At 43.0% G+C, this 576716-nt stretch overlaps 4 protein-coding genes and 1 long non-coding RNA gene across 13 annotated transcripts; 3 read left to right on the top strand and 2 right to left on the bottom strand.

Annotated features, from left to right (window-relative positions):
* The first annotated feature begins 21107 nt into the window (after positions 1-21107).
* MXD4 (MAX dimerization protein 4) lies at positions 21108-75821 on the top strand. 5 transcript variants are annotated; one of them, XM_038398263.2, is made up of 6 exons: positions 21108-21348; positions 21886-21985; positions 41481-41510; positions 63138-63252; positions 70431-70590; positions 73077-75821. In XM_038398263.2, exons 1-6 carry the CDS (start codon positions 21210-21212, stop codon positions 73223-73225), a joined length of 693 nt encoding a protein of 230 aa, XP_038254191.1. In that variant the 5' UTR covers positions 21108-21209; the 3' UTR covers positions 73226-75821. The 5 variants fall into 5 exon arrangements, with proteins under 5 accessions (XP_038254191.1, XP_038254190.1, XP_043368525.1 ...); XM_038398262.2 differs by having other exon boundaries at positions 21144-21348; positions 21889-21985; XM_038398264.2 differs by having other exon boundaries at positions 21152-21348; positions 21819-21985.
* An 8714-nt stretch (positions 75822-84535) lies between these two features.
* On the top strand, positions 84536-97776 carry HAUS3 (HAUS augmin like complex subunit 3). Of its 5 annotated transcripts, none has more exons than XM_043512585.1 (6): positions 84536-84854; positions 86135-86243; positions 86808-87811; positions 90680-91122; positions 94354-94582; positions 96267-97776. In XM_043512585.1, exons 3-6 carry the CDS (start codon positions 86900-86902, stop codon positions 96498-96500), a joined length of 1818 nt encoding a protein of 605 aa, XP_043368520.1. In that variant the 5' UTR covers positions 84536-84854; positions 86135-86243; positions 86808-86899; the 3' UTR covers positions 96501-97776. The 5 variants fall into 5 exon arrangements, with proteins under 5 accessions (XP_043368520.1, XP_043368521.1, XP_043368523.1 ...); XM_043512586.1 differs by having other exon boundaries at positions 86811-87811; XM_043512588.1 differs by having other exon boundaries at positions 90851-91122; positions 96267-96569.
* A 133-nt stretch (positions 97777-97909) lies between these two features.
* POLN (DNA polymerase nu) lies at positions 97910-309964 on the top strand. The gene is made up of 22 exons (XM_043513854.1): positions 97910-98123; positions 99686-99838; positions 100361-100637; positions 121656-122187; positions 127350-127546; positions 136889-136995; positions 146723-146880; positions 154733-154801; positions 169306-169366; positions 169916-169980; positions 191333-191416; positions 192344-192433; positions 202570-202626; positions 212205-212258; positions 212507-212572; positions 256515-256569; positions 258719-258796; positions 259665-259779; positions 288507-288589; positions 293624-293755; positions 306690-306800; positions 309792-309964. The coding sequence occupies exons 2-22, from the start codon at positions 99691-99693 to the stop codon at positions 309962-309964; spliced, it is 2712 nt and encodes a 903-aa protein (XP_043369789.1). The 5' UTR covers positions 97910-98123; positions 99686-99690.
* Positions 309965-395201: 85237 nt separating this feature from the next.
* Positions 395202-458897, bottom strand: NAT8L (N-acetyltransferase 8 like). The gene is made up of 3 exons (XM_038400351.2): positions 458285-458897; positions 455412-455576; positions 395202-405356 (listed from the first exon to the last, which is right to left on the bottom strand). The coding sequence occupies exons 1-3, from the start codon at positions 458616-458618 to the stop codon at positions 404989-404991; spliced, it is 867 nt and encodes a 288-aa protein (XP_038256279.1). The 5' UTR covers positions 458619-458897; the 3' UTR covers positions 395202-404988.
* Positions 458898-521029: 62132 nt separating this feature from the next.
* LOC122459953 lies at positions 521030-534889 on the bottom strand. Its single transcript, XR_006280946.1, has 3 exons — positions 534806-534889; positions 522179-522182; positions 521030-521040 (listed from the first exon to the last, which is right to left on the bottom strand). It is a non-coding gene; the product is annotated as an uncharacterized LOC122459953 (long non-coding RNA).
* Between the last annotated feature and the right edge of the window lie 41827 nt (positions 534890-576716).

Raw genomic sequence — 576716 nt, forward strand, 5'->3', positions numbered from 1 at the left:
AGGAGGCACTCTAGACAGCTACATTCCACAGGGCCCTGGGATGGAACTTGGAGTAGAGGGGGGGCCTGGGTCTCCCCCCCCCAAACCTCCCAATTCCTCATCAGACACAGGAGGAGTTGACCTGGACTGTGGGTTCACAAAAACGGCCAAACTAAGGGCTGCCGTGAAGCTCCAAGGCAAGCAAATCCGCCAATAAGTGCAAGACCCACCAAGGTAGAGGAGGAACTTTGTCACAATACATACAGAGAACATGAAAAGGTGGAAGTAGCCATACCAATTATAAGAGGCTAGGTCCATCAATGGCTATTAGCCAGGATGGGCAGGGATGGTGTCCCTAGCTTCTGTTTGACAGAAGCTGGGAATGGGCGATGGGATGGATCACTTGATGATTACTTGTTCTGTTCATTCCTTCTGGGGCACCTGGCATTAGCCACTGTTGGCAGACAGGATACTGGGCTAGATGGACCTTTGGTCTGACCCAGTATAGCCATTCATTTTTTTGTTGTTATTAAAAGAACTCCAATCTCTCTATCTTTTACTATTCCAGCATTCGAGTAGCTAGTGTTCTAGTTGCCTTGGAAGCGACCTGAAATTCTCAAAGGAAGAAATGTACTTGCCAACAAACAGAAGTCACCAGAGGGATTTATTTATCACTCTTTCCCCCATCAGGAGGCTGAGATGTGTGTCTTTATTTCTTCATGAAAGCAACTGTGAGGTTCCACCCTCCTGCAACTGTGGAGAGCAGATCCATTACAAAGGTGACAAAAAAAGATTAGCAGAACAAAATCTGCAGTGAGCGAAGGCCTCTGAGTTTAGCTGTCATCAGAAACAGTATAACAAACGTTTTTCCATGTCTTTTACCTGCCATGTGGATAGAAAAGGGAAAATCAATACCACAGCTTTTCTTTTCATTTTTGACAGCTACTAAGAAAAACTCATGGTTTTAAGACAGAAGTGAGCTCAGAAACTGACTGACTCTTTATTTCAATGATTCTCAAATTGGTGGCACCTGGAAGTATCTTTCTTTGTTGAGTGTTTCTTTCGTGTACACTCCAGGCATGATCAAACTTTCTGATGGCACCAAAATTGGAAGTGTAGCAAACACAGCATAATGCAACCAAACCACAAGTCACCTAAAGAAAATAGAAGCCTGCTTCTGCAGTTTTACTTTGGTTTGACTCCATAGTCTTCAATAGATTTATTCTTAATTCACTCCAATGAAACTGAGAAGAGATGTTGCATGAAAAATTTCTACCCCTCTGGAAGTCCCCTTATCACTGCTCAGAACAGAACAGAAATGGAGACACATCATTCTGAAGAGGAAAATCATGAAGGTACTGAAAAAGTTGCTAAAAAGTGTGGGAGCAAGGCAATAAGGAATGATGTGGAGACTGAGAAAGGAGCAAATCCTGTGGTTGGCCTGGTGCTAAGGCCAGCCCTAGCACTGAGAAAAAAGCCAGCTCCAGTTCTAGAAGAGCAATGTGGTTCAGTGGTCTGACTAGGCGCGGTGAGCCCTTGAGTTCCACTCCCATTCTCACACTTACTTTTGTGTTCTTGGACAAGTTACTTATGGACAGATTTTCAGAAGCAGTCAGCATCCAGCAGCTTCCATTGATCTCAATAGGAGCTGTTGGGTGCTTAACTCTTTTAAAAGTCTGGCCCTTAATGTGTCTTAGTTTGCCCTTCTGTAAACTGGGGACAATTTACCTGGCTCAGGGGGGATAGAGAGGATTAATTAGTTAACATTTCCACACTATTTGGAAGCTGCTAAGTATTATTTTGTGTAGGTCACTAAAGTGCAAGCCATGCTTTCATTTCCTTTAATTTCTGTGAGTCCACCACTAGCTTTAGGACGTAAGCCACTAGGAGTTCTGTGTGACTAAAAATAAATGTAAATCTAATGTGTGCTGCCTCCTCCCTTGGGAAAATCTGCTTAGAATCTTTTGCCCTTTTTCATACGGATAAAGTACAATAAAATGTGCATGCTGATTTTACCCAGATGAGAGGGTAAGATTTATTTTTTTAAGCACTGTGTTTTAAAAGAGCAGTGATGGGACATGTCTTAAAAATTAAATCAATAGGCATGGATGTGAGTGACAGAATTAAAAATATAGAACACTTGACTAGTGAATGATGAAAAATCAGCAGTGGACACCAATAGCACAGCTTGAATCATTATCACAAGCACTTTGATCGTGGCTTTTTAGCAGCAGAAACTTTCCATTACCTGGATGCAATGGGTTTCTCAGATCTAGGCATCTGGACTTGAATGACCTCTTTACCACATGTCTTCAGCAAGGAAAAATAGTACCATAGCTGAAGCCTGAACCATGGAGGGAAAAAGGGAGTGACGCTCCTTAGCTATGACATATTGAGATGGCTCCAAACTTGGAATATTGAGCCAAACTATGCATCTCCATAATGGGCAGAACCACCCAGGGTTCAGACTCTCAGACTTAGGAAGTTTGAAATCCTGATCCCAATCCAAACTTTCCCAAAGTTTGGGCTGTTTGTATTTGCCTATTATTGAGATTGGTTTGGGACATGAACCTGGATCTGGATCTGGGGTATGGACTGAGGAGTTTTTCTTTGGGCTTATTGCTAGTCAGAAGAAGAGAGTTCCTATGGCTTGCCAAATAGGCGTGCACTGTGATTTTTCTCCATTCAGTCACCTGTGTGCCAGGTCTCCATGGATGCTAGAAGCAGGATGGAAGTCAGAGCTTTCCAACAGGCTTTTTGGGGTATTTAACAGAACAGGCTTTCCCAGCTTACAGGAGACTGTACAGCTGGACTCATGCTTCAGGTTCAAAGTTTGTTTCCCACCACAGAGATGGAGTTAGCTTTTAAGGAAAACAGCTAAAAGTTTTACAGCTTGTTTTTTAAACAGACAAAATGAATACATGGGGGTTGCAGATGGTGTAATTCAAGGCAGAATTTTTGGCTTTGTGTGCAGACAGGCCAAGTACTTGAAACATGGAATAGAATTGGAGGGGAATGCTAAATAAAGCAGTAGTGTCTCTGAGCCCAGCCCAGCCCTGCCTGTGCTCTGTCTGTGGAGCTCTCAGTGACGTATGTGGGAGGGCTAGAGTGTGGGCTGTTTGCAGTAGCAGGCCCTCCATTTAGAATTGTCTTGCATCCCAAGCAGATTTTCAGAATGCTCTCCCAGGATGTGCTCTTTCTAGCAATATCATTGTTATTGTCACTTCTCATTTTCTTTTTTCTTTGTGCATCTGTTGACATCCATTGACACTGGATGGAAAGGTGGCATGCTGAGCCAATGGGGGAGTGCAAATTGTGACAGATAACTTTGATTTATAGCCTCTCAATTCCATCGTACAGGAAAGTGAAAACACTGTGCCATAACACAACCACGTGCTTGCTTTCCTTGTTGTTTTACAGAACTGGAGCACCTCAGGGACTAGTATATCTCTGTCCACCCCAGTGCACAGCAAATTCTACCAGTCCTTTATTTAGAATGATTTTGACAATGTACATAAAAGATTTTTATACACCCAGAGGACATCAACAGCAAAATTATCTGTGACACAAGCTGAGGCAGATTGTTGAGAGGGCAGGGCAATGGATTGGGACTCAAGAAATCAGAGTACTGGCCCTGACTCTGCCACTGACTTCCTTTTTGATCGTGGCCAGTTCCTTTCCCCTCTTAGTGCCTGGATTGCCCCAGGTTATAAGAAGGGTACTAATGCTAGCCTTCCCACCCACCTTTGCACAATACTTGGCAATCTCTGGATGAAATGTGGTAGTATTATTCACTGCTCTTTCATTCTGCAGAACGGTGATTTATTTCTTCAGTAAAAAACCCAACCTTGAATCCCATTGGCCCATCATTCACTGGGTGATACAAGTGCTAAAGCAGGGCAGTTATAAACCCTTATTTTCAAAGTGGTGCAGCATACGCTTTCTCCCCAGGACAGCATACAGTACTTCTCCCGCCCCTCATCCTAGGCCAGCTGCCAGTGCTGAGGGGCAGAAGCAGCACTCCATAACATCACCCACTAGGGAGTGGAAGAGAGGCAGTAGAACAGAACCGTGTGCTTAGTGCTCAGGAGGCTCAGCTGCTGAGAGCCTGGCAATAGTCACCTGCTCCCCAAGCTCAGGCACGGAAGGGGAATCTGTACAATGTGGCTCCCCTGTGGGAATTTGGGAGCCGCCTGGAAAAACATTCAGAATCTAGGAATGCATAAAAAATTGTCTGTGGAGCGTTCTGCTTGGCTCACTCAGTTCCTGCACATGGTAGGGAGGTTCCTGTGCACTTGGGGTGATATTTGCCTCCATTAGAGAGGGCCCACTCAAGGCTTAAGCACCATTTAAGTCCCAGTAAAGCCCACAAAATGGAGCTGAAGAGGATCTTAAGTGGTGCCTGGGTCTTCCGCACATGGGGTGAGTCTCACCATTTGTAATGAATATGTGCACAAGGAAGTCCTGCTCTGAGACTGCTTAGACTCACCTAAGGTGCATTGTGATAATGTCCAGCCAAACAATCTAGCTGATGTCATTTATGGATGCTATGTCTAACTTTTTTGTAAGCTAGCAGAACTTCCAAGTCCTGACCCATGCAGCTTGTGTAGCAGGAACTCTGCCTTTTTGTGTGTATGGACTGCAGCATGAGGTCATTAAATACCGTCTCGTGCTGCACAAACACCAGGGGGCAGAGCGAAGATTGCACAGACAACCTTAATTTTGTTGTTTGCTTACTTTTGAGTGTAAACTGTGTAACATCAATGGCCATTGTGAAATCTGTTTTCATTGCACAATGCTTAGTTCACACAGTCACAAATAAGATGCACTCAGGATATTTCACATAAAAACAGGAAAACACTTTAATTTTAGGGTATGAGAATGGCATGAGACCTAGTAAAGCTAATTTTTCATTAACTTCAGATTTCTTTCTTTCTTTCTTAAATTTATTTACTGACAAAAGCTCAAATCAGATGCAGCCTCTAGATTTCAGTAACAGTATCTGTTTACCCAATTTTACTGCAGGGCTAAGTCTAAACAGGGCTCCAGGGAGGCTCACAATTGAGAGAGCCAGTGCTAAGCTCAAAGGACAGCCTATTGCTCTCCTTTGCTTTCATTACAACTGTTTCTTCCTTCCTTTGCCTGGAAACATATCCAATGATCCCTTAAATAGACCAGTGATCCTTGGTTCACTGCCCCTTCTTCCTATGCCTCTGAATATTCATTACACTTTGTGTGAAATAATTTGAATAATTGAAATGGATCCAAATGAAAGTTGCAAATTAAATGATATTCCAAGTGCCATGTAATAAATGGAGCAGAAAGACTACAGTTGCTGTTAAACAGGTTTTTATGTTGTGTTGTACTATGTATCATATGGATTCATTGGGCATCTATAATCAGGCTGAGTGTCAGTGCTGAAAGTTTTAATGATACAGAATCTTAACTAGAGTATTGCAAGTACTTATAGATCTGCCATTAGAAAACTGGTATAGGCATGATTCATTTATTATTATTTCTACTGTTGTTTTATTAAATGGCACTGATTATCCTGCAAGGGAGATCAATGGAAAACCTGTTGGGAATTAGCCAAATCACAGGTTAAAGAGAACACTCTACCTGTATAATTTTAAAAAGCAGACTCAGAGAACAGACATCATTGGAGAGAATGCCCAAACATAGACCAAACCTTCCAGTAGTATCCCCTGGCTTTGAGCACCTCCACTGTTGAATGTTCACCTTAAGACACCCTGGGCCTGATTTTCAGAAGTGCCAAACACCCTCCTCTCCCATTGACTTTTGCCTGTAGTTGTGAGCGTCAGCACTTAAGGAAGATCAAGATGCTTGTTCAGCTGCCTGCATGTAAATGTGTGTAACTAATTGCAGACACTCAGGATGGGATTTCCCAAAGGACATAAGTGTCTTGGGAGCACAAGTTCCATTGACTTAAGTACTTTTGAAAATCCCATCCTCAAGTTGCAAATTTTTGGCCTGAGATGCTGAGAAGTTCAGACTGGGATTTTGATAGGACGTAGGTGTCCTTAGGCTCCTTTGAAAATTCCCATCTAAGAGTCTAACTGTGTAGGATCAGGGCCTAAATGACTTGTCCAAAGTCACAGAGCAGGTCAGGAACAGAACCTATGAGTCTTGATTCCTATTCATGGGCGGCGGGTATAATGGGCCAGGGGAGGCTAAGCCTTCCCAAACCCAGGATGTGGTCCTGCCCATGCTCCACTCCAAGGCCCCGCCCTCACTTCACCTCTCCCCCAAAGCCGGCGGGGGCTCCGCTCCGGGCTGCCTGGGGCTAGCTGGTGGCCCAGGGCAGCTCAGGCCGGCCTGGATGGCTTGGCCCACAGTGAGGGTCTCAGGACTGCTCTGGCAGGCAAGGGGAGGGCATGACAGGGCCTTGGGCAGGGTAGGGGGCTAGCCTCCCTGAATGGGGTCTTCACCCGCCACCCATGCTCCTATTCCCCAGCTCCAAACATGGGGCTTCATTGTAAATGTGGGTTTACAGAACAAAACACCACTGCAATTGATATATTGGTGCTTTCAACACTCACCTACCAGCATAGCCTACTTATTCAGGATAAAATGGAGGTGTTTATATGGTAAACTTTCATTATCAAATGGGAAAAAAAATGGTTCTCAAACTGTCATTGGAAAACAGGAAGGGAAACTGCATGCCGCTCGACATCCAAAGTTTGGAGCAGAGCCCTTATCTAGTCTTAGAATCTAGCCTTAGAAAGCCTCTTTGCAACAAGGATCATGTTTTCCTCCATGCTTTGTCTAGCACCAAGTAAACTGATAGTGCTCAATAAATAATCCTCAGACTCTGCTAGGCAGGAAGCAGTCCCTGACATATTCTCACTGCAGTTACTTTTAAAATGCCAGTGTAACTTGTTGCTTGTTTGTTTTGCCAGTGAGAGAGAACTGGCAGCACTGAGCCATGTACACTGATTGAGAAGAAGCTTCCAATTATTTCTCTACCCATCCCAGGCATCATCTGGAAAGGTGTGGCCCCCAAGAACGTACAACATTGGAAATCTCTTCCTGTCAGCATCCACCAGTGTCCAGCTGAAGTGTCCTTCTGGGAAAGACCTTTTGGTTCCCTGTGGATTGGCTGGTTTTTGCAGGTAGGTTGCTGAGGTTTTAGCTCAGCTGCCACTCTTGGGTATTCTTTTCCCTGAGAATTGTGTTGGCTGTAGCACAGTAAATTATGATTTTAGTTACTTCATGTTAAGATGCCTAAAGGCCTCCAGGCACGGTCACCTAAAAATGGAAATGTATTATTTTATTGTCCCAATGGGCAATTATTTCCTTGCTGTCTGAATACGTACCATTCTCATTTCATCTCTTAAATGGCCTTTATAATGGTCTCCACCTATGCTGCTAATAGCATAGAATATCTTTGTATATTTTAAGGCTTTTTTATATTTTCTTTATTAATACAGTACAGAGTTACATTTTTAACCAATTTCCACCCCTTGGAAATTTCCTCTGAACTGAGGAAACATAAACTGTCTGCTGGCATTCACTGATTTCCATACCCTACACCTTAAGTGCTCTTGGATGAAAAATGTGCTTAATATTAAGACACCAAATACATATATAATGTTTCAGGATAGATAAAACCACACTGAGGAATGTGTAGTGTACTGGTCATCAAAGGTGCAAGATTGGAAATTCTGGAGAATTAAGTCCTGTTTATTGGCAGAACAGATGTTGCACAGAGAGTGGATCCCAAACTGCAATTTTTACCCCTTTGAGTAATCCTAATTCACACAGGAGTCAATTTTTGTCACATTCACTCACACTGAATGGGGCTTTACCATGTGAGCAGTTGCACTGACATCAGCAGAACTACTTGTGTAATAACTTATCATTCAGAATGACTAAGGATGACAGAATCCGGCCCACAGGAAGTGCCATTGGAGACAATGGAATGATCACCTGAGTAAGTCTTACTGACTGGAGTCATGAATAGGATCACGCCTCATGACAAAGCAAGCTTCCTTACACCATCCTCACCAAAGAGCCTCTGCCCTGACCTGATGGCTCCACCACTAGGAGTGAGAGGGGGCAACCTAGGCTCCATTTAGTTATTGGCCTCTCAGCTGTAGTGGTTGGTTTGGAGCACTGCTGAATTTGTAATGAAAGAGGTGCCCAGGCTCAAGTAATTAGATGCTGGGGCTCAACAAATGTTTTTACATTTATAACTCATGCAGCAAGTCCAGAGGTGCCTGGGGTATGAAATGCCAAGCCTAGAAGTGCTGGGATCAGCCCTGGCACAAATTAAGCACTGGTTTAGAGCTGCAGACATCTGACCAGTAGCTAGGAACTGGACTGAAATCACTAAAATCACTTCACAGTGATGGCTACAGAATCTCTTCCCTCCTACCCAAGCTGCTTCCTCTCCTGTAGCTTCATGCCCATAGTGGCAAGGGGAAGTGAGGGAATAGAGGAAAAATGCTAGTGCAAACATCCCCAGAATGACACCTATTGGAGTTAGCCATACCATAGTACAGTGGCATTTTCACATCTTTCTGTCAGACTCTACCCCAGAACTGGAGACAATGCTCATTCTGCCCTTTAAGGGACCACTAATTATTCAAGCCCTGATCCAGTAAAGCACTGCAGCACACGAGTAGCCCCACTGAGCAGTTCCATTCACTACCCAAGTTGAGAGCATTGAAAATAAGTAAACAATCTATCTGGAATTCTAAAATGCTTTTGTTATTACTAATCTATGGCCTCATCCAAAGTCCATTAGACTCAATGGAAAGATGCCTTCAACAGGCTTTGGCTCAAGCCTCTAAAGCATTAAAAATACAAGCTTTAAAAATATGGGGTCTGATTCACCACTGCATTACTCCAGTTTCATGCCAGTGTAACTCCAATAAGTCCAGATTCCCAGCCCACTGCTCTAATAGCTAACGAGCCCACAACATCATCTATGAAAATAGCACAGTAATATTTAGGAAATGTGACCTACCTTTGTTAATCCAGGATTCATTCTGGCTGTACGCAGAACAGATCTTAGAATCACTCTACAATCAGTAAGGTTTGATCTCTCTCTCCAGGCAGTAGCCTACTACCAAAATAGCAGGGCTGCTGTCAGAACTGCAATGTATTTTCCACACAACTCAAGGGATGGCCGCACAACACTTTTCTTGTGTTACATCATATCTCATTAAAGTCTCTCATTTCCAGAACCTTTTTGTTAGGAGAGAAATATTTAAAAAAATAAACAGCTGCCCACAAATGTCTGATGGTATATTTACTATTTGCGGGGGGATCGGAGTCGGGAGGGGGCGGGATGACAAAGAGAAATAGGACACTTTAAATTTGAAGTGTGCACTGTTCAAATTTCTGCTAAAGAGAATACAATATACAGGCTACAAGTAAAAATAGGAAAATTCTGAAGAAGCCCAATGAATTACTGGTGTATTGGAGTGTCGCTCTCAAAGAATAAACTCTAGAAGGTTAGCACTCCCCTTGCCCCCACAGACACACATACTAAAAATCTTTCATATTAGTCTAACATTGCAATTTATTTCTAGCTCTTACAAAAATCTAGAACAAGCATGATGACTTCAGTCTATATGACATTTTGCATTAACTAAGATGACCTGTAATGATTCCAGTTTTGCTATGTATGTGCCAGATGAGCAGAATGCAATGCTTCAATGTAACATCATCCAGTACGTTGGTTACTGATCATCCAAGTAGCAATAGTAGATTTAAAAAAAAATATACAACTGTAGCAAAGAAGCGTGGCTTCCCTCAGAGATGTACAGCGAGGTGGGGCCAGATGCCCCCTGGTGGGCAGAACCAAGAGGGCCTCGGCCACCATCCCGAGGAGAAGAGCAGGACAGGAACAGGAAGTATAAGAGGAGGGCCCTGGAGCGCTGGAGCCACCGAGGTAGACAGATGTTTCCAGCCCCCTGCTGACCCGAATCCTGCAGAAAACTTCTGCTGTCCCAAGGACTTACATGAGCTACCAGAACTGCTAGATACATCCAACATTGAGGATCTGCTGGCAGTGTACCCCAGGAAGATGGAAGGAGACCCCGGGATTCAGGTACATCCCAAGGGGAGGGGAGGAAGTAGCCCAGGGGCAGCCGACTACTGTCCGGCTATGTTGCTGGCGGACTCTAGGTCAGCGTGTTGTGCTGACCCAGTGGCGGAACACTCTGCTACTGTTAGGGCCATGGGCTGGGACCTGGTGGAGTCAGGTGGGCCCAGGTCCCCTTGCCACCTCACCCCAGGCCAGGAGGCCTATGTTGGTCTACTGTCTGCTGAGCTAGGTTGCTAGACTGTTTGGTGCTCTACCCTGTCTGAGGGCTGGTGCCTTAGACTGATCAGTGCCCAGCCCTCCCTGAGGGCCTGGGCCCCTGAACTATTTACTGTTCCACCCTGCCTGAGGGTTGGAGCCCTAAAGCTGCTAACTTCCCCTTTTTTAGACTGCTGTTCCAGAGGCGTGTCCTCAAAGAGGCATGGCCTCCCTTGGAGATTGACAACAAGGGAGGGCCACACACACCTACACGCTTACAACAACATACTTAGTATTTATATAGCACTCTCTTGCTATAGCTCTCAAATCAATGGATCAACATTGATATTCCATTTTACAGATTGGGAAACAAAAATACACAGAGGTTATTTGATTTGGCCATGTTCCACACCAAACCATTGGAAGATCTGGGAACAGAACTCATGCCTTCTGACTCCTCAGTCTGTCCTCTGGATGGATATTTGAAATTACAGTTTGCTTCAATGAGCCAAGTTTCATCTCTGGTGTAACATCTCAGTACAGTTGCATCATTGAGGGAGTGAGGGCACCTAGGTTCTAATGCTGGTTCTGACTGGGACATGCTATGTAACTTTGGACATGTTATTTAACCTCAGTTTCTCCATCTTTAAAAAAGGGTCAGTAACATTAACCTAGAGTATCTTTAGGTTTGCTCATTGACTCAAAATGTAACAGCTCTCTTTCCTGTACAGCAACACAGGATCACTGAGGGTACATTCACATTGGGATAAAAGACCCGCAGCATGGCTGTGGCTGGCCCCAATCATCTGACTCGGGCTCACGGGGCTGAGGCTACCAGGCTAAAAATTGCAGTGGAGACATTTAGACTTGAGCTGGATTTTGGTCTCTGAGGATCTCGGAGCCCATGCTCAGGCCTGAGCCCAAACACTGCAATTTTTAGCCCCGCAGCCAGAGCTCCACCAAGCCCAAGTCAGCTGACCCAGGCTCTGAGACTCGGTGCTGTGGGTTTTTTATCACAGTGTAGACATACCCTGAGTGAACATCATGCCAGCGCTCTGCTCCCATCATTGGCTCCCACGGAACAAAAAATCAAAGCCAGGGTTTGGTCCTAGCATACAAAGCTTTCCACAGCTCTGACCCCCTTCACCCAATGAAACTTCCGGCTTCTATGTGGCCCTGACAGCCCACAAATGTTCACGTGGAACTGTTAGCTAAATGGGTGAGACTTGTGAGTGTGGTTGACCTAGGTTTCTTGGCAGCTTGCCCAAGGCTGTGGAACTCACTTCCAGAACACATCAGAATGACCACAAATCTTGCTGTCTTCACTATAAAATGCACAGCTCGTGTATTTGACTTTTCTTTCCCACAATAAAGAAAAAAATCCTATGGAGAAGGAGAGAAATGTAGGGCAGGGTGATAATGGAAAGCGCAAAAATCTAGAGGCATAATGTAATTAATGTTTGCAATGGGCTAAAGAAGTTCAAAGTTTAAGTAATGCCTGCTAATGACACAGGTGGGAATAGAACTTGTATTAGGAGTTCCTGGCTCCCAGCCCTGAGCACAAGCCACTCGCCACATATTTCTTTCATTTTGTTGAACAATATTTCCGTCTTCCACAAAAAATTGAAATTCTGGTGGGGCTAAATCACATGCAATGAATGAACTGAATGATTTGAATGAATTTTTCTTACACAAAAAAATTGCCATTAGTCCCCACCTATAACTGGGAGTATGTGACCTCCAGTCAATCTGTAGAAATGTGAAAAGAAGGAATAGAAAGACAAGGTGGGTCAGGTGGTATCTTTTATTGGACCAACTTCTGCTGCTGAAAGAGACAAGCTTTCGAGCTACACAGAGCTCATCTTCAGGTCTGGGAAAGGTATTCAGATTGTCACAACTAAATACTAGGTGGAACAGATTGTTTAACATAAGGAGTTAGCAGTAGTTAGTAGTTAAAGGGACCATTCAAGGTGAAGTAGCCATTTAATACCTCTCCACTCATAGAACGAAAAAGGGGGCAGAGGGTTAATGGGCTTTAGATTGTTGTAATAAGCCATATATTTTTATTAAGTCCATGATTTTTAGTGTCTAGCAAAGTTATGAATTTAAGCTTCCAGGCTCATGATTTAACGGTGTTGTGTAGTTTCTTTGAGACAAGGACTGATGGGTCAGATATAAAGTGATCGCTTTGTGAAAAGCGTTCACCCACAGGTGATGTGGTGTGTTTTGTCTTTTATCATTTTTCTGTGTGAGTTCATTTGAGAGCGTGGTGATTGTCTGGTTTCACCCATACAGTTGTTGTTGGGGGATTTAGTGCACTGGATGAGGTACACATGTTGTGATAGGTATGTGTAGGACCCATGCTTCTTGAAAGGTGTGTTGTGTGGGGTGTTGATCGTTGTAGCAGTGGAGATATGTCCGCAAGTTTTGCATCTGTTGTTATGGCATGGTCTAGTGCCATTTTGAGTTGATAGGCATGGTCTGTGGGGAGCTTGCTTCTGATGATGAGCTTGGTGAGGGTGGGTGGCTGTTTGAAAGTCAGAAGAGAGGGTTTGGGAAAGATTTATTTCAGGATGTGGTTCCCATTGGGAATGGGCTGCAATTGTTTAATGATTTCCCCCCCACCATGGGTTCCATAGGTGATAACTCAGGTTGTGTGGTATTTGGGTGGCCCGTTCCATGATGTAATCTATTTCTCTGGTGGCATATCCTTGTTTGGTAAAAGTAGATTTAAGTGTGTTAAGATATGTATTCCAGACTTTCTCCTCAGAGCATATTCTCTGGTACCTGAGTGCCTGGCTATATGTAGCAGATATCTTTGCAAGTTTGAGGTGGTTACTGGATCCGTGCAAGTAAGTATGGCGATCAGTGGATTTATTGTATTTAGCTGTCTGTAGAGTTCCATTGTTAAACCTGATTGTGGTATCTAGGATGTTGATGCTGGTGTGGGAGTGTTCCAATCTAGAGAGAGTTTGATGGATGGTTGTTGAAGTTGTGGTAGTAATCTATGAGGAACTTTAGGTCATCTGTCCACAGGAAGAAAATATCATTGATGAATTTCAGGTATATCATTGGTTTTGTGGTGCATTTTTCCAGAAATTCTTCATCAGGTTGGCATACTGAAGAGCCATTCTAGTACGCATGGCTATTTCCATGGTTTTGATAAAGTATTTGTTGTTGAATGTTACGTTGTTATGGATGAGGATGAAATGGAGTTTGTTGATGTGTGTTATCCGTTGTTATTAGATAGTTGAGGCAGACAGCAATGCTGTCATTGTGAGGGATATGGGTGTATAGGGACATGACAGCCATGGTGGCAAAGATGGTGTTCTGAGGGAGGTAGTTAATGTTGTGGAGTTTCTGGAGGCAATCAGTGGTGTCCTAGAGGAAGCTGGCCTTCTGTATGGAGAGTGGTTTGAGGATGGTTTCTATGAGTCCTAATATTCCTCCAGTAAGAATGGCAAGGCCAGATAGATTTGGTCTGCCTGTGTTCCCTTGTCTGTGTATCTTGGGAAGCATGTAGAAGGTCCCTTGGGGTGGGGTCATGGGGGATGAGGTTGTAGAGTTTCTCTTGAAGTTGTTTGGGGAAGGATTTGATGATACCCTTACATTCCTGGATGAATTGTGGTGTGGGGTTTTCTTTGAGTTCTTTATTGTGGGTGGTGTCAGACAGAGTTGTCAATTGGCCTTATTAATGTAGTCATCGTGGTTGATGACTATAGTGGCACCCCCTTTCTCTGCTGGCTTAATCACTATCTAGTGCTTGGATTTCAGGGACTGTATAGGTGTCCTCTAGGTGGTGGAGAGATTGTTGTGGATATGATGTATAAGGATTTCATAGTAATTTTTTTCCCTAAATCAAACAATGTAATGATCAAGTATGTGGTTTTATCCACAGTGGGGTCTTCTGTCGAATGATTCTTTTTTCTCATAACTGTTGGTGGGGATATGGTAATTGTGAGTAGTGTTTCCCACTCCACCTCAAAGAATTCTAAGTCAAATAAGTGAATTGTGCATTTTATACTGAAAACAGCAAGATTTGTTGTCATTCTGACATGGACTGGGAGTGACTTCCACAGCCTGGGGCCAGCTGCCAAGAAACCTATGTCAACCACAAATCTCAGCCATTTAGCTAGCCGTTCAACTAGAGATGATCTCTCTACTAAAATGTGGACAACTTAAGGGACAGGTTTAATTGGTGTGCTAGTTCTCCCATCTATAGTACAGTAGTACTGTAGAGTAATACTGACCTAACTCACAGGAGTCTTGTGCAGCTTACGACCAATTCTGAGTCCCTCTGTCAGTTAAGCAGTGTCTTACTTGCTGACATGAAGGTACTATGTAACATGGGTAAAGGCAAATCTGACCTTTAACAAAAATTGGTCAAGCACTCTGAAATGCTTGATGGAGAGCACTATTAGAGTGCATAGCACTGTAGCTATTGTTGTTTATATTTTTTAGGTTATAAGAGTATTCCATTGCATGTTTACTGTGCCAGATTCACTGCTGGCATAAGCAAGCAGGCACAGTTCTATTGACTTCAATGGAGTTGCATAGGTCATAAATATTTATTTATAGATCTTTTTTTTTATTTTGTTTTGTTTTTGAGGAACAAAACCTGCTAATATATTAAATGTCGCTGTTGTCAGAAAAATTACTGTGTAAAAAAGACATTGCAAGGTTCCACCTCTATTTTTTGCTCTCGCTGCGAGTTTACAAGCCAAAAGATGGTTGTCCAGATGGTCAGTGCTGAAAACTCCCTGTAAGATCTGTAAATCAAGCTGTGTTCTCTTTGCCTCTTATTTCCCCATCAGTAATAAATATTCTGCAGTCTGATGTTTGTTGTTGATGTACGAGACACAATAGAATCAAGCTTGCTCTTCCATACCTATACTAACTTTTCAGTGCTGACAGTAATACAAAAATGTTTTTCCAGTAAATGCAGAAGATATGACTCACAGCCACACAGGATGCAGATATAATGGGTAAGAAAATGGTTTTACGTTTTCTGACTACAACAGCACTTTACATCTTTTTATTACAGGTTGATCAAAAACCCCACACACACCTCCCTTTTCTATTAAAATGGAACATTCCACCTGCCAGTGCTTAACTGGATTCACCTCTGGGGTTTTTTATTTGTGTCCAGCCTGGCTAAGAATTGTTGGAATCTTTTATTTCACTAAGACATGTCCTTGACTGCAACAGTTTTGTAAAGCAACTTATAACAACTGCTTGCTAGAAAATGTGCTTACTCCTCTAAAGGATGCTCTTTGTTGCAGTCAGGGACATGCCTTAACAAAATTAAAGATAACCTAACAAGAAGGCCTGATCTCAGATGTGACCGATTAAGAGATAAGTAATTGCTCCTAATTCTTCAGCTTGCTCAAACAGTAGTTATTACAGAAACACACACACACACACACAGTTGGTCTTATTCTCAGTTACTCTAAATCCAGGAGCATTACATTATACTTTTACAGGGGCCTTAAAGTGGTTGTAAGTATGATTTAAGTCCCTTTTCAACGCTAGAGTAGTCTAAGGGCAAGGGGGGCATAGAGTAACAGAGAATCAGGCCCAGTCTGCCATAACACACATTCCTGTAATAGTGTGACTTAGTAGACAGAGCAGTGGTGGGGGCTCAGGAAGCCTGGGTTCTAGTCCTGGCTCTGCCACTGGCCTGCTGTGAGAACTTGGGCAAGTCTCTGTGCCTCAATTCCCCATCTGTAAAATGGGAATGATACTGGCCTCTGCTGTAAAGTGCTTTCAGGTCTACTCCTGAAAAGCACTAAATAAGAGGTAGGTATTATTACTAGTAACAGTCCTAAGCCTTCTCTAAGACAGCAATGAGTGAAAACAGGGCTCTGGAACTCAATTAAATATTTTAAGTACAAAAATTTTCAGGTTTAATTTTCAAGTGTAAAATTATCAAAAGCATTTTATAGACATTAACTATTTTATCCCCCCATCAGCCCTGTGAGGGAAATAAATGTTGTCATTCCTATTATCATAGTATATCAGGGTTGGAAGGGACCTCAGGAGGTCATCTAGTCCAACCCCTTGCTCAAAGCAGGACCAATCCCCAATTTTTGCCCCAGATCCCTAAATGGCCTTCTCAAGGATTGAACTCTCAATCCTGAGATATATAGAGAGGAAACACACAGACTAGAGAAGTGCGCATGACTTTAGCAGGCCAAGCATCAAGTCAGCGGAAAAGCAGCTCAAGTTCATGCAGGCTAGCCCCATACTGTCAGTTGCACAGCCCACTAAAGGCAGTGGAAAGGTTCCCACTGACCCCAGTGTGTGTTGGCTCAGGCATATAGGACTAGATCCTGCATCATGAACATTAATAGGAGTTTTTCCATTGACTTGAATAAGAGCACCATAACAGGGATTAGAACTCAGGTCTTGACTCCAAATCCTGGGCTTGTCTGACTCACCAACAATGTCCCCCCTTACCCTGGCAAGCCATAGACGCCTGTGTTTTTGAAAGTGGCCATTAATTTGGGGTTGCCAAACCTGAGACACCTTGGGCCTGATTTTTTGAGGCAGTGAACTCACTGGGAGCTGTGGGTGCTCAGCACAACTGAAAATCAGACCAAGCATGTCTCAGCTTTGGCACTTAGAATCAATGGCCATTGCTGAAATTGTTGGCTTCCTTAATCTCTCTGTGTCTTGGTTTCCCCATCTGTAAAACGAAGGTAACGACTTGTACCATAAGTGAAACATGAAATTAAGACATCCATGGCCACATATAGGGAGAAAACTGTCCTTCCATCCCTGTGTGCAGACCCCTCTTCCTATGTGGAAAGAGAACTGTACTGCTTCATTAGAGAATTAAGCCTCACAACACCTTAAACCAAAAAACCAGAGGGACTGCCCCAAGTCAGAATGAAGCTCAGGTGTTGATATAGCGAAATGCCAGGGAAAGAAAAAAACAAAAATAGATAAATAACAAATAGCTACAATGTGACAAATCCTTAAACTTGGGCAAGGACTGAGTATAAAAGGATGCAGATGGTGAATTGTGAATGGAAGAGTTCCAGAGTTAAAGACCCCGCCTCTACAGTCCTTCAAAGGTTATAACTCAGGACTGTCAGTAGTACCAACCATACTATCTCAAATGCTATATCAGGACATAAGGCAACTGAAGTCCCCTTGAGAAGAATGGGGCTATGTTATTTAAGACTTTAAATACTACCAATAAGACTATAAATCATACTCAATAGAAAAGAGGCAGCCAGGGCACGTGGTGGAGTGTGGCTATCTCGTGAGCATAAAGTCGATTTTCTGCTTCTAAGTAAAAAGTTATTTAAACCATACCATGGGGTAAACAAGATGGATCAGATTCTGCAACCCTCACTTATGCTGAATAGCTCTTACTCATTCATATAGTTCCACTGAAGTCAATGATACTACTATGTAAGTGATATTCAACAGATGCAGAATTTGGCCTTATTAAACTAAAGAAGTGACCAAGTCAGTTCATGGCCTGATTTTTGTTAACATGTCTTGCTCTTGTTGAAGTGAATGGATCACCAGTTTTCAAGCAGCAGCAGCTGTGCAGCCGCCACCAGCATTCTGGGCTAAAAGCATAAACTAAACTGTATTAGTGCAAATAGTATGGACATTAGAAGGGAGGTGCTGAGCACCTTCATAACCAGTCTAGATTGTATGTAAGATTGCTCCTGTGCACAGCATATCCAGATAAGAAAAGGCAACTGGATATGCTGGTGGCATGCAGAGAGCTGTGACTACGTTCCTGGTGGCTTTAAGGTGTTTTTATAATTCACATTAGAGAACATTTTGAGCTATGCCTGTTTTGGTCTTTTTTTAAATGTTAGTGCATATTTGTGCATCACTGCAATTTTTTAAACCTCTGGTTACTGTATGGAGTCACATTTTGCAAACTATAGTCTTTATACAGATCCTAGACAGTCAGGTGCATTATCTCTTTCTTTCCAGTTCATCTCATTGACATATTATATACTGTGAGATCTTGTTATTGTTAGGTTTTTTACATATGATATTTCTGCATACAATTTTAAATTCTTCCTGGTCCATCTCACTGATGGTTAGCAGAAGATGTACAATACAATATTAAAATCTTGAAATGTAGGTATCACTAGGGCTCTAGCTGAAGGTAAACTGGAAGTTAGGGGAAATGATACATAGTATATTTGTTTATGGCCCCAATTCTGCACTGAGAACTATGCAGGCAGACCTCTGCACCTGAGTAGAGCCTAAATGACATTGAAGGGGCTCTGGACAGAGCCATTTCCCTATATGGAGTCGCACTAACATGGGATTCTGCATGAGCCAACACCTGTCCCAGGGCAACCTGCAGCACAAGGCTGTGCCTACAGGGTTATCAGTGCAGGATCAGGGCCCACCTGAAGAGAGGAAAGTTCCACTAATTGTTTATTAATGAAGCATTTTTCCACCTTGTGCTGCTTCATGTTAAGTAACAGGTAACAATTCTAATGAGAAACCATTTTATCTCATGAACAGAAACAGTAGGTAACAATGCCCTAGTCTATCCATGGCAGGTTACTTTTCAGATGTGTATTTCTTAATTCCTTCAATAAAGAACTAGACTGAAAACATCTGCTGCAATATTTAGATCTCAAGCCAAAACTATCTGTTTTTCTGTGCATCCTAAAATGCTCTTGGCTTAAGAATAAATTTTCCATATGGGCAGGTTATTCTCCAACTTCCTTCTGCAGGGTTTCTTGCACCTTCCTCTGAAGCAGCTGGTACTGGCCACTGTCAGAGACAGAATACTGCACAAACTGGATCACTGGTCAAGTAGTGCAGTTCCTATCTTCCTCAAAGGATTGGGGGGAGGGAGCGAGAATATTTTTGTAGTCAGCCTGGGAAAGAAAATTTGTTAAAGTCTCCTAACCCACCCCAGCCTCCACAGGGAGCTGGCAGAGAGCAAGTAAATGAGTTGAGGGCATTTGCCTCCTGCTGTCCTACATACAGAAGGCCCATCTGGTTGCAACGCATAAAACATACATACATGCATAAACCACACGCTGCAATACCTCCTATCGTTCTAAGCAGAAGCAGGATGGAGCATCAGTTGCATAAATGAATTGCAAAGTCATGTTTTCCTGTAAACAGGTCCACAATATTGGTTTCTTTTTTGGTAAACCAGATATGTACAAAATGCTGTAAGCACAGCATAAAACTTCCCTATGTGCTGTTTCTAGTGCTCTGCTTTTGTTTGCTGCAGGATGTGTTTTTACTTTCCTTTTAGCAACACCCCTATGACAGCAACAGCCGTCCAGTCAGGGGATGACTACAAATATGTGTATTGTATATAACTGTAAAACAGAATTCTGAAAATATATTTGCTTATTATATTTATATCAATTATTATATACTGTTGAAACTGTTATTAAATCTATAAAGCCCATTGGAATAAAAGATGCTATAAAACAGTTTATTACCTGAAGAGTTTGGACAAAGCATAACCAACAAAACAAAGCCTGTTTGATTTAGTGGAATAAGCATCAGCTCTGAAAAACAATGGGTCCAGTTTTCACATATGGGTGCATTAAAAGGTTGTCATGTTTGAAATTGAGACTCCCTGGACTCGTAAGTTCACATCCCATCAAGTCTGGTTCAGATCTTTCTGGGGCAGAGAGACTGTGTGGGTCTTTGGAGTAAGACTTTAAAAAGCTGTTTGTGTGTTCTCTGTCAGAACTCTTAAAGCCAATATATTCAAAGGTCACTCATTTTGGGTTCGAAACTTTAAATAGCTTACACCTGATTTTTCAGAAGTGCTAAAACCCCACAGTTCCCATTATTTTCAGTTGGAGTTGTGATAGGGTGACCAGATAGCAAGTATGAAAAATTAGGACAGGAGAAAGGGCACTATGTGGGGAGTGCACGTGTGTGTGTGTGGTGGTGGTGGTGGGGAGGAATAAGGTCCCATATAAAACGAATCCCCTAATATCGGGATGGTCCTGATGATATCAGGACATCTGGTCACCCTAAGTTGTGAGAATCCAGCACCTCGGAAAATCAAGTCCAAAATATTTCAGGTTGGTCACTCACAAATCAAAGCACCTAAATAGGAACATTTTTGGCTTGAAGATCCCATGGCCCTTTGTTGTAAGAGCTGAAAGTTTACCTTAAATCTTAAAAGCAAAATCTCTTGTGCTGAATGTCTTTGCCTTCCTTGCTGCAGCTCTACCACCCAGAGGTGGCTGCATTTGATGGTGCTGTATGTCTATACTATATAGTTTAGATACTTTACCACTCTTTGTCATGCAAGGCAGTCTCTATATAACATTCCTTGGATGGCAGATACATTTGTTTTATTTAGCAGTTTTGCAGCTCATGCATCTGACTGCAGCGAGGGAAGGAGAGAAAGGACCGTAGGGGCTGCCATTCTAACACTCTAGCATTTATCCCCAATCCCTAACCCAGCGGCAGCCCAGACTTCTCTTCCTCACAGCAACAATAATTCCACCAGCACCAGGGGTGGATGGGCCCGTCCTCCTACACTTGCCTGAGCCCCACCCCTTTACTTGCTTGCGACAAGACACACCTCTCCAAAACTATTGGCTAGTTTTCCCCTGCTTATTTGCATAGCCTCCTCGTCTCCAATCAGCAGCTGCTGACTGCTTAAAATGCATAAAGCCGGCCACTCAGTGAGGCTGGGGGCTGGGCCACCACGTGCTGTTGCTAAGCTTCGGCTTCTAAATTGTTACTGTAGCGGCTGACCTATCAGGGAGAAGATTCAGATCTGTCAACATTCTGTCTCCTAACCAGAGGGCGCTTGTCTGCCCTGATTGGCTCTACCTTCGGACTAAAGGCCGCCTCTGCCTAGAAATTCTGCCCACGATTGGCTATGCCAGTCGCCTGTGTGTCAGATGTAGGTTGAGAGAGGTGGTTTATATAGGGGACTTGGAAGTCCCCAGCCTGTGAACTCAGTGCAGTTTTGATGCTCAATTGCCTTCCTCAGCTGTTTGAAAGGCAGACACAGAATTTGGGGGTAACTCAAAGAACACACATAAAAATGGAGCTGAACTCTCTGTTAATTCTCCTGGAAGCAGCTGAGTATTTGGAAAGAAGAGACAGAGGTATTCAGAGAAATGACTAGGAGGCACTTCTAAACATTTCACTCTCTTTGTTGCGTGGGTATTCGGACGCCCTTTTCTCTGAGTCCATATTTCCTTCACCTGCAAAGGTGCCATGGGATTTAAACATGTTTTTGTCAGATGCACTCCGGGGGGGAACAAATGCTATTTGCAAAATCTTTAAACAAACGAGCCCTGGCTCGAGTCTGTTTGGATTGTATATATGTTGCAGCATTCAGTCTAGGTTACCTTGTTGTGCATGTTGCCGTTTGTAATTGTATTGCAGTTTTCCCTTCCCCCTTGTCACAATGTTTCAAGATGTGCATGATCTAGCCAATTTTTTTTTTTTTTTTTTTTTACTATTTACTCGGATGATCCTCCTATTTTGGCACTTTCTGTTTTGTTGTCTTTCTTTTAAAAATTCCGGAATAAAATCCAAACAAATCAACCAAAAATTTTGTTTTTTACCCTAGCGTTCCTGCAAAGGAGGAAAAAATGCATGGAAAAATATATTGCCACTAATGCTGACTTTGTCCCTAGAAGCAGAACATGGCTATGCATCAGTGTTACCCTTCGATAGTGACTATTCCAGAAAGAAAACAAAGGCAGGCACGCTGGCAAGAAAATCCCAGAATAACAGGTAATAGATGTGCCGTCATTTTCCACAGTGAACTGGCAACCTTTCCTATATGTCTAGCTTTGTGTGTAGCGCATAGATGCATAAAAATAATAACTAATCCTGTGTCTTAGTTCCCAGTGGTCGCCATTTTTCCCCTGTATGGGCTTGGCTCTGTTTTGATCTCTCATATAAACACTGCCACGCGTACACCATCGCCTTAGCACTCACTGCCTTTCTAAACCATCTGCACTCACGCTTCTTCCCCTGGTTTGTTAATGGATGTGGGCGCCTTGTTTTCCTATGTATTTTTGAAATAATAATCAAAATCCTGACTTCCCTTGCAAATTCCCTCCCAGTCCTTATTTACAATCTCTTTATTGCTGGGAGATCAAATACAGCTTCCAGTTGCAGGGTAACGCCGGGATTTTGATGGCGGGGGAAGAGGGGGCGGGAAGGGGAAAGGAGGGAAAATTTATCTCGTATTGAACTTGGATTTATGTATGTATATTCAAGTGTTTGAGTGAACTTGACCTTTCCAGAGGGTCTGCTGCACCTTTGCTCTGGTCTGTGCATCGCCTGCACGAGCGAGTCCCTCTGCATGCAGTTGAATTACAATGCATGGTTACATTATTATCAGCTGCCTTTTTTGTTTTGTTTGTTTTTTTTCTTGCAGCCACTACCTGTTCTGTGATCGCCCTTAGCTCAAGGTTTTCTGCGCAGCCTCCCTGCAGCTTTGTTTGCCTGACCGGGCTGTGCTCAGAGTGCACTGTCTACGTGCAGAAGGCTGTCTTAAAGAGACAGCGCCTCCTCTTTTACGTAGGAATTCCTTCTTTTCTTGCTCTTTATGTTCTTGCACACATACACAAAATATGCCCAGCTGGTTCCCTCCTTCTCCAAAACATTGGTGCTCTGCTCTTTACAAAACGACTCCTTTAAAAAAACTGTTTTATTATGATGAGCCCTGCAGAATAGCCTAAAATGAGCAAAACTTGCACATGACTTATTTTCCAAATGAGAGGAAAGTTAGTCTGAATGGGGCAGTTGTTTGATCTCAGTTACTCCAGCATAAATCCTGCACAACCCCAGTGTGGTCAATGGGATTACTGGCAAAATGGGAGAGCAGAAAACAGCCCAGTTATGGATATTAAATTTTGAAAATACGAGCTAAACAAAAATCCAGCATCTTCCTTAGACACATACAAGATCACAATAACCTATGTTTGCAGTAACTGCTGCAGGGCAATGTGCTTGAACACAACTGAGGAAATACAGGGTGTAAATCCTTCCCTCCCCATCCCTTACTCCAAACAGTGCTGATATTTCTGTGGATATAAATTCGGGAGGAGGGGGTAATAGTTAAATTGGTGTACAAATATGCAAGATAAATTCATTTTAAGGGGGTGTGATCAGGCATCACAGGGGTATCTAGATTTGGAGACAATTTTCATCTCTGTACATTTTTCCATATGTACAAAGGCAGTTAATTTAAACAGAATTCTTAGGGTTTCTAGTTCTAGAGTTCATGGTCTTGTTCTGATCCTTGTTTCTTGTATGCAAGAGACAGAAATCTGTATTACTTGTGGAAGCATTATTCCATCATATCCTTTCGTGGGTTTCTCGTTGTCCACAGCAAAACAATCATTTGTTTGAACTGTAAGCTGCTTTTAAGAATTTTTAGCAGAAGATATGTAATCTATCTATTTCAGCAGAATTGAAAAAAACAATTGTTACAAGTCTAGTAGCATTATTTATCAAAGCCAGAACAGACATCGCTACTGACAGATACCATTGTCTGTCAGATATTTCTCATTTTTTTTTCTCACTCTGATTCTTGTCGTGCACACCCAAACGCTTTTAAAAAAAAGGCATAATGATATTTTTATTATTTTCCTGCCAGCTTTATCGTTTATAGACTAGAAAGGGCTCATTCATTCTGGGGTAAGGTAACACCTCTGGAGAAGTAGGGCCACAAATTCAGTCTTTGTGTTTAGTTCACCATGGATATTTGTTCGCTCCCTAAGGAAAACAACACCAACCTCAGCTCGGCATACCTGACAATCTCTCTATAACACAGACCTCTGGCTGGAAATAGCAGGATGTTGTGATAAGGTACACTGGCAGAGCTGTGTGGGCAGTCCTGCGTTGTACTTGCCTACAACATGCACTTTTGTTTCAAATTTAAGTAACAGATAAAAACAGGCATCTTGACCTATGAGCTTATGATCCCAAATTCAATCACACCACTGCTCTTATTCGTATTGGGAGCACAGGTGCCGGAATTAGGGGTGTTTTGCGGTCTGCTGCACCCCTGCTTGAAGTGGTTTCCATTAAATGCAGGCTTTATAGTTTGGTTCAATGACTCGCAGCACTCCCATTATAAACATTGTTCCAGCACCCCTGATTGGGAGCTAATTTAATGGTTATTTAGATGTTGGTTCACAGCTTCAGAGTGCACAGAATTTGAAGGTAGTGTTCAATTTGATCATGCAATCAAATCTTTATAAGCAATTCAGGAATTAAGAGGGGTAGACAACTGGCCAGAGTTTGGAGGATCCTGGGGTGGGGGCAATTGCATAGTGCAAAATTGCACAATGTTATTTTTCAGTAACTTGGTTATTTCTAAATCTGATTTCTTCAGCAGTCTCGGCAGGTTTGAAAACTAACCTTTGCATATGTCATTTGAGCACAAATAAAAGCACACAAACAATTATTTTTAAAGCCTGAAAAGCATCTCTTTTGTGCATGGATAACTCAAAAATCGGGCACAGAATTTTATCAAACTTAAAAAAATTAAATTAGCCTTTGGACTGAGAACAAGTATGAAAAATTTCCTCTCCCCAAACAAGTTACAGGCAACTGGACACACGTGCATATCGGGGAAAGTGTTTTTTCAGCTGTAGCTCTGGCCATTACCAGAAGGCTATAATTAGACAGTCCATTGAAAGAGTTAATAATTTTTACTAATTTTTTTTTGTTGATGTTTGTTGTCAATTTTTAATTTTATGTTGATAGAGGAAACATTTTCATGTTACTGTGAAGATGGTAGAAAATGCTGCTTGATGCCATTTTTTGGCCTATCTTTGTATAATATAAATTAAATTTATTTATGATGAATTGATCTATAAATTTCCTTTTATGATTTGCAGTTTCTTCCCTTGAATCAGGTGCGCGCGCGCGCTCTCTCTCGCTCTCTCTCTATAAAATGTTCCCACTTTAAACAAAACAGATTTGAAAGGGTTTTTTTATGTAAAACTTCTTTGTTTACATAGCATTCTCTCCTGAGATTTGGAAGTGTTCCCCTCAAATGATTATGATGAAAATCCCCTAGTAGATGAAATTGTTTTTTTGGTTTCCAATCTGAATGGATGATTTGAGAAAGGCACAAGTTTGTAATTGATTTTCCGGGGTAGGGGAGGTAAACCCGGGTCAGCTTTTCTTGTAATTGTGATAACTAGACAGTATTTGGTTGTAGTGCAGCAAATGTCTCCTCTTGATATAATAACTACTGTAGTTCCTAAAAGCAATACAGTGAAGCTTGTTAAAATTCTTGCTAATATGCTGTTGGAATAAAATCAGGCTAGAAAAAATGTCAGATTTAGTAGAGTTGTGCCTTGGAGGTTGTAATGTTAAACTTTCAAATGTCTTTCCAATTGAGTACAGTGGGTGTAATGAAATGGATGTATTACAGATATCTGCAATTTGTTCAGAGGGAATATTTCACAGAAGCAGAAAGTCAATGAAGTTTAGAAGCTTACTTGGTTGCAGAAAGTTATTTGTTAATAGAAATTCATTGTAGCTTTCAGATAATTGGAGCTTTCTTGTTTTGTTTCCTGTTCGTGATGCTGACTTGAGAGAGAAATCTATATATTTTTGTGTTTTTCTGAGGGGGAAAACTGGTAGCCTGAACTAACCCCCTTGTGGACAGTGGCCCACATCACACCACCAGCACATGTAACAACTAGACCGGCCTGATTTTCCACTGCCTTGTACTTTGTGAAGAGAAAAGGAGGACTTGTGGCACCTTAGAGACTAACACATTTATTTGAGCATAAGCTTTTGTGAGCTACAGCTCACTTCATCCAGATGCACTTTTTGCAGACTCTTATCACTGTGAATAGTGGGTAGGGTGACCAGAAAGCAAGTGTGAAAAATCAGGATGGGGATGGGGGGTAATAAGCACTTGTATAAGACAAAGCCACAAATATCGGGACATCTGGTCACCCTAATAGTGGGCGTAAAATGCTCATTGTACCTTTACGTGAGTGTAAAAGACTGCACAAAGCAGCAGATCATCAGGCCCAATGTGTGTTCTGTGCCCATGAAAAGATCAGAAGTTAAATTAATATGCAGAGTAAAACCTTAGTGCTCAATGCCTGTCTATTGGGTCACAGTTAAATTTACTAGCAGAGCAGGAAATGGAAGTCTGTGATGTAGCCTGCTTGGCTTGTTAATTTAGGAGCTGATAAAAAGGAGGGAAAATGAAAGCAAAATTTAGGCTTATAAATATCCCTACTGCATCTGTTGAAACTAATCAATATTTGCTAATGTTTTTGTATCAATAAATAGAGTTGTGTACAATGTACTCTGCTCTGGTGAAGGGATATATGTGCAAAAGAAGGTGTTGGGTCAAAACGGTCTGATGTTTCAAAGGAAAACGTTTAATGTCTCCATTCTTTTGTTAATATTGCACGTCTGTCACTGCAAGCCAGTCTCTGGCCCATATCTGGCAAGCTGCTCTTTGCAGACTAGAGGTGTGTGAAATTGTTCAGCCAAAACTTTCATAGCCAAAAAATGCAGATTTGGGTCAACTGAAACATTTTGTGAATTCATGTTGACTTTGGTGAATTGTTTCGGTTGCACTGGAAAAAAGAAAAAACTCCATAAATGTCAAAAGGAACCATTTTGACATTTCTGAAATGTCTCATTTTGATTTTTTCCAGGCTAGATTCATAAAACCGGTGAACGTGCCCCTCTTATAACCATTAACCCAATACTTAGGGCACTCACCTGTGTTGTGGGAGTCCCAAGTCTGAATCTCCACTCTGGAGCAAGGACTCGAATCCTAACCACTGGACTATCGAGTCACTCTGTCTCTGGCTCAATGACTATTCAGTTATTTCATTTAAAGTAGCACACCTTCAGCAGGAGAGACTGAAATCCACTCCAGAATAGCCTGTGTGGTAGGCCACTCATCTGGGATGGGGAAGACCTGGTTCACGTTTCTGCTCCAAATCAGGCAGAGAAGGGATTTTGAACTTGAGTTTCCCACATTCTAGGGTGGTGCTTTAACCACTGGGTTAAAGATTATAAAAAGAGCACCACTTCCCTCTCCTCTGGCTGTGAATCTAGCCCTTTCTTTTCATTTTATTAAAAATACCCAAAAAATTTAGTTCAACCCAAAACAAAATTTTTCTAACTTTTTTGATTCACTGAAAATTCTGAAAGTTTGGATTTGGTTCAACCTGAACCGAAAGCTTGTTTTGATTTCCTGCCCTCCCGCCCTGAACTGTCAGAACTGACAATTCAGTTATTTGCCGAGCTCCAATGCAGATAGACCTTTACATCCAGAGGAAGCAGCTTAGGGATCAGGGCCTATTTTCCTTCATTTTTAAAATGAAAGGCAGAGAATAAAATACCATAACATCCAGACTGTGGAAACAAAACAATCTGTTTTTCACTCTCTATTCTCACTGTATCCTTCTTGTAATTTTCTCCCCAGGAAAATGAGGCATGAAGGAAAATGGTCTATATTACAGAATGTATTAAAAAAATTAAATAATGCTAGTGGTACATTAATAAAATATATCTTGTAAGTTGATCTATTACCACTGAGGAACTATAGTATGTACAAGAGTAGCAGTTTTTGTCGTTTTGTTTTTGTTTTTGTTTTTTTTAAGAAAGTCACCAAATGAGAAGCAATATCAGGCCTTGCTCTTACACCCAGATTTATCATACAAACTTTTGAACGTCACTAGAGTCAAGGCTCTGCATAAGGAACTGCACCAATGTATCTATTTGCAGAATCCCAGCGCTTATCCATAATACTGAAAAAATTCTGCTTTGAGGTGGAACTAAAAGAGAAATATTTTGAAGAGATACTATGTGGTCAATTTAAAAAAAAAAAGGGTGGGGGCGGGGGTCAGAATAAATGAATGCAGAACTGAGTGAGGTTGTGCTCTAACCACTCAAATATCAGGTAATTCCAAAGTTAGGCCCTGATCCTGTAATATACAGCCCTGCTGCAGATTGGTGTGCTGGCACCAAGTTCAACTAAAGCCGATTGAAACCTTCAACTTGAAAATACAACCCTATCTCTGCCCCACGCATGTCTATTACATTGCAGACTCTTATTAGATGATCACATGCTGTTTCTTGAATAATGCATTGTCATGTTTATTTGTTTCAGAGTAGCAGCTGTGTTGGTCTGTATCCGCAAAAAGAAAAGGAGTACTTGTGGCACCTTAGAGACTAACAAATTTATTTAAATATGTTTATTTGTGTGTTTTTCCTCCAGTGTGGATATATGTATATAGCATCTTGTGGAACTTACCACTCTCTTTGTTCTTGTGTTTTGACTTGGGCTAATATTTCTAATATATTTTCAATGCTGATAGTACACGAGTAATGCTAGGTGTCACTCACCATCATTTTAAGCACACTTTCTACAATGCTGCTCTAATAGACATGGGGCTTAAAATAATGGTGGCAGCCAGTAACTTATCTATGGTTCCCAGTGTTTGAACTGCAGTAGTGCCTGGAGCACACAGACTAGATTTGACATGGCAGAAGAGGAAGATGAGACAGATGGGTGGGGGAAGGGGAGAGGAAGATGAGTTAACAGGAAAGCAGTCAAACTACAGAACATTGTGCAGAGGTCCGCTTACCACCTGCACAGGCAGTGTCAGCTGGTAGGCAGGGTCCTAGCCTTTTGACCTTAATTTTGATATTTCTTTACATGTAGTCTTAACACTGCACTAACACGATATCTGAAAGGTAACTTCCTAAGGGTACCTTTTTTAAAAAAAAAAAATAGGAATAAAGATGTGGAGGGGAAAGAGCTTTTGTCTTCACTATTAAGAAACTGCTGGTTTGTAAAATATTGCAATTAGAGCATGTAAATGCCATAATCTATAATTACATGGCTAGAGACTCTTTAGGTGCTGCCATCCCTGACTCCAAATACAGAAGAAAACATGCCCCTTAATCCTGTTTGATAATTTGCATTTTAAAAGAATCAGAGTTTAGAATTTCATACCTGGTTAATCACCATTTAACTACTTGGTACTAGATATTGAATGCTAATGCTGTCTCACCTCTATCCAGTTGGGATCCAGGAAGTGGGCAGACTGCTAAAGGACCTCCCCGCCCCAGCCTCAGGGGAGGATCCACAGGTCCGGTATTCTAAATGATTGCAGGGGACAACTAAAGATATAACAGGAATGGGAGTGAGGTCACAGGGTTAAACAAAGGGAACTGGACAGGGACGTTGCGCAGAGAACCCCAGACAGTGCTCATTGCTCCTTGAAGGTGTCAAGGGAGCCAGCAGTCGCTGCCCAGAGGAACTCTGCCAAGATACATGAATGAACTGAGAAGCGGAAATAGGCCTCACGGCCGCAGGAAACCCCATCAGCCAACCTCCTCTCCCTGGTTTTGTAGATGACCATTTTGGCCAGGGCTTGGAGGAGGTTGACAAGGAGGTCCAGTGACTTTGTGGGGCCATGGATAGGGAGTGCATAGATGAGAAGGTGAGGGGAAAAGTGCAACCAAAAATGTAATAATATATCTAGGAGGAGTCGGAATAGGGGCTGCAACCTGGCGCACTCCAGATATACGTGCACCAGGGTCTCCCTCCTGCCACAAAAGGGGCAGGTGTCTGGGAGGGGAGTGAACCATGCCAAGTACATGCCTATGCTCACGGTTCCGTGAAGGAGCTGATGTCCCCGGTGGGCAACGGGACCAGGGTGGAATATAGGCTGGCCCACCAGGGTGCCTCATCCTCCAGACGTGGCAGGAGGTTCTGCCACTTTGTGTCGGGGCAGGACACGAGGGTGAGGATGTGAAGAGTGCAGAGCATGAGCATGTACAGATGTTTCCTTGGCGTGGTCCAGAACCGAACCGGCTGCAATTCATGCAGCCAGCTCGCGGTAAAGGGGTGGGATGGCCGGGTAGGTCCACGGGGCAGGGACCCGATGAAAAGGTCCTGAGGGCCTGTGGTGTAGGGTGGGTGGGGCATGCCCTCTCTCAGGACCCGGTCGAGGAACCCTGAGCAGTGGGCGGTAAAGCGGCCCTCACCTCCTGAAGTATGCGCCGGGGAGAATGAGGCCTGGAGAGCCCCACGTGTTGAGCGAGTGTCAGGGGATCCGGTCATAGTCCAGGAGGTCTCAGACTCTGGTGACTTCTGCCAGGACCAGCTTCTGGTGCACCGAGGGGGACTCTGCCACCTGCATACGGAGATGGGGGCTGTGTAGCAGGGTCTCCGCGAGGAGATCCACCTCCTCGGTGGCTGTCACGGACCTGGTCGCCAAGAGCAGTTTCCAGGTCCAGAGAAGGTCCTGGTAGAAGACTGGCAGCCTGGAGAGGTATCTTGGATGGAGATAAAGGAGCTGCTGGTCATATTGGAGCCCTCGGAAGTGGCGCAGAAAGGCATATGCCAGTATGCTCCACGCTGGGCTACCTGCAACATAAAGGAGCCTCTTCAGGGCCTGGAGGCGGAAGACATGGACCTGAGTGTGCAGGCACTTCAGGCCCTGTCCTCCCTTCTCCAGGGGCAGGTGGAGGACCCCTGCAGAGAACCAGTGCAGTCCTGGCCAGAAGAACTCCAGAACACCTAGATAGTAGCCATTACTATTTGCAACAGCAGCTTTGCATCTTAAAGTAGCCAGAGTTTCTGTGGATTTGGCCTCTCTTCCTTCTCCATATGAAATGTTTGTGGCAAACATTCCCCTACCCAGTCCCTTCTATTCTTCCTCTGCTTCTGGCTCGTCCACACACGGTTTTGTGCTGAAATAACAAAAGATATGGACTAAAATCACTTGAATTATTTTGGTGCAAGTATATGTGTAAATCTGCCCTTAGATTTCTTCCAGTCTGCCCTCTGGGTTGTGTGAAAAGCAGAGGATATAGGCTGAGGGGTTGCAGAAATATTGGTTCTCCCTGGGACAGTGCTCTGTGCTTCACCGAACTGAAGGGGTGAAAAATAGTAATTACTTATATAGAGCTTTAACCTCTCAAAGAACTGTACAACCTTTCCTGACGAACCCTCATTGTGTGGGGAGGTAGGTATTGTAGAACTATTAATAACTACCATTTTACAACTGGGAAACTGGCAGGTTATGTCAGATCTCAGATTTTTTCAATGCCTAAACCACTAGCAGGGGTGCTTTAACAATTTTTGTAGTGGGGGTGCTGAAAGTAGAAACCAAGTATTTGGTGGTTGTTACTACTTCAAGCCACAGAGTGCTGCAGGTCTCTAAGATGTATCTAGGAGCTCTGTTTGCTCCCTTCCACACCAGTCTCATATTGGGGGTGAAACACATGGCTAGAAAGGGTTAAACATCCTGCAAAATGAATAACCCTTAAAAGACATGTGGAGAGAGAATGTGTTTTTGTGAATTTACATCTGTATGAGTAGGGTCCACAATGTAATCAAAAGTCCCTGTATATGCTGTATTCTGATAATTCCGAGATCAAAAGAACATTCTAGCATTTAAATGAATTGTAAACATGGGATATCTCGGTATTCATCTCTCTGTGAAATGTACTCTGAATGGTGGAGGAACAAGGAAATGGCCTTACGCTAAGTACCAGTGATGGACCTCCTTCAAAGTCATGCTAATTACCTTTTGAAATCCAACTTGTCAAAAGACAAGAGATTGTATAAAGCTCCTTGGGTCCTGATTCTGTTCTCTCAGATATGCTTAGGCTTCATCAGGGGAAGTTTGAGTCGCAAGACTGAGGTCCCAGTTGTGCTGGCACACCCTGAGTATGATATTTGGATATTGAACTATAATCTGTGCACTATTTTTGAAAGAACTCTTTGCAACTACAAAGCTCACCATCTATGCTATGAATCTGAACCTCAATGAATTGAACTCATGTCTGTATGTATATTGATCTTTTAACCATTCTCTCTCTCTCTCTTTTGTTTTTTAATAAATTTTAGTTTAGTTAATAAGAATTGGCTGTAGTGTGTATTTGGGTAAGATCTGGAATATTCGATAACCTGGGAGGTAATGTGTCTGATCCTTTGGGACTGGTAGAACCTTTTCTTTTATATGATGAAATAAGATTTTCAGAAATCATCATATTTGACTTAGGCACCTGGGTGGAGGCCTGAGGCTGGATCACTTTAAGGGAACTGTGTTATTTGGACTTCTGAGTAACGAATGAGGTAATAAGGAAGCTGTTTTATGCTGGTTTGGTAAATCTAAGTATTGGAATATCCACCATCTTTCTGAGGATTGTCTGCCCCATTCTTTGCAGTTCACCCTAATGGAGTGACCACAGCTGGCTCCCCACTAGGACCCTAGTCACAGTGGTGTAGTTGTGCTTGGATATATATTACCACGGGTTTTGGATCAGAACCACATGCTTGTCAAAAATTAATTTTGATATTGGAGAGTTTAAGTGTTAAAAATCAGTTACAGTGAGTGATCCATGATCAAGATTCTGACAGAAAAAGCCTGGAAGAATTATGCTCAAAGAGGGAGTTGTCTTTTAAGAAAAAGGCCCCAGAGCAGGAACTGAAAAAATCTGGTAATTGCCAGTGATAAGGAAGCAGACCCAGTGAAAATGCTCGCAGTGAGAAATCAGCAGCTAGTACTTGGAAAAAAATAGCTGATCTGGAAGGAGAAGTTGCTGAAAGAAAACACCTGTGTTTTGACCATGAATAAAGAATGGCATATATTCGATTGCAAGAACTAGAAGCTAAGGGAAAAGTGAAAAACTTAAGCTCCAACTCAACAGAATAAAGGAACAACAGAAACTGTATCATTCTGAAAAGCCAGATCCTCTCAACAGCAAAGATGGGGATAGAATCTATCCAGTTGGTAACAATGTTGGTATGTTGTTTGACTCTAAGCAGTTGTCTGTGTGTAACCAAATATACCCCAACACTGTCACCTTCTATGTAAATGCTTTTACTGTGAGCTCAGGTGGAGGTAACACCATAACTTGTGCAGAGAATATAAAAGTCAATGGAAAATGCTGTTTAGGACAAATTACACCTTCTAACCTCACTCTTGTTAAAGCAGATCTTGTCAAAGAGGAAGATTACTTACCAAATAAGAGTGTGAATGTTGTAATCCTCTATGAATTTACTGTAAGTGTGCCTTTAGCCAGAATCCATCTTGAATTGTGTTAAACATGAAATTATAGCTGGTGTAAGGAAGTTTATTGCCTAAGGATCTTTTGATTGGAGATGATATTAAAGCTTTGTTTGGTCAAGTTGACATAAATCAGTCACAGGAAAGAAATAATCCTGAACCTGTGTCTGTTGGGGCAAGGATTTGCCTATGTAGGGTTTCTCCAAATGTTTGTCTGTGGAAAATAGCTGTTTGTGCAAAAACGCAGTGCATCTGTGGAAGAAACTTCTGAGTGTCTGTCTGGTACCTCACAAGTGAATCTGGCATTAGATAAGGCTTCGGAAGATGTTTCTCTAGAGCAAATTAAAGTTGGTGACCAGGTTAAATCCCTAACTGAGGAAGGAAGGGGTACATTCTTGGTGAGTGATAAATTGTTGGCTGGTAAAGCTTGGGAAAGTAAGCTTGACCCATGTAAAAGTGATGTGCTTAAAGAAGCTCAGTGTAATACGACACTATTTGTGGAAAACAGCAGTTTATCTGTTAAGGAAGGGAAAGGCAAAGAAAGTTTAGATGAGCGTAGGCAGCCTTCTGAGTTGATGGCTTTGTCTAATCAGCGGTTTGGGAAGGCAAGGTTAGTGGAACATGAGTATCCCCATACCTTACCTATTACCAGTGTGGAGAATTGTGATAGTAAAGGAAATGTTCCTGTGTCCGTTGGGGTAATGACTTGCCCATGAAGGGAGCTACCCCAATCTCCAAGCAGTTGTCTATGAATAGCCATGTGTGCTGGGACAAAGGAAAGGATATCCCAAGCTGTTTGTCTGTTTAAGGGGAATGTTTCTCCAGCTCTTTTCTGTCTGTAAAGCAGACAGAAGAAGCCTGTCAGCCTACAATGGTTGAAAATTTATCAGTTGACCCAAAGTTGATTCTGGATACAACTAAGCCCAAGAAGGAAGTGGTCCTAAGTTTGTGTCTGCTAGGAATGATGACATTGCAACTAATTTGCATCAAGTTGATGTCCGAAAAAGCTCCCAGAGACCAAGCGATACTTGTGCTTCTATTTTGCCTGTTGCTAGTGTGTTGCTGGGTAAAGATATGACAACCTTGTCTGATCAGGGTGATGTGAAATAGCCAGGGCACAACAAAAGCATGAAGCTAATTTGACTGTTACCTACTGACAGTGTGGAAACTTGGAACAAGGCAGAGAATACTTCTAATCTTGTGACTATAAAATCCAGCACATTACCTGAAAGGGGGTTGTGTGAAAATCCTCCTGATGGGCCAGAGGTGATTCTGGATGTAAGTGAAATTCAGAAGAAGTTTGGTGATTTGTCTGTTGTGCCAAAGTTGGTTCTAGGCATAAATAAAACTTGTAAAAAATCTGTTGCAGTGCATGATATTGCAAAAGAAAAGGAATTTCTTAGTGAAGTCTTTGAAGTCTGTGAAAAGGAATTGTTTCCATTGACTCTTAATGGGCCATTGTTGATAGTAAACAGTCTCTCTTCTGAGGAAAGTATGATGGTGCCTAATGGCCAGAGTCTTTCAAATGTGTACGAATCCAATGGGCTTGCTTCAGAAAGACCCAGTGTGGTTAGCTTTGAAAAGATTTCAGATGAAATAAAAATTGTTAGGGAGTTTAAACAGCCCTATAAGCTTAACCAGCTTGTTGGGGAGACGTTTTGGAACATGAATGACTCCATGTTGATTCTTTAAATAAGCAGTCTGTGACTCAGGTACTGAGAAAAGATCGGGTTACTGGTTTTTCAGCGCATAACAGCCTTATAACTGAATCCATAAGGATGCAGAGGAGAGCAAGTAAACTCTCATCTCTAGACAATTTGAATATGACTTATAGTCTCTTAGTGGACTTGACATCTGATTCCATGTGGAAGCAGAGGTTGGTAAGGACAAAAAAACCTTGAGTCTAACATGCTCGTGAAAATGGATGGTATCTCTTTTAAGATGGAGTCCAGCCTTGGAATTGGTAAATCTTGAGGATCTGAAAACTAGTAAACGGGCTAGTGTCTGTGTTGATGCAAATTACCTGATTGACTAGGGCGAGAAAGACTTGCCCATAGCCCTTAGCAAAAAGGATGCACCCAGCCAGCCAATGGATTCTGTTAGTCAAGAGTTCAGATTTTGACCCTACTGGACAGGGAGGAAGGGAAGGATTAAACCTTACAAATAAAAGCCACAAGTTAACCATAAAATACCAGAACCCCAAGGAAGTGGTTAAACTAAAAGCCTATGTTAAGGAAGACCCTGAGGTCAAGAAAAAGCTACAAAGGTTCAAAAAGGATATTGAACAACCTGACCTAAAGAATTATTTGTCTAAAAAAGACTTGGAATAACAAAAATGATTGTAAATGTACACTTGTAATAAATTTGATGTTAATGCTAATGTTAACTTTTGTGACTGTGGTGCTGATGCCAAGAACTGTAAAAATGTAGAATGTGCAGGGTCTATTGGGAAAACCCTTGAACATGTTGGGAGTAATACATCAGAACTCAGGTTGTAAAAGCCTGCATGGATATACTTTTCATTAAGTGACAACACACTTTATGTTAAAAGGCCTGGTGATACTGATATTTTACAGTTAGTGCCTGTATCTAATCTTGAAACTGTACACAGCAGAAAAACCACCACAAGCTTGAACTGGTGTGCAAAAGGGGAAACTGAGGTACAACTCCTCACAGCCTTCATGGCTGAATGCCAGAGTAAGTGCTCTCTAAAGAACATTAATGGCTATGTTAAGTCAACACATAAACCAAATCCTGGAATCACTAAAGTGTTTCACAAAGTTTGGACTAAGTTTTTAACTTGGGCAGAAGCATCCCTCAATCATTTGGCCTTACAAAGAATTCAATGTAAACACAAATGATATCAATGTGGGAAGGTCTTTAAGGTGTATCCAGGAGCTCTATTTGTTCCCTTCCACACGTTGGGGGGTATGACGCATGGCTAGAAAGGGTTAAACATCCTTCAAAATAAATAACCCACAAAAGACATGTGGAGAGAGAAAGTTTGTGTTTTTGTGTATTTACATCTGTATGAGGTAAGGTCCACAATGTAATCAACAGGTTTCAGAGTAGCAGCCGTGTTAGTCTGTATTCGCAAAAAGAAAAGGAGTACCGGTGGCACCTTAGAGACTAACAAATTTATTAGAGCATAAGCTTTCGTGAGCTACAGCTCACTTCATCGGATGCATTTCCGATGAAGAAATGCATCCGATGAAGTGAGCTGTAGCTCACGAAAGCTTATGCTCTAATAAATTTGTTAGTCTCTAAGGTGCCACCGGTACTCCTTTTTCTTTTTGCGAATGTAATCAACAGTCCCTCTCTGCTGTATTCTGATAATTCAGAGATCAAAAGAACATCCTAGCATTTAAATGAATTGTAAACATGGGATATCTCAGAATTCATCTCTCTTTGAAATGTACAGTGAATGGTGGAGGAACAAACAAATTGCCTTATGCTAAGTACCAGTGATGGACCTTCAAAGTCATGCTAATTAGCTTTTGAAATCCAACTTGTCAAAAGACAGGAAATTGTATAAAAGATCTTTGGGTCCAGATTCTGTTCTCTCAGATATGCTTAGGCTTCTTCAGGGGAAGTTTGAGTCGCAAGACTGAGGTCCCAGTTATGCTGATACGTCCTGAGTACGATATTTGGATATTGGACTATAATCTGTGCACTATTTTTGAAAGAACTCTTTGCAGCTACAAAGCTCACCTTCTATGCTATGAATCTGAACCTCAATGAATTGAACTCATGTCTGTATGTATATTGATCTTTCAACCATTCTCTCTCTCTCTTTTTTGTTTTTAAATAAATTTTAGTTTAGTTAATAAGAATTGGCTGTAGCATGTATTTGGGAAAGATCTGGAATATTCGATAACCTGGGAGGTAATGTGTCTGATTCTTTGGGACTGGTAGAACCTTTTCTTTTATATGATGAAATAAGAGTTTCAGAAATCATCATATTTGACTTAGGCACCTGGGTGGAGGCCTGAGGCTGGATCACTTTAAGAGAACTGTGTTATTTGGACTTCTGAGTAACCAGTGAGGTAACAAAGAAGCTGTTTTATGCTGGTTTGGTAAATCTAAGTATTGGAATATCCACTAGCTTTCTGAGGATTGTCTGCCCCATTCTTTGCAATTCACCTTGATGGGGTGACCACAGCTGGCTCCCCACTAGGACCCTGGTTACAGGGGGCCTAGGAATTTTACTACAAAGCTCACTTAGCTACATTCATATGTACAGTGCAGTCCTGAGTCACATCATAGCTTAGTGCAGCAACGTTGTAACTTCACTTGTACCCAGGCAGACTTTCAAATGTGTAAGACTTATAACAATTTTTTCTTTATTAGCAAAGCTTACCCTGCACAGTCCATGCAAAAATTCTTGTTTAAGGAGTCTGCTGCTTTTGCTGTTCTGCTACAGTGTACGGGTTGTTACCTTTGTCTGCTCCAGTAATGCAAGCGTGGGGTACGCTGTACAGTCTGTCTTGCACAGTTATGTTGGAGCTGATTGGCTGTGTGTGACAGGTCAGATTCATCCTAGGTTCACTTCTAGTGACTTCCATAAAGTTACTGTGCAGTAGGGATGATTTAGCCCAACACCTGTTTCATCTGCTATGTAAAACACTTTATGTGAGCAATTTTCTCATAATTTAAGGAGGTATGCTCATGAGAGCTTTGGAAATCTTTTCCTGCTGAAAGATTATTTCTCTGTATGTGTGTCTATACTGTACAGTTAACACGGGCTCTTACTGCGTTTTAGCCCAACCCCCCTACCATCCACACAGAAAAACTTTTTATCCAAGTTTGGAGAATGTTTTAAACACAGGCCAGTTTTGTGTAGAGTTTGCTTTAAGCCGGTTTAAGGCCAAAAATCACAGGCCAGTGTCCTTCTCCTCTGCCACTGCCACCTCCTCACCCTGCAGAGGGGCACCAACAACCTGCAGCTGCCCCCTCCATCATGGCCTGGTGCGGAGGTGAGGCCCAGGATGGAAGGAGGGGGTTGGAGAGTGAGTCCGACCCATACTCATCTCATAGTGGCAGCTCCTGTCTCCTCCGAGCCTGTCTCCCTGCTCTGAGCATTGCAACCTGGTGCAAGGAGTTGCAATGCCACTCAGGTTGGCCCAGCCGCCCCTCCTTCATGATGGAGGGGTGGGGAAAAAGGAGTTGGGCGGCTGGGCCAAACTTGACTGAGCAGCTCTGTGACCTTGTGTGCTGTGTCACAACACCAGGAGCAGAGCTGGGACCAGCCCCAGGGACAGAAACCACTGCCATGGGGTAAGCCTAGGGAGGGCTCGCTTTCCAATACCCTTCTCCTCCTCTGGGCCTCCTCTCTGCACTGGGCCTGTGACCCACCTAGAACCTTTTCACAACTCTCCATTCAGAAAACACTGGGTTAGAATCCAGGCTCAGCTTTAACTTGGGCTGGAACCTACCCACTTTGCCCCTAGGATGCTGGCAAAATCACTGGAGAACTAATAGTGCCTCAGTGCCCTTTCCACAGTTCTCCCTGAACAACCGACAAATTTTCCTGCGATTGACTGACTGGGAAAGAATCCTAGAGCATTTCAGCACAAAGAAGCATGGAATATGCCCACAGACACATGGGGCAAGTTCAGAAATGATGCACACACAGTTATATGGAGAGGTTTTACAGTAGGGATGCCACACTGGTTGGTTTGTTGCAGGGTTGCTTTTTTTTTTTTCTGGGAGCTAAATTCTGTCTTTGTTTTGGGGGTTTGTGTATGTAACACAACTACATAATCTTGTGTGATAAACTGATAAAAAGGCAGATCACATATTTGGTTTACCACTGTTGCTCTGATTATGTTTAGTTTTCACATGATTAATTTGAGCAGGAAATAATGTGTATATGTATTCCCATTGTTTCACTTTATGATATGGTGCACTTAGTTTAAGATTTAAAATATAAAGACTTTTTTTTTTTCCAAAAAAGATACCAACTTGTATTTGATCTGTTCAACTCTCACTAAAATCAATGGGGAGGTTTCCACGGCAGCCTGTATTGGGCTCAGAGGCCCTGATCCTTCAAAAGTTTACACGTTCCAACCCTTACGTGAGTAGTCCCATTTAAGTCAGTGCATAAGTGTTTGCAGGATCTGGGCCATAGTGGGTAGACATTTCAGGGTCTGATAATCAGTGATTACTAGGACACTACCAAATTCACGGGCCATTTTGGTCAATTTCACTGTCATAGGATTTTAAAAATAGTAAACTTCATGATTTCAGCAATTTAAATATAAAATGTCACGGTGTTGTAATTGTAGGGCTCCTGACCCAAAAAGGAGCTGTGGGGGGGGGGGGTCGCAAGGTTATTGTAGGGGCGGTTGCGGTACTGTTACCCTTACTTCTGCGCTGCTGGGCGGTGGCGCTGCTTTCAGAGCTGGGCAGCTGGTGCGTGGCGGCTGCTGGCCGGGAGCCCAGCTCTGAAGGCAGAGCCGCTGCCAGTAGCAGCACAGAAGAAAGGATGGCATGGCATGGTGTTGCCACCCTTACTTCTGCGTTACTGCCTGCAGAACTGAGCCTTCAGTCAGCAGCTGCCACTCTCTGGCCACCCAGCTCTGAAAGCAGCAGCAGCACAGAAGTAAGGGTGGCATGATACGGTATTATCACCCTTACTTCTGCGCTGCTGCTGGTGGGGCACCGCCGCTTTCTGACCACCCAGCTCTGAAGGCAGTGCAGAAGTAAGGGTGGCAATACTGTGACCTCCCACCCCCGCAACTCCCTTGTGGGTGAGGACCCCCAATTTGAAAACTGCTGGTTTCCCCTGTGAAATCTTTATAGTACGGTAAAAGCACACAAGACCGGATTTCATGGGAGAAGACCAGATTTCACGGTCTGTGGCGTGTTTTTCATGGTCATGAATTTGGTGATTACGTGATCCTTGCTTTGTTTTCCCTGTGGAGCCAAATGGGTACATTGGTTGCAGTGTTCACATCAATAAGAAATTTCAAGTATGCTGCAACATCTGTGTGGGCGGTTTGCTTAAGAGCCAGACACATGCTTCTGTAGGAACGATCGATGACCCTGTGCTGCACCTGGTAACAACACACGTCTTAGAATGGACTGTGCTTTTTGCACCTAAGGCATGAACAAAGCAACCTCTGTCAGCACATAGTGCACAGAAGCTGATTCGGTTTCTAGCATACTGTTGGAAAACTGATTCAACAAAATCTGCTTGCATGGATCTTGATGCTGCAATGTGTTACACCATATCTGCCACCGCCTTCATATTCATGATCTTCACATACTGGAATAATAAAAATCTATTTCCATTCTGAGAGAACTAGAACAACTGGTCCAGGAAATGACTGGTTTTGTAACAGTGACGATAATTTCATCTGAGAAATGTTTTTAACTTCAGTTGTATAAATAAATATAATTAGTGTTTCTGTCTGAATCTGGTGGGTTTTTGTTCATTTTTTAAACTGAGTTTTCAATAGTAGATTCAATTTTTCTACAATGGGAAACGGTCCTAATTTCTTGGAAGTTTTATTTTTTTAAAGTTCTAGGTTTCTCATCCATACATAGATTTAGCAAAAGAAAAGATGCTTCTTTTCTGCATTAAGACTGATACTCACAATTACTCCAGCTGTTAAATGGTGGTGTGTGGGTTTTTTTTTTTTTTAAATGCTTCCCTCAGGGTCTCCCAGAAACTAAGTTTTGAGTCTTTTCTTTTGGGATGTCCTCCCTCTCATTCTTACAGTTCTTATCTTTTATCAATTAGATCTTGCAACTGTTTTGTTTGTTTGTTCTTGTTTCCCTTTTCTCCATGGCTGAAAATGTTGTGTGGTTTGTTTCTCATACCACTTGGGTCAAATTAAGAGGCAGAATTGTGCTTAGTGCCTGAAGACCCTTTAAGAAACTTTTCTGTCCAAATTGTAGTCTGTGCAAAAAAGATTTACCCATGCAAATGGAGTAGTTAGATATTCTAGGGAAACAACTAAAAAAATGTTGACACCTTGAAGACTTTCAAAAGTTATGTTAAAAGCAACCAATTAAAAACATGTATTGCATTAAAATCCATGTGAAGTCTAGGCTTTAGTTTTGTTTATATCTATTTTAAATTGCAGGCTTTTAACATCTCTTTTGAAAGCCATATAGGTGACATTTTAGCTATTCTAAAATCCAGTACTCATCATTCTAAAATATTTTTTTTCTATTTTTAATAGGTCATCACACAACGAACTTGAAAAACATAGGTAAGTCATGAAAAGAAAGTGTAATTATCTAGAAAAAGCATCGTAGATGTTAAGACGACCATGTATAGAACGGGACTTGGTGTTAGAATGGTATCCTGAATGAATCATCTAAACTTGTAGTTGATTAATACTGTACTTATAGAAGTATAACTTTAATATTAATGGTGTTATTGAAGAAGTTGATTCCTCTAGTTGTCTGCTAGCACACCTTAAGAGTTATTAGTACAATAGAAATTGAGTTATCATGATTAAGCTGCATGAACTTGGGGCTGGGGAGAAGTATGAAATGCAGAATTACTTTACTGTTTAACACTTACGTGTCACAGAGGAAGGATTTAGTCTTGCAACTCCCACTCTATATAAACTGGTGCAAACACATTTCCCATTCACTCAGCTTCCTTGTAGAGACAGCAGGCTCCATCCAGAGGATTATGCTCAGGGCTGGAAACCAGGGCTGGAAGTGTCTGCAAGACTTTGAAAAACTATTACACCTCTACCCCGATATAGCGCGGTCCTCGGGAGACAAAAAATCTCACCGCATTATAGGTGAGACCGCGTTATATTGAACTTGCTTTGGCCCCCCCTGTTCCTTGTTCCCTGTCCCCTGACTGCTCCGACCCCTATCCACACCCCCCTCCCGCCCCCTGACAGGCACTTGCTGGCAGTGGCGGGAAGTGGAGCAACGCGGCCCCAGCCTGCTCCACTATGCCCCCTCCCAGCTGCAGCGCTCCGCTTCCTGCTGCTGGTGAGCGCGGGGAGGTTGGGGAAAGGACGCCCCCCGTACTCACCTGCGGCGGCAAGTGGAATGATGCGGCTGGGAGCTGGCTGCTCCGCTTCCTCCACGCCGGTGAGTGCGGAGGGGATCCCTCCCCCGAACCCCCTCTCCCGAGCACCACGGCTGGGGCTGGGCGAGGGGAGCGGGCTGCTCATGGCCCCCCGCTAATTCCCCGGGCCACTCTGGGACTGCGGGGCCCCCAAAAGTGCCCCCCCCACAGCTCCTGCCTCCAGACCCTGTGGGAGGAGCCCCTGACCACCCCCAAGACCCTCTGCCCCTTATCCAACCCCCGGCCTGGCACCCTTAACACGCTGCTCAGAGCAGCATGTTGGAGCTTTACCGCGTAGTATGCAAACCCGCATCGGGGTAGAGGTGTATTTATTAGTTAAAGAAGTTCACAAAACCCTTTAGGTCCAGAATTTTAAATAATCTCTTAATAACTATAGTAACAAGTGCACAATTTTGGGGTCTGGACTCTATAGAAAAAAGAGGCCATAGATCCTAAGGCAGTTACTGGAGCTGAAGACAATGTATGCAAACAAACTATGGCAATATAGAATAGATGACAAATATGGCTCATGAAATTATGCACACAGATTTGATGCATTTCAGACCCTATGTGAAAGGTGATTGATGGTTAGACTCTTACTGTATTGCATCCATAGGGAAGGGTGATATTTGTAATGTTGACATTTTCTTCCTGTTCTATCCCAAAATAGGACGAAGTACCTTAATCACAATTTCTTTATTAAAGTTCCTGTCCCCGTGCTTTCACCTTGTTGTTTTTTTCCTCCCCCTTGTCCTTGATCTTCCATTCAAACTCTTAGTACCCTTCCTTGCTCTGTCACTACCAATCTGTCCATCTTTACTGAGTATCTGTTTTTCCCCCATTCCTCTTTTTTATTATCTCAGCATGTAGTTTCCTATTTCTCCCTCTGTTCTGGTCCTGAGCACATTTAAGCAGCAGAGGCTGGGGGAGGCATTAGCACTGCATGCAGGCGCAGGAAAGGAGTAATTTTTATATATATATAATCACATTTCAGTTTCTCACTTTGAGTTCTGCAGCGCATCTTTTCACATGCATGTTAATAGTACTTGCCACTGTGGCATTTTCTCTCTGCAGTTTACTTATTTTCACATTGGAACTTGAAGATATAGCTTCTAATTGCATTCAGTTAGGAATATTTAATTGTAGTTACATACTGCAGGTCCTAAAGTTACACTGTAGTTAAAGCCAAATTTTCAGATAGCCTTAATCCAGCCTGCAAACATGAATGTGTAAAACTAAAAACATAAGAATGGCCATACTGGGTCAGAATCAGTAGTCCATCTAGCCCAGTAACCTGTCTTCTCACAGTGACCAATGCCAGATGCTTCTGGCAGTTGGAGATTTAGGGACACCCAGAACATGGGGTTGCATGCCTGACCATTTTGGCTATTTGCCATGAATTTATCTAATTTTTTTTTAACCCAGTTATACTTTTGGTCTTTACATCATCTCCATGGTAGCAGGTTCTGTGGGTTGACTCTGTGTTGGGTGAAGAAGTACCTACTTATGTTTGTTTTTAAACCTAGTGCCTGTTAATTTTGTCAGGTGACCCCTAGTTCTTGTGTTATGTGAAGGGATAAAATATGTTTCCCTATTCACTTTCTCTACACCGTTCATGATTTTGTCCCCCAGTCATCTCTTTTTCTACGATGAACAGTTCCAATCTTGTTAATCTCTTTTTATGTAAAAGCTATTCCTTCCCCCTAATAATTTATGTTGCCCTTCTCTATACATTTTCCAATTCTTATATTTTAGATGGGGCAAAAGGTGTGGGCATCCCATGGATTTATATACTGGCCTTACGATATTTTCTGTCTTATTATCTATCCCTTTCCTAATGGTTCTTAACATTGTTAGCTTTTTTGACTGCCCCTGCATGTTGAGTGGATGTTTTCAAGGAACTAACCACGAAGACTCCAAGATCTCTTTCTTGAGTGGTAAATCTAATGATTAATGACCCAATAATTTTGAATATATAGCTGGCATTTTATTTCCAGTGTACATTACTTTGCATTTATCAACAATGAATTTCATCTGCTGTTTTGTCACCAGTCACATAGTTTAGTGAGATCCCTTTGTAACTCTTCAGACAGTTTTGGAGTTAACTGTCTTGAGTCATTTTGTATCATGTGCAAACTTTGCCATCTCTAGGTACCTAAACTCACTCAGTGCTTACATTTTAGGGAAAATAAACATTTACTCAATGCCTATTTTCCTACATCTGGGCATGAGCACCGCTGCCTCGCTCTAGGTGACCAGGTGCCTATCTGCCACCTAAGCCCCAGAGCAATTCATGAATGGGGATAGACGTGCTCAGAGGCTGCCTTCTGGATTGGGTCCCATTCAGAATCTGGCCGGAGGAGGAAGTGGCGGTGCTCACCTTAAAACTTGTAGTCCAGTGAGTATAACATTTGCTGGGATGTGGGAGACATCTCTTTTTGGCCCAGTGACTGTTTTTATCCACAGTCACTGGGCCAGAGAGAGCTAAAGAGGGATTGAGTCTGTAGCCCAGTGGTTATGGCACCCACCTCCGAGGTGGGAGACCCAGGATCCCCTTCCCCAATCATGCTTTCATTATTTATCCACAGTGGAACAGCTTCAACAGGAGAGACCTAGAGAAGCCCACATCAGAATATCCCATAACCCAGTGGTTAGAGCCCTGCTTCTGAGAGGTGTGGGAGACCCCTGTTCAAATTCCTTCTCACCCACCAGCAAAGAGGGGAACTGAGTCTGTAAAAGTTATAAGGTGGGCACCCTCCTCCTCCTCTGCCATTTCATCCTTCAAGAAATGTCTTCGGCACGTAAGCCTGCAGGCGGCAGTTCCTGTTTGTAGAACACTAACAAGAGATAGGTGCCTCTCTGCAGTCCTGACTTAAGTTCTCGTCTCTGAGAGAGGAGCAGGGCTTCGCAACACCCTGACTGTCACTCTCCCATTGGCTAGCTTAGGCGGCTCCGGACCTTGTGTGCTGACTTTTGTTGATTGCATCCTAAGGTGCCCGTCTCTCTCCATTCATTGTATAGGGAGCCTGGGCGCCTGACTTGGCTTTGTTCCTGTGGTTTTTCCACGCGCCTAAAAGTTCCGTGTTATAATGCCTAAGTCCCTTTGTGAATCCAGGCCCTAAAAATCTGGAGTCTAGTCTAGTCTTGTGCATTATCAACAGAACTATTTATTAAATCGCAGTCAGTTACAGCTTTGGAAACCTACAAAGAGCAACGGGTTTACCCAGGTGTCATGCGGGGCATCATTTGAAGATCATGAGGGTTCACAAGTATAACAAAAGGTCTAATTTGGCCTGCGAATCCTTATTAGTGATAATGGCATGAGAAATCTAGAACCCAGGTTGAGTTTTCAGGGCTGACAATTAGAAATGCTCTTTTTTTAATTGTATACTGAGCACAGAATCCGTGATGGACAATAAACGTGGAATTCCATAGTGCCTTTTCTTACAGTCTGCTTTCAGTGTGTATCCAAAGGGATCAACTTAAGTTTCAACCTTCAGTTTATTGTGGATTGAACTGGGGCCTTAACATATTGCAGGAGTAATAATCCTTTTTTGAACAGTGGGGCTTTACCTTCAAACTCTTTTTTTGGTGTAGAAAGACTATGGAAGGATGGCCTTCTTCCCAAATTAAGCTCTCTATTTACTAAGCATTGTACAGTATATATGTCCCTGTTACAGCTTGTGAAATATTACCCTTTTTCATTCTCGTTGGCTGGAACTTGTGCATAAAAATCTGTGTCTTAAATTTATTGCACAAAATTCTTTCGGGGTCAATTAATTTTTAATCTGCTTTTTTTCCCCCTGAAGCAGATATGGTGGTTTAGCTTGTTGCAGACTGGTTATCCAAATCTGCTCTCATTTTTAGGGAATTCAATGGGAGTTAGGCATGCCTACCTGAGAGCAGAATTGGGCCTGCTGTGTTGTGAAATATGCAGTTCGGGTTCCAGAAATAGTGCTAAATGTGAACATTCAACCTAGCAGATAATAAACAATGCTAGTGAAAAGCATAATGCTATCTCTTCATAGCATTCTACATTGGATCAGTTCTTTCAATGCTTTTGATCCAAAAAGCATAATTTTTGGCAAGTTTTGTTGTATTTTTTTTGGTTATTTTGTTTTGGTTTTGTTTTATTTTTTAATAGATTAAACTGAACTTTGTAGGTATATATTTTTATAGCTGGAGACCAACCCCTATTAGGCAGCAATAGAAGGTTTCCAGGGAGTTTGTTGTTGTGGTTTTTTTTGTTTTGTTTTGTTTTTTGGGTTTTTTTCAGTGTTAAATAGTTACTTTTCCCCTACACTTACATACATATCACTGTAGCCACAGCCTGCTGGTCTGGAGTCCAAACAGTGACAATTGTATCATACACAAGAGTGCAACCCAGAAATATATCCTACAATCAATGGCCACAGTTATTAAAAAGGGATCTGCAAGAGGGGACTGGGGGCCCTTGGGATGCATATATATATGTCCTAGTTTGTCTACTCTGGCCCTTGGACCTCTTAAAGCTGGGAGCTATAGTTGCAGTTCACATGCTTGCTTTCCTAGGTTGGATATAATTGCTCACTGTAAATTCATTAGGAGGGTGGAGGTAAACACCAGGTAGGGAGAAGAGCTATTTAAATTAAAGGATGATGGTTGCACAAAAACAAATGGGTATAAAGGCCTAGGAACAAATTTAAGTTGGAAACTAGAAGAAGGTTTCTAACCATCAGAGGGGTGGAACAACCCCTCACCCCATAAGAATGATGGGGCAAATAATCTTAACTGGTTTTAAAATGGAGCTTGATAAGTTTATGATCCAGATTATATGATGGGGGTGCCTGGGGATTTCAGGGGACTCAATGATCCAGACGGTTCCTTTCAGTCCTTTGTCCCTGTATAGTCATGTGCTGCACAGGAAATCACATAAAAAGCTTCCTGCCTCTTCGGCAGAGAAGGGAGACCCTAAGGTCAGGAAAACAACTGGGAGGGGGCTCTCTGCACCTGCTCGGCAAAAAGCCTAAGAGGGAGGCATGCAGGAAGCAGGAACTAGCTGGGGGAAGCCTTGGCTGGGGATGGCTGTGAGTTCCTGGAAGGACTTTAAGAACTGTGAATAGTGATTGAGAAGAGCTACTAGAGGGGAAAGGTGTGTCCTTTCCCGTCCTAGATGGTGGAAACTAGGTTACCCTAAGGGGAAGGGTATGTCCTTTCCCCTCCTGGCTGGCCAAAGCCTCTGGGGGATTAGTGCCCAGTGTGTTTCAGTTGCTTTTGTTTTGTGACCATTTTGTGGGTGGTCCAAGTTATGCTCTGTGACATACCCAGGGTACAGTCCAGACTAATGAGTAGCTGTGTCACCTCTGCCCTCTAACCTGTGATGCCCTTTTGCTGCTTTTCTGCTATAGCCTCCAGTCTGGACAGCTCACAAACAGCCTCCAGCATGCAAGTCGCTCCCAGCAATGTCTGTATGTATGCTGCAGCCAACCAGCCACACCTTAGCTTTACCAGCCTTAGTTATATTGCATGGTGACCCCATGAACCCAGCCTACTCCAGAAATGTATGTCCTTTACTGCCCGGGTCTCTGCTGGACAATACAAGTTTATACAAAATCAGTCATTTTATGAATGACAGAACAAGGAGCAATGGTCACAAGTTGCAGTGGGGGAGGTCTAGGTTGGATATTAGGAAACACTGTTTTCCTAGGAGGGTGGTAAAGCACTGGAATGGGTTACCTAGGGAGGTGGTGGAACCTCCTTCCTTAGAGGTTTTTAAGCCTGGCTTGACAAAGCCCTGGCTGGGATGATTTAGTAAGTGTTGGTCCGGCCTTGAGCAGGGGGTTGGACTAGATGACCTCCTGAGGTCTCTTCAAACCCTAATATTCTATGACTCTATGAATAGAAATGTGATACACACAGTTACCCCAAATGGAGTTTCCCAAACACTTCAATTCAAATCCACCAGCTTAGATATAACAATAAAAAAAGTTTATTAACTACAAAGAGAGATTTTGAGTGCAAGAAATGAGGCACAAAGGCCAGAAATAGTTACAATAAAAATAAAGATAAACTGCAACTGTTAAATTCAAAACAAAGTTTTTCTCATCACACACTCTCAGCAGTCCGACTAAACTTCTTAGGTCAGGACCCCTTCACCAGTTCAATAGTTACTTCCTTTGTTCCTTCTGATGCAATAAATCAATAGGCAGAGAGAGAAGAGAGTGTCCTTTGGGGTATCTGCCACTTCTTTTTGTAGTCCTGCCCCCACTCTGAAAAGCATTTCCCCCTGGGAGCAACATGACAGGCAGTTTGTGTGGAAGAGAACTCCATGCTGTATGTTTGCTAAGATTACTCCTGGGGGAATTCTGCACCACTGCACACATGCAGAATTCATGTCCTCTGTGGATTTCTTTGCTTCCCTGCAGAAAAATGACTTATGATGGGGAAGTAAAGGGAAGCTGCAAAAGTGGTCCGGGGTCAGAGCCAACCCTAGAAACCTCTTCTGGCTGTGGACAGCTTCACTGCCCCCCCCTTTCCTGCCCACATTGCTCCTCAGCTACAGGGGAAGGGATCACTGTATGCGGAGCTGCTCCCCCGTCTGCCCAATCCCCATGCATCCAGACCCCCTCCCCCGCATACCCATAACCCTTGGTCCTTGTGCCGTGTCAGGGTTGGGTGCAGCCTTGCCACCGAGTCTGTGTTCTGGGGGGACAAGAGTTGGTGGGCTGCAGGATGATCTCCCACCTCCTCATTGCCATGCTGGAGACTGCACATTTATTTACTGACAAATAAAATTTGCAGAATTTTAAAATATTCGTGCATGGAATTTTTTATTTTTTTGGTGCAGAATTCCCACATGAGTATAAGATGTAGGTTTTTTTTTTTTTTTTTTTTGCCCATGCCCCCTTTCCTGCTAAAGAATGGCCACTTAGCAGGTAGAGGCCCATCAGCCTTGTTTACACCTGGCTGAAGTGTCAGCTTGCTGTTTGTCTCTCAGGATCTGATTTGGTCATTCCCCAGATTTCTCTGGAAAATATACTTTAGTCACAATTTCAGCTTATGTTTATAACTCCACATAAAATGCTGCTATGTGCATTTTGGCATGATTACATTTATCAGCAAATTGTGAGGTTTTTAAATGACCTCTCAGAAAGGGTACTCTGTACAAAGATTATTACAGTAGTGTGTACGGTGTGGACACTGGTACATTTTGTCATAGGCTCCTAAATCCCTGTTTAGGCACCTGATTCTTGAAATGTGCTGAGTGCTCAGCAGGTGCCACTGAAGTCTGTGGTGCTGTTGAAAATTTACCCACTTCTTTGGATGCCTAAAATGGACTGAGGAAGCTAACTTCAACATCTTTTTATTAGAGCTGTCGATTAATCGCAATTAACTCACGTGATTAACTCAAAAAAATTAATTGCGATTGGTTAATCTCACTGTTAAACAATAGAATACCAATTGAAATTTATTAAATATTTTGGATGTTTTTCTACATTTTCAAATGTATTGATTTCTGTTACAACACATAATACAAACTGTACACTGCTCACTTTATATTATTATTTTTATTACAAATATTTGCACTGTAAAAATGATAAAAAATAGTATTTTTCAATTCACCACATAAAAGTACTGTAGTGCAATCTCTTTATTATGAAAGTGTAATTTACAAAGGTAGATTTTTTTTTTTACATAACTGCATTCAAAAACAAAACAATGGTAAAACTTTAGAGCCTACAAGTCCACTCAGTCTGACTTCTTGTTCAGCCAATTGCTAAGACAAACAAGTTTGTTTACGTATACAGGAGATACTGCTGCCTGCTTCTTATTTACAATGTCACCTGAAATTGAGAACAGGCTTTCACATGGCACTATTGTAGCCAGTGTTGCGAGGTATTTACATACCAGATATGCTAAACATCCGTATGCCCCTTCATGTTTCCATGCTGATGATGCTCGTTAAAAAAATCCAACCCATTAATCTATGGCTCCTGTTTTGTTTTACCCATATTCTGCCAAATATTTCATGTTATAGCAGTCTTGGATGATGACCTAGCACGTTTGTTTTAAGAACACTTTCACAGTAGATTTCACAAAATGCAAAGAAGGAACCAATGTGAGATTTCTAAAAATAGCTACATCACTCGACCCAAGGTTTAAGAATCTGAAGTGCCATCTAAAATCTGAGAGGGACGAGGTGTGGAGCATGCTTTCAGAAGTCTTAAAAGAGAAACACTCAGATGTGGAAACTATAGAACCCGAACCTCCAAAAAAAATCAACCTTCTGCTTGTGGCATCTGACTCAGATGATGGAAAATGAACATGCGTTGGTCTGTTCTGCTTTGGATTGTTATTGAGAAAACCCATCATCAGCATGGACTCATGGACTCTGGAATGGTTGAAGCATGAAGGCACCTATGAATCTTTAGCACATCTTGCATGTAAATATCTTGCGACACCAGCTACAACAGTGCCATGCATGACTGTTCTCACTTTCAGGTGACATTGTAAACAAGAAGCCGGCAGCATTATCTCCTCCAAATGTAAACGAACTTGTTTGTCTGAGCGATTGGCTGAGTGGACTTGTAGGCTGTAAAGTTTTACATGGTTTTATTTTTGAATGCAGTTATTTTTTGTACATAATTGTACATTTATAAATTCAACCTGCATGATAAAGAGATTGCACTGCAGTACTTGTAAAAAACCAAAAATAGTATTTTTCAATTCACCTAATACAATGCAAATATTTGTAATCAAAAATGTATATAAAGTGAGCACTGTACACTTTGTATTCTGCATTGTAATTGAAATCAATATATTTGAAAATGTAGAAAACATCCAAAAATATTTAAATAAATGGTATTCTATTGTTTAACAACACAATCGTGATTAATTTTTTTAATTGTGCGATTAATCAAGATTAATGTTTTTAATCGCATAACAGCCCTACTTTTTATACATATTATTAATATTCCTAAATGTAAAGGTAACATAGTCTATCATAGCAGCACTCAAAAAGCTGATCTAATACTACTGGATGTGCTTTGGTGTTGGTCTCTTACACCAAGCAGCATAGATAAATTCAGGCATGGTTTTAATCTATTTCTTTTGGGAAATCTAAACTCAATATGTTTTATTTGTTGGCTAGAAGCAGGCAGTGGTTTAGGGGTGGGGTTTTTTTTTTTTTTTTTTTTTTTTTTTTTTTTTTTTTTTTTTTTTTTGCATTTAGCATTGAAACCAATATTCAGTCTTAGGTGCTAATATGTGATATTTAAAACAGACTTTCAGGTACTGGGCTGTAGGTTTAGCTGCCTAACTTTCAGTGCTCAAGTTTAAAATTTGGACTCATAACTAGTTCTGTCCTGCTATCACCAGATGTTTCTCAGGATATTTATGAAGCAAGACATTTTTTGGGGGGGGTGGGGGGGAATTGTAAAAGCTGTTCCCTACCTTACCACTCCTGAACGATGGCTCCAATCTTCTACCCGACCACATCCTGTCTAGCACAAAGAAATACCAGTTTCATGCTGTTAAATGTAAAGGGCAATAGAATGGAACTACCTTTATATCAAGGCCCTACACACTCTGTGGCAAGGTAAATCTGATTTCTGTCACAAGGCCCTTTTTAATCGGCTGTGCTCCAGGTTGGGAGACAGGGAATTCTGCAGCAGTTTGAGGCAAGTATTAAACAAATGAGTTTACAGTTTTATTTCATTACATTTGAAAATGAATAATAGAATCAGTGGAGATCTTTGTGCTTTTTTACATATATAGCTATTATGTTCACTTTATTTTACTCTTGCCCCCCTAAATTTTCAGGTTTTTTTTGTGCTGGGGACTGCTATATTAACACCTAATTATGTTTCAGAAGCTAAAGGTTTTGATAGATGGGGTTTAGGTGGTGTAGGAGAAGCTTGGGACATTGATATGTTCACATCACTGAGGAGGGTTTTTAGCTTCTATGTTCTTGCTCAGGGCATTACTCAGTCATTGCTTGGCAGAGAGATCTACCAAATGTTGTTCATTCCAGGGGAGCATCACAACTGCCCTGTTCTGACATCAGCATTATAAATATTAAAGACTTCCCCAGCTCTAAACACAGGCAGAAAGCTAGAGCTGCTTTAGCATTCACTCTGCTTGTATACACTCGGGTTCCTGCCATTTAGGGTGAAAAATTGGGACAGAAGGTTGGGGGGGCAGGGGCGGGTAATAGGCACCTATATAAGAAAAAATCCCGAATATCAGGACTGTCCCTATAAACTCGGGACATCTGCTCACCCTACTGTCATTACATATGCATACCCCATGTGCTCAGACCCTGCGACGGCTAAAACTTCAGGTGCTGAGAAGGGATTATCACAAGCAGGATGGCTCCAGCAGAGAGAGAGGCTCATCTGGGCATATACAGAAATATCGTTGAATAAAACTTCTGTTTTTTGATATTTAAAAACTCTTCCCCAAAATATAATTTGTTTCTATTAACTAAAATGTTAGTTATATAAACTGAGTCAGAGGCCTAATCTTCATGTGTGGGTACCTAGAAGCAGTCATCTGATTAAAAGTTATCTGATTTTCAGAGATGCTGGGCACATACAACTCCCACAAAAGCCAGTGAGAGTTAAAGGCGCTTGTTACCTCACAGAATCAGATGTTTAGTTAGGTGCCTAACTTTATAATTAAATGTGGGTACCCAGCTTTGAAAACAAGGCTCTGAGCTACAATAGCAGCATAGGTGTATCCTGCCCTCGCTCCCTGGAGGAATTCCTGTTTGTCTGTGACATTTGCCTGGTATATGGAGAGCTCTTAGAAGTCAATAGTTGGCACCTAAATATTTAACTTGCAATAATAAGGATATTCTACCTTGCCATGACAACAGTAAAAACACACATGCATCTATCTTATCTACTTATCTATTTTCTAGTTAATTGTGGGTGGGAGAAGGGATTTAACATGGATATATATTGCCTTCGCCCACTGATCACTGTTTCTTCTGGGTGATTAGCAAAGCAGGGGGTATACCTCCCACCAACTTTGTGTTTTGTCATAAAGCAAAGAGGATATTGTTTTCAGCATTTATGGATACTGTCCCTAATTAATCTCCATATCTTACTTGGCCTGTCTTGCCATCAACTCATACCACCCGCTAAGGGAAACTGAGTGTTTCAAAAATGCCTTTTCTTTTTAGTAAAAAAAACCCCAAGAAATCCTCTATCATTCTTAGACTAAAGACTTGCTGAGAGCCCAGTACTGTGCATTGTTGATTTAGTCTGTGTTGCAGCTCAGATTTGCTAGCATTACACTTTTTTTTTTTCTAGATCCCTTCCTCTTGGCCACAGTCCAGAGACACAATGTCCTTGTTTAGCATTTTGATGTGGGGAAACACCGATAATTAAAGCAGGTTTCAAGCCATGAGCTGATTTGTAAGCAGCAACTTGCTCCAGGATGTGTGTTGTCAATCGATAAATAGACAGTTGGTGTGAGATGAGCGACAGTTTGTCTTGTGCCTGATTATGCACAGTGTGTGTGCGTACATGTTGATTGAACCCATACCCTAGGGGGAATATTGTTTAAATTAATAAAGTAAATTTATAGAAGAATGGAGATGTCATTCTCCCTTACACTGGTATAAAACCAGTTTAACCACAGACTGACTTTAGTGGAGTTTCTCCTTATTTACAATGGTATAATTTAGGGCCGAATCAGGCCCTGAAGTATTAAGACACATGTCCAGGATGTGTGTATATATAAAATAATGGAATTAAACCTATCATGTACCAGCATCTGAATAAATATGTCGTGCAATGGAAATCTCATTGCCTTCAAGGGTTTGTTGGACTCGGCCCTCAGTTTCCTTAGGCACCAGACTGACTTATGAAGATTTGGGATTTTCTATTTTGCAAATGTAACAAATAAATAAAACCAAAATTAAAACAGATGGATTTGTGGAGCTGTGTTACATGGGGAAGAGAGTTCCAGCATGTTAGTGTGCAAAATGAGTTAGTGAAAGGCTATGATGTGGTGGTGAGCCTTTTAAAAAAAAAAAAACAAAAACAAAAAACAAACAAAAAAAACAACTTTGAAGAAATTAACCCATTAAAAGTCTTATTTTTGTAAATGCTGTTTCCATCCCTGTGTATGCTTATGCATGTATATTTGTGTGTGTATTTTAAAGAGTTTGATTGAGAGATGTTGCTGTTCATCTACCTAAATTATGTAAGTGCCACGGGATGTAGGCATGCCATTGGATTTTTTAGTATACTGAAGAGGAAATAATCTCAACAAATCCTGTATAAATGCACCTTTTTCATTCAGATGTATTTTTCATTGTACTAGATGTCATTGGAGTTATTGCTCAAAATTTTTTATACTTAAGAGGTATATACGAGGATTGGCCTCTTTCCTACTTCTGTTCACCATTTCAGTAGAGCCATTTGTAGCCATATCAAACAGTATGGGGGCGGGGGAGGAGTAAAAGGGATAAAAACAGGGAATATTTTAAACAGAATTTCCTTTTATGCAGGTGATAAATTTAATATACCATCTCAAACCTTCAAAATTAATGTCAATTATTCACAGCAACAAACGAATGTTGCTTTGTTTCCAGCTGTAAATGGACACACAACAAAAGATCTAGGCCCGCTTCACACTCTTCTGCAAAAAAAAAAAAAAAAAAAAAAAAAGTCACAAAGGGTGAAAACTTACTGGTTTGTACAACCAGCAGCAGAACCAGCGTTGTCAGACCTTGCAGATTCTCAACCAGGCATGTGCAGTTAACTATATGAAAACAGATTTATACATATATTTATATAAGTTGATTCTTAGCTGCTGCCTAGATGGGCAAAACCACAAATGGATCGAGCGTTGCCCTATTGTTCAAATTGGAGCCTAACATTCTGCGTATAATCAAGATGGTAACACGTACTAGTGTCAGTAGGGTAAAGGTGCAGCGCTGAGATGGTGGGACAAAGATACCTTCAAGCCATTATTATGCCTTCCATACTCTAGGTCGCTCTGAAAGTCGTTGCAGTGCTCAGAGCCTGCTTTAATTTACCACAGTCTTAGCAACTGCCTCTAACTTACGGCAGTACTCGTCATTCCTACTTGTGCCTGACATGCCTCTATATCCTGAGTTTACACCTACCACCCCCCCTTTGGACCCATACAGGGTGTCATCAAACAACTACAACCCATATAATCAGTGGGGACCCCATCCTGAAAGAAGTCTTTCCTGCATTCCCTCTTTTGGCTTCAAACAACCCCCAGCCTCTTCAAGCTCATCATCAGAAGCAAGCTCCCTGCAGACCAGGACATACCAACTCAAAGCAGCACCAGATCCTGCCAAAACAGATGCAAAACCTGAAGACATATTTCCACTGCTACAATGATCAACACTGCCCACAACACACCTTTCGAGATTCATGGGTCCTACACATGCTTATCACAACATGTGGTGTATACCTCATCCAGTGCACTAAATCCCCCAACACCAATTATGTGGATGAAACCAATCACTATTCTCTCAAATGAACTCAACAGGAAAATGATAAAAGATAAAAACACCACATGACCTGTGGGGTGAACACTTTTCACAAAGCGATCACTCTATATCTGACCTCTCAGTCCTCATCCTTAAAGGAAACCTGCACAACACTTTCAAAATACAAGTGTGTGAGCTTAAATTCATAACTCTGCTCGACACTAAAAATTATGGTCTTAATAAAAACACTGGCTTTATGGCTTATTACAGCAATCTGTAAATGCACTAACCCCCTTTTTTTTGTCCTATGTCTACAGGGATTTTAATGAGCAACTTCACCTTGAATGGTCCCTTAGCACATATTCTAACTACTTATACTAAACCATCTGTTCATTCTTGTATTTAGCTGTGATACTCTGACTACCTTTCCCAGACCTGAAGAAGAGCTCTGTGTAGCTTGAAAGCTTGTCTCTCTCACAAACAGAAGTCGGTCCAATAAAAGATATTACTTCACCCAGCTTATCTCTCTAATATGCCTCTATTCTGGCATATCAGCCATGTGTTGTCCCTGTGCTAGGGAATTCTTTGGGGCTGCTCTGCCCCTTTTATCATATTGCTCCAATTCTTTTTCTCCTAGTTGGCTGATGTGTCAGCACTTCACTGTTATTTAGGAAACATGGTGGCGTGACTATCCCTTTTTGTCTCTAAAGGGCAGCCATTAGTGGTACTCATCTGTGAACTGATTGTGAGAAAAATGCTGTAGAGACTTTCTGCCAGGCATACTCTCTCTAATGAGTCAAGTGCATCCCTGGCACAATGCAGTCTGTGTTCACCTGTCCCCAACTTGCTCCAAGCCCATCTTTCTGGATGCTGCTGCCAACTTGCAGAGCTGGGCAAGAATTTATACATTTGTGGTATTACAGATATTTCCCCATATTTATGTTTGCTAAAAGATGTAGGAATAGTTTCTGGTGTCACACAAATATTCTTCTATAGCATGGACAAACTTCAAAGGAAAAAGGCTCAAGTCAAAGTTTTGAACCTGGGCTCAGGATAGGTAGTATTTAATGTAGTCCCATTTTGTAAGAGCTGAAGTATGCACTGAATACTATGGAATGGAAATTTGTGTACAGTGATCTAAACCAGATATCACCATTCTTAAAAAGGATAAATACACAGGAGACTGAATGTAATCGGTAGCCAGTCTTTTCTTTGTCTTCTGCAGAAAGTTTTTGTAGTGCAGGTCTAGGTTCCCAACTCATCAATCTGCTTGTTTTACTTCATAGCCGGTAGGCAAACTTTGAAGATAATGTAATTTTAATTAGGTGGTTGGAGAATGAGGTTACATTACAACCAACCAATCAACTGGATGGTATATATGGTGGTTCTTGTTTATTCAGGGTCATGTTTTAGGGCTTGAAAAAAATACCAGTTGCCTACTTTTTAGAAAACTAAACCTATTAAAGCTAATAAAAATGACAGGGTTTCACCAGTGTGGTCCCTGGTAAGAATTCAGAGAATGGATAAGGTTCTACACTATCCCTTCCTATGGTTTCCATTTTTGAGTCATCCTCCTACATGGTTAGCTCCAGTGACCCATCTCTACTTTTGCTCAAAGCTTTCTTTCCACTGAATCCACCCCTTGCTGCAGAATTGTGCTCCAAGCAAAAAGCTTTTGTTTTTAAGAAAAAACAAATTTCTAGTTGTCTGGTTGTGAAGAAAAGCTTGAAAATGCGAACTAAGCATGAACTGATGTAGGGTTGTGTTCCTGAGTCTGTAGACAGCCTGAAATATTAGCTCAAGAGATGTGAACAGCACCACTCATTTCAGTGGGGTGTATACACTGAAGCTAAAAGATCATTTTAATGTGAACATTAAGTCTTTCATTGTTGATTGTTTTAGAAGATTTATCCAGCCAATGTGCTTATGCCTCAAACCCAAGCCACCTCCTATACTTTTCCAAATAAAAAAGCCCCAACTCATCCTTATCAAGTTGCAAAAACAGTTCAGCTTCTTTCCAGATAGCTTCAGCCATTCAGATGCATGGACAATATAGAAATCTGCTGTAGAACACTGAAAATGTAGGGAGAGAATGAAATTAATGCTACTATTAAAGTAAGTAACACAGGGGCTACTACATGGATTGTATGACTGACTTTCAGAGCTAATTCACTACAGTCCACCTCTTTAAATTAAATTAAGCAGCTACAGTTTTTCCTGTGTGCTGTGCCAGAGTAACACACACTCCACAGACCTTGCTGCAGAATTTGGGTCCAGGAGGCCACATGATGTCTTGTGTGTGTATTTAAGGCCTGATCCAAAGTCCTTTGAAGTCGATGGAAAGACCCCTTCTGATTTCCAGGGACTTTCACTTATACTCCGTACATACAGAACAACTTGCAGAATTGAGGCCTTAGTGAGCAAAAATATGATACATCTACCATAAAATGTGCTCTATATATATATATCTTTTTGTTGTTGTTGTTGCTTGCACAATAGAAGCATGGAGGTCTGCTATAGATAGAGAACACTACTGAATGTTCAGTTTTTAGCTTTAAGGCACTAGACTGTAAGCAACTATTTCACGCATCCCATAGCTATCAGAATGTTCAAGTGCAGCACACTGAGTTCCTTGCCATGGTACAGTGCCTTAGTACTAAGAGTTTCTCTTCCCTCTTCATTAAAGCAAAATTGCTATATAGCTGAAGCATATTGTGAAATTTGAATTCGACTTGGGATTCACTGTAAAATATTTGTTTGTTGGAAATATTTATAGGGAAGGCAAAAAAAAAAATCAGGACTCTTTCTGACTGGGACCTAGACTCTTTGTGGCTGGATAAATATGGAAAAAGTAGAATGTCATGTTTTGAAATGAAAAGTTCATACTGTCTTACATTGCAATTAATGGACTTTTAAATTGTGTCTAGGCCACAACTGAGTTGGTTTCTCTAGAAACATTTCTTATTAGCATTGATTGATGCTTTCCTTTTACTTACAGAATACTTTAAACAAAGATAATTTTATATTTTCATAGGCACAAAATAACTTTAATTAGCCTGTAAAAATATTATTAGAGCCATAAATAGGATATATTTCATACCTCTCCTTTAAGGAAAAGCGTTATACAGTGTAATAGGGACTAAGGCCCTCATTCATCAATGCCCTTGAGCACAAGCCTATTGTTGGGCAGATAGTAAAACACACACACACAGAGAAAGAGTAAGGCAATTTACAGCAAAACCCTTAGCACAGTACATACAGTGTGACCAGGTGTAAAATTTTAGTTGCTATGCAGAACGATAACTGTATTAACCCTCCTGTGGTCACCTAGTACAGGGGCTAGGGTGTCCCCATCCATGGTACTCTCTCTGCACTGGGCACTTCTCTGACCCACTGACCATTACATACAATTTAAAGCAAATGCAAGTTATTTAATCAACAATTAATTTTAAAAAGAATAAGGAAAAATGGGAAAGGTTAAAGGAAACACATCACTCCGCTCTGTGGCAGGGAACATCACAAACAGTGTCTCTGGAATGTCAGGGCAGTTCACAGTCTGTTCCTTGTAAGTCCCAGGCCGCCTTCTCAGGCCCTGGATGTGCTGCAGGGATGCTGTGGGTTGGACACTTGCTCTGGTGGTGGCACACGCTCAAGGTGGCAGGGCCCTTCTTCCCAGCATTGCCCCCGCCCTGTCAGGGTTACCAATCCCCCTTCGAGTCTGGCCTGCAGAGCCTCCTGGCTGAGGCGTCTCCCTGTGTTGGGCCCGCTGCCATGGGTCCCCCCTTCGCTCTCCCTAGCTGCTCATGACACCTGGCTCCAGACTGCTCCAGCCTGGCCCATTTTGTCAGAACCAGTTTCAAGAGTTGCAGTGGTCTTGAAAGCAGTTTAGTAAAAACATCTCAGGCCACCACAAACTACCTAAAACCAGGTGTACGCTGTTGTTCCAACCTGATTTTGAAGTTGATTTAGCTGAGTCAGTTTTTTAAAAGATTTGAAAATTTTCCCAATAATGCTGTCACTCAGTGCATATAAATAACCAAATTGATGGCTGAATAGCGTTTGGAGTTCTTTGTGTTGTTTTTTTTTTTTTTTACAAAACCTAGGATTTAATTTAATAATTGTTTTTTCAGTTCTGACACTTGGTAAGAATAATCTGTTTCATTACAATTATCTAAACCTGACATTTGCATGAACCTTGTTCACATGGCAATATGTAGTTTATTTGTCCTTCGTCATATGCACACACAGTGTGTACTCAAATTTTTATGTGAAACATTTATGGCTGAATTAGATGAAAAGCCATCCATAATATGTATTTACAGAATTCTTCAACTGATGTTCCTTGACCAGTAGATTGCAAAGGTACAGCTGTTCATAACATTGATATTGAAAAGCCATGTACACTTGGCCTTTTCAGACTTGGGGTCATTGCTTTACCTTTGTTTTATGTAAACATGTATGTACATTTGTCAGAATAGTTTAACCTTTTAGCATCAGGAATACGTATATATAGAATACATTAGAAATCAGTTTAAGGAGATCCCAACTTCCAGTCATTAAGTTGGTTTCCAACGAGTTAGAATCTCATTTATGTGGACCTGGCTCTGAACTTATCCATGCTTTGGAATACTTATCAAGATTATTAAAAGTGAAGACATTTTAAAAGTGTAATATACTTATCGCTGTTAAGGTCATTTGTCGTTTTCTATTTTTGTCACTGATCAGTGAAAATAGTCTAGTCAGTTTCTGTTAGTTTTTCTTTCTGGTTACTATGCACAAATACTACAATCTCTGAGTTGCACATAATACAAAGGAATAGATGCTTTACAAATAAATAGATAAAACTATTTCCATTGGAATTAGTGTGTGTTTAATTTCTATTTGTTTTAAAGCTCTCCAGGCTGAAGAGTTGTAAAACCTTATTTTGTCACTAAAGTCCGCAGATATGTCTCTGAGCACTCAGAGAGCAAGTAAGCTTAGTAAAAAGGTTCCATTTTTATATGATATTTTCTGGATTAACAATACAAATCCCATTTATTAACAGTCCTGTATATTTCTACATAATTTAGCTACTCTTAATCTATTGATTGCTAAAGTACAGTTTATTTAATTTTTTATTGCACCACTTTGTGTTCTAGTCTCATCCGCTTCATTGCTGCTTCTTCCTTAATCTCCACTCTCCTGATGTATGTGCAAAAATCCTGCTGGTGCATCTAAAGTCTGCTACTTGCACACATAAATGATTGTGTGCAAATTTAGAAAATTTCCCTTTTGAAAATGTTTCCCCTAGTTTCATCCAAGAAACAAATTGTTAATTCAAAAAAACAAAACAACACCAGACACCTTTTAGAGGATACAGAGGTATAGATTATAAATCTCCTGGGTTGAAAGTGTCTGCATTTGTAGAAGTAGACTCTAATAATGTTGTTTAACCTTTCAGATCGGTTTAAAGATCAGAATCCGGGCCCTGACTCTGCAAGCTGCTTAAGTATTCCTGTGCAATGGGCTGCTCATGTTTAGAGTTAGGCATGTGCTTGAGCAGGTTGTTGAATTTGGCCCTATTCATGGGATCTTTTCCCATTTTTAAAGTTTAGATTACGAATGTAAAGCCTTGTATTTAAACACAAGATCCCATGCACAGACAGGAAGTCTTGTGGTGATCTTTCTCCAATGACATCACATTTTTCAACAGCGTTCTCCTTTCCTGATTGGCTGAAGGAGGAAAAATTTTCTCACATTAGCACTTTTTACAATTATGTCATTTTAATTCACACTTATTGTATTAATTATTCATATATGTTATATGTTAATCTCTGTGCAATCAATAAAAACTAACTAACAAGTGTGATGTATCTAGTCAGACATGCAGTACTATAGACATCATATGTTTTGCAATTATCTGTATTTTAATAGTTCATCTCTCATAAAAAGTTAAAAAAAAGTTTCTACGTTTGTCTTCTGTCTTGGTTCATGCAAATTACATGGCCTTTTATGCATTAATAAATTGTGTTAGACTCTGTTAAATGTTGATGTTGAACACTTATTCTACATAGTAATAAAAAAAAGCAAAGTGTAAGCAATTTTTGTTCAGAAGCAAATAATTACCATGCTAAAATGGTTGGCTGTATTGCAACATGTAGCAGAATTTAAATGAAAAGTTATATCTTTGCAGAAAATGATTATTTATGGCATATTTGTAATTTTCATTATTAATTCATTATTATTGCTGCTTCTGGGGGTCTTAGGCAGCTTTAGGATTATCAGTCTATTAAAACTTTAATCTTCTCTGATATTAAAAAGGCCCATTCATGCTAATACATATGAAGAATGCTGATTTTAATTTCTCACTGAGATAAGACTGACAGAAAAGGGCTCAAGATTACAAACATTGCTTAAGTTATCACTTAGATATCCACATCATTGTAAAGATACATGGGAACTTCATATTGCTTCTTGTTCAATTGTATGTACAAAAAAATAGGAAGTATTTTTTTTTTAAATGCAGAAATAGATTCTTGGAATGTTTTTTGTTTTATCACTTGTTTTGTTTTAGGGTTCTAAAGTAATATATTGAACAAACTGTTTTGTGTGTCTACTGCCAGCCAGTTGGTGAAAGAAAACACAGAATGCTTTAAAAATGCACACAGAATACCAGTTTATAGATGTTTATCATCTTTCTTTTTACTGATGGACTGGGTGGTGTTTAATGTAGGAGGCAGATTGTTGTAGCTAGAAGTGTTACTTACGAAGGAATATTGTAGTAAACATGACAGAATATGCCATAGTTGTAACTCCTAATTTTCCCTTTTTGTTTTTAGTGCAAACAGCGTTCTTGATGTATAGTGAAAGATAGAACATATATATCTATATATTTGGAGGGGTATATTTTCCCAGTAGATAGGGCACAGGAATGGGAGTCAGGAGACATAGTGCTTGATCCAATTCCCGTTTAAGTCAATTGAAAAACTCACTCTGACATGAATAGCAGTTGGATTGAGCCTGTTTTCTCTTCCTGGCTCTGCCACTGATTCACTTTGTGGCCTTGGCCAAGTTAATCCACATTTTTTGTTTCCCCTCTCTAAAATGGGGATAATGATTCATACTCACACTTGCAAACTGCTTTGAGATCTAGATATGAAAAGCACTACAGAAGTGCCAGCTATTATTATTTCAACTGACCTGAAGCTTTGGGGCCTGAAGCTTTGACAAAGAGAGAGGAAAAGAAGCCATTGTTGTTGAATCAACTTCTGTACAGAAATCCAGGCAAGCAGATGGTGTTTGTATACAGGATATGCTATCACAGAGTAACTTTTCTACAACATTCTTCATTTTTAATAATTTCAGACGGGCTAAACTCCGGCTATATTTGGAGCAGCTAAAACAGCTTGTGCCTCTTGGGCCAGATAGCACCAGACACACCACTCTAAGTCTGTTGAAAAGAGCCAAGATGCATATCAAGGTAAAAACAAAAATATCCATCCATACTTTGTTTTCTTTAAAATAGAACCTTCAGGAATATGTATTGGTTGAAAAAGAACTTTTTTTTATTTTATTTTATTTTATTTTATTTTTTTTACAGTAAATCCACATGTAGTATTTCTGATCTTCCCTATGTCCAGGTCTTTATTAAACACTGTGGTCAGATGTTTGGCTGCGTGTGTTCTTTCAGTATGCTTTTCCAGCTCCGCACAAATAGCGGAGACAGCAAACTTTGATTGAACTGCCCAATAACCACAGACTCAGTTCGTAGCGAAGGAATTTGGTCAGGTTTATTGTTGACGAAGCACGGGATTGGTGTTTTATACTTGCTACAAGTACACTCAATGCACGTATGCCTGTGACAATGGACGCAGCTCAGTTAGTGATGGGACTTTCCGCTGTCCCCCTCGGCTGGCCAAAGACACTCCCTCTGAGATAGCCTCTTTATACACCAATACAAACAAGTTATGTATTCCTTCTGTGGCGTATCTAGGTGTCACCCTCTGACATATTTGGATACCACACATTGCCTTGTACCTATTGGTTTAATCAAAACATATTTATCCATCATGCTGTCATCCTGACCTTATCTTTAAGATGGGTCAGCATGTTCCTGTTATCTTTGGGGAATGTACTAGTATCGGGTTTTCTGGTACCACCCTTTTGGAATGTGTTTGTGTATATTCTTGTACCTAGCACTACTTAGGAATATATGTTTCTGCAATATCAGTTCTGTTCTTGCCAGATTCTGTGAGCAGGGCCTGCCTCTTGTTCACAACTTAACTTTGCTTTATACCTAGGGTTGCAAGGCATCTGGTTTTCGACTGGAATGCCTGGTCAAAAAGGGTTCCTGGTGGCTCCAGTCAGCACTGCTGACCGGGCCATTAAAATCAGGTCGGTGGCGCAGCAGGGCTAAGGCAGACTCCCTGCCTGCCTTGGCTCCATGTAGCTCCCAGAAGTGGTTGGCATGTCCCTGTGGCCCATAGGTGCAGGGGTGTCCAGGGAGGCTCGGCACGCTGCCCCTGCCTCAAGCGCCGACTCTGCAGCTCCCATTGACCTGGCACTGCGGCCAGTGGGAGCTGTGGGGGCAGTGCTTGCAGGTGTGAGCAGTGTGTTCTGCGCAGAACCACCTGGCCACCTCCACCAAGGGGCCGGACATGCCGGATGCTTCCAGAAGTGCAGAGCCAGGGCAGGCAGGGAGCCTACCTTAGCTCTGCTGCACTACCAGCCAGGGGCTGCCTGAGGTAAGCACCGCCTGGCAGGAGCCCACACCGTGAACTCCCTGCCCCAGGTCAGAACCCCCTCCTGCACCCTAACTCCTCCCAGACCCCGTGCCCACACCCCAACCCCCTGCCCCAGCCCTGAACCTCTTCCCAGACCCCACATCCCCTCCTGTGCCCCCTCGCACACCCAAACTCCCTCCTGGAGCCTGCACCCCAGCCCTGTGCTCCCTCCTACACACATACTCCTTCCCAGATCCCGCTCCTGCACCCCAATCCCCTGCCCCAGCCCTGAGCCCCTTCCCAGACCCCGCATCCCCTCCCGTACCCCAACCCCTGACCCCAGCCCTGAGCCTCCTCCCACACTCGAAACCCCTTGGTTCTGGTCCTAATCTAGAGTCAACACTCCCAACTGGAGCCAGCACCTGCTCCTGCACTCCAACCCCTTGCCGCAGCCCAGAGCCCCCTCCCATACCCTGAACCGCTCATTTCTAGCCTCACCCCAGAGCCTGCACCCCCCAGCCAGAGCACTCAGCCCCTCCCGTACCATAACCCCCTGCCCCAGCCCAGTGAAGGTGGGGGAGAGTGAGCGATGGATGGAGGGAGACTGGAGTGAGTTGCAGGCAGGGCTTCAGCAAAGGGGCAGGGCAAGGGTGTTCGGTTTTGTGCAATTCGAAAGTTGGCACCCCTATTTATAGCAGCAAAGCTTTTACTCCTACTTTAGCCCAGGCCTCGGACCAGGCCTTAGATGCAAGCCCTTATGTCTCAGGCCCTCTTTCTACTACAAATGCTTCAACCTCTGGATCAAGTATTGTTTCATCTGAAGTAACACTTAAAAAATGACCTTGCAGTCCCAAGCATATAAAACGTTGATTTCTGCTCAGTCTCTGCTGGTTTATACTCTGCCTTATAACCATAATGCACAAGTCAATAATGGCTGTTCTCTGATTTTTTGAAAGGCTGGGGCAGGCAGGTATGCTACTGCACTGCTGTTAATGTAAAAGACAACCCTATTCACGGCTGAAATAACTGATGGAGTGGAAAAGCTTATTACTATTAGTAACACTATGTGCCCTGTACCTTGATGGTCATTAAAAAGAAACTGAAAGATGGCTCCTGCTTTCAAAATATTTTTTAATCTGCTGTACTAATTGAATATAACAAAAATTACTTAAAAAAAATCTGTTTTTATGTCCAATATTGTAGTCATTCAGTTGGTTCATTCTAAAGTTACAGCAAAGTTCACTGAGCAGTAAGAAAAGTGTTAAAGGGAATATAATACTTTTTAGTAAAAATGTTGCAAAATGATGGAAGAAGCCATGAATGAGGTTACAGGGACAAACCATCCCGATGAGTCGAAAGAATAGTAAATATGGCAGGCGACCAGCTTGGCTTAATGGTGAAATCCTAGCGGATCTTAAACATAAAAAAGAAGCTTACAAGAAGTGGAAGGTTGGACATATGACCAGGGAAGAGTATAAAAATATTGCTCGGGCATGTAGGAAAGATATCAGGAGGGCCAAATCGCACCTGGAGCTGCAGCTAGCAAGAGATGTCAAGAGTAACAAGAAGGGTTTCTTCAGGTATGTTGGCAACAAGAAGAAAGCCAAGGAAAGTGTGGGCCCCTTACTGAATGAGGGAGGCAAGCTAGTGACAGAGGATGTGGAAAAAGCTAATGTACTCAATGCTTTTTTTGCCTCTGTTTTCACTAACAAGGTCAGCTCCCAGACTGCTGTGCTGGGCATCACAAAATGGGGAAGAGATGGCCAGCCCTCTGTAGAGATAGAGGTGGTTAGGGACTATTTAGAAAAGCTGGACGTGCACAAGTCCATGGGGCCGGACGAATTGCATCCGAGAGTGCTGAGGGAATTGGCGGCTGTGATTGCAGAGCCCTTGGCCATTATCTTTGAAAACTCGTGGTGAACGGGGGAAGTCCCGGATGACTGGAAAAAGGCTAATGTAGTGCCCATCTTTAAAAAAGGGAAGAAGGAGGATCCTGGGAACTACAGGCCGGTCAGCCTCACCTCAGTCCCTGGAAAAATCATGGAGCAGGTCCTCAAAGAATCAATCCTGAAGCACTTAGAGGAGAGGAAAGTGATGAGGAACAGTCAGCATGGATTCACCAAGGGAAGGTCATGCCTGACTAATCTAATCGCCTTTTATGATGAGATTACTGGTTCTGTGGATGAAGGGAAAGCAGTGGATGTATTGTTTCTTGACTTTAGCAAAGCTTTTGACACGGTCTCCCACAGCATTCTTGTCAGCAAGTTAAGGAAGTATGGGCTGGATGAATGCACTATAAGGTGGGTAGAAAGCTGGCTAGATTGTCGGGCTCAACGGGTAGTGATCAATGGCTCCATGTCTAGTTGGCAGCCGGTGTCAAGTGGAGTGCCCCAGGGGTCGGTCCTGGGGCCCGTTTTGTTCAATATCTTCATAAATGATCTGGAGGATGGTGTGGATTGCACTCTCAGCAAATTTGCGGATGATACTAAACTGGGAGGAGTGGTAGATACGCTGGAGGGGAGGGATAGGATACAGAAGGACCTAGACAAATTGGAAGATTGGGCCAAAAGAAATCTAATGAGGTTCAATAAGGATAAGTGCAGGGTCCTGCACTTAGGATGGAAGAATCCAATGCACCGCTACAGACTAGGGACCGAATGGCTCGGCAGCAGTTCTGCGGAAAAGGACCTAGGGGTGACAGTGGACGAGAAGCTGGATATGAGTCAGCAGTGTGCCCTTGTTGCCAAGAAGGCCAATGGCATTTTGGGATGTATAAGTAGGGGCATAGCGAGCAGATCGAGGGACGTGATCGTTCCCCTCTATTCGACACTGGTGAGGCCTCATCTGGAGTACTGTGTCCAGTTTTGGGCCCCACACTACAAGAAGGATGTGGATAAATTGGAAAGAGTACAGCGAAGGGCAACAAAAATGATTAGGGGTCTAGAGCACATGACTTATGAGGAGAGGCTGAGGGAGCTGGGTTTGTTTAGTCTGCAGAAGAGAAGAATGAGGGGGGATTTGATAGCTGCTTTCAACTACCTGAAAGGGGGTTTCAAAGAGGATGGCTCTAGACTGTTCTCAATGGTAGCAGATGACAGAACGAGGAGTAATGGTCTCAAGTTGCAATGGGGGAGGTTTAGATTGGATATTAGGAAAAACTTTTTCACTAAGAGGGTGGTGAAACACTGGAATGCGTTACCTAGGGAGGTGGTAGAATCTCCTTCCTTAGAGGTTTTTAAGGTCAGGCTTGACAAAGCCCTGGCTGGGATGATTTAACTGGGACTTGGTCCTGCTTTGAGCAGGGGGTTGGACTAGATGACCTTCTGGGGTCCCTTCCAACCCTGATATTCTATGATTCTATGATTCTATGAAGCCTGCTGTCATACAGCATTGTATTAATTATGCAGCTAATAGGAGTGGAACATATAGTTTTTGTCAAATATTGTAAATGAAGTTAAGCAAAGCCATCCTTGTTATAAATAATAAATATATTAGGGAGATCCTCAGTTCCTTATATTATATTATATATAAGTAATAAATATATTAGGGAGATCCTCAGTTGGTGTAAATCTTTGTAACTCCCATTTCCTTCAACAAGGCTACACAAATTTATACCACCTGAGAATCAGGCCTCTCGTAGTTTAGATTAAAGTGAATGAAAGGCCGTGAATACTCTTTTTGTTCTGGTCTGCAAGTGATGCTACCTGTATTGGGCCTTTGTACTACAGAATTCAGAACTACAATTTGCTTTGAAAAGTGACAAGTTTGTGTGATTAACCATGGAAACATCATTCAGATGCCAGTAAAGCTAGGAATAAATGCCCTTTGATTTGTTCCTTGACCACACTGAACATTATGATTAATCTCCAATTTTTGGAAAGTGAATAGTTTTTCTTTTTAAAGAGTTAGACTGAACCTATTGCTCTTGAATTGCCACTGGATTGATTCTCTCCAGCAGGTGTAGAGGCTTTTCAGATTGTCAGAACTACTTTTCTGAAGACTGGCCAGGCCTGTTCTTGTAGCTGCAACGACAGTCACACTAGTGCTTGTCTTTCTTCACTATTGCTAAAATGGCAGAATCACTTTAATAGATTTTAAACATTCCCTTCCCTTCCCCCAACAGACCTATATTTTCACTGACGTACTGGATAGAGTTTTCAGTCTGACTGTGAATCAAGAGTTAAAGTCAAAGTGTTCCTAAGAGCTCAAGTTTGTGGCAGATAGCTGGAGAATAAGGAAATCTGATCAGCTGGGCTCATGTAGTTTGATAAATCAACAAGTGTAGGTGGACTAATCTCTCTTCCAGTTGGTATGTTGTGTGTATCTATGTATAATATGGTTTCAGAGTAGCAGCCGTGTTAGTCTGTATTCGCAAAAAGAAAAGGAGTACTTGTGGCACCTTAGAGACTAACAAATTTATTTGAGCATAAACTTTCGGGAGCTACAGCTCACTTCATCACTTCATCATCCTTTTCTTTTTATGTATAACACACACACACACACACACACACACACAAAAATGGTGCCTGGCCTTGGACAAGTCTTAATGTGAGGCAAATGTCCAAAATCAACAGTGCACATTATTCCTTCCTTCAAAAGGTCAATACGTCTATTTTATGATGGCTATTCTGAAACAGCAGGATCTTTGAAATCATTCAGGATGGCAACCTGCTGTTTGCTCTACGCTTTCACGAAGTACTCTCCTCTACAAAATCAGCATAAACGAATTCATATGGTGAGCGAAGAGTCCTTCCAGCAGCCATGGTCGTTCCTAATAAGTCTCTTGAATTTGGTAATCATGTGAAGGCAGCTAAAGTGGGAGTTTTCTATACATACCCTTACTGCTAATTCCTGCATCATTCTGGACCAACTTGCAAAAAAAATGACATATTTTTGATTGTTAATGGAGTTGGTCTCTGAGGAAAATATATTACATGTACACATTAAAGGTCTTGATTTGTGGATATTTTTTGCATATGATTCCAAACTTCTTTATATTTACTTCCATGTTAGTGTAATATCTTCTTCTGTTTTTTCCTCCATAAATGACCTTATGTGACTTGGCAAAAAGGCTCAGACAAAATCGCAGAAAATAATTGACACGAATAATGCAGCCATCTATATAAGCAACATGGTAAAAACAGCCCCAACATTTGTCTTTTGAGTATTAAATGATCAGTAACTTCTCTTATTAAAACTATAAAGGAAATTTTGGGTAGACAATATAATTATCTTATTGGCTTTTTGTCTACGACATTTGGCTTTACACCTCTATTTCATAACAAATGTATGAACAGTACTTACCAAGGAGAAATTTGGGGGAAAGCAAATAGACCATACAAGTAGAAAATTCACTATTAGCAAACCATTTCTACTGTAATGATATTGCAGTATTGCCTAACTAATGAGAACCTTAAATAGTAAAACTTCTCGGTTACGCAGGTCAGACAGGATCAGAATGGTCCCTTCTGGCCTTAAAATATATGATTAAAACCCCTTTTACACCTAAGGAACCATTACATTGTGACTGAAAACTGGTTCTTGCTTGTTATTTTATTTTGTATTAATCTAATATGGTCTGTTTTTATTTCTTTTGTTAATGATTGGTACAGTGATTTAAGTATTTCCCAGCACTAATGTAACAATAATTGGGTCTTAGTCTGAGAAAGCCTTGCCAGTTGCTCAGCAATCTCTAAGGGATATTTTCAAAGCATAGGTGTTCTATTATGGGCCAAACTCACTGCTGGCTTCTGCAGTTGAAACAACTGAAGTCAGTGGAACTAAAGAAAAGATTTTGGCTCACCATATGTTTGTTTTTTTAAAAAAATATTACATATATATGAGAAACATAGATTGAAGTATTTTGAAACAAGTTACTTACATTTTAAAATTGGTATATGTTAATGATTTAATTATTTATTTTCCACCCCCAAAGAAATTGGAAGAACAGGACCGAAAAGCTCTAAATATTAAAGAACAATTACAGCGGGAGCACCGCTACCTCAAACGCAGATTGGAGCAGTTATCCGTGCAGGGCATGGAACGTATCCGCACTGACAGTATGGGATCAACAATATCCACTGATTCTGAACAAGGTAATCTAACAAGAGAGGTCTCCTGGTTTATTAAAACTTTGGACCAGCTTCTTTCACCCTTACTCAAATTTAGTAATGTCTTATTCTGCGTGGTGTCCCATTGGAATCTGTTCTATTCTGAGTAAATTCTTTTGTCATCAGTGGGACTAATTACAAAGTAAGGTTACTACTTCACATAAGTAATGCAAAATCTAGCTGAGTTTATTTATGATAAATCAGTAATCAATGCAAGTATTAAAAATGAAATTCACTCCAATATAATAGATTATCGTTAAGAACTTTTGTTGTCTTCTGTATTGCACATTATAATTTTGTATTAAAAATTAGATTATTATAAATGTTTATTCTAATATATATTGGTAACATTAGAAAATGTATTACAGAGTAAATGTATTGTACTTAATATAATCCATGACTACAGCACATTTTCCAAATGCTGTTGCCCATCGTACTTGAGACTAAGGGCAAGATCCTCAGCTACTATAAATCTTTGTGCGTTTCTTGAAGTCAATGGACCTATCCTGATTTTCACCAGTTGATGATCCAGCACATGATCTAGTAGCTCATTTATCAGTTTCTACAAGGGGATGTGTGCAGCACTGTAACAAGGCAGGATTGTAAAGGCAGTAAACCATATAGAAATGTAAGAGTTAGAGTATTGGCAACTATCTTACTGAGTGAATAACAACATAAATTCCTCTATGCCATGATTTTAATAATACATTGTGGGGACTATTCTCTCCTGACTAGTGAGATATGAGTTCCCACTAACATTAATGGGAATTTTACACCTGCATCAAGGATAATATCCTGTAGTAGATATTTATCTTCTCTTTTACTTTTTGTATTACATTTTTAATTTTGACTTGAAGTTATAATGAAGGATATAGTCAGTGTTTATTTTCTTAAAAGGTAATTATGTCCTTTTTGAAGACCAGGTCCCAGTCTTGCCAGCTGTGACTTTGAAGACAGGTCCCAGTCTTGCCAGCTGTGACTTAAGGGTGGCATGTCAAATTTAGCTTTTTTATTTCCTGGTTTTTGTTTACTTGCTGTCACAAGTTAAATTTATTACTTCGATAATAGTTTTTGTTTATAAGTAACTGCAGTGCAATTTTCTTTGTCATTATGTCAACTGGTGCCTTGGACTTGATCCTGCACCTTTCTAAATCAGTGGCAGTATTGCCATTGACTTCACTGGGATTAGTATTGAGCTCTTGGAATTAGATGTAGGTATCCTTGGTCAGGATGAGTAAGACTTCAGTCCAAAAGTGGTTCCATTGGAATGAATGGGACTGTTTGTGAAACAAGGTGCTACTTGTTGTGAGCAAGAATGTCAGAATCTGACTCTTTGTTAGGACATTTCTTCAGATGGCTGCTAAGACTCTAGTACTGCTTGTCTCCTGGTTGTTTCATGTTCTTCCTTCTCTGGATAATAAGCAGAGCTAGTTGAGATTTTTCAAACAAAAAAACTTTAACTGAAAAACAGCCTTTTCTAAATCAGAAATTATCAGAAAAATGTTTTCAGTTTTTCCAAGGAAGCTGAAAGACAAAAAATTTAGTTCATTTTTTCATTCATCAGTTTACCGTTCCCTCCCATAACCCTTTTTTCAGTGGCAATATCAAAAAAGGAAAAAAGGGAGAAGGAAAATTGAAAAAATGAGTTTCTTTTAATAAAAAATTGAAATGTCAAATAAACAAAACATTGTTCCACTTTGAACCCTGTGGAATGAAAATTTCTGAAAATTACTAAAACTTTGGCAAAAATGTCTGATTTTTGATCAGCTGTAATAATACATTGAGTTTTGTACTGCCACTTAGCATTTGTATTGCATGCATTTTTGTCAGTTTTTTTTTTAAATTTAGCATTACATGGTTAGAGTTGTTTTTGTGAAAGATTGGTAAAATGGGCATATCTTCCCTTAAATTATATTGCTTAATAGACTGTTTTATTTCTGTGTAAAGCATTATTCAGACCAGAAAATGCTTGATAATTTTGTCCAGGGTGATATTCACCACCAAAAGTTTGGGCTGTGTGATTCAAAGTATTAGTCATAAAATATGGATCTTTCAACTCTATGGTACCCTCCCTTGTTAGTTGTTATTACTTAAACTTGTTACCAAATGATGGATTTTCAGTGGCTTGTGTGAAATGAGTTGTTGTTATCAGTCCAATTCTTAGTGGACAGATATACTATAGCTGTCACTAACTGTCACCTTTGTTGATAGTGTCAGCAGAGACAGCTAGTATTAAATTGTCTTGGGAGCTAAACTATTATTTTTTATTTGGATAAATATGTAGAGGATTTAATTCCTAGGGCTGTCAGCCTGGTACTTTTCACTAACACTGAATTTAAAAATATTATTTGGGAAAACTAAGTGTCGTTTGAGTTTCACATTAGGCTTTTAATAACATGTTCAATATCAGCCTACAGTACCTGACTGTATTCTCTACATTTCTGAAAATCTGCCTTTTGTATTTCATTTAGAAGTAGACATTGAAGGAATGGAATTTACACCAGGTGAAATGGACAGTATTGGAAGTGCCAGTGATGTTGAAGACCACTACAGTTTGCAAAGCAGTTCAAGTGATGGTGGCTATACACATTCCCGCAGACTTAATGCCAGGCTCTCATAGTGCCTGAGTTACCAATTCAGCTCAGGACCATCTAACTGAAGCACTTATAGAAGAAAATTCCAGAGGTGTCAACTGCCACTCTTCCGGGAAACCCCAACCACAGCACTCTGAAATGGAAGTTTCGTACCCACGGTTCCCTGCACTGTAACCACAATATTCGATATTGTAAATCATGGTTTTGCTGCAGAGAACTGTGGTTAGGTACAGTTGTGACTTAAAGCTAGCTTGATGTAGCCATTCTGCAAATTTTAAAAAAATCATATCATTCCATGCAAGAAGTATTAAATTCAAACTGTTGGAAGCATATGATGGCATAAGGAAGTTTAATAAGAAAATCATTTTGATTTTGCAGAAACTGTTTTCAAATATTGAAGAATAAATGGAATCTATGATGTGTTAGTGATTCAAATCTATAAAAATTCAACTACTTTTTTTTCTTGGTTTTTTTCTTCATGGAAAATTATTAATGCTTTATAGCTGGCTGTAGAGTATAAATTCTTTTACTAGTTGTGTTTGAGAGAGGCAGACAGAAAAAAATCTCCAAATCTTAGATGATCTTTAGAAAAAAGATCATATTAACAAGTCACTACTGTACTTCAAAATGGAGAGGAAAAAAGCCAGCTCTAATAATGACTTCATGTGGGATTATCTCAACTTTCTTTTGCTTTTTGTTTTCAGCATCCAACCAGCAGCAAATCATTCTCACCGTGGTAACAGAGCTAGCACAAAGCAACGTTGCAGTGTTAACCTGTTATCATGGAAGAGATGACTTTTGAAACATTTCGGTATTTTTTGTAAAGAATACAGAGCTCAAATGAGCCAGATTTTGATAATTTAAACCTCTCCTTACAAGGAGTGTTTGCTAATGTTTCTTTTTTCCTATTTATAGCTACCAGTACATTTTTATGGAAGGCATGGCTTATAATTACAGTATTCAGCTAGAGGATAATTAATCATTTTTTCTTCTTTTGCACGCTATAATTGCATTTTCTATTGTTAAATAAAGTGCAAAAAAATAAAGTGTATGCTGTAAAACAGCAAATTTTATTTAGTACTCATCAAGCTGTTCAGAACATATTTACCCAATTGTAGCAATACTACGAAGATGTATTTTAATACAACTTTGGCTTAGTGAAGTCATTAGAGCTTGGCTTGCTGGGTAAGAAAAATGGACCAGTCTTTGCATTATCTGTATAAAGAAGGTCTTTTAAAAAAAAAGAAAAAAAAAGAAAAGAAAAAAGAAAAAAAGCTACAAACACTTCTAGAGAAGTGATTTTAGCAAGTGTAGTCTATATTTCCTGTAAGAGATTTTGTATTATATTTTCCTAAATGTTCTCATTTACTTGTATAGGGAGGGGAATGGTACAGACCCAAACCAGAGTCTCAGGGACTCTTCACCCTTGTCATATTGTGCCTTGGTGACCATTTATGTATGTCTCTCCTTTTTCATTGTTTAAAGGCAACTAAGCTTTGTTTCTTTCAAGACCCTCTGTTTGAATGGTCAGTTGTCCATCTTATTACAAATGAAGCACTGAGAGTTATACATTCTCTCATATCCAATCAGTGTGTCTTTTTAGTACAATTATACAATCAGGTTTTGGTGAGAGGGTTAACCATTAATTACATTATACTTCATAGAGGCCCTCCCTTTGATTCTTCAGCACACAGATCTACATTTTGTTAGCTTTTTGAATCAGGGTCTCTGTGAGACCAATATTAAATGGCTATGGAAACAAATGTATTGTATAATGCTATAGGATGTCTAACTGTGGTACCATTTTAATATTCAAATATAAAAAACTTACGACATACTGACCATAATGATCAAAACAAAGATTCAGTTGTTCTTTCAACATTAGACATATGTGCCCTCCCTTTGGCTTTACAACAGAGAGTAGAAATATGAATACATTTTGTGGCAGCTTACAATCCTTGTTTGCACTCTCGCTTACTGCTTGGAACTTGCCAACAAGGAAAATGTATACTTTAAAGTTACATAACCTAATTTATGGCCATCTGTACTTTGGCTTTGGGGAGGGGCCTAAGGTTATAAACTCTGGCAGCTGAATAATAAAAAAAACAACAATTAACCTTTTCTGTAATGCAGGTTTTGGTATTATGTTATACACCTTTGCATATTACTAAAATCCTCATTGTTGGGGAAAACACACAGCAATATACTCATTGTGTGTAGCTGACAAGCAGCAAAAATTACTAGCTCCTTTGGTGCATATGTAACTAATTTCCAAATCTGGAAAAATTAAGTGTTTACTTTAACACACGACTGTTAACGGGGGGTGGGGGGAAAAGGCTAGTATATTGTTGCTGTTCATTTATTATATAATGAACACATTCATAAATTGTAAAGTGTTTCCTTTTGTGACAAGCAGCTCTTGCACAGAACCTCCTAATAAAAAGAGATTTGAAACTCACAGAAGGAGAGTAGAGATTTTAAATCCAACATTGTTGTACCTTATGTTGATCTGAACTTCTCCTTTTAAAGATGAATGTGCTAATTTAATGAGTTCTTCCACGCTGGGTATCCATGGCTTTGTAGATCTTATATTTTCAATAAAAATTACTCCAATAATCTGAATGGAAATAAAAAGGGTTTTATTTGTTTTTACTCTTTTGCATATTTTTATGGTAACCATTATCAAGACAAAGAAATATGGTATCATTTTCATGGAGTGTTTGTTTTAATTAAAGCCTGATGTAATAAGAAACTTTCAGACATGGGACCAATTCCTGCAAATCCTTTCTTATAGAAGTAGTTCCATTGAAGTCAATGGCACAACTGATGTACTGTTTGCATGAGTAAGGGTGTGCAGGATCAGACCAATAGTCCAAACAGTATCATTCCCATAGCAAAGTGCTAACAGCTCTCTCCATTTCCCTTTGATTTCTGTGGCGAGGATGGATTCCTATGATTCTGTTCCAAAACATTTATTCTCCATCCCATTCAGCAGTGTTATGACATTACCTTATGGCATGGCAACTAAGGATGAATACAGTTTCCTGTTTTTTAAATAATTTTAAGATGGATATTTGTCATTCGTTTTGTGTGTAATTATTAGGGTTGTGATCAAAACAATACAGCAAAAAAGGGAGGAGGGATGGGAGAGAGAGACATTTAGTCATTTTCTTGGAGTAACTGCACCTAATCCAATCATCTTGCCATGTTATGTTATAATGTTTTTAAAATTGAGAATATCACATTTCTAAGTTTCTTTCTTTTGTACTTTCTAAACGTGGAAAGTTGTGAGGTCTAAAGGCATATGGGGCTGGAGCTTCTCTCCCATGGAAGAAGGCCTGGAGGAAATTGCCATGAAATTCTCTTTGCAGAATTTTCTCAAATTGTTCCATAAGGAGATGAGGAGGTTTGACTGCTCTCCTACCCATGGAACAAGGAGGAAATTCTGCCTTCAGAACCTGCAGGTCCCAGGGTATCTGCAAGAGACCAGGTCCCGGCCAGGATCTGTGCCTCTACACTCGTTCTGGTGCCTGTTGTTCATCACCTCCTCAGCTCTACTTGGGTCATGTTGTGAGTATTTTCTGTACCACTGCCTGAGTGGGGCAATGAAAAAGTCAAAGCAGCTTAAGGCAGCATTTATTTTTTTCAGATTCCCTACAATACTTAGGGGGGATAATGGATGCCCCCTGACTCCCATCCTACCCTCCCCAGCAATGTTTCCACAAATTAATGGATGGCTAGCCAACCTACCCTCCCCTTTTTAGAAGAGTAAGATCTGTGCAAGAACTGGATACTGTATTTCCTTATGCAAAGCTCCTGCTGGCTTCAATGTGAGTTTTGCCAGAGTGAAGAATGCAGGAATGGGCCAAAAAAAATTAAATCTGTGATACACCCCCCACCCCCCAAAAAAAGAGTGATAGGGCTAAAGTTCATGTCTGGTATTTACAAAGATACTAAATGTTAATTTCTTATTGTAAAACTTTCTTCAGATTTGGGAGTATTGTCTGCTAGGACCTGGTACAACTCACATTTAAGTTAAAGAAAAGACTCTCACTGACTTGAATGGGTATTGGATCAGGCATATCAATGCAACTTAATTTTTTTGCAAGCAGGTAGTTTGTATCAATCTGGAGAGTACATATGACAAATGGAGAATTTTTTTTTTAATAAATAGTTACGTGGTTTTTAGTTTCTTTTTACCACAAGTTCTATCAAACCAATGTTATTTTAGTATTTTCAGTTAAAATGATAAAGTAATTAATTACAATGTTTTAAAAAAACAGTAAGATTGTGTACATGTGAGTTTGATCTACAAGTGTGCTATTGTCTACTACACCAATGCTTGCTCAACTGTGGAATACAGTCCCCAGTTCTTTTGCAGTTGTATAAAACAGTGTATACGGGTACGACGAGTGATCATTTGACCCTTTTATTTATGTTAAATCAATTATTAATCTATTTAATTGTCACTGTTTTTTCCTCAAAGGTCATTTCCATATGCAAAATAAAATGCTTCTCAATTATGAATCCAGTCAACACAATCACTGAACAAAGGATATTAATTTTATATATTTGTTTTGTGAAGACATTATCTTATTAAAGTTTAAAAACCAAATTTCAGAATCCTTCTTAATTATATTTATTTACTGCTAGAGGCCAGCGCCTTGTGTTTAAAAAAAAATTATGACAAAACATTCAATCCATCAATAATGTCCTTTCCAAAACTGAATGAATGAGATTTCACTAACACTGAATGTGTGTTAGTGTGGATAGTGAATGAAAGGCAATATTCCTAATTGATAGCTCCAAAAGAAATATCGAAGTTGTGTACTATGTAACTGCTTAAAATGAAGGGAAAATATAAGGTGGGACCTACTAGAAACCATTTGGTCATTTGGGCCTGTCATTATCCTAAATTCTAGAAATGAATCCCAACAAAGATTCCTGGTGACCCAAGTACACCTATAGAAAACTGGGTAGTGAATCATAGTGAAGGCAGTCTAACTTCAGAACTTCAGCCTTCAACTTTGCATAGGTAATGTAGGTATAAAATATGGTAACATTCAATTTATGTGGTTTAAAGGGTCTGTGCAATAAGTCTTAATGGGTGCTATTTCACTATGTGTGAAGTACATGGTAGGCACTGAAAAAGAGCCTCCTGCTGTGGAGGTTATGTTTCTGGTGAAATTCTAGAGGTGTACTGGGTGCGTTCTGTGCCAGAGCCATTGGAATATATATATCTGAAAAGGAACGCTTCATAGCTTCTAAGATGTATTATATTGTAAAGATTCATTTGTACACACGTACCTGGTGCATGCTACGCTGTGTAGCACACACTGAAAGTATTGTGTTATATTATTCTTTCCTTGTAATATAAATACAATTTTTATACCTGAAATTTGTGGTGGTTTTCAGTTTTAATTTTTTCTTCTTTCATCATTTGTTTTGTGTGTGTACTTTTCATTTTCCTTGCAATTCATTTCACACAGGGTTAACAAACATTTTATAAAAAGCTCATTGGTAAAAGACCCTTGCAAGTCTTCATGCTGGTGCTATAGCTAGTTTGGAGCTATCACTCAAAGTTCTCTGCTAAATATACTGGCCCAAATAAAAACCCTACCTAATTCCACTTTAGTCAATAGCATTACACCAGGAGTTAATTAGGCCCATTATTTTAAAAGAGTTGTTTTTTTTTTTCTCTTAACATGGATGTCCAGAACTACCTTAGAACATGCATACCAATACTGTATTTGTGTGAAACCAAACCAAACTAAAAAACCGAGACATTAATTTCTGCTCTAAATATGAAGAAAATATAACTTCACTTAAAATCATTCCATCTGTATACAAGGTATAACCAAAATGAGGTGTTAACACAGCACAGAAAGCTGTATGTTTGACTAAACTGTGTTTTACTAAACTGAGCACAGAGCTCACACCAAAAGTGGTAGATATCCTGATTAAAGACTGAATTTGGCCTGCTAATGTGAGAATAAAAAATAAATACAGCAATTTAACATGCAAAAGCACATTGGTTATATCATTTCATATTGAATTGGTATTCAGCAATATGATCTCACTTGTCTTTGTTCCATAGTGAGTGCTTCTTACCTATATTTCTTGTGCAAGTTTAAGACAGATTTATTTCAATACATCATAATTTAGGTTTTAACTTGTAACGAGTCACAAGAAATTTGTCAAATTGCCATTAGTCTTGACTCAGATCAGTTGTATATCAGACTGAAAGTCTTTGTTCTTCTGTAGAATCACTAAAGATTCTTGCACAAAACATAACTGAACCTTCACAAACTATTTTTTCAGTAGAGCTTTGAAAATGCAGGTGGTGCAGAATGTGTACAAATGGCAATTTAGCAAATTACTAGATTATAATAAATGTTTAATAGAAAAAAGGATTTAATCATCTTAACTTGTTGTTATTTTGACCTCTGCATATTTTGGGGCAGTACTAAGGTTAGGTGAGTAGTGCAGGACAGCTGCGGTAATAATGAGTAATGAAAGATAATGTGACAGTACTTTCATAAACAGCATGTAGTTTGTGGATTGTACAGGCCTAATCTTTTAATGTATTTATAATTTGTTTTCTTTACAGTTAGGGTACGTTTGATCTCCCAATTAATGGTGGGCTGTTTCGCTGGTTAAATATTAAAGTGCCTACAACTTTGAAGTATTTATTAATTGGGCAAACAAACATTTTATACCACTGTGCAATTCGATTTAAATTTGAGAAAGAGCCATAGATGGTAGATTAGTCTCATGATGATGTAGCCAACAACTTCTTTTAGAATAACCAGTTTACAGGGGTTTTAGTGCAATGTTTCAACTGATTTGCTCCAAATTCTATGCTACCTATAGCTTTTGTAATAACCCTCTCAATTCCACAATCCTTTTCAGTTTCGAAGGATAGTGGTCCAGGGACTCCTCTGCCCCCAGGTGATTATGGGTTGATGGGTGAGCTAGGGATGGGGGCTGGTACTAAGGTGGGTAAGCAGGCTGGTCTGGGACAATGAGGTAGGGGTTCTTCCCTCTTGTCATTGAAAGGCTCAGCTCCAAGACAGGGTAAATGGCACTGCAAGAGGCTAGAAAGCCATCTCCACAGCTTTTTGCAGTGCCACTTCTCTCATCCCCCTCACTGTGAGGGTGGGGAATAGCTACTCTGCAATTTGATGCAAGCAGAGCCAAGGATACAGAAACAGAAGGGAAGGGGCAAGAGAGCAAGTTACTCTTTCCGTTCTTTGCCCTGGCTCCTAGTGTGTGTACAGAAAACATGTCAACTTGTAATGAACAAAGACCACTTAGCGATAATTAAAATGATTTTTTATTAGCCCAGCTATGGGCTTTACTCTAAACAGGGTCCAAGAGATTAACCCTCCAAGCAAGCCAACTTCATGCATCATGTATGGTAATTACACTAGCTAAACCAGTATAATGGGTGGTAAGAGGTAGACAGGGTAAATAGGGACCTGAAGAAGAAACAGAACAATATTAATGATGCCATAACACCTCTCCCTTTTTCTATTTACTCATTTTTAGAGTCAAATTTTGCTCTCTCATATTCCAGTATAAATCAAGAAATTATCTCCAGATTTACACTAGAGTCTGGCTTTCTCCGTTTTTTTAGTTTCTCAGTACCATTCTAAATGGTATTGGTAAATATCTGTTACACAAAAAAAGTTTGTTTAATCCAACTGCACTAACGTTTCAGATTGGAAATCAGCAAATCCAATATAAAATATGGGCACATATATTCTGTATATGAAAATCTATATCCAACAGCACTCAAGGAAAATAATAAGCAGTGATTTTTTTTAGCATCACCAGAGTCTCAGCATTTAATCTCTATTGTTCCTGTAGATTTTGCTTACGGTTTGGTTGCCAAACTGTTTTACATAGTAAATGTATCATTATAGAATTGTTAGAGATCTCTTAGAAGTGCTACATTTATAATAAAAATGAATCCACATAACAATGACGTGTTCTGCACACCATATTACCAGATAATGGCTAATATAGCAAGGATCTGCTTCAAGAATTCCTTAACTACTGCTGTTTGCCTGACGTTACAAGCCTCTGTGGCTGTGAGCAAGAGTGACAGCACTGTCTGAAAAGGACTGCTGGGACAAATGCAGAAAAATAAGTTGCTAAATAGTTACAAATAAGTTCAAAATTTTTATTTCAATGCTTTCATTTCAGTTGGTATTAACCATTGTTTTGCATAGTAAACATTTGAAAGCAACAAAAAGCCAAAGCCTTCAATGAGACAATGTAAGAAACAGAAATTGCTCTCACCTAGCACTGAACAAAGTACTTATTAGAATAAAGAAAAGTATTATTCCTAAACCTACTTTCTCTTTCCGATGCAGAGCATCTACCTTGGACTTTCCCCATCCCCTTGCCTGCTTAGTTTCCTTCTGCAAGTTAAATGAAAACAATAAACGTGCCTTGCCTTCATATCTGCTACCCATTTTTATATCCTCACCCTTTTTTCAAAGGCAATAATGATTGACAATTTTTCTTTACAAACTTCAGTGAAGATCATTTATGAGACTCAGAATGGAAATAAGAACACATAGTGGTTTTTGCAAAAAGAAAAGGAGTACTTGTGGCACCTTAGACTCACAAATTTATTTGAGCATAAGCTTTCATGAGCTACAGCTCACTTCATTGTATCCTATTAGTCTGGGAGCTTAATGAAGAAAAATCTCTCTCCTCATGCAAGTTAGTGACAGAACGGTAAGGAAAGTGTCATTTGGTTCATAAAAATCTACAGAACCATAATTTCAATGGTGGGGGAATTTGCCCACCCACCTTCCTCCCAGCTCCAAGATCCTCCAGCTGGTGGAAATTCTGATAATTCAATGTCATTGGAAATGGGTCAAGTGGGGTATCAACTTTCTCAGACAAACATAATGGTAACAAATATGGAAAACCTAGAACTATTATGTGGATACATATTTGAGAAAATGTTTAGAAGTCAATTGTTTTAAAATAGACTTTAACACATAGATGCACCATATTTTATGTAGAGTTGCCGTTGCCATTCTAAGCACTGTTCTATTATGTTTCGTGGAGTGAAGATCTTGTCTCTGCATCCCCACCCTTTCTGAAAAACAGACTGCTCTTTTCTGAGAATGCTATCAATTGCCTCTGATATACGCTGGACTATGATCTTACACAATACTTTGCTTGGCACAGATAAAGATCTTACACAATACTTTGCTTGGCACAGATACCATGCCAGTTATTACAATCACTGAGAGTTCCTTTCTTTGTATCTTCACTATAACGCCATTGGTCCACTTATCTGGCACTTTTTCCCTTTCCCTTTCCTTTATTTTTTGTAAATAGAGGGGGCCAGGATAGATGCTGCTAATTTAGGATTTACCTTGAACAATTCTGCATTCAAGTTGTCCTTGCCAGGACCTTTCCCATTTTTTAAGGATATGATGGCTTGAATGATCTCTTCCTTAGTTGGGATGTCTGTGTTGATATCAGGATCTTCTTCTGCCTCCTGGATGTTTGCTTCCTCTTTAGGTGGCTTCCTGTTTAGCAATTCTTTGAAATGCTCTGTCCAGCGCATTTCTTGTTCTTTCTCAGTTGTTAGTAGGTGGCCTTGTTTGTTCCCGATGACAGTGTTTGTTGGTATCTGCCATTTACCACTGATAAGCCACATCATTTTGTAGATGGTTCCTTGTCCATGTGCTTCGGATGGAAACTAATTCCATCACCAGAGTAGCAATAACATGGACACCTGAAGGCAAGTGAAAATGAGGCCACCCGAAAACAACATAGCGAAGAGCTGTGGAAGCCAAGCTGAAAAACCTGGGGCACAGCTGGGGAACCATTGAAAGACTTGCCAGAAACAGAAAGGAGGGGAATAGCTTTGTCACTGCCCTATATTTCTGGGGCATAACAGGAACATGATCAGGACACAGATGCACGCCTTACATCAAAATTAAAAAAAGACATTGATCTCTGATAATCTTAGGGAACTTAGCCTTGACGTTTAGGACTGAAAACATTTAGTTGTGCCTACACATCCTTCGTGCCGTATAGCTATGGAACCAAGTGAGCTAGGATTAAAAGTTCAGGTTGCTGCTCTACTCTCACCTCAGGTGTTCTCGGAACTAAGGGCATTGAGGTGTTTTGTTCCAATGGGAGTTAAGCACCGGCAGCCTCAGCTCCCTTTGTAGCAAACTTCTAACATTTCATCGTGGAACCTAAAGAAGACTCCACTGGGTTCCTTACGCTTTGTCACCCGCCAGGTTCCTACGGCGGAGAGCCCTAAGTCAGTGAGCTGCCCCGCCTCCGCGAGACGTAACGCACGCTGGGAAATGCCGTTTCTGGGCAATATCGGGCTAACGGGGAAACATTGCATGCTGGGTAGTTTAGTCTATGCCGGCCGCTCCGTTCTCCGGCGAGCGTTGCATTCTGGGTAGTCCTTGCTTACAGACAGCCCCCCAATCTGAAGCAAATACTCTCCAGCAACCACACACCACACAACAGAACCACTAACCCAGGAACCTATCCTTGCAACAAAGCCCATTGCCAACTCTGTCCACATATCTATTCAGGGGACACCATCATAGGGCCTAATCACATCAGCCACACTATCAGAGGCTCGTTCACCTGCGCATCTACCAATGTGATATATGCCATCATGTGCCAGCAATGCCCCTCTGCCATGTACATTGGCCAAACTGGACAGTCTCTACGTAAAAGAATGAATGGACACAAATCAGACGTCAAGAATTATAACATTCAAAAACCAGTTGGAGAACACTTCAATCTCTCCGGTCACTCGATTACAAACCTGAGGGTGGCTATCCTTCAACAAAAAATCTTCAAAAACAGACTCCAACGAGAGACTGCTGAATTGGAATTAATTTGCAAACTGGATACAATTAACTTAGGCTTGAATAGAGACTGGGAGTGGATGAATCATTACACAAAGTAAAACTATTTCCCCATGTTATTTCTCCCTCCCACCCCACCCCCCACTGTTCCTCTGATATTCTTGTTAACTGCTGGAATTAGCCTACCTGCTTGTCACCATGAAAGGTTTTCCTCCTTTCCCCCCCCTGCTGCTGGTGATGGCTTATCTTAAGTGATCACTCTCCTTACAGTGTGTATGATAAACCCATTGTTTCATGTTCTCTGTGTGTGTGTATATAAATCTCCCCTCTGCTTTTTCCACCAAATGCATCCGATGAAGTGAGCTGTAGCTCACGAAAGCTTATGCTCTAATAAATTTGTGATTCTCTAAGGTGCCACAAGTCCTCCTTTTCTTTCTGGGTAGTGTAGTCTTCCCCCCGCCCCGCCTGCCGGAGAAATCGTGGAGTACGGCGCTTGCGCCGGCCGGCTGCCAGAGGCCCCGAATAACTCCGCCCAGTGCGCCCCCCTCAGAGGAATATCGCGAGGCCGAGGCGGGCAACGTGCTCCGCCCCGCCCCTTGGGGGTGGGGCCGTTTTCACCGCGTGGCAGGAGTTTGAATCGCTCTCGCGGGCGCCGCGCTAACGGCCTCCCCTCCCCTCCCCTCCCCTCCGCGCGGCCGCTGGCCCGGCCTTTCCCTCGGGAACGGCGAGGTCCCGGTGCCGTTTTGGGCTGTCCTGTTTCCGAACCAGGGCGAGCCGTGTGGTGAGTACCTGGCAGAGGGGTGGCCGGGCTGGCGTCTGCGGCGGCCTCTCGACATCCAGGCCGGCGGGGACCTCCGTTCCCGCGTGGCGCGAGGGGGCGGCGGCTAGCCGGCCGCGAGTCCCCGCCCCTGCTGCCCGCCAAGGAGGGAGCGGCCGCGCGCGCGGTAGCCGCGTCGCTCGCGGCTGGGGGGGGGGGGGGGCGGTCGTACTCAGCCTCGCTGCCCTTGGGCCTGGCGCGGTTATGACTCCCAGCCCCCTTCCCTTCCTGCGCTGCCAGGCCTGCCCCGTCGGCTGAGCTGCCGGTGCTTGTGGTGGCGGCCGCTGCGGGCTGTTCTTGGGGCTGGGCTGCTTGGCTGAGTGAAAGGGGCCTTCAGACTGACTAATAGGAGTGAGTGGGTTGTCGCTTGTTTTTTAGGTGGGTCATGAAGTCCTGAAGGATTTTATAATCCCGGATTTTTTAAAGTGTTTCCCGGCTTGGTTCTTACTCCAGAATTTCTAATGTATCGGGAAGGCAGAAATAGGGTGATGGCATCACAATGATGCCACAATCCCTTCTCACCATCTTTTCCCCCCATGCTTTAGTTAATTAAGTCTTAAAAAAGACGATTTCTGGGTGTTCAGCACCCTTCTCTCCCCCCGCCCCAAACAAGTAGTCCAGCAAAAGTAGTGAAGGCCCAGATTTGACATTCTTGGTACTCTTAAGGTAATAAACAGAAAAAAACAAAAACAAACCCCTTTTGAGCTTCATATGCCCTAAACAAGCAAAAGGGCACAATCCATAGTAATGCAGCTTCTGGGCACCAGAGGAATTAGCAGTGTTTCTCATGGTGGAGTGTGCTTTCTTTAGTTGCTGCCGATTATTCAGGCTCCTTCTTTAATTAAAAAAAAAAAAAGTTGGAGACTTTGTTTTGTAATAGAGCTTGGCACCCAGAGTATATACACTGGATACAGTTAATTCATATTTCATTTAACAATTAATAGGTTTTATTATAATATTTATGTGTGTGTGTAACAGCAAGATCAAACCTGGGACATCTGGAGCTTAATGCATGAGCCCCTGCAGCATGAGCTAAAAGCCAACTGCCTGTTAGGTAAGGTTGTAGAGCAGATTCATTTCTCTCTAAGTGATCCCAGTGTCACTAGATGGGACAGAACACACACCCAGGAGGCATATGGGTTATACCCACCAACTCCCCCTCCCCATCACAAATTGACAGCTCTTGTTGTTCTTAATCGTTCAAAGTGGCTTTACTGAAATACTTCCTCCCTGTCCCCAAACAGGAAATAATTGATGAACATTGGAGCATTAAGAGAAAAATAAAACTGTTTTAAAGGACAGATTTTTAGGGGCTGAAGGAAAAATCTTAAAAGTAATACTTTGAAGTGAAAGATAGCTGACTTTTTTGTGTTTTATCACATTATATAATATTGGTAGATTTTACACTTTATCGGATATCTGTTCTTAAATACCAAGTTTTAAAATGTTGCTGGGATTCTAGGATATCTAGTTGTAGGTCTGGATTGTAGGGAAAGCTTTTTAATTTAAATCAAACAGTTTTGCAAAAAAGTGCATTATTTTTTTAGGCTGTAATCCTGCAAATACTTACTTGCTTAACTTGACTAACACTGAGTAGTCCCACTAAAATCAGTGGGACTACTCACAGTAGTGAAGTTAAGCAAATGGATAGAGTTGGGACTTCACTTGGCATCAAAATTGCAAAGCAACTGAAAATATTTTTGTTAAATGGTTATATTTAGAAAGCAATTATAATTCAGGGATGGCTAATTCAGTTTTGTAAATGTGGGGGAATTGATATACACTGAAAATCCTGTTAGCATGGTGTTTCCTTATTTGTGATCTGACACTTGCTTTTTTCTGTGCAGTGCCTTTTTTTATTAAAATCACTGAATACATATTTTAAACAACTTCTTTTTTTATTTACCATTGGGCTAGCAGACAGACTCCAGATTTTCCTTGTGTTTGGATATTTTTTTTAAAGCTGCTTGTAGATCTTTATATTCATTGCAAAAGTGTTGCTTATAATCATGAACAGTGGAAATCAATTTGTGGAAACTCTGAAGAAAGTTGGTTATCCAAAAGCTGCTCAACTTAATGGAGAAGACTTTGACTGGTTGTTTGAAACTGTGGAAGATAAATCATTTTTGGAGTGGTTTTGTGGAAATGTGAATGAGCAGCATGTATTAGCTGAAAAAGAACTGCAAGCTTTTGATGTTCTTCTTAAATCTGGCAAGCCCATTTTAGAAGAAGAGGCTTTGGATGAAGTTCTTAAAACCTGCAAAACCTTTGAGTCAAAATCAAGTAGCATGGAAGAAGGAGAACTTCAGAAGCTAGACGAAGAGTTTCAAGCTCTTCAGAAAATTAAAAACCTAAAAATTCATCGTCGTAATAAGCTTCAAATGATGGCCTCAACAAACAGCCATATGTCACTGAAGTTAAATGATAAAGCAGAAGAAGCAGCTAAAATTCTGAAAGAGGGACAAGGAATTTTCACTGCTGTAAATACTAAGATAAATAATGAACTTCACTCTCTTACTGAAGGAGTTAAGAAGTTGACCTTTTTCTTCACCTTTTCTGACTCAGAACAAGGGTTAGGTCCTCATCCAGTATTTTTATCCCAACTTGCCTTGGATAACTATTTGTGTCAGGAAGAGAAAAGCACTGCAGCACTTACTTCATACACAAAAAAACAGTTTTTTCAAGGTATATCAGAATTGGTTGAAAGCTCAAATGAAGAAAATTTCCAACTTGTAGATATAAGCAAACCGTTAATTTGTGATGAGAACAAAGACGTCTGCAAGGAGAGACTTGAGATGGCTAGGCTGCAGATGGCATATATTTGTGCTCAACATCAGCTGATTCAACTGAAAGCTAAAGATATAAGCATAAACTCAGCTGTACAATGGGCAGAGAATAATCTTCAATCCTTAAAGAACAAGGTAAGCTGTTAAAGAGAATTATGTAATCTAGTGGAAGTCTAAACAACACCTAGACTTGTTCTGGATTTAACAAAAGAATAACTGATAATTACTCACTTTTTAACTTGAATTGTATTCCTTTTAGTAGTAGTAGTAATAAATTTTAATAGTTATGAAATAGCACCAGATTCTGGTGCATTTAGCGAAATATAATCTCTTGGGTATCAAATGGTGTTAGTAGTACCACATTTGCTAGCTTTCTATAAATGTAGTAATTCTAGAAATATTTTTAAATAGCTGGTTGGTCCTTTATTTACGTACTGTTGATTTCATTTGATCTATAGTATATGAAAGAATTGAGAGCCTACTGCACGTATATAATATATTAATACAAGCAGAGGCTGAGTTTGAGTTTAAAATTTTTTGTTGCATGTTGGGCAAAAATTAAAATAGGAAACATTTTCCTGCCCCTTTTTCTTGTTTAGCATAACTTTTTAATACCTGCCACACCCCATCTACTTTTGTGTGAAGAATTTTGAAAGTTACAAATTACTGCTTTGAATTTATTTGGTACCCTAAGAATTGTTTGCATATGGCATAGTGGTTCAGGCTACGTTTAGTCACGGATATTTTTAGTAAAAGTCATGGACAGGTCACGGGCAGTAAACAAAAATTCACAGGAACCTTAGTCAGTGGGAGCTGTGGGGCCCATGCCTGGCTGCAGGCACAGGCAGCATGTGGAGGGAGAGGAGCACCCACCCAGGTAAGCAGCGGCTCCAAGCCCTGAGCCCCCTCACACTCAAACTCCTCCTGCTGGGGTTGGGGGGTGGGACCGAGACTGCCACAGCAGCAGTCAGTGCGACTGACCCGGGGGCTGCTCGGGCTGCTCAGGCAGCTCCTGGGCCAGCCACATGAGGCTGCTGCAGAAGTCTTGGAGGTCCCGGAAAGCTGCAGAATCTGTGACCTCTGTGACAAACACGGAGCCTTAATGATTGATGAGTAGGACTGCGCTTATGATAAGCGAGACTGCAAAACGTTTATTAAAAGTTTTGTTGTCTTGGATAAGAACATGTCTGCCAGTTCCTACTCCTTTCCTCAGCAGTACAATTCCTTTTCTTTTTTCGGTGGTTGTGATTTTCATTGTCCTGAAAAACTTGGGTATTAAAGACGTGTTTAACACATATACATTGTGATTTACTTTTAATTGTATTTACTTTTCAGACATAAAAAGGCTCACATGGTTTAAGATGAAAAGCTGCCAATTCTAAGTAAAATACAAACACAATAACTGAGCTGACAAATGACCATTTTTTTTTAATATCTACAGACTTGTATGCTAATGTTTTAGCTTCAGCACCTAGTTTATTATGAAATATTTAGAAAACCAATTTGAAAATATGATAAAATACGCTGTATGGTGTGCTGCCTGGACATCAGAGCAGGTATTAATTGACAAAATTCTGAACTCAACTGTTCTGTCCTCTGATTTTACTTCCATAATTTGCTACCACTTTGATTCAACAAATGGTGGCAGATTTAGGGTAGAAATCTGGATCTTCAGTTTTATGCAGTTTATGATGTAGGATTATGTTGCAGCCTGTTCATGTTACAGAAGTCATAGGGTTTTGAACCTAAATTTGGAATCAGTCATGTTAGCTAAATAATGGAAAAGTTCCATAATTTCTTTGAATTATTATTCCAGTCTTGCTTGTTCCAAGTTTTTTTTATAATTATTAGATTATGCCAGATTTCCATGTGACTGTAGTGTCATCAGCCTGTCATCTTTCTATGTAGTCTCCTCCACTTGATTTTGGAAGTTTAGTCTCTTTAGAGTTTCTTGTTGTGTAAAACATGAGCTATTGTTTTGATCAGTCCTTCTTGTGCTTACTGAAAACAGCATATTTTAAGATAGTTGTACTCCAATATAAAGACGCGTTTTCTTGACTGTTCTATCTAGTGTTACTGGGAAACAGAGGATCCAGTCCCCATACAACTAGCTGTGAGGCTGATGGTGGTTGCAGAAGAATTTCTGAATTTTCAAAATGTATTTTTGGCATCTCAGGTGTATTTTCAAAAGCTCAGACACTGCATCTCTTGAGATTAAATCATCATTATTTGTTTTATAATAGGATTGGGGCACTGTACAGACAAATAAGACATTTATTGTTCAGAGTTCAGAATCTACATGTCACATTACTACAAGACGCACAAACAAACTGGTTGGGGGCAAGTATAGATGGTAAGAGGCATAATATTAAAATTTAGCTGAAAAGAGAATCTCTGGTCACCCACCATTTGCCCAGTCAATGCCAGAGAGAAGTGACTTGTAGCCATCCCATTAATTCATGTACAGTATTTCTATTTATGGATGAGTAACTGAGATGAACCTTATAAGTCTTCATGAAAAAGACATGGCTTCTGCTATTAGCGGTGTTGTGAACCCATTGTAAACTAGCTTCCATCAACTGAGCATGTTAGTTGTCATATTTGTATATGAAGGATTTTAACTATGCAAAATTTAATGTGTATTTTGTTCAGCACACCTTCCTCATTAACTGCCAGCAGCAAATGGTTTAAATTATAACACTTTTTAATGTTCTAAGATGGAATCCATTAGCAGGTATTGAAATATATTCATATTTGAATCTATTTTTTATCTCTGTAATAAAATATCTGATTACTTTCCTCAGTCCTATGGAAATATTTCTTTGGGTCTTTCCTTAATCATACATCTCCTCAGCTATTTTTCATTTGACTTGTTAACTGTATGATCCTTAATATGGAATTAAAACTAAATTCTTTAGGGGAAAATGGGGAAATGCATGGAACATGAATAAAAATGTTAGTCGTCTTTGAATATGTTCTTACAAGTACTTTTGCTTTTTGTAGACTTTTGGAAAAGAACACCACCTTGAGGCTAGAATCTGTAGCTTAAACAGTGAAATTTCAAAAATAAAAAAACAGCTAACTCAAATAAATAATGAAATACTGCCTTCCCTGGTGAAGGAGAATGCACAGCTGTTGAACATGCCTGTGGTGAAAGGAGACTTTGATTTGCAGATTGCTAGACAGGACTACTATACATCAAGACAAGATCAAGTATGTAATCAGTTGCTAAAACAGAAAGCATCATTTGAACTTCTTCAGCTAGCTTATGAAATTGAATTGAGGAAACATCGGGATATCCATCGTCAACTTGAAAACATAATACAAGATCTGAAACAGAGCAGCAAGGCCCTAGAACAGAGACTGGAGATGATGTCTGACCCACTTATATCTCAACATGCAGTACCAAGGAACACTATTGATTCAAGGGATGATGCCTCTCAGAGGTAAATATTGTACAGTGGTTGTCAAACTTTTATATGAAGTATTATGTGGGAGCTAGTAGATCTCAGTGTAAGTTCCCTACCATTTGCCATTATAATCTTCTTGCAATCTCTTACTGAGAAGCTCTAATTAATTGCAAGAGGCCTTTAAAATTCCTACCAGGGACAAATCCCTGTGGCTAGAGACTTGCTTTTACTTGTCCTGTGAAATTCTGTTTGGATTTGGCTGAAATAGTTAACTGTTCAAATTGCTATTTCCCCGCTTTCCATGGTATTGCTCCGGAAAACTTTAGCAGCATGCCAGAATAACTGAGTGTGACTATTCTGAGGCCAGGCCCATGCTACAGTTGGGGCAGCAGAACACACTGAACTGGGAATACCTAGTACCGCCTAGAGCAGGGTAAAGAAGGCGAGTACCAGGCTGGAATGAACTGCCCCTTGGATCAAGTATGAACCCCTGTCGGCCCAATCCCACCCCTTAGATTACCATCGGGGGCAGGATCCTTCCCATCTCTGAAGGGGTACAGAGCTGGGTTTGGCTCTCCCCAATTACTCCCAGGCCCAACATAGCCCCAGTGACCATCGCCCTACATTGGAATAATAGGATTCTCCTGCTTTTAGCTGATGTAGCTATCTAGTCCTGTAGCTCAAGTGGTTGGAATGTGCTGGGGTGCTGTAGGTTCAGGATTCAAACCCTGCTGATGAGACACATTGGGGGGTTACGTTCCAATTGTATATTTATAGACTTAATTTTACCTTTTAAAAAAAACTATTAAAATACATAGCAAAATAACTATATTAAAAGAACACTTTGGTTATGGTGAAGCTCTCAGAAAAGAAAAGTTGGATTTATGGTTTCCTGTGCAATTTTAATTCTGCTCCCTTGGTAAAACTGCATGTGTATTCATAACTTGAGTCTCATGGTATTTGGGTTTTACTTAAAGCTTCAACTTTTTGAATCAGAGTATTACATAAAAATCTCACTTTTCATTTAAAAACAACAACGAACTTCTCATGGTTGTGCAGAAAAGCTTGAAAATAAGAATAGTGCACCCTAAAGGCTCGGGAAACCAAAAGGCACATGAAAAGAACCTTTGGCTTAAAAATTGGACTTATTTGCAAAACGCATATCTTATGATTTTGGGGGGCATGACTCATGAGTTTTGAATGTGTGCTGTTAGCAGTAAGTATGATAGGGTGGAACAGTGATTCTCAACTTGAGGCCCAATCAGCACAGAGCTCTGGTCCATGTGACATCCTCAGGGCCATACAAGTAGTATTGGATGCGGTCCAAAATGGTAAATAAGTTGAGAACAACTATAGTAGAACCTGAGTTACGAACTCACCAGTCAACCACATGTCTCATTTGGAACTAGAAGTAAAAAGGTTTAACACAGTACTGAGCTGTATTTGGGTTTTTTTAAGTAATTTGACAGAGTAAGGAAACTGTTTCTGTGCTTGCTTCACTTAAATCAATGGTTCTCAAATTTTTCTACTTGTGACCCCTTTCACACAGAAAGCCGCTGAGTGTGACCCCCCCCCTTAAATATATAAAAATGTTTTTATATATTTAACACCATTATAAATGCTGGATGCAAAGCGGGGTTTGGGGAGGAGGCTGACACGTTGTGACCCCCCCCACGTAATAATCTCATGACCCCCTGAGAGGCCCTGATCCCCAGTTTGAGAACCCCTGATTTAAATTAAGATGATTAAAAGCAGTTTTTTTCTTCTGCATAGTGAACTTTCAAAACTGTATTAAGTCAATGTTTGCTTGTAAACTTTTGAAAACAGCTATAACGTTTTGTTCAGAGTTAGTCTTCATTCCTGAGGTGCTCATAACTCTGAGGGTCTACTGTACAATCTTTAACATGATTACATATGTTTTTTCCTCCCACCTAATGCTATAAGAATGCAACACAATATAGGAGACATCACTATTTGCTGAGTAACTGCTGTCCCCTCAATGATAAGTCAATTAAAATATTACCTTTGGACTAGTTCCCTCATCATATTTAGTCATAAATGCCATGTTGAAAATTTAATCAAGATTAGTGTGGATTCATGGCAGGTATGTCAAGGTCCAAAAGTAGACTGATTTACAGAGATACTGAGTATCTTCCATTTCCACTGAAGGGAGTGTGAACTACAGTTGCACAGCACTCTTGGAAAATTAGGTCGTATTTTATTTGGTGTCAAAATAGGGACTGAGATTTAGGCACCCCAATTTGAAAATGTAGGCCCTAATGTACAAAACTGGCTTTGTTTTGATTCATATTAGCAGGTACAGCAGTATGAGTGGGTTGAGATGCTAGAGAAGTGCAAGGTAATTTATTCTACAGATCTATAAACTACTAAGTGATAAAGATTTTCTTTTAATACTGTTAATTATATTCAATTTTTGATTGTATTGCTAAAATAGTAGAATTTATGGCAACATAGAGCAGTAACAGTGTACCAAATTCAGATGCATCAGTGTCCCAAAAGTAAAGAATACCATTTTAAATAGGTTAGCGGTTGAGTATCTAGAGTTCTGCCATTTACAGGAAGGAACATGTATTACAAATTCACAAGTACTCTGTATTTTTAGGGATACTTAAAAATTACTGCCATTAGAGAGTTATCTTAAAATTCACTCCTGTCAGAATCAATTTTACCATCTATTAAACAAGTAATTCCTAAGATTACTGCAACTGAATAGAAAAACATTTTTCTGATTTTTTTTTTCAGTTTTTTAATGTATTTGAAAGTACTCTGTAACTAGTTTCACTGCTTATCTTTTATACAGTCTTTTTTTTCTTGTTTGTGTAGGTTTTTTTTCCCAGGGAGAATTATTTTTCAAATATAAGAAAATGCTTGCTAAAGCACAAAAATTGGCAGTGGGATTTGGGTTGGTGTACTGTCCTCAGACTACTTTTAAACTAATTATTTTAAATAGACTAGATTTCAAGATGAGTGTCCCTTTAGTTGTAGCTTGAAATATTTCAATCTCCTACCAATCAAGGCTTAAACCAAAAAATTAGGGTGGTCCTAGAAGTGACTAGAAGCAGCTCAGAAGTTAGCAAAACGCATCACTCTGACATTGTTGGGCAGGATTGTACTTGCCTTTTCATCAGAATGACTTCCCAGAGATGAATGTGCAAAAGCTCTGTCTTAACTAATCAACTGATGGCATAAATGTGTACTGAATTTTTTAAAAGATGAATGCTGCATCTCAAATTTTTGTCACTGTAGGCTATACCAGCTTTTGGAAGGAGAGAATCCGAAACAACAATTGTTCCGAACACATGAAGGCATTGAACAAGTGGCTCAGAAATTAAAGCAAGACATTACTTCAGAGCAAGATCAGCTAGCAGTGTCTTCTCAAGAACAATTTCTCTTTTTGTCGAAGCTGGATAGTGATTTAGAGGCACTTTGTGACTCTCTGTATTGGGGAGGAAATCAGATCTTGCTTAGTAACCAGGTAAGTCCTTATTGTAGAATTACAGCTATTGCTACATTAGTAAGCATATTTTGCAAATGATTAGTTATACAGACAAAAGGGTCTGAACATGTAATGCAATATTTTTATCTATTTCACTAATTAATACTTCCTTTAATATTAAAGAAGTAAAAGTAGCTTTTTTCCAAATGTGTAATGATCATATATAGGTCATCATTAGCCATGGCAGTTTAACAACTGATGTATACCTCTTTGTAGGGCATGTGTTTCATCAGAGTATATTATGTCATAAATTGCATCTATGAATTTCTAATAGAAAAACTTAAGATGTTTCTTTCCTGCTACTGTGGTATGATTTGATGGAAACCTGTGGGCTGAAATATAATGTTACACTACCACTTTAAAAATCTATAGTAGTAATTTTTCCTGGCAGCAACTCTTTCTAAGAATGCCTTTGTTCTGTGTTCATATAGTGCAGGGGAGGGCAAACTATGGCCTACTGGCCAGATCAGGGCTTTCAGTCCGGCACACAGGATTGCCAGTACTGTGGTGCAGAGAGGTTAAGGCAGGCTCCCTGCCTGCCCTGGCCCTGTGCTGCTCCCAGAAGCGGCCGGCACCACGTCTCTGTGGCCACTGGCGGGGTGGAGGTCAGAGAGCTCCATGCACTGTCTTCACCTGCAGGCACTGCCCCCGCTGGCCGGGAACGGGGAACCGTGGCCAATGGGAGCTTCGGGGGTGGTACTCATAGGTGAGGGCAGCATGCAGCGTAGCCGCCAACCTCCCCTCCCCTGGAGCCACTGCCAGACATGCTGACCGCTTCCAGGAGTGGCAGGGAGCCTGCCTTATCCCTGCTGCGCACTACTGCCATCCCAGAGCCGCTCAAGGTAAGCGGTGCCAGGCAAGAGCCAGCACCCCTCCTGTACCCCAATCCCCTGCTCTGAGCCCCCAACTCCCGTCTTGAGCCCCCTGCTGCACCCCTCCTCCACCCAACCTGCTGCCCTGAGCCCCTTGCAACACCCTGAACCCCAACCCCTTGCCCTGAGCCCCTTCCTGCACACCACACTGCACTCCTAATGTAATGTGGTCCTGGCCAGTGACTAGGCTCCATGATAATACAAATAATAAATAACAAAAGCAGCTTAGACATTTGCATTTAGTGCTTATAACATAATAAAATGAATAGCCTACCTGCACTAAAAAAATTAAGATTAATTCAAGCTATGAAGCAGTGAAAGATGGGAAAAATACAGGTGCCAATAATCTGGTTCCAGTTTAAATCTGCAAAGTATTACTTTTGTCTAAGTGCGAGGAGTAGTTTGTAGTATTGTAACCATTTTTAATGTGAGTAAAATTATTCTACCATCTTGATCCAATACAAAACAGATGGATGGATTCTGATACCCATGTTCACATTAAGTACTAGCTGTCTCTCTTTGTAATCTCACTTAGTTGAGTGGGATTATTTGTAAAGTAAGATACTACTCGGTGTAAGTAAGGGTAATATAGTCTGGCCCAGATGAGCTCTATAAATCAAATGAGATTCATTACCTTGTACCTCGTACTTTTGCTTCTTTTCCTTAGGCATATCCTGTGTGTTGTGCAAACCTGCCTCCAAAACTTAATTTTTTTTATATTTTAGTTGAATTAATATATCAACAATGCAAATGTAATAAACGTTCTTTTTTTTTCTTTTGTATTCTGTTAGGAACTAACAGAGCAACTTTATCAACTAGAAGTGAACTTAAATAAACTAAATCAGCTTATTATGGATCTTCTTGCTGATGTAAAAGCCAAAAGAAAGGTTTTAGAGACGAATACACTGCATCAGATGGAAAGAAAATTGTATGTGTATTTTTTCAAAGATGAAGACTATTTGAAAGATACTGTGGAGAAGCTAGAGCATCAGTCTCAGGCTCAAACCATTGGTCTAGAGGATTAAACATTACATGCATCTTTGTTCTACTGTTAAGATGTGGAAATATTTAGTGTAGACTTTTTGATTCAATGGGAGAACAAACTTTGTTGATAAGGCTTATAATGATATATTAGTTTATCAAGAACCGACTGTAAGCCCCTTTATAGCTTTTGGCATACAGAGACTTTGGGCTCAGACTTCAGTTTTGAGGGTTTCCTTTACAAGAGAGGGAATGCATTAAGTATCCAGATACTGCTAGTCTACATATTACCTTCTGTTACTTAATGTGCAGAGTAAAATGCAGATTCCTGCTTCCATGATGTGCTTTTCCTTTGTTTTCAGATGTTAGGAAATCCTCTTCATGTGTGATCTGCAAAGTTAGTGCAGAGAGGGCATTTTAGGGGTTGGAACAGTGTTGAATATAGTGCGCTTCCTTCTGAAGCGGATGGTTTTCATAATAGTAAAATTTTACAGTAACTTCTGTCCTGCAATCCGTTGAGAGGACATAAGGTGCAGTTGTGCAAAAGTGACAGCATATTTGGGTATAGACCAAGTGTCTGCATTTTTTTCTACAAAATGTCCAAAATCCTTTGGATTAATTGATTGCCCTTCTTTCCCCTTCATGCTACTCTTCCTAGAAACTTGAAGCTCTAAGAGCAAGAGTTTTTTGAACTTGCCTTTTTTATCAGGGTGTCCCAAGGATGTTTGTTTAGCAGATAATTAATCTGCTATGATCTGTTTCTTTTTTTGGCTCACTCTAGAATTTGTAGTAACATAAATTTCAGAATGTTTTAATAACTCTGCCAGAATTATTAAATTTTTAATAAGAAAGATTTTTGACTCATCAACTGCAACCCCAAGAGATGTGTAGCAAACTATATAGGAAACTTACTACAGATTAAAGAAAATTAAATGTGATTGAACATAATTATGATGCCTTTTCTCTACTGTGTCCATTGGATCTGGATCCTGATGGGAGCAACAGTTCTTCTTGCTTTCAGGTCATATACAGATATGTTTATAATATGTATTTAATAAAGAGAAGCAAATTAAGACTGACAATTTTTATAACTGCAGGTAAATATTTTTAGTGTATAGATAACATTTTAAATTTGTTTTTAACTGTAAAATTGTATTTGATTACCTTTCATGTTTAAATGAATAAGAGCATAACCTCTGTTAAAAGCATTAAGTACTTTAAAATATTTGATGTTTTAAGTCTGCACTGTCTTTTTTGAACCCTATTAAATGTTTAATCATCTTGACTATAAACATTAATAAATCATATCAAGGGTAAAAACGCTACAAGTTAATGGAATGTGTCCTCCTACACCCTTAATTAAAAAGAAAAAAACACAATATGTGCATTTATATCCTTAATATTAAGTGATTTAAATCCACAAACATGAACGTTTCAGATTAATGGGATTTGGTTGTGAAATGCATAACATTTCTATATATTCTGATCCATGGTATATTGTACCTTTTTGCCTGCCAAATTCTAAATCTAATCTAGGTTTGCCACCTGAGATAAGACTGACCCCTCCCACAAGAGAAAAAGTTAGTTTACATTTAAAAAACCTCTTCCTCTAGGAGGAAGCTACAGAACTAAGGAACAATCTCTTGACTGTTGTTTTTCTGTCCAAGGTAGGAAAAGAGGCTTGGTCATGACTACATTCTTGACCTGAGACACATACTGGACAGAGATGACCATAGGCTTTGCAAATGCTTCTCCTGAGCTAAGATGAGTGGTTCCCTTTAAAGAGGGAAAAAATACTGTCTGATGGAATTTGATTTGGAAATGTACTAGTCATGTGAAGGGAGCCAAGAGTGGCCAGTGAATAGTCAAGACCTCTGTATGGGAATTAGTTGTTCAACCACTACTGAACTGCCTTTTGTATCCACCAACACTATGGAGTTTGAATCCCAGTTGAGAGCTTGACCCCTAGAAATACTGTAAGGCATGCTATGTAAATATTTGTAGTATCTTGTATATGGTTCAAAATGTTATCCCTATTGTCTGAATCTCCATGTATAATTTCCACTGATAGTCTTCTCTACTTACATGAACGATTTTGCTTCTCATGCTCCCCAGTGGCCCATGTGATTATATTCTGTACTTACGTTGCATCTAGATATTATAGAATGTGATTAAATGCAGGTCAATTGAAATACAAGATTCCAGACTACTAGTAATATATGTGGAGGTTTAAACATTAGAGAACAATTGAAAATGCTGAACTTTGTCTAAATAATCAGCTCTTCTTTCCATCTTTTAATGATGTTTCAGCCTTCTGAGATTTTTTTGCTTTTAGCTTTAAACTTGAAAACTGTTTACAGAGGTTTGTGCCCTTCTGTAAGAATAGAAAGTAATGAATATCTGCATGCATTAATTTTAGATCTTCATTAGAAAACAATGTGGGAGATTTTTCAAAGACACACGACATTGATTTGGAGTTCTTGTCAGACAGATTCTTAAAGGCACTGTGTCTTGCTGAATACACCTCTTAAAGGCTGTGACTACCTCTTTTTAAAAATTTCTTGGTAGCGTGCATCAAACTCTTTCAATCATGCTTCAGTGCTTATTTCTCTCAAATTATTGGCAGCAGCCAGTACTCATAAGCTGTTTGGCAAACTAATGTGCATACATGGTAGTAGGGGGAAAAAATCTGTTTGAATATTGATATTAAAGTCTCTAGGTCAGTGGTTCTCAACCTATTAACCATTGTGGACTGCATATGCAGCTCTCTGTTATGTGCGCCGTGTCCACACTTTACCTGTATGGCTCTGAGGATGTTACATGAGCCACAGCTGTGTGCTGATTGAGCTGCAAGCAGGCCACAGGTTGAGAACCGCTGCTCTAGGTAGAGGGTGGATATACTAGATATTATTTCATAGTAGCAGCTGTGTTAGTCTGTATTCGCAAAAAGAAAAGGAGTACTTGTGGCACCTTAGAGACTAACAAATTTATTTGAGCATAAGCTTTCGTGAGCTACAACTCACTTCATCGGATGCATCAAGTGAGCTGTAGCTCACAATCTTATGCTCAAATAAATTTTAGTCTCTAAGGCGCCACAAGTACTCCTTTTCTTTTTACTAGATATTATGTATGCATTATCCATTCCATCTTCAGCCTTGTGTAGTAGATGCTAATTATTTCATGATCTTAATGTCTCTTGTATAATACACATGTGATATCTTGTATTCAGGGTTGATGAGAAAAATGGAGAGTTACAAGGAGTACATAGGACATGACCTTTGTAAAGTGCCACTATCAAATATTGCTCAAAGGATTATGTCAGCTATGCAGTCTATTCCTTTAGAGGAAGCTCAGAATAGCAGAGAAGGTGAACAGAGTGAGTAACTTGTTCAATTTTTAACTTTGTACTATATTATGTATTTTTGAAAATGGATCATGAAAATAGAAAGATTTAAGGAAAAATTACCTTTCTAAACACTCACTTTTTGCATCTTGAGGGGTAAAAGTAGAGTTTCAGTGGCTTTACATAGACATATCTCCAACACTAAGGCCTTGACTTTTGTTGACAAAACTGTAGTTTAGACAACTTTCATCAAGAAACCAATGGAGCTGTGCACACTGAAATGCTCCTTCCACTGATGTAACTCCCCTGATATGCTGATATAATACTACCAACTCAACGAGAGGCATAGAACTTTTGGGATGTAGTTAGTGATACAGCATTAGTGTGGACACTGCGCTTGCTTATGTTGCTGTAATGGCCTTCAGGGAGTGTCCCATAATGCCCATTCTGACAGCTCTGGTTAGCGCTTTGGAGTCCGCTGTGCTGCAGGTATACAGGCATGCACCCCTCCTCCGTTTAAAGGCCTGGGAACTTTTGAAATTCCTCATCCTGTTTATTCAGCGCGTACTGTTCACACAGCATCTTCCCAGCTGACTGTGCCGGCTTTCCACAACAGATGCACTCCTGCTTGGAGTACGTCAGAGCTGTTGGATCTGCTAGGTCTGTGGGGAGAGGAGGCTGAGCAGTCTCTGCTTCACTCAAGCTGTAGGAATTTAGATATCAATGAGCAGATTGCTCGTGGCATGCTGAAGAACGGACTTGAAAGGGACACGCAGCAGTGCTGTGCTAAGATCAAGGCAGATGTACCAGAAGGCATGGGAGGCCAACTGTTGCTCTGGTACAGTGCCGAAGACATGCTGCTTCGAGGAGCTGCACACTATCCTTGGCCATGACCCACTGCCAAGAGCCTTGTGCAACAGGGTTGTCTGGTGCGATGGCAAGCTAGCAGGGAGTTGGAGCAATCAAATTTTTGAATTGCTCCGCTCCGGCACCAATAGCGATTGCTCCAGCTCCGCTTCGACTCCGCTCTGCACTCTGACTCAAATTAATTTCTAACTAAATAAAGTGCATACTGTAATTTTGAAAAAACATTATTTTTACTCAGACTTAAAACAATGTAAATGTCAACAACAATGATACAAACTAGAATCATTCATAATTCATTCTGTAAAAAATTATTGCAGTAATCAAGTAGTCTTTCATAGCCTGCTGCAAATCATTTAAAATTAACTTTAACTTTAAAGTTGAAAACAGTCGCTCTACACAAGCTTGAGTTGTTGGCATGCTCGAAGCAATTCTACAGGCAGCCTGAATGCGGTGTGGATAGTCTCAAAAACAGACTTAACTTTTAGCCTACCAATAGACTCCATTGCCTCACAATCTTCCCGAATAATGCTTCATTACTATTATGAATTGCAGAAACTCGCGGGCATCTTTCTTGTTTAGCCTATTCCTTTTCGAAGGCATCATCTTATGAAGAATTGGTGCTTGAATTATCTCCATTTTCCTGTGATGGTTGAAGACATCTCAGGGACTGATGCTTGAACAAGTTCAGAGTGGAGCCGGAAGTTTGAGAACAGCCTGCTATTTCTGAAGGATGTGAACTTTCCAAAACCGGAGATTCGATTGTTGATGACTCCTTTTGTTGTGTTTCGTTTTCTTCAACCTCTTTCGTAGAGTTCAAATGTAGCAGTAGATTTTGGTTTGAGTCATTGAGCAGTATCAAGAAGCCCTTCCTTTGCCTTTGGTATTTCCCTTGAGGTAAGAAGAATCCGATACCATGGGTCAACATAAACCCCAGCAAGGAAATGAATATTGTTAAAAAGCTTCTCTTCGCATTTCTGCATGGAGGATAGAATTCCTTCTGCAATTTGTTCGCCATTTTCTTGCAAGAATTTTGACAGTTTTCATCATCCCTTCATTAAAACTCCTGGGATTACATCAACAGCTTGAAGATTCACGGTTGTTTGGTTTGACTTTGCCAAGAGGTCTCGCAGGTGCTTCACTTTGTCCCATTGAGCTTTTGTTACCTTGAGTTCTGTTGTTCCAGCAGCAGCCACTTGTTCACAGAAAGATTGAAAACCAAGAAGCCGATCAATCACTGCAAATGTTGAACTCCAGCAAGTTACAGTATCCAATAATTGAGTTACCCCATGTAGATCAAGCAGAACACTTTGAATACTTGGGGTTTGTAGTTTGACGACTTGTCGAGTTTTTGCCAGTAATTTCTTCGCATTTTCTTTGTTCAATCCATCCCAGATTGCCAACTGAAGAGTGTGAATACCACACCTCATTAGTTGGACTTTTGAATCATCCTCCTGGAGCCATGTTGGAAATATGAGGCTAGTGTCCTTAACCCATTGCGCAGCAGCATCCATGTTGAGTTTGATTTCATCCATTCCTTTAGTTCCTTCATCAGGCAAAATAGCTTCAGTTCTGTCCACATCCCTGTTCTCAGAGGTAGAAATGGTTTCCTTGTCCTCGCTTAAATTTTTGACTGCACACATCATGTTTGCTGCATTGTCAACGCAGATGCTCAGCACTTGCATTTGACCCCAAATTTTTCTAAAATAGCTTTTACTTGACTTTTCACGTACAAAGAATTGTGACGCTCTTCAGTGTTGATTATGTCCAAGATTTTTACCACAGCTTTTATCTTTTCCTTCTTTGTAGTATTGAACATTGATTGCAAGGAAATTTCTGTCTCCATGGGTTGCCGCATCCTTTTTCAGGTAGCACAATTTTTGCTCCAAAGCTTTCTTGAGCTCTTCGCGACCAGACTCAGCTGTGCTGACAACTAAATGACTAACCGCATTGTGTCCCGTCGAAACACAAAGCTGTCGACCCATTTCAACTGCAGTTTTTTGGAATCCTTTGTTCTTTAGCCTGAAGGTAGTGAGCAGTGTTGAACTCAAGCAAACCATTTCCATCAGCCCTTCATGGAAAGTATGGCATCCAAGGTGACTGTAACCTTTGAGGACTTCAAATATGAGTCAAGTTTTGTTTGCTCAATTTTGGGTTTCTTTTCAGATGAAAGTCCACAAAAAATCTTTTCTCCAGGAGTTTTCAAAGAGCCAGATGAACCTCTTTTAGCTGTGTCAGCTTTCTGTTTTCACCTCATCTTCCTGGTCCTTTGTAACCAGAGCCACATAGTTTTCATGATGGCTATGTTTTACATGCTCCCAAAAGTTGTAACTTTTTGCGCACTTGCTTCACTTGTCTTGAAGCTACGTGGTTTGAGCTCGCCATTCACTTCCTTTTCCACTTTGCACGTTGCCGATTTCTTCTTTACTTTTCCCAAAAGCCCACGTGGGCTTTTTTCAAATTCAAAAGTAAAGACGTCATTGAGATTCTTTTTCCGTAAATCGGCTATAAGCCATTGCCAAATCTTCTTATGCTGCTATTACATCCAAATGTTTCTTGTTATGATCTTCAAAAAGCAATGAACAAAAGCATTACATTTTTTTTATAATGTACCTGCTTGTGATATCTTAACCACTGAAGTACTTCAAATTTATTTTGGATTTTCTGGACAAAAATGATTGCATTTTCTTTTTACACAAAATTTTAAAGCATATTTTAATTTATCACATTTCTTGCAGTTTTAATGAAGTATTTTTAATATACATAATTTTTTTATAAATTGCAAGTTTATGGAATTTAGTTAATATCGCAAATGCTTTAATATAGATATATCAACGAAATTTGGTATGCACTGTAGCGTTAGTACGTGCTATTGCTGTTCTACAACATTAATTGTTGGGAAGTAACGAGGCTATACGTTACAAGGTTGAAAATAAACTTTAACGGGAAAGTGGATTTAAATTACAAGCACAGTCCTTTTAGTAAAGAGAGCAAATTTTCAGAAATATGTTTTTGCTTCATCAGCCTGATTAGATTATACAAGATAGAACCTGTTTGCGCTATCTTGTATAATGTTTCCAGCCTGATGAAGGAAAAACATTTCTGAAAATTTGCTCTTTACTAAAAGGACTGTGCTTGCAATTTGAATCTGCTTTCCCATTAAAGTTTATTTCGAACGTTCTATCATACAGCATCATTCAAAAAAAACTAAATTACAGGCGTCGTGAACTGGGGGAGGACTGGGCCAATTTTATTTAATATTTTTTAAATCTTTGCCTGTTTAACAGATACTACCATGGAATGTGCACTAAAACATGCATTAAAATGGTACTCTTAATTTATTTTGTATAATTAACCATTTCTGAGAACTGTTCAAAAATTTTAAACTGCTTAGATGCTTAGAATGATACAATTTTTTACTTATTTTTAAAATTTATGGTTCCAAAGTTTAAATGTAGTAATAAATAACCAAAAATTAACTTATTATGGAACATATTACCGCTCGTAGCCAGGGGCGGTCAACGACAAGCCTTTCAAAGTGTTTTTGAGATATTAATCAGCAATTAACTTTTCATCACCTCCTTGAAAGGACTGTAGCTTCCTTAGGAAGAATTTTAGGACACGTGTTCACAAACGTTTTTCTTAAAATGACCTAAGGATTCACCCCCCCCCCCCAAAGTTGTTGGACATTTTCCAATCATTCTGGATACATCACAAAAATCACTCCTAATTTATGCAAAAATGTGTACTGTATATTTATATACCTGCTGCATGTGATTTTTTCAGTAAATGTAAAATTACAAACAACGCTACCAAAAGACCGTTGTACAGATGACATGTAAAATAAGTCTGCCAGAGTGATACGGGAGCAGGTACAAATGTACCAGAAACAGGAGCCCGTGTGAGAAATGAGCTTAAGTGGTTAATATCCCTTCCGATATCTTAATATATCAATAAACAATTTTTTTTGCAATATACCTGTTTGTGGTATCTAAAATGTTGCGTCTTGCATCACAGTTTTCCATAATCGCAGCACTCATCGAGTCTCATTGATCAACCCTTACAAAAGAAGTATCAACACATACTTATCTAACTAATCTACGCAAGTACGTACTCGCCTAACGTTGGCACGAGGGTGGGAGCAGTCTGCAGTGTTGCTGTATGTCTGATAATTATCAGATTCTTTAAGAAATCATCTCCAAAAAACTTTGTAATTTTATATCTGTACATTAAATCTTGATTTTGGCCAAAGTGAGAATAACTGTGACATATTACATAAAGTAGATGTTAATATCAATTGTTATACAAGCTGAAACTTTTGGGTACCTTTAGGACTTCCTTGCTAAATATCATTCATTTTGGGTTGAAAATGAAGAAAGAAAAAAAAAAAAACAAAACCTGGAGCAGTCAAGATTTTCTGTGCTCCGGCTTCACTCCAGCTCCTGGCAAAAACCTGCAGCTCCACTGCTCCGTGCTCCAGTTCCAGGCTCTGCTCCAAAGTCCTACAAGCTAGGACCTATTTTTGACTCCAGAGGGGTCTAGCCTGTCCCAGCACTCTGACTCTGGCACACATGAAGCAGGAGAGGCAAGCTCTGGTAGCACACATTTTGCTTTCATACTGCACAGTGACTGAGGTCTCATTCCCTTTGTTATATAGTAGAAAGGGATGAAGGATAGAAATTAACAATAAAGCCTATGCAGCGAGGTAGTGGGGGCTTGGTGAAAAAGTTTGTTAATGTACCCTGGCCGAGGAATCCTCCTTAGAGATCTCTAGGAAACTTTCATGTAGGTACTATGCAATCCTCTCCTGAAGATTCCTTGGCAGAGCTGCCTTGTTTCTCCCCTTGCTGTAGGAAACTATCATGCCAACGGGCAATTGTTTCTGCAGGGACCACAGTGGCACACAGGCAAGCAGCATATGGATCCGATCTGAAGCCATACGCATTTAGGAGATGGACTCTTGCAGCTGGGTTACCCTATGGAATGAGATATCGGGTTTGATTATCCCAGCCTGTGGAAAAGGGTGCCAATATTCAGAATATCTTCCTAGGCTTGTCTAATGCCCCTCTTTGCAAACCACCCATACCCTTTGTCTCTTCTTGGCCCTTCCCTCTTCCCAACCCACCCTACCTCACCGAACTCCCCATAGTTAGAACTCTAACAAACAGCTTGGTGAGCCAAGGGACAGTGAGGAAAGAGGTGTATGTGGCTTTTGTGATTCATGGCTGAGAGTGCAGTCACAATGCTGTGTCTGTTCATTGTTTCTTTGGCCTCTGCAGATGTGCCCTTGAGGACCAATTCCAACACATCAGCAGAGCTCCTCTGTCAGATTAAGGAGGCAAACCAGGAGGAGTAAGAAGGATACGTTTCTCAAAGTACTGCAGTTAACAGATACAGTAGATAGTGTTTTTAAAAAAAAAAAAGTGTGGAGGAAGACCGTTAATGGAAAAACTCAGGCTGGATAGCCTGGAAAGGAGACGGGGCAGGAGTTGATGATAGATGGACAGGAGTGGATGATAAAGCTACTGGAGTGCCAGACAGAGATGCTCAAGTCCCTCACAGAGCTGCAGTCTGAGCACATCCGTGCATGATTCCCTCTGCAGCCAACAAAGAATGCTGTTCCATGACCTCCCCAAACTCCCTCAACACATTCCTCTCATGTTTCTGTTCTATCGCAGTACTCCTTGCACTCTACCCCCAGAGACTGGTTTCATGATGAAAGTTGGAGTTACATACAGCTGTGAGAGCCTTGACCACGAGACTGTTCCTCATTACCATGTCCCCTGTTTGTGCAAAATAAAAAAAAAGTTTTATTCTTTAATTAAAGTGCATTTTTTTTAAACAAAATGAGTCTTTATTTCTGTCATGCACACAGTAGTTGCTGCTAAAATTGACAGTGGCTATAGGCAAGAACATTTACTCACCATGGTTAATGCTCAGGAAGGAAGCATTACAGGGGTCATTCAAGGTGGTAAGTAAACATTGCCTAGCTGAGTGCATCACATAAAGACAAATTACTGGGGCACGTTATTAAAATGCTCCTTCAAGTAGCCTCCTGCTGAGCCCCTCTAATTGCACTAGTATCTGGCTGTTCCACATCAGCACTCGAACCCTGGGGAAACTTCTCCCTTCACTTTGCAAATGTTATGCAGAGCACAGCTGCCTGCTGTGACCATTGGAATATTTTCCTCATTGAGGTTTAACCTGCGAAAAAGGCAGTCCCAGCAACTTTTTAATCTGCCAAACAGGCACATTGAGTCTCATTTGGCACCTGCTGAGCCTGTTGTTGAAGCGTTCCTTACTGCTGTCTAGGTTCCTGGTGTAAGGCTTCAAGAGCCATTGGAGCAAGGGGTGGGTGGGCTTTTCCAGGATCACTATGGGGATTTGCATATCCCCCATTGGAATCTTCTGGTCTAGAAAGAAAGTCTAAGCATGCAGTTTTCGGTACAATCCAGTGTTCCTAAAGATGCATGCATTTGAACCTTCTCGTGACCAGCCCTGTACTGATGTCAGTGAAACGGCCCTGGGTAATTCACCAGTACCTGCAAGACCATGGAGAAGTAGCCCTTTCAGTTGATGTATTCTGTTTCAAGATCGTCTGGGGCCAAAATTGAGGTATGCATGCCATCTATCGAACCGCCAGTTAGGGAATAGCATTGTCACAAAGCAATCAAATATTTCCTGCACATTACACAGGGTCACGGTCCTTCATAGTAGGAAGTGATTCATGTCCCTGCACACTTGCATCACCATAATCCCCATGGTGGACTTTCCAACTCCAGCCTGATTGGCAACTGACAGGTAGCAGTCTGGAGTTGCCAGCTTCCACACAGTGATCACCACTCGCCTTTCCACTGTGAACACAGCTCTCATTCTGGTGTCCTTATGCTACGGGGCAGAGGCGAGCTTGTTGAAGAAACTTGTTGATGTAGAAGGTACTTAGTGCATGGCACAGCAATATGGAGTATTTCCATGTAATGTAATGTGGCTTCAGTCGTAACCAATTTAGTTTGAAAGCTCTATGGTAGGACCTATTGGACAAAGAAAGCAGCTGGTGTGGTGCCTTTCTGGTGTGCAAGTTCATGATGACTTGAACAATATGGTCCAATTCTGTACACTTGCTCAACCTCAACAGTTTCACTGAGGGGTTGCATCAGTATTGCAGAGTAGAATTTGTCCCCATATGTGCAAGTCATCTTGGAAGTCAGTGTACAAGTCAAACATGTTAGATTTGTGTAGTTCCATTACTACACGTCAGAGTTGATAATGTGTACACTGACCACTTTCACAAGCAAGACTGCACTTGCTTCAGGATATTTACAAATTTCATGGCATTACTGCAAGAGTTGTTGAGTAAATGACTCAGTTAACCGTTTAAAATTGGATATCTTAATCCCATGTAAGAATATTGTTAAAGCATAGAATTATAGAATTGTTGGGCTGGAAGGGACCTTGAGAAATCAAGTCCAGCCCCATGTGCTGAAGCAGGACCAAGTAAACCTAGACGTGCCTGACAGGTATTTGTTCAGTCTGTTCTTAAAAAACCTCTAATGATTGGGATTCCACAACCTCTCTGGAAGCCTATTTCAGAGCTTGACTACCCTTGTAATTAGAAAGGTTCTCCTAATATCTAGCCTAATATTTCCCTGGCAGCAGATTAAGTCTGTTATTTCTTGTCTTACCATCGATTGACATGGAGAACGATTGGTCACCATTTTCTTTATATCAGTCCTTAACATACTTGAAAACTATTATTAGGTTCCCCCTCAGTCTTCTTTTCTGAAGACTAAACATACATCGGTTGTTTTTTTTTAATAGGTCAGATTTTCTAAATCTTTTGTAATTTTTGTGGCTCTCCTATGGACCATCTCCGATTTGTCCATGTCTTTCCTGAAGCTTGGTGCCCAGAATTGGATACACTACTCCAGCTGAGGCCTCACCAGCTGAGTAGAGCACAATTACCACCCTTGTCTTACATACATACAAAAGCAGTCAGATATAGTATATACATGTACTCTTGTGTGTAGGTTGTTGGTCTTGAACTTTTTTTTAAAATGGAGTTAGTTGGGCACTGTCCTAAAGAGCAACCAAACCAATAAAAAGTTCTTACTCAAAGGAACATAAAACATTAGGAACTGTACCACAGTTAAATATACCTAAACATGACACAAACATTATCTAAATATTACATTGCCATGAGGTGGACTGACAGAGAACATAATATTTATTCCAGGCCAATAGCTGGTAGTGAAGATCTGCTTTTTTTGACCCCCACATTTCTAGTTTTTAACTTTTTTTTTTTTTTTAAAGTATCTTGCCTAAATAGATTTTCTTTTCCGTAGTCCATTGAGGCAGTAACCCCTGTAATCTGTTCAAACATGTCATGCTTGAACCAAACTCTTTTCCATTTCTTTATTTGCTTCTTGGGCAGGTGACTGACCCATCTGAGAAAAAGAACGGCAATGCTTCAGGAATAACTAAAGCAATATGGAAACTTGTGTTTGGAAAAAAAATTGTGATTTGTCAGCACTAATATCTCTTGACCCATGCTTCAAAAACTTGATAAAAACCATTGGGCTACTTGCTAAATCGTATCTTACGTATGATGCAGTAGTAGTTGGAAGGTTCATTTGGTATCTAGGATGTACTTTCTAATTCTAGAATGGTAGTGATTTGTCCCTAAGCATTACATCTCAACAAGAACTTAGCGTCCTGAGTTAGCCTAATGAAGTCATGCTTTTCATGTTATTGCTCGTTATAACTTATATATACCTTTCAGTACTCTTAAACTGTCAGAACTATAAAAACATAATTAAGAAAAAGCTACAATAGTAGATGTAGTCATGGCTGTAAATTTATGTAATATAACTTACACAAATTGGATGACAATCTAAAGATTTCCAATTTGAGAAATGTTAACAAAAATAGTCCCTGGACAAAGTTTGCAGTTCTGACTTGGCCTGTTATTACATCCTGACAACCCCAAACATACCTACCAAATAAAAGTATACAAATACATATGCAACAATATTCATAACACTTTTTAATCTGTCTTGCTCTCCAAGACCCCCGCCCTCCGCTCAAAGGGATAAGCTTGCTGCCTCTATTCTGTTCTCAAGCCCCTACTTCCTTGGAAATAGGGACTGAGTTCTAGTGTAGGTCCATTTTTCTGTGTGATATTATGTTGCTCTGCTGCTAGATCTTTGTGATCTCTCTCTTCTCTTCATATTTAAAATGAGAAATTAAAGGTATTACTTTTATAAAAGAAAATGTAGACAATTCACAGAACTTTTTTGTAGGTGGAAAAGAGAAAGTGGATATAAAAACAGTAACTTGTAAACTTGAGGAAAAACAAAAAATAGAGTACCTACTTCTGATTAGTATTGTCCTACTTACCTAAAACTGGATAATTTTAAAAACAAACTTACAGAAAATAAACATTTTTGTGAAACCACTTTCAACTTAATAAACAAGGTCTTGATTATTCCTATTCTATACTTTTAAAAATAAGTGCTCTGTTCTGAGAATTTCTTAGGTTTAAGCCTGTTAATTCTGAAGAACAGGTAGAAATGGAGAGGAATCACAATTTTCTGTTTTAACTGTTTTTCCTGTAAGACACACACAATTCAACTTCTGAGATAAGCCTTTTAGAACCCCCTCTATGGAGATACAATAAAATATGGTCTAAAAGTAATACATGGAGAATTGAATGTGATTTTGCTAATCTCTTGGATGTGCCTGTTGGAAATTTTATATGTCTCTATTTTATCCAGAAATTATGGGCTTTATGAAGGAATTTACTGAGTGAAATTCTGTGGCCTCTGGTATGAGACTGGATGATCACAATTGTCTTTCTTCTAGCCTTTAAAATCTTTGAAAGCAAAGATGGGTTTATATTGCCATCTAGTGTCATTTTTTTCAGACTGTAGGAAAAGATATACAAAACAGAACTAAGGTTAGTTGGATATTAAGATAAAGGTGAGAGCCACTGAACAGTGCATGGTGAGGAAAGTATAAGTGGGCAAAACTAGAGATTCCCTTAGAATAAAATCTAGAACGTTAATGGATTATTTTTTAAATTGCATTAGATGAGGTCCTTAGCAGAATAAAAATTTTACAATTTTTTCTCATTTAATATTGTCCACTGATTCTCATCCTATAATGCAACAGTGTAGTATAATTTATTAGATATTTATTAGCTTTATGTTTTTAGTGTCTGGCCTTACTGAAGGAAAGGTCCCACTTACTACAATAAGAGTTTTACCTGAATAAATACTTCAGAATTTGGCCAACTTGTTGTTTCTAAATAAATAATAGAACTTACATATTGGTTGCCTTTTTCATTATAATAGCAGTTTGATATTCAAGATATAAATAAATAAAATTTGCTTTATAAATACACATAATCTGTATATATTATGGTGGAGCTGTAGTGATACAGCTTCTGACTAGGGGCCCTATAAAGGTAGCCAGCCAGTCAGGCAGCGGCACAGACAGCTGCAGCGGCACAGGAGCTAGCAAACAGAGCTCTAAACAGGGGAGTTTGAGTGGGAGTTCTGTTGGAGGAGAAGTTAGTTGTACTTGGTTTTGTATTTTTAGTATTTGTGTGTGTGTAGGGGCTTTGTGCTGGGAGAGCAGCTGAGCCCTGATTAGGGGGTGGGGCTTCTGACTAGGAGTCCTCTAAAGGTAGCCAGCCAGCGGCACAAATAGCTGTAGTGGCATAGAAACTAGTAAATAGAGCTCTAAAACAGGGGAGTTTGGATTGTGGTGCTTGTTTGGGGTTTGCTGTTGCTGGGGAGGTGGTCTTTTTGGTGTGCCTTGTGTTTCCCAGATTAACAGGATTTAGGTGGGAAGGTGATGACAGATATGGAGGCAGGTGTGGGAGTGACTCCTGCAGTGGAAGACACATTGAGGATGACTGGATGTGGAAGCTGTGGTATGTACATGATCCTGGAGGGGGGAACCGGTAAGAGTTTTTTTTCTGCATGAAATGTCGTCTGATAGAGCTGATGGAGGAAAAGATCTGAGGTTTGGAGATGCAGGTGGAAAGTCTGGTTGAGTTTAGGAAGGGGTTTGAGCAGATGATGGAGCAAAGATATGAGGTATCTGAAGGTAAAAGCTCAGACTCACAGATGGAAGCAGGGCTGGGGAATTTTGAGGGGAGACTGGGTGAGGAAAGTGGTCAGTGGAAGCATGTGACTAAAAGAACCAGGCAGAGGAAAAGATGGGCTAGTGAAGGAGAAATAGAGCTTAGGAACAGGTTTGCAGAGTTGGAAAATGAAGAAGGAGCTCAGCAGGTACTTGTTGAAGGTGGAAGGGTAAGGAAGAAGAGAAGAGAGACTAGTCCTATAAGAAAAGCGGAAGAGTCAAGGGAGACTACACCAAATATGAGCCCTAGGAGGATACAGGATGGGTTGAAGAAGATTATAAGGGAAAATAGGAATGGAAAGAACTTGCAGCCAGAGGGAACAGGGGAGAGACTGGAGAATAGCACCATCACCAGGAAAAGGCAGGTCTATGTGATCGGGGACTCTTTATTGAGAAGAATAGACAGGCCTGTAACTAGAGCTGATCCAGAGAACAGAAGGGTGTGCTGTCTTCCGGGTGCTAAGATACGGGATGTAGACCTGAGGTTGAAAAGGATCCTAAAGGGAGCAGGAAAGAATCCCCTAATTATCCTTCATGTGGGAACAAATGATATGGCTAGATTCTCGCTGGAAAGTATTAAGGGAGACTATGCTAGGCTGGGGAAGACGCTTAAGGAAATTGAGGCTCAGGTGATCTTTAGCGGGATCCTTCCTGTTCCTAGAGAAGGGCAACAAAGGTGTGACAAGATTATGACTGTCAACAGATGGCTTCGGCAGTGGTGCTATAAGGAGGGCTTTGGGATGTATGGCCACTGGGAGGCATTCACGGACAGAGGACAGTTCTCTCGGGATGAACTTCATCTGAGTAGGGAAGGAAATAGACTTCTAGGATCGAGGCTGGCACAACTGATAAAGAGAGCTTTAAACTAGGAATTAGGGGGAGATGGATGGGAGATGTCCAGGAAATCTCCACGCCAGATTTTAGCATTGAGAGGGAAGAAGACGAAGTAAGAAAGGATACAGCCGTGGGTAGGAGAATGTATATAAGGAGCGAGGGTGGTGTGGATACTAGTCTAATAGGTTATACGGACTGTAGAATGACTGTGCCTAATAGGGTACAAAATGTGAGCGAGGCCAAACAGCAAAAATTAAGATGTTTATACACCAATGCGAGGAGCCTAGGTAACAAAATGGAGGAACTAGAGCTACTGGTGCAGGAAGTGAAACCAGATATTATAGGGATAACAGAAACATGGTGGAATAGTAGTTATGACTGGACTACAGGTATTGAAGGGTAAGTGCTGTTTAGGAAAGACAGAAACAAAGGGAAAGGTGGTGGAGTAGCATTGTATATCAATGATGAGGTAGAATGTAAAGAAATAAGAAGCGATGCAATGGATAAGACTGAGTCTGTCTGGGCAAAAATTACATTGGGGAAGAAAACTAGTAAAGCCTCTCCTACGATAGTGCTTGGGGTGTGCTATAGACCTCCGGGATCTAATTTGGATATGGATAGAGCCCTTTTTAATGTCTTTAATAAAGTAAATACTAATGGAAACTGCATGATCATGGGAGACTTTAACTTCCCAGATATAGACTGGAGGACCAGTGCTAGTAATAATAATAATAGGGCTCAGATTTTCCTAGATGCGATAGCTGATGGATTCCTTCATCAAGTAGTTGCTGAACCGACTAGAGGGGATGCCATTTTAGATTTAATTTTGGTGAGTAGCGAGGACCTCATAGAAGAAATGGTTGTAGGGGACAATCTTGGCTCAAGTGATCATGAGCTAATTCATTTCAAACTAAATGGAAGGATTAACAAAAATAAATCTGCAACTAGGGTTTTTGATTTCAAAAGGGCTGACTTTCAAAAATTAAGGCAATTAGTTAGGGAAGTGGATTGGACTGAAGAACTTATGTATCTAAAGGCAGTTGAGGCCTGGGATTACTTTAAATCAAAACTGCAGAAGCTATCGGAAGCCTGTATCCCAAGAAAGGGGAAAAAATTCATAGGAAGGAGTTGTAGACCAAGCTGGATGAGCAAGCATCTTAGAGAGGTGATTATGAAGAAGCAGAAAGCATACAGGGAGTGGAAGATGGGAGGGATCAGCAAGGAAAGCTACCTAATTGAGGTCAGAAGATGTAGGGATAAAGTCAGAGAGGCTAAAAGTCGAGTAGAGTTGGACCTTGCAAAGGGAATTAAAACCAATAGTAAAAGGTTCTATAGCCATATAAATAAGAAGAAAACTAAGAAGGAAGAAGTGGGGCCGCTTAACACTGAGGATGGAGCGGAGGTTAAAGATAATCTAGGCATGGCCCAATATCTAAACAAATACTTTGCCTCAGTCTTTAATAAGGCTAAAGAGGATCTTGGGGATAATGGTAGCATGACAAATGGGAAGGAGGATATAGAGGTAGATATTACCATATCAGAGGTAGAAGCGAAACTGAAACAGCTTAATGGGACTAAATCGGGGGACCCAGATAATCTTCATCCAAGAATATTAAAGGAATTGGCACCTGAAATTGCAAGCCCATTAGCAAGAATTTTTAATGAATCTGTAAACTCAGGAATAGTACCGAATGATTGGAGAATTGCTAATATAGTTCCTATTTTTAAGAAAGGAAAAAAAAGTGATCCAGGTAACTACAGGCCAGTTAGTTTGACATCTGTAGTATGCAAGGTCCTGGAAAAAATTTTGAAGGAGAAATTAGTTAAGGACATTGAAGTCAATGGTAAATGGGACAAAATACAACATGGTTTTACAAAAGGTAGATCGTGCCAAACCAACCTAATCTCCTTTTTTGAAAAAGTAACAGATTTTTTAGATAAAGGAAATGCAGTGGATCTAATTTACCTAGATTTCAGTAAGGCATTTGATACCGTGCCACATGGGGAATTATTAGTTAAATTGGAGAAGATGGGGATCAATATGAACATCAGAAGGTGGATAAGGAATTGGTTAAAGGGGAGACTGCAACGGGTCCTACTGAAAGGCGAACTGTCAGGTTGGAGGGAGGTTACCAGTGGAGTTCCTCAGGGATCGGTTTTGGGACCAATCTTATTTAATCTTTTTATTACTGACCTTGGCACAAAAAGTGGGAGTGTGCTAATAAAGTTTGCAGATGATACAAAGCTGGGAGGTGTTGCCAATTCGGAGAAGGATCGGGATATTATACAGGAGGATCTGGATGACCTTGTAAACTGGAGTAATAGTAATAGGATGAAATTTAATAGTGAGAAGTGTAAGGTTATGCATTTAGGGATTAATAACAAGAATTTTAGTTATAAGTTGGGGACGCATCAATTAGAAGTAACGGAAGAGGAGAAGGACCTTGGAGTATTGGTTGATCATAGGATGACTATGAGCTGCCAATGTGATATGGCTGTGAAAAAAGCTAATGCGGTTTTGGGATGCATCAGGAGAGGCATTTCCAGTAGGGATAAGGAGGTTTTAGTACCGTTATACAAGGCACTGGTGAGACCTCACCTAGAATACTGTGTGCAGTTCTGGTCTCCCATGTTTAAAAAGGATGAATTCAAACTGGAGCAGGTACAGAGAAGGGCTACTAGGATGATCCGAGGAATGGAAAACTTGTCTTATGAAAGGAGACTTAAGGAGCTTGGCTTGTTTAGCCTAACTAAAAGAAGGTTGAGGGGAGATATGATTGCTCTCTATAAATATATCAGAGGGATAAATATAGGAGAGGGAGAGGAATTATTTAAGCTCAGCACCAATGTGGACACAAGAACAAATGGGTATAAACTGGCCACCAGGAAGTTTAGACTTGAAATCAGACGAAGGTTTTTAACCATCAGAGGAGTGAAGTTTTGGAATAACCTTCCAAGGGAAGCAGTGGGGGCAAAAGATCTATCTGGTTTTAAGATTCTACTCGATAAGTTTATGGAGGAGATGGTATGATGGGATAATGGGATTTTGGTAAGTAATTGATCTTTAAATATTCAGGGTAAATAGGCCAAATCCCCTGAGATGGGATATTAGATGGATGGGATCTGATTTACTATTGAAAATTCTTTCCTGGGTATCTGGCTGGTGAATCTTGCCCATGTGCTCAGGGTTTGGCTGATTGCCATGTTTGGGGTCGGGAGGGAGTTTTCCTCCAGGGCAGATTGGAGAGGCCCTGGAGGTTTTTTTTGCCTTCCTCTGTAGCATGGGGCATGGTTGACTGGAGGGAGGCTTCTCTGCTCCTTGAAGTTTTGAACCATGATTTGAGGACTTCAATAGCTCAGACATGGGTGAGGTTTTTCATAGGAGTGGTGGGTGACATTCTGTGGCCTGCGCTGTGCAGGAGGTCGGACTAGATGATCAGAGTGGTCCCTTCTGACCTTAGTATCTATGAATCTATGATACCATAGTTAAGGTTGTGGCAACATTTATATTTTGACAAAACTGTGAAATGGTTATTTTTTCAGAAATGTAAAAGTGTATGTGTGGAGAGGGGAAACATCATTGAAATTAAAATTCATTGTATTTGAATTTTTATGTTTTGGTGCAGATCAATTTAATACATTTGGATACATTAAACGTTGATGTAAAAATGATAACTCAATTTTTTTTAATAGGATAAGGACTATTTTGGGTGCCTTTTGTTAAAAAGTATTAGTTCCAAGGGGTCTGAGTTTTGTCTCTCACATTACATCTGCTAAGTAGGACAATATTAACTATTGTAGTAGTAGATACTCCTATTTTTTTTTGTTTATACATTACTATTTTTTAATTTTGTCTGCATGAAGCAGACATATTAAGCACTCTCAACACTATCATCGGCATGTGACAAGTGTTGTCTGCATTGTAAAACTTCTATATAATATAATATATAATATTGGTCTATGGGAAAGTTCCCTGAGCTGGGAAATAGGAGACCATGAGATGAAATCTTCTCTACTGAGGGTGCTTTATATTTTAATTACGTTCACCACCCTTATTACCAAACAAGGCTGTGATCATAACCCTGGAAGGCAGGCAAGTATGAGCTGCTGCTTCTCTGCTGCCCCCCGGCCCACATTGGTTCCAGTTTTACAAATATGTTAACAGCAAAATTACATAAAGTCATTCTGATATTTGGGAATATAGAACCCAGTTCTGTAATGTGGTAGATCCAAACAGTACCCACTTAATCCACTTTTATATGCTTTGGTTATCTCAAAATCCATTATAGTGGGAATAGAATCCAGGATTCCTCATCTCTGGTTTTCTATAGCTGTCTAGCAAAGAGTGGTGTAATCCAATGAGAAATTGCCAAATCTTCCCCCTGCCCCTTACTGTCTGGTCCACAGAAAGGCTAGCTCAAGTCTTAAGGGTCTCAGGATTCTACAGGGCCAGGTTTCAAACCCTTGCTGATGATCCATGTTGTGGGAGAGCAGGGGGAAGCTGTTGTGAATGTATGTGATACTAGAGGGTTGCACATTTCATTGTTTCTGTAGCCCAAGCTCATTGTGCAGACTAGGGATGTAAGTTACATACCTCCATGTGCCATCCCTACTCTGGCTCATGCAGACTGAGGTCTGTGTATTGTTTAACTCTTTAAGTGCAAATGGCTTTTGAGGGAAAAAAGCATGCATTAAGAATATGTGGAATGTATGGCTAGATTAGAGCCTATAGCCATTTTACAGTGTACTGCCACAGAACTTAAAGTCAATTGTCATTTAAGATGCTCGTCTTTTTCTTTATACATATATAAAATCTGTTAGTTGTTGAACCCAGGGTCAAACATCATTCCCTCAAATGTTTGGGCCCATAAATCATAAAATTCGAAACCATAACATAATACACCTACATATGACATAAACATAAGTGGTGAATTTAAATTAAGTACCTTCAAACAGCCATAAGAAGGAGTATTGAATAACCCAAATATCTAAAGCAGGAGTATTTTCAGTTCATCTTGTACTCACCCCACCTCATGCCAGGGGTTGTGCATCTCCCCTCCTCCCATACTAGAGGCTCTATGTGTCTCCAAAGTAAATTTAGTCTCCCATTGGATTGGAAGGGATGGGCAGATAGCTGGTGCCCTCCCCCACATGGAATAGGCTTTGTGGAAGTAAAGTACTAAGAGGGAGGAAGGAATAAAACCTCTTTCATTCTCCTCTCCCTCTGGCTCCCCCTGATATTTATTTTCTTTCTGTCTGGGAGATAAATCTTACAGGATATCAACATTTTAAACTCTATTGGGATATTGGCAGAGCTGAGATGGAGGTTGGGGATAGTGTTAGGATAGAAGGTCAGTTACTGATCTGGTTAAAACAGCTAAGTGAGCTAAGCAGATGCAAGGGGGCTCTGTGTGTCCCTTATTTCCACTTTTCTGTTTGCTGATTCTCTCCGGTCCCAAAAAATCAATAGGGTTCTGCCCAGAACTTTCCTTGAAATTTTGGAATCGATCAAATATGGTGCTCCAAAGTTATTAGGTTACTTACAGACAAAATGAGAAATTCCATCGAGTTGAGTATCGGGCCTCATTCACTCTGCCAATAATTTTTTGAAACAATTTAATTCAGAAAACTGGAAAAAAAAATTTCATCATGTGGAATGGTGCTGATCCCCACATGGGTAATTAGCCGGGTTGGGATATTTAGATACACGGCACAGACCTCTATCACTTGAGCTAACTGGTAGCTGGTAACGGTAGTAAGTTGTTATCCTCTGGGCCAGCAACTAAAAGGGGCTGGCGTGCACTTTGCCAATGGGTTTCATGTCTATTTACTAGACAGCAGAAAAATGCCGAGACTTTGGAATACCAGTTTCAATTCCAGGTTCTGGAGGGAGATGTTCTCTAGAAGTTATATACCCTTCTGTTCTGTTCACCCTTTAGGCTTGTCCCTGTTCCCCTTCTGCTCCTGTTCTGTTGGCATCTATCCTTGTTCTCTATCATTCTATCAACTACCTTGGCTCCTCTCCCTGTTTCCCATCTGTTCTAACCTCTCCCAGCCTACCCCTGCTTCTCATCCCTTTGCATTTGATGCAGATTGTTCTTGTTCCTCCATTTGTCTTAAGTTCTGGTAAGCTCAAGAGGAAAGAATTTCCTTGCTCTCAGTTCTGGTGCCTGGCACCAGAGTGCATCACCTGCTGCCAGAAGGGTCAGTTGCAAATAAAATCCTGCTCAGCCCTAGCAGTTCTTCTGGGATAAGGCATGCTCAGGCACTCTGTGGGGATGAAGCATGCGCAGTCTGGTTGACACACAGGATTTGTGTGCACGAATGGAGCCTCTTGCTGAAGGAGGACTCTTTGGAGAATGAAGCTGCCAGCCTCTAAAGGTTAGAATTGTATATGAATTGCAATCTTTCAGATTCTTATAACTTGCCCAAATGTGAATGAATGGATTTTTCACAGGAATGGGAAAACGCACATCCTTAACACCAGAGACTGACCTCTGCCAAACGTCAAGCCCTTGCAACAGAGCACAGAGGTATTAATGCATCTCAGCGAAGTTGTGCAGGTTTTTTCAACATGGGAAAAAAGTATTTTTCCTTATAATTATTCTAGGAAACAGCTGAATCATTTTAACACAATCTTTTAAAAAAAATTTTAGCCTGAAGCATATAAATGGCAGGGAAAATTTCAGTGCAAAAGCTTAAAGTTTGGTGAAGTTAAAAGCAACTGAAAATAGGGCCTTTTAAAGGAAAGTTTTTGGAGATCTTAGCCATAGTCATTGCTACCACTTTTTTTTTTTAAAGGTAATAGTGAGAAGATGAATGAGTATAAATTCAGGGGAAAGAAAATCACTTTGGAAAATGAAGAGGCAAGTATATTGTAAAAACTAAGGAAAAAGTTCAAAAAATGTACTTTTTATGTTTTATTTTCCATCATAAATTTTATAAACAAACTCTGTGTATATGATCAGTCACCCATTCAGACAATATGCATCCTTCTTCTAGCTTTCTGTCTTACCTCTGTCATCCAGTTAGCAGCAGGAGTCTTGGTTCCAGTTCTGCCTCCTTTGTCAGCTCACTCTAATGACTCCCAAGTTGTCACTAGCTGTTTCTCCAGGTAGAAGCTGGTATTACTTTTGAGGTGCCATTTCTTTCCACCACTAGTGTAATATGGGGACTATGTTTACCTTGCTTCTTTGTGGCTCCTGAGGACATAGCTGTAGTCAGCCATAGGAGGTGAGTGGAAAGGGTATATTGTGCATGCAGAGTCAACCCCGTCCCACGCCCAAAATAAACACACTCAGAGGAGTATATTCTAACTAGCAGAAAGAGAATTATAGTGAGCAGAGGAGGAAAGGAGACGTGCCCTAATTTCTGCCTCCTGTTTCCAGCAAGAACATTTTTTACCCTAGGAGCCATAGCCTGGAACAGTCAGGATTACAGTATTGCCAGTCCCAAGTGTTGAGAATTCATGAGTCAAACCTCCTTTCCTTCCTCCCAAAATGACATTTTGAAATAGAGTAAATCAATCATTTTTTTTTGTCTGTTCTGCCTTTGAGCCTTTACAGGAGAATTGTCACCCACAGTTTTATGTGTCATACTTTCAGTGTCATAATTCAATTTTACATGCACACAAAGTGAACACAAAAAATGTAGAGCTCTCTGCTTGCTATTTGGCAGTAGAATTCACTCCACTGCATCAGCTGATAGAATGTTTGGGTGTCATGCTAAGGATATTCCCTCTCTTTCAGCCTTAATGGTGTCCTATTGGGAACACGGGCGCTGGAACAATTTTTATAGTGGGAGTGCTGAGAGCTATTGAACCAAACTGTAAACCCTTCATATAATGGAAACCACTTCAAGCCAGAGGGGGTTCCAGCACATGTGATTGGGAATGCTGGTTGGGGCAAACTCTTTCTAGTGCCTCCCACTCCATTCACTTCAGATTCATTCAGTTTGTCTTCTTCCCTAACCAGATACTAGCTGTCTAGTCACCCTAGACTGAAAATGTGAAAAATCGGGACAGGGGGTGGGGGGTAATAGGAGCCTATATAAAAAAAAAAAGACCCAAAAATCGGGACTGTCTCTATAAAATTGGGACATCTGGTCACCCTATATCAGTCAGAACCATTAGCTACATTGATGGCAGACAAGCCAGATACAAGAAGACAGATTTTTCTGTTAATTGTGTTTGGTTATCAACTTGTTCCCAGAGTGTGTAGTCTCTGGTTAGAGAATTGGTTTCATAACTTTGAAGCTAGGGAGCATGAGGAATAAGCTGAGGAAGGGGAAATTAGTGTCACATTTTTGATACCCTGCTTGATAAATGAGGCGAAAGAGTGAATGGGCATGGAAAATAAACTTCCATTTGGCTTCTGAAGACTGTCTTTCCAGGTCATGATGGAACACTTTAATATGGATGATAGAAAAGCTTGTGCAGCAGCTGCTAATACCAGTTTTGCAGTCAATAGGCTGTTAACTTTGCACTTTCCATTGGCCCTGTAATTCACTTAAATATGACCCCAACAGCGACAATTGAAAAATAATAACAGGTTTCAGCGTAGCAGCCGTGTTAGTCTTATTTGCAAAAAGAAAAGGAGTACTTGTGGCACCTTAGAGACTAACAAATTTATTTGAGCATAAATTTTTGTGGTGAGCTGTAGCTCACAAAAACTTATGCTCAAATAAATTTGTTAGTCTCTAAGGTGCCACAAGTACTCCTTTTCTTTTTGAAAAATAGTAATTTTTATTACAAATAATATAAGGGAGCAGAGTGATTTTTTAAAGGGATGCATATTTAGTCTTTTCTTGTTAAATTGGATCTTTCTATCTTAATAGAACTTATAAAATGCATCAGGCAGATTTATTTTAAAATGAAAGTAAGACAGTAAGATCAACATATTTGTTTTTTCTGCATAAATCATTTTGAAAAGCTTTTCAGGAAATGTTAAATTTATATTTGCTTAATTTTCTGACCTATAATACTAAGGTGAATAATGTATCCACTAAAAAGTTTTTGTTTCTTCCAGGAGATCCATGATTCTATAGCTGTATCATTAAATATGAATACCAGCACTGCAAAAAGCAATAGTCCATTAGCTAGTACAGAACTTACGGACAAAATGTTCTGTAATCAAAACACTAAAATAGTGAGCTCAGTATTGCTCACTTCTAGTAAGAGCACTTTTATAAATTACCAGGATGTAGACCTACCAAAATGGGACTATGCAGAGAGAAACTCATCAGTACAAAGAAAGAAAAATAAGAATAGCGAAAATAATAAAATCACCAGTCTTAAAAGGAAGCAGGATATATCTACTTACTGCTCATACAAAATGGAACGGTGGTTACCACTGAAGGAAGATGTTAATTCACATAAAACAAAGCATGACTGGGCTTCCGAACAAGCAGAAAAAACATTTTGTGATATCAGAAATTTAGGACATGAGGAAAAAAGCCAGTTAATCACAACTATAAAAGAGGCAGTAGCTGTGGTAGTTACTATGGTATTTCAAGATGGTTCTTCACAGCTGAGCTCAGATCAGGTTAGTGAATAATAATCTGTTTTGTTTTATGAATTTAAGAAAATCTTCATACTAGAGCTGTGAAAAATGTGTGAAACTTGTCTGATTTAGAGTTTTGTTAAGCTCTGACAAGGATCAATAAATGGTTTGAGAGAACTTGGCAAATTTGTGGAGTTTTGAAAAGTATTGATGCAAAACCAGGTGAAACAGAGGTTCCAGGTGAATTTTCTTTTTAGATTCAAAGCAAAACTCATGGAATGTAGAACCATATGGGTGAATACGTTGGTGGGTATACAGACTGACTCACTCAAGGAAAGAGGCTTTATTGGGACTGATTGTACAGAGAAGCCTGAAGTCAACATGGGATGGTGTTTGAGGACTTCAGAAATCTGCATAGGTGATTGATTCTTTTGGATTAATCAAGAATTTTATGATTATTGTGCCAACAATTGGTCTGTCTCAAGTGGTTATAGAGTCTTCTAAGGCTGGATACACACTAGATCTAATGTTTGGGTTGAGAGTGCAGTATGGAGGATTGGATATTACCCGTGTCAGATACTTATGGTTTCCTTTGGTCTGAGGTTGGGGTACATGTATTCCAACTGGTGAGGGACCTGATCTGATGATCCTCCTTGAATGGTGGTTGGAACCAGAATGTTTTCAGGTATCCTTAAGGGACATGGTTGATTCCCAAATGACCACTCACAATGGTTAGGAGTTTTTTGTCTTCCACTACTGGTAACTACTGGTACAATAGCTCTTAATAGCCGCCCCCCTTTGCTGGCTTTTCTTTCACAGATCGGTCATCTAGGTATGGGTATACCTGCACCTGCCTCCTCTAGAGGAAGTCTGCTACGACCGACATGCATTTGGTGAATACTTGAGGGCTGTTGCCAGATCGAATGAGAGGACTGTGAACTGATAGTGTTTGAGCGCAAACTGGAGAAAACGTCTGTGTGCAGGTCGAATGGTTATATGAAAGTATGCGTTTTTCATGTTGAGTGCGGCGTACCAGTCTCCCGGATCCAGGGAAGGGATAATAGTGCTCAGGGAGACCACGCGGAACTTCAACTTCACCATGAACTGGTTGAGTCCTCTCAGGTCTAAAAGGGGTCTGAGATCCCCTTTTGCTGGGGGATTAGGAAATAATGGGAGTAGAAGCCCTTTCCCCTTAGCTCCTGAGGAATCTCCTCCATTGCCCCTATGACGAGGAGTGATTGCACCTCCTGGATAAGGAGTTGCTCATGATTGGGGTCCCTGAAGAGGGTGGTGGGAGAGGGGGAAGGATAAGAACTGGAGAGAATATCCCACTTCTACCATGCAAAGAACCCAGTGATCCGATGTTATTTGGGACCAAGCATGGTAGAAGTGGGATAGATAATTCAGAAAACATGGTAGTGTGGCGGGTGCGCCGTCCTTGGGCAAATCTTCAAAAGGCCTGTTTAGAGCCTGTTTAGACTGGCCATGACCTTGCCCGAAGGGGGGTTGGAAGGTTTCTGCCTGCCATTCCTGCCCCTTCATCTATAAAAATCCTGCCTCAGCCGAGGAGGGTATAAGCACTGTTGTTGTTGTGGTTGAGGCTTAAAGTGCTTGCATTGGGTTGCTGGCGTATGCATTCCCAACAACTTCATGGTCGCCGTGGAGTCTTTCAAGCTGTGCAGCTTGGAGTCTGTCTGCTCTGAAAAAATCCCTATGCCCTCAAAGGAAAGGTCCCTCAGGATTTGCTGCACCTCTGGGTATAACCATTAAAATATGTTAATTCGCAACTACATATACTATAATATACATATATGCTAAATATTATATATAAATCTTTACTAAATTTGGTGGTTCTCTTTGCTAACCAGGAGGAAACACTATATCTGTAAATATTTTATTTAAGCATTTATATAGCTCAATATAAATGTGTTCAAATTCTAAATTTTTACATTTTAATTGTGTTAGAATATGAAAATTTACCATTGATTCTGAAGCCATAATGGACCATTGTGATAATTTAATCCATGCGTTCTCAAACTTCATTGCACTGCAACCCCCCTTCTGACAATAATGTTACTACATGATCCGTGGGGAGGGGGAGGCATGGAGCCAAAGCCCTGCTGCCCTGGGGAGTGGGAGAGAGGGCTTCAGCCCTGGGTCCAAACAAGTCTAATGCTGGCCCTGGCGACCCCATTAAAATGGGGTCCTGATTCCCTTTGGGGTCCTGACCCACAGTTTGAGAACTCCTGATCTAATCTGATGTCCTGTATAGCACAGCCTATAGAATTTACTCAAAATAATTCCTAGAGTATAGCTTTTGGAAAAACAGCCAATCTTGATTTAGAAATTGTCACTGATCCATTTCTTATTGTACTAGATGCTTAATTTTGTATTCATGAGTTGTATCAAGCTGCATTTGAATTGAAATTGGAATTCAATTAAAAATACACAAAACTAGCACTTAATTTTTTTTAAATTAAATGTGGCTAACTTAAATGTGTTGGATACATAAGGAAAAAAAAGTAAATATATCAAAACATATTTTGCATTTAAAACTGATTTATTAAGCAAAGTATTAACTGTAGTTAATGAATTCACAGATTATTTCTGGTTTCCATGGGCCGGATTTTCAGAGGTATTTAGGTACTTAGTAGGATTTTCAAAAGTCCCTAAGCAGGTTAGGTGCCTAACTCCCATTGAAATCTGTATTTTTAGCTGTCTAGCTGCATCTTCTGGTACCTAAATACCTTTGAAAACCTAGCCCCAGGCCCTTCAAGTTTTTTAGAATTAGTAGATCTCATTGTCTCTCAGCTGGTTTTTGTTTTCCAATCTATAAATAATCTTTTCTGCTTTTTCATCTCCCGCTCTGTTTCTCAACTTTGAATGAAATAGTCCCAATGAAGAAAATATTATCTCTGCACTTCTTAACTGAAATCAAAAATAACCAATGCAAAAGCTTTTCTGCACAACAGAAACTGAAAATACTTATATTTGGAAAAATGTAAATATCGGCATTCACTCTATTATGAAGACCACAAGTATTGTAGATACTTATTGTAGTACATGGTTTTGTGGCACATTTATAAAGCTTGTATTGATCTTAAAAAGTTAGTCCCCCTCTCCCATTTCTGTATATACTTTAAAAAACAGCATCCTTGAACTCACTAAAATTTGAGAAGGGTGCATTTCGATGCAGGTTTTTGTTTTTTTGTTTTTTTTTGCTTATTTAAAAGATGTTAATACATTATAGTAATGTTAGGCCATACTGCAGTTGTGAACAGGTAAGGTGCTTGAGCAGAAGCTCCCTCAACACAAACTCAGAGAGTCACTGGCAGGTATTTATTGAGATTTCCCTACCTTTGAAATTCACTGCTCTACCTTGGTCCACCAGAAACTTCTGGACAATAAGGCAAAGACCATCTTTTTCCTCCAGGTTTTTGAGAAAGTGTGTGCCGAGAGTTGGAAGGGTTAATTTATTCTACTATCCTCATATTAGTAGTTGGATGTGTATGTATTTATATGTCAAGATGTTATGACTAGTCTTTAATATTATATGGTATTTTATACGGTGTTTGTTTTTAAATGAGATGAGTATCCAGGGTTAATGACTTAAATTGTAAACTCTTGGGTCAGGACCATCTTTTTTATTTTTGTTTGTACAGCGCCTATGACAATGAGGTCTGGTCCATGACTGGGGCTTATAGGTGCTACCATAATAGAAATATGTAATAAAAATATGTAAGACTGTCAAGCTATTAAAAAATGAATTGCGATTAATCGTGTGATTAATCGCACTGTTAAACAATAATAGAATACCATTTATTTAAATATTTTTGGATGTTTTCCACATTTTCAAATGTATTGATTTCAGTTACAACACAGGTTTCAGAGTAGCAGCCGTGTTAGCCTGTATTCGCAAAAAGAAAAGGAGTACTTGTGGCACCTTAGAGACTAACAAATTTATTAGAGCATAAGCTTTCGTGAGCTACAGCTCACTTCATCGGATGCATTACAGAATACGAAGTGTACAGTGCTCACTTTCTATTTTTGAATACAAATATTTGCACTGTAAAAAAACAAAAAAGTATATTTCAATTCACCAAATACAAGTACTGTAGTGCAATCTCTTTATCATGAAAGTTGAATTTACAAATGTTGAATTATGTACAGAAAAATAACTGCATTCAAAAATAAAACAATGTAAAACTTTAGAGCCTACAAGTCCACTCAGTCCTACTTCAGCCAATCGCTCAGACAAACAAGTTTGGTTACATTTGCCAGAGATAATTGTGCCTGCTTCTTGTTTTCAAGTGAGAACAGACCTTCGCATGGCACTGTTGTAACCAGTTTCACAAGATATTTATGTGCCAGATGTGCTAAAGATTCTTATGTCCCTTCATGCTTCAACCACCATTCCTGAAGATATGCATCCATGCTGATGACTGTTTCTGCTCGATAACAGTCCAAAGCAGACTGGACCAATGCATGTTCATTTTCGTCATCTGAGTCAGATGCCACCAACAGAAGGTTGGTTTTCTTATAACGCCAGCTACAACAGTGCCATGTGAAAGCCTGTTCTCACTTTCAGGTGACAATGTAAATAAGAAGTGGGCAGCATTATTTCCTGTAAATGTAAAGAAACTTGTTTGTCTTAGCGATTGGCTGAACAAGAAGTAGGACTGAGTGGACTTGTAGGCTCTAAAGTTTTACATTGTTTTGTTTTTGTTATGTAAAAAAAAAACTACACTTGTAAGTTGCACTTTCACAATAAAAAGATTGCACTTCAATAATTGTATTAGGTGAATTGAAAAATACTATTTCTTTTATCTTTTTTACAGTGCAAATATTTCTAATAAAAAATAATATAAAGCCCTGTGCACTTTGTATTGAAATCAATATATTTGAAAATGTAGAAAAACATCCAAAAGTATTTATAATAAATATAAATTGTTATTCTATTATTGTTTTACAGTACGATTAAAACTATGATTAATCGGAACTAATTTTTAATGTAGTTAATTTGTTTTGCATTAATTGCTTGAGTTAATTGCCATTAATTGACAGCCCTAAAATTATGTTTGTTTTTTAAATAAATGTAATGTATGTAACACACTGCATCTAGGGGAATGTGGAAATTTCTATATAGAATTGCATAAGGTGCTCAGTAGAAAAATATTACTCATCTTAATCAATTGTACTTATAGGGCTTAGTCTCATCAGTAAGAGGAATTGTTATGTTAATAAAGAGACAGACAGACCAACTTTGTCCTTCCAGTGGCTCTTCGGTTGTTAATCCAATTGTTTGGGATGCCTGTACCAGAAATGATAAGTTTATTTATTTAAAAATAGAGCACTCTTCTGTTTGGGAGCAACAGGAACAGACTCATAAGAAGTACATCAGGTGAGGGAACAGACTGTAATCTTTGTTCTGTATGTGTGTAAATAGTAGTGATGTTGATTGTCACTGTTGTCTAATACTACAACAAATGTCTAAGTAATTCTTCTTTTGAGTGCTTATTTGCACGTGTTCCATTTCTGGTGGCATGCATATGCCCCATGTGTAGGATGACCATATTTCCCAAAGGGAAAACGGGACATTGCGTGGGGCCCGCTCACCCAAGCCATGCCCCCTCCCCTCCTGCACCTGGGGCTGTCCGTTCCCTGCCCTCTTCCCCCCCCTGCACATGGGGCTGGCCTATGTCCTGCCTCCCCTCCCCACAAGCACAGGGCTGACCTGAGTTGCTAGCCCCAGACCTGCCACCGCCATGCACAGGGCTCTCATCTGAGCCCAGCCTGCTCCCCATGTGGGGCTGGTGTCATTCTTCGCCCGATCCCTGCTGCCTCTCACAAGGCTGGCGTCGCTGCTCGCCTGAACCCTGCCTCCCCCCATGCGGCTGGCATCACTGTTTGTCCAAACCCTGCCTGCCCCCTCTCCCCCGGCTGGCATTGCTGCTCGCCAGAGCCCTGTTCAACCCCCCTTCCCCGCTCGCGCGCGCACACACACACATTCCTCTCTCCCTCTCTAGTGGTGCACGCTGAACTTTTGCCAAAAAAGTCAGGACGGCTGGGACAGGGCTTAAAAAAGGGAGTCTCCTGGCCAAAACGGGACATATGGTCACCCTACCCATGTGCTAGAGGTCAGAATGCTTTAGCCAGCAATGTTGTTTGGTTGCATCTGCTCCACTGGTGATCTCAAAGGTATAAAGCGGGGCGGGCAAAGTGTCCAACTGGCCCTCAGTTCCTTTCAGCTGCTTCTGGATGTGAGACTGAGCCAGCCAACAATGTCCACTCTTTTTCCAGTTGCATATTTTATTCTGACTTTGTAAATAGTTAATTATTTAGACTAGATATTTAGTGTAGTGATGAGTGTAATGTTTTAGTAGGTTTCAGCTTTCTCTAGGTTCATTTTTTACCCTGTACAGAAGGTGGGGATGGGTGGGTCTGGCATGATGTTGGGACAGAAAACCCAGGCTTTAAAGTGAAGGATATGTAAAAGAAAAGTTTAAGAATTGTAAAATCCTTACAAGAGGACAACTAAATCTAGGGACATCAGGATGATGTTCCTTTTAGAGAAAGCTATAAGGCTGGTCTCTGAACCAGATGGGAGACAGGATCCCTCTAGTCTGGGATTGTCCTCAGGGAAAAGTGTCCCAGTAACTGCCTTTATTTCTGGGTCTCTGCCTGCCCCATCTCTGTGGCTGTGAGCAGGGATAGGCATCACACCTTTCAGGAGCACAGAGGAAGATCTCTCAAGACTCCCTTTAAAAAAAGAGGATTGGTTCACTTCTTTATGTCTTCAGGAAGAAGAAAGCTCTGAAAGCAGCCCCTCCCTTCTCTTTCCAACAGGAGGCAGCCTCGAAGGCTTCTCTGGTGTCCATGTTATTGGACAATTGGTTGGTGAGAGGATCATCTCCAGAGCAGGTGATAAGCAGTTTTCAGTACATCATACATCTGTTGTCCAGACTGGGACTGAGAGTGAACATAGAAGTCTCATTTAAATCCAACACAAAAGATGGTTTATTGGGACTCTAATTGATTCCATGATGGCTCGAGCGTACCTACTGCAGAGCAGATTCAACAATAGGTCAGAGTTGATAAATGAACTGCAAAACAAATCTTCAAGGACATGTCTCTGGTTTTAAGGTCACATGGCTTCAGGTTCTCTGGTGACCCCAATTATAGATATTTTTTTTTTCTTTCACAGATTCATAGATTCCAAGACTAGAAGGGACCATTGTGACAGTCTAGTCTATCTATATAGTACAGGCCTGCTAGTGCATATCTTTTAGAAAAACATCTAATCTTGATTTAAAATTTTCAGTGATGGAGAATCCACCACAACCCTTGGTAAATTGTTCCAGTGATTAATTATTCACTGTTTAAAAAAAATTACACTTTATTTCCAGTCTGAATTTTTGCCTATGTTCAACTTCCAGTCATTGTATTGTGTTGTACCTTTCTCTGCTAGATTGAAGAGCTCATTATCAAATATTTGTTCCCTGTGTAGGTACTTATAAACTGTAATCAAGTCGCCTCTTAACCTTATCTTTTGCTCAGCTAAATAGATTGAGCACCTTGAATCTGTCACTGTAGGGTATGTCTTCCAATTCTTCCAATCATCATGCTTGTGGCTCTTCTCTAGACTTGTCCAGTTTATTAACATCCTTCTTGAATTGTGGACACTAGAACTGGACACAGTATTCTTGCAGAGCCAAATACAGAGGTTAAAATAGCAACTCTGCTCCTATTCTAGATTCCTGTATTTATGCATCCAACGATAGCATTATCCTATTTGGGCAGTGTCATTCTGGGAGCTCATGTTCAGCTGTTGATACACCAGACTATGTCTCTGTTGTCGTAAGGGGTGGTAATGGATGGCTTATCACCCTGATGGCCACAATATAGATATGAGGATACACATACCTCAAGAAGTTTTGAACTCCTTCAACTGGTGGAAAGATCCATATTAGGTCTGCAAGGGATTTCTGTTCTCCTCAGAATTTCCCACTAAGTCAGCAGTGACGGATGTGTCGTTGCTGGTGTATACAGTACAGGGTCAGTGGTCTCAAAGAGATGCTTGGGTTCATATCAGTGTCCTAGAGCTCAGAGCAATATGGCTTGCCTGCATGGCCTTTCTACCTCATATCAAATATCAGAGTGTACAGATGAGAGTCAACCATACCACCACAACGTTTTATGTAAACAAACGTGGGAATCAAATCAACAATGTTGTGCAGGGAAGCAGTTGATCTATGGAATTGATGTATCCTGCACAACATAATACTAACTCTATATCACCTTCCAGGACTATACGACATGCTGGCAGACAATCTAAGCAGACCTATTTCTCCGAATCATAAATGGTCCTTAAAAGATTTGGTCATCAAGTCCATTTTCAATCAGTAGTGTCTGTTTGCAGTTGACCAGAACAAGAAATACAAAGTATTTTGTTTCAAGGGAGGACAAAGTCTGAGTTCTCAAGAAGATGCCTTCCTAATCCCCTGGGTTCAGACCATGTTGTATGTTTATTCCCCCAGTTCCTCTGACCCTATGTGTGTTAAGGAAGATCAAACCGGACAAGGCCTCAGTCATCCTAATAGCCCTAGACTGGCCCAGGCAATACTGGTTCAAGGAAATCAGAAATCTCTCTGACACCTCCAGTATCTACCAGACTTAATTACTCAGAACAATGGGACAACATTTCATCCAGATTTGTTGTTCCTAAACCTTACAGCCTGGAAACTCTCTAGCTAACAGTTCTGTTGATATATACAGCATACTGATTCAGAGCAGAAAGGAGTCTCCGAGGACTGCAAAATGGAAATATTTTTCATCCATTCAGTAAACTCACGCCCATGAGAGCCATCAGTCCCTCATATCGAATATCTATTATTCTTAAAAACCTTTGGTTTGTGGCTAAGCTCATTATGTGTTTGTTTGGCTGCTATCTCTGCACATCATCCATCAATTCACGACCATCTCATCCTTCAGTTAAAAAGTTTGTGAAAGGTCTTCTGAGAGTTTTTCCTTCAATAACTTTACTTACTTTTATCTTGGAATCTTAATATGGTACTTATCTACTTGGAGGGACCTCCATTTGAGCTATTAGCCTTGTGCTCTTTACTCCTTTTGTCTATGAAGATGGCATTTTTTGTTGCAGTTATATTGGTAGGGCCCTACCAGTTTTATGCCCATGAAAAACATGTCATAGACTGTGAAATAAGCCTTTCCCCAAGAAATGTGATCTCTCCCATGTTCGTGGGAGCACCCCAGCTCCTAATTGCTAGTCCCAGCTTGGCTGGCAAGACACAGGACTTGTGCTTCCCCTGCACAGCCACTCTCGGGGGGAGATCAGACCCACCTCTGGGTACCTCCCGCTGCTGCAGGAAGCTCTGGGGCTGGGCAGCACCCCCGAAGCTTTCTGCAGCCAGAAGAGGCTTCTGGAGGTGGTGGGTCCAATCTCCGATGTGCTGTTGGGAGCACCCCAGCCAGGTGCTCCTAGCTGCTTAACTGGGCTGGGTGGGGAGATGAGACCTACCTCCAGTGGTAGCGCAGAAGTGAGGGAGCACAGGGAGATCAGTCTCACCTCCGTCTGAAATCGTGATATTGACCAATTTTAAAATTCTCGGGCCTTGAAATCGACCAAAATGAACTGTGAATTTGGTAGGGCCCTATACATCAGCATGCAGAGTCTGGGAATTGCAAGCTCTATGGTGAAACCCACCATATATAATTTTTCACAGGGTTAAAGTTACACTCTGATCACAACCTAAATTTCTTCCCAAGGTAATCTCTGACACTTATTTAAATCAGTCCATTCATTTACCTGTTTTTTCCCAAAGCCTCATTCAGCTAAGTGTGAGGCTGCGTTACATACTCGGAGGTTTTCCAAGCTCTGTCTTGTAGGGTTGCCAACTTTCTAATTGCAGAAAACTGAATACCCTGGCCCCGCCCCCTGCCGCACCCCTTCTCCAAGGCCCTGCCGCCCGCTCACTCCATCCCTCCTCCCTCCATCGCTTACTTTCCCCCACTCTCGCTCATTTGTTCATTTTCACTGGGCTGGGGCAGGGAATGGGGTGCGGTAGGGGGTGAGAACTCCAGCTGAGGTGTGGGCTCTGAGGTGGGGCCGGTGATGAAGGGTTTGGGGTTAAAGAAGGGGGCTCCAGGCTGGGGCCAAGAGGTTCAGAGTACAGGAGGGAGCTCAGAGCTGGGGCAGAGGGTTGGGATGCAGGAGGGGATGCAGGGTGCGGGCTCCAGGTGGCTCTGACCTCAGGTGGCCCCGGCATTTCTTGGGAACTGAGGAAGACCGCATGGCTCCCAGGAAGTGGTGGCATGCGCCTCCGGCTTCTAGGTGGAGTGGCGGCCAGGTGGGCTCTGCATGCTGCTCCCGCCCACATGCACTGAACGCCACCCGGAGGCGCTGTCCCAAGCTCCGGCTCCACAGCTCCCATTGGCTGCAGCCACGGCATTCCTGGCCAATGGGAGCTGTGGAGCTGATGCTCTGGGTGGTGCCTCCACGTAGAGCCCCTCTGACTGCCCCTCTGCCTAGGAGCCGGAAGGACATGCTGCCATTTCCTGGGAGCCATGGAGAGCTGCTGGGCACAGAGCCTGCCTGCCCACATTAGGCCAACCAGACTTTTAGCGGCCCGGTCAGCTGTGCTGACTGGAGCTGTCAGGGTCTGTTTTCAACTGGGTGTTCCAGTCAAAAACCGGATGCCTGGCAACCCTATCATTTTGTCTAGAACAAAACCATTCAGAGAGTCTCGTAGGCTAGGGAAGTAGAGCCTGAGCCCAGGCTGCCTCCCGATGAAGGATTAGCCAGGGGTGGAGAAGGAGAGCCCAGGCAGGAGGGGGTCTGGCAGTAAGCCCCAGGTAGTGGGAGGTCTGACTGTCCCCTTTATCCCCTCCATCCCACCTCCCAGGTGTGCCCAGCTCTTCTGCAAGAGCTTCAGCCACCAGGGGCTGACAACTGGAGCTCTTCCAAAAAAAAAAAAAAAGGGGGGGGGTGGCAGCACAAAACTTGTGCCTCCCTTGACACATTCCCATGCCTCCCTTGGAAGATGCGCCCCATAGTTTGAGAACAGCTGTACTAGAGCCTCTTAGAGGAATAACTGTAGCTGATATATGTAGGGCTACTACTTATAGTAGTATACATACTTTCAATAGCCAAAGCCATTACACTTTAGTTCAGGAATCTCAGTTTGGGAAGGCTGTGTTGCATTCTCTATTTAATTAGACTTGCAGTACTCTGCTCCATCTATTACTTATTGCTTGGGAACACATGTAAACAAGCATTCAAAATGGGAAGTAAAGTTACTTTTAGTAACTGGAGTTCTTAGAGACGAATTGTTTACATGTGTTGCATAACCCACTCTCCTTTTCCCCACTACTGTGCAGACCAATAGCCTGGAGTTGATAGTGGTGCTGGGACTGAGGATGGTTTATATCACATAGGGAGAGGGCCTCAAGGTCATCGGGGAGCAGGTGTGACCAACAGATACTGCTGGCTAAAGCCTTCCAATCTCCAGTGCATGGGGCATATGCATACAACTAGAAGTGGAACACATGTAAACACCACATCTTGAATAGCTCTAGTTACTAAAGGTAAATAACTTTCCTTTTCAATTTTATTTTTCTTTCTTGCCTATGGATGTTGTACTTCATTTCTGGGAGATTTTTGATGGGCGTTCTTAAAGAGACCATATGAACAGGATTACAGCACAGCTTTTTGAATTGTATTCATAATTTTTTAAAATTTTGAATAGAGTAGATTTTTTTAAAAATAGCATTTAAGATTCCTGAGGATATTCCTTAGCAGTTGGTAGCAATTTTTGTAACATTATAGATCAAAAGTTCAGTCTAAATTATAAGATAGTGTTGTTGAAAGTATAAATCTCTCTTCGCCATTGCCACTTAATTTTAAAGATTGCATTTATTTTTTTTAACTATCCAATTTTTTAAATTTAATCAAATTCCATTGTTAATTTATTTTAAAAATTTAATATATTATTATATGTCAGACTTTGGGAGACTTAGAATTCTAAAGGGACCAGAATGTAATGTTAGTCAATTTTTTAAAATTTATTAGAATTTAGCTAATTTACCCTAATGACTGGGAGGTCTATTGTGAATTACTGAATTTTGTAAATGAGCAAAAAGTAAAAAACAAAACAATAACAAAATCAGATTATAAAGTATCATTAATTTTGGCAAAGTATAAGATGGGGGACAGGGACTTCGGTTCTATCACAGTTCTTGAGTTAACTATATCAAAGGACAAGTCACATTATTTTTTTATCTCTCTCTCTCTCTCTCTCTCTCTCCATCTATAAAATTGTAAATATAAAAATGCTAGTTGTTACTATTCGTATTCTGCTAGTAATTTTAATGTACATTTTTATTGTTTAATACTTACACTGGGCACTGTGCTGTGCAATTCAGAAAAATAGAATAATCCCTTCCTTTAATGCGCTTTCAAAAGTGAAGTTTTAGTAATATGAAATCCCAGCATCAGTTTTTTGTTCAGATTATAAATTTGTGCAATAGTTCATCTCTATAAAACCAGCATATCATTTTAATGTGGAATCATTAGCATTTAGACAAAATCTATATCTATTAGTCCACTGTTATTTAAAGCTTTGTTTACTATTAAACACAATCTTTTTTGCCCATGAGAACTCCTTTTAGTGACATCCTAGTTTTGATTCATAGCAAAGTCTACATAAATCTTCCTTCTTTTTATAACTGTGCGTCATAAATTCTTAAATACAGCACAGGCAAAGAAACTGTAAACAGTTTGAGAAGGACGAAAAGTAGTGTGATGTGCTTATGCTTTCCCAAGAGATCTTAGAGTAACAAGCAGGTTATATTTAAATATCACTGTGTACAGTGTTAAAATATTGACAATTTGTTTGTAGCATTCAGTAACTGTTTAAATCATAGTTTCACTAATCTGCCTGCATAAACTGCTGATTTAATTTATTTTAGCACCATTAGCATGGTTAAGTTTGTTATGGAGATGCCAGCTGTGGCTTGATAAGAATATTGAGTTGAGTTTTGCACTTAAAGTAGGGATTTTTAACCCCTTTGTTATATAGGAAGAATACATCATATCCTTCCTAAAATTACACCTCTTTGAGTATAGAATTTTCTGAGAATTTATAAGTGAATCTGTTAATTAGTCTAGGAATGGTTAAGAAACAGGCCTTAAAATCTAACACCAGGTGCTATTTTTTTTAAATTTGGACTCAGATTCTCTTAATAACAGAAAAATGCACAGGTATGCTCGAGCCATGTCAACAACCTGTGGCATTCCTGCACAATGTACACATTCTGGATATTTGCAAAGCCGCCACATGGGCCTCAGGCCATACCTTTGCCAAGCACTATGCCAATACACACGACCCCAGGGCGGATGCCACAGTAGGTCTTACTGTCCTTTCTGCTGCTACCATCCACATAACTCCAAAGTCCCCCCAACCATAGTGGGTACTGCTCTACATTCACCTTGAGTGGAGCACCCACAGAGACAGCACTTGAAGAAGAAGAGAAGGTTACTCACCTTGTGCAGTAATTGATGTTCTTCGAGATGTGTGTCCATGTCTATGCTCCACTACCCACCCTCCTCCCCTCTACTTTGGAGCTCAAAAAAAGAGGACTCTACGGTAGAGAAGGAACTGAGGAGGTCATGCTGTGCGCGCACTGAACAGACACCACCGATGCCACGAGATAGCAGCTGCGCATGCGTAGCCTGGCTAGGCACTGCTACTGAAGATGTCTAATCAACGGCGCTGGGACGCACCATCACCTAGAAAAGGAGTACTTGTGGCACCTTAGAGACTAACAAATTTATCTGAGCATAAGCTTTCGTGAGCTACAGCTCACTTCATCGGATGCATGCTGAATTGGAATTAATTTGCAAACTGGATACAATTAACGTAGGCTTGAATAGAGACTGGGAATGGATGAGTCATTACACAAAGTAAAACTATTTCCCCATGTTATTTCTCCCCCCACCCCCCACTGTTCCTGAGATATTCTTGTTAACTGCTGGAAATAGCCTACCTTGCTTGTCACCATGAAAGATTTCCCCTCCTCCCCCCCCCCCCCGCTGCTGGTGATGGCTTATCTTAAGTGATCACTCTCCTTACAGTGTGTATGATAAACCCATTGTTTCATGTTCTCTGTGTGTGTATATCAATCTCCCTTCTGTTTTTTCCACCAAATGCATCCGATGAAGTGAGCTGTAGCTCACGAAAGCTTATGCTCAAATAAATTTGTTAATCTCTAAGGTGCCACAAGTACTCCTTTTCTTTTTGCGAATACAGACTAACACGACTGCTACTCTGAAACCATCACCTAGAGTGCAGCACCCACAGGGACACACATCTCAAAGAACCTCAGTTACTGCACAAGGTGAGTAACCTTCTCTTATGAAAGCATATCAACTAAGTGGTTGTTATTTAAAAAACATAATTTAGGGGAAAAAAGTTAATTTAGTAAAATGAAAATACAATCCTGTTTTCCTATTCATTGCTCAGCAGAAGCAATGGGGAGGGAGAGGGAAACCACATTTATTTCTAATCCCCAATAGCCTATTTGTAAGAAGTAAGAATCCTTATTTGTTTTAACTAAATAAGTGATATTAATTCATATTCAACAGAAATATACATAATGTAAATTTTGCATTCAGTAATATGAAAAAATGAAATGCTCAGTGAATTTATTTTTATATCTTATACAGGGAAATACTATTTCAAATACTACACTGTACTGTTGTTTGCTTCAATGCAAAGGATTTTTTGAGAACACTGCTTCATGTTTATGGTGATGATATTAACTGGAAACAAGGTAAGATGTTTTGTGCCTAATTATGCCATCTTTGCATTGGCAAAACTGCCATTGAAATCAGTGTATAATTGATAATAAATATACTTTATTAAAACAATTATACAGTGACATTAATAGTTTTACATGTAATTTTAAAGACAGAATCATATCAGAACTGACCCGTACCTACTCTTTCTGGACCGGGGCTCAGAGACTTTTGCGTTGCTCTGCCCAGATCATGGGCCAGAACTGTAACTGTTTGCTGCTCTGTCCTGACTGCAGGCAGGAGTCAGAGACTGGTTGGTGCTTCGCTCTGCTTGAGGATCTGGGGCCAAGAGACTCATTTGATGCTCTGCCTGGACTGCAGGCCAGAGTCATAGGCTGTGCAGTGCTCTGCTAATTCCCTGACAGTGAGCGGCCTCCCACTGACCCAGAGTGGGAGGGACTACTGCTAATGCACTACACAACTGTAAATCTCTGACTGCCAGAGGCTGGGAGGGGAAGATAGGGGTGGATCTCTCCAAAATTGTCCTGTTCTGTATATTCCTTTTGAAGTTCTGGTATCTGCCATTGTTAGAGACAGGATACTGGGCTATATGGACCATTGGTCTGACCCAGTATGGCAGTTCTTATCATTTTGGAAGTCTCCAGGGTTCTTCGAGTAGAGTCCTGATAGGTGCTCCACTGTAGGTGTGTCTGCATTCCTGCACTGCTGATCGGAGAATTTTGGTAATAGTATCCATTCCATTTGCGCATGCGCTGCTCCTCACCTGCCACAAAACTAGCCAACGTGCCTGGGCGAGTCCTCCTCAGTGCCTTTTCAACCATCCCTGGTTAGAGATGGAGCTGGAGCTGTTCGTTCACAGATTAACTCTTTTAGAATTGCTAATTTTTATCTTCCCTTGAAGCCCTTTTTCTTTCCCAACTTTGTTTGCATTTTATTTTGGCCTTACCTTAAAAAACAAACAAACAGTCTTCTGCCAACACCCTGGACAAGGGTATGCCCGGCTCCCCGGGCTTCAAAAAGTGCCTCAGTTGCAAGGAATCTATCCCAGTGACTGACGGACACTCGCAGTGTGTTCACTGCCTGGGAGAGAAACACATTCCACAGAAGTGTTTCTTGTGTCAGTGACTGAAGCTCATATCCAGGAAAGAGAACTGAGACTCAAACTTCTACTCATGGAGTCAGGCCTTCAAACTCTGGAGTCCTGGCAGGAGCCGTCACTGCAACCCTCTCCTTTGAAGGGAGGTGAGAGACACCTGCGAGACCAGGTGAGACACCTGCGAACCACTCACATAAGGCCTCTAAGAAAAGGTTTGCGAGGCCGCATAGTGAGCCCCAATCAAGCCCAAAACAGTCTCAGGCTCGATCAGTATCATTGGTACCAACGGCACCAAAGCCATCTAAATCTGGTACCATGGGCATGGTGGTACAGAGTTGACAAAGCAAGTCGGGCTTCTTAAAGACCCAATGGGCACAAGCAAAGAAGCACCAGTACTATGGGGGCATGAAAAACATAGGCGTGCACAGCATAAAGGTGGACAGTCTCAGCCACAAATTCCCACATGACCACAAGTGGGAAATAGATTCAGTGTTCCTCCATGACATAGTCCAACAATGGGGTACGCCAACAGTAGACCTGTTAGCTACTTACAAGAACAAGAAATGTCCACAGTACTGCTCTAGAGTGGGGATCGGACGACGCTCCATGAGAGATGCTCTCCTCCTTTTCTGAGACAAGGGTCTTCTTTACACCTTTCTCCCATTCTTTCTAATACTGAAAGTCCTGTTGAAAGTGAAAAGAGAAAAAACAAACATCATATTGATTTCTCCCACTTGACCCAGACAGAAATGGTACCCTTACCTGACACAGTTGACACTGTGCACCTATGACTCTTCCAGTCATTCCTTACCTGCTATCCATCCCAACCTGTGGATTCTTTGACTCAAAGCCTGCCTCCTTCATGGTTAGAGCACATAGAGATATCTTGCTCTGAGGAGGTACAGGTAATTATTACACATTAGGAAAGGAGGTACTCATTGGACCTACAAACAAAAGGAAAAGATTTCAAATCTGGTGTCGGCCTAAAGACGTCACCCCAAATGCAGCCACCCTACCAGTAGTCCTGTACTACCTGTTGACTCTCAAGAAATCGGGTCTCTCTCTATTAGCTTGCTAAAGGTTCACCTAGCAGCAATTGAAACCTTCCACTAGCAGGTAGAAGGGTACTCAATCTTTTTCTATCCAATTACAAAGAGGTTTCTCAAAGGCATAGCAGACCTCCCAGTCCTCAATGGGTCTCAACCTAGTGTTAAAAGGACTGACTAGACTTCCATTTGAACCCATGGCCACTTGTTCATTAACTCACCTTTCAATGAAGACAGCGTTCCTGATCACCATTACTCAGCAAGAAGGATAGGGGAGATAGCAGCTCTACTGGCGCATCCCCCATTCACTGTGTTCTTCTCTGACAAAGTCACTCTTAGACCACATCCGAAGTTCATTCCCAAGGTGACGTCTACATTTCATATAAATCAGCTTATTTGGCTTCCAACCTTTTATCCCAGACCTCATCAGGACAATAGGGAAGGCATCCTCCATACGCTAGATGTAAGGAGAGCCTTGGCCTTCTGTTTGGACAGACAAGAGCTTTCAGAAAGTCTCTGAGACTCTTCCTCTCCATTGCAGATAGGTTAAAAGATACAGTGATTTCAGCTCAAAGACTCTTCAAATGGGTCTCAAACTGTATTAAGCTCTGTTACCAGATGCGTAATGTAACACTCCTGTCTTCAATATGCATGCATTCTATGAGATTGGTTTCCTCTTCCATCACCTTCTCCAAGGATATCAGAAATCTGCAGAGCAGCTACCTGAGCATCTTGCACGTACCTTTGCAGAACATTATGCCATCTTGGGGGACTCGGCTGCAGATGCCAGATTTAGCGCCATGGAGTCAGCATCTATAACAGTCTCGACTCTGAAGCCCCAGTCACTAGTGGTGGGCACTTCTTGGGAGTCACCTACAGTGGAGAACCCATAGGGACACTACTCAAAGAACCCATAGGGACACTACTCACCTTTGTGCAGTAACAATGGTTCATCGAAATGTGTCTCTCTAGGGGTGCTCCACGACCCACCCTCTTCCTATCTACTCAGAGTTCTTGTCATTAACTCTGTGGTAGAGAAGGAATCGAGGAGGGTTTGCCTGTGCATGCTGGCTAACCTCATGGTAGGCGAGGAACAGCGCAGGCGGAATGGACAGTGATACCAAAGCTTTCCGATCAGCAGCACAAGGATGCAGACACATCTACAGTGGAGCACCCATAGGGTCACACATCTCAAAGAACCATCATTACTGCACAAGGTGAGTGACTTCTTTCCCTAGGTTCTTTGTTCCCTTTTCCTTTGTTCTTCTATGATTGGAAAATCTATGGATTCATGGAAAACTCTCCTCATATGTTTTAGTCTCTAAGCGTAGGAATCCAGTTAATATGGCTTCTTTAGCGAAAGGATAACCTGTAATTGTGCTTCTTGGAAAATATCTTCTGACCAGATTCTTACTCATCCACCTGTATCCCCTCACTATTCAGGAGGAGGCAATATTTTTCAAAAGCTGATTCTTTTTTTCTGATGGACTCCTCCTACCTTATAAATATTCGTTGACTGTTAGTTACACTTAGAATTTAGGGATAACTCCACTTCCTTCTCTTGAAGAAACTACAGTAGAATGATCCAGGGAGTACTGAGGCATTGGTAATTGGTCTCAGAATAGAGCTAAACTACCTGGGCTTCAAAAACCCCAACTCTTTGAGATTTAGGGGGTTCCGACCTTTTTTGCACTAGGGAGTGGAACTAGAAGAGTAAGAATCCGGTAAAACAATACAGTCAGACAAGTAGTATTACAAGTAAATAATTGTCCCTTCACTGTAGAAACTCAACTTTGAACTACTGGTATCACCCAGTTTATTCCTCTAATTTAAATTCTCTACCTTTTAAAAACATCTCTTCCCAGGCACTCAGCAAAAGTATGAGTCATAGAGTATTGACTGTAATTTAGATCTTAGTTTTATTGTCATAGGAATGTGTCTACAAAAAAGATGGGAAAGTGCTACTTTACAAAACCTTTTTTGTAGTCTTTTGCTATAATGTAAATAAATTTGAAATATTCTTCGAGTGCTTTCTTATGTCCATTCCGTGTTAGGTGTGTGCACTGTTGCTGGCGATTTTTCCCTCAGTGGTATCCATTGGGCTGGCTCTAGCACCCTCTGTTGCTGCGTGCTTATGCACTGGTAAAAGGGGCACCACCGGCCACAAACATTCTCAGTTCCTTCTTACCGCCCATGACAGTTGCTTGAATGACCCTTCTTGCTTTGGCAAGGCTTCTCCCCAGTGGTTTTTGGATTATAACTCTTAGTTTATCATTGTTTAGAGTATATAGTTATTGTGATTAATGTTAGTGTACATAGTTACTGTAAATAGTTCCTATCATCAAGGGACATGTCTCTGTCCCTGGGTTTCAAACTTTGTGCCTCCTGTGGCAAACCTATGCCCGTGAGCAATCTGCACTCCAGCTGGTTGTAGTGCTTGGGGGAAACTCATGTGAAGGACAAGTGCCAGATCTGTCGGGGCTTCAGACCCCATACTAAAAAAGACAGACACATCAGATTGATGACTATCATCATGGAAGCTCCCCTCACACCTGCCTCAGAGCTGAGCTGCTCTGATTTGGCACCGAGCACTTCGTTGTTAGTGCAGAGTGCTCCTCCAGAACCAAGCTCTTCATGGTACAATTTGACATCTCTGGTGCTAAGGAAAAAGCACAAAAAATAGCGCCCCACAGAGGGCGCTCACTGTTGCAAAAGAAGGACAAGTGGGGGGAGGGGGAAAGGAATTATGGTGAGACCTGTGCCACGCTTCCACTCCTGGCTCCATGATGGCACCATCAACTACACCCAGAGCATTGAGTCCAGTGTGGTATCCTCCGCTCACACCCGGAAGCCATTGTGGCACCAGCAATCTGACTGTCCCATCAACAGGGATTTACTATCTCTCCCGGTCTCCCTGCCCAACTCTGATTGATTACTGGGAGGAGCAAGGAGCATCGAGCTCCTTCCCAGTACTGGGCCCTCCAGCACTCTCTAGAGGCAAGCTGTCCCTGACCCCGATGTCCCAACCATCTCTAGTCTGCCACAGGTCCCTGGACCCCCAGCACCACATGGAGGCAGAGGCAGGTACCACTGTGCCGAGGTCTCTGAGAGAGGACTTCTCTTCCAAGTCTGAAAGGGAACCCTGTGTGCAACCTCAGGGTCACCGCCAGTACCCAGTCAACATGCCACTGGACTTTGGTATTGGTCCCCCAGATGGCACCTGGCTAGCTGGTCGCTGACTGATACAGTGGCCTTACTGAACCCCTGGGGCTTTCCCCTCATACCGGTCTTCCCTTCCATTGCCTCTCCTACTCAGATTTCCAAGAGACAGGCTTCTGCTTCTTCCTGCCCAGCACCAGACCCTGACTTCTACAACCAAAAGTTCCTTTACTGAGCCCCTCTCTGCTTCCTCATCATACCCCACTCACAGTGGTTGTTGGTCAGTGAGGACCTAGGACCCAGGGCATCTGTGTGAGTTCACTTCCCATCTGGGGAAGAAGGCACCTTGCTCCGTCATCTGAGCACTTGGTCTGGCTGCCGCCTTGCCGGCCTTGCCACTCCTCTCCACTGGCCTCCTCGCCAGCTGCTGTTCCTCTCACCAGTCACCTTCTGATACCTGCCTCTCTGCTGTGACCTCTGTAAGTCAGTCTCTTGAGAGTCCTCCCAACCCTTAGTGACTTTCGGCTCTTAGTGAGCAATTAACATAACAAAAGGCTCCTAATGGAGCCTATTTAGCTCTATCTTTGAACTATGAGGAGGAACAGGTTAAACCAGACTGGGGAGAGTAGTCCACACCTCCTGGCTGGGACACCTGTCTCCACTTTCACAGGGGTCTGACATCTGAGCCCTTGGCTTAGTGAAGTCCTTTCAGCTGAAGGTGACATCCTCATTTAGGACAGGTTAAGCACAGTTCTTCAAGTGCTATCCCTGTGGGTGCTCCACTTCAGGTGTTGGTGCATCCCAGCACTGCTGATCAGAGATTTTTGGTAGCAGTGCCTGGTTGGGATGCGCATGTGCAGTAGCTGTCTCGTGGTGTCATTGGCGCTTCATCTAGCACTCGTGCGGCCCGACCCTCTCAGTTCCTTCTCAACTATCCTCGGCTGCAGACGGCGCTCCAACGGTAGTGTCAGTAAATAACCTACAAGATACGTTTACTCATCCCCTTTACTCATACAGTAAAGAGAACAACATTGAGAACAACATTTCACTGCCCCTGCATTCAGTACTAAAGTGATTTGTAACCCAACACCAGCCAAAGTTGATCACTTTGAGCAACACAACTCTATCTGCTGGATATCTAGGCAGAATAGGTGTGATCATGTAAATACAGTTTGCTCCTGAAGTCTCTCCCCCTTTCCAACTAGCTGTTTGGAGAGTTCATTCAGACCTTGCTTACACTTATACCCCCCGATTGTGTCAGCAGCCAATGAGAGAGACAGGCAGGGCCAGCTGAGCACTACCCCCAAACAAAAAGATGCCAAGAAACTGGGTCTTTTTGGAAGAAAGGTTTATTCGATGGGTAGCCTCCAACTACGTATCTCTAACCAGCAAGCTTTGCTGAGGAGATGCAACTATAATCTGTGGGACTCCTTGGGTAAATTTAAGGACTCCCTGCCTCAAAATTAAAGGCAGAAATTCATTGCCCTCTTGGAGGGTAAGAATGGGCTGGGACCTCTCTCCAGGCAGCTCTGGATGCAGCCGACTTGGAAGCCAGGATAATGGACTCCAGAAGTGATGTTCTTGACTCCTGTCCTTGAGACTTCCTCACAAAGTCCAACCATCCAGGGCCACTTCGTTGAATGTTCCTCTTTATTCCTGGAGCAGATGGACACAAGACTTCACAGCCTGAAGGACTCAAGGGCCATCCTCCAGTCTTTAGGCCTTTATGCTCCGACGGCTTACAGAAAGTTATTCAGGCCCAGCAGCCTCCTCATTCTCAGCATCAGATGTTATCAACTGTGCCAACCACTCCTGTCCACCTCAATCTCCCAGCCAGGGTCTCGGAGGTACTCTGAAGGGCCCAAGCGGACCTTTTGAAGGTGTGCCGTCACTGCTTCAGATCCAACTTCCCTTTTATTTTTGGACTGTCTGTCCCATTTCAGCCTAGTGTGGTCCTACACAACCTTGGACCATTGGGTACTAAGTACAGTGACAGTCAGCTATACCCTTAAGTTTTTGTCTACCCTCCCTACTACCCACCATCCCTGTCCCTCTTCAGGGACCCTTCTCATGAGCAATACTTCGTCCCCAATACTAAGGGGTGCAATCCCCCTTACGAATGGGGCCATGGAGGAGGTTCTGCAAGACTTGAGAGGGAAGGGGTTTTACTCCCAATATTTCCTTATCCCAAAGGCCAGGAAGGGCCTCCAGCCCATCCTGGACCTGCATTGCCTCAACAGATATCTCAAGAAACTGGGCTTCTGCATGGTCTCCCTGGCCTCTATCATTCCCACTCTGGATCCAGAGGACTGGTACGGCACCCTCGACTTAAAGGACACATATTTTCACATTTCTATCTTCCATGGCCACAGAAGATTTCTTAGATTTATTGTGAATCAACACCACTACCAATTCACTGCCCTACCATTCAGCCTCTCTGCATCCCCTTGTGTTTTCATGAAGTATATGGCAGTAGTAGTGGCCTTGCTCAGACGGCACGGCATCCAGGTCTACCCATAACTCAATGACTGGCTGATCAAGGTTCAGTCGGAGGCTCAAGTACAGAACAGCATCAGCACTGTCCAAGCCACCTGCAGAGCACAGGGTCTGCTGATTAAACAAAAGCCAACTCTTGTCCCAGTTCAGAGAATTTATTAGGATTTATTAAGGCAGTGCTTGACTCGACCTAAGCCATGGCCTTCCTGCCGGAGACCCGATTCCAGACCATATTGGACCTGATATCCAATGTCATGCTCCACCCAATTATGACAGCTTGGATTTGCCTCAAGCTACTGGGGCACATGGCTGCAAATACTTACATGATTCAGCATGCAAGATTGTGCCTCAGACCCCTTCAGATGTGACTAGCTTCAATGTTCCCCCTGAGTAGACAACACTTGGACTCAGTGCTAACAATTCCTCCCCTGGTCCTTGCCTCCCTGGACTGGTGGAAAGAGTCAAGATTAGAAATGATGGGGGTGCCCTTTGTTCCTCCACAACCATCAGTGTCTTTGGTCTCAAATGCATCAGACCTAGAGTGCGGAGCCCACCTCAATAACTTCAGAACTCGGCCTTTGGACCCAAGAACTCTCCCTGCACATAAATGTCAGGGAGTTCAGGGCGATTCACTTAGTATTCCAAATGTTCCTTCCCCAGATCTCAGGCGAGGTGGTACAAGTCCTGACAAACAATACTACAGCCATGTTCTATATCAACAAGCTGGGAGGGGCTCTGTCCTTGACCCTGTGTGGACATGAGCCAGCACCCACGAAGAAAAATTAGCAGGTGCTTAGCACCCACTGGCAGCCAAGCTATCCTCCCGCCTCCTCACTCCTGCCCATTGGCAACCCTCACCGATCAACTCCTTCCCCTTCCTCCCAATGTCTCCTGAACACTGTGAAACAACTGTTCAGCGGCATGCAGGAGGCGCTGGAAGGGAGGGGGAGGAGTGGGGATGGGGCGCACTCAGGGGAGTGGGTGGGAAGAGGCTGGACAGGGATGGAGCAGGGGCGGGGTCTGGAGCTGAGTTGGGGTTGAACACCCTGGGGTAAATTAGAAGCTGGCGCCTGTGGTCTGAAATCAAGGCCCTTATGTTGGAACTACCTTACTCAGTGTTCTTCAAGGACAAGGTCCAACTGTACCCCCAACCGGCCTTCCTGCAAAAGGTGGTGTCACAATTCCATAGCAACCAGGCCAACTCTTCGTAGCGATAGAAGAAAGGAGGAGAGGGCTACCTGTGTCAGCCCAGAGGATCTCGTCCTGGATAACTGCCTGTATTCAGGCTTGCTACAAGCAGGCAAATGTCCTGCCTTCAGGCATCTTAACCGCTCACTCCACAAAAGCTCGGACTTTGTCAGCAGCATTCCTCGCACAGGTCCCAGTCCAGGACATGAGCAAGGCCACAACCTGGTCATCGGTACGTACCTTCATATCTCACTATGCCATCACTCAACAGGCCAGAGACGATGCCAGATTAAAGAGAGTGATGTTGCAGTCAACATGTCCATGAACTCTGAGCCTGTCTCTGGGGTACTACTTGTGAGTCACCTAACGTGGAATGGACATGAGCAAGCACTCGAAGAAGAAGAAAAGGTTACTAACCTTTTGTAACTGTTGTTCTTTGAGATGTGTTGCTCATGTCCATTCTGTGACTCTCCCTCCCACCCCTCTGTTGGAGTAAACCGGCAAGAAAGAACTGAGAGGTTGCGTGGCTGGCGGGGTATCTTGTACCTGCGCATAAGCGCGGCAGCAAAGGGCACTAGTTGGCCCGACAGATACCACTGAGGGAAAAATCTCTGGCAATGGTGCATGCTGTGCGCACACATCTAATGTGGAATGGATGTGAGCAACACATCTCGAAGAACAACGGTCACTAAAGGTCAGTAACCGTTTTTTATTAAATCAGAAATGAATGATTAAAATAGTTTTTTATTTTTGTAGTGGCTGATTGTGTTGTGTTAGATCCAAGGATTGCTGCATGGCTGATAAACCCCAGTGACACTGTCCCCTCTTTTGAATATTTGATACATAAGCATTTTGAAAAGCCTGTCTCAGAGAGAACAGTGAATATGAATGCAGATTCCTTGAGAAATACATTGGTAAGTAGTTTTTAGAGACTCATAGTCAGATAAACCAAACAGTGAAATAGTAAAGATATTTAGATACTTTGTAAGGTACAAGAGAGAAAAATATACCAGAAAAATACATGCAGGATTTTCTTCTGAGAGCAAAGGGTTATCTTGGTTAGCAATATATGCCAGATAATTGGTACAGAATAATCAGGGCTTGTTGTAGTCTGTGGGCCAATGGAACCAATGGAACCAAATTCCCTATGAGTAGCTCCTAAATCCTGCAGCACAAATCCTAAATTCCATGGCAATGTTAATTAATGTTATAAACATGAAATCTCCTTTGTTCTCTTCCTCCCACTCCCTGGCTGCAAGCTGGACTCCAACTCTCACTCCCAGCATCTCCAATGCCTTGCTGCCTCGTTGCATGGAATAGTGCAGGGTGCATGCATCATAATCTAATTAATTCTTCTTTGTTAGGTAAATTGAAAAGAGAGATGCATTTGCAGGCAGAGTGCTGGTAGGGTGACAAAATACAAAATGTTGAGCACTTGGCTGCAGCAAAATGGTGAATTCCATGCCAGAAATGCTGAATTTCATGGCATCTTGGGAAAATGTCAAATTACAAAGCCATGGAATCATGGGGAACTTTATGTACAACTACACAACATGCACACAGAAAATCTGTGAATTTGTCACAGTCAGTATGATAGAAATTTTGTTTAGTTGCTGCTCTGATGACTGGGAGATTGCTGAGCAATGTTTGGTTGCCGAGTTGATGGCATTTGTTGTGAATTCTCATTTAACAGAGTGAGAAGGCTGCCATCTTCCACTCTGGAAGAAATATATGGCATGAGGCAATGGTAATTGCCATTCCAAAGCTTGGAAAGCCCCCGATGAAGTGGGAAGCTATAGGCCAATTTCTCTACTATATACGACCTATAAACTTCTTGAACATATCATCCTCAAAAGAATACGCCCTTTTGCTGAGCCAATTATCTCTGTCAAACAGGCAGGCTTCTGGCAAAAACTTAGTTGTTGTGACCAAGTTCTGGCACTCACAACTCATATTGAGGCTGGCTATCAAAAAACCCCCTAAAGACTGGTGCAGTATTTGTTGTCCTGTCATCTGCGTATGATACTGTATGGCTTAAGGGCCTGATGCTGAAACTTGCTAAAATTATACCTTGCTACCAAACACTTCACCTGCTGTGGACCATGCTGAGTAACAGACGCCTGTGGGTGTACCTAGGTAATAAGACCAGCTCACCCCGTAACATAGACAAAGGACTACCATAAGGCTCTGTACTTGCACCAACCCTTTTTTTATATATACATAAATGACATACCTCCAACTAAATCACGAAAATTTGGATATGCAGATGATCTTGCCATGACAATCCAAGGTAGCTGTAAAGATAAAAATGAGAGCCAACATAATCCTGAAACTAGCAGGTACAACCTGGAGTGCATCAGCATCAGTGTTGTGAATATCTGCAGTAGCACTTGTATATTGTGCACCAGTATGGAGCAGATGCAGCCACACATGACTTGTGGATATGCAGCTAAATACAGTGATGCAGTGCATCACGGGAACCCTTAAGTCGACTCCAATACCATGGCTACCTGTTCTGTCTAACATTGCTCCCCTGCAGATATGCTGAACTGCCACAACATTCCGCAAAGCTCAGTGAATCTGGGAAACAAATGTCGTCTTATTCACCGAGACCTTGACGCTCTCCCACCCCCCGCAATGTGTTAAGTCCCGCAAGGCTTTCTGGGAACATTTGTTTAGCCTCATGCAATCAGCTATGATCAGGAGGAGGCTTGGAAAGTAGATTGGGCTAAACAAGACTTAAAAAATAAGCACCATGTGCCAGATCCCACACAGAAGGTTCCTGGGTTTGACCTTCCACACTCATCTTGGTCTACTCTGAACTGAATTTGAACCAACCATGGTAGATGCAGATATCTAATGCACAAATGGAAAATCAAGGGCTCCCCGATGAGCGAGTGTGGTTCCCCACGACAGACCGTCAAACATATCACTACCTACTACCCAATTTATAAATATGAAGGAGGCATTACTGCAATAAATTCTGCTATTACAGATGTAGTCTTTTGGCTCTATCAACTTCAGGTGAAATTGTAGTTGCTGTTCTACACTAGTCATATGAAAGAAGAAGAATAGAAATGTTTTGTCTATTTAATGAAGCTTTTTAAAAAAATAGAATTCTTAATTGTTAGCCCTGCTGCAATAGAAATGTTCCACAGAAATCATCATTCTGCTGGCAAAACTTTTTCATGAACAATGTTATGTAGCCAAGGGTTTAGGGTCATATTTTAGGCCACAACAGTGTAGTCTGGGCAAAAATTTGAGACCCAGTTTGGAGAGACAAGGCTTCACAGGATGTGTTAATTATTCTGGGAGTTTAGAGAGTTAGGGAGAACTATTCAGATCTCAATCTGTGTCCAGTAGTCTAAATGAAGTGTTACTTTTGATATCACTAAAACAGTTTTGTCTCTTGTATACCCTATAAGAATGCTTTAAAAAATTCCAAAACATCTAGCTTATCTGAGGAATTTTATTGACTGATGCTGTAGAAATTCTTCACTGAAATTAATGGAACATTTAGATTGAATGTGCAGTAATAGACATGTCTTGAAGTTCTTATTAGGTATCCTAAAGCACTCATGTTTAAAAAGTATATTCTTGCCCTGCAAGGTGCATGCAATACTCAGACATAATGGGAGTTTTCCTCTACTTCCTCCCATTTATTGTGTAGCTGTTTTGTTGCCTTCTGAGGGTTTCCACCTTCTGGCTACTACATTACTTACTCTTCTTTGTCTTCTGTGCCAATCCCTTCCCTTGCTTGTGACTGCTTCTGTACTACATCATTCTATGTGAACCACAGCTGCATTTCACTCTCCATCCCATGGCGCACACAGAAGGGAATGAAGCGGTGTAGCATAAGCAAAGGGAGGAATGAAATAATCAAGTAGTGTGTCATAGGAGGAAAAAGTGGGCAGGTTAGTAAAAGATAGAGGAACCTAGCAAGTAGACAAGAGAACATCCAGGAAGAAGGGCAATAAGAAATTGGGGGAGTATGGTGAGTTAATAATATGGAGAGAACACTGGGCATGGGAATGGGATGTACAGAATGAGAATATCATTTAAGAAAGAGAGCGGAGTATGAGAAAAGAGAAGAAAATGGAAAATACTCCCAGGAAGGGGGAAAGAGAAAGGGGCAAGGGATTCTACTCTTTCCACAAAAAGAAGAAAAATGTTAAAATTTTAGTGAAAAATATAGAGAGACGGAGAGAGAAGACAGAGTAGAGCCAAGCAAGAGAAGGAAATAAGAAATTAAAAAATTTAAAAAGGTAAATGAGATAAGTACATCTTGTTGCATTTCCCACAGCTCTCTTATTTTGGTGATTAGGAGTAGGAAGTGATAATAGATTGTTAATTTTACCCTACCCTACCTAATTTTATTTAACCTTAACTTTAGTCTAGTCAAGCACTCAACAGAAGGGAAACATTTTACAACCAACTAGATTAACTGAGAAGATTTTTCATAAATTCCATGCCAGAGTGGCAAGTAATTTTCTCCTCTTCACCCAAGGCCACTCACAAGGCCTCTCAAAATTGAAAGCTCTACAACATAATCTGATGATCAGCACTATTGGGTTTAATGGAAAAGAACTGTATAGATTGCCGAATTAAAAAAATTGGACACTTCTGCAAGAGATGAGGTGACAACAGTTATCTTGAGCTACTTTTCATGGTTAAAAACTTTTTGTCTGTGAAGGCTCATTCACAGAATGAAAATCTTCATTTTAAGGAGGAAAGATCAGTTTAGTTAAAAAAAAAAAATAAAAATAAAGGATGATGCTGTAGAAGAGATGAAAGACACTAAGGCTGTCAAAAAGAAAAGGAGTAATTGTGGCACCTTAGAGACTAACAAATTTATTAGAGCATAAGCTTTCATGAGCTACAGCTCACTTCATCAGATGCATTTGGTGGAAAAAACAGAGGGAAGATTGATATACACACACAGAGAACATGAAACAATGGGTTTATCATACACACTGTAAGGAGAGTGATCACTTAAGATAAGCCATCACCAGCAGCAGGGTGGGGAAAGGAGGAAAACCTTTCATGGTGACAAGCAAGGTAGGCTATTTCCAGCAGTTAACAAGAATATCTGAGGAACAGAGGGGGGTGGGGTGGGGGGGAGAAATAACATGGGGAAATAGTTTTACTTTGTATAATGACTCATCCATTTCCAGTCTCTATTCAAGCCTAAATTAATTGTATCCAGTTTGCAAATTAATTCCAATTCAGCAGTCTCTCGTTGGAGTCTGTTTTTGAAGCTTTTTTATTGAAGGATAGCCACTCTTAGGTCTGTGATCGAGTGACCAGAGAGATTGAAGTGTTCTCCAACTGGTTTTTGAATGTTATAATTCTTGACGTCTGATTTGTGTCCATTCATTCTTTTACGTAGAGACTGTCCAGTTTGACCAATGTACATGGCAGAGGGGCATTGCTGGCACATGATGGCATATATCACATTGGTAGATGCGCAGGTGAACGAGCCTCTGATAGTGTGGCTGATGTGATTAGGCCCTATGATGGTGTCCCCTGAATAGATATGTGGACAGAGTTGGCAACGGGCTTTGTTGCAAGGATAGGTTCCTGGATTAGTGGTTCTGTTGTGTGGTGTGTGGTTGCTGGTGAGTATTTGCTTCAGATTGGGGGACTGTCTGTAAGCAAGGACTGGCCTGTCTCCCAAGATCTGTGAGAGTGAATAAAGACTAAGGCTGTCTTTACACTTGGAGCTAGGAGTGTGATTCCCAGCTCATGTAAACATACTCATGCTAGCTCTGCCTCAAGCTAATGTGCTAAAAATAGTGTAGATACAGTAGGATGGGCCGTGTTGAGTGGCTGCATGGGCTAGCCTCCTTGAATATGTACCTACCAGTTCCAGGTGTATTTGTACTCGGGGAGGCTAGCCAATGCAGAAACTACAGAACCCAAACCACCAAAAAAGAAAACCAACCTTCTCTTGGTGGCCTCTGACTCAGATGATGAAAATGAACATGCCTCAGTCTGCACTGCTTTGGATTGTTATCGAGCAGAACCCATCATCAGCATGGAAGCATGTCCTCTGGAATAGTGGCTGAAGCATGAAGGGCATATGAATGCTTAGCATACCTGGCACATAAATACCTTGCAATGCTGGCTACAAAAGTGCCATGTGAACGAACGCCTGTTCTCACTTTCAGGTGACATTATAAATAAGAAGCAGGTAGCATTATCTCCCGTAAATGTAAATCAAACTTGTTTGTTTTAGCGATTGGCTGAACAGGAAGCAGGACTGAGTGGATTGCTAGATTCTAAAGTTTTACGTTGCTTTATTTTTGAGTGCAGTTATGTAAAAAAGATTCTACATTTGTAAGTTGCACTTGCATGATAGAGATTGCACTACAGTACTTGTATGAGGTAAATTGAAAAATACTATTTCTTTTATCTTCTTTACAGTGCAAATATTTATAATAATAATAATATAAAGTGAGCACTGTACATTTCATATTCGGAGTTGTAATGGAAATCAATATGATTGCATGGCTATTGAGAGGGAAGCATAAGCAGTCATTTTATCCTCCAAGATAGTCGGAACTCTGCTGGTCTCCAGACAGACTTCAGCACTAAAGGCCTACTCCTCCATATGGGCCTGATTAAACTCCTGGAGATAAACAGAAATCCCAAATACCCTGGAATTCCAGCTATTCTGGATTTTCTTCAGGACAGTATAGACAAGGGACTACAGCCCAGCACCATAGTGAGTCATGTCTGACACAGGCTTCTTAACTGAAAATTTGCAAGTCTCATGATTTCTCAGAGCTGTCAGATTGTCTAAACCTGCCATCAGGCCAGTCTTTCCTAAGTGGAATTTACCATTGGCACTAAAAGCCCTTAGCACCCATCCGTTTGAACCATTAACAGTTATGCCTTTGTTTTTTATCTATCAAAACATGCTTCTTGGTCACGATTATGTTAGCTTCACAAGTCTGAGTTTCAGAGTAGCAGCCGTGTTAGTCTGTATTCACAAAAAGAAAAGGAGTACTTGTGGCACCTTAGAGACTAACAAATTTATTAGAGCATAAGCTTTCGTGAGCTACAGCATCCGATGAAGTGAGCTGTAGCTCACGAAAGCTTATGCTCTAATAAATTTGTTAGTTTCTAAGGTGCCACAAGTACTCCTTTTCTTTTTGCAAGTCTGAGTTGGCAGCTCTATCCATACAGAAACACACTGTTCCATGGTGACAGGTTGGTTCTAAGGACTCCAGAAACTTTCTTACCAAAGGTGAGATTTCTCTTTCCATACCACACAGGAAGAGATCCTCCCATTATTCTGTCCAAAGCCCCAGCATCCTACAGAAAAGCTGTAGCATATTCTGGATGTATGTAAAGCACTTAAGAACTACTTCAAGTGCAATGAATTGATGAGAAGATCAAGCTCCTTGTTTGTATCCTTTCACCCAAAGTGCCAAAGCCTTTTGGCATTCTACCAGTCACTGGCCAGATGGATGAAGTTATGTGTAATGGAGACACATGGCATCAAGTTCACCTATTCCTGAAGACCTCTGAGATCTCTAGCAATATCATGGGCAGAAAGGATGTATGCCTCAACTGAGGAAATCCGAAGGTCTCCAACCTGATCTTCTGTCAACAGCTTTATCAAACATTGTAAGATGTATTTTCTGTCCTCTGCAGAGGCCTCTTTTGGAATGAAGGTTCTGCATGTGGTGATACAAAAATAACTTGCAATGTACTTTCAAACAGAGAGTTCTCTATTTCAGTCTGGTTTTTTTTGGTCCTTTCTTATAATTCATTGCTCATTACTTCCCAAGCATTGTATAATTGAGATGCTGGGCTACAGAATGTCGTACCTTACCTGATGATCTCCTATTTGCTAGTAGCATCTCCCACAATTCTACTGTCCCTGATGAGATTCCAGTAGCCAAAGGACAACATTTATTTTATGTCTACAATTTGTGGGCCAGATAGTGAACTACGTACAGTAGGCTGACTGGCACTATTGTTACTAATCATATTGTAAGAGTTTCTACATAGCTTCGGAATGACTCTTCTGGTGTGCAGCTGGAGAAGGGAGCATAGCCAGTATGAGCTATGCTACAACTCTGAACTGCCTTCATTTTTTCAGAGAGGAGGGGAACAGCCCAAAGTCACAGAATTGTGGCAGATACTGCTAGCAGAATGGAAATGATCATGTAAAAAACTTTCCATTGGGTAGACATGATGGTAGAACTTTTGAAAAGGGACTGCTCATTGCAACAAAGATAAGTCTATTCGTGGGACTTCAGGCTGGGGACTTGCTGTATATCTAACTGCATCGCAACAGAGTGGGGAGAACACTCCCATGGACTAAAACAAGAAGTAAGGCATGGAAGAGGAGCATGGCTCTGTCCCATAATACTCTCGATAACCCAGTTAACACTATCATGATTACTTTACTAGAAGAACTTTAACTCTAGTATCAAAAGCCCATTGTTACAATATTATCTCTTAAAAGTAAGTACACCTCTTCAATCTTCATGCTTAGATTGTGTTCCCAGGTGCAGTATGTAAAATAAGGAATACATTAAGTTCTAAATATTCCAGATCATTACTTCCCCAGGAGCTCTTGAAATGTGATTATCAGTGGCCTAAGAATATTACTAGATATGCAAGAGTTAGCATCAGTAGATGCACAAGGAAAAATGCTTTCATGTTGGTTAGTCCCTTAGTATTGAAGTAATAATCTTACCAGTTTTATATTAGTAATTGAGTATTCTTGATTTATTTTTTTTAAATGAGCACCAGAACTTGGTTCTAAACTTGAAGATACTTTACAGTATAATGATGGATCTGGCTGATGAATTGCAGGTAAGATTTTCATAGCAAAATATACCAAAAAATTGTACCTACATAGTGATATGGTGAATGAAAAAAAAATTGTGATTTACCTTTAATAGTAACTTTAAAAAGTAAACTTTAAAAGTAAAGTCAGAGTCTATATATGGAAAAAGACAAGAAGGCCTCATATGTTAAATATTATTAGACACTGAATCCACCAGTGGTGCTGTTTTCAGTAACAGAGGCACTCCCATGATTTAGGGCCATGTGTGCTAAGTGGGGTTCACACAGATATTGAAGCAGTGAGAGCTAATGAAGGCTGTTTCCAAATCATAGTGTGTATCTACACTGCAGTTGCCTCCCACCTGGTTAAACAGACTAGCATTAGTTCTGTTTGAGATAGCGCGCTTAAAATAGCAGTGAGGAGGTTGTGGCATGGGTGGTGACTAAGGCTAGCTATCTGAGCCCAAACCCGCCTGACCTTGTGTCTGAGCTCAGATGGCTAGTTCAAGCTGCTGCTAGTGCCATAACATCCTCACTGCTATTTTTAGCTCTGTGGCTAGGGTGAGACTCTCCATCTATGCTGGGAGGAATGCTCCCAGCTGCTGTGTAGACATAACCATAGAATTTAAGGCCAGAAGGGATCACCAGATCATATAATCTGACCTCCTGTATATCACAGACCATCAATACCATCGAGCCACCAGACACCCCAAGCCCAAGAACTGAAATTAGACCAAATTATCAGGAGTCTAAACTATTATGTGCCAGAGGCAGAGAATAGGAGGGACCAAGGTGCACCAATGCTTGAGACCCCTGTAATGGACTGTGGTTGGCCTCAAAAGATTATGCCAAAAGTGTTCTCAAGATGATTTTATTTGTTTAATTTATAAGACCACAAGATGCACCTATTTCATCTTTCAGGGCCATTAACATTTAAGAACATGCACAGTCAATATAAATCAAAGGGAAATAAGTAAATAAACCTATAGTCAAATAAAATGAAAAGAAATATCACACACTCCTTAAATGTAACCTCCTTAAGCAAGCTTTCTCTCCCCAAAAGGTATCTTAAAAAGATGAGCCTTGCAGTATATGTCTTGAATATCAATAAATACAGACTATTTTGGACCAAGGAGGAAAAATTCCAAAAGAACGGAGCTCTCACAGAAAATGGCCTTCCAGAAGCCCTCTCTCTCATACTTAGGAATGTAGGAATTGCCATACTAGAACAGACCTATTTTATATTTAGTTCAGTATCCTATCTCTGACAACGTCAAGCACTAGATACATAAGAATAAGATGCAAAAACTGTGAAAACTTTGACCTAACCTCTAATAGTTACTAGAGATTGCTTTAAACCCAGAGACATGATTTTGGTTTTATATCCCTTCCAATATTCTTTGTTAGTCTTTATTATTATAACTGAATATTCTAGTTATCCACATAAATGTCAAAGCTTTCTTTAAATCTTTCGGAGTTCTAGGCCTTGTGGCAATGAGTTCCATGGTCTAATTTTACAAGATGAAATTCAGTAAAGACAAGTGTAAAGTACTACACTTAGGAAGGAAAAACCAAATTCCCAAATAGAAAATGGGAAATAAGTGACTAGTCAGTGATACTGCTAAAAGGGATCTGGAGGTTGGAGTGGAACACAAATTGAATATGAATCAGCAGTGTGGAGCTGACAAATATACTGCGTATACTAACAGGAGTGTCATGTGGAAGACATGAGATTGTTCTGCTCTACGTTGTGCTGGTGAGGCCTCAGCTGGCATATTGTCCAATTTTAGATGCCACACTTAAAGATGTAGATGAATTGGAGAGTGTCCGGAGGATAGCTACAAAAATGATACAAAGTTTAGAAAACCTAACCTATGAGTAAAGATTTAAAAAAAAAAGTGTATGTTTAGCCTTGAGAAAAGAATACTGAGGGTGGGGGTAACTTGATGGCAGTCTTCAATTACATTGAGGGCTGTTTTGAAAAGGATGGTGATCAATTGTTCTGTATGTTCATGAAGCATAGGACAAGAAATAATGGGCTTAATCTGCAGCAAGGGAGATTTAGATTAGATATTAGGAAAAACTTTCTAATTATGGCTACATCTGTACTTGCACACATACTCAGGTACACTTCCACGTGTACCCCATACCTGTACTGAGTGTCCACGTATGCTGTACATGTGTATACCACCATCCACACGGCCGGTGTTTGGTATGTGATGTTAGCACTACCATTTCAGGGGCATATCCCAGGTTTCTGTGCATCAAAGGAGAAGCTCTAGGAACTGCCTTGCTATTTGGTATTGGTGCTGTCCTCCACCTTCATATATTTGCCGATGGCAAGTTCTTGTTCACCTCTCCCTTCTGCCAAACTAGGTGGAAGATATGAAGCAAGTGAATGATGTGGTTCTGCTCCTGCTCTGTCTTGGGGACATAGTTTTCTCCAGTGCAATAGGCAATGTGACGGGGCAAGGCCAGATGGCTATAGAAAAGTAGTGGGAGATAGATATATTAGCTCCAGGCTAAACAAATCCCAGGTACCGGGATAAGTGAAATGTTGTCACTGGAGCTGCTGCTCCAGGTCAATTAAGACACCTGGGGCCAATTAAGAACTTTCCAGAAGGCAGGGAGAAGGCTAGGTTGATTGGGACACCTGAAGCCAATCAGGGGCTGGCTGAAACTAGTTAAAAGCCTCCCAGTTAGTCAGGTGGGTGTGCATGTCAGGAGGTGTGGAAGGAAGTTGTGCTGTTGGAGAGACTGAGTAGTACACACCATATCAGGCACAAGGAAGGAGGCCCTGAGGTAAGAGTGAAGTGGAGCTTGAGGAAGTGAGGGCTGCTGTGGGGGAAGTAGCCCAGGGAATTGTACATGTTATGTTTCTAAAAGGTCAGCTACCATAGCTGATACTATTAGGGTCCCTAGGCTGGAGCCCAGAGTAGAGGGTGGGCCCGGGCTCCCCCCCCCTTTGACCCCTGATTAATCACCTGAGACTGGGAACAACAGAGACTGTGCAAGGAAGGATAACTTCTCCTCACTTCCCTCGCTGGCTTATGATGAAAATGGCTCAGTAGACTGTGACCCTTGTCTCTAGAGAGAGAGGGTCACAGTGAGCCTCTGAGGCTATCAAAATCCGCCAGGAAACACAGGACCCACGGAGGCAAGGACAGAGCTTCGTCACAGCAATCAGTGAGAGATACTGGATGGAATTGTGCTAGAACTTTTTGAAAAGCCAAAGACAGCTGACCAAGCAGGTGACTGACAATCCACTATGGTCCCATGGAACAGATATAGTGTCTGCTGCTCTTGCCATGGTATGCCCATGGGTAGACTGCCGCTACTGGTCCAGGAGAATGAGCACGATGTGGTAAGATCACGTGGTTTTGGAAACCTGGGATTAGGAGCAGTGGGTTCAGAACTTCCGAACGAGGAAGCAGACCTTGATGGAGATGTGAGAGAGCTTGCTCCATCCCTTCAGTGCCAGAGCACTTGATTTTGGAAATCCATACCAATACAGAAGTACATGGCTTTTGCCTTGTGGAACCTGGCAACACCAGCTGGCTTCTGGTCAGTTGCAAACCAATATGGGTTTGGGAAGTCTACTGTCAGGGTCATGGTTGTACATATTTGTGAGACAAATAGTACTGTCATCTACCCATGAGTAGTTGCCATAATCCAAGTACTGGACATTATAGCTGGATTTCAGAGAACAGGGTTTCCGAACTCTGCAAGGGCCACTGATGGCATCCATATCCCAATACTTTGCCCACCAAAAGAAGCGAGTGAGTATGTGAGCCGAAAAGATTACTACTCAATCATTCTTCAGGGCTTAGTGGACCACAGAGTTCATGAACACTGTTGGAAACACAGTAAAGATTCATGACACCAGGGTGCTGAGGAGACTGGGATTGGACTTTGGGGGAAGAAGGGACTTCATTCCCTAGAAACTAAGCAGTACTCTACAGTGGATTTGTGCCAACAGTTATTTTGGAAGACCCTGCCTACCCACTCTTAGCTTGGCTCATGAAACCATACCCCTGACATCAATGACTCTGGAAAAAGGGAATTCAACTACAAATTGCACAGATAGCAAATGGTCATGAAGTTCAAGTCTGGGTGGCTGAAAGTTCGATGATGCTTACACACCAATCTGGATGCCAGTGTGGCCAATGCTGTTCTCATAATTGTGGCCTGCTGTGCCCTTCACAGCGTATGTGAGAGTAAAGGCGGGTACTTCCATATAGTGTGGGCACAAGAGAGGACTTGTTTGCAAAGCGTTTAGACAGCCAGATCCCGCCTGCTTGCATGGTGGTCCTGGTTCTGGGAGGGCAAGAAAAATCTGGGATACCTGATTTGCATGCATTCTGGAACAGTGGGATGCAGTGCGTGACTTCTGCATTTTTGAGGGACAATATCACACCCTATGCAGCTGCTGGAGTTGCACAGGAGTGACCATAGGCACATATTTGGGTGTGAATGTACCTTTGTCGAGGATGGTCCATCAATGGCTATTGTCCAAGATGGTCAGGGATGCAATTGCATGCTCTGGGTGTCCCTACACCTCTGACTGCCAGAAGCTGGGACTGGATAATAGGATGGAAGATTTGATAAATTGCTCTGTTTATTTCCTCTGAAGCATCTGGCACCAGGCACTTTCAGAAGACAGGATACTGAGCTTGATGGACCAGTGGTCTGACTCAGTATGGCAGTTCTTATGTTTGTGAGGGTTTTGTTCCCTGTAATTGTGTAATTAGCCATTCATTTCTGTAACTATTGACTCTTTATGGATAGTTGTGGCAGGGCACCTCCACAGCATTAACACTATGAAGCTTGAGTTTTTGCTGTGGAGTGTGTTTACTCAGTTCTATTGCCATCATTATAAAATGCTTTGATGTTAATGTTAACATCTCTTTTGAAGACTATATTAAGGGGAGCACTCAGTCAGTTTCAAAGACCTTCAAAACAATTCTTTAAGGATTTGGGAGGGGCTTCAGAAATTCTTTTAGCATTTGACTGAGTGCAGAGATAACAGCACTTGTCAGCTATTACGCATGAGTACACCCAAGGTTGAAAACTGGCCTTGATTTCCTGAGAGTGGGGGAAGAGGGTCATTTCGTCACTGTTCATTGTCTGTTGGCTTTATTGTCACTTTAATTGTGTTTCCTCCTTCTTCTATATATGAACCAAGCAATAAAGAAGTTTACTTAACCTGTTTTGTGTCTTCTGTTAAAACTATTAGTGTGTTCTGGGCACAACTTTTGCTATCCCTCTAGTGTATTCTTTGGAATTCTTATATTTACGGAACTGTGGTGGCGGCGGTGAAGTGGTCATGGGAGGGACAAAGAATTCTTTGCAGTCTAATGGCACCACTGAGTAACACAAATCAAAACTGTACTATGAATCATGGGGCCCTATCTTGAACCTGAATAAAAAGTTCCCATTCGTCAAGAAGGAGGATCCACGCATAAGAATGGTCATACTGGGTCAGACCAAAGGTCCATCCAGCCCAGTATCCTGTCTACTGACAGTGGCCAATGCCAGGTGCCCCATAGGGAGTGAACCTAACAGTAATAATAATAATAATAATAATTAATAATAATCCTGCCATCCATCTCCACCCTCTGACAAACAGAGGCTAGGGACACCATTCCTTACCCATCCTGGTAATAGCTATTAATGGACTTAACCTCCATGAATTTAGCCAGTTCTCTTTTAAACCCTGTTATAGTCCTAGCCTTCACAACCTCCTCAGGCAAGGAGTTCCACAGGTTGACTGTGCACTGAGGGAAGAAGAACTTCCTTTTATTTGTTTAAAACCTGCTACCCATTAATTTCATTTGGTTGTCCCTAGTTCTTATATTACGGGAACAAGTAAATAACTTTTCCTTATTCACTTTCTCCACACCACTCATGATTTTATATACCACTATCATATCCCCCCTTAGTCTCCTCTTGTCCAAGCTGAAAAGTCCTAGTCTCTTTAATCTCTCCTCATATGGGACCCGTACCCCAATCATTCTCGTTGCCCTTTTCTGAACCTTTTCTAATGCCAGTATATCTTTTTTGAGATGAGGGGACCACATCTGTTCGCAGTATTCAAGATGTGGGCGTACCATGGATTTATATAAGGGCAATAAGACATTCTCTATCTTATTCTCTATCCCTTTTTAAATGATTCCTAACATCCAGTTTGCTTTTTTGACTGCCACTTGCACACTACATGGACGTCTTCAGAGAACTATCCACGATGACTTCAAGATCTTTTTCCTGATTAGTTGTAGCTAAATTAGCCCCCATCATATTGTTTATATAGTTGGGGTTATTTTTTCCAATGTGCATTAGTTTACATTTATCCACATTAAATTTCATTTGCCATTTTTGTTGCCCAATCACTTAGTTTTGTGAGATCTTTTTGAAGTTCTTCACAGTCTGCTTTGATCTTAACTATCCTGGGCAGTTGAGTATCATCTGCAAACTTTGCCACCTTACTGTTTACCCCTTTCTCCAGATCATTTATGAATAAGTTGAATAGGATTGGTCCTAGAACTGACCCTTGGGGAACATCACTAGTTACCCCACTCTATTCTGAAAATTTACTATTTATTCCTACCCTCTGTTCCCTGTCTTTTAACCAGTTCTTAATCCATGAAAGGATCTTCCCTCTTATCCCATGACAACTTAATTTACAAGCCTTTGGTGAGGGACCTTGAAATCTAAGTACACTATGTCCACTGGATCCCCCTTGTCCACATGTTTGTTGACCCCTCAAAGAACTCTAATAGATTAGTAAGACATGATCTCCCTTTACAGAAACATGTTGACTTTTGCGCAAAAATTTATGTTCCTCTATATGTCTATTTTATTCTTTACCATTGTTTCAACTAATTTGCCCGTTACTGACATAAGACTTACCGGTCTATAATTGCCAGGATCCCCTCTAGAGCCCTTTATAATATTGGCATTACATTATCTATCGTCCAGTCATTGGGTACAGTAGCTGATTTAAAGAACAGGTTACAAACCATAGTTAATAGTTCCACAATTTCACATTTGAGTTCTTTTAGAACTCTTGGGTGAATGCCATTTGGTCCCAGTGAGTTGTTACTATTAAGTTTCTCGGTTAATTCCCAAACCTCCTCTAGTGATACTTCAATCTGTGACAATTCCTCAGATTTGTCACCTACAAAAGCTGGCTCAGGTTTAGGAATCTCCCTAACATCGTCAGCCGTGAAGACTGAAGCAAAGAGTTCATTTATTCTCTCTGCAATCACTTTATCGTCTTTAAGTGCTCCTTTTGTTTCTCGATCGTCCAGGGGCCCTACTGGTTGTTTAGCAGGCTTCCTGCTTCTGATGTACTTAAAAAACATTTTGTTATTACCTTTTGAGTTTTTGGCGAGCTGTTCTTCCAACTCCTTTTTGGCTTTTCTTACTACATTTTTACATTTAATTTGGCAGTGTTTATGTTCCTTTCTATTTACCTCACTAGGATTTGACTTCCACTTTTTAAAAGATGCCTTTTTATGTCTCACTGTTTCTTTTACATGGTTGTTAAGCCACGGTGACTCTTTTTTAGTTCTTTTACTGTGTTTTTTAATTTGGGGTATACATTTAAGTTGAGCCTCTATTATGGTGTTTTTGAAAAGTGTCCATGCAGCTTGCAGGGATTTCACTCTAATCACTGTACCTTTTAATTTCTGTTTAACTAACCACCTCATTTTTGCATAGTTCCCCTTTCTGAAATTAAATGCCACAGTGGTGGGCTGTTGAGGTGTTCTTCCCACCACAGGAATGTTAAATGTTGTTATATTATGGTCACTATTTCCAAGCAGTCCTGTTATAATTACCTCTTGGACCAGATCCTGCGCTCCACTCAGGACTAGATCAAGTGTTGCCTCTCCCCTTGTGGGTTCCTGTACCAGCTGCTCCAAAAAGCAGTCATTTAAAGTATTGAGAAATTTGGTCTCTACATTTTGTCCTGAGGTGTAATGTACCCGGTCAATATGGGGATAATTGAAATCCCCCACTATTATTGAGTTTTTTATTTTGATAGCCTCTCTAATCTCCCTTAGCATTTCATCGTCACTATCACTGTCCTGGTCAGGTGGTTGATAATAGATCCCTACTGTTATATTCTTATTAGAGCATGGAATTACTATCCATAGAGATTCTTTGGAACATGTGGATTCATTTAAGATTTTTTTCATTTGATTCTACATTTTCTTTCACATATAGTGTCACTCCTTCCCCTCCCTCGCCCCCCCCCCCCACGACCTGTTCCGTCCTTCTGATATATTTTGTACCCCGGAATGATTGTGTCCAATTGATTGTCCTCACTCCACCAGGTTTCTGTGATGCCTATTATATCAATATCCTCCTTTAGCACAAGGCACTCTAGTTCACCCATCTTATTATTTAGACTAAGAAAACTGTAACCTTTATTAAAAGCGACACATGAAATGTAAAAGTGAAACTTTTTTTTTTTTAAAGGAACTGCACGTGAAATCACAAGTGGTCTGGCTTCCTGAGCACCATGCGTGCTACTGTCTCTAAACCCATCTCATTGCCTTTCTCCTTCCCCTTCCCAACAAGTGGGGGAACAGCTGTGGAAAATTGTCTGGAGTAGACAACCAGGGACATCTCCTGTGCAGGGTTTGGGGCATCTGGGTTTCAGGGATTGCTGGGCTTCAGGGATTGCTTGTTTCTGGGCTTCAGGGATTGCTTCAGGTAACGGTTTGTTGTTCCCCTCCTGCATGTTCAAGGGATTTCCTTGTTAGGGATTTAAGATAGTAGTGGAGGGTGTTGTGTTGGGAGTCCTGCAGGCTCCTCCCAGTCACTTGGGGGGTGTTGGTCCTCTGCTTCAGTAGCACCCTGGGCAGCAGCTAGAAGAGGAGAAGGAGTAGCAGAGGTGAAGTCCCAGAAAGTAGCAATAGTCACAGCAGCAGGTGGGCCCCAAATTTGTTTGGCCATCAGTTGTATTAGTGACTGCATCGGCATGCTTCCATTCTCTTTGGGCAAGCTCCTGTTCCCTTTAAGCCTTCTCCTCTTTCCTTTGGGCATGCTCCCTTTCCTTGTGGCATGGATTCCGTGTCCTCTTGCTGAAGAACCTGACCCTCCCATGCCAGGAGAAACTCAAATGGCTCCTGGTCCCTCCTGTCCATGCAATGAGCATGTACTCTAGAGCAGTGGTTCTCAAAGCCAGGCCGCTGCTTGTTTAGGGAAACCCCCTGGCGGGCCGGGCTGGTTTGTTTACCTGCCGCGTCTGCAGGTTCAGCCAATCGCTGAATTGGGCCAATCGCCCAATTGGGCCTGCGGGAAGGGCGGCCAGCATGTCCCTCGGCCCATGCCGCTTTCTGCAGCCCCCATTAGCCTGGAGCGGCTAACCGTGGCCAGTGGGAGCATGCTGCCCCAGTTATTGGGGCAGCATGTCCGGGTCTTCGGCGGCAATTCGGCGGCGAGTCCTTCATTCCCTCCCTTCCACTTCACCAGCAGCTCAATCGGGATTTTTTTTTTCCCCGCCACTTGGGACAGCAAAAAAGCTGGAGCCGGCCCAGCTTACAGGATTGGGAAGACAATTTGACAGGAAAGTGATGATATTCTAAGCCTGCAGATGGAGCTTCCATGGAACAGGAGAAGCAAATCCCTCCCCCCCACATTCCCGCCTCCCCCCACAGCATCAGAATTTTCAATCCCGGTGTCCAGCGAACAGTGGTGAAAGGCTTAGGGAAAGAAAGACACATACCACAACTTCTTTTTGTTCCTTGAAGCTTCCAATCAACACTGCAAGCCACTCAGCTGTCCACTGCAAAAGGACATGGCGTTGTGTTAGTGCTATCTCTAGATTGCATCTCTCACCCACCCACATTTCTCCTGGCTTCTGTATCATTGCAACAGTTTAAAAAAATAAAAAAGTAATCTTCAAAGAGAGTGAGGACTGCTGTGATGTTCCTCAGACAACCAAAGGATTCCCTTTCCCTTCCTGTACCTAACACACGTGCATCTTTATGCCGCGTGGCTCCCAGTTGTAAGGTGACAGTAAGACTGAGGTGGGGCAGGGTTAACTCAGGTAAATCACTTAAACTCTTTTATAATCTTCAAAGGAGCCAAAGACAGCTGTAACTTTGGACAACCATCAGGTTTCTACAACTGTCCTATCCTCAACTGGGCTCTTTCCAAACCTGCCCTCTCCCTTTTCCCTGGTCCACAGGGCCCCAGGACTATCACTGACAGCATGCTGGCTGAGAAATGTACAGGCACAAGGGTAGTTTAAAAGTCTTTTTTATAGCCTCTGCCAATATGTAATAGTGGTTAATACAAATTCAATAAAATCATTGCTTTATAGCTGCCTCTGGCTTGGGAACCATTTTGGGGTGATGCAGAGCCAGGCGCTGGGCTTAAAATCAGGTATATCGCATTAGAGCAAGAGGGGATATTGGCAGGGATAATGGGGGGGTCTTCTGTAATTTACCAGTCTTGGGTGCTCATTCCTGCCATGCCTCGGGATCCTCCTCAGGCTAATTGGGGGGCTTGCTCAACTGGCTTCTCTGGGTAGAGGTGCAAAATGACATGCTCCTCTTCGTCTGGGTTTTTCAGGTATTCCTTCATGGTCCCTTGCTGCCTCCTTGCCTTGCCCTGGCCCTCATCAGCATCCTGTCAGATGAGGTTGGCAGGGTTGAAGAGGGGATTGATCCACTTCAGGCTGTGTACTGTGAGCCCTGGAGAGCACCCTGTCCAGTTCATCATAGAAAAGGCACGTATGATGATCCCATCTGGAGTGAATGTTGGAGTCTTTTTGCTCTGCGGTACGGGAGCCTCAGGTGCTTCATGTGTTCCTAGCATTGGGCTGGAGTACAGAGAATGACCACTTTCTCCAGCCTCTTTAACATTTCCTGGTACAGGAGAAGTTGTAGAGGATGGTATTCTCTGACCACACATGTATCAAGACTGCTGTGTGCTTGGTAGAGCAAGTGGCTGCTCTCCAAACATTATCCAAACATGGTCACCTTGTACTGATCAAAGGAGTGCAGTGAAAAATCATTCTCAAGTGGTCAGCACAACTTGCTACTAGTGGTGACAACAGGGCAACAGGGACCTTTTATAGATGTGGGTAAAGGTTAGGCAGAAAAAGGTTCACTGCATTGTGGGAATGGGGCTGGAGGACCACTGACAATTTTTCTTCTTTGAGTGCTTGTTCATGTCCATTGCATTGTAGGTGTGTGAGCTCGCCACATGCACTGGTACCGGAAGTTTTTCCCTCAGTGGTATCCATAGGGGACCAGCTCAGGTGCCCTCTGTAGTGGCGCACATATGCACCGGTATAAGGAACACCAGCAACTCCCCCTCCCTCAGTTCCTTCTTACCACAAGTGATAGTGCTGGAATGTCTCCTTGCCTTGGCAAGCTTACTCCTCTCAACGGTGCCTAGTTGTGAACTTTTTGTATATAGTTGTTAAAAACTTTGTTGTTAAAAAGTTTTATAGTTCCCTTAGTGTAGAGTTAGTGATAGTTTGTTAGTCCCAAATGAGACTTAGCCTAGGGACGGGCATACCCCAGTGACTGTTGCAAGAAGCCGATGCTAGTCAGTGAACACCATAGAAGCTGTCTGAAGTGTTTAGGGGAAATCCACATTAGCGACAAGAGTTGCATCTGCAAGATCTTCTTCTGCAGACCAAAAAGGAATCGGACATTAGTCTCCAAGTACTACTTATGGAGTCGGCCCTTGCACCAGCCTCAGAGCTGACCAGATCGGACAATGCTTCTAGCACCATGGCTCAGTGTGGAGTGCGCTGCTGACACCACCCTGGCATGGCCTTGCCAGCATTGGTTCGGCACGCTCATGGACCTGGCAGTGGCAGCCCCATGGCCACTTCCCAGCTCCCCAGACCTACTCTTGCGGGGTTACGGTCAGCCCCTGCATCCAAACCTTGCCTCTCTTCACCTCACAGCTTGGATGCTGGGTGGCTGAATCCAGAGGAACAGGCTTGCTCTAGTCAGGTATAGCAGGTTCTCTTGGAAAGCAGAAAGCCCTCCACTAGAGTGATTTACCTGGCAAAATGGAAGTGTTTCTCCTGCTGGGTGTCAGAGTGCAACATCTCTCTGACCCAGTCGTCTCTGCAGTCCGTCCTGGATTACCTGTTCTACATAAAGCACCAGGGCCTCGACTTCTCTTCGATCAAGGAGCACCTGGTAGCCATACCGGCCTTCCATCCTCACATCCAGGGTAAATCGGTATTCTCGCATGAGATGTCAATCAGGTTCCTGAAGGGCCTTGAAAGGCTCTTTCCACCAATCTGGGACCAGGTTCCCATGACCTTAACCTTGTCCTCTCCAGGCTCACGGGGTGCGCCATGGTTTCTGGTTCCCTTTCCGACCTGTTATGGAAGCTTGCATTCCTTGTAGCGCTTACCTCGGCAAGGCGTGTCTCCAAGATTAAAGCCCTCATGTCAGAACCCCCATACATGGTACTTTACAAAGACGAGGTCCAGCTGCGGCCCCATCCAGCTTTTCTGCTTAAGGTAGTGTCTCACTTCTATGTCAACCAGGATATCTTCCTCTCAGCGTTCTGTCTGAAGCCTCATTCGACCAAAGAGGAGAGGTGGCTGCACACTCTGGATGTCAAGCATATGCTGTCATTCTACCTGGAGTACACCAAGCCCTTCTGCAGATCGACCCAGCTCTTTTTCGTGATAGCTGACAGGATGAAGGGCCTTCCGGTGTCCTCTCAGAGAATTTCAAATTGGATTACCACCTGCATCCATACTTGTTACGAGTTGGCTCTGTCTGTGCCTCCACTGATTGTGAAGGCCCAATTGTCTAGGGCGCAGGCATCTTCGGGTGCCTTCCTGGTGCATGTCTCTATCCAGGATATATGCAGGGCCATGATGTGGTCTTCACTACGCACATTCACGATGCATTATGCCATCACTCAGCAGGCCAGGAATTATGCTGGCTTCAGCAGAGCTGCATTGCAATCAACACATCCATGAACTCCTACCCGCTTCCAGTGGTACTGCTTGGGAATCACCTACAATGGAATGGACATAAGCAAGTATTCGAAGAAGAAAAGACAGTTACCTTTTCGTAACCACAGGTTTCAGAGTAGCAGCCGTGTTAGTCTGTATTCGCAAAAAGAAAGAGTACTTGTGGCACCTTAGAGACTAACAAATTTATTAGAGCATAAGCTTTTGTGAGCTACAGCTCACTTCATCGGATGCATTCCGATGAAGTGAGTTGTAGCTCACAAAATCTTATGCTCTAATAAATTTGTTAGTCTCTAAGGTGCCACAAGTACTCCTTTTCTTTTCGTAACCATTATTCTTCGAGATGTGGTGTTCATGTCCATTCCATGACCCACCCTCCTTCCCCACTGTCAGAGTTTCTGGCAAGAATGAACTGAGGGGGTGGGGAGCTGGTGGTGCCCCTTATACTGGTGCATACACGCACCACTCCAGAGGGCGCCAGTGCTCATCCCCTATGGATACCACTGAGGTAAAAACTTCTGGCACCAGTGCATGTGACGAGCACACTCACCTACAATGGAATGGACATAAGCAACACATCTAGAAGAACAACAGTTACAAAAAGTTAACTCTCTTTTCTCCCTCCTCCTTGTAACAACCTTTTATGTACTTGAAAACTATTATCATATCCCCTCTCAGTCTTCTCTTCTCCAGACTAAACAAATCCAGTTTTTTCAATCTTCCCTCAAAGGTACTGTTTTCTAGACCTTTAATAATTGTGTAGCTCTTCTTTGGACTTTCTCCAATTTGTCCACATCTTTCCTGAAATGTGGCACCCAGAACTGGACACAATACTCCAGTTGAGGCCTAATTAGTGTGGAGTAGAGTGGAAAAATTACTTTGTGTCTTGCTTATAACACTCCTGCTAATACATCCCCAAATGATGTTTTCTCCCCCCCCAACAGTGTTGTACTATTGACTCATATTTATCTTGTGATACACTATGACCCCCAGATCCTTTCTGCAGTACTCCTTCCTAGGCACTCATTTCCAATTTTGTATGTGTGCAACTGATGGATTGTTCCTTCCTAAGTGGAGTACTTTGCATTTGTCCTTATTTAATTTCATCCTATTTACTTCAGACCATTTCTCCAGTTTGTCCAGATCATTTTGAATTTTAATGCTATCGTCCAAAGCATTTGCAACTCCTCCCAGTTTGGTATCATCCACAGATTTTAAGTGTACTCTCTATGCTATTATCTGTGCATATAAATGTCTCGGCATGAATATGAACTTACATTACAATGAGTATTTCTCTTTATATATCACTTAGAAGAATGAGACACATGCTCATCATTAGCATAATTGTATTTCTCCCAGGAAGACTACATGTTTATGGGCCAGACTGTGATCCTTATTCACACAGAGTAGTAGTTCACTCCACATTCGGTCCCATTTACTTAATAGTATTACTTGTGGATTCACGTAGTACTCATGGTGAATAACAGTATCTCACTCTGGCCCAATTTCATAATTAAAATAAGTTTATACTGAAAAGATTTTGTGTTCTGCCTTACAGGTTCAAGGCTTGTGGAAACTCTTTTGCACTTTGGAGCTTCCCTTGATAAAAATTTTGGCAGGTAAGAAAATGTGAGTAAAATATAAGATTGTTCAACAATTTTTTCAGACAGCATTTTCTAGTATGATTTATAATGCTTAATAGATAAATAGAACATTACACCTTTAAAGTGCTATATAATAATCATATCATCCTTACAACACTTCTCTAATGCTATTTTCCTCATTTTACAGATGGAGAAACAGAGCTTACGATCAAACAGTCAAATTTGGGTGCCTAAAGATAGGCACTTAAATCCATATTTAGGTACCTAGAAAAGCGTACCTCTGAAAATCAAGCCATTTTTGTAGGTACTTAAATATGGACATATGTGCCTAATTCTGAACTTTGCACCCAAGTTTAAAAAATTTGTCCTTTGTGACTTACTCAGAGTCACATTGCAAGTCAGTGGCAAAACTGGGAGTAGAACCCAGGAATTTCTGGTTCCCAAGGTGGTGGTTAGTCCATTACACAACACTATTTTTTAATATTATGGTTTGAATATAGAATTGATGCCTCTAAGGTTTTTTCAAAATTGTATTTTTTCTCAGTTATATACTTGTATTTACAGTGATGGAAACCCATAAAATACATGTGAATAAAGAAGAACTAAAAAGAACATCAGAGATTCTAGGGGTAAACTATTGTATTTCCTTTTTTGAAATTGTGCTACATATAGGAGGATCTGGATGACCTTGTAAACTGGAGTAATAGTAATAGGATGAAATTTAATAGTGAGAAATGTAAGGTTACGCATTTAGGGATTAATAACAAGAATTTTAGTTATAAGTTGGGGGCGTATCAATTAGAAGTAACGGAAGAGGAGAAGGACCTTGGAATATTGGTTGATCATAGGATGACTATGAGCTGCCAATGTGATATGGCTGTGAAAAAAGCTAATGCGGTTTTAGGATGCATCAGGAGAGGCATTTCCAGTAGGGATAAGGAGGTTTTAGTACCATTATACAAGGCACTGGTGAGACCTCACCTAGAATACTGTGTGCAGTTCTGGTCTCCCATGTTTAAAAAGGATGAATTCAAACTGGAGCAGGTACAGAGAAGGGCTACTAGGATGATCCGAGGAATGGAAAACTTGTCTTATGAAAGGAGACTTAAGGAGCTTGGCTTGTTTAGCCTAACTAAAAGAAGGTTGAGGGGAGATATGATTGCTCTCTATAAATATATCAGAGGGATAAATACAGGAGAGGGAGAGGAATTATATCAGCTCAGCACCAATGTGGACACAAGAACAAATGGGTATAAACTGGCCACCAGGAAGTTTTAGACTTGAAATCAGACGAAGGTTTTTAACCGTCAGAGGAGTGAAGTTTTGGAATAGCCTTCCAAGGGAAGCAGTGGAGGCAAAAGATCTATCTGGTTTTAAGATTCTACTCGATAAGTTTATGGAGGAGATGGTATGATGGGATAATGGGATTTTGGTAAGTAATTGATCTTTAAATATTTGGGGTAAATAGGACTAATCCCCTGAGATGGGATATTAGATGGATGGGATCTGAGTTACCCAGGAAAGAATTTTCTGTAGTATCTGGCTGGTGAATCTTGCCCATATGCTCAGGGTTTAGTTGATTGCCAGATTTGGGGTGGGGAAGGAATTTTCCTCCAGGGCAGATTGGAGAGGCCCTGGAGGTTTTTTGCCTTCCTCTGTAGCATGGGGCATGGTTGACTTGAGGGAGGCTTCTCTGCTCCTTGAAGTCTTTAAACCATGATTTGAGGACTTCAATAGCTCAGACATAGGTGAGGTTTTTCGTAGGAGTGGGTGGGTGAGATTCTGTGGCCTGCGCTGTGCAGGAGGTCGGACTAGATGATCAGAATGGTCCCTTCTGACCTTAGTATCTATGATTCTATGAATCTATAGTGTAAGGACCCCCCATTGACTGGGAGAGGACAAGATTATACTTAGAAAATTATTTTAACATTCATTTCCATTTTGACTTTGTAATATGTTCTACAATTAACAATCTTGTAGCCTGTAGGCTTTTGTTTTATGAAAGTTCAAATATAGGTGTGGGTCCTCTGATATATTGTAGCTAATGATGAGTTAACTTAAAGTTGGGATAACTTTAAATTTATTTATAAAAGCAAGACATAGATCTATTTGCCAAAACCCTTTATACAGCAGACAATTTATTGATTTTTGGGTAAATTGGTTTTCTGATTTGAGTGTCCATTCACCAAATCTCTTTGTTCCTATCTTTGTTCTTATCTTTTAGTATTCCTGCTTTTGAAGTAATACTTTGGGAAGAAGGTATAACAAAGCCTTATAGGGTCAGATTTGACGACCAAAACAAGTATTTTCATAGGGTTTGCCTCCACATAGGAATTGCTATGCTGCAGTATTGCCATCTCCAAAATTTAAAAAAAAAAAAAAATCATGAGTTAACCCCCCTGCCTTCCAACATTATGAGATTTAAAAGTAAATATTGTGTTTTAGTCTTTGATTTTTTGAATTCCCCTTGCCCAGCCTTACTGTATGTGTGTGACAATTAGTGTTGACAACTCTCCCAAATTTATGAATTACAGTGATTTTAGCTCCTGTTGCCTGCGGGTGCGGAGTTCCTGCTTCTCCCTAAAACCACAAAATTCTGATCTATTAAATCTCCCACCCATCTGCCCATCCCCTGCAGTCAAGCAATTAATTCTGTCCCTCATTCTCCACATCAGTTCTGCTCCCTGACCTCCCCTCAGGTTTTTCAGCACCCTCCCTCAAGGCTGGTGTGTGTGTGTGTGTCTACTGGGGCTTTTCTACCTCTTATTCCCCTCTTACTAGGCTTGGTGTTGCAGGGAAGGTGAGGATGGGGGAATATTAGGAAGTAGACTGACCCAGAGTTCACAGAAGGGACAAGGGGAAGAGGGAGCAGAACCATCCTGAGCTGCCAGGATGTTTCTCCTGTTTCCTCCCCACTGCCTCTCCTATGAGAATGGTCTCAGCTGCTCCCTCTCCTCTTCCCCTCCAAAATTAGATTCTTCTGGCACCTGAGAGAAGGGGAAAAAGAGATATGGCTAACTTTTGCAGCAGCTCTGATTGGAGGATGGGGAAGTTGGGGATGGCAGCCCGTCAGAGGGTGTTTTCCTCCCAGTAAGGACTGAAATTTGCTAAGGGGGTGGCACATCTTGCATCATAGAGAGACTGGCTCCAGTCCCAACCAAAAGCATGTTACTTGTGAGAAAATTGCAAGAGTTGGTAGACCTTATACTAGATCAGACCGGAGATACAGCTGGTCCAGTATCCTGTCTGACAGTGGCCAGTATCAGATATTTCAGAGAAAGGTGTAAAATCCCTGCAATGGGCAGATGTGTGATATTCTGTCATATAGCTTCTTTTCACATTTATCATAAATGGGTAATGCCTCTCACCTGTGGAATTTGGAGGTGGTCCAGTGTTGATGCTGGAGATTCCAGGACTAAGCCCTACCCTTCAACTCAAGCCACAAGAGTTTCTGCCTCTGGCAGTGGAACAAGTTGGTGGTTCTATTTCTCCTCACCACTTTGTTGTATAATTGTAATTTTTACTTGTTTTAATGCAGTGGTTACTTCCTTTCAATTTCTGCCTTTGCTTTCTCTCTCAAGAATTGAGGAATCACTAGAGTTGAGTTTCTAGCCCTCTAGTTTCTCCAGTGCAACCACCTCTCTTGTGGGTTCCCTCTACCTCCCACCATAGCAGCAGTAAAGCCCTGCAAGCATCAGGCTAAGTCTAAGAGTTTCTATAGGCAGTTTTGAGGAGTCTCAGAGATCAAGTTGTCTTCCTGCTGCAAGCTGCTGACCCTTACTTTGCCAGCACAATGGGCTCTGAGTCATTTAGGCATGCAAAGGCCTAGACCACCACCCAAAGCAATGACTCCACTGTAAGAAAGCTTGATGAGTTGTATGAGGATTCCCAGGGGGAGGAAAACTCCTCACAGCTTTCTGAAGTCTGCAACACTTGCCCACAAGAGACACCAAGTTCCAAAAAGCAAGTATCCCCTTCATAAGGCAGCAACGCATATTGTTAACAAGCAAGTGGTGTAAAAAAAAAAGGGGGGGGGGTATAAAGTCTTCCTCTTTTGCTTTCCCACCCTGAGGGAGTGTTTGCTGGGGCGTTTCTCATACACAGAAGCTCTCACTGTGCTCTCTATCAGGCTCACTGCTCCCAGCCCTCTCCTCCCCCCGCCCAATATCTGGGTATACAGAGAAGTCTGTTACATTGTAGTCTGATGCAGAACTTCACAGGAGTAACGGGAATTATGTAAACCGATGTAAGCTGATAGACTCTGAGCCCTTTTCCCTACCTATCAGGTGAACATAAGAGTGGCCTTACTGGGTCAGACCAAAGGTCCATCTAACCCAGTATCCTGTCTTCTGATAGTGGCCAATGCCAGGTGCCACAGAGGGAATAAACGAAACAGGTAATCAAGTGATCCATCCCCTGTCACCCATTCCTAGCTTCTAACAAACAGAGGCTAGAGACACCATTCCTTTCCATTGGCTAATAGCCATTGATGGACCTATCCTCAATGAATTTATCTAGTTTTTTTTGAAACCCTGTTATAGTCTTGGCCTTCACAACATCCTCTGGCAAAGAGTTCCACAGGTTGACTATGTGTTGTATGAAGAAATACTTCCTTTTGTTTGTTTTAAATCTGCTGCCTATTAATTTCATTTGGTGACGTTGAGTTCTTGTGTTATGAGAAGGAGTAAATAACACTACCTTATTTACTTTCTCCACACCAGTCATGATTTTATAGACCTCAGTCATATCCCCCCTTAGCTGTCTCTTTTCCAAGCTGAAAAGTCCCAGTCTTATTAAGCTCTCCTCATATGGAAGCTGTTCCATGCCCATAATCATTTTTGCTGCCCTTTTCTGAACCTTTCCAATATATCTTTTTTTGAGATGGGACGACTATATCTGCATGCAGTATTCAAGTGTGGGCGTACCATGGATTTGTATAGAGGCAATATGATATTTTCTGTCTTATTATCTATCCCTTTCTTAATGATTCCCAACATTCTGTTAGCTTTTTTGAATGGATGTTTTCAGAGAACGATCCACAATGACTCCAAGATCTCTTTCTTGAGTGGTAACAGCTAATTTAGACCCCATCATTGTATATGTATTGTTGGGATTGTGTTTTCCAATGGTCATTACTTTGCACTTATCAACATTGAATTTCATCTGCCATTTTGTTGCCCAGTCACCCAGTTTTGAGAGATCCTTTTGTAGCTCTTCGCAGTCTGCCTGGGACTTAACTATCTTGAGTATTTTTGTATCCTCTGCCAATTTTGCCACCTCACCTTTTTACCCCTTTTTCCATATCATTTATGAATATATTGAATAGGACCGGTCCCAGTACAGTCCCCTGGGGGACACCACTAATTACCTCTCTACATCCTGAAAACTAACCATTTATTCCTACCCTCTGTATCCTATCTTTTAACCAGTTACCAATCTATGAGAGGACCTTCCCTTTTATCCCATGACAGCTTATTTTGCTTAAGAGCCTTTGGTGAGGGACCTTGTAAAAGGCTTTCTGAAAATCTAAGTACACTATAGCCACTGGATCCCCCTTGTCCACATGCTTGTTGACCCCTCAAAGAATTGTAGTCGGTGGGAGGCGGTCTTTCTCATCCCTCTTTCTCGACATATACTCTCTCCACATTAAAGCATACAGAGTACTTCAAGCAATCTGTGCCCAGAACAGAGTCATATAATGTATCATGCAGCTGCACTACTGCAGGATTACAAAGAGGTAAGAGAGAAATCCCTTCCCATATTCAAAATATCTCCTGATTACTGAGTAAAGCCCCAAATGGTAGTAGGTTTCTCAAATGCTAGCCATCCAAGGGGAATCTAATAGTCTTCAGAGTTCTGGGTGGCCTAGTGGGTAGTGTACCCAGTTTCCAGTCCCTAACCCTTGTATATGGCTTAGCTTCATCTCAGGGTTTTCAACATCCTTACCCTCTCCTTACTAGAAGGGGAGTGGGGTGGAAATGAGGCTTATGCCCCTCCTGCAACAAGGGAAGTTGATAGGGGAGCCCAGGCCCTCCTAGTCCACTGGGGTCTGACCCAGGGCCCTATAACAGAGTTGCCTCCTGGCTCACTTTCTATCATTTGTCTAAAGAAAAGGAGTACTTGTGGCACCTTAGAGACTAACACGGCTGCTACTCTGAAACCTATCATTTGTCTGCCTCTCATCTCCAAGTCTAATATAGGATAGCAAAAGAAAAGCACAAAACCTTCATTTCCAACTGGCTCAGCAGGCAGTCTTCTTCCTCACAGGGAGTCTTCTTTGGCACCTTTATTCAAGAGCCCTTAGGATAGGTCTGTCTTACTCCCCAACCTTCCTTTTTGGAGCTGATTTGCTCCCTTTTAAGCTTCCTCTCCAGTTGGAACATGCTTTTCAGGTCTGGAGGGCATGTGGGGCCTATCATGGCCAGTACTGTCATATTGTCAGGGGCACCAATTAGGGAGGTCGGAGGGGGCTCCCGCCTCCCCCGAGTTTCATACAGGAGGTGTACTACCAGGCAGAGCTCTTAACTGCACAAAATTAGTGTGGAATGTGAGTTCTGCAGAAAGGTGCTTCTCCCAGCTTGTGCCCCGGGGCAGGGAGTCAGTGTTTTGTTTACAAGCAGAGGCAGGGTGATTAAGATAAGAAAAAAGAAAAGGAGTACTTGTGGCACCTTAGAGACTAACAAATTTATTAGAGCATAAGCTTTCGTGAGCTACAGCTCACTTCATCGGATGCTTATGCTCTAATAAATTTGTTAGTCTCTAAGGTGCCACAAGTACTCCTTTTCTTTTTGCGAATACAGACTAACACGGCTGCTACTCTGAAACCTAAGATAAGAAAGGGTTGGTAATTAAATTAAGGCTCTGGAAGTGAAGTGGTTAGTTGAATCCCTGCAGGGGTAATTGAAGAGAGAACGCAGGGGACTTAGAAGAAATACAGCTAAGCCCTCTGAGCCAAGTTTACATTCAGAAAAGACGGAGATGTGAGGGAGGTAGATGAAAAGAAGGGGCCAAAACTCAGGGAAAGGATAGCAGTGGTATAGAGAAGTTCCCACTCTACCTGTGGTACTTATGTGGCCCCATCACCATAGTATCTGAGCACCTCACATCACAGCCCCTCGGTGAGGTAGAGCAGTGCTGTTATTCCCATTGTACAGATGGGGCACTGAGAGACACAGGCAAAAGGCCAGATTTTCAGAGGTATTGAGGTATCTAGTGGGGTTTTCAAAAGCGCCTAGAAGGTTAGGTGCTTTGTAAACCCCACTAGATGCCTAGCTATATCTTTGGTTGTCTAAAAACCTTTGAAACTCTGTCCCTAAGGCACTGACCTGAGGTCATAAAGGAAGTCCATGGGGGGTGGGGAGTAGAACTCTGGTCTCACTGGACCAGCCTTTCTCTCTGCTGCATGCTGCAAAAAAGAAGACTCAGATGGGAGCAAAACCAAGAAGTCCAGTTCTCAGACTCCAGCAACTGGTCCCAGGCGATTGGAAAGGATGTCATGGTTGACTGTATGAAAAGCAGCATAGAGGTCAGGAATGATGAAGAAAGAAAGAAACAGAAAGAATCAGAGTCAGATGAGAGGAGAGAACTTAACCTCCAATGGGTAGCATGTTCTGCCTCGGGCTGGGTTGTACAGCAAGGCTGCTGTGCAATTTTAGATTTTAATTGAAAACCATTTTGTTTTGTCATTTTTTGTTCTGAGTTTAAGAAAAGAAAGGAATGAGAAAGTTTGACATGAGTATCAAATGTGATTCTACCTCAAATTCTTAGGGTTTCAACTGTATTCAGGCCAATTCCAGAACAAAGAATAGAAATTGCATCCACGAGTCCATAAAGTCAATAATTATTGTCATGGTTTGTATTATTCACTGGGCACCATCTGTGTGCTCAGCACAGTTCAGAATATGCCAGAAACTGTAGTCCCTGAGCCAATGCATATAAAATGTGTAACTCTGGATAAGATTTCATAGTAGCAGCTGTGTTAGTCTGTATTCGCAAAAAGAAAAGGAGTACTTGTGGCACCTTAGAGACTAACAAATTTGTTAGTCTCTAAGGTGCCACAAGTACTCCTTTTCTTTCTGGATAAGATGACTCAGATATTTAAGTACAAAGTGTTTAGTTATTGAGCACATGTTAATATCTATGAATGGAGATGCTGATGACAATAGTTTTACTGGATTAAGGACTAGAAGCTTTGACCCTTCAACTTTCTTTCAAGACGAAGAGCTGCACAGAGCTTCTGTGCCCGTTTATTTTCCTTTCCTTTTCTTTCCTGCCTGCTGTGGCCCTGATATACCTCAGAAGTCTTAATTTTTTTCCTCAACTTTAAAACATGGAATTTTCTTGATGTTTCGTTTAAAACATTCTCCTGTGAAAATTGCAACTCAATCACTGTAGTGTTGTGTTTAAGACACTTCTGGAAAGTAACTTTTAAACAGAAGTGAAAGCAGTGTTGCCAATTCTCATGGTTTTGTAATGAGTCTCATGATAATTATTGTTTTCCTTAAAGTCCCAGCTCCTGGAGTCAAGTGATATGTGATGATTTCAGCCTTCGTTCTTTTCTAGCCTTTGTGGCTGTGGAGAAAGCTTCAAAATGTGACCCCAGTGCACCCTAAAGGCTCAAAAAGCAGAATGTAAATAATAAAAAGGACATCAAATCTATTATTTTTACATAATCTCATTATTTTAAAGCCAATCTCATGATGTTTGGTGAGCCTGATTCATGATTTTTGAACATGTGGGGTTGGCAATACTATGAAAGTGACTTGGAAATGTCAGTTTCACTCCTATTTTAAGTCAGTTTCTAGTCTATTATTTGTAGTGGGGTAACACCCCTAGAGCCCCAGGCAGGTTCAGAATAATCTCATGGGGCCTTGTCCTAATAGGATGTTTCCAAAAGTTAAAGGATTTATTCCAAGCTTGATGAACTGCAAAAACTACAGGGACACTCCTGGAAAAATTTCAGAGTAGCAGCCGTGTTAGTCTGTATTCGCAAAAAGAAAAGGAGTACTTGTGGCACCTTAGAGACTAACAAATTTATTAGAGCATAAGCTTTCGTGAGCTACAGCTCACTTCATTGGATGCATTTGGTGGAAAAAACAGAGGAGAGATTTATATACACACAGTATATTTATTTATATACTCCTGGAAAAAGAAAGGGTTACTTACCTTGTGCATTAACTTAGGTTCTTCCAGATGGGTGTCCCTGTGGGTGTGCTGCTACCTGCTCTCCTTCCCTCTACTTCAAAGTTCCTATATACACTCTGTGGTGGAGAAGGAACTGAGGACTTGGTAGCACCACACTATGTAGCTCCCAGGACTGGCACAAGTCTGGGAGAATGCATGTGTGACCAAATGGGCACTGCTACTAAAATTCTCCGATCACAGGCAAAGGAACGCACATTCACCTAAAGTGGAGCATCCACAGGGACACCCAGCCTAAAGAACCTCAGTTACTACACAAAGTGAGTAACTCTCTCTTAATAAAGAAAACCTAGTTGGTGACCAGCAAGTGGCTCATCATCTAGAGGTCTGATTTGAGTGTAAGAAGTCTTGGGTTCATATTCTGGTCAAATCCTTAATGTGATTTGTGACAGGAGCAATGGCTCTAACTCTGTAGCTATAACAAAGGCATGTTACACCCATGAATAGCAGTCAATCATCATAAGTAGATACCCTGTGTATCCAAATTAACAGGTATGCAGTTGTTTGGGAATGTTAGAAAAATTGCTAGCTGAGAATGAAGAGGGGTCTTGTCCCTTACTGGCAAAGCCAGCATAGCAGTTCGTGTCACTGCCAAAACCAACGGTGTTGAAGAAGGGACTGTTCGCCAAGCAGAGGGAAAAATCTGGAGCAGAGGCTCCCAAGGAAACCTATAAACATTTTTTTTTCCCAAACCAAGAAAATTCTCAACATGACTAAGACAAAATGTTTGCAGCCATGTTGGTCCCAGGATATAGAAGAGACAAGGTGGGTGTTTTATTAAAACACAACTTTGTCCTCCAAACCACCATCAAAACGGCCAGAAGGGTGTGGAGGCAGTGCATGGTAGTGTGGCTCAACCTGGCTAACGCCTTTGGGTCCATGCCCCATCACCACATCTGTGCCACGCTCCAGGAGTTTGGGATGCCAGAGAACTTCTTTCATGTGATCCGAGGAGTGTACGAGGGATGCAGCGCTACCATTCACTCGGTCGAAGGGGAGACCGCCGAGATCCCGATCCGGAGCAGAGTTAAGCAGGGCTGTCTCCTCAGCCCCATCATCTTTAACCTCACCATGGAGCCGTTGCTGCGAGTGATCTCCAATGGCACAGATGGCTTCAACCTCCACGGTAAAAGGGTGAGCGTCCTGGCTTACACGGATGACCTGGTCTGACCGCGGACGACCCAGAGAACCTCCAATGTATGCTAGATGCCACCAGTCGAGCTGGTTGGATTGGCTGATTGGATGGCGCTCCGCTTCAGTGCAAAGAAGTATGCAACTCTCCACATCGAAGGAGCAAAAGGTACTCTGTGCAGACGACAGGATTCCAGATCCAGGGCGAACCCATCATCCCCCTGGCAGAGGGGCAGGCGTACCAGCACCTCAGCACGCCGACGGGTTTCCATGTCCGGCAGGCACCCGAGGACACAATCCAGGAGATCTTGCAGGATGCCGCCAAAATGGACGCCTCCCTGCTAGCACTGTGGCAGAAGATAAATGCCCTGAACACCTTCCTGATCTCCCGCATCTCGTTTGTCCTAAGGGGATCCGCCATGGCGAAGGTACCCCTCAACAAGGCAGACAAGATCGTCCAGCAGCTGGCGAAGAAGTGGCTGTTCCTTCCCCAGAGAGCCAGCAACGAGCTGGTCTACATTGCTTACAGGCATGGCGGTACCAATGTCCCCCGTATGGGCGACCTGTGTGACATCGCAGTGATCACCCACGCCTTCCGTCTGCTGACGTGTCCCGACTCCATGGTAAGGAACATCGCAGCAAATGCCCTTAATGACGCAACAAAGAAGTGGATCGGCAGAGCCACCTCCAACCAAGACATCTCCACCTTTCTGAGTGGTTCCCTGAATGGCGAATTCGGATGGGACGGGCGCAACATCGCTTCACTATGGTCCTGCGCTTGCAATGCCATGCGTCGCCTGGGAAAGCGCATTGGCTGCCGCTGGGAGAGGTGCGAGGAGCGCCAGGAGCCGGGAGTCCTAATGCCGCAGATCAGGTCTGACGACACCACCATCGTCACCCCGAGCGCCCAGGGCATGCTGGAGAGGACCCTGAAGGCAGCCATCCACTCACTGTACATGGGAACCCTGAAGCGTAAACTGGACCAGGGTAAAGCCTTCGAATTGATCAGAAGTGGGATGCCAGCAACCACTTCCTCGCCGGGGCGGCTTCGCCCGTTTCGCCGACTGGCAGTTCATCCACTGTGCCTGGCTCAACTGTGTCCCGCTCAACGGAGCCATCCACCACAGGAACCAAGACAAGCGTTGCAGGAACTGCAGCTACGCCAGCGAGACCCTGCCCCACGTCCTGTGCAGCTGCAAGCCCCACTCCAGAGCCTGGCAGCTGCGCCACAACGCCATCCAGAACCGCCCGGTGAAAGTCATCGCACCGCGCCTGGGGGAGGTCGCCGTGAACTGCGCCATCCCCGGTACTGACAACCAGTTGCGACCTGACGTGGTAGTCACCGACGAGGCCCAGAAAAAGATCATCCTCGTCGACGTCACGGTGTCCTTTGAGAACAGGACCCCAGCCTTCCGTGAAGCCCGAGCTTGTAAACTGGAAAAATACGCCCCCCTGGCTGACACCCTGAGAACAAAGGGCTACGAGGTGCAGATGGATGCCTTGATTGTTGGAGCCCTGGGCGCTTGGGACCCCTGCAACTAGCGTGTGCTGCAGACCTGTGGGATTGGCCGATGCTACGCATGGCTCATGCAGCGCCTCATGGTCTTGGACTCCATCCGATGGTCCAGGGACATCTACATCGAACACATCACCGGCCACCGACAATACCAGGAAGTGTACGACATCATGCATCAACTATGGGAAAGGGACTGAGAGACTTTTTCCATTGGACCATATGAACTGGAACCATAAACTCACTGAATGTTAAATCCCACCAAATGAGGGTAAATCCATCCTCATCATCATATCCACTCATTATACTCCCCATCTGAACATAGCCACTATATGAACAACATACCCCCCCATATCTCAATAGCTGTACTTTGACCCATTAAACTTTTACCCTCAGTCGGGGAGATTGCAGATTACGTATTCCTTACGCGACCCATTCCTAAACCGAATTTCGCACCCCTTGATAATCTGTACCTTATTCCCTGATAACCAGAAACTTCTATGCTTAAACTCTGTACCATTTTCTTTTTACTTCAACATCATCTTAATAAAATTATTAAATCTTTTATTGGACCAACTTCTGTTGGTCTTGAATCTGAAGAAGAGCTCTGTGTAGCTCAAAAGCTTGTCTCTTCCACCAACAGAAATTGGTTCAATAAAAGATATTACCTCATCCACCTCAAGACAAAATGAACTGCTCAGAGCTCCGGTACGAAACTGTGGAAAAACCTGAGTGTCTCTGGATTAAGTTTAGAAGTGTGTGCAACAAGAGTGATGTCATGGTGGGAGTCTGCTATAGACCACCGGACCAGGGGGATGAGGTGGATGAGGCTTTCTTCCGGCAACTCACGGAAGCTACTAGATCGCATGCCCTGATTCTCATGGGTGACTTTAATTTTCCTGATATCTGCTGGGAGAGCAATACAGCGGTGCATAGACAATCCAGGAAGTTTTTGGAAAGCATAGGGGACAATTTCCTGGTGCAAGTGCTAGGGGAGCCAACTAGGGGGAGCGCTTTTCTTGACCTGCTGCTCACAAACCGGGTAGAATTAGTGGGGGAAGCAAAAGTGGATGGGAATCTGGGAGGCAGTGACCATGAGTTGGTTGAGTTCAGGATCCTGACGCAGGGAAGAAAGGTAAGCAGCAGGATACGGACCCTGGACTTCAGGAAAGCAGACTTTGACTCCCTCAGGGAACAGATGGCCAGGATCCCCTGGGGGACTAACATGAAAGGGAAGGGAGTCCAGGAGAGCTGGCTGTATTTCAAGGAATCCCTGTTGAGGTTGCAGGGACAAACCATCCCGATGAGTCGAAAGAATAGTAAATATGGCAGGCGACCAGCTTGGCTTAATGGTGAAATCCTAGCGGATCTTAAACATAAAAAAGAAGCTTACAAGAAGTGGAAGCTTGGACATATGACCAGGGAAGAGTATAAAAATATTGCTCGGGCATGTAGGAAAGATATCAGGAGGGCCAAATCGCACCTGGAGCTGCAGCTAGCAAGAGATGTCAAGAGTAACAAGAAGGGTTTCTTCAGGTATGTTGGCAACAAGAAGAAAGCCAAGGAAAGTGTGGGCCCCTTACTGAATGAGGGAGGCAAGCTAGTGACAGAGGATGTGGAAAAAGCTAATGTACTCAATGCTTTTTTTGCCTCTGTTTTCACTAACAAGGTCAGCTCCCAGACTGCTGTGCTGGGCAACACAAAATGGGGAAGAGATGGCCAGCCCTCTGTAGAGATAGAGGTGGTTAGGGACTATTTAGAAAAGCTGGACGTGCACAAGTCCATGGGGCCGGACGAATTGCATCCGAGAGTGCTGAAGGAATTGGCGGCTGTGATTGCAGAGCCCTTGGCCATTATCTTTGAAAACTCGTGGCGAACGGGGGAAGTCCCGGATGACTGGAAAAAGGCTAATGTAGTGCCCATCTTTAAAAAAGGGAAGAAGGAGGATCCTGGGAACTACAGGCCGGTCAGCCTCACCTCAGTCCCTGGAAAAATCATGGAGCAGGTCCTCAAAGAATCAATCCTGAAGCACTTAGAGGAGAGGAAAGTGATCAGGAACAGTCAGCATGGATTCACCAAGGGAAGGTCATGCCTGACTAATCTAATCGCTTTTTATGATGAGATTACTGGTTCGGTGGATGAAGGGAAAGCAGTGGATGTATTGTTTCTTGACTTTAGCAAAGCTTTTGACACGGTCTCCCACAGCATTCTTGTCAGCAAGTTAAGGAAGTATGGGCTGGATGAATGCACTATAAGGTGGGTAGAAAGCTGGCTAGATTGTCGGGCTCAACGGGTAGTGATCAATGGCTCCATGTCTAGTTGGCAGCCGGTGTCAAGTGGAGTGCCCCAGGGGTCGGTCCTGGGGCCCGTTTTGTTCAATATCTTCATAAATGATCTGGAGGATGGTGTGGATTGCACTCTCAGCAAATTTGCGGATGATACTAAACTGGGAGGAGTGGTAGATACGCTGGAGGGGAGGGATAGGATACAGAAGGACCTAGACAAATTGGAGGATTGGGCCAAAAGAAATCTAATGAGGTTCAATAAGGATAAATGCAGGGTCCTGCACTTAGGATGGAAGAATCCAATGCACCGCTACAGACTAGGGACCGAATGGCTCGGCAGCAGTTCTGCGGAAAAGGACCTAGGGGTGACAGTGGACGAGAAGCTGGATATGAGTCAGCAGTGTGCCCTTGTTGCCAAGAAGGCCAATGGCATTTTGGGTTGTATAAGTAGGGGCATAGCGAGCAGATCGAGGGACGTGATCGTTCCCCTCTATTCGACACTGGTGAGGCCTCATCTGGAGTACTGTGTCCAGTTTTGGGCCCCACACTACAGGAAGGATGTGGATAAATTGGAAAGAGTACAACGAAGGGCAACGAAAATGATTAGGGGTCTAGAGCACATGACTTATGAGGAGAGGCTGAGGGAGCTGGGATTGTTTAGTCTGCAGAAGAGAAGAATGAGGGGGGATTTGATAGCTGCTTTCAACTACCTGAAAGGGGGTTTCAAAGAGGATGGCTCTAGACTGTTCTCAATGGTAGCAGATGACAGAACGAGGAGTAATGGTCTCAAGTTGCAATGGGGGAGGTTTAGATTGGATATTAGGAAAAACTTTTTCACTAAGAGGGTGGTGAAACACTGGAATGCGTTACCTAGGGAGGTGGTAGAATCTCCTTCCTTAGAGGTTTTTAAGGTCAGGCTTGACAAAGCCCTAGCTGGGATGATTTAACTGGGACTTGGTCCTGCTTTGAGCAGGGGGTTGGACTAGATGACCTTCTGGGGTCCCTTCCAACCCTGATATTCTATGATTCTATGATTCTATGAACATTGGTGCATGAGTTATTACAATTCCTGTACAGTCTCGATCTTCTTTTTGATCTACCCTTTGCACCCAGAGTCTTACATGGCTGGTAGTAGTCATAGCATGGCTCATTTTTAAATATTCATGTTAAATGGGCCTAATGGCCTGTGATGGGATATTAGATGGGTGGGATCTGAGTTATGCAGGACAGAATTTTCTGTAGTATCTGGCTGGTGAATCTTGCCCATATGCTCAGGGTTTAGCTGATTGCCATATTTGGGGTCGGGAAGGAATTTTCCTCCAGGGCAGATTGGAAGAGGCCCTGGAGGTTTTTCGCCTTCTTCTGTAGCCTGGGGCAAGGGTCATTTGATGGAGGATCTCCTTGAAGTCTTTAAACCACGATTTGAGGACTTCAATAGCTCAGACATAGGTGAGGTTTTTCGCAGGAGTGGGTGGGTGAGATTCTATGGCCTGCGTTGTGCAGGAGGTCAGACTAGATGATCAGAATGGTCCCTTCTGACTTAGTAACTATGAATCTATGTCGCAAGCTACACATCTATTTCCATTCATGGACAATTTACCTGTCAGTGCCCTGTCCAGAAAAACATACCCACTCGTAATTCACCAGCTGCTGAAAAGGATTCAAACCCACCAGGTGTTTAAAATCAAGAAGAATTTTTTAAATCTATTACAGAGAACTGCTCACGCAGGGGTAAAAACAGGCATGACTGGCCATAATTTTATCGCCATAGTAAAGATTTGCAAAGAGCTAAAACTTTATTGCATCAGTCATTTCCTGTCAGAGGTCATTCATAGACAGTTATTGCCAGTGACTAGGATTGTTGGTGCCATGCATGGAATTTCACAAAATGTGCCTCCAGAAATTCCTTCTGAGGATATGGAATCACTCGCATGATGCAATGCAAAATTAGGCATCTGTAACAGGATCAGTTGTCTCCTGAGCCCCGCTCATGGCTGAGGATGTCTCAGTAGTACCCTGCATCAGTTTCTGCTCTCAAGTAGAACAGTGACTTCATATGCAATCTCTTCTCTATCAACAATACCGCTCCTTGGGGCTAATTTATTATAAAAAGAACCTTCGTGAAAACAGGTTTCAGAGTAGCAGCCGTGTTAGTCTGTATTCGCAAAAAGAAAAGGAGTACTTGTGGCACCTTAGAGACTAACAAATTTATTAGAGCATAAGCTTTCGTGAGCTACAGCTCACTTCATCGGATGCATTTGGTGGAAAAAACAGAGGAGAGATTTATATACACACACAGAGAACATGAAACAATGGGTTTATCATACACACTGTAAGGAGAGTGATCACTTAAGATAAGCCATCACCAACAGCAGGGGGGGGAAAGGAGGAAAACCTTTCATGGTGACAAGCAGGTAGGCTAATTCCAGCAGTTAACAAGAATATCAGAGGAACAGTGAGGGGTGGGGTGGGAGGGAGTAGAGACTGGGAATGGATGAGTCATTACACAAAGTAAAACTATTTCCCCATGGTATTTCTCCCTCCCACCCCACCCCCCACTGTTCCTCTGATATTCTTGTTAACTGCTGGAATTAGCCTACCTGCTTGTCACCATGAAAGGTTTTCCTCCTTTCCCCCCCCTGCTGTTGGTGATGGCTTATCTTAAGTGATCACTCTCCTTACAGTGTGTATGATAAACCCATTGTTTCATGTTCTCTGTGTGTGTGGATATAAATCTCTCCTCTGTTTTTTCCACCAAATGCATCCGATGAAGTGAGCTGTAGCTCACGAAAGCTTATGCTCTAATAAATTTGTTAGTCTCTAAGGTGCCACAAGTACTCCTTTTCTTTTCGTGAAAACCAGTCCATAACAAAAGTCCTAACATAAAATCAATTTCTCACTTCCAGTGCAAATAGTAATTAAGTTCACCAGACATCTCAGCCTTTTATGCCCCACATCCATACACCAGTATCTTTGGCCATATCTGGACTGTCAGCCTTCTTCTGTCCCTCTGGCTTTGGGCAGCCACCCCAGCCTCCAAGCTAGACTGCAACCCTGCTCTTCCCCACAGGAACCCACACAGCCTCCCTGCTGGGACACTTCCACAGCTCTCTCACTGTTCCTTTAGGTTCAGCTGTCTGGCCCTGGAGATGTCAGCGGGTAAACCCTTCTGCTGCTCCCCTGCCTTCAGCCTTCCCTGGCCCTTGGCTCCAGCTTAGAGCGAGTGGGCAGCTCCCTGTGCTGCTCCCTGGCCCTTCAACCCAGGCTCTCTGGGATGGAGACACCAGATAGCAAACTCCTCTTGCTGCTTTTCTGCATTCAGTCTCCATCCAGTAACAACATACAGTCTCTACCAGTGCTCATTTCCTACTCAGTCTCCTCCTTCCAGGCAGCCCTGTCTCACTAGGTCTCTTCTTTTCTAGAACCCTATTTTAAGTCCAATTGGCCAAACTCGAGTGTGCAGGTAAGGCATGAGTGCACTGGCCCTGTTCCCTCTTAAAGGGTCAATATCACCCCATGACAGCATAATTCCCAGGTCATATCCAAATGTCCCTTTGTGAGCAGTAGTTACAAACATGATGAAAGACCATCGGTTTTCACTCTAGACTCCTGCAGGGACAAGCCTTGAAGGCTGGGCAGCATACCTGCAAGAAAAACTTCCAAAATCTTAGCGTACACATCCTTTTAATTCACTTAATTCTATCAGTGTTTTGTCTGATCAAAAATGTATGAATGGCCATACAGGATCGGACCAATGATCCATTGAGTCCAGTATCCTGCCTATGACACTGGTCAGTACCAGATGCAAGAAACCTTACAGTAGGAAGTTAGAGAATATCCCAGAGGGGAAATTTAGTCCAAGAAGAGGTTTGCTTATGATCTGAAACATGAGTATTTATATTCCTTCCAAAACCAGGGAATAATCAGGAGTCAAAGCTTCTCTGTAGCAATGGAAATAATGTTCTGGGCAGAAAAAAAATCTGCTTTTTCCTCTTTTCGGTATCTGTGTCTTTAAAAAAGAGAGCTGAAGTCCTTCTCCTACTTCTACATTGGCTCACAAGGCACTTGTTTGGACTTGATAGCCCAGGAACCTCCAGTGCATCCGCAGAGAAGATCAGACCTCTTAAAGCAGATTCCTTCATCTGGATCTGGGCCACCTACTGTTACAGGCTGGGCATTGGAAGAGAAATGTTGTTCAATGGGGATTCTCCATTATCCTCATTGCCACATTTTGGTATCCAGTCAACTCAACCAAGAAATTTCATTCATCTGCTCAGATTACATTTCTGATGTGAAGGGAAAATCTCTGGGGGCAAGAACTATGTTTTGTACAGTTCCCTGCAAATGCAGCCCAGCCCTGACCTCTAGATGCTATCATAATACAAAGAAATAATAACAATAACATTCTGGAAATCTTATCTACAGTAGAGTTGCTCCAAGATGGTTGCTTGGAGTCCTAAAACCAAGTATCACAGTGGGTAACAGCTTTAGGAGCATTCTTTAGTTAGGCACTGAAATGAGTATAATTAAATGTCAAGATTACTCAGAATGACAAATTAAATAAAACTGTGGTTGATTTCTCTAGTTACCATTGCCTTCAAAAGACAGGTTTTGGCATTAGTTCTGCTGTCTATAAAAGAAATACATTGCTGCTGTTGTGAGGAAAAAGTTGTTGTTATAGCTCCAGAAATCATTCTGCCCATGGTAAATTCTTTTTCTGCAATTCCTGAGAAATAGTTCTTCCATCATTTTCCTCTAATCCAGTGATTCCCAAACTTAATTTGTTCACTTACAACCTTCTTAAAAAATGGTTGTGAAGTGATTTGATGGAACATCAAACCCATGTTTCACCACAGATAATAGTATCAGTTTAGGGAACCATTTTCTAATCCTTGGCCTTCCTTTGGAAGGCTATGGCATAAATGGGCATTCCGAGACCTCTAAAGATACATCTCATGCATACAGAGTACACATACCAATTGTATCCTGTTTGTCTCATTCACTCCAAAGTAGAAAGGTGTTAAGACCTCAAGGTTGCTGCAGGCAAGATGTTAAAAGATATGTGAAACCATATACCAAGGGACTCAGGATGACTTCTTCATTGATTGAACCTGGTGATATTCTAAACAAAGGAACTCACCATGCTTGCAGCTGTTTCCAACTCTAGGCTTCAGAGTGATGTTTGGGGTTACTGTATGTGCTGGTTGTATATGGATAGTTATGTTGATTTGGCTGAGTAACAGTTGGGCACGTGGATGAGGCAGTTGGCCAAGTAATCCACCATCTGTGCAGTCTCTCTCATACAATGAATTTGTTGCATGCTAATTGGCTGTAGAGTTAGAATGGTGATTGGTTGAGTTATCTGTGATCTCACAATGGTTTAGGACTCTTGGCATGGCATAGATACATGCCTTACTATAACTGTACACTGCACAAGTGTAATATGTAAAGTCAAAATGGCTGAGAACTTAAAAATTGCTTGGTAACAGACTGTGAAACCCAGTGATGATTGAACCTAGTGATATCTGAACAAAAAGAGCCCTCAACGATGCTTGACAAACAGACAATCCTAGAATCTTGTTATATGGATAAGGACAGAAGCTGTGCAGCAGAAACAAAAAATTCTTTTCTGATAATTGTCTGTTTGCAGCTTTTCTCCTCATTCAACCCACCCGATAGTCTAAATGACTGGAATACAAATTAGAATTTTTCTCCAAAGGGAGACTGTGACTCACTGCCAAGAAGGCAACGTCTCCTGATTGTTCTGGGGAATAGCTCACCAGGTCAATGTCCCTTCCTGCAATTGCACGCCATCTCTCCACCTCTCTCTGGGTCTGCGGCCCCTCTCTCATCCCACTAGCTGCTGCAGCATCTTTGTGATCCAGCCTTCTGGCCAGGTCACTAAGTTGGTTCCCCTTGCAGGGTATCAAAGTCTTTCCTTGCTAGTAGTCCTAGGCAGTCTTCCCATTCACTACCTCAGTGCCACTTCCTCAGTGGCTAGCAGAGTACCTAGGCCCGCCCTCTACTCCGGTTTCTGGCTCAGTGACCCTCTAGCCAGCAGTTAAGGCCTGTTCCCTTCTAGACTTCATGGCCTTTCCCTGAGCCCTGTCCTACCTTCCTGGTTTCCCTCCTCTGGTTTTGTCAGCCCAAATGCACCTCCCTTCTCCCGGGGAGTGACTGTAGACATTCCCAGCAGTGCTCCTTTGCTGCCAATTTCCTGCCTTTATTATCCCCGCCCAGCTTGTTTCCCCTCTGCTGGGCTTCCTCATTTGGTCAGGGGATTACTTAACCACCTGATTCCTCCTAGCTATGGCCTGTTGGGTTAAATAGCTCCTTTCTCAGTCTGCATTAACCCTTTCAGGGCAAATGTGGGGTGAACACCTCATCACAGAGACTTAAACTTTTTTTTTTGGCCTTAAGGTTAGGCAATATATTTTAAAGTTGTTGTTTTAATGCTAATAATTGGTAGTTGAAGAGTTTTTACAGCTTTGTAAGAACTTTTCTGTGGCCTGAGTTGAAGGGTGCAGATTAGTCCTGAAGCCTTCAGAAACAATATAAAATCGCCTCCAAAGTCCACAGGCATTACTCCTTTGTGATGAATCAGAAGAGAAAGTGATAATTTTGTTTCTGTTACCAGGTAAACTATTTTTCAGTTTGCCTCCATATTAGGGTTCATCCTGTTCTATAGAGATTAGTTTAAGACTTGCAGCATGAGATTCAATATCACTTACAATTTTTCATCAGTAATTATATCTCTGGATATTCTTGTTATCCATATAAATATCCAGTCCCTTTTTGAATATTGCTTATTTTTTGGCCTCAGCAATGTCCTGTGACAATGAGTTCCACAGTCTTATTGCATAATATATGAAAAAAGTATTTTTATCAAATTTGAATTTTCTACACTTTTAATTTAATAGAATGTCCCTTGTTCTTGTGTTGCGAGACAGAGAAGAGAAGTTCCTGATCTACCTTCTTTATACTAGTCATTATTTCATACACTTTTATCTCATCCCCTCGCATTTGTCTTCCTTTTAAGGTAAACAATTGCAGGTTTTTTTCAGTTTCTTCATGTGATAGTTTTTCCATGTCATTTATCATTCTTATTGCCCTGCTGTGAGCACGTTCCAATTCTGTAATATCTTTTTTGAGATGAGGTGATAAGTGCTGCAACAGAGTATTGTGGATTCGGCCACACCATTGATTCATATAATGGAATTGTAATATTTTCTGTATTATTCTCCATTTTATTTCTTATGCATCCAAAAATCTTATTTGCTTTTTTGACTGCAACTGCACATTCAGCAGAGGTCTTCACTGAACAGTTCACATAATAATGCCCAGGTCCCTTTCCTGAGCTGATGCAATTAATTTAGAAATTTGTAAAGTGCATGAATAGTTTTAATTTTGCCCTCCAATTTGCATTCCTTTGCATTTATCAACACTGAACTTAATTTGCTATCATGTTGCCCATTCACCTAGATGGTGTAGATCTCTAACGTTCTTCACAGTCCTTTCTGGCCCTGACTAATGTAAATAATTTGATTCACTGTAAATTTTGCTAGTCACTACTCATTACTCAGCCCCTTTCCAAATCATTAATAAATTATGTTAAACTAAACATAGCCAACAATGGTAAAGGAGTACTTGTGGCACCTTAGAGACTAACATATTTATTTGAGCATAAGCTTTCGTGAGCTACAGCTCACTTCATCGGATGCATTGGTGACACATACAGTGATCAAATTGCAAATAAGTAAAAATAGTCCTGAATGCTTGTTAAATTAGACTGTAACTGTAAATTGAACAAAGTAGTGCAAGTGGAATAATTATGGTGTACCAATTTTATAGTTGCGATTGAAAGAGCTTGAGCAGGAAGCCCATCAAGCTGCTGGACAACAATTCCTATTGACCAGCAATAGTCAGCTGAGAGAGGTACTGTTTAGATTGCTACCTTTCTTTAAATTATTAACACTATAAAATATTATTCATGGAGAGGGATTATAAAGCAGTAATGCTCACAACTTTGGAAATCTTGTCCTTATTGTACTAGTTATGTCATTTTATGATGATGATGGAGGATATGTCATCAGCTTTCTCACAAACATTGTGTTGCCTCTTTTTGACCTGAGCAAAGTTCGGGGCCCGGGGATGTTCCAACTGAAAGAAGAAATTGATGGAGACTGGTATTTTCTTTGATGAAGTCTTGTTTATTTCTTAAAGGAATGTACAAAGTCCTGTGTCTCTGAATGCAGAAGGAACCAAAAACAAAAGGAGCAATTTCTTAGCTTAAGTCCCTAAGCCTCGTTAGTTAACACCAGATCAAAAAGCTCTTTCACTAGCTTTTTCTAGCGTCACACCATGCTTCCAACCTCCAAACTGGCTTTCTTGTCTTTTCCTCTCTCTCTGTTCTTGTCTGTTCCTGTGTGTTCTGCCTTCACACACAACCACACACCCAAAAAAAATATTTAGCTGAAAGTTCCTATGCAGGGTCACCACACACCATTTGTCTTAGATGGGGGCTTATGCTTGCTGTCATGTTAACTGAAGGGTGAGTTCACATCTGTCAATCTCAATGGGGTTTTAACTCAATCCATTACAAGGTTTCACCCAAATCATAGCAATAGCAATATATTTGACTCATCTGTTTTAGGCATCTTTAAAATTAAAGACCTGTTTGATTTTGATAAATACAACAATTTTACAAATATCTAACAATTTTTACCCATTTTGTTCCCTTTGCTACAGAATGCTTTTTGTCTTCTATAGAGTTTAAGGCCAGATGCACAATAGTAATGCTCCATTATGTTTCAATTTTCAAACATTTTCATCACCTTGAAATATATATTTTTGTTAATATAGGTATTGTTCGAAAAACTAAAGCTCCATATGCTGTGTGAGAAAGTTCCCAGAACTGAGATGCAGCATCTTCAATCCACTTCTGAAGTTGTGGTGAGAACGGAAAGGTTTTTTAAACATATACCTAGTTTAGAATTTGCTAGCATAACAAACTCATAAGTATTTATTTGTTGTTTTTTAAGTTTTAAACTTGATTCAAATGTACGGTCCAGTTTACTTAGTTCAGAAATTCTCAAACTTTTTCATATGATGGAGAGAGATGTCTTATGGATGAACTTACTGCTATTCATGATCCCCTTACATTCCTGTGGCTTCTACAGCAATAATGTAAGGGAAAATAATATTAAGAAAGTGTTTAGTGTATTTCTAGCTGTCTTTTGATGCAATTTAACATCTGGAAACCAGGAGGAGAGCTGGCAGCCAGCTTTCCAGGCAGCTTTCTGCTGACCACTAGTAAGTATTCTTGGGAATTGCTTCTGGATATTGGGGTCCCTTGTCTTAGTTTAGTTCTATGGCTCTCATATATCTGGTACATTTGACTAACTGTATGCATGAAAGGCTGGGATGGTGAGAAAAATTGATTGCATAACTTGGAAAAATGACATAGTAGAGAGACATTTAATGGAATGAAGTTGGAAAGACAAAAATATAGACAGGCATGGAAGGATTAGATTTTAATCAGTAAATGTTGGTAAACATCAATTTTACCAACCACACACACACAAATGAAAAAATGTTTCCATTGATAATAGAAATTTACATCTAGGCAAAGTAAGAAAAATGCTGCTTGTGAACTTAAGAGTTTGATATAAGGATATTTACTTTGTATATTTTGACATGTGATATTAACAATTTGTGTTGTAATAGTTATGAAACTTTAACTTTTTGAATCTCAAAGTCTATTTTATTAAACAATCCTGATCTTCCCTTTTCTGATCTCTCCATAATTTCCTGCAACTGTGAAAATTTAAATTGATAAAAGAAAAATGCTTAAAAATAAACATAGATATTATCTGTTGAAACTATAAAAAAACAATCAAATGATGGAGGCTCAGGTAGAGCACACAGTGAGTGCAGTGCAAGAAAGAGAAAGTAAGAAAAGAAGAAACACAACTGTAAATTATGCAAAAAAAATTAAATCAAAATCTACTATAGGAAGGATAAGAAAAAGTGAACTCAGGAACAGAAAAAAGGTGTAGCAAAAATGAGAAATATAGTAAATTACATTTTAAAATTAAGTAGAAAATTGACAATTTATTACAAATAAATATTGTACATAAGAAACCATGCACAACTGTTTAATGCTCTCATTTTACAGGAGTATAACCTTGGGGGTTTGTTATTACATTGGTGGTTTTCATCCTTGTTATTTTCAGTAATGATAGTGAGAGTTTATAGGAATAAAATTTATTTATTATTTCATCAGTAGACTTGTCATTTGCTTAAAAATTTTCCTTCACTTTCTGAATTGTTATAATCTCATTTTAGTTTTCTTGTGCCAGAAATTAAAAAGAATTTTTGTCCAATGTAGGTACTGTTTATCAATAATAAAAAGGCTAGTGAAGAACTCAGTTGCTCCTGATATTTGCAGGCTTAATATAGAAAAGATTCTGATTATAATTCTATTTAGCTGCTACAAAGCTTTTCAGGGATAATGGATGGTACTCTCTAGCTTTTTGGCTATAAAGTTCTTAAAATTCCCCAGAAGCTTACCTTGGTATTGCCGGGAAGATACACCTAATGGCAGGTGTTTTTTCGCCTGTAGAAGAGACTCTCTTGAACTTGGCAGTGGGCTGCCTAGGTATATTTTAACTTTCAGGATTCCTTCCTTGGTTTTTAAAAATATTTATTCACAGGCACAGGCACTGGAACAGACTACTAGGTAACAATACTCACAGGCACTCATGGAGGCAGTTCACTGGAGAGATTTTGGCACCAAAGTGCTCCCTATAGATAGATAGCTTGGAACTCTACCAAAAGTCCAATGTTTTGCCTCCATTTGGTAGAAGCACCTCACTCTGCTGTCTCTGTCTGGTTTGTTGAGAGAACCATCAGACTCGGATCTTGGAGACAGTCTATTTCCCGCTTTTTCTGTCATCTCTCTTAACATTTCCACCTCGGAGGACACAGACTGATCAACCTCAATGGTGGACCAGTTAGGAGTAGGCAAATGCAACTTGTCTGACAGTGTTTTCCTCCAGCTGCAAGATATACCGGCTGAACTATTAGCAGGGGCTATCTCATTAGTGGGTGCAGCAGCTTTTGTTGGTCCCTCTCTGGAGATGGCACAAATGTTCAGCCCTGCTAAATGAACAGCTCTGTGGGATGACATTTGATGCCTGTGGCTGGAATAGGAATCACCATTTTTTTTTATGTACAGCCTTCTTTACATGAGGCCTTTTCACTAGGGCTGTCAATTAATCACAGTTAAATCACGCGATTAACTAAAAAAAATTAATTGTGATTTAAAAAAATTAATCATGTTTAATCACAGTGTTAAACAATAGAATATCAATAGAAATTTAATAAATATTTGACGTTTTTCTACATTTTCAAATATATTGATTTCAATTACAACACAAAAAGAAAAGGAGTACTTGTGGCACCTTAGAGACTAACAAATTTATTAGAGCATAAGCTTTCGTGAGCTACAGCTCACTTCGAAGTGAGCTGTAGCTCACGAAAGCTTATGCTCTAATAAATTTGTTAGTCTCTAAGGTGCCACAAGTACTCCTTTTCTTTTTGCGAATACAGACTAACATGGCTGCTACTCTGAAACCTGTCAAAATTACAACACAGAATACAAAGAATACAGTACTCACTTTGTATTATTTTTGATTACAAATATTTGCACTGTAAAAATGATAAACAAGAGAAATTGTATTTTTCAGTTCATGTCGTACAAGTACTGTACTGCAATCTCTTTATCATGCAAGTGTAACTTACAAATATAGATTTTTTGTTTTACATAACTGCACTCAAAAACAAAACAATGTAAAACTTGAGCCTACAAGTCCACTCAGTCCGACTTCTTGTTCAGCCAATTGCTAAAATAACAAGTTTACATTTACAGGAGATAATGCTGCCCCGCTTCTTATTTACAGTGTCATCTGAAAGTGAGAACAGGCATTCACATTGCACTTTTGTAGCCAGTGTTGCAAGGTATTTATGTGCCAGATAAGCTAAACATTCATATGCCCCTTCATACTTCGATCACCATTCCAGAGGACATGCTTCCATACTGATGATGCTCATTAAAAAAAATGCATTAATTAAATTTGTGACTGAACTCCTTCGGGGAGAACTGTATGTCTCCTGCTCTCTTTTACCCGCATTCTGCCATATATTTCATGTTACAGCAGTCTCAGATGATGACCCAGCATATGTTGTTCGTTTTAAGAACACTTTCACTGCAGATTTGACAAAATGCAAAGAAGGTACCAATGTGAGATTTCTAAAGACAGCTACAGCACTCAACCCACAGTTTAAGAATCTGAAGTACCTTCCAAAATCTGAGAGGGACGCGGTGTGGACCATGCTTTCAGAAGTCTTAAAAGAGCAACACTTCAATGTGGAAACTACAGAACCCAAACCACCAAAAAAGAAAATCATCCTTCTGCTGGTGATATCTGACTCAGATGAAAATGAATGTCTGTCAGTCCGCACTGTTTTGGATTATTATTGAGCAGAACCCATCATCAGCACATCCTCTGGAATGGTAGTTGAAACATGAAGGGACATATGAATCTTTAGCGCTTCTTGCAACGCTAGCTACAACAGTTACATGTGAACGCCTATTCTCACTTTCAGGTGACGTTGTAAACAAGATGCGGGTAGCATTATATCCTGCAAATGTGTAAACAAACTTGTTTGTCTTAGCAATTAGCTGAACAAGAAGTAGGACTGAGTGGACTTGTAGGTCTAAAGTTTTACATTGTTTTATTTTTGATGCAGTTTTTATATACATAATTCTACATTTGTAAGTTCAACTTTAATGATAAGGAGATTTCACTACAGTACTTGTATTAGGTGAATTGAAAAAATACTATTTTTGTTTTTTACAATGCAAATATTTGTAATTAAAAAAATAAATATAAAGAGAGCACTGTACACTTTGTATTCTGTGTGGTAATTGAATTCAATATATTTTGAAACTGTAGAAAGCATCCAAACATATTTAAATGGTATTCTATTATTATTTCACAGTGCAGTTAATTGTGATTAATTTTTTTAATCTTTTGACAGCTTTACTTTTCACCTGTTTCTTTGGCCTTTCATCAGCTCCAAGAATCTTCTTCAACCTTTTTGGGGGATGATTATTGCCTCCTTCAAAGATGAGGTATCTGCATTTTTCACTACTTGTATGATCTCTCCATCGGATCTCAGTTCAGACAGAAGGTGATTCTGGGCTCACGGAGACAGAGGTTCTTTAACAACTTGAGTTTGTGAACAATTAGGACAAGATTCTTTTATCCCATTCACAAGATTTGACACCTTGGGGCCAGACTCTGTTCACTCTGAGAGTGTCTTACTTCTCTTAGTGCAACAAACATCAAGAAGCTACTTCAGACCCTACTGAGATCCAACTACAATAATTGGATAGGCCCTTGGTCTCCTAGGATTCAGATACAGTTTGACTCCTGTTTAGATATAGTTAAGTGAGCGATTATTTACATGAGGCCTTTTCACCTGTTTCTTCTATCAGTGTGAGTTCACTTGACTTATTCAGTCCTTCAGTTCATGATATGGAGCAGATACAAAAACCTGACCAAAGGGAAATCTTTGTCTGAAATTCCTTAAGTCACGAACACTATGAAAGCCTGCACAGCCAATTTGTGGGTGCACATGGGTACATTCTTCTGTTAGGAAAAATGGTTCCTCTCTAGAATACAAGAGGAACACTGTGGATAAGGGATAAGCCATAAGATGCCTAGTGACCCCCGCAACTGCCACTGCCACTCTGAGTTAGTTTCTCAGACCTGAAGAAGAGCTCTGTGTAAGCACAAAAGCTTGTATCTTTTACCAAAAGAAGTTGGTCCAATGAAAGATACTACCTTATCCACTTTGTCTTTCCACTCTGAGTGACAGTTGCACAGCTGTAGTTTATGTAACAAAGTAGTACCCTCAACTTTCAGTTGAGAATGGAAGTCTTTTGGACATTTAATTGAGTGAAAAGTTGGAGTGTTGTACTTTCAGCTTTTCAATATATTCATGCAGAAACTCAACATTCAGAACTGTCTCCAAGGAAAGGAGAACTGAACAACAATTTGCAGCAGTCTATATTCCAAGATAGGGGATACCACAGACTAGAGTTTTCTGTATCAGTCATCAACAAAAATGTGGACTACTTCTGATTCAGAGGCTGGGAGACAAAGACAGGAAAAACCTGTCTTCTGTGTCATAGGAACATAGGAATTAGCATACTGGATTAGATGCATGGTCCATCTAGTCCAGTATTCTGCCTCCAACAGTTGCCAGCACAGTATACGTAAGAGGAATGTGTGATAAACCTCACAAAATATGCAGGTATGAGGCAATCAGCCCCCCTGCAGGTGTAATCTAATCCATAATAGTTAGAAATGGGCGTAAACCCTAAAACATGAAGTTTCATCTCCTTTACTAACATATTCTGTTAGCATTAACTATAATAAATCTGGATGTTCTTGTCTGTATAAATGTCCCAGTCCCTCTTTGAATCTGGTTTAGTTCTTGTCCTCAGCAATGAGTCCTTGATAATGAGTTCCACAGTCTACTTAAGTGTTGTGTGAGATACTATTTCCTTTGATTAATTTTGGATTTGCCACCTTTCAATTTCATTGGATGTTTCTTTAGTCATATATTATGAGACATGGAGAACAGATTCTTCTTTGAGTGGTTGCACATGTGCATTCTGCTCTTGGTGTCTCTGTGCCCAGCACACGGTCATAGGAAACTTTTTCCCTCATCAGTATCTCTTGGATAGCTCAAGCGCCCTCTGCTGCCTCACACCACTGCATGCAGGTATAAAGGGCAGAACCACCTCTGGTTCCCGATAGTTTTTTTTTTTCTTACTACCCGTAACAGTCATTGGAATGCCTGTCAATTGCTAGAGCAGTTTTCTCTCAACCTTTATGTACATAGTCTAGTTATCATTAGTTGTTACTGTCATTAGTAAGTTTTAGTAGTTTAAACATTTTGCTTTTATTGTTTTTCCCCATTTTGGGGTTCTGTTGCCAGTACCGAGTCGTGCCCTGATCACTAGGCTTCAAACCATTTACTTCCTGTCAAAGCCTATGCCCGTGAGAAACCTGCACAACAGTTGTTTCAAGTGCTTGGGCAAGGCATATACGAAGGACTGATGCCAGATTTGACCAGAGGAAGATCTCCATCCCCACAAACTCTGTAAAGCAGGGGGAAAGGGAATCGACTAGAGTGCAAGAGAGAACCAAGCATTCCTCCTCCAAATTAGTGCCTAAGACAGCATCACTCATTGACTGAAGTGCCAGAATGGGCACTGTTGAGACCTGTTCCAGAAACTACACTGTCAACTTCAGCATCATTGCATCGACCAAATATGATCTCAGTGCCAACTATGCCAGAGTGTGACGTTCCCCTAAGATATTATCTGGACCAGTGATCTGCTAGGTCACTCCAATCTTTGACTCTGGGAGCCAGCCTTACCCTGCTCTGAGAACCCCCACTCCTGGGCTGTTCACACAGAGCCTCTAGCATGTAAGCTGCTCCTTGGATTGTGCAACTGAATGACACTAGCCAATATCTCTGGTCCCAGACACAACCCTGGGAATCTCCGTCTTGCAGTGTCCAGTTATGCCTGTTGGATGCTGCAAGCTTATATGAGTTTGTCAATTTAACAAAGAAATTGATATGGACCAGGCTTGCTATCCCAAGGGGAGTCTCTGACACACTTCAAACCAAACACAGTGCTTCAGGTAGAATAAACAAACAGATTTATTAACTACAAAGATAGATTTAAGTGATTATAAATCAAAACATAACAAGTAAGATTTGGTCAAATGAAATAAAAGCAACACGCATTCTAAGCTGATCTTAACACTTTCAGTACCCTTACAAACTTAGATGCTTCTCACCACAGACTGGCTGGTTGCCCTTCAGCCAGGCTCTCCCCTTTGATCAGCACTTCAATCACTTGCTGTTGGTGGTGTCTGTAGCTGTAGGTAGAAGAGGGAGGAAGAGCATGGCAAGAGCATCTCCCTTTTATCATGTTCTTTCTTCCCTCTCGGCTTTGCCCCTTCCCCCGTCAGAGTCAGGTGAGCATTACCTCATCGCAGTTCCAAACTGACCAAAGGAAGGGGGGTGACTCACTTGAGTCCAACAGATCCTTTCGTTGCTGCTGAGGCCAGCGTCCTTTGTTTCTGTGAGGCTGGGCTGGGTTTGTCCCATACATGCCTTGATGAGGTGCTGTTAAAGAGTTTTTGCCGGGACTTATTTTAAGCCATGAAGACACATTTTCAGCCTCATAACTATCTACATGAAATTACAACCTATAACATTACTATAACAGTACTGTAACAACAATTACTATAACATCACTATAACAACAATGTTCAGTGCATCATGAGCCTTCCGAAGACACCTGACATGATAAACTTTTAAGAAGGATGAACATGGGGGTATGCTGGGTGTTCCCCCGAGGTACAGAGATTCATACACAGGCATTCGCAGCTGTGAAGAATTTACTCTGCTTCTTGATGCCAGACAATCCAAGAAGTTTTTGGAAAGTGTAGGGGACAATTTCCTGGTGCAAGTGCTGGAGGAATCAACTAGGGGCAGAGCTCTTTTTAACCTGCTGCTCTCAAATGGGGAAGAATTGGTAGGGGAAGCAAAAGTGGACGGGAACCTGGGAGGCAGTGACCATGAGAGGTCGAGTTCAGGATCCTGACACAAGGAAGAAAGGAGAGCAGCAGAATACGGACCCTGGACTTCAGAAAAGCAGACTTTGACAACCTCAGGGAACTGATGGGCAGGATCCCCTGGAAGAATAACATGAGGAGGAAAGGAGTCCAGGAGAGCTGGCTGTATTTTAAAGAATCCTTATTGAGGTTACAGGGACAAACCATCCCGAAGTGTAGAAAGAATAGTAAATATGGCAGCTTGGCTTAACAGTGAAATCGTTTCTGATCTTAAACACAAAAAAGAAGCTTACAAGAAGTGGAAGATTGGACAAGTGACCAGGGAAGAGTATAAAAATATTGCTCGGGCATGCAGGAGTGAAATCAGGAAGGCCAAATCACACCTGGAGTTGCAGCTAGCAAGAGATGTTAAGAGAAACAAGAAGGGTTTCTTCAGGTATGTTAGCAACAAGAAGAAAGTCAAGGAAAGTGTGTGCCCCTTACTGAATGAGGGAGGCAACCTAGTGACAGAGGATGTGGAAAAAGCTAATGTACTCAATGCTTTTTTTGCCTCTGTCTTCATGAACAAGGTCAGCTCCCAGACTACTGCACAGGGCAGCACAGCATGGGGAGGAGGTGACTAGCCCTCTGTGGAGAAAGAAGTGGTTTGGGAATATTTAGAAAAGCTGGACGAGCACAAATCTATGGGGCCAGACGCGCTGCATCCGAGAGTGCTAAAGGAGTTGGCGAATGTGATTGCAGAGCCATTGGCCATTATCTTTGAAAACTCATGGCGATCAGGAGAGGTCCTGGATGACTGGAAAAAGGCTAATATGGTTCCCATCTTTAAAAAAGGGAAGGAGGAGGATCCGGGGAACTACAGGCCAGTCAGCCTCCCCCCTGGGCCCTAGAAAAATCATGGAGCAGGTCCTCAAGGAATCAATTCTGAAGCACTTAGAGGAGAGGAAAGTGATCAGGAACAGTCAGCATGGATTCATCAAGGGCAAGTCATGCCTGACTAATCTAATTGCCTTCTATGACGAGATAACTGGCTCTGTGGATGAGGGGAAAGCAGTGGACATGTTATTCCTTGACTTTAGCAAAGCTTTTCCCACAGTATTCTTGCCAGCAAGTTAAAGAAGTATGGGCTGGATGAATGGACTATAAGGTGGATAGAAAGCTGGCTAGATCGTCGGGCTCAACGGGTAGTGATAAATGGCTCCATGTCTAGTTGGCAGCTGGTATCAAATGGAGTGCCCCAAGGGTTGCTCCTCGGGCCGTTTTTATTCAATATCTTCATTAATGATCTGGAGGATGGTGTGGATTGCACCCTCAGCAAGTTTGCAGATGACCCTAAACTGGGAGGAGAGGTAGATATGCTGGAAGGTAGGGATAGGATACAGAGGGACCTAGACAAATTAGAGGATTGGGCCAAAAGAAATCTGATGAGGTTCAACAAGGACAAGTGCAGAGTCCTCCACTTAGGACAGAAGAATCCCATGCACTGCTACAGACTAGGGACCGAATGGCTAGGCAGCAGTTCTGCAGAAAAGGACCTAGGGGTTAGTGGATGAGAAGCTGGATATGTGTCAACAGTGTGCCATTGTTGCCAAGAAGGCCAATGGCATTTTGGGATGTATAAGTAGGAGCATTGCCAACAGATCGAGGGACGTGATCGTTCCCCTCTATTCGACATTGGTGAGGCCTCATCTGGAGTACTGTGTCCAGTTTTGGGCCCCACACTACAAGAATGATGTGGAAAAATTGGAAAACGTCCAGCAGAGCGCAACAAAAATGATTAGGGGACTGGAACACATGACTTATGAGGAGAGGCTGAGGGAACTGGGATTGTTTATTCTGCAGAAGAGAAGAATGAGGGGGGATTAGATAGCTGCTTTCAACTACCTGAAAGGGGGTTCCAAAGAGGATGGATCTAGACTGTTCTCAGTGGTAGCAGATGACAGAACAAGGAGTAATGGTCTCAAGTTGCAGTGGGGGAGGTCTAGGTTGGATATTAGGAAAAACTTTTTCACTAGGAGGGTGGAATGGGTTACCTAGGGAGATGGTGGAATCTCCTTCCTTAAAAGTTTTTAAGGTCAGGCTTGATAAAGTCCTGGCTGGGATGATTTAGTTGGGGATTGGTCCTGCTTTAAGCATGGGATTGAAGTCCCCTCTTGTCCCACTTCTCAGCTTCTAGAAATTCTGCTTGACCGTTAACACTACTGATGCTGCTCCTAACTACTAAAAGAGGTAGTATTCAGGTTTCAGCCATCTAGAAATCAGTCAGTGTTCTAAATGCTAAATTAAGCTTGTTAACATAACAAAATTTAATTAAATAACTAGCACACTACTAAGTCAAATTCTTTATTTATTCTCCAGTTAAATAAACTGCAAGATCTTCATCCATTGCCTAAGATAATTTTAGAATACCGACAGGTGAGTTCGTTTTTCATAAAGAACTTATTTGCATTGAAATCAAGAATTAACTGAACAAAAATATAGCTTTACTACACCACTTGTCTGAGAATCTTTTGGCTAGCATGTGATTTCATGTATTTCTTTAAATAATCTTAATATTTCTGGAGCAGTAGGTAAGTTCTTAGTATGAGTTCAAAAATAGGTTTGGTTTGCATGAGATTTTTTTGCAGTTAACAGCTGAAGCCACATTTTTTGTTAAATGTTTGTTGCACAAACAATTTTAGAAAACTTCACTAACAAAATTGGTTTGGTGATACAGTGCACTGCCAATGAGAAAATCGGGAACAAGAAAAGAGCTCGAGATTGTAAGGGGCTACATCAGTGGACTTTTTGATACGTTGTGTATGGGGCAAGGCCAGATGGCTATAGAAAAGTAGTCTTATTGGGATCCAGGAAGTGGGCGGGCGAAGCCCGTCCACCGCTAAAGGATCCCCCCAGCCTAAAAGGGGGATCCACAGGACCTAGATACCCAAAGGATTCCGGGGGACAACTAATAAAATAACAGGGACAGGAGTGCGGTCAAAGGTCAAACGAAGGGAACCGGACGGGGACACCGAGCAGAGAACCCCAGACAGCGCCCACTGCTCCTCAAAGGTGTCAAGGGAGTCAGAGGACGCCGCCCAGAGGAACTCTGCCCGGATACGTGAACGGACTGAGGATCGGAAATAGGCCCCACAGTCACAGGAGACTCCATCGGCCAACCTCCTCACTCTGGTTTTGTAGATGGCCATTTTAGCTAGGGCCAGGAGGAGGCTGACCAGGAGATCCCGTGACTTTGTGGGGCCACGGATAGGGAGTGCATAAATGAGAAGGTGAGGGGAGAAGTGCAACCAAAAATGTAATAAAATATTGGTGAGGAGCCGGAATAGGGGCTGCAGCCTGGCACACTCCAGGTAGACATGTGCCAGGGTATCCCTCACGCCGCAAAAGGGGCAGGTGTCTGGGATTGAAGTGAACCGCACCAAGTACACGCCCGTGCTCATGGCTCCGTGAAGGAGCCGCCAACTAACATCCCCGGCGGGCCTTGGGACTAAGGTGGAATATAGGCTGGTCCACCAGGGCTCCTCACCCTCCAAATGTGGCAGAAGGTCCCACCATTTTATATCGGGGCAGGACACGAGGGTGCAGGCATGAAGGGTTTGGAGCACGAGCGTGTAGAGATGTTTTCTTGGCGCGGTTTGGAAGCAGACCGGCTGCATCTCGTGCAGCCGGCTTCTAGTGAAGGAGTGAAGGGGTCAGTTGGGTCCACGGAGCAGGGGTCCAATTAAAAGGTCCGGCGGGCCTGGGGTAATGGGTAGGTGGGGCGTGCCCTCATGCAGGACCCGGTCGAGATGAACCCGAGCAGCGAGCGGCAAAGCGGCCTTCACCTCCTGAAGTATGCGCCGGGGAGTACAAGGTCTGGAAAGCCCCATGCGCTGAGCGAGCGTCAGGGGATCCAGCCAGTCTCCCCGGTCATAGTCCAGGAGGTCTCCGACTCTTGTGACCTCTGCCAGGACCAAACTCTGGCGCACTGAGCGGGACTCCGCCACCTGCAAACGGAGCTGGAGGTTGTGTAGCAGGGGCTCCGCGAGGAGATCTGTGCCCTTGGTGGCCGCCACGGACCTGATCGTTGTAAAGAGTTTCGAGGTCCGGAGAAGGGCCTGGTAGAAGACCGGCAGCCCGGAGAGGTCTCGCAGAAGACCTCTTGGATGGAGATAAAGGAGCTGCCGGTCGTATCGGAGCCCTCAGAAAAGGCGCAGGAAGGCATGCGCCAGTATGCTCCACGCCGGACTACCTGCACCATAAAGGAGCCTCTGCAGGGTCTGGAGGCAGAAGACATGGACCTGAGCGAACAGACATTTTAGGCCCTGCCCTCCCTCCTCCAGAGGTAGATGAAGAACCCCTGCAGGGACCCAGTGCAGTCCTGACCAAAAGAACTCCAGAATCAACGTCCGGAGATTGGCCAGGAAAGCCGGGGCCGGGACCCGGGTGTTGAGCCGGTACCAGAGCATGGACAGGACTAGTTGATTAAGCACTAGCGCTCTCCCTCGAAGGGAGAGGCACCGGAGTAGTCCTGTCCATTTCCGGAGCCGCTCTATCACCCCGCCCTCTAAATTCTGCCAGTTCTCCAGCGGAGAGGGATGCGTGGCAGAAAGGTAAATGCCCAGATAGAGCAGCGGACCTGTGCTCCACCGGATGGCCTGAAGCGCGGGTGGGAGGGAGCTCGCCTGCCGCCAGTCCCCTACCACCAAGCCAGAGCTCTTGACCCAGTTGACCCGTGCAGAGGAGGCTGCTGAATAGATGGCCTGGCAAGCCTCCACCCGCACCAAGTCGCCCGGGTCCTGGACCACAAGGAGCACGTCATCAGCGTACGCCGACAGGACCAGCCGCAGCTCCAGCTCCCTCGGCACCAACCCTGTCAACCTCCTTCGGAGGAGACAGAGGAAGGGCTCGATCGCCAGAGCATACAGCTGGTCTGAGAGGGGGCACCCCTGCCGTACTCCTCGCCCGAAGCTGACCGGTTCGGTCAGGGTCCAGTTGAGCCTTACCAGACACTCTGCGGACACGTACAGCACCCGGAGAAAATTCACAAACCTGGGTCCGAATCCAAACGCCTGCAGAGTGCTCAGGAGATACCCGTGATCCATCCTGTCGAACGCCTCCTCCTGATCTAAGGACAGGAGGGCGAACGACAGACCATCCCTACACCCAAGTTCCAATAGGTCCCGGACCAGATATAGGTTGTCGAAGATGCTGCGGCCCGGAACGGTGTAGGTCTGGTCTGGGTGGACCACGTCCGCCAGCACGGACCCTAGCCGCAGGGAGATGGCTTTTGCCACGATTTTGTAGTCCGTGCTGAGGAGCGAGACGGGACGCCAATTTCGTAAATCGCGGAGGTCCCCCTTCTTCGGCAATAAGGCGAGCACGGCTCGCCTGCACGAAAGAGGGAGGACCCCGCTCTGCAAAGACTCGGCCCAGACGGTGACTAGGTCTGGGCCCAGGACGTCCCAGAACACGCGGTAGAACTCCACGGTCAGCCCGTCCTTGCCCGGAGATTTATTGGTGGGCATGCGATGGTGGGCTTCCGAGAACTCGGCCAGAGTGACAGGCAGCTCTAGCCGGTCTCGGTCGCCCACGCTGACCGTCGGGAGCTCCTCCCAAAGCACTCTGCAAGCGTTAGGATCGGTCGGATCCGGGGAGAAAAGGCTTGCGTAGAAGGCTCTCGCCCTCTCACACATCTCCACCGGATCCGTGAGGGGGTGCCATCTTCTGCCAGTAGGCAGATGATATGTTTCTTAGCCCCCCTCTTTTTCTCCAGGGCGTAGAAGAAGCGGGAGCTGCAATCCATCTCCCGAAGGAGACGGATGCGGGATCGAACAAAGGCACCCCGGGCCCGATGGTCCTCGAGGGTCCGGAGCTCCTCCCGCTTCTCCCGGCATGCTCCGCAGAGGGGTGGATCCTCGGGGCTGGCGGCCAGATGCCTCTCCAGCTCTAAGACCTCCCATTCCAACTGCTCTATCGCCGCATCCCTCCGTCGGCTGGCGCCCCGGGTGTAGTCACGGCAGAAGAGCCGGGCGCGCACCTTCCCTAAGTCCCACCACCGCCGCGCCGAGGGAAAGGCACGCCGCTGCCCTCGCCAGGCCAGCCAGAACTCCCGGAAGGACGCCACGAAGCACGCATCCTCCAGCAAGCTGTTGTTAAAATGCCAATAGGCCGGCCCTGGCCTCTCCGTGCAGAGGGAGGCTGTCACGGTGGCTATATGATGGTCAGAAAATGGGGCCGGCCGGATGCTGGAGGAGTGGGCTCGTGAAAGATGAAAGCGTGATAAATAAATGCGGTCCAACCGGGAGTGGGCCTCCACCCGGACAAAGGTGAACGTGGAAGTGTCATCCAGGTGGTGGTCGCGCCAGACGTCCACCAGGGAGTGGTGTTCCACTATCTCCTGGAGGACAGCGACGGCGGCCGGGCTCTGCTCGGTCCCCGAGCGGTCCTGCTTCTCAAAGGTGATGTTAAAGTCCCCTCCCAGGACCAGGCACTCCTGAGGATCCAAGGTGCCAAGGAAGGCGGATACCTGCTGATAGAATTGCAGCCGCTCCGGGCTCGCTGCTGGGGCATAGATGACGAGGTTGACTACGAGCCCCTCCATGTGGACCCGGAGGTGCAGCAGGCGACCCGGCACAACCTCGGCGACCCCCAGCACCTCGGGCCGTAGTTCGGGGGAGAACAGGGTTGCCACTCCAGCCGTATGAACTGTGAGGTGGCTAAAGTAGACCCTGTCCCCCCAATCCAGCCGCCAGTTGTCTTCGGCGGTTGGATCCGTATGGGTCTCCTGCAGGAAAACCACAGAGTACCTCCCCTCTCGAAGGAAGGAGAGCACCTGGGACCTGCGGAGACCCATCCTACAGCCAGGGGTGTTCAATGTTGCGATGGTAAAGGGTGCCATGAGGAGGGCTGGGGGGAATCCTCGCCGGCAGGGATGCTCGTGGCTCCCGGCGGGCCGCGCAGCAGTCCGTGACCCACCCCGTAGGTGAGTAAGGAGTCACGGAAGTGGCGGACCCGCTGGTAGGCCGCGGCGCCCTGTCTCCCGGTCCTTTTCCCCTCCCCCATGAGGGCCCTTGCGGCCCGGAGGATTTGATTAAAGTCCTTCCATCGCTGGAGGGCAAGCTGGACTTTGTTGCGGGAGCCACGGACGTCTTCTAGGAATTCCCGCAACTCCTCTCGCAGCGCATGGGGGGCTGGGGTTATGGTCTGGTTGCTCCCCGACGGGGCCCTTAGTACAGCCCCCTGGCCCAGCGAGATGGGCAGACAGGGTGCGGACCCCTGACGGGGCTCTTGATGGGTTGACCTGAATACTGGGGCGATAGGGGGCGGCGGAGGGAGGATAGCAGCCCCTGGTGGGTCGGGACGGGTAAACACAAAGGCCACTCCCTGGGAGTCATCTGTTGGAAAGGGGAAGGAGACAGTCCCAGGGGTGGCAATAATATCTCAGGAGGTGGGCGGGATAAGGGCAGGGGCAGCGGTAGAGGTGAGAGTCTGGGTCGGGAGAGGGCTCTCACTGATGCCGGGCGCAAGCTCTCTGGTGGATTTGGCAGCCACGGCATCAGGAGGTGGACTTTCTTCTGTAGGGTCCTCTCCCGGAAAGGAGGTCGAATGCTCTTCACCAGCGAGGGATGTCCCTGGTGGCTCAGGTTCCAGCCGCGTGGCACTGGCCGTCGCCTCAACTGGCTCGGCGGCTCTCAACGGGGTGCCCTCTGCAGTCGGGTTGATGGAGGAGTCCAGGGGCTCCTCGGAGGTGGGAGCAGAAGCAACGGTTAGGGGGAGGGAACGGGGAAAGGGGGGCTGGAGTGAAGTCGCCCAGATCGAGGCCCGCTGGCATAGGATTGTCCTCCCCCTGGGTGACCGGGGTCAGACCCAGGGCCTCGATCTCCTCATATATAGACGGGAAATTGTTTTCCGCTACCCCGGGATTCTCCCCGCCGGCACCTGACGCAACGGTTACTTCGGTGCACACTGGGGTTTCAGAGGTGCCTCGGGGGTCTTGGAGGGGAGGGACTCCCATGGAGGGGAGATACTGCCTCCCAGTGCTGCCACGTCTTCCCCAGCCGGCTCTAGTGGATGGAACACACCCATGGGTAGAGCGGAAGTCTCGGCATCAGTGCCCCCCTTCCTGGTCTTCCGGGGGGCCTCCGCGTCAGATGGGAGGAGCGGAGCTCGAGCTTTCCACTTGCCCCACTTCCCCTGGACTAGGGCCCAGCCCTCCATGGCATCATCCAGGGGCTGGCTAGCAGGGGTTGTGTCAGGGGGCAGAGGCGATGGCTCAGGGACTCGAGGGGGTAACGGTGGGGCAGCACAAGGGAGGGAAGATTCCCCTTGGGGCGGGCCCTCTCCCATGCTTGGCGGTGTCCCAGCCGTACCCTCCTCCACAGGCCCCGCCAGATTGCAAACAGCGGGGGCGGGGTTCTCTCGCTCGTCTGGGCATAGTGGGGGAGGTGCCCCTTGGGCCTGAGCGGGAGCAATGGTGGACTGGGAAGGAGGAGGGGTGGTTTCGGGTGCCGGGCAGCCAGGGGCGTTGGCGATGACGGGGCCGGTGCCCTGCCGGCGCTCTGGGGTCCTGGATGCCCCTCCTTCCCGGGCCAGGGGGCAGTCCCTCCGGACGTGCCCCATCGCCCGGCAGAGGTAGCACCGGGCCTCCCTCGTGGAATAATGCACCCTGTAATGGGTCCCCTGGTAGGGGACTAGGAAGGACCCCTCGAGTGCCTCTCCGTCGCGCGCCGCCGGCGGCAGTTGAAGCTGTACTTGCCGGCAGAACGAGAAGACGTGACGGAGGGCGGGGTCTTTGCAGCCCAACGGGAGAGGGCTGATGATAGAGATGGGCTTCCCCAAGGTAGAAAGGGCGGGTAACAGGGCGGCATTGGGGAGAAAGGGAGGGATGGAGGTCAGGACCAGGCGGACGCCCAGGTCCTCTAGCGGCTCTAAGGGGACGAACACGCCCCCCACCGCCAGGCCCTTCTCCACCGCCTCCTGGGCGGCGGCCTCCGATGCTAAGAAGAAGACGACCTTGCCATACATTTTGGAGGCCGCCACAATGGCCGTAGGCCCCACCACACTCGCCAACGCCCGCACATAGGTTTCCACGTGGGGTGAGGCGGGCACCAGGAGGCAACGTACGCCGTGCTTCCTGGTCATGGTGGGAAAGGGGCCCTGGCCGCTATAGATGGTAGTGGAGGCGGCTGGCTGGAGAAATGACGTAGCGGCAGGCGGGGGGGCTGCCGCCACCTGGGCGTATGCTCTGGGGGCCTGGGGAGGGACACCTGCAGAGCTCGTGGAGGGAACAGCGGGGAGGGGCGCCCCAGCTGGAGATGGGGCCGGGGCATTGGGGGCAGCCCCTGCCATGGAGGGCCTGGTCTTTTTAGCGGGGCCCTTCCCCTTCTTCTTCCCCTGGCCCTTCCCGCCGGCTGGGGGGACTCCCCCCAAATCTGAGGGGGTGAGAGACGTGGCAGCAGTGGAGGTCACCCCGGTGCCCGTCGCTGCTGGTGCCCCAGCGGGGGTGATGGCAGATGGTTTGGCAGCGGAGGTAGAAGCTTGGGGGGGTGACAGAGGGGCAGGCGGGGGAGGGGGAGCTCGGGCTACTGGAGAGGTCTCACCCGTCTCATCCCCCGCCATCATGAGCAAGGAGGAAAGGGGGGGACACCAAAAGGAGGAGGGGAGAGGGGAAGCAGGTCGACCACTCCTCCCCGCTAGGCTGCAGGCAGGGGAGGAGGGCGCCAAAAGGGGTGGGCTGGACGGGGGGCAATCAGGGGTTAGGGGTCAGTCACCGACACAAGGTGGAAATTCCGGCTCCTCTTGGTGCACTACGGGGAGGGGGATTCAACAACATTGAGGGTGCAGTGAAGAGGGTTGCAACTAAAAAGGGGAATTGAACAAGCGCATGGGAGGGGGCATGGGCACACGGAGCGAGGGGCTAGGCGGTCTGGGGGTAGAACAGGGAAACCAAGGGGCTAGCTTCAGATGCTGGGGCGGGGCAAACTAACAAAGGCTGCAGAAGGAAATGGGCGGGGCAGGCAAACAAACTGAAGCTAGTAAGGGGGGCTGGAGCAAAAGAGGAGGCAAAGCAAGTGGCAAATGGGGCAGGTAGTAAAGGGCAAAGCTGGGGGTTAGGCAGTCCGGGGGGGGGCACATGTGCCCATGTGCACTTGCACAAGTCTTTTTTAGCTGGCTGCTGCTTCTGGCCCAAAGGGTGGAAATAGGGCGTGGCAAGCCAAGCAAGCAGCTGAGTCCAGAGGCAGGAGCTGAGGCAGATGGTATACAGCCAGTGGGGGTGGTGGAGGGGGCAGCGGTGGTGGTAATAGTGGTGGGGGTTGGGGGGGACACACAGATGGATCGGGGGGCAGCTCCACACCACACCCCCTGTGTCCCTACAAACACAGTCAAAACCCCCACCACAAGAGCACAGTTTGGAAATTACTCAGTCTTAGGGCCCCCTCCACGGTGGTCTGCAAAGTCTCTAGGTGCTGCCCCACTGGCAGATGATCCTCTTCTTCTCCTCCTCGGGCTTCAGCAGCTCCAGGCAGCGGCCTCTGCAGCAGCAGCAGCTCCAGGAACTCCAGCTGGTCGTCCAGGCAGGCAGAATGGACCCCTCTCAGGTGGTGGTGCTGGTGGTGGTGGTAGTGTCCACAACAGCAGTGGCTGGGGTCCCCACTCCTCCTCTCTGGGGAGTGGGCTAGCAGCCCCCCCCAGGGCTGCAGTTGGAGCAGTAGCAGCACCCAAGAGTGGGGGGTCCAGCAGCCAAGTAACAGAGAACGGGGAGTGTCTGGCCCAGCCAGGGGAGCAGCTGGAGCAGCAGGGAGAGTTTAGGGCCTCGTAGCAGCAGGAGTAGCAACTTCCCACCTCCCTCCAAGCTAGAAGGCTGTGGGAGAGCAGTGGGGGAGGGAGAGAGAGAGAGAGAGATTCGCTCCAGGCTAAACAAATCCTTGGTGCCAGGATCAGTGAAATGGCGGCTGCTCCAGGTCAATTAAGACACCTGAGGCCAATTAAGAACTTTCCAGAAGGCAGGGAGAAGGCTAGGTTGATTGGGACACCTGAAGCCAATCAGGGGCTGGCTAAAACTAGTTAAAACCCTCCCAGTTAGTCAGGTGGTGTGCGTGTCCGGAGCTGAGGGAGGAAGTTGCGCTGTTGGAGAGGCTGAGTAGTACACACCATATCAGGCACAAGGAAGGAGGCCCTGAGATAAGGATGAAATGGAGCTTGAAGAAGTGAGGGCTGCTGTGGGGGAAGTAGCCCAGGGAATTGTACATGTCATGTTTCTAAAAGGTCAGCTACTATAGCTGATACTATTAGGGTCCCTGAGCTGGAGCCCGGAATAGAGGGTGGGCCCAGGCTCCCCCCCCACCTTTGATCCCTGATTAATCACTGAGACTGGGAGACAACAGAGACTGTGCAAGGAAGGATAACTTCTCCTCACCTCTCTCACTGGCTTATGATGAAAATGGCTCAGTAGACTGTGACCCTTGTCTCTAGAGAGAGAAGGGTTACATGCAGGGTCACAGTGAGCCTCTGAGGTTAGCGAAATCAGCCAGGAAACGTGGGACCCACAGAGGTAAGGACAAAGCTTTGTCACAGTTGCTATTTCTTATTTTTTACAATAGTCTGCTGACAACCCATCACAGCATTAGTTTAGTCTGCCCATTTCAGTTAACAGTTGGGTGTTCAATGGATGTGTTTCCAGAGTAAAACTAAAAAATCAGTCTTTGGCTTCCTTGTGTCATCCTTTGTTTCTGCATCTCTGAGTGCCATACTCAAACTTTCACACTGCAACACCTGCATAGCCAAATATTTAGACTAGAGCCAAATATTCAACACCATTAAAGTCAGTGTATTGAGCCATTACTGAATATGTCTGTCATCCTCTCTATTGAAAATGTTTTGTGGTATCTACACATTTTCTATACTTGTCAATGGGTTGAAGAGTATGAGTTTCCACTTGAAAACCACTTATCATTTACATAGCTATAGATAGATAGATAGATGATAAGTACTAAGCTCTTTTTCTAATTTAGGTTCACAAGATAAAGTCAACCTATGTGGATGGACTACTTTCATACATGAAAACGGTAAGAATGTAAAAAAGCTTTCCCCTGTAAATTTGAGTATTCTATATAAGATACTTTGAAATAATTCTGAAGTTTTTTAAAATTATCATATTTTTATTAAAAATATAATCCTTGTTTCTACTTACATGGAAATATTGATAACATAGTATATATAAGCTTTAGAGTAAAATTTCATTTTCACATATTGACTTCTGCAACAATTTACAACATGCTTTTATATTTGGATTTTTTTTTTTACTTGACTAAAGGGATTTATTTCATCTACATGGAATCAGACAGGAACTGTAACTGGCAGACTTTCAGCTAAGCATCCTGTAAGTGAGTGTTTTAGAAGCCTTTTTCATTCAAAGAAAGTGTGGTGAAAATGCATTTCATTGTCAGCCATGTCCAACAGAGGACTCCAGGTTAGCTAAATGGAAATATACACTTTCTTTACATAATTTTGCTTCATGCTCTTTAATATGCACAAAAAATTCCAAACTAGTTTTCCTTTGGCTATCAGAGGGATCAAAGAACTAGTAATTTCAATATTGTATGTAGATGGGAGAGAGGAACAAAATATATAGGTAAGTGGATATTGCACTTTAGACAGAGATTACCTTAAATAATATTGACAACTAGTTTTAGAACAGAGCATAATATTCATTGCTTAGCATTTAGGTTATCTAAAAGAGACAGGGATATTACAAATCCTCAGTTCTGAGCCATGTAGCCTCTGGTTCCTGATATTGTTAGAGCAATTAGTGAAAACTTTTGAACTGAGGTACAACCATTGTGCTCTGTCAGGACAGCAAATCACACCCACACCTTGTAACATAACCCTTCATGCCTTTAAACCCAATACATAAGATGATACTTTTTCTTTGAATTTCTGTCTCATTAACTTTGTTTCATTTCAGTATCTGTATATTTATTCTATTTATTTTTTCTTTTCTTTTTAATATTTTATCTTAATTCTTTACTCCTTGTAGCTAGAGCTGTAATAAGTACCAGATCACACCCATTATATAAACTCCTGTTTTCAGTTGATCCTAATTTTCCAAAACTTTCATCTTTTTGGATTGAAATTCTGAGGCCTGGTCTCTGCTTCAAGATGACTTTTTTATTTAAAAGGCTTAAGTAAAACTCATCTGCCATTTGTTTAGATTGCAGAGAGTGACTGGATTTGACTTTTGAGTCTGACATGTATTTGGTTTGTGTTATTGGTCAAGTCACATAATTTCCCTTTCCTATTTGTGAAATGGCAGTATTAAGGGGAGTTGGGATCTTTCTACTGAATAGGTCAGCCTGCCTTTGAGCCAGTATCTGCATCCTTCTGGGGCTTGTATGTCTTAGGTCATGTCAACTTCATTGGGTCAAAAAATGATAAACCAAAAAATAAATATGTATCAGATCTTATCAGTATGAATGTTTAAAATGAATGACATTTTGCTATTTCTGACATTGTAGTGTACATGTACAGTAAAAAGGAGAAAAGGCTAAACCTGGTTAAATGTATTTAAAATAATGTGCCACAATTATTGCTAATAGCTTTGGGGAATGTAAAGATTAAAGAATGAGGGAACTAAGGCAGGTTTCAGAGTAGCAGCCGTGTTAGTCTATATTCGCAAAAAGAAAAGGAGTACTTGTGGCACCTTAGAGACTAACAAATTTATTTGAGCATAAGCTTTCATGAGCTACAGCTCACTTCATCGGATGCATTTGGTGGAAAATACAGAGGGGAGATTTATATACACACACACAGAGAACATGAAACAATGGGTTTTATCATACACACTGTAAGGAGAGTGATCACTTAAGATGAGCCATCACCAGCAGCGGCGGGGGAGGGAGGAAAACCTTTCATGGTGACAAGCAAGGTAGGCTATTTCCAGCAGTTAACAAGAATATCTGAGGAACAGTGGGGGATGGGGTTGGGGGGAGAAATAACATGGGGAAATAGTTTTACTTTGTGTAATGACTCATCCATTCCCAGTCTCTATTCAAGCCTAAATTAATTGTATCCAGTTTGCAAATTAATTCCAATTCAGCAGTCTCTTGTTGGAGTCTATTTTTGAAGTTTTTTTGTTGAAGGATAGCCACCCTCAGGTCTGTAATCGAGTGACCAGAGAGATTGAAGTGTTCTCCAATTGGTTTTTGAATGTTATAATCCTTGACGTCTGATTTGTGTCCATTTATTCTTTTACGTAGAGACTGTCCAGTTTGACCAATGTACATGGCAGAGGGGCATTGCTGGCACATGATGGCATATATCACATTGGTAGATGTGCAGGTGAACGAGCCTCTGATAGTGTGGCTGATGTGATTAGGCCCTATGATGGTGTTCCCTGAATAGATATGTGGACAGAGTTGGCAACGGGCTTTGTTGCAAGGATAGGTTCCTGGGTTAGTGGTTCTGTTGTGTGCTGTGTGGTTGCTGGTGAGTATTTGCTTCAGATTGGGGGGCTGTCTGTAAGCAAGGACTGGCCTGTCTCCCAAGATCTGTGAGAGTGATGGGTCGTCCTTCAGGATGGGTAGTAGATCCTTGATGATGCGTTGGAGAGGTTTTAGTTGGGGGCTGAAGGTGATGGCTAGTGGCGTTCTGTTATTTTCTTTGTTGGGCCTGTCCTGTAGTAGGTGACTTCTGGGTACTCTTCTGGCTCTGTCAATTTGTTTCTTCACTTCAGCAGGTGGGTATTGTAGTTGTAGGAATGCATGATAGAGATCTTGTAGGTGTTTGTCTCTGTCTGAGGGGTTGGAGCAAATGCGGTTATATCGTAGCGCTTGGCTGTAGACAATGGATCGTGTGGTATGATCTGGATGAAAGCTAGAGGCATGTAGGTAGGAATAGCGGTCAGTAGGTTTCCGATATAGGGTGGTGTTTATGTGACCATTGCTTATTAGCACCGTAGTGTCCAGGAAGTGGATCTCTTGTGTGGACTGGTCCAGGCTGAGGTTGATGGTGGGATGGAAATTGTTGAAATCATGGTGGAATTCCTCAAGGGCTTCTTTTCCATGGGTCCAGATGATGAAGATGTCATCAATGTAGCGCAAGTAGAGTAGGGGCATTAGGGGACGAGAGCTGAGGAAGCGTTGTTCTAAGTCAGCCATAAAAATGTTGGCATACTGTGGGGCCATGTGGGTACTCATCGCGGTGCCGCTGATTTGAAAGTATACATTGTCCCCAAATGTGAAATAGTTATGGGTGAGGACAAAGTCACAAAGTTCAGCCACCAGGTTTGCCGTGACATTATCGGGGATAGTGTTCCTGACGGCTTGTAGTCCATCTTTGTGTGGAATGTTGGTTTAGAGGGCTTCTACATCCATAGTGGCTAGGATGGTGTTTTTAGGAAGATCACCAATGGATTGTAGTTTCCTCAGGAAATCAGTGGTGTCTCGAAGATAGCTGGGAGTGCTGGTAACGTAGGGCCTGAGGAGGGAGTCTACATAGCCAGACAATCCTGCTGTCAGGGTGCCAATGCCTGAGATGATGGGGCGTCCAGGATTTCCAAGTTTATGGATCTTGGGTAGCAGATAGAATAACCCAGGTCGGGGTTCTAGGGGTGTGTCTGTGCGGATTTGTTCTTGTGCTTTTTCAGGGACTTTCTTGAGCAAATGCTATAGTTTCTTTTGGTAACTCTCAGTGGGATCAGAGGGTAATGGCTTGTAGAAAGTGGTGTTGGAGAGCTGCCTAGTAGCCTCTTGTTCATACTCCGACCTATTCATGATGACGACAGCACCTCCTTTGTCAACCTTTTTGATTATGATGTCAGAGTTGTTTCTGAGGCTGTGGATGGCATTGTGTTCTGCACGGCTGAGGTTATGGGGCAAGTGATGCTGCTTTTCCACAATTTCAGCTCGTGCATGTAGGCGGAAGCACTCTGTGTAGAAGTCCAGTCTGTTGTTTCGACCTTCAGGAGGAGTCCACCCAGAATCCTTTTTGTAGTGTTGGTAGGAAAGTCTCTGTGGGTTAATATGTTGGTCAGAGGTGTGTTGGAAATATTCCTTGAGTCGGAGATATCGAAAATAGGATTCTAGGTCACCACGGAACTGTATCATGTTCGTGGGGATGGAGGGGCAAAAGGAGAGGCCCCGAGATAGGACAGATTCTTCTGCTGGGCTAGGAGTATAGTTGGACAGACTAACAATATTGCTGGGTGGGTTACGGGAACCACTGTTGTGACCCCTTGTGGCATGTAGTAGTTTAGATAGCTTAGTGTCCTTTTTCTTTTGTAGAGAAGCAAAGTGTGTGTTGTAAATGGCTTGTATGGTTTTTGTAAAGTCCAGCCATGAGGAAGTTTGTGTGGAAGGTTGGTTCTTTTTGAGAGTATCCAGTTTTGAGAGCTCATTCTTAATCTTTCCCTGTTTGCTGTAGAGGATGTTGATCTGGTGGTTCCGCAGTTTCTTTGAGATTGTGTGGCACAAGCTGTCAGCATAGTCTGTGTGGTATGTAGATTGTAATGGATTTTTTACCTTCAGTCCTTTTGGTATGATGTCCATCTGTTTGTGTTTGGCAGAAACCTAAAGAGAGAGCAGCACTTAACACATATATTTAAGATGTGCTCATTGTTCTTACTTTTCTTATGTTAATGCAAGTGGGTCTATATTTCATTTTACATTGAAACCTAACTGGTTTTCTAACCTAATTCTAGATATGCTGAATTATTAAAACATATTAAATGTGATTACTTCTTATGACTTTGATGGGACCACATAAGTACCTAGATAGACAGAAACTTTCAAGAGACATTTATACAAAACAAATACCTTAGTTCTAATAATACTGACATGTCTTTTAATAAATAAAACTAATTTGATTTCTGTTCGTGCCTTTTTTGAGGCAGGAGAACATATTTGCTTATAAGTGCACTGTGTATATGAAGTTTTAAAAATGTTTCAGTATGACTTCTCTGACATTACAAAGTATCTTGTGCATGTTTCTTGCACAAGATTGTATTTTTAGACATTTTCATTTTCAGCATTAGATAACATGCCATATAAATTGGCTATGGGTATGTGGCAAACAGTAGAAGGTTATGCATTTTTAACCTCAGCTCTTCAAAGTGTATAAATGGAGGGACAGGAGGAGAAAATAGTATTTTTACACTCCAGCATTCAAAATTATCGTCATTTTACATTATTTACATTATACTTTTCATGATTTTGGTTTATAAATGTCTGTGAAAAAGCACTTATGTCTGACATACTAAAGTCAGACAAATGAACTAGCAGAATGCTAAAAGGTTAATGATTATTCTGTCTGTAACGCAATATAGTTTAACTAAACATAATATTTTTCTTTTGTATTTCACAGTAAACTGATACTTGCATCGTAGTATGTATTAACACTATGACCAGAATTTCCAGAAGTGGGGCCACAATTTAAAAAAAACACTCTGCTGCCCTTCAGGCACCTAAATAACAGTCAGCACTCTTCAACTCTTATTGAAAATATTGAAATTATGGTTCCAGTTGTTGGTGCTGGGCACTTTTGAAAATCTAGCCAATATCTTCCCTCCTGATTCAAATAAACAAAACAAAATTTTTCTTATAGTTTTCATAAATATACAACTAAATATTTTTGCAATGATCATCAGCTTCTGTTTTCACTATTATGCAAAAATATTGAAGGGATGACTATACAGGGTCTAATTTTGACCAGGATCTCACAATGTGCTCCCTTATGTGAGGTTAGTCTTACTGCACTACCACCATGTTCTTATCAACTGTGCAAATTGCACCATTACTTATGCTGGCAATCTGTGCATTTAAAGAAGGTTGAGTTTTAAAAATCTGATCCATTTGTGTTTTGTGTGTGAAGAGTATAAGGCATAAAAGAAACTGTTGGGCATTTTGTGTCTCATGCTCACATCTCCCATCATGAGCATGCTTGAGATCATCACGAGACATTAGTCAGGACTTCACGGCAGCTTTAATACTTCAACAAGGAACAGAGATATACTCCTTTGTTTTTCAGGCCAAGTCTAGCAGTCCCAAAAAAAATCCCCAAACCCCAACACCTCACTAAAAAAGTAAGGAGTAACAATTTAATGAAGAATTTACTTGCCCGCATTGTCTCTTCCTATGGTTTGTGTTTGGTCAGACAGACTACCAGTTTGTGGTGGCCCCTTTCGGCCTAGTGACAGGACCAAGAGTGTTTACAAAGTTCATGGCAGTAGTCGCAGCTTCCCTCAGATGTCAAGGTATCCAGATCTATCCCTAACTCAGCGACTGGCTCATCAAGGGCCACTTCAAAAAGCAGGTGCAGCTCAGTGTCGCAATGTTGCGAGTCACTTGTCAAGCTCTGGGCCTGCTGATGAACAAAAATCAACGTTTGTCCTTGTTCAGAAGATAGAGTTCATAACAGCTGTCCTTGACTCCACACAGGCCAGAGCATTTTTACCACAGGCCAGGTTCAGGGCAATGTCAGATCTGATCCAAGTCACTGCACACCCGCTCACCACAGCTCAGGTCTGCCTCAGACTCCTAGGACACATGGCTGCGTGCACCTATGTTGTCCGGCATGCAAGCCTGCAGCTAAGGCCCCTTCAAATGTGGCTGTCCTCAATCTATTCCCCAGCCAGACACCCTTTGGACAGGCTCTTCACGATCCTGCCCCAGGTACTCACCTCCCTCCAATGGTGGTCCAAACCGGATCCAGTGTTGGAAGGTGTTCCATTTGCGACTCCTTGACCCACAGTTTCTCTGGTGTCAGATGAGTCTGACCTCAGTTGGGGTGTGCACCTCGGTGCTCCCAAGACTTAGGGCCTATGGTTGCAAGAGTTGTCGCTTCACATAAATGTCAGAGAGCTCAAGGCCATCCATCTGGCTTGCAAGGTATTCCTTCCCCATCTGTCTGGTTGCGTGATGCAGGTGCTGACAGACAACACGGCCTCCATGTTCTGTGTCAACAAACGGGGGAACCCATGCATCAGTCGTTTGTCAGGAAGTCCTTTGCCTGTGGGACTTCTGCATCCAGTATGCTATCTACCTGGAAGCCTACCACCTTCCCGGAGTTTGGAAGACACTGGTGGATTACCTCAGCAGGTCCTTCTCTCATCACAAGTGGTCATCAGGATGCTCTTCTAGAGGTGGGGAGCTCCCCAAGTGGGCCTGTTCGCTACCAGGCAGAACAGAAAATGCTACCAGTTTCACTCTCTGCAAGGCCTTGACGATGGCCCACTATCCAATGCCTTTCTCCTGTCGTCATTGGGCACTCTGATGTATGCTTTCCCGCCAATCCCTCTGATCAGCAGGGTCCTTTCCAAGATCAAGAAGGATAAAGCTTGGGTTATTAGGATCGCCCCGGCCTGACCTCATCAGCATTGGTTTGGCACGCTCATGGACTTGACACTAGCAACACTATGGCCTCTTCCCAACCTTCCAGACCTGCTCTCTCAGGATCACGGGCAGTTGCTGCACCTGAATCTCACCCCCCTCCATTTCACGGCATGGATGCTGGGCAGCTGAACTCTGAGAAGCTGGCCTGCTCCAGTCAGGTGCAGCAGGTTCTTCTGGAAAGCAGAAAGCCCTCCACTAGGGCTACCTACCTCGTAAAGTGGAAGCGCTGCTTCTGCTGGGCGTCAGAGCGGAATATCTTTCTGGTCAGCATGTCTCTGCAGTCCATTCTGGATTACCTCCTGCATTTAAAGCATCAAGACCTTACCTTTTCATTGATCAAGGTGCACTTGACGGCCATATTGGCCTTCCACCTTGACATCCACGGTAGATTGGTATTCTCACATGAGAGGATGATCAGGCTCCTGAAGGGCCTCGAGAGACTGTTTTCTCCAGTCCAGGATCCAGTTCCCCAATGGGATCTCAACCTGGTCCTTTCCAAACTCACCGGTCCTCCTTTTGAGCCTTGGGCCTCTTGCACTCTCTCTCACACCTGTCGTGGAAAGTTGCATTCCTTGTAGCGATTACCTTGGTGAGGCAAGACTCTGAGATTAAGGCTCTTACATTGGAGCCCCGTACACTGTGTTCTTCAAGGATAAAGTCCAATGGCGTCCCCATCTTGCTTTCCTGCCAAAGGTGGTGTTGCACTTCCATGTCAACCAGGACATCTTCCTCCCAATTTTCTGTCCAAAGTCCCATGCGTCCAACAAGGAAAGGTGTCTACACACCCTAGACATCCAGCGTGCCCTGGCTTTCTACCTTGCACGTACTAAGCCTTTCCGCAGATTGACTCAACACTTCATTGCTGTGGCTGACATGATGAAGGGCCTCCCAGTGTCGGCTCAGAGGATTTCATCCTGGATCACTACCTGCATCCATACCTATTATGAATTGGCGTGGGGGGTGCCTCCACCATTAATAACTGCTCACTCCATGAGGGCTCATGCATCTTTGGCCTCATTTCTGGCCCATATCGCCATTCAAGACATCTGTAGACCTGCGACATTGTCATTGGTGCACATCTTCACAACGTATTATGCTATCATCCAGCAAGCCAGGGATGACGCTGGATTTGGCAGAGCTGTGTTGCAATCGACTTATCTGTGAACTCCTACCTGCCTCTGAAGGTACTGCTTGGGAGTCATCTACAATGGAATGGACATGAGCAAGCATTCGTAACTGTTGTTCTTTGAGATGTTGCTCATATCTATTCCATGACCCATCTTCCTTCCCCTCTGTTGGAGTTCCAGCAAGAAGGAACTGAGGGAGGGAGCCGGCAGCACCCCTTATACCAGCGCACATATGCACCACTCCAGACAGCACCAGAGATAGTCCCCTATGGATCCAACTGAGGGAAAAACTTCAGGCGAGCACACACCCCTACAATGGAATGGACTGAGCAACACATCTTGAAGAACAACAGTTAAGAAAGGTGAGTAACTTTTTTCTTTTGTGTTATAGTAAGCTGAGCTGCTCTATGATTCGTGCCCAGTGAATTGTGAGATAATTCTGGACACATGGATGGAATTTTGGGAAGGCATTGGAAGACTATCAGCACTCAAATGATTTAGTCTGCATCCTGAGTGCATGGCAGGTTACTCTCGAGAGTGAAAGTGGAAACCATGCTAATCCACATCCTACCTGTGCCAGCTAACCCATTTAAAAATCACCACTTAACTTGGGTAAGAGGCTTTTGTGTGTGGATGGGAGAAGGAGTTAAGAATAGCACCCAAGTAAGAGCCAGAAATATTCCCTGTGTAATATGGTTGATATTGAGGCAGTGAAGAAATTTTAATGGGGCCATTGAGCCCAAAGATGGTATTTGCATGGCTAAACTCTGTCACTGAATTCACTCAGAGAGTAGAGATGTGATCCATCATGCCAACAATTATTTCCTTCCAAATGTCCACAAATACTGGTCTGGGAAATCAGCAGGAGAGATCTGTCCTTTTGTGGGGAAGGATCACAGACTTCAAAGCATAATATTAGTGAGTATCCATAATTCCTCATATAGTGCTAATACATACATTTCACAATGATATTAATCACCAATGTGTCACCAGTTCACATATGATACCTTATGTGACCCATTGTAGATACAGATTATGACAATAATGAGTTAGCATACACTGGGCTAGTCAAGCCAGCTGAAACTCACAGCTACATACTAGGAAGTCCCTTGCCATCTGGTGAGGTACTCTTAAGGTTACACCTCCCCTCTTACAAAACTGGTGGAGAGTTAGCCACTGGCTGACCTGGAGGCAGCAGGTCAGAATCATCTTTCCTGGACAGAGCATCTGCCACCATATTTTCTTTCCCCTTTATATGGCAAATCCTGTTTTGTCCCCTTTGTCTGCTCATAGTATCCAAGACATCATATAAGAATAGCCACACTGGGTCAGACCAATGGTCCATCTAGCCCAGTGCCAGATGACAGACATAATATCAGTGTTCCTGTAATTTCACCTACAGTGTTGTTCCAAACATTTCACAGTGAAATCAATGAACAAACTATATATTACATGTCACCTTTTAAATAAATATGACACCAGGATGTGAGGTGTAGTGAGTATGTCAGAATTGATAAGAGTGGCCAAATACAGTGTTGTTGTAGGCATGTCCCAGGATATTAGAGAGACAAGGTGGGCGAGGTAACATCTTTTATTTGACCAGCTTCTGTTGGTGAGAGAGACAAACTTTGGAGCTACACAGAGCTCTTCCTCAGCTTTGGGAAAGGTACTCAGAGTATCAAAGCTAAATACAAGATAGACCAGATAATTTAGCATAAGTAGTAGTTAACACATATTCTGAGGGACCATTCAAGGTGATGTGGCCCATTAACATTCTTGTAGTTATAGGATAAAAAGGGGGGGTTAGGGGTTACAGATTGTTGTAATAAGCCATAAATCCAGTGTCTTTATTAAGACCATGATTTTTAGTGTCTAGCAGGTTATGAATTCAAGCTTCCAGGCTCATCCTTTGAAAGTGTTGTGCAGGTTTCCTTTGAGATGAGGACTGATAGGTCACAGATAGAGTGATCGCTTTGTGAAAAGTGTTCACCCACAGGTGATATGGTGTTTTTGTCTTTCATCATTTTCCTATGTGAGTTCATTTGAGAGCATAGTGGTTGTCTGGTTTCACCCTCATAGTTGTTTGTTGGGGCATTTAGTCACTGAGTGACGTACACCACGTGTTATGATAAGCAAGTGTAGGATCCATGAATCTTAAAAGATGTGTTGTGGGGGGGCATTGATTGTTGTAGCCGGGGCCAGAGTTACACCTTATGAACCCCAAGGCACAGCATCTGCAGCACCCCTGCTTCCCGCATATGGCTGACCTTCGTGTTGCGCACAGTTTTAGAGAGGTAAGGTGCCCCCAGAATACCAGCGCCCCAACACACATGCCTACTGTGCCTAATTGCAAATCTAGCTTGATTGTAGAAGTTCTGCGTCTGTTATTTCTGGCAGGGTCTGGTGCCGCTTTGAGTTGGTGTGTCCTGGTCTGTGGGGAACTTGTTTCTGATGATGAGGTAGGAGTAGTTGGGTAGTTGTTTGAAGGTCAGAAGAGGAGGTTCAGGAAAGTTTTTTTTTTTCAGGATGGGGTCCCCATCGAGTATGGGTTGTAGCTGTTTGATGATACACAGTCTGGGTTCAAGTGTGAGGTGGTAGGTGACAATTAAGGGTGTGTGGTCGGAGCGGGTTTTATTTCTATATTGAAGCAGGTTCTCTTGGGGTATTTGGGTGGTCCGTTCCATGATGCAATCTACTTCTCTGGTGGAGTGTCCTTGTTTGGTGATGGTGGTTTTGAGTGTGTTAAGGTGTATATCCCAGACTTTCTCCTCAGAGCATATTCTGTGGTATCTGAGTGCCTGGCTATAGATAACTGATTTCTTTGTTTGTTTTGGGGTAGTTACTAGACCTATGAAGGTAGATGTGGTGATCCGTGGGTTTCTTGAACATAGTTGTCTGTAGGATTCCATAGTGAAGTAACCACCCCAGAGCAAAACGAATGATAAAAGGTTTAGAAAACATGACCCCTGAGGACAGGTTAAAAACCTGGGCATGTTTAGTGTTGAGAAGAGTGAAGTGGGGACCTGATCAGTCTTCAAATATGTTTAGGACCATTATAAAGAGAACAGTGATTAGTTGTGCTTTGTGTCCATTGAAGATAGGACAAGAAGTAATTGGCTTGATCTTCAGCAAGAGAGATTTTTCTATCTATAAGGAATAGGCTACCAAGGGCAAACACTTGTCGGGAATGGTCTAGGTATACTTGGCCCTGTTTCAGTGTGAGGCGGGAGATGGACTAGATGATCTCTCAAGGTCCCTATTTCTGTGATTCTGTGACTTACAGTAACTTTCCACTAGCCCTTCCCCCAGCAGCTCCACAACTCACAAATATTTCTTTTTGACTTTCAGTGAACTAGACTTTACCCTGAATAGATCAGCATGCTTGACAGTCAGTGCATGTGACTTTTTCATGTTGTTTTTTGTTTTTTGTTTTGTTGTTTTATGCAGTAGTGCTCACATTATCTCCCCCTCCCCCCATGACCCAGTTTAGTTTAACTTTGTTTCTTCTATTTTTCCTCAACGCTGGTGTGTCTGGAGTTTGATTTCTTCACCTGCATTATAAATATACAGTGCATAGCTGATTCATTTCTCACTAGCAACAGAAAGCAATGTATAGTAATATAGCACATCCTTAAATGAGTGCATTTTGGAACTGTGATCTTTCTGTAGACATTATAAATGTTTATTTACAACTGGATGGCTGAATACATTTTGTATTTGTGAAAAGCTAAAAATAAAACACTTTAACTCTTCAGTTAAATTCCTTTATTACAGTACCATGCCATTCCTAGTTATCCTCTTTTCATTCTGTTGCAGATAATCTGTGTTTATTATAAATAGAGCTAATGGGGGTCCCTTTTCTGAGTATATTTTTATAGCTAAATAAATTCTTTTCTTGAATGAATACATATGTTAGAATCTTATCTTCCATTTCTTCATGCTGCTGTTTTTAGTTCTTTTGCTGCTAATCTTCTTATTAAATGTACTAACTACATTCCTAAATTAACAGTGAAATAAAAATTCACTTGCTTTTTTCTCCATCTATCATAAGATGTGACTTTCAGCCTAACAACATTTATAGCAAAAGAAAGTCATAACAGATGTTAGGAAGATTTCAGTATGGAATGGCATATTAATTGAAATAGGGATGTATAAGTACCTTGCCTTTTATTAAGATGATTAACTACTCATGAAAGGTTGTATGATTAGTTTTTCCATGTTCCCTTGTTTTTTTTTTCTTTTTCTCGTGTCTTCTCTCATGTTCAGGATGGAGAACATGGCAATGTTCTGAAAATCTACAAATATATTTCAAATTATTTACTGTTTTTAATAAAAATCACATCTCCAAACAATATTTCAGAACTAATGTAAATGAGTGAAAAAGCTGAAATTTAGCCAAGCATACATACTGTTCGACAAGTGCATACTCTATGATTAAAAGATCCTGTGGTCCTTGCTATGGAAGATACTTACTACAGGTTGCATCTGCCCCGGGTACATATGCAATGAAAGACCTGATAATAGCATAAAGAATGTAGAAAATATTTGCCTTATGGTAGTGGTGTATGTGCATTTAGAATTTTTGTAAATTTATAGCCAGTTGATTTGCTGATTTTCATTTAGTGACAGGAGAATTCTCACTTCCTTTTTCTCCCTCTATTCGTATTGTTTTTTATCCTGTATACTTGGGCTAGTCATGTGGCTCCACTGAGCATAGAAAATAAGATTTCCCTAAGCACTGGGAATCCAAGTACAAACCCTGTTCAATCCAGATTAATGTGGCTATCTTAGACTTAGGAGCCACAGAGGGGGTGAATTTTGCCTAGTGAATTTTTCAAGGGCTGATCTATTGGAATTTGATAAAGAGTTTATTAAAGATGCCAATGTAAATGGCAAGATATGCCAAGGGTGCAGGGACACTTATGCCCAGATTTCTCTATCAGAAAATATATGGTTTTGGAAGCTGATTTCCACCTAGGCAAAAATGTAGTACTCCTTGCATTAGGAAAATTTGAAGCCACTGTGCCTTTTAGCCTAAATAGAATTGGAGTGGGAAAGTTTAAAAGGTACTTCAAATATTAGTATACAGGATACCATTCTGGTGGATATGTTAAAGGGTAATAATAAAGGTCTTTGCGTAAAGCTGTTAAAATTATAACTCTCAGTAAGAAAGAGTATAATTGTGAGTCCCCAAACACTGACCTTGTAGAAGGAGGAGGAGCCTGTGTAACCTTAGTGGCAGGAAGTAGCAGCTGGTCTTCAGAGCAGGGAGTTGAGAAATCAGCCTCTTTGTGTAAGACAGCTTTGGGTATAAACAAAAACATAGCAAAGTTTGCCACAGAGCAAGATGCTGAACTTCTCTAGAAAGCATAAGGGAGGCTATCTGCACTGATGCCCCAACGGAGAAAATAGGGGTAGGCTCTTTATGTAGGAGGGCAGAGTGTACACAGAAGCCACAGTCGGGAAGAATTGATGTCGTGGGGAACCCTTGAGTCAATTTATAGTTCCCCAAAGGCATCATGCAGAGCTGCTACAATTAATGCACAATTGCCCATTTGCAGGTAACTTGGGAATACAGAGAACTTATGAGGCTTAAGAAAAATATCTGTTGGCCCCATATTCAGGAGTTAAGAAGTATTGTAAAACTTGTGACCAAGAAGTGGAAGAAACCAACAAGTTGCCACAAAGCTCTGTTGCAGCCTTTGCCTGTGATTAAAGAATTACATTTTACAGGGTCATCATGGATATAATTTCCTAGGCTATCCAAAACTGGGAAAAGATACATATTAGTTGTCAATTTTGCTGCCAGATATCCGGAGGGCAGTCACCTGGCAAATGTGGAAGTTGAGACAGTTGCAGATATACTGTTCTCTATATTCAGCAGGGTGGGCTTTCCAAAGGAAATCCTATCAGATAGTCAAATTTTATGTCCCTGAATATTGAGTGACTTGTGGAAGAACTGTGGGATAAAACAGTTAAAGTCTGCCCCTTACTATCCAGAGACAAAGAGGTTCAATGGAATTCTTAAGTCCATGCTAAGAATGTATGTGGACAGAAAAAGTTGGAGATTTCAGAAAGTGAAATTGCAGGTTCTTATGGCTGACCCTGCTATAGTACCTTTCATAAGGGATTAAATGTGTTTTAAATCTCATCTAAAATTTTTGCTAAGGATGGTAACAGATTTTTTTTACGATAATTAAAACAGTATAACTCTCCCTATATTTTTTCCTAGGCCTCACAGTCTTTAGGGGAAATGAGATTGCACAGACTAGATATTAAAAGGACATAATTAGTATTTGGAAAGAACTAAGCCATACTGTAACTTTGTTGTTTAACTGTTGCTTATGGAGAGAAGGCCAAAGCCCTCTTAGTTCATTGTCTTTATGTCTGTTATGAGCAGGGTGAAACAGAAGGATTAAGAAATCATTCTGAGAGGAATGCCTACATCAGCTGTTTATCTGCGTAATATTTCTATTCTTAAAATTTTATCAAGTGCGCACCTAGACATTTTTTCATTTTAGAACTGAATTATAGTTTTTGTTTGGGAGGGCAGTGGCTCTATCCTTGTTTGAGTTCTTCTGAGCAGTCCTGCTGAATCATGATACTGCTGACTTCGTTTAATTCAGTATTGATCTAAAGAGGCAGTTCCCGAAGGAGGAAAGAAGGTTACTTACTTTCCAGATCCACATGACTCTTCATTCTCTCTTCTGTAGAGACTTTTTTGGGATGCCTTGAGCCAGAAAGAAACTGAATAGGGATACATAGGGATAAAGGAACTGAATAGGGATACAGTTTTATAGACTGAGGCCATAAATTATCTAGATACTTGCATGTGCAGAAGTGCCCCCTACTGGCTTCATTGTTAGCAATGGTACTGTAGCTTATGAGCATGGTGTTTGACTCCTACAGTGTGACTCTGAAGAAGCAATATATAAGAACTAACTGGTAAGTACTTTTTCTTGCCTTTAGAAAACTCAGTAATCCATATATTTAAAATATCTTGCCAAGAAAGTCTCACTGAAAGGAAACATATCCTTTTTAATACTGCTTCTTTTGGAGCAGAAAAGAGAGGGGTAGAAATACACATCCATAGCATCACAACAGTTGTACAGGTAAAAGACTGTAGCATATTTTAGAAAATCCTCATATGATAAAAGTTTTAATTAGGAACAGATGCACGATTTCTGTGCACAGTTGGAAAGAATTCTAGAACACTCAAGCGCTATAGTTAGTATTTACTTAAATTTAGGCATAGACATTCATCAAACAGTGATCAATGCTTGATCTAAAGGTATTAAATTTTTCTGTTTCAGCTACAGAAACCAGTAGGCTATGACTCTCTCTTCTTTTAAATTCTAAAAGTTCAAAGATATATTGTACATTTGCATGATTATCTGAAAGAAAGAATACACTTTGTATGAAGATAAGAGTACTGTTATGCACAGCCTTCATGTAGTTAGACACACACGTTGCTTATCCAATATTGATATTGTGAAATGAGCAAGTAATGTTATAGTATAGCCATTAAACTTTGTGCTGTACCTGCTTTAGTATGTCCTGATTAATAAAGAAAAAAATTGCAATTGGTCTTTATTGAAAAACACCATGGAAATTGGCACATAAGTGATACTTCTACTATGTTCATTTGAGGCATCTAGTTGAAAGGCTTCTTTTAACATTATCTAGAGTTAGCAACAAGCATTTTTCAGATAAGTATGCTGTGACATCAGCTTCACTAAAATAATGGTAGATTGTCTTAACAGGGATGAGAAATTGGACTGACTTTGTCTAGGCATATTCTTAGACCTTTGGATCAAAGCAATTCAGTGTCATATTTTTTAGCTGATACAAAACAATGCATCACTCAGATGTGCTGACATGTTGATAGAGAAAGTCAGGACACACATGCCATTTATTATAGTAGATCTCTGTTCTTTGAGTATCCCTTGCATTCAAAGCATATTTTAATTTTGGATCATGTTCCTTTTTATTTATTTGTCCCAATACTATGTAGTCACAAGATGACTATGACTGCATTAGTACTGCCAAAAGGGTCTTGGACTTTATGTACATTGTCAAGTTCTAATGTGTTTACAGTTCTTTTTGCTGTTTTAAACTTTAAAAGTATTTGAATTAAGGTTTTAGTGCTTGTGAAAGGAGCTGGATTTACATTCTTGGAGACTAAAATGTTCTATTCACCTTCTTTTGTTATGGTTGGTGTTTGTTTTAAAGTGAATCATAGAATCATAGAAATTTAGGGCTAGCAGGGACCTCCAGAGATCATCTAGTCCAGCCCCCACGTGCTGAGGCAGGACCAGGTAAACCTTGACCATCCTTGACAGGTGTTAGTGTAACCCAGGGGTTGGCAACCTTTCAAAGAAGAAGAGCCATTTTTTTGTTTTTGTCGTTGACCAAAGTATTTTGAGAGCCGCATCACACACAAAGTTACTTGTAGAGTTAGAATTTATCAACTAATAATAATTGAACATATTAAAGTTATTATTACTCACCAATAGTTTCAGTGTGACTAGAATCTAGGTGCTTCAACAAGGACTGTACCAGACTGCCCATAGACTGGGTATGTAGCCACAGTGTTAAACCATGGTGGGTCCATGCCGCTGCATCTGCACTGCTATCTTTAGCCAGGGTAGCTGGATTAAAGCTAGCAGAGTTGCAGTCATGCTTCTGATGGCAATGTAGGCACACCCCCTGCGTTTGTACAGCACCTAGCACAATGGAGACCTGATCTCAGTTGGATCTACTGAAAAGTTACTGACATGGAAATAAGTTTGGACCCATCTCTCCTGCAAATATTTGCATTCAGATTTGGGTATGTTAAAATGCATTTGCTACAGGGCGTGCAGTGATGTGATAGTCCCTCAAATGAGGCTCTGAATAGGCCAGTATCCTGGCAGGGGGTCACAGTAATGTGATGTCACTGTACAATGTGTGTGCTCCCTGGGGGCTGAGTGGTCTCTTCCCTTCTGAATCACGGGGTGCCAAGAGCATTGTGTACCTGAGATGACACAATAACTACACCCGTGCTGCAGTGGATTATATGCTTATGAGAACCTCACCCTGACTTTGTATCAGACTCCGAATCCCCTGCATGCAAACCTTCTACCTCTTCTGCTGGGTGCCAGTCTTCCTTGATTAAAAAGCAGGGAATTGGGGTGCAGGAGGGGTTGCGGGGTCTTAGTTTGGGTGCATGAGGGAGTTCTGACCTGGGGCAGGGGATTGGGGTGCAGGAGGGTGTGTGAGGTGCAGGCTCTGGCTGGGAGGTGCTTATCACAGGCAGCTTCCAGCTGGAGGCGCAGCAGGGCTCAGTAGGCTGCCTGCCTGCCGTGGCCCCAGGCCGCTCCCGGAAGCGGCTGGCTGCTGCCATGGCTCTGTGTGCCTCTGGCGGGGGAGAGGTGGCTCCACGCGCTGCTCCCACCCCCAACACCGTGCTCATAGCTCCCATTGGCTGGGAACTGGATAATGGGAGCTGTGGGGGTGGTGCTTGTGGGCGTGGGCAGCACATGGGGACCCGCTGCTCCCCTTCTCCCACGGGTGATGTAAAGACATGCCAGCATACAGCCACTTCTGGGAGCGGCGTGGGGCCAGGGCCGGCAGGCAGCCTGCTGAGCCCTGCTGCGCCGCTGGCTGGGAGCCACCTGTGGTAAGCACTTCCCTGCCAGAGCCTCCATCTCGCATCCCTTCAAAAAACAGCTGCCCGGAAGGGGACAGCCAAAGAGCCGCATGTGGCTCCGGAGCCGCAGGTTGCCAACCCCTGGTCTAACCTGTTCATAAAGAAACCCAATGACAGGGATTCTACAACCTCCTTAGGTAACTTGTTCCAATGCTTAACTATCCTTTATAGTTAGAAAGTTTTTCCTAATATCTAAATTGAATCTCCCTTGCTAGAAACTAAACCAACTATTTCTTATCCTATCCTTGGTGAATATGAAGAACAATTGATCACCATTTTCTTTAGAACAGCCTTTAACATATTTGAAGACTGTAATTGGGTCCCGCCCACAGTTGTCTTTTCTCAAGACTAAATATGCCCAGTTTTTTAAACCTTTCCTCATAAGTTAGGTTTTCTAAACCTTTTATAATTTTTGTTGCTCTCCTTTGTGCTCTCTCCAATTTGTCCACATCTTTCTTAAAGTGTAGCACCCAGAATTGGACTCACTACTCCACAGTGAATGAGCATACTGACAAGAATGTAATGAGAATTTACATAATTAAAGCAATTGAACAAATGAGGCATTGAGAATTCTATGGTAATTATAACCAAATTATTAAAGGTTGTTATTTATTTATTATTACCACCATAGCACCTAGGAGCCCTAGTCAAAGACCAGGACCCCATTGTGCTCGGCACTGAACAAACACAGAACAAAAAGACCGCCCCTGCCTCAGAGCTTAATTATGTGAGAATTGCCTTTATGGATACCCACTGTAAGTTCTGTGCATACCCTTGGCAATTTTGGAAAGCAGTGTGCATAATTAAGGCTAAGATTATATCACGGAGGTAATGGAATACATTATTTCCAGAGACCTCCGTGACATTTTCTGCTTCAGGCCCCGCAGTTCCCAGCTGCCATTGGGGGGTGGGGGTGGGGAACAGGACTCCAGGACTCTCAGCTGCTGCGAGTGGCAGGGGAACCCCAGAGCCACAGCTAGGGTGACCAAATAGCAAATATGAAAAATCGGGATGGGGGTAATAGGTGCCTGTATAAGGGAAAAAGTCCCAAATAAAGCAATGTCCCTGTAAAATCAGGACATCTGGTCACCCTAGCCACAGCAGTGGTGGGTGCTGGACTCCCCCTCCCCATTTTGTCACAGTCGTTTTTAGTAAAAGTCAGGGGCAGTCATGGGCTTCCGTGAATTTTTGTTTATTGCTTGTGACCTGTCTGTGACTTTTACTAAAAATAACTGACAAAAATCTTAACCTTATGCATAATCTATGTAACATAGCAAACTGCATAATTAATATAGTGGTGTGGTCTGTGTGGAAACTACACATCCTAGCATGCTTTGTTGCATCTTGATCTCAAAAGCTTGGATCATCATGTGATGGGATCTGTAACACTGAAATAATAAGATGAGGGCAGAAACACAGCTAAACCCTATTTATGTATTTGGGATGATCTTTTTATATATTGTTACGTAGTTTGGGGTTGTAGCTGGAGATAAATAGTGCAAAGCTTACATATACCTACTGTCATACAGAAATCAATACAGAGAAAAACATTTCTATTTGTAAAAAACAGACTGGTAGACCCCATCACAAATTTTGGAAGCACAATACGTTTTAATCAGTCTTCTAGCCAACAGCCCAAAACTTCAACCGAAAAGAAAAATGTAATATTTAAATAGCTCATTCATACTTGGCAAAATTTTCTAAGGGCACCAATCTTACCTCTAAAATTAAGGAAGTCATTTTTCTGCTACAAAATTTTTGAGTGAACACAAACTGAATAAGTGTGCATATAAAATATATATGCATAATTTAGGGGCTATTTTTGAAAAAATGTGTACTCCATTTATTTGCTACTTTTCTCCTTAACATACTACAAGGATAACATATGAACAATAGTTTAGAACAATTAAAATTAGTAGCTCAGAAATGATTTTTCACATAATTCAAGATAATACGAACTAAAATATATTTTTAAAACATAATAAAATATTCACTTGCGGCCAAATTCACCGATGGCCTTTTGCTAGTGCACATCCTGACAGATAGCTCCTCAGGGAAGGTTAGCCTTTTGAAGGGAGGTGTATACTATTGTAATGTACCTGTAAACCCTTTCTGTTCAGAGAGAGACAGGTGACCAGCACAGTCGTAAATGTGAGCTATTTTGACTGCTGTGTAGGTTTTGTTTAGCTAGCTGGGGATGTGCTGCTTCACTTTGTTTCCTAGACCAATGGTTTTCAACCATTGTTCCATGAACCCCTGAGGGTCCGCAGACTAATTTTTCCATAGGGGTCCACATCTCCATTTGAAATTTTTGGGGAGTCTGCAAATGAAAAAAGGTTGAAAACCATTATCTTAGACATCCTCTGCTGGTGGTGCTATTTTGGAGCTCTGCAGCAAACTAAAACTGCCCACTCAGTCCCTTGTGGAAATCCTACTTGGTGGTACAACCACTTGCCCTCTCCCAAGTGAATGTCCCTGGAGCACAGCAGCAAAGGTTGGTATAAGCAAGTGCAGTTTGCATCTTCGTGTCAACAAGGATGAATTTGGATTTGTAAATGCCTTTGAAATTATATTGCACATCTATAACGTGGCATAATAGAATTTCATTAATGTCTTCCCTTTAAGGTGCTGGATCTTTTCAGTGTGAAAACTGATGAGATACTTCACTCATTGAAAGATTCCTAGGCCATACTCTCACTTGCTTCAAATAGAGACCATCACCTGATTCCTTTTTCCATCAAAGAATCTTGGAGCCCCTAGGAAAGAGGCAGTGCTTGCAGAAATGGAGACCTCCTGCCTGGGCTATTATTTTATCCCACTCTGCGCCTGCTTCCAAACAACCATTTTGATGGGTTGGTCAGGAGTTGCACTATGACCAGACTAAAGGTTAATAGATTTGTAACCCTTCTGCCAGTCAGAGTTGGCAGCAAAAAGGGCCGGGTTCAGTATCTAGGGGTTCCTTTTCAACAATACAACACAAAACCGGCTTGAGCTCCCACCCTGTGACCTGGGACAATGACACACCACCGCCTTGGTGCCTCTAACAAGCTTCCCTCTTACAAGCAGTGAATTTGAGAGTAGCAAACAAACTTTTAATAAAAGGAGGGAAGTAACTCGGCATTAATTTGAGAAAACACTGCACAAAGCGTTCATAAACATAAACCATTAGCAAAAGACCCATCCCCAAGTAAGTTGCGCAATGCCCTTTCCCTCAGATTCTTAAATCCAGCAACCAAAAGTCCCTTTAATATACCCGTCCTTTCTTTGCACCCCACTCACAGTTGTTCTCCTTGGTCAGTGCAGACCCAGAGTTCAAAGGTACATTTGCAGAGTTCACTCCCACCGTGAGTGGAGGAGGGATAAGAAGCACCTTACTCGATCCACTGCCTTGGCACTTGCTTGCTGCTCCTCTTCATTGGCTGCCCTGCTGGCCAATCACCATGCCTCTCTGCCAGACTCCACTTCTCTCCGCCAGCCGCCCTGCTGGCTGATTGCCACGGCGCTCTGTGGGGCTCTGTTCCTCTCTGCTGGCTGCCTTGCAGCTGATTGCTGCACCTCTCCACTGGCTGCCCTGCCAGCTGATTGCTGATCCACCAGGATGTCTTCAGGTCCCACCACTTAACACAGCTCTCAGTGATTTCAGCTGTTAGTGGGGGAACCTCACTGCTGGTGCACATTAGACAGTCTCTTGCATCAGAGAGACTGTATCAAAACAGGTTTAATGCTTAGACCTAAGTATCAGTGATTTCAGCTCTGGGATATGTAACAAGATTCTCAATTGAGTCTAAATTAACTCTTGTATTACACACCGTGAAGAGCGAAAGGGTCAAACAGTGTCTAAGACCCTTAAGCAGGGCTCACACCACCATGTACAAGTACCTGTCCCCACCTCCACTCAACTCACTGAGCTTTGGAACCCATGTCCCCTGCCTAGTGAGTGCCATTTAGTTGAGGGGGAGTCCCTCAATCAGGGTATGCCAAGTACAGTTCTGCTGCCCTTGATTCACACAACAAGATGTGAACACTTGAAGGCTAGACAGGTTTTTCCACCCCATTAAAACCCCATTAACTTCTTAAGGACCTAATTTGTGTTTTGCCACTAGTAAGGGAGCTACCTTCCCCATGGGAACTGAATGTGGTTTTGGCAGGTTTAATGAAATCGCTCCCACCCCCCACCATTTGAACCCATGGAAAGCTGCTCCTTATTGCACTAAAAATCTATAAAATTGCATCTATAAAATTTTGGTAGCAATTACATCTTCTAGAAAAATTGGAGAGGTACAGGCTCTCATGGAAGTATGGCAAGAGACCACCCTGGCTTAACCAGAAGATCTTCGATGATCTAAAACTCAAAAAAAAGAGTCCTACAAAAAGTGGAAACTCGGTCAAATTACAAAGGATGAATATAAACAAACAACAAGAATGTAGGGACAAAATAAGAAAAGCCAAGGCACAAAATGAGATCAAACTAGCTAGGGACATAAAAGGAAACAAGAAAACATTCTACAAATACATTAGAAGCAAGAGGAAGACCAAGAACAGAGTAAGCCCTTTACTCAATGAGGGGGGAAAGTCAATAACAGAAAATGTGAAAATGGCAGGTGCTTAATGATTTCGTTTTGGTTTTCACCAAGAAGATTGGTGGCAATTGTACATCTAACATAGTGAATGCTAGTGAAAATGAGGTGGGATCAGAGTCTAAACTAGGGAAAGAACAAGTCAAAAATTACTTAGACAAGTTAGATGTCTTCAAATCACCAGGGCCTGATGAAATGAATCCTAGCATACTCAAGGAGCTGTCTGAGGAGATATCTGAGCCATTAGCAATTAACTTTGAAAAGTCATGGAAGAAGGGAGAGATTCCAGAAGTCTGGAAAAGGGAAAATATAGTGCCCATTTTAAAAAGAGAAATAAGGACAACCAGGGGAATTACGGACCAGTCAGCTTAACTTCTGTACCCAGAAAGATAATGGAGCAATCAATTTGCAAACACCTAAAAGATAATAAGGTGATCAATAACAGTCAGCATGGATTTGTCAAGAACAAATCGTGTCAAACCAACCTAATAGCTTTCTTTGACAGGGTAACAAGCCTTGAGGATGGGGGGAAATTGATAGATGTGGTATATCTTGACTTTAGTAAGGTTTTTGTTATGGTCTCACATGACCTTCTCATAATCAAACTAGGGAAATACAACCTAGATGGAGCTACTATATGGTGGGTGCATAACTGGTTGAAAAATCGTTCCCAGAGAGTAGTTACCAGTGATTCACAGTCATGCTGGAAGGGTATAACGTGTAGGGTCCCGCAGGGATCGGTTCTGGGTCCGGTTCTGTTCAATATCTTCATCAATGATTTAGATAGTGGCATATAGAGTACACTTATTATGTTTGCAGATACAAGCTGGGAGGGGTTGCAAGTGCTTTGGAGGATAGGATTCAAATTCAAAATGTTCTGGACAAACTGGAGAAATGGTCTGAAGTAAACAGGATGAAATTCAGTAAGGATAAATGCAAAGTACTCCACTTAGGAAGGAACAATCAGTTGCACACTGTGATACAGGCTGGCCAGGGAGCAGTGGGAGAGTGCTAGAGGGGAAATATATAAGCTCAAGGCTAATTAAGGCGGGATTCCCTATAGACTAGGGAAGTTGGCTGCAGGTTAATTGAAGCACCTGCAGTCAATTAAGGCCCTGTTAAGAACCTAATAAACCCCCCTGCTTCAGGCAGACAGAGGAAGAGGAGGAAGGAGAGAGGACTGGAGCTTGGAGGTGTGCTGTGAGACTTGGAAAATTAGAGAACCGAAGTAAGGGGGACCCTGCCCCAGTAGGGGAGGGAGACTCCCTTCCCCAGCATCTAAGGACTGCAGGTACCCCACCCAGGGGGGAAGAGGGTAAGAACCCGCAGGAGCTGAGAGGTGCTGGGGCTCAGAGTGAGGAGCAAACCCAGACCCCTCCTCCGCTTCCCTCCTTTACCACCTTCCTGGGACCCTAGTGGGGCCATCGATGCCCCAAGAACAGGGGCAAGAGGTGGCATCTTAGCTCCCTGCCAAGAAAAGTGCAGGACCCACCAGACTAACATCGGCCATCTTGTCTCACACCCATACAAAATGGGAAATGACTGCCTCGGAAGTAGTACTGCAGAAAGATCTGGGGGTCATAGTGGATCACAAGCTAAATATGAGTCAACAGCATAACGCTGCTGCAAAAAAAGCAAACATCATTCTGGGATGTATTAGCAGGACTGTTGTAAGCAAGACACGGGATGTAATTCTTCTGCTCTACTCTGTGCTGATTAGGCCTCAACTGGAGTATTGTGTCTAGTTCTGGGTGCCACATTTCAAGAAGGATGTGGATAAAACTGGAGAAAGTCCAGAGAAGAGCAACAAAAATGATTAAAGGTCTAGAAAACATGACCTATGAGGGAAGAGCGAAAAAACTGGTTTGTTTAGTCTGGAAAAGAGAAGACTGAGAAGGGACATAACAGTTTAAGTATGAAAACCGTTGTTTCAAGTAGGAGGGAGAAAAATTGTTTTTCTTAACCTCTGAGGATAGGACAAGAAGCAATGGGTTTAAACTGCAGCAAGGGAGGTTTAGGTTGGACATTAAGAAAAATTTCCTAACTGTCAGAGTGGTTAAGCACTGGAATAAATTGCCTAAGGAGATTGTGGAATCTCCATTATTGGGGATTTTTAAGAGCAGGTTGGACAAACAGCTGTCAGGGATGAAATAGATACTATTTAGTCCTGTCTTGAGTGCAGGGCACTGGACTAGAGGACCTCTTGAGGTCCCTTCCAGTTCTATGATTCTGTGTACAGCCCTGGCAAACACTGCTGGCCAAATGATTCTGATTTTGAGCATATGAAGTATGTGTGTACCATAAGTGGAATACATATTTACAATACAACTCAAAGAACTCCCATTACTGAAAGATTAGTAACTTTTCTTTTTATTGTAAAATAGGAAAAGGTGAACTAAATAGTTTTAAAATTTGTTTTAATAAATTAACATACAAGATCTGTAAACAAGACAAAAGATGTATTTGTAGACTTGTAAATAAATGTGCATAGCTATTAACATAAGAATTGAAAATCAATTGCTGCATATCTGCGAAGACCTGAGGTTAGGATTCTGTGTTTCTCACCTGTTGACATCACAGTGAAGGCCCCAATTCAGTAAGGCACTTAAGCACATTTTAGATTCAAATGTGTGATTAGTTCCATTGACTTCAATGGAAGTCATGGACGTGGAAGTTACATAAGTAAAATTTATAATTTAGTGTTATTTAATCTGTAGGGACAATACTTACAGATTACTGGAAAGCAAACTAGCCATATTTTGATTGGATTGGAATGTTATTTTTTCAACTTTTTAAACAGAATTCATAGATAATTCAGCAACACTTAAAGCTGTAAAAATTATATTTATGTTTCAAAAATAGAAAGGTTTATGGCATATGTGGCCAACAAAAAATATCATTGACACTGCAAATGTCCAGGGATTTTTGATCAGGAAAAAAAACCCAACCAAAATTCCACTAAATTATGTACTGGCTAATACATGTTTTCTTATGAACTTAGTAAAATTAAACAGACTAAGAAATAGCTGTGGAAGGGTTACTAAAAAAAAATCTGATTTATAATAGCAACTGAACTTCAAGGTTATATGGAATCAAACTATAGAATACTGAAGCTTCCAGTCAGTGAACACAGATAATGTAGTCTGGTCTTTCTGGTGAAAACCTATTAACAAAAGTGATTTTCTCTACATTATATAAATCTAATGAAGTCTGATACTATAGGGTAATATCATGTAAGATAGCTTTACCACAAGTCATGCCAAGGGAGACAAAATCCCTCCAGTAATGATAATTTAAACACATACAATATAAACAAGTTGGGATTGTGAATTTAAACAAACTGTTTCGCACAAAAAGAAACAACACAAATAAAATTCCAGAAGTAGAAAGTATTCTTGCATATAAATACCCCTTGCTCTTTTCCCTATGATTTCCCACATCGCTTTGTTCCTAGAATTATAAGATAGAAATAGGTTTCAGAGTAGCAGCCGTGTTAGTCTGTATTCGCAAAAAATAAAAGGAGTACTTGTGGCACCTTAGAGACTAACAAATTTATTTGAGCATAAGCTTTCGTGAGCTACATTACTTCACTTCATCCGATGAAGCTCACGAAAGCTTATGCTCAAATAAATTTGTTAGTCTCTAAGGTGCCACAAGTACTCCTTTTCTTTTTTTAAGATAGTGCCTAATAAATATGAGCACTTCTTGGTTATGATACATCATTGTGGAGTATAGTACTATTCTAATGTACCACCAGATATTCTAAAGCACCAGGTAATCTGTAAGTAAATTAACCAGGAGTTGTGAGGTAAGCATCTTTTTAAGGCTGACTAAAGGCATGTAGCAAGTGTTTCAGCCCCGCTCTCTTGCCATACTAGAAGATCCTTTGGGTTAGAAGAAAAGGAGTACCCGTGGCACCTTAGAGACTAACAAATTTTGGAGAGGAAGATGATGTCTGTCTGTATCTGTGTGAGTTTTTTCATGAAGTTGGCAGATTTCCACTCTATACGGCTAAATTCAGTGCCTTGCATAATGACAGGTGGCACTGAATTTAGCCGTATAGAGTGGAAATCTGTCAACTTCATGAAAAAACTCGCACAGATACAGACATCATCTTCCTCTCCAAAATTTGTTAGTCTCTAAGGTGCCATGGGTACTCCTTTTCTTTTTGCGAATACAGACTAACACGGCTGCTACTCTGAAACCTTTGGGTTAGAGGAACTCAAATGTGTTCTGACAGCTGTTTTTAACATCTGCATGATCAGTTCAGAAGTCAAGTAGGATTAGCCTTCTTTGTAACCCAATGATTTTAGTACCAGAGACTTTTTTTGTTCATTACCTGCGCTGTTTATTTGTGACCTTTATAGAGAGCTCACAAGAGAGAAAAGCTCCTTGAGCCCTCCTTCGCTACAATGCACACCCATAAAAGGGCTATGGACAGTCTGCCCCTTTATTAGAGGGTTCTAAGTAAGTGGAAAGAACTGGAATGTTTGGTGATACAAGAGAGCATATGAGTAGTCCCTACCGTCACTATTTTCCAGAACATTCAGACTTCACTGAAGGTACTTGCATACCTCAGAAGTATAAATATGTACAGACATTCAGTTCAAATAACTATAGTTAGTGATAAGTTACCTTTATTCACTTTTTCAGTGAAATACCTATAATCACCGCTGAGTATCTGACCTCATTTACCCAAAATGTTTATGGCTATATGAACTTTCTTTAGTATATTTGTTTTCTTCTAGTACTGGAAAAGAGAGTACAAGGTTGATCTAAGCTATTTCCTTTTAAATTTGGCGAAATATTACTTAGAAGAAATGAAGATGTGTTTTCTTTACCTGTGAACCTATTGCCGTAAATCTTACCTCCTGATTCTTGCGTGCCTGTAGTAGTGTCATGGAACTCTGCATGAGAAGTACCAACTTAATATACTACAAGTAGGATTTAAATAGTTTTTATAGTTTAGAGGGATATTTTTATTGTCATGTTGATTGACAACCCTTTCATACTGCAATAAATTTTAAGGCTTGACCATCTATATTTGAAAGCAAGGACAAGCTGGAAAATCAGAAATTTTGAAATCAGAATTTTGTAAATGCTGCACATAGCACATGCATGAGAAACAAAAATCTAATCTCTACTATCAAAGTGCGGATTGCTACCTTTATTATAATGAATCTAGAAAAGAGAAGAAGGATGTAGTGAGAATTCTTTTTCAGGAACTATCAGAAGCTTTTATACTCATCCCAGTTTATTCTGTCTGCAAAACACATCTACAGCCTTCTGATTTTCAGTGTGATAAGTATCGTTATATAATCTATTAGAGAAGAAACATTGTATCTTGAAGTCGGGACCTATTAATGGATTAGTAATCAGTGCTTCAACTAGAACAAAGTGATGATGTGATTACTATTCTAAGCACTAAGACTGGGACTGGTTGAAAGATTCTCTTCCTCTATCCTTCAGGGATGCAATTACCCCATCTAAATGTTTAAAATTATTTTTTCTATTTTTCATTTTTCTAATACTTTTCAATTGTCCAATATTTTTTCCATTTTTCAAAATTTAAAAGCATTTTATCAGCATTATTTTTTTTGCAGCTTTTAGGCAAGTTGTTTCTCTGTATAACCACCATGATATGTCTAACATTACTATTTACTATTAATCCCATATTTTATGGTCATAGTCATCATAAGTACTTTGCATTTAAAAAGACAGCAATGTTTCCCAGATATTTCTCCAAGAACTTTGTCCCTAGAACTCTGAAGAGAAGCATTCTCTCAGGATTGGAGCACAGAAGTGAATTATTGCTTACCATGGTGTTACTGAAGATAGACAGAATAGGGCATAGGTCATTCTGCTGGCTTGCATGAGACCTTGTTGTCGTTGGCTCTCCAAAATGATGAGTCTGATCACTTACTGTCTGTGGAAGCTGACTTAGACAAGATCTCAGTGTAGGCCCTATTTAGTTTTCCAGTCCAGAAAATCCAACTCAAACAGACTGGAGATTGAATAGCTCTAGTATCTAGGGAAGGATTTTGGTTGTGTGACAGGCACTCAACAAGCTTCAGAATCTCTGAAATACTCCCTCTTTCAGGAGTACCATCTCTCACTGGGAGGAAGAGAAGCACATTGATATTTATTCTGGATTTCTTCATTCATCCTCATGTCTGCAGGCTTTTCTTGACAGGGTTTTTATTGGCCTGATGGTGAATTCCCTGCTAGTGCATGCTATCACTCTTCCTGAGGTAACTGCACCTCTGCCCCCTTGTGGTCTCCTCGAAGGCACCTTACTTAGGTCTCAGGCCTACAGCTGTCACCTTTCCTGGCGCGGGATCCCACAATCCTCTCCCTGCAGGCCAGGTCTTACACTGCAGGCTCCTGATGTTCACCGTGATCACCTCAGCAGATCTGACTTCAGTTCAGCACCTGAAGTTCTGTTGTCTCTGGGCAATGAAAAGTTTATCCAGTGGCACAGCCAGCTTTCATAAAGTAAAGTTCTATTTATTCAGAACAAAAGGCATTTCAGAGAAAATGCCTCTCAAAAACAATAAGTAGCTCACATGCATGCTTAGCTTACCAGATGGTCAACTATCTTCCACATAGAGATGCAGGCAGGGTTTAAAGTACTTAAGGTCTTCAACAGTGCCTCTCTGGTAATGAATTCATGTCATATCTTGGACTGAATGTGAGTGACCATCTATTTGGTCAGGGCTTATATTTTATACAGTTTTTAAGTTCTTTGTCATCTTAGGTCTCTTGAACCAGGTCAAACCAGTCTATTCTATTCCTCGGAGGGTAAATCTTCAAAAGACTCATTATCTGCATTGTTTCAATGTTGGGGATTTGTATTAATTACCCTCTTCCCCAAATGTCTTCAGTTCCTGGAGGAAACATCCTTTAATTCAATAGCAAGGCCATAAAGATATATACATTTATAAGGTTAATCCAATAATCTTTGAAAACCCCATGTTTCCACAGCCTTACATCTGTCAGACATGTCAATAATTGGAACTCTTGTTTATTTTTTAATGTGTTTGAGTTCAATTTGTGCAATTTGTGTATTTGAGTGCAATTTGAATATTGCAAGATATTCCCTTGACGCTACTCGCTTTTAAAGTAGCATATGAAGCTGCTGGCACTTCTAATTGTAGGGTTGGAGAACTGAGATCCCTTCTTATTTCTCTGCCTTATCATAGAGTTTTTTCTAGAACAAATGGTGTTCTCCTTTCACTTGGAGTTTAATTTCAAAGGTTAACAGATTTTCAGGTTAATGAATTGTTTAAGTGACCCTATGCATAGAACCCTGTACTTAACAGAAGATAGCATTACGCTGCTATTTCACATAAAGTCAGCTGTGTAAGTTTTCTTCTCTTGTACACAGCTATTCAAAAAATTTAAGCAGTGTGTCTGTTTGAAGGCTAAAAGAAAAGGAGTACTTGTGGCACCTTAGACTAGCCAAGCTGCATGCAAGACTTCCATTGTCTGTTGGTAAAGGACTGTAACCTATCAGTGTGTTGTAAGATGGTATGTTGTAGTCTTCTTTCAGCCAAGTCTCGTGGACTGTTACTTAGCGTGGGTGGTTCTTCACTTATTCTGCTTTTTCTCATTCTTTCATGCTTTTATAAGCTTTTCAAACTGAGGGAAAGGAGCTTAAGTACCACAGTTCATTGACAGATCTTGCTCCCTTCTTCTTGATAGGTTGAGCCATAATCCTGATAGTTACAGCTCTTTTGAATAAGATGGGTGAACAGGGTTATGACCAACTGCATTACTTGTGAGTAATCTTTCCTTTTTGAAAACCAGTGTCTGTGGCTTTGTCCTCTATGAAAATGTATGCCTTTAATTTTTAGTAGCCACTAGGTGGCAACTACATACAAGTCAAACCAGCTACTTGGTACTGCATATGCGCACTAGTTCCAAGCTCTGATGTTGTTACCATAGTGACTTTGATCACTGCCATACTTCCCCTAAATTTTGTACTGCATACTCTAGCTCTCTAAACCTTACAGACATGACCTTGGGAAATGTATCTTTTTTACCATAACCATTTGTCTCACAAAGTTCCTGTAGAAATGTTAATAGCCACGTACTATTTTTATTCTTCTACACTGAGAAAGCTACCATGACCAATATTCAAACAATAGAATTTTTCAAATGGTAAGTCTTATAGTACATATTTTTCATCTTTCTGTAGTATAATCTCTCTAGAATAGCTTTTCCCAGCATAGGAGGTGCTAGTCAGGTTTAGGATGCCCGGTTGGGGAAGTCCTCATGACCCTTTAGCCACATTGTCTCCCCACTGCAAATGTACTGCTGCAAGTGGAGTGCAGTTTCCCTCCCTACTTCATCAGCAGCCATAATCCATAGTAAAGGAGCAGTTCACAAGTACAGCTCTTCAGAATCAGGAAGCAGCTCACCGGACCAAACTTTACATCTCTTCTCTCATGACACTTAGCTGAGTGGTGGGAGCATGTCTTGGCTCCACAGAGCAACCAATAGGTGCCCCTCTGTGATGGGGTATACAAATCCCACATAGGGTTGCCAACTTTTTGATTGAACAAAACCGAACACCCTTGTCCTGCCCCTTCTCCGAGGCCCCGTCCCGCTCACTCCATCCCCCCTCCCTCCGTCGCTTGCTCTCCTCCACCCTCACACGCTCATTTTCACCAGGCTGCAGGGAAGGTCCCTTTTTGACCAGTTGTTTGGTTGAAAACTGGACATCTGGCAACCCTAACTGCACACTGGACAACAAAGGGTTACGGAGCTGTTCTGGGCTTAGGCAGCTCTGCCATGCCATAACTGCAAGCCATGCACAGGCTGGAGGAGGAACTTAAAAAGAGGACAGAGCAACTTTTGTTACTTGTTGGCAAACCAAGGAAGAAAACAGACCTTCAGCCCTCAGCTCCCGAGAAAAGGACTGACTGAAGGCAGGAGCTTCCCAGACCACCGCTGGCCAAACGCCCCTTCCTTAGGGAAGGGAGGGCCAAATTCAGATGCACCTTGAGAATAAATCCTTTCCCTCTATTTCCTATTAACTCAGTTTATTTGTGTTAATTCCCCTTGCTTATTTTGTTCATGGAAGACCTTAGAAGGGGAGAGATTCTCAAGTGACCTGGCAGGAGGGTCATGTCACAGGAAGAGGCAGACTGCCACAAAGACAGATCGGTTGTTGGCAGAGACACCCAGCTGGGAGAGAGCTACTACATCACTCCTGGCCGCAATGAAGTGCCAGCAATGAGTCAGTCCTTTCGCACTCCCACTTTGAAGATGTATGTAGGCTTTAGGTAAGGACAGCCCGCCAAAAAAAGGGGGAAGAAGAGGGAGCAAAACTTCATTTAAAAAAATACAAACAAACGAGGAATAAAGACAAAAAATGAAAGACATAGAAACTTTGCTGGGAACAAGGTACGCAAAGTTCTGGACAGTGTCCGTCCACCAGTCTGTCACAAGGATCTCCAACACAAAAGTGCTGGGCAGCACTGCTTCAGAAGGACAAAAGTACTAAGCATCAAAATGTGTTCTCATATGTTCCCTTTTAGGGTTTGGATTCTTATTGGAAAGTTCTCTGCATGAATGTCATCAGAGCTCTGAGAGAGTAAAATACCCTGAAAGGGATAGGAAACAAGGGCAATATCAATATGTAATTATGTTCTGACAGTGGAACTAGCAGAGCTATCACTAGTGCTAGCGTTCAAAATGTGAATCCAATCCAAGAGAACAAGATATTCAGAGAATACAGTAGAAGATGTGACAAAATTCCTCCTCTATCTTGGTGGGTCTTGTGCTTATTGGCGGATTTGCTTACCTTGGAGCTTCATGGTAGCCCTAAGTTTTGCCGTTTTCGTGAACCCACAGTCCAGGTCAACTCCTCCAGTGTCTGACCAGGAGTTGGGAGGTTTGGGGGGAACCCGGGCCCGCCCTCTACTCCTGGGTTCCAGTCCAGGGCCCTGTGGAATGCAGCTGTCTAGAGTGCCTCCTGGAACAGCTGGGCGACAGCTGCAACTCCCTGGGCTACTTCCCCAAGGCCTCCTCCCAACACCTTCTTTATCCTCACCATAGGACCTTCCTTCTGGTGTCTGTTAATGCTCGTACTCCTCAGTCTTCCAGTAGTACACCTTCTCACTCTCAGCTCCTACCGCCTCTTACTCGCAGCTCCTTACACGTGCACCACAAACTGAAGTGAGCTCCTTTTTAAACCCAGGTGCCCTGATTAGCCTGCCTTAATTGATTCTAGCAGTTTCTTGATTGGCTGCAGGTGTTCTAATCAGCCTGTCTGTTTTAATTGTCTCCAGAAGGTTCCTGATTGTTCTGGAACCTTCCCTGTTACCTTACCTAGGGAAAAGGGACCTACTTAACCTGGGGCTAATATATCTGCCTTCTATATTACTCTCCTGTAGCCATCTGGCCCGACCTGTCACAAAGACTTCACAAGTATGTTTTGTTGCTGGTGAACTAATTTATTTTTGCTGAAATATTCAAATCATGGGTTACTAAAATGGAATTTTGCTGGAAGTATACAGAAATTTTGGCTTTCCTTGAATAGTAGGGAATGTGGTTGAATTTCTGGGGCAAGGTTTCTGAAAGTAATTGAACCTGGCAAGATTAAAGCAGTGGTGAATATTTTCCTTTGCCTGCTTATAAAAAAATTGATTTTATTAACACTTGTGTGTTAGTACAGATCAAAGTGTTAAATGTATAAGTGTGTATTCAGATGTTTAAACTTCATGAAAACTAGTGGACTGTTACTTGTATTGTTTTCACTTATCTTTTTTCTGTTATAATGTGACAGCAAACATTTACATTGTATGTACCCTGTAACTAAATAGCCCCTCAAAGAAATCTTGTGGAATGAAGAACCTAAGGCCTTTAACAGAAAAAAGCTAATTTCAAAGAAATGGCCGTTATGTATTATGGTTGGAAGTCAAAAGACAAAGTGCATTCCTCACATACCATCAAAGGAAAAGCTCAAGTGTATAGAGACACTGTCAGCTTGCTTTATGTGTGAAGATACTATAAATATGGATTCAAAGAATACTTCTGAACAGTTTTGACCCTTTCAGTGAAGTGTATCAGATGCAAAGTGGAGATCCCCAGAAACAATCTGGTTACCCTGAAAGACTTTTGGGAAACTAACAGTTTATTACATCACTGCCACCATTTGGAGTTACAAACTGTGATTACCAGCATTGTCTTTGTTGTAAGATCTGGAGTACCAATTGATCTGGGGTAAGTGACTGGTCTCTTGGGATTGGGAGAAACCTGATGGTGTGATTTATTTTTTTGTTTTAATAGCATTTTATTACAAAGTTGTTTGTCTGGGTGGCAAGACAGACTGGAGAGGCTAAGGGGACTGACTGTGATTCCATGGTAAGACTGTCTTGCCCTGAGATAGGCACTCACAGTTCTGAGCCACTCCAGACAACGTGACACTAGGACCAGATAATATTTCCTAGCATTTGGTCCATGCATCCACCCTCACTGTCCTTATGCTCCTCACTGAGGGTATAAAGGGGGATGCCGGCCCGTCATTGTTTTAGTTCCTTCTTACGGCTTGTGATCTAGGAGAGAGCTTCAGAACAAACACTGACTTCTAAGTGGCAAAGAGCATACCAAGGATCCCCGGCTTCAATAATTGTATTGACTGCCAGAAACTGACACTCATGAAGCTGGTATATACACAATTGCGATGAAGCAGAAATCCAGCAAGCCCCAGTTTAGGCAAAGACACCAGCCTCCACTAACATTCTGCATGAGCTGTCCTGCCAATGAGAATGCACAGAGACATAGGCACCAACTCCATAGTGGGCTCAAGCACCCACAGCAAAAAAATAGGGAGTGCTCAGCACCCAGCAACCACTGCTGTTCAGCAGTGCCACCGATCAGCTATTAGGTGGCTGCTGGAGGTGCTAGGAGGAGGGTAGAGAGCAGCAAATGGGCAGGGAACCTCAGGGGATAGGGCAGAATGGGAGCAGGAAGAGGCAGAGCAAGGGCAGGGCCTTGGGGGAAGGAGTGGAGTGGGGGTGGAGCACCCACCCAGAAAAATAAGTCAGTGCCTGTGCACAGGGAGCTTGTCCAGGGGCAGTCATCTTCTGTCTCTCAGCCAACTCTGGCTCCTAAATTGATCTTTTGATGAAACTCTCAAGAGCCAAGCACAAGCAGTCCTGTTGGATTTAGACTAGTCTCATGGTTCTTCCCCTTACCCCCTTTTGGAGAGTGAATATCCCACTATCTATTAGCCTGGACAGAGATCATCACAGACAGATGGGTATTAGAAATTGACTCATCTCATGAGCAGGTTCTTCTGCAGGAGGCAGAGTCACTCCTTCAACTAGGGATTGTAGAACTTGTGCTTCCAGCAGCAAAGGGGAAGGTATTGTTCTGGAAGTACTTCTTCATATCCCAAAAAGACAGGGGGGATGAAGACCCATGTTGGACCTCAGGGAACTGAACAAGTTTATCCACCATGTTGAGTTCAGAATAGTGACCATGTCCTCAATTATCCCCTCACTAGATCCAGGAAATTTGTTCAGACCTCTCCATCTCAAAGACATCTATTTTCACATGAATATCCATCTGGCACATAGGATATTCATGAGGTTTGTCTCTGATTAGCAACCCAGCCAGGATCTGATGTTCCATTTGGATTCTCAATGGCACCAAGAGTTATCAAGTTACTGTTAGTGGTGTCAACTCACTTACACCAGCAGTAAGTGGCAGTGTACCCCTGCTTTGATGATTGATTGATTGGTTCTGTCATGGCAGGTGTGCCCCATCCCCTTTTTGGGATAGACCTGCTACTAAGTCTGCATGATCACTCTGGGTTTCGGGGTAGTGAGGCCTAATGTCCAAAGTCAAAATGGCTGCCCTCTCCTTCCAGGCTGTGTGGCCCAATGGCCGAAGTCTAGATGGCTGCCCTCAGGTGTGGGCTATGTGGCCTACTGACCAGGATCTATATATCTGCATAGTCTATCGGCCAAGGTCAATATAGCTGCCTTTCTGCTGGGGTGGCCTAGCAGCCAAAGTCAGTATTGCTGCCCTCTTCAGCAGGGCTGATTGGCCTAGTGGCCAGTCAGGGATGTGGGCCACCACTTAGGGGTGGGTGGCAGCCAGGTCAAGGGACCCAGGCCCTCCCTGCTCCGCTGGGGCCCTGGAAGTGGCAAGTGTGCTCGCCACTGAGTCAGTGGGGAATCTGACCAAAGCACACTGATGCCACCCAGCACAATGACTAGTCCCTGTGAGCTACTTCCTACCCTGTCCTGGTGCATTGGCCCAGATATCTCTGGGCTCCTTGGCCTGGGCAGCTCTCAGCCACTCCAACACTCTTCGAGTGTTCATAGATGCTTGGGCGTCAACCTGGGTTTTGACACCTCTGGGTTCCGCCAGCTGGGGCCTCGGAAGTTCCCAGGCTGGAGCCTGCAACGTGCATCCTCCGTCCTCGGCAGGCAGCCCTGAGTGAGCTGGGTTGCTCCCTTTTATGCCTGGTCTCCAGTCGGAGTTTGCCCTGCAGGGCTGAGGGGTGTGGCCTCCTCAGCCAAAAGGGAGGAGTTAATCCCTGCAGTACCAGTGTGGGCAGGCGCTCCCTGTCACAGGCTCCTACAGGTAATATCTTACCAGGTAATTCAGGAAGTGACAACAATGCTTTTGGACTTGTTCAAGAGGCTAGGTCTCAGGGTGATCCTTGAAAAGTCTACCCTGGAACCAATGTAAACTATAGAGTTTATCGGGGCAAGGCTAGATACAGTATTGACCAGGACATACTTATCAAGGAAGGGATGGTCTAGTATGAACAGACTCTCACAGTAAATTCAGATGAACCCCAGGACGTCCGTGTTGTCTTACCTGGTCTTGTTGAGTCATATGGCTGCAAAAACATACATGGCCCCATTTGCAAGGCTTCACTTCAGATGCCTGTAAGCATGGCTACAGACAGTGTACGCCCCAGGCAGACAGTCTTGACTTTCTAGTCATGGTTCCTTGAAAGGTCCTGGACTTCTTTATCTGGTGGAAAGATAGGGATGTATGGATGTGTGTGGGGGCTTCCTGTTTAGTTCCCCACTGCTGACAAAGATGATAACAATGAGTACATCCCTCATTGGGTGAGGGGCACACATGGAGGGGCAGGTAGTGCAAGGGACCTGGTCTCCTCAAGAATCTTTGCTCCACATCATCATATTGAAGTTTAGGGCAATCAGGCTGTCCTACAAACAATTTCTCCTTCACATTCACAAAACTGGTCAGAAAACCATTCCCAAGAGAGTAGTTATCAGTGTTCACAGTCACGCTGAAAGGGCATAACGAGTGGGGTCCCGCAGGGATCAGTTCTGGGTCCGGTTCTGTTCAATATCTTCATCAGTGATTTAGATAGTGGCACAGAGAGCACACTTATAAGTTTTGTGGCCGACACCAAGCTGGGAGGGGTTACAAGAGCTTTGGAGGATAGGATTAAAATTCAAAATGATCTGGACAAACTGGAGAAATGGTCTGAAGTAAATAGGGTGAAATTCAATAAGGACAAATGCAAAGTACTCCACTTAGGAAGGAACAATCAGTTGCACACATACAAAATGGGAAATGACTGCCTCGGAAGGAGTACTGCAGAAAGAGATCTGGGGGTCACAGTGAACCACAAGCTAAATATGAGTCAACAGTGTAACGCTGTTGCAAAAAAAGCTAACATAATTCTGGGATGTGTTAGCAGGAGTATTGTAATGAAGACACGAGAAGTAATTCTTCCATTCTACTCTGTGCTGATTAGGCCTTAACGGAGTATTGTGTCCAGTTCTGGATGCCACATTTCAGGAAGGATGTGGACAAATTGGAGAGTGTCTAGAGGAGAGCGACAAAAATGATTAAAGGTCTAGAAAACATGACCTATGAGGGAAGATTGAAAAAACTGGGTTTGTTTAGTCTGGAAAAGAGAAGACTGAGAGAGGACGTAACAGTTTTCAAGTATGTAAAAGGTTGTTAAAAGGAGGAGAGAGAGAAATTGTTTTTCTTAACCTCTGAGGATAGGACAAGAAGCAATGGGCTTAAATTGCAGCAAGGGAGGTTTAGGTTGGACATTAGGAAAAACTTCCTAACTGTCAGAGTGGTTAAGCACTGGAATAAATTGCCTAAGGAGGTTGTGGAATCTCCATCATTGGAGGTTTTTAACAGCAGGTTGGACAGACACCTGTCAGGAATGGTCTAGATAGTCCTGCCATGAGTGTAGGGGAGTGGACTAGATGATCTCTCAAGGTCCCTTCCAGTCCTATGATTCCATGATTCGTAGCCAGTCAGTCTAGGTATTTTGAACAATATGATGATAGTCTGTTACATCAACAGGCATGGAGGGGCATGCTGCTCACAGCTGTATGTGGAGGCCATTGTTCTGGTGCATACCTCTGTAAATTGCCCTATCATCCATCTGCCAGGACTTCAAAGCACCCTGGTGGATCCCACAATCTGAGGAGATGGTGGAGGTGGCAGCCATGATGGTGAAGCTTACTCCTTTCCCTTTTTTCAGTAAGCAATTGTCCCCCCCAAGGTCTAATTTCTGATACTCCAATTCTGGTTAATTCATTTCTGGTCCCCCACTTTTCTTGTTCACCAGGCATCATCTTAACATAGTCCTTGAGTTATATTAGTGGGCCTTTTTGATTTTTTTTCTTTTTGCACGTTTCCCCATCAACATTTGTTGTTGCAGGTTATTTTGAAACTTTTTGAATTTTCACTCACTTCTACTTTTTTACAGTTGAGCTCACAATTAAGGTAAATTTGTAGGCCCAGTTATTACAACATAATCCTCTTGCATGGCCTTTCACAAGGACAAAGTATCCATGAGGCTGTACTTGAAGTTCATCCCTAAGGTAGTGTCGGACTTTCACATCAACCAATGTATCCACTTACCAGTGTCCTACTGTAAACCACACACCAGTAAGAAGAAGTGAAGTGGCATCTGGCATCTTGCTGTCTAAAAGACCTTTCCATAAAGGTGGCAATTTTGTACCTGATCACATTGGCTAGAGGATAGAGGAGTTAGGGGCCCTCGTGGTAAACCTATTGCATTAATTTAGGCTGTCAAAATGGATCTCAGGATGCATAATATTTTGCTATGAGCAGTACAATGATTTACTGGGGGAATTCTGTGCCACTGCACAATGCAGAATTTTGAAGAAATTAATGTTGGGCATACAGAATTTCCTTTTCTCCCCACAGAAATGGGCTGCAGAGATGTTGGCCACCACTAGGGTCTGCTGGACTCGGCAGAGCTCAGCTTGCAAATAGAAGACAAGGCTAGGGGGAGAGGGAGGGAACTGGAGGGTTCCCAGCAGCTTTAATTCCCAACACACCCTGAAGAAAGGTCTGTGCAAGGAAAAGTCTGGAAAGTCTGAAAAGCAGTAAAGTCAGTGCAAGCCCAGAACCCAGCATCAAGCCATTTCTCCCTCTGGATCCCTGGGATCTAGGAGGGTAGGATCGGTAAGTGTCTTGATGGAAGTGCGGGGGGGTACAGCTTGCTCTGGGGAGGAGGGGGCATGGCTCGCCTCTGGAGGGAAGGGGGTGTGAGTGTCTGAGATGCTGGGGGTGAGGGGATATGTGTCTCTGGATTTGGGAAGGAGGCCTGTGGCTGGCCTCTGGGGAGGAGGGGTGTGAGTGTCTGGGCTGGGGGCTGCCCATGGCTGGGCTCTGGGGGGAAGGAGGTGTGAGTGTCTGGGCTGGGGCGGGAGCATGGCTGGGCTCAGCTCTGGGGGAAAGGGGTTGTGAGTGGCTGGGCTCTGGGAAGGAAGGGGCGGAGAAGCAGGAACTGGGTTTTCATAGGGGTTTCTTTAACTCTCTTCTCCTGGGGGAATTTTTGTGTGTCTGTAGTGTTACACACATACTTGCTGACAGGTTTTTTTAAATAAATTACCAAAATAATTGAAACTGGTGTGATTATAAAGTGTTATTTTGACAAATAAAATTTGCAGAATTTTAAAATAATGTGCACAGAATTTTTAATTTTTTGGCACAGAATTTTTAATATTTTGGTGCAGAATTCCCCCAGAAGTAGTAATGTCACTCTTAAGGGCAGCATGAGAGCACATTCAATAAGAGACCAAGCAGCCTTGGTAGCTCTCCTCAAGGATGTCCCTCTTATTGACATCTGTAGAGCAACGACTTGGAGTTCTGTATACACTATTAGCTGCCTTGGATGCTTCCCTGGGCAGGTCAGTTCTACATTTCATTGTGGCATAGGGCTCCGAGTACCTGCCTCCTTGAGAAGGACACTGAATCACCTGAAGCACACTTTACATAGGAAAAAGCACTCAACGAAGGAAACTTGCCTTGTAGTAACTGGAGTTCTGTTATCCATCTTCCTGCCCCTCTGCCTCAGGTCCTACTGGTGGAGAAGGAACTAAAATGGCAATGGTCAAGCAGCCCTCTTTATACCATCGGTGGAGCACAGAAAGGAGAGTGGGGGTACACGTGCAGACCAAAAACACACTGATAGGAAAAATTCTCTGGTCCCAGGTTATGGAGTGCATGTGCAACCTGAAGTGTACTACACATAGGGACCACACTTGTTCTTATATATAAAATATATATTTCTCTAGAAAGATGATTGAGCAGTCTACTGAAATTTATAGGCTCTTTTTAAAAATTTTATTTTTACACACAACTATCACTATTCTTTATCTGGCATTTCCATGTACAACTACTGACATTTTAAACTAATTCCAGAGTTCCCTTGTTAATCATCCAGTAGAATAGCTTGCTTTTTTGATTATCTAGAAACAATGAGGAAGTGCCAACGGTGGATTCTTTCATGACTTGCTTTTTCTTCCCTGTTTAGAGCCTCAATTCAGAGTAACATAACAGTATTATAACTTGGGAGAGAATGGTTTTGTTTCTGTGTAACTTACAATCTTGTGGATGTCTCCATCTAACATCATAGGACCATAATCACATGTCAGGATAGCATTTATGACATGGTTACAGTATTGTACTCGATACATAAATTAATAAGCTGTGCAAAGTACTACTAGAGAAGTTATATCCATATTCCTAAGGCACATCAACCATCCACCTCTGAAATAATAAATAATACTTTTAGAGAACTGTCAGACTCAAGTAGTGAGAAGATTTTTATGTAAAGGCTTCTTTAAAGTTCCTTGTCTTTGTTTCTCTATCTTCTTAAATCTCTAAATGCTCTTAAAAATCAGCATTAACTTGCACACATTTTCCAAATTAATTTTCTTCTGAAGAGTTATTTAAATTGTAATTTGCTGACTATTTTACATGAGAAAATAGGTGCAGTACACATTTTTCTTGCCTGGGGATTGCATGAATGGAATTTTAAGAGACATTAGTAAAACTTCTGAAAACACTAAAATTAGCATGATGGACACTGTACTTGCATTTGGTTTTCAGTGAGAATAGGATTGTAATACAGCATTCTTTTACCTTGGTAAAGTAATTTTTAAAGGAAAGCTGTATCATTTTCACTTTGTGCAGGAATTTGGAAATTCACAAGTTCACGCTCTCCAATCAACAGGAATAACTGAAAGTTATTGTTTTTAAAGTTTTTGTTTACAAGTGGCATTCCTTAACATAGAACTGAAGGCACACATCTTGTTGAGCAGTGTCACTCGCCTTGTGAAAGCCCAATGAAAAAGAAAATATAAAATAATATTCAATATTGAATTGTCAGCAGAAAAACTTTTAAGCCAATTTTTTCAAAAATGGGTAGGTAGACTCTTAAATCTATACCTAGGTATTTGAATCAGTGATCTGATTTTCAAAAATGCTTAGCATCTAGCAGCTCGCACACCCTCTTAGACTGTGCACATTATTCACATTAACAAGCACGTAGACACCCATTTAGTATACTTGTTTTGTGCACATAAATGTGGATTATGTGCACACAATTTATGTATCTGTCATTTTGAAAATTTGTCCCTGGTGTCACAAACCACATTATTTTACATCAGAATGGCTATCAACACAAATGTTTAGAACTGCTACTTTCAAGTAAAGAATTAAAAAACACAAAATAAATTTCAAAACTTTTATTCGTGGTAATAAGTGTTTCTTTCCTTGTCAGTCTACACATTAGTGGGCTGAGAAAAATACTCTTAGTTTTGCTGTAATGTGAAAAAATAATGGACTTAATTTAGTAATGCACTATATATTTGTATATGTTGTTTAGGCAGAGGCCCATCTTGTACACATTTAATTGTGAATACCCTCATAGTGGTACTGGGGGAAATCATTTTTACTTTTTTCTATTTTATTCCATTATAAGTGTACATGGATTGCTAAAATTTTAACTTAATTTACTTTTTAATTTTATTGCATACCTTTTAGTTTTAAAAAAAATGGTTCTGAGTTCAAAACTGCATAGGGAGTGACTTTTCTTATTTTGAAATTGTACATCCCTGCTCCCAACATTCTTGAATCCTCCAACATATAACTTTGGCACATTCATCTAACCACTGAGTTATGTACAGATGTATTATATGAACTGATAACAATTTGGTTGACACACATTATCATGTGCTAGATGTTACATGTCATGTATTGCCAGATGCTGCCTGTCCAGGTGATGGGGAATAGTGTTACAAAATAACAGGAGGAAGTTATCATGGATGTCATGTTTCACACTTCACTGATGGTCCTTACTGATTGCAGTGATGATACCTTTCATTGGTAACTCTTACAGGCTGTGAATCCAGGTCTCTAAAAGTGAAGGCTAAATTATTATTCCTTTGACATCTAGCCCTGCGTTATCTTCTTTACTGATAAGCCTAGACAGTTCTCAGCATTTATACTTGTAGATTTGCTGTACTTAATAAACAACCCCTTCCATAATTTATTATAAATTTTAAAATGCAACTATAGTAGGTGTAGTGTAAGCTCATGATGCTATAGTATCTGAAAATAATATTTGAGATAGGTTAAAATTTAAAAAAAGCTTTTTGTCTGAATTATTGTGTTTGGTGGTGCATCCACAAATCAGGATCAGCATGTAAGAGTCTTTCAAGGATAAACAATTCCTGTAGAATTCAGTTTTATTCCCAAAAGCTAAGACAACTGTGTTAGAACATCTTATAACTTTGGAAAATCTTAGATTTTTACTTGAATCCTATCCTTACATAAAGCATGATTCATCCAGATGTCCATTCTCATTGTTCAAAGTTTCACTGTATGCCAGAAATATTATAGTAAAGAAGGGCAAAGATCCACAGGTGTCTTTCTTGTTCAGTCACAGGAAAATTGACAGCAATGTATGCCCACTTGCTTTTACCAGGTGATGGTTCCAAGAAAAGGGTGAAGAAAAATGTGGAATAGCAAATAAAATGTTAAATATAGGGCAAAACTTTGTCCTGTGTTGCAGAGGTGTGCTAGTAGAGGAAAAGAGTGTTCAGAACCCTTAATTTTCCCAGAGTTTAAATTCTCATTGAGTACTTCCCAGAGCCTCAGGGCTTGGGGCTTCAGCCCTGCGAGGTGCACCGGGGCTCCTGAGGGTTTGAAAATATTTACCAGAGCTCTGCTCTGGACATCTCCAGCTGAATTTAAGCCTGGCCCAGGCCCGTCCCATCAATGTATCAGCAGAGAGGGCTTTTGCTCTAGATTTAGGGTAAGATTCTGGCTGACTACCCTGGCTGGTGCATCACAGCGCTGGGGGAAGTGATCTGTTAGCTTGGGGGTTTGATCAGCCTTTCAGTGTGTAAGCCGTAGTCTGCAGCTAGGATGAATATTGTTTCTCTAAAGGAGCAGAAAGGTGTACCCAGCCATGTGTTTCCCCCACTATTCCAAGTTGCCCTGAAACATCCTGTCCTGCGCTGACAGATTGGCTCCAAGTATATACAGTACACAGAATGGCTACTTGGGTTAACTAAAAACATATTTTTAGATAAGCAAAATAACAATTCTATGTATTATGATATGAAGGAGTCCAGATTTAACCTCCTACCCTAATTTAATGATTCGTAAGCCAACCTGAGTAACCTGCATATATGGCAATCACTCCACCCAAAACTTACCTCAAATCTCTCTTATCATAATAATGCCTTCTCTTCTCTTAAGCTTTTTAGACTTTCTCAATTCTCCATCATGTAAATCTTTATAGCCTTCTCTTCTACTTAATATGGCTCTCAAGACCACACTCAATTTTCATAGTTTTGCTGTACTTGCTTCTTTCTCATCTGTTGATACAATAATTTAGTTACCCTGCTTAACCCCACTAGACTCTCTAACACCTCAATTCCATACTTGAAATTTTAGTGTACATTTCATGACATACATTTGAGTGTATGCCGTACATAATTATCATTTCCATTAATTGGGTTTTTATGTCATATAATTCAAAATGCTTAATTTTACATTATGTACTGTACAATTAAGTATATGTATATTGTCAAAATTTAGTTCAAATATTGTTTAATATAAAACAAACAAAATATGTTAACATTATATGATCAATCAAATTAATATTTGATGTTCTGCTAAATTATACGTTTAAAATACATTTTCAATTCCTGTAAATTTTTACTTCCTGTTATTTTATTTACAGAATATCCAAGGTATCTCCAAGCATCCAATTCAAATTAAGAAGCAATATGTAAAAGGTAAAGGTAAAAGTTTTTGTTTATGTGGTTTTATAAAATGACATGCATTTATCTAAGTAAGTGTTTGAGTAAAAATATGTGATCAAGTACTATTAAGGCATATCAACATCTCAAAAATGAAGAAAGACTACATTCTAACTCTGTAGTTATAATATAACATTATTTTTAAGCTAATCTTTCTGCTGCTTCTTGCAGGTACAGAATGTGGGTTTGCTACCTCTTCCTTGATTTATGCAAGCAACTTCATCAATTTAAATATTCTCTGCTCTCCTGGGCAGTTTCCCTACCTTCAGTTTGTGTTCTTTTCCCACAGTTTGGAGCTTGCATAGTTGTAATGGAACCAAGTTATCCTGCCTTATCTTACTAAGAAGTTTTCCTGTGCTTTCATCTCAGAAAGCTTCTCCTAGGGAGGTGCCAATGCTAGATTGACTAGGCCATGTAAAACAAACTAACGCCTAAGGACCAAAATATCCTTTGATTGTTTGTCAGATGGATGCTATACACTATAAAGGAAGATAGTACAGAGAGGGCTGTAAGTCCTAGGGAATCATGACCCAAGTGATAAAGGACTGGACCCTCAACAGTGAACGGTAGTGTAAGAGAGACTTGCTTACATAACCTTTTCTTCCTACTGGTAGCTGCACAGGACCACTGTGTAGAGCTGCTGCTGCTGCTGCTTTGTTGCTCTTGGTTTTTGGAGGAAGTAGTCGTTGGCTTTGCATTGGAGGCTTTGGAATAGGATACAGTTCAATATAATGAAGCAAAAGGGTTTATATAAGTGCAAGTGAAAGGAGGAGTGGAGTTTGGAATAACCGTAAAAACCTTAAAATAAGAGTCTATCTGAGATGAGAAAAAAATCTGAATTTCTAAAGCTGGCAATTTGTTTGTAATTTCCCATGTTATTTTTAGCTATGTCATCTGTGTACAAACAGTGGATACATATACATGCTACCCAATGTGTACTACAACACATAGGCAGACCTAATTAATTAATGATTATGGTAATGGATCATATGTAAGATGACAATTTAATCATGGGTATTTTTAGTAAAAGTCATGGACAGGTAATGGGCAAGAAACAAAAAATCACGGCCTGTGACCTATCCGTGACTTATACCACAAATACTCCTGAATGAATCTTAGGAGAAGGGGCACTGCTCGGGGGGGAGACCCAGGGGACCAGCGACTGCTCTGGCCACCGCCGTGGAAGGGGGAGCCCCAGGAGGCCAGTGGCTGCTCCAGACACTACACGGGGCGGAGTCCTAGGGGGCCAGTGGCTTCTCCGACTGCCATCGGGGGGAGGCCCTGCGGGGGCCAGCACCTGCTCCGGCCACTTCCAGGGAGTGATGAGCCCCGGGGCCAGCTGCTGCTCCAGCTGCCCTGGGACTGCTGCTGGGAGCTGCCAAGCTACGGGACTGGGACTGCTGCTCAGTTGGTCCCAGGGCCAGCCGCAGCGGCTGGCTGTGGGGCGGCCCAAGCAACTGGCTGCAGAGATGCTTGAGTAGGGACCGGTGTGGCTGTCTGCAGGGCCACCTGAGCAGCTGGCTCTGGGGCCAGCTGATTGGGCAGCCCTGCAGTCAGCCACACTGGCTGTTGCAGAAGTCACGGAGGTTGCAAGAAATCACAGAATCTGTAACTTCCGCGACCTCAGTGACAAACACTGAGCCCTAATCATATGTACTTTGCAAAACTACATTTTTTCAGGTTTTCCTTCCCTTTGCAAACTTCTCCAGACGTTCTCATTTCCTCCTTTGCAACTTTTACAGTCAGTTGGTAACAATCAGTAGTAGAGGAAATATACTATGCTTCAAGCATTGTTGCCTTTCCTACACCAAGTGGAATAGGATTCCAGTAATGCATTCACTTTTACTTGTCATTCTGTCCTTTCTTCTGTAAAGACTCAGTACACATGGAAATAATTTCCTATGAAATTGTGTCTGCAGTAGGAAATTAATTCATTATTTATTTGTAGAGTACAGGGTAAGTGCTGTTAGATGGCTTAACTTTTCAATTCCTTGCATTTGTGGTGGTCTGTCAGGTAGGTCCTGTGCTTAGCAACCTTGCCTGTTTTACAACAAAGTTTTACTGTTGTTTTTGTTTTGTTTTGTTTTTTCTGTGATGTAATATATTTCTCCCATCTCCTCTCTAGGAAAAGAAAATGAAATAGTAACTATTTCTCCAAGAACATTGTTTGTTTCAGCTAAAGGATATACGTTCTTAGCAGCAGGTAAGAAAATTTCCATTATTATTTATTATTAACAAATGTCCTGTGATATCTGCTGCCAGTCCTCTTTTGGATACCACTACATCTTCATTGACCTTGTGAAGAAAAAGCATTGATGTTAAGTGTAGTTATCTTCAAGAGTGGCCCATTCCTCACAAGCAGAGTCTGAATGTCTATATTATAGGCAGTGCTGGTAGCATCATCTATCTGTAAAGCTACATGATATTTTTCAGCATAAGCACCTATAACTTTGCCAAACTTTAATCATTCATGCAGAAAGTTTTCATGCCTTGGGCAAGATTAATTCTCACTAGGCTGTCAATTAATCACAGTTAATGCATGTGATTATTTCAAAGCAAGTTAACTAGATTAAAAAAGTAGTCAGTTAATTGCAGGTTTAATCACACTGTTAATAGTAGAATACCAATTTAAATGTATTATAAATATTTTGGATGCTTTTCTATTCACATCATAGAAGTCCACTCAGTCCTACTTCTTGTTCAGACAATTGCTAAGACAAACAAGTTTGTTTACATTTATGGGAGATAATGCTGGTTGCTTTTAATTTACAATGTCACTTGAAAGTAAGAACAGGCGTTGTAGCTGGTGATGCGAAGTATTTACATGCCAGATATGCTAAACATTTGTATGTCCCTTCATGCTTCGACTTGTAGGCCCTAAAGTTTTACATTGTTTTGTTTTTGAGTTTTTTTCACAAAAGCATAACCTTTTGTGAAAAAACATGAATTCTATAAAATTCTGTTGCCCTGTAACTGAAAAATATAAGAATGGAAATAAATGTGGAAAGGATGTTAAAAAGTATAATAATAGAAAAGTTGCAAGGGTACTAATGGAGAGTTTTATTTGCTAGATTTTTCCCATATTGAATTAAGAATCCTTGCACACCTATCCTGTGATCCAGAACTTCTGAAACTATTCCAAGAACCTGAAACCACTGATGTGTTTACTACACTGGCTTCTCAATGGTAAGAGTACATTTACACCATCTGATGTAAACTAGGCCAATGGTTTTCAACCTGTCACCCCAGGGTGTCTGCAGATTATGTCTAAGATTTTCAAAGAGATCCACACCTCCATTTGAAATGTTTTAGGGGTCCACAAAAGAAAAATGGTTGAAAACCAATGAACTAGACCAACAAAATGACAAAAGTACCTTCAACTTTTGTATTACTGTATATTCATAGTGAAATCTTATATTTAGGCATAATACTTATTTTCTTGAAAATTTGATACTTTTTCAAAAGATTGGGAGCTGACAAACATACCAAAAGGATTTCAGAATTATGAAAGAGTATTAGAGTTCCTCACCCATGTCCTCCAAAGCAATGCAGGGATTCTATTCACCCCCTTCTCCACAGCTCTCATTATCATTGGCTAATATATGAATAAACTGTCTCAAGACTCAAATAATACTGACCTATATGAGCCTGATGTCTAGAACTGGTCAAAAAACTCATTGCAAATAACGTGTTATAAATGTTGACAATTTTTTATTGCATAATTATTCACAAATACATTTTAAAAGGATCGGCTCAGCTGCTGACCTAAATTAGCTTCCTGAAGGATTACAAAACATCTTTTTTCTCTGTCAAGTCTCCCAATGATAATAGTCTCTCTAATTACATCACAAGTATTTTGAAAACCTTAGACATCTGCTAAAGGTGTTGGAAAACAAAGTTCTACCTGTATAGAAAACAGAGATGACAGCACTCATGGGATTCTTGTGGCTCCAATCAGGGCTTATCCGCTTGTTGATACTTCGGTCTCCTGACAGACCCTCTGCTACTCAGAGAAAGAGCAGTGTTTCACTCCTTATTTAATTAAGTCCTTCTCAGTCCTGTCCCTGGGATTATTACTCTTTGTTGATCTCCAGAGAATGAAGAAAAAATGGTGTATTTCTAGTAACTGCATTATTTAAAGTGTATACTTATTAGTAAGGCTATGTTTTAGTCACAGGTATTTTTTGTAAAAGTCATGGATAGGTCATGGGCAGTAAACAAAAATTCACAGCTCGTGACCTGTTCATGACTTGTACTATATACTCCTGACTAAATCTTGGGGTGGGGGTAGCTTGGGGGTGCCACGGGTGTTCGGGGATGGGCACTCAGGTGGGAGGCAGGCAGCGCATGGTCTGGGACCCCCACTGGTGCTGGGGAGGGGTGGCGGGGCTGGCAGGTTCCCTACCTGGCTCCACGCCTCCCCGGAAGCAGTGACATCCCCCTCCCTCAGCTCCTAGGCAGAGACGAGGCCAGGTAGCTCTGCATACTGCCTTCACCCCGAGCACCGGCTCCACAGCTCCCATTGGCGAGGAACCACGGTCAATGGGAGCTGCAGGTGTGGCACCTGCAGGTGGAGGCAGCGCACAGAGTCCCCTGGCCATGGCTCCGCCGAAGGATGTAGCCACTTCCAGGGAGCACTTCCTGAGATAAGCTCCACCCTAAGCCCTCACCCCCTTCTGTGCCCCAACCCTGAGCCTCCTCCCACATCCAAACTCCTGCTGCTGCTGTGAGGGGACGGCGGCCCAAAACTGCCCCAGCAGCGGCCGGTGCACCTGGCCAGGCACACCGGCCACTGCAGAAGTTATGGAGGTCACAGAAAGTCACAGAATCTGTGACCTCCATGATAAACTCACAGCCTTACTTATTAGTTTGTATATGGTAGTACCTAGAGACACGAACTGAGATTGGGACTCCATTGTGCTAGGCACTTTATAAACATGCAATAATAGACAGTCCATGCCCCAAAGAGTTTACAGTCTCAATAGACAAGATAGACAAATGATTGGAGAGAGAGGGCGTAGTGTACAAGCAGAGTGAACAAAGTGATGGTCTTCAAGCCTTATGTAAATTACCCTTTTTTTTTGTTTTTCTCCTTTTTATTTGTTTGTATGGAATTTTGTTGGGAGCAAAGGGGGGAGAGAGACCATCCACAGTAAAAGGTGTAAAAACCAGTCAGGCACTGATAACATCATCAGAGTCCATCAGTTCCAGCATCTGCTGATTTTCTCTGCTACTGAGTTTCTACTAAAAGAAAAGGAGGACTTGTGGCACCGTAGAGACTAACAAATTTATTTGAGCATAAGCTTTCGTGAGCTACAGCTCACTTCATCGGATGCAAGTGAAGTGCTCAAATTTGTTAGTCTCTAAGGTGCCACAAGTCATCCTTTTCTTTTTGCAGATATAGACTAACACGGCTTGTACTCTGAAACCTTCATTATGCGAGTTTCTACTGTTTCCAAATTTCTTCAGAAGCACATTTCCAACCCTCATTCTCCCTTTCTCTGGAGTATTTACCAAAGAACTCTGAAGTAGTGTAAAGAAACTGAGGGCAGATGAAGTTGCGGTTTCCCATCTTATGATTCTTGAATCAGTGCAGGTGGGATGGGTAGCCCGATAGTACAAGACTCAAGGACGTACAGATCCCCAGGAGTGGAGCTCTAGAAAGACAATAGACTGATAAGAGCACACTTATTAGAAAATATTTGTTAGATTTGATTTTGAGCATGTTAAGTGTGACATATTATCATGTCATTAGAACCTCTTGGAATTAAATCCTTATTTCATTTTGGAGGTATATTGTAAGTATATGCATGAATATGAATCAAATTTTGTCTCAGTTCTAGGCAGGGCTCCAGACATGTTATTCTCGTCAGTAATCTCACAACTCTTGGCAGCTTTCAGCCTCGTATAGTTGCTATATAGGAACTTCAACTTCAATGAAATTTTACAGTCAAATATTTTTATCAGATATGAGTGTGATGATGAGTCTACAAAACTATTACATAACGATTCTTCAAACAGTGGCTACCTTCTCTTTTCAACTTCAAGAAAACTTTCTGTTTGGAAGCAACTTTATAATATACATATATTATTATGATAATTATTAATTACAGAAACACCCAGTGACTTTAACCAGGATCGGGGACCTAGTGTACTAGATTCTGTATGAGCACACAGACTCTGTAGTTTTCCCTCCTTGTTGCTGGTTAAGAAGTCTTCTATTAAAAACAAGAACTTTTAGAATATTTTGTCATTCCTAATTCTTATTCTGCTCTCGTAGTAAGAATCCTTAATTTATGACATATGTTTAGCTGCTGTGGAAACGATTATGATTTTGCAAAGAGACTTATGGTTTCAGATGGGTTATAAGCTGTATGGATCCAAACTAACTTTTAGGGACGTATTTTAAAATTCATGCCCTACATTCTGCCTGGAAAACATTGAGTATCTGAATGTGTGCAAATATCTAATTTCCATACACTTGGGTATAGTTTGTGTATGTGGTGGTTCTATGTAAATACGTGGCAAATAAAACACAACAATCTAAAAAACAATGAACAAAATAGCAAAGACAAAAACACCGAGTACACTGTGTTTAAACATAGCCAGTACAAACACAGGTAAAACAAAAACATCTAGTAGATAAAACATTTTTCCAATTATTAAAACCTAACAAAGGTTAGACACAGTGTTTGCTTATTGCATATTAAGTGCAGTAATCGAAGAAATAAGCAAATACATATTTTTTATATAAAACTAAAATTAATTAAAATGTAAAGAGCCTGTAGAAGGAAGTTGAGTGCAGGTTACATGTGATTTGTAGTTACACAATCAAAGACAATAGCCACTCTTTTGTCCTTTGATGGCTCTTAAGCAATTATTAACTGCTAACACTACCCACATGAGAAAGCACCATGATCTACTAGAAAGCGATACCTGCACCTGGGCCAGGAACTCCTCCTATATTTCAAGTCTTGCTCTGCCACTGGCTCTGTTTGGTCCTGGAAATAACTTGATATAAATATTTTCTCTGATTTTCCCCCCTCTGTAAAATAGGAATGATAATACGTAGCTCACAGCAGTGTTATGAGAGTTAATTCATGTTTATACAGTGTTTTACCTTTTTAAAGTGCTATATAAGTTCTCAATTTTATAATTATGTATGTCAGCGTATCACAATAATCTTAAAACAATAAATGAGTTATTTGAATTTTCCCTTTAAGATGATTGTGATTCAAACAGAATAATTTCAATGCTAATAAATTAAGACTTAATTATAAATCCTATGAGGTTGCCTTCCCCACAGGCCCACTGTATCTCCCCAGCAGTGTGCCTGAAAAGCTCTTGTCAATTTCGCTTTTCCCCTGATGGCTGAAAGTGAAATTGACAAGATCCTTCCAGGCAGGCAGCAAGGAGCCCAATTTTCAAAGGTTTATAACTTTCAAGGCCACAAGGGACCATTGTGATCATGTCTGACCTCCTGTATAACACAGACAACAACATTTTCCCAATATAACTCCTGTTTGAACTAGAGCATATATTTTTATTTTTTAAAAAAATCCAATCTAGATTTTAAAATTGCCAGCAATATTCTGGATGGAAAATGGAAATTTTTTGGCAAATTGAAATGTACCTGTATCAAATTTTGATTTTACTGTTGAAAAATAGTTCCAGTGGAAAATTCCCAACCAGCCCTTTTATCTGTAACACGGACAACCACAAATACATTGTCCTAGTGCACCACTCATCATCAAATACAGTGAAGTTCAAGATTTTGGTCCTACACTTCAAAATCCTTTATATAATTGGTCCAAGCAACCTGCAAGATCACCTCATTCTTCATAATCATGATTCCCCATGACAGTTTCATTTCTCTGGAAGAATAGAACCGTCACCACAAGACTGAGACTCATAAGAGGGAAAATGAAAGCTTTCTTGGCAGCTGTCCAAGCACTGTGGCGTTTACTGCCACAAGAGATCCAAATGACAACCAACTCAGAGTAAAATATAAATCTGACTTCTCTGACCTAGCCTTCCCACAATAAATGAATAATAAGCAATTTTGTTTAAAAATTCTACTGAGAAGAAGGAAAGAGAGAGTATGACTTAAATCTGTGAGGCACTCAAATACTAAGGTAAAGTGCTGTATAATTCCGAGCAAGACAGGGTTCAATAGTTTATGAATTTTCTGTCAAAGATAGACTGGGATTAAAGAATAAATGAAGTTAAAAGTCAATGAGTCCTTTTGGTGTCCTGTGGCAAAGTGTTTTTTACTGGCTGCATTGTGGCTGTAGATCTCTGATATAAAATGGAGCTTCATTATGCTTCTCAGCTGAGCAGCAGTTCACCACCACAGGATTTGCTAGTCCTGGTCTTGGCATACCTATTCATGAAAGCACTTAAGCACAGACTTAACTTTTAAGCATGTGCTTAAGTGCTTCCCTGAACTGGGCCATTAGTATGTGGCTGATATGTTTCCCTGACTCAAACCAGTGGAATTCACCTTTCTGCTTTGGTTATTTCCTTTTAACTTGTCCAGAACTAGTGAACAAAGTTCTTTCTGCTGCTTCTTTCTCTGATGTCTGACTAGGTCTCCCATAGTTCTTTCAAGAATTGCCCATATAGAATTGTGAAAAATGAACTACTAATAATCTTCAAAGGCAGTGTGTTTGAGCATAACTGGTTAAACAATGATTGAAGCCCTGCTTTGCTAAATCAGACATCAGTCTAGAGACCAAGTCAGTAACATTGCATAAATGTGTGAACTGAGCTTCAGGTATCAGCCTTAAGTATTTTGTTATGCAGCAGAAACGCTGCTTTCAGACCTCATGCTCTAAGACATTCATGTGCAGAAACCAGCAAGGTCATAACAGGTTTGAATCCACTGAGACAATCTCTACTCAGACTTGTCTACGTATACCACAAACACCCTAAGAGATTTATGAAAAACCTTTGTCCTGTCTAAATAGTAACTAAGAGACCATTTAATATATAGCCTGTATAACCTAGCCTCGCCTGTAAATCATAAGGTTTAGAGAAAAACTCTACTAAATAGTAGTTTTACAGACATATTAAGGTGAAACTCCAGCACTACCTTAAGTCAGAAATTTAGAATGAGAATGAAGAGCCACCTTATACTTATACAAAAAGAAAAGGAGTACTTGTGGCACCTTAGAGACTAACAAATTTATTTGAGCATAAGCTTTTGTGAGATATAGCTCACTTCATCGGATGCATTCAGTGGAAAATACAGTGGGGAGATTTATATACATAGAGACCATGAAACAATGAGTGTTACCATACACACTGTAACGAGAGTGATCACTTAAGGTGAGCTATTACCAGCAGGAGAGCGGGGGGAGGGGGGAACCTTTTGTAGTGATAATCAAGATGGGCCATTTCCAACAGTTGACAAGAACGTCTGAGGAACAGTGGGGTGTGTGTGTGGGGGGAATAAACATGGGGAAATAGTTTTACTTTGTGTAATGACCCATCCACTCCCAGTCTCTATTCAAAGCCTAAGTTAATTGTATCCAGTTTGCAAATTAATTCCAATTGAGCAGTCTCTCGTTGGAGTCTGTTTTTGAAGCTTTTTTTGTTGAAGTATAGCCACTCTTAGGTCTGTGATCGAGTGACCAGAGAGATTGAAGTGTTCTCCAACTGGTTTTTGAATGTTATAATTCTTGACATCTGATTTGTGTCCATTCATTCTTTTACGTAGAGACTGTCCAGTTTGGCCAATGTACATGGCAGAGGGGCATTGCTGGCACATGATGGCATATATCACATTGGTAGATGTGCAGGTGAACGAGCCTCTGATAGTGTGGCTGATGTGATTAGGCCCTATGATGGTGTCCCCTGAATAGATATGTGGACAGAGTTGGCAACAGGCTTTGTTGCAAGGATAGGTTCCTGGATTAGTGGTTCTGTTGTGTGGTGTGTGGTTGCTGGTGAGTATTTGCTTCAGATTGGGGGGCTGTCTGTAAGCAAGGACTGGTCTGTCTCCCAAGATCTGTGAGAGTGATGGGTCATCCTTCAGGATAGGTTGTAGATCCTTGATGATGCATTGGAGAGGTTTTAGTTGGGGGGTGAAGGTGATGGCTAATGGCATTCTGTTATTTTCTTTGCTGGGCCTGTCCTGTAGTAGGTGACTTCTGGGTACTCTTCTGGCTCTGTCAATCTGTTTCTTCACTTCAGCAGGTGGGTATTGTAGTTGTAAGAATGCTTGATAGAGATCTTGTAGGTGTTTGTCTCTGTCTGAGGGGTTGGAGCAAATGCAATTGTATCGTAGAGCTTGGCTATAGACAATGGATCGTGTGGTGTGGTCTGGATGAAAACTGGAGGTAAGTAGGTAGGCTTAGCGGTCAGTAGGTTTCCGGTATAGGGTGGTATTTATGTGACCATCGCTTATTAGCACCATAGTGTCCAGGAAGTGGATCTCTTGTGTGGACTGGTCCAGGCTGAGGTTGATGGTGGGATGGAAATTGTTGAAATCATGGTGGAATTCCTCAAGGACTTCTTTTCCATGGGTCCAGATGAGGAAGATGTCATCAATGTAGCTACAGTGAGCATACACCCATGCCCTCTGCTCTCTACACTGGCTTCCCATAGAATTTCAAATCAGGTCTGAGTCCTTATCTTCAAAGCTCCCCATGGCCGGGGCCCAGGATACCTAAAGACCATTTAAAACTCTGTGATAAATACTGTGGTTGACAACTTCACTTTGCTGGTGTAATGGAACTCTCAACAGTAAGATAAAGCTCATCTGTATGGGAACAGAACCTTCTCTGTGGGAGGTCTGAGACTGTGGAATGAACTAGAACTAAGGACTATCACAAACTTCACCACTTTCTGCTCCCAGTGCAAAGAGCAATTCTTTGACCTTCACTTATCTAACATGAACCCACAACAACAGGTATATTTAACAAAAAAACAAAACAAAAATCTACTAAAATAAGACACTCCACTCCTCTCTCTATGGGAAGAGGATGAGAGAACAAGCAACATGTAACATTGCCCTAATGCATTACTGGAAGCCGGTGCTCAGATACAATGGTAATGAGCAAATTATTAAAACTTATATAGAATAAATGTAGTTTGGAGCTCAACACTGAGAACAGTGAAAAGTTGGGCAACCACATTCAGGAAACAGTGTGCTCTAACTTATGTATAAGCAGCACATGGAATAGTCTGTGACTGCCTGAAAAGCCTGTCGACAAAGATGGAGCCCTAGGCTGATATGTCTCAGACATAAGACTGTGAAGAAAAGTATGATTGCTTGATTCCCTAGACTACCTGAACAGAAGCCCAGACATCTCCTGAGTAATGTGAGACACTGAGAGTCTGTTGGTAATATATTTATAAAAATATGTAGGTAAGCACAAGTAATCGTAGTTGGCTTTGTAGCTATTATCGAACATTTTCCTGTATGTAAAAGCAATTTTTCCTTTGTAAAATGTATATATTCCATTCCTGTTTTATTATCTACTGTTATTAAAATTTAGCTTCCAATTTTTAAGTATTAGAATTAGGACTAGTCTTAATTTCTTTCCCCTTGTGACTGATGTTTATACTTATAACAGTAAGTGGAAATCAGCCTAAGGACTGCCATTAATATATGCTACTGTAAATTTATATAGAGGAATCAGGGCAACAACTAGGATTATGCAAAAGGTCCCGAAAAACCCTTAATTCACCTGAAATAAGGGTAGGTCAAAATCTACCTAAATATAGATACAATGAGCCTAGCTCCTGACTTGAAGAGCCCTGCCACCCTACCCTTTCATATCCCTCTACTCCCCCTCACAGCTTCTCCCTCATTTCTGAGTCCATTCTGCTTGCTGCTGCTGACTTTCCAGAGGTCTTCAGGAAGTGCAAGGCAATTCCTCTTCTATATTATATTTTTAGGGCTGTATTAGGTAGAACTACTGTCCACCACAATCCACTGCTTTTCTGGGGGATCAGGAAGTAGCCTGAACCAGCAGGGAGAAGGCACACAGTCACTGTCTCATTGTAGCTCCTGCTAGACTAAATGGCAATTTTCCCATTATCAGATATGGCCAGTGCCTCAATTTATTAGTTGGGTGGTTTAGCCCTTCAGCTGAACCAAAATCCCCCCTCTCCCTGAGTACAATATAGCAGTCCAAAAGGAAAAGATATTACATCTCTGGATTACAGTCCATTCAACAGGGTCAGGTTCCTTTCAGCAACATCAGCACACTTGTCTCTTGTCTCCTCTTTGCCAGAGAGATTCACTGCATGTCTGACCATTGCCCTGACCTCCCTCAGACAGAGAAAAGCAAGCCTTTTATACCCAACATGCTCTGTTGGCAGCCTACAGTTCCCATGACTTCCAAGTTCTCAGATTCCTCTGGTTTTGGCAGAGGCCATGTCCACAGAAGTGAGGTGAACTTGGTCCTCATAAGGAGCCAACCAAGCTCATCCTGTGACAAGATGTAAAGAAACACTCTTCAAAATAACTAACTTTAAAGAGGAGTTTTATAGTTCCACTTGGATTCCACAGCATACATGCATTATGCTAATTATGGGGCACTTGTTTCCTCTGCTATTTCATCTAGCAGTGGTATACAGGGAAAGGGTATGTCCCCTTCTTTCTGGACACCTTTGAAGGGGACAGACCTTTTCCTGACCTCTCTGAAGACACAGTGGATTTAAGTGAGCAGTGGCCCTACCTGAAGAGACATGGTGCAGGAAGCCTCATTACCCAGAAAGCAGGAAATCTACAACTTACCCATCAATGCAGCAAGGAATGGCAAAGAGAGGCGGCTCAGGGCCTGAATAGGAAGAAACAGATTGGGATGAAAGGGGTACATTGAAAGGGTTTCATGTGCATTTGGCTTTTATAAAACGCAAACCATAAAGTGGAACAGGAAAAGTTGGGTCACTGTCAATCCCTTCAGAGTTCTCTCAGTCCTGGACTACGCTAAGTCTTGAGCACATTATAATACCACAAAATTATATCTTCTTTCATTTTTATAAACAACTTCAATTTCACTGTTCAGAATCATACACCAATTTTCTTGTTATTCTTAGTTTTTGAGAAAGGAGAAGCCAGTCACATCAATCACACTAAAAGAAATTCAGGACTGAATCTTGACGTAAGCCTTTTCTACCACAGACTAATCAGTCCTATCCAGAATCTGGTTAAGTCATTAAACTTTCAGTCTTAATATTTTATAACATTGTTTTTGTAGCATCAAAGATAAATAGCAGTGAAGGACAAATACATCATTGTACATATGGAGAGAGATTGTTATTATCATAATGTGTGTAGGTTAAATTATACACTATTTACTGGGGATAATCTATTTTAATATTAGAATACTGGCAGTTAGCTACATCATTCAGATAATTCGCTTTCAATGCATACCACATATAGGTCTGGAATTTCATTAAAATGTCCTTCTGTCTTCATAGTACTAAGTGGTTTATAATAGAAATGGTTAAACTTTGTATTCTCATCCTATTTTTACTCTGTAGAACATAAAGAATTTATTGCACACACTTTGCTCCCAGATTCAGATGATAAAACTCTGAAATGAAAGTGAACTTGGAAGAGCTGTAAAGTACTTGAACTTGACTAATAAACACCACACTTTTCCAACAATCTTCTTTAGTTGCCAGGAGGTGCTTCCGAGGCTACAGATTCATTGGGATTTCTTTAGAGTAGATCAACAAACTTCATATGGAACAGCATATGTATGGGGACATGACTAGATCTTTAATCACTTCCTGAAAATGATTACCTACAGAGATAATTATCTTTCTGACACCAGGGTCTGAAATGGAAATATGCATTTCAGGGTAATAGAAGATTTATTTTTGCAGTTATATTAAACTATACATTTAAGGAGCTTCGGTAATTGCTGTTATCCTCAAATAGCTTGTATAAGTTGGATAAGGCCCTGAAAAAGTAATATTTACTGAGATTCCTAGGCTTATGTCACCATTTTATCCAGGAAGAATGCATGGTATTGTGATTAAAGGAATTTTCCTGGTTTCACACATTAAGATAGCATTCCTAGTGGCTCAATCAGCAAGGATAGTAACTATAATCCAAGTTCTGATATCTAAGCCTTTCTACACAGTATTCCATAAATATAAGGTTCAGAGTAGCAGCCATGTCAGTCTGTGTTGCAAAAAGAAAGGGAGTACTTGTGGCACTTAACTCCTTGTTCTCTGACCAGTTCATGTAGTGGATGAATGTAGATGTTGAAAAGGAACAGAGAGAAACTTGATCCTTGTGGAACCCCATAAGTTTGGAGTGGAGAGATGTAGTTTCCCATCACTGCTCATTGGATGCATCACTCCAGGAAGGACTCAAAACATTTTAGTGCATTACCCGGGACTCTTGCCATCTCCATCAGGCAAAAGAGCAGTACCTCATGGTCAACAATATTGAATGCAGCAGAGAGGCCCAGGAGGATGAGAATGGATTCTGCCCTCTATCTATTAACAGGAGATCATCAGTTCCATTAAAGTAGTTTCAACTCTGTGTCCTGGCCTAAATCCAGATTGTGCCAGGTCTGGGATGCTGGCTTCAATTAAATGAGCTTGTGGTTTAATTTTGGTAGCTTCTCCATGAGTTTGTTCAGGAAAGACAAGTTTGACACTGGTTGGCTAGGACTGAAGTATCCAGGGTGGGTTTCTTCAGTGTTGGTCAAGAAGGAAGGGATGATTCCTTCTCTGAATGAGGCATTGGTTATTTCAGTTAGGAGTGGCACCAGCTGTTCATGACTCTCTTTTGTTTGCCAGGATGACTTCCTTCATTTCCAAAAGATGGAAAGAACCCATATCTCTGTTTTCTTGGAGCTGCAGTGAAGTTGTCTTTCAAGCCACTGGACATAAATAAGGCTTGAAATCTAAACCTCACACTAGTAAAACAATGTGCCAATACATATCACTTCCCTGCGCCTCTGTACATTGCAATATTGCAGTGGTTTCTAGGATCCTTCCTTTGCAGAAATAGGAGAGAAGTTGGCTTATATATCATATATGTAACCCATAGAGCTTGTGTGATTGGCATAACTTGTACAAATTGGATGGCCAGGCCTGATGATTGGTTTGAAATTGGAGTTTTCCTTCTCCTGGGTGTGCTGCCTGCCACCACAGACAAGCTGCACCTACCTGATAGAGGCATAGAGAGGTGATGTGACCTGCCCAAGATCACCCAGCAGGTCAATGGCGGAGCAAGGAATGGAACCAAGGTCTCCTCAGGCCCAGTCCAGCACCCTGTCCATTGTATCATGCTGCCTCCCTCTCGAACACCCACTAACAGCGTGGCTCTGAATTCCCCTTCCAGTTGTTAGCCCATGTATAGAATTTGATGAGTCTGCTGTAGCCTTTGAGCTATGAACCCTGGGTTTTTTTTAGCTCAGGCAGTAGAGGTTCATTTTAAATTCAAAGTTCTTAGGTTTGATCCTAGCTGCTGCAAGGTCCATCGAGGGGCATCACATTACATATACTCTAACCTTTTCTTTTATGAACACTGGAAAAACTGATTGTGTGGTAGTAATTTAATCTTTTTTAAATTAGTTGCATACCCTCTAGCCATTTTCTTCTGTTGAGACAGATTTGAAGAAATAATTGCTACTGTGTGTTTTTAACCTAAGAATGATTTCTACTTGCCCATTGTCTCTATTGTTTTATAAGCTAAGTTTAATTTCTGTTCTAGTTTTTATATCCATAATATCTATAATAATAATATATAATATAAGAGAAGCGTACTCACTCAGCAGACATTTTGTGATTGACCACGAATGGGAACTTCACGATTTGATAGTACATGACATCTTTGCTCAGTGAGGGACCCTGACCAGAGACCTATTCACTTCACAGGTGAACAGCAAATGCGTGACATATTGCTCCAGGGGAGCCCTTGGCCACAGCTCCCAGGGTGATGCCCTCTTACTCCTCTGGTTGGACCAACTCAGCTATACCTTTCCTCCACTACCACTCTTTCTTTGAGTACACAAGATTCAACAAGACAGAACCATGATAATTCTGATCACCCCCCAGTGGCCCAGACAGTTCTGGTTCCCCAGTCTTCTCTATTGATCACAATAGCAGAGAGACTCAAGGGACATCTCCACCCAGAGAATCTCTAAATGGATTTTGGGGTGTATTAAATTCTGCAACCAACTATCCGGTCTATGCCCCCCTACAGGAGTACAAGTTAACGCCACAAGGGCTCAGACTTCAATCTTGACCTCCCTTCAGAATGTGCCACTCATTGACATGTAGAGAGGCCACGTGGAGTTCTTTACATACCTTCACTGTGCACTACGCACTAGTACAGACTCAGCCCTGGATGCCTTCTTCAGCATGACAGTCCTCCACACTACTATACCATCCTCATCCTTACACCCTCATTCAATTTAGGTACTGCTTGTTAATCACCATCAGTGGAATACAAGAGGGACCACCACTCAAAAAAAGAAGAGGATGTTACTTACCTGTAATTGGAGGTTCTTTGAGATGTGTAGTCCCTATCTGTATTCCATTTCCTACCCTCCTTCCCCTCTGCTACTGATCTGCTGGATTTGCAGTGGAGAAGAAACTGAAGACACAGTTGGTCTGCCCCATCCTTTATCATCTCGGACAGAAGCACGAGGTGAACCAGGGTGCCTGCGTGGACCAATGGACGCTACTTTCAAATTCTCCTAATCTGGAGGCATAGAGGGCATGCATAACTCCTCAGTGGAATACAAATACACTTCAAAAGACTTCCAGTTACAGGCAAGCCACCTCCTCTTTCAACTATATTTATACTGAACTGGAGTGGCCTCAGCCAAAAAGAGTGCAGAAATGCTGTGCAGTTACTGACTAGGTAGAGCATGTGCAGCCCTTTGCACTCTGGTTTATTATGGCATTTAAATAATCCACGTTCTCAAGTTTTTGTTTCACCCAGCTAACCAAAGAAAAACATAACCTAATTATGTTTCTAAAATATTTAAGGGCAGATACTGCCACCCTTACTTATGTGGAGTAGTTCCTTACTCCAAAATTAGCTTAATTGATATCAATAGGTCTTCTTGTGAACTGTAGTACTACTCATTGTGAGCAATAGTGCTACGTTCTTTGGCTCTTAATAATTAGATATTTTGATTATATAATTGTGGGCTAGATTTTGGCAGAGCCCTACAGTTGTAACAGTGCAGAACTGTGTGACTCCAAAAGAAGGCCCGGAAGCATTCTTCTGGAAAGATTTCATAGGATTGTATTTGAGAGAGAAGATTTTATTCTGAATGTTCCATAACAGAAACTTTAATTCTTGTGGGGGATACCTATAGCTTACTGTAATAATGAAAAATGTTAACAGAGTTACTGCAGCTATTAATGAAGACATGGGTATGTTTTCAGAAGTGAAGCTCTGGAAGAAAAGAATGGAAGATATCATACTCTGCGAGTTAATGTAGTGCGTGATCCAAGCAGGCCTGATCTTAAGTAATCAAATTTCTCTGAAAAACAGTTATTCAGTCTTGTTTACTTCAGTCTTACTCATTATTGTTCCTTAGGTTCTCTGAAGTAGAATTCTTTCTGGAACTCCCCAGCACACAGAGAATGCAATACCCTTAAGAGGTACAACATACTTCCCCTCACACACAGCTGGAGGGGACAAGATGGAGCCCTGATGCCACCTATACTTTGCTCCTCTGTACCTATTGCACCACAATGCACCAATGGGAGAATAATAGAAAGCAGCAGCTGTGTATTCCTCTGGACTGCAATTCTATTTTCCTTTCTCCCTACTCCTGTTATATACTCACTTATCGGGTAGGCAGAATCTGGTCCTATTTGAAAGTGCTGCTCCTTAAATCTGTTGTATCCATGTCCTCAGCTAATAATTCTGGTTTAGGAGTTTATTTAAACCAGTATATGATTTGTAATCATGTGCATAAATTTGAAGCATCTCATGCTGGTTATCTAAATAACTGTAATGATAACAGATTGAATCATTGTTCTGGGTAAGTGTGATTATTTAAGACGGTGCATACTTGGATCAGGCACAAAGCACTAACCCTCAGAGTATCAGATCCTGCATTCCTTTCTTATGTAGCATCACTTCTGAAAACATACCTGTTTCTTAATTAGTAGTTACAGTAACTGTTGGAATTTTTATATTAGTGTAATAAGCTATATGTACTCTTCACAGGAATGTAAGTTTCTGCTATGGAAGATTTTGAAATCTCTCAGCTACAAGCCTAAAGGGATTAGTGGGACTATTGTAAATTTTATGTTTTTGAAATAGTTAATTCACCTTTGAAATGCCTACTTTTCATATGAGGCAACTTTGGCACCAAAATGTGCTATGCTCTTTCTCTCTTTCTCTTTCTTTCAAAAGGGTCAGATTTTAATCTATAATATACTGTAGTCATTACCACTTAACTTGAAAAATCCAATATTGCAATTGCAGATCTAACAGATTTTTCCACATACATATTATCACAAATACAGTGTGAGAATATAACATGGATAAAGGTACTGTACAAAGACTGGATTCTCACACCATTCTGAAGTGTTCAAAAGTTGTGATTTTAGAATTCTGAAATTATGTTACTGAAATCTTGTAAGAGACATATAGTGGCTGTGATTAATTGTATTTTTAAGAAACACATTTAAGGCTGTTTTCAAGACACTACTCATGGTGTGTAAGGTACTTAATTAAATTGTTAATGTGTTGTATACAGTGTACACAATAAAAAAATTATAAATTATAGGGCAGTGAGGTAAAGCATAATTATCTGGAAGAGATCTGGAATTTGCACATTAATGAGCTATAAACCTAAAATTCACAATGACTTTTGATTTGCATACTTATAATATATCTAACATCCCCCTTTATTATTATTTATTGTCTTGCTTCAGGGAGTGAAAGAATATTTTTCTAGTAGCAAAATGGCCTTTCATCAATACATGTATGACATATTTGCAAAAGAGAGAAATAAGCAGTCTCCTTGCTTTGAGGGTGAACTGGCAATGTTCTCATATGTCCTAATGAGTGATTGATTTATGATGAAGTTTAGCAGACATAACAACACCTGCCCTATACTGTCTTAAGTACTCCAAAAAGATGAGTTTCTTGTTAGTAGTTTTTGTGAAGTAGAGGCATTAAACACTCAAGCATGGATGGCCTCACTCTATTCAGTCAGTTGTAGCAGTTAGGAATGATTTCTCTTCAGCTCCTGATAAATTGCACAATTAGTTAGGGACATTATGGTTACAGATGAGCCTGAACCAAAACCGTGAGTTCAGATTAGAGGTCATTGCTCTCTATAGTGGACAGAATCTGAACACCCTTAAATTTGGGAAGGTTCAAATCTAGATTTTGAACCCTCAACTCTAGGAGCATTCAGATCCTAGATTTTTAGTTCAGATTCTTATAGAAACATAAGGTTTAGATCTTGGGTTCTGGTTCAACTACATCTTTAATTACAGCATGAGTTTTTCAATGAGTTTTCCTCCAATATTTTCATTGGATATTGCATCCCAAAAGTAACTGGTAAATACTAAAATATATTCTTTCTTTGACCTTCTCAGAATCAGAGTTTTAAAGATATTTTAAAGCCTTAATGATTTCAAAACATCCAAGACTGTTGAGCTGGAATATTTTAACAGCTTTGCTTTTGCAGCAAAGCAATTTCTATCTATTTTAAAAACTCTCTTGCAAGAAGCAGTAGTTGATATTAATGAACTGTAACAGTTGTCTTGCTTTGCATTCTGACAGACTGTCTGGATGGCAGCTTACAGCAATTTCATCATGTTGCTCACAATTCCCTTGAAGATATGCAGCTGTGACATTTGTTTAGACTAGCAGATAAGGCACAGGGGGAAGTCTTTGAGAAGAATACTTGCTTCCGTTTTTAGATGAGTTAAACAATAGCATGAGTGAAACCATTTTTTTTAACCAGAAGTTTAACAAGATAGTTTGTTTAAAAAAACCATTTTTTTTAACCAGAAGTTTAACAAGATTAATTTGATGTCAGGACTGGAGGATTATTGTTGTTGTACAATACTTAGTTTCCTATAATTGATCTAAAACTGCTGAAAAAGAAGCTATAATTTTAATAATTTTCTCCATTATGCATGCAACAAAATAAGTGGGCTTTGCGATAGAATAGGACAATACAACAATAATAATTCCATCCTAACAGTCCTTTGTCCCAGCATCAGTGTATGACTCTACTAATTCCACAGACAGATATGTATAAAAGAGGACATCTTACTATATTCTTATTCTGTTGCTTCTTTTGCTTTAAGAAAATAGCTTGTGTTGTATGGCAACAGAACATAGTTTGACATGCTGACTTGACTGTAGTTCATTTTATTTCATTATTCTCAGTTAACTCTTTTTTCTTCACCTTTTAATGCTAAGGTCAAGCTGTATCTTGCTAAAGTTGAGAATTAATAGGTCTGGTTGGGCATATATTATTGGTCCATGTCTTTTTGAAAATGGTCTGAAGTGTTAAAGCACAGCTGGACAAAATTCATAAATAGCTGCATCTCAGGACTGCACACATCAAATTGAGATTTACATTCTTGGATTTTTTGGTAAATGGAAGCTGATGAGCTAATGCGTGTATGCTGTATACTAATACTCTGAATTAAGTAGAGTAGATGTCAAATTAAATACAACATTTAGAAAACACAGGTGTAGCATGTATAATTTCTAATCTTAAGAGCTAGAAAGCCTTTACTGCTTGACCTGGAATTAATGGAATGTTTCTCAGTCATCTCTTCACACAGGTAGATGAACTACTCTTCTACTGGAGTTCTGACTCCAAACCAATCCCTTTCAAGAACATCCCATTCCAAACACTCCAGTTTTTCTTCTGCCTGTAGTTCAACAGAACGTGGGCTTCTTTGGTGTCTCATTCCCAAAATAGGAAGCAAGGAGAAAGCAGATGTATTATGCCATCCATCTGAGGCAGGGTTGTTCTTTCATTCCTGCCTTCAGCCTCTACCATGCTCTGGGTTTGGAGATTCAACCAAGATCATCTTTGCCCATGGCACAGGCAGCCTCCTTTGTCTCTGTGGGAAAGCCTCTGCAGAGTTCCTGTATGAGTTGCCTCCTTGTATCAAGACCAAGACCAGAAATGATTTGATGTAGCCCTTTCTGGAGTTGCTGTATTATCTCCCAGAATGGCTTCCATTCTTCCTTCAATGGCTGAAGCCTCCACAACAAAGCTAATTAATTAGGTGTGACAGGCAAAGAAAATGGTCCAGTAGTGTTGGTCTGTTTACAGTGTCAGAGATGCAATCTCTGAGAGATGCTCTCTCACCCAGTTCATGGAACCACTCTTTGGTCTTTGACATGATGTTTCACTATTCTTTCAGGTCCATTGCCCACCCCAATGGTTTTTACACTGGGACCTGAGCTAGTATTTCTCACTTCCTTTCACTCTGTATTCACAGCCACAAAGAGTGAGACAGAATAATTCCCCAGTTAGTTAATTCATCCAAGGACCTGGAAATAGATCTTGCCTACTCAGATCATTTGGCAGACCTAAGACAGCTGCAGTGGTGAGAAGACCGCTACATTCCCACTCCTGTAGCAGTGAAGAGGGGGAGACGAGCACTCTCAAATTTCTCAGTTAATGTCAGAGAACCTAAAGTTCTTAACTGGAAAATGTCCAGAACTCTTGACCTCCCAGCAGAGGTCTCTGAGTGCTTGTTGTCCCAATGTGGAGAATAACTATTTCCTAATGCACCTTGATCTCCTAGATGTCAAATGTCCTTGGGTTTAGTTTGATGGTGAAAACCTCATTCTCAAGGTGGTTTACAAGTTTTACTGACTCCCCAAGGAATGCTTCAGTAATTTATACTGGCAATAGACATAATATAGGACATAGCCTTGGATCTAGTCTCATTATCTGCATCTCTCTTGACCCACAATTTGGTAAGAAGAGAGCTGGGCAGTACGGGAGGAGATGAAGCTGTTGTGAAATATTGAAAGCTAGACTTTATGCCCATTTTAGAGATTTAAGAATAAAGAAATCAATCCTGATACAATACAGGCCAAGGAAAACATTTTAACCCTTTGCTAAAGTAGATAGGTTAGGAAGGACAGGTGACAGGCAGATGGGTGAAGATCAGGAATAGTTAAGTAGTGTACAGGAAGGAAGTTAGTAGATAGATGGCAGGCTGGATTGGGAAGAGGAAAAGAGGTAGATTGAGGGAGGAGATACAGAACCACCCTTACCACAGAAAGGATTACAAGAAGCTGGGAGCACTGCAGCCTTTTGATCAGAAAAGCTGTATTTGATACATCACTGTATGAGAAGGTTGAATAAAAGGGCTAAATTAAATTGAATCCAAATTTAAATGGTTTTCTAGGAAGACTATGGTTATACTGACAGGTTTCAGAGTAGCAGCCGTGTTAGTCTGTATTCGCAAAAAGAAAAGGAGTACTTGTGGCACCTTAGAGCACCTCTAAGGTGCCACAAGTACTCCTTTTCTTTTTATGGTTATACTGGAATACATGTAGTCTTGGTTCCTTTATCTCCCAGAAACCATGGTTAAATTTTCTAATGGAAGACATTTTTCATCTGTGCTACATTAGTATCTTGCTTTAACCATGAAACTATATATCGACTTTCAGAAAATTGACTTTTTGGCATGAACCTTACACTAGCAGCAGGATGGACTAGATGATGATGTAACATATTTTTTCCATCTCTGTCATCTGTCATTCCAAGGGATATAGTGGCTCATATATTTTACCCACTGTAAATGTAATCCTATCTACATCATTTAAGGAATAAATTTACAGTATTTATCTTATGCAATCAACATAACAGTATCCACATAAAACTGGAAGTATTTCTAAGCCTTACAGCTGTCACCAATTATTTAGAATTCCAGCCAAAACAGAATCTCATGTGCCAACATTCCACATACAATATGAACAACCTTTAACCAATATTAAACAGCAACAGCTGTTTAAAAACCCCACACGTAGTATACATTTCACTCTTATTAAATAATAGAAATATATTTCTTAGAGAACTGATATGGAGTCATTACAGTCATACGTACATTGGTGCTAGAGTAGTTCAGAGCAATGCTCTGAGTCTGACAATTTATATAGCCTCCAGTCAAGTGACATCATGTGCAAGCAGGAAGGAGGGCGGAATAGCATGTGGTTGCGACACAGTGCTTTTATTAGTGATAATCCAGAAGTAATGTGAAGAGTCAGCATTAGATCTGGGTGTGATGAGACCTCCAATAAAAACATCCTTCTGAAATAATGACTGTTATTTTCAGTTTAAAAAATGTATTAATGTTGAGAGCCCAATATTGTCTCTCTGTATACTCTAACAAAAGGGCAGGTAGTTTGAGAAGGTGTGTGCTGTTCCTTTAATTCAGTAGCAAGAAGCCAGGTATCATGGGGCTGTTTCCCCTTCTGGAGGCTGCTCCACACGGCTGATGACAGCCTTCTTTTATAACAGTTTGCTCCTTTAGCTCAAGTGAAAGAGTTCTTTCAGTGCTATGTATGTGAAGATTCAAACACTGCTGATGACTGGTGTGTGTGTGTGTATGGAGAGAAATAATATATATGATATGTAATTAAACACTGTATCATAATACACAGATGTAGGGAGGCAGAATTAAGGTTTCACAGGTAACTATTATCCTTTCGGTCATTCCCCAAAGTTCATGACCATAGGTGAGTATGGGGATGTAGATCGACCTGTAAACTGAGAGCTTCGTCTGAGAACTCAGCTGCTGCTTCACCACCATGGATCAGTACAGTGCCTGCATCGCTGCCGCTGCCACACCAATCTGCCGATTGATCTCATGCTACCACAGAGATCTCAGGTACAAGCGGCAGAAATGAGATTTCTCCACAGTGTGGCTGGGCTTACTCTCTGAGACAGGATGAGGAGCTCGGCTATTTGGGAGAGCCTTGGAGTAGAGCCGCTAGTTCAGGCATCTGATAAGGATGCCCCCTGGGAGACTTCCTTTCAAACTCTAATGGGCACGTCCCACTGGGAGGAGGCCCCGAGGCTAATCTAGGACATGCTGGAGGCATTATATCTCCTGGTTGGCCTGGGAGCGCTGAGGAATCCCTTAGGCGGAGCTGGAACCTGTTGCTGAGGAAAGAGAGGAGTGGTCGTCCCTACTCTCAGTGCTGCCGCTGCGACGCTCACCAGGAAAAGCAGCATAAAGAAAAAAGAAGAATGTAACTATTATTCTTGCATTTCCTAACTTTTGAGTGCTTAATTTTGCAATCTTAATGTTTTAAGATGGGGGGTTTTATATGTAATATATAATATGAATCCTTAAGTTACTGTGAGGATCTTAGAATAGATGTAATTGTTGAAATGATTTTATACCGCAAAATTGTATTTAGTAGTGAATTTACATGTTGTGTTAATATTTGTTTTCATGGTTTTTTTAATTGTTTGTATCTTGCTTAATGGGAGTTGTTCCTTTAAAAACAGAGTGGTACACTTAATTGCAGAGTATTTTCAGGGACTGTCTCTTTGTTCAGTGTTTGTACAATGCCTAGCACAGTGGTGTTCTGGTTCATGACTAGGGGGCCTAGAACTATGGTAATACAATAAATAAATAAATTCAAATATGAGACTGAGAGCAGTGTGGAAGGTTTTGCCTGTTTCCAGAAAGTGGAATAATTTTTCTTGTATAAGCTCCAAAAAGAAAATTTAATTTGGTCAACTTATCTTTCAGGAAAGCAAACTGCATTCTTTAAAGTGTAACATTTGGGAGGATTGGCTGTCTGAGCGCTTTGCTAGTGAGCTACAGTCTTTCTCCTGTAGGTTACCAGTCTCAATCTGGTATTAAAGCTTGTTCCCATTTGGTGACCCATATAGGAGAGCAGTTTGGTGACACTCCATCCCTGTTCCCACACCACCAAGCTTTTCCTTAATTGGCAGACTTAGCAGAGAGGCCAAGAACTGCATGAGTGGGCCATGGAAACTGATCTATCCCAGTTTTCCATAGAGGTAGAGTGTTTCAGATCAGGGCTGAGGCATACTAGCATGTTGCTGTGTGTTGGAAGCTTGTCCTGCTACTTCACTGTATGTACGTCATTCACCCAAGCTGTCACACCAGACCCTTTCACCAGCATACATTTTTTTTTAAGTTGAAGTGTACATACAGTTCAGTTAGTTATAAAATGCAAATAGCCCATTACAAGACATCATACATAGAGCTATACAAATCTCGGCAGCTACACATAATCACACATGGGCAGCTCTGTAATTTTTTCTGTTGTGATTCTTTTTCAGTATGTATCACTCACACCTCCTTTGACAAGGTCTACATAATGCTGCCAACATCCTTTTTTATTATATTTATTGCAGTCGGCTTCTCAGCTGGAGAACCTTTTCCAGGAATGCTGAAGTGTCTTAGCACATCTTTCAAAGGTTGATTTCCTTTCATTGTCACATGTTCCCAACATCTTCTCTCGGAGTTGTTCAGGTTTTTTTTGTTTTGTGGGTATTTTTTAGCTTTTTTGTTGAACCACAGTGCATTGAAATATGCATCTTCAGATTCCCTTTTTATATTTTGTGAGGTTTCAGAGTAGCAGCCGTGTTAGTCTGTATTCGCAAAAAGAAAAGCAGTACTTGTGGCACCTTAGAGACTAACAAATTTATTAGAGCATAAGCTTTCGTGAGCTACAGCTCACGAAAATGCATCCGATGAAGTGAGCTGTAGCTCACGAAAGCTTATGCTCTAATAAATTTGTTAGTCTCTAAGGTGCCACAAGTACTGCTTTTCTTTTTATATTTTGTGAGGGATGTTCGGGTTTTCCAAGGAAATGTATGTCAGAATTTCTTCATTGTTTTGTTCATACTTTTCTGATCTAGAGTTAGGTCTGATATCATCATCAGTATGTTGTCTTCCTCATTTCCCATGATCTATATAAGAAAAATTGGTATTCCTCATTATAAGTCCTGATGCACTTGAAACTGTTTGAGATGGCCTATCCATTCTGATTACACTAATGAATCAACAACGTTAAAGCTTTTGGGGGGAATATTATTGTCACGGACCTTGAAAAGTAATAAATTATATATGCTTGGTTTTAATTCTTCTTTCTGACATTAATGTACTTTTAAGGCAGCTTGTTCTTCCCCTCCCCTCATTGCTCCGATAGAACTGCCCCCTCCATGTCTTTCTGTTGGATTTAGGCATCTTTGCTGAAGGTGCTCTGTTTTTGGCCTGCAGCCCATGTCTCGGAAGAGCTACTTCTTTAAGGAGTTTACATTTCCTGGCCCTGCCTGCTATTCTCCTTAACTGTATTCTGCACTGGGGATTTTGCTGACCTCATAGCCTTCTTAGAGTGCTTAGCTCTTCTAATGAGAGCTGTAAAACATTAACTCCATAAGTGCCTTCTAGTACAAGGACTCCATTCTTTTTTCTATCTAATATGTGTGCATCAGGTAAAGTAGGAAGCAGTATCAATTCATAGGAAGGAGTTGTAGACCAAGCTGGATGAGCAAGCATCTTAGAGAGGTGATTAAGAAGAAGCAGAAAGCATACAGGGAGTGGAAGATGGGAGGGATCAACAAGGAAAGCTACCTAATTGAGGTCAGAACATGTAGGGATCAAGTGAGACAGGCTAAAAGTCGAGTAGAGTTGGACCTTGCAAAGGTAATTAAAACCAATAGTAAAAGGTTCTATAGCCATATAAATAAGAAGAAAACTAAGAAGGAAGAAGTGGGGCCGCTTAACACTGAGGATGGAGTGGAGGTTAAAGATAATCTAGGCATGGCCCAATGTCTAAACAAATATTTTGCCTCAGTCTTTAATAAGGCTAAAGAGGATCTTGGGGATAATGGTAGCATGACAAATGGGAAGGAGGATATAGAGGTAGATATTACCATATCAGAGGTAGAAGCAAAGCTGAAACAGCTTAATGGGACTAAATCGGGGGGCCCAGATAATCTTCATCCAAGAATATTAAAGGAATTGGCACCTGAAATTGCAAGCCCATTAGCAAGAATTTTTAATGGATCTGTAAACTCAGGAATAGTACCGAATGATTGGAGAATTGCTAATATAGTTCCTATTTTTAAGAAAGGAAAAAAAAGTGATCCGGGTAACTACAGGCCAGTTAGTTTGACATCTGTAGTATGCAAGGTCCTGGAAAAAATTTTGAAGGAGAAATTAGTTAAGGACATTGAAGTCAATGGTAAATGGGACAAAATACAACATGGTTTTACAAAAGGTAGATCGTGCCAAACCAACCTAATCTCCTTTTTTGAAAAGGTAACAGATTTTTTAGATAAAGGAAATGCAATGGATCTAATTTACCTAGATTTCAGTAAGGCATTTGATACCGTGCCACATGGGGAATTATTAGTTAAATTGGAGAAGATGGGGATCAATATGAACATCAAAAGGTGGATAAGGAATTGGTTAAAGGGGAGACTGCAACGGGTCCTACTGAAAGGCGAACTGTCAGGTTGGAGGGAGGTTACCAGTGGAGTTCCTCAGGGATCGGTTTTGGGACCAATCTTATTTAATCTTTTTATTACTGACCTTGGCACAAAAAGTGGGAGTGTGCTAATAAAGTTTGCAGATGATACAAAGCTGGGAGGTATTGCCAATTCGGAGAAGGATTGGGATATTATACAGGAGGATCTGGATTACCTTGTAAACTGGAGTAATAGTAATAGGATGAAATTTAATAGTGAGAAGTGTAAGGTTATGCATTTAGGGATTAATAACAATAATTTTAGTTATAAGTTGGGGACGCATCAATTAGAAGTAACAGAAGAGGAGAAGGACCTTGGAGTATTGGTTGATCATAGGATGACTATGAGCTGCCAATGTGATATGGCTGTGAAAAAAGCTAATGCGGTTTTGGGATGCATCAGGAGAGGCATTTCCAGTAGGGATAAGGAGGTTTTAGTACCGTTATACAAGGCACTGGTGAGATCTCACCTAGAATACTGTGTGCAGTTCTGGTCTCCCATGTTTAAAAAGGATGAATTCAAACTGGAGCAGGTACAGAGAAGGGCTACTAGGATGATCCGAGGAATGGAAAACTGGTCTTATGAAAGGAGACTTAAGGAGCTTGGCTTGTTTAGCCTAACTAAAAGAAGGTTGAGGGGAGATATGATTGCTCTCTATAAATATATAAGAGGGATAAATATAGGAGAGGGAGAGGAATTATTTAAGCTCAGCACCAATGTGGACACAAGAACAAATGGGTATAAACTGGCCACCAGGAAGTTTAGACTTGAAATCAGATGAAGGTTTTTAACCATCAGAGGAGTGAAGTTTTGGAATAGCCTTCCAAGGGAAGCAGTGGGGGCAAAAGATCTATCTGGTTTTAAGATTCTACTCGATAAGTTTATGGAGGAGATGGTATGATGGGATAATGGGATTTTGGTAAGTAATTGATCTTTAAATATTCAGGGTAAATAGGCCAAATCCCCTGAGATGGGATATTAGATGGATGGGATCTGAGTTACTATAGAAAATTCTTTCCTGGTTATCTGGCTGGTGAATCTTGCCCATATGCTCAGGGTTTAGCTGATCATCATATTTGGGGTTGGGAAGGAATTTTCCTCCAGGGCAGATTGGAGAGGCCCTGGAGGTTTTTCGCCTTCCTCTGTAGCATGGGGCATGGTTGACCTGAGGGAGGATTCTCTGCTCCTTGAAGTCTTTGAACCATGATTTAAGGACTTCAATAGCTCAGCCATGGGTGAGGTTTTTCATAGGAGTGGGTGGGTGAGATTCTGTGGCCTGCACTGTGCAGGAGGTCGGACTAGATGATCAGAATGGTCCCTTCTGACTTTAGTATCTATGAATCTATGAATCAAGCAAAGGATGGTACTCCATAAGCAAACTGTTGTTGTGGAAAGATATGCAGGCAAGGATGGGCATCTGAGGATGAGAACACAGATGGGGAAAAGTTGTACATGTTGGAGATGGACAGTTGAGAGAAGAAATGGGGGTGGGGAAGGATGTGGACGACGAGCATGAATTTGGCAATGGAAGAGAGATAAAAAGAAAGACAAGGTAGAAGAGGGAAAGAAGAGGAAGAAAACCAGGAGAGTGGAAAAAAAAAAAGGTAGAAGAAGGGAAAAAATGGAAAATCCAAACTTTTCGACAATGCAAAGTTGAAAATTGAGGGGAAGAAACAAAAGAAGGCTAAGTATAGAAGGCTTCATGTCAAAAGTAATGACAATTTGTGTTTTCAGGGAAGGATCCCTGAATCTCCTTGCTAGAGTTCAGAATCAAAGCCTCCGACAAATTCTTTCTTTTGAGTTCTCCTCTGCACTAATCTCTACTCCCTTGACATGTTCTCATCCCACCTGCCTTCTCCAGATATAGACAATTCTGATTTAACTGCAGTCTGTCTTCATCTGAATGTCTAGGGTTAACAGCTGAGCCCCATTTGGGCCTAATCAGCATCTTCTCTCAGGCTCATGTTTATTTAAAAAAATGCATCTAGACCACACTGCTGATTACTGTGTGGGCCAAATTCAGACCTGGTGTATGAAGATGCAACTCCATTGGCTCTATCTGTTTTGCATTATACCACAATTCAATTATATAATGAAGTTTTCATGCTATTTGCATATATCACTTTCTTAGAGCCTACAGCTACAGTATCATTATCCCAGTTGCAAACAGCACTAGCTTACCCTGGATACCATGACATTGCATAACATTAAAGATGAAACTCAAATTAAAATAAGATTCTTATCTAGAAATAGATTTGTACAATACCTTCTACAACAAATCATATTTATTAATGTAAAAATAAACACATTGCCAATAGAAAGGAGGGTAAGGGGGAAAGTCCATTAGGGATTTCTCACCTGACAGCTGCATTTAGGAGAAGCTGACCCACCAGTGTCATTTCATTCTTCAAAGGAATAACATCCTCCCTGCCAACCTCACACCTCAGGAATGCTACTCTGAATTACAGAATCAAATATGCTATTAATAAAACCAAAAATTGTGAGGATAGGCAGGGAGAAAAGTTATTTTCATTTTTAGGCATGACAAACAGTATTTAATTGACTCGACTTGCCATTTGCTCAAACATTTGTGAATTATGCTGTCTTTTGCTTTATTATATGTTTCTATGTGTGATACACACACATTTAAACTTGCATAGAGTGCTAGACTTAATCCCTTACTGCCAAATACTGGAATTCCCCAGTCTGACACACTAATACAAGTGTTGACTCACCATATTATTTTTAGCACTATATTAAAATGACATCAAGTACTAAAGATTTTAATCACTTTGGGGACAGCATATCCATATCTCCTGAATAATAAAAGATGAGAAAATGTTAAATTTAACAGTGTGTGACTGGCATGAGTGCAGACTGCATGGACTGTTTGAGATAAGGCAGCCAACAGAAGTGATATTGATGAGCCTTACTAATAGGAGACCTCATTTCAGCCAACTGCTACAAAATCTTAACTGGGCTGTCATGAGTGAGCACCGTTATTTGAGTAAGAATTGCAGGTTGTGTGGATTAGTTAAGTCTAACTGTGTGCGCATATATGGATATATGTGTATAATTACTGGTAAATTAAGAGGTATTTGTAAGATGTCATAAATCTAGGTTAGGACTGTCAAAAGTACCTAGTTATTTAGGAGCCTTGGTCCCATTGACACTCAAAAAGATGAAGACTTCTAAGTACCACATCACTTTGAAAATGAGGTTGAGGCTCCTAAATCCCTTAAGCACTACTAAAATTGTACCTCTAGTTTAGTGTCTCATAAATAACATGAAATAGGGAAATGCAAGATGTGGTTCCTCCATAAAGGACCTACCTTTTCCTTGCTGCATAAATCATGAGATCAAAGAAGGCAAAATAACTTTTAGGACTGAAGGCTTCTATGATAGTTTTCAGTTTGGAGTACCTGTTTTTCCCTTTTAAAACTGTAAATAACCCTAAACAGTGGGAGACTTGCGTATTTTCAAGAATACCCAAATAGCAATCCATTCCCAGGAGAAATAAATAAATACTGGGGGGGAGGAGAGGCAGGAGGAGAAAAATATCACAGCCAAAATGGCTTCTCATTAAGTCACATGGAGCATTTTATCTACAATCTCTCTCAGAAAAAAATGAGTCAAAATAGTTTCCTCAGACTTCAGTGGTAGACTTAGACAATTTTGAACCAGAAGTACAGGTCCCGATCATGCAAACATGTAAGCACGTTCTTAACTTTACTGTCATGAGTAGTCCTGTTGATTTCAATTGGACTACTCATGGTAGTAAAGTGAAGCACATGTATAAGTGTTTGCAGATTTGGGACCTTAATATGTTACTTACTTCAGATGACTAATATCAACCAACTCAACTTGAAAATGCAGTGCAAAACCTTGCTGTGAATTTTTATCTAACTATCCAAACAATGTGGAAATCTGCATTCCAGATCTTCAACATTTTCACTTGTAAAGAAAATGCATGCAAATTACTGAATTTTCACAGAATCTCTGTGGAATCAAAATAGGCACAAATATTTTTCACAGTTCTAGTCCTCAGTCAAACTTTTCCAAACTTCAAATATTTGGGTTTGATTTTTGTTCAGGTCAAGGAACATCAAAGGGTTGGGTCAGTTCTTATTTGATCTGAACCAGTTCATCCATCTCTAATATTAAATTAATCTTTTAAGAGCAGATGTTTTTCCAACCAAACCATTGGTGGAAAAGGGAGATAAAAGGCCAAGATTAGCCTGGTTCATTAGAGACAACATCCCCCACCAAACTATATGACAAAAAAAGCTGTGGATTTAAAGCCTCCCTGAGCTTCTGTTTATATGCTACATGTCTGCACTTATTAAATTATTGACTTTAAAATGTATTTTCAATTATGTTTGTAATATATATTTGCTTTTAACTAGAAATAGAAGATGAAAACTATATTATATTTGTGCTTAGGAGGGGTATTCCAAGTGAACAAGTGAAGCATGCAGATAGAGAACAGGCAAAGCGTGTTGTCTACTCAGTAGTTTATGGAGCAGGTAAGGATCTGTATAGAACTAGAGACAAGGTTATTCTCACTACTGTTTACTTTTTTAGATGATTAACTAGAGCTGCAATGGATTTGAGTTAATTTAAATTTTTTAACACTAGCCATGCACTGAATTTCTGAAAGTGAATAAAGTGATCTCAGAATATTGCATCTTGATTTTTTTGACTATCATAAAATAGTCTACTTAAAAATCATTCAGAATAATATAGCAGCATTAACATAATATGAAAGTTATTCCCTGGCTAAGTTGATGCATTGACTTAATTTGCATTTTGACTTCTAAGTACATCTGAGCTCCTATAAGGAGACTCATGAGTCAATGTAATTCAAACATCTGTCTTTACCTACCTAAAATTAGTATAATTCAGTATGGAATATCCTCTGCATACCACCGGTGGATGCACGCATAGAAGATGAAAGAAGTTGTTATTTAATCAAGGTCAGAATTTGGCCTTGAATGTTGTATTTTTATTAACCTCTCTGTACTGTACCATAAGTATAAATACTATTTACAAAATATTGTAGGAAAAATAAGGTCCCTGCTCTTTGGAGCTCAGAATCTAAGTCAGATAAAAATATGCATACCACAATTCCTTTAATATTTGTGAAGTTTCTGTTTTAATAAAATGGGCTTCTCCTGTATACTCGACTATCATGATCTCATATCACTATGTGAAGGATTTCCCTTTATTAGCCCATTTATTTAATTATTTAATCTATCTTTAGATGTGCTGATTTTTTCTTAATCTACTATAAACTACTTCAATTTATATAGCCTTCCTAAAGGTGACCTGCAAAAGGAAAAATAGAGTTTGTTTCCATGTTACTTCTATACAATGTAAAAGGAAGGTCTCCCCCATCAAAAGATTTTGGTTGAAACAAGTGAAGAGTCTGGAAAATCACTTCCCCTCTCACTTTCTTGGAATTTGTCTTCTCATTAATAAATATATTATTCCAATGCTTAGATTTCTAATGTAAAGAATAAATAGAAATAACTTTCAGGCATTTCTACATCATGAAATAAAATAAAGGACCCAAACCCAATTTTTATTCCTTTGTATGTCACCTTTAATATTTATTTGGCTGATAGACTGACAAATGCTAGTGCTCTTAAAGGCAAATTTACTAACACAACTCATTGATTTAACTGTTTAATAAAGTATTAAAATAAGAAATCTGGTAGCCGTATAGACCATAAAACATTAAAAACTAGAGCCGTACAGTAATATATTGATATAACTACACTTGTATGTGACTTAGAATCATAGGGTTAAGGGACTGCAAAGGTTATGTTGTCTAACCCGCTGTCAAGGTATGGGATTTGTTGGGTCTAAACCATCCAAGACAAATGGCTATCCAGCCTCCTTCTGAAAACCTCCCTAGGAAGTCTGTTCTATTGTCCTACTGTTTTTACAGTTAGGAAGCTTTTCCTGAGATTTAATCTAAATCTGCTATGCTGTCATTTGAACCCATTGCTTGTTGTCCTGCCCTCTGTGGCAAGAGAGAACAACTTTTCTGCGTCTTTTTAATGGCAATCTTTCAAGTATTTGAAGACCACTATCTTGTCCCCACTCAATCTTATCTTTTCCAAACTAAACATACCCATATGGCTTGCATTCCATCCCTTTGATCATCTTTGTCACTCACCTCTGGATCCTTTCCAGTTTCTCCACATCCTTTTTATACATTGGTGGCCAAAACTGGACACAGTCCTTCAGCTGAGGCCTAACCAGTGCTGAGTAGAGTGGAACTATCCTCTCCCATGACTTTCATGCTATGCTCAGTTAAAGCAACCTAAAATTACATTTGCCTTTTTTGCAACAGCATCACATTGCTGACTCATGTTGAGGTTGAGATCCACCACAACTCCCAGATCCTTCTCAGCAGTGCTGCTCCCAAGCCAATTATCCCCCATTCTGTATTTGTGCATTTGGTTTTTCTTCCTGAAGTGTAGTACTGTACCTTAAATTTGTCTATGCTGAATTTCATTTTATTGTCTATACCCTAGTTCTCCAATTTATCCAGATGTCTCTGAATTTTAGCTCTATCCTCCAAAGTGTTGGCAACCTTCAAAGCTTTGTGTCATCTGCAAATTTGATCAGTATGCTATATCCAAGTCATTAATAAAGATGTTAAACAACACCAGACCTAGAACAGATCCCTGTGGTACCCCACTTGAGACCTCCCTCCAATCTGATATCATTCCATTACTAATTACTCTTTGTTGGCAGTTGTTTAACCAATTACGTATATACTTAATGGTAGTTCCATCAAGCCCACATTTCTCCAGCTTACTTATCAGAATGTCATGTGGGACTATGTCAAAAGCCTTGCTGAAGTCCAAATATATTACATCCACCGCATTCCCCCTATCCACCAAACCAGTTGCCCTGTCGAAGAAGGAAATCAAGCTGGTTTGGCATGATTTGTTCTTAGTAAATCCATGCTGGCTGCTAATGATTGCCCTTTCATCCTCCAGGTATTATCAAATTGAATGTTTTATACATTGCTCTAGTAGCTTCCCATATGTTGAGTCAGACTGACTGGTCTATAGTTCCCTGGCTCCTCCTTTTTCCCCCCTTTTCAAAGATGCAGTCACATGTTATTTTTTATGAGAAGACTGAAGCAAAGTAGGCATTGAGCAGCTTTGTCTTTCTATCATCTTCTGTTACCAGCTCACTTTCTCCACTGAGCAGCGGACTCACACCATCCTTGATCTTTCTTTTTTGTCTCACACTTAGTAGTCTTCAGGAATTCTTCCACCATTTCAGAGAGCGCTACATATTTACAAATTTAGTTATGTTTGAAGCGCAACATCGCAAATGAAGAAAACAAAATGGTGATCATATCATCTATAGTTCTTTTCTGGTTGTTGAGCCTTTAGATTACACTTGGGTCACATTTTCAAGGTCTTCCATGAGACCTAGATATGTACTTAAAAAACAAAACAAAAACCCTGAGACACTCACCTAATCACTTGCCTCCAGAAGCTAATACTTTAACACACAAACTGAACAGCATGAGAAGTGACAACACTACAGACTTCCTGTCTACTTTGAAGCAATTCACTTCACCTGTCTGTGCCTCGTTCATCTGTAAAAAATATAATGAGGGGCACCAAAGTATCTGTTAGTTAATTAATTCATTAAATCCTAAATTAGGCCATGCCTATACGTACAGCACTGCAGTGGTACAGCTGTACGGATACAGCTGCACTGCTACAGCACGTCTGGTGAAAACACTCTATGCCGACAGGAGAGAGCTCTCCTGTTGGCATAATAACACCATGTCCATAAGTGGCATAAGCTATGTTGGCAGGAGAAGCTCTCTCATTGACATAGCGCTGTGTACATGAGTGCTTACGTCAGTGTAACTTATGTCGCTTAAGGGGATGGAATATTCACACCCCTGAGCAACATAAGTTTTGCCAACATAGGTTGTAGTGTAGACATAGCCTTAAACATTGCACAGAGGGATATCAAACAGTGTTTGGGTGGATGAAGGGGAGACAAAAAAGAAAGAAAGAATTTGTATTTTCAGTCTTCTAAGGTGATTTTTTTAAAAGTGTAAAGCTATTGTTGACATTTTCTGTCCTTTTCAGTTTTTTATTGCTATTGCTGATTAATTTGCATGTTTTCATATGTGATATTTCAACCTATTTATTAAATGTTCTTTGGATGGGAAATGTGGCCAGCTTAGATATTTGTTACAGTTCTCTTGTGAAGCCACAAGCAGATTCCTAACTGGTATAGACAGACTCTGGTAATTCTGAACAATGTTTTCTGAACAATGAATGAGAAATTTTGGGGGAGACTTAAATTAATTGGTCGTCAAACAATAATACAACACTAGAATAATTCCATTAGGAGTCATCCCAGATGTCTTGCAAATTTCTGATTCTTGCACTTTGGCTAGATTTGTTCTTCTAGGCATCAGTGCAGCTCCTGACATAGCTGAGTACAAAATACTAGAGAATTATTATGAAATGCATAACAGACTGACAGTGATGGCATTTGGGTGGCTGAAATCTTACTTCTCTCAAAAACACCAGCTAGTTTATCTTGACATTATTACTGTGACAACTAATATTTTATATCTCTGGTGCTTCAAGACATTGCCTTTCAGCAAATGTTATTTGCAGACACAATGCTGTCAATACTGTTGATGTATGGTTTTATTTGCACTTGAACTACTTGGTTCATAAATTTCTTTAAATTGTACTTCTTACCTTTTAATCTCATAGCATGGAAAACTTTGATCACATTTTTCTCTCATACTCCTTTGCTTTATCTTGTTATAGATTCACTTTGATATAGTTTTACTTATAACACATCTAGATGCTGGGTAAGTCTTGTTGCAATTTTCTCTACGCTTCCTTTAAAATCTATCCTTTCTTTTCCATCCCTCCTGCTTAAAACCTTGGTCCATGCCTTGGTCATCTCTTGTTTCAATTACTGAATTATTCTTCTCTTTTGCTTTCTGGCATTGCACTTCTCCAGCTTGTCCAAAACACCCTACCTAAAATCATTCAGTCCCATCACCATCATCCTCACATCTCTGCATTCACTTCCCTGCTTATTCAACATTAAATTCAATCTTCTCATCCTCGTATCAAGACTCTGCATAAATCTATCCCGACTAGTTTATGAACAAAAGTGAACAAAACTAAGAACCCTATAGGATACATGGTATGAATCTAAAATACAGATATTATCCTAAAATTTGTGTTTAAGCTATTAAGATGTAATATACAGTGGGGAAAACCTCTGCTGAGTACATCCAAATTCAGTAAGGTATTTCAACAACGAGTTTAGTCCTTTCCTAATCAGTTAAAACACTTAAGCTTAAAATGAAACATATACTTAAATAGTTTGCTGAATCAGAACCTTAGTGTATGTGACCATCCAAATTTGTGAAAATAACTACAGTGGTCATATTCCACTAGTCAATGTGCAGTTCAGTACTAATATTTATAACGAAGCAATATTTAAATGATTTTCTGTTTTACATTATTGTGCACAAGGTAAAGAACGTCTTGCCGGATGTCTGGGAATTACTGCTCTTCAAGCTGGTCAATTTATAGAGAGTTTTCTGGTGAAATACAAAAAAATTCATGACTTTACAAAGAAAACCATTGAGCAATGCCACAATGAAGGTAATAAAACCTATAAGATACATTCTAGTTTACCGTTCAGCTGCTATGCTACATTTTACAATGAGGACAGAGGTTCAACTCAGATAATGCTTGTAGGATGAGAGAAAAAGTTGAAAGAAATTATGAAAATATCCACCCCGATGAATGTGGTCTGCCCTATGTTATGCTGGCAAACTGGGAGGATCTGGTTGGATCCACCACAGCTGCTTCTTCCCAGATATTGTTATTTACCAGGAGTGCTCTTTATCATTTGTGAATGGCAAGAAGTTCCTTTCTTTTTTAATATGGCTCTCAACGTCCAGTTATCCATATTTAAAGTTACTTTGAGATTAGCTTATTGCAATGCAATGTACATACCACCATATTGTCAAACTAGTAAGAAGTTGCTGCTAGGGCATAATTCAACCTGCTTAGAAAGCACTGTTTCACAAAGAGAGCATGTTCCGCCTATGGCCTGTGATCTGCACTGGCTACCCCATGATTTCTTGGTGAGTTTTTGGGTATCCAAGGCTATAAAACCCTAAAAGATATGAACTCAAAACACCATCTGTTTGTCCCATGTAATATCACAGTAGATGTGATCCTCTGAAGAGTCTAAGCTAATGTAAGCGGGGGAATAGTCCCACTATTGTGGGGAACTTTCCTGGCTTCTGCACTACCCCGGTGAAGTGGACTAGTGAAAGATTCTGAGTCCTCGCTCCCACTTCCTTTACCCAGTGGCCTCCCTGCCCTTGAGGGCTCCCCTTCCACTCTCCTGTCTGGCAGAGTCCTCGTAACCCCAACAATGCTGGGCCCAGGATTCCTGGGGGGCTCGACCCCCAACCCTGCGGTGGTGACCTAGGACAGGGGCTAGGGTGTCCCCACCCCAGGGTACTCTCTCTGCACTGCGCACTTCTCTGACCCACTGACCCCTACATACAATTTAAAGCAAATGCAAGTTATTTAATCAACAATTAATTTTAAAAAGAATAAGGAAAAATGGGAAAGGTTAAAGGAAACACATCGCCCCGCTCTGTGGCAGGGAACATCACAAACAGTGTCTCTGGAATTTCAGGGCAGTTCACAGTCTGTTCCTTGTCAGTCCCAGGCCACCTTCTCAGGCCCTGGCTGTGCTGCAGGGATGCTGTGGGTTGGACACTTGCTCCGGTGGTGACCACGCTCTGAGGCTCTAAGTGGTAGGACCCTTCTTCCCAGTGTCACCCCCGCCCTGTCGGGGTTACAATCCAAGCCTGGCCTGCAGAGCCTCTTGGCTGAGGCGTCTCCCTGTGCTGGACCCGCTGCCCAGGGTCCCCCTCGCTCTCCCCAACTGCTCACCGCACCCAGCTCTGGACTGCTCCAGCCCCAGCTCCACCACTCTGTCTCTGCGCTGCTGCTGCTGCTGCTGCTCTGCCTCCAGCTCCCTGGGCTGCTTCTTTGGCCCCTCTGTCTCTGGTTGCTACAGTTCTGTCCCAGGACAGGTCTGCTTTGCAGGCTGCTTCTGTGACTCTGCTCCCAGCACTGACCTGCTTGGTGGGCTGCTTTTCTGGTCCCTCTGGCTCTGGTTGCTGCAGCTCTGCTCCCAGGGCAAGTCTGCTCTCTCTGGGCTGTGTCTCTGGTTTTGGCTCTGCTCCCAGGACAGGGTCTGCTCTCTCTGGGCTGCTTTTCTGGTCCCTCCAGATCTGGCACAGCTCTGCTCCCCAGCTTAGCTTGGGCCCCTGCTTTCTCCTTAGCTCAGCCCCACTGTATCTGACCCAGGCAAATCCAGCTCACACGGAGGACGGGACCTCCCTGGCCTCCTGACTCCCTGATTAGCCTGCCCGCTCTGTCATTCAGGCTGACCTGGAGCATTGGCCTCTCCCCATTGTTCCTGGGGGCTATCAGTTCAGGGTCCTGATTTCCCATAGACCTTTCCCCCTTTAGTACTGGTAGCTAGTCAACCAAAACACCCCACTAAATGTTAGTAAGGGGGCAACAGTCCCCTTACACTAACAATTTATTGGCTGTCTACACTTAAAGCATTGCAGTGGCGCAGCTGCACCGGTGCAGCTGTGTCGCTGTAGCGCTTAGGGAAAATGTTACTTATGCCGATGTGAGAGCTTCTCCCATCAGCATAGGTACTCCACCCCCCAAGAGGTGGTAGTTATGTCAATGGAAGAAGCCCCCTGTCAACATAGCACTGTCTGTGCTTGCGGTTAGGTCAGTATAACTGCGTCGCCCAAGGGGGTGGATTCTCCACTCCCCTGAACGATATGTAGTTATATCAACATAAGTTGGTAGTGTAGACCAAGCCTTAGATTTGGGTTGGTGGCAGGATGTTCTTAGTGAGAGGGTTTTCACTTTAGAATTAACTTTTTGCTTTTGGTCCATTAGAGCACTAGACTCAACTGTTCTTTTCGCAGACTTTCTCAGAGGAGAAAGTTGGTTGGAGGATGATAGGATAGAGTAAAGGTCTGTCTTTTCAAAGGTAGATCTGGTCTGTTTAATGTCTGTGTTGCTACTATTGGTCGTGCATCTAGAGTGTGATAGACATAACTGAAAAATCTAAATATATAACAAACATTTAGTGCTCGATGTAGGCAAAGTTATTGACATGTTGACTTTCTATGCTTGGTTTTGAATTTATGTGCATGTGCACATGCATGAAGGCATGTAGAGCTGTTCAGGAAAAAGTAATTAGCAACAAGACAAGGCTGTTCCTAGGAGCATTGGTACTCTTTGGTAAAAATGGCGTTAGATGCCTCCCCAACAAGTTGCTTAGTCATTTACTTGGTGCTTCCTTCCTCACACCAACCTACCTGATCTCTTTAGATGTGTCACTTCATCCTAAAGTTTCTCTAAGTTCTTCTTTGAGTACTTGCCCATATATATTATTACTCCTGGGGGAATTCTGCATCACTGCTTGCATGCAGAATTCATGTCCCGCACAAATTTCTTTGCTTCCCCGCATAAAAATGACTTTCTGATGGGGAAACAAAAGGAAGCTGTATGAGCGGTCATGTGCCACTCCCCAACAGCATGGGCGCATCATTTTGGGCACTTGGAACAGCCAACGGAGAGGTAAATCACTGGGGGGGGAGGGGCAGGCCTGGGAATGCCCCAGCTGGGTGCTGGGTCAGACCCACCCCTCATCTGCCCGGTCCCTGTGCATCTGGGATCCCTTACTCAGACTCCGCCCTGCCGAGCCTCACCCCCCCACACACACCCAGAACCCCCCCACTGAGCCTCCCTCACTCTAGCCCCCACCCCACTGAGCCTCACCCCCTGCACCTGGAGCCCCGCTGCATCCAGAGCCCCCATCACCCCCGCATCCAGCCCTTCCCGGCCAGTTGCTCCTACCTTGTGCTGGGCTCAGCTGCTAGTCCCTGCTGGATTGGGGGCGGGGTAGGAGTGCATTTCCCCTGCACAGAGAAACTGGGGCTGGACCAGGGATGGAGCTGGATCAGACCCACCCCCAGAAAGCTCCCCAAGATTTGCACTCCTTCTGCTTCCTGCCCTTATCACTTCTCAGCCGTGCGGGGAGGCGTCACTGTACAAGGAGCTGCTCCCCCATCTTCCTACTCCCCATGCATCTGGACCTCTGCCATTCCCCTCACCTCTACATCCAGACCCTCATCGCTGCATCCAGACCCTCACCCTCTGTTGAGCCCCCCGCCACTTGAATCCCAACCCTGACAAGTCCCCTCCCCTATGCACCTGGACCATCCCACAAGCCGGCCCCGCCCAGACCCTCATCCTACTTAGCCCGAACCAGCTGCACTTGTACCCCCCCGCCAAGCCCCAGTCTCCCAACACCCAGTCTCCCCACAACCAGAACCCCACCTACTGAGCCACAGCCACATTCACTTGGACCCCCCCTGCAGAATCATATTGCCCCTGCACCCAACCCCCTCCTCCCAACAAGCCCTTGTTCATCCAGATCCTCCCCGCACCTGGACCCACCCACTGAGCTGCTCGCACCCAGATCTCCCACACAGAACCTTCTCACCCTACACCTGGATCCCCCACATACACTAAGCCCCTCCACACTTGGATCCTCTCAGAAGAAGCCTGCCTGCCCACACCTTGTACACCTGACACGGGGCTGCTAACCCTGGTGAGTTGCTTCATTTACTATTTCTGAGGGAATTCTGAACCAAAACATTAAATATTCTGTACCAAAAAAGTAAAAATTCTGTGGACAGTATTTTAAAATTCTGCAAAATTTATTTGTCAATAAATAAATCTGGAGGCTCCAGCATGGCAGTGGGGAGCACAGGCCACTGGCTGCATTGAGGTGGGAGACCACACTGCAGCCTTCCCCCCCACCTAGACACAGACCTCCAGAGCGGGCCCAGACCTTGCGCTATGTCAGGGTCAGGTGCAGCCTCACTGCTGAGTCTGTATCCCAGAGGGGAACGGACTGCAGGGTGATCTCCCATCTCTGTGCAGCCAGTCGCCTGTGCTCCCCACTACTATGCTGGAGCCTCCACATTTGTTTATTGACATAAAATCTGCAGAATTTTGCAGAATTTTAAAATATTGTGTACAGCATTTTAAATTTTTTGGTGCAGAATTCCCTAAAGAGTAATATTATATTTCACTGTTGGTCACATGAGGCCCACGCGGTTAAGATTGGAGTCTTTTTGCCAGCAGTGTCTGCTGGGACCATTCATGCATCCTGAATGTCCTTGCACTCCCATACTACAAGTATAAAAGGCATTGCAGAACCAACCACCACTCACCACCTGGGGCTCCAGTTGGAGCGCAGGGGCTTGCCTCACTTTGGCATCCACCCACCCGCAACCCCACTCTCTGGCAGGAGCACCAAGTGGAGTGGGGCAAGCCCCTGCACCCCAACCTCACTCCCTGGCAGGAGCGCTGGGCAGGTGGAGCAGGTTGGGCCACGGGGGCACCTATTTTTCCGGGAGTCCCCAGTTGGCCAGGGCCCCTGGGCACAGCTCCATTGTCCCAGTGGCTATGTTACTGCTTCGCCTTTCTCATTACTTCACTCCTAGGGTATGGATACTCACTAAAGACAAATGGGGATGTGTAGAGGGCACAGGATTTAATACAAGGAGAGTCTGCAGCTGTTGGCCCAAAAAAACCCATTCTCCATGGCCCTGCAGCCACAGATACTAAATACAGTTCAAGAGCACAAATGCTGACTGACTGCATAGAAGAAATATGTAAAATTTTTGGCTCTTGAATTGGATTATGGCTTTGTAACTCTGAGGCTGAATTTTTGTGGGCCCACAGCCATCAAGTCTATTTATTTAAGAATAGGTTTCTTAGGCTGTTTTCTGCTGGAGCACATCATATGTCAATATAATGCAGTATAATTTGACATGAGCAGGGTTCATTCTGGGAACAGAGGTCTTATTCAGCAAGTATCTCAAAGAGAAAAAAAGAGGACAGGTTTTACAATTTTACAGTAATTTGTAATGAATAAGAAGATGATGAAGCAATTCCTTCACTACCCCAAACAATGACTTATGAAAATTTAAGTTTAATAAAATAAATATTATACAATTTGTAAAAGTGCACTGGTCTGTTGGGTGCATGCATACATCCTAGCTCACATGTCATACTCCCCAGCCCTGTCAAAAAGGAACATTCCAGGATCTGTAGTTTCCCCCAGCTGGAGCACATGACCAGGAAGGAGTTATGGGGCTGGAAGAGCATATGACTGCTTTGGGAAGGGGACTACATAAGAAGAAGCCTGATCTCACTCTGAGAAAGTCAGGGTAGAGACATGACCTGGAGGGAGACTCTCCAAAGTGTAGGACTTGAGAAAATTGTCACTGTAATATAAGAATCACTGTCACTCACCAGAAGGCCAGTCCTGAGTGGCTCTTGTTCAACAACGAAGTTTCAGATGCCCATCCCTGCCAAAAGACATCCCTATTTCCATTCAGTTATGTGTATAAGAGACCAGGGAGATAAGAGAGAGATCTGTTTTGAAGCTTCATTGCAATTAATAGAATAGATTTTGAGGCACTTAAGGCATTACCCACTTCAGATAATAAAGCAAAAAGAAAGTTATTTGCCTGTCTGCTAAGTGGACATGATGTAATTTGGCAGTAATTGGAGTCTATCTAAAAATGTATTGCAATACAGTCCTGCCATAAGAAACGCCTGCTCTGGAAGCTTCCACTAATGAATAGTATTTGGTAAATTGGAGAGAGTCCAGAGGAGAGCAATAAAAATGATAAAAAGTTTAGAAAACCTGATCTCTGAGGAAAGGTTAAAGAAACTGGGCATGTTTGACCTTGAGAAAAGAAGACCAAAGGGAGGCATGATAACAGTCTTCATATATGTTAAGGGATTTTATAAAGAGGACAATAATCAAATGTTCTCCAAGGGTAGGACAAGAAGTAACTGGCTTAATCGGCAGCAAGGGAGATTTAGATTAGATCTGAAGAAAATCTTTCTAACTATAAGGATAGGTAATTAATTTTGGCTACACTAGGAAATTAGGTCAATTTTATAGAAGTCAATTTTTAGACATTGATTTTATATAGTTGACTGTGTATGTCCCCACTAAGCGCATTAAGTCGGTGGAGTGTGTCCTCACTACCATGGCTAGCATCAACTCACAGAGCAGTGCACTGTGGGAAGCTATCCCACAGTTCCCGCAGTCTCTGTTCCCCATTGGAATTCTGGGTTAAGCTCCCAATGCCTGATGGGGCAAAAACATTGTTGCGTGTGGTTTTGGGTACATATCATCAGTCTCCCCTCCCTCCTTCCCTCCCTCCCTCCATGAAAGCAGACAATCATTTTGCGCCTTTTTTCCTGGGTTACCCATGCAGACGCCATAGCACAGCAAGCATGGAGCCCGCTCAGCTCACCGCTGCTGTTGTGAGCAAACACCTCACACATTATATTGCAGTATGTGCAGAACCTGGCTAAGAGATGGCAGCACGAGGACAATTGTGAGGAGGACGTGGACATAGATGTTCCTGAAAGCATGGGATGTGGCAATTGGGACATCATGGCGGCAGTGGGGCTGGTTGATACAGTGGAACCTTGATTCTGGCCTGGCAAACAAGCACAGACTGGTGGGACCGCATAGTCTTGCAGGTATGGGATGATTCTCAGTGGCTGCGAAACTTTTGCATGCGTAAGGCCACTTTCCTGGAACTCTGAGAGTTGCTTTTCCCTGCTCTGAAGCACAGGAATACCAAGATGAGAGTTGCCCTGACAGTTGAGAAGCAAGTGGTGATAGCCCTGTGAAATCTTGCAATGCCTGACTGCTACCGGTCAATTGGGAATCAATTTGGAGTGGGCAAATCTACTGTGGGGACTGCTGTGATTCAAGTAGCCAATACAATCACTGACGTTCTGCTATCAAGGTTAGTGACTCTGGGAAATGTGCAGGTCATATTGGATGTCTTTGCTGCAATGGGTTTCCCTAACTGTGGTGGGGCGATAGACGGAACGCATATCCCTATCTTGGCACCAGACCATCTTGCAAACCAGTACGTAAACCACAAGGGGTACTTCTCAATGGTGCTGCAAGCGCTGGTGGATCACAAGAAATGTTTCACCGACACCAACGTGGGATGGCCAGGAAAGGTGCATGACGCTCACATCTTTAGGAACTCTGGGCTGTTTGAGCAGCTGCAAGAAGGGACTTACTTCCAAGACCAGAAAATTACTGTTGGGGATGTTGAAATGCCAATAGTTATCCTTGGAGACCCAGCCTACCCCTAGCTCCCATGGCTCATGAAGCCATACACAAGCAGCCTGGACAGTAGTAAGGAGCAGTTCAACTATAGGCTGGTATGAATGGTGGTTGAATGTGGCTTTGGGCATTTAAAAGCTCGTTGGTGCTGTTTGCTGACTAGGTTAGATCTCTGCATAACCAATATTCCCATTGTTATTACTGCTTACTGTGTGCTGCATAATATCTGTAAAAGTAAAGGGGAGACGTTTATGGCAGAGTAGGAGGTTGAGGCAAATCGCCTGGCTGACAATTTTGAACAGCCAGATACCAGGGCAATTAGAAGAGCACAGGTAGGCACTCTGCGCATCAGAGAGACTTTGAAAACAGTTTCATGACTGGCCAGGCTATGGTGTGACAGTTGTCTGTGTTTCTCCTTGATGCAAACCTGCTCCCTTTGTTGATTTTAATTCCCTGTAAGCCAACCACCCTCCCCCTTTCAATCACAGCTGGCAAAGGAAATAAAGTCACTATTGTTTTGAAACCATGCATTCTTTCTTTATTAATTAAAAAAAGGGGAGATAAGTGATAAGGTGGGTGGGGTGGGGTAGGGGAGGAGGGAAGGACAAGGGCACATTGCTTATTGTAGCCACACTACAAATCAAAACTGTTTGAATGACAGCCTCTGTTGCTTGGGCCATCCTCTGGAGTGGAGTGACTGGGTGCCTGGAGCCTTCCCGCCCCCGCGTTCTTGGGCATCTGTTGAGGAGGATATGGAACTTGGGGAGGAGGGCAGGTGGTTGTACAGTGGATGCAGTGGGGGTTTGTGCACTTGTTGGCTTTCCTGCAGCTCCACCAGACGCCTGAGCATGTCTGTTTGCTCCCCCATTAGCCTCAGCATTACATCCTGCCTCTTCTCATCGCGCTCACTTAATGCTTTCCTGGACTCTGCCACTGAATGCTTCCATGCATTCAGCTGTGCCTTATCAGTGCGGGAGGACTGCATGATCTCGGGAAAATATGTCATTGTGAGTGACATCACACATGGCTGGGCAACAGAATTCAGTTTCCAGGCAGCCATGGTAAGGCAAAGGGTACGCGGGTTTAGCTTCTAACTCCTTCATAACATGTAAGAATGTTTTCACACTGCAGCATCTTCCTTTCCTATAGCAAGCAATGCCAGTTGGGTTTGCCATTTAAAAGGAGGGGCTGCTGTTTTTGGGTGGATATGCAGCAGGTACCTCCCCCCACCCCTCTGCATGGCTATTTGGGATGATCCCTTTTTAGCCAAGCGCAAATAGCCCAGCATGAATGGGGTCCTTTTACTGTTCCCTTACAAAAATTCCTCTATTTCAATCAGGTGACCATGAATGATATCACTCTCCTGAGGCTAACACAGAAGGATAAAGACTGAATGTTGCTTGAATGTGACCATTCACTGCCATGCTTTATGCTGCAGTGATTCCAGACTACTTGCTACTGGCTTGGCTTGGTAAAGTGTCCTACCATGGAGGACGAAATAAGGCAGCCCTCCCCAGAAACCTTCTGCAAAGGCTTTCAGAGTACCTCCAGGAGAGCTTCATGGAGATGTCCCTGGAAGATTCCCGCACCATCCCCAGACATGTTAACAGACTATTCCAGTAGCTGTACTGGCCGCGAATGCATCCCAAGTCTTCAGGACAAATCAAACATTAAACACTATTGCTTTTAAACCCTGTACTGTAGTTACAAATGTCCGCTCACCAGAGGTGCCTTCTCCGCCTTCAGGGTCGGGGATCCTGCCTTCAGCGGGTATTGACTCCAGGGTGATGAAAAGGTCCTGGCTGCCAGGGAGAACGGATTCATCGCTTGCCTGCTGCGCATTCTCCTCCTTCTCCTCTTCCTCATCTGCAAAATCCTCCTCTTTGTTACGTGAGACTCCCCCCTTGCAGGTGTCCACGGACAGTGGTGGGGTAGTGGTAGGACCCCCCTAGAATGCTATGCAGCTGATCATAGAAGCGGCATGTATGGGGCTCTGACCCAGAGTGACAACCGTTTGCCTCCTTTGTCTTTGGTCGGCTTGCCTGAGCTCCTTGACTTTCACGCGGCACTCCTGTTTGTCCCTGTTGTAGCCTCTGTCCATCATGCCGTGTGCGATTTTGGCATGTATATTAGCATTTCTGTTTTTTGATTGGAGTTCTGCCTGCACAGATTCTTCTCCCCATACAGCAATCAGATCCAGTGTCTCCCGTTCTCTCCATGCTGGAACTCCATGCTGGAGCTTGCGATTCTGGGGGGACTGCATGGTCACCTGTGCTGCTGAGCTTGCCATGCTGATCAAAGAGGAAATTAAATTCAAAAGTTCCCAGGGGTTTTCCTGTGTACTTGGCTAGTGCATCGGAGTTGAAAGTGCTGTCGAGCAATCACATTGGAGCACTCTGGGATAGCTCCTGGAGGCCAATACCATCGATTTGCATCCTCACTTCCCCAAATTTAACCCAGCAAGGTTGATTTTAGTGCTACTCCACTCACTGGGGAGGAGTACAGAAGTCAATTTTAAGAGCCCTTTAGATTGACGGAATGGGGTTGCTTGTGTAGACACATTCATTATAAAATCTACCTAATGCGGCTAAATTCAACCTAACCCTGTAGTGTAGACCAGGGCTCAGAGACTTCTGCAGGCTGAAAATGAACTGAGGTTGCACAGTTCTTTCTCTGTGAGGTGGAGCTTGGGAGAATGCCCACGATAAGGACTGCACAGTTTCCAGTATGGCCGTGCAAGGATATTATATGGATAAGACATAAAGGCCTAAGGAAAACACTATGGTGTTTAGGTTTGTAGGAGACCCAAGACGCCATTTCTGACCCATAGAATTCAGAAGAAGAGGCTTTAGAGGAATAGATAGACAATCCCTTCCCACTGTGTTGTGAGTCAGATGAGGAATAAGAGAATTCTACCTCTAAAGGAGGGGCTGCTGAGGCAGGAGTACTGGGTGTAATATTGGAGTGGCTGTTGTGCCGGGGAAGAGGTCAGTATTGATGTAACAGTGGACGTGCATACCAGAGGAATGTTTAGTTCAACCAAAAGTAAACAACACTCTAGCTCCTCCAGATCTTCTAGATCCTTTGGAACCACATATTTTCCTGGCACTGATTTAGGTGATATGGTGAATTGGGCTCAGGTATAGCCGAATGGGGTACCCAGTGTCAATGTACTCCATGTGTCATAATAGTAATCAGGGCCAGGGAAGAGGTTGCCACTGGTTCCCAAGCACTTGGTGGCAAGTGCTGGGGCAAGAGCAGAGCCAGGTCTGAGGGTGGGCCTGGACGCTAAGTGGGTGGGCCATGGCCTGCCCAGGCCCACCCGTGGCTACGTCCCTGAGGCGAATTTGTAGATATTTGACATTTTCTTTTTCAGTGTATTATCCGAACTGTCAAAGAATATATATACTCACCCCAAAATTCATAACATACTTTTCAATACAAACATTTTATAGAAAAAATCAACAGATATGCCATCTGTTGTTAACAGTCACAGTGAAGAAGAGTGCATTGTCATCAAATTTGTTACTTTAATAACTGCAACTGTAATGCTGTGTCAGGAAAATTACTTTTCTCAGAACAAGGTGGGTGAGGTAATATCTTTTATTGGACCAACTTCTATTGGTCAGAAAGACATGCTTTCTAGCTTACACAGAGCTCTTCTTCAGGTCTGGGACACTTACTCAGCTAAATATAAATGGAACAGATTGATTAGCATAAATAGTTAACACATATTTCAAGGGACCATTCAAGGTGAAATGGCCTATTAACACCCATCCAACCATAAGGAGGAAACAAAGGGTGGGGAAAACAGCTGGTGGAGAAGGTTGTTAGTGAGTGCGATATTTTTGTAATCCATAAATTCAGGCTTTATATAGTCCATGATTTTTAGTATCTAGCAAAGTTATGAATTTAAGCTTCCTTGCTCAACTTTTGAAAGTGTTGTGCAGGTTTCCTTTGAGGATGAGGACTGATAGGTCAGATATAGAGTGATTGCCTTGTGAAAAGTGTTCACCCACCGGTGATATGGTGGTTTTGTGTTTTATCATTTTCCTGTATCATTTTCTCAGAATAGCATTTTCAACCTCTTTTTATAACAGCATATAATTGATTCAGACTTCTACTCACAGAAGACATGCTTTTCCTTGTTTATTCTTTGCAATGCTTAAAAAATTACTATCACCATAGATTTTTAGAGACAAGGTGGGTGAGGTAATATCTTTTACTAAACCAATTTCTGTAGTGAAAAAGACAAGCTTTCAAGCTACACAGAGCGCTTTTTCAGGTCATCACCTCCTCCACCAACAGAAATTGGTCCAATAAAAGATATTACCTCACCCACCTTGTCTCTCTAAAATCCTGGGACCAATACAGCCTCAACACTGCACATAACCATAAGCTGTCATTTCATATCATAACGGCATTAATAAGTTAGTTCTACTAAAGAGTAGTGGATTACTGCAGATATTTAAAGCCATAAATAACTCCTAAACATCCTGTTTGATGAAGTGCTACTCAAGCAATATATTTTTGATTAGATCTACTTCAAATAATATAGCTTTCTTTTCTTGAAAGGTGTCAAAAAACATTCCCACATCTGTGATAATGAATCCATGTTCTATGTATATAACCAGCAAAAGTCCCATAGCTAAAATCCTTGGCTGCGAGCCAATGCAGAGATGGAAGACACCTGTCTCTACTTGGGTCCATTATGAGCTGTCAGCTATGATATAACCAGTATAGCTCTACCAGCAAACCCTCCTAGAGGAGGTACAATTTTTACTGGGATGGGTTGTTTTGCTGGAATTGCTTATACCAGTTTCCTGAATAAAATAAGCTATACCAGCAAAAGGACTTTTTGGCATCTCAGTCTATACTGGGGCTTTTGCTGGCATTGGCATGTTGGTTAGAGGTATAATTTTTTTTCCAGTCCTATCCGACATAGCTATACCAGCAACACTTTTAAGTTTAGACCAGGCCTGAGTAACTTCAATCTCTAATGATTTGAACTGGAATTGAGTGTGCTTAATGGCTTTCAGGGTTAGAGTAATGGAGATATCAATGATATGTGGGTACATCCACATTTCACTCTACCAGTCAGACTACTTTTGAATAGCTGGGGAACAAATGTTGTGCATCAAGTGACTCAGACTATTTTCAGTATTCAGTAATATTGGCCAAAAGCATCAGGCAATTGCTCACAAATGTATGTATCAACTTCATATTGGAAGATTTGTTTCAAATCTCATATTTAAGCACTCCATTAACGTTTTCTATTTTACATATCAAAAGGATATGTGGTTTCCATCATGGGACGTAAAAGACACTTGCCTAATATCAATGCTCGAGACTACAGACTACGTGCTCAAGCAGAGAGGCAGGCTGTCAACTTTGTTGTCCAAGGTATTTTAAAAAAAAAAAATTATTTCCTCTGACTGGGTGGAGGTTGAGAATTGAAGTCAACAAACAAGAAATAGTAAATGGGTGGCATGAATAAATTTTCTATTTTACAGCTCTAAGTGACAGAAGTATGAAACCCTCACTAGCCTGTAGGGAACAAGAACACAATGGTATACTACAATACTGTATGGTAGCTAGCTGTATGAGGTGGAAGATTTTCAAATGCAGTTTTCCTAAGGCTGTCTCTTTTTGGTTTCTTTGTCAGTTTGTGACTGAGGGCCTGTCTACACTTACAGCCCTGCAGTGGTGCAGTTGCAGTGGTTAGTGAAGACACTACCTATGCCAACTGGAGAAGCTCGTATTCCACCTAACAAAGAGGTGGTAGCTATGTCGACGGGAGAAACCCTCCTGTTGACATAGCGCTGTCTGCTCTGGGAGTTCAGTCTGTATAATTGCATTGCTCAGGGGGGTGGATTTTCCACGCATCTGAGAGATGTAGTCATACAGACATAAATTTGTCATGTAGAACATGGCACAGAAACAAGGGTTTCAGTGGTTTTACTACTAAGAGATTCAAATTTTTATTTTTTCAGATTTCTGGTTTTTGGGAAATACCTTTATAAGGGACTTTGTATTGTTTTATTATTATTTCTGTTGAAACCAGGGCTCATTCTTCATCTGTAATGTGCAGGAAGAAAGCATTAAAGAGTTAAACAGGTGTTATCTTCGCAATATAAATTTGCAAACTTGCCAGACAAAATGCAATAAATCCACATAATTTACTTATGTCAGTCTGCTGAGTTCACACCTCATTTGAAGTAATGTGGTGTCTTTAAATGACCCTTGCTGCTGCTTTAAGAGGTTGTATTAAAAATCTACAGGTTTTTACTTATTTAAAGAGCTGATGTTGGCATGATTTGCATAATGTTTGCAAGTTAGAGTGGAGCTGTGAACCCTATCATGCAAATGAAAAATACTTTTTAGACATGTTTATGAAGGTGCTTCTCATGAAAGTGGCTTGAATTTTCCTTTAGGAAGGAGCAATGAGTTGTTGGGGTTTTTTTGCCCTCAAACTTTCTTTCTTTTAATGTTTTGTTTTCAAAATAGGCAAATTAATTATGTAATATTCTGGACTATTGTCCATTGGCAACCGCATCTTACAAGGAGGTGTAGAGCATCTGTAACTGAAGTCAATGGGAACTGAGGACACTCAGCACCTCACAGAAGACATTTGGTATCTTGCAGGACTGAACCCCAAATTTCAGACAACAAATTTGGGTTTTTCATTATTGAAACACCAGAAGAGAATGTTATAGAATTGCTTGAAACTTGGAATTTCCATTCCACAGGACATTTCAAAATGTTCTTTTCTCCTAAATTGAAATGAAATTTGAAATGACCCTATTGTAGCTTTCTATTGACTTTATCATTTTGACTAAATATATTATATTATATTTATATTTATTTATTAATATTCAAAACACTAAAGTAAAAATGAAGCACTTAGACTTTATCAAAATGAAATGTTTCAGTAATTTATTGTCAAAAATTTCAATGAAATTGATATGTTCCCACAAAACGTTTCATTTAGTTGAATCAGCATTTTCCAGTTGAAAACTGTTTGACTGGAAAGCTTTCAGCTAGATACAGAATTCTGATAGGTATTTTGGAAAGGGGTTAAAATGGGTTTATAATTTTAAAATATTCAATTATTTTTAATATTAACAAAAATTCCTTCTACATTGAGATTTTAATTTCAAAATTTCAGCTCTGAGATAATTTTTGAAAACCATATTAAACTCCTCTATTTATACTGACTATAGTTACTGTGGTAAAAGATACAGTAGTGATTTCATATAGTAAGTGAAAATGCATCCGATGAAGTGAGCTGTAGCTCACGAAAGCTTATGCTCAAATAAATTTGTTAGTGTCTAAGGTGCCACAAGTACTCCTTTTCTTTTTGCGAATACAGACTAACACGGCTGCTATTCTGAAACATTTAGTAAGATAGCATCTTATCTTGGTGACAACTTATGCTCAAAAGACTATATTTCTTATGGCATAAATAGTGAAAGGAATATATGGTGTACCAATTTGAAATGGCTGTCATTGGCTTTGACATGATTATTTTTGAAGAAATTTGTCTTATTAGCCATTTCCTAGTCCAACTTTCTTAACTGAGCTTCTGTTGTCTTTTCTAACTCTATTCCATAGATTTATTATAGCTTTAACTCATGAAACAGTGCCTTACCATAGCTAAAATCTAGGTTATTTAGGCTATTATGCACTTTGATTTTTCTTGTGGATAAGTTAAGAAACTCCTTTTCTCTCTCTCCCATGCATGCGGTATGTATATTTGAGATGATTCATGTTTCAGGGTATAAGCCAATCTTTAATGGTAATTCAGAAAAGAATTTCTTGGGGGGGGTAGGCTATTTTATAACTTCCTACTAGAGGCTTTCTTGAATCTTTTTCTTTTGAAGCAACTGGTACTAGCCACTATCAGAGACAGAATACTGTGTTTCGCTTGACCATTGGTCTGGTCCAGTCTGGCAATTCTTATGTTCCCATATCATTATTAAAGGTGAATTCACACCTTCATTAATAGTATTAATAAGCATTTTTGATTCTTTTGTAATATTGAATCTTTGTTAGCTTTATGGAGTCAAAAAGAAAAGGAGTACCGGTGGCACCTTAGAGACTAACAAATTTATTAGAGCATAAGCTTTCGTGAGCTACACCTCAATGCATCCGATGAAGTGAGCTGTAGCTCACGAAAGCTTATGCTCTAATAAATTTGTTAGTCTCTAAGGTGCCACCGGTACTCCTTTTCTTTTTGCGAATACAGACTAACACGGCTGCTACTCTGAAACCTGTGTTTATGGAGTCAGTTTCAGACCTGCTGTCATTTTGCATAGTTCAGAGGACTAAAGAGCTCTTCCTCTCCGCCCACCCCCATATTTTATATTTAAAACAGATCACTTTCTTTTGTAGGATCTGCAGCTGACCTTTGTAAAATGGCTATGGTTGAGATTTTTACCTCTGTTGCCATTTCTCCAACTTTAACAGCCAGGTTAGTAAGCGATGTTCTTTTTCATTTTATGACAGAAGTAGCTGAAATAAAGGCATTTCTGGGATTTTATTCTTTATTGTTCCATGTAATATGACCTATTGTACCTATACTTTAACTATGCCTTTTCTTTCTTATTACTCTGTTCAGCTAGATGAATGTTTAGTATGCATCTGAATCGTTTAACAAGCAAGGGCAGATGCTATTACTTTATATATTTACTGGAAGATTTTTGTTTATATTTTTGTGCTCAAGTAGATTTCTGTGTAATTCTATCCACATATACTGTGCCTGGTCATCAGATATAATGGGGACCCACAACTTCATTTGAAATCATTGGTGTTCAACTTTTTTAAAAATTAAGCCCACTGGTCATGTCTTTACTTATTCTGAATTTATTCTATCAAGTTGATTGAATGTGATGTAAATTACTAACACATTCAATGGATTAGGGAAAAAAACATAGTAGCCAGGACATCAGAACTGAAGCAAACTGTATGAACAAATTGTGCTTCTCAGCAGGCAACTTTTATTTATATTATTTATTTATTATATTTATGTGTATTTTATGTAATAAAGGGAAATATCTTATAGAATATAAGGGAAAACTAATGCATCACAGTTTCCTTTTGTTAGTATAGCTATGCACAGTTGGGCAATAGATCACAGGACAGCCTCCAAATTCTTATATATCACTAGCAAGAAGAATAGAACCTAATGTTCAGTCATAAAAGATAGAACTATTGGTGCAAAAAGTCACTGAGCATTATTATTATTGTTAGCTCTAATAGAAAAAAGCCTTGAAGGCAAACATGGGAGAAAAAGAAATGAATCCTGGTCTTTCATAATGTTGTGGTATGTGGTCAAATAGAACTTGAGGAATTTGAAGTAGAATTTCAGATAAAAGCAGAGAACAAAGGTTTGCAAAATGTCAAAGTTTTTATAGAAATATTTTTATGTGATATTGGGATTTTTGTAAAAAAAATCTCAATTGTGATAATAACATATCAAATCATTCAACAGGACTTTTCATTTAATCAAAAAAACCCAGGATTTGGCCCCATATATATACTTTACAATAATATAATACTTAGATTGTGAGTTCTTTGGGACCGAGACTGTCTTTTTTGTTTTGTATTTGTACAGCACCTATAACCATGACTATGGCTCCTAGTTCTATGGTAATGCATATAGTAATATTAAATAATAATATAGCTCTTTACATGTTAAATATATTTGTTATTCTTTAAATATTTACCCATACATACATCTCACAATGATTATGAGCATGAATATTAATAAGTTACAAGTTTCAGTAAAGACCTCACATGCTACCCTTCATGGGTAAATACATGAAAGTGAGATATTTGGTGTAGTGTGTTTGTCAGGTCTGAGACATGAGCTGCTTATAAAGAACAATGAACCCTTTGCCTTTTGGCACCAATAGGCCTCTGTATCACACCTCCTATCTGACATTAACACAATAGGGCTAGCTGCTGGCTATTCTGCAGATGTCAGTTCTGAGTGCTCTTTCCTGAACAGGGTGTCTGCTACCACATTTTCTTTCTTTCTTAGTGTGCACAAGCTCCGTCTCATATTCCTATAGCGCTAGACTCCATTGTCATAGCCTAGAGTTGGTACCTTTTGGTTATGTGTAACCACACCATACCAAGAGAGTGTGGTGGATCAACCTCAGCCTGGACCAGTCCACACAAGAGATCCACTTCCTGGACACTACAGTGCAAATAAGTGATGGTCACATAAACACCACCCTATACCGGAAACCTACTGACCACTATACGTGCCTCCAGCTTCCATCCAGGACACATCAGATGATCCATTGTCTACAGCTAAGTCCTAAGGTACAACCGAATTTGCTCCAATCCCTCAGATAGAGACAAACACCTACAAGATCTCTATCAGGCATTCTTAAAACTACGATACCCACCTGGGGAAGTGAGAAAACAGATTGACAGGGCAAGATGGGTACGTAGAAATCACCTACTACAGGACAGGCCCAACAAGGAAAATAACAGAACACCATTGGCCATCACGTACAGCACCCAGCTAACATGTCTCCAGTACATTATCAACGATCTATAACCTATCCTGGAAAATGATCCCTCAGTCTCACAGACCTTGGGAGGCAGGCCAGTCCTCGCTTACAGATAGAAAATACTCACCAGCAACTACACACCACACCACAGAAACACTAACCCAGGAACCAATCCCTGTAGCAAACCTCATTGCCTACTCTGTCCCCATATCTACTCTAGTGACACCATCAGAGGACCCAACCACATCAGCCACAGCATCAGAGGCTCATTCACCTACACGTCTACTAATGTTATATATGCCATCATGTGCCAGCAGTGCCCCTCTGCCAGGTACATTGGCCAAACTGGACAGTCCCTACGTAAAAGAATAAATGGACACAAATCGGACATCAAGAATGGTAACATACAAAAGCCAGTAGGAGAACACTTCAATCTTCCTGGACATTCTACAACAGATTTAAAAGTAGCTATACTTGAACAAAAAAACTTCAGAAACAGACTTCAAAGAGAAAAAGCAGAACGAAAATTCATTTGCAAATTTACCACCATTAATTTGGGCTTGAATAGGGACTGGAGTGGCTGGCTCATTACAAAATTAGTTTTACCTCTCCTGGAATTGACACCTCCTCATTTATTATAGGGAGTAGACTTCATCCACCCTGATCGAATTGGCCCTGTCAACACTGGTTCTTCACTTGAGAGGTAACTCCCTTCTCTTCATGTGTCATTATATAATGCCTGCATCTGTAATTTTCACTCCATGCATCTGAAGAAGTGGTTTTTTACTCATGAAAGCTTACGCCCAAATAAATCTGTTAGTCTTTAAGGTGCCATTGGACTCCTTGTTGTTTTTGTGGATACAGACTAACACAACTACCCCCGATACTTTCCAGCTCTGGGGAACTCCCAAAATGGATCTGTTTGCAACAGAAGTCTGTTTGCTCCCAAGCAGGCCACAGCCCAGGTTCATTGACAGCCGCTTTCCTGCTGCTGTAGTCAGAGGGTCTTCTTTATGCTTTTTCTTTCACCCCTCTCTACCCAAAGTTCTGTGCAAGGTAAAGCAGGACAAGGCCCATCTTATACTGATCACCCCAGCTTGTCCCCATCAGAACTGGTGTTCAGAGCTCTTAGACCTATCAGTCAGTCCCCACTGTCACTCCCACTTCACACACACTTGATTTCACAGAATCATGGCTGCCTCCTCCACCCCAATCTTCAGGCAGAGGAGTGCTGCTCTAGAGAAGTTCAGGAGGTGCTGCTGAATAGTAGAATACCATCAACTGGGAGTACTTACCTGGCTAAATGGAAGAGGTTTTCCATCCGGTCCATACTGAAAGGGGTTTCCCCATCCCTCGCTTCTTATCAGCACATTTTGGACTATCTTCTGTTCCTAAAACACCAAAGGTTGTCAATTAGCTCAAGCAGAGTGCACCTAGTGGCTACCTTGGCATTCCACCCACTATTGAAAACTGCTCTCTTTTTTTCCAACCCAATACCTGTATGATTTTTAAAAGGCCTGAGCAGACTATTTCCAGAATGGCAGAACCCTGTCCCCCCATGGAGCCTGAATCTAATCTTAGGAAAGCTCATGTGTCCTACCTTTGAGCCTCTAGCAACCTGCTCCCTGTTGTACCTTTTTTAGTGGCCATTATGTTGGCCAGGGAGAGTGGGGCAGTTGAGGGCATCCGTTTCAGATCTTCCATATACTTTTTTCTATTCCTCACCCAAAATTTCTCACGAGAGTGGTTTCCGCTTTTCATATTAATCAAGCAATTTTCCTACTGACCTTCTTCCCAAAGTCTCATGGTCATAAGGGTCTGAATGTTAGAAGAGGTTTAGCTTTTAATCTGGAATGTATTATACCTTTCAGGTGTTTGACTCAATTGTTCATTGGAGTTGCAGACCGACTGAAGGGCAGACCTGTGACCACTCAAAGGATTTTATATTGCATATCCATTTCTATTCACCTGTGTTACTAGTTGGCTAATGTGTAAGCCTTTGGATAGAGTGTTGAGTTATTCAACTAGGTCCCAAGCAGGCTCTGTGGTTTTTCTAGCTAATGTTCCTGTAGTATACATTTGCAGAGAAGAAACCTGGTGATGTTGTCATACAATTACCTTTCACTATATGATCTCCCAACAATCTAAAGACAAAGGATAAATTTGGACAAGTGATCCTCCAGTCCCATCCCTGTTCAAATAGACTCCGAACTCGCATCCAGTTTGCACTGCTTGTGAGTCACCTACAGTGGAATGGACATGTGCAATCACTTGAAGAAGAAGAAACTATTACTAATCTCTCTGTAACTATATTTCTTTGAGATGCTGCACATGTCCATTCCACAATCCACTCTCCTTCCCCTCTCTATTGGAGCCTTTCATTAAAAAGGAAGAGAGGGGGATTTGGGGCAACTTGGCCCTTTGTACCCGTGTGAGGTGCATGAGACAGCAGAAGATGCTTGTGTTGACCCAACAGGAACTGCTAAGGGAAAAACTCTCCTGACAGCTATGCACTGGACTGCACAAACACCTACAGTGGAATGGACACATACAACACATCTTGAAGAACAAGTTACAGAAAGGTTAGTAACTATTTAATGTGTATCTTTTTCGATTTTGGATGGCTGGGGAAATGGCCCTGAGAGTTCCATGATGACCCCGTAAATCCTCCTTTAATCACAGTAAAGGCTATAATGGAGCCTTGTGGAGACTGGTAGGTTTCTTCCACTTCTGACGTAAGTCATATGTACTACAATACTCCCTTACTTCACCCTGAATATGAGGCCATTAGTTTTTCTTAAACCTCTCAAAAGTTCTCTGTCTTCCCAAGTGGCCAGCAAATGTCTTGTATTTAACGGCAGCTAAAAGAGACAGACTGAGTTAAATTGAAAATCTGAATTCTTGCCAACTATTAACAAGTTGATGGTTCAGCTAAAGGAGTTCCTGTTAATGGTAACTAGTGGCCCCTTCCTGTAATATTTAGTGAGCACATACAAGTCAGGTTTGTCTGAGAAAGCACAACACTTCTGTGAGCACAACTGTATATGCACTCATTTCATTAGGCACCTGCTCAGGATTCCGGAAATAACATTGTGACCTGGTGGAGAGAGCACTGGACAGGGATTCAGGAGATTTGGGTCCATGCTCTGTTACTGGTATACTGGGTGACCTTGGGCAGGTCACTTTACCTCTCTGTGTCTTGTTTTTTCTATCAGTAAAATGGGGGGTAATTATGCTTACCTCCTTTTGTAAAGCACTTTGAGATCTACTATATCAGAACTAGGTATTATTGTTATTACAGTAGGCATGCCCAGAGGTTCAGCCACAGCCATAAACATAATCTGCTTCATGTTATCATTACATCATCTAATTTGTGTACTCACTCCAATACTTTATCATGAAACCTGCCACCATCAGAGCAACTTCTCCTGAATTCCTCGTCTATGATCCACAATGGGCACCCCCTCTGGGCTCCTAGCTCCTCAGCTGTCACCTCTGTTAGGTGGAGACACACATCTCTCTCCCTCCTGACCAGTTATTTTTCAAGGCTGCACAGTTCCCTGCCAACACTGTGATATTCAAGCCAGAGAGCCTAAACAGGCCAACATCTGCACTTGGCTTTCTTTTCTAAGGCTTATGGATAGCCTAATTGACAGAAGTTATAAGTTACCACACAGCTCTTTCTAAGCAAGCAATTTATTCTTAAGGTGAATGCATTACAAAGAAAGCATACTAAAACAATAAAAGAACCTACACATATGCTAAAACGCTTACCAGAGGTCACCCATACTCCAACCTCTGGCTCTGGCAGTTGTCAGTCCTTCTAACCCTTCCCTAAGGATAGCTCTCCTTCTCCCCAGCTGTTCTTTGCTGGATCAGAAAGAAGGCCCTGAGACACTTTAAACGCAGGCTGTTTAGCCTAATATCCTTTATTTGCCTGTCTCTGGAGATTCTAGTTTGAACGAGTATATGCAAGCCTCTGCACAGGGCCATCCCTACCCATTTGGGTGCCCTATGCAGCTGCTCCCCCAAGGTCTGGGAGGCAGGAGCTGTGGGGGGGTCACTTTTATGGGCCCCAAAGGCCCAGAGTGGCCCGGGGGATTAGCAGGGAACTGGGAGCAGCTGGAGCCATGTCGCTCCACTTCCTGCTGCCGGTGAGTGCGGGCCGCATCCTTTCCCCAACCTCTCTGCACTCACTGGTGGCAGGAAGTGGAGCGCCATGGCTGGGAGCTGGCAGAGTAGAGTGGGCTGGGGCCAGGTTTCTCCACTTCCCTCTGGTGCTGGTAAGTGCAGGGTCGCTGGGGGAGGAGGTGGAACGGGGGCGGGCCGGGGGGTGGAGCGGGGGGAAGGGTAAGAGGCAGGGCAGAGGGAGTTGTCCAGGGCCTCACACCCCGCTAGGGATGGCCCTGCCCCTTGCAGTGGGCACAGCCTGCAGGGGAGACGGCCGAGGGATAGGGCTGGTCACTGGGACTGGTGCTGCTGCGTATGCAGCACGCAGCTGCCTAGGGCACCATGAAATTTGGGGCAATTTGGTATCCCAAACTTCATGGTGCTTACGCAGCTGTGTATGGGACAGCCCTGCCTCTGCAAGTGGTGGTATCTCTCTGGAGGTGTTACAGCCTGACTGATTTTACCTAATCACTCCCCACTGTTCTTAGTTCCTGGAGGGATGTGGTCACCCTCCCCTATGGAATTACGTACAATCCCTGGCCCACAATGATACATAAACTTAATGCAGTAAGGTGTCCGAAAGATATTGCAGGAAATTGCCATATCTCTCATAATATCTGTCCTTATATCCTCACCAACTTTGTAAGTACTTTAGTCCCTGTTAGAACTTTTAACTTTTGAGTCCTCTGTTTTTACTTTGGACTAGTATAGAAGCCTCTGTTCATTGGCTGAGCCTTAGTCAGGGGGGTGGGGCTATCAAGGAGGCCAGGGCTTTATAAATCAGTAAGCAAGCGACCAGGGAACTTTGTGAACAGGGGCCGCTAACAGGGAGTTTCGAGAGGGAGTTTGGAGTTTGGCATATGTGTGCATTCGGTACAAGGAGCTCCTGGCCCTGAGAGACCGTGTACAGGCTTTGGAGGCCAGCATGGCAGAACTGGAGGAGCTAAGGGAGGCAGAGAGGTATGCTGATGAGGCTTTCCGGGACACTGTTGATTTGTCCCACCTCCGGTCAGACAGCCCCTGCGCTGTTAAGGAGGATGAAAGGCCCAGAGAAGGAGAGCAGTCAACGGGAACATTGGGAAACCTTCCCATAGTTGGGACCCTCCTTCCAGATGATGATGGGGTATCCTCTCGCACTGAGGTTAGCTCTCTGGGGGAGGGAACTCCAGTCATTAGGAAAAGGCAGGTGTTAGTAATGGGAGATTCGATCATTACAAAGATATATAGCTGGGTTTGTGATGACTGGGAGAACCGTATGGTGACTTGCCTGCCTGGTGCTAAGGTTGTGGATCTCTTGAGGCATCTAGATAGGCTTTTGTGTAGTGCTGGGGAGGAACCGGTGGTCGTGGTACATGTAGGTACCAATGACGTAGGGAAGGGTAGGAGAGACGTCCTGGAGGCCAAATTTAAGCTTCTAGGAAAGAGACTGAAATGCAGGACCTCTATGGTGGCATTCTCAGAAATGCTACCAGTTCCACGCACAGGGCCAGGTAGGCAGGCAGAGCATCAAAGTTTCAATGCGTGGATGAGATGATGGTGTAGAGAGGAGGGGTTTAGATTTATTAGGTACTGGGGAAACTTTTGGGATGGGGGAGCCTATACAGGAAGGATGGGCTCCACCTAAACCAAAGTGGATCCAGACTGCTGGCACTTAACATTAAAAAGGTTGCAGAGCAGTTTTTAAACTAAGAGATGGGGAAAAGCGGATTGCTGCAGAGGCGCACATGGGTCAGACAGAGACTTCTCTTAGAGGAGAGTCTATTGATAGAAGAAAAGGAGTACTTGTGGCACCTTAGAGACTAACAAATTTATTAGAGCATAAGCTTTCGTGAGCTACAGCTCACTGAAAGCTTATGCTCTAATAAATTTGTTAGTCTCTAAGGTGCCACAAGTACTCCTTTTCTTTTTGCGAATACAGACTAACACGGCTGCTACTCTGAAATCTATTGATAGAGAGTCTCTAGGTTTTAGTCAGGAGGAGGGGTTGAAAGAGGACAAAGTGTGGGCCAGATCAGACAAGAAACATTCACATAAAGTATCTGACACATCAGAAAAGGGCAGACAAATAAACAGTGACAAGTTTTTAAAGTGCTTGTACACAGATGCTAGAAGTCTAAATAATAAGATGGGTGAACTACAGTGCCATGCGTTAAAGGAGGATATTGATATAATAGGCATCACAGAAACCTGGTGGAGTGAGGACAATCAATGGGACACAATCCTTCCAGGGTACAAAATATATCGGAAGGACAGAACAGGTCATGGGGGAGAGGGGAGTGGCACTATATGTGAAAGAAAATGTAGAATCAAATGAAATAAAAATCTTAAATGAATCCACATGTTCCATAGAATCTTTATGGATAGTAATTCCATGCTCTAATAAAAATATAACAGTAGGGATCTATCATCGACCACCTGATCAGGACAGTGATAGTGACGATGAAATGCTAAGGGAGATTAGAGAGGCTATCAAAATAAAAAACTCAATAATAGTGGGGAATTTCAATTATCCCCATATTGACTGGGTACATGTCACCTCAGGACGAAATGCACAGACAAAATTTCTCGATACCTTAAATGACTGCTTCTTGGAGCAGCTGGTACAGGAACCCACAAGGGGAAGGGCAACTCTCGATCTAGTCCTGAGTGGAGCACAGGAACTGGTACAAGAGGTAACTATAACAGAACCACTTGGAAATAGTGACTATAATATAATAACATTTAACATTCCTGTGGTGGGAAGAACACCAATAGCCCAACACTGTGGCATTGAATTTCAAAAAGGAGGACTATGCAAAATGAGGACGTTAATTAAACAGAAATTAAAAGATACAGTGATTAGAGTGAAATCCCTGCAAGCTGCATGGACACTTTTCAAAGACACCATAATAGAGGCTCAACTTAAATGTATACCCAAAATTAAAAAACACTATAAAAGAACTAAAAACGAGCCACCATGGCTTAACAACCTTGTAAAAGAAGCAGTGAGAGATAAAAAGGCATCTTTTAAAAAGTGGAAGTCAAATCCTAGTGAGGTAAATAGAAAGGAGCATAAACACTGCCAAATTAAATGTAAAAATGTAATAAGAAAAGCCAAAAAGGAGTTGGAAGAACAGCTCGCCAAAAACTCAAAAGGTAATAACAAAATGTTTTTTAAGTACATCAGAAGCAGGAAGCCTGCTAAACAACCAGTGGGGCCCCTGGACAATCGAGATACAAAAGAAGCACTTAAAGATGATAGTCATCGCAGAGAAACTAAATCAATTCTTTGCTTCAGTCTTCACGGCTGAGGATGTAAGAGAGATTCCCAAACCTGAGCCATCTTTTGTAGGTGACAAATCTGAGGAATTGTCACAGATTGAGGTGTCACTAGAGAAGGTTTTGGAATTAATTGATAAACTTAACAGTAACAAGTCACAGGGACCAGATGGCATTCACCCAAGAGTTCTGAAAGAACTCAAATGTGAAATTGTGGAACTATTAACTATGGATTGTAACCTGTCCTTTAAATCAGCTACTTTACCCAATGACTGGAAGATAGCTAATGTAAGGCCAATATTTAAGAAGGGCTCTAGAGATGATCCCGGCAATTACAGACCAGTAAGTCTAACGTCAGTACCGGGCATATTAGTTGAAACAATAGTAAAGAATAAAATTGTCAGACACATAGAAGAACATAAATTGTTGTGCAAAAGTCAACGTGGTTGCTGTAAAGAGAGATCATGTCTTACTAATCTATTAGAGTTCTTTGAGGGGGTCAACAAACATGTGGACAATACTTAGATTTCCAGAAAGCCTTTGACAAGGTCCCTCACCAAAGGCACTTACGTAAATTAAGTTGTCATGGGATAAGAGGGAAGATCCTTTCATGGATTGAGAACTGGTTAAAAGACAGGGAACAGAGGGTAGGAATAAATGGTAAATTTTTAGAATAGAGAGGGGTAACTAGTGATGTTCCCCAAGGGTCAGTCCTAGAACCAATCCTATTCAACTTATTCATAAATGATCTGGAGAAAGGGGTAAACAGTGAGGTGGCAAAATTTGCAGCTGATACTCAACTGCTCAAGATAGTTAAGACCAAAGCAGTCTGTGAAGAACTTCAAAAAGATCTCACAAAACTAAGTGATTGGGTAACAAAATGGCAAATGAAATTTAATGCGGATAAATGTAAAGTAATGCACATTGGAAAAAATAACCCCAACTATATATACAATATGATGGGGGCTAATTTAGCTACAACTAATCAGGAGAAAGATCTTAGAATCATTGTGGATAATTCTCTGAAGACGTCCATGCAGTGTGCAGCAGCAGTAAAAAAAAAAAAAAGCAAACGGGATGTTAGGAATCGTTAAAAAAAGGATAGAGAATAAGATAGAGAATATCTTATTGCCCTTGTATAAATCCCTGGTATGCCCACATCTTGAATAATGCATACAGATGTGGTCCCCTCATCTCAAAAAAGATATATTGGCATTAGAAAATGTTCAGAAAAGGGCAACTAAAATGATTAGGGGTTTGGAATGGGTCCCATATGAGGAGAGATTAAAGAGGCTGGGACTTTTCAGTTTTGAAAAGAGGAGACTAAGGGGGGATATGATAGAGGTATCTAAAATCATGAGTGGTGTGGAGAAAGTGAATAAGGAAAAGTTATTTATTTGTTCCCATAATATAAGAACTAGGGGCCACCAAATGAAATTAATGGGTAGCAGGTTTAAAACAAATAAAAGGAAGTTCTTCTTCACTCAGCGCACAGTCAACCTGTGGAACTCCTTGCCTGAGAAGGTTGTGAAGGCTAGGACTATAACGGTTTAAAAGACAACTGGCTAAATTCATGGAGGTGAAGTCCATTCATGGCTATTAGCCAGGATGGGTAAGGAATGGTGTCCCTAGCCTCTGTTTGTCAGAGGGTGGAGATGGATGGCAGGAGAGAGATCACTAGATCATTACCTGTTAGGTTCACTCCCTCTGGGGCACCTAGCATTGGCCACTGTCGGTAGACAGGATACTAGTCTGGATGGACCTTTGGCCTGATCCAGTATGGCCATTCTTACATTTTTATGTAGCATAACACTGGTCAATATATTTTGAAATACCTTTCAAAGTCACTTAGGACCAGATTGCTCAGTCCATGAGTAAAGGGTTCACAGTTACTCCTATAAGTAGTTCAACTGATTTGCAATAGGGCTACCGTAGGCTGGGAGTAACTGTTCACCAGTGTGATCAAGGGGCTCACTTTTTAGCTATTAATCAGTCAATTATAGTTTTTGAGACCTGTACATTAAATATGTGTGTTTTCCAGGACATGATCACTGAGAAACCCCACTTCTCACTAACTACATAGTGCTTCCAGGTGCTTAGAAGTAGCAGTCTTAGGGCTGCTGCTATCTGTAATGATTTTGCTAGGACCAGGACTACTTCTTGTATTCCTTTATCTGTTCCTTAAGGAATTGAGTTTGCACATGTTTCTCCTGTATCAAGTATGTGAGATTTTCAAGTTAATGTTGATTTCAGACCTCCGACTGTCCATTTTCACTAAGCAGATTGTGGATCTGATGTGAGGTAACTGCTTTTGCTGGCTTATAACTTTTATCCTTGATTTTCATATATGGGCTATTCCACTGCCAGTGTGCACAGTGGTTTTGCTTCTGGAAGTGGGGAAAAAGACCTTTTTGCCACCTGTGAGAAATAAGTGCTCTTGATTGTCCTCCAGAGGTGGTAGGGTTCCTTGTCACACAGGGCAGACATTATGTTGCGCGGGGGGGGGAGGGGGGGGAAGCATGCTCAGCTGCTGAAGAAAGCTCTTGTTCCATTCCCAAAGCGGCCAACCTCATGCCCTTGGGGTTGTGGAGTGCTACCTATTACCTTCCTTCCAGCATTCAGGGAGCATGGGTAGCAACATTTTGCCAGGATCCTGCATAGGTCCACAAAGTGTCAAAATGACTCCTATGCTCTCTTTTAATACTTACTTTAATACTTAATACTTACACAGGACTAGCCAAACCATAGCTTATTTTTTTAAAAATGAGCTAAATGTATTCAATGTGCAGAATGTCATAAATACCAAGGGCAAGAAGAGCATTCAATATATAACTGATATTAAAATGTCCCCTTTACTCTTAACTATATGGAGTATTCAACACATACCAATACATTTAGTTCATTAAAAAAATTATTTGCAAGTCACTTTTAAGTTTGATATTGTTTAAGCTACTTGGATCTGTGTGAAAATTACATTCTCTTTAATTAACCATCTGTTCTGCTGTGTTGTATTCAGAGAGAAAATATAAGTTTTACATGTAAATTGGATGATAGATAAAATGTTAAAATGCCTACTTTTATTATGGGAAATACTAAAAGATAGTTCCTGTTAAATTCAGGCAACATCCATAATTCCTGCAAACAGGAATCATCCTCGCTAACAGTTTTTAAGTTAAAAATCTCAAATAGGCACTGTATTCAAAAAGCTTCACAGATGACAAGAGAAATTTGAGAATTTTGCATAATCTTGCAAAGCTATTTTAAGAGTATTTCTCTTTCTTAGTAACATGACAATCTTAATTGGAATCCTTCCAGTATGATCTGCAGACCTTTGGGGGAAAATAAAGCAGCAGTTACGTAACAAGCAGCATCTGTCGTGTCACAGAAAACCTTTAGTATGAGGCAAAAAGAAAAGGAGTACTTGTGGCACCTTAGAGACTAACAATTTTATTTGAGCATAAGCTTTCGTGAGCTACAGCTCACTTCATCGGATGAGGAACATAGGTACTGCCATACTGGATCAGACCCAAGGTCCATTTAGTCCAGTATCCTGTCTCTCACAGTGGCAAGTACCAAATGCTTCAGAGGAAGGTGTGAGAACCCCACAGTAGTCAGATGAGAGATAATCTTCCCCCCTCATAGGTCTCATCCTGGTCTCTAATAGAGACTCTGAAGCACAAGGTTTAATATCCCTTCCAAAATTTGCCATCTTTAATTATAATTCTGGTTATTATTGATGTTGCTATAAATATCCAATCCATTTTTTGAATCTTGTTAAATTCTTGGCCTCAACAACTTTCTGTGACAACAAGTTCCACAGCTTAATCATACATTGTATGAAAAAATATTTCCTTTTATCAATTCTGAATTTCCCAACCCTTAATTTCATTGGATGTCCCATTGTTAGGGCTCTACCAAATTCACTGTCCATTTTGGTCAATTTAATGGACATAGTATTTTTAAAATCATAAATTTCATGATGTCAGATATTTAAATCTGAAATGTCATGGTGTTGTAACTGTAGCGGTTCTGACACAAAAGGGAGTAGTGGGGGCATTGCAAGGTTATTGTAGGGGGATCATGGTATTGCTACCCTTACTTCTGCACTGCTGCTGGCAGCAGTGCTGCCTTCAGAGCTGGATGGCTAGAAAGCAGCATCTGCTGGCCAGCAGCCCGCTCTGAAGGCAGCGCCACTGCCAGCAGCAGCATAGAAGAAAGGATGGCATGATATGGTATTGCTACCCTTACTTCTGTGCTGCTGCCTTCAGAGCTGGGCCCTTGGCCAGCAGCCACCACTCTCCAGCCTCCCATTGCCACTCTTACTTCTGCGCTGTTGCTGATAGTGCTGCCTTCAAAGCTGGGCACCTAGCTAGCAGCCACCACTTTCCAGCCATGCAGCTCTGAAGGCAGTGCAGAAGTAAGGGTGGCAATATCACAACCCTCCTACAATTACCTTGCAACCCCTCCCCGTGAGCCCCTTTTGGGTTGGGACCCCAAGTTTGATAAACACTGCTCTCCCCTGTGAAATCTGTATAGTGTAGGGTAGTAGCACACAAAAGACCATATTTCATGGTCCGTGATGCATTTTTCATGGCCGTGAATTTGGTAGGGCCTGACCCATCTTATGTTATAATTCAGCAAGAACAGAAGTTCCGAATCTGCCTTCTCTATACCATTCATTACTGTATATACTTTTATCATGTTCCCTTTTATTCATATCTCCTTACTAAGGTAAATAATTCCAATCTTTCCAGTCTCTCTTCAGATGAGTTTTTCTAACCCTTTGATCATTCTTGTCACTCTTCTGGGAACCTTTCTAGTTTTGGAATTTTAAAAATCTGCAATTTGTACAATCTTGTACACTCCCCAAACTACACACAAGTTTTAAACCTTCTGTTATGCATTTAGGTGCTTCTGTATTATAAAGGGGGGGGAGAAGCTGGCATTCTGAGATAGATGACTTTAAAGTACTTTTTTAATGGGGCAGGAGGGTGGGGGAGGCACTGCAGATAGAGCTGATGATGTTCAGAATATAAAATATGATAATCTTGTAGATAATAGTGGAAGTTTGATGATCAGGGACACCATTGCTGCTGTAAATGAGGAAAAATTCCATGAGTGGAATCCCAGTAGAGTTGGGCTGGCTTTGTAAGGTATTTCTAATTATATAGTTATGTTGCTATGTTAATGTGATTGTTTGAAAAAAAAACAAACCTGAAGTAGTATACGTTTAGCTACCTCTGATTATAAAAACATTTACAAAATAATTATCAGATTTACATTTTTATTATAGTATTAGGGAACTCTTTACAGGAATTTTTAATGATATGAATAGAGATTTCTCCAGAGCAGCTAGACTTAAGGTCTGTTTCAACTAACTCTTGTCCATTTGGGACAAAAATTCATTCATTTGTATAGATTCATTTACAGTTTAATTGCCAGAGTACCATGGAACCAGAAATAAAATGTGTTACTTTTTCATTAAAATGTAACCCATAGGCTCTATAGGCCTGGTTCACATTTATATTAAAGGCCACTTTATTCTGCCTTAGTTTAAAAGAGAATCTGGCCCTACGCATTGTAGGCTTTCCCACTTAGCATATTTTAAATCTAGACTTTGAATCTTCTCCTAGTTTCTATTCTATTCTGCCATAGTATGAGAGAGCCTTCTGCTCATGCACTAAGTGACATGACTAAAATCTGTGGTTTGTTCTTGCTCACATCCTCCCCCTTTTCACCAAGACGCCTTTCCACAACTCTGGCAGTGGAATCAGGTGCTTCCAGGTTTAGTTCCCAGTTCATAAAAGTACTTAAGCATGTGTGTAATTATAAGAATAATAGTAGTCCCATTGATATAAAGTGTGCTCTATTCATGTGTTTAAAGCTATACATGTGCTTAAGTACCTGGGTAATGCAATAAACTGGTTTAAGTCCTTCCTGGAAGGACACTCCCAATGAGTAGTAATGGGAAACTGCACCTCTACCACCAGACCCCTCCTTTGTGGAGTTCCACAAGGATCAATCCTCTCTCTGGTCCTTTTCAACATCAACATGCAGCCACTAAATGAACTGGTCAGACAACATGGGCTCAAGTGCTAGCAATATGTAAATGATATACAGTTCTATTTATCTTTCACCACATATGACCACACCACTACTACCAAGATGGCCCAGTGCTTGGATGAGATCTGTTCTTGAATGAAGAGCAGCTGGCTGAAGCTAAACCCAAGCAAGACAGAGATGATGCTGGTGGTCAGAGGAAAATAGTTTGAAGAGTTGCAGCCACAGTGCAGTGTCCATTGGTTGAAAATATGCATCCACAATTGGTCACGTCAAGTCATAGTCTAGTTGGATTCCTTGCTAATGCTGAGTTCTCACAGAGCAGCATCCACAAGTAATGCTTTCTACCATCTCCACTTGGCTAGGAAACTCCGTCCCATCCTGGCAGACAAAGGGCTAGTCTACACTAACTCTGTAAGTCGATCTAAGTTATGCTAATTCAGTTATGCAAGTTGCTCTCCTGTCGACATAGCTTCTGCCTCTTGGGGAGGTGGAGTACAGACTTCGACTGGAAAAGGTTCTCCCATCAACTTAGCATGTCTTCACCAGATCCGCTAAATCAACTCCACTGTATCGATCACAGCAGTGCTGATTTAGCCGGTAGCGCAGACATGGCCAAAGACCTGGCCTCAATTATTCATGCCTTCATCATCTCTTGCTGGAGAGTATTTGCTTCAGGATGGGGGGGGGCGGGCAAACACACACCACTCAGCAAAAATACTAACCCAGGAACCTATCCTTGCAACAAAGCCCGATGCCAACTCTGTCCACATATTTATTCAAGTGACACCATCATAGGACCTAATCACATTAGCCATACCAACAGGGGCTCATTCACCTGCACATCTACCAATGTGATAAATGCCATCATGTGCCAGCAATTCCCCTCTGCCATGTACATTGGCCAAACCGGACAGTCTCTATGCAAAAGAATAAATGGACATAAATCTGACATCAGGAATCATAACATTCAAAAACTGGTAGGAGAACGCTTCAACCTCTCTGGCCACTCAGTAACAGATTTAAAGGTGGCAATTTTGCAACAGAAAAACTTCAAAAACAGACTCCAACGAGAAACTGCTGAGCTTGAATTAATATGCAAACTAGATACCATTAACTTGGGTTTGAATAGAGACTGGGAGTGGCTGGGTCATTACACATATTGAATCTATTTCCCCATGTTAAGTATCCTGACACTTTCTTGTCAACTGTCTAAATGGGCCATCTTGATTATCACTATAAAAGTTTTTTTCTCCTGCTGATAATAGCTCATCTTAATTAATTAGTCTCTCACTCCACCTTTTCATGTTCTCTGTATGTATGTATATATTTATCTTCTTATTATATGTTCCATTCTATACATCTGATGAAGTGGGCTGTAGCCCATGAAAGCTTATGCTCAAATAAATTTGTTAGTCTCTAAGGTGCCACAAGTACTCCTGTTCTTTTTGCAGATACAGACTAACACGGCTGCTACTCTGGAACAAAAAGAGTTAGGCACCTAACTCTCTGTTTTAGGATCAAAGTCCTAGCTTTGGCTCCACGGAGATGCACAAAACTTCTGTTGAACCCTGTAGGCACCGAAACTCACTCAACCCCTAAGTTTTTTGCAGTAGTTCCCTATGTGCCTCTGTTTCTGCCTCTGGGCATGTGCACTGCTGTCTCCCTGTAAGGGTGTCTTTTCCATCTGCTGCCAGTTGTAACTCTGCCACTTCCTTTTCTACCACTGGTTTTTCATTTGTTGAAGTCTGGTCTGGACCATTTCTTTTGTTCGATGATATGCAGCCTTTCTAGCTGCTGAATCCTTGTTTGCTATGTAGTAAGTTCAAGAGTTCTTTGTTTGCCTGCAGACTTGAGTCACTGCTGAAGAGCATTAATGACAGATTTATGCTCCTCAACACTGACTTTGTTAAAGGTCATTATGCTTCTGTCATCAGCGCATTTGCCCCAACAATGATCCATCCAGATGAGGATAAAAAGGGCTTCTATCAAACCCTTGATAGCATCCTCAGTTCAGTCCCAGGTAATGGTAAACTGATCATTTTAGGTGATTCCATTGTCACAAAACTAACATTTGTACTTTCTGTGACCTCCTATGTGTCTCCCCTTTCAAGATGTGAATTACTGCATACATTTTCCTTAGCATACTTTATAAAAAAATCTCTTGACAGAAGATTTAATCTGTTTGGCATACATGGAATCTATTATATAATGATATTCTGGTGATGATCACTGATTGCATCTGTTGAGGCACTGGGAAATGGATAGGTACTTAAATTGTTTGTTTGCTTAATACACATCAGGTTTTGATGTGAATTCAGGCTTGCGTGCATAGGATCCTTTATTATCATCCAATTCCAGCCTCAATCCTAGTGCAATTTCACAGAAGGTGGGAAGAATGATGATGTAGCACCACAAGCACTAGATGGGGGATCGTGGTAATTTTCCTGTTAAATCTCTGTAGCACATAGGAGATTTGGTCAGTTTTGAAAGGGTGTTGTGGGCAGGCCTTGTACCTCCAAAGCACTACTGTGGTAAAGGCTATAATAGAGCGTACTGCTGGGAGCACAGGAATGAAAGTCTAAGGTCAGCTCAGGAACTGTGAAGGCAAGCCTGAGTCAGCCCTGTTGTTGCTCCTGCACAACAGCTACTATTGACCACCTGTCTCTGGTCTCTTCTCTGACAAGTGGCCCTTCAATCTAGTGCCAGCAAAGAATTTTCTGTTAGAGGACTTATCTGGGGTGAGAGAGAGACTCAGGTTCTCTGAGAGGGTTCACAAGTGCTTCTTCAGCTGTCTGTTGTCTTCTTTCTGCAGGCAGTGCTGTTCTTCCAGGTGCCCTCTTGGTCACACTCTGCTGTTGACATAGAAAGCAGTTTTTCACGCATTGCAGGGCTTCTAGGACAAAAAGGGAGCAGTGCTCTCAAAACCCTAAAATAAATACCTTCTAATGAACAAGATTAGTGATTTACTGTTTCCTGAAATTTGATCTTTGTGATATCAATAGCTTTAATACCATATTTAATGTTTCAAAAAGCAATTGTTTTGTTTTAGTATTAAAAATACTCCTTCAAAATGTTACACTGGTCTAGCTGTAGAGCATGCTGCACTTAATCATTCTTTTGCAGTATAGCCAAAGAATTAATTAAGAAAATGTAAGACTTTAAATCAAAATCTTAGGGAACATTTAATATCGCCTGCAGAAAAGGAAACAGAGTTAATCTGTGCTGAACTTGTAGTATTGAAACTATCCCATCACTGATTCTGGCAAAAGAGTGATTCTAGTAACTCCTGTTCCAAGGTTGTACTGTTTATTTAAACTGTCGAAGCTCAAATCCCAAATTATTCTCTCAAAATATCTCACACACAGCTACTGTGATTACACTCACCAAGCCTGCAAAATGCATATGCACACTGACTAGAACTGAGGTATTTCACAGCTAATCACTTGTGTCTTTTTGGTACTGTATCAAACACACTGAATCTATAAACAGCTGTGATGGTTTTCTCTTTGAATTATACTCATGTAGAATTTAATGCCCCATGCTATATGGAGTACAGTGCATTATATAAAAAGGTTTGTACATTGACAACTCCACAAAACAAAGACCTGTACTACATAGCTTCAAGAGTACAATGTGCAATTTTGAGCTTATAAAAAGACAGAGGGATGAGAGTAGAAGGAATATCATATTAGTTCATAAATTAGCAGAGACAGTTGAAACCAGGAAAATGGTGTATAGTCTTCCACTTCTACACAGTACCAAACTAGGAAATTGTGTAATGTATTAATAGTGTTACCTAGCATCTATGCAGACCCTTTCATCTGAGGGTTAAAGGGTTTTATAAAAGTTAATGTATCAAACCTCACACATGAGATAAGTGAGTACTGTCCCAGTTTTACAACTGAGTATACTGAGGCTCATGCATCATTTAGCAAGACTCTCTCAAAAGAGACTAGGAAGAGAACTAAGATCCTAACTTTTAGCTCTGTGCTGCAGCTGACATAGGGTATGTCTACACAACAATGTAAGCCTCGGGTTAGTGGGACGTGAATCAGCTGAACACTGTCAGGGAACACTGGGCTTGAGCATCTATACTGCATTCAGTTGTGCAGTCCCCCTCCACTCTCTGGCTCCCCCTGTCTGCCCTGGGGCTGTGTACACAGGGGTGCCCGGACAGCATGCACTGTGAGGAAGATGAGTGGGAGCCAGCCCCAAAACCTCCTTGTGGCTCTGGCTCCTCCTGGCTGCTATGCAGAGCTTGCCCAAAGCAGGGAGCAAAGTTGACAGGTGGGAGGCAGCTTCTGGTCCCCCTCTATTCTCTGTCCCTTACTCCTGGGCCCTCCCTGGGGCTGCATATGCAGAGGCTCCTGGACAGCATACACCATGACTGCGCAACTGCTCTGGGGGGCGGGGGGGAGAAGCAGGGATGGGGATCATCCCTCCCCCAGCCATACTGAGCTGGAAACTGTGCCCTTCCCCTCCCTGCAGGGCAATAGACTGCGCCACAGTTTGTCAGCATAGAGAGGACCAAGGAAGTTGCCCCAGGGAACTCTGGGATACATCTGGAGGACTTCTGGGACCCGAGTCAAGCTGGGGCCACATGCAGACAAGAAAGCAATAGGACTTGGTGGACCCTCCAACCCTGCAGGGTTTTGGGACCCTAGGTTCGAGCCCTGGGTAACCCAATTGGTGTGTGGATGGGGAGGAGGGTTAGGCTTGAGCTCGGGCTTACATTGCTGTGTAAATGTACCCATAGTGGATGGTCATGTGGCTTACAGAAAGCACTAGGTTGGGACGTGAGAAATATGGGTTGAATTCCCAGTGCATCCTAGGTCTTTTGAATTTTGTTCCTTTGAAATCAGTTTTACTGCTGATCAAAGTTTGAGTGAGTTTAAAAAATCACAGCCTTATCTCTCTGTGCTTCATATCCCCGTTGGTAACATGGGGATAATGCTATCTTTCCCTTTAGATTGTAAGCTTTTCAGTGAAGGCACTGTTTCTCATAATGTACAATGTGCTGAAGTCAATGGGGTTCCAATCTTGGTTGGAGCTCTAGGCACTATGGTAATAATAATAATAATAATTAATAATTACCAGTATAACACTTTCTGTATTTATTTAATCAATAAAGTTAATAGTTTTCATTTATTGTATTACGTTACAATATACCCAGAAGATTTACAAACAAAATGTTTACAATTCTTTGTGATTTGTGACCTTAGTATTTCATTTGAATGGTAGAGAGGAAGATAATATAATGATTTATCTATTTATTGGAAATTATAACATTTCATCTGGCTGTGTTCTCTTGCCACAGGCTATATTGCCCTCATTCATTTCTTTCAGTATTCTGTGCCCCAGTTTTGTTAGAAATATGTTAATCCGCTTCACTCAGCCTCTGATCATGGTGTTTAAGTGACTAATAATTTAAGATCTATTATTAGCTCTCCCCACACTGTTAGTCAATGTCATATTATTATTTAAAGCAGCGTGAAACTGTTGATGGCTATTTTCTCTAAAGCTGTAAAAAGTTAAACCTAGTAACCATTCTGATGTTTCAGCCATTTCTAAGAAAAAAGTCACTTGACAAACTGTTAGGTATTAATCAAACTGCAATAAGCATTGAATTTAAATGTAATACGTGGATTGCACAGCAATTCAGAAATAGCTGGTACTATTTTATGGTCCTTTTAAAAGAGAGAGATAATTAAAATAGATAATAAAGTAAATTGGGCAGGATTAAAATATGATCACATGTAACGTTACCTTTTACGTTTGGTTTATGAGTGGGAATTTGGCTCGAGGAAAATCTATGCCAGATTCCGTGCATTCTACAATGGAAATGATTCAGTAGAATTTATTAATTATTGCTATTGCAGTTGTATCCTTGCACAAGAATTAGGGCCCCATTGTACCGAGCGCTGTACAGACAAATACAAAAACAGTCCCTGCCCTTGAGAGCTCACAATTTAAGATTTAGACAATATGTAACAAGTAAATAAACAGAAAAATTGGAGGGATGGAGGTGGGAGAGAAAGGTAAGAGTAGAGATGGATATATTGCCTAAGTTAGTAAGTACAGTAGTCACAGGTGGTTGCCAGATGGTAGTGATTGTTACTGTGATGCCTACAATATATACTATGTAAGTTGTTTAGTCCTCTGTGATGGATAGTGTTCTGCAGAATTCATACCTGCTGACTTTCTCAGGGTGCTCTTTGATGGGGTGTATAGATGTTATACACTGTGAAGATAAAGAAGGGGTTCATGCAAGATCAGAGACACAGGAAGTGGTTCAGTTAAGCACACCTGCAGCTACTATAAAGACTTCTGCTTTAAGGCAAAGTGGAACTTGGAAGATGGGGTACTAAGGAAGAGAAGAAAGCTCTCCCTAGGAGCCTTGAGGAAAAGGCTCAAGAAGCTGTAAGCCAACAGATCCTGGCAATGGCTGAATCTGTGGAAGATAAATGCAGTGTTATTATAGCAGTGTCAGTCCCAGGACATTAGAGAGACAAGGTGGGTGAAGTAATATATTTTATTGGACCAACTTCTGTAGGTGAGAGAGACAAGCTTTTGAGCTACACAGAGCTTTTCAGATCTGGGACAGGTACTCAGAGTGCAACAGCTAACTACAAGATCAAACATATAGTTTAGCATAAGTAGTTAGAACATATTCTAAGGGACCATTTCAGGTGAAGTGGCCTGTTAACACCCCTGTAGGACAAAAACGGGGATTAGTGGGTTACAGATTGTTGTAATAAAACATAAATCCAGTGTCTTTATTAAGACCATGATTTTTAGTGTCCAGCAAAAATATGAATTTAAGCTCCCAGACTTGTCTTTTGAATATATTATCCAGGTTTTCTTTGAGGATGAGGACTGATAGGTCAGATACAGAGTTATTGCTTTGTGAAAAGTGTTCACCAACAGGTGATAGGGTGTTTACTCTTGGGGAAATTCTGCACCACTGCATGCCTGCAGAATTAATGTCCTATGCAGATTTCTTTGCTTCCCTACAGAAAAATGACTTTCTGATGGGAAAACAAAGGGAAGCTGCATGAACAGTCACATGCCCCTCCCCAACAGCATGGGCATGGGTGGCTCCCCCCTCTGGGGAGGCTAGCTCCTAACTCCGCCCCTTTCACCTATGCCGGAGCCACAAGACCCCCTACAGCCAAAGCCACAAGACCACCCCCCCTGCACAGAGTAGCCCTGTGCTGGCTGAAGCCCTGAGCCCCCCACCTTCCACCTGCCTGGAGGAGCCCCAGCCCAGCCGCAGCACGGAACCCCCCCCATTTGGCTTGAGGAGGCCCGTGCCAGCCGCAGCCTGCAGTGGCCCCCGACCCTGCACGGAGCAGCCCCAGCTGGACTAGCCAAAGCCCAGAGGTGAGTCTCCCCTGCCCAGAGGAGTCCCGGCCAAACTGGCTGAAGCCCCAAGCCAAGCCTCCCGCTGCCTGGAGGAGGCTGGGGCTGGCCGCAGCCGTGCCAAGCCTTCCATCCCCGGAGCCAACCTGCCCAGGGGAAAAGCATCTGTAGAAGACACTTTTTGATATGACCTATGCAGGTTTCAGGAGTGGCTGAGGAGGCAGTATGTGCCTCCTCTATTGCACTGGAACCTGCATGGGGCATAATAAAGCAAAAACTTCACTGCCAAACCCCGCAACTGGGGTTCTGGTGACCGCAGCAGCCCTAGAGGAGGCAGAGCCTTCCCTGGCCTATTATACCCACCGTCCATGAGCATGGGCATGTCATTTTGGGCACCCAGAGCAGCCTGCAGAGAGGTAAATCACTGGGGTGAGGTGGGGTTGGGATGCCCCAGGTGGTCCTGGATCTGACCCACCCCCGATCTGTCCAATGCCCATGGATCTAGATTCCCCAGACCCAGATCCCTCTGCCGAGCCTCATCCCCCACACCCAGAACCCCCCTACGAAGCCCCGCGCACTGAAACCTCCATCCCGCCAAGCCTCATTCCCTATATCCAGAGACCCCCTGCACCCAGAACCCCCACCAACCCCTACCACCCCCACACCTGGTCCTTCCCAGCCCCACCCTGACCAGTGACTCCTACCCTGCACTGGTCTCAGCTTCTAGGGGCGGGGTAGGAGCCCACTTCCCCTGCACAGAGCAGCCAGGGTGGATCAGGTCTGGAGCTGGGTCAGACCCACTTCCAGAAACCTCCCCCAGCTTTACAACCCTCTCCCCCACTTGCGCTATGTCAGGGTTGGGTGCAGTCTCACCCCCGAGTCTGCATCCTGGAAGAGAACAGGGGCTGCAGGGCAATCTCCCACCTCTGTGCAGCCAATCATCTGTGTTCCCCATTGCCATGCTGGAGCCTGCACATTTTTTTTTACTGACAAATACAATTTTCAGAATTTTGCAGAATTTTTAAAATTTGCGCAATTTTTTTTGGTGCAGAATTTTTTTTTTATTCAGAATTCCCTCAAGAGTAGGTGTTTTTATCTTTTATCATTTTCCTGTGTGAATTCATTTGAGAACAGAGGGAGGGATAGCTCAGTGGTTTGAGCATTAGCCTGCTAAACCCAGGGTTGCAAGTTCAATCCTTGAGGGGGCCATTTAGGGATGTGGGCCAAAAATTGGGGATTGTTCCTGCTTTGAGCAGGGGGTTGGACTAGATGACCTCCTGAGGTCTCTTCCAACCCTGATATTCTATGAGTCTGTCTGTCTGGTTTTATCCATACAGTTGTTATTGTGGCATTTAGTGCACTGGATGAGTACCCACATGTTGTGGTAGGCATGTGTGTATTTGGAAAGGTGTGTGGTGGGGGGTGTTGATCATTGTAGCAGTGGAGATATGTCTGCAGGTTTTGCATCTGTTGTTCTGGCAGGATCTGGTGCTGCTTTGAGTTGGCGAGTCCTGCTCTGTAGGGAGTCTTGGCAGACAACTGGTATCTCTGTACACTGATTAGTGGTTTTCACTACAATTAGTTGAAATACACCATCCTCTTATCTTTCTTTTGGAGTGAGGTACAATAAGCACTTGCAGAACTTTTTGTTCTGACTTTTAAAATGGAAGAAAACTGGATATTAGGATGAACCATTCAAGAACCACCTTCCATACTGTTTTCACCCACAAGAAAAAAACATTAAGAAATCCACTCTGTGAACCTGAATAAAGACCTGCTGGGACTCCTTAAACAGCTAGGGCCAGCTAACGACTGAGAGAGAGAGAGAGACACACACACAAACATACACATCTAGATAAGATCCAATCATAGCCCCTTCCTTGGATTTGATTTATTAATAATTTAAATCCCAACAAATGTAAACTTCTTGCCTGAGCTTACTCCTGAATGTGGCTATATCTATGGTTGTTCCCTGTAGGCCCCCTTTGTCCCTGGCTCCTTCTGAGTTAGCCGGACATTCAGAGTTTCCAGGGTTAGAGCTAACAGGCCTCACTTGGTCTGGCTGTCAATAAGGCTAGATATTTTCCCTGTTTCTTAGATGAAGGAACTGAAAGTAAGCCGCTTGCATAATGCCACACAAAGTCAGTGGCAGAAAAAGGATTAGGACATGGGAGTTTCAAATCTCAATTCTACGTTCAATCAACTAGACCACAATGCCCCCCGTTCTACTAGTGTCAGCATGTAGATACTTGCCTTGCACTTATATGTCAAAGGTTTCTTTCCTGAAGAGGATTCCAGTGTCTATGGGCTGATCTATATTGGGAACATTTTGCCAGTGTAGCTCTACTGGTATATTATACTGGCAAAGTGTCCCATTATGGATGCACCTGATACCCACAAAACTGTTCTTTTGCTGAGATAGGTTATTCAAGCCACTCTGTCTCTTCTGACCAAAATAATCTTTATTAAATACAAATTTTGGCAGTATAACTGTTTCTAGACTAGGAGGTTTTGCTGGCACAGCTATGTGGATAACAGATCATATCTTGGCCTGATCTACACTACAACGTTAGGTGGATGTAAGTAACCTTGCATTGACCTCATTGGGTCAACACTCAAATTAGTCTTCTTCTGATGGTAAGCACCCATTTTGGTGACACATAAGACCACCTCCCCAAACAGCATTGAGTCAGAGTCAACATAGTGTGGTTGATGCAGTGTGAGTGCTGAAACCGTGTGACATATGTCAATGTTAACAGTTCTCCAGCAGCTATTTCAGAATGCCTAACACTTACCAGTCTGGTTACAGTTGTGAACTTGACTGCCCAGGGGTCACAGAGGCTGAAAGTTGTTCCCCCTCCCCTGCTTAACTCCCCCCACACACACATACACACTTTTCTCTGACTGTCCAGTTTAGCGAGCACATCCAGCAGCTCTGCTTTTTTATGCAACTGACTATGCTGGCTACAGGCTCCACATGTGCTCTTGTCTGGAGTAGATATGAGGTATTGGATCTCTTGGTCCTGCGGGAAAAAGAGACTGTGCAGACACAGCCATGGAGCAGGCATAGAAGCATGGACATCTATGAGTTGATTGCATGGTGGATGCAGGTAAAGTGGTACAACAGGGATCAACAGAAGTGCTGTGTGAAAGCAAGGGAACTGCAGCAGGCATACCAGAAGGCCTCATCACATTACAGTGACTGACTATTAAAGTGCACCTTAAGGCCTCCCTCAGCTGCATATCTCCATGTTGAGATCTTCAAATAGGCCCTGTGTCTCGCTGTGCAAACTCTGCAGACAGCTGCTCCACCTCTGCTCTCCACTCCAGTGACAGCTTTTCCCCCTTGTGTCCTGCATATTATCTTTGAGGGAAACAGGGAGCTATAACCATTGGGATATTTTTCTTACTGAGATCCAATCTTGTGTAAACAACACCAGCGTCCCTTCAGTCTACTAAAAGGACATTCAACAGTCATTCTGCCCCTGCTGAACCAGTAGTTAAATCTTTTCTTGGTGCTGTCAAGGTGGCCGGTTTATGGCTTCATGAGGCAGGATCACTATTGGCATTTCAGCATTGTTATTGGTAATCTGCTGGTTGGGAGAGAATGTCTCTGTTTGCAGCTTTCTGAACAGTCTGTGTTTTTAAAGATGCAAACATCAAGCACCTTCCCTGCCCAGCCAATACTGATGTCAGTGAAACATTCCCTGTGATCCACCAATTCTTGCATATCCATAGAAAAGTAGCCATTTCTATTGATGATGCTCTGTGGCAAGGTGGGCAGGGATATGGCACCATCTTTCGCCCCATCACACTTCGGGAATCCCATTGCTGCAAATCCATCCACTATGTTCTGCACATTGCTGAGGGTCACAATCCTGCAGAGCAGGAGACAATTAATGGCTGTACACACTTGCATGACAGCCCCCTCTGTGGATTTTTGTACTCCAAAATCATTTCCCATTGACCAATAGCAATTTGGCATTGCAAGTTTCCACATTGTGATCGCAACTCGCTTCTCCACTGTCAATGCAACTCTCATTTTGGTCCCTGGATTAGGGAGAGGTTCACACACAGATCCAGAAATGTGGCCTTTCACATCCAAATGTTCTTCAGCCACTGCATTATGATGTGATCCCACCAATCAAAGCACATTTCTCAGACCCAGAAGTGGTGCTCCCCATCTGCACTGTTCCATGAATACCATCAACAACCTTGAACTGGTTTTCACTATGTCCCACAGCAATCTGTCCTCCACGAAATCATCATGCTGCATGGGTTTCTGGGATTTAAAAAAAAGATATGAAGATTATGGGATTGAGAAAGTTGCAGATGGAAACTTGAGGCCTTGCTCCCAGTTACTGCTGCATTACTCATTTCTGCCCCATCATGCATGGCCACTATTTCCAGAAGATAATGTGCTGGACTATTGTGAGTAGCATACTGGGATACCTACTCATGACACAGACGCTCCTGGTGAATACAGCAGTGCCAACGCAAGAAACCATGTGTGCACACACATATGTGATGTACTAACAGTGGCAGTTTTATGCCAATGCAACTAGTATTGAGCAAAGTTTGTTGTATAAACATGGCCCTTGTCACACCACTGACCAACATAGTTATGCTGGCAAAAATGTGTTGTGTGGACCTGGCCCATATATTTCAGAAAAGTGACTAAAGAAACAAAACAAAAAACTGCCTTCTTCATTTAGTAAAGAATACATTTATTTTCTAATGTTGGCACTAGCACATGGCAACAGTTATATGACAATGTGAATTGAATTCTTTTGTGCTAAGACAGGAGCATAATATTAATGAAATCTAATGAAATCTGTGCTAAGACAGGAGCATAATATTAATGACTAACATTAAATTCTTTTTTTTTTAGGTTTATTGCCCAAATTCATGATGAATTATTATTTGAAGTGGAAGATTTTCAAATTCAGGAGTTTTCAGGTTAGTCCTATGTGACTGGGCAAGGCCAGATGGCTATAGAAAAGTAGTGGGAGATAGATATATTAGCTCCAGGCTAAACAAATCCCTGGTACCAGGATAAGTGAAATGGCAGCTGCTCCAGGTCAATTAAGAACTTTCCAGAAGGCAGGGAGAAGGCTAGATTGATTGGGACATCTGAAGCCAATCAGTGGCTGGCTGAAACTAGTTAAAAGCCTCCCAGTTAGTCAGGTGGGTATGCATGTCAGGAGCTGTGGGAGGAAGTTGTGCTGTTAGAGACGCTGAATTGTACACACCATATCAGGCACAAGGAAGGAGGCCCTGAGGTAAGGGTCACGTGGAGCTTGAGGAAGTGAGGGCTGCTATGGGGGAAGTAGCCCAGAGAACTGTACATGTCATGTTTCTAAAAGGTCAGCTGCCATAGCTGATACTATAAGGGTCCCTGGGCTGGAGCTCAGAGTAGAGGGTGGGTCCGAGCTCCCCTCCCCCGCACCTTTGCCCCCTGACTAATCACTGAGACTGGGAGACAACAGCAACTGTGCAAGGAAGGATAACTTCTCACCTGCCTCACTGGCTTATGATGAAAATGGCTCAGTAGATTGTGACCCTTGTCTCTAGAGAGAGAAGGGTTACGTGCAGGGTCACAGTGAGCCTCTGAGGCTAGCGAAATCTGCCAGGAAACGCGGGACCCACGGAGGCAAGGAAAGAGCTTTGTCACAACTGGTGTTAGGAGTGGGATTTCATTCACACCGTGGCGGAAGAAAGAGGGTTTAAAAAAAAAGTGCACTGGGGGTTTGGATTTTTTTTGTTTTGATTTGTTTGTTTGCTTTGTACCACAATGGAGGAGGTGGTAAGAACTCTGGTACAAGCCACGGGAGCCCAGCAGAAGGCCACCCAAGTTCAGGCAATGGCACAACAGGAGTCTATGTGGCTACAGCAGGAAACCAATCAATTATTGATGAGCCAGGCGACCCAAGATCATGCCCTCTTGAGAGAGGTGGTGGACCAGCTGAAGATCCTCACAACCCAGGCCTGGGGGTCCGATGGGACGCGAACCCTGAGGGCCACTGGTTGTCTGCCAAAGATGATATCAGGAGATGATGTAGAGGCATATTTCCTCTCATTTGAAAGGACTGCTCAGCGTGAGGTGTGGCCCCAGGAGCAGTGGGCCAGCATTCTCGCCCCTTTTTTGGGTGGAGAGGCCCAGAAGACCTACTTTGACTTGCCTGCCACAGATGTCACTGACTATACCCATCTGAAGGCAGAGATCCTAGCATGATCAGGTGTAACGGCAGCGGTAAGGGCCCAGAGGTTCCATGATTGGAAAACCAGGAGAAAAACCCCCCGAGGTCCCAGCTATTCGACCTCATACACCTCGCACGGAAGTGGTTACAGCTCGAGGTGTGCAGGCCAGAGGAGATTTTGGAGATCCTGGTCATAGAGCATTACATGCGGGGACTGCCGCCAGATCCCCACAAATGGGTAGGCCAGAATGATCCGTCCATGTACTACGAGATGATCACACTGGTAGAAAGACAGATGACAGCCATGGAGCTGATCCGACTACCCAAGGAAGGCCCCTTTCGAAGCAAGCACCTGACCCCAACCCTGGAAGGTTGGGCAGCCAAACCCCTGGGGAGTCCTAGGTGGAAGAAGGGGGGGGGCGAAAACCAGTGGGGACCCCAGAAGGAAGCGATTGGCCTGAGTGGGGAGAACCCTGGGAGTAAACCCCCTAGCCCCCAGGATAGGGGAGTGATTAAAAGCAATTATAGATGTTATGCATGTGGGGAGTGGGGACACATAGCAACACAGTGTCCCAGCACCGAGGCGCCTATGCAATGTAACTTGGGGGATTGGGAGGTCCCATGCTCCCTTATCCACCTTGTGGGGGTCGCATTAGCCCCACATAATTACACCAGGCCAGTGAGTATAAATGGAGCAGAGACTACAGCGCTTGTGGACTCTGGGAGTGCTATCACCCTCATATCGGGTAAGCTGGTAAAAAGTAGTCAGCTGCTACAAGCCAAACACGTAGCAGTGACGTGCGTGCATGGGTCTGTGAGCCATTACCCCACCATCCCAGTGGAGATGGAGGTTCAGGGAAACCCCATTGAGGTGACCGTGGGTGTAGTTCCTAAACTCCCATACCCTGTAGACCTTGGGAGGGACTATCCAGGGTTTGAAAATTTACTCCCCCTGGAGAGGCTGGAGGGAGGTGGGGACCCTGAGGACAGCGACTCATCACCGGGGGAATGTCAACCCCTGATGTTTGCTGAGATTTCTCAGGATCTGTTCTCAGCCCCCCAAAAGACCCGGAAGACAAAAAAAGAGAGGAAGGCCGTGAAGGCCTTGGGCCAGAAGACCTCCCTAGTAGACCCAGGGCCAGAAGACCCAGAAGACCCAGGGCCAGAAGACCTCCCTAGTAGGCAGATGGATGTGAGCAGCCAAAAGAGAAACTTCCACCACAGAAGGTGAGCCAGAAGCTGCCCCCAGCCATGACGGTGGCGAGCCGTTGGAAGAAGCAGAAGCCGGCCCTTGGAAGCTTGGGTAGGTTAGTCCTGGGAGAGAGACTTTGGGCGGGACCAGGTGGAGGACCCCAGATATGATAACGCCAGGAAAGATTTGGCCGCGATCGATGGGATACCCGTGGATGGGAAGATCTGGGGTCCTGGACCTTACTTTATAATGAAGAAAGATCTCCTGTACCGCGTGGTGCAAATGCAGGAGCAAGAGATACAACAACTTCTGGTGCCACGAAAACATCAAAAAGCCATATTGAGTCTCACCCACAGTCACCTGTTTGGAGGACACCTAGGGGTAGAGAAAACCCAGGCATAGATCCTGCGGAGATTCTTCTGGCCAGGAGTACATGAAGATGTCCGGCGATACTGCACCTCTTGTCCGGAGTGTCAGTTACATAGCCCTCACCCGCACTTGCGGGCTCCTTTGATACCTCTTCCAATAATAGAGGTTCCTTTTGAACGGATAGCCATGGATCTGGTAGGGCCCCTAGAGAAGACAGTTTGGGGCCACCAACATGTGCTTGTTATACTGGACTATGCAACCCGGTACCCGGAAGCTGTTCCCCTGCGCAACACAGCTTCCAAGACAGTAGCTAAGGAGCTAGTGCAGATCTTTGCCCGGGTTGGGCTACCAAGGAGATATTGACTGATCAAGGGACACCTTTCATGTCCAAGTTGATGAAAGATCTTTGTTCATTGCTCCATGTACAAGCCCTACGGACCTCTGTATACCACCCGCAAATAGATGGCCTTGTGGAAAGGTTCAATAGGACCCTCAAGGCCATGATCAGGAAAGTGGTGAGCCAGGATGGGAAAGATTGGGATACCCTATTGCCTTACCTCATGTTCGCCAGCCGGGAGGTTCCGCAAGCCTCCACGGGTTTCTCTCCATTTGAACTACTATATGGGCGCCACCCTTGGGACATATTGGATATAGCCAGAGAAGCCTGGGAAAAGGAGCCAAATCCCGGAAGGAACATAGTTGAGCATGTACTGCAGATGAGAAATTGGATAGCCCGAGTTATGCCCATTGTACGGGAACACTTGGAGAGAGCACAGGAGACGCAACGAACCCAGTATAACCACCAAGTGAAGCTTCGACAGTTCCAACCAGGGGATTGGGTGATGGTACTGGTGCCCATAGAAGAAAGTAAACTGTTGGCCCAGTGGCAGGGACCCTATGAAATAATCGAAGCCGTAGGAGAGGTGAACTATAAGGTGTGGTTGCCAAGCCGCCAGAAATCGGAGCAAATTTACCACATCAATCTTCTAAAACCTTGGCATGATCGAGAGGCATGCTTAGTCATGCAGGAGACCCTTCCCCAGGAGGATAACTTACACGAGCAAGTGAGGATATCATCCGACTTGACGACGATCCAAAAGATCGAGGCAGCCGACATGATTAATTGCAACCGAGATGTGTTCTCTACAAAACCAGGGCGGACAACTGAGACCTATCACCATATCCGCACGATCCCCGGAGCCAAGGTAACATTGAGACCCTTCCGAATCCCAGCAGCCAAAAGAGAAGAAATCAAGGCGTAAGTAAAGAAAATGCTAGAATTAGGGGTTATTGAAGAATCTTGCAGTCAGTGGTCCAGTCCAATTGTTCTAGTGCCTAAACTTGATGGTACCATGAGATTCTGTAATGACTTTCGCTGACTGAATGAAATATCCCAGTTTGATGCATACCCCATACCACACATCGACGAACTGGTTGACCGACTGGGTAGTGCCCGATTCTTGACTACACTGGATCTGACAAAAGAGTACTGGCAGATTCCTCTGACCAAAGAAGCTAAAGAAAAGACAGCATTCTCCACCCCGGATGGGCTATTCCAGTACACTGTCCTCCCTTTTGGGCTACATGGGGCCCCAGCCACATTCCAGCGCCTCATGGATATGCTGCTGCGCCCCCATACTAGTTATGCAGCTGCATATCTAGATGATGTCATCATCCATACGCCAGACTGGGGAACCCACTTGGAGAAAGTTGAGGCAGTACTGCGCACCTTAAGGCAGGCTGGCCTCATTGCTAATCCCGCTAAATGCGCCATAGAGCTAGCAGAGGCTAGGTACCTGGGATATATTGTAGGAATGGGCATAGTGAAGCCCCAAATAAGCTAGAGGCAATTCAAAACTGGCCCCGGCCAAACTGAAAGAAGCAGGTCCGTGTGTTCCTAGGCGTGGTAAGCTACTACCGACGTTTTATTCCCCAGTTTGCCACTAGGGCAAGTCCCCTAACGGACCTGGTGAAGACCTGAGGTCCAGACATGGTAAAGTGGACTGACGCAGCAGAGGGGGCATTTACAGACCTTCGGACAGCCCTCTGTAATGACCCCATACTCATAGCCCCAGACTTAACAGGGAATTTATTTTACAAACAGACGCTTCCGAGGTGGGGTTGGGGGCAGTTCTGTCGCATGGTGGGAGAAGAGGAACACCCGATCCTCTACCTGAGCAGAAAGCTTCTCCCAAGAGAACAGAAATATGCAGTAGTTGAGAGAGAATGCCTTGCTGTCAAATGGGCTACGGAGACACAGCGTTACTACCTCTTAGGCCAGTGATTTACTCTTGTGACGGACCATGCACCCCTCCAGTGGGTGCAGCGGAATAAGGAAAAGAAATGCAAGGGTCACCAGGTGGTTCTTATCCCTCCAACCATTCCAGTTCCGCATATGGCACAGGACTGGATGCCACCATGGTAATGCTGATGGTCTGTCATGAGCATACTGCCTGGCGTCCCAAGTTGCCCAACTCTATGGTGTTGAGCTGGGGGGCGGGGATATGTGACTGGGCAAGGCCATATGGCTACAGAAAAGTAGTGGGAGATAAATATATTAGCTGCAGGCTAAACAAATCCCTGGTACCGGGATAAGTGAAATGGCAGCTGCTCCAGGTCAATTAAGACACCTGAGGCCAATTAAGAACTTTCCAGAAGGCAGGGAGAAGGCTAGGTTGATTGGGACACCTGAAGCCAATCAGGGGCTGGCTGAAACTAGTTAAAAGCCTCCCAGTCAGTCAGGTGGGTGTGCATGTCAGGAGCTGTGGGAGGAAGTTGTGCTGTTAGAGACGCTGAATTGTACACACCATATCAGGCACAAGGAAGGAGGCCCTGAGGTAAGGGTCACGTGGAGCTTGAGGAAGTGAGGGCTGCTATGGGGGAAGTAGCCCAGAGAACTGTACATGTCATGTTTCTAAAAGGTCAGCTGCCATAGCTGATACTATAAGGGTCCCTGGGCTGGAGTTCAGAGTAGAGGGTGGGTCCGAGCTCCCCTCCCCCGCACCTTTGCCCCCTGACTAATCCCTGAGACTGGGAAACAACAGCAACTGTGCAAGGAAGGATAACTTCTCCTCACCTGCCTCACTGGCTTATGATGAAAATGGCTCAGTAAACTGTGACCCTTGTCCCTAGAGAGAGAAGGGTTACGTGCAGGGTCACAGTGAGCCTCTGAGGCTAGCGAAATCCGCCACGAAATGCGGGACCCACGGAGGCAAGGACAGAGCTTTGTCACACCAATCTAAAACTTTTTCATTTCTTTTCTTATCAGAATACTTTCAATTTGTGAGTATAAAAAGTTGGTACAAGAGCAGGAACCATATTTCTCTTCATGATTTACAAAACATGTGCAGTGCAGACTTTTCTGAGGTTTTCCTAACATGGTCTATGTGATATACAAAATCTTATACTGCAGCTTATCCAGAATTAATCAAAACACCATTGATTTGAATGAACGAACCCTGAGAAAAAAAATAAAAACAGTATGGAGCCTAAAACAGTAAAATAGTACCCGTTTCTATAATGGTTCAGAAAACCTGAAAAGAAAAGGGAGAAAATAAGTCTAAAAGCAGTGATTTAAATAGAATAAATGAACAAAAGTGGTTGAAATTTCCAACAAGTATAAGGTTATGACCCAATGCAAAAGAAATACTGAAATCCTTAATATAGTTAGTGCCTATTAGTTTCCTGCTTTTTTTCTGCTTTTTTTACACTGAAAACTTTATGATGGATCTTCCAGGCTAAGGATCAGTTGAGTTCGTGCCTAAATTTGTATCCTGTAACTTAGCATACTTCCAAGCATTGTTTCCTAATCTAGAGATAGATTCTGCATCTGGTTCAGATTTAGCTAGCCAAGCAGCGCTCATGAGGCTGCAGGGTCTCTTCTCCAATGAGGAGTGGTGAAATTATTTCTGTGAGGCGCTAAATGTTTGTTCACAATCTTCAATCTAGTTTGAAGATGAACAATATCTTTGGCTAAGATAATCGGTATAAGGTCATGAATCGTTTCTACTAATTGGCACAATAAATATTTTCCACTGTAACCTAAGCTCCCAAATAAAAATGACGTTAACCTTTCTCTGTTGTGTTAATTTAAACAAGGTAATTTGCCTTATGAGTCTCACTTCATCATGATTCCCCTCATGATTTTTAGTACATAAAGAGAACAGAAACTGTCCACCTAATCAAAACAAAGAACATGAGAAATATTTAAGCCCACTTTATGGGGGCAATGTAATGAATTGGGTTAATGTATTCGTGTTTGACCTCTGAGTACAGGAGTTCAAATCTGGTTTGAATTATAAAACCACTATATCATTCAGCACAGATTATAGAAGAGGACAGTGGCTGAGATTTCAGAGTTGCACAGTAGTGCAGTCATTGGCTGAGATCTGTGGGGAAACATACAGACCTTTCCTACTCTATTTTAGGCCTGTTTTCATTAGCAGTAAAATTATTCCAATAAGATAAAAAGTATATCTATCACCCAGAGATTCTGTTTTTATTGGGTCAAATTCTGATCTTTGTTACAATAATGTGAATCTGTAATAACCCTAGTATGATCAACGGAGTTATCAGGTATGACTGAGAGAAGAATTTGGCTCATTGTGTACAGAATAGTCTTAAATTATATCAGTATAACTAATAAGAATATTTTTTTCACTAAAAACAGGAAGAAAACTATTAAATTGTTAAATATTTTCTAAATGAACTCAATGATCATAAAAGTGAAGGACTAATGGCACTAAATCTAAGCAGCTGCAGTGTCTAATGCTTTTAAAATTGTGCAAGCTTCTTCCACAGTCTACCTCTCTGCTGATTAGCAACCCCCATGTCATCCCAGTCCTGAATCTCTACTGTTCAAAGGTTGATGATTGTGTGAAATTGTACAGTTTTTTTAATATCATGATGTTGACAGACATATATTGAGAATTTAGATAAGGCCACCAGACTCATTTTCAGATGTGACCTCATTCATGTCTTCGCATGTGAGAGACTAAAGTATTAATATTCTTTGTCACTGAAGCCAGAGGTGGTTTCCTAAACCTAGATTGTGCTGGAGTCTCAAACAGCTCCTGGTTCATGGTATGGCTGGACCCTGCCTCTCCCAAAATATTTCCCCCATCCTCCTTCTCACTGTTCATGGCAGGGGTGTCTGTCAGGGCTTCTCCAAGGATGGAGGGTGCTAGTGGTGTCTCCACCAAGTGTGGCATGCAGTTTTTTGTAAAAATGGAAGGTCTGCAGTGCAGCACTAGATCAGAGCTTTCGCTTAATCTAAGGTAAAGAAAAAGAAGCAACTTCGCATGCAACCATCGTGGAATAATAATGTCCCCCTTATCTCCACTGGCCTCTGTATTTCCTCCAAGACCAAATGGAGAATGAGCAGATAGTTATAATTCTTCAGACCTCACTAAGGAAGCCACTAAGGGGCCATGTCAGATTCAACAGATATCTCTCAACTTCTCAGAAGCCGAAGTTTTTGATACAATTACATCAAAACATTCAGCTAACTCTCTGAACTTGTTTAACTATAAAGGATGGTTGGGAAAGAAAGCAATGTTTTAAAACAGGAAATAATGAAAAGCACTTCTTATCAGTGAGAATATACCAAGGTAATAAAATTGGTTGCTAACTATGTTATGTCTGTTAGACTTTCTAAATCAGAATCATATCTTGGAGATTGGTGCCTAAAATTGATCCTCCATCAGCTTTCTGTAAAAAAAAACAAAACAAAAAAAGTACCCTGTCCTGCACTTCTCATAAAGGATTCACTGATCTTGCAAGAACTATTGTCCACAGCTCTGACATGAAATGTGGCACCTCTTCTAAACGCCTAATTGCTGCCATATACTCTTCCTGTGCTTCTAGAGAGATTATGATTAGGTTTATTAATTTTTAAAAAGTCTCCAGGCACGAGAATTTAAGGAGGATTTAAAAAGTACAAGATTTAATTTCTTTTGCAACAGAGTTTGGGGTTTTTGTTTGTTTTTAAGATGAATCAATTGATATATTGTCTTTTTTATCTCAGAATTTGGATTACAGGGTACTAGCGGAAAGAACCCTTTATATTTAGTGGTGCCACTTCAAATTCATATCTTTCTTCTTTTCCCTTTAATTTCAAAAATTACTTGGCACTCTAACTTAATTATGAGGTATAATCTTTATCGGATAGCAATAAAATATATAGAGCTTGCAAATCCGCAGATATCCACTTTATATTCACAGATATCTGCACCCGTGGATGCAGATGTGGTTGTATTGTTTGCCATCTTTGCAGATTGCAGATCGGACGTGGATATAATTATTCAGATTCAGCTAATGCCAGTGAAAGTTTAATTTGCTTCTATATCGCATTGTCAGTTCATCAGCGAAAACTGAAATCATCACAGTGTCACCCCTCTGCACTTCCTTGCAGTTGCCTCCGGAAAAGATTCCAAACTCTGTATTTGAAAAGCCAATGAAGAAAGAAATTCAAAAGAAATTAAGTGTTGCTGCATACAGTTTGAAGGGAAAGGAGAAAGGAAAATCACCAGTTTGGAATACATTCAGATTTCTTATTCATGAAAATGGAGATACTATGGCTGGATGTGTCGCATGTGTTGCGTGCAAAAAAGTCTGTGCTTTTACTAGCCATAAAACCGGTACTTCAAACTCACTTAAACATAAATGTAGTCCGGAATTGGGATCCGATTTGCTGAAGATATTCCCCAAGAAATGTGTCACTATCAGACAAGACATGGAGAGAACCGTGACTCAGGAATTGTTGAAGTTTCTAGCAACAGACAAGACTTTTCAAGGTAGTCAGCGGTGAGGGATTCCTTGCATATTCTCAATCTTTGATTAACATGGGTGCCAAATGGATGCACATGCGCTAATATGACATTCCACAACATTACCCTGAATCTGTGGACGGATGATTACAGAAAGATTGCCTATTTGGGAGTAACAGTTCATTACACAGACCTGCAACAGTTGGGAATGGTAGAGCAGGTGCTTTGTGTGACTCAGTTTGACAGCAGGAAACCAAACACTGCAGAGAACCTTTTATTCTGTTATGCTGTTATTCAAGCACTCAGAAGATTTGATATACACAGCATTACCAACCAGATGATTTTTGTTATGGACCAGGGAGAAAATGTGGTGGCAGCCCTGAAGTCCTATGTGTAAATAAGCTGCTCAGCGCACATTATAAATACTGTACTTGAGCATTCTACCAAACCGGCAAACCAGAAAGTGGAAGCAGGAATCAAACTGATCAACACAAGCCAAAATCTCGTTAATTATTTCAGGAGATCTGGACGTCAAAAAAGACTGCCAAAAGTATCTGAAAAGAGATTTAGAAACATGATGGAACAGCAAACTACTCATGTTTAAGATAATCGAGGAGCAGTGGGACAGAATATATGAAATTTTGACAGAAGAGGGGTATACTCAGCTCATTGATAGCATTGACCACAACATCTCGAGTATCTTAATAGAGTTCCTGCAGCCTTTCAAGGAAGCATCATATGCGCAAGAGCAACCATCACAGCTCAGTCTCCACTGGGTGCCAATTTGGTACAAAAGGCTGAAAAAGGATCCCCATCCTTCTGTCACTGATGAAAATAGTCTAAGTCAACTCAAATCCAAAGCCTTGCAAAATCTCATTGAAAAGTTTGAAATCAAGCCTATGCACAGAGTAGCAGTTTTCCTGCACCCACGAATGAAGAGGATGAAAGTTTTCACTGAAGAGGAGAGAGAGGAAGTTTATCACAAGCTTGTCTGATTGCAGGAGAAAAATATTCCTGCAGTGAATCTTATCCTTCTCTCGTCAGCTACACAAACACCATCAACAAGAGAGACAAAATGGTCACATACAGAGTTTGGGGATTTGGATAGCGAGTGTGGAAATGACGATGATGAAGTATCAAAGTATATCACCCTAAAGCTGACAAAGAATGAAGATGAGCAACTGCTGGAGTGGTGGAGACAACACAAGCACAATTTCCCCCTTCTTAGCTGAGTTGCATGGTTTGTGCATTCTATCCCTGTATCCAGCACACCCTCCAAGAGAGCCTTCTCAGTCTCTGCTTACACAATTAATGAGAATCATACTTCATGTAAGCCAGAAACTGTGGCTGATTTAATGTTTTTACTAGTAATATTTCAAAGAAAATCAGTTCTCCCAAGGAATACATTTAAGAGGAAGTCCCTCAATTCAGGGCTGTTACACGTCACAAGCTAAATAGGCATCCAACTTTTTTATTTTATAGTTCAGTTTGTAATTTTGAGCATTATTGACTTGAGATGTTTATTTTATTATTTTTTATGTAAAAGGCTATTTGTTCTGATGTATGTTACATAATAAGATGGATGTTTAAAATAGTAGTAATAACAATAATAGTGTGCCCATTTATGAAGCCATATAGCTTTCTTATATAGTTCACATTCATTCACACAGACGCTCCTCCTAAGAGGCACAGTGAGATAGGGTGCTGATGCGGGTACAGGTGCAGATGCGGATACATATAAAGGTGGAGTGCAGTTCGTGGGCCAGATACAAGTCAATTATTGAGGATGCAGATCCAAATTTTTGTATCTATGCAGGGCTCTAAAAATATAATCCAATTTTTTAATGGTTTTGGAACTGATTGTTCTTCAGAATCCCGATATCAGTAGATTTAGATTCATATCAACTCCTTCAATTTTTCATACTAATACTCAAGCACCCTTGTCTTCTACAAGCACAGAAAGCAATAAATGACAGATTCATTATTTTCAAGATCTGGGATGCATAGTAAATATGGAGAAATGTCTTTGATACCAGTTCCAAATCTGTCTCATTTAGGGGTTGATTTTGATACTTGTAAAGTAGTTATTGGCCCTACTTCAGAGAGTAAAAGTACATAACATCAATGCACAAAATGTTATGTTTACATCTCAGCAAGAGATGTAGTAAAGGTGTTAGGTCTGATAATCTCGTGTATAAACTTAGGCTGAAATCTTGGCCCCACTGTAATATTCAGTGATTTCAGTGGGGTAGGATTTTAGCGATAGTTTCTCAGTGCCATCTCCACTTAAATTCCTTAAAGTCATATTGAATCTCTCCATGGTAACAGAACAGGAATAGCTAGTCCTTAAGTGTCATTGTTCCAACAGCAGTCAAAGCATCCTTGGTAAAATGAGCTGTCTCAGAAAATCAGGGGAAAGGAATTTCTCTAGGCAAAGCAGACTAGTTAATCATAACAGGTACTTCTATAAAAGTCTGGAAGTCATTAGTATTCAGCCTGTGGGTTTAGATAGAAAAACAAGAGTAATATAAACTTTTTCAAATTTACGGTAGTCAATGTCATTGCACTTGTAGCCATGAAACATTGTCCTCGTCACATACTAATTCTGATAATGTCACAGTACATTAATAGTAGCTTGTTTGAACAATAATAATAAAGTTCACCTTCACCTTGTAGCTGATCATGAAAGCAGAATAGGCATGGTCAAGATTTCATTATCCCAGGGTATGAGCACTGAATTCCTAAGTGTTTATCTTCTGTGTTAAATACTAAGGAAACCATCACTGAATTGTTTGCACCAGTGAGAATCCATCTCCTTCTAATGTTTTCCAGTCATTTTAAGGCAGTGGTTCCCAACCTTTTCCCTGCTGCAGCACACCTTGATATCTTTAATTATTTTGAGGCCCACTACCATATTGTCTCCAAATGGACTCACCCTCTTATCGCCTGGATTTAAGCTGTTTTCCACCCTTGCCTTTCACAGTCTGTACAATACAGTTACTGATGTTGGAGAAGGGGCAGACAAACTTTTTGGCCCAAGGGCCACAGCTGGGTGGGAAAATTGCATGCAGGGCCATGAATGTAGGGCTGGGGCAGGGGTTGGGGTGTGGAAAGGAGTGCAGGGTGCGGGAGGGGTGCAGTGTGCAAGAAGGGGCTCAGGGCAAGGGGTTGGGGTGTAGAAGGGGGTGTGGAGTTCAGGAGGGGGCTCAGGGCAGGGGGTTGAGGTGCAGGAGGGGTGAGGCAGGGGGCTCAGGGCAGGGGGTTGGGGTGCAAGGTGCAGGAGGGATTTGGGGTGCGGGCTCCAGCCCGGCGCCGCTTACCTGGAGTGGCTCCGGGGTGGCAGTGGGGCTAAGACAGGCTCCCTGCCTACCCTGGCCCTGTGCTGCTCCCGGAAGCGGCCGGTGTCATGTCCCTGCAGCCCCTGTGGGAGGGAGGGAGCAGAGGGCTCCCCGTGCTGCCCTTGCTTGCGGGTACCTCCCCTGAAGCTCCCATTGTCCACAGTTCCCCGTTCCCAGCCAATGGGAGCTACGGGGGGCAGAGTCTGCAGGCAAGGACAGCGCATGGAGCCCTCTGCTCCCCCATCCCCCAGGAGCCGTAGGGACGTGTTGCCGACTGCTTCCAGGAGTGGCACCACAGGGTGGAAATCCTGCGGGCCAGATTGAAAGCCCTGATGGGCTGGCTCCAGCCCATGGGCCATAGTTTGCCCAGCCCTATGTTAGTCTCTAACATCATTAACTTTATTCTGCGGACTGTGACAAGTATTTTCAGTCAATTCACTCATTCACACCAACAAGTCCCCAATTTTGCCTCTCAGCTTTCCCACCCCCACCAGTTCTGCCCCCCACCTCCTCCACCTCACACCCAGTCCTCACCCTGAGTTCAGCCCCTTCTGGGGTTCTTCCCCACTCCCAACCCTGGGGGGCTGCAGCAAGATCCCTGCTCCCCTTCTAGGCTTGGGGCAGTGGCTCCATGGGCTCTTCCCTCCAACCCCCAACCAGAAGCTGCAGGAGGGAAGGGCAGGAGTAGAGAAGCTGACGGTTGCTCACAGGAGGGGAGGGGTGTGGAGAGGTAGATTGAGCTCTGACTGGTTGCTCTGCCCCTGGAGGAAGTGGGGCAGATGGCTAATCAGAAGGCAGCTTTCCCCCGCCTTCTCTCTCCCCAGCCCCCACTCTGCAGGACTCAAATTTGCTACTTAAACTCTTTTGGAGAATGGAATGTGATGCATGCATAATACTTGAAAGGGGCCTTGTCCCAGAGAGCAAAAGTACAGAATGTGATCCAGATCTGACACTGATTAAAACATAAGGGAAGGGTTTTTTGTTCTCGCATGTCGTTTTTAAAAAAAAATTCTGCAGCACACCTGTTCAGGCCTGATGGCACACCGGTTGGGAAACACTGTTTTAAGGGCCTACTAGCCAAAGAAGCAGATGAAAGGTGGGAGTTTCTGAAAATCAGTGAAAGTCAACAGCACTTTGCTCCTAATTCATTCAAGTGTTTCTGAAAATCCCTCCACTGGTCTTCATCCCAGATGAGTACATGATATATAGAATTATGAATATTTGTCAAAATAACCACAAGACTTGCTGTTTAAAAATAATACTATAGTGCAAAGAGCAGTGAGTTCTTGCATCCCTGACATTTGTGTTCCGAGGGCATGTGGCTGCTGTTTTTCATTACATGTAAATCTCGTTTGTCATACTGTCCACAGAAATTACATTTTAAGATATGGAAAAATGCAGCAGAACATGTAGCACTATTGATACGCCAGCATAAAAGCGGAAATGTAACTGCTCGCAATAAATGGGTCATATGGGGCCCCATGTTTAAAAAAATAATTGTTGGTCTAGATAGTAACAGTGTTAAATGACAGTTTGTAACAGGATCAAAAATGAATGTCACTGGATGATGTCCCTTTACTCATTGATGGTCAGTGCTTTGAGAAGCATCAGGGATTGCTAGATGTTCATTACACCCTGTGGAGGGATGGTCCAGAAGTTAGGACATTAGCCTAGCATTTGGGAGACGGCTTCATTCCCTGCTCCCCTACAGATGACCTTGGGCAAGTCATTTAGCGTCTCTGGCACGGATTTCTAAAGGTATTTAGGTGTTGCTGTGCTATGCCTGACTATTTTAGGTGCCTAAATCTCATTTCCAAAAGGGTTTTAGGCACTTAGGAGCCAAAGTCTCATTGATAATTGATGGGATTTAGACTCCTAAAAGTCTAAATCCCTTTTGGAAATGAGATTTGGGCTCCTAAATCTGTTAGATGCTGATACTGAGTGCAACAATGCCTCAATACTTTTAAAAATCTGGACCTCTGGGCCTTGTGTAAAATGGAGATAATAGCATTTCCTTCTCTCACAGGGGTTTTGGGAGGATAAATACATTAAAGATTGTGATTCCCTTTGGGTCTACTGATGAAATAGGTATAAAAATAAAAACTTGGTATTATTACTTATTATTATTATTATTTATTGTCTTCACTCATCATATGTGTACATTCCCGACATAATGTCATCAACAGTGCAAGGAATTTTATTGGGGATTTATGGTCTGTAGAAGGTGAGAATAGTACACCTCATAAGTTTTGGCCAGCAGATGATTTTGAGTCTTTTGAACTTCGTGTACTGCTGTAAAGGGTATATAGTAAGTTGATTTTCCTATAGTTTGGACAGAGACACATGGTGTGTGATGTCACATACTGGACAATTGCTGTATTTGGGTATGGGCAGCACATATTCTCCAGACATTGCCCAATATTCACAGATCCTTATGTGTGTATATATGCAGTATATTTCTCCATTCAGGGGCCTAGCCAAGCCTTAATTTCAGGATCCAAACAAGGTTGTTTTGCCATTCATTAAAATATCCAAATTTGGCTAGGTCATGTTCCTCCTTGATAATTCATGTAATCAACAAGGATGTAGTGTACATTTGGTAATAATTCTTATTTTCCCAAATAGAGGAAATGGCAGTAGAGTTGTTTGGAAACTCTCAGACAGGTTTTCCCATTAGATAATGCCAATTCGTCAAAATCAAAATGTTGTATGAAGACGGTTTGATTTTGATGAATATGCTGACTGAAATCAAGCATATTACTAACCTGTCTGTCTTCCTGCCAGCTTGCCCTGGCTCCTCAGCAGTCTTCCTGGCATGGTGTGTGTGTGTGGGGGGGGGTGCTATCAGACTTCTAGCTCTTCGGCAGCCCACCTTGCTGCCTGATGGGAGCCGAGAGCCTGGAAGCCCTGCAATTGCTGGTTTCTCCCAAGCTGCTAGACTTGCAGCTCAGCCCAGAGTCCCAAGGCTTTCTGGGGCTGTAGCTCTGGGGCTTGGGTCCTCAGTGCTTTCCCTTTCCTAGAGAATTTTGAAATTTTGGGGGTTTGTTTCAAACTGGAACTAAATCACATTTCAAAATATCAAAAACTTCCGTGAAACGGAATTATTTTTCTCCACACAGCTGTCAGTGGCAACATACGTACACATTTCAGCAAATTAGCAGTGGTCACCTTGAATGTATTAATGCCTATAGTGGGAGTGTGCCTCTTTTGGAGGAACACAAAGTAATTGCCTTACGGTATAGGGATAGTCAGGTGGCTATGACTGTAAGGTCTGATTTTCTGCTGCATATTCCATATCTGCCCAGCAGATCTGAGAGGTGAGCTTTATCTTTAATAATTACTAAGGAGTGTTCCCTCTATCGAATCATAGAGTTTAAGGCCAGAAGGGACCACCAGATCATCTAGTCTAATCTTCTGTGTATCATGGGCCACCAACTCTCCCCAGCACCTGCACACTAAACCCAACAACTGAAATTAGACCAAAATATTATAGCCCACGGGACAGTAGACAATTGTGTGCCACAGGCAAAGAATAAGGAGGACTAAGGTGCATTAGTGCACAAGGCCCTCGCAATAGCAGGGAATTCATTAAGTGACATATGTATACAAATAATCCTGGGAAGTGACCTGCACCCACACTCTGCAGAGGAAGGCGAAAACCCCCCAAAGTCACTGCCAATTTGACCTGGGGCAGAATTCCTTCTGAACCAGGCAATCAGTTAGAACCTGAGCATGTGAGCAAGAACCAGCCACTTACATACCTGAGAGAATGCTTGGTGCCGCCTCAGAGCCCTGGCCCACCACGCCAAATGTCCCATCTCTAGCCATGGCCATCTCATATGCTTCAGAGGAAGGAAATTGAAAAAAACAACCCAGAATACATGGGGAGGGAGGAAAATCCCTTCCTGACTCCTGCCAGTGGATAGCTGAAACCCTGAAGCTTATAGGAACCCCATAAGATATAAATGTGAAGTGAGCCCCAGGACTTCTAAGCTCTGCCTCCTCCCATCACAAACAACCCCGTCACATACAATTGCACTCATAAATTTGGTCAGTTCTCTTAAAATTAAGTTGCTTGCCCCCACAACTCCTATTCATACCTCATTACACCCATTACTGAGCAGTGCAATTAATCTGAAGGGCATTTACCACCAAAAATACTTTTTGTGCATTTTTGTGTAAACTTCTCTGTTTTACTTCCTTATCTGTGGTGTGCAATAGCACAAGTTAATATAATTGTCTGGCAATTTTTAGAATTAGGTTCTGTCTGTGCTTTTTTGGTAGAAGGACTGAGGTAGTAGGAATTCCTTGTCCTTGCATTTATTTTTATCGGGCAAGTACAATACATGTAGATTTGGGTAATATTTCATACATTTCAAAAAGTAAAACATTTTCAACAGAAATAATTGCTTTAAGTGTAAAACAAACAAACCAACACATACCAGAAAAATCAGACTGAACATAGCCATCTCCTTTTAAAGCACAGTTGGTTTGATGACTCAAAACTTTGTCTTTAGTTATCACAAGTCCAGTGTCTTGGATTTATTTAATGTGAATAAAAATAGTAGGTTTATGGCCAAATTCTGTGAAATCATTATTTTCTTAGCTATAATTTGATGCACTTCTTGGAAAACTTGCCAGCTACATAAGGAAGGGCACATGTTCAAAAGAGGGCTACAATAATTGGAAGGAGAAAAGGAGGAACTGGCCTTCACAAGAAAGTTATAGTTTCCCTTCTCTAAGAATTTTATTTTTCATTCTCTCTCATGGATGAAAGATTTTTGAACAAATTCTTCAATGTAATGTGTACAAACAAGTTTTTGTTCCACAGATGGCATTCATTCCTTCTCTTTGCACCTATTTATAACTTCTTTAGTAAGTATATTTCATAGAATATCAGGGTTGAAAGGGACCTCAGGAGGTCATCTAGTCCAACCCCCTTGCTCAAAGTAGGACCAATCCCCAATTTTTGCCCCAGATCCCTAAATAGCCCCCTCAAGGATTGAACTCGCAACCCTAGGTTTAGCAGGCCAATGCTCAAACCACTGAGCTATCCCTGCCCCCCAAGAAAATGCTACTAGTTGTTAATATTTCACTTCCTCTGATTTCCTCCACCTCATCTCACTCCCAACAATTCTTTTGGGTAGTGACAGAGTACAGAACATTGTAAACATGACATTACTGGCATTTGTGAAGCATGCTGGAATAAAAATAATCTATGGGATACTGTAATTGCTGACTATAAACTATATTGTATGAAATGATATGTCAAATTGCAGAGGTTGGAGTAGAATTCTACAGACAGAATTGAAAAGACAGGATATGTCTGCCTGCACAATAACTTTTTATCGTTATTATTTATAATGCCCAAAGATGTATTCAGTGCTTCACATCAATGAGCAAAAGAGAGTCCTTGCCCCAAAGTTTTACACTATTTCACATCTAAATGTTAGATATGACACAGTGAGGGAAGTAATGATTAATAGGAAGAAGAGGAGGTAAGGAATTACAAAGAAATACAGTAATATGATTACATGGTTATTTAGTATAGACATTTAAACATTGTGGTTCACTTGTGTTGCCTTGTAATGTATAAACAGATAAGGAAGATAAAGCTAAGAGTGGATATTTATTATGGGTTTGGGGAGGTGACTTTTCAGAGGAATTTTAAAGAGGAGAGATGGTGATTTGGAGAACCAGAGAAGGAAGGGGGTGGTATGAAAAAGGGAACAGAGATGTCTGAGAGAAAAATAGATGAAGGGGATCATTGAGTCTGGCATCAGTAGTAGAGCTAAATCGAGGTCAAATAAGTGTGAAGGGACAGAGTTATACAGGAACTTGAAGGCAAGAATGAGAAGCTTAAATTTGAAGCAATTGAAGTAGAGGAACCAGTGGAAACATTCAAAAGTTGTGGGGCAGCTCAAAGGGCTAGGAGGATAAGTGTAGTGATTGTGGTCAAGTGGACAAATTAATCAAGACACAGCGATGGACGTCTCTTGCAGTTCTTCATGTCTGTCAGACAAAGAGTGAGTCTAAATTCAGTCCTCCAGTACAGTCTAACCAAGTAGAAGAATAAACTCATGGAACTTGGTTCCTTCAGGAGTCCAAGCAATATATCAGCATCCAGAGATAAGAACACCATGCAATCCAGCACAGTTTTGTACAATGTACCCCAAAATGGTTTACGGATTTACATAATAACAGTAGAAGCAAAAAGTTGAAGTATGATAGGCAAGGGAATGTTTTTTCAGATCATATTTTTAAGAGTCTGATTTTATAAGACAGTGATATAGCAAGACCTAGATCCCTGAAGTGAAGGGTCTCTGGCTGGACTCTGTAGAGCAGGGATTGGCAGAGAGGAGGCCAGTGCTAGATGAGAAAAGGGAATGAGAAGCAGAGCTGAGAGGAGAAAAGCTGTGAGGTAGACTGAGCAAGTCCACAGAAGCTTGTTTTAAATAGGTTGTAGAAGTGAGTGAGGACCCAGTGAAATTGTTCATGGTGTGGGCATTTTGGACTCCTAATTTTGTAAATAAACAGGCAGCAGCATTCTGGGCATATGAGAGGTTTCAGAACTCAAACTAGAGAAGACAATAGAGAAGGGTATTACAACTGTAAGGTCTTGTCTACACTACAAAATTAGGTCAACCTACAGCCACTGCAGTAATTCAATTGGCTGTTGGTGTCCACACTACCCTCCTTCTGGCGTTTTCTTGCACTGACTGAAGTGGGGCACTGACAGCCATGCAGGGCTCACAGCTGAAGCCCCACATCCACCCTGGGGTGATAGTCCCAGCTGTGAGCCCCACACAAGCTCAATTTCACAGCACAGAGCCTACCAGCGATGAAATTGACATTCTTGTCAATTTCACGCTGCTATTGTCTCTGCTCAGAGATTCTGCACTCTGACAGCTCTGTGGAGAGCTGGGAACCCAGGCTCTCAGTGTCCGGCAGTCTGGCTGGGAGCCTGGGCAGCAGCCCACTAGGAGTTGGGAGCCTGGGGGGGGCATCAGGGCTCTCAGTAGACAGAGGGGAGCCCAGGCAACAGTCCACTGGGAGCAGGGAGCCAGGAACTGGGGGAAAGCAGGGCTCCCAGCAGAGAGCCCAAGGAGCAGCCCACTGGGAGCCAAGAGCCCGGCGGGAGAGAGGAGCCTGAGCAGCAGTCCACTGGGAGCGGGTAGCTGAAAGCCCAGGGGCAGCCGGACTCTAGCCGGAGCCCCTCACCTGCCCTGGGGTGACAGCCCAAGCTGTGAGCCAGGCACAGGGTTCCTAGCAGGGAACCTACTAGCCTTGCTTGTCAATTTCATGGCTCCAGCAGGGAGCCATGAAATTAACAAGAATTTTAGCCAATAAACAATGTAGGTAACACAATGTCTACATGGATATCGCATACCCTAATTACACCAACTTTAGCCCTATGCCTCTCGTTGAGGTGGAGTTATTATGTTAGTGTAGTAGGGCACTTACATTGGTGGGAGCAAAGCTGTAATGTAGACACTGACATAGTTAGGTCGACATAAACTGCCTTATGTTGACCTAACTCTGTAGCGTACACCAAGCCTCTGAGAGAGAGAAGATTAAGCATGGATTAGGATTTCACTAGACATAGACTAAAAACAGTGTTGCGCACAGTGTTGTGGTGGTGGTAACAGCAACAGCCCAGGTATCTCACATGGAGGATTGTTTAGCTGGCATTGGTCTCTTTGGTTCATAGAATAAGAGAGCTCCAGTCTTTAGTGACACAGCCTGTCTAAAATGTATTATTGTTTTTGTTAGTTTTGTTTTAGACCCAGTTTCACATATTTAAAATTTAACCATACTTTATTAGGAAAGAAATGCCAAGCTGTACAACTTTGAACTACAGCAATCAGACATTCTGTACATACTTATGTCTCTTTGAAGTACTGTGCTTTGATATTTCTTGAGTTTCAACTTCAAAAATTATTTTTAATGAAAATATTACAGATATTAGAAGATATTTTTAAAATTGTCTCTAAAATTGCTAATTTCATTTAAATTGAATATGAGTTTTATTTAAAAGTAACTGGACTCTTCCAAAACAGAAAAGGATTTCCATTTTATTTCTTTGTTTGATATACAAGAACAACTGGAGTAATTTTTGAATAGTCAAATGTGTATTCAATCTAGGAATAAAGATTTTATTCAGCATGACACAAATGAAGTATTTTCTTTCTATATAGTAGTTCTAAATTAGAAATTAAAGATGAATATATTCAAACTTTTATGTCTTTATTATAGCACTTGTAAAAAGAACAATGGAATCCCTGCAGCAAATCAAAGCCTTAGAAATGCCCCTAAAGGTATGGACAATTCTGGATTGAATTACATTTACCCTGAAGACTCTATCATATTGGCTTTTACAGGTTACTGTTAATTATTTCAAGAACCTATAGATAGTTACTTTGGAATTCACTTCACTAGTTTCTTTTTCATATCTGCAAATACTATAGACTTAAAATCACAGTAGAAGCTTTAAACACAACTGACTGAAAGAAACCCTTCTCTAAATTTCCAAGGCCATGTCCAGATTCTGACATTTATGTCAACATTGTACTGTGATCGCTCTAACATCTGTTTCATTCATTGCTGTGGAATTCCTGTTTAGAGTGGAAGAATGAAAAATATGAGAAATCATTTTTATCCTGCAAATGCTTTCTAAAATGTGTCTCAGACATCCTGTATTGAAAATCTATTCCAAAACACCTCTCCTCAGTCAGTTTCAGTTAGATCCAAACCACAAAAAATAGTAATTCTGTGCTGCTTGGTATATTTAACAGTTTCTTCACAGCAAAAATCCAGGTTTTATTTTATGAGTTAAGCTACCGACTCAAGTACTGGACATCTGACTGCTTCAGAAGGCATGCTTTCCAAGCCATGATTCATATAAATGGCAAATACAATGTACAGAAAGTTTAAATGACTGCTTACATTGTATCTGGCTTTCCTGTAGACTGAGAACTGTGGCTAGTGCCAGATGCTTCAGAGGGAATGAACAGGGCAATTTTTTAGTGATCCATCCCCTGACATTCAGTGCCAGTTTCCAGCAGTCATAGGTTTAGGAACACCCAGATCATGGGGTTGCATCCCTGACCAACTTGGTTAATATCCATTGATGGACCTATCCTCCATTAACTTATCTAATTCTTTTGTGAACCCAGTTATACTTTTGGCCTTCACAACATCTCCTGGCAACAAGTTCAACAGGTTGACTGTGTGTTGTGTGAAGACATACTTCCTTATGTTATTTGTAAACCTGTTGCAAATTAATGTCATTGGTTCTTGTTGTTATGTGAAGGGGATAAATAACATTTCCTATTCACTTTCTCCACACCATTCGTGATTTTATAGACCTCAATCATATTATCTTCACTAAGCCAAAAACTCATTCAACAAAGTTATCTTCCTTGTTGAATTATGTAAGAAGATATGGATTCTAGTCAGTCACAGCCCAAAAAATTGAATTTGTTCCCCTCACAGATTATACTGAAATCCCAGTGTGGGTTGGGCAAGATTTTTTAAAGTGAATAGTGATTTTGGATGCCTTAGTTTTTGTTTAAAGAAAAGGAGTACTTGTGGCACCTTAGAGACTAACAAATGTATTTGAGCATAAGCTTTCGTGAGCTACAGCTCACTTCATCGGAAGCATTCAGTGGAAAATACAGTGGGGAGATTTATATACACAGAGAACATGAAACAATGGGTGTTAACATACACACTGTAATGAGAGTGATCAGGTAAGGTGAGCTATTACCAGCAGGAGAGCGGGGGGCAGAAGGGGGACCTTTTGTAGTGATAATCAAGATGGGCCATTTCCAGCAGTTGACAAGAACGTCTGAGGAACAGGGGGGAAGGAGGAAGGGTGGGAATAACCATGGGGAAATAGTTTTACTTTGTGTAATGACCCATGCACTCCCAGTCTTTATTCAAGCCTAAGTTAATTGTATCCAGTTTGCAAATTAATTCCAATTCAGCAGTCTCTCGTTGGAGTCTGTTTTTGAAGCTTTTTTTGTTGAAGGATAGCCACTGTTAGGTCTGTAATCGAGTGACCAGAGAGATTGAAGTGTTCTCCAACTGGTTTTTGAATGTTATAATTCTTGATGTCTGATTTATGTCCATTCATTCTTTTACGTAGAGACTGTCCAGTTTGGCTAATGTACATGGCAGAGGGGCATTGCTGGCACATGATGGCATATATCACATTGGTAGATGCACAGGTGAACGAGCCTCTGATAGTGTGGCTGATGTGTTTAGGCCCTATGATGGTGTCCCCTGAATAGATATGTAGACAGAGTTGGCAACGGGCTTTGTTGCAAGGTTAGGTTCCTGGTTTAGTGGTTCTGTTGTGTGGTGTGTGGTTGCTGGTGAGTATTTGCTTCAAGTTGGGGGGCTCTCTGTAAGCAAGTACTGGCCTGTCTCCCAAGATCTGTGAGAGTGATGGGTCGCCCTTCAGGATAGCAAAAAGAAAAGGAGTACTTGTGGCACCTTAGAGACTAACAAATTTATTAGAGCATAAGCTTTCGTGAGCTACAGCTCACTTCATCGGATACATGCATCCGATGAAGTGAGCTGTAGCTCACGAAAGCTTATGCTCTAATAAATTTGTTAGTCTCTAAGGTGCCACAAGTACTCCTTTTCTTTTTGCGAATACAGACTAACATGGCTGCTACTCTGCAAACTTCAGGATAGGTTGTAGATCCTTGATTATGCGTTGGAGAGGTTTTAGTTGGGGGCTGAAGGTGACGGCTAGTGGCATTCTATTATTTTCTTTGTTGGGCCTGTCCTGTAGTAGATAACTTCTGGATACTCTTCTGGCTCTGTCAATCTGTTTCTTCACTTCAGCAGGTGAGTACTGTAGTTGTAAGAACGCTTGATAGAGATCTTGTAGGTGTTTGTCTTTGTCTGAGGGGTTGGAGTAAATGCGGTTGTATCGTAGAGCTTGCTGTAGACAACGGATCGTGTGGTGTGGTCTGGATGAAAGCTGGAGGTAGGCATAGCGGTCAGTAGGTTTCCAGTTTAGGGTGGTGTTTGTGTGACCATCGCTTATTAGCACCATAGTGTCCAGGAAGTGGATCTCTTGTGTGGACTGGTCCAGGCTGAGGTTGATGGTGGGATGGAAATTGTTGAAATCATGGTGGAATTCCTCAAGGGCTTCTTTTCCATGGGTCCAGATGAGGAAGATGTCATCAGTGTAGTGCAAGTAGAGTAGGGGCATTAGGGGACAAGAGCTGAGGAAACGTTGTTCTAAGTCAGCCATAAAAATATTGGCATACTGTGGGGCCATGCGGGTACCCATAGCAGTGCCACCGATTTGAAGGTATACATTGTCCCCAAATGTGAAATAGTTATGGGTGAGGACAAAGTCACAAAGTTCAGCCACCAGGTTTGCCATGACATTATCGGGAATACTGTTCCTGACGGCTTGTAGTCCATCTTTGTGTGGAATGTTGGTGTAGAGGGCTTCTACGTCCATAGTGGCCAGGATGGTGTTTTCAGGAAGATCACCGATGGATTGTAGTTTCCTCAGGAAGTCAGTGGTGTCTCGAAGATAGCTGGGAGTGCTGGTAGCTTAGGGCCTAAGGAAGGAGTCTACAAAGCCAGACAATCCTGCTGCTAGGGTGCCAAAGCCTGAGATGATGGGGCGTCCAGGATTTCCAGGTTTATGGATCTTGGGTAGCAGATAGAATACCCCTGATTGGGGTTCCAGGGGTGTGTCTGTGCGGATTTGTTCTTGTGCTTTTTCAAGGAGTTTCTTGAGCAAATGGTGTAGTTTCTTTTGGTAACCCTCAGTGGGATCAGGGGGTAATGGCTTGTAGAAAGTGGTGTTGGAGAGCTGCCTAGCAGCCTCTTGTTCATATTCCAACCTATTCATGATGACGACAGCATATCCTTTGTCAGCCTTTTTGTTTATGATGTCAAAGTTGTTTCTGAGGCTGTGGATGGCATTGTGTTCTGCATGGCTGAGGTTATGGGGCAAGTGATGCTGCTTTTCCACAATTTCAGCCCATGCATGTCTGCAGAAGCACTCTCTGTAGAAGTGCAGTCTGTTGTTTCGACCTTCAGGAGGAGTCCACCCAGAATCCCTCTTTTTGTAGTGTTGGTAGGAAGGTCTCTGTGGGTGAGTATGTTGTTCAGAGGTGTGTTGGAAACCAGTCGGAGAACACTTCAATCTCTTTGGTCACTCGATTACAGACCTAAAAGTGGCAATTCTTCAACGAAAAACTTCAAAAACAGACTCCAACGAGAGACTGCTGAATTGGAATTAATTTGCAAACTGGATACAATTAACTTAGGCTTGAATAAAGACTGGGAGTGGATGGGTCATTACACAAAGTAAAGCTATTTTTCCATGTTTATTCCCCCGCCCCATTCCTCAGACATTCTTGTCAACTGCTGGAAATGGCCCACCTTGACTATCACTACAAAAGTTTTCCCCACCCCCATTCTCCTGATCACCCTTGTTACAGTGTGTATGGTAACACCCATTGTTTCATGTTCTCTGTGTACATACATCTCCCCACTGTATTTTCCAGTGAATGCATCCGATGAAGTGAGCTATAGCTCACGAAAGCTTATGCTCAAATACATTTGTTAGTCTCTAAGGTGCCACAAGTACTCCTTTTCTTTTTGCGGATACAGACTAACACAGCTGCTGCTCTGAAACCTTAGTTTTTGTTTGTTCAACCTGAGACACCTTAAAAGTACTTGATTATCAGAAAGTGCTGAGCCCTCTCAAATGTCAGCCTCGCTAAAATGTTTGAAATGGAGTTCCCCAAAATGAGGGCACCCCAAGTCCCTAGTCACTTTTTAAAATCTTGGCCATATCCCCTGTTTGCAAAAATTGAGTATGTAACAACAATTATTCACTGTTTGAATATTCCTTGGGGCAAGAATTCACAAGCCACAACCTCAATATATAGAAATGACACTGAGCTTGGGGGAGAGGTAGATGTGCTGGAGGGTAGGGATAGGGTCCAGAGTCACCTAAACAAATTGGAGGATTGGGCTAAAAGAAATCTGATGAGGTTCAACAAGGACAAGTGCAGAATCCTGCCCTTAGGATGGAAGAACCCCATGGATTGCTACAGGCTGGGGACCGACTGGCTAAGCGGCAGTTCTGCAGAAAAGGACCTGGAGATTACAGTGGACGAGAAGCTGGATATGAGTCAACAGGGTGCCAAGAAGGTTAGGGTGACCAGATAGCAAGTGTGAAAAATCGGGACAGAGGGTGGGGGGTAATAGGAGCCTATATAAGAAAAAGCCCCAAATATCGGGACTGTCCCTATAAAATCAGGACTTCTGGTCACCCTAAAGAAGACTAACCGCGTATTGGGCTGCATTCATAGCAGCATTGCCAGCAGATCGAGGGAAGTGATTATTCCCCTCTATTCGGCACTGGTGAGGTCACATCTGGAGTACTGCATCCAGTTTTGGGTCCCCCACTACAGAAAGGATGTGGACAAATTGGAGAGAGTCCAGCGGAGGGCAACGAAAATAATTAGAGGGTTGGGGCACATGACTTATGAGGAGAGGCTGAGGGAACTGGGCTTATTTAGTCTGCAGAAAAGAAGAGTGAAGGGGGATTTGATAGCAGCCTTCAACTACGTGAAGGGGGATTGTAAAGAGGATGGAGCTCGGTTGTTCTCAGTGGTGGCAGATGACAGAACAAGGAGCAATGGTCTCAAGTTGCAGTGCGGGAGGTCTAGGTTGGATATTAGGAAACACTATTTCACTAGGAGGGTGGTGAAGCACTGGAATGGGTTACCTAGGAAGCTGGTGGAATCTCCATTCTTAGAGGTTTTTAAGGCCTGGCTTGACAAATCCCTGGCTGGGATGATTTAGTTGGGGTCGGTCCGGGTTTGAGCAGGGGGTTTGACTAGATGACCTCCTGAGGTCTCTTCCAACCCTAATATTCTATGATTAAATTACATACAAAAATGTGCTAAAAGAACATTAAAGCAAAGTTAATCACTGAAAAGTTAGGAAATGCCAAGATTAAAATTGCCCAGGCACTCTTATTTATCCCTCCTTCGAATACAAAGATGAGTGGTTAGGAGATGGAACATTCAATGACACTGAAAAGGAATGAGTTTGTAACTGGTACATGGAAATACTTGGTTTACACAACACATAATTAATCCTTGGAAGTCATTGCAATGAGATGGCATTAATGTAAGAACTTAGGAGGGTTCTAAAAAGGATCATGGATGATGCAAACATCTCAAGTTACATAAGAGGATATAAATCTTCACGTTTCAGGGCATAAACAACCAGTAACTGGCAGGGGTTGATAAGAAAAAGTTCCTATAGGCAAAATGTTACACATCTGCCTACAGGCACTGACTCCGTGGGTGCTATGGGACTCAAGCACCCATGTAAAAAAAATAGGGGGTGCTCAGCACCCACCAGCTGCAGGGGTTCCAGGGCCGGACTGGCTGCTGATCAGGGGTATGGTGGGTTCCGTGGTGGAGCAGCAAGCATCTGGTGGGAGGCACTCTGGGGAGGCAGAGAGGAGTGAGTGGTGGGCACATGGGCGGGGCTTTGGGGGAGGGGGCAGAGCATGTGCAGGAAGAGGCAGAGTGAGGGAAGAGCCTTGGAGGAGGGGGCAGAGCATCTGCCTACTGAAGGGTTTCTTATACCTCCCCCTAAAGTAGCATTATCTAAAGTATCTAGTACCAGACACTGTCAGATATTGGACTACTGCTCTGATCAAATATGGCCACTCCCACAATAGCTTGGCATTTCCCAGGTAAATGACAAGTACATCTAGAACAGGTGAAAGGAAATCCATGCTCAGACAATATGTAGTCAGGAGTTGGGTTTCACTGAAATTGCTGAGCAGAGTTTATTGAAAAGTTAGAGGAGTATTTTTATGACCAAAAATATATTTAACTCTATCTGGATAAAATAAGAGTAATCAACATCTCCTGCTTCAGGGCATCCCCTGTGGGACTCAGAAAGACTTTCTCCCTCTAATGCACAATAGGCTAGGAGCATTATGAAGGTGTTTCACTTTACTCTGAAGTATCAGGTTTGGATCAGTGTCAGATATCAGATTTAATGGACTAATAGTTTGAGCTGGTAGGGTAGATCCTGTGCTCACTAAAGCAAAATCTGTTTTTGTTATTCTCATATTTTATCTTGTATAATGAGAATAATGCTTCTGAGATGTGAATGATGAAGATGATAAGCTTTTATAAAATGCCTCAGCATATACCTAGCGTCTATTTCATATATATTTGAATAGACAATCCAGGAAGTTTTTGGAAAGCGTAGGGGACAATTTCCTGGTGCAAGTGCTAGGGGAGCCAACTAGGGGGAGCGCTTTTCTTGACCTGCTGCTCACAAACCGGGTAGAATTAGTGGGGGAAGCAAAAGTGGATGGGAATCTGGGAGGCAGTGACCATGAGTTGGTTGAGTTCAGGATCCTGACGCAGGGAAGAAAGGTAAGCAGCAGGATACGGACCCTGGACTTCAGGAAAGCAGACTTTGACTCCCTCAGGGAACAGATGGCCAGGATCCCCTGGGGGACTAACATGAAAGGGAAGGGAGTCCAGGAGAGCTGGCTGTATTTCAAGGAATCCCTGTTGAGGTTACAGGGACAAACCATCCCGATGAGTCGAAAGAATAGTAAATATGGCAGGCGACCAGCTTGGCTTAATGGTGAAATCCTAGCGGATCTTAAACATAAAAAAGAAGCTTACAAGAAGTGGAAGGTTGGACATATGACCAGGGAAGAGTATAAAAATATTGCTCGGGCATGTAGGAAAGATATCAGGAGGGCCAAATCGCACCTGGAGCTGCAGCTAGCAAGAGATGTCAAGAGTAACAAGAAGGGTTTCTTCAGGTATGTTGGCAACAAGAAGAAAGCCAAGGAAAGTGTGGGCCCCTTACTGAATGAGGGAGGCAAGCTAGTGACAGAGGATGTGGAAAAAGCTAATGTACTCAATGCTTTTTTTGCCTCTGTTTTCACTAGCAAGGTCAGCTCCCAGACTGCTGTGCTGGGCATCACAAAATGGGGAAGAGATGGCCAGCCCTCTGTAGAGATAGAGGTGGTTAGGGACTATTTAGAAAAGCTGGACGTGCACAAGTCCATGGGGCCGGACGAATTGCATCCGAGAGTGCTGAGGGAATTGGCGGCTGTGATTGCAGAGCCCTTGGCCATTATCTTTGAAAACTCGTGGCGAACGGGGGAAGTCCCGGATGACTGGAAAAAGGCTAATGTAGTGCCCATCTTTAAAAAAGGGAAGAAGGAGGATCCTGGGAACTACAGGCCGGTCAGCCTCACCTCAGTCCCTGGAAAAATCATGGAGCAGGTCCTCAAAGAATCAATCCTGAAGCACTTAGAGGAGAGGAAAGTGATGAGGAACAGTCAGCATGGATTCACCAAGGGAAGGTCATGCCTGACTAATCTAATCGCCTTTTATGATGAGATTACTGGTTCTGTGGATGAAGGGAAAGCAGTGGATGTATTGTTTCTTGACTTTAGCAAAGCTTTTGACACGGTCTCCCACAGCATTCTTGTCAGCAAGTTAAGGAAGTATGGGCTGGATGAATGCACTATAAGGTGGGTAGAAAGCTGGCTAGATTGTCGGGCTCAACGGGTAGTGATCAATGGCTCCATGTCTAGTTGGCAGCCGGTGTCAAGTGGAGTGCCCCAGGGGTCGGTCCTGGGGCCCGTTTTGTTCAATATCTTCATAAATGATCTGGAGGATGGTGTGGATTGCACTCTCAGCAAATTTGCGGATGATACTAAACTGGGAGGAGTGGTAGATACGCTGGAGGGGAGGGATAGGATACAGAAGGACCTAGACAAATTGGAAGATTGGGCCAAAAGAAATCTAATGAGGTTCAATAAGGATAAGTGCAGGGTCCTGCACTTAGGATGGAAGAATCCAATGCACCGCTACAGACTAGGGACCGAATGGCTCGGCAGCAGTTCTGCGGAAAAGGACCTAGGGGTGACAGTGGACGAGAAGCTGGATATGAGTCAGCAGTGTGCCCTTGTTGCCAAGAAGGCCAATGGCATTTTGGGATGTATAAGTAGGGGCATAGCGAGCAGATCGAGGGACGTGATCGTTCCCCTCTATTCGACACTGGTGAGGCCTCATCTGGAGTACTGTGTCCAGTTTTGGGCCCCACACTACAAGAAGGATGTGGATAAATTGGAAAGAGTACAGCGAAGGGCAACAAAAATGATTAGGGGTCTAGAGCACATGACTTATGAGGAAAGGCTGAGGGAGCTGGGATTGTTTAGTCTGCAGAAGAGAAGAATGAGGGGGGATTTGATAGCTGCTTTCAACTACCTGAAAGGGGGTTTCAAAGAGGATGGCTCTAGACTGTTCTCAATGGTAGCAGATGACAGAACGAGGAGTAATGGTCTCAAGTTGCAATGGGGGAGGTTTAGATTGGATATTAGGAAAAACTTTTTCACTAAGAGGGTGGTGAAACACTGGAATGCGTTACCTAGGGAGGTGGTAGAATCTCCTTCCCTAGAGGTTTTTAAGGTCAGGCTTGACAAAGCCCTGGCTAGGATGATTTAACTGGGACTTGGTCCTGCTTTGAGCAGGGGGTTGGACTAGATGACCTTCTGGGGTCCCTTCCAACCCTGATATTCTATGATTCTATGATTCTATGATTCTATATTTGTATGCTCTGTTAATCTGAATATTGCCCCTTTAATATGGAGAAGGAAGTGTCACAAAGTAGAGCACACACAATTTTAGTGGAGAGAGGTTTTTTTGTTTGTTTTGGAAGGACAAGATACTTTGTATCTTTTAAGTGGCTTCTTTTCCAAAATGTACAGTTCCTGTTAATGAGGATTAACCAGTACCAGTGATCACAAATTAATTGAAGTAAACAAAACTGAAGGTCAGAAAAGTAAATGGTAAAGAATGGTATCTTTATGATATTCCTGACAATGATGTAGCTCCTAAACTAACCCCCATTTTGGGGTTTCCTTTTTAATTTTGTGAGATGTGTGGGCATATTTAAAGACAAACTGTGGTCCTAAATGTTATAGCTTTTTAATTAGGAATTGTATGTAATGATAATTAAATAAAAATAGACATTAATTAAAGATATTTCAAATTAGTGAAGCTCATATCCTAGATCAAGAACTCCAAAAGGAGAAGCAAAAATAATATTCTCACTATATGCTTTTATTTTTTTGTTTAAATCTTATTGACAGGTCCCCTTGAAAGTGATTCTTACCACTGGAAAGTCATGGGGTTGCATGACAGAATTACAGGAGCTGTAAAACAACAGTCATCAGGGATGTTATTCAGTATCAGTACCCATCATTGGCCGATACTGATTCTTTACTGAATCACTAGGCAACAGCTCTGCTGGATCTTTCATAAGCACCTAATACTCTGCATGTGAATTTTTTTACTTCATTTTGTCTGTAGCCCTAGGCAACAGCAGTAAGATAAAACTGGTTTTTACCAGTTCATTGTGTTTCCTTTAGCCAAGGTAACCAGCAGGGAGCTGCTTTTGTTCAGAGCTAAATTACCACATGTAAGAAATGAAGCAAGACAACATTAACCCTTCGGGAACATAATATATATCTAATTCATACACATATGATATGTTAACATTAAATATTTTGTCAGATGCTTTTATGAATGCAGGATATTTGAAATAACTCAACTGTACAATTTTAAATTTACCAACAGTTTTATTCAACATGTTATTGTATAATTAGTGAATGAGGTGTCTGTTTGGCTTTTATGAGGCACTGTATTAGCTTCTTCAGACAAAAATGGTTATTCAACCTTAAATCATCATTAGGTTTTTTTAAGCAAAACAGGTAGACAGATCCTGGATGCCTAAATGCTTTTCAAAGAGCCAGGCCAACAGTGCAGGTAATTGCTGCTTGAGTTGTTTTTTTTCAAACTCAGGGTATATGAATTTACCCAGTATAGAATATGTGCTAGAGTGAATGATGAATGTTGTAGGAAAATTCATCTAATTTATTTAAAATTCAGAGATATTACTAGATAATTGTTTATGATAAAGGTTTAGGTCTAAAATTGGGCTCACCTTTCTGGCTTAATGCTTAGATTTATGATTGATATCTTAGTCTTGTTTAGTATTGCTTGTTCTGTAAATCTGTTGTTTTATGCAGCATTAGTAAAGACCCAGTCTTGTCTGGTCCTCCTGGGAAGTGCAGACACCATCAAGTCCCACTGACCTAATTAGAAGTTAAGGACACACACAGAGCCTTCCAAGAAATGCTCAATACCTCACAGGATTGGGCCCCAAATGCTTAACGCTTCAGTAGTGTCATTTCAGCTTTAGATTCCATGCAGTGAAACAATTTATTGTAGTTTTAATTTGTATAATTAAAATTGAACAATCTTTTTATTGTGTTAAAAGGCATTAAACTATTAAAACAATCAGCTTCATAGCCATCACTTTATTTCTTGTGTTACATATTAATCATGCTTAACCTGTCAGCCAAAGTGAGTCAGCAAGTTGTTTCTAAAAACTGATTCTAACCATTTTAAAATTAGCAGCTGGCTTCTAAACAAGTTAGAACCTTCTACCTTTTAATTATAAGCCGGATCTGTGGCTGGGGTAAATCAGCATAGCTCCACTGACTTTGATGGAGCCGTGCCAGTTTACATGAGCTGAGGATTTGGCTATATTTTCAATAACAGCAAAGTTGGGACAATTTTATTCTCCTTTATGCTGCTTTACATATTGGTGTAAGTATATTTGATCTACAACACTAATTCTACATTACACATTATGAACACATTTAATATAACAGCAAGGTAAGTTTCAATTAAAGAAGAGAAAGGCATTTTCATGCCTGCTTCTATGCTGCTTTTATATCTGGAATGCTCTATGAATCACTGTGTCCCCACCATCTCCTCATTCAAATTTCTTTGGAAGACCTACTCCTTCCATGAGGCCTGCAGTCCCTAAACCATGTTGATCAAATGCTGCCTTCTTAAGCCCAGCATTATATGACAGAAGGGACAGGAGAAAATGAAACTATAAGTCAACATCTTCCTCTAGCTCACCAGCGATGATGATAATAATTCTTAATAGATTAAGTCACCTATTCCTAAATTAACAATTAAAATTGTGGAGCGAGTGTGAGAGAGACATTGAATGAGGGCTGGACACAGCATGAGAGAGAGAGAGAGATGGTTTCAACTCCTAGGGCACAGGCTACCAAAGCAGCTAACTTGGCTTAGTTCCCTGACTCCAGGAGAGGATTCGTAGCAGAGAACCCTGATTAGAGGGAGGGACCTATCTCTGGCCCATCAGCTAGGTGCACCAAGTCAGTGGCTTACGTGCCTTGGTTCTGCTCCTCTCCTCAGCAATTCAGTCGTTTCACTCCTGACTAGTTCAGGACTACTGCAATTCTACTGCAGGTTGCCTAGGGGTTAAGTGTTGCAATGCTGAATGGAGCAATGCCTAAAGAGTATCTTTGAGAATCTGGGCATTAGAGCCCTTCCGCACTCACTGCACCTTGTAAGGATATAGACCAAGTGTATGGTGGCAGTATTATTTGACACAGTATCTAATTATCTAAGATTGTGCTGGACGCCTATGCACGAGGAAGTAGAGTAAAGGTTGTGTGTGCAACCTTAAAATCGGCATTTCGTGACATCTGAATGCTTGATTGTGCAACGTTAGCAGTCTCTTGATATGGGCTTTTTAAATACTGTAGCATTCCCAAGGCTTTTTAAAAGAAAAAGAGAAGAAAAAAATATATATATTCTGGAATTATTTGGCTAGACACTACTGGGAGCTTCCTGCCCAGTACAAAGTGTACACAGTGAGTCAAGGGTTTCTGTGGATTAAATGCATACATTAGGAGATTGTATTGTATGAAGCACCACTCCAGAGGAGACCTTGCTTCTAAATGTTGCTGAAATCATGCTCTTCTTTAAGCACTGGGCATAAAGGAAAGTGCAATTTTCAAAGTCTTTTAACTTGGTCAGATTAAGGCCAGGTGTCACTGTAACACTCAAAGGCATTGGGCAGCAAGGGGTATTGCGCTGTCAAATTTCAGATTTCCACTCTCACTCATTTCAGCTGCAGTGCTGTTCCAAAAAAGTTAGAAGAATTTATTTATAATGAGGGAAGTATATTATCCCCACGCTCCTTGTCTTTGCAAATGACCAAATAATGCTCAAAAGTGACCAAAAAAATTCACTTTTGGGCAGAGACTAGATAGGGAAAACTTCAGCTTGTTATGTGAAAGTTTTAGAAAGCTTTTGGAATGGGCTTAGAATGGAAACACATAGGCAACTTTAGCAGTATATGTCATTAGTGCTCTAGCTATAATAATAATAATTAATAATCTAATATTAATTTATTATGTATTAGCATGTGATCTATTCCTGAGTTAACAATAAAGGACTAAAAGTAATGAATTCTGTGCATATTATTGATAATTCTGCATTTATATTGCCCCTTTCATCCCAAAGAATTCCAAAGTTCTTTTCAAATTTAGCAAACCAATATCCATATTATAGAGGTATCATTTCACTTAATTGGAATGCACCTCTGGGGTGAAATATAGTAACTATTTAACAGCTTACAGCAGCTGAACACAATAAGTTTAGAGCAGAGAGTTAAGGATACCAAAATATATTGAAACTTCAAGGAAATTTAAGATGAGCAGAACATCAGCAAAGTGAAATTTATCCACATTATTAGAGTCAACTTACCTGTTCTTATTAAAAGTGCAATGGGATTTTCAGTTACCGCAAGTGGGCAGAGCCTCACTTTACATCTCCCCTGAAAATGGCACCATTAACATCACCATATCCCATTAACAGGACATTGATGCAATTGTTCTATACTGAGTCATAGGAAAGATTACCATTTACCTTTAACTGCCCACACTAACTGAAGTATCTAGTCGTTTGGAGATCTCCCATGCAGGTATTCACCCAGCCCAATTATGAGATCTTACTAGCACAAGATGGTATAGATTCACCTTAAAGGCCAGGCTCAGCTGGGATTTTTTAAAATTGACTGAATTTTAAAAATTCAGTTTTCTGATTGAGCACCATTTAATAGCATGTCCTGATTTTAAATTTCTTTTTAAAGAATTGTTAAGGAACAGCACTAACAACAAAAAAAACATTAAGGTTAGAGCACAAGCCAACAAAAATCACATTATGCTTTTTTCAGGTTCACACTCAACATCTTCAGTTTACTCTGTGAATTGGCTGAGGCTCTAAGGTTGCAATCCTCAGCCTCCAATTAGCATTTATTTGCAGGCTATTTTCAGTTCAGGTCAAACCCTTACATTATTTAAATATAGTTTTTAATTATTTGAATACGTGTAAGTAATTTAATTGTATTATCATTTATTAATTACTATTAATAGTAATTATTATTATAATTTTTGTGGGGGGGTTCAAGAAAATTGTTTATTTTAATTTCTAAAATTGTGCCTAAGTCCATTTTCAAAATTGATGTAGGAGCCTGAGTCTCACTGAAAGTAAGTGGAACTTAGACTCCTAAATGCCTAAGAGCTTGTCTACATGGTGTTTTAGTCTGCACTAGAGGGGTATAAATTCTAGGGTGCATAAGTGTGTTGCACACTAACTGGCCATGTGGACCCTGATGGCTTGCACTAGAAGTTCCCTAGTATGTGATAATGTAGTCCTGTTGCAAATCGTGCTATGTTAATGAGCACTAGAGAACTTTTAGTTTGTGCTAGCAGGGTCCACATGGACCAGTTAGTGCATGAAGTGCTAGCGCGCACTATTATTTACTGCCCTCTAGGGCAGACTAACACACCATGTAGACAAGCCCTCAGTGACTTTTGAAAATGGGACCTGGGCATCTATTGAGAGTGAGGTGCCTAAAAACTTTTGAGGATCTGGGGCCTAAGCACTTTTTGAAATTTTGTTTGAGTTTCATGCACAAGCAATTAAAAAAAATCCAGTCAGCTCAAGTAGAATCAGTGCCTATACTAGACCTCACCTTAACACACTATTCTGGGGATGTAATGTCCCCATTGTTGTAGTCAGTGTTGTAGCCATGTCGGTCCCAGGATAGTAGAGAGACAAGGTGGGTGACGTAATATCTTTTACTGGACCAGCTTCTGTTGGTGAGAGACAAGCTTTCGAGCTACACAGAGCTCTTCTTCAGGCCTTGAAAAGGTATTCAGAATGTCACTGCTCAATACAAGATCAAACAGGTGTTTTAGCATAAGTAGTTAGCACATATTCTAAGGGCCAATTCAAGGTGAAGAGACCAGAGTCCTGCAAATCCAGGAATATCTGCTTTTTAGCCACACCAGATATCTGCAGACCATTTTTGCGGATCGCAGCTCAGATGCAGATAAAAATTTTATATCCTCACAGGGCTCTGCAGCACACACTCACCTGAACAGAGGTTTCAGAGTAGCAGCCGTGTTAGTCTGTATTCGCAAAAAGAAAAGGAGTACTTGTGGCACCTTAGAGACTAACAAATTTATTAGAGCATAAGCTTTCGTGAGCTACAGCTCACTTCATCGGATGCATTTGGTGGAAAAAACAGAGGAGAGATTTATATACACACACACAGAGAACATGAAACAATGGGTTTATCATACACACTGTAAGGAGAGTGATCACTTAAGATAAGCCATCACCAACAGCAGGGGGGGGAAAGGAGGAAAACCTTTCATGGTGACAAGCAGGTAGGCTAATTCCAGCAGTTAACAAGAATATCAGAGGAACAGTGGGGGGTGGGGTGGGAGGGAGAAATACCATGGGGAAATAGTTTTACTTTGTGTAATGACTCATCCATTCCCAGTCTCTATTCAAGCCTAAGTTAATTGTATCCAGTTTGCAAATTAATTCCAATTCAGCAGTCTCTCGTTGGAGTCTGTTTTTGAAGCTTTTTTGTTGAAGTATAGCCACTCTTAGGTCTGTGATCGAGTGACCAGAGAGATTGAAGTGTTCTCCAACTGGTTTTTGAATGTTATAATTCTTGACGTCTGATTTGTGTCCATTCATTCTTTTACGTAGAGACTGTCCAGTTTGGCCAATGTACATGGCAGAGGGGCATTGCTGGCACATGATGGCATATATCACATTGGTAGATGCGCAGGTGAACGAGCCTCTGATAGTGTGGCTGATGTGATTAGGCCCTATGATGGTATCCCCTGAATAGATATGTGGACAGAGTTGGCAACGGGCTTTGTTGCAAGGATAGGTTCCTGGGTTAGTGGTTCTGTTGTGTGGTGTGTGATTGCTGGTGAGTATTTGCTTCAGATTGGGGGGCTGTCTGTAAGCAAGGACTGGTGTGTCTCCCAAGATCTGAGAGAGCGATGGCTCGTCCTTCAGGATAGGTTGTAGATCCTTGATGATGCGTTGGAGAGGTTTTAGTTGGGGGCTGAAGGTGATGGCTAGTGGCGTTCTGTTGTTTTCTTTGTTGGGCCTGTCCTGTAGTAGGTGACTTCTGGGTACTCTTTTGGCTCTGTCAATCTGTTTCTTCACTTCAGCAGGTGGGTATTGTAGTTGTAGGAATGCATGATAGAGATCTTGTAGGTGTTTGTCTCTGTCTGAGGGGTTGGAGCAAATGCGGTTATATCGTAGCGCTTGGCTGTAGACAATGGATCGAGTGGTATGATCTGGATGAAAGCTAGAGGCATGTAGGTAGGAATAGCGGTCAGTAGGTTTCCGATATAGGGTGGTGTTTATGAGACCATCGCTTATTAGCACCGTAGTGTGTCTGTCACCCAACCCTCAGGCTCCAGGTCACCTCTCTGGATCACGCAGCAGCAGGTCAGGCATTCTGGGGGTTGTAGTCCCCAACTTGCTCGGATGGAAGAGGTAAACTACCACTCCCAGAAGGGAGTGAGCCAAGCGCCATTTTGAAAGAGGTGTAGTTGTTCTTTAAACTAGCTGGCGGCAATGCCTGCATGCATTAGAGCCGCCACTACTGCGTGGGGTGTCCAAACCCACCACTGGGAGATCGGCACTGAATAGAAGGGTCCAGGATTGTAGCCTCCCTGCCTGAAGTGGGGAAGGAGGTTTGGTGGGGGTGGAGCCGGTAGCGGGGCAGGAGGTCTCTGGGGAGCAGTGAGGCTGGAGGGGGGGATGGTGGTTGGGGGTTTGGCATACCCTGTGTCACTGCTATGGAGTGACCTGTGTAGCTGTTTAGAGCCCTGAAAATCCATGGATATCTGCAGATGTGGATCTCCACAGACAATTTTTGCCAATCAGATGCAGACACACATTTTTGTATCCATGCAGGGCTCTAGAAGTGACCCATTAACACCACTGTCATCATAGGCCAAAAAGGGGGCTTAGTGGGTTACAGATTGTTGTAATAAGCCATAAATCCAGTGTCTTTATTAAAACCATGATTTTTAGTGTCTCTGAAAGTTATGATCACAGGTTTCAGAGTAGCAGCCGTGTTAGTCTGTATTCGCAAAAAGAAAAGGAGTACTTGTGGCACCTTAGAGACTAACAAATTTATTAGAGCATAAGCTTTCGTGAGCTACAGCTCACTTCATCGGATGCATTTGTCTGTTTTTTCCACCAAATGCATCCGATGAAGTGAGCTGTAGCTCACGAAAGCTTATGCTCTAATAAATTTGTTAGTCTCTAAGGTGCCACAAGTACTCCTTTTCTTTTTGTGAAAGTTATGAATGTAAGCTCCCAGGCTTGTTTCTTGAAAGTATTATTCAGGTTTCCTTTGAGGATGAGGACTGATAGGTCAGCTGGAGAGTGATCACCCATAGGTGATAGGGTGTTTTTGTCTTTTATTATTTCCCTGTGTGAGTTCGTTTGAGATTGTAGAGGTTATCTGGTTTCATCCACATAATTGTTATTGGGGCATTTAGTACACAGGACAAGATACACCACATCTTGTGATAGGCATGTGTAGAACCCATGGTTTTGAAAGATGTGTTGTGGTGGGTGTTGATCATAATATTTTCTCTTTTATCTATCATTTTCCTAATGGTTCCTAACATTCTGTTAGCTTTTTTGCTTGCTGCTGCACATTGAGCAGATGTTTTCAAAGAACTATCCACAATGATGCCAATATCTTTCTGGAGTGTTAACAGCTAATTCAGACCCCATCATTTTGTATGTATAATTGGGATTATTTTTTCCAATGCATACTGTTTTTGCTCTTATCAACATTGAATTTCATCTGCCATTTTGTCACCTGGTCACGCACATTAGTGAGATCCCTTTGTAACTCTTTGCAGTCATCTTTGGACTTAACTATCTTGAGTAATTTTGTATTGTCTGCAAATTTTGTCACCTCACTGTTTACCCCTTTTTCCAGATCATTCATGAACATGTTGAACAGCATGTGTCCCAGTACAGATCCTTAGGGGACCCTGCTGTTTACCTTTTTCCTTTGTGAAAACTGACTATTTATCCCTACCCTTTTATCCCTATCTTTTAAGCAGCCACTGATTCATGAGAGGACCTTCCCTCTGATCACATGATTGTTTACTTTGCTTAAGAGTCTTTGGTGAGGGACTGTGTCAAAGGCTTTCTGAAAGTCCAAGCTTGAGCACCCTTGTTCAAATGCTTGTTGACACCCTCAAAGGTGTCACCCTCAAAGAATTCTAAGATTGGTGAGGCACGTTTCCCTTTACAAATGCTGTGTTGACTTCCCCAACGTATCTATACTCATATGATAAGTGTGTTCTTTATTATAGTTTCAATGAATTTGCCTGGTACTGAAGTTTGGCTTACCCCAGCCTGTAATTTCCAGGATCACCTCTAGACCCTTTTTCAAAAATAGACATTAGATTAGTAACCTTTCAGTCATCTGGTACAAGGCTGATGTAAGCAATAGGTTACATACCACAGTTAGTAGTTCTGCAATTTCATATTTGAGGTCCTTCAGAGTTCGTGGGTGAATACCATCTGGTCCTGGTGACTTATTATTGTTTACTTCATCAATTTGTTGCAAAAACTCATCTTTTGACACCCCAGTCTGGGACAGCTCCTCAGATTTGTCACCTAAAAAGAACAGCTTGGGTATGGGGATCTCTACCATATCCTCTGCATTGAAAACAGATGCAAAAAAAAAAAAATCATTTAGCTTCTCTGCAACGGCCTTCTCTTTCCTGAGTACTTCTTTATCTCCAGGGAGATAACATAAGTTATTTATTGGTTGATAGAGCTCTGTTGATATCATACTTAATAATTTCAAACATAAGTTAACCAAGATGTCTACGTTTTTTTCCACCTTGAATGCTTCATTTAATTTCTCTTATTATAGATGTTAAAGGACTGTTTAAATAAACCTTGATTATATATATTCTAGACCAATGAAATCCATTAATATTGCTACTCAGTTAGATGCAATTGATGAGACCCATATTAGCTAGAAGACACATCAGTAAAAGTTACATTTGAATAAAATGCTGCTTTTGTTAACTGAACTGCATATTTTTATAGAATAAAATAACTAATCTTTATTCTTAATTAATTATGGCATCTGGAACACTAGATACTCAGTCAAAATGTCTCTCATGCAGCAGCATTCTAAGTTTGAGACATTGTCTTTGTGGAATCAGTGTTCTTTTGGAACAGTATGCAGTTATATTCCAACTTCCTTTCGCCATCTTATTTGTATTAATTTGAGGGGGACGGAGAGCATGAATTACGGGCCAGATCTGTAGATTTCACCCTACATGGTAAAAGGTACTGTAAATATGTGCCTATTGGCCTGTATGAAATATTATCGTAACTATTTCCCTATTAGCATGTGTGCACTATGTTAAATTAACAGTACATTCTTCCTCACCTCAACAGAGATTTTTCCATACTTGAAAGGAAGAATTTTGTACAGATTAAACTCATGTCCTGTTTTCCCTTCAGACTTCTTTATACATGCACAAGATATAGAAAAGTCTGTGTAGCGGCTTTGGTGACATAATGAAATCCTTTGACCCAAAGACCTGATGGAGGAAGAAATCAGCTCCATGAATATTTTTGTAGGGTATTAGCATATTGAAGTGCTTTAATTAACTTTCTTTAAATGAAAACCAGACACAGGAATTACCATGCTCATTTCATAGAAACACATCTTTATTTTTTATTACCCAGATGTGGGGCCATTTTCTGTTGGCCCAGATTTTCCTTGATGCTGTAGTATTCATTAGCAAGATGTTAGACAATACTACTATGGAGTTGTGCTTTGTGGAATGTGCAGAGTCTATGAAGACAAAAATCCGTAAAGAAGATAGAGAATTTGTTAAACTATGTAAACTGCAGCTGGTCAATCTTTGAACAGAGGTTGGACATACCTTCTCAGAAACAATGACCATCAGCATGTATAGGTTTCAGAGTAGCAGCCATGTTAGTCTGTATCCACAAAAAGAAAAGGAGGACTTGTGGCATCTTAGAGACTAACAAATTTATTTGAGCATAAGCTTTTGTGAGCTGCAGCTCACTTCATCGGATGCATTCCATCAAATGCATCCAATATAGTGAGCTGTAGCTCATGAAAGCTTATGCTCAAATAAATTTGTTAGTCTCTAAGGTGCATCAGCATGTAGTATACCTAAATAGTTTGGTTTCAGAGTTAGGTGGAAGAATGACAGCAACATAGCTTGTTTCTGCTGCTTAAAAGCTAGTATACCAGTCAGCATGTGTTTGATATAGTACAACTATTGCAATTATATAAAAATTAGAAAAAAAAAACAGCCCCATCTCTAGTGGATGGAATTCTTTGTGTATGTCACTGAGCAGCAGTATCAGTTGTTCAACCATGGAGTCTTGCAGGTGATCCAAAATCTCAAACATTGCTTTAGAACAATGCACAAGAGGAACTGAAACAAGACTAAATGGTGGGATAGGGCCTAAAGGAAATGTGTTTGCTCCAGAAAAATGTAGAGAGAAGCTGACATTTCTGAGACTAATATGAAAAGGATAAAATGTTCAGATCTAGCAAATGCAGGAAACACTTCATCCTTGTGAACAAAACACAAATTCATTTTTCACTTTTTTCAACATACATACTTCCAAAAGCATGGGACAAGAATTGCCATTTCATGTTTACCAGTGCACGTATTGAGAAATACCCATTTCATATCTGTCATAAGAAAGCCTGACCGAGAAACCCTCTTCACATGTGTAACTTTTACTCAAGTAGTGGGAGTGGGAGTGAAAAGGGAGTGGGAGTGAAAGGACTGCAGGGATCAGCCCTTAGATAATGTGTAATTTTTCCCTTGTCTCACACATATTCTAGAATAAAAGGAGTACTTGTGGCACCTTAGAGACTAACAAATTTATTAGAGCATAAGCTTTCATGAGCTACAGCAAGTGTGCCGTAGCTCACGAAAGCTTATGCTCAAATAAATTTGTTAGTCTCTAACGTGCCACAAGTACTCCTTTTCTTTCTGCAAATACAGTCTAACATGACTGCTACTCTGACACACTCTAGACTAAGCAATGTGAAAGGAATGCTTGCATTTATGTATAGATTCATTCTTTCAATGAACACAGTGGGAGAAGTGTGTGTATGACCATATGCAAGAGTTGGCAAGGAGGAGTAGGCAAGAAGAAGTTACCCACATTGTGTAGTAATGATGGTTCTTCGAGATGTGTGTCCCTTTAGGTGCTCCACTGTAGGTGTGTGTGTGTCCCTGTGCTGCTGATTTGGAGAACTTTGGTAGCAGTGCCTGTTAGGCCCGCACATGTGCTGTCTCTCCTCGTGCTGTGCTACAAGGCTAGTCAGCACACACAGGCTAAGCCCCCTGAGTTCCTTCTCTACCGCAGAGTCATTGACAAGAATTCCAATGTAGAGTGGTGGAGAGTGGGTTGTGGAGCACCCATAGGGACACACATCTTGAAGAGCACATGGTGAGTAACTTCTTTTTCTTTTTCTATTAGTGTTCCTATGGGTGCTCCCTTGTAGGTGATTCCCACGCAGTATCTCTTCTGGAGGGCTGGGGCTTTGGCATCGGGTTGATAGTTACAGTTGACGGTACTGTGGAACCAAAGATGACATTGAAGGCAGAGTCCCCAGTAACCGTAGTGTTCTGCGAAGGTATGGAGAAGAGGCAGGTATGGACTGATACCCACGTCGCCACTCTACAGCTTTCTGAGAGGGATATTCTTGAAGAAGTTTGTAGTGGTCTTGTCCTAGGGTAAATCTGAGGAACCATCTCTGGAACAGTAGGATTGAGATACGAAAATAGGTGTCCAGAAGGTCGAGGGCTGAAAACCAGTCTCACTGTTCCAATGCTGGAATGATCATTTCTAGAGAGACCATCTTGAATTTTTGAGCTTTCACAAACTTGTTGAGTGCTCTGAGATCTAGTATAGGTCTCCAATCTCCCTTCCTCTTGGGTATTAGGAAATAGCAAGAATAAAAGCCTTTTCCCCATAGATGTTGAGATACTAGATAATACTTAGTCCTGCCATGACTGCAGGGGATTGGACTGGATGACCTCTCAAGCTCCCTTCCAGTTCAATGATTCTATGATTCTATAATTCTACTGGCTGTAGGTCTCCTAGCTGGAGGAGGTGATCTATTTCTTATCATAGTAAACTCTCATGAGAAGAGTCCCTGAAGAAGGACAGGGAAGGGTGTTGTGGAGGAGGAAGGGAGGTATACAGGGAATACTCATTGCAAATAATTTCCAAGACCCATCAGTCCAATGTTATGCATTCACAGGTGCTGCGGAACATGGCAAGATGGCTGCCAAATAAGCAGCATATGTTGGTCAGCTGTAGCTGTTGAGGAGAGTCGTCTGTTGGTGTTTGGAGGTGGATGAGTGCAATGTGGAAGGCTTTGGTCCTGATGGTTTACACGTGAGGAACCTAGATTTCTTCCTCCGAGGTTCATAAAAGCACTGGGTCGGGTATTAAGAGGTGCATGTTCTCTGTTGGGGCTGAAGACTAAATTTTCTTTTTTGTCCAGGCATATAAATCCCTAATGAGCAGAGAGTGACCCTGGAATCTTTAAGGGTAGGGAGAAAGGCATCCATTTTCTCTGCAAAAGCTTGGTGCCTTTAAAGGAATGTCTTCAACAGTTGATTGCACCTCTTTAGGGAAGCCCAAAAGGTGTAACTATGGCACACATCACATAACCACCGCCAGGAAGATGGACTGGGTGGCAGTGTTGGCTGCATCAAGAGAAGACTGTAATGCTGAGACTCTGGAAGCTGATCAATAAAGTTGTGAAGTTTCAGATACCTGACTTAGAAGTACTTCACTGTTAAGGCTTGATAATTGATTATTTGAAACTGAAGCATGACTGAGGAATAAGCTTTCCTCCCAAAGAGGTCCAAGCCAATCCCTATCATAGGGGACGGATCGCATTTAGTGTTAAAGGCCCTGGGAGTTTCCATGTTCACAACAATGGAGTTGGGGGGAGGATGGGAGAAAAGAAATTCCATCTCCCTAGCTTGAACATAATATTTTTTACCAGCCTGCTTACAAATGGGCATCACTGATGCTGGGGTCTGCCATATGGTTTTTGCAGGGTTCAGGAGAGCCTCATTGATGGGGAGGATTATTGTAGAGGTCAAGGAAGAGTGTAATATGTCAAAGAGTTTGTGATGGGTGTCCTTGACTCCCTCCAAGGGTATCTGCAGTGTATCTGCAACCCTTTTTGCCAAGTCCTGAAAATCATTGACTAGGGATGGTGGTGGGGGCATGACAGTCTCATCTGCAGAGAAGGAGGATATGTTGGTCCTTGGAGTAACCTCTTCCTTGATTCAACCTTTCTTCTCCTCAGCAATCTCCTCTGGAGGTTCCGAGGTTCTAGTTGCCATAATGTCTCGGGGGCTCATGAGCAAGGCTGGGAGCTCAAGAAGTGTGGGGGCAATATGCAGCCCAGGGATCCCAGTACAGCCACTGGGGTGGTGGAACAGAGCCCAGTGGCAACACCCATGGCTGGCCATACCAAGGTGGTGGGTAGGCCACCTGAGGGTAGACTTGAGGAGCCTCTTGGTAGTGGGCACCATAGGGAGCATGGGAAGAGTAGTGGGAAACGGTCTCTTCTTGCTCGCTTCTGACTCCTCACTCAAAAGTGGGGTGCATGGCAGGGTACTGGAGAAGACTCCTGCGCTAGGAAGAGATTCAGTGCTGAGGTCCCGGTGCTGAGAAGAGGAGACTCCAGTATGTCTGATACCTGGACGTCTCTTGAGTGCCAGAATTCCAGCGGTGCACTGACCGACCCCAGTGCTGCTGGTGGTAGAGAGGATGCCAGGGATCTTGCCCATGCCGACCACTTCAGTGCTGGGTGGGGCATTGATGACAGTGCTGAAAGTACACTGTGTACTGGCGGCATCTTCTTACTGGAGTGCCGTTCACTCCTATCTTTGGCAGTCGTACCATTGATTCGGTGCCTGTCCCCATCAGGTCCTCAGGTGCATCAACAATACCTGCCGCTCTGGATCTTCGTGAGCTGGGGGGTACCAGGCTGGGATTCAGAGTAGCAGCCGTGTTAGTCTGTATTTGGTGCTGATGCTACCGATGATTCCGAGCATGCTGGAGATCTTTTGTGGGAAGCTCGGGGCTCACTCTGGGGACTCCCCCCTCTTTTTTTCAATGACTTACGCAAGGGGTTGGTGGCTGATTTCTTTGACGAGAGTGCTTAGATTTTGAGGACTGTGAGGACAACTCATGTCTCCCAGGTGATTCTCAGCACATGTGAAGGGAGGGTTGGAGGATTGCCTCCGTGAAGATGATCTTCTGTCTTAACTCCCTGTCCTTTCGAGACCTGCGTCTAAGTTGTTGGCATTGACCACAGGTCTGTGGGATGTGGCATTGCCCGAGGCAGCGTATGCAGCAAGACTGCTTGTGTACCACAAAGATGGCCTCTTTGCAGCAGAGGCACTTCTTGAAGCCCAGTGAACTGGACATACCCCATTGGGGGAAGGGGACCCCAAAGAAAAAAGGGAGGAAAAAAAGTCTCTTTTTTTGTGTGTTTCTTGTTTTTTTTGATTGGAGTAGAGAACATAAAAAGAAAGATTACAGCTAAGACTAAGGACACTAACTAACTACTAGGAATGCTAAAAAGGTTAATGATTGCAAATGGACTGCAAATAGCTCCATCACTAGCCAGGGGCTGTTGAGAAGGAACTGGGGGGGGGGGGCAGAGGAGGGGCGGGCGGAGAGGGTTAGCCCACACTCACTGGCTAGCGTCGTGGCTGGGCAAAAGGAGAGACAGCACATGTGCAAACTTAATGGACATTTCTACCAAAGGTTTCAGAGTAGCAGCCGTGTTAGTCTGTAACCGCAAAAAGAAAAGGAGGACTTGTGGCACCTTAGAGATTGCTATCAAAGTTCTCCGATCAGCAGTACAGCGGCACAAACACATCTACAGTGGAGCACCCATAGAGACACTACTTGAAGAAGAAGCAGTGGTGTACTATGATAGGTGGATGTACATATGCTTTTATGTGCTGTTAGACAAGGCATTGAAGCATATACATTCTTCTAATAATCAAAAAATGCTTATAATGGGCCCAATGTTTTCTGTGTTTAAGAATGTTTGTTTTGAACAGAAAGCTAACCTTTGCACTATCTGTGAAGTAGAGATCCATGAAGAATGCTACGTTGTTCTTATCTTCAAGATTTAGATGATGCCTACTGATTAAGTTACACTGAGATGAAAAGAATAATTTCATATCTCCATTGATATAGTCTGTAGCTTTGCCTAGCTACAGGACAAACCAGGTGGCAATCCAGTGATGGCTATAGAGAAGATTTTCTTCAGGACCAACTGGGCTAGAAGTATTTTTTATGGGAAGTTTAGATATTGCAAAGTACAACAAATGCTATAGAAACCTAAATCTGCCCCCAGCTTCACATTGTTTCTAGTGAGGAGTCAGAAACAACCACTAAACAGTGGAGATGACTTTCCTACTACAGGGAAAGCTATTTCATAAGATTACTTCTACAAGTACTTTTGAACTTTAAAAACTGAAAATGAATCTTACTAGATTCAAAACCTCACCTGCCGAAACATTTTTATAATTGGCAGGGAGTCTTTGTTTTTGATTTATTTTTTTTTTAACTGGTGTGTTTAAACAAAATCCACAGTTCTCCTAAGGAAAATGACCTCACTGAAGAAGGTTAAAAATGCACTCTTCCGAGAAATTAACTACTGAAGTGCTCTTCAGAAGTGCTTTATTTTGGCCTACCCCTGCTCCTGTTAAAGCCAATGGGTGTTTAAACTGAATTCAATGGGAGCAGTGATAAGTCAGTGCTTAGCCTTTTGGAAAATTCCATGCTGAATACACTGCAGTCTCCTTGTTGCCTTGTTGTTAACTTTTTGCGTAGGCCATGCTGACTCCAAACATATTTGTGGGCTCCCATGAGGAATGATTGTAAAAGACAGGAGATGCCACAGAAGTTGTCTGTGACACAGCTGCACAGGTTTCATTTACAATATTTACAAGTTTAAGTTGCAGATGGAGGTGGCTGCTGTTATACGGTTGCCAGGTGTCTGGTTTTCGACCGGAAAGCTGAGTCCAAAAGGGACCCTGGTGGCTCCAGTCAGCACTGCTGACTGGGCTGTTAAAATTTCAGTTGGCAGGGCTGGCAGGCTCCTACCTGGCTCCACATGGCTCCCCGGAAATGGCAACATGTCTCTCGGCTCCTAGGCAGAGGCACAGCCAGTAGGCACCATGCACTGCCCCCGCCCTGAGTGCTGGCTCCGCAGCTTGCATTGGCTGGGAATCGCAGCCAATGGGAGTTGCAGTGGTGGCGCATGTGGGCAGAGGCAGTGTGCTGCCTGGCTGCGCCTCTGAATAGGAGCTGAGGGACATGTTACAGCTTCTGGGGAGCCCCCAAGGTAAGTGCCACCTGGAGCCCGCACCCTTCACCTCCTCCTGCACCCCAACCCCTGCACTCCTTTCTGAACCCCCTTCTGCACCCAGACACTCTCCAAGAACTCACACTCTGCATCCCAACCCCCTGCCCCAGTCTGGAGACCCACACCCACTCCAGAGCCTGCACCCCCACCCCAGAGCCTGTACCCTCTCCCATACCCCAACCCCCTACTTCAGCCCTGAGCCATCTCCCACACTCCGAGCCCCTCGTTCCCCCCCCCAGCCTGGAGCCCCCTCCCATACCCTGAACCCCCTCATTTTGGGCCCCACCCCAGAGCCTGCACCCCCAGCCAGAGCCCTCACCCCCTCCTGCACCCCAACCCTCTGCCCTAGCCCAGTGAAAATGAGTGAGTGTGGGTGGGGCAGAGGGAGTGGGGATGGAATGTGCAGGGGGCAGGGCCTCGGAGAAGGGGCAGGTCAGGAGCCAGAACAGGGCTCCTCCCGAACCTCTATTTGCGAACCAGACTGTCCCTGAATCCGCATCCAGACCACTCTCAGGCACCCAACTCCAGAATCATCCCTTGCTGTTGATTTGCCCCTGGTCTCCTCTGAACCATACTGAACCGGGCCAGGCCACACGTTGCTGCAGCTTTGCTGAGTGCAGCTCCCCACCGGGCCTAGAGCACAGGTGAGCCAGGGGAGCTCAGGACTCCCCAGGGGCACTGGTAGGGGGATGTGGCGGGGAGGACTGTGGGAAGTCCAGTCTTCCTCGGTGCGCTGATGAAGGGTATGGGGCAGGGGCGCTGGGTTTCTCCCGGGGGTGCTGGTGGGGGGGATGGGGCAGGGGGTGCTTGGTCTCCCCCAGGGGCGCTGGTAGGTGTATGGGGCAGGGGGATGGGTCTCCTCCTGGGGGGGCATGGGGCGCTGGGGCTCCAGCTGCTCTGTGGGGCCGAGGCTGAGGAAGCTTACCTGGCGCAAGGAGCACCCACTGGTCAGGATGCCCATCTGCTGGGTGCCAGTGCTGCCTCCTGCCCAGCATGGTCTGGGACCCCCACTCTCCCTGGTCTCCAAGTTCAAATAATGACAGGGCTGGGGCAGGCGCACAGGGTGGGGCAGCTGCGTGTGCAGCATCCTCCTGCCAGCACTGCCCCCCTGGCCTGGCAGGGGGCCCAAGAGCCCAGGGGGGAGGCTGGGATTGTGCGATCTGCACACAAGTGCCACAGGGGAGCCCAGCTGACTATGCGGCAGCCAGAAACCCCTGACCCAGGTCTGCTGAACCCCCTTCCCCCAGCTATGAAATGGGATTAACTGCTGGAGTGAGGCAGGGCTGGCCCCCCCCATGCTGCTGCCCCTTCGCTGCCTCTGAGTGCTCTGTTCAGGGCAGAAGCTGCTGCTCTCACCCCCACAAACCTGTTCTGGGGTGATGGGTCCAGTGAAGGGTTGCCAGGTGTCCGGTTTTCAACTGGAATGCCCCGTCAAAAAGGGACCATGGCGGCTCCGGTCAGCACCACCAAGCAGGTGTTAAAACCACCGGTTGGTGGTGCAGTGGGGGCCCAGGGCTAAGGCAGGCTCCCTACCTGCCCTGGCTCTGTGCTGTCCCCAGAAGCGGCCCCTAGGCACTGAGTGGCCAGGGACTGGGAGGCTCTGTGCACTGGCCCGGGCCCAATGCCAGCTCCGCAGCTCCCATTGGCCAGGAACTGTGACCAATGGGAGCTTTGGGAGGCAGTGCCTGCAGGCACAAAGGCAGCGCACAGAGCTACCTGGGTGTCCATGTGCCTAGAGGTCGCAGGGACCTGGTGGCTGCTTCCTTGGAGCTGCAGTAAGTGCCACCGGGACTCTGCACCCGCTCCCACACCCCTGCCCCAGCCAGACCAGAGTCCTCTCCTGTCCCTCATCCCTGGCCCCATCCCAGAGCCCGCATCCCCAGCCAGAGCCCATACTCCATCCTGCACCCACTCCCCTGTCCCAGTGAGTGCAGATGGGAAAGAGTGAGTGACAAAGGAAAGGGGGGAGAATGGCGCAAGTGGAGGGGTGAGGCCTCGGAGAAGGGGAAGGGCCTCAGAGAAGTGGGCGGGGCAGGGGTGTTTGATTTTGTGTGATCAGAAAGTTGGCAACCCTAGCCTGGTGCCATGGAGCCACTGGCGCCATAAAAAAACCTGGTACTGCTTGTTGCTCTACAACACTGGTCATACTTCCACCCCCAAAGCCGTGCACATTCCTGGGTAGCGCATCCTTAATGCTGATGTATAGAAACAATTTTTTTTAGGGCACCATATTTCTACTACATCAGGAGCAGCAACTTCAACCATTTTGCTGTTCTCTGTTTAGCAAAATGGTTGAAGTCAGCTGTTCTGCTCAAGCTTCTTCGGATCAAATCCAGCTGGCCTTATTTACATGAAGAGTCTTAGTGAGTAAATTGACCAGAATTTGACCTTTAAGGACTACCAACAAGGGAGCAGTTAAAAAAATTGACTTGCTATAGCCAGCATTTTAAATTAAAAGTAATATTTGATTGCATATTATTTGGCAGTTCAGCTGTCCCACTTCAATTGAGCCAGGGATGGCAGGTTCTAAATTTAGATGGCAAGAGCCAGTTAGATATGCTCCTGGGTTTCTATTGCTGCTACTCAAGGCTGTAGCCAGATAAAATGGGACATAGGACAAGTGATGATGCCTCATAGGCAATCCAGTATGTTGTGGACTTCTCTTCTCCTCTCCTACATCCCTTGTGCTTCTCCGCAGGATGTGTTATTTCAAGAAGGCTAATTCGTCTCTTCTCACTCGTACCTGTTTCTTAAGATCCAGCTGAGCGAAAGGAGCCGGACTGCGGTCTAAGCAGTGCAGTTGGTTGTTCAGATCTCCCCTTCATTGCCCTGGCAGGTGGAACTGTAATGTTGACAGTTGAGGCAGTATGGGATTTGACAGGACGTATTCTTCCCTTATTGCGCATCAAACCTCTGCAACACTAGCCCCCATTTCTGAGAGGTTGCAGGAGCACAGTTCACTGTTGGGACTCTGGCTTTAAGCAGCTGCTGCAGACACTGCAGCTTCATTTGAAGCAGTAGTTTAAAGGGAAATGCTTGCTGCTTAAGCAGAGGTTGGTTGCCCTTTTGCATCCAATGTGCTTGGAAAATACTGAACTGTCCCCATTCAGCATTTTGCATCTACAGCTACTTTGCTGCAGTTCCAAACCGAATCAAGCACAGAAGAGATCAGAGCTGAGCCTTAAAGGAATGAATGACCTAATTTCTTTAGTAAGGACAAATAAAATAGTACAGGAAACTCAAGTCTCCTTCCTCCCTCCCACCACGCCCCAACCTCCTATTGCAGGCTTCAAACGAGCACCCCAGTCGTTACAGGCCTATATTATCTACAGAATTGATGTTCACAAGATTTACTGGGGCCCTGAGCACAAAGAACATTTGGGCTCCCCACAGCCCTCCCTGCCATGGGGCCCCACCCCTGCTCCTCCCCATTCTGGGGCTGTGGTAAGAGCTGCCCAGGGAGTCCAGGCCCCTGTGAGATGCCCTGGACCCTCCACCTGCACTGGGCGGTGCGCCCTCCAGGGGGCAAGGGCAGGGCCAGGGTCTGTTCTTGGGCTTCCCGGTCCCCTCCCTGGGCTCCCCACAGCTGCTTGAGCTTCCTGGGTGGCTCTTACTGCAACCTAGGATAGTGGTCCCCAAACTGCCCCCCGGGGGGGCATGGAGGAACGTTTGGGGGAGGTGCTGGGGAGGGGGGTGAGGCTGGGTCAGCCTCTATGGGCGAGTGGGGGGAGAGAGCCACCCAGCCCTGCTCTTCCCCCAGCTCTGCTCCAGCCCCACCCCACCCCTCTAGACCAAATAAGGGGGGGGGGCACAACTGAAAAAATTTGCCCCCCCCACCCCCCGCCCAAGGTTACCATACATTCTGTTTTGGCTCCGGATGTCCCAACTTTTATGGCAACGCTGGGCATTTATACAGTTTGCTCTTGCCCAGCGTTGCCATAAAGGGGCTTGCAGCAGGGTGTGGGGGGGGTGGGAAGGTGAATGGCAGGGCTCGGGACAGCCCTCTGCAGGGGTGGAGGGAGCTTGGGCAAGTGGCTCGGGTTGGCTCTGTGGGGAGGGGAAGGGGGGCAGGGAGAGGGGGCTTGGTCCAGCTCCTCCCAGGGCAGGGAGTGGGCCAGTTCCAGGTTTACAATGGTGCCATGATGCCAGGCCCACACCAGGAAGGGGCCCATCATGGACCCATTTAACCCATCCACATGGCTGGGTCTGGCCCACTCCCGTGCCCAGGACTTGCTGTGTGAGCGGCTCCCAGCCAGCAGGTCCCGCTTGCCTTTAGGCGGCTCGCTGCCCAGCAGCTGGACTCTGCCATGGGAGCTGGGCAGGGCTGCTGGCTGTGGGGCTCGTGGGCGTGGCCAGGCTGGGCGAGTTCTCGGGGGTCATTTCCCAGGGGTCTGTCCCTCTCCCCAGTGTGGCTCCAGCTCTGAATGGTCTCTGTTGCCAACCACCTGTGGCATCCTGGCTGCCTCCCTGGGGCCAAGCTGCTTGGGACTGGTGCAGAGACTGGGCTGATCTTGGCTGGGGAACATGGGGAGGGTTAGGATGGGGAGTTTGGCCGGACCCCACCAGGCAAATGGGTCCTGAGGGAGCCTAGTCGGGGCAGGCCCCACTCTGACTCCGGCCCGACTGATCACGTCACTCCCAAGGGGCCGGAGCAAACCTCACCCTGGGACTGGGGACATAGAGGAGTGCTGGGTTTGGGGTTGGGGGGGGGCAGAGTGGCACAGCATGGGCCCTCCCCAGAGGGGAAGAGGCACACTGGCCGCCGAGGACCGGGTGGACCAGTGTGTGTGTGTGTGTGTGTGTGTGTGGTGGCTGCCAGTTTGTAGACAGTGTCCTCATGCTGGGCTGGGCAGAGCAGGGCTGCCCCGGTGCACTGTGCCCCATTGCCCTGGCTGGCCCCTTGCTCCGGGGACTAACCTCTTCTGTCCCCCGTGCCATGCCCCATTGCACTCATGGGGGGGGGCGCAGGTATGTTTGGCACCAGGCCCACAAAATTTAATCTGGCCTGGATGGATGAGGGTGAGGGGGTGGAAGGGAGGAAGCGAGGGTCTCGGGTCAGCTCTGCGCGGGGGGAGGGAAAGGGACAAGGGTTTTGCCCAGCACCGCATGGGGCTCGGGCAAGTGGCTCAGCCAGCTCACGTGGTGTTGGGGTGGCAGAGGTGGGGGAGTGTGTGTGGGTGAAATATACTCACTCTACACCAGCTTCATCTGACAGCCTGGCTGGGGGGGGGGACGCTCAGGGGGAAGAGGAGCAGGGCTGAGGGGTGGGGGGGCTGAAGGGGATGGGGGGGGGCGCGGAACGAGCAGCAGGGGAAGGGACCAGAGTGCTGGTTTTCTTGCAGGGTCACCAAATGAGCCACTGCAGTAATCTGCCACTGGATGGCCAATCCTATCAGCAAACTGGAAGGTTGAAAGTTGGTTGCCTGAATGGGCAGACTTGCTAATGGTTCAATTTCCCACCTGTACGTTCAGTATGGAAAACTTAAACTAAGGAAAAGCAGCTGGCTCCTACGTGTGTCTAGACTATCTATAAGTTATAAAACCTGCCGGGGGGGGGGGGGGGCAGTCAGGGTTTCAGCAGGAAACATCCAGTAGCCTCCTTTGTGAGAAATCTGTTTCAACAAGCAAGTCATTCAAGGGCCTTTGCATCTAAAAGGGTAGGGCTACAGCTTGAACTAAAAGAAGTGGTGTCATTTTTGTGTGGCAGTAGTGGTGTATTTTTCTGTATGAGGCCAGTACACAATGGTCTGAGGCAAAGGACAAATTCACCTTTACTGAATATTAGCCTCTTCCTTCTATTAAAAGGGAAGGGTGCCAAAGTTTAACAGCAGTACCAGGCAAAAAGAGGCAATCCTCTAGTGAATGTAGTTGGGGATGCTGGGGAATATGCCTAGCTGAGTGCCAATACTCTGGGAAGGACGGCAAGGAACCAGTGACCATTTCTGCCTAGGTCTATTCTCTCAGCAGTGCTCCAAACAGGGTCCATAGGTCACCTGCTGCTGGATTTATCAATGGCCCACTTGGCCAAGGCATCCATGGTCCAACCCTTTCTGCATGGTTGTAGTTTTCTATCTGGCCCCCCCTTAGTGCACACCTCCTGGTGTAGTAGAAGGGCTCTATGACCATGTGTGTGTGTGAGAAAGACCTGCCCTCCTCCCCCAAGTCATGCGGGCACATAGAATGCATTAGTTGTAATGGAAGTGCCTGGCCGCCATGGACAGGAACAAGCCAAAGGCAATTGCTTCTCCTTTATGAGGAAACATGTCAGTAAGACTACTACCAATGATGCGGTTGTGAAAAAGGCCCGACTGAGCAACTCTGTGCTAGTTTGTTGCCAGGGTTTCATTTCAGCTACATTTACTTGCTCTGAGGGGCTTAACGCCAACCCGGTTTTAGTGCCGTTTAGCTTTGTTTCCAAGGAAGAGTGGGTGGTTAAAAAACGAATGCAGCTGGCAGATGGCCTGCTGCTTAGGGCTGACCATCTTAATGACTCCCTTGCTGTTTAGCCAGTGTTTGTGCACTGGTCTTCATTTTAATGTTCATTGCCAGCATCCTGTACTGTGCACCGCAGTGAGGTCCTGAAGTCCAGCTGTGCTGAAAGGCTGTAGAGCTGGCAGTGCATTTCATGGAAATCAGTCAAACATTCTTCCGTCATTGCCCTACATGCTATGAAGCTGCACCATGCCAAGGATGCCACTTGATACTGACAGTATCCATTTACGGTTCAGTGAGAAAGAATGGTCCAGTAGTTAAGGCAGTCAGCTGGACCCAGGTTCAAGGTCCTGTTCTGCCATAGACTTCCTGAGTAATGTTGGGCAAGTATCAGTTTCAATGGGCATTAGGTGCCTCTGTACACTGAGGCTATGGGCTTGTTTACTCCATCTGTAAACTGGGGATAGCAGTGCTCTTGTACCACAGAGGGGTGTTGTGAGACTAAATCAAAAGTGTTCGGCTATTAAGGTAGCAAGGTGTTGTACACTGTCTACAATACTTGGAGCCAGAACTAGGCATTTTAGCGCCTGCGGAGCGCAGGCATATTTGTGCCCCCTACGCTTCTTTTTTGCATCATTTTTCCACCCTGGGTGGCTGCCCCGCTCTGACCATACTTATTTCTGCAATTCTCAACATGTGGCACACACCCCTGCTGAGTGACTGCAAACTGTGGTGGTGCAACATGGTTATTTTAAAACCCCTCCTCCTTGGTTAGTAATAGGGCAAAGGGAGCTGGAGCAAGGGCTACGAGGCCTTCACAAATTTGGATGTTTATGCACCTGCCTCCTGCCTGACCTTTCCATAATCACAGCTGCGCTGTGGCTCAGGTGGGGCCTCAACAGCAGCTGAGAGGCAGCTGCTCAGGCAATGAGGGATTTCCCTCCCTCACCTCCCCCCTCGTTACAAATGAGTATTTTATATTTTGGTCAAAAACCCACAAGGTGAAAACCTTTCACTTGTCAAAAACCAATCAGAGCTTTTATTTGAATTTTCAATAAGTCCATGAACAATTTTTGATGTGTAATTTTTGTCACAAAAATAAATATGTTCTTTTAGTTATGTCTATAGAAGAGAGTGAGTGAGTGAGAGAGAACATGCGTTTCTGTTCAAGGTTAGATAAACCTTTGGGATAGTTTTTAATCCTGTTCTGAACCTGCCTGTCCACTCCCAACCTAAGTTAATGGATTTCTTTTTACATATAAAGGCTTAGAACCCAGTTATACGTTAACTATCTCATTTAATTTTTCAAAGCATTTTTTACAGACTATATCAGAGGAAACATACTGCTCCAGAAACTGAAAAAACTTGAGTCCCCTCCTCCACAACTAAGTCAAAGCCTTTTAGGTTTGTTTTTGGGGTTGTTTTTTTAGCACAGGTACAAAAAAAAAATCTTGCTGTGCAGGCAAAGGCTATGATTGCCCCTGGGAGGGAATTTGCAGAGCTGGACTCAGGCTAAACCCTAAATGGCAATACTGAGACCTCAGACACAGCAGTGCAATCGCCCTCCCCCGTGGTTGTACACTTATATAATACAGACACAGACCAAGGGGCAGCTTTTTATATCACATACTCAATACACTTCACTGCATGGCTCCAATCAGCTGCTTGTATGCAAGCTCAGCAACAAGTCACGTGAGCTATGCAGTGATTTAAGTGGCAGCATTTAGACAAGGATTTCATCTATGCACAGCACTAGTGGGGGGATTTTTTGGGGGGAATTTACAGCTCATTTTACCAAGGTAGCAGAAGCGCTAAGGCAAGTAGCTGCAGAACCCATTAAGTTGGAATCACCTCTTAGGGTTATGGCTACACTGCAGCTAAGAGCATGCCCCCGGCCCAAACACACAGACTCTTAATACTACCTCCTCTCGAGTTAGTGTGCTAAAAACAGTCTAGATCCTGCAGCACCAGCAGAAACTTAGGCTAGCCCCCGCCATGCTCAGAGCCCCCCCCCCCATTGGGGCTGAATTTGGGCAGCTAGCCTGAGCCTCCACTTCCACAAAGCTAGTTTTAACACCATTAACCAGGCTGCGTGGCATACTCCCCGCTGCAGTACCCATACCGACATGTCCCTGTGGTAGGAGACCCTTGGACCAACCCCACTGAAAGGGCAGTGCACTGTTGAGTTTCTCCTGGCATTGTAAATCGGCTTTTAGGAGAAGTTTTCTGTCACCTCAGTGGGGCTCAGTTTAGCTTATTTGTATTATACGGTGCATTGAGCTCTGCCCGTGTGACTGAGGGGTAGAGGCCATGTGGTTTTTATCCCCTAATTCACATTTCCCTACAGGCAAGGGGTGTTAGGAGGATAAATACATTGTAGCTTGTGTGGCACTCAGGTAATAGGGACAAGGGGTCAGGTAAGTATCTAAGGTAGAAGGAGATAAAACAGCTTTTTAACCAACTACACCAATGTGTGTGTATTTGTGAGTATTTGTAATGGGTATGTTGTTTGAGCTAGTTTAGCTACATTAAACAATAAATAAAAGGAAAAGAGACATTGAAGAGAACAAGAGGGAGGGTAGTCCTGGGGGTAACACAAACCTGGAATGCAGATGATATAGATTCTATCCACACGTGACCTTGGACAACTGGTTTTAACCTTGGGTTCTCAGAGTATATAGCTGCCTAACTCCCATTGAAATAATGGAATTTAAAACCTAAATACTTTTGAGGATATGGGTCAAACTCTCTGTACCTCATAGCCCTGTCTCCAGAATGAGGATAACACCTCTTCTTTCCTCTGTCCTTTGTTCAGAATATAAACTCTTCAGAGCAGGAACTATCTTGCGCCCTGGGTATAAACAGCACCTTGCACCGTTAGGCTCTGATCTCAGCTGGGGCTTTAGCTACATCTGTGGCAAGTTCTAGTATTGAGCACAAATTCTCAAGCAGTTTCCACAGGTATCTGCAAGAGCCTCAAGAAGCAACTCTTCTTAATTACCATACTGTATGCGATTCCAAGCCAATAGTCTGTCAAATGCAAAGCTTGTCTTGGCAGACTAATGTGTGTGTGAACACAAGGCCTAGTTGTGACTATCTATTTACATATCTTCAGAAGAACACACTAACTATGATGGGATTAGTCAGTGAGTGCTTGGGGATGGTAAAACGGAGGCATGTATGACACATGTATTTCCTATTTGCCAGTGGGGGGCGGGGGGGAAGAGAGAGAACTGGTATTTTTACTGCAGCATTTCCACTGCTTAATTTTCTGAAACTTCATGTACTCTAAGAACAGTCAGTAATTTCACTGCAATGCAGTTTAGAAATAACTTATGTAAGTTTTAGATTTTATTCATTCATACATTTACAGCAGTTGCTTTCATATTACAATTCTTTCATCTTTTCAGTTTTCACTTATAAAAAATTAACCGAATAAACCTTATTTATCCAAATTTATCACAGCAGGTCTGGTTAATTTTCACAGTTACAACGGCCATCAGAAACAGACTTAAGTACCTACAAGTCATTCATTTACAATATCAAACTTGGTTCTTCCTAAAGACACACTGCATTCATTTCAGAGCTGAGTGGATATAGTGTTTCAGTACTCTGCTAACGGAAGATTGAGTAGAGAGATCACTATATTGAGTAGCAGTTTATAGGCTGGGACTCCAATGCCTAAAGATGTACTGAGGAGTAACTTGCATATATAACATTTCTTGCCACATGCTGTAGTAACTGGTTTGTATGGATATGGACAGTATGTGAACATTTACCAGCAGCACTGATTATCCTCATTGTGTGCTGCCACAGAAAAGTACATTCCTTTAGTCAATCTTCTGCTACTGTTGAGTCAGAGTTGTAGCGTAAACCTGGATTAGGAGACTGCAGAAACAGACACTGCTCTATGCTACTTTTGACAGTGCTCTCATCTATCTGCTGAAAGGACAACCCTCTCCAGCTAGGAATGGTGGATTACTTTAACTTACTTTTAAGATTCTACCAAGAAGATACTGCATTGTATAAAGACTTGGAGTGTTTCTATTGTCTTCAAGCTGGATGATTGTGTATCAACAAGTTCATTTCCAATCTGACCTCGTCTCAAAGACCAACGGCCCATTATAGTACTTAATTCTGATCCCCAGTTACAATAGCAGCACTTGATTGCCAGCATGTTCATTACTATGTCTTCATTTACTACTCTCCCATTCTCCTCCCCCTGTCTTTGCAAACGCTCATTTTCTTTACAGTAGTAATTATTGCTGTTTTAAAGTATGTTCATAGGAGAATACGTCTAAGGTTTTGCAGCCGCTTCCTGTTACAAGGTACAGTACATACCATGCTGAACATAGAAAACACAAGACTTATTTCACATTGGTCTTGTAGAGGTATGAAGAGATGCAGAACAGGAGACTGTTGAGGGGAATCTGAGCTTCCATTGAGGAGCATGTTAAATCTGATAACCCATGATTTTTACTAGGAGAGCACTCGACTGGACACTAACAATTCTGCTAATCTAGCCCCAATTTTTTTAATTGACATTGAATGGATATTTCTGCAAATGCATACTACGCAATCTGTTTAAACACTACAAAGAAGTGATTTTACCTTAACTGCATTAGTTTCAAGAAGATTTTTTAGCCTTAAAATAACGCAAGCACACAAACTGCTTAAAGATAACGGCCCGGCACAGTCATAAGAACAACCAAAAAGCAGTGGATGCTTTTGTTAAAACCCAGTTATTAAAAAAGAAAAGAAAAGAAAAAAAATACATACAAGGCAAAATGTCTAAACTTAGCTTTGGCTAAAGGATATTGAAAACAATATTAATATATAGTCATTATGCTTACAGCTGCTGATTTCACATTCAAACGTGTTACTTATAAAGAAATTTACAACTGCATTATGTATTTGTTACACTGTTGATTTAATTAACTTCCACCTTTTACTATTTAAACTTTAACAGTAAACTCTTTCCTCTTCAAAAAACTATCCATGTTGCAAAACAAAGAAAGCATTGATTTATACACTCCAAATGTTGACTTCTAGCTTATTGTTTTAAAGTTATTGTCTTTTAACTACACTCTCAGTTGTTTACATTGCATGCTAACTTATTTTAATTTCAGCTAAAGATGCTTAGAAAGATAATTCAGGTAAGTCTTTTAGTGGCAGAGAGGGAAAATACAACATCTATACATATCCCTCTGACTGAGGAGAGGTAAAAACCTTTGGCTACAAACACAAGGGTATGAGATTTCTTGATCAAGGTTTGGTGTGAGTATGGTTTGAGAAGAAGCAAACTGATCCTTTTGCATTTTCAAACTGATTTAATGATTGCACATCCATTAATTTTTCTTTATGTGGCATAGTGTATGCAACCCCAGGACTCCAAATGGCTTGGAATCCGAACACCTTTATTAGACTTTAAATAGAGTGCATATCAATAGCATTAAACCAGGCTCTAATGAAATGCAGGCTTAGCGCAAATTTAAAATTAGATGGTTAATTCAAAAGATAACAGGAGCTGACTCTTGCCTTTGTGTGTCTAGCAATTCTGAACATCTTGCAGAAAGGATTAGTTATCCAGTCATCTGCATCTCAGCCATAAACTCTGGAAAAATTAAAAGGCAGAAGATACAGATCATGAACTGATACGGTTCAATGCTACAAAGGACAATAATAAGGACAGTGACAGCCTTCTGAAAACATCTAAGCAACTGACTTTCATTGATCAGATTTTTTTTTATCTGATTGCCTGATTCTGCTCCCAATGAAATCTGTGGGAATTCTGCCACCCACTGCAGTGGGAGCACAAGGGTCTAAGGGCCTGACCCTGCATCATGCCGAGCACCCTCCATTCCAACTGAAGTCACAGGGACTTAGAGTGCTCCTCACTGCATGGGTTTGCATCCTAGAAGTGTGCACTTCAGAATAGCAGCCAGCTGAGGCCTAATCCTGCATCTCATGTGAGTAATAAGAATACTTGGATCTCAAGTTTTGCAAAAGTGACTTGCCTCAGGTCACCCAGCAGGTCATTGGCAGAGGCAAGGACACAGCCCAGGTTCCCTGACTTCCAGTCATCTGCACAGTCCGTGCTCTGTCACTGATGTACATAAGGGCTGCAGGATTGGGCCTCTGGACGTTAATATGTTACTCATGCCACTTGATCCTTTACAAGGAAGTTGCACTAATTTTTACATTGATAAGCTATTGTACTCTACTTTCATATGGAGTTTCAGTGACCATTCAAATAAATAATTTGTTGCTGTTACATTTCAAGATCACAGATGCATAGACCATTGTTACGGTATTTTACATTTTAGTTGAATTCTTGTTTTCATTTCAGATAAGCACTTTTAAGAACCAAGCTTCTTCCTGCAACTGTACAATCAACTAATCAAAAACTGTTCAACCCTTGACAAGATTTAATTACATAAAATTCCAGGCTGTTACACAAATACTCATTTTAAAATCATACAGGCAAAGTAATGAACTGATGTAGCGATTTTAAAATCAACTTAGTTCTACAAATTAATCACAAACACAGTTCTTGGAATTAAGTTTCATCCCCACAAGTTATACCCAATAATTTTGTTCCATGGATGCACTAGGAAGGAGAAACTTACTCTACTGACACATGTAGGACTCTGTGCATAAAAACAGTATCTGGAGCCCACAGTCCTGTGTGTGAATAGAGACTGCAATACAATTATGGAGAGGGGAACCTAGGAAGCATTAAAGTGGTATTGAAAAATAATATTGTACATATCCTGTAGCAGTAGTAACCTAGGGGAAAGCCCCGCGTCATCCCTCTCAGTGCAGAATTCTGAAAGCTCCCATGGCATGAAGCACTGTGAAGTGCCTGTCAAAGCGGAGATTAAAGCGGCCATTTCTACACCTTCTGCAGGTACTGACCATTTCACTAGAGGGGGAATGGCATGAGTTTCTGACAATATCAGTTGAGGATGCCTGGAGAAGATTAGAACCCACTTTCCATACTGCTTTAACCACTTAGCATCACTGAATGGAACTGAACATTGTTAGGGGCCTAGATTCCTGCTGCTCAGGGTTAGATGTCAATGAGACACGTGGTTTATAGGTGGCACTGCTCAGAGCAGGCACCAAGGGGCCGGTTCTGCCCCCCAGTTTAGCATGCACACACAACTCCTGTTGTTTCAGCGAGAACTGCCCAGGTGTATCCCAAGGAAGGCTCAGGTGCTAATGAAGTTAATATTAGACACATGTGAATCAAATATTTATTTTTCCCTTTAGTGATTTACAATTTTAAGAGGACTATACAATATATTAGACCCTGATCTTGCAAGGAGGGTTTAGCCAAGAGGATCCTGGTCCTGACCCCGACCCCAGTCCTGCAGGAATCCACACACATGGAGCTCATGGTAGGATCAAGGCTGCAGGCAGGAAATCTGTTTTACAGCCAAACGAATCACCAAAACAGAATCCTGACACTAAAATAAAAATTAACTAAAAAGCTGCAACCGTGACGCTGACAGTGCAGAATGGGGCAGAGAGCAGGGATAATCCATTTGCATGCATGGGAAAAGCAGGCAGTGGCACAGCTGTTGTAAAATACTAAGTTCTATTACTTCTTAAAAACATTCTCCAGCTGAATTCAAGGTGGTTATAAACTCCAACCCTTATGATGAGAGATACACACACACCGAATCTGTGATTGTTCCACCACGTTGTGCATCAGTCTGGAGGACTTGCATGGAAATACTAAAATGGCAGCTCCTTTTCTCACATTGACAGCCTGTTCATAGATAGGGAATAGTAACAGGTGTCTAACCACTTATTAAAATGGAATTTTTATAGTCTCTTATTTAGTACATAAATTAACTCTTTACAGTGTTAGAATAACCCCCCAGAAAGATCCTCTAAAGGTTCTTTCAATTGCAGACTTAGATTGAGAGTTTCCCAGGGCAGGGACCGTGTCTTAAATCTCTTTATATAGCCCCTTACACATTTACTGCTGTATACCAGTGTTAAATAATGACAGCCAGTCAGAGGAGGTTACGTACCTGCAACTGGAGGTTCTTCAAGATCTGTACTCCACTGTGGGTTATGCACACACACCGTGTGTCCGGAGCTGGAGAATTTGAAAGTAGCGTCTGTTGGTCAGCGCATGCGCCCTGGCTCACCTCATGCCTCTGACCGAGGGAATAAAGGGCAGAATGGACCAATTGCCTCTCCAGTTCCTTCTCCATCCCAGATCAGGGAAGATCTGAAGCAGAGGGGAAGGAGGGCGGGATGTGGAATACAGATAGGGACCACACATCTCAAAGAATCTCCAGTTACAGCTAAGTAACCTCCTCCTTTTCTTCGAGTGATGGGCCCTCTAGTATTCCACTGAGTGTGATTAACAAGCAGTGTCTCAGCAGGAGGCTGGTGCGAGGAGGCAGACACTAGGGCTGAGTGAAGGACAGACATTCCAAAGGAGGCTTTAGGAGAGGAGCCCTGGACTAGGGCATAATGTCCCGTAAAGGTGTGAATGGAGCTCCACATGGCTGCTTTACCCCCATCAAGGTGGGGCCCTTCCTGAAGCGATGCCATAGTCACTGCTTGTGCTCTTGTGGAATGAGCTTACCCCATGGGGCGTGGTGGGAAGATTTGATAGTGGATAGCAGAATAGGATGTAATTAGAGATCCATTCGGAAACCCCCTAGCTGCAGAACACTTGTCTCCTGATTCGTTCCATTGTAGCAAGGAACAGTCCTGTGGATTTCCTGATTGGTCTTATTCTGTGTAGGTAAAAGGCCAAGGCTCACTGCACATCGAGGGTATAGAGTCTCTGTTCCTCTGAGAAAGCGTGTAGTTTAGGGAAGAACACAAGTAAGCAGATCGACTAGTTCAAGCGAAACTCAGCAAGAACCTTGGGGGAAATCTGTACAAAATGCTAGAACTATTTTCAAAACTAAATCCTATTTTAAGGGCCAAAGCTGAAGCTACAGACAGAGAGGTTCTGATCCGGACCATGAGACGACAAGGAGGAACTGGAGAGGTGGTTGGTCTGTCCCGCCATTTATCCCCTCAGTTGGAGGCACCAGGTGAGCCAGGGAGCATGTGCAGACCAACGGACACTACTTTCAAATTCTCCAGTTCTGGACGCATGGTGCACATGTATAACCCACAGTGGAATACAATAGGGACCATCACTCGAAGAAATGTTCAAGCAGAATGAAGGAGGACTGGTATTGTCACAAGAAGTCCGCCCAGCAATATGGCTTCCAGCAGCAGTAGGTTCAGAGCAAGCTGCATTTTAATACATAATGCAAAGCTGGGAGTTTTCGTGGTGAGAAGTGTCACCTCACATGTGCTCTGGAGTTCTTGCTATGAGAAAAATGGATGTAACTATCTTTTATGATACCATTTAAATATATAAAATCCGAGACTATGGATGGATAAAAACAAAAACAAAGTCTTTGATCTTGCGGTCTCTATACAGACAGGGAGACTTGCCTGGGTAGGGACTGCAGGAGTTCGCCTTTTGGCCCAAACTGGGCCCTCTGATGGGAAGGGATAAGCATTAGTAGTCTGTAGCCTGAAGTCCACAGAGATTCTACAGGAAATAGAGGGGATTATCAGGCTCCAAGGCTGGGTCCATATTAACATGCTTGGGGAAAGTTTCCCCAGAAATGCAGGTCCAACAACTAAGACTGCACTGGCGGGTCCAGTGTTTTTAACCTCTGAGTTGTCTAACCATATTCAAAGGAGATCTAGCAAACAGCAATAAAGATACCCAAGCCTTGTCTACACTAGCACTCTCACTCCTGCTACCAGAGGTGAAGCTACTGTAGCAGCTGGAGAGTTCCCTGTGAATGTCAGCACAAACAGGGCTTAGATTAGTTCGATTTCTACCAATCACTCTGGTGTCATGGTTTGGCAAAACGATAGCAAGACATTCAGCAAGAACTACTTCCTTTTGGAGATAAAGCTAGTGAACAGGACAGACAGCAATGGCTCCTGGTGTTCTCACCCAACAAAATATTCCAAAATGCATTTCTGACAAAGCAGGGGTGACTTCACATAGGCATTAAGAGAAATAAATTTACACAACAATAAATCTCTAAGAGGCAGCATCTTGATTCCGGTCTTTACAACTTCGGTGCCCAGACCACCTGTTTAGAAGTACCGAGTTCCCATAGCACCTTCCACGTTGCATATTTTAAAAGCATATCTCGCCTATGCAAATCAAAGGTGTTATGGTCAGAGATACAATAATAATGTTACAGTTTAACTTTTTTTTTTTTTTTTTTTTTTTTTTTTTTTTTAAGAAAGTTGGTGACTTAACTGTGTTTCTGTCTCTGCGGGAGATTAGGGCATTTGAACCAGTTTTGGCTTATGACAGATATGAATGAGGCATATTACAAAGGCACAGGTATCAAATAAAACCAAGAACATTCTTTTAATTAGACACCCCGATAAAAATCAACAATTAAATGTATGCATTTTCCCCTTCATTAAAAGACTAGTTATTTTCATTATCTGGAAAGGTTTTAGTGCAGTGACTCTACAGCAACTGAAAAAAAAAATAAAAAAAAGGCACAAACTTTTTTTTCTTTCATGTTTGCTAAAACTTTATAATGGTCTATTTTTACCCAGGTTAATAAATCACTGAAAGCAGCAAAAAAATATTATGCCAATTTCTGTACACTATACAAAAACCCCTACCCTCCACTTCAGGAGAAATGTACAGCATTGAAAGACTTAAAAATATATAGTAGCCCACAAAGAAATTGTGTTAATTAAGCTCTTGGTCTCTTGAAATAGTGTCCTCCATTATCTACTTTCTCCGTTTATTACTGGGACAATATACCTTAGGGCACTTTTATGTATGGTATAGATTGAGGAAGGCAGAAATCCAGGGCTGAGAGTGTGAATTGCTTAACAGAGAAATAGGACAAAATCTTCCGATTTGGTTGTACCCCCACCCTGCTCACTCCTTGATCTGGTATTTCATATGGAGGCTGGGATCTGTTCTCCCACCCTGCTAGCTAGAAGTAAGAGCAGACAATGAATGAAAAGGCTGGGCTCAGGAGACTAACCTCACACCCTCTTGTCAGGCTCCAATTTCTCTACTGTGAAAGCTGCCTTTTTCCTTAACGCTTGCTAAGCATGTGCAGGCTTCCTCCCTATTGAAAGAAGCACCCATGGAGATGCTCCCGCCCTTGATAAGCAGGAATTGCACAGACAGTCCCGAGTTTGGCTCTCCGATCTAACTGGCCAGTACCATGGACTACCAGCCAGTTAGGAACTAATGAACTCTGGACCCAATTCCTACCTTTACATTGATGAATCTCAGTGCAGGAAAGACCCTGGACTGGAAGTGAAAGGCTAGCATTTTTGGTTTCCACCTCACAATATAATTCACGTGTGTTCTGTCCCACATCTTATTAGTTAAGCCTTCTGTCTGGGTCTTCCTTTCATTCTTTCTAGTACCCTTCTTACTTGTCTCCACTATTTGATATGACAAGGATAAATCCGTTTCCTCCTCTCTGAAACTCTCCTACCTAGTTGCTTCTACTATAGTTAGAAGTGTTAGTAACATACGTTCAGTCCCTTATCAATTTCATCATGGTTTTCTTTCCCACACCGCACACACAATACTTCATAGAATAGTAACTTTTTTTTCCAGGAACTTAAGTTAAAGGGTGTTTCCCTTTAAAGGTTATAAAATAGCTGAATCCCACCACTCACCCCAAATTAAGTGCCACCAGAAATGTTTTTAATATTTCTGATACCACATTTTAAAAATTAAAACCTACTGATTTTCCCCCGACATAATTCATGCAAAGTTGTTATTTGTTTAAATAAGTTATAAAAATTGGTATTTCAGGCTAGAAGAAGCTGTAGTCTTGGCTATTCTTTTGTTGGCAGGCACTGTACATACATATTAGGTACAGACATGCCGAATCTGCTTTGCATTGCTTTTTGCATTGTACAATTCACAAATCTGACATCATTAAAGCAGTTAGTTACCTTTTATGGAAGGCTGCAGTGAGGCCATCTACAATTATTAAACAGCAGCTGGTTAAGATAATATGTATGCTCCCCCCCGCATACTCCCAAAATGCAATTATCTGTCACACATTGCTTGTCTGAAGTGTTTAGATTTGCTGCTCACATTAATGTGCAAATGTGTTGCCATAGGAACTGCAGCCTCCATTATGCTTCAATGACACCATTCAGCAAAAGCCAAAACAAATATAAAATTTAAAAAAATTAAAAAAAAAAAACGAAACAAAAAAACAAACCCAGAAGGCAGCAGAGAAACTCCAGTGCACATGCGGAAGTCTGGCCCAGGACTGCAGGTTATGCATGGATACAGAACAGCGCAGGAGATATTTAAGTTTGATCTTACTTTACAATATGTTACAATGGGGCTCAGAGTTCAAATGGTTCAAGTCTGTTTGCTGGCTTAGGAAGGAAAATGAGAATGGAGAAAAAGTCATGGTTACTGGATGCACCAAGGTTCTTTCAGATATTTGGCAGAATGAGGCACATCCAAAAAAAGTGCAACACCAGTGCCTGGATGGCAGTGCTGTGTGTTTGAGTGCGTGCACACACTTCCTCTTCATGCATTGTAGCAAGCGTTTTTTCACATTTTCTTTGAAAACTATTAAACCAGTAATTTATAGTAAGATGAATGCATATTTTAGTTACTGGTGCATGAAATACTGAGAAATGCATTCAAGTAATATTTCTGCACTTACTGTATTATGAATGTCATCACTACATTATTTTACATTTGAAAAAAAAATTACTATGTACACCAGACCAGTGGTACTATCATGTTTGTAAGTTTCTGTGCTTTATGTAGGTACCTGGGTAAGATTGGAACAACAAGCTGTAGATCCACTCTGACCTGCCAGGTCATTAACACTGTATGCATTAGGAGAGCAGTACTTCCAGCCTCAGCACCACCACCTACAGCATGCGAGGAAGGATCCTTATTTTGTACAATCAAGCTGTACAAAGCAAATTAAAAATGAAATGAGGGAACGAAACAAACAATTGAAAACAAAAACAATGAAAAACAAAATAAGGGCAATTTTGGGGGGGGATGGGAGAAAAAACTTTTTTTTTGCTTTTGTTTTCATTCTTCGCGCAGCTGCAGGCGGTAGCGGTGGTAGCGAAGCTGGAAAAACATTCTCTCTAGTATGGAATGTGTCATCCCAGGGAGGGTGTAGTGTTCAGTGATGCCCACATGTTTAAACCCTAAGGATTCATACAGCTTGTGGGCTGCCATCTTGACAGCTGTGGTTCCCAGTACAATGGAAGAATAGTTGTTGAGCATGGCAAACTCCAGCACTTTGCGGCCCAGGGCCTTGGCAATCCCTTTACCCCGGAAGTTGGAATCTACGGACATGCGGCGCAGCTCCATGGTGTTGTCTTCCTCGTTGCCTCTTGCAGCCACGATTCCCACCACATTTCCATCCAACACAGCTACCCAGAAGCAGGAGCCTACAGAAGACAAAGCAGAATCTGAAGCTGAAGAATGTAACTGCCCTTCTGCATAAGCCTACCTGGGCTTAATACATCACCTTAGGCCGATACAGAGCCAGATTATAAAGTTACTGAAATCAATTGGAGTTGTGCACCCAACCTACTTAAGTGCATTGACAATCCTACTGGGCACCTATCTGCATAGTTGGGTGCCTAAATACCTTTGTGCATCTGGCCCAAAATTGCTTTCTTAAGACTGACAAGAGATTGTTATTGCCCAAGAGGGAGACGTGTAAAAAAAAAAAAATCGCCTCCAATTTGAAATATAAGACTTCCTATTTGAGACCAAAATTGTAAAGGACATTAGACAATACACCAGTGTAAGGTGACCAGAGGAATTTGTCCTCAACCTGCTAAAAGATTTAGTTCAGGTGAAAGCCTGAAAATATGTCAAACTCAGGAGCTCACTTTTCCTAAATCATATGGGAAAGGTGAAGTGGAACCATCCCATATGCCACCCTGCCCTATTAGAAGGTTATCCATTATAAGGGTGTTTCACTTATTTCAATAAAGCACACAAAGGGAATATATTAACTCTCCCTAACACAACAACATTACATATCTTTGGTTTCTTGGAACGGCCTTAGTTAGAGGGAGCTCTGTGTCAAAAGCAGCTGCAAAATGAGCCTCTTTATTGTAGGTTTTACTGCAAAATTCCTTCTTTGATATAGCCAGCATTGTCAAAGGACTCTATTTCCATGGGACATGTGAATAGCTTGTGTACAGTACAAGTCAGGATAAATCCAACATAACGAGAAACTTCAGCCTAATGAAGTAACTGAGTAGCCCTGCAGCCAACCACCTTCAGCTGTGGTCTCAAAGCTAAGCAGGGCTAGGTGCACGGAGTACTTGGACAGGAGATCAACAAAAAAAAAAAACAGTTGCTGGAGGAAGTTATATTAGTGATTTAGTAGGCAGCATTCTTCCCCTCTGAGTCAGTAATGAACCAGAGCCCATCACAGTGTTAAGGGGTTACTGGGCATATTGTTGCCTTTCAGGTGAAATGTAAAACCAATCATGTCATTTAGTGTCCTACAGTGCTTTCCTCCCAGAGCATGGATGTTGATCCTAAGTGGATGTCAGAATTCCCACTGCATACTTGCAGTCTGTCTACTTAAAATTTCCATGGCATTGTCAACTGGAAAAAAAAAAAATTACCTACCTTTCCATAACTGTTCTTCGAGATGTGTTGCTAGGTGTGTGCGACCCCAATGTGCTACCCATTCTAGGTGTGTGCATGCCCATGTGTGCAGTCGTCTGAGATTTTTGCCTTAGCGGTATCCATAGGGTTGACTGAGGCACCCCCTTGAGTACCACGCTCATGTGCTGGTGTATTAAGCGCCAATGACTCTATGTCCTCTCAGTTCCTTCTTGCCAGAAACTCTGACAGAGGGGTAGGAGGGTGGGTAATGGAACGGACATGAGCAACACATCTCGAAGGACAACAGCTACAAAAAGGTAGGTAACCGTTTTTTCTTCTTTGAGTGCTTGCTCATGTTGATTACATTCTAGGTGACTCACAAGCAGTATACTTGGAGGTGGGCTTGGAGTTCACAGTCTAGTGGCTTGCAGCACTCCTCTACTGAAGCCAGCATTGTCCCGGGCCTGCTGGGTAAGTGCGTAATGGGATGTAAACGTGTGGACAGATGACCAGGTGGCCGCCCTACAGATGTCCTGGACAGGCATCTGGGCTATGAAAGCTGCTGTAGGAGGCTTGCACCCTGGTTGAGTGGGTGGTGACAATCGCCGGAGGGGACACCTTTGCCTGATTGTAGCAGTAGCAAATGCAGGCAGTGATCCAAGAAGAAATTCTCTGAATGGACACCAGATGACCTTTCATCCTGTCGGCCACTGCAACGAACAATTGCATTGACTTGCGGAATGGCTTTGACCTTTCAATGTAGAAGGCTAGAGCCCTCCAGACATCTAGAGAATGCAATTTTTAATTTGCTTGGTACAGCTTTAACCATGTACTAAATAGCTGTCAGGTGAAGCACCGCCAGATTCGGATACAGAAGACGGCGTGGTTTTGGGACAGCACTTCCGGCTGAAGCGGTAGCTGTAACAGAGCAGCAATCGAGAGGTCCAGCAATGTGCCGAACCAGTGCTGGTGCAGCCTAGCTGACGCTACGAGAATCACCCTGCCATGTTTGATCTTCATGAGGACTCTGAATTAAATGGCATTGGGGGGGAAGGCGTATAACAGAGCCCATGACCATGGGAGCAGAAAAGCATCCAGCAGAGAACCTCTATCAATCACCTGAAAGGAGCAGAAAATGTGGCATTTCCTGTTCTGCTTGGATGTGGGGAGTCCCTCACCTCTGGAAGATGATGCTGACCACTTCCGGATGGAGGGACTACTCGCGGCGAGACGAGAAGATCATGCTGAGGCGATCTCCCAAAGCGTTCCTGGCCCCGGGGAAGTGTGCGGCTACGAGAAGGATGTTGTGTTGTATACAAAAGTTCCAGAGCTTGAGGACTTCTTGGCAAAGGGCAGATGATTTGGCTCTGCCTTGCTCATTGATATAGAACATAGCTGCTGTATTGTCTGTCAGCATCTGGACCACCCTGCTTTTTATGTGAGGTAGGAAGGCTTGGCAGGCCAGGCAAACCACTCTGAGCTCCCCGATGTTGATGTGTAAGGAGTGATTGTGACTCGGCCAATGACCTTGCATGTTGAGATTGCCCAGGTGGGCTCCGCATCCCAGGTCCGAACCATCAGAGACAAAGGGAAAGAAGCTGTGAAGGGAACTCCCTCCAACACCGAAGCAGGATTCTGTCATCATGTGAGTGATGACAGTACGTGGTCCGGGACCCTGACCACACAGTCCATGCTGTCTCTCTTGGGGATGCAGACCAATGCCAGCCACGCCTGCATAGGCCTGAGACGGAGATGCGCGTCCCGGACCACAAGTGCAGGCCACCATGTGGCCTAATAATTGCAGGCATGTGTGACTGGTGGTGGGAGGGTGGGCTTGTGTACATGAGATCAGGTCTGCCATGGCTTGGAACCTAGCCTCAGAGAGCAAGGCTCTGGTCTGAGTAGAGTCGAGGACTCCTCCAATGAACTCTACACGCGGCACTGGAATTAAAGTTGACTTTCTCATTTATTAACAGCCCCAAGTCACAACAGATGAGCAAACCAGGTCGAGATGATGACACACCTGATCCTGGGAAAGGCCCTTTATTAACCAGTCGCTGAGGTACGGATAAATTTGCATTCCTTGGCACCTCAGCAGCCACTGGTGCTATGCATTTTGTAAACACTCTCAGGGCTGACGAGAGACTGAAGGGCAGCACCGTGAATTGAAAATGGCAGTGACCCAATACAGAACGGAAAAACCGCCAGTGCCCCAGGAAAATGGAAAGATGTGTTCTTTAAGTTGAGGGTGGCGTACCAGTCTCCTGGATCCAGGAGGGAATAATGGAGGCCAGAGAGACCATGTGAAACTTCAGCTTCTTGAGAGACTTGTTGAGGCAGTGCAGGTCCAGAATGGATCTGAGGCCCCCTTTTGCCATTAGGAAATAGTGGGAGTAGAACCCTTTCCCCTTCATGTCTGGAGGGACCTCCTCTACCGCCCCCAGGCTTACGAGGTTCTCGACCACTTGAATGATTAGTTGCTCGTGAGAAGGGTCCCTGAAGAGGGACCGGGAAGGGGGGGTAGGAGGGAAGGTTGGCCATGAATTGCAGGTGTAGCTTGAAGATATTATGTTGAGCCCCCAACCATCTGAGGTCAGCTGCGACCAGGCCAATTGGAAGGGGCGCACGCGGTTGAGGAAAGAACAGGGTGGATCCTGGGAAGCGACTGGGTCGCTGTCTTCGGGCGCATCCTCAAAATGCCTGTTTCTGGCTTCCGGAAGAACCAGGCTGAGCAGAGGCACGGGTCCTTTGTCTCTGTCCTTCTTTCTGTAGGAGCTGGACCGAGGGATACCTCATGACATGGACGGAGGTGGAGGGGGACAGAATGGCTTTCTAGCCTGCTGAAGGGTGCGTAGCCTGAGGAATGGAGGGTGGCATGGGAGTATTTAAGGCCATGGAGCCGTGCATCAGTCAGCTCCGAAAAGATCCCTGCTCCCTCTAACAGGAGACTGAAGGCTAGTCTGCATCTCCTGGGACAACCAGAGGACTGTAACTAGGAGCTGCACCTCATGACCACCGCAAAAGCAACTACCTTGGCTGCCGAGTCCATAGCGTCCTAGGCCATCTGGAGGGTGCCCCTCATCACTGCTTTTCCCTCTTCCACCAAGGTGGTGAACTCCTGGGTTCAGTCCTGTGGGAGGCCCTCCTTGAACTTGCTGATGGAATCCCAGAGGCCGAAGTTGTACATGCCTAGTAGGGCCTGATGGTCAAACACCCAATATTGCAGGATTGCTGTCAAATAAATTTTCCTGTCAAACAAGTCCAGCCTCTTGGCGTCTTTATTTTTCGGTGTGCTGTTCACCTGGCCCTGTCTGGGCCTTTCGTTGATAGCAGACATGACCAGGGACTCCCGCTGGGGGGGATGCACAGGTACTCAAATCCCTTTGCTGGGACATAGTACTTCTTTTCCTCCTTCTTGGAAGTAGGTGGAATGGAAGAGAGGGTTTACCACACAGACTTAGCAATTTTTAGGACCCCTGGGTGGACAGGTAACGTGACCTGAGCTGGGGTGGAGAATGGCATGACATTAAAGAGGCTGGACTCCTCCACTAGCTCTTTGACCTCCAAGTTTAGGTTGGCAGCCACCCTTTTAAGCAGGGCTTTGTGCTCCTTGAAGTCATCAGGGGGCTGCTCGTTTGCAAGGGGCCTGCCACCGCTTCGTCTGGAGATGATGAAGACAACTGCGTCGCAGTGGGAAGGGCGGCTTCCCTTGGCTTGTCTGGGGATGGCTCCTTGGGCATCGGGCCCCACTCTGTCATCCTTGTGTAGGATTCCGACTCTGGTGCTGGCTGTGCCAGGGGCAGCTTGTCCGATGCGGCCTGGGAGGAACAGTGGGCATAAAATGTACATGCCACGGGTTCCAGTACTGCCACTGAATGGGCCACTGCCCCTGCCTCCACCGCAGGAGCCACGCCGGTCTCGCAGCCTGGTGGTGATTCGCCTTTGTTGGTGAGGGGCTGAATTGTCCTTCAGACTTGGACCATTGCCCTTCCAGTGATCAGGGCAGAACTGTAGATGCCGCAGTCTGCTGACTTACCCTCGTCGGCGACTGGCCAGGAGAGGTTGAGGAACAGTCCCTGCCCAAAGAGCAGTACCGGGGAGATAAGATTGGTGTTGCATCTGAGAACGATCCAGCACTCGGGGGGGGGGGGGGGGGATTGGAGAGGATTGATGCCTGGGAGACTGCCTAGGTGATGGTGATCTGCGCCGTGGCAATCTCTGGTGGGAGGCCCAATAGTACTGTGTGTACGAGGATCGGCGTCGTGACTCACGTATCCCGTAGGTGGACATCTTGGCGTCAGGGACCTGGGTCTTCTGACGGGGACCGAGGCTGCGGTGATGGGGATTGATGCCTGCGGTCCGGGGACCGGGGATGCTCCGCTGCTTTAGGGGACAGTCCCATAATTGGCTTGCCCATAGATGCCGTGGCATTAGCCAGGTCCATCGTCTGGCTTGGAGTCTGCGGAGGCGGCCGGCCTACTTGCTTTGGCAGCCAGGCCAGCTTCAGGCACGGATGGCCTTATGAGGGGCTGGGACCCCTTGCTACTCCCTGGAGCCAGAGGTGGGTCCCTGGCTGGGCTAGGGGGTCTGAACATACTGATGCCCCCAAGTAGCTCAGGGGCAGGCATGTAGCCTAACACAGGTCCTTTGCCTGAAGCCCACTTTTTCTGCAGTGCCGGCGGGCCCGTTGACTTCGACCACTTCTTAGGCACCAGTGAGGGGGAACGGTGCTGGGTGGATTCCGGTGTCAGTGGTGCACCGCGCACAGATGCAAAAGTGCTGGGTATGGAGACTGATCGAGAGGGCTCCGAGGCAGGACAAAGCACAACCTCCATGAGGAGGGCCCTTAAGCAAATATCCTGTTCCGTTTGAGTAAAAAAGTTTTTGCACATCCTGCACTTGTCCTTTCTCTGGGACTCCCCCAAACAGCTATCGTGAGGGTGACTAATGGGCATTGGCTGGCTGCACAATGATCATGGCTTAAAGTCTGGGGAATGGGGCATGCCCTGCTCTGAGGCAAAGTCCCAGCTGGGACTCTAACTCAAACTACGATGAAGTGAGCTGTAGCTCACGAAAGCTTATGCTCTAATAAATTTGTTAGTCTCTAAGGTGCCACGGGTACTCGTTTTCTTTTTGCGAATACAGACTAACACAGCTGCTACTCTGAAATCAAACTACTACTGTAACACTTGATGTAATGGTCTAACAAGTACCTAAAAACTAAAAACAAAGGAGACAAAACCATGGACTGTAAGAACTGCTAACGCTCTTGTGATGCAAGACAAAGTGCTCAGACCAACTCTCAGGGGCATTAAGAAAGAACTGAGAGGGCGTAGGGATGGTGGCGCCTAATATACCAGCGTATGAGTGTGGCACACAAGGGGGCAACACAACTGACCCGACAGATACCGCTAAGGCAAAAATTTCCGACTGTGCGGGTGCCCACACCCCTAGAATGGAATAGACATGAGCAAGCACTGGAAGAATGTTATTTCTCACTCCTGCTCTAACTTGTGCACTGCTGAGCTGTGTTTTACTCTACAGGTGACTTCACATGAATGGTGAGTGAAATAATCCCTAAGAACAGTAAACGGTAGCATCTATGTGGATGAAATATGCTGTGCAAGGGAAAATCATCATAAAAAGGAAATGCTAACCTAATAAGCAAGCAGGGAATATCCTTCTTCACCTAGTAATTGCTTTCTTAGAAACAGCAAGCAAAGCATGTCTACAACTATCGTCCTTGGGTGCTGTTCTTATAGTAAGAACACTACCTGTTGCAGTACATCAACAAACTGCCAGAAATGCAGAGAAGCACGCTAAACTTGACCATTGGAATGACGATTGTGGACACTTGCTCTGAGCATGCCCACAGAAGACTCCTGGCAACAATGCAGCAAGGTCTAAGCCTTCCATAAGCATTGTCCCCCTAAGTAAATGTTTCCACCAATAACAACCCTATTTAAATAAAAGACAACACAAACAAGGACTCCAACTTAACTTTGACCTCTCCTCACACAGTTGTACTGGTTTAAATATAACTCCTCTTCTCTGACTCCAGGCTCACTACAGGGCTTAGATAAAAACACACTTTTTAATAAAGCCAAAAGATGGAGCCCGTACGTGAGCATGCTCAGATACTATGGTGAAGAGGACAAGTACCTAGATAGACAGGCACCCATACATCTTAAAAATGAAAAACACTTCCCAAGCCCAAAAAACCATTAACCAACCCATCCCCTCAACCCACACCTGAAGACATCTTTTCCTTGGAAAGCAAGCAGGGTGACCCAAGCATCACCAAACCTGGCACTGGAGGACCAAGGAGGGAAGCGTGTTTCAAAGCCAATGACTCACCACTGACAATGCTCTAGCACTGTTCCTGACTATTATTATTACTAATCAAGTTTCTTAGGAGAGTGCCTAAGGACCAACAAGAACAGGGCCCCATTCTGATAGGCACTGCACAAAACACAGAGTAGTAGATAATCCCTGTCCTGAAGAGCTTGCCATGTGACTAGACCAGACAGACACAAGGTGGGAAAGGAGTAGAACAACACTGTCATGTCAGCGCTACAAAATAAATATATAAATATAATTGGGGGTGGGCCACAGATGGAAAGAAAAGTGGAGAGGAAAGGAGGTAAGGGGTCTCAGGAATGGAAGGTGTAGAGTGAAGCTGAGGTGGAGAGACTGGTCCACCCCTGCCCCTCAAAGAGCCAATCCGTACAGGGCAGAGAAAGTTGAGTCAGAACTGTAGTAAGTTCTCTGAATGTCTGATGGTCCCTGCTTGGGTGGCATCTGCAGTTGCTCCTACTGGCCAGGATCTCTGTCTGGTTCCACTCTGAACTTTGTCCCTCCCCCTGGCCAATGCCACATGGCTGAGGGAAGGGGGTCCTCCCCTGCATAGTTCTGGGTCCCAAAGGGTGCTCCCAGCTGGGCCCCATTTTACCCCTTCCCAGCTCAGTGCAGTGGTCCCTGCTTTGGCTGCTTCTGTTTATCTCATACGACACCAGGGGTTGCAGTAACACACGACTGGAAAAGCATATCTCAGGTAGCCTGGATCAAAAGTATTCAGGGCTTTAATAATCAAACCCACCACAAGCTTCACCCAGAAGCCTGTCAGTAGCCAGTGCAGATCCCAGAGCAAAGACAATGTGCTCTCAGGGAGGAACAGGGAAACTGAAAAAGGATGCCCAAGCTGCAATTTCTGAATGGTTCAAAGGTGTTGCCCAATGGAGAAAACACTGCAACAATCTAAACTTGGAGTGGCAAGAGTATGGATTAGTACGGGGAGGTCTGCATCCAAAAGGAAAACGTGGAATCTGCTTGTTAGATGTTGATGATATGATGAAATGCACATGACCACTGTTGCAATCTGAGAACCCAGTAGCAGCATGAGATCCACCAAGAATCCCAGGTTACAAAAAATTTAGAAACAAAGGATAGATGTGCCTTGCTAATCAGAGGTACTGAAAAAATTTCTTCCAATGACTTGAATGCTTATTGGGTGGGAGAAGCCAATGGAGATACTCCAGATTTACACGGATTCACATTACAGTAGTATTTGGCCCCAAGAACAAAACATGTTACATTTTGTATTGATAAGTTTGATCAAGGAATTAATTAGGCAAGGCTGAAGTGGATAAGTTCTCCAAATGATGTTTCAGTGACAGCAAAAACTTCTCAAACCTAACTGAAGAGCTCACTGTATTCTATATGAAGTAATTCCTACTTTAGCATTTAGTCTAATCCTGCAAAACATCCTTATCTGTATGAGCAACCCCCCCCCCCAGTGGCTTGAATAAGGCTAATCAAGCAATAAGGACAATTCACAAGAAGGGGGGAGGTGAGAGACTAGGTCTCAGGTTGACTTCCCTGAATCTAGGCAATTCATCAGGTCAATTCTGGGAGGCGACACGAGAAATATGATTCACTGGGAAGTAATAAGGTGTTCTCTGCTCCCCCAGCAATTCAGATTGCTGCCTGCCCAGCATTCTGACCCTTGCCAGCCCTGGAACCAGACCCATCAGCATGGCAGTAAATGATGGTGCCTCTAAATCAGATTACAAGTTCCAGATCAAATGTAGTTTGTTGTTCTATCAACAAAACACACCCCCTTTCCCTCCACTCCACTAAACTCAGAATGGAAGCTGGGCGGGAAATGGTTTTCCATCCTGCTAAAGTGTTTAGATATTTTTTTTAAAGTTTCCTATTTCAGATCAAGAGATGGGCAGGGTGCAAAAAAAGTGCTCAGATTAGCCAATAATCCAGTGGTTAGGGCAGTCACCTGGGATGTAGGAGACCCAGGTTCAAGGCCCTACTCTGCCAAATTCAGCAATTCCATCCTAAACCTGAGAAGTTATTCTCCACTGAAACATGCACACATTCCCATTAAGTATCAATTTTGACAAATCAGCATTTTCCAACAAAAAAATATTTGGTAGAAAAATTCCCAACCAGCTCTACTCAACACAATGACGTATGGCACAGTTAGGTTTACAGAAAGACTAGATGAGGGATGGCGCCTATGTCCACGACACAAATGCCCCTTTAAGATTTAGAGACACGTAAATCAAGTATCCTCTGATATTCCTGTTTTGTTTTTAGCAAATTACTGCAACGATTTTAAACAGGAAAAGAAAATCTATTTTTAAACCTGGGTAATGAAATTGCTTCCCATTACTTTTTCTTTTTAAATCAAAAGTGGCCTTCTGCATGGTCCTGCACGACCAGCAAGCAGGGCTGGCCATTAAGGCTCACCAAGCAAATCACTTCCAAGACTTTACAAATAATTAGTTTCAGGTGTTTAAAATCCATTGCATATTTTATAAACAAGTTCTCAGATTTTGGCTTTAGTTGGGTTTTCAAGCTCTACATTTCTATACATTTCAAGTTCTATACATTTCTGCATCCAGCCCATCACCACGGCTTCCAGGCTCCAGAGACTGAATTAGGATGCATTTTGTTCAGTGCTTTCAGACCTTTGTTTGTGCTGCTGGCCCAGGCTCTGACGGGGAAGGTGATATGACCACCTCCTTTCTATTAGTTTTAACCTAAGACTTTAAATCCTAATTATAATGATCTTGAGTTCAAAATTTTTTAAAAAAAAGTATGTGGCCTTTTACCCAGTTTGTGTTCCCAGGCAACAAAGCAGACAGGATACATCTGCTTAAACAATACAAGCCATATTCTGCCCCCATTTCCAGCACAGCTATCCCAATTACTTTTAACAGGTCTGTCCCTTCTAGGTGGACTGTTGCTACTGTAGATGTATTTTATCCCACCTAAAGGCAAGAAAAACGGTCAGCCTCAAACAAGATTTCATTTCTGCTGGTGCCAGGATTGAAGAATCTTTCTTGGGAACCATCCAATGCAGGTCTGTTGCTGAGCATAATTTGAAGGGGAGCAAACTGGTGGTAAACTGCTGACCTGAGATCCACTCCCCAAATAAGACACTGGCTCGAGAGTGAACCATCACATTTCAGAACAACAGGAAAACTCTACCTTTTCAGCCGGTCTCTTAACGGTCAATTTAGCCTGTGCTGATTCACAGGCATATCACTAATTCTTCTTGGTGACTGGTCCTTCTGTCTTGCTGAATTAGTTCTAGAAGCACTGCCACCAAACAGAATCACTACCCTCAGAAGTTCAAATCTGAACATTCTTGAATGAGGATTGGCAAAGGCATTCAGGGGGAAAAGCCTCCTATTCCTTCCCTGGTGACTTTTTTCATCCATGGGGTAGAGAATATGTATCTCCTTCCCCCGTCTATTCTGAAATTAGAGATATGAGTCATAGGCCTAAAGCATTTCTGCTTTTCATACATTTTTTGGGTCTGAAATGAAATGAAATAGCTAACAGATCTTTCTTGGCAGAAGTAGGCAATGGAATTAATAGGGTGCTATTAATACCAGGAGTTCACATTTTATTCTCACATAAATTGGTTTCTGCTGTTTGAAAATAATCATGACTGGAGAGATGAATAAACATTTTGTCAGCGACGAGCCTCCATTGCGATACCTGTTCCTTTTTAATTTTCCTCAACTTCAAACTCATCTACCTTCATAGACTTAGAGACACAAGGTGGGTGAGGTGACCTTTTATTGGATCCACTTCTGTTGGCGAAAGAGACAATAGAAGTTTGTCCAATAAAAGATACTAATTCACCCACCTTGCCTCTCTAATATGCCTGGACCAACACAACTACAGAAACAAACATCCACAGGCTTAGCTGCTTTCCATCATCCACCACTTCCACCCAGCTTCAAATACCCTCAAAATTCTTGATCTTGCCCACTTATTGCAAGAAAATCTCCTTAAACTAGCCCTTATTTACAAACATCTCTAACTGTGTTCTTTAACCACCTTCCTCTACACATACCATTGCTTTCTTCCTCTCTTCACTGTTTCCCTGATATAATGGCCATTCTGGGGCCATCATACGGTCAGTGTCTTGAAAAACAGCAGGGATTCTGAGGTGTCCATTACACAACAAAGGGCATGTCTAGAGTGCAATCACAAGGTGTGATTCAAGCTAGTTCGGGTATGTCTTCTCAAGCTGCAATCTAACTAGCTTGGGTCTTGGAGCAGTGAAGCCGTTGGCAATGCATGCTTCAGCACGGGCAGTACAAGCCAGTCTGGGACCCAGAGTAATTACTTGCAGGACTAGCCCACGCTGAAGCCCACAGTGCCCAAGGTTTGCTGCTCAAGGACCCAAGCTAGCTAGATTAAAGCTATTTCTGGTATAGCTACGGGAACTGCAAACACATCCCATGATGGCAGTACAGACATAAGTAAAGAAGGAGGACGGATGGTCCAGCAGTTGAGGGCGCTCATGTAGGACTTGGGAGATCTGGGTTCAATTCCCTCTTCTGCCACAAGACTTCCAGTGTGACCCTGGGCAAGTCAGTTAGGATCTCCTCTGTAACAGGGGGTAATGACACTACCCTGTCTCACAGGGGCGTTGTGTGGTTAACCTCATTAAAGATGGTCAGGCACTCAGATACTGGGGGCCAGATAAGTACCTAAGGTAGATAAAAACCTCAGGTTTTAGATAAGATCCTTCTAGAGCAGGGGTTCTCAAACTTCATTGCACTGCAACCCCTCTGAGAACAAAAATTACTACACGACCCCAGGAGGGGGAACTGAAGCCTGAGCCCACTTGAGCTCTCCTGCCTTGGGGGTGCCAAAGCTGAAGACCAAGGGCTTCAGCCCCAGGCAAGGGGCCCATAACCTGAGCCCTGTTGCCCACGGCTAAAGCCCTAAAGTCTAAGACAGCCCTGGCAACCCCATTAAAATGGGGTCACGACCCACTTTCAGGTCCCAACCCACAATTTGAGAACTGCTGTTCTAGTGAATGCTAACTATCATGGGCCAAATTTTTATTGGTGTAAGCTGGTCTAGTTCCCTTGACTTCACTGGAGCAGAGCCAATTTATGCCAACAGAGTATTTGGCCTGATCATAATTCTGACCATAATTCCAAGGGCTCCAAGAAATTTGCTACTTCTAACATAATAAGCTTTGTCCTCTACTCCTGTGATCAAAGAACTCAATGGACCAGAATCACTGATATGCTCCAGCTGCTTTGCGCCACTCTGGGTTTACTGCTGCTTCGCATCGCTAATTTAACTGGCCACTTAATTCAGGTTTATGGCTCCTTTCGGCTGCCAGAGAAGCACAAAGCAGGCCCAGAGTGCACTGGTGAATCTAAAGCCTTATTTCTTCCATTAATGTCAGCTACATCACTTCAGGTAACTAATACCCACAATCTTTCTGTCCTTCCAATATCTCTCTGCCACAAGGCCCTGTCAGACAATAAAAGCACCTCATGCCTTCATCCTATTCTCCTTCAAACCTCACCTCCCGTATCCCAGGATAATTAACCACCTGCCCACTCGTACATTCCCAAATACCTTCAGTGCGCCATACCTCTCTCAAAAGTCCCTTCAGACTCCTTTGAGCAGTCTTCCCTTTCTGACTACAAGCCTGGTGCAAGTTCTCCCCGCATAGCCTTCTTCAATATTCTCAGCATGGTTCATGCTCCTGTCATTTCTGACTCATTATTTCTGCTCACACATGGCTTTCCTGCCTTTACTTCCTTGTATTCAACGTGGAATTGAGATCAAAGGATCACCACCTCCAGCCCAGAACAATTCCCTGAAATTCTAACTTTCTCACCCTCCTGTTTTCAACTCCAGCCACTACAAACAACCTTTCTGTAGCTCACAATACAGCCTCCTCTATCACCCTGCCTCACTACGCTATTTGAATATACCTGTTCCTGTTTATTCTAAAATGCAACATACTTTTAATTCTAATCTCTCCCCACCCCAAGAAAAAAAAACTTATACCCAACATATGAGTGAATTAACCGTAACACAGCCCTTTTCAGCCCATCCCACCCTAAGAGTTATTTACTTTATCATAATATCCTTCATTCAGTAGATCCAAGATAGGCAATTCCCTGCTTGTTAAAGTGTGACGTTTTGGGGTCCACCCTGACCACTAAAAGGTTCTGTCTCTGCCCACCCTTTAACTTCAGGGGTCTTTATGCTGGGCAGCTTTGGTTCAATTCCCTGACATCAACAACCTGCCCACAAGCATAAGGTTTCACCCGTCTCACCAGCCTAATTACATCTTAGGGTGACACCAAGAGCTCTTCCAGTCCTGGGTTTCCACAAACACATCTCTCCTATGTTCTTAATTACCAGACATTCAGAATGATCCCCTCTGGTTTGTCACCCCCGAAGGTGTGAAACCAGCCCCCCAGTTATCACATCAGTTTGGCACACACACTCCACACGGTTTGCACATCAGAGATCTGCTTGGGATAAAAACAAAGTTTATTTAAAAGAAAAACCACATATTTCAAGATGAAATAGTAACAGAAAGCAAACACAAGTTACACAGAAAACAAAACCAAGAGACAACTTCAGCCTTTACACTTTCATATTAGATAAAACCCCTTTTCTAATAAGTTACCTATTGTCTTAGAACAGTTTCCGAGGCTATCCACCCCCACCTATGGGAGGGATCCCGTGCTCACAGACATCATCCTACCTCGAGCTGTCCCCCAAGTTCTGGATAAAAAACAACAAAAACCGCTCAGTTCCAAGCCAGTTTCTAAAAAGCTTTTTCCTCCCCCCCAACTTTGTCCACAGTGACTCTTGGTTAGTCAGAGAGGGGAAACTGCTTCCTTACTTGATGTTGGTCAGGATGTTCTTTTCCATTTTGAGTTGTCTCAATGTCATTTCACTGTCTCTAATGGTCCACCAAACTCTTCTCCTGGGCTGGGCAATGGACAGTTACTCAAAGTTGGTTTCATGTAGACAACTAGTTTAGGGGGTGCCCTTTCCAGTTTGACATGGAACTGAAGCTGCACCAGTTTTCTACACACAAATACATACACTCACAATCAAGCCTGTGTCCGTATCTCATAACAATTACTCCACTTAAAACATTACAAGCTCTCAAAAGACACATTGTATAAAACTATCCAGTAACACAGTATGCAATCAGTTGGTTTTACTGCTTATTTGGGGGGTTTGGGCCTTTTGTTCTCCCTTGGGGTGTCTGGACCCTAACTGTCACATAGGGGCATCATTGAGCTCAACTTCACTATCGTCCCATAAGGAATACAGAGGTTAGTTTCTGCTCTCATTTTCTGGACAGTCACATGTCTGTAAATCCTGCAGCGGCACAAGAGCTAGCAAACAGAGCTGTAAACAGGGGAGTTTGAGTGGGAGTTTGTAAGGGGAATTTGTATTGTGGTGCTTGTTTGGGGTTTGTTTTTGCTGTGGGAGGTGGTCTTTTTGGTGTGGCTTGTGTTTCCCAGATTAACAGGACTTAGGTGGGAAGGCGATGACAGATACGGAGGCAGCTGTGGGAGAGACTCATGTAGTGGAAAAGACAATGAGGATGACTGGATGTGGAAGCTGTGGTATATACATGATCCTGGAGGGGGGACCAAACTACAGGCCAGTTAGTTTGACATCTATAGTATGCAAGGTCCTAGAAAAAATTTTGAAGGAGAAATTAGTTAAGGACATTGAAGTCAATGGTAAATGGGACAAAATACAACATGGTTTTACAAAAGGTAGATCGTGCCAAACCAACCTGATCTCCTTCTTTGAGAAAGTAACAGATTTTTTAGATAAAGGAAATGCAGTGGATCTCATTTACCTAGATTTCAGTACGGTGTTTGGTACCGTGCCACATGGGTAATTATTAGTTAAACTGGAGAAGATGGGGATCAATATGAACATCAAAAGGTGGATAAGGAATTGGTTAAAGGGGAGACTGCAACGGGTCCTACTGAAAGGCGAACTGTCAGGTTGGAGGGAGGTTACCAGTGGAGTTCCTCAGGGATCGGTTTTGGGACCAATCTTATTTAATCTTTTTATTATTGACCTTGGCACAAAAAGTGGGTGTGTGCTAATAAAGTTTGCAGATGATACAAAGCTGGGAGGTATTGCCAATTCGGAGAAGGATCGGGACATTATACAGGAGGATCTGGATGACCTTGTAAACTGGAGTAATAGTAATAGGAAGAAATTTAATAGTGAGAAGTGTAAGGTTATGCATTTAGGGATTAATAAAAAGAATTTTAGTTATAAGTTGGGGATGCATCAATTAGAAGTAACGGAAGAGGAAGAGGAGAAGGACCTTGGAGTATTGGTTGATCATAGGATGACTATGAGCTGCCAATGTGATATGGCTGTGAAAAAAGCTAATGTGGTTTTGGGATGCATCAGGAGAGGCATTTCCAGTAGGGATAAGGAGGTTTTAGTACTGTTATACAAGGCACTGGTGAGACCTCACCTGGAATACTGTGTGCAGTTCTGGTCTCCCATGTTTAAGAAAGATTAGTTCAAACTGGAACAGGTACAGAGAAGGGCTAGTAGGATGATCTGAGGAATGGAAAACTTGTCTTATGAAAGGAGATTTAAGGAGCTTGGCTTGTTTAGCCTAACTAAAAGAAGGTTGAGGGGAGATATGATTGCTCTCTATAAATATATCAGAGGGATAAATACAGGAGAGGGAGAGGAATTATTTAAGCTCAGCACCAATGTGGACACAAGAACAAATGGGTATAAACTGGCCACCAGGAAGTTTAGACTTGAAATTAGACAAAGGTTTCTAACCATCAGAGGAGTGAAGTTTTGGAATAGCCTTCCAAGGGAAGCAGAGGGGGCAAAAGATCTATCTGGCTTTAAGATTCTACTCGATAAGTTTATGGAGGAGATGGTATGATGGGATAATGTGATTTTGGTAATTAATTGATCTTTAAATATTCGGGGTAAATAGGCCTAATCCCCTGAGATGGGATATTAGATGGATGGGATACCAGGAAAGAATTTTCTGTAGTATCTGGCTGGTGAATCTTGCCCATATGCTCAGGGTTTAGCTGATCATCATATTGGGGGTCGGGAAGGAATTTTCCTCCAGGGCAGATTGGAAGAGGCCCTGGAGGTTTTTCGCCTTCCTCTGTAGCATGGGGCATGGGTCACTTGAGGGAGGATTCTCTGCTCCTTGAAGTCTTTAAACCACGATTTGAGAACTTCAATAGCTCAGACATACCTGAGGTTTTTCGTAGGAGTGGGTGGGTGAGATTCTGTGGCCTGCGTTGTGCAGGAGGTCGGACTAAATGATCAGAATGGTCCCTTCTGACCTTAGTATCTATGAATCTATGAATCCCCACGTGAACTTTGCCAAAAAAGGGGTTACTTAGATCTTCACCCTCTTTTGTCTTTACTGCAACTCCCAGGCTTCTCTAGTCCACATAATTCAGCCTCTCTAAAAATGTACTAGCTCATCTTCTCATTCATACTCAAAAACACAATCACCTATCCAACCTCAACTCTTCATTGATCCCCAGCTTGGGTATTCTGTAGTGATTCTCCAGACTGCAAGAGGGTTCATGTTTTCTTCACTTAGGAGGGGAAAAATCAAATGCCCAAATACAAAATGGGGAATAACTGGCTAGCAATATTGCAGAAAAAGAGCTGGTCTTATAGGGGATCAAAAACTGAACATAAATCAATAGTGTGATGCTGTGGCAAAAAACTAAATGTTATGCTAGGATGTATTAGCATGAGTGTTGTGAATAAAACATGAAAGCTAATTGTCCTGCTCTATTTGACATTGGTGAGGTCTCAGCTGAAGTAGTGTGTCCATTTATGGGCACCACACTTTAAAACAGTTGTGATCAAACTGGAGAGAGTCGAGAGGAGAGCAACAAAAGTGATAAAAGGTTTAGAAACCCCTGACCTATGAGGAAAGGTTAAAAACCCATGTTCTGCCTTAAGAAAGTAAGTCTGAGAGGTGACCTGATAACCATCTTCAAATAAGTTAAGGCCTGTTACAAAGAGGACATGATCATGTGTTCTCCATGTGCACCCAGGGAAGAACAAGAAGTATTTGGCTTAGTTTGAGGCAAGAGAGATTTAGATTAGATATTAAGAAACAAAAAACTTTCTAAGAATAAGAACAGTTAAGCACGGGAAAGGGTATTCCAAAACCTCCCTTGGTAACTAGTCATTGGAGGCTTCTAAGAACAGGTTAGAAGCCAGGGATGGTCTAGGTATATTTGGTCCTGCCTCAGCATGGGTGGATGGATTAGACCAATTCTGGGTAAAGCACATCTATGACTATGACTATGATAAAGCAAATGAACATTCTCGGTCAGTAGGTAGCATGCTGTACGCCACTGAGGATGCACAAGTTACAGCAGTGTAACAATGTGTCACTACCTATTTTGTACTGCTATTCAGATGCCTCTTCATTCAAATCAAAGAACTTTGAATTCAGCAGAAACTAACAGCTAAAAGCTACATTAAAAGCACATATGGATGGTGATTTATCTCACAACTAAAAAAAAAAAAAATCTGATTAAGGCTATGCAACATCCTTAAAAAGAAGATCTTGGACAGTCCGGTTTCAAATATTTACTGCTAACACATTTATACATCTTCCTCCATTTGGTCATCTTTTGAGGTTGATGGTCAGCCAGAGAGGTCACTGGAATTACAGTGCATACCAGTGGTAGGTAGAGATGCAGGTTTAATCATGTACTGCTGGCAGTGTATTTAGCAGTCAAGACAACCTCCAAAAAGCAGCCACCCCCTCTCTTAAAAGGCCACATTAAGGTATCTCCAAGGTTCACCACAGTACAATTTTGCTTGAGCTGTATTTAAATCCATGGGTCACCGGTCAATTTAGAGAGCATGTAAATATTGATATATGTTATACATCAGGAAGTTGGTGTTGCTCAACAGGCCAAGATGGGGGGCATAACAGGATAAGGAAAGAAGGAAAGCAGAGAGATGGCTCCTTTTATCTTATGCCTTCTTGCAATTATTTTCACTATCTTTGGGTGTTTTATTTTAATGTTTTACACTCTCTTGTTGGTTGTTTTTCTTTTTTATAACCACATCTTACTGTATCCTTGGCAATAATTTACACCACCCTGCTAGCATGTAACAAACATCTACATCAACTGAATAAAGTCCCAGTTCTACTAAGCATCTGAACTTTTGCTGGTTCTCTGGATGGTCACGAGACAGGCTGTATTGTAAGGAGTGGAACAAGGCAGTCATAAAACCAGAGCATGAACAAGGGCAATTTCAGCAGTGTAGAAACCACATCAACCAAATGACAGAAAGACTAATTTTCTAAACATTTTATATTTGGTTTCTTAGCTTTTGAAAGGCTATTATTACACTAAGACATGGCCAGCACATGCCATAGCAGTCTTTCTAGTCTGCTGCTTAGATTTAAGAGTGATTTTCTCCTTCTGGGAATTTCTTACTTTCCCAACAGATTGTGGTTCATCTAACCCTGCCTTGACCCCCATCCCTCATTGCTGATTCCCATCTCAGATTACTCCAGTTCCCCTTTCCACAACATAGTGTAGTTTGTGAAACACCTTCCATTTCTACTCCTCTCCCTGGCTGCACAAATCCACCCACCATGTGCTGCACAGCGACAGCTCTCTCCCACAAGCCATCAGAGGCGGTGGATGAAACCAAAATGATTTATTTTTATTTCAATTTCTTCTGCATCTTTAGACGAATGAAAGAGCAATGGGCAGATGGGTGGGAAGATTGGAGCCAGCAGTGGAAGCAAAGAAGAAAAGTGAGAGGGAGAAGTGTAAGAGGAGAGAAAAAAGAGAAACACCACACAGAAAAAGTACTACAGAATGTAATACACTTAAAATCAATGTCTTAAGGTTTCTTGGGACGTTTAATAGGAGTCTACAGAAATTACCCTAAAACCAGTAAATTTAATAACAAATTATGTCTTTCCTATATAGGACGATTGGGGAAAAAAAAAACTATAAGAAAGTTATTTTCTTTTACATTTTACCTGAGGGTGTGTATATATGTGTTTTAAATAAGGGCAGGGAGAACCTTCTGTAGTATTTTTGGTGCGACGTGGTCCAGTGGGAACATGAGAAATTCGCAGAGGTTGGAAATCCTTCATTCCTAGAAATGGACAAATTAAGCTCTGAAAGTCAGGGGTAATGTTAGTATTTCACATTCCCATTTTATGTAAAGGAATCAAGCTAATATTTTACAAAATTTCTCCTTTGTATTTCACTTATTCTCTTTCTGGAAACCCCACTGATTCATACAGAAGTAGCTGCTGAGACACTGAAATAATCTAACCTGTGAGGAAACCTTATTAATTTTAAGCAGGGGAACCAACAGCAGCTCCCTGTGAAATATTGTCAGGTTGGAAGTCAAGTCATGTCCAAAAAGAAAAAAAAAGGGAAAAAAAAAAAAGACAGACTGACAAATACTTTCAGATGCTGTAAAAGTATTTACTGACAGCTGCTGCCAAGTTTTGCCCATTCAAGAATGGAATTTTCAGAAATACTCACTACTGGACTAACTTTTCTCTTACAGGTAAAGCTGCCATCAACATCAATGGGAACAGATTTAGACCAAAACGGAGCACTTCTGAAAATCCCACCCTAAAACCAGATTTTTCTTAAGGGCCAGTTTGCCAACCCCTGACTGACACTGCTGATCAGTTACTCACACAACCAGACCTGACAACTGCAGTATCATGACTTGCATAAGTAAACTGCTCCCCAATGCAAGTAAGATGTTCACAACCTGACCCCAAATTGCTTTTCTCTTCCCTGCTGTTCTATGAAAGCTCCACATGGACAGGAGAAATTTATTATACAGGGAATAAATGCTGCCAAACGTACAGAGTATTCAAACAGAAAAGAGAAATCAAGTCTCTTTCAGATTGGTAACCTTAGCTACTACTTGTAGTACATAAAAAGAAAAGGAGTACTTGTGGCACCTTAGAGACTAACAAATTCATTAGAGCATAAACTTTCGTGGGCTATAGCCCACTTCATCAGATGCATAGAATGGAACATATAGTAAGAAGATTATATATATTACACACACACACACACACACACACACAGAGATAAGTTAGAAGTTGCCATACAAACTGTGAGAGGCTAATTAGTTAAGATGAAATATTATCAGGAGGAGAAAAAAAAACTCTCCTGCTGATAACAGGTCATCTTAACTAATTATATATCTTCTTACTATATGTTCCATGCTATGCATCTGATGAAGTAGGTTGTAGCCCATGAAAGCTTATGCTCTAATAAATGTGTTAGTTTCTAAGGTGCCACAAGTACTCCTGTTCTTTTTGTGGATACAGACTAACATAGCTGCTACTCTGAAACTTGTAGTACATAAAGTATTTTCAGACAGAAATATGACTTAAGTGGACAATGTCCCTTTAATGGTGTCTGTAAATTAACGATTATGTTGCATTCTGTTTTAGCTGGTCTCAATAGCATAAACAATCAGCAGATGTCCACCTACAACTCAAAACCAGTTGGCCAAGCTACTGCAGCACACTGTACAATATGATATACTACAAATATAATTTACCTGAGACAGCCAAAGGGGAGGGTTGCAAGGGAATTACAGTGAGGGAAACATGGAAAGCAAAGTGAACACTGTGTTCATTGGAACCAGGGAGAGCACGCAATGACTGGGAAACAGCATCTGTTGGAGTTCGAGATGGAAATTAACAGCAGCCTAGAGGGTCCCCTGCCTCCCCCTGCTGCCACATTCCACTCAGGGAAGGTCCCATCCAGGCACAGAACTCCATGCAGAAAGGGGGTCTTAGGCTCCTGTATGGCACTATCCTCCTTCCTGTCTTCTGTCAAAGGTGACCTATGGGTTTGAACTAAGGGAAGGGGTGGGGGAGTGGCTAGGGCCTAGGGAAATGCATGCCATTTCTACCCTCTAGCTCTGCAGATTCACTGCAAGAGATAACACAGCCAGTTCTATAACAATCTTTTCCATAGAGCAGTCCCCACCCAGTAATCTTCCTCCTACTCTGTCGGGGGAAAATATCACCTTCTGGGCTCCCCAAATGACAGGGCCTGCAATGGTGACAAGCCCTTGTGCAGTGCGTGTCGGGGGGGGTGGTGTCTCTCTCTGCACCCCAAGTCTCCTGCACGTCCACCGAAAGACCTGTCACAATCTGGTCCCTAATTAGCAAGATGAATTAGCATGTCTCAAAATCCCTTCTCCAAAGGCCCACATGCTGATCCAATACAATGATGTTGCATTGCTAGGTCGTGAAATTTCAGTGCAACAAGTTGCAACATGATGGAGCCTTAATTATATCCCCTTGGGCAAATACTAACTTAGAATTCTTGAATTCCAATTCCATCTCTGCATGAGATTCTGGGCAAGTCACCTGGCCTCTTAGCTGCCCTATCTGCAAAGCAAGTGTAGGAACAATCACCTACCACACAGGAGTATTTGAGAATTAGATAGATAGAAGTTTGTAAGGCACTATATAAAAGTGCTATGGCGAGTATAATTTTCTTGTTTCTCAAGTATCTGTTATTGACAATCAGAAATTGTCCTTCACAGCCTGGGAGTTTGTCAATATTTAGAAATGACCAGGTGGCAAAGAGGTGTATCCCATCTTTCCACCAGATCCTTTATAGATAGCTTTAAGGTGAGAAAGAGACAGATACCGTGACAGGAAGTGAGCACAGGGGAGATCCCTAGGCCAAAGCGTTCTGTGCAGAGCCATGGATGTTTGTGGTGCTATTTAAATCATTTTGACCTTTCATCTTGCAGATATGCTTAAAAAAGAATAGAGCAACTTACCAGTCCAGGCAAATTTCTCCATTTCTCTATGATGAAAGGGACATGCCAGGCTGATTAAACATATGTCAACCAAGAAAGCAGAGACTTCTGGGGAAAGCATTGTCTGTTGCAAAATAAATGAATGCTGCTGATTTTACAAGTTTCAGGCATATATACAGGACATCTACCTTCTGTCTGGTCACAACATCTAGATGCTCTTGTATGAAAAGAGCCACCGAGGCTAGATGGCATTTGTACCAGTTGTAGATGATTGCAACTGTGTAACTAATCAGCATGAAGGCTGACATACATTTTTACAGGGCATCTCTCTTTCTGACATTCAAGTTTCTCTCCATTCTCTGGGCCTGCCCTTGTATTATGCCTCTTGATTTCAGTGGGGCCAGCATTTCTTTCAATCCTAGTCACAAATCTATACTGGACCTAGGCTGAAAGACATTATTGTGGAACTTTCTGTCAACTAATGAACTTTACAATAGTTTGTAGCTGCCTAACATTGTTGCTCAAAAAGTGCTACATTTCAGAGATCCCGGATACCCAATAGGACTTGCTAGTTCTAACACATTAGCATCCCTCTCAATGTGACCAGGCCTAAATGGGGAGACAAATACCTAAACTGAAGGGGACACAAAAATTATTCAACATAAAATTAAGAATGCCGTGGGATCCCTTCCTTTATGTAAATAACTCCGTATAATCTCACTTTCATGATTCCTTATTTCTGATATAAATAACTCTTAGCAGTAAGAATGAAGGACACTAAATCGGTCACATCCCTTGAATCAGGCAACATTTGAAAGACATGTCTTGGACAGCTGCTGTCTAGATGAAATCTAGAAGGAGGTAGATGTAGAACAGAAGGATCAGCCTCCAGCCAGAAATGGAGTCAGCTAGCTATCCTTGTTCCTTCTTTCTTTTTCCTTTCCCTTTCTCTTTGTCTGTCTTCATCTCAGGATGAACTGTCTGGTCGTAAACAGTTTTCACTAATTTAATTAAACTGTAAAAAGATCACATGCTCATTTGTCTCCCCCATACCAGGCAAAATGTCTGAAATTTTACCATCAAAATGAGCAGTGCTCAGAGCACACAGAACTCCCGTAAAAATTCCCTTCTCATCTAGAAAAAGACAGGCATTTAACACCTCATCCCCCAGTGATCTTCCCCCATAATCTCTGCTCCTATGCATTCCACTTCCAATCAGTCCCGGACAGGTCACTTCATGTGCATGTTTAAAACAGAGATCAGAATCTTAATGCAATAAGAGTGAGATTTCATAAAAACCTCATACACTGAAAACAGATTTACTATACATCACACGTAGCCAGGGAGTTGGGACTTGAACTCTTGTCCTTGATCCTCAAACACAGGCCTCTGTCACTTGAGCAAAAGGAAAACTGTTAACATGCTCTGGGCCAATATCCTCTATGGGACAGTTGCCAGTGTTCACCATCACTCACCTCAGTCATACACACCATCCCCTACATTACAAGTATTACAGCCAGTGCATTGCAAGATTCAATCATCTCCCTGCATATCAGAAAACTGCCCCAAGAGAGTTCAATCCAGAGGCAGAACACTAGCGCTGCTCTCATGATTATATTTTGTCTGAACCTTTCTTTTCCATGTCAGCATCTGAGCCCAAGCCTCCTGTGAAAACTCACCACATAGTGTGATAGTTTGTTGCAGATCCATACTCAGGTGTGAGTAGCTTGCACAATACCTGGCTGTGCTATTTATGGCTTCAGCCAGTCACGCTAAGTCACTTTCTTCACCTAGAAGTTCATTCACAAGCATTTTAAATATGAGAAAGGAGATTAATAGCAGAGGTTCCCAGGCACTGCAAGACAACCACTCTAACCTAAGTCTTTAAGAAATGGAATAAAAATTAGCCAGAAATACATATCTATCATTCATATTTAATCTTCATCTAAGCATTGAGAAAATATTAAGTGAATGACTCTTTAAAAGAAAAAAAAAACAGAGGGGTGGGGAATGTTATCTTTCAGGGACTCTACGGAACTTGGAACTGTTGCACTTGGGTCATCCTTACGAATTCTACATATTTTTTCATACAGTGACGATGCATTTATTTAACCTGGCTTTTCCTTTGGCTTGCTATTTGGGAGAGGATTTATTGTCAATGCAGTTGAGCAGAAAGTGAGGGTGGGTTGGATTTATTGCAGTTGTCAGAGAATCAACCGAACAATACTTGCTCCTCTTCCCAAACTGCCCCCGAAGTAATTAGTATACTTCGAGAACATCTTGCCATTTTATCTAATTTGTTTTGTCCCAGGAGTCAGTCTCACTCTCACACAGAGAGAGAGAGAAAGAGAGAGCGCGAATTTCTCAAGATTTCAGACTGTGTTAATCTCTAAATTATAAATAGTTATTAAATACTTATTTGCCCAGACAAAAACCCCACACATCACAGCTGAAGCTACATGTGTCAAGGCTCATTCTGTAACTCTGAAGTGGCAAAGGCCAAATCCTATCCACAAACATCTTCCAGCTGAAGACAATGGGAAGAAGGCAGAATTGGGAGATTTATAGCAGAAGACACTAACCACTAGGTTAAGTAGCCCTACAATAATGGAAATGCTGGACACAATTCTCCTCTAAGCTTCACACTCCTATATGTCCACTGATTACAGCTGAGTTACTGTAGTAAGTGAAAGGAAAAGTGGGCCCAAAGATATTACTTAGACTAGACCCTTGAATCAATGCAATCAGCCCAGTGCCAGCATATCATTTCTGCATCTTACTGTTTAGTTGTTTGATGAGGGCCCAGCCCTGCATGATGCTGAGTGTCCTCATCTCACACTGATAACAATGGGAGGGAATGGTGCTCAGCAACTTTCAGGAACTGCTTAGCACATACCAGAATCAGGCCCCTAACGAGACAGCTGGACACATTTTTCAATTGAAAAGATGTAAACAGCAGAGTGGAGATAAGGTTCTGAAGAAGCACTGATTATGTGAAATCTAGAATTGCAAACAGCAGGTATTTTAAAACTTGCATTTTGGCCTTTTTGTTGGTCATGGTATACCAGATTATGCCTTTAAAGGCCTGGGCTGTAGGAAAGGGAGTGCAAAGCCACACCATCTCAAGGGAAGCACCAAGAGGCAGCCAAATGGCCCAGGTACCTTTCTGTAGAGGACAGCGTATTCTGCAACACCATGTTAAAAGGTATGACATACTCTCCACACCATAGCGGACCAGCTGCGCTGGCCAGAACATAAGGGAATGCACATAAGTTACTCCTGGAGAAATTCTGCAAATAATATGTTAAAATTCAGCCAAATTTTGCATATTTTATTTGTCAAAATAACATTATATAATCATGCAAGTTTCATTTTGGTATTTTATTTCAAAATACCTGTAAGCAACTGTGAGTGTAACAATATAGACAAAAAAGATTCTCCCAAGAGCAGAAAGTTAAAAATAAACACTCTACCTAGTTCCTGTTTCACTGCCCCCTCCCCCTCCAGAGCCTGGCTATGGGGCCCCTTGCAGCCCACACACCCGTACTCCCTCCCACCCAGAGCTCAGCCACAGGGCCAGACACCCACACAGAGTCCAGAAATGGGGCACCCCCCCAGTCCAGACACCACACCCTTCCCACAGAGCCTAGCTGTGGGACCTCCTCCAGCCCATACACCCATACTCCCTCATCCCCAGAGCCCAGGCATGGGGCACCTCCCAGCTCAGACACCCCCCCCCCAACATAGCCCAGCCATGGTGTGCAGACCAGCCCAGACACACCCATCCTCTCCCCCCCAGAACCCAGCCATGGGGCACCCCCAGCCCAGACACCCTCATCCCCTCCCCCCTAGAGCCCAGCTGCGGGGTGCCTCCCAGCCCAGACACCTGCATCTCCTCCCTTCCAGAGCCCAGCTGCGGAGCACCCCCCAGCCCAGACACCTGCATCCCCTCCCTTCCAGAGCCCAGCTGCGGAGCACCCCCCAACCCAGACACCCACATTCACTACCCCCAGAGCCCAGCCATGGTGTGCCCCCAAACCCAGACATCCGCACCTCCCACCCCCAGAGTCCAGGGATGCTGGGTTCTGGGCTTATATGTACTTTCCTGTACGTCACCTCTTCCTTCAGGACGACCCGGGAACTGCAGCTGCTTGGAGCCCTCCAACTCCCCCTCTCCTTCCTCCCCCATACAGTGTCCTGTATTTGTAAGCTGGGCTCTGCTGGGTCCAGCATCCCCTAGTGGCAGCCAGCAGCTCTTCAGCATCAATTCTGCGGAAGAAAAGGAAATCCTGTGCAGAACATTAATTCTATGCAAATTCTGCACTGTGCAGTGGTGCTGAAAGAATTTAATGGAAAACCAGAAGAAATCAGCTATGTAGTCCACCAAAAAAAGGTGCCACCTATCAGCCAGCCAGAAATAAATAACTGCAGCCTGTCTGCTGAGAAATGATTAGAAAACACTCAGGGGCTGGTTTACACTACAGACTTATGTTGGTGTAACTGTCACTCAGGGTTGTGAAAAATCCACCCCCTATCATACCCCTGTCCCATACAGACAGAACCATGTGAATGGGAGGGCTTCTCCCATTGACATAGCCACTGCCTCTCAGGGAAGTGGATTAACTACGCCGACAGGAGAAGCTCTCCCGTTGGTGTAGCAGTGTCTTCACTAAAGCACTGCAGCATTGCAGCTGCACTGGTGTAGCTGTGCCACTTTAGCGTTGTGTGTAAAGACAATCTCTCATTCTAACAGTTACAGGAGGGAAAGCAGGGCTTCCCAAGCTGTGTTAGATAGTGGAGCTTGATATTCCACCCATTCACAATTTAAGGCGACGGCACATGAACCATAACTTTCATTAGCCATGGATTGGCAGAGCATGCTTCCCCCCACCCCTTCAATGAAGAACTGAAGTTAACCAATAAACTGAAGTTGCTTTAAATGTAGGCATAAAAGCCTGCTGAAGCATTTGATAAAGCATGGAATACCAAAATGTACAATATTGGCCAAATGCTGTCATCAGTACCAACTATATAACCTCAGTGAAATCAATGGGGTGGCATAAGCAGGAGGGAAGGCAGGCTTCATCTCCAAAAGACTACCAAAAAGCAGGGGGGGAAATTCAAGATTTTGATAATGAAAGGTATAAATAGAAGGGTCAAATAAGGGACACCTGATTTATTATAACTTAGTTATGCAGAAAAGATTTGACAGATTAGAGATTTGATTCTGTATTCCTTACACATCCAAAATTCTCAGTGAAGCTAATGAAATGCAGGTTTCAGAGTAGCAACCGTGTTAGTCTGTATTCGCAAAAAGAAAAGGAGTACTTGTGGCACCTTAGAGACTAACAAATTTATTAGAGCATAAGCTTTCGTGAGCTACAGCTCAAAGGCACTGAATTTAGCCGTATAGAGTGGAAATCTGTCAACTTAATGAAATGCAGGGTCAGACCCTCTGTAAATTAATAATTTTTAGATAGGTGCTTAAAAAAAAAATCTAAATCTAGCCACACTTCATATGTTACATTCCAGATATAAAATTATCTCCATAGTACCAATTCTGGAAGGCAGCTGCTAAACATTGGATTCTCATGCTATTCTTACAAAATAAATTTTATGTTGCTGTTTTGGGTTTTTTAAGTGAACTATATAAAATGAACATTGTTAATGCCTTGTTTCTACCATCCTGTATAAATCTACTACTGTGACTTTATTGCTTTCTGGATAAGTATTAAACATAGATGAGCATTATTCAATTTCCACAGACTGAAAGAACTAAGAGAATTAGAGAACATCTAGATTTATTTGTAAACTGACTGGTTGTTATTACAATGTGTACTTTTACTGTTATAAAGACAATAAACAATAAATCAAATGAACTAGTCTTAGTTTAGAAGATGGCTTAATCGTTGACAAAGAAAAACCTTGGACAAAATATATCAGTCCAAATCCTGTTCACCTTATTCACGTAACTTATTTTGGTAACACTAGGACTGGCCCGAAAGCAAGAATTCCAGTTTGTAAAAAACTGGGGTTTCAGAATTTGTTTCCATTCCACATCAGGGTGAAACCAAGACCTTTTTAATTATTTTTTTTTTTGCAGAGAGAGAGAGAGAGAGAGAGAAAGACAAAATCATACAAGAGACCCAGCTCCCAGTGCTTTAGGAACTCACCTTGGATGTGGGAGACCAACGTTCAAGTTCCTGCTCTGTCAGGAAAAGAAGGGACATGAACGTGGGTTTCTCATATCCCAGGTCAGTGCTCTAACTATGTGGTCAGTCTCACTCTACCCCAATGAATATTTATTTATATGAAGTGGAACATCTCTAACATGAGACTCAGAGAGAAAATGACTTGATAGCCCAGTGGGACTTGAAAGCTCAGTAGGACTTGAACCTGGGTCTTCCACATCACTGATAAATACAAATAGGCTACTCTCTCTCTCTCTCCCACCTAAAAACCTATCCTGGATCTGAGAAACCCTCTTAACAAAAGTTTCATCAAAACTAATACATTTCTGAAAAAAAAAAAAAAAAAAAAAAGTTCCATTGAAAAATTCCTGACCAGCTCTGGTGGACACCAATGGGACTTGCCCAACGAGCAGGACGCAGCCCAAGATACTTTAGTGGTACGGTCTAGATTACACACATCTAATATGAGGCATAAATGATGCTCTAGGACAGAATAACCAATCACTAATTCCAGCCAGTTAGAAACAAACTAAATATTCTGCATATCAAAATAAGTTAGAAATTTAACATTTTTGTTGTTGTTCATTATGGGCCTTACTCCTGTTCCCACCAGCATCAGTAAGAGTTCTGCCATTAACTTCAGTGAATGCAGGGAGGGGCCCCTCTATATTTTTTTGTTAATTAAATGGTCTCATTTTTATTGGGTATAAATTCTCTCAACTTTGACAAGCCTCATATACATTTTATTGCACTCACTGATCAGCCCTGCAAACGAATATGTGCAAACAAGTACCACTAACCGAAAGAATCATGTATTTACCTGTAAAGTGTCTGAATGACCTGGACATGTTTATTTTTTTCACTTCCCAATGTGGTAACTGGAAAAACACCCATTGACTTGAACTGGCTTCAGATCAGGACCCTAGTTACTACAGTAACAGGTGCTTGTTAATAAATAAATGACACTTTAATGGTATATAGCAAACACCAGTGCCCTGAAAAATCTTTGACATCAACATTTATCTTTATCAACTTTGCTTTCTTGAGTGTACTGAAGTTTTTTGGGTGCTTCACTGCATAGGGAGAACCTACTGTTGCATTTTCTTTAACCTAAAAATGAAAAGCTCATGTTGCATTGTATGCCAGCTTGCATTTCTTCCTGCAGTTAAACCAAATTAAAAGAGGATGACATCTTTCAGCTAATACAAAACATAAAAGACTGCCCCCAGCCTCTATTCTCTATTAATAATCCATTGGAGTGAACCACCATCAGTGATGTGGTGTTATAGCAGCTTTAAAAACCACCTTGAAGGATGTGTTACTCAAATGCCTCTAACTGCTAGTGGGAATGGATGACAGGGAATAGATCACTAGATAATTGCCCTGTTCTGTTCATTCCCTCTGAAGCATCTGGCATTGGCCACTATTGGAAGACAGAATTCTGGGCTAGATGGACCTTTGGTCTCACCCAGGAGGGCTGTTCTTATGATAACAGTGAGAAAAGGAAAGGCTCAAGCCACAGATTCAGTACAAACTACAAAATAAAAGTACACAGCTGGTTTCCTAGAACCAGTCTTGGGCAATGATTTTTCCCCCTATTTCTGGCACTGTAGTTCAGAACTGCAACCTGTGTGTGTGCACACATACATACACCCTCCATGGAATACAAGCAAGTATTAAATAGGCTGACAGTTAAAAATCAACCACACCCAACACTCAGATCACACATTTCATATCATGGAGTTATACCAATATGTGCAGCATCACATATCAAAATATGGATTCTGCCACAATACACTGTAGAAAGGAGAAACCTAGCTAGATTTGTATAGTGCAGCACTATGATGCTTTGTTGCATTCCTCTCAGATACAGCCCCAAGACAGCTGCTTCTCATCCTTGAGAGCCCTCATTTGTGTGTTTATTGCACAGATCAGTACTGTCCCCCCTCTGCTTTGATATCGATATGAACCCCCTTTGGAGACACAGACAGGACTACAGGCTTCATTGGCTACTGCTTACTGATGACACCCAGCTCCACACCACCTCATCTGCAGACACAAAGACATTAAGACAAGAACACCTGGTTAAAGAGTAGATGGCTCAAAGCAAGCCCAGAAAAGACTGAAATGATGCTATCAGAAAGGGGAAAGCACTTCAATGAGCTAACCAAGACAACAGCCCCTCCCTCCTTTGAAGGACCCACCTTCTGTTCACAAAAGTACTACATAGTCTTGAGGCTAATCAGGCTCTTTACTAATCCTGGTCCCCCAGGTAGGAAGAGTGATGAGAACTGCAGTATTCTGTCTACAGCTTGCAAGGGAAATATGCCCTTCCCCTTTGTGGGGAGGAGCTAGCCAGAATGTGCCATGCTAGTCACCTCTGCAACTGGGAGGTAGAAGCCCTGCAGAAACCACAGTTTATGCAATTTTGCCCACCTCCTGAGCAAGACAATCCACTGCACCTTCCAATGGCTCCCAGTTTGCTTCCTGTGCCATTTCAAGGTCATGGACTTTAAGGTCTTCAAATACTTGAACAATGCCCACATCAGTGACTCTCCATTCTCGACCCACCAGAGCACACGTACTCTTCCAGAATAATGGAGCTGACAATGAAACAACCAGCCAAATACACAGCTTTGTACATTAGAGGTGCTTCCTGGTGGAACAACCTACCAATACAAGTCTGCAATTCTTAGTAACAGTATATGGCGCTCAGTTATCATGATGATCAATACAAATAAAATAAAATGGATAACATAAGGCAATGCCGCCAACAAGCCTTGAATATGTCAATACAATTCTTTCTTCTGGCCTGACTTTTCAAGTTGCTGAGCACTTGCTGTTCCTGTTGACTTCAGGGGTACCTGGGAGTGCTCAGCACGTCCAAAAATCAGGCCACTAATGTCCATTAATAAGCTCAGTAACATTGCAGGAAATAGTAACACTAGTTTCTTATGGAGAATAAACCTAAGGTCTCTTCCACTGAAGTTGAAAACACCCTATGAATTCAATTCATCAATTGTAGCATCCTTCCTTGGTTATCTCCCAACTTCTTTGATCTCTCTCACTCCAGGTTGTAATCCAACACCCTCTTGACTCCAGTCTGCCAGCTTTTCTGGATCCATTGTAAACAGTGAATCCCTGGAGAATTGTTATAGTCATACCTACCACACAAAGCCAATTCCATCCATGGTGTAAGATTATTTTGGTGGAGTTGCATCTGCTTATGCCAGGGCTGAATTTAGCCCATTTATTTCAACAACTTGCTGACAGGAGCATTACAACACTGGTATGATTTAACAATGCAGCAAATCACTCAAGGCTTCACCTTGTTCTGTCATTTGTGAATTATGTCACTCGTGAACACAAAGTCTCCTGCACTCCCAGGTACTCCTATTTCCGCCTATCTGAAATAGCACCACAAAAAGTTAAGAATCCATTGAGCAGTTTTTCTGGAAAGCATGGGCCCGATTTATCCCTGCAATACTCCAATCTAACTTCCATGAAACCAATGGAGTTACACCAGTGTAAATCTGGAGTAACACAAAAGTGAATCAGGCCTACGTGCATATTACTGCTGGATGTTTTTGAGAATGATGTGTCACCCTTCTTTGGGCAGATCAGGCCGAATTCATCCCTGCTGTAACTCCACTGACCCCTCTTACACCAGGGATGACACTAGCTCATTTATTTTAAGCGTGATGTCATTCAGGAGAGAATTCTGCATCCATAAATACATGAACATCTTTCAGGCTAGGCACAGGCTACAGATCTGCTCTGTATGACGCACTAACATTAAATAAAAATTTGGGTTGTCTATTAATCGCAGTTAACTTGTGATTAACTCAAAAAATTAATTGATGAATCAGTTTTAATCATACTGTTAAACAGAATACCAATTGAAATGTATTAAATATTTTTGGATGTTTTTCTACATTTTCAAATACATTGATTTCAATTACAACACAGAATACAAAGTATACAGTGCTCACATTATATTTGTTACAAATATTTGCACTGTAAAAATGATAAATAAAAATAGTATTTTTCAACTGAACTCATACAAGTACTGTAATGCAATCTCTTTATCGTGAAAGTGCAACTTACAAATGTAGATTTTTTTTGTTACTGTTAACTGCAATCAAAAACAAAACAATGTAAAACTTCAGAGCCTACAAGTCCACTCTGTCCTATTTCTTCAGCCAATCGCTCAGACAAACAAGCCTGTTTACATTTACGAGAGATAATACTGCCGGCTTCTTATTTACAATGTCACCTGAAAGTGAGAACAGGCATTCGCATGGCACTTTTGTAACCGGCATTGCAAGGTATTTATGTGCCAGATATGCTAAACATTCGTATGCCCCTTCATGCTTTGTATGCACCATTCCAGAGGACATGCTTCCATGCTGATGATGTTCATTTAAAAAAGTGTATTAATTAAATTTTGACTGAACTCCTTGGGGGAGAATAGTATGTCTGTTTTACCCACATTCTGCCATATATGTCATGTTATAGCAGTCTCAGATGATGACCCAACACACGTTGTTTGTTTTAAGAACACTTCAATGCAGATTTGACAAAATGCAAAGAAGGTACCAATGTGAAATTTCTAAAGATAGCTACAGAACTCAATCTAAGATTTATGAATCTCAAATGCCTTCCAAAATCCAAGAGGGAGGTGGTGTAGGGCATACTTTCAGAAGTTTTTAAAAAGCATTACTCCAATGTGGAAACTGCAAAACCTGAACCACCAAAAAAAGAAAAATCAACCTTCTGTTGGTGGCATCTGACTCAGAGGATGAAAGTGAACATGCATTGGTCTGCACTGCTTTGGACAGTTATTGAGCAGAACCCATCATCAGCATGGATGCATGTCTTCTGGAATGGTGGTTGAAGGCATGAAGGGACATATGAATCTTTAGCGCATCTTGCACATAAATATCTTTGTGACGGTGGCTACAACAGTGCCATTTGAACACCTGTTCTCACTTTCAGGTGACACTGTAAACAAGAAGTGGGCAGCATTATCTACTGCAAATATAAACAAACTTGTTTGTCTGAGTGACTGGCTGAACAAGAAGTTGGACTGAGTGGATTTATAGGCTCTAAAGTTTTACATTGCTTTATTTTTGAATGCAGTATTTTTTGTACATAATTCTACATTTGTAAGTTCAACTTTCATGATAGAGAGGTTGAATTACAGTATTTGTATGAGGTAAATTGAAAAATACTATTTCTTGTTTTTTACAACACCACAAATATTTGTAATAAAAAATATATAGTGAGCATTGTACTCTGTGTTCTGCGTTGTAATTGAAATCAATATATTTGAAAATGTAGAAAACATCCAAAATATTTAAATGGTATTCTATTATTGTTTAACAGTGCTATTAATCATGTGGTTAGTTTTTTTAATTGCTTGACAGCCCTAATAAAAAATAACACATGGAAATCCCTGATCAAAAATGAAATCAACCCTTTTGTTATATGCTCAGACCACACTATTATGACCAAAAGGTCATCCTATAAATCTAGTCCAATTATTCACAACATTTATAATCAAGTTACATGTTGATAGGATTTCATTAGCAGTAGCTTCAGATTAAAGATCAACCAAGATATGTGAGGACTTGAGAGAGGTTTGTAAAACAAGTCAATGTGGTATAGCAAATACCCAATGTATCCACACCTCTCCACTATACCTAATTATGTGTGAGTGAGGGGAACGCAGAATGCAATTAGAGGCAGCAACTTTAGGGCTGCTGAAAAGAAACACTTCTATGAGAGTATACTCAATCCGTGGAATGCCTTTCCCCGGGATATTTGAGGCTGGCAGCTGAGTAAGAGTTGAAAGAGGACCAGAGTCACGAATGAGATTAGCATCTGCTGTTACACTAGCTAGGTTTATGAGAAATAAGAATCTTAATGAATTAGAGCATAAATTTAACAGCATTTAGGATCAGGAAGAATTCCCCAGTCCATGCACTATGAAGGATTTTTGCCTCTCTCTAAAACATTAGGCTTAGACGTTATGGTGTCTCATGCTTAGGCATGGTAGAAGGAACATTCACTCTCAGTCACTGTTAAAGATAGGATACTGAATTAGTTGGACCAACTGTCTCTTCTTGTGTGCTAGGACCTGGGCTCTCCTGAAGGAGGTAAACAACACATTGCAGGGGCACTGATAAGAATCCAAAGCAGTCCCATGAAGATATGTTTATTCCAGCATTGCAGTAAATGCTGTATGGTAATGCTGAAACAAGATTTCTATATAAATCCCCCATCTGTCACTTACAGGCCTGGTCTACACTACAAACGTATGACAACCTAAGTAGTGTTAAGTTAATCTAATAATGTATGTGTCTACACTACCGAGTCTCTTCTGCTGACTTAAGTGGCCTGTAAAGTCAACTTCTGTACTCTACCTCCGTGAGAGGAGTAGGGCTTGATTCAACATCCATGGGGATAGCGTAGACACCACTGTAATTCAAATGAATTATCCTCCAGGAGGTGGCCCACAGTGCTCCGCTGTGACCGCTCTGGAGAGCGGTTTCAACTCCACTGCATGTCAGCCAGGTACACAGGAAGCAGTTGCTTCCCTGTTAAAGCCCTGGGAACTTTTGAATTTTCACTTCCTGTTTGATCAGTGTGGCGAGCTCACCAGCACAGCTGATCATGGAGACTCAAGGCTGCAAACACGCTCCAGCATGGAGTATGCAGGAAATGGTGGATCTTATTGCTGTGTGGGGAGAAGAGTCCATGCAGGCAGAGCTCTGATCAAGCAGCAGAAACGCTGACACCTATGCCAAGATCACGCAGGGCATGGGGGAGAAAGGCTACACCAGGGACACAGCAGTGCCGCATGAAAATAAAGGAGCTTCTGCAAGTGTACCAGAAGACAAGGGAGGTGAACAGTCATTTTGGTTCCGCCCCACAGAAATGCTGCTTTTATGAGGAGTAGCATGTGATTCTCAGCTGCGATCCCACCACTACCCCAAAACGCTCTGTGGATACCTCCCAGGAGCCCCAGGTGACCTCGAGCAACAATGAGGAGAACACTGTTGACAAGGAAGAAGAGGAGGAGGAGGAGAATGTGAGGTAGGCAAGTGGAGGATCCATTCTCCCTGATCACCAAGAACTGTTTTTAACCCTGGAGCCCATCCCTTCACAGGATCAGCTGGTGGCGGAGCGAGAGGCCGGGGAAGGCACCCCTGGTGGGTACACATTTCCAATCAAACTCTAGGGGTTACATGCTGTTATTTTTTATGTTTAATGTGAACAAAAATGTGTAGTGGAGGCCACTCCAGCTATGCAGAGGGTGCTCTCCGAAAAAGACTTTATGTGCACGGGGATGGCCCGGGAATCCTCCATGGAGATCTCTAGGAAGCGTTCATGGAGGTACTCTACAATCCATTGCAGAAGGTTTCTGAGAAGGGCTGCCTTATTTCATCCACCACGGTAGGGCACTTTCCCACGTCACTCCAGTATTAACTCTGCTGGCATCATTGCAGCACACAGCATTGCAGCATAAGGACCAGATCTGTACCCAAATGCTTGCAGCATCTGCTCCCTTGTCGTCTCTGTTACCCTGAGGAGAGTTACATTGCATAGGGTCACCTAAGGGAAATGGGAAGTTTTGAATGCTATCCCTTAAACCACAAACAAGTAATCTGCCCCGTTTGGTGAAAACTACGTTTTCCCAAAGCTGCCGTGGTTGTGGTTGGAAGGGATCACCGTATATTTCAAGCAGCACTGGGGGGAAAAAAGGAGGGGGGGTGGCGGCTTCCTGTTTGTCTCCCTTCCCCCTGCCCAGTCCGGTGCCGCTTTTGTAAAAAACAAACTATTGGGAGTTTACCGGGGATAAAATGCACTGGAGGGGACAGTTTGGTAAGGAACATTACAGATTACACTGTCACATTACTCCGGACCATTGCGGAAACTGGTTTTCAAAGCCTCACGGAGACAGAGCCCCTCGATGTGCTTTTCTTTTTGCCCTGGTGTCTTGCAGCTCAAAATTGGCTGCCAGGCGATCTCAGCATCACCAATGGTTATTGTGCAGTCTGGAAAGAAAGTCCCTGCTTGCAGCTTTCTGAACAGACCTATGTTCCTAAAGATGCGAGCGTCATGCACCTTTCCCAACCATCCCCCGTTGATGTTAGTGAAACGGCCCCTGTGATCCCGCACTGCTTGCAACACCATTGAGAAGTACCCCTTTCGGTTTATATACTCTGATAAGGTGGTCTGGTGTCAAGATAGGGCTATGTGTTCCACCTATCACCCCACCGCAGTTAGGGAACCCCATCGCAGCAAAACCATCCACCATGTCCTCCATGTTGCTCAGAGTCACTACCCTTCTTAGTAGAACTCTGTTGATGGCCCTGCAAACTTGGATCACAACAGATCCCACCGTAGATTTACCGACTCCAAATTGATGCCCCACTGACCGGTAGCAGTCTGGCATTGCAAGCTTCCACAGAGCTATCGCCACTCGCTTCTCCACTGTCAGAGCAGCTCTCATTTTAGTATTACTGCACTTCAGTGCTGGGGAAAGCTCTTCACACAGTTCCTGGAAAGTGGCCTTACACATTCAAAAGTACTGCAGCCACTGCTTGTCATCCCATAGCTGCATAATGGTGCGTTCCCACCAGTCAGTGCTTGTTTCCCAGGCCCAGAAATGACGCTCAACTGTGTCAAGGTGAGATGTGACTGTTGCCAGCAACTGCGAATTGCTCTGCTCTAAGTCTTCCAGCAGGGCTCCTTGCATGGCATCACATTGTTTCATGCGGCGGCTCCTATATCAGCTCTATAAATACTGCAGGATAAGGAGCGAGGTATTTGTAATGCTCACAGCACAAGTGTACAGCTGAGCAGGGTCCATGCTTATTGTGCTATGGCATCCGCGCGGGTAACCCTAGCTTACAAAAAAAGACATGAAAAAGGCTTGGCTTGTTTGCTGTTGATTTCAGGGAGGAAGGGAGGTAAGTATATCATGGGACGTTAACGCAATGTTCCCATAACCACCAATGTTTTGATCCCATAAGGCACTGAAAGGCCAACCCAAAATTCCACTTGGCTACGTGCACTGTGAGATAGCTACCCACAGTGCAGTGCTCCGTGCGTCAATGAAAGCCCTGCTAGTGAGGATGCACTCCACCGACACAATGAGCCCAGTGTGGACATGCAAGATTGACTTGCTTAAATCAGAGGCTTGATGCTGACTTACATGAAGTCTATTTAACTTTGTTGTGTGACATGGCCACAAAAACATGAAAAGAACAAAAGAAGAAAACCTCCACAAAATATTGGCCCCGATTCAGCAATGTCCTACCCTAAAGTAAACAAGTAATGCCATCTCTATTCAGAGAAGCATGAAGCACGAGCTTGACTCTCATGGACAACAACTGGATTTAAGCACTTTGCTGAATTAGGCCTTTAATCTGAACTTTCGCCTACTTCAATCTCAGCCCAGAAGTGAACTTTTTGGCTAAACATTTTCAGAGCCTTTCTCCTGAATGAAAACCAGAGTCTTTGAGATGCTGAAAGACACAGCTTGATGTGACCCTCAGAACACCTGTAGGTTCTGAACCAAAATCAGATTTTTTTTCCAGACCCATTAAGTAAATCTAGTTGACTTCAGAGCAGGAGAAGTTTGAAATGACACTTCAAAGAATACATCTTTTAAACAGTTTGGACTTTTTAATTCCACCTGACAACTGTTAAATCGCCCTTTTCTTGCATCACTAACATTCCCTGGTTTTCAGCCTTACAGCATTTTATAAGACTGTTATACCACTAGCTTTATAAACTCAGATGGTGCCACAATGGCTTACTCTTTAGCTAAGCCCGTTTAAACCTGGTTAGTGCTTGGATGGATTAGTGTCTGAAAATGGCAGGTGCTCTACATTTGTTTTTTGTCTCGCTGGTATCAAAAGCTGCACAGGAACTATTTTATTATTGACATTATGTTCTTTTGGAAGACTAGATAGTCAAGAGCTTCTCCAGGGCTCCCCTAGTAGAGTTATGCAGTGTTTCTGACGCTGTTACCTTGTTCTCTGGGGGAATCATTGAAAAAGAACAAAATATCCACTAGCCTACAGCTCTACTGTAATTGACTGTGATTTTTCTACATTTCATAAGCTAAGCAAGATTTGGCATGGTAAGTACCTCTTAACCTCATAAAACCAACAACCATCCCATGAGACATGTCTCTTTTGCAGTCTTGATTTCAGTGGTTATTTTACATGTCCTATAGAACCACTTCTTATAGTTCTGGTTGCACTGATCCTTCTCATAGGAACTGCCATGCTCTACTGGACTAGTGGTCCATCTAGTTCAGTGTTCTCTATCTGACAGTGACCAGCACCAGACACTTTAGAGGAAGGGGCAAGAAACTCTGCCTGTTTGCAGTTAAACTGGCTCCAAGGAGAGTGTCCTCCTAACCTCCATGTGTTAGAGGCTGCTTTATGCTCTGAATCATGAGGATTTATATTCCTTCTAGACCTCTTGGTTGTATATTGTTGGGGTAGTTTTTTTTAAATATTTATTATAACTCTGGATGTTCTCATTTTCCACATAAATGAAGAGGCACTATAATAAACATCCTCAAGTATCCGAACATTGTAAACTCCAAGGAAAGGAAGACCTTTGGTGGGAGAGGTGGGGGGGAGTGGAAAGGAAGGAGAAACTTCCTGGGCTCTGGAACAGTCACCCTAACAAAAATGTGGGAAACCTCCAGTTACAAAAATTTCAAAACAAGTCCAAATTCACTGGAGACTAAGACATGGGGATGGACAAAAATGGCCTAATGGAATTAGAGAAATTAGAGATGAAATACTTGAGGATCTACAGTATGACACAGTTGTAGTGTAGTCTATGTTAGCTAACTAGTAGGACATAACTTGCTGATCATACACTGAAAGCATTGGGGGATGGGGAGGGAAGAAAAAGAAGGATAGGTAGAAGATAATCCAAAGACTTAGTAAGGAGTCACCAATAATTCAACACTACTACCAAGTTATTACATAATAGCTGTTCAGATCTCTATTGTATGAGATGTGGTAGTAGTCACTTTTTAGTGGACAGCTGTTCCATCACAAAACCACCACCAGGACAACTAGCAGTGAGACCTACAACTGCATATGCAGAAAGGTAAGTACTCACACCCCTGGAGGCAGCTTCCAAGTCAGATTCAAAAGTACATTGATGGGACACAGCCGGAGAAGCTTCCATACTTGCTACTTGTGATTCTGGTTCTCTCTCTGTCTCTCTGAGAGAGAGACAGAAAACTCTGTTTCCACCGATATACGTTAGTTTTTTACTAGGTACCTCATATAAGCCACATAGTCACTTTAACAGAAAAGAAAAAAGAAAAAAACCTACCTGCTGGTTGTTTGCTTTATATTTCAGGTACTTTTATATTGTTTTAATCCATATTTTCCCCAATAGTAAAGTCCTATTCTGTTGATTTTTTAAAATACACAAAGCTAAATGAATCTTTTCTGTGATCCATTTTTTAAAAATTCATATTTTTCTACTTGCAGAATTAGGCTTAAAAAAATATCAAACCCTAACTTGCTGTTAAATTGTAGGAGCTCTCACACCAAAAGAAGGCAGAATTGTCATTTCCTGCCAGGTATTTCTACACTTTCCATTCTTAAAAGAGATGTTGGTCAAATTTTATATTGAGGATACATTGAAAAATTGCTTATAAAAAGATTAAATGATTAGCAGATGTTTTAATAAACGGTTAATCAACTTATTGTGAGAGTCCAACAGGTCAACAGGCTGCTTATAAACATGTCTTATAATCATCTAACAGAGTACATCTACACAGCAAAGGCTATGCATGGACTAGCCTGCCAAGCTAACGAATCCAGCTAGTGCAGGTAACAGCAGCAGTGAAGACGGGGCAGTGCAGTCTTCAGTACAGGCAGTACATGCCTGGCACAACTCCTGGACAGATACGCTGCTTGTTAGCACGTTCTGAAACCCATGTTGTGCTACTGGTACCCACAATAGCTGGATGCAAGGGAGTTCAAGTAGGCTAGCCTGCATACAGCTTTTCCTGTTTAGACATACTCTTATAGCCCAGGTCTACAATTAAAATTTAGATCAATCTAGCTATGTTGCTCCGAGGAGTAAAACATTCACACCTCAGAGCACCATAGTTAAACCAACCTTCCCCCAGTGTAGATGCAACTATGTCAATGGTCAATGCAGATTACCTACACTGACACAAAAACCCCTTCTGTCAACCCAGGAAGAGTCTACACTACAGAGCTACAGTGGCCCAGCAGCAGCTGTACCACTGCAGTGCCTGTAGTATAGATATGCTCTAAGCCTAAGAATCACATGCTTATAACCATTACAACCATTCGGGGGTTGGACTAGATGACCTTCTGGGGTCCCTTCCAACCCTGATATTCTATGATATTCTATGATCTACAACACATACCACTCATATCTGTATTGTTTATTAGAGCATTAGTAACTGTTTTATAAATGTTAAAGTAATATAATAAAGCATAACTGAGGCTTTTTAGTGATTTTATTTTGCTATTAGCAAAAGTTGTATCACGATTGGCACTGAATAGGAACAACAGATGTGTGTGTGTGGGGGGGAGGGGGGAACACTTTTTGCTGGTTTTAGATCAGAAGATTAAAGAATGATCTCACTAAGCACTTGTCAGAACAAGATTCCTGAGTAATTCCGTGCTTCTTACAAGAAAAAACTAAAACTATGCTATGAACCACAGGTGAACTTTCCACTTTATTCCTTAGGTCTTTAAAAAAAAAAGCACAACAAAAGGCTTTAAGTGCTCTCCTAGCTACTACAGAACCAGGTATTGACAAAATGTTCGGCTATGTTGCTCTCCCCTGCAGTAGTCTGGGGTTACATCTGATGATGTAGCACTACACAGCTTTGTTATGATTTTTTTAAAAAATCTTCAGTAATACTGCAATACAAAAACAAATCCTGTGTTAGAGACAGCCATGGACAGTACAACCAGGGTAACAGTACAGCCAAGATTTTTAAAAAATAAGAGTCTAAACGTAGGTTCCTAAATCTTTATTTTGGCATCTTATATGTAAATGGCACTGAGTACCCACTCATTACCTCTCATTGAGGTCAATGGGAACAAATAGCGTTTGGCACTTTTGAAAATCTGGACTCTTATTTAAGTACCAAATAAGGATATAGGGCCAGAATTTCAAAGGTATTAAGTCGCCTAAAGAAGCAGATAGGCAAAATCAATGAGTGTTAGGCATCTCAGTGCTTTTGAAAGTCCCAGTGGGTGCCTATCTGGCTCTTAAGAGTGCAGATTTTCAAAAACAGGCGCTAAAAGTCAGACTCCAAAATCCAAAGTTGCGTCTCAATAGGTGTCAGCACTTCTGAAAATTTTGCCACTTATTTAGGTACCGAAACATGGTGCCTCATTTTAAGACCCACTTTGAAAATCTTAGGCTAGGAACCTAACTTTTAGGCACCCATTTTGGCAATTATTCCTAGGCAAGGGGATGAGAGGAGGGAGAAGAGGACAAACGTGCAACTGGGAAAAAAGAGCCAGCCACTGGTTGAAGCCATTGATGCCAATGCTTCACTTTCAAACTGGGGATTATATTTCCACATGGCCCCTTAGGACATACATTAATACACATAAGAGAAGCTGGCTAGTAGAATGCAGTCAGAAAAAATTATGAGAAAAAGTGCTTTTAAAAGCTACTCTAAGATGTAGAGCAAACAGAAATGAATGATGCTACTGTAATTTTACTTTTAAAATGTCCTTGAGTTGCTTTTGTTTGGAAGTCTTGAAAAAAATAATTACCTCTGAGTAATTGCTAATGTCTACTTTATTCCACTTGCAACTTCCAGCATTACAGTTTAATTAATAGCACTTTTATATATGGGGGGCTATTAAAAACCTTACAATACTGATACACATGGTTTGTTATTGGATTAAAAAAAATCACAACCCACCAATCCCATTATTAATGTAATATATTCTTGCATTTTATATATACATATGCATATACATACACACACACACACACACACACACACACACACACACACACACAATTATGGGCTGGCTATATTTTAATCCAGGTTTTCTAGTAACACAAAAATAATTTGTTATTGCATATTGCAAAATGTACCATGAGGAATCTGATAGTTTCCTGTATTAACATTAAAGATGGTACATCTCAAGTGAGATCTGCTTTTAGTTTATGGATATACATATTCAAGAGCAGAATTCTGCACATTAATACCCTTCCTGTTAGCAAAAATGGAACAGACAGACAAAGCTGAGGGATGCAGCTTGATAATACATTTCTGTCCCATTTGCACATATGCAAGCAGGCTCCTGAAGAAACCCAACACCCTAGTTAGGTAAAACAAACGGATGACATCAAATTTTGCAGTATTTCAACCTTTACTTTGGGGACTTTATTTTTTCAAGCTCAGGCGGGCAATTAAAAAGATAAGGCATTTCAAAGGAGATAACACTTTAACGGGGTAGTCATGAGAGTTTCTGTATCTAACAGATCAATGAAGTTATACAACAATCATGGAGGAAATCCTTACAACCAATTTGTTAACATGGGCAAAAACATTTTTTTCTCAGCTGATCCATTTTTGTTAATCTTTTTTCAAAGAAAAATAAAATACATAAATCCTGTCAACCTGAGGCAGACACCCACACAGCATGGAAAGTTATAGCCCAAACAGTTTAAATTGGGCAAAGTTATAAGCAACTGAAAACAGAGCCTTATAATGGAAAATATCAGGCAATTTTAACTCCAGGTGTTCCTACCTTCATCCTCTTTAATAAAGCAATTGTGTGAAGGTTTCAAAATAGTTTTAAGGATCTGACTTCTCAACAAAAAAGCCCAGGCTCCAGCCCCCACCCATAAGTCTTAAAAACATTAAAACATTAAAGCATTAAAACAGCCCCATAACCTAAGTCAGCTGGCACAGGCCAGTCGTGGGTTTTTCTTTGCTGTGTAGACATACCCAGCATAACTCTACTGTATGCAACAGGGCTACTTACATGTGCAAATGTTTTCAGGATGAGGCCCTTCATTTAATATCAAGGGGCCAGGTTCTGAACTCTCCAAACTGGTAAGGAGGTAAATGGTGTTCCAGTGGCATAAACCCATTGTAAGATGAGAGGAAGCAGGCCCAAGAACTACAGAATAAAGCACAGAATTCTCTGATCTCTAGCTAGACAAAAGGTCACCAAAAAGAAAATTCCAAGATAAAATAAGTTACCAATACTCCTCTGTGTAACTGACCCACTCCTTAGTTAACTGACAAATAAACTCACTGGACAAATTTCTGATCTCAGCTAGACTAGAATAAAATCACAATACTGGCAAAACTATCAAATTCACTGAAGTAGGACAGGGGCCTATCTCTCTGGGGCTCTGCCCTGTGGAGCTGTGCCACTCAGGGAAGAGCCCTGGAAGAAATTGTACTTGAGTCACCACTTCTCCCTTGCTCCTTTTTCTTGCATATAGGGTAGGGTGCAACTTACTTTCCCCCTTGTGCCAGCCTAACTCTGCCCACTGGTGTGTTGAGGGCAGCAGTACATGCTCTGCCCATTTCCTTGGGAGGGAAAAGGATGGAGGGGACAGGGAATGCAGGGGCTGTGCTCAGCACCAGACCTGGGTTCAGGAGAGTGGGGTCTTATGTCCTCTTACTCTCCTGCCTGGGCACGTTAGACAAGATCACAATCTAGCCCACTGACTGAGCTGGTCACTCTGAAAGTCTGCACCAGTTTAGTTAAATAAATTCTGTTAAAATGGTTTAGATAAACCAGTATAAACTCCTGTCATTTCAATCTAAGAGTAGCTTACTTCACTTTAGATTAAACCTGTTCCTGGTCAATTTAAACTAAACTGCAATAGGCGTCAGAGTAGCAGCTGTGTTAGTCTGTATTCGCAAAAAGAAAAGGAGAACTTGTGGCACCTTAGAGACTAACAAATTTATTTGAGCATAAGCTTTCGTGAGCTACAGCTCACTTCATCGGATGCATTCAGTGGAAAATACAGTGGGAGATTTATATACATAGAGAACATGAAACAATGGGTGTTACCATACACACTGTAAGGAGAGGTTTCAGAGTAGCAGCCGTACTCCTTTTCTTTTTACTGTAAGGAGAGTGATCACTTTAGGTGAGCTATTACCAGCAGGAGAGCGGGGGGGTGGGGGGGAACCTTTTGTAGTGATAATCATCATGGTGGGCCATTTCCAGCAGTTGACAAGAATGTCTGAGGAACAGTGGGGGGTGGGGGGAATAAACATGGGGAAATAGTTTTACTTTGTGTCATAACACATCCACTCCCAGTCTTTATTCAAGCCTAAGTTAACTGTATCCAGTTTGCAAATTAATTCCAATTCAGCAGTCTCTCGTTGGAGTCTGTTTTTGAAGTTTTTGTTGTTGAAGAATTGCCACTTTTAGGTCTGTAATCGAGTGACCAATTGAGTGTCCACATATCTATTCAGGGGACACCATCATAGGGCCTAATCACATCAGCCACACTATCAGAGGCTCGTTCACCTGCACATCTACCAGTGTGATATATGCCATCATGAGCCAGCAATGCCCCTCTGCCATGTACATTGGCCAAACCAGACAGTCTCTACATAAAAGAATAAATGGACACAAATCAGACGTCAAGAATTATAACATTCAAAAACCAGTTGGAGAACACTTCAATCTCTTTGGTCACTCGATTACAGACCTAAAAGTTGCAATTCTTCAACAAAAAACTTCAAAAACAGACTCCAACGAGAGACTGCTGAATGCATCCGATGAAGTGAGCTGTAGCTCACGAAAGCTTATGCTCAAATAAATTTGTTAGTCTCTAAGATGCCACAGGCACTCCTTTTCTTTTTGCAATAGGAGTGTGTTCACAACCTTTTGCACCAGTCCGAATCAGTTAATAAGACACCCTATATTAAGTTGCAGCCACTCAGAATACAGAAAAATCCTAAATACCCAGGCTAATGTCAGATTTTAACACATTTAACCAGAATTCAAATGATAAAAAGGCTAGATTTACTTGGCTTAAAAGTGATCATCCTTTTTAGTGGCAACTACTTAATTTTCCATTGGTTTTCCAGTCTAGATCCCAATCTTTGAAGAATCATGAGCCACTGCAAAAATACACAAAACATCAAAACTGTGAAAGAATTTTACAGTTAAAACTTAAGAAGACACTGTGAAATTGATTAGGCAATAAAACTGTCATACCACAAAAGTACTGTACACAAAAATCCAGCTGTGCACATCTTATTTATGTTAACTACCAGAGGCAGGGTTCAATTTCAAATTAACTTCTCACTGTTGCAACTACTTATTTAAAAACGTAATTACATCTTAGAGCCCACACACGACAACATGAGACTCAGAAATTTTCTAAAGACAGATAAATGAATCTATCATTAAATGTAAGGCTAGTCACTTCCAAAAATTCAGCTCATCCATTTCCCTGACAGGCAATAAAGATTAATTTCTTTACACTAAAATCCAAGTCACTCACAATTAACAATGATGCCCCGTCATCTGTAATGTTTTCCCCACTACTCTTTCTTAGTATCTGGGAAGAGCGTGTCAATGCTACCATTTCAAACATGAAATGTTAGTCTTGTCACATTTTTAAAATTAGAAAGACAAGATTACTTACAGCATCAGGGTGTTTTAATAATCTGCTCTTATGCACTAAATCCCCAATCCAGGAGAGTACTGAACATATGAGTATCCTATTAAAGTCAGTTGCACTCAATTGGATTACTTGTGTGCTTACAGTTAAGTGTGTGCATAAGTGCTTTGCTGGATCAGGCCCTAAATAATGGGGCAAGTAAGAGAGAAAACTGAAAAACTGAGTTTTGTCAAATCTAATTCTTCAAAACTCCAGTCAGCATTATGTATTTATCTGTATATACAGAGCCCATCTCCAAGTATCTGAGCACTAGAGAAAACTTAAAAACCAGAAATAACTAAAATACATTTGGGACCAGTGGATCAGAAAGGAACAGCTATTCTACAAAACATGTAGAAAGAAAAAATAACTTAACACGCCAATAATGCAAAGAATTGCTGAACATTGGGTCTTCAAGCCCGATGAGTAAGTAATGCATCTATACCAAAGGTCATGAAATAGCAAGAGAGGCAATTCACTTCAAAGCTTCCGTTAGTAATTACTCTGGCTGGGATTTCAAAACAGCCTAAGGAAGTTAGGAACCCAACTCCCATTGGAAGCTGTGTCCTTTCTGGTTAAAGTCTGTAAAAGTGACCCCATATACTACCTATTGAGTCCCTATAGATCAGATATTTTGGGTCATTTCTAAATAGCGTTTTGTCATATTTGTTCACTGTGGGCTATTGCTATATCTGGCATACAACTGCCATATATACCACGCCTGTACATCTCACTGTACAACAGGGCTCTGCTCCTCATTAGGGCCTCCAGGTGCTAGTGCACTACAAATAAATAATCCTGATCCCATCAAAGTTAATAGCAAAACTTCTTCAATGGCAGCATGATCAGACATTATGGTTCTAGCAGTTTCAAGACTGGCCATCTGTCCTTTTTCTGATGTACCACCATATGAAACAAGCAGTGTCCCCATATCCTCCACGTTCAAATTCAAAAATAGCAAGCACTTACATAGGGATTATCCAAGGAGCCAAAGGGAGTTAGGCATCCAACTAATTGAATTTAATGGGAGTTGGGAACTAAGTATTTGAAAATCCCAGTCTTAACGTTTATCTGTCTTCATGTTTATGTTCCATTCAAATATTAGGATTCCATTTTTTTGTGTTTTTTCACTCAGTCCTGAGGACAGCATGTATTCCCTCCATACCTGCAGAGAAAGGTTTGCAAGTCTGGCGATGATATAGGAATATTTCCATGGAAAAATAAAGGGATTTAAATCCAGTTTTAAGTAAAATAATGGAGAATACAGAAGACTCTGGTGAGCTTGTGAAACTTCTGGGAGTTCACTCACACCTTGGTTTCGGAAAAGGTGTTAGCAAATTATCTATGTAGTTGCTGTCAGTACTGTACAACTTGTAACTGGGAACCAGCACTTTTCATTTGAGAGCACTGTAATAATTTGTGGCTTGTGTCCTAACAGCAGATTATCAGGAATAAAATACCTGTGGTTGGAATTTGTATATCACGTCTGCATGTTGTGCAAACTAATAGAATATAATTGGTTTAGCTTACAACTGATTTACTCATCCACACTCCAAGCCACCTCCAGGATGTAAGCAAACTTTACAATCTCAAAAGTCTATCAGATTCAAGGCAGTGCTGGAAAAGTGCCAGTTCGTCTTGATATCTTAAATCAAAGGGAGGTAATGTGAAACTGAAAGCCGAATACGTTTTGGGAATAGGAGGGAAGGGTGAATTCAATGCTCATGAAAACGGAGGCCAGCTAGCATTAGACAGGGTTCTACATTGAATAGATAGGTGCATTGGAAGCTTCCCCACACATATAATAAAGCTTGCACCTAGTAGCTTCACCACTAAGCCTCAATCCTGACCTGCAATTTCAATCCTGTTCTGGCCCTGAAGCTCTCCTCAGCAGAGGCTATGAATTGTGCCAAGTTGTTCAACTCTTCTGACATTAGCAACCCTTTAATAAGCAGTACCGATACTATAAATCTGGCGTAAGCCTGCCATTTAAGGCACATTTGAACCCTGCCTACTCATGTTTAAATTCTGACAGATTAAACCAAGAGGGAAGTCCAGAAGTTTATTCCAAAACTGAATGACCCATGATATCAGTAAATAAAGGCAGAGTTTAATGCTGTAAAAATCAGATGCCTCTCATTCGTAGTGAGAATGTGATTGCACTGGTTACTTGTTCTCCGTAACAATTGAAAGCACGTAACTACTGAAGTTTCTCATTCTTCATCTGAGTACATTTTCTAACTTAATATTCTATACAGACTAATGCTGTAAATATATTCACTGAGATTCGTAACTTGAGCACTAGCCACACAACTCACAAGCGTTAATGAAAGATGCATGTCTAAACACACTTTTCAAATTCAGATTACAGCCTTTGTCAAGAATTCCAGATCCCTTGTCAAAAAAGCTGCACAAGAGCCCACACTTTCTTTCACTAATAACCACTGCAGAGGTTAAACATTTTTCAGTGTTAACCCTTATTTTTAAGGTAGCACCCCCTTTAATGAACTTTGACATTTTAATTACATGTACACTATACATCAGCCCCAAATCAGTCAATTGCTATAAAACACAGATCTACCCAATTTAAATTAGACACTGTAGAATCAGACATAATATTTGTGAGAACCAGTTAATGTATTTAGATGAGAAACAAGATCTGAAAGAAATTGTTCAAAGGCGTATTAATATTTTTATTACAGAATGAACAATTTTTTCAAAGAATACTGAATGTTGGAAATGAAGAGAAAAATGTACTTGGTTGTTGTACTATAATATGTTAATTCTCTAGAAATGGCCAGTAGGAGGACCTTGCACTTGCAGAACAGAAATGTTGAAGGGGGAAAATGAAAACACATTAAAAAAAAAAAAAAGTCTACAGTAGCAATAATAACCTGGCTTCAGAAAGTTACTGGCCATTAGCTTTGCACTCCTAACCAGCCACTAATGAAATATATTTGTAGCCTCAAATATTAATCACCCATATTAGATATCAAGGGGAACTCAAATATCCCCATATATTGGTGCTTATCATAAATGAAAACAAAAAATGAATATAATTTAAAAACAAGGTTTTCCCTCTCCTCTGTTTCTTTGACAGATTCCTGTGACAATCCACCTTCTATTAATGAGCATTTAGGAGACCCTAACAACATATTTACATAACAAAAAATAAGTACAGTACACACACATTATGAATATATAGATGCACACATCACATGTGCAGATAGACAGTACCGCTTTACCTACCTGCTTCATACCTCTTCCAAAACACTTGTTTATGGGAAGTTCTTCTTGAATGATACATGAAAATATACAGACTAACTAAAATGCGTGGCTCCCAAATCTGAAGTGTTGGTATGCATGTGGGTTCTTCTAAGCAGTTTTGCTAAAATTCTTTCCATCTCCCTGTCCCACCCCGTGCTGGATGCTGTCAGCTGTAGGATGCATGGGCAACTTATAGAGTCCAATGGATATAATTCGCATTAAACAGAACAGACTGGCGCAACTACCTTTAACACAAAAGTGCATCCCAAGGAAACTATAGGTCCAGCATGCAGTGCTTCCCCATGATCCCAGCTACTATGCTAGAATGCTAAAATTGAGAGAGCACTGCATTCTGGAACCTGTAGGCTCCCCACGCTGTATATCCGTATTAAAGATTAGGGTGGTTCCTCATATTTTGTGCAGGCAGCAGGTTGCATTGTGGCCATTTGTAAGATTTCTCAGTGCTGTTGACATGAGAAAAGCTATTAAAAGGCCATTTTTCCTTGAGCAGGATTTGGTGAATATTCCCTCCATGGAATTAATACTCACCTGGTGGTTTCATGTAATAATTCTCAATATCAGACATGTCCGTATGCAGCGCGCACTCGAGATAGCTGAGGATAACTTTTCTACTGAAGTAGTACCTCATACCCATCAGAAAGATGGGCAAACAGCAGGTCAGCAGCAAGGACTTGGTCACAACAAAGCATATTACTATGGAGATAAGGAAGAGAAATAAACGATACCTGTCAGAAAAGAGAATTTAGTGTTGATTTCGGAATACAAACCCATTTAAAAAAAAAAAAAATCAAACATAACATACATTTGTACAATATAAACAAAAGCTAATCAATTTACATTTTCACAATAATATTTTAGATTAATAGCACATTTTTCATTTAAGAACAGCTTGTAAAAAGTTTTATTTAAGACTCCCACTTCACAAGTTATTTTAAAAAAATTCAACTATAATAATTATATAACATTTGATTAAGGATTTTGCAGTGTGTTTCTGTAAAAACTCCCATCCAACTTGCCACAGTTGAAAAATCCTGCAAGTATCATTGCGTCACACAAATATCAAAGACAGATGGTCTCTCTATTAAGATACGTCCGCGATTGCTGCTCAGACAAGATTTGACTGCATCACCAGTCCCTGCAGAGAAATCAAAGCACTAAAACCAAGATGTCCACATGTGACTTTCCATTGCTACAGCACTACAGGGGACAAAGCACAACTGTGACTTAGGAAGATATTTTGCGCACACAACGCAGTAGCTGTGTGCTTATTAATTAATTTATTATTTTGGTCACTGGGAGATATACAGGTTTTCCAGAAGGTCCCTAAGGGCCAGTCATCCCAAAACCTTACACTAGCCTGCTTCAGTATCAGGAAGCAACGTAATGCAGGTCTACCGAAAATAAAACAGCAGACAGCACTGAGATGGCTGCTTGCCCCATCATCACTTATCACTTTGAAAGCTGTGAATCTTAAGCAAGGATGTTTTTAGATCAATCACATAGGCACATAGAGAGAGGCGGGCATAGACTTCATTGTTCTCAGCTGCGTTTAGTATCTTACCAATAATCACAAAGTTACCGGACATTCTTTATCATTCCCTTCTCTCGCCCTGGCCCAAAAGGTGAAGGAACCAGCTGTCTTGCCCGCATGCAAAGGGCAAGGGCATGAGAGAGAGAAAAAGGCCCCACATGGTGTTTTCTTTGGGAGGGCTTCTGCATTGACGGCAACTGACATTATCTTGCAGAGGTTTCAGAGTAGCAGCCGTGTTAGTCTGTGGTCGCAAAAAGAAAAGGAGGCCTTGTGGCACCTTAGAGACGAACAAATTTATTAGAGCATAAGCTTTCCTGAGCTACAGCTCACTTCATCGGATGCATCCGAGCTGTAGCTCACGAAAGCTTATGCTCTAATAAATTTGTTCGTCTCTAAGGTGCCACAAGTCCTCCTTTTCTTTTTATCTTGCAGGGGTAATTTCCCCGCCCCCCCCCCAGCTATTAAACCCCATCAAGCAGCAAGTAAATATCGGAACAATCTCGTTTCCTCTCGGCTGTCAGCGGGCCAAGGCAGGGATCCCGCCTTAGTTTACGTTTTATGCAGCTTTGTAACTGGCCTCAAACCCCAAGAGGCGACGTTTCATCAGCTCATAAGGCTTTGAATTGATAACTAAACCGGCAGCTGCTTGCCATGGGCCCTGGTTACAAACAACCTCTCGCCCCCAGAGCCCGCCGCGGTCAGGGCCCCGCGCGGCTGCCTGCAGCGGGGCCACCCCAGCCGCCAGGAGGTGGCGCGAGACCTCCCGGGGCCCAACGTCCCGCCGCAGCCGCAGCCGCTCGAAGGCGTTTCGAGCTCGAGCTCGAGCCCGAGCCCGAGCCCGAGCCCGGCGGCCTCCGGGGAACGCTGGACCCCGCCCAGGGGCCTAGAGAGAGCGGGGAACGGGGCGGGCGGAGAGCGGCGGCGCCGCCGCTTCCTTTCATCGCTTCACCGCCCCCCCCCCCAACGCAGCGCCGCATCCCGGCCTGGAATAACTGGAAAGGCGAGTCTGTCCGCTGCGCGCAGGGACTCGCCGCCGCCGCCCCCTCCCGCGCAGGCGGCAGCAGCTCCCAGCCCCACTCCGGCCCGGCTGCGCCGCGAACGCGCCCTGCGCACCGCCCCGGGCAGCCAACCCCCCCCGCAAGCGTGCAGAGGGGAGCACCCGCCGCCGCCCCCCCCCCCCCCGTGCAGAGAGACGCACACAATACGCACCCCTGCACCCCCTTCCTCGAGAAGCTGCAGGGACGCGCGCGCTCGCTCGCGCCCGCCCACCGGCAGCAGCAGAACCCCCCGCCCCCCAGTCCACGGATACCTCTCCTAGACCTACAGAGCCACCGGAGCCGGCCGCACGCCCCTTGAACACGCAGCCTCTCCGACCTGCAGAGAGCATCCTCCGCCCCCCCCCCCCCGATCTCCCCGGAGAACGCTCCCCACCCCCTAGCCCGTAGCCACGCGCACCCCATGTGCGAGCAGGGAACCCCCACCCACACGTTGCTCGCCGGCTGGCGGCTGCCGAGCGCCGGCGGAGTGCATGGATCGATGTGGCACACTCCGCTCTGCGGTGATCTCCAGTGCTTCGTTCCTGCTCCTCGCCATCGCCCGAGGTACGGACGCGCTGTTTGCAATATTGCGACTTCTTAAACTGGCCCGACTTTTGCACCCATGACAGGATAAGATGCTGAGGCTGCGGCTGTTCTTGCCCTCCAGCACCAGCAGCCCTGAGACAGCAATTCTGCACCAAATATTAATAGGATCGATGCAGGGACGGGTTCCCCATCCTTCAAACACAGATCTTACTACCATTCTTCCTTTTTATTAAAATTGCTGAGCAAGTGTGCCCCCTAAAAAAAAAAAAAAAAGTGAATATACTTACTAGCGAGTATCCCATAGAGCAACTGAATGAGAGGCTGGTGTTTTAACCCTCTAAATGCGGTGTTAGGAATCCTTTCCATGATTCCTTCATAAAATATACGGCGCACCACCTCTTGCTCGGAAGGATGAAATTCTCGTATATAAACGTTGTCTTTCTTGAAATCCTCTTCCACACCACTCAGAGAAGCTGCGGAGGAGGAAGGTGAGCCGGATAAGGAGGGCCACATCTGGGAGGAAGACACAATGATCGCATCTTTTTTGGATCCTGAAATTGATTCATGATCTTCCGCCACAATCTTAGTCTCACAAACCATTTTGGGAGACGAACAATGCATGCAAACTGGCCGAGAAACAAAAAGGAGCCCGGCTTTAAATAAGAAACAAAACACGCCAAGCAATAACTGAGAGGAGCAGCTTTTATGAGTGCGAAACAAACGGAGCTGCGTGGAAAGCGAGAAAGGAGGGCCAGTGCATTTTGGAGAAGTATTTATAATGCAGCAGAGCCGGTGCAATTCGGAATCAGGGGGTCCCTCAGGGTCCTAGCGTCCTTTGTATTGGTTGGCAGGGGTCACCATGTGATCTCCAGGGGTGGGGAGGAGAAACACCTCCTTTGGCTTGCGTTTTATTGCTCATTACTACAGCATGCATTTCCTTTCCTTTTCTTTTAACTATCCAAGCCCTGCTGGGGTATATAGATACTACGCAAATCTGTCAGAGGTAGGCCTGTCTCCTTGGAGAGGGGGAGAATATGATTGACTTTGTTCAGCAAGGGCTCTGACTGAGGTTCAGGTTGACACGTTGCAGAGTTCACAGCATAAAATGTCTGGCATTTAGATAATCTAGAATTCTTCCTGAAAACTACCTGCTCCTTAAAAGACTACCAATTCCTGTTTGTTTCAGTAAAATCTATGTAGGAGAAACATGCACAGATTGTTCTAGAAATAGTGACTATGTAAAATCTATCTGTCTATACATGCTGCATACATTTACATGGCTGTATGTATATAGATTCTTGTGTATACGTGCGCATATATAGCCAGTTATCTAGAACATCTGTCTAAAAATCCACTGATATATACCTATATATTCATTATTCTGTAGCATGGAATCTCATTAATGGTCTCAAGTAAGTGGAAAACTTGAGGTTGATTTGGCACCTAATCGTAGTGATTCCAATTAGGTCTCAAAGTATGTATAGTTTATAATGCACGAAGTGTGGTATGTATTTATTAATAAGGCCTTATATCAAAAGCGATAGGGGTGACAAACTAATGACAACTTTGAATTTTCGTTAGGGAATATTCTGCTTTCAAAATGCATTTGCTTACTTTTTAAAAACGTAACTAACACCTGGCTAAGTTTCTGCTGGAGACCACATTCAGCTGGCGGGGGAGTTCGCTTTTCTTGAGTGGGAGAGCGAGTCACTCACCACTGCGGATAGTTTCCGGGGATTAATTCTTTCTTCCCTCCCTTGGTGCATATAAAAGCAGCACTCTCCACCCCCAGTCCCTCTTTCTAAAAAAACACCGCTCAGCTCCACAGAAGTAAACAGCGATCTCGAACCCAGGTGAACAATATTCAAAGGGATTTTGGTGTGGCAAACATTAGGGGATTGCTTTCCTCGCGCGATTCTTCCCCCTCCCCCCCCCCTTACAAGAAAACAATCAAAAGAAACATTTTCGGTTGTCCTCAAATCACAGGTTTCAGAGTCGGAGCCGTGTTAGTCTGTATTCACAAAAAGAAAAGGAGGACTTGTGGCATCTTAGAGACTAACGCATTTATTTGAGCATCAGCTTTCGTGAGCTACAGCTCACTTCATCGGATGCATCAAATCACACACACGCTCAGGTCGCGCTGAACTTTTTCTCCAGCGGGAATCCCGCGCCTTGCACCACGGCGCTGCATTGGTTTCAGCCGGCCGCCAATAAAGGTGAGTAACGTGCCCCAGCCCCGCGGTAGCCAGCCCAGGGGGCGCGCTCCGCCAGCAGGCTCCGGCGCGCCACTCCCACGATGAAGCGCCCTCGGACTGCCAGGGCGGCGCGTTTCGCTCCTCGAGTCTCCCTGCACCCGTTCCTGGGGCTGTGCAGTGGCCGGAGCCTCCCCTCTAGGCTTCCTGCAGCATTAGGGCTCGGCAAAGCCATTCAAACGGGCGGGCCCGCCAACTCCAGCAACCCCCGAGGAGCTGGGGCTGGAGGAGGGGCGTGGACCCGCAGGAGGAGGAGGACTCTCGTCTCCGCAGCGCCCAACAGCTCAGTCTATCCCGGTTTCAACCGGCCGGGACAGCATCGCCGGTCCCCCCCCTTCCAGCTCCCTCCTCCGCTTGAAGCATGCGCCTTGCAGCTTCAGTGCAGGTAGCGGCTTAGCCGCTGGCTCGGCGAGGAGGCGCGTGGGGAAGGGGCTGGCGGCAGCGCTTCCCAGCTTCATGAATGCGGGCAGCAGAGAAAGGAGCAACCCGCCCGCCTCTCCCACTGGAGCCCACATGAGCTGCCCTCTCCCCAGGCTGCCGCTTCCCGCTGGGTTTTACTGCAAGAGGCTGGAGCTCCAGGCGCTGGCTACAAACAGGGGTGCCGGGCTTGGACCCAGAGAGATTGGAAATTTAAGTGCCTGCGAGTGGAGCTGCTCTTCCGTCAACAGCCATGAGATCAAACAATAGGAATAATGCCTGGCAATAAAGGAAACGTTTGCGGTTTGATAACTCTTGAATTATAAGCGCCCTGTGTTTACACGGCTGAGAATTTACTAGCCCCCAAGACAAGCACAGCGGCTGTTCAGTGTATTGAGGAGATCAGTAACTGGTGAAAAGCTAGGAAACAAAGGTAGGAATAAAATGGTCAGTTTTCACAGTGGGGCGAGGTAAATAGCAGGGTCACCCAGCGAACTGTACTGGGGCCAGTGCTGTTCAACATATTTATAACTAAGCTGGAAAATGGGGTCAACAGTGAGGTGGTGAAGTTTACAGACCATACAAAATTACTCCATGGTAGTTAAGCGCAAAGCTGACTGCAAAGCATTACAAAGGGAGCTCACAAAACTGGGTGACTGAGCAACAAAGTGATTGATGAAGTTCAGTGGCGATCAGTGCACAGTAATGGACATTGGAAAATATAATCCCGACTATACATATAAAATGATGAGGAGTAAGTTAGCTGTTACCACTCAAGAAAGAGTGGTAGATGGGCTAGATGATAAAACGTAAAATATGGCAAAGTCACTATTTAAATCCATGGTATGCCAACACCTGGAATATTGTGTACAGGTCTGGTTGTCCCATCTCAAAAAAAATACATTAGAATTAGCAAAAACGATTAAGGGGATGGAACAACTTTCAGATGAGCAGAGATTAAAAAGACTGGGACGTTTTCAGGTTGGAAAAGAGATGGCTAAGGTGGGCTATGAGGGAGGTCTGTAGAATCAAGAATGATGTGGAGAAAGTGAGTAAGGGAAGTGTTATTTACCCCTTGACCTAACACAAAAACCACAGGTCACCAAATAAAATTAAGAGGCAGCAGGTTTAAAACAAACATAAGGAAGTACTTCTTCACACAATGCACAGACCACCTGGAGAACTCATTGCTCGGGATTGTTCTGAAGGCCAGAATTGTTACTGGGTTCAAAAAAGAGCTAGATAAGTTCATGGAGGATAGGTCCATGAATGGCTGTTAGCCAGGTTGGTCAGGGACGTAACCACATGTTCTGGGTGTCCCTAAACTTCTGACTGCCAGAAACTGGGACTGGATGATGGGGTGGAGCACTCGATAATTACCCTGCTCTGTTCATTCTCTCTGAATTATCTGGCACTTGCCACTGTCAGAGGACAGGATGCTGGGCTAGATGGACCATTGGTCTGACCCACTAGGCCATTCTTGTTTTCTAAAATCTAAAGGCAAACACTGAGCTGAAGTATTCTTCTTTTTAATTTACAGCCCTTTAGGTCTCGTCCAGACAGGAAGGTTAATCTGCAGCTTTTTGCTGCACCAGGTAATACACATTATGCAAGCTGCAGTAATAAGGTGCACACCGGATGGTATGACCTGTCAATGTGCATCTTTGTGTACACATGGCAATTGTTTGCTGCTGACTATGGGCATGGGATTCTTGGAGAGTATCCTGTTCCTAATGTTCTGTTAGCTTTTTTGACTGCCTGCCGCTGCATGTTGAGCAGATGTCTTCAGAGAACAATCCACGATAACTCCAAGATCTCTTTCTTGAGCGGTAACAGCTAATATAGACCCTGAAAACTACAGACCTCAGGCAAGATCTTTATGTCTTTGAAGTATATCTTAAACAATATTTAATTTTCATATAGCTAGGCTATGTAGAAGTCAGAGGTCCATATATTTTTGTTTGATCTCTTCTCGTCAGACATTTCACTTTCCTGAGACAACTAGCAGTATGCAATTGTTGTTTAATAATTAGCCAAGATACATAAAAATCAGTAGTAAGAACCCATCCCGTTCCTTTTTAAGAAGAATAAGGTCCTGGATGTATTGTAATCACTGAAGCATCCTCCTTCCTATCCAGCCCAGGACTCCCCAATTTTACCTGTCTGAAGGCTTGTGTACATATGGAGTTATTCCTGATTAACTCTGTGTGTGGACATTCTTATTCCAGAATAGGAGTTAATCAGGAATAATTCCATGTTTATGCAAGCCTTTAGCACTTACCAGATACTACAGTGATGAGAACCATGTATCTCACAAACACAGATTAATGTATTCTCTCAGCACTCCTGCAAGTACTACTACCCTCCTTTTACAGACAGGGAACAGAGGCACAGAGATATTAAATGACTTGCCCACAGTCTCACAATGAGTCTGTGACAAAAGCAAGCATTGAACCAGATCTCTTGAATCTTGGTCCAGTGGCGTAACCACAAAACTGTTCTTTCTCCTTTATTTTAAACCTAGATTTTCAGATTTCACTAGAAACTGGAGGAAACTAGAAGCTCTAACTCTGTTGCTGAGCTGTGGAAAAGAAAGGGAGGAATTAGTGAAAGAGCAGGCAACCGTGACTGACTGAAGCAAATGTCAGTGAAAAGTCAGGGCCCAATCCTGCTCTCATCCTGCAAAACTCCAATTGACTTTAGTGGGAGCAGATTTGGGCCCTAAGAAAAGAAGGGAAATTGTTAAATGTTTGGCAAGCCAACTGATTTGCCAGGGGCGTTGAGTATTTTAGAATGCAGTTGTCATCCCAAGTCACTAAGCATTTTCCTCTTCATTTACTTCTGCTTCTCCCGAACCTAAGGGTGTATCTAACCAGAAGGCATGACCTTCCCATGAACTTGATGGATCTAGCTAATTTAATTAAGATGGACATTCTTTTTAGAGTCCTGGATTTTATTCAGCTGCTGTCAGCCCTTCTCTCTGTTTGGTATAAAAAGACAATTTTTATGGATGTTTGATGCATTCCTGCGGAAAGGCAAAAGCCCCAGAATCAGTCTGAGTAAACTATACACGGTTGAGAACTGGAGAGATCTGAATATTCTACACAAGAAACTTTACAGTTGGGTGGCCCTATTTGTAACTGACTCCACTCAGAAGAATTAGAGACTAAACATATCAAGCTGGTAAGCACTGGAAGTGCTTCAGATTTGATCTGTGGTAGTGGGGAGTAACTTGCCATAACACTTTGCAGAGCATAAGAACAAAAGAATGACCATACTGGGTCAGACCAAAGATCCATCTAGCCTAGTCCATCCAGCCAAGCTACCAACAGTGGCCAATGCCAGTTGCTTCAGAGGGAATGAATAGAATAGGTAATCATCAAGTGAACCATTCCCTGTCGCCCGTTTCCAGCTTCTGGCAAACAAGGTAGGGACACCATTCTTGCAACCCAATCATAACAGAAACTCCGAAGGCATGGTACTTGATCACAAAATCTTTATATCCCATCCTAGAGAAATGCACTACATGCACATTCTGTGAAACTTTTAGGTGTTGAAGATGGGAGTCAAAGGGACTGAGCCAGATCAAATCTTTTCTTCTAACCCAGACTACTGCAACCTTTAAACAAATGAAACTTTCTCTGCTAGAAAAGGGCTTTTATATGCTCCTCCTTAAGGAGAGGTATACTCCAGGGTAGGTCCCCTTTCAACCAAATCTTTAGTGAGACAAGGTGGTTGAAGTAATATCTTTTTATTGGACCAACATGGTCTCTCTCACCATCAGAAGCTGGTCGAATAAAAGATATTACCTCAACCCTCCTTGTCTCTCTAATATCCTGGGACTGACACTGCTACAACTACACTGCATAGAAGGGGTACTGAAACAATTTGTTTAGTGGGGGTCCTGAGAGCTACTGAACCCTGTATATGATGGAAATCACCTGCTATTTTCTCCACAGACATTTAAACTGTTCTTTGGGCATTTGGGAGCACGGTAAATAGGATATGTTCAGCCTAGTGCCCCCAATGTCTAAAAATCAATGTCTAATTACAATCGCAGTGTATAAAAACCCTTTTCTAACCGATTCTGAAATGCTGTTTTCACTCCCAATGTACACAGCTTTGCTTATGCAATTATAAGACAGTATTTGCAGTCCCGCGTTTTTTCCACTGGCATGGAACAAACAGCATTTTGGAGGTTTATAAAGGGTTAAAACCATATCTAATGAAGGACGAATTCTCTCTGAAGGGTACACCCCATGCCATTCTGGTTTTGGATTACACACATGACTATACCTATGGTTTGCCCAGTCTCCTCCCATTCAAATAGTGAAGTGTGTGGCTGCAGCTCTGCCTCCGGCAGTGATTTAAATACCCACATATTTGTCAGCATGGAATGTAAATATGGCAATGGGGAAAGCACCTGTTTTTAACCCTATATGGTCAAGGCTTTATGTCAGGGCTGATTTTTCACAGGTTTTTCAGTCATTCACGTAAAATGATCACTGGTGTAACTGTTCTTTGTATTTACAGAGCACCTTTCAGGTAAGGATCTGAATGAACTTTACCGATTGACTGAATGAGATAGGGAGGGAAGTTTTACAGTACCCATTTTACAGATGACTAAACTAAGAGGTTAAGTGACAGCATGTCTATGGAGAAGTGATTCCAAGTCCCTCAATCTAGACTAAATTTGATATGAAATGTTATGATGAAGCTAAATGAAGCATTTTGTTCCAGATCAAACTCACGTTTTGTTCAACTCCAGACAATTTTTTTTTTACTTTTCAATTAGCTAAATACTTCGAAAAATTTTGTTTCTGACTTGACTCAAAATGATTTCCCCTTCACCCTCCCCCCCCCCGTTTTTCAGAATTGTCAGCAAACTGAAAACCCCATTATTCACACAGCTCTAATAAAGGAGGGAAATAGGGCCAATCTCCCATCCCACTACCCCCTGATTTCTAATAGAGATCCCTGAAGAATAAGTTTTAATATCCCTTCTGAAATGTTTGTTTTTATTAATTATAACAACTCTGAATATTCTTTATAGCCACATAAATGCCCAATCCCTTTTTGAATCTTAAATTCTTGACCTCAATGACTTTCTGTTGCAATGAATTTCCCACATTTTGATGTCATTGAATAGCCTCTTGGTCTCGTGTTACTGGGTGCAAGCAAGGCAAAGTGGATTTCTAAATCATACTTAAGTTAACACATTCTCACTGGTGTGTGATGTGCAGGAGACTCAGTGAACAGAAAGTTGAGAAGAAGTTGTTGGGATTATGGTAAAATCAATCAGAGGTTAAGGTGAAATAAAGCAACTTTAATTTATGCCCCTTGTTTTCACCATACAGGGAAGAACAGGAATAACTTGCTTGCAGGGACATACTACACTTACGTATCTACTGTCTCTGTTATTGATCAAGATCGCTGCAGGGATCCGGAAGAATTTCTTCCCCTCCCCTCCCCTCATCTCCCCATATACAGTACTGCACAGGTGGCTAGATGCATTATGGGGACTTTGCCTGGAGCATCACTGCTGGAGTCAAAATATCAGAATAGGTGGATCAGAACAGTGTGATTTTGAGTATAGTGACTTTTATGTCTCATACGTAAGTCCTTGCTGAAGAATTAGGATTCCTAGTTTTCCTATGACAGGTTTCAGAGTAGCAGCCGTGTTAGTCTGTATTTGCAAAAAGAAAAGGAGTACTTGTGGCACCTTAGAGACTAACAAATTTATTTGAGCATAAGCTTTAGCTCACGAAAGCTTATGCTCAAATAAATGTGTTAGTCTCTAAGGTGCCACAAGTATTCCTTTTTTAGTTTTCCTAGTGCAGGCAAGGCCTTAGAAGTCTAAAACTGACATCTCCTGTGAAATAGCTTAATTTAGCTGCACATGTACCATTGTTTTGCTTACAACAGGGAAAGTGGAGGTTGGTTGCTGACATTCAGGTGCTACTCTTTTTCACAGTGTTGTAATTGTAGGGATCCTGACCCAAAAAGGAGTTGTGTGTGTGTGTGTGTGGCGGGGGGTCGCAAGGTTCTTATAGGGTGGAGGTTGCGGTACTGCTACCCTTCTGCACCGCTGCCGGCAGCGGCGGCAATGGGCAGCTGGAGAGCGGCTGCTGGCTGGGAGCCCAACTCTGAAGGCAGAGCCGCTGCTGGCAGCAGCGCAGAAGGACGAACGGCATGGCATGGTGTTGCCACTCTTACTTCTGTGTTACTGCCTGCAGAACTGGGCCCTCTGTCAGCAGCTGCCACTCTCCAGCCACCCAGCTCTGAAGGCAGCAGGACAGAAGTAAGGGTGGGATGGGATGGTATTGCCACCCTTACTTCTGCGCTGCTGCTGGCAGGTTACCCCCTTCGGAGCTGGGTGCCTGGCCAACAGCTGCTGTTCTCCAGCCACCTAGCTCTGAAGGCAGCGCAGAAGTAAGGGTGGCAATACCATGATCCCTTATTTGCAACTCCCCTGCAGCTTCCTTTTTGGTCAGGACCCCCAATTTGAGAAATGCTGGTCTTCCCCCATGAAATCTGTATAGTATAGGCTAAAAGCACATAGAAGACCAGATTTCATCGGGGGAGACCATATTTCACAGTCCGTGATGCATTTTTCATGGCAGTGAATTTAGTAGGGTCGTATTAATAACATCTCTGCTCCTCCTCTAGCTCTCTTGGCTTGGCCTGAACCCCTGTCTTGGCTGCTCCTTTTGTATTAATCTACCTCTCTTGTCTTTGGACCTTCTTCCACCCAGCATGGAATCACCTCCCTTGTGTATGCCAAGCAAATTTCCTTCAGATCCCTTCTCAAATCTTCTGCAAAGTCTTTGCTGCAGTCTTATTCTACCTCCCTCTCATATTGGCATGTCAGGGCCTGTGTTTTGTGTATTTGTAAAGAGTCAAGCACATTCCTAGGTTCAATAAATAATACCCTAAATATATTAGGGGTTTCCTCTAGCACCCATCACAATAGTACTTAAACACTTGTACTATGGGTGCTCCTAACAATGCCTAGTCTTTATCTAGTGCTCCTCATCAATAAATTCCAAAGTGCTTCACAAAGGAGGTCATTATCATTACCTACATTTGACAGGTGGGGAAACTGAGGCACAGAGAGGTGGCGTGACTTCCCAAGGTCAGCCAGCAGGACAATGGCAGAACCAGAAATATAGCTTGGGTGTCCTGAGTCCAGTGCTCTATTCAGTGTTATATGTACAGATGTATTATAATTGTATATAATGTTAAGCATATTATGTGGCTGTCAGTAAAGGTAGTGTTAAAAGTCTATTTTTATGCTACACTATGACACAAATTTTGCAATTATTTCCTTTCCAAGCACCCAGAGTATGGCCTAAATTCTCCCCTACCAAGGAGCAAGGTTCTTGCCCAGCCTGTAACCTGGGCTGGTCCTAGAGGCCAGCGAGCAGGGCAGCCACCCTGGGCACCAGCTTCCAGGGGGACTGGACTGCTGTTCCACTTGGCTTTTTTTCCCCTCAGCTCTGATGGGCCAGCCATTTTTGCTCTGCTGATTGGCTATTTTCCCCAACCTCTCTCCACTGATTGGCTAGTGGTTTTTTTTGGTTTTGTTGCATGGCCACTAGGGTGAGGGTGGAGAGGTGGCTGAAATTGTTTTCTGCCCTGGCCAGTTAGGCAGCTCCTGTCCATCTTCTGGCACACCTCTTAGAGCATCAGCTAAAATCCTTTTATTCCACCATTGCTACCACCACCGTCTTGCTGAGCAACCAACAAAATCCTGAAGTCGCTTAGGATGTGTCTACACTATGAAATTAGGTCAATTTTATAGAAGTGGATTTTTAGAATTTTTGATTTTATACAGTCGATTGCGTATGTCCACACTAAGTGCATTAAGTCGGCAGAGTGCGTCCTCACTACTGTGGCTAGCATCAACTTATGGAGCAGTGCACTGTGGGTAGCTATCCCACAATTCCCGCAGTCTCCACTGCCCATTGGAATTCTGGATTAAGCTACCAATGCCTGATGGGGCAAAAACATTGTTGCAGGTGGTTTTGGGTACGTGTTGTCAGTCGCCCCTTCCTCTGTGAAAGCAATGTCAGACAATCGTTTCACGCCTTTTTTCCATGCAGACGCCATCTCACGGCAAGTATGGAGCCCGCTCAGCTCAGCTCACCATCAGCGCTGCTGTTCTGTCCTGAGTGCTGCTGCTAACCTTCGTCATCCACCGCTTCTGCTGCAACTCTGCTCTCCTGCAGATACCATACCATGGTAAGTATGGAGCCCGCTCAGCTCACCGTCACCGTGGCTGTTGTGAGCATTGTAAACACCTCGCACGTTATCCTGGAGCATATGTAGAACCGGGCTAAGAGACGCCAGCACGAGGAGGATTTTGATGAGGACATGGACACCGACATTCCTGAAAGCACTGGATGTGGCAATTGGGTCATCATGGCGGCAGTGGAGCTGGTTGATACAGTGGAACGCCGATTCTTGGCCCAACAAACAAGCACAGATTGGTGGGACCACACTGTTGCAGATATGGGATGATTCCCAGTGGCTGCGAAACTTTCGTATGCATAAGGCCACTTTCCTGGAACTCTGTGAGTTGCTTTCCCCTACCCTGAAGTGCAGGAATACCAAGATGAGAGCTGCTGTGACAATTGAGAAGCGAGTGGTGATAGCCCTGTGGAAGCTTGCAATGCCTGACTGCTACCAGTGAGTCGGGAATCAATCTGGAGTGCCCAAGTCTACGGTGGGGGCTGCTGTGATCCAAGTAATCAATGCAATCATTGACGTTCTGTTATCCAGGGTAGTGACTCTGGGAAATGTGCAGGTCATACTGGATGGCTTTGCTAAAATAGGGTTCCCTAACTGTGGTGGAGTGATAGACGGAAAGCATATCCTCATCTTGGCACCGGACCACCTTGCCAGCCAGTACATAAACCACAAGGGGTACTTCTCAATGGTGCTGCAAGCACTGGTGGATCACAAGGGACGTTTCACCGACATCAAAGTGGGATGGCCGGGAATGGTGCATGATGCTCGCATATTTATGAACTCCGGGCTGTTTGAGCAGCTGCAAGAAGGGACTTACTTCCCAGACCAGAAAATTACCGTTGGGGGATGTTGAAATGCCAATAGTTATCCTTGGGGACCCAGCCTACCCCTTGCTCCCATGGCTCATGAAGCCTTACACAGGCAGCCTGGACAGTAGTAAGGAGCAGTTCAACTATAGGCTGATTAAGTACTGAATGGTGGTAGAATGTGCCTTTGGACTTTTAAAAGCTCACTGATGCTGTTTGCTGACTAGGTAAGACCTCAGCGCAACCAACATTCCCATTGTTATTGCTGCTTGCTGTGTGCTCCATAATATCTGTGAGAACAAGGGGGAGACGTTTATGGCAGGGTGGGAGGTTGAGGCAAATCGCCTGGCATCCGATTTTGAGCAGCCAGACACCAGGGCGATTAGAAAAGCACAGGTAGGCACGCTGTGCATCAGAGAGGCTTTGAAAACCAGTTTCATGACTGGCCAGGCTTTGGTGTGACAGTTGTGTGTGTTTCTCCTCTATGCAAACCCGCCCCCTTTGTTGATTTTAATTTCCTGTAAGCCAACAAGCTATTGTTTTGAAACCATGCATTCTTTCTTTATTAATTAAAAAAAATAGATAATGGACAATTAGCCTGGGTGGGGTGGGGGAGAAGGGAAGGACAAGGCCACATTGTTTACTGTAGCCACACTAACAATCAAACTGTTTGAATTGACAGCCTTCTGTTGCTTGGGCCATCCTGTGGAGTGGAATGGCTGGGTATCCGGAGCCTCCCCCACTGCATTCTTGGGCATCTGGGTGAGGAGGCTATGGAACTTGGGGAGGAGGGTAGACAGTTATACAGTGGATGCAGCGGGGGTCTGTGCTCTTGTTGGCTTTCCTGCAGCTCCAACAGACACTTCATCATGTCCGTTTGCTCCCACAACAGATGCTTCATCATGTCTGTTTGCTCCCCCATTAGCCTCAGCATTTCGTCCTGCTTCCGTTCTTCGTGCTCATTCATTTCTTTCCTGGCCTCTGCCACTGAATGCCTCCATGCATTCAGCTGTGCCCTATCAGTGTGGGAGGACTGCATGAGCTCAGAAAACATGTCATCCCAAGGGCGTTTTTTTTCGCCTTCTAATCTGCGATAACCACAGAGACCGAGATGATAGGTGGAGCATAGAAACATTTGCACCTGGGGAGAGATAAAAAGGAAGAGTAAAATTGGGTTGGCTTCTTACGCCATCATAACATGTGGGAATGTTTTCAAACTGCAGCACCTCCCTTTCCCAGAGCAAGCAATGGGTTAGGTTTCACATTTAAAAGGCGGGGCTGCAGTGTTCGGGTAGATGTGCAGCACACACCTACCCCCACCCCACCACGTGGCTATTCTCAGGATGATGCCTTTGAGCCAAGCGCAAACAGCCCAGCATGAATGGGGTCCTTTTACTGTTCCCTTACAAATATTCCCCTAGTTCAACTAGGTGACCATGAACACTATTGCTTTTAAACCCTGTACTGTAGTTACAAATGTGCACTCACCAGAGGTGCCTTCTCTGGCTTCAGGGTCAGGGATCCCACCTTGGGAGGGTAGTGGCTCCAAGGTGATGAAAAGGTCCTGGCTGCTGGGGAGAATGGATTCACCGCTTGCCTGCTGTGCATTCTCCTCCTCTTCATCCTCCTCCTCTTCCTCATCCACAAAATCCTCCTCCGTGCGGCGTGAAATTCCCGCCTTGCAGGTGTCCACAGACAGTGGTGGGATAGTGGTAGACTCCCCTCCTAGAATGGCATGCAGCTATTCATAGAAGCGGCATGTATGGGGCTCTGACCCGGAGTGACCGTTTGCTTCCTTTGTCTTTTGGTAGGCTTGCCTGAGGTCCTTAACTTTCATGTGGCACTGATGTGTGTCCCTGGTATAGCCTCTGTCCAACATGCCCTGTGAGATTTTGGTAAATATATTTGCATTTCTTCTTTTGGATTGGGGTTCTGCCAGCACAGATGCTTCTCCCCATACAGCAATCAGATCCAGTGTCTCCCTTTCGGTCCATGCTGGACCTCATTTGCAATTCTGGGACTGTATGGTCACCTGTGCTGCTGAGTTTGCCACGCTGACCAAACAGGAAATGAAATTCAAAATCCCGGGGCTTTTCCTGTGTTCCTGGCTAGTGCATCGGAGTTGAAAGTGCTGTCCGAGTGGTCACAATGGAGCACTCTGGGATAGCTCCCAGAGGCCAATCCGGTCGATTTATGTCCGCACTACCCCAAATTTGACCCAGCAAGGTTGATTTTAGCGCTACTCCCCTCGTCGGGGAGGAGTACAGAAGTTGATTTTAAGAGCCCTTTTGGTTGACGGAACGGGGTTGGTTGTGTGGATACAGTAATTTTTAAATCAACCTAACGCGCCTAAATTTGACCTAACCCCATAGTGTAGACCAGGCCTTAAGGTATGGCTACACAGCAACTGGGAGTGTGCTTCCCAGCATGGGTAGACAGACGCACTAACTCAAGTATAGTCCCATCCACCCTCCTGCATACATACTCTGGCAGCTAGCACACAGAAGCACCCTCCCAGCTGTGTGTAGACATACCCCGAGCTGGGGACGTTAAGGCTGCTTTTGCGAATGCACTTAACCTGTGTTGCCAACTCTTGCAATTTTATCGCAAGTCTCGTGATCTTGAGGATTTTGTCAAAGCTCTAGCTCCCAGAGTCATGAGATTGGGGAAGAATCTCATCTTCCATTAAAAAAAAAAAGAGAGTGCAACTCTCTGCCCCTCATAGTTTCAGAGAAAAGCTTGAAAATGTGACCCAGGTGCACCTAAAGGCTCAGAAACTAGAAAGCAAATAAAACGAGCCACAAAATTACAGTATCATTTAAAAATCTCATGATTTTTAAGCTAAGCTCATCATATTTTCAGGTTTGACTCATGATTTTTGAGTGCTTGCGACCAGCAGTACTGCTTATCCTTCCCCCATGCCTAGACTACAAACACTGGGGGCCCAACCACAGCCTGGAGGCGGGATCCAGCCCATGGGATGATTCCGAATGATTTTCAGCTGCCTACAGCCCGGCTTCCTAAGGCAGCTGTGAGGCCTCTGCCAGAGTCTCCTCCCTGAGTTGGGAGGGTAGCTGTTTTCGAGTTTCTGCTGTGAGCATATCTGTGTATTGTGTTTGTCATAAATATAAAGGGAAGGGTAACCACCTTTTTGTATACAGTGCTATAAAATCCCTCGTGGCCGGAGGCAAGAGCTTCTACCTCTAAGGGTTAAGAAGCTCAGGTAACCTCGCTGGCACCTGACCCTAAATGACCAATGAGGGGACAAGATACTTTCAAATCTGGAGGGGTTGGGGGAAAGGCTTTTGTCTGTCTGCCTGTGTGATACCTTTGCAGGGAACACATCAAGGATACAAGCCCTCCAACTCCTGTAAAGTTAGTAAGTAATCTAGCTAGAAAATGCTTTAGGTTTTCTTTGTTTTGGCTTGTAAATTCGTTGTGCTGGAGGAAATGTGTATTCCTGGTTTTATGTCTTTTTGTAACTTAAGGTCTTGCCTCGAGGGATTCTCTGTTTTAAATCTGACTGCTTGAAAGATTATCTTCCATTCTGATCTTACAGAGTTGTTCTCTTATCTTTTTTGTGTTCTTCTAATAAAGTTTTGATTTTTAAGAATCTGATTCGGTTTTTTGGGTCTTAAATATCCAAGGGTTTTGTGCTCATCTTGTTTATTCTCAAGCCTCCCCAGGAAAGGGGGTATAAGGGCTTGGGGGGATATTTTGGGGAAATACGAACTCCAAGTTGTCCTTTCCCTGTTCTTTGTCTAAAACACTTGGTGGTGGCAGGGTTTTACCTAATCCAAAGGCAAAGACTTTGTTCCTTGGGGAAGTTTTAACCTAAGCTGGTAGAAATAAGTTTAGGGGGTCTTTCATGCGGGTCTTCACATCTGTACCCTAGAGATCAGAGTGGGGAAGGAACCTTGACAGGGTTTATGGTGGCAGGTGCTTTGTAAATTTCAATTACAACATGTTAAAACATGGTGCAACACTGATCCATGTGCAAGAATACAAGTCACTGTAGAGAATTGCAGGCAAGAAAAGAAAAGCTAATGCAGAGAATAGGGCATTTCAAACTAAGTTGTCAACATCATCCATCGAGGAAACAGCACAGAGGCAAAGAAAATGTATCCATTTCCTTCAGGAGTTAAATGCAGAATATGAAGATTTTCTTCTCTGTTCTCAATTTCAGTGGCTGGGTGCAGGAAAGTGCCTTCTACATTTTTTTCAACTTAGAAAGCAGATCCTTGCATTTCTGAAATAAGAGAAAATAAGCAAAACCATCCCGTTTAAGAGCACTTGAAAGACCCAGCATTTCTTTGCTCACTGGCCCCTTCTTAACAGATATAACAACTCATCTCAGTATGTTCAGTCTCAGGCTGCAAGATAGAGATCAGACTATTTCTGCTGTTCAGGGCCATGTTGACATCTTCCACAGAAAACGTGGAATTTTCAACGCATCCCTTCAGAAGAACAACATCCATTCATTTTCCATCATGCAAGGAATTCTCAACTGAGATTGATTAAGCTGATTTTTGCAGCTTCCTGGAAATTATATCAGTCAAGTTCAGTATCAGTTATGCAGATTTTGAGAGTTTGAGATCCAGAATTCAGCTGTAGTACAACAATCTGATGGAGGCTCCACCTATTGCCTGCCCACATCTGAAGGCCCCTCCCACAACCTAAGAGGAGGAGCTACTGAACCCAGGTCTCAAATAATTACGGGGGACAACAAATGAAAAACAGGGACAGGAGTGAGGGTCACAGGTTCAAAATCAGGGATCCAGAAGGGAACACTGAGTAGAGGACTCCGGACAGTGCCCACTGCTTCTCCTCTAGAGAGCCAGCAGACTCAGGAACTCTGCCCAGGTATGTGAACCAAGGGAGGAGCGGTAACAGGTCGCACAGTCGCAGAGCACCTCCCCGTCCAGCATCCTCCTCCTGATGGAATAGATGGCCAATGGAAGTACCCCTTGAGCAGCAACAAGATCTTTAGCTAGAGCTGTTTGAACTTCAGACTGATCCTTTTTTTCTTTCCATGAAGAATGAATTGCATGGAAACGTCTAGAAACATTTTCCTCAGGATTGGTTTCCCAACTTAAGACTATGCACTGAAGCTATGTTCAGTGTTCAGAAGCACATACATCTGCAACAGTGCAGTCTCAGTAAGGAAACATATGAAGTTAAAACATGGCAGCCAGTTGGAGAGTGAAACCCTTGGCTGCTGTCTCCAATTTACCACTATGAATATTGATGTCAACCCTAGGACTCTGGTGCGAAAAAATCCTTTTCCTCAAGGTTCTCACTGTGAGGTGAGCTATTCTCTTATTTAATGTAATTTTATTACAGTACTTCTTAACTCCATTATTGCCTTACTGGCTAAATCCTCCTAACTCGGGGGAAAAAAAATCTGATTCTATAATCTGGAACTATATTTCTGTACCTGGCCCGCAGTGGTGCCCCAACGCTAGCATCCAGCGCACAGCACTGAAAAGATTGGACCAAGTCTGCAAAATTTAAAATGGATGAAAGTAAATTTTTGCAGCTGAAAGGAATAGAAAGACAAGATGAAAGATAGAGCCCTAATAATACAAAGTCAGTCTGAGAGTTTCAAGCTTAATCAGAGAAATCAGTTCTCTTCAAACAGCTGGAATGCAAACAAATCATCGGCAACGGTGTTCAGAGCATCATAAACATAGGAAGGAGAGATCAGGGACTCTCAACACCAAATTCATTGATCATGTAAGTGGATGCAACTTCATTCAAGTCAAGGGAGTTATGTTTGCTTATTTCAGCTGTGAATTTGTCCTTTTGACATCAAATGATCAACAGTGGAGCAAAGTGCTTTCCTGCAAACAGTACATGATGCTCTCTGTAACTGAGTTTATATTAAATTTATATTCTAGAAATGCAGTCATTCCTGTTTAAATGGTGTTGTAATTCACTCATGAGTAACGAGTACAAGATATGGAGGAAGGTGGATGACATAGTGGATCTGCAGTCATGTCATCTCATGCAAGGATTCTTGTCAGTTCTGACAGCTAAACAGGGAAGGAATGGGGCAGTACTTTAGTACTGCCAACCCTACGTGTTCTAACATCATGTATCAGGACACAAGAACTCATGAGACTGGCTTAAATAAATAAATGATGGGTTCTTTTTATCTGCCTTTTGAGCCTTTAAGATTCACTCACTTCCTGTTTTCAAGCTTTTCTCCACAACCAAGAGAACTAGAAACTTCCCTTACAGGAAAAAAAAAAAAACCAAGGAAAGACAAGAAAGATGAGAGACTCATGCAATCTCTTGATTCTAGCAGATGGGGCTTTAAGAAAAACACCAGCTGTCATGATAAAATTGTGGGAACTGGCAGCACAGATATTTGGGTGGAGAGTCTTTTACATGCTGCAGGATATAGTGTAGGGGATTTGGTATGTGACACTTTTATTATTATATGTAAGGTGCTAACAGGCTGCTCCACACTGTACAAGACACATAAATACAGACATTTCCTGCCCAAAGAACTTTACAATCTAAAGACTAGAGGTACTAGGAAACCTAGTGGAGGAGTTTTACTTTTTCCTTTGAGTCAGCACTGACCAATACCAGAGTATGGTGCTAGGGGGCAGTGTGGGGCTGGATGTGCCATCTTTCAGATAAAACTGAGATCTTCATCATTTGTGACCATTAACAATCCCCTGGCACTTTTACGAGAGTGAAGGTGTTCGCACGAGTGCCCTGGACAAGTTCCAACAGGTGTAATTATATCTGTTGACAGAGTTGAGCGTGGTATAAGAACCGACACTGGAGAGTATATAGAACAGAATAAATTATCCCTGCAGTTTCAGCTGGATACGGTGGGACTGCTCCTCAGTTGTTGTAAATTGTCCTGGAGTTATGATCATGTTGAGGATCTGCCCTGGTATTCCTGGCTTCCAGTTCAAAACAAGTGTGTCCTGTGGTTGTTCATTGTCAAACAGTTGCTGTGTTTATGCCTATAAATTTGCTGAGTTTGTAAAGTAGGTTTGCCTTCTTTTAGGATGAGAATTGCAATATAAACATACACAGCTATTATTATTTTGATAGCATTTGGCAGTATACCCTGAAAGAAGGGAGAAGAGGGGGTGAGGGAAAGATGTTCTCCTGGGTTGCCTGGATGAAGACATACTCTGTCAAGCCTAAAACCCACAGCCCTTATCACCAGCACATCCCTGAGTCCTCACCCAAGGAAATAGATGAGATCCTATCCTGAAGGTCAACAGATTCAGGCTCTTTTGAGCCATGGGGAAATTAATTCTAAACTTGAGGGCCCCTGGTAGAGGACATCCTGCAAGCAGCTCCCTGGATGTCAAACTAAGGGGGCTCGGAACTGAGGACTTCTGCTGATCTCTCTGCAGCAGCACTGCAATTATACAAGATGCCCATTGATGTCTTTTGGACCCAATCCAGGTGAGCCTCTCACTTCTCTTTTCATCTTGGGTTGTATCTAATTATCTCTACCACAAAGGCTGGAGTATCTTGGTACCCAGAAGGGAAAACTGAGGTGGAAATAGAGAAAAGGCAAAGTCATCTAGCGGCATCACCTAGTACTGAGTTGGTTAATTCCACTGAATTTAAGAGAGAGGTTTTTTTCCTATGGGTAAACACTACAAAATTTGGGTGACTGAGGAAGGGTTGTAATTACAAAGGGTCACTCCACCCAGTTCTCTTGAGAAAGCTCAGAGGGCCAAGATGTTAGGAGCCTGCTCTTCCAAGGATGCATACTTCACTCGAAGATGCTAAAATTAAATCTCGTGTCTTTATCTCGAGGGCCCTGAGCTTCTCTTCAATATTGTGCAGTGCTGCTGGGTTTTTGACGTTGTATATAAAATCATTTCCCCTCTCTGGCTAACATATAGGGCTAGATATTCTTTTCCCTTTTCTTCCTGCAACAAGATTGCTCCAAGATCCACTGACCCAGTGGCAAAAATATGCATCTTTAGCAGAGATGGCTTCAAGCTTCACAATTCTAATAGTGAATTTGAATTATACAGCTTTCTGGTCCTGGCAACTGGTATTTGGAGCTAGGCTCCGCTCTGCTTCTTAGTGTTAATGGTGCATAGCAACACTGGAGTTTGAGACAGTCAAGGCATAATTTTATTACTAAAAGTTACTGTAGCTGCTGAGAAAATAATAGCATTTAAATTATTTTTGTCTTCCTGAATTTAGGACTATAAGTATAGTGACCTCACGTCGTATGGATTAATCCTCATGTTAGGAATTCTCAGGGCAAATGTAGCAAATAGTCCCAATAAAGGAATGACTTAAAGGGTATTAACATGCATTTTGCCTTCAGGACATAGACTGCTTGTCACCACAGCACATGAGAAACAAACCATCTACAGGGAAGAACAACAGTATGCATCTATCTTATTTCTAGCCCAGTAACCACCATAGTATTTAAGTATGAGTAGCCACAAGATTCTCTTAATGGCCAGTAGGGTTCTAGCTTTTAACACCTGGGTATCAAATGGAACCCAATATCGGATATGATTATTTGTTTGCTGGGTTGTACTCTGAGTGGTGCAGCTACCAAAATAAATCCTATCTTGCTTTCTTTGATGACTTCCCTGGATAACAAATCAAAACAAACAGCTGTATTCAAGGATTTAGTTAACCTGGACAAGAATTCAGATGAATTTTCTTTCACTGGCAGGACTCTTTCTGCTACAATATGTAACGCTTTACCTGTTGAATGACTTTCTATTCAGCCTTGGTTTTTCAATACAATTTCATAGTTTTCTTCCCCTACCCTTTGCTGTACACAGATTGTGCAATCTGTAACAAGGGCAAATTTATATGAAAATTAAAAGCAGGTATCAAATTGACTCTAACTGCTTCTTTCTTGTGATCTTGTTACCAAATCTAATGTTCAGAGTCCATATCAACTGAAATAAAATCCTTTCTTGTCTTAGCTCCATGTAGCTTTACATTGAGACATCGTATATTGAAAGCAACACGCGGTGAAGGGATCGGGGAGGGGAGGTCGGTTGTCCATCTGTTTGTTAATATATATGAATTTAGCCCTTATGAAATGGGTTTGAGTCTTTGGGCTCTTGAAGTCCTCTTTGAAAAACAAAGGCCCTGGTAGTAAAAACTACAGCACAACAGCTATAGCCTTGAATCTGGACCTGGAGGGATAGTTAGCAGTGAGAAGGTAGTTGTCTTCTTGCTCCATGACCTACCACCTGAGACTGTCAACAAAGGTGTCAGTTTTGGTGGGGGTATTTTACTTTTTGATGCTGGTTCATCAGGATTGAGCTCCCCATTGTGATACAAACAAGCAAGAAGACATGGTGCCTGCCCTGGAGAGCCCATAATAATAATCTGGGCTGGAAGCAAAGTTCTAGTGTAAAGGAGAAGGGTTCCCGTGTCACATGTCCATTCCCCGAGGTATCCAGTCCCCCAATTTAAAGGATAACTATCCAGGGCCAGGATTTGATTGATTTTGATCTCATATCTGTTTTTTCCCCAGTATGCTGAATTCTTTATAGTGTTTTTGTTTTTGTTTTTTTAAATAAAGCTTCAAATTCTTGCTCTTGAAAAACAAATATTAACATGGCAGGCAGCAGCCCAGCTGCCACCAGTAACCCTACAATAACAAACCTACTCTACAATAACAACCCAGTCTGGGTGCATGATGGAGGCAGGGGTAAATCGGCTAGGAAACAGATTTCAGTATAGGGTGACCATATTTTCCTATGCTGAATACGGGACACCTGGTAAAATTACTCAAATTCAAGCAAGTTCAATGGCAATCAATCAGAACTCTGCTGTACAAACATTCAAATTAACTTCAAGTTGACTAAGCCCCTGTTAAAAAGAAACACTGTGCAGTTGGATTCTTTTTATTTACCTTCTTATCTTTAAGGCTTTAGGGTTCACATGGGGAGAGGTGACACACACACATACACTCCCGTACACCTTTCAGGATAGACCCGAACCTCCCTGTCCGGTGCTCTCCGCCCTCCATGTCTGGCTGGGCCCCTGGGACAGACCTGCCTCTCCTGGTACCTGGCGCCGTGTTTTCCCAAGGCAATACGTGTGGGGGTGGTCTTGCAGGGTCACATGCCCCCCTCCCCAGAATTTTGCCAGGGTTCACACCAGAATGTGGCCAACAGCAGCTTTCTGGCACTGTGAGAGAGGGAAGGGACTGGAGCTGCTGCTAGCTGCAGGGGAGGTGGGGGAAGGGATGACCTGGCCCATGTCTTTGCAAAACTCATTTCTCCCTGCCCCCCCCCGTCTGGAAGCAGCTTGTCCCTTCCTGCCCGCAGAGTGTCAAAAGCTGCTACTGGTCACCAACATTGTCCAGCCACCTCTTATCTCCTGGCCTGGCTCCAGCGTGAGCAGGAAGGGATTAAGCCCTAAGGATGCATTGGGCACCAGGGCCCTGGAAACCTGACAGCAGGGACTTCAGTGAACCCGGCCAGAAAGGTGGCTCAGCAGAGGAAGAGTGATGGAGCAGCCCCAAGCTCCCTAGGGGCAAGACCCAGGATGTTGGGGGGGGAGCAAAGAGGGTGCTAAGCCCCTGCCTGGGGGGCTGCTTTGGAGCTTGCAGAGCTAGGATGAGAACAGGAAATTGCTCTCCCCACCCCCCGGTCGCTCCAGAACTTAGCTGAGGGGCGGAGAGGCTTCCCTATGCCAGTGCTGTGCAGGGTTTTTGCACATGCAGGACTCGGCTACTGGCCAACGCCCAGGGCCAGAGAGTCTTGGGCTTTCCTGGGGTGCCAGCCCAGACAGAGGCAATGGGGGAAGGAAGGAGCCTGCTGGTCAGGCTGTTGATGAGCTGAGTATTCCAAGCAGGAGCTGGTTTTCTGCACAGCACTAGGAGTGGGGTGCGCCCCACCAGGGGGGATATGGAGGAGCTGCCGGGGATGAAGGGGCAAAGCAGTGAGAAGACAGAGAAAGGGGGAGCACATAAAGGGCTGATGAATGTGCAGCAGAGGTGACACGTAACTGGCCACCGCCTGGCTCCTGCCCGCACTCACCAGCCACCGCAGCGCACAACCAGTGCTGTCTAGAAATGGGATGGGGGATGGGCCCTGCTGGCCGAGAGCCGGCACACAGTGGGGGCTGCACTGATGGACCAGCAGAGGGAGTGGCTGGCCCCGTGTGCTGCAGCTTTGCCCCGCCACCAGCTTGATGAGCCCCAGCGTGAGCCACTGGACCCCCGCCAGTCACTGCTGGTGGGCAGCTGGCTAGCAGGGATCCACCCAGCAGCAAGACCCGCCAGTACTGATGTGGTGGGGGAGACAGAAAATACGGGACAATTTGCCCATTTTTAAGAAAAAGTCAGGACACCTGCAGGAGGGCTTAAATATGGGACTGTCCCTTTAAAAACAGGACATCTGGTCATCTTATTTCAGTATCAATAGTCTAAAGAGTTATTTTAAATAGAGAAGGGGAAATGATTTTATATATAAGACCAAAAATCCATCAGCACTGTGCAGTATTGAAGACAAGCTCAGAGCACTCGAGATAATCACCCAAGGTTTAATTTTAGCATCTTCAAGTGAAGTATGCATCCTTGGAAAAGCAAGTTCCTCAACACTTTGGCCCTCTCAGCTTTCTCAAGAGAACAGCTATCATCTGCTTCTAAATACAATTTCTGTATTGGTAGCTGCACTCTGTTGCTGGTCAGTAATTGGTTTGCCAGTTGACCAGTTGCTCATCATTGCCTGAGTGTTCTGAGGCTGAGAAGCACGGATCAGTTCATTACAGCAGAAGGAATGTATGCAATATTTTGAAAATACCCACAAATAGAGTTCTTGATAATATACATGTATAAGCAGTATAATTCCAGAGATTTTGGAGGTCATTCTTTGGACAAATGAGTTTGATTGATTGGGGGATCTGCTGGAAACCTTTGAAAGTACTTAATTCCAGGTTCTCCAAGTATTGAGTGCAGTGAATGTCTGAGCTGTCCAGCTAGCTTATATAGAGAAACGCTGCACTCCACATTCCCAAAGACTAGATCACAGGAAGGAGAATGCCAACAGCCACTAATTGGAGAGCTGCTTCTTTAAAGCCAGCTGGTATTTATTTAACAGTGCACCAGGTTTGGGGAAACCAACTCCAGACTGTAAAGCCATTCATCCAAACTAAATGTCACATCTTTGCAGCACACTTGGCGGGTAGGAGATCCAGAGCCTGGTGAAGAGCCTGGTATAATCAACCTTCATTTAACCGAAGTTCAGCAGATGAGCACTGAAGATTTCAAAACATTTTGCAAACACCTCATGTGAAACAGATACCCATATAGCACTCAGCAGCTAGATTGTTTAGTGATAGGTGCTTTATGAATTCTGGTATAGACAGAAATATGGAAGAATTATATGAAAAGTACTACATGCATTTCCCAGTTAGATAAACTGAGATGGGGAGAGGTGAAGTGACTTGCCTCAGGTCACATAACAAGAAAGTGACAGAACCAGGAACAGAACCTGAAGTCTTGATTCAGACACCCTGGGTCCAGTTCTTTTCTCAGCTGGAGGAACTCTGAATGTAGTGGTCAAACTGAAAACACATTTGATCCTTTTGATTTTTATTTCTGTTATACCTTTAACCTTGGGCTACAACTCTGTAACTCCATTGATTTCAGTGAAATTTCTCCTGATTTCATAGAATCAGGGAAATGTAGAGATGAAAGAGACCTTGAGAGGTCATCTAGTCCAAGTATACCTAAACCATCCAGGATAGGTGTTGGTCTAACCTGTTCTTAAAACCCTCCAATGATGGGGATTCACAACCTCCCTTGGAAGCCTGTTCCAGTACCTATAGTTAGAAAGGTTTTCCTAATATCTAACCTAAATCTCCCTTGCTGCAGATTAAGCCCATTACTTCTTGTCCTACCTTCAGTGGACATGAAGAACAATTGATCACCATCCTTTCTGTAACAACCTATAACATATTTGAATTCTGTTATCAGGGCCCTGTTCAGTCTTCTTTTCTCAAGACTGTAACATGCCCAGTTTTTTCAGAGGTCAGGTTTTTAAACCTTTTAGCATTTTTGTTGCCCTCCTCTGGACTCTCTCCAATATGTCCACATCTTTCTGAAAGTGTGGTGCCCAGAACTAGACATAATACTCCAGCTGAGGCCTCACCAGTGCTGAGCAGAGCAGAACAATTGAAACTATTGTTAATTACATGAGTTTGTTGCTCTGCATTTTTTTTTTTTTGGATCATAGAAACTAACCTTGGTGTGGATGCTGCATACAATTAAGCTGTGATCTCCCACACAAGTTGCTTTTTCAGCCACACCTATTCCTTACTCTTACTGGTATTACAGATGCCCCAAATGTGCTAGGAATTAACCAAACACATAGTAAGAGTGCCCCTGCCCCAAAGAACTTGTGATGTAAATAAAGAAAAGGCAAGAAGGGAAGTGACTCACCCAACCGTCAGTTGTAGTGAAGTAGGAATAAAATTTAGGGCTTCTGTAACCTAAGCCAGTGCCTTATCCACAAGCTCATGCTGTCTCTAGAGGTAGAGCTAGGGTCTATAGTTTACCAGCACAGTATACCATTCTGTGCTCTAGCACAGTGTTTCCCAAACTTGGGACACTGCTTGTTCAGGGAAAGCCCCTGGCGGGCCAGGCCGGTTTGTTTACCTGCCGTGTCCGCAGGTTCGGCCGATCGTGGCTCCCAGTGACCGCAGTTTGCCGCTCCAGGCCAATAGGGGCTGTGGGAAGTGGTGGCCAGTACATCCCTCGGCCCACACTGCTTCCCGCAGCCCCCATTGGCCTGCAGCGGCAAACTGCGGCCAGTGGGAGCCGCGATCGGCCGAACCTGCGGACGCGGCAGGTAAACAAACCAGCCCGGCCTGTCAGGGGCTTTCCCTCAACTAGCGGCAGAACAAGTTTGGGAACCACTGCTCTAGCAGATAATTCTGTTTACTACTTGCCCCATATTATTTTCAGCAAATCTCCTGAAAATAGTTCACTCCCCATAACTTGATTGGCTATGCACAGCAGGGAGTGTACTCAGCAACTTATCAGTGGGATTCTAGTTCTTGTTTTGTATAGTAGAACCTCAGAGTTATGAATACCAGAGTTATGAACTGACCGGTCAACCACACACCTCATTTGAAACCAGAAGTATGCAATCAGGCAGCAGCTGAAACAACAAAAAAGCAAACAGTACGGTACTGTGTTAAACATAAACTACTAAAAAAATAAAGGGAAAGTTAAAAAAAAAGATTTGACAAGGTAGGAAACTGTTTCTGTGCTTGTTTCATTTAAATTAAGATGGTTAAATGCAGCACTTTTCTTCTGCACAGTAAAGTTTCAAAGCTATATTAAGTCAATGTTCAGTTGTAAACTTTTGAAAGAACCACCATAGCGTTTTGTTCAAAGTTACGAACAACCTCCATTCCCAAAGTGTTCATAACTCTGAAGTTCTACTGTACTTCTATTTCTCCACTCTTTATTTATTCACTAATCCCTTTGCGCTGGGGATTGTAACTGCCACTACAACATAACTCTTCAGGCTGGAAGCAGAAGGATCTCAGTTTTCTGATCCCTGGGGGAAGGGAGGGGGAGCTCATTGTGCCTACCAAGACCATTCCATATGCCCTGCCCCAACCCAGAATGTCTCATTGTACATTAGCCACCAGGAGATGCTATAAGCAATGCAGATACTATTCTCACCTGGTATCATCATTGTCATCATCTCCTTACTAAGGTCAGGAACTCAAATTGACAAGAGTGCACCCAATCTGGATGTCCTGCACATTTGCACAAGGATGCTACTACAGACACTGCTGACCCTGTTTGACTAGAGGGAGGCTTTAAAGATTAATACACAGGGATACCAACGCCAATCAGATCTGCAAATTATATCAGTTAACTCGCAATCTGCTCTTGGACCACCTTCCTCACTACAACTCCCACTTAATAAAACCATCTTTTGCCTTGAGATTTTCTTTCTATCCATCTCTCTGGGAACTGGGCAACAAAAATCTGTATATTAACATCTGTTGTAAACCCAAATTCTTGTCATCTCAATTTCAGTGTACAGACAAAGAATGACTCTCCATGGTTATGTGAGTCTCTTTTCAGTTGCCTCAGTACATCAACAAGCTGCTACAACCAACCCAGTGTCCATCTGTTATTCATACAATGCCAGCTATGTATCATCCTGAGTCACTTTATATTAGATCCAGCTGTTCTGGGTGATATACTATTTGACTGTTCCGCACTTATCTATTAAGAGTTCATCAGATGCAAGTTTGACACTGTCTAGTCACTTAAATGCTGTATTTTCTTGTGTAGGGGGATTTAATCCACCTGTTTTAAGCACCAGCACCTGAAGGACCAGTTGGTTCCTGCTCAATAGCATGAGGTCACCGTAATGTCTCCAGACTTCCAGCAGCATCAATCAATCTGGCCCTGAAGATGTAGTGAGTTGGTTAGCCTGGAAGGTGTAGTTCACTGGCTTAAGTATCAAGTTTAGGCTGCCTGGAGCCCTAGGAACCATGGATTTAAATCCTAGGAGGATCCGCTAATGCTTTCCACTTTCAGTCTAAGGTGATATCAGTGGGATGTGTCTAGAGAGAAAAACTGGGTATTGTGTAGCAATCCTGCTCCTAGAAGAAGGATGCAAAATGCCCGAGAGAGTGCCAAAAGCGCAGGGCCTGTCACTGACCACTGCACACATTAATTAAAAAAAGAAGAAGCTACCAAAGGAGACAATAAAATACAGGGACATGCATTTTTGACCCACCTTACCTTCTGGGTGAGGTGTTCTGTCCCATTTAGCGGCACTGAGACCACTTAGAGAGAGAGAGATAAACTGAGTCTGCTCTACAGCCTTAGCAAACAGCCAGTTGGCTTTTGACTCATGCACTAAGCACCTAAGGTCCCAGGTTCAATCCCACCTGCCGATAACCAGGGTCTGTCGGTGTTACACACAAACCTAAGGCTGGGTCAATCCTGCAGATTTTGGTAGTTATCACAGTCAGGGGCGTGATTTGTACTGATATAGCCAAGCTTCTCCTGGGCTTCCTGCTGCTCCCCTCTCTGGGGGGAAGAGGTGGCTTTTTCCCACCTTCCCAGCAATGGCTTTCTGGGGCAACTTCCTCTAGCTCATGTGCCTGACTCCTTTTTTCAGCTCAGGTGGCCTGGTGGGAGAAGCAATGACTGGTTCCCTCTGCTCTGGAGAGTGGTTGGCCTGCTGGCTCAGGCCATGCCTGCAGCTGGTGCAGAAGATGTGAATGAGAGCAGAATCAGACCTGCAAACTCTGGTGTTGTCTTTACCCAAATCCAAAGAGCGGGTAATGCTAGCTCAGGGTAAACACACAGCTTCTGTCTTATGCTTCATCCCCCTGGTTGCTTTGTGTTCGAGCTGGTCTCAGGGTAGTGCCAGTGTTACCTATCTCTTGCCTTCTAGCACAGCGCCTGGAGTTGCTATGCTTATGTAGCTACCTGGGGTCTTTCCCAGATGTTCTTCTGTAGAACCTACAGACAGGCATGGAGTTGAATACTCAAAGGGCTTCTTTTGGGAAGACTGTAGAAGATAGGGGTACCCAGTTTGGGGGCCTGAGACAACAAGGGGAATTGTCAGAACAGAATTGGGTACTACTGCTTCAAAAACCTGCTCTCAGCATTCACTGCTGACAATGTTGTTTGATGCCTCAGCTCAGCTGGGTATCCAGCTCCTGGGATTTCCAAACCCTCCCTATGGTGTGAGGCTGTACTACTATTTCTTCCTGTTTCTAAATAGCCTGCTGCTCTCTTCCACCCCTATTCCAACGGTATATGACAAACAAAGGGTGCGTCTCTTGTGGTGTGCTGTGACAGTACAACAAACTCATCGGCTCCTGCAGTGCTAGAAAAGCCTCGGTAATAGATTGTGGGAGAGGGGAGGGGTAATTGGTCCCTGGCTTTAAAAAGTTGCCTTAAAGCAGCTTTTCACATTGTGTGCCTGAATGTGGAGCTTTATGTATGTCAACAAAGATAGCTCTGACAGAACAACTGTGGCAAAAACTCCAGTAAGAGTCTTGTGAAGATTTCCATACCTGCCCCCTCCTCCCCAACCCACACAATTTTTCTGCAGGACAGAGGAAACAGGGCCCTGTGTGAACAGTGACTGTGTCTGGAGGACATAAGATTGGTTTTAGTCTGGGGACATTCATAAGAATGGCATGTTTAGATGAATCTACTATCTTAGTGAAACTGATTGTGGAGGAACAGCTGGTCCTGCTAGAAAAGGAAGTCAGATAGTGAGATGCCAGCTGACAGACTAAACAGAGTGGGCCTGGCTCTCCTCCCACTTACAGCGGCATAAATTACGAGTAATCCTAATTAAGTCACCATTTGTCTCGGTGCTAGTAAATCAATTTTAAAAAAGAGGCTGGACCAACCTAGAAGAAAGATTCCGAGAAGTAATGCCTTGGCTACTTTGGGCCCAATCCTGAGACATGGCTGCAGGGGTCAGCACCTCTCAGGACTTGGCTCTTCTTTCCCAAAACAAGTTACGTGTAGTTTAGCAGATGAAAACCCTCATCAAGAACTAGAGAATCCTGGGAACCCAACTGATAAAGAATCATGCCACAAACAGCGATAAGGCTCATGAACAATATTTTCCACAGCAAGGACTCCTCATCATGACTGATGAATACTTCTGGAGGGGATGCAGCAGATATAATTGGGCAAGGCGAATCTCTCTGTGCCACGCTAAAGGCCTTTCACAGCAAACACAGGAGTGCACCAATCCTGGCAGCAGCCCTAGGTAAAGTGTCCGATGATGTGCTGGCCTGCGTGGGGTGTGAGAGACACCAGAAGTGACATAAGAAACAATAGCCAGGTCCTTGTTGCTGAGGCCAGTGGAAGCTTTCTATGAGAAAACATAACCCTGTGACAAAGTCACACACAGCCTTCATAAAAGACAAAGGTCTTCAAAATATAATCCAGCCCCTGGATTTCTAGAATCAAACAAACATTCACTATTTGTATTAGAGTTGTGCTTAGATCAAGGTTAGGGCCTCAGGCTAGTCACTGTATAAACACAGAGTAAGAAGAGACAGTCCCTGCCACCGAGAGCACACAATCTAAATCGACAAGGCAGACAAAGGGCAGGAGAAAGGAAGTATTAGTGTTATCCCCATTTTACAGGGGAACCTGAGGCAGAGAGAGATTATGTGATTTGCCCAAGATTACACAGGAAATCTGTGACGGAGCTGGAGATTGACCCCTTTCCCCGAGCCCAGTCCAAGGCCTGAACCATCAAATCATCTTTATAATCCTCATCTGCTAAACCTACCAGCACAAAATACCCCCCAGTGTTCCCAGTGATATGGATCCCCCAGGACCTAAAGCTAGATATTGCAGGAACCCATCTGTACTGAGTGGGCATACAGCATCAAAAGAACTACAGCAATAAATAAGGAGCTGGTGGCCAACAGAACCATTATTGCCCATTCCCAGACATTCAACATAAGGGGAGAGTTCAGGTCTGGTGGGAAACTTCATTGACTTCAAGTTGTACCTCTCACACCAGGTTTCAATCTAGTCCAAGGAGTATTTGCCAGTTGGGACCAGAAAACTAAAAGATTTTTAAAACTAAAACTATGTAATGTTATTTACCACACATCTCAGTCCTGACACCCAAAAACCGGAGCCACCTCACTGCCTAGTGGTTAGAATATGAGAATGGCGATCAGGAGGTCTAATTTCTTGCTGGGGTTTGCAAAGGTATCCAACAAAGTCATCTATCCAACTGTAATAGGCTCTTAGTTGGAGCTGGACGCTTATCTCTCTTAGGCACCTTTGAAAATGCCAGTCTCTGTTCTAGACTGTGCCGTTGGCTTGCTGTGTGACCTAGGGCAAATCACTAAACCTCCCTGTGTTTAAGGTCATTGCTCCTATACTATGATGAAAAGTGCCAGAGTATTGGTGCCAATTCAGACATAAGGGACTCTCATCCAGGACAAGAGTCAAATGGGTGAAAGTTTGCCCCTTAGACAGATGGTGGCTCAGCTTTAATACACTGTCAGCATTCAGTGCCAGGCTGTGCCAGTGCAGATATGCATGAGAGGGAGAGTGCAAGGAAACTCTCAGCCCCTTGCAGGGGCAGAGCACAATGGTGTCCTTGCATCCATGGGGGGCAAGGACTCCCTACGGCTAGTGCTGCTGCCTATGCTAGCATCTCCGAAGGGTTCTGGAAAGGGAGGGGGCCAGGGCTTCTCCCTGCACTGGAAAGTGGAGCTACCCAGGTACTGAGACGAGAGGATATCACACCTGGAGCCCTGGGAGTCAGTTACAGTGCCTCCCAGAGCCCCCAGTGGAACGGAGAATCTTTTCCCTGCCCCCAAATGGGTGAGTATATGCCAGAGGCAAGACCGTGGGGTGTAGTGCTAGAACCAGCATTGCCAAAATTGTTCTGATATGTTTACTGCTAATATTATTGTTTGGGTTAACTAGCTCATTGCACAACTGCGCTTTGGATAATCCTCGTTGTAAGTATACACACTGCAGCACTCCACTGCAAAACAATGTCTGAGTGTAATCTGCTCTAACTGTGCTGCTGGAGTTGGGTAGGAAACCAGCTTCCTGTCCCATGAAAATTTGAGATATTGAAAAAAGTCCCCAATTGGCACAAAAAGTGAAAATCTTGAAAATGTTCAGAAGCTGGAAAAACAAACGAGTTTTGTGTTAATCAAAATACTGCATTTTGATACATTTCATTTTGATTTCAACCATTTTATGTATTTTTTTTATTATAGGTTAAATTTCAAAATGACAAGTTGTTTCAAATGGAAGACCTGGAATTTTTCCACTTAGAAAATATCACAACAAAATGATGACAATTGCAAAAGAAAAACTTGAGTTGAAAAATTAATTGAAACCAGCTTTCTCAGGAAAAATTTCAATTTCAATGAATCAGCATTTCCAGTGAATATTGTTTTGTTGAAAAATTCCTGACCAGCTGTACTGGCAAGCTTATTCAAACAGCTGCCATCCAATAGGATCAAGACTAGGCACCTCTTGTCAGACTCTGTCACCCTCGCAAGCATGGGAGGGACAGCTGCAGCATAAGGAATGAACTATGTAAGTTCTCTTATGTTTCCCAGATTTGGTTGCAGTCCACCATGCTCCTGATTTCCTCAAGGAATCGTCTTGGTTTTTGCCCTATAGCTATGCTTCCAAATGGGCTATCTTCATTTGTGCTGCTGTTTCCCTGCCTGCCCACCCTGTGTGAACCTGTCACTGGGATGAGCACAGGAAATTGAGAGCGGTGAGTGGAACTAAGGAGTGTGCATCAGCCCACTTGCATGCCCAGCTGCCTCAGGTCAGTGCTCCATCAGCCAATTACGACTACAATATCCAGAAGAAGCGAAGTCACAGATGAGGCTGCCAGGACTGTGGTCAGTGGTGTGGGGAGATGTAGCAAAGTTGTCTCTCCAGCACACCTGCTTGTGGCCAGATTTAGTGCTGCAGCAACTTTGCCTCAGTTTCTCCAGTGTTTGACCTACTCCAGCTGCAGGAATGACCTGGCCCTCTGGTCAGACCACTTTATGGAGTCCAACCTCTTCTGGGGGCCTCTGAGCCTTTTACCAAAATGCAACAAAAATATGAAGACAACCAACCCTTGGGCTCAGCTTGCTGCCTCTACCTCACAGGCAAACCTTGGCCAATATAGTCTGTCACTACACCCTGTGCCTCAAACAAAACCTCACCGCCCAGGGGCTGGCACATTCCTTCCCTTACTCAGGGGGTCAGACAGGCTGCAGCTCATCAGGGATTCTAACTCCAATCAGGCTCCTGACCATTCACAGGACAGCCTGTCTGCTTTACTTCCCCCACCAGCCTCCACGGGCTGAAGTTCCCCCTTTTCCTTCTCTCAAGCTTAACAGCCAAGTCAGAGGTAACAGGAGGTGGCTAATTCAGCCTTAGATGTCTGGTTATCCCTTTCCCGTCAGGGACAGGGTTTACACACTTCATCACAGGAGGCGTTCAGCGGGATGGTAGCACTTGCAGATTTATTTCTGAAAGACAGCTCCAGGAGAAGGTTTAGTTAGTGCCTGAGGAAAGTTAACTACTCAGTGGGAAGAGGCTTCATTTAACTAAGTCATATATTATCACTATGCAAGTTTACATGACACTAATCCTTTAATGGGCTCCAAGACAAAGCAGATATTTCAATGTAAATGATAAGAAGAAGTCAATTCCCTGTACACGGTATGATTGTGACTTGCTGGGAAAAGTTGTATTTTTTATGCATATTTGGGCCCTCTGTGGTCATAGAATCCCAGAATTGAGTACAGTAGGATTATAGACTTGCTCCAAACAATGACCACAAGCAGCCTGGAGGGCAGGATCCCAACCACATCACAGAGCAGAAGAGAAGCAAACTCCACCTAAAATGTCAAAGAAATTAGAAATGGAAAAGAACTGGAGATGATTTAAATCCATCCCCCTCGAAGTGCAGGATTGCTCCACATGCTGTTGCTCCCTAAATTCACCAGTACTTTGTCAGGGGCAGGTTTAAATGGCTTAAGCCATATTGTAGGCCCAGAAGTAGCTCTCCCAACTCTTGTTCCAGAGGACTAGTACTACCTGAAAAAGTCGGCATATGGAACAGTGATCCCAAGAAGTGCAACAAGAGACAGTAATTAGATTCGATAATTTTTTTAACCTCTACTGGGTTGGAATTAGTTACTGAACTGATTCATGGGACACTCCAACTATATGCTTTATTATCGGGTACATATGTTCTTTTAGTCTCTCCCACCAGCTGGTCCTTTGCCTCAACTCTCAGGTTTCCTCAATAACACAGTTCCTTTAGGGGCTGCTAGACTGCCAGAGACTGTCCTGACCATGACTGTCCTCAAGGTTTTCCTCTGGTTTTCAAGTATTCAAGAGGGGATCAGATAACAGGCATCAGGGTTAACTGCTTGCACTTTAACTAGCTAGGGCTGCTAAGGCAGAAATAGGGAGGGCCTGGGCACCTAATGAGGGAGTACCGCACTTTGGGTACTGTTGCCAAAAATTTCACCTAATTTTTTAAGTCCGGCTTGAGACACCTATAGTAACATTCCTGTCCCAGGAGCAAGATCTTCTCTTGGGCTAAAAAGAGGAAGACAATTAATATAGGCCAACATGTTCAGAAATGGCCACTAATTGTAGGTGCCTATATTTTTGAAAGCCCAGTTTAGGACACTCTCACTTCTATAGTATGTTCCCTCCAAAGATCTTAAAGTGTTTTACAGACATTAATGAAATGAGCTTCACAATGCCAAAATGAGGTAATGAAGTATTATTAGCCCCATTTTAGAACTAAGAAAACTGAAACTCAGAAGTATTAGGGTCTTGCCTAAGTCAAAGAGACAGTATTTGGCAAAACTGGGAAGAGAATACAAAGCTTCTAGCTTCCAATCCTGTGTGATAGGCATAAGATAATTCCTTCCTCCAAAAGCTAAATGTAAACATAGCTTTTTCCCCTCAAGCTAATTGGGTGATTCAGGCAAATATTTGGAAAGACAAGCATATGCTGCAAACCTGCAGCAGAAGGGAATGAGTGACAACTTGTCTGTTAAGTATCACATGAAAGGTTTAAGTGTGGGTTACCCATCAGATGAACAAGGCTTTGCTTATGTCTTGGACCTTACATGCTAATGGTAGAATGTTCAGTTGGGCTCCTGCACATGAGACTTGTGTGTCAAAGTATGAACTCGATTTTGGTTGGTGCCATCCATTTTGTGTGCTGTCATTTTGTGTTCCGCGTTGGGGAAAAACTGTCTTAGCCTGACAAGATCAGGCTGCTCTAGACACTGCATGTTCATGTCCACAGGGGGCTCAGAGACAGCTAACAATGAAAGAGCCAGCAAGGGCATCAATATTTGATGACTCCTCCCTTCTGGAACAATGGCTTTTCTACCAGCAAAGCTAGTGACTTTGAATGGACTCTACACAGAAGCCTGTCGGGGAGCTTGGGGCTGGAACTCCCCAGTCTAAGCTCTTAACTGGGAGAGCTGCAGTTTCTCCTCCTGGCTAATGAGGGGAGATTTTATTTAAGGAGGGGTCCTCTCTGGCTGGGTGTTGTCTCCTTGGAGTTCAGGATAGTTATTTTAGGATAGTCCCTAAACATGTATTCTGGGATGGGGAGTTTTGCCTGGACCCTGGGGGCCTTTTTGTAAGTTAATAAAGAAGCAATTGTTGAGACCTGATGTGTGTTGTGCTCCCGTCAAGCCCTGAGCAGCTGTAACATATTGACGACGAGATGCCCTGACTGACGCGTGCAAAGCACTGTACATGGATGCAGTGCTTTGGTGCTCCCGAAGAGCTGCTTCCCAGGACTGCCTGTTTTCCTGAGAGGGGAGAAGAGGCCTTGCCTCCCTGACAAGCCGGGGAAGAGCGGAAGTGCAGACTCTGGGTTCTTCAGCCACACAAGGGAATGGCGAGTCATGGCAGGGTGGATGAATTTGACCCTCAGAAGGAAACCTGGACACACTACATAGAATGTGTCTGCTGTTATTGGCTGATGGTGTCACGGACGAGACAAAAGGGAAGTTTATCCCCCGGAGTATTGAGGGTTGTGAGACCCGTGAACTCACTCATAATCTCCTGGAGCCCAGGACTCTTGAAACAGTGACATTTGATAGTTAAAAGTATCAAAAGATCATTACAAACCAAAACCGTCTGTTAGTGTCCTGCGGTTCAAGTTTAACTCCTGCGTCAGGGCACCTACTGTATCCGTCTCGCAGTTTGTGGCAAATCTATGCCAGCTGGCAGCCCAATGTGAATTTGGAAATGGTTTGGAGGATATGTTGTGCAACTGCACTGTTTGTGGCATCAGGAATGAAGCTATGCAGTGGAGGAGTCTTGCAGAGCCTATTCTAACACTCCAAAAGTCCATGACTATTGCTCTGGCACTGGAGACGCGTGCCAGAGGCACCCATGAACTTTTCCAAATCCCTGCCGAGTGGATCAGCAAGTTGGGAGATAGGAAAGGGACGGGCAAGACATGTCAGGGAGGTCCAACCTCCAGATTGGCTAATGCTAGAGGGAATAGGGAGTTCTACTGATGTGGGGGGATCATTCTCACATGGAGGGCAGGCATAAAGATTCAGAGTGTCATTGTAAAATGAACAGTTTCAGAGTAGCAGCCGTGTTAGTCTGTATTCGCAAAAAGAAAGGAGTACTTGTGGCACCTTAGAGACTAACAAATTTATTTGAGCATAAGTTTTCGTGAGTTAAAATGAAGGGACATTTGGCTAAGTGCTGCAGAACTAGAGGCAGGGAATGTGGGGATACCTGGTAGAAGAGGGAACAGGACGTACCATGTGCAAGGAGCATCAGCTGGGGACCCTGAACTGGAAGAGGAGGAGCAAGATGAGGTGTATGCTCTCTTGAATCAGACGGACTCTTGTAAGTAACCGATCCTGGTCAAGCTACAGTTGAACAAGCAGAAAGTGAAAATGGACCTTGACACAGGGGCAGCAGCTCTGGTGTTGGGGCAAGAGACCTACAAAGTTGTTGCCCAAATGTGTACCCCAGCTTGACTTTGTCCCCTACCCAAGCTATACTCAAATCCTTCACCAGAAAATTCCTAAACTGGGGAGGGTGGAAATCAAGGTGAGGTATGGGGCCCAGAGGGCTCATCTCCCTTTCTTTGTAGTAGCTGGACCAGGGCCAAAGCTTTTTGGATGGAATTGCTCTCCACTTTGAAGCTGGACTGGAAAAGACTCCTGGGACCTTTGTATCAAAAAAGTGCAGGAGTGATCAGTGACCTTTTGGAAAAACATGAGCAAGTAGTTAGAGAAGAGCTGGGAGAACTCTGGAATCTGAAGGTGAAAATAAATATAGATTCCATTCCATGCCCTCAGTTTTGTAAGGCCCACTCTGTTCCTTATGCTCTATAAGCCAGAGTAGAAGAGGAACTGTGACGTTTAGAAACTTCAGGGATTATATGGAGTGAAATTCTCCGAATGGGCTGTACCTATAGTAAAAGCTGATGGCTCCATGCGTATATGCTGCACTTACAAACCAACTGCAAACCAGGTTACCCACTTGGAGCACTATCCCATTCCTTGACTAGAAAAGCTTTACTACAAGCTGGCATTTTCTAAGTCTCATTTTCTAAGCTAGGTATGTTGCATGCTTACCAACAGTTAGTCCTGGGTGAAGACTTGCAGGCTGTGGTCACTATCAATACACATAAGAGATACTATAGGCACTCACACCCACTTATCATTCTGGATTTCCTCTGCTTGAACTATCTTCCAGTGGGTCATGGAAGGATTATTGGCTGGATTGTGCCATGCCGTGGTATACCTCGACAATGTTTTTGTGTCAAGGGAGACATAAGTGGAGCATCTAGAGAGTCTAAAAAAAAGTCCTGCAAAGGTTAAGGGAAGCTGGATTGTGACTCATGCACTAAAGGTGTGTTTTCATGGCCAAGGAGGTGGTTTATTTAGGCCATGGTGTTTTGGGGAAAGGACTGTCACCATTAGAAGAGAAGGCGAAAGCCATCAAAGACGCTCCAGCTCCAAAAAATGTGAGTGAGCTCAAGGCATACCTTGTCCTTTTAAACTGTTATGAACGATTCATAGCAAATCTGTCAGTGTGGCCTGCCCCTTTCATGCATTGCTCAAAAAAGGGTCAGAGTGGCACTGGGGTAAGAATCAGGAGATCACCTTCAAAGAAACCAAAGAGTTTCTGAAGTCAGCCAAACTCCTGGTGCTTTTTGACCCCAAGCATGCCCTGTTACTTACTTGCAATGCTTCACCCTATGGTGTGGATGCAGTAATTTTACATTGAATGGAAGATGGGATTGACAGGCCCATCTGCAATGCCTCCTGCTCCTTATTGTTGGCAAAGCAACGGTATTCCCAGTTTGATAAGAAAGCTGGCTATTGTCTTTGCTGTCAGGAATTTCCATCAGTATCTCTATGGGCAACAAACTATAACAACTGACCATACACCACTTTTAGGATTTCTGGAGGAGGCCAAAGCTGCTCTCCCTTTGGCTTCTGCACACCTGCAATATTGAGCTTTATTGCTAATAGCCTACCAATATCAGCTGATCTATAAGCCTGGACTTGCAACTGCTAATGCAGTTGGCCTCAGTTGGCTGCTGGTAGGTAGAGCACCAACAGACATTCCTGTACCTCAAGTGGTGCTCGATTTAGCCAGAGTAGAAGAAGCTCCACAAACAACTAAGCAGATCACTCAGTGGACTAAATGAGATCCTGTTCTGTCTCAGGTCTCATTTTGTACAGAATGGATGGCTTGAGTTGATGGGCTCTTCGGGCATACATCCTTATTTTCACAGTTCTTAGGAACAAAGTCTCCAAAGCGGCGTTCTCCTCTGGGCATCACAACTCTTAATACTTCCCCAGGCAAGAAAGTTAATACTGGAGGAAGAGCACAGAACTTGCCATGGGAAGACCCGAATGACACTCTGGTCAGAAGTTACATCTGGTCAAGCCCAGAGAGAGAGAGAGTGAACAAACAGTACTGGGCTGTGCCATATAAAAACAGTTAAGAATATTACCTCTGGTAGCAGACCTATCACCATGGCAATGTCCAGGAAGGCCTTGGATGAGACTATACATAGACTATGCTGGTCTTTTCCTTGGGTCAATGTTCCTTGTTGTGGTGGATGCACATTCTAAGTGGATGGAAGTAATTTTGGTCAGAGTAGCTACCTAATTTATAACTATTGAGGAGCTTTGTTTCTTATTTAGAACACATGGACTCCCTGAGACTGTGGTCTCTGACAATGCTAGTGTCTTTACCAGTGATGAATTTCAGGCCTTCTTGAGGGCTAATGTGATCAAACATATCATATCTGCTCCCTACTACCCATCCACAAATAGGCTGTTCAGTCCTTTAAGAATGGACTTAGAAGGGTTACTGTGGGGTCACTAAAAAAGAAAAGGAGTACTTGTGGCACCTTAGAGACTAACAAATTTATTTAAGCATAAGCTTTCGTGAGCTACAGCTCACTTGTATCCGATGAAGTGAGCTGTAGCTCACGGAAGCTTATGCTCAAATAAATTTGTTAGTCTCTAAGGTGCCACAAGTACTCCTTTTTTTTTTTGCGAATATGGACTAACATGGCTGCTACTCTGAAACCTGTTATTATGAGGGGTCACTGCAGACCAGGCTGTCTCAGTTTTTGAGTAATTAGAGAACAACCCCTCATGCCATAATGGGGGTATCGCCTGCAGAAGTACTGATGAGGCAGCCAGTATGTACCAGCTGGAGTTTCTTGAAACCTTGCTTGGAGAAACAAGTGCATCAACATCAAGAAAATATGAAATACAATCATGACTGTCAACAGGGCACACACTTTTTCACTCTTGGAGTACTCATTCAGGGTCGCAATTTTGTGGAAATGCCCAAATGGCTGCCTGGCACGGACATAAAAGCTACAGGAAGCAAGGTACCTGAGTCAGGCTCAAAGGACTCCAGCCAGAGGATCAGCATATGCTACTTTTCCTGTGATTCACTCAAGTTCAGAGTTGGGGAGATAGAGTCTACTCCTGTTGGAGCAGGTACTGGAGTGGACCTCTCGAGGGACTCTCAGTCTCTTAGAACAACGTGTCTGTAGCATTTTCTCCTCTCCTGGATATGCCAGGAATATCTACTCCAGTCTGCCACCACTCCATGAGACAACACAAACCCCTAAACTCTTGAATCTGTAGATAGTGGCAACGGGTGACTTGAGCAGAACAATCACCTTTTTCCTTTTTTGCCACACGAGATCAGGCAGTCTGCCCAGCACCTCTAGTTAGAGTTCCAGTTACTATATTGAGCTGTTGATTTTCCTATCAAGAAACTTATGTTGAACTTTAAGGGTGAGGGATGTTGTATGTTCAGGACAGTTATTTTAGGATAGACCCTAAACATGCATTCGAGGGTGAGGAGTTTTGCCAGGTTGCTGCGGGCCAATTGGTAAGTTATAAAGAAGCACTTGTTGAAACCAGACTTCATGTGTTTTGCTCCCTACATACCCTGAGTGGCTGTAACAATGGGGGAGGCTGACCAATGCCAGAAATAAAACAACCAAGCCCAGAAGACAGGAAGGGCTGCTAGGCTATGAACTCTGGCCAAGCTTAGGGCTCAGAGGAATGGGGAGTTGCGTTCAGAGGTTTGTTGTTTTCCAAAGGTCTCTAACACTCTACTGCTCTTCAAGAGTAAAAGTCTCTGTGGTTAAGAAATTCCTCAGCTAAGCCTGCAGTATCTGCCTTACTGTCACATTATCCCTGAGAGGGTTAATTGAGAAACCAGCGCTCCCACAGCTAGATGGACTCTGGAGGAACATGTCTAAGCAACTGCGGGCTCAGACGGGATGTGGCACCGATTTCAGAGCTTATGGTGATGAAATAGCAGGGTCCCTTTGCCCAAGGAGGGTGTCAGACATGGAGGCCCTGATCCTGGGAATTTGCCCGAGAGACACAGAGCGAGAAACAGTGACCAGTCAGTACACAGATCCAGGGGATCTTAGAAGCACCTAGGCCAGGGCTGGGGTCCATTCAGTGAGGAGGATTGCACCAGGTTATAACAGTATGGCCAAGGTCTTCCATCCAGGTTCCCCAGTCACTGTAGTAACAATGATCAGGGCTGCCTAATGGTACTAGAGAAAGTTTGGAAGTGTGAGTCCTCCCACTTTCTCTCAGCTATATGGCATGGTGTTATTCTTGGCTGCCTAAATGCCTGGAGAAAATGATATCCAACAGTTCAAAAGGGCAAAATCTCTCTCTGGGAAGGGTTTAGGGAGAGTCTGAAACCTGAATGAGAGTGCATTCATTTCATTGCCTTTACTCTCCCTATTAAGGAAATGAGCAGGCACTTCCTTATGGCCAGGTTCTGTAACAGTGGTATAATAGTCAGCTTGTAACTCTTGAGAGAGACTAATCCGCATGTATCTGAAAACACAATCCTTCCAGCTGGAGCCCTGAAAGTCCATGAAGAAAGGCTAGATAAACTTTAGCTGTGATGTATTTTGTAGGCTGAGGTCAGTGATATTAATAAAAAGTTAATTCAAACTAAACAAAATTTATTCCTGCCCCATAACAATCTTCTCCTTTGTTAGTCCCATAAGTAAGTATGGTGAAAGCTAGGTTTTTGAAGAACGGAACATCAGGTGTTTGTTTTGATTTTTATGCTCTAGAGCTGAACCCTGATTTACCCATTTGGATTAAGGCCTAGGTGATATGTTTCCTGTAGGAATCCAAACGCACTATTACATTTTTTCAGGTGCAGCAAGACTCTTTTCCATTTTATGCAATCAGTCAGCCCACTGACATTTAAGGAAATGATGTACTGTCTTCCCATTGTGTATAAATCCTTTCCTTTTCCAGCAAATATTATCTACTTTTTTCCTAATCCCTCCTCCGGCCAGGGTAGCACAGTATTGTATCTTATTTCATACTCTGTTGGTCAATCTCTCTTGACTGTAAGAAGGTATGAAACACAACTGAGTTTCCCACCTCTGTAATTTTCTCCATCAGATCAACTCTTTTGGTCCCATTAGAGAAGTTCAAACGTAACACATTCAACAGCATAAACAGGACAACTTGTTTTTACAACTGTCAAAAGACTTCCTCGAAAATACATCTAAGAGCACTGATATTCTGAGAATTTAGTAGTCTGTGGGTCCCTGGGGGGTCAGGAGCAATATTTTTAAAAAGGCAAGAGCAGCTGGAACATTAATGTAACTTGCCAGGATGAAAAGATGTCAAGTATTTGCAGAGATGAAGAAACAAGGTTCACTCTATGAAGATTACTTTTCTAATTTCTGGAAGCAGAATAAGACTCTGATTTCTCTACCTGAGGTAAACAGTGACTTAGTTTGTTAGAATGTTTCTTCTTTAAATAAACAGTTATACTAAATTCTTTACTCTTCTCTAGTTTGCTCTTTTGGCAGCTTTCTACATGTGTAGCCAGCTTTACAATTGCTTTTACACGAAAGTGTGATCCAAAGCCTGTTGCAGTTAATGAGAGTCTTTCCATTGTTTTTAATGACCTTTGGCTCACGCCCAAGACATCTTTAAGAAAAGTTCAGTTTGTTTCCAAAGGATGCATGTGGCTTAAATACTATGATTTGCTGACATATACGGGGTGCATGGCCACTCACCCTAGATTTGGCAGATTTAAAGCTTTTGGAATCTTGCTGTCCCAGGAGATGCAGTTGTATATGCTGGTTGCATGTAAGAGAGGGCACAGTCAGACCTTCAGGTAAAGTTTTTTCTCCTTTCAGTCATTCTGCTAATTAGTTGTCTATATGATCTGGGAATTAATTCCTTGGCAACTGTAATGCTCAAACTCTGTACCCTTTATCAGCACTCACACATCTGCACAGTTTCTGACACTCCTGAGGATTATAGCATTACACTAACTCCTTTTGCCTTACCTTTTTCCACAGTCCTAGGAATTCTGCAGCTCCCTGTGAGAGCCATAGACTTCTGTACTTCTGCTCTGTGGCCCTGTGGAGAGAGTCACATTATATTAGTTGATGTCTAAGGAGTATGCTACACAGTATGTCGCTGAATATATATCCTACTTCCATGCTGACAATGCTCTGAATTACTTTTTTTTTTTAATCATTGATGTATGTGTCATTTTTTAAAGAAAGAAAATGTGGGAGTGAAGATGACTTGGAGAGAAATCCTGGCTCCATGGAAGCCAATGGTAAAACTCCCAATGACTTCGGAGGGGCTAGGATTCACCCTTGGAGAACTCCTGTGCAGGGACATAAGAAGATAAGAACGGCCATACTGGGTCAGACCAAAGGTCCATCTAGACCAGTATCCTGTCTACCGACAGTGGCCAATGCCAAGTGCCCCAGAGGGAGTGAAACTAACAGGTAATGATCAAGTGATCTCTCTCCTGCCATCCATCTCCACCCTCTGACAAACCAGGGACACCATTCCTTACCCATCCTGGCTAATAGCCATGAATGGACTTAACCTCCATGAATTTATCCAGTTCTCTTTTAAACCCTGTTATAGTCCTAGCCTTCACAGCCTTGACTGTCCACTGAGTGAAGAAGAACTTCCTTTTATTTGTTTTAAACATGCTGCCCATTCATTTTATTTGGTGGCCCCTAGTTCTTATATTATGGGAACAAGTAAATAACTTTTCCTTATTCACTTTCTCCACACCACTCATGATTTTATATACCTCTATTATATCCCCCCTTAGTCTCCTCTTTTCCAAGCTGAAAAGTCCCAGCCTCTTTAATTTCTCCTCATATGGGACCCATTCCAAACCCCTAATCATTTTAGTTGCCCTTTTCTGAACCTTTTCTAATGCCAGTATATCTTTTTTAAGATGGGGGACCACATCTGTATGCATTATTCAAGGTGTGGGCATACCATGGATTTATATAAGGGCAATAAGATATTCTCTGTCTTATTCTCTATCCCTTTTTTAATGATTCCTAACATCACGTTTGCTTTTTTGACTGCCGCTGCACACTGCATGGACGTCTTCAAAGAACTATCCATGATGACTACAAGATCTTTCTCCTGACTCTTACCTTAACCAAAATTAAAAACTATGCTTGCTTTTCAGAGCAGATGGGAGTTTTGCCATTGACTTCAGTGGGGCCAGAATTGCACCCAGAATTCCCAAGAGATGACTTGATGCAATTAGACACATATTGGGCCAAACTGAAAAGCAGCTGGTGCCGGGAAAGGTAAAGTACACTCTCCTCCATGAGCTAAGCTGACTTTGTGACAGCAACTGCTCATGCCTGTAGAAGGCTGTGCTGAGGTTCCTATCCCAGTAGCAGCTTTAATTCTCCCTAGGAATTCCACGGATAGGAGCCCCTGTGGGAAGCAGTTGAATTGGTGTTCTGCTAGTTATGCCTCCCTTTTGTCCAGCACCACCCACTTTTGGGGCTGCACTTGCCCTTTATCCATTCTCACACATCTTCTGCATGAGGTTGTGGCACTTTCTGCCAGTACTACCTGGTCCCCTGGCAGAGTTTCCACCACCAGGGTCCTCAGCCAGAGTTTATACCTATATCAACTGGGGATGGAGGAGGTGAATTCAATCCACTGGGCCTACTTTCATACTGCATCACTCCAGCGTTTACATCAATATAATTCCATTGAAATCATTGCTGGAGGACAGTAACAGTGAACAGTCAGGCCCACTGTATGAAAAGTATTTTCAGCTGTTCCTAAATGCAGTGTAACAAGAACATCATTTATTCATTCTCTGTATTTTTCATGTTTCTTATCAGTTTCATTATTAGAGCAAAAGGATGTAAAAATGGAAGTCCAACCACATAGATATTAATACAATCCAGGTGAAATGGTAGGTAAAATGGAGGTGAAAGGGCTCAATCTGTGCAGTGCTGAGCATATCCTAAGAGATGCTGAACCCACTCAACTCCCAGTGAAGAGGATGCTCAGTAGGATTTAAGGGTGCTCAGAATTTCTCAAGAGACGCTTGGCACCTTTTAGGATGGTGTCTTAAAAGGGTGAAGAAGCAATCAGCAGAACAAATATACATAAAGACGAACATGTTTAGGGCACATCTAGCTTAGGGGGAGATGCTGGGGTTAGCTAACTGACATTTTCCCTCATGTAGATAGACAATAATTCATTTAAACTGTTTGATCAAGGTCAGAAAAAGGTCATGGTTAGGACAAGGTTATAAAATATGTTTGTTAACACGGACTGCTTTTTCTGGCCTAGGTAAATCCTTAACAGAGATAGCTGCTTTATTGGGACAGCTACCAGGGAGCTGATTTAATTTAAAATAGTGAATGACAATGATTGCTGCTGCAATGGGACATTATTTGCAAAAAAAAATCATGCCATGAAGATGCATGAGACAAAGGAGTTAGATGTGGTTTAATACGATGCTAAATAAGTGTGAAATTTTTAAACATCAGTCTCTTAAGTCCAGAAGTTTCCAAATAAAGATCACAGGTCTAAAGGAATAGGACTTTGTGTTGTGAGCAGCTAACTAAACTCCCTGAGACTATTTGCTGAGTAAGGTACTATAGAGCATGACAGAATCTGGCCCTTAGCTCTTTACATTTTTTAAAAGCCATGTACAAAGTGCTAAGTATGACTAATGCTATATTTGAGTGCATCCAAAGTAGGAAACTCACAAGGAAGTCAATGAGTTTGCTAAGAAATTAAAGGGGATAATCAAAGGGGTGAAGAGGGTTTGCAGAGAAGATGATGCTTGATTTCTTAGCCTCCCTCTTCACCCCAAAGGACGATTAAGGAGCAGTCGATCTCGGGTTACTCTTCCCAGATGTTGATGGTAAGGCACTGCCAGATGCAGAGGTGTTTAAAAAAACAAAACAAAACAAAAACAAACTTATAATGGGATGACTTGAGGGACTCAATGTCAGTGTATCACCAAGATTGGGTGGCAGGCACCTGAGAGTTCTGAAGGAAAGAACTAAAGACCAAAGTAGATGACCTACCAAAATTATGCAGTTTATCACTAAAAACACCCACTATCTTGAGAACTGGAGGCTGGCCCAGGTTGTACACATTTAATTTTTTAAAAAGTAAGTACTAAGTGTGATTCCTGGAATTAAACTGTTCAACCTTACTTCAAGGAAATACATTATAGAAAAATATTATAAATGTTAGTACCAACCAGCAGAATTTCTATAAGTGGAAATCACATCTCTCTCTTTTGCTAGAATTCTTTCAAAGAGTTAACAAAATAGTGGATAAATGAGAACCAAGTGGGCTTTCAAAAGGCTTTTGATAAAGTCCAACACAAGAAGCTATTGAGGAAACTTGGCAAGCTTGGGGTGAAAGGTAAAGTCCTGTCATGGATTAAAAACTGGTAAGAGATAAGAAGCAAAGAGTAGGAACAAATGGTCAATTCTAAGCAATGGAAAGAGATTAATAATAGGTTGCTTTAGGGACAAGAACTAAGGCTGGTTTTGTGTGTATTTATTAATAGCTATCCAGGAGGCAAAGACATACTGATGACACAAAATTACTCAGGACAGTCAAGACCAGGAAGAAGTACTAGAAACTCAGGAAAAAACTAATTTATGGTTCAATTTTGCAAGGGTATTGAGAGCACTCTGGATGCCTTAGGAGATACTCTGCAGCATGAGGCCCTAAACTAGGTAATTGGGCAATATGATGGCAAATGAAAGTCACAGTAGACAAATGCAAGGTAACGGCTTCAGTGGAGATATGAAAATTTACACCAACTGAGAATCTGCCTCTAGGAGTCACTGCTGGCAGCTCAGTGAAGATGGCTGGTCAGTATGCAGAAATTAGTGAAAAAAGCATTTATACTAAGATAAAGTTAGGTAATAAAGCTCTCTTCTAGGATAGAGATGAAGTGAATATAGAAAATAATATAGGCCATTCTATAACATGGTAGCATAGTCTCACCTACAATATTGCGTCCTATCCGAGCAGAAGTTCCACAGTAGAGTTGCCTCTGTTTACACCAGGGCTAAAATAGGTCCCTGATCTCAAAGAAGACATAGCAGAAATTGAGACGGTAAAGAGAAGGTCCAGGCACGTGACTAATGGAAGAGGAGGAAAGTTGACAATCTTTTTTATGAGGAGAGTAAAAAGACAATTTATAATGGATTTAATGGAGACAGAGTATATCAAATACAGGATGGGACAGAGAAGGCCAAATGGACACTCCAATCTACCCTTTCCCATGGTACAAGACATAGAGAGCACTCTAAATTAAAAGGCAACAAACCAAACAAGAATACAAGGAAGCTCTTATTTACACCACATATAATTAACTTGTGATTAACCTGCATAACCTGTTCATAGACTGTAAGGCCAGAAGGGACCATCAGGATAATCTAGTCTGACCTTCTGCACAATGCAGGCCACAGAACCTCACACACCCACCTCTGTAATAGACCGCTAACCTCCGGCTGAGTTACTGAAGTCCTCAAATCTTGATTTAAAGACTTCCGTTTACAAAGAATCAACCATATACACAAGTTTAAATCAGCAAGTGACCAGTATTCCATGCTACATAGGAAGGCAACTCCCCCCTCCTCCCAGGGTCTCTACCAATTTGACCTGGGGAAAAATTCCTTCCTGACCCCAAATATGGTGATCAGTTAGATTCTAAGCCTATGGGTGAGTGACACCAGCCAGACATCTGGGAAAGAATTCTTGTCGTAACTCAGAGCCCTCACTATCTAGTGCTCCATCTATGGCCATTGGAGATATTTGCTTTGTCGGAAGTCTCATCATACCATCCCCTCCATAAACTTATCAAGTTCAGTCTTGAAACAACTAAGTTTTTTTGCCTGCACTGCTCCCCTTGTCCTGTTTCAGAATGTCACTCCTCTGATGGTTAGAAACCTTCATCTAATTTCAAGCCTAAACTTTTTGATAGCCAGTTTATATCCATTTGTTCTTGCGCCAACATTGGCCCTTAATGTAAATAACTCCTCTCCCTCCAAAGTGTTTATTCCTCTTCTGTGTTTATAAAGAGCAATCAAATCTCCCCTCAGCCTTTGTTTGGTTAGGCTAAACAAGCCAAGATCCTTAAGTCTCCTCTTGTAAGGTAGGGTCTCCATTCCGCTGATAATCCTAGTAGCCCTTCTCTGTACCTGTTGCAGTTTCAATCATCTTTCTTAAACATGGGAGACCAGAACTGCACACAGTATTCCAGATGAGGTCTCACCACTGCCTTACATAATGGTAATAACTCTTCCCTGTCTCCACTGGAAATACCTTGCCTGATGCAAGCCCTTGGATTGCATTAGCCGTTTTCATGACTGAGTCACATTGGCAGCTCATAGTCTTCCTGTGATCAACTGGTACACCCAGGTCATTCTCCTCCTCTGTTATTTCCAACTGATACACCCCCAGTTTATAGCAAAAATTCATGTTGTTAGTCCCTAAGTGCATGACCATTGCATTACTGCTGCAAGCCAACAGCTTAGTAAGACTCCAGCAAGGATTAGATCTTTACCTGGAAAATGTAGCATATGTAGTTGCAGGATGAAATGACAAAGGGTATAAATTCTCATTCCTTAAGCCACAAGCCAATCACTATTTGGGGTAGGAAAAGATTTACTCCAGAGGTGCTTAATGTTGGAATTAAGTCTAGAGAAGGGTATGCTTTCTTCTGAGGTATCCTTCACTGGAGAAATTATATTGGATAAAATGGACCATATTTGATATAATAAAATAAATAATAAATAACTAATAACAATCCCTTGATCTTCCTTGTCCCTCCCATCTAGGGATCTCAAAGCACTTGACAAACATTGATAAATTAAGCCTCACAACATGCCTCTGAAGTAAGTCTTATTATTCCCATTTTACGGATGAGGAAACTGTGGCACAGAAATGTTACTACATGACTTGTCCAAGGTCACTTAGTAAGTTAATGGTAGAGCCAGAATTAGGCTCTACAACGCCTGACTTTCAGTCCAGTGCTCAGGTGTAAAAGTTCCGTGTTCCTATGAAAGTGCAAGGCGTTATTTGTCCTTTATGTAAGGGAAACTGAGGCAATTTTTGAACTTTACATGGGGCAAGTTAAAGTAGCGACTGTAGAGGTGCTGCTGGCCAGATGGAAAGAGAATGTGACTATGTTAAACCTATGGAAGATAAGCAGGGACAGATTTTTTTTTCTAAATGAAAATTAAATGGTCAGAAATTGATTTCCTAAATGAAAGGGTAGGGGATTTCCATGTGCCTGTCAATTGCACTGGATTTCACTGGGTTTTGCTGTTTCATGTGGGAGCCCCACTCCCTCTGATCAGCACTCTTCTTTACTTGCAAAAAGAAAAGGAGTACTTATGGCACCTTAGAGACTAACAAATTTATTAGAGCATAAGCTTTCGTGAGCTACAGCTCACCTCATCAGATGCATACAGTGGAAAATATAGTGGGGAGATTTTATATACACAGAGAACATGAAACAATGGGTGTTTCCATACAGACTGTAACAAGAGTGATCAGGAAAGGTGAGCTATTACCAGCAGGAGAGCGTGGGGGGGGGCGTGATAATCAAGGTGGGCCATTTCCAGCAGTTTACAAGGACAGTAGGAGGGGAAATAAACAACGGGTTTTACTTTGTGTAATGACACATCCACTCCCAGTCGTTATTCAAACCTAAGTTAATTGTATCCAGTTTGCAAATTAATTCCAATTCAGCAGTCTCTCGTTGGAGTCTGTTTTTGAAGTTTTTTTGTTGAAAAATTGCCACTTTTAGGTCTGTAATCGAGTGACCAAAGAGATTGAAGTGTTCTCTGACTGATTTTTGAATGTTATAATTCTTGCCATCTGATTTGTGTCCATTTATTCTTTTACGTAGAGACTGTCCAGTTTGACCAATGTACATGGCAGAGGGGCATTGCTGGCACATGATGGCATATATCACATTGGTAGATGCGTAGGTGAACGAGCCTCTGATAGTGTGGCTGATGTGATTAGGCCCTATGATGGTGTCCCCTGAATAGATATGTGGACACAGTTGGCAATGGGCTTTGTTGCAAGGATAGGTTCCTGGGTTAGTGTTTTTGTTGTGTGGTATGTGGTTGCTGGTGAGTATTTGCTTCAGGTTGGGGGGCTGTCTGTAGGCAAGGACTGGCCTGTGTCCCAAGATCTGTGAGAGTGATGGGTCATCAGTCTCTAAGGTGCCACAAGTACTCCTTTTCTTTTTACGAATACAGACTAACATGGCTGCTACTCTGAAACCCTTCTTTACTTGCACTCTGAAGTGTGTGCTGGAAGAAAAATGGAACAGAGTGCTGGTCAGGCCCAAGGGTCAATAACACACTGATTCTTTTCTTCAGGGGATTAATCTCTGGAAGCTAGAGGATTATTTGGAAAGACCTTGGATTCTCCCATGATAGTATTAGAAATTAATTAGGTGCATGCAGTCAGGTACATGCAATTAGGTAAGACCCAAGTGCCCAATGGTTGTTCTCTTGAGTTATATAAGAATTGCCAACAAATTGGTTCCCTTTTTGATCATGTGGTTCCCATTTTGACAAAGGCCTTATTCTGCACAATGAAGGAACTTACCAAAAAATAATAATAATTTCTTTAGCACCATTGATATGCAAGGCACTTGGCCAGCAGGTAGGAAGACATGGAATCTAATTTCTGGCACATCTTCAGTCCTTTTGTGTCATTCCCGGCATCACAAAAAGACCATAAAAGGGGTTCCATACAGATAGCTGAATACTCGTCTTGAAATGGGACATTTAATTTCTTAGGTAGAACACAGTTCTCCACTAAAGGAAAGACTGTCCCTAGGGGTTGTGGGGCCCAGGGCAGAAGTGACAAATCCGTCCCTTCGGGGACCGACCCATCACTTCCAGGACCGACCGCGCTGGCCAATCGCGCCGGCCCACAGGGTCCCCCAAAGCGCACAACCCGGAGCAGTCACCCCGATTTGCCATACCCAAGGGATAGTTCTGACTAAAGGTATCACTATATTATCACCAACATTAGGTAGGAGTTTCAAAATCACTGAGAGTTTACCAATGCCTTGTGCTTCTGAAAATTGCACCCAACAACCATGTAATACAGCTGAAAACCTGTACAAAACCTGCAAGGGTATTTTGGAGAGTAGGATCAAAATGCATAAAAACACACTGATAAGTTAGCACACATTCAAAGGTGCAGCTTTCAAGCTCAAACATGAATCAAATATAAATGGCCATCAGATGCCATTTGTCTCATTCTTATCAGTTGTAGTTCAAGAAACAGATTAAATAATTCAGTATTTAACGGGCTGAGGTAATGATATGTATAACTTCCCTTTTCCTGCATCTCACCTTGCATCTCAATTCTAGCACAGGACAGAGTTCTATTTTTTCAGAACTCTTCAGGGGGAAAAAAGTATTATATAGAGGGCTTCCAAAAGTGAAGTAAGCTAAACAGAATTAAGGCCACTTCAATTCTGAATGAGAGTGTCCATATACAGGTATAAAGCAATTGAACTAATCCACTTTCAATTCACACCTTTAATGAATTCCGATTAATTTTCCTTAGTGTCCAGTGTAGACAACCCCAGAATTGAACCTCTGAGTGAAGATATTCAAACCCCTGAATGTGGGTGGTAATAACAGCTGCCAGTCAGCCTCAGAAGGAGAGTACCATACAGATTCTTAGTGAACAAAACACTTAATAAAAATACATTTCCAAAAAATATTAGAAATGCGTTGATTAATGTTCTTAAACAAAACTATTAGGTAGTAAATTTATTTGTGTTCTTTATGCTGCTCTTACATGTATTTAAATGAGAGATTCTGATAAAACAATTATGCTTTTGTACTTTGGCAACCACATACAGTCACATTCCATTCTGTTCTCACAGGGATAGTTTCTCTCAGTCTCTATAGGGGGGCCTCAAAATGCATGTGCGTCCGTCCTCTGGATTCTCCAGAGCCTGAGGAGAATGGCAGTGTCTCAGCAGAATCTCCTCAGCAAACAACAGGCAGAAAATCCATACAGCCTGCCCATATCCAAACTGATATAGGTATTGGAATGCATCCGACACAGACACATCTCTTGGTCCTGTGTTGATCAGCTGCTGAGTACACAGGGCTGTCTCTACCTCCTATATTTATAACTTTTTCCCTGATGAGCTCTGATTGGCTCAGTTCTCAGATGTGGAACCTGCAAGATTGCTTGCCTTCAGTGGAAACCCTCTGTGCAGCTTCAGAAACAGCTTCCTGAATATGTCCGGTAACTACCACCCACCTACTCCAGATGTCTTTAAGCCCTTCTAACTAAGATGACCTGCCCTGCTCTCTGTATGCATGGAGAGACAGACAAGATTCAGCCAAAATCCTTGTCTCCTCCCCACTGCATCTTTCCTTTTATTTGGACATAAAATAATCAAATGCTGTTGTATAAGCACGTGGTTTGTAAGTGCACTTCAGAACTGCCAAGAGATGGCCAGCCATACCCATCAGATGTTTATCGGCAGTCTACCAATTAAAAGACTGACCAAATTTCTCCTCCAGTGAAGATTCTGAATCCAAACAACACCCATAGCAGACTGTATTTATGAATTCTAAGTGGCAGAGCTCTGAGCCCGTAAAAGGAGGAGCGTTAGAGAGTGTATGAAGTTAACTAGGGACTTCACTATTGCTATTGATTTTATGTGGAAGATACTCAAACACTATGGTGATAGGCAGCAGTATAAAATTCTAAGTTAGTGAGGCCTGGTCTACACTACATGGTTAGGCTGATGCAAGGCATCTTACATCAACCTAGCCGTGGATGTGTGTACACTTAAATTTTGCTCCTGCTAACTCAACATAACTGCCCTGCTACACCGACTTAATAACACTAACTCCCCAAGAATCAAGGTCGATGTAGTTAGGTTGAGGGAGTGTCAGTGTAGACATTCCATTACTTATATCAACTGTTACTGGCCTCCAGCAGCTATCCCACAATGCCCCACACTAACTGCTCTGGTCACTGTTGTGAACTCCACTGCCCAAGGGCCAGGTGGACAGGAAGCTGCTCCTCCCCTTTAAAGTCCCATGAATTTTTGAAATTCCTTTTCCTGGTTGCCCGGCTTGGCGAGCACACCTAGCAACTCTCCATTGTTGTGTGCAACTGCCCAGCTGACCATAGTGGCTACCCTCTGCAGATGCATTCCTGTCAAGTATTGGATCTCCTGGGCTTGTGGGAAGAAGAGGCCATGCAGGCACAGCTCTGAACTAGCCATAGAAACGTTGACATCTACGAACAGATTGGACGGGACATGCAGGAGAAGGGCTATAACAGGGACCAGCAGCAGTGATGTATGAAAGCCAAGGAGCTGCAGTAGACATACCAGTAGACAAGGGAGGCCAACAATAGATCTGGTGCAGAGCCGCAGACCTGCCGCTTTTACAAATTGCTGCATGTCATCCTTGGCGGAGACCTCATCATCACCACCGGCAAGAGCTCTGTGGATTAGAGTTGCCAACTTTCTATTTGCAGAAAACTGAACACCCTTGTCCCGCCCCCTGTTCCACCCCTTCTCCAAGGCCATGCTGCTGCTCACTCCATCCCCACTCCCTCCAACACTCACTCTCCCCCACCCTTGCTCACTCACTCACTTTCACCAGGCTGGGGCAGGGGGTTGGGATGCAAGAATCATAGAATCATAGAATCATAGAATATCAGGGTTGGAAGGGACCCCAGAAGGTCATCTAGTCCAACCCCCTGCTCAAAGCAGGACCAAGTCCCAGTTAAATCATCCTAGCCAGGGCTTTGTCAAGCCTGACCTTAAAAACCTCTAAGGAAGGAGATTCTACCACCTCCCTAGGTAACGCATTCCAGTGTTTCATCACCCTCTTAGTGAAAAAGTTTTTCCTAATATCCAATCTAAACCTCCCCCATTGCAACTTGAGACCATTACTCCTCGTTCTGTCATCTGCTACCATTGAGAACAGTCTAGAGCCATCCTCTTTGAAACCCCCTTTCAGGTAGTTGAAAGCAGCTATCAAATCCCCCCTCATTCTTCTCTTCTGCAGACTAAACAATCCCAGCTCCCTCAGCCTCTCCTCATAAATCATGTGCTCTAGACCCCTAATCATTTTTGTTGCCCTTCGCTGTACTCTTTCCAATTTATCCACATCCTTCTTGTAGTGTGGGGCCCAAAACTGGACACAGTACTCCAGATGAGGCCTCACCAGTGTCGAATAGAGGGGAACGATCACGTCCCTCGATCTGCTCGCTATGCCCCTACTTATACATCCCAAAATGCCATTGGCCTTCTTGGCAACAAGGGCACACTGCTGACTCATATCCAGCTTCTCGTCCACTGTCACCCCTAGGTCCTTTTCCGCAGAACTGCTGCCGAGCCATTCGGTCCCTAGTCTGTAGCGGTGCATTGGATTCTTCCATCCTAAGTGCAGGACCCTGCACTTATCCTTATTGAACCTCATTAGATTTCTTTTGGCCCAATCTTCCAATTTGTCTAGGTCCTTCTGTATCCTATCCCTCCCCTCCAGCGTATCTACCACTCCTCCCAGTTTAGTATCATCCGCAAATTTGCTGAGAGTGCAATCCACACCATCCTCCAGATCATTTATGAAGATATTGAACAAAACGGGCCCCAGGACCGACCCCTGGGGCACTCCACTTGACACCGGCTGCCAACTAGACATGGAGCCATTGATCACTACCCGTTGAGCCCGACAATCTAGCCAGCTTTCTACCCACCTTATAGTGCATTCATCCAGCCCATACTTCCTTAACTTGCTGACAAGAATGCTGTGGGAGACCGTGTCAAAAGCTTTGCTAAAGTCAAGAAACAATACATCCACTGCTTTCCCTTCATCCACAGAACCAGTAATCTCATCATAAAAGGCGATTAGATTAGTCAGGCATGACCTTCCCTTGGTGAATCCATGCTGACTGTTCCTGATCACTTTCCTCTCCTCTAAGTGCTTCAGGATTGATTCTTTGAGGACCTGCTCCATGATTTTTCCAGGGACTGAGGTGAGGCTGACCGGCCTGTAGTTCCCAGGATCCTCCTTCTTCCCTTTTTTAAAGATGGGCACTACATTAGCCTTTTTCCAGTCATCCGGGACTTCCCCCGTTCGCCACGAGTTTTCAAAGATAATGGCCAAGGGCTCTGCAATCACAGCCGCCAATTCCCTCAGCACTCTCGGATGCAATTCGTCCGGCCCCATGGACTTGTGCACGTCAAGCTTTTCTAAATAGTCCCTAACCACCTCTATCTCTACAGAGGGCTGGCCATCTCTTCCCCATTTTGTGATGCCCAGCACAGCAGTCTGGGAGCTGACCTTGTTAGTGAAAACAGAGGCAAAAAAAGCATTGAGTACATTAGCTTTTTCCACATCCTCTGTCACTAGCTTGCCTCCCTCATTCAGTAAGGGGCCCACACTTTCCTTGGCTTTCTTCTTGTTGCCAACATACCTGAAGAAACCCTTCTTGTTACTCTTGACATCTCTTGCTAGCTGCAGCTCCAGGTGCGATTTGGCCCTCCTGATATCTTTCCTACATGCCCGAGCAATATTTTTATACTCTTCCCTGGTCATATGTCCAACCTTCCACTTCTTGTAAGAAGGGGTGAGGGCTCCAGGTGCGGGTTCTGGGGTGGAGCCAGAGATGAGGGGTTCAGGGTGCAGGAGAGGGCTCTGGGCTGGGGTGCAGGAGGGGGTGAGGGCTCTGGCTGAGGGTGTGGGCTCTGGGGTGGGACTGGAGATGAGGGGTTTGGGGAGCAGGAGAGGGCTCTGGTCTGGGGCAGGGGCTTCAGGTGAAGAAGTGGGTGAGGGCTCTGGGTGGGACTAGAGATGAGGAGTTTGGGATGCAGGAGAGGGCTCCAGGCTGAGGTTGGGGTGTTGGAGGGGGTATGGGGCTCTGGGCTGGGGGTGCAGACCCCAGGGTGTGGCCAAAAATGAGGGGTTCAGGTGTGGGAGGGGGATCTGGGCTGGGGCGGGGGGGTGGGCTCTGAAGTGGGGCCAGGGGTTGAGGCACGGGAGGAGGGTTCAAGGTACGGGCTCTGGACAGTGCTTACTTCAGGTGGCTCCTGGGAAGCAGTGACATGGCTCCCTGGCTCCTAAATGGAGGTATGACCACATGACTCTGCACGCTGCCTGTTCCAGCAGGCTATGGTTCCTGGCTAATGGGAGCTGCTGAGCTGGCATTGGGGGTGGGGGCAGTGCACAGAGCTCTCGTGACCGTCCCTCTGCCTAGGAACCAAAGGGAGATGCTGGCAGCTTCCCAGGAGCCATGCGGAGCCTGGCAGGGAGCCTGCCTGCACCACCAACCAGACTTTTAACGGCCCAGTCAGCGGTGCTGACCGGAGCTGCCAGGGTCCCTTTTCGATTGGGCATTCCAGTCAACTCAGGATGACATATTCCAGGAGATCCTGCAAGCCTGTGCTGTATCAGAGAATGAGATCAGGGCCTGTAGGATGAGCCTTGCAGACAGCATGGAGAAGGAAAGTGGAGTGGAGAAAGGCCTGGCAGTCCAAGCAGGAAAAAGGAGAGGGAGATGCACCAGGACATAATGGGGCTTCTCAAGCAGCAAACAAATGCTGCCGACTCTGGTGGACCTGCAGATCCAAGATTCCTGTGCTTGCCTCCTTATGCAATTGATACACAACTAAATAGCAGGACATCCCAACACCCCCCCTCTACATTCAATGTGACATCAGGGGCTGCTGCACTTTCCCTACCACTCCACCCTGGGGGACATTAAAGGCAACCACAGCCATTCATACACTGAACTGTGAAATACATGGTTGATGTATGTGTACCTGAAATGGACATGACTGTTCTTTCCCCTTCATAAGTTGTGTTCCCTTAATTTATTATGTTTATAAAGTTCTAACTATTTTTTATTTGCCTGGTTCATGTTACAGAACAAAATTCTATTTTTGGAACATAATTTATCTTTATTAGTTCACTATATAAGTTGCCTGATCTGAGCAGGTCTGATACCCGCTAATTTCCTGTTATTTCATTTTATCACAGAACCCATAATGAAAAGGAGTACTTGTGGCACCTTAGAGACTAACAAATTTATTAGAGCATAAGCTTTCGTGAGCTACAGCTCACTTCATCGGATGCATCCGATGAAGTGAGCTGTAGCTCATGAAAGCTTATGCTCTAATAAATTTGTTAGTCTCTAAGGTGCCACAAGTACTCCTTTTCTTTTTGCGAATACAGACTAACACGGCTGCTACTCTAGAACCCATAATATCATTCTCAGACAATATTAATATTCTGGCTCACTGTTAAAGTAGTCTTTCAAACCTCCATGAGCCCATATAGCGCCATGTTAAGCTCTTCTTATAGCTCCTGTATCAGGCTGTTCAAATTCAGCAGTGAGCTCCTCGACCATGGCAGAGACTTTTTCCTCTTGCTTCACAGATATTATACAGGACACAGCAGGCAGTTATAACCACTGAGATCTTTTTTTCACTGAGATCCATTCTTGTAAGTAGACAATGCTGGCAACTCTTCAAATGACCAAGGGCACAATCAACTGTCATTCTGCACCTTTTGAGCCTGTTTATGAAACACTTCTTGGTGCTGTCAAGGTGGCCGGTGTACAGCTTCATAAGCCATGGGAGCAAGGCGTAGGCTGGGTTGCCCAGCATCACTACTGGCATTTCAACAGTCCCAATGGAAATCTGCTGGTTGGGGAAGAAAGTCCCCAGTTGTAGCTCTCCTGTGTTCCTAAAGATGCGTGCATCATGTACCTTCCCTGACCAGCCCATATTGATGTCGGTAAACATCTCCGGTGATCCTTCAGTGCTTGTACAACCATAGAAAAGTAGCCCTTTCTGGTGCTAAAATAGGGATGTGTATGACATCTATTGCTCAACCTCAGTTTGGGAACCCCATTGCTTCAAAACCATCCATTATGTGTTGCATATTACTCAGAGTCACAGTCCTGCATAGCAGGAGGCGATTAATGGCCCTGCACACTTGCATGACAACTGCCTCTGCGATGGATTACCCGACTCCAAATTGATTCCCGACTCACCAATAGCAATCTGGCATTGCAAGTTTTCACGGTACCATCGCCGCTCACTTCTCAGCTGTCAGCGCGGCTTTCATTTTGGTGTCCCTGTGCTGGAGGGCTGGGGCAAGTTCGGCACACAGAGCCTGGAATGTGGCCTTGCACATCCAAAAGTTCTGCAGCCACTGCTTATCATCCCAAACCACCCCTCAGTGCTTCTTTCTTGGGCCCAGAACTGGTACTCCATTGTCTCCAACTGTTCCTTGAATGCTGCCAGGAACCTTGAATGATTTCTTTCTACATCCCACAGCAATCTAGCCTCTGCATCGATAGAAGCAGATATGGACTATAAGGTGGATAGAAAGCTGGCTAGATTGTCGGGCTCAATGGATAGTGATCAACAGGTCGATGTCTAGTTGGCAGCCGGTATCAAGCGGAATGCCCCAGGGGTCAGTCCTGGGGCCAGTTTTGATCAATATCTTTATTAATGATCTGGATGATGGGATTAATTGCATCCTCAGCAAGTTCACAGATGACACTAAGCTGGTGGGGGGGAGAGGTAGATATGCTGAAGGTAGGGATAAGGTCCAGAGTGACCTAGACAAATTGGAGGATTGGGCCAAAAGAAATCTGGTGAGGTTCAACAAGGACAAGCGAAGAGTTCTGCACTTAGGAAGGAAGAATACACTGCTACACGCTGGGGACCGACTGGCTAAGCAGCAGTTCTGCAGAAAAGGACCTCGGGATTACAGTGGACGAGAAGCTGGATATGAGTCAGCAGTGTGCCCTTGTTGCCAAGAAGGCCAGTGGCATATTGGTCTGTATTAGTAGGAGCATTGCCAGCAGATCAAGGGAAGTGATTATTTCCCTCTGTTCAGTACGGGTGAGGTGAAAGCTGGAGCATTGCATCCAGTTTTGGTACCCCCACTATAGAAGGGATGTGGACAAATTGGACAGAGTCCAGCAGAAGGCAACAAAAATGATTAGGGGGCTAGGGCACATGACTTATGAGGAGAGGCTCAGGGAACTGGGGTTATGTAGTCTGCAGAAGAGACGAGTGAGGGGGGATTTGATAGCAGCCTTCAATTACCTGAAGGGGGATTCCAAAGAGGATGGGGGTAGGCTGTTCTCAGTGGTGGCAGATGACAGAACAAGCAGTAATGGTCTCAACTTGCAGTGGGGGAGGCCTAGGTTGGATATTAGGAAACACTATTTCACTAGGAGGGTGGTAAAGCACTGGAATGGGTTACCTAGGGAGGTGGTGAATCTCCATCCGTAGAGGTTTTTAAGGCCCGGCTTAACAAAGCTCTGGCTGGGATGATTTAGTTGGGGATTGGTCCTGCTTTACACAGGGGATTGGACTAGATGACCTCCTGAGGTCTCTTCCAACCCTAATATTCTATGATTCTATGATAAGCTCTTCTGGGGAGGATGCACACTGCCAACACAAGGAACATAGTGTGCACATGCACAAGTGATGTAATAACTGTGGTGGCTGAATGCTGATGTAACTTAGGTCAACATCATTTTGTAGTGTAGAGATGGCCTCAGACTTAGGGTCCTACCTTACTCGGGCATTTTTGAAAATGTACCCTGAATATTTGTATTAGCAGATCGTTCACTTTATTTTTCAGTTTCTTCAGAACTCCTATGTGTATCCCAGGCAGTCTTGTGGACTTGTTGTTCTTTAACTATTTTTATTCCAATACTTTGTCTTTCAACACTTCAGTCTTTGACAATGCATTTTTAGTAACTGAAAAGAGTAGATATGCCTGCAACATCCAATTATCTTTTCTAATTTCCATTTTACATTGAACCTACCAAAGTTTTATGCTTCTTTCTATTGGTCTCACTTGGGCTGGATTTCCATTTTCTGATGGATGACTGCTTTGGCTCAGCCAACTTTGCCATTTAACCATCCTGAATTTTTCTATTGTCTTTGTAAAGGGGTTCACTCACTGCAGGAGCACCATCACAGTCTTCCTGTTTTCTTTTTTGTTTAGGAGTCTGCCCACCCTTCTATGACTCAGTTATGGCACACTTAAGTTATCTATATGCTGAGTCTAAGGATGAATTACTGGCCCTATTAAAGTCAATGGGGTGTTACCATGGATTTCAATAGACACAGGAAGAAAAGGAGTACTTGTGGCACCTTAGAGACTAACAAATGTATTTGAGCATAAGCTTTCGTGAGCTACAGATCACTTTTTTACGAAAGCTTATGCTCAAATAAATTTGTTAGTCTCTAAGGTGCCACAAGTACTCCTTTTCTTTTTGAGAATACAGACTAACACGGTTGCTACTCTGAAAATAGACACAGGATTTCACATTAATGTTTTTAATTTCCTCACTTTAGATTTAGTGTCTTTTTAACTAGCTTCTTTTTTTTAAAATCCATCTTTCTGAAGTTTAGTGTCACGATGTTAACAAATTTCAGAGTAGCAGCCATGTTAGTCTGTATTCGCAAAAAGAAAAGGAGTACTTGTGGCACCTTAGAGACTAACAAATTTATTAGAGCATAAGCTTTCGTGAGCTACAGCTCACTTCATCGGATGCATCCGATGAAGTGAGCTGTAGCTCACGAAAGCTTATGCTCTAATAAATTTGTTAGTCTCTAAGGTGCCACAAGTACTCCTTTTCTTTTTAATGTTAACAAAGATGCAGATAGACATGGTGGATCTGCAAAAGCACCCAGGCAAGCACCTATGGCCTATAGAGTCAGGCACTTTATTTACATAGGTGCTTTTCAAAATCCCACTAGGCACCTATCTGTATATTTGGGCATCTAAATATCTTTGAAAATCTGGCACTGACTGGCTAGTTACTCTTTCAACCAACTCCTCTGTGTTATATTTAGGACTCAGTCAAGAATAGCCTCGCTTTTTGTGTGTTCTAGAACTAGCTGTTCCAAGACATGATCATTTAACGTATCAAGAAATTGCTTCTCTAAAACTTGTCCCAATGTGACATTTGACTTGTTTGTATGTGGGTAGCTAAGATCACCCATCATTGCCTTTTTTAAGAGACTTAGTTGACTCTCTGCTATCCCTAAAAATTGTTCAGTAAATATGCTTTTCCTCCTTAAGGGACTATAGTACAACCCTTCTAGTATATTTTTATTCTTATGACTTAGTGTTGCCAATTCTTATGATTTTATCATGAGTCTCATAACATTTGGGTTTTATCTTTAAGCCTCAGCTCTGGGGGGCAACCGATTAAAGGAGAATCTCAGATTTAATTTTTTTAAAGTAAGTTTCTAGTCCTCAAAGTTAAGGGGGGGGGGGACTTGAAAATATGAACCAAGAGTAAACTAAAGGCTCACAAATCGGGAGTTGTTGTTTTGCAAAATTTGTAACTTTGGTTAAAAGTATCACTCTTCTATTTACCGTGTCACACATTTTTGCCTAACTGGAGCCGAGATATTAATAGAAAATAATGATAATCTCTGCAAAGTACAAATACTGTAAGATTTCGGTGCCAATTTTCCTTGGAGACTGAAACCACAGTCTCTCACATAGCATTTGTCTAAATGAACTCTTTGTACGCAGCATGAAACTACGCTGTAAGCCTATAAGCCTTCCCGTGGTAGTGCCAATACTATAACTATTTGGGAATGCAGGGCTGTGGCAGAATGAGGCCATGTTTCCAGAGCTGGTGTTTATTTATGTGGAGTGTAGCGATGTTCGTACCCTAGAAGTATTTTAGAACAATGTGGAACTTTGTGTTTTGGTGGAAGAGAAAGTTAAAACAAATCCTCATGGGGAACTCTCCATTTGGGGCTTTCAGACAACAACACACCAACAGCAGCACTCTGGGTAGAAAAAGTGATTGGGCACAGGAAAAGCTGACTTGGGAAGAAAAGAGGAAGTGAGATCCAGGAGGTCTGGAGACACAAATGGGCCATTCAGCATGACCAATGGACTCTTCTCCTTTACTGAGTAAACGGTTGCAGAGCCCAGCCCAAAGGGATTTATGGGCCAATCAGGGAAGTTCACTAGCAATAAGAGAAGTTACTGGAAGTGACTGTTTGCAGTAAAGCTCTGCGCAGCTCCTACGCTAGTGTTTCTGCACTTCTGTGTCAGACCCTTCCCAAGAGAGTGCAAAAGGAACACAGAAGTGAAAAATTTAGTAGGGAGCTGCAATGTAATACAAGGGATATTCAGGTCACCACGTCTATGTGTGAAGGAGAGCAAACCAATAAAATAATAAGTATGTTGAGTATAATAAACAATCAGTGGACCGTCATGACAGCCTGGTGATGTAGGGTAAGAGATGTAGGGCAAAATTAGCCTCTAATGCAAGTGGAGGCAACACCAGTGATATTAACTAAGTTGCCCCCACTTATGCTAGCACTGCATTTGGCCCCAGAAACATAACTCAGCACTGAATATATCAAAAGAGACAGCATCCCGCTCAATTAGGCTCTGATTGTGACTGGAGCTTCGGGGTGCTATTGGAATCAAAATAATTAATAATAATTATGCAAAGCTGTTGTAAGATAAATTCTATTATTATGTCTGATCAATATAAAAAATATGGGAAATGACAATATCTGACAACATCTTTGAAATCCCCTGCTTTGTCATGCTCTGAAATGAGCTCATTTCCTGCATCCCAACACAGGGTGAAATTCCCATTGAGTTTGCTGGGAGCAAGATCTGGCCCAGATGATCAGCAAAATGGCAGCATTCTCCAAAAGGGACACTATCTAGCTTCTTTTTCAGGGACTGGGTTCTGAAGTGGACGCTAGTATTTCCAGACGTGGCTGAACATTCATTTTTAATATATGCACCATATTCTTATTCCATCAGCATTTATGTGCAGCTATAGTTCTCCTTTAGTACATGAGCCTAAGCATGTTCCATTCATCCTGGTTTTCAGAGGACAATACTCTATTTAAAAAAATAAATAAATAAACAATCCCAGTCCCAGTTGACTGTAAGGGAAGTGGGGGGAAAGAGAGTAAGAGAGAGAGAAATATATTTTAATGTGTACACTGTAGTTTTGGGATGTGCTCTAATTCCATTATGATGGATACTATAAAAGAAGATAGAGGGATTGTCATAAATATAAAGGGAACGGTAACCACTTTTCTGTATACAGTGCTATAAAATCCCTCCTGGCCAGAGGCAAAATCCTTTCACCCGTAAAGGGTTAAGAAGCTAAGGTAACCCCGCTGGCCCCTGACCCAAAATAGCCAATGAGGGGACAAGATTCTTTCCAATCTGGAGGGGGGGACAAAAGATTTGGTCTGTCTGTGTGATGCTTTTGCCGGGAACAGATCAGGAATGCAGCCTTACAACTCCTGTAAAGTTAGTAAGTAATCTACCTAGAAAATGTGTTAGATTTTCTTTTGTTTAATGACTCGTAAAATAAGATGTGCTGGAGGGAATGTATATTCCTGTTTTTGTGTCTTTTTGTAACTTAAGGTTTTGCCTAGAGGGCTTCTCTATGTTTTGAATCTGATTACCCTGTAAGGTATTTACCATCCTGATTGTAGAGGTGATTCTTTTACTTTTTCTTTAATTAAAATTCTTCTTTTAAGAACCTGATTGATTTTTCATTGTTCTTAAGATCCAAGGGTTGGGGTCTGTGAACTCTGATATTTAAAGTGTGCTCTCCTCTTTTTGCCTGCTCCCTCTCTCCCTACTCTCACTCGACTCCCAGATTGAATCTCACCATTCCTTATCTTCTATTATAGTTAATTATTTTAGACCCTTTGTCACACTGAAAGCATGGTGATAATAATTATATAGCCTAAATGTGTCCATATTGGTTTATAATCAGTGATGAACTGAATATCCCATCTTCTATTGATGTTTAAAACTGACTTGGGAAGCCCCTTTAAAGAAGCAATATATGTCATTCATCTCAAACAATAAAGAGTAACTAATCTGGTTGCAAATGATAGTGATCTTCCATTGTATAGTGCCTTTTAGCTGGAAAGATCACAACAGCACTTTACAACTGCGCACACTCACCCCCTCCACTGAAGTGCTTTGGAATGGAAGACGGCAGTTGTTTAACAGCAACACAAGAGTTTAGGACAAAAGGTGAAGAAAAACATCATGTTTAGTGAAACTTCAGATGGAATTTTTAAGCACACTAATCATCCTTGAATATTGCTACCCCCTTTTAGCCGAGGGTTTAACCATTTTTTTGGATTGTTTCCATTAGGAAGAGAAAATGATGATGGAGTCATGTATTTCTTTGGTGCACTCCTATTTATTTACAAGGATTGTACATAAAGTCCTGCTTCCCTGAAAATGAAGGAATCAAACAGGAGATTGTTTCCTTGCTCCAGATATTCCAAGTTTCTTTTTCTAGCCAGCACTGTCCCCAAAAAGCACTGAGCTTTCTCTCAGGGTCACACTACAAGTGCTTCTCGGACTGTGCTTGGCTTCTTCTGTCTGCTTATGTGGTGTTCCTGGCTGTGTTTGCACTCATGCACGCACACACGCAGCTCCACCAAAAACAATACCCGTCCCTCTGCCGTTGTAGTCAGTTCATAGTCAAACCCCTCTGCCCACACAGATCACTTTCTGACTGGCCTTGTATGGGTTGGGTTTTTGGCTGTGGTTCCAATTGTTTCAACTATCTTATCCTGAATGAAGAGCAGCGATTATGCCCCCCCAGCTTCAATGAGTTTCACTCAACCCCCAGCATAACATACGTTTTGGTAGCCTTAGGTAACTAGCTGATCTTACCTCACTATTTGCATGGTTCCCTCTGCATTCCCTATACCAGCTGCTGAGAAGATGAAAGAATACAATAAACGCTAGGTAACACTCTCTAACTCCCTAAGGCACTATGGGAATATTTTTAAGAGTGACTGCTATAAGCTGAATGCAAGTGACGGAAGAGGGAGATTGTAGGAAAGGGAAAGGAGAACTGAGGAGGAGAAGAAATCTGAAAATACAGGCCTTCCCTTTGCTAATTACAAGGGTAGAATGCAGTACAGTGTCAGAAGCTATTTCTTTTGTTTGTTGCTTGTCCCTTTAGAGTAGAAGCACTTCAGGGCACAGACCATCCTTTGCTATGTATTGAGTATGACCATAACACAAATCATCATTGTATAAGACAATATTATTGACTCACTTACTGTAGGCATTGCAGAACATGAGAATCTTTGGGAGGGATTTCCTTTAGGGACGAGCAGTTTGATAGGCCAGAGTTGGGAGGATGTTCTGTGCATAAGAGGGGACAGGGAAAAGGTGCAGAGATTGTGAGCAAAGTGAATGAAAGGGTTATCAAGGCTAGAGAAGATTCAGACCCTATCCCTAAGAATGGTGATACTGTGATCAAAGGAGGGTGTTATGTGTGGGGGGAAAAATAAATCAGGGACAGATTACAGGTGTATTCCATAATACCATGTCTGGATTACAATGACAAATAAATCAAGCCATGGAAAAGACAGCAAGGGTATCTGAGTGATAGAACTTAATGTCATTGTAATCCAGACCTACCCAACTAAGAAAACTAAAACCCTGCTGCTATATATGCTGATGAACTAACAATTGGTGACATTTTCATGTCCGACATATAGCAGGGTTGTTTTGAATGAATCATCCTAACTTTAAATTATCGCTAATGCTTTGTAAAATTTGGAATAAGATCAGTGATGATAACTGTTATCTTTATCTGACGTTAAGGGTGTTTCACTAATAACTAACTCTTGTTAACCTGCAGAGAGCAGTGTGTGTCTGAATACATTGTTCTTCAATGGAGTCATGTGCTTGAGATGTGAAACACGCCTTTTGTCCTTGTAGACCATGATGACTCCAGTGTTATAAGAATCTGTGCTTTTTGCACCAGGAATGCAGACATACCTACTCAGGTTTGCTTCTAAAGATATTTTGGGAAATTGACGGCTTGCTCACATAGCAGTGATTTGTGTTGTGTTTGCTTAATGGGCCGAGACACTGAAATTGCTTTTGCAGTGGAAGTTTACAGAACAGTGCAGTGGCTGTGCTAAATGTGTGTATAACCATGGCAGAAATAACCCCCTGGCTCACCCAATGAGCTTTTCTGTCTTTGTTGAGTTTGCCAGTGAGTCCAGAGAAGGAAGAACAGATAACACAATGGGATAATTAAGTAGGCCTGAACTGTAGGAAGCTAGAAGGAAAGCACTGGCAAACTTAGCGGATAACAGAAGCAATAGCTGAAAACCGTTTTCTGCAGCTGCTGCTGTAGTATAGAGCAGACAGCTTCCTGGGGAAACTCCTTTAAACAGACAATGCAGTAAAGGAGAGAGGCACTGAAGGTAGACCACAAAGAATTCCACAAACTTCTTTTAGAAAAATCAGTACTGATGTATACAGCAAGATAACGAAGTGGGAGATTTAGAAGGCAGAATAGGGGAATTACACATTGGGTATAGGGTTCTTCTGTCTTTTTATCCTGCAGACCATCTTAGGTCATCTCATAGACTCATGTGTCCTCCCAAAAGACCAACCCCCCTGCTTGGCTCTCAAGATATTTCAGAGTAAGAATATGGAAAAATCTTGTAAAAGAAGAATCACTGCAGCAGGCCAGTCATGGGAAACCAGGTGATGACTTGCAGAAACCAATAAGCTTGAGAAAATGTTACACGCTCTATATCACAAGCTAGTAATAGAAAGAAAGAAATGCTGAATATGGGCCTGGGCCTGCAGCCCTTACTCATGGGAGTTGCCCCCACTGGGCCAAATTTCCCCAAGGTGTAATTCCATATACTTCAGTGGAATTATAAGAGAGATTAATTTGGGCCACTGGTTTCCATGGGGCTATGTTTGCAAGGGCTACAAGAGTGGTTCCTAAAAAGCAGATTGAAAGGGAGTATTTAAATAGCAAGTAAAAACAAGGAACATAGACATTTCTTTATTGGATCTAGTCCATTATCCTACTTCTGCACCAGATGCTTCACGTGAAAATGTAAGAAACCCTGTGGGGTACAGCTATGGAATAACCTGTCTGTAACAGGGTGGCTGCCCCTAATTAGCTCTGCCCTACTACATGTGGGCAGAGTTGTATCTAAGAAGGAGGCTCAGCAGCAAGGTGCTGACTGTGGAAGAGAGTGGCTGAGCTGGGTTGTGGCTGGAGCGGGAACCACAGGAGTAGCACTAAATACAGTGGCGGACCATGGAACCAGGACCAGGGTCCAGGGGAGTCTTCGGGCAAATGTTCCAGAAAACGACTGGGGAGCTGAAGAGGAGCCCAAGAAAGACAAGAGGCTGAAGCCCAGTGAGGGGTGGAAGATGTTTCACTAGTGCTTAATTTTGTTTGTAGTTTTGAGTTCTAGTGAGGGGCCCAGGGAGAAGTCCTGGTTACTCTGCAAAGGAAGTTTGCAGTAGCTGGCCATGTTACTCCTTTAAACCTTGCAAGTGAAATATGATCCCTCCCTTTTCAAGTCTTTCACCTCCATTTTGTTTGCCAGGAAAACCTCTTGTGGAAAAGTCTTATAGAAAATAACAAACTTTCTCCAGGGTTCTTGTACCATCTTGTAGAATTAATAGAGAATTATATCCTGGCTATAGAATGCTATAGGCTGGTTTACAAGTTCTATAGATAGGACAGTATTCTCTGTGTGAAATGACCCAGGTTTTCAGAGTAATATCTATTCATTCTCATTGTTTAATTCCTATTGAATTCAATAGCACCTTTCCAGAAGTGACTGACAGGTTAGTCAGGTTGCTCAGGAATGGTGGGGCTTCTACTTTTTTTCCTTAATGAAACAATTAATTTTGAAACATTTATTATCATTATTACATACCTATAAATTATATACAAACTGAGATATGCGGAAGAACGCCAAGATTTGCTTTGGGGTTACCAGCGTCCCTTGGGTTACAAACAGTGTCCGAATTGCTAAACATTTTGGCAAAACTGGAGGATAGGGCGTTCTAAGCACAACACCCACAGGGCTGTAATTATAAAACCATGCTGGGGCTCAAGCCTGACAGCTTGCAGGAGGCATCCTTTAAACAGCTTCCAGGGTGATATACCTGACTCATCCAAGACCCTGCTGCCAAACACTAACATCCTGTTGAACATCTCCAGATGTTCATTTGTCATTTACAACAACCAGTAAACAGAAATGACTCACAGTATCTGAATTCATTGTCAGTGGTGGAGGACCTTACATGCTCTCTTTGGGCTCTCTTGGGCCCAATCCTGCCGTCCTTCGTCAGTTTGGATGAAATTCAGCCCCGTGGGGAGAGCCAGCTGTAGATCTGTGCATCATTTAAATCCGCCTTAAGATGTGGGGCTCAGGTGGGATTTAAATGTATCAACCTTGAGCTGGCTTTCTGCATGGGGTGAATTTCACCCTGTGACTTCAATGGGAGTTTTGCCTGAGTAAAGACTTTAGGATTGGGCCCCACATTCTCCAGAGAAAGGAAAGCTTAAACCTCCTCTCACTCTTCATTACAGGTGTGCATCATGCCTTGCACCTTGCAAGAGAAGCCACTTGTGCAGATCATCAGGGACCAATATTTACTGAGCCTCAGGCGCAGATCCCACCCCAGAGAAGTCAGGAAGAGTTTTTTGTGTAATAAGGGCTGCGGGACCAATTATAAAATAGCTGCAGGACCAGGTTATAAAATGACTCAGTTAAGTTCTGTTTGATTTGTTGCTGGCCCCGTGGGGAGCTGGCCGAAGGGGCTTTGCAGAGGCCAGCTGGGAGAAGCTAGCTTGCAGCCTGACCAGTTACAGATGAACTTGGATACCTGAGAAAGGCTGAAACTCACTAACCCTGGCTTGGCCAGAGGGCCAGGTTACTTCTACTGTGGGAATTGACTGAAGATCGTAATGGGGAAAGTGAGGCAGAGCTTGCAACACCAGATCTGCAACACCAAGTCTTGCACCAGCACGTGCTATGAGATGAGGAACCCATGACACTGTCCCGAGTGAAAGGTTCTTCCTAACCCCCATCGATTAGGCTAGAGCCTTCTGAAGTTTATCACCGTCTTTTCACGTCTTCACTAATCTCACTGTTCTTTTCCTTCTCCATATTATTCAAATTAAATACCAGCCCTAGTATAAAATCTTAGGGCTGGGGGTGTCACTATTAATCTTTTGGATCGTGAAAATTGACTATTTTATTCCTCTTTTTGTTTTCTCTTTCATAGCCAATTTCTAATCCATGACAGTCTTTTCTATCTAATCCTAGGACTAGGTTTGGCAGAATTCAATTTTTATTTCTTTATAATTTCAACATATAATATTGATGTTTATTTTTAAGATTTTATTTGTTTTGATTTAAATGTTCACGGTTTCACAAAAGTATGAGTTGTAAGCATTTTTCAATTTTTATTGAGTTAAACTTTCATAGTTGTGGGAAATTATGGGAGGGTTCAGAAAATGGAGGGGGTAATCCAGTAATTAATTAATGACAGCACATGATGAAATTCAAAAAGTTAAAGCTTCATAACCATTAAAACAAATATCCAACATCATAGGTTAAATAATACAAAGTACATATCCTTAAATCAAACTCTAAGAAGTTCTCAAGCAGCATTTCTCTTACTTTGCCTATCTGTAAATTTTGATTATCAGTGGAAATATTTTTCATCAGTTTGTGTGTGTATGGTGAAATCAACATTTACTGATAAAAATCTAATTCTTCCAAGTCTGCCTATGACTGTTTAGTTTCCTTAATTCCTCTTAAATGCCACTTTAAAAGTTCCTCACAAAACCCCAAATAAATTATGTCTACTATTCCAGCAGCATGCTCAAAGAATTCTAGTAGATTAGAGAGACACAATTTTCCTTCAATTAATCCATGGTGGTTTGTCTCCATTCTAACATGTTCATCTGGGTTTTTCTAGTTTTGATTAATTTCAACCAATATATCTGGTACTAAAGAAAAACTCACTGCTCTGCAGACAGATACAATATTTGCTAACATCCAGGTGATTTTAATGAGACACAGCATACTTTGTTAGCATCTGAACTGCTTTATTCTTAATTCCTTCAGTATTCTTTGGTGATTTACCATACAGTCCTGGTGACTTGCTGCTCTTTAGTTTGCTCCAACACCTCTTCTTTGGATACCAATGTCTGACATCTTTATCACCTGATAAAAATAGGTCCCGTGCAATATCTCCCAGCTTTCTCCATGGTGAACTCTGACACACAGAAATAATTTAGCTTCCTTGTAAATCTTTTAATGCTCCTTAATTGCTCTATTTATCCCCTGGTAATCTAGGGGACCCACTCATTCTCTTGTAGGCTTCCTTCTTTTTATATAAAGAATAACATTAGACATTTTTATGTCTTTGGCTATTTGCTCATCAAATCTCTTCTTAGCCCTCCTAATCTCCATTCTGTGTTTTACCTGCCATAGTTTATGCTCATTTCTATTGGTTTCATTGGGGTTAGGTTTCTGTTTTCTGAAGGATGATACTTGTTTGGCTCAAATTACCTCTTGAATTTTGCCACTGAGTTAGACAGAATCCTCCTTTCTATAGAGTTATGGCTGTTAAACTGAGTGCATACCTCACACACTAAGGTCAGACCTGTTTAAAAATCTGAGCATGTTCAAGTCTGCATGAAGATGTGATTCAGGTCCCCCAGCCACTGCCTCTTAGGAGTGTCCCATTACCACAAAGTGAAACTTCAGTCTCTTAATGGTTGCTTGCCATGGTGGACTAATTTGGGGAAATAGGTTCTCTGGAGAAGACACTTCCTTTGAACTGATAACATTCAGACAACACTCCTTTTTGAAGTGGTCTTGAAATAAATAGTGCATTCTTCTGCAGGGTGGTATCAGTTACAGCTGAAACGGAAGCAAGGCTGAGCTCCTGGAAGGAGGTAAAGCCAATATAGCCTTTTATTGTCTATGAGGAGGGAGCCCCGCCTCCCACATAACCTCTAGTTTTTCACCTGTGCAAACGAAAGTGCAAGGAAACTATTCTTGCCAGCTTGTGAATGTACTCTACTCTAGCACACTTTGTCATGCATACTAGTTTCTCTGTCTGGGTGCACATTATAGGAGGACAGAACAGGCTGGATAAAGCTATCTTTATACTGACCAAATGAGTCACATACGGAATATCACAGGATAAAGACTTTATCTCAGAGCAAGGCCCGGAAACTAAGATCACTCTAGGTCTCACATTCATAATGACTGAATTTGTCCATCCTCAGGGAATCCCAGATACAAGAGTCAGAGAAGCACAGAAGGATTTATGAAGAGGCTGTGCCCCTGCCATAAAGACTCATGCTAGATTGTTTCTTAAGGCTTTGTGTTATAGACACCTCTATGTAAGGACAAAATTCTGTGTTCAGGAACATGAATATAAATCCAGAGTAATTCCACTGAAGTCAGTAGAGTACACTGGATCTGTGCTGGAGTGAGTGAGTGAGGGCATGCATGCCCACATGATATAGCTTGAATGTCTACGCAACATCCAAGTACCTCAATAGTGCAATCTCCCCAGCTTTTCTAGGCATGAGACAACAGTTTCCATAGTCTCTTTTCTAACCAGTTACTACATTCAGGACAACTCCATTCCTCGTTGAACGGTTCTCCCTTGGTATCATCACCTCTGGAGCATGTCTGCTGGTGTCTCACACACCCATAAATAATGCAATCAGAGAGGATTATTGTAACACTTAACAACACTCTTTACAAGGCCAAATTCCTACAGAATATGAAACAAGATAAAAATCGGTGTGGAGAAAACATATTTGGCTGCAAATCTGTTGAAGTGCATTGCTCTGGGTTGGCTTTTGCCGCATCTTTGTCATAGACTCAGACTTTAAGGCCAGAAGGGACCATAATGATCATCTTGTTTGACCTCCTGCACATTGCAGGTCACAGAACCTCACCCACTCACTCCTGAAATAGACCCCTAACCTCAGGCTGAGTTACTGAGGTCCTCAAATCATGATTTAAAGACTTCAAGTTAAAGACTGTGGCCAATGAGAACTGCAGGGGTGGCATCTGCAGACGGGGCAGTGCGCGGAGCCATCTGGCCCCACCTCCACGTAGGAGCTGAAGTGGGGACATACCACTGCTTCCGGGAGCTGCTTGAGATAAGTGCCGCCAGAGCCTGAACCCCTGAGCCCCTCCCACACCCAATGCCTGCCCCAGCCCTGATCCCCCTCCTGCCCTCTGAACCCACTGATCCCAGCCTGGAGCACCCTCCTGCACTCCAAACCCCTCATCCCCAGCCCCACCCCAGAGCATGCACCCCCAGCCTGAGCCATACAATTTCCATACCCAGATATGGCCCTCGGGCCAAAAAGTTTGCCCACCCCTGCTCTAGTAACTACATTTTTACTGCTGGCCATTTCTAAACATCTAAACTAAACATTTTACCCATATTGCTCTTGTGTGGGAGAATTGTTTTAATAATTTTGATAACAAGATTGTTCAAGACAGTTAAGATGACACTTGTTATTGGGTACCTTCATGTTCATCAAGTATCCTGGTACACTGACTGGGGGGGGAGAGGGGGCCTCAAATCACAAATCAAGGCAAGTGACGGTCTTTCTAATGGCTGGATATTGGTAGGTAGCATTCCAGAGAGATTCATTCAGAACAAAGCTCCAATATGTGCATAATTTATGGCATGAGAATACAATGAGATAAATTACCATGGTGTTATCTGAATCCCAACATTTGCCATGCTGCTTTACACAGGCTTTAAATAATCTTTCAGGATCCACGAGACCATACTTAAAACCTTATTTTGAAAGAACTAGGACAGCAAATGAATTCTCTGGTTTGAGTCTTTTTTTTTTAAATGAGTGGTTTCAATTCAAATTAAATCTTTAAAAACTCATTTCTCTAGTTGCTTTTCTTTTTAAACTTTATATCACGTTTTTTGTGAAGCACATTGGTGCTTGCAAAGAGTAATTTAAATGACATTTTTACAGGGGGGCTAGCAGTCAAACCACAGATCTGAATACCACCCCAAACCCACTACAATTAACTCCTCAGCCAAAAACACCCCCAAAGTCAGAAGATTTGATGAATAGATTTGAATGAGAAAGATGCAGCTCAGGTCCATCTCTATTAAATTTTCCAGACTGAAGAGTCTCACTCACTCCACTCAATTACAAAGTCATTTGTGATGCAATTAGCTGCCTGATTGCCAGCGTTGACCTTCAAAGATACACAAGGCTCAACCTGAATTGCCCAGGTAATGAGCAGGAGAATAATAAAACAAAATAAACATTTAAAAATAATCCCTTCTCTTTATCTACTGAATTTCCCAACACTACCCGCATCACGAAGCTCCTAAAGGCAATTTAAGTGTGTCTCTAAACTATCCTTTTCACTTAACTCAGGTTAGTAGGAATGCTTGGGATCTCACTTACAGTGTCCACCAGGACAGGTTTCAGAGTAGCAGCCGTGTTAGTCTGTATTCGCAAAAAGAAAAGGAGTACTTGTGGTACCTTAGAGACTAACAAATTTATTAGAGCATAAGCTTTCGTGAGCTACAGCTCACTTCATCGGATGCATTTGGTGGAAAAAACAGAGAGTAACTCCATTGTCAATGGAGCTACATGGCATAAAACCTCTGATCAGTCAGAATCAGTCCCTGTTTACCAGGGGGTTAAACATTCTCAGCACTTGAAGGACATAGCCATATGGATCGCCATATGTTTCTTATGTAAACCCTATGGCTAGAAGTAGAACTGACTTACCTGGGATTTCTCATTGCAGGCAAATTTCAATATTTTGAAATTTCTAGAAAACTGGAAATTCCAAGATAATTGGAAACACCACCATGAAATGTACTCTACAACAGCACCCTGGCAGCTGTTGATTGAAATCACTATAATAGCAGTGAAACTGACAAGAATGTCAATTTCAGTCAGCAGCTCCCAGGGTGTATGGCTCTGGGGCAGCCTCCCCCCCGCCGACTGCCTGGGCCAAGGACCCCAGGGTCTTCAGACTCCAGACTTGCAGCCAGACTTTTCCGCAGGGTGCCTGCTCGGGAGTCAGGTAGCACAGGGAGCTAGCTTGTCTGGCAGCCTGGAAGACCTGGGATTCCTGGATCCTAGGGCAGTCTGCATGACAGGGCTCCCTTGGAGCCATAGATCCTGGAAGCCCATTCCAGGACTTCCAGGATCCTGGCTTTACGGCAAGGAGACTTGGCTTGAGCTGGGGCTCTGCAGGGCTCCAGGCTCCCTGCCTCATCTGGGAATAGACTACCAGCTGGAGCCAGGGCTCACAAGGCTGTCAATCTCCCAGTTCCAGAGCAGGGAGCCTGAAACTCAGGCTGCAATGCAACAAAAAATAATGGACCCCAAGCAGTGATGAGCTGCCAAAAGCTGAAGAACCGGTTCCTTCAGTCGCTCCGGGTCTTTGGCGGCACTTCGACGGCAGGTCCTTCAGTCATTCAGGGTCTTCGGCGGCACTGAATGACCTGCCGCCAAAGTGCCGCCAAAGACGCGCAGCGAGTGATGGACCCGCCGCCAAAGACCCAAAGCACCACCAGATGAGTAAAAATTACAAAGGGATTCTCAGGGGAGCCTCCCCAGCCGACAGCTCAGGCGGGCCGGAGAGGATGGGCCCCCGGACAGGATGTGGCCCGCGGGCCGGAGTTTGCCCACCCCTTTAACAACCGGTTCTAAACCAGCTTCAAAATTTAACAACCGGTTCATGTGAACAACCGGCTCCAGCTCACCACAGACCCCATACCATTTTCACAAGCCATTTTGGGGTTGACTAATTGGCTTTTCTGATGAAGCTTTTGTCAAAAAATTTCTGCCCAGCTATACTGAGAAGCTTCAGAGGGAAAAGAGCTCTCTACTCCCTCCAGTGATGACAAGGGGACAGTGTTGCCATAATCAGCTTCATCTGCATAGGCTGCCTATCCCACAATTCCTCTAGTGACTCTTGGGAGGTCCCCATACGTATACATGAATTTGGATTTGGGCAGGGAGTGGGTGGGTAGTAGGCTCCCAGAGAAGCTCAGAGAGGGAAAGAGCTCCTATCTCTTAGTGAAGAGCTCATTTCCAAGCAGCTAAGATTCTACTTGAGAGTCTGAAGTGCTCCCCACCCATGGTGACTTTGTTGTGAGAGAGGATGCAGAGGACTCCGTAGCAAGAGATGGCATCAGTGGACTCAGGTGAGGCCCTATCTACTGAGCACCATAATAAAGGTAAATTACTAAGCTGGTTAGGTGATGATGCTACCAGGTCGGACCAGGCAAGCGACTCCCTTGGGACTAGAGACAGACCTAACAAGAGGCACCTGGACTATTTCTACTTGCTGATCCAAACCATGAATGGAGTTTAATGGATGGGGAAAGTGTGTGGCCAAGAGTATGACCTGCAGGACATTCTCGCCAGCAGGTTGGAAGGGAGATAGACAGACTGCTGCCAAGGAAGGTGGGTTTGTTTACTCTTTATTTTCATATCTGTTCTGTTGCTGCTTTTTGCTGAGTTTATGACTATGTTCCCTGTCCCCTAATAAAGATTCCTTTGTTCGTAAATAGTCCCAGAGTGCTTGTGAGTGGGGAAGTTCTGTCTGCTAAGGACACCATGGGAGAGAGTGTTTAATTTTCCCCAGTTCTGGGTGGGGACTCAACCAGTTTAGTTATTAAGAGAAACCCTAGATACTGGGTTATCTGGCACTTTACCAACTGCAAGCTTTATAAACCGGCATTTCTGATCTTCATTGAAAGTCTGGTTTATAGGCTGGTTGGCACAGGCCCGGCAGACTCCATACCTGGCTTTGGTGGCTCCTCAGAAGCAGTGACATGTCCCTGCTGCTCCTAGGTGGAGGAACGGCGATGAGGGGTTCAGAGTTTGGAGTGTGGGCTCTGGGAGGGCTCAGGGCAGGGAGGTGGGGCACAGGAGGGGTTTTGGGGTGCTGGATCTGGGTGGTGTTCACCTTGGGAGGCTTCTTGCAAACAGAGACATGTCCCTGCTGCTGCTCCTTGGCGGAGGCACGGCTAGGCAGCTCTGTGCACTGCCCCCGCCCTGCTCCAAGTGCTGGCTCTGCAGCTCCCATTGGCCGGGAACCGTGGCCAATGGGAGCTGTGGGGGCCACACCTGCGCATGGAGATATCAGGACATAAAAAACAATTGATCACCATCATCTTTATAGATATTTCCCTTGAAGTTTTAAATAAGGTTTCGTCCTTATCTGTCTCGTCATATTGTTTGTTAATGGAAGAGAGCAATTCATGTGCGTGTGGAGGGTGCCCTAAGAGCTATTCCTGTGTTACTCTGATTTCTAGTAGTCAACCAGCCAGCTCCGGTTGCAGCCTACAGGCTTCGGTTCTCCCATAATTACTTCTGAGTAGAGATGATCAAAGTTTTGGAGAATTTTTTTTTTTTTGGCAAAAAGATTGACGTTTGGTTTGTTTTATGAAAGATTGTGGTGGCAATACTATAGAAATTTTTCATTTCCAGAAAAATCCGTGTTCAATAAACAAAAAAATGTGTATATCAGAAACCAGATTTTCAGTTAATTAAAAATTTCAGTATTTTTGATAAAAGTTTCCACACAAACGTATTAATGTCTCTTTTGAAAAAATGGTCCAATTCTGGACTTTTCAAAATGAAAAAACACTTAACAATTTTCCATTTCTCCCCCGCAAAAAGTACCTTTTCATTTTCCAATCAGCTTTATCCCTGTGACAGTTCCTCTCTTGTGCCTCTGGCCACTCTCTTCTACAGGGGCCAGTGCAGAGATCTTTAATCATTTTCCTGTCCCCAACTAATCATTTGGAAAATGAGGCTATATAAACATGGGTTGAGCCAACAGGAGGGATTTTAGTCTGGGAGCATGTGTAATTCCCTAAGTAAATTAATGATAGAAAGGGAGATGTCATTTGATTAGTAAAAATCCACAGAATCATAATTTCAATAGTATTCTCAGGCTGTCTGCCAGTGTCACAGGTGTCACCCCCTGCAGTGTTGAGGGGAGACTTGCTGCCCCCCCATACCTCCAGCTCTCAGCTCCAGGTTCTTCAGTTAGTGGAAAGCTTATAATACATATTGCTGGAAATTAGTTGAGTCAGATATCCCTCAAAAGCCCTTTCTCCCACGAACACAATGGTATCAAACACGTCAAACCTAGAACAATCATGTAGATATATATTTGAGAAAACATTTAGAAATCAATGTTTTGTAATTATACTTTAACACAGGCATGTGAAACCTGCAGCCCTCACAAGGTTAACCTGTGACCTCCACTGACAGTACGGTGCTATCAGTTAATGCTCAGAACATGATGCCTGATTCATTTTTTTTAGTGTTGCAGACTACTAGAAATGGAAGGAGTGCTTCAGGTTGATTTGCAGCAAAAAGAAGTGGTTCAGTGGTATTAATTATCAGCTTTTTTTTGTTATGCCAAAAGAGTTGTAATGAGGCATTGGTTAAGACATCAGCATCCAGCCAGAAATTACTAGGAGTCCTTGTGGCACCTTAGAGACTAACAAATTTATTTGGGAATAAGCTTTTGAGGGCTAGAACCCACTTCATCAGATGCATGGAGTGGAAAATACAGGAGCAGGTATAAATATATGAAAAGATTGGATTTCTCACACTTGGAAAGGCAACTCCCACCACAAATGGTATGGACAGAGTTACATAACAGAACATAATTAATTGCAATCCCCAAATTTATCACAAAATCCTTTTTTATTTATAATTTTGGTCTTGACCATTTTTCACCATCAGTGGGGAGCTGAAGAAAATTGACTCGTAGCTGAATCTTTGGAGAATACCACTGTGGAGGACCGAGTTAAACACAATGCTCAGTGCCATCTTACATGCTATAAGAAGCCACACCAAATCCAGTTTATGGAAGGTAGGAGAGGAAGTACATTGAGGTATCAGGAAAAAATGGAAGACATCATGACAAGTGCCAGCTGTGAACTAAACCTGCCTTATAGTAGGTCCCTAGGGCTACCTTTCGAGAAGAACGCCTGCATCTTCTGCGGAAAGCCAGAAACCTGAAGGTATCCATTAAGCACAGTTTCAACAGGTGAGCAACTATATGAAGCAGTCAGTCCCAGCAAGAATGTTGCACGGAAAGTAGAGTTAAGAGGATGCATTGACCCAAGAGACACACATGCATACAATATTGCATAGCACATCAAGTGGTACACCAAGAATGTCTGTAATGTGTTGGATGAAAAAGTAAAAGTAACAGAAACAAATACTAATTTTACTACTGAAAACCATGCGACTCAGTTCATAAATTGCCTTGCAGAGGCTTTAATGAATGGGAAAGTGGTGGTGATGGCCAATAGAGAGGCTAAGTACAGAGCAATATGTGCTTTTAGGGATCAAAGAGGAACAAATGCTGAGCAGAAAGGCTCTTAAAACACTTATTGAAGACGAACTGTGGGATATTGTTGTAGTTTTTAGCTATCGTATCCGCAGACGTGAATCACAGCGAATATCCTTAAAAGCTGTAAAAGACCTGCCACTATGAAAAGCAGAAGAAAGTGCTGATGTTAACAGTGCTGATGTCCAGCTGCTAAATTTTTAGAGAACAGCATTCTATCCTGCAGTACGTGGGAGGTTCAGGGATCTACAGCTGATGCCCCAAACCTGACAAAATAACACTGTGTGACCTGTGCTGCTACTTTAAGTGGTGCATCGGTGGTCGCAGTGACCTCAACACCAGCAGGTTTGATATTTTATTTCAAATCATCTTCTACGAGTGCAGTGGCCTTTCAGAGTAGCAATCATAGATGGTCAGGCTGAGGTACAAGCTCTTGACAAACGAGAAACTGTTAATATCTGCTGAGATTTCATTAAACCCTGAAGTATGAGGTTACAGAGAAAATACTAGACCTAGGACGAAGTCCACCTTGTGTTTGACATGTATGCGGAGGAATCAATTAAAAATATTACCAGAAAGAAGACTCCATGGTATTGCACCTGACCAATACAAATTCATTGACTCCTCATACAGCTCTAGTGTCACAATTAAGAAGCTACTGCCTCATACTCGCACGAAGGATGTGAAGAACTGGTCAAAGAATTTTGTCTCTCGAGATGGTCTGCAGCCATTGCATGCTGGAAGGAATCCACAGCTCTGTGGAGGCAAGCTCTGAATGAGGGCTCAGAGTTGACAGTAAGAGCCCCAAAGAGCATTGTCAGGGTCCCTGGGGAAGGCAGGCAGTGGGGAGCTCCTGGGTAGAAAGCTGACATAGGCCTCCAGACCAGAGCATCTTACAGTTGAAGACTGGCTTCTGGGAAGGAAGTAGGAAGGGGAAGAGTATTCTGCGAAAGAGGAGACCCAGGAAAGAGGAGCAAAGAGGGTACCCCGCTTAGAAAGAGCCTGGGAGAACCTGGCTGGTAAACCCCAGGGAGTGGAACAGAGTAGTCTCCTGTGTTGGGATCCCTGAGTTAGGACCTACAATGGGTAGAAGAAACAGAAACAGAGAGCAAGTTAGGCTCCTGTGGGCGAAGTCCTGAGATAGGGGCTTATAAGAGGGAATAAGGAGACCCCAGAGGTAAACTGCCCAACTCCTTGGGGAAGGATGGCAGTGGGAGAGTCCTGCTGAGGAAGAAGCAGCATCTCAGAAGCTTTGCAGTGGCCAGGAGAAGGGGCCCAGAAGCAGAAGATTTCAATAGCCCAGGAGGCAAAGCAGAATAATGTGTTAGCTTAGACTCCAGAGATTTACTTTGGACTTTCACTTGCACCTGTCTGTTACCCCGGAAGGGACTGAAGTTTTATGTGACTTGGCCAGACCCTGGAAGATCTCGTTAGAGGCAGACAGCCTGAAATTGAGGATATTGGTGATCATAAACCCTGATGCAAGAGGACACTCTAATCTAAGGGTAAATATGCCCCTATCACAAGGCCCCGGTACACAATCTATGATTTTATCAGAGGGCCTGGGATCAAGGAGGAATACTGTATGCTAGCACCTGCAGTGTCCATAGGCTGTCCTTCCATATTAAAGATGATGGTGGCTGCAGGTTGCATGGTAGAACTCTGTGGACTGCCTCTGGCCCAGGAAACTTTGGCCCACCCCAGTCTATTGCTCAAATTCACATGATAGATAGTTCTGAGTTTGTGGGTGGCCTCTCCTGAACTGCCAAAGAGCCCAGCCCACTGCAAAACAAAACCAGCACAAAACAAGGTAACAGGTTTCCCCCCTTTTTGTTTTTGCACTTGACCTTCAGATCTGCTGGGCTGGAAGCAAACTGCAGATGTATTTAGTGCTTTTTTATGCCACTGACATGTCTCCAATGAGGAGGAACTTCCCTAACTTTGTGTGTCAAGGAACAAGGACAAAGGAGGATCAAGATTTCTGTAAACTCTTGATAAAAATTCCTTGCTCCAGCTACGTGTTTAGTGTTTGGGGGCAATTTGCTCTGTCTATAGATTATAACACAGACTTCTAACGCCCTGAAAGAAAACAGCAACAGTTCTACCCTCTCACCTGCTTCAAGCCAGTTCAGCACCCAAGTATAGAGCAGAGCTGAAATACAGCACCAGTGCAGCGGAAGGGGGGTTAATCTATACACAAGAATGGTTTCCCCAGTGCTAATAGGTGTCATATAATACTGGGCTAGTAGGAGGATGAATCTTGCTTGCTTTAGTCCAGTTGGTTTGACATATACCAACTATCCCTTTTTAAGAGGGACCATTTTATATTCCTCTCCCACCAGAAAGCTCCTGTTTTTCTTAGACATTCTTTTTAAGTTTCAAGCACTGGTGGCTGTGGGCATTATTTTAGCTCCCAAAGTGGTCTCAGCCAACTGGTAAATGTAGGGTAATGTTTGTCATAAACATTATCAGCCACAGCTACTTGAGAAGCAATTAAGGGGAAAAGTCAGTCAACAATCCATTATGGGATACTTGACTAAACAAGTGATTATGGACTCTGGTAATTTTGACTGCATAGGGAAGATGGTACCCAGATGGAGACCTTGAACATTCAGACATACAAACCACAGTGCTGGACTGAAAAATAATTCTAGCTGTGGTTAATCAAGGTAACTACGAGGATTCACTAGGATGCTTAGATTTCTTTGCCTAGAGCTCACAGCTCAGATATTCAAGCATCAAATTATGTTTTTTCTACCCAGTATGGGCAAACAGAGGATACTCCTAACAAGTTTATAGATACTTGTTGGTCCAAAAGGCCTAATTTCACAAAGCTGAGAATGAGTGGAAATGATCAGGAAGAAAATTAGACAGAAAAATATGAATGAAAATCAGAATTTCTTTAAGATGAGTTTATTAGATAGCCATGACTATACAATCAAGAAGGAGGACAACTTGGGCCAAAAGCCCATCCTGGTTCAGTGGCAAGGTGAAGGCCACAAGTCAAAATAAAAAACAACAACAATGTATAACAAATTGGAGAGAGGAAGTAGATGGAAATTGATATAAATTAAAAGTTATGAAGTATAGAAAATTGATAAGGGAAGCTAAAGACGTCAAGGAAAAATCCATGGTTTGCAGTGTTAAGGACAATAAGGAGTTGAAGTATATCATAACAATGGTATTGGTCCTTATCTAGTGGAGATGGTAAAATTGTTAACAATTTTATGCAGAAAAAGTAGTGTTCAATAAATATTTCTCTTCTGTTATTGGAAAAAAGTATCATGATATACTCATCACAGGAGGGTGATGAACTGCTTCCCATTCCATTAGCAACTGAGGAGGAAGCTAAACAGCATTTACTAAGGATAAAACTCTAAAATCAACAGTTGTGGATAACTTGCACCCAAGAGTCCTAAAGTTGGCTCCGGATCTCTCTGGCCCGCTGATGTTAATTTTTAATAAATCTCAGAATACCAGGGAAATTCTAGAAGACTGGAAGAGTGCTAATGTGCCAATTTTCAACATGAGCAAGCAGGATGACTCAGTAACTATAGACTAGTTAGCCTGACATCAAGCTTTGGATTCTTTGACCATGGGATGGTGTTCCAAGAAGGAGGAGTGTTAGGCAGAGACGGGGTCCACCTAATGAAGAGAGCGAAGAGCATCTTCGCAAGCAGGCTGGCTAACCTAGTGAGGAGGGCTTTAAACTAGGTTCACCGGGGGAAGGAGACTAAAGCCCTGAGGTAAGTGGGGACGTGGGATACCGGGAGGAAGCACGAGCAGGAGAGCACAAGAGGAGAGGGCTCCTGCCTCGTACTGAGAAAGTGGGATGATCAGCAAGTTACCTTAAGTGTCTATACACAAATGCAAGAAGCCTGGGAAACAAGCAGGGAAAACTGGAAGTCCTGGCACAGTCAAGGAATTATGATGTGATTGGAATAACAGAGACTTGGTGGCATAACTCACATGACTGGAGTACTGTCATGGATAGATATAAACTGTTCAGGAAGGACAGGCAAGGAAGAAAAGGTGGGGGAGTTGCATTGTATGTAAGAGAGCAGTATGACTGCTCAGCGCTCCGGTAGGAAACAGCAGAAAAACCTGAGTGTCTCTGGATTAAGTTCAGAAGTGTGAGCAACAAGGATGATGTTGTGGTGGGAGTCTGCTATAGACCACCAGAGCAGGGGGATGAGGTGGATGAGGCTTTCTTCCAGCAACTAACGGAAGTTACTAGATCGCGGGCCCTGGTTCTCATGGGAGACTTCAAATCACCCTGATATCTGCTGGGAGAGCAATACAGAGGTGCACAGACAATCCAAGAAGTTTTTGGAAAGTGTAGAGGACAATTTCCTGATGCAAGTGCTGGAAGAATCAACTAGGGGCAGAGCTCTTCTGGACCTGCTGCTCACAAACCAGGAAGAATTAGTAGGGGAAGCAAAAGTGAAGGGGAACCTGGGAGGCAGCGACTATGAGATGGTCGAGTTCAGGATCCTGACACATGGAAGAAAGGAGAGCAGCAGAATACGGGCCCTGGACTTCAGAAAAGCAGACTTTGACTCCCTCAGAGAACTGATGGACAGGATCCCGTGGGAGAATAACATGAGGGGGAAAGGAGTCCAGGAGAGCTGGCTGTATTTTAAAGAATCCTTATTGAGGTTACAGGAACAAACCACCGCGATGTGTAGAAAGAATAGTAAATATGGCAGGCGACCAGCTTGGCTTAACACAAAAAAGAAGCTTACAAGAAGTGGGAGATTCGACAAATGACCAGGGAGGAGTATAAAAATATTGATGAGGCATGCAGGAGTGAAATCAGGAAGGCCAAATCACACATGGAGTTGCAGCTAGCAAGGGATGTTAATAGTAACAAGAAGGGTTTCTTCAGGTATGTCAGCAACAAGAAGAAAGTCAAGGAAAGTGTGGACCCCTTACTGAATGAGGGAGGCAATCTAGTGACAGAGGATGTGGAAAAAGCTAATGTACTCAATGCTTTTTTTGCCTCTGTCTTCTCAAACAAAGTCAGCTCCCAGACTACTGCACTGAGCAACACAGCATGGGGAGGAGGCGACCAGCCTCTCTGGAGAAAGAAGTGGTTCGAGACTATTTAGAAAAGCTGGACAAGCACAAGTCCATGGGGCCAGATGCGCTGCATCTGAGAGTGCTAAAGAAGTTGGCGGATGTGATTGCAGAGCCATTGGCCATTATCTTTGAAAACTCATGGCGATTGGGTGAGTCCGGAAGACTGGAAAAAGGCTAATGTAGTGTTCATCTTTTAAAAAGGGAAGAAGGAGGATCCGAGGAACTACAGGCCAGTCAGCCTCCCTCAATCCCTGGAAAAATCATGGAGCAGGTCCTCAAGGAATCAATTCTGAAGCACTTAGAGGAGAGGAAAGTGATCAGGAACAGTCAGCATGGATTCACCATGGGCAAGTCATGTCTGACTAATCTAATTGCCTTCTATGATGAGATAACTGGCTCTGTGGATGAGGGGAAAGCAGTGGACATGTTATTCCTTGACTTTAGCAAAGCTTTTGACACAGTCTCCCACAGTATTCTTGCCAGCAAGTTAAAGAAGTGTGAGCTGGATGAATGGACCATAAGGTGGATAGAAAGCTGGCTAGATCATCGGGCTTAACGGGTAGCGATCAATGGCTCCATGTCTAGTTGGCAGCTGGTATCAAGCGGAGTGCCCCAAGGGTCAGTCCTGGGGCCAGTTTTATTCAATATCTTCGTTAATGATCTGGAGGATGGCGTGGATTGCACCCTCAACAAGTTTGCAGGTGATACTAAACTGGGAGGAGAGATAGATACGCTGGAGGGTAGGGATAGGATAGAGAGGGACCTAGACAAATTATAGGATTGGGCCAAAAGAAAACTGATGAGGTTCAACAAAGACAAGTGCAGAGTCCTGCACTTAGGTCGGAAGAATCCCATGCACTGCTACAGACTAGGGACTGAATGGCTAGGCAGCAGTTCTGCAGAAAAGGACCTAGGGGTTACAGTGGACGAGAAGCTGGATATGGGTTAACAGTGTGCCCTTGTTGCCAAGAAAGCTAATGGCATTTTGGGGTGTATAAGTAGGGGCATTGCCAGCAGATCAAGGGACGTGATCATTCCCCTCTATTCAACATTGGTGAGGCCTCATCTGGTGTACTGTGTCCAGTTTTGGGCCCCACACTATAAGAAGAATGTCGAAAAATGGGAAAGAGTCCAGCGGAGGTCAACAAATATGATTAGGGGACTGGAACACATGATTTATGAGGTGAGGCTGACGGAACTGGGATTGTTTAGTCTGCAGAAGAGAAGAATGAGGGGGGGATCTGATAGCTGCTTTCAGCTACCTGAAAGGGGGTTCCAAAGAGGATGGATCTAGACTGTTCTCAGTGGTAGCAGATGACAGAACAAGGAGTAATGGTCTCAAGTTGCAGTGAGGGAGATTTAGGTTGGATATTAGGGAAAAAAATTTCACTAGGAGGGTGTGACCATTCTGGATAGGTATGTGTCTAATCTTTTCTTTGCTTCTTGCCCTATCCTCAGAGGTTAAGGAGGTTAACAATTTTTCATCTTCATCCTTGTAACGAGCTTTTATGTACTTAAACTGTTATGTCCCCCCTCAGTCTTCTCTTCTCCAGACTAAACAAACTCAACATTTTTCAATCTTCCCTCATAGGTCATGTTTTGTAGATCTTTAATCATTTTTGTTGCTCTCCTCTGGACTTTCTCCAATTTGTCCACATCTTTCCTGAAATATAGCGCCCAGAACTGGGCATAATACTCCAGTTGAGGCCTCATCAGTGAGGAGTACAGTGGAAGAATTACTTCTCATGTCTTGCTTACAACGTTCTTGCTGATGCAAAAAAAGTGAACATCATTCTGGGTGTAACAGTGTTACACTTTTGACTTATATTGAACTTGTGATCCACTATGACCCCTAGATCCTTTTCCGCAGTACTCCTTCCTCAACAGTCATTTCCCATTTTGCATGTGTGCAACTGATTGTTCCTTCCCGAGTGGTGTACTTTGAATTTCATCCTATTTACTTCAGACCATTTCTCCATGTTGTCCAGATCATTTTGAATTTTAATCCTATCCTCCAAAGTACGTTCAACCCCTCCCAGCTTAGTATCATCTGCACACTTTATAAATGTACTCTCTATGCCATCATCTAAATCATTGATGAAGATATTGAACAGAACCAGACCCAGGACTGATCTCTGCAAGACCCCACTCAATATGCCCTTCCGGTGAACTACTGCTAACTACTCTCTGGGTAAGGTTTTCCAAACAGTTATTCACCCACCTTATAGTAGGCTATATTTCCCTAGTTTGTTTATGAGAAGATCATGTGTTACAATATCAAAAGCCTTACTAATGCCAGATATACCACATCCGCCGCTTTCCCCCATCCACAAGGCTTGTTACCTGTCAAAGAAAGCTATTAGGTAGATTTGACACTCTTTGTTCTTGACAAATCCATGTTGACTGTTACTTATCACTTTATTATCTTCTAGGTGTTGGCAAATTGATTGCTTGATTATTTGCTGTATTATCTTTCCAGGTACTTAAATTAAGCTGACTGGTCTAATTCCCCAAATTCTCCTTATTCCGCTATATTTGCCCTTATCCACTGGAATCTCTCCCATCTTCAATAGGTTTTGAAGATAATCGCTAGTGGCTCAGATACCTTCTCAGTCAGCTCCTTGAGTATTCTAGGATGTATTTCATCAGTTCCTGCCAACTCTATAATAGTAGTCAATGTGAAATCTCTGAATTGGGGTGTTTCTGGTGGGGTTCTGCAGGAATCAGTACTAGGCCCAACACTGTTCAATATTTTTATCAATGATCTGGAAATAAATATCAAATCACTGCTGATTAAAATGTGCAGATGACACAAAGATTGGCAGAGTGGTAAATAACGAGGACAGAGCAATCATATAGAACCATCTGGATCGCTTGGTAAGCTGTGCCCATTCAAACAAAATGCGTTGTAATACAACAATGGAGGAGGGGCGGAAGGATAGCTCAGTGGTTTGAGCACTGGCCAGCTAAACCGAGGGTTCTGAGTTCAATCCTTGAGGGGGTCATTTAGGGATCTGGGGCAAAAATTGGGGATTGGTCTTGCTTTGAGCAGGGGATTGGACTAGATGACCTCCTGATGTCCCTTCCAACCCTGATATTCTATGATTCTAACCAAATGTAGTCATAGCTAGGAAAAAAGAATGCAATCCATACTTACAGGATGGGGGATTGTATCCTGGAAAGCAGTGACTTTGTCCACTGTACCCCTAAATCCTTTTCAATCAACTCAGCCTGCACTCACAGTGCAATGTAGTGGGGGGAAATAGCTAATGCATTTCTTGGATGTGTAAGAGGGAAGTAGTGAGTAAGAGAAGGGAGGTAATTTTTACGTGGGTATATGGCAATTATTGAAATGGTCCTGGAATAGTGTGTCCGTTTCTGGTGTTCACATTTTAAAAAGATTTTGGAAAAACTGGAGTATGGAGAAGAGCCACAAAAATGATTTGAGACCTGGAGAAAAGGCCTAACAGTGAGAGTTAGGCCTGGTCTACACTACAAACTTAGATCGACAGAAACCACCTTACGTCAGCCTAATAACATATGCGTCTACACTACCAGGTCCTTTCCGCCGACTAAACTCGTCTGTTATGGCAAACAAATTACCTCACCTCCGTGAGAGGCACAGTACTTAATTCAATGTTGATGGGTCAACAGAGAGGCAGTGTAGATGCAGTATTGTGTAAGTCGACTGAATTGGCCTCCAGAAGGTGTCCCACAATGCTCCTCAGTGACTGCTCTGGTGATCATTTTCAACTCTGCTGACCAGCAGTCAGGTACACAGGAAACAGCCCTTTCCCGCTTAAAGCCCCAGGAACTTCTGAATGCCTATATCCTGTTTGATCAGCGTGGAGAGCTCATCAGCGCAGCTGATCAAGGCAACTCAATGCCCCAAACGCGCTCCACCCTGTAGCACACAAGAGGTCGTGGATCGTATTGGTCTGTGGGAAGAAGAGTCTGTGCAGGCACAGCTACAATCCAGCTGAAGAAACGCAGACATCTATGAAAAGTTTGCCCGAGGCATGGGGAAGAAGGGCTACACTGCTGCGTGACAATTAAGGAATTGCGGCAGGCATAGCAGAAGACAAGGGATGCAAACAGTCATTCTGGTTCTGCACCTCAGGCATGCTGCTTTTACAGTGAGCTGCACGAATTCTCAGCAACCATCCCACCATTACTCCCAACCGCAGCATAGATACCTCTAGAACTCTGAGGCCACGTCTACCCTACCCGCCGGATTGGCGGGTAGTGATCGATCTATCGGGGATCGATTTATCGTGTCTAGTGTAGACACGATAAATCGATCCCTGATCGCTCTGCCGTCAACTCCGGAACTCTACCAGGGCGAGAGGTGAAAGCAGAGTTTATGGGGGAGCGGCGGCCGTCGATCCCGTGCCGCGAGGATGCGAAGTAAGTGATTCTAAGTCGATCTAAGATACGTCAACTTCAGCTACGCTATTCTTGGAGCTGAAGTTGTGTATCTTAGATCGATCCCCCCCGCCAGTGTAGACCAGACCTGAGTCCCGGGCCACCTCAGGCAACAACAAGGAAGAGATTTTGGATGAGGAGGAGGAGAATGCGAGATAGGCAAGAGCGGGATCCATTCTCCCTGAGAGCCAGGAGCTATTTTTAACCTTGGAAGCAGTCCAGCTAGTCGCAGGGGAAGGCAACCTCTGGTGAATATGCAATTCCATTCAAACTGTAGGAGTTACATGCTCTTATATTTTATGTTTAAACTGAAAAAAAGTGAGGGGCAGTGGGTGTCTGATTCCCAGTGGCCACTCCAGCTATGAAGAGGTTGCCCCCCAGAAAAGACTGTTTATGTGCACAGGGATAGCCTGGGAATTCTCCGTGGAGATCTCCAGGAAACTTTCATGGAGGTTCTCTGCAATGCCTTGCAGAAAGTTTCTGGGGAGGGCTGCCTTATTTCTTCTAGCATGGTAAGACGCTTTCCCACGCCACTCCAGTATTAATTCCGCTGGCATCATTGTGATACACAGCATTGCAACATAAGGACCAGGTCTGTACCGAGAGGCTTGCAGCATCTGCTCCCTTGCCACCTCTGTTACCCTCAGGAGATTGATATCACCTAGGGTCACCTAGGGAAGAGAGTGGCAGTTTTCATTACTAGTGCTCACACCACAACCAATAGAGCATGTGATCTCCCACCCATGGTGATTTCCGGGTCCCTCAACCGCGGTTTCCTGAACATGCCAGTGGTTTGGGTGGCGGGGATTGGCATTGACCTAAGCATCTGCAAACCCAGGATGACTGCTACCAGCAGCATGAAGGGAAGTGGGGGGTGGAGGGCTTCCTATGTTCTTTTGTAGCTGCAACCCTCCTGCCCCCTACAGTCCCAGGGCCCCCCTTGAACACCTTGGGAGGCTCAATACTGGTCCTTGGTGTCTGTACATAGTCCATGTTGCTAAGGGAAGGGGGCATTGTCCACCTGTGCTCCCGACATAGCTTGCCCACAAGTTGCAAAGCAAAGGCCCATCACCCATGCTCCTGGGCCATACTCACCGTGGCTGGAACAGCAAATCAGTTCATTGAATAGCTAGGGATACTGATTATGTTCTGGCTTGCACTTCAGTGGAATAAGGGGAGTGATTTTTAACTAGCAATTTTTTACTAAACCATGGGTATGTACTGACAGTGGTTGCCTTGTGTTTTGTATGCCTTACAATGGAAAGCTTGGCTTTCAACTCATCCTCCACACCAGCATAGAGCCTTTCCCAGATTAGAATACAAAAAAAAAGAATGCGTGATGACACGTTCAACGAGATAATGAACGCCTCTGGGACAGCTGACACAGCTGACACAGAGCTAAGAGCCTGCAGGATTTCACCGTCTGAAAAACTGGACATGGAGAGCAGGAGAGCAGCCCAGGATCACAAGCATGGCATGCAGGATGAGATGCTGCGGATTATGAAGGACCGATCAGGACATGTTGATGGCATCTGCGGTTGCACTTCAAGAGGAACCGCTGAGGAGGCCATATTCCTAATCCCCCCCTGCCCTGAACGTTCCCAAGAGTGTGGGCGGAGGACTCTAGTCAACACTGGATGGCATGGCTGGGATGCCCTTGTTGAAATATATACTTTAAACAGAAGTTATTAGGCTCAAAACAGGGTGAAATTCTATAGCCTCTGATAGACAGGAGGTCAGACAAGATGATGGGTCCCTCCTGGCCTTAAAACCTATATTCAAACAAAGGCTATGCCTGGCCTTAGTGCTGGTGTGCGTGTGGGGGAAGGGTGCAAGGAATACTTTCCCCTTTCAGCCCTCATGCAAAGCCAGAGACAGTAGCGGTCCCAGAACTTGGGAGAGCACATAGTTCCTCTGCAAACCACCCACAAGGGGGAGGGCTAGCAGCAGGACTATTATGAATTATTTGCTTTACAACCATACCTAGAAACTCTAGTCGGGGACCAGGACTGCATTGTGCTAGGTGGTGTACAAACAGAATGGCACTACCCCTCCCTCTGTACCAGCCTGCAGAACTGGTCAGACAGCAGGGGAGTATGCGGGGGGGGGGGAGGGGCAGACTATACCATCCAGAGGGGAGATCCAGCCAGTGTAAACTCTGTGCTTCAGGGAGAACCAGAAAGAATTGTGCCAGCTGAGGGCCAGTATCTGATACAATCTGGCCCTAAGAAGTTATCCAAATACGTGACTACTCTAACACCTTTATCGATTTCCCCAGAATCCCCTAATGAAGTTTGTGTGTTCTTTAACCAGGCTGAATAATCAATCCCCTCTGGTGTTAATGGTCTCGTATTTCTTTGGAGTCCGTCTAATCAAGCCTGCTGATTTGCCCCAACCAGTCCAGCTTTGGAGGACACATTTCCACCCCAGAGAGAAGGACTCAGCTCCTCCACCCAAAGGCAGGGATGGAACACTGATGTTGATGTCACTTTACATTCCCTGCCCGGCACCCTTAGCCTTGTCCTTTATGTCCAACAGGCTCACTGAGTTCCTCATTCACCCTGCTTTACGGGGACGGTTACTATTCTCTAGTCTAACAAACCCATTGTCCACAGACTGTTAAGACAAACAGCCGGAAACAACACTTGTAAATCGCAGGTGGCATGGAGAGGTTCACCTGCGTGGCTGCCTTTATATTATACAGCCTACCCAGTTCCTCATTAAATACTTACAGATGAAGATCCAGAGTTTGGATGTGTCCAAAACAGACTAGTAACTTGTCTAATAAACTGGATTTGCTTCCAGTTTGCTCCTTCTGTCATACTATTGCTTGGCCTATCTCTCAAACGGGCATAGTCTCTTCATTATATGCTTTTAGTATTATAGTGAGGGGAAGGAGCTCTGTCATTTTCATTGGTTTCACATTAGCTGTACATGTATTAAAAAAATAGGCACTGCAAGCGTACAGGTAATTGTGTGTAAAGAAAAAGCCCACACTCATTACACAAAACACACAGAGACAAGTATTTCCAAAGCACACAGCTCCAGGATTATGCACTACCCCAACTACCAAGATTTCAGAAAATTCTTCCCCATTCGGTTTCTCTGAAGTTACTGGAAAGCCTGCACGTGTAGGAATCAACATCTCCACCTCCCCTCCTTACAGGGACAATAGAGGGGTTCGATAGAAATGGTATTTTTCCTAATTACGGGCTTGATGCAGGAATTACTGCGTGAGGTTATACGGCCTGTGTTATTAGGCAGATCAGCCTAGGTGATCATTATGGTCCATAGTGGCCTTAAAATCTGTGACTCTAATATATTGGCTATTCCTCCCTTTATTCAACATCAGTATATCTGTGATCAGACTGAGCCCTTCCCCTTCTTGCAAGCCTGTTCAGGAATCAGAATCCCCAAGGCCTCACCTTGCCCTACTTACCCATTCACTAGCCCCTGGAACATGGTTCTTGGCAAGGAAACTCATCCTGCACCCTTTCATAGGTGTAGGAAGTGTCACGTCTATCTTCTGCAAACACAAGGTCTGCAACATCTGGTACTGGTGTATGGCATAACCTCTATTGCCATGATGTATGGGGTAACCCCTACTGTGAATATGGCTATAAAGGCCATCGGTTAATTTGCTTTGGAGCTTGAATTAACTGATCTTTCACATATATAGCATTATCCTCTTTGAAATGACAGTTATTGGAGGTGGGGAGAGGGGCTTGGATTGTATTTTGTTCACTGTCCCTGTTGCTAAACGTATTTTGTGTGACAGAGTACCCGTTAGTGGCTTTCATGCCTAAAGAAATCTCAAAAGCCTTGCTTATTGCTTGTTTCATGTGCATAATGCCAATTGTGCACTGGGCCTTGGGAGATTGGATTGGCTTCTGATTACTTCCTCTGAATAGATTTTTCTATGGGTCCACATATGAAATACTCTTGAGGTGCCTCATCTAATGTACACCAATCTCACAGTGCAGTGAGCTCAGCTGTGCTATGCACCAGCTGACACAGTTTAGAAAATAACTATGGAGCCTAAAAGTTCCCCACAACAAGTAATGGTTTTGGCTGGAAAGACTTCTGAAGAACAGAGAAAGGTAATGCCTATCAGTCAGAGACACACTAATGGCCCAATCAAACTCCCAGTGAAGTCAAGGAAAAAAGACTCCCATTGATTTAAAGAAAGGCTAGATTAGCTCCTTCACAAGCACATTACACAATGAAAGATTTATTGTTTTGCCTTAAATCTGAAAAGATTACATACAGTGAAAGGGCGAGCAATGTTATAAAATACGGCAAGATGTCCTGGGTACTGGAATTTTACCACTAATAATTAAATATGATACAAGCAAGTCATGTAAATAAGAAAATTTGCACTCCTATGCTTTCAAAGAAGTTTGTATTTGTGCAGTTTGTATTTGTAATGTTGCTATCTTATATTCATAATTAAAGGATAATCTGTTCTGATTTTCTTAAAAGTTAACCGTAAAAAAAAAAATAGAAAAATGCTCAGTGAGTCAACTTGAAGAGTACTCCATTCACCCTGCAGACATGTAGATACTACTTGTAACTCCAATAAAATCCTCAATGGAATTCCTCCTGAGTAGAATTCGGGCCACAGCAGACAGATTTACTGCTGTAAATCAAGCTAGAGTAGCCTCAATTTTAGGTTCTGTGTTCTCTATTGGAGTTTGTACAGCAAATATTTCCTTCTTAATTAATCATTCCAATCAAGATGACTGAAGCCAAATATGAAAGAGAAAATCTTTATAATGAAAAGGCAAAAGGCAGCTGCTCTGATAAATGAAGTATTTCTTTGAGGAGAGAAAATGTGTGGACAGCAGATAAAGGCATATTAAAATAACCTGTTATATACAGATATGGCAGTCCTGCAGAGAGAGGCTTTGAACAGAAATGGATTCCAACAGGAAAAGCTGCACATTCAAAGCTTTCACACATAGCCAATGCTTTTCTCCCCAATGACTTCTTGGACAATGCTCTGTATCCTCTTCCTCACAAGGACAAACGTACAACACATTCTCTGACTCTCCCTTTAGGCCCCATCTATGCCGAGAAAAAGCAGTAATAACTTGAAAACAGTAATAACTAAGGGTATGTATCTAGGCTTGCTCAACTATGGGCAGAGGTTTAGTGATGAGCCCACCTAGCTAACCCCCTGTAAAAATTACAAAGCCTTGTCTCCACTAGGATTTTACAGTAGAGCATCCTAGTAACACACTTTTTGGAAGGGTGGAGGGCAGTGAAGAAAAGCCTGGGAATGCTTTGCAAGCCGCAGGGGATGGTTTCTATTATATGCTAAGTGACAATTAGAAACAATAGAACTGCTAATCTGTTAATTGCCATCTTTTCAAACATATTATTTTCCAGTTGGGACTAGCTCTGTAATTACTTTCATCCCTTTCCCAGCTAGGAGGCTCATCATGAAGAAATTTTATACCCTGGCTTTGCCTACATTAGGAATTTGCCAGAATTCTAGCCTTCAGTGACCAGCCACCACTGTAGACCTTGTTGACAAGGAGAGCTGTGATTTATACTAGAGCAGCTTACTCCGGCTTGACACTGAAATAAACTGAATCAGTCACAGCATTGTTTGTCAATACTAGGGACTGGCAGAGAGCCAACGTGTACATATTATTTTCTTCAAAAAGTTAAGAAAAGCATAAATAAATAAATAAATAAATAAATAAAAATAATAATCACTTTTATGTAAAGTTTTGGATACATTTTGAGAGTTTTTCCACAGGAAAAATGAAAACTGAAAACTGAGAATTTTTTCAAATGCCAGCTACTAAAATATTCCAGCTTCAATTTTTTCAGCAGCCTTCTTTTCCCCCCACTCCCCAATCTATGAAATGGACCTTCTTGTAAAAGATTCCATTTGGTCTAAAAGCCACCTCATCATAGAAGTCAGTTTCAATGAAACTGGCTCCAGTTTGCACTGGGTCCAGCTGCACCTGGGGGTGGCCATTCATGGCTGATTTCAGGGCAGATCCCAGCAGACACAAGATCTGCAGCAAATATCGGTAGCTCTTCACCAGCATTGACAACTACAGTTTACGAGAGAGATGAAAGATCAGGATTCCTGGGTGCACAATCCTCTCTAATGTCCCGAGTTGGGCAGGAAATCCCACTATATGGCCATTTTTCGGACCTTTAGCCACTATCCCTCCCAGCCAGTTTGCTGCTCTGCAATTTGGTGGCCATAGTGACATCTTCTCTAGCCTTCTGAGCTCCAGGGTAGGTACAGTTACTGTCTGCCTGTGGCATTATGATTCCCTAAGACAGGGCTTGATTCTCAACAGTGGCAGTCTGTGTAAGTGCCAGGAAATCCACCACCTTTGTGCTCTGAGGAACTGCTCCCTGCTTACACCCTAGGGGCTCCCCAAAGTGGATGGGAAGTGGCAAGGCAATGACCCCACACCTCTGCCCTGGCCAGCCACAAGGGGGAAATAAATTGCATCGCACGCATCCTTTGCACACACAAGGGGTGTGGCCTCTCAGGGCTCCTGTGGGGCAGTGCAGCTCTGCATCATCCCATCTGATGCACTGCATTTCAGTGGCACAACCTAGCCATTTAGCTGTGGGTTCCTTAGGCTGAGAGGGAGAAAACCAAAGCTGGCAGCTAATAGTCTGAACACAGATTTGGGAACAAAGGACTTTACTACCAGAGGATTATTTAACAGCTTTTGACCAACAGTGTGTGTCAATCATGCCCCAAGATGCAGCCATGATAATTGCTCTGTTCAACACAACTAACCTTTAACAGAGAAGGAAAATGGTAGAACTCTGCCTGAGAGAGAGGGAGAGAGGGAGAGAGAGAACTTAGCCTGACACACGCCACAAATGTGATAAAATTATCCTGATTAAACAACTAGACCCATCTTGGGGAGAAGAACTCAAAGCACAAAGACCTTGTTAAGATAAAGGAAAGCATTACTGTGCACTAGAGAGGAGAGAGCATTTTGTTCTGAACAACTCCAACCCATGTCTCGTCTTTCCCTAGAAGGATTTATTTCAGTCCAGATATATTTACCCTTTGTCCAGACCTCCAGAATCAAACTGCATCGCCAGACTAATGCTAACAGAGAAATCCTGAGAGCGCAACAAGCCTCTCCTGCAAGGCTTACTCAGCTTGGAGTGGGAGGAGCTTAAAAACGGGGAACTCACCGCAGGAAGGGCGGTGAACAGAAAGAAAGTTGCCTTCCCTCCACCCCCCACCAAATTGGTGGAGAATGCAGGCACATTATGCTGGATACAAGGAGTCCAAAACAAAACAAAAAAATCCAAAACAAAGCTTCAGAGGTGATACAGCTCAGCTGCTCCACACAAGACTTCCGGGTCACCTGCTGCACCTCTGGGCCCACGGGGAGGGGGTGATGTTGAATCACGTCAATATTTAATGCCCCGACATCAGGCCTGGAGTGAGTGCATTTTTTTCAGCAGGCCTCCAGCTTCCTTGGCACTTTGGATCCTCACAAGTGCCTGGTCCTGGGCAGGACAACTTGGGGACTGAGAGGAGCCAAGTTACTATGGGTGTCCTCGGAGAGATGGTTGCACCAGAGGTCTACCAGGGAGCGGTGGTCTACAATCACCCCCCTTTACTTATGTTGGGGTGAAAGGCGATCAGTTGTGCCACTCTTAGTTGGACCGCATTTATTTTTCCTCATTTCCATCCTTTGCAGGCCCACTCCTCCAGCGGTTCCAGCAGACCCTGTTCTTGGACCACCATTTGATTGCTGTGATGGCTCTCTTACTGTAGAGAGTCCAGGGCTGGCCTATTGGCATTTTAATAATAGATTGCAGGAGAACGTGGGCTTTGTGGTGTCCTTCCAGGAGTTCTGGCTGGCCTGGCAAGGGCAGAGGTGTTCCTTTCCCTCGGTGCAGCATTGGTGGGATGTGGGGAAGGTTCACACCTGGCTTTTCTGCTGCGACTCCACCCAGGACGCCAGTTGGAGGTATGTGGTGATAGAGCAGCTAGAGTGGGAGGTTTTGGAGGTGGCATCTGGCCACCAGCCCTGAGCATCCATCCCTCTGAGGAGCATGCTGGGAGAAGTGGGAGGAGCTCCTGGTCCTGGAGGACCACCAGGCTTAGGGCACCTTTGTTCGATCCCACATCCGTCTCCTTTGGGAGATGGATCATGGCTCCTGCTTCTTCTATGTCCTTGAGAAAAAGGGTGGCTTTTGGTGGAGGATGGCACCCCCCTCAGGGATCTGGAGGAGATGCATGGGAGGGCCTGAGCCTTCTACACCAATTTTTTCTCCCTGGATACGACCAATGTAGATGCCTGCAGAGTGCTCTGAGATGAAATGACTGTCAGCACAGGCAACTGGGACCGGCTGGAGCTGCCTCTCGCACTGACTGAGTTCTCAGAAAGGCTCAGTCTCATGTCTACACGGGCTGACCATGGAGTTCTACCACATGTTCTGGGACATCCTCGGCCTGGACCTTGTCATCATCTGGGCCAAGTGCTTGCAGAGCAGGGTTTTCCCCCTGTCGTGCAGACAAACTGTGCTCACCTTGCTGCTGAAGAAGGGGGACCTCCGTGTCCTTCGAAATTTGCATCCCATCTCTCCCCTCAGCACGGACTATAAAGTCATAGCAAAGGCCATCTCACTGTGACTGGGGTCCATGCTAGCAGACATGGTCCACCCCGACCACAGCTACACCATCCCAGGCCGTACCATCTTTATCAACTTGTATTTGGTCCAGGACCTCCTGGAGCTTGGGTGTAGGGATGGCCTGTCATTCGCCCTCCTGTCCCTGGACCAGGAGAAGGCATTTAACAGGGTGGACCATGGATATCTCCATTCAGCTTTGGGCCTCAGCTTGTGGGTTTTCTCCAGATGCTGTACGCTTCTACAGAGTGTTTTGTCAAGCTCAACTGCACCCTGACCGAACATGTCAGCTTTGGGCAAGGGGTGATCAAGGCTGTCCACCGTTAGGCCAGCTTTACACTCGAGCCATCAAGCCCTTCCTCCACAGGAGGTTGATGGAGTTGGTGCTCCATGAACCAGAGTTGTGGGTGGTCCTTTTGGCATACTTTAATGAGTACTCTAATGCTCCTTGCGACCTGGGGCGGGTGGAGGCTTGCTAGGCAATCTACTCAGTGGCCTCCTCTGCCTTGGTCAGCAGGGTCAAGAGCTCTGGCCTGATGGTTGGGGATGGATGGCAGGCAAGCTCCCTCCCACCCGTGCCTCAGGCCATCTGGTGGAGCACGGGTCCACTGCTCTATCTATGCATTTACCTTTCCACATCCTTCTGGAGAACTGGCAATATTTGGAGGGCAGGATGGCTGTGGAGGACAGGACTGCTCTAGTGCTTTTCCCTGAAGGGGAGGGCACAGGTGCTTAACCAGCTAGTCCTGTCCATGCTCTGGCACTGGCTCAACACCCTGAGCCCGGCCCCAGTTATCCTGGCCATCTCCAGGAGTTAGCTCTGGAGTTCTTCTGACCAGGACTGCACTGGGTCTCCGCAGTGTTCCGAGTCTTCCCCTGGAGAAGAGAGGATTGGGCCTGGTCTGATTCTGCAGTCAGGTCCATGTCTTCTGCCTCCCGGCCCTGCAGAGACTCCTTTACGGCGCACATAGTCCATCGTGGAGTGTGTTGATGCACATCTTGCTCCACCGCCTCTGATGACCTGCAGCTCTTTTTTCTCCATCCAAGGGGTCTTCTGTTAGACCTCTCTGAGCTGCCGGTCTTTTACCAGGACCTCCTCTGGACCTGGAAACTTGTCTCGACAACCAGGTCCATGGTGGTCACTCAGGGGGTAGATCTCCTCTCAGAGCCACTGCCACACAACTGCCACCTGCACACTGAGTTGGGGGAATCCCCCTCAATTCACCAGAGGTTGGTCCTGGCAGGAACCACAAGGATCAGAGGGTCCTGGACTATGACCAGAGGGACAGCATGGATCCCCTGGTGTTCAGTCAGCAGGTGGCGCTCTCCACCCCTCATACTCCAAAGCATGTACCCCAAGAGGTGAGTGCAGCCTTATTGCCCATCTCTCAGGCTTTCCTTGAGCAAGTCCTGCAGGAAGGTGCTCCCCACATGTCCCTCACCCCTGGCCCTCCACATCGTTTCATTGGGCCCCTTGCTCTGCGAATTCCCCTGGATCCCCACAGCATAATCCAAGTTGGCTCTGATCTGCAGCTGGTTCATTTCTGAACCACATCAAGGGCATATCTGTATATGCTCATGCTCCATACATTTCCTCACCCTCATGTCCCCCCGACACTAAGTGGAGGGACCTTTTACCACCTGTGGAGCATGAGGAACCCTGGTGGGCCAGCCTGTATTCCACCTTCATTCCATGGCCCCCTGGGAATATCAGCAACTCCTTCATGGAGTCACGAGCATAGGCATGTGCCTGGCACAGTTCACCCCTATTCCTGATCCCTGCCATTTCTGTGGCATGAGGGAGACCCTGGTGCACATTTACCTTCAGTGTGCCAGGCTGCATCCCCTTTTCTGGCTTCTCCAGAACCTTCTCCTCAGGTTCTGACTGCACTTTTCATCTATGCACATCCTGTCTGTGGCCCCATGAAGTCACTAGACCTCCTTGTCAACTTCCTTCTGGAGCTGGCCAAAGTGGCCATCTATATCAGGAGGGGGATGCAGGATGGGGAGGTGCTCAGTGACTGTGGGGCCTATTTCCATTTCAGCCTTGTTTCACACATCTGAGCAGAGTTCACTTGCTCCCTAGGGACCTTTGAGGAGCAATGAGTGCTGTCCGGGGTTCTCTCCTCAGTGTCCCCCCTCTGGCTCCCTGATTTTGTACCTGTGATCCTCACTCCTGACCCTGTTATTCATTAGTTGTCCCCCCATCATTATTTGAATCCCAGGCCCAGTAGCTCTTCCATGTAGGGTGGATTAGGGGCCTTCAGATGCAGGTGGGCTTGTGCCTGCCTGCCTCCCGGACTTCAGCCCTACATGGAGGGGCTGATGTTAATTTCATCAACGTCTATGCCCTGACATCAGGCCCGGAGTAGGTGCACTACTTTTGGCAGGCGCCCGCCTTCCTCAGCTCCCTGGATCCTTGTGAGAGCCTGGTCCTGGGTGGGGACTTTAATACCACCTTCGAAGAGCAGGACCACTCAGGGACCATTCAGGTGCCTGACTGTTGCAAGCATCCTCAGGGATATTGTAGGCCACCACTCCCTGGTGGACATCTGGTGCAACCAGCCACCTGACGATGATTCCACCTTTACTTATGGTCCAGGTAGAGACTGATCCGCTGTGCTACTCCTGGTTGGATCCCATTTATGTGTCTCATTTTCATCTTTCACAGGCCCACTCCTCCAGCATTTGGCTGGCCCCGTTCTTGGACCACCATCTGATGGCCAGGACAGCCTCTTTCACCATGGAGAGGCCAGGGCCGGCCTATTAGCATTTTAATAACAGCTTACTGGAAGACATGGGCTTTATGGCATCCTTTGGGAGCTTTGGCTGACCTGGCATAGCATCCCTTTGCACAATGGTGGTGGGATGTGGAGAAAGTCTGCGCCTGGCTCTTGTGTTGTGACTACACCCAGGAGGCCAGCTGGCGGAGGGATGGGATGATAGGGCAGCTGGAGCAGGAGGTCTTGGAGCTGGAGAGGCATCTGGCCGCCAGCCCCAGAGATCCATCCCTCTGCAGACCATGCCAGGAGAAGTGGAAGCAGTTCTGGGCCCTCGAGGACCATCAGGCCCGTGGTGCTTTCATTCAATCCCACATCACTCTCCTTTGGGAGATGGATCACTGCTCCCACTTCTTCTGTGCCCTAGGGAAAAAGAGGGGGGCCAAAGCAGCATGTTCCCTGTCTTCTAGAAGAGGATGATACACTCCCCCACAGGTCCGGTGAAGAAGCATGGGAGGGCTAGGGCCTTCTACACCAGCCTCTTCTCCCCAGATCCAATTGACGCTGATGCCTGAAGGTGCTCTGGGACAGACTCCCAGCAGTCAGCCCGGGCGACCGGGACTGACTGGCACTACCTCTCACTCTGACTAAGTTCTCAGAAGACCTCCATCTCATGCCCACAATAAATCTCCGGGCACAGACAGGCTGATCATGGAGTTCTACTGTGTGTTCTGGGACATCCTCAGCCCGGCCTTTGCCATTGTCTGGGCTGTGTTTATAGGGGAGTGGAGTGTGCCTGCTGGTGTGGAGGTGAGCCATGCTCATCTTGCTACCAAAGAAGGGGGACCTCCACAACCTTAGGAGTTGGTGTCCCGCCTCATTTCTCAGCACAGATGACAAGGTCATAGCAAAGGCCATCTCACTGCAGCTGCGGTCTGTGCTGGTGGATGTGTCCCACCCCTACCAGACCTACGCTGTCCTAGGCCATACTATGTTTGATAGCCTTTATTTGATTCAGGACCTCCTGGATGTGTAGAGATGTAGAGATGATCTGTTGTTCGCCCTCCTGTCCCTGGACCAGGAGAAGGTGTTCGACAGGGTGGATCCCGAGTATCTCCTAGGCCCTCTGCAGCCATTCAGCTTCAGGCCCCAGCTGGAGGGTTTTCTTCAGGTGCTATTCGCCTCCATGGAGTGTCTGGTCAAGCTCAGCTGGAATCCGTCAACTTTGTGTGAGAGGTGCATCAAGGCTGTCTGCTGTCAGGCCAGCTGTAGATTATGGCCATTGAGCTCCTCCTCCATAGGAGGTTGATGGGATTGGTTCTCCATAAGCCAGAGTTGTGGGTGGGTCCTGTCAGTGTAGGCCAATGACATGCTCCTTGTGGTCCATGACTCGGGCAACCTGGCGCAGTTGGAGGCCTGCCAGTCCATTTACTCAGCAGCCTACTCTGCCCGGGTCAAGAGCTCTGGCCTGATGGGTCAGGGATGGGTGGCAGGCAAGCTCCCTCCCACCTGTGCTTCAGGCCATGCGGTGGAGCATGAGTCCACTGCTCTATCTGAGCATTTACCTTTCTGCCAGCCATCCCTTCCCACTGGAGGGCTGGCAAGATTTAGAGGACAGGGTGGCTGAGCAGTTGCAGAGGTGGGCAGGACTGCTCCAGTGCCTTTCCCTGCATGGGAGGGTACTGGTGCTCAATCAGCTGGTCCTATCCGTGCTCTGGCACTGGCTCAAAACCATGAGACCAGCCCCAGGAATCCTGGCTCAGCTCCAGAGGTTGGCTCTCGAGTTCTTTTGGCCAGGACTGCACTGGGTCTCTATAGGGGTTTTGAGTCTTCCCCTGGAGGAAATAGGACAGGACCTGGCCTACCTTCGCAGCCAGGTCCATGTGTTCTGGCACCAGGCCCTGCGGCGACTCCTTGGCAGTACAGGTAGTGTGGCGTGGAGCGTGTTGGCACATGCCTTTCTCCACCACTTGTGAGGGCTCTGTCATGCCCAGCAGCTTTTTTTCCCCTTCCATCTGAAAGATCTTGGGCATGGGCATGTACTTGGCATGGTTCACCCCAACCATGACACTTGCCTTTTTTGTGGCATGAGGAAGACTCCAGTGCACATTTATCTGGAGTGCACCAGATTGCAGCACCTTTTATGGCTCCTTCAGAACATGCTCCTGAAGTTCTGGCTGCACTTTTCCCTGCACCTCCTGAATTATGCATACCCTGTCCATAACCCAATGAAGTCACGAGACCTCCTCATTAACCTTCTCCTGGCATTAGCCAAAGTGGCCATTTATAAAACAAGGAGGAGGATGCTGGACAGGAAGGTGCTCGGCGACTATTGGACCTATTTTTGCTCCTCTGTCCAATCATGCATCTTGGCAGAGTTCCTCTGGGCCGCGTCCGCTGGCTCCCTAGACACCTTTGAAGTGTGATGGGCACCGTCCAGGGTTCTCTGCTCGGTGTCCCCCTTTGGTTCCTTGCTTAGGGCCCTATGACCTGACTCCTGCCCCTCTTTTCTTATTAGTCATTCCCCAGAGCTATTTGAGCCCTAGATTCAGTTGCTCCCTCCCTTAGACTAGGAGGGGACCTTTAGAGATGGGCGGGCTGGTGCCAGATCTCAATAGGAGCTCTACACAAGATGGAACCAGAGCAGTGGTATATGTGGGTAATGGAAGAGCAGCAGCTCACCAAGATGGGTCTGGAGGATGATCCTGAAGCCTTTTTAATCACATTCAAGCGGGTGGCACCAGCAGCCAGTGACCCCCAGAATGATGGGCCTTAATCCTAGCCCCATACCTGATGGGTTCAGCACAGGTCACCTACCATACTCTGGACTCGGAAGGGGTGAAGGATTAAAATCAAGTGAAGTCTGCCATTTTAGACTATCTGGATATTTCAGATGAAACCTACCACCAATGGCTTAGGGCAGAGAGATAGCCAAGGGGGCCTGACTGTGCATGGTAGTACAGTGGTTGAAGGAGCACTGCTGGAAGTGGCTCCACCCAGAGGAACACCTGGGGCCCCAAGTGGCTGAGGCCATTGTAACAGAGCAAATTAGAAAGATATTGCCCATGGAAGGCAGGGAATTGGCATTATGGCATCGCCTAGGGACACTGTCAGAAGAAATTAGGTTAACTGTGGACTTTGTAGAGACAGAAGAGTCACTCAAGGTAGAGTCACCCCAGACATCAGCAGGGGTGAGCCAGTGCCCACCGCAGACTCTTTCAGGGGATCCGTCTAAAAACAGGTCCTCTCAGGCAGGTAGATTGCACCTTAAGACTGAGGCAGGCCTAAGAGGGCTACGAGGCCAAGAACAAAGGCCATGCTGCCCATGAAACCGCCCAGGACCTGAGACGATGGAGGCAGGCCTCACAGGTGGAGGTCTGGCAATCATCAGGCCTCCCTATAATTAGGCAAGAAGCCAGTGACCCCAGCCCAGTAACATGCCATTCTTGTGGGCAGACAAGGCACATAAAGACAGTGTGTGCTCACTGATGGAATGTGTGTATGATCAGAGCTGGACAGCAGAAAACTGCCCCTAGAAAAAAAAAAACTTCCCCTAATTTGATAGTACTGGTAATGATCAAGAGGAAGCTGGTTCAGGGACTCTTGTACTCTGGCTGCAGCCAGACGGTGGTCCAAACTTCCATGGGGGAAAGTAATGTCACTCCCAAGAAAATGATCCAGCCTCAATGTATCCATGGAGACGTCAAGACCAACCCCATTCAGCAGCTATAGCTGACGGTCAGAGACCGTACTGTCCTAGGGGACAGGAATTTCATGGTAGAACAAAAAAACGAGTCCCTTTGACTCCCTCAGGGAACTGATGGGCAGGATCCCCTGGGACAATAATATGAGGGGGAAAGGAGTCCAGGAGAGCTGGCTGTATTTTAAAGAATCCTTATTGAGGTTACAGGAACAAACCACTGCGATGTGTAGAAAGAATAGTAAATATGGCAGTCGACCAGCTTGGCTTAACACAAAAAAGAAGCTTACAAGAAGTGGGAGATTCGACAAATGACCAGGGAGGAGTATAAAAATATTGATGAGGCATGCAGGAGTGAAATCAGGAAGGCCAAATCTCACATGGAGTTGCAGTTAGCAAGAGATGTTAATAGTAACAAGAAGGGTTTCTTCAGGTATGTTAGCAACAAGAAGAAAGTCAAGGAAAGTGTGGGCCCCTTACTGAATGAGGGAGGCAACCTAGTGACAGAGGATGTGGAAAAAGCTAATGTACTCAGTGCTTTTTTTGCCTCTGTCTTCACGAACAAGGTCATATCCCAGACTGCTGCACTGGGCAGCACAGCATGGGGAGGAGGCGACCAGCCCTCTGTGGAGAAAGAAGTGGTTCGGGACTATTTAGAAAAGCAGGATGAGCACAAGTCCATGGGACCAGATACACTGCATCCAAGGGTGCTAAAGGAGTTGGCAGATAGCTAAGTGGTTTGAGCATTGGCCTGCTAAACCCAGGGTTGTGAGTTCAATCCTTGAGGGGGCCATTTAGGGATCTGGGGCAAAAATTGGGGATTGGTCCTGCTTTGAGCAGGGGTTGGACTAGATGATCTCCTGAGATCCCTTCCAACCCTGTGATTCTATGTGATTGTAGGGCCATTATCTTTGAAAACTCATGGTGATTGGCTGAGGTCCCAGAAGACTGGAAAAAGGCTAATGTAGTGCCCATTTTTAAAAAAGGGAAGGAGGAGGATCTGGGGAACTACAGGCCAGTCAGCCTTCCCTAAGTCCATGGAAAAATCATGGAGCAGGTCCTCAAGGAATCAATTCTGAAGCACTTAGAGGAGAGGAAAGTGATCAGGAACAGTCAGCATGGATTCACCAAGGGCAAGTCATGCCGGACTAACCTAATTGCCTTCTATGATGAGATAACTGGCTCTGTGGATGAGGGGAAAGCAGTGGATGTGTTATTCCTTGACCTTAGCAAAGCTTCTGATACGGTCTCCCACAGTATTCTTGCCAGCAAGTTAAAGAAGTGTGGACTGGATGAATGGACTATAAGGTGGATAGAAAGCTGGCTAGATCATCGGGCTCAACGGGTAGAGATCAATGGCTCCATGTCTAGCTGGCAGCCGGTATCAAGCAGAGTGCCCCAAGGGTCAGTCCTGAGGCCAGTTTTGTTCAATATCTTCATTAATGATCTGGAGGATGGTGTGGATTGCACCCTCAGCAAGTTTGCAGATGACACTAGACTGAGAGGAGAGGTAGATACGCTGTAGGGTAAGGATAGGATACAGAGAGACCTAAACAAATTATAGGATTGGGCCAAAAGAAATCTGATGAGGTTAAACAAGGACAAGTGCAGAGTCCTGCACTGAGAATGGAAGAATCCCAGGCCCCGCTACAGACTAGGGACCGAATGGCTAGGCAGCAGTTCTGCAGAAAAGGACCTAGGGGTTACAGTGGACGAGAAGCTGGATATGGGTCAACAGTGTGCCCTTGTTGCCAAGAAGGCTATCAGCATTTTGGGCTGTATAAGTAGGGGCACTGCCAGCAGATCGAGGGAAGTGATCATTCCCCTCTATTTGACATTGGTGAGGCCTCATCTGGAGTACTGTGTCCAGTTTTGGGCCCCACACTACAAGAAGGATGTGGAAAAATTGGAAAGAGTACAGTGGAGGGCAACAAAAATGATTAGGGGGCTGGAGCACAACTTATGAGGAGAGGCTGAAGGAACTGGGATTGTTTAGTCTGTAGAAGAGAAGAATGAAGGGGGATTAGATAGCTGCTTTCAACTACCTGAAAGGGGGTTCCAAAGAGGATGGATCTAGACTATTCTCAGTGGTAGCAGATGACAGAACAAGGAGTAATGGTCTCAAGTTGCAGTGGGGGAGGTTTAGGTTGGATGTTAGGAAAAAAAAATTTCTCTAGGAGGGTGGTGAAGCACTGGAATGCGTTACCTAGGGAGGTGGTGGAATCTCCTTCCTTAGAGGTATTCAAGGTCAGGCTTGACAAAGCCTTGGCTGGGATGATTTAGTTGGGGATTGGTCCTGCTTTGAGCAGGGGGTTGGACTAGATGACCTCCTGAGGTCCCTTCCAACCCTGATATTCTATGATTCTAAGTGTCCCTATGTTAAGCTGTACATACACGCAACTGACCCCCATAGATGGAGAAGTGACAGTCCCAGGGAGGCGATCTATTACCACACTTTGAACTCAGGAAGAATCAAACAGGGGTGCAGTGGGACCAGCTGCTAATATCGCGCTGGTACCACTGGGCCACATTGCAACTGGCACAGGACGTGCCCTGCACGGGTCACCCGAGAAGAGAAAAGACTTTGGCCTGGGTCTTAGCTTGATTCTACCCGCCAGATGTGCACTATGAAGTGAGAGAATATTGTTCCTCCTGACCGGAATGTCAACTAGCTTCTATAGTTACTAGATCTGAAAAGTTAATCCATGTAGCAGACCCACTAGAGACAAGACACTGAAATCCACGAAGAGCCAGTGGACCTGTGAAGGGACAAGCCCTCACCCTGGTATGAAGGAGGCTAACAAGCTCCTCTGGGCCTGTTCCACGCCAAAAAGACACACCTGCAAGGCTTGCTCGGCCTGGAAGGGGAGGAGCTTAAAAAGAGGAACTCACCACGGAAAGAGCAGGAAGAAGGTTGCTCCATCCAGGGATTGCTGGTAACAGAGGGAATCCAGCAAAGGAGGAGATAACCATGAGAGAGACCGCTGCTGAAGCCATCCTGACTGAAGGGGATACAACATGCCCCAGGAAGAGGGGTAGAAGCTAAACCCTGTCAGGGGGCAATAGACTCAGTGGGACTGAGCCCTTAGATCTGACTCTCCTGGGGCTGCCTGAGAGACTGGTCCTTGTTCCAGCCCGATCCACACACACACACACTTTTACAAGGGCCAAATCCTGGCCTGTGGGCAGTGGCCTGCAGAGAGGTCCCCCCAAAGACTGCCAGCTGGGACAGTGGAAATGATACATAAAGGACAAAGGGGATCCAGGGAGTCCTTCCCCATCCCGCACAGGACCCCATTGATGCCTGAGAATCATACCCCAGGAATCAGAAGGGAGAAATGTTGTGCCTTGACCATTGAAGACCTAGAGTTGCTACTTTGATCTATGACCCTGGTATCTGTGGTCATCTCTCCAACCCATCTAGGACCAACCAAAAACTTAGAGAGATACCTGTGATGAGCAAAACTTACCTGTGCACATAAGACTGAAAGTTTCAGCTGAGGCATAGTTCATTCAGAATGATTAACTGGATCATCAGCTGAGCAATTGGAAGTGCACTGTAAAAGGCACCATGTTATCTATGTGGTCTGCTCGTTTAATGATACAACAGAGCTTGTAACATGAGAAGGTCTGTAAGAGTCTGGCTGCTAATTTAATTCAATTCATTCACTGATGATGGATCCATATGTTCACTATGTGCCATATTTAGAGGGGCTTTTAATGGCAATCATGCAATGACTTGAACCATAAACATCTATCATTTGGGCTGTTTTTTTTTTTTACCACAGTCAGCGGCTTCTTGGAAGCTGCTACTTGCAACTTAAAATGTTCAATGATTTTTCCACTTAGGAATTTTCCTGGGGTGTCAGGAAAGGGAACAAGATGGGGATCACCACTGGATGGAGTAATCAGTGAGTGCAGACTAGCAGCAGAGCTGAATTCATCTCAAAATGCTTCTTTGCTGGGAGCCATATTCTGCTCCCAGTTATGAAGCTATCAACCTACAGAAACTCCATTGGCTCCAATGGAGACCGTGTGAATTTATGCCATGTTACTGAGACTGATATTTGGCCTTTTGTGAAGCTTTTCATAGGTCGGTTGGTCTGGTAACATTAGTACTGGAGCATCTGACAGCAGAAATCTCACTTTCAGAGTTGCAGTTTGAATTATTTGATGGTGATTTACACCATTTGATTATTTGTGCTGGTTTTAGGGGAGAATGAATTCATACCTGATGAGGATCTGGCCCATCACTGCTTTGAGCTGATTTACACTGTGGTGATTTCCAAGGCATACTGATGCATCATGTGATTAAATCTGGTGAGCAATTTAAACTCCAATCTTTTGTGGCTAACTTGGAGATAAGTACTAGCGATATAATTTCTGTATAACCTTCTCCTCCGCACTACTACGTCTGTGACAGCATTAAAGCAACCATTTCTTAGCTGAGTTTAACAGTTCTCTACCTAATCTCACCTTCCCTCTCCCACTTACACCTCAAAATATTAACCTTGCAACTACTGGAAACTAAATATGCTCAATTAAAATTTTTTTCCTCTGGTTCCTTCTTCTTTAAGCGTGTCCTCAATTCTGTACCAACTTACTCCATTTAAAGACCATTACTTTCTTTAACATTGTTTGCTCACATTGGTACAATGACCTCATTGTGCACAGAATCACTGACTGGTGTATTGAGAAGCCATGGATTTTGCTGGTTTGAGAATCCATCATGAGATCTGGAAATAACAATAGTTAATATTTGCAAAATGCTTTGAAGATGCAAAGCATCAGATCTTCAAAACATCCCTTTCAGGTAGAAGAGTATTATTATTATTCCCATTTTACAGATGGGCATAGAAAGGGGAAGATTAGAACTCTCCAGGTTCTCAATGCCACCTTGCATATTACACATGATATAACCTAAAATATTAAGATTTAATGTTACACTTTAAATTGCCAAAAGCAACCCATGCTCCTCCTTAGCTCTGTGAACTCCTCTTCCTCTCTTTCCACCTCCCAGCACAAGCGTGACAGCTGCCTTGTGGACAACACACTGGAGGTTAGACCAGGGACCTCCAAAATTAAAAGCATAAGATGCTACATCTTGAGCTAAAGCTTTTGAGCTGGGGGCTTTCACAACTTATATCCTTTGTGGACTGGCACAGCGTGGCACCTGTAACATACACTCATCAGTGGATTACATCAGGGGTTCTCAACCTTTCCAGACTACTGTACCCCTTTCAGGAATCTTATTTATCTTGCATACCCCAAGTTTCACCTCACTTAAACTACTTGCTTACAAAATCAGACAAAAATATAAAAGTGCCACCGCACATTACTGACAAATTGCTTACTTTCTCATTTTTACCCATAATTATAATATAAATATTGTGCTTACATTTCAGCGTATAGTATATAAAGCAGTATAAACAAGTCATTTTCTGTATGACACTTTAGTTTGTATTGACTTTGCTAGTGCTTTTTATGTAGCCTGTTGTAAAAGGAGGCAAATACCTAGATGAGTTGATGTACACCCTGGAAGATCTCTGTGTATCCCCAGGAGTATGTGTACCCCTGAGTCACACAAGCAATTTCCTTTATTCCATAAGAGACCATACCCATCTCTAGCACCAATCTACTGTGTCCTCATTTCCTCTCTCAATCCATTTCAGCTTCCATCATTTCTCATATCTTTACAGTAAACAGAAGCACCTCAGATGTGTCATGTTGTTTTTTCACTTTGTTTCTCCTTGTCCCTATATGGCAGCAATAACTTAATCGGATGCCACTGATATCATATAAGTCATCCCTCTTCCCCAAAATACAAATACACACACACACCCCGCAATTACCTGAGCTAGCAAAACTTGATCATTTCCTGCAGGGCCTTTGCCTTCTTCATGGCACTGAAATGTGCCCTCCTATGTGCAGTCAGTGACCTTCTGTCATTAGACCCTTGGTTTCTCCGTCTTCATCTCAGTGGTGCATTATATATTATCATGCCCGGACACAGTCTGTCTGCTTCTTTGGCTTCTTAGTTTGCCTGTCTGTTTTTCTTCTACCTAACCACTAGGGTTTGTGGTAGATAATAGACCTCCACTTCTTGAACACTACTATGTTGTCTCCCAGGGTGTGGTCCTGGATTCTGCGAGGCATCATCCCAGAATGCCATTTCTTTTCTTGTGCAAACTGTGTATATTGATACCCAAGTCTGAATTCCTTATTGCTCTTTCAGGCTTTTCTTTGGTTTCTGCTGGCCCATATGCTCTGACTTCTGCCTGAGCTGTATTTCTACAACTGATATTCTTGTAGCAGATAGAGAAAATCCATTCACACAACTTTTCCATTTCCTACCTCTATTCAAATCTTGTATCCCCCACTTACTGAACTGGAAAGGAGAGAGTTTAGGATCAAAGTCAAACTCCTTCATTCCTCACAGCAATCTGCCTCTTAAAATTCCTAATCTCACAATTGTAATGACTTCTGCTTCTTGATCCTTCAGTGAAACCATAATCCTGCATTTAGGCCCATAAATCTCTTACCACAACAACCACTTTAATGTCACAGAATATGCGCTATGATTTCAATACAAGCTTGGGGAGGTGGTGAAGCTGGGCTGTAAAAGAGAGCACTTGATTGTTCAAAAATCTCTAATAAATTGCTAGTGTGTCATGTCTACGTGTCATTCTCAAAACAATGTTTCACTAGAAGCCAGTGTGTATCATGGCATTTGAAACGACTGGGAGACTCCCAAGTCTCTGTTGGGAGACTCCCAATGCCCCTCATCCACTGGCAACACACAAGTGGATTTCTGCCTAAGTTACATATCGTCAAGCTTTTCCTGCCAGTGCAAGGATCCCTCTTCAGCCAGTATATAGTTAATTTAGATTTCCTTTTCTTTTAGGACTAGTTATATAGAAATGTTAATAGTACACCTTAATCAACAAAAGAACGTTATTCTAGCCAGATAGTGGATAAAGGTACTAATGACAACTATCAGTTTAACATATTCCACTTTAACAAAGGAAACTAAGTGGCAAATGAAAGTAACTTTGATCAGTTCATTCAACAATGTAAAAAACATTTTCTATCCACTAATGCAAGAGCAAGCGAAAGCTTTGCAGTTGGGTTCCTTCAAGGTAGAGGCCCCCCAGTGAGTGGTGATAATTCTGAACACTCCCTGCATGCCCACTTCTTTGCTTGCCAATGGAGAGGGTTAGAAGGGGCATGGCATGAGGGAGAATGGGTGAGACATCTATGTTTGCATATGTGTCTCAGTGTGCTAGTGAGGTTCTAAACTACACCATTCCTGCGGTACCCTTATTCCTGCCAGAGGGTTCTCATCACAGACCTGATCTCTGTGGCACTTGAGTAAACAAGGAGACACTCCACCAAAGCCAATGGAGTTACAGTAGTGTGCAACAGAATCTGGCCCCACAAGTTACTTTATTTATTTACTCTTTTGATGTATACGAGATGTTATTCTGCAAAGAGGCACCCATCCTGCACTCTGACCAATTACAGATAGGAGAGCGCGGGTTCTTTCACCAGTTTAACAGACTACTCATGCATCAAGGAGAGAACAGCTGACAAATCCATGCTCCTAGAAGTAAATAAACTCCCCCACACAAGCTTCCCCCTCCCATATGTTCTTAATCTAAGCTGTTTAAGTTGTTCCCTGCAAAAGCATCATTGTGACAGGTGCCTTACAAATATGCGTTGCAATAATATCCTTTAGGGACGATGTGAAGACAGCTTTGCCACTCTCTGTGTACGGCAGACTTGAAGCATGTGGGTAGACAACCAAAGTCATCTGAACGATGCTTTCATGAGCATCAGGTCTACTCTGATTCATCAGGTACGCATAGTACCTATCAAAAATGAGTTCTAGTCAAAAAGACCTGGGTAGACTTGCAGAAACATCAGTAGAGAACCCCAATGAGGAATGCCAAAAGATTTCATGTGTGGGAATAATGGGGAAATATAGAGGAACTTAAAATAAACTGCATACAGCAAAAAGCTAAGTTGGATACATCCCAAGTGCCACGCTGACACATTGCACCATTTACTGCTAATATTTCTGAAGGCAATAAACTGTAGCATTTCCTCTCTTTTGATTTTGTTCCTGATATGCTAATTCTCTTTAGAGAAGCAGGCAGGTCACTTTGCTAATTTACAATTCTGATTCCACTAAGCTTTCCCCTGAAAGCTAGCAAATGTATTTGGAATGCTTGAAAGATAAGCTTAAAAAATATTTTCACCATTGTCTATGAATGCTTACTATTAAAAGTAGTGTCAGTCTTCTGGCAAATGCTTAAAGGGGAAAGCTTACAAAATGATTCCACTTTAATGAGGTTGCTTGTTGAAAAGAGATCTATGGATAGGTTGCTTGTTTAATGGATGGGTTGCCTGTTTAATGGATGATATTTGGAAAGCATGGTCTAATGGTAAATCCCAGGACTGGATGCTGGGAGAGTTGGTTGTGTTCCCAGCTCTGTTACACATTTCCTGGGTGACATTTGAAAACTCCATCGTAAGTGGAGCTACCTAAACTGCCATGTGACTGTAGGATGCCCAGCACCACACATCCTGAGCCTGATTTTGAGCACCCACAGCTCCTGTTGGCCGCCATAGAGGTTTTGTGGTTGCCTATCACCTCTGGAAAAAAAAAATCAAGCTCTGCGCATACAGTAAGACTAAGGATACATTAAGATTCTGAAAAAGAAAAGGAGTACTTGTGGCACCTTAGAGACTAACAAATTTATTAGAGCATAAGCTTTCGTGAGCTACAGCTCACTTCATCGGATGCATTCGAGTCCCCATTTCTGTAAATAGCCCCAGACAAAGAGCATCACACAAGAAGCCATTTGCTCTGCACAAGGAGTAGTTTTATTGGTCCTGCAAAACACAGGAACTATGCTGTGTATTGCTGAGTGCCACCTTCTGGCCCTTATCTGGTTACATAGATTCAGACATCTGTTTTACAGAGCATTCCTGCACAGATATTTTCTTATAAAGGAAACTGAATCATTACAGTTAACTTTATAGTCTTTGAAATGAGTAGGCAACTTTGCTGCTTGCCGTCTTTTGTTCTTTACAAAACACACAAGAAGGAACCATAAGGGCACAGCGGGGTTCAAACAACACAACATACAAGGCCTAGGTACATATACACACTGCTGCTCTGGCAGGCTTCTGAAACACTAACGGTAGTGAAGATGACTAGAGAGTTCACAAACTATTTAAAAGGTTACTACCAATTCCTATACACTGCACTGCTCTGCTGTTCCACTTGGAGTGGTTTTATTTTGGATCTCTTCCTTCTCTTGCCATTGTCCCATAGGTGATTCCTGTGTGGCTAGACTTTCTGGCTTTACCTCTTCCATCTCCCGAGGCAGTCATTGCCAGTTTGTCTGGTATTTGCATATGTTATGTTCACAGCATACACAGAGAAGTTAGAATTCAAAAACCTAGGAAATAAAGTTGTGGTACACTGCAACCTTCCAGCAAGGGTACTTTGTTTTTAATCTAACAAGAAAAAAAGGAGGACGGAACGAAAGAAAGAAGGGACGGACGAAGGAAAGGAAGGAAAAAGAAAGAAAGGAAAGTTCCTCCCTAAAACAGGTACAACTCACCCCATTATTCTAGGCTGGTTCTCTGCAGAACTGACTCTGATCACACACCTCCTACAGAACTCCCTACCCTGCAAGCAGGACCAGGAAAATCTTTAGGATTTAACGTAACTGCTTGTAAATTTTTTTTTTTTTTATAAACACACAGTTGAATATACCACACTTCCCTGTGTATTCCTCAGTTACCAGACACACACACAGAAAAAAAAAATCACAAGTTTAATCTGATTTCGCTGTAGCCAATGGTGCCTGCCAGGGAGAGAAAGTGACACCTGACCTTTGTCTGGTTCCTTACCGATACTGTTTGGGTCACTCCCCGCAGAAGCACTTGCACACTCTCTCCCTCACTCAGCCACCATCTTCTGGCACCACCAGCACCTCCTCCTCTTCCTCTAGGCAATAAAACCTACAACCATTTTAACTGACTTCAGGGGCCACATTCTGTAACCATATCAAGCTTTTAATTTGGTGATTGATTAATTGGCGATCCCTCAATTTCGAGGATGGTCTCTGTTACGGATTTACAAAGATGACTCAGGAGTCTGATCCTGGAACCGCAAATCCGCCCACAGGAGGTAAAGACATTTTGTGGCAGACCAGCAGCCTGCTGGGAGCAAGTTATTTCTTTTTCCTTTCCCTTTTTCAGCTTTGAAGTCAGGGCATTTCTCTGTTGTCTGTTGGAGGATGGATGGCACCATTGGAGCCGGTTGGCGGCTTGCTCTTTCCAGCTTGTGATATCCACTTCAATTTTCTTAAGATACGCTTTCAGTGTGTCTTTGTAGCATGTCCTCTGACCACCAAGGGATCTCTGACCGGGGTGAGCTGAAAGTAGAGGGCTTGTTTTGGAAGGCGAGAGTCTGGCATCTGCACATAATGTCCAGCCCAGCGAAGTTGATGCATGAGGATCATTGCTTCAGTGCTGATGACCTTGGCTTCAGCAAGGATTCTGGTGTTAGTGTGGCGATCTTGCCTCTTAATGCAAAGGATCTTCTGGAGGCATCGTTTGTGGGATCTCTCCAGACTCTCAAGGTGCTGTCAATAGGTCACCCAGGTTTTCCATCCATAGAGAAGTGTAGGAACAACAATTGTCTTATCCACCTGGATCTTGGTGTCCTGCTGTAGGTCACGGTCCATGAAAATACGTCGGAGCAATTTCCCAAAGGAAGCACTTGCACACTGGATCCTGTGCTGGATCTCACCATCAACTTTTGCATTTTGGGAAAGTTGGTTACCAAGGTAGCAAAAGTGCTCAACTGTCTTCAAAGTCTGACTCTCAGTGGTGATTTGTGGTGGGTCACGTGCAAGGCCTGAAGCAGGTTGATAAAGCACTTTAGTCTACTCAATATTGAGTGAGTCCTAGGCTTCGGTAAGCTTGTGCAAGAAAATCCAGTATGGTCTGAAGGTCATTCTCAGTGTGCGCAAGGATGACACAATCATCAGCATATTGAAGATCAGTAATGGATGCCCAGAAGACTTTAGACTTCGAGCCAAGACGTCGAAGATAAAACAGTTGCCCATCCAGTCTATATTGAATGTAAACTCCACTGGGGAGGTGATCTTCAACGAGGACCAGAATGACTGCTAAATAGATGGAAAACAGGGTTGGGGCAATAACGCATCCTTGCTTAACCCCAGTTTTAATGATGAAAGGTTCCATCTCAGGGCCATTACAGAGAACCGTGGCAGTCATCTGATCATGGAGAAGCCTTAGGACCTTAACAAATTTTGGAGGGCAGCCAAATCCGGCCAGCAACTTCAACAGGGCTTCGTGATTGACAAAGGCCTTTGATTCTGTCAATCAATGAAAGCCATGTACAGATCCTGATTTTGCTCCCGAGACTTTTCCTTAATTTTACAGGCAATGAAGATCATGTCGATTGTCCCATGGGATAGTCTAAAACCACACTGAGATTCCGGCAATATTTCCTCAGCAAGGGGAAGTAATCAGTTGAAGAGAATATGTGCAAGAATTTTCCCTGCTGTAGATAGCAAGGCAATTCCTCAATAGTTTCCACACACTGATTTATCTCTTATCTTTATCTGGTAACAGTTGATCAACGTGCCTCTTCATTATCTCCCCTTTTTCCTCTACCAAATGTGTCACTGGTCCAAATATCTGCTTTACCACACTGTCCCCCCGACCCCCTTCACCCACCCACTGAGTCTTTTGAGTGGTAGACTGGAGTAGATGTACATGCAAACAAGAAAGTTGCAATGCAATATGGCAGGGGTCTCCCATCATTTGGGTCTAATGTTCATTTCAACTTCTGCACAAAATACTGTGCCAATCAGTTTGAGGATGGATGATAAGCAGGTGATCTAGTCTGTTTCACCCAGTATTGCCATAGAAATGTATGACATTCCTCAAATTGTGGAATGTTATCTGAAACAGCTCCTTAGGTAACCCACAGGTTACCAACATATTCCAAAGCACTCCATTGTTTTTACAGAGGAGGCTGTCATGCACACCAGCTCCGGCCTCCAAGAATAAGCATCAATGGATGACTAAAAGTACATGTACTTTTTTTTCCTGCAAAGACCATGTGCAGCTCCGTAGCTCACTTCAATGGGTGACACAGCGCCATTTCTGGCCTGTTTTAGTGGCTATTACAGAAGTCACAGTAGCTGCTTTCCATTTCTACATCTCAATCTGAAACCAGCCACTAAAAATAACTTCCGGCCCCCCATTTCATTCACACCACTTCTTGGTGCTACTCATGTAATTCCACTAGCACCCTTTTCTATAAGCTCCTTGTTATTACTTAGTCCCCATAGCAAACGGCCATTGTTCACGGAGAGTGTTTCAGGAAACTGGAATTAAGGACTAAGGTGCTCTTTGGTTATGTGATTTGGCCACCCTGGCAGCGTATAGTGCATCATCTTAACCAAAGGGAGTCTTTTCTTGTTTCCCCGAGCAGTTTCCTTACTTGGAATAGCGAGGTCCTCTAGGAAAGTGATTCTATACACAGAATTTACTTCGGTTTCCCTGTGTAAAGGGGCAAACAGGACAGTGCATCTGCATTAGTATGATTTTTCTGGTGGTCAGTAATAAATGTCACACTGGTAGGCAGCTAAGAGCAAAACCCGCTCCTGTTAGCCGGGGAGCGCCTGCCTGTAGGCCCAGTATTTTTATCAGTAGTTTACAAATCAGTGAGGAGGATAGTTTTCCTCCCCACCCCCAATAGGTATTTGAAGAATTTAACCTCCAAAATGATGCCTAACGCCTCTTGTTCTGTTTGTGAATAGTTTCTCTCAGCCATTGATAATGTTCTGTAAGCAAATGCTCTGGGTTTCTCACTCCCATCCTTTACCCACATGTGCAATGACAACCCAACTCCTCCGGGAGAGCATCATATTCTAGTGTCATGGGAAGCTCCAGGTTAAAATGTGCCACTAGACTGGAAACTGCAGAGTTCCTTTTTTGCTTCCTCAGAAGCCTTATTTTAATTTTCTATCCAAATCCACATCATTTTTTCCATAACAGGTCTGCCATCGGGCAGGCTGATGGTGAGTTTGGAATGAATTTTCCACAATTGTTTCTGGCACTGTTACACTATCTAAGCTCTAAACATTCTGTGGTCTGGTGCATTCTCAATGGCTTTTGTCTTCTCTTTTAATGGACATACTGCTTCTGCATCTATACAATGCCTCCAAGTACGTACCCTGATTTTGGAAAAAAGCACACACAACTTTAAAACCAAAAAAATTACAGTCTTTTTAGAACCTCCTCCAAGTTTTTTTTAAATGTTCCTTTGAATTACTTCCAGTTATTAATGTCATCTAAACAGACAACCACCATTTACCCCCTGCAGTACCTGATCTATTATTCTTTGAAACCCAGCCAGTGAACTGACTACCCCATAGGTAATCTTTCAGACCTAAATAACTTCTTGTGTCTGTTCATGGTCAATTTTTTGAATCTGGCTCCAATGCCACAGATTCGTAGGCTTGGAACAAGTCTAGTTAGGTAAACTTCTCTCTCCCTGCCAGTTTTGCCAATAAATCTTGTGTTTTGGAATTGGATATTGGTTCATTTCCAGCCAGGGGTGTATGACCTCGTAGACCCTACAAATTCTTGTGCTGCTGTATACTTTGGGATACATACAATAGGAGCATTCATTGAATTTCACAGGTGAAATTATGCCCTGCTTTTGCAGTTTATCTATTTTCTTTTCTGCAGTCTCTCACAGAGTATATGGTATAAGTCTAGCCGTCAGGAACTTGGGCATGGCATTGTCAGACACAACTAGCCTTGCTGGTATGCCTTTTACCACACCCATGTCTGTACTAAATATGGCTTTATATTTTTCTTTCAGTTTTCCCACTCTGTCTGATATGCAGCATACTGCACTCGAATCCCATTTAAGCTTGGATAACCAGTGTCTGCCCATTAGTGGAGGGCCATTTCCTTCAATTACAATTAACTAATGGTAAATAGTGACAGGGAAACTGCCAATACTCCTATCTGCCCTTTACTATACTTCTCTAAAAGCACATTTAGTTTCTTTTAGTCTTACTCCAGGAAATGTTCTTTGGTGCACCCCTTCGGAAATCACAGACATTGCTGCTCCTGTATCTATTGTTGGCAGTGTTGTTGTAGCCTTATTGGCCCCAGGGTATTAGAGAGACAAGGTGGGTGAGGTAATATCTTTTAGCTGATTTGATAAAATATTACCTCACCCACCTATTTCTCCTGCATTTACTTCCATTCTCAATGTCACATCATTTTCCTTTACATTAGCATAATTGGGGGATATGCATGTTCATTTTCCATCTTAACACGCTGCATCTGAGTCGGACTCCTCCACAGTCACATAACTAGTTTGGTGGCTCCTACTTGTAGTACTGCCTGATTTTAGAGGTTAGTATATTATAAAATAGGCTTGCCAATTGATCTGACCAGAAGATAATAAGATTCTCGTCCCGGTGTCAGACTACACAGAATTAAATGTAGTGAATTCAGTATCTTGTAGGGACCCTCAGGGGGTATGGCAAGAACACTCATGCTGAGGACAAAACATGGCCTTAGAGACTTATTAAAATAAATGAAAATGGCTGTCAAAGCTCCAAACCACCAAATCAAAAGGGGCATTCTTTACAGAAGCTTCCTAGATTAGCACACACACCCTTCCTTGGGGACCTGGGGTGGTAAAGAGGTAAAGGACCATCTGCATCCCCAGCATGCCAAATGACTCTGATGGTCTAGGTTCCTCAGTGCTGTCGAGACTGATGGTGAATAATAGAGCTAAAGTGTCAAATACCAAGTAGGTAAATTAACAGACAGCCAAGAAACTCAAAGGCTAAAGGAGAAAAAGGCTGATCCAACATGGTGGTTTGCCCTGTTATAGGGCCTGAGGACTATCCTGAATATTCATGCTAATAACCATGCCCAAATCTAACTTCCTCACCTACATAAGATTGAGGTACACTTACAGATTAGCATATTTATACATATTGTGGCAAATTGCTGGCATGATTATGATGGGTCTCACGCTTCCTCTTCTTGTGGGTGGAGGGAGGGGGAAGTGTTCAGGGTGCAGTTTCCTGCCCCTGAACTAGGGTATCTACTGTCCCACTAGAAACCCAGAGAAGGGTAGTGGAGAGGGAGGAACCCAGGCCCACCCTCTACTCCAGGTCCCAGCCCAGGGGCCCTAGGGATAGTGGCAAACCACTTGAACTAATGCTTCCTTCCCCTGGGCTACTTCCCTCTCCTGCTTCAGCTTGTGGGCTTCCTGCCCTCTCTCTGCACAAGCTGGGTGTCTCTTTACCTAGGGTCTTGGTCTTCTAGCCAGCCACGGCACTTCTCCAAACTCAACTCAACTCCAAACATCTCTGCTCCAGCTCCTTCACCTAGCTGATTGAAGCAGGGGGTTTTTATCAAGTGACTGGCTTCAGGTGCTCTAATTGGCTTCAGGTGCTTTTAATTAATCTACAGAAATCTTTCTTCCCTATACAGAGAATAAGGCTTCTCCTCATCCTGGGACTTACATATCTTTCCTATATCACTCTCCTGCTGCCTTCTGGCCATGCTGTATCACAATATTAATTCTTGCCCAAAGTGGTTTATGGTTGTCACTTCCATGTTTCTATGGTGTACCTTGTGATTACCATTAAGTCCAGACTTTCTTAGGTAAATATATCTAATAATTCAATACAAAAATGAAAGCCAATTATAATAAAGCAAACCAGTAAATAAAGGCAGAATATAATGAAGCAAGCCAGCAGGTTAGCCCTATGGAGTACAGTAGGCATAGGCGCTAATTAGCAGGTGCTTAGCTCCCTACTGCCACCCAGCATCTCTCCTCTGCTGGTGGTCCCACTGATCACTCCTCCCCCTCCCTCCCAGGGCCTCCCATCTGCCCGAACAGGCATGCAAGTTGGAGGGAGAGGAGCAGGGGCAGAAAGAGGCAGGGAAGAGGTGGGGCTAGGGCAGAGTGGGGCTGGGGGAGTTGAGCACCCCCTGGGTATGGGGAAGTCAGCGCCTATGACAGTAGGCAGTGATTCCTTCCTCTCCGCATATCTTCTGGTGTACTGTGATGCCCTGTGGCAAGCCCAGCTGACATGTCCTGTTTACTGCACTGCAACTTGTTAAAGAAACCTTGCTCCTGCCAGTAGGATGTCCCTAAACAGTGGAAACAAGGCTCCCTCCATTTTGTTTGAATTTTCTGAGTAGTGCTGAGCAGTTTTGTCCTCTTTTTCACCCCTTGCTGAGGGCCTTCTTCCCAGGCCTGGTACAATGGGGCCAGACTGTTTTCAAGTTTGGCACACTTTTGTTGATTTTAACAGAGCAGTTTCCACAGCTTCCTCGAGTGGCAGTTCCTTCTTATACCCAGCATTCAGTAGCCTCTCTCTGAATTCAGGGTGTTTTACTTCAAAACCAAATTGATCTTTGAGAGCCTCTTTCAGAAAATTACCAAACCAACAAGTAGCAACAACAGTTTTTTCAGGCTTGCCAAAAATTCAGAGATGCTTTTGCCTTCTGTTTGCCTTCTCTGAGGAAACAACGTTCTGTTAAATTTATGGTAGGCGCATAATGCTTTTTTAAAAGCTCTATTCTGTACTTCTCCAACTCACCAGGTTCATGTCTAAAACAAGTCTTTAAGCACTGAAAATGTGGTTTT

This window comes from Dermochelys coriacea, chromosome 4, assembly GCF_009764565.3.
Source record: "Dermochelys coriacea isolate rDerCor1 chromosome 4, rDerCor1.pri.v4, whole genome shotgun sequence".
Classification (NCBI taxonomy): Eukaryota; Metazoa; Chordata; order Testudines; family Dermochelyidae; genus Dermochelys; species Dermochelys coriacea.

Bases quoted from the DNA above. Each gene is read 5' to 3' on its own strand.
- MXD4 (XM_038398263.2), top strand. From the start codon at position 21,210: ATGCTCAATTGCCTTCCTCAGCTGTTTGAAAGGCAGACACAGAATTTG. The intron at 21,349-21,885 runs GTATTCAGAGAA...CTTTGTCCCTAG, and splicing joins TTTGGAAAGAAGAGACAGAG to AAGCAGAACATGGCTATGCA. The intron at 21,986-41,480 runs GTAATAGATGTG...TATTTTTAATAG, and splicing joins AGAAAATCCCAGAATAACAG to GTCATCACACAACGAACTTG.
- HAUS3 (XM_043512585.1), top strand. From the start codon at position 86,900: ATGAACAGTGGAAATCAATTTGTGGAAACTCTGAAGAAAGTTGGTTAT. The intron at 87,812-90,679 runs GTAAGCTGTTAA...TGCTTTTTGTAG, and splicing joins TTCAATCCTTAAAGAACAAG to ACTTTTGGAAAAGAACACCA. The intron at 91,123-94,353 runs GTAAATATTGTA...TTGTCACTGTAG, and splicing joins AGGGATGATGCCTCTCAGAG to GCTATACCAGCTTTTGGAAG.
- POLN (XM_043513854.1), top strand. From the start codon at position 99,691: ATGAGAAAAATGGAGAGTTACAAGGAGTACATAGGACATGACCTTTGT. The intron at 169,367-169,915 runs GTAAGAAAATGT...TTGTATTTACAG, and splicing joins CTTGATAAAAATTTTGGCAG to TGATGGAAACCCATAAAATA. The intron at 212,259-212,506 runs GTAAGAATGTAA...ACTTGACTAAAG, and splicing joins TACTTTCATACATGAAAACG to GGATTTATTTCATCTACATG.
- NAT8L (XM_038400351.2), bottom strand. From the start codon at position 458,618: ATGCATTGTTCGTCTCCCAAAATGGTTTGTGAGACTAAGATTGTGGCG. The intron at 455,577-458,284 runs GTAAGTATATTC...TTATCTCCATAG, and splicing joins GCTCTATGGGATACTCGCTA to TAATATGCTTTGTTGTGACC. The intron at 405,357-455,411 runs GTGAGTATTAAT...TGTCTTCTGTAG, and splicing joins TTATTACATGAAACCACCAG to GCTCCTGCTTCTGGGTAGCT.